This window comes from Theropithecus gelada, chromosome 10 (assembly GCF_003255815.1).
Source record: "Theropithecus gelada isolate Dixy chromosome 10, Tgel_1.0, whole genome shotgun sequence".
Classification (NCBI taxonomy): Eukaryota; Metazoa; Chordata; class Mammalia; order Primates; family Cercopithecidae; genus Theropithecus; species Theropithecus gelada.
In genome coordinates this window covers 91,775,040-92,231,053 of record NC_037678.1, presented here as the reverse complement: position 1 = coordinate 92,231,053, position 456,014 = coordinate 91,775,040, and the positions used below count along the sequence as shown (strand labels likewise).

The following is a 456,014-nucleotide window of genomic DNA, read 5'->3' as shown; positions in this document are numbered from 1 at the left end:
TTCCTTCCTTCCTTCCTTCCTTCCTTCCTTCCTTCCTTCCTTCCCTCCCTCCCTCCCTCCCTCCCTCGCTCCTCCACAGGGGTCAGACCTGCATGTTGGCTGAAGGGTCTGCCAGCCTCCTCTGGTGCCCTCCACAATTTCTCCAATAAATCTCTTAGAAATCTAATTCCACCTTGGCATCTGTGGCTTGGAGGGCCTGGACTTAGACTACCAAAAAGAGGAATTTATTAGAAGAATATGGGGCAGTTCACAGAACCTTGAGGAAAACTTTCACTAGCAAGTGACAAGAAGAAGCCGGGCAATCCCAGGAAACCAGACAGCGAGAACTGATGGGGGCACTATCCCAGAAGAAGGCAGTCCCAGCCCTTTCCTGCCCCAAAGGACAGGTTTTGGCTGGCTTAGCTTAGGTCAAGACCCAGACTTGGTGGCATTTGATAGACCCACTAAGGCTGTCTGCATCCGAGCAAAGGGTAGCTTTGCAAAAGGAAAAGTGGGAAGAGAATGAAAGGACGTGGGATGGGTGAACACAGCAAATATTCTCTCAGGAAGGGCAAGTACCTGGTCCAGAACGTTCTTTGCTGAGTACAGAAGCGTCATGTAAAACCCTGATCCACGGACTCTGTAGCAGATTCTGACTGCCCAGATTCCTCTCCCTCTCCCTCTTCCCTGAGTTCCCACTGCCTTCACTGCTGTTCTTCCTCCAAGAGCTTTCTCGAACACCAGAGCCCATGTACCTGTCCCTGCAGCTGGTTGGGAGTGACAGGGCATTCACACAGCCGGTCCTTGCCCAGCAGCCAGTGACTGCATGGAGCTTGGATGTGAATACGCGACCCCTGCATCCCTCCAAGGCATCTCCACGCCATCTCCCAGAGGTACCTGCGGGATTGAGCTTCAGGTGCCCACAGTGGTAATTTGCTGTATAACACAGCTATTATTGGCCACTTGCCTTTCCTTGTCTCTCTTCCTAATTCACCTCATTTGCCGGGGTTTTCTTCATCGCCCAATAAACTTCTTACACTAGGATCCGTGCTCAGGGTCTCTTCTGGGAGAACACAAACTAATTCGTTATGATAAGAGATTATACTGCCATAATTATCATCTATGCACACAAAAATGTGGGTAAATCTTACACTCCTGATAGGGAGCGAAAAAGCCAGATACTGATGAGAACACACCGTGTAGTTCTATCTGTGCAAAGGACAAAAGCTGGTCACAGGAATCCTTGCTGTTAGAATCAGAAGAGTGGTCATCTTCATGGCGAAAGGCACGAGAGGCTGCCTGGGGATATTCTCTTCCTGGACCCAGGTGCTGTTTACAGAGGTGAGTTTAATTTGAGAAGCTTCATCAAGCTATACAATTATTATTTGTCCATATTTCTGTATGTACAGTAGACTTAAAATGTTTTTATAAAAATACGAGCAAAAAGAAGAAAAGGAATGTGCCATTTGTTTGTCATCCATCAATCCCTGCATCCACAGAATAATGAAATCCTAAGTTCCAAGCTTCCACCTGAAGCTTGCAGTCTCCAGAGGAGGCATGCAAGCACATTCCACAGGAGTCATATTTGAACATGGGGATCTTTTGTTCTGAGCAAAAAGTTCCGTGTGCATAATTTCAAGTGAGCGTTCTATAGAACAGCACTTGTCACTTGGGAAGACCGATATAAAAATAAATTCTAGGCCGGGTGAGGTGGTTCTTTTCTGTAATCTCAGCACTTTGGGAAGCCAAGATGGAAAGGTCACTTGAGGCCAGGAGTTCAAGACCTGGCCAACGTGGCAAAACCTCGTCTCTACTAAAAATACAAAAGTATGGCCAGGTGCCTTGGCTCATGCCTGTAATCCCAGCATTTTGGGAGGCTGAGGCGGCCAGATCACCTGAGATCAGGAGTTCGAGACCAGCCTGGCCAACATGGTGAAACCCCAGCTCTACTAAAAATACAAAAATTATCTGGCTGTGGTGGTGCCTGCCTGTAATCCCAGCTACTCATGAGGTTGAGGCAGGAGAATCACTGGAACCCAGGAGGCAGAGGTTGCAGTGATCCGAGATTGCAGTGCTGCACTCCAGCCTGGGTGACAGAGTGAGACTCTGTCTCAAAAAATAAAATAAAAATACAAAAATTAGTGGGGCATAGTGGCGGGTGCCTGTAGTCCCGGCTACTCGGGAGGCTGAGGTGGAAGAATCACCAGAGCCTGGGAGGTCGAGGCCACAATTGAGCATGCAGTGAGCACTGCACTCCAGCTTGGGCAACAGAGTGAGGCCCTGTCTCAAAAAATAATAAAATGTAACAAAATAAATCATAGGTTTGGTATAACATACTTAGCCCCTTCAATTGCAAGAATAAATCTTGTTTCCACCCCCAAAGCAAGAAGGGAAGAGAGGCGGAATCCCCTCATGGTGCACTTGTTGATGAATTTGTCCCCTGAGACAGCTAATCACGCTGGAGGCAGGCCTGCACCCCGGCCTCCCTCACCGCCCACAGTGTCGTGGGGGACAATGCTGGAGTTGGGTTCTTACCCACCAGAGAGCCTCCTAGCCCCTTCTCAGACCAGACTGAGGCAGAATTCTCCTCTCTGCCTTCTAGAATGTCTCCTGACAGCTGCTCCTCTTGGGGAGGTTCTGGGCTTTGGAGAGAGCACCTGGAATCCCCCACTAGAAAAGCCCAAAAACTGAAAAATACTTATTACGTATCTTCAATAGAGAGTTCCTGAGATCCTCCAGCAGAGGGCGCTAGAGAAGAGCAGGCCAAAGCTGCAGAGCGTTGACCAAAGTCACATCCAGTAAACCAAAGGCCTCGCCCCACCAGGCATCTCCCCACCAGCGCGATCCCGCGGATTTCTCCCACAGAACACAGCCCCAGCCCTGCGCCTCCACGTGTGGCAGAGCAGGGAGAAGGCCCTGGGACATTTTCCTACTCAACAAATGTAAGCTGTCAATACATGATGGTCACTGTCTTGTGATAAGACTTGGAAGCTGCTTGGTATTGAGAGCACATCGGGGCGATCCACAAGGAGCCCCACAGTCTTGCACGGGCCCCGCGTTCCTCTGCTCACTTCAGAGCGATCCTTCCTCTGTACCGCAGCTGCTCTTTTTCTCGTTCTTATTTTTTCTCCTTTGAGGGGAAGTAGAGGACTCCAGGGAGCAGTTAGTTGTACAGGACAACCCCAAATCCTACTCCTACAAGGCTTACTTTAGTAAAGCGAGTTGTTTTGATATAGTAGAATTAGTACTACCCCAACCAGTAGTCTTTGAATTGATCCCTTAACTGATGAACGGATGATTTTAACACACATTTACAAAAGGAAGGAATTTTTTAAAAATAAAATGCTGTTTTCTAGTTTTATTTTTTTCTAACTCCTCTTTTTTCCGTCTGGAGGGCCTGTAGGATCTTCTCTGTATTCTTGGCGGCTGAACAGAGTGCTGGATGCTCTCTAGCATTAGATCTCCCTTCTGGAGTGAGGCACTCGCATCCCCGGCTGCTGGGAGAGCCATTGCTCGCAGTTCACAGCTGAGAACTTCTCTGGGCATTGACTATGCTGGCCGAGGTTGTGGCGACTCTCTCTGGAGGCAGCTTGCAGCCGATGTCTGGACAATATGGAGGTAAAGGGGCCAGTCTACCTCAATTCAGAATGATGCCAAAGGGACATCCTAGCTCCAGAGCTCCCTGTGGGATCAGTGGAACCTCTATCTTGCCAGACAACACACACATCCCTGCCCTAGGCTATGTCCCCACCTCCCTCTTGAATTCCAGAGCAAGAACCAGGGTCAAGTCACAACATAAACGAGGGGCAGCAACATGAGGAAAGGAATGATTTGATGATGGAGCTGCGGCCCACAGTCCCATGTCGCCATCACCCCCTTCCCTTAGAGTGCACTCAGAGGCACATGGGAGAGTGCCTTGTGGTCACCTGACAGAGGAGGGGAAAGGTTAAGCTTGGTGCAGGGGTAAGTGAGCTTGAAACGTGGGTGCAAAATAAAAACTGGCTGCAGATGTACTGCTGCCTCATTCAGGGTGGTGGTGAGAGATGGAGGTAAGGGGGAAGCTCTCCCAGTGGACAGGGCTTCAGGCAGTGTGGAAAGAGAAGTATCCTGAAATCAGACTCCACATCGGCTCCTGGGCAGTCTTGTGTGACTTGATGGGTTGGTCAGGGCCTGGAAGGAGGAAGGTTGAGAATACAGAGACCTGGGGAAGAGACATGGGACTGTGTCTATAAGATTTGGCACCCAGTGAAGATCCTGGCACAGATGTTAATATCTGCCAGAGAGAAACAACCCAGAAAAGGCATGACACAGGCAAGGAGAGAGAACGACTCGGTCAGCTGCTGTCTGTTCGAGCCTCTGCCATCGGTTGTCCCAGTGCCGGCACAGCGGGCTCACAAAGGGAAAGGCCATTGGTGGCAGGGGTAGAGGCTCTGTGTGTGCCAGATAGAAGGGCTCCAACTCGCCAAGGCTGAGCCACTGCCACAGCCGAAGGGCCAATTTGCGAGCCACAGAAACCAAAACCGAACCTCTAATCTTTCAAAGTGACTGATGAAAGAGTTGGTGGCGAGCTGATGACACTGGATCCCTTCACTCTGGAAGCGGGAGCAATTCATCTTGCCTGGAGGCAACACACATTCTGCTTCCCTGCCTGTAGCGTGTTGGCCAGCGCCACAATCCATCTTACAATATTTGATCCACCAACATGGAGCTCTGCTTACTTACCACCACCTCAGATCAGGCAGCCCACTTTGCAGCAGAGGAGGGATACCAGGTCATGGGTCTAGTAGTCCTCTCTGCAGCACTCAGAAGCTGATGCCTGAGAAAGTGGTGCCAGAGCCTTCTGAAGGCATCTCTGAGGCTCCAGCTTGGAGATGATGCCCTTCCGGTACAGGGTGGCATTTTCTGGGATGTAGTATATGCCCTGAATCAAAGGCCATGGCATGGTGCCATGTCCCCTATTGGTAGAGCCAAGGCATGGACGTAGGCATGGCCCTACACAGCATCACCTCCAGTGACCCAGGTGGCGATTCTGGGCGCTGTACGCTGCAGCTTTAGGTTCTGATGACGCAACGCTGCACTAGCCAACACAGTAGCCACTATCCCAATGTAGCTAGTTATATTTAAATTAATTAAAACAAAGTTCAAAATTCACTTCATGTATTTGTTGATTTATTTATTTATTGAGACAGGCCCTCACTCTGTCACTCAGGCTGGAGTGCAGTAGTGTGATCACAGCTCACTGCAGCCTCAACCTCCTAGGCTCAGACAGTCCTCCCACCTCAGCCATGTCTGGCTTATTTTCTTTTTATTTTTTGTAGAGACAGAATTTCACTATGTTGCCCAGGCTGGTCTCAAACTCCTGGGCTCAAGCAATCCTCCCGCCTTGGCCACCCAAAGTGCTGAGATTACAGGCATGAGCCACCACACCTGATCTTAAAATTCACTCTCTGTGTCACACTAGCCAGATTTCAAGGGGCTCAGTGGCCACATATGGTTATTAGCCACCATGTTGGGCAAGTCAGATATAGAACATTTCCATCATCATAGAAAGTTCTATTAGACCGCACTAGTCTATAAAGTCTCAGTTCCTGGAGAGCGAACACTTCTTCCAGGAGAAACCGTACGAGTCTCACTACATTTAAGCTATTGCTGCTGCCTTGTCACTTTGGGTTCCTCTTGCCAAGAGACCAGCAGACAAGAAAAAGAGTCACTTTGCTGGCAGGCAAATTATCCTCATTCTCCAGGAGGAGGAAGGGCTGTTGTTGCAGAACAATAGGACAGGCCCCCACGTGATCGGTCAGAGCATCTCTTGGTTACCAACACCCTGCCCAATTTTGATGGAAACGAACAAATGCTGTAGCCATGCCTGAGAAAGACTATGGCCAGAGCTCGGGCTCCTCAGGGAGGAAGGTCTGGATTACTCTCCCAGATAAGCCAGCTAGGCCAGCAGAGGCACTAGAGGCAAGAGGTGAGGGTATAAAGACGGAGTAACATAGAAGAGGAGACACTGAGAATCAGCTACAGCCTCAGGACTGAATGAAGTCATGGGGATTACAATGTATGTCAATATCCTTTCTGTTCTCTGTTTCTCCAAGAAAAATGCCCAACCACCATCCTAGATGACCTGTTCCCACAGAGGATAAACGTCTATTCAAAGCAACTGGATTCTAGTGGTGCCCAAGGGGTAGATGTGGTGGATGCTGTGAGGCACCCCTTTCAGGGCCCAAGCCTCTTTCCCTGTTACCCAAATTACTTGTTGCTGATGGTGAACCCCTAAGTCTGTCTCCAGGAATTGCCCTGGGCTGAAGAGAGATGCTTCGCCCAGGTTACACCCAGTCCCTGAAGGCAGCGTCCAAGCACTAGTCGATAAAGGGAGACAAAGTCTAGCCCTCTGCAAGATTTAGATACACAGCCCTGGGGCATTTTCTTCTATAAATACTTTTTCTTTCCCAAGAATTATTCCTTCAGTGTTTTTTGGTCTCTCTTTCTGGGCTAGTATCTTGAATTAAATTTCTATGGCTCATCTCTATGGTCTGCGGTTTCTGCGGTTTTGCCCGAGGAACTGGAAGATTTTTTCTGCTTTAGCTTCTAGTCCCTCTATTGAATTTCATATTTCTCTAATCATTTTTTTAATTTCTAAGAACTCTTTCTTATTTGAGCATTCCTTTTATTCACCAGACGCCGTCCTTGTTGAATTGATGTAATAGGTTTGTTTTCGAGTTCTTTTCTGTTCTCCGAATTACCTTTGTTTCTTCCAGAATTCATTTTTTCTTAGTTTGTTTTGGCCCCTCTCATTCTTCGCACTGCTGATGTCTCCCTGGGTGCTATTGCGTAATCTCCTGACCAGCCTCTCTCCTGAGTGAAAGGCGTGACTGGCAACTGGGAATGCTAATTAGTAGATTTTGCTCGAGGACAATGTGATGAACAATTTCCATTTGTCCTTCCAGCCACCCTTCTCCCATTCCTGCCCCACCCCAGCCCATCTCTGTCCCCTGGTTCCAAATTATGTCCCGTGAATGAGGCACCCTGGTGAGAGGGGTAAGGGAGGGAACAGATTGTGGACTGGATATTTCCTTTCCTACCTTCCCAGCTTCCTTCCTGCTGTGCCCCACAAGGGAAGGTCTCAGATCTTTTTGAGATGACTTTCTCCCCATCTGGTTTTTGCTAAATGCTCTCTGACCTTGTCTCTTCAAGCCAGGGGTTGTGACAGCCCCCGTGTTGCTGGCTTCAGGTTCCCACACAATCCTTTGCTCTTCCCAACCACACTCACTTTCCACATTAGGTCCTGTCTTACCCTGACTTCTCTAGAACGCAAAGCCCGAATGTGCTATTGTTAAACGGAGTTCGATCTCAGAGCAGAGGAATAAGAGAATGGGAAGAGGAGGGAGAGCTGTTCTAGGAGGTGTGAGGGGCGGGCTGCTGCTTAGTGCAGGCGATAGCTCAATGCAACAGGACTGTGCTCTGAGCTGCGCTGTAAGTAGGACAGTCTGCGGCGGCGGGGGCGGGGAAGAGGCGAGAATTAATCCACCTGCTCTCATTTCTTATTTGTCAAAAATTAGCTCGACAAGGTATTAACTCCCCCATGTGGTGAGCCCTGGGCATGACTGCATGGTGTCCCGTAACTCAGCATGGATCCTTAGGACAGGACGGAAAAGTTCTGCTTCCAGGTAGTAGGGAGGTGCTGACGGATTGCACCAGTGTAGTGCTGGTAAACATTTGACAACTGGTTCTCCTATTCCTATCTACCTTAAATAATGAAGTTCAGAAAATATGATTAAGTATAGAGTTTATTTGATTGCAATGCTTGAGGATAGACACCCGAGGACACTGACTGCCAGCCAACAAATGGGGTCAGCATTCCAAAGTGAAGAAGTTACAGTTTTACTTATAGAAACAGATACATTTTAGCAAGATCACAACATTTTACACATGAGACCACTGCATATGTTACAGCGATTTTTTTTTTTCTTTTTTAAACAGGGTCTCACTCAGTTGCCCAGGATGGAGTGCAGTGGTGAAATCTTGGCTCACTGCAACCTCTGCCTTCCAGGCTCATGCCATCCTCCCACCTCACCCTCCCAAGTAGCTGGATTACAAGCCTGCAGCAGCACATCCAGCTAATTTTTTTTTTTTCTTTTTGTAGAGACGGGGTTTCACCGTGTTCCCAGGCTGGTCTCAAACCCCTGGGCTCAAGTGATCCACCCAACTCAGCCTCCCAAAGTTCTGGCATTGCAGGTGCGAGCCACCATGCCTTGCCTTTACTGCATTTTGATTGGTTACAGTTGCTACGTTCAGAGAAAGATTACTTTATTAACACAGGAGTAGAGGCAATGATCTAAAGGGGCCTATCTCTGGTGCCATTTGGTCTTAATTATTTACAGAAAAAAAGGCAAAAGTTGCAGCTGTATACCCGTGACTCAAGTCACATGGCCACGTTCTTCTCAAGGCTCAGAATAATTTAAAGCTCCAACAGCTTTAAGTTGAATTACTTAATTTCACATTTCTATGGTATAAATATTCACCATAGCTGATGTCAAGCTACCAACATACTGACTCTGAAGATAACTTGAAAAGATGATTCAATAGATGTAAATAGCTCAAGAGTATGGCCAGGCATGGTGGCTCACACCTGTAATCCCAGCACTTTGAGAGACTGAGACTGAGGTCAGGAGTTCGAGACCAGCCTGGCCAACATGGTGAAACCCTGTCTCTACTAAAAATACAAAAATTAGATGAGCATGGTGGCACACACCTGTAATCACAGCTACTTGAAAGGCTGAGGCAGAAGGATTGCTTGAACCCAGGAGGCGGAGATTCTAGTGAGCTGAGATTGTGCCACTGAAGTCCAGCCTGGGTGACAGAGCGAGACTCTGTGTCAAAACAAAACCAAAGGAAAACATAAATAAATACATTAAATAGCTCAAGAGCAAAAATAATAGTCAAATGTCATAAAATAGAGAGTGATCAGTTTCGAGTGTTTGTTATCTTCCTTTTTAATGTAATTTGCTTAATTATAAGTTTATATCACTTATTTTTTAATAATGGTTGTGTTTAGCTCTTGCAAGCTCATGAGGCCTGGCTACACACATTGCTGGATTGCAAAAAAAAGCAGTTGATCACTGCAGCAGTGGCTGACCCACAAGACAGGTGAGGCCCAATGGATCGGAATTGGTGCATCAGAGGAGTCTGGTAGATTACCTTGCAAATACACCCTCCTTACACTATCCTAACTTGAGTGTCAGGACCCTCGTGATACAATTGAGTAGGTGTGGGACTCTTGCTACACCCTCTTGTAGGGGAGGGAAAAATGGCTTCCCTTCACCCTTCTGGGTGCTTTGGCCAGGGTATTAATTAAATTGACATAAGACAGATTAACAGGAGAAAAACAATATTAATTACATACATACACCAGAGTCCAACAAAAATATGAGGGTCGAGGAAGGGCCAGGTGATTGCAGATTATCTGGCATCCTAAGCTACTGAAGGAAATGGTGGCTTAGGTCTTCTGGGGTGTGGTAAAAGCAAATTATGGGAAGGCAAGGGGAGGAAATGTATAGTGAATAAAGCTTGTTATGCAGATGAAAAGTCTCTCGGGTAATAAACATTGACTCAGAGCAGTTCTCTTACTGACACAGGTACTTTTACTAATATATATTTCCCTTATAGATGTGGATTTTCTTTACAAAAGGGCAACTTTTCAAACTGGCTCCTGTGTCTGCAGTTTCCCAAAATAACCAGCTGAAAATATGCTGTGTGGCATGTTTTGGTCTCCCATAGTCATATTTTGGGGTGGTGTGTCCTGAACCCGAACACTCTGAAGACACCACAGTCAGGAAGGTTTTCTTTGAGAGATACCAACCTCCACTCAAGAGAACATACCCTTCCCTGTACATTCAACTTCTTTTTTTTTTTTTTTTTTTTTTTTTGAGACGGAGTCTCGCTCTGTCGCCCAGGCTGGAGTGCAGTGGCCGGATCTCAGCTCACTGCAAGCTCCGCCTCCCGGGTTCCCGCCATTCTCCTGCCTCAGCCTCCCGAGTAGCTGGGACTACAGGCGCCCACAACCGCGCCCGGCTAATTTTTTGTATTTTTAGTAGAGACGAGGTTTCACCGTGGTCTCGATCTCCTGACCTTGTGATCCGCCCGCCTCGGCCTCCCAAAGTGCTGGGATTACAGGCGTGAGCCACCGCGCCCGGCCACATTCAACTTCTTTAGAGGCTTCTCAGCTTCTGATGGGAATTCTCCACATGCAAATAAGATCCCTGGGAGGAGTTGTGCAAACATTCTGTCATTCCCACCATTTTCAGCCCATTCCTCACTCCCTCCAATGCCTGCCAACTCCAAAACTGGAGCCAGTCTTGGAATTCACACAGTATCTTAGCATCATCCGAGCTGCTCCATCCACTCTGTTTTGTCGGCCAACACGTTTCTCATACTATCTTTTTCCCAGAAATTTGTTAGGATCTCTCTTCTACTCATCCACAACCCTCAGGTCTCTTTATCTTTATGGGTTTACTTCTTTTGGCACTATTAAACTTTTATTTCCATTGGATTTTCAAAAAGCAGAAATGATGACAAATTTCTTTACAGATTTAATTGGCTTTTATTTGCAATTCATGAATTGGGGTGGCCTCCATCCTACAAAATAGAATGAGAGTTCCCACGGAGCAATGGCAGAACAGTGGGTTTTGTAAGGTGGAATAGGGAGACAGAACAATAGGAAAAAAACGCTGACTGGTTATTGTCAGGTTACTTCAGGTTTTTTTGGATTACTTTTTTCTGTAAAGCTTAAAGCAAAGGGACCATTTTTATTACACTCACTCAGGTAGACTAGAATCTCCTGTTTTCAGTAAAAAGCTGGTCTGGTCTGTTTGGGGGATCTATCTGCTTCCTTAAAGTTCTAGTTTGATTCTGTGGCATTTTGTGTGAGTGACTTTGTTTTGATTTTGTCTATTCTGCTGGGGCCTAGTACAGGGAGCTCAGTCTAAAGTGATGGACTCCCATAATATTTGTTTAACAGGATGTTAGGAGCCACAGGTCACTTGTTTTGTTTTGTTTTGTTTTTTAAAGTCAGCAAAGGCTTATGTGCGATTAAGTAAAGCACAGGAATTAATTTCCATGAATGTGACTACTTAATTCTGTAATTATTTATAAGGGAGTTAAAAGTAAGTGAAAAACTTAGTGACAACCTTGAACTCCCAAATTACCACCTGTTTCTCAGCAAATTGCATTGTGAAAAACTTAAGTAAATGAAATCATCTCAGTACACTTAAAATCTTGAACACTGACTTGATTTCTGACCTAAGGAAACCCTCTACAGTCATATTTTGGTGTGATATATCCTCAGCCCCAACATGATGTTCATATTATCTACCTGTTAAACAGACTGAGAGTGCTTATGAAAGTGACATGAGATTCATTTGCATTGTTAGTACTTTAAAGTCTGTTGTATGAAAGGTATTAATTCAGGAGTGAGATTTAACAACTCATTTGTTCCCAGGGATTTATTGAGCATTTATTGTATACACAGCCCTGTGTAAACCAAAAATAAAATTAAGCCCCTCAACCAATTGAATTGACTTCCCCACCATTGGCCAAGGGCATTGCGGGTAAACCTGAAAAACAAGTTCAGGCTATAGTGGGAATGGGGGTCAGACATGCCTCATTATACCCTCCTCCTCCTGGAATTCAGGCAGAACTGACCAGCTTTAACATTAAAACAGACATCTTAAGACTGACCAAACAGACTCTTCATAGTAATGCAATACATCACAAAATGACAGATCACAGGCCCTGAAAGAAATCAAAGTATTTTACCCTGAAATACATTTCTTTGACATCTGGCAAAGCTGTCTCCTTTGGGGGATATCTACATCCTGTAGAGAATCCCCCTTCCCTTTCCAGGTCTTTTCCTGATCCAGGAGAGACTAACTAGGAGTCTGGCGCCCAGAAGTCTGATAAGAAATATTCACCACATCTTCTCTCAGAAGCCTACTACTTAAAGACTTCATCTTCATAATAAAAGCCTTGGTCTCCACAATCCCTTATCTTAACCCAGACTTTCCTTTCTATTGATTCCAGGTCTTTACATAATAACTCAACTCTTTCAACCAATTACCAATCAGAAAACCTTTGAATCCACCTATAACCTGAAAGCTCCCCACCCCTCAAGTTTTCTCACCTTTCTGAACTGAACCAATCTACACCTTACACATTGGTGTATAAGGTAATTGATGTCTGCTTGTAATTTCTGTACCCCTAAAATGTATAAAATCAAGCAGTAACCCAGTAACCCAACCATCTTGGGCGTGTGTTCTCAGGACTCCCTGGGGCTGTGTCAGGGACACATCTGCCATCGTGGCAAAATAAACATTTAAATTGATTAAAACTTGTCTCAGATATTTTTTGTTTTATACCTGTATTAGGACGTGACAAATTAAAAAGAAAAAAAAAACACTGAATTTCTGTCTATAAAATATATTTATTTTGAGTAAAGTGAGGTTATGTTAATTGATTGGTACATATTACAAAGGATAATAATAAAATGGAAAATTGGTAAAATTTTAAAGAAAACATTATGAAGATATTACTAAAAGTTAATTGCCTCATGTTTTCATCCTGTTTTTGAGATCTAACCTTATCTTTGTGTTAGACGTGTTACCGAGCACAGGTTCCTGGGCTCTCATTATGTTAGAAATTGAGGTGAGGCCAGAAGAGTTTTTCCAGACAAGGCCTCTTTGGAGCTTATGCCTGGACATAAGGGAGGCAATGAGAGAGAGAGAGAGAGAGAGAGAGATTGAGAGAGACAGAGGGAGAATTCCCTGGCTGACTTTCTGACAAGAGCCCGTAGGGCTTTTATATTAGGCAAAGCACAGGAGTTGACAGCCGGAGTAGAGTATGTAGGTAGGCATTATCTGGTTGCTATGGTTATCCTGAGTAATGGGCCCCCTGCTGGTCTAGCAGAAGGCAGCAAGCCTGTAAATCAATTGTTTAGCATTCTCTCCCAAGCTGAGACACTCCGCAACCTTGGTGATCTCTCAAGGCCAATTTCTGGAATTCTTTAAGTAAAAGGCATGGTTCACACATGATGACATCAGTGAGGTAGTGGTGTAGGTTTTGCAATCAGTGGAGATGCGTGGAAGAATGCTCTGGTGGGAGTGAGTTGAAGCCAAGCCCCATTCCTACTCTGTCTCCGAGGGACTTTTAATCATCAAATTGAACTTTTTAAAATTTCTGTTTTCTTAGAAATAGAGAATTGAGGCTATATTAGTCAACGTTCTCCAGAGAAACAGAACCAATAGGAAAACTGATAAGAATCAAACAGAAGAAAAAGAAATTACTGTGAGGAATTGGTTCACCAGGTGCTTATGGAGGCTGAGAAGTCCCACAGAAGCTGGAGGACCAGGAAAGCCCATGGGATAATTTAGTTCACACCTGAGGACCAGGGGAGCCAATGGTATAAGTTCCGGTCTGAGAGCAGGAGAAGGGAGATGAGGTGTCCCAGATCAAGCAGTTAGGCAGGAAAAAAGGGAGCAAATTCCTCCTTCCTCTGCCTTTTGTTCTGACCAGGTCCTCAATGGATTGAATGATGCACACCTACATTGGGAAGGCCCATCTGCTTGACTCAGTCCACCCATTCAAATGCGATTCTCTTCTGGAAACAGCCTCAGACATACCCAGAAATAATGTTTATTTGGGCATCCTGTGGTCCAGTCAAGTTGACACCCAGAATTACCCATCACAGTAACCATTCCCTGGAGCAATGATTCACCCAATGACTCTAAAGAAAGTGGCTTCTTGGCCGGGCGCGGTGGCTCAAGCCTGTAATCCCAGCACTTTGGGAGGCCGAGAGGGGCGGATCACGAGGTCAGAAGATCGAGACCATCCTGGCTAACCCGGTGAAACCCCGTCTCTACTAAAAAATACAAAAAACTAGCCGGGCGTGGTGGCGGGCGCCTGTAGTCCCAGCTACTCCGGAGGCTGAGGCAGGAGAATGGAGTAAATCTGGAAGGCGGAGCTTGCAGTGAGCCGAGATCCGGCCACTGCACTCCAGCCTGGGCGACAGTGCTAGACTCCGTCTCAAAAAAAAAAAAAAAAAAAAAAAAAAAGAAAGTGGCTTCTTTTCTATAGATAAAGGATTCTCTTAGTGGAGTGAAAGATCAGACAGATAAAGGTCAGCGGGTAGAGCTAAGTCCTCATGATCTCTGGAGGAGTTACTCCAGGGACACTTACATTGTTTATGAAAGCTCTTTCTCTTCCTTGGGACTTAGGTAATATCTTCAAATTATCTTGTCTTTAAAATTTGTGTATCTGGAAGGAACCTGACAAATCCATCTCGTCCAAGTCCTCTATCACTGTGACTCAGAGTGATGGAGTGGCTTACGTGGCATCCCACGGGAGCTGCTTCCAGACCCTGCCTCCTGCCTGTCCCCTTCCACTGACTCCTGGTGCATAGACTTTGAAGATCATTCAAGAGTTTTGCAGAAGCTGCTGAATGAAAATATATTATTGCCTCCTTGTTTATCTGCTCTTGTGTTAAGGAAAATTGAGAAAATGAGTTTGGAAATTTGAAAATGCAATAAAGTAGCTAGATGCTGGCAACACACAAAAAGGTAGGAGCTATGATCCTAGCATTGGTCACAGTGAATGCACTATTCATTTTAACAGAAAAATTATATGCTAGCGTCTATGAAAACACATGAGTTTAGGTTCTCTTACCAGTTCATGGATGGTTTTCAGTGCATTCATAACCATGTATTCTCTTGAGATAAATGTTTTAAAAAATTTAAGCCATTAAAAATATTAAACCTTTCCTTTTTCCTCTCATTATTCCCAAATCTCAATAAACCATTGCTTTGTGTGAAGGAAACTCAAAACAGAGAAATGGGTGTGTCTTCCTAAAACTTTTTCAGATGGAGTGCCAGTGTTTTGTGGAAATGGGGTTATAAGTGCCTTGTCTGGGTTTCTTAGTTCCAAGCATCATCTACATATTACTCCAAACACAATCTGTATCCTTGCAATGAGTTTATGATGTTCATTGTCCTCATTAAACCACTATTACAAAATTATAACTGAGAGAGTAAAAGAGACCTGACCTAACCAACCATATCTTGCTTCTAACCTCCAAGCTGCCCTTGTTTATTCCTGGGCATAGGCCAAAATAACTTTGGGAGAAACTTTGTTTATAGTTCATTGTTTAAAACAAAGATGATAACAGCCCTTTCCCCAAACAAACCTCTTTCTTGCCTGGAGACTAGACTGCCTTTGTAAGACTAAAAAATTCGCCAAAATACTAGAAATTATGGGTTAGGAGTCATGCAGCTCAAGGCTACAAGATTCTCACACTCTCCAAATTGCTCCTGGAGATAACCTTGAAGCAGCTACGTTGTCTGGGATAAATACCAGTGGTTCGTCATCTGGTGCCAAGAAAATGTAGGACACGGACACACACGAGGAGTTTAGGAGCAAAGGTTTAACAGGCAAAAGAAAGAGAAAGAAACAGAAAGGAACATAGCTCTCTCTCTCTAGTGAGAAAGAGGGGACTTCCTAGAGGAAAAGGCAGGCTGGCGGTGGATGTGCTGGATTTTATAGTCATGCGTCTAATTTACATAGGGCTCACAGACTGATTCCATCAGCTATGACATTTACACAGTATGCGAAGAAGGCTGGCCACCCCACACTAATCTTATTATGCAAATAAACTTTCCCCTTGGCTGGCACCATCTTGTCTGCTCCTTACTGTACACGTGGCTGACAAAGAGAAGGAAGAGGGAGCCACCATCTTGAACATGATTGGCACAACTGCTGGCATCTATGTCTGCCCTTTTTGTTGATTTTACAGGCTGCTCTTTGTTAGAAAGGAAAATAATTTGGGGCGGCTTTTCATTAAAAGGAAAACCTTACCAAGGCCTTCTGTACCCTCACTTATTTTGCAGGCGCTGCACTTGATGGATCAGCAGCCAGATCAATAAACTGGCCCATCTGATCTTGTGGTCTACACCCAGGAACTGACTCAGCACAGGAGGACAGCTTCGACTCCCTATGATTTCATCTCTGACCCAACCAATCAGCACTCCTGACTCACCGGCTCCACCACCCACCAACTTATCCTTAAAAACTCTTATCCCTGAATGCTCAGGGAGACTGATTTGAGTAATAATAAAATTCTGGTCTCCCAAACAGCTGGCTCTGCGTGAATTACTTGTTCTCTATTGCAGTTCCCCTATCTTGATAAGTTGGCTCTCTAGGCAGCGGGCAAGGAGAACCTTTTGGGCACTTACAGTCAACACTGACTCTAGATCTCACAGGCAGTCAGAAGTAGAACCAAAGAGTCTGACATCAGAACTTACATCCTTAAACCTATGCAAAAATGCTGGGTGAAAGAACCAATAGTTCTGGATGGTACGCTTTCTTTGGGAGGAAGTAGAAGATGGATCATCGGAATTTGCATGGTGGTAAACCTGGATGGGAATTTGGGAGGAGTCCCGATTTGAGAGTAGCTCAAGCTAGGACTGAGAAATAATACATGATGCAAATGCCAGAAGGGAAGATTGGAGTCAAGTCTGGAGATCCTTCAATGCCAATCATATTCATTAGCAAGTGGGTTAGCACTTTTCACAGAGATCCAAATACTGCAATCTAAATATATTAGGAGGTTATTCTGTTTCAGAAAAGAAGCCAGGAAGTCAGCTCTCCAGGGCTTTAGGGACCCAGACTCTTGCTGCTTCTCCATCCTCAGGGTCACAGATTAGCACAGGAGCTCCAGTCATCTTTGAAGATGCCTTTGAAAAATTATAACAGTGAAAAAATTATGACAGTGAAAGATCTGACCTAACCAACCCTCAGCTTGCCTTTAACCTCCAAACTGTCCTTAATCCCTGGGCCTGGGCCAAACCAACTTTGGGAGACATTTAGTTTATAGTTTAATGATAATACCCCTTTCCAAAACTAAACTGCCTTTGGGAAGCTAATGAAAGAATCAGATTAGGAGAAAGAGGAGCCTGGATTCTGCTAATGTGTAGACATAAATGATTATCAGCCATTTTTCTGGAGGTGACAAGATTTGCAACTTCCCCAATTATTCCTGCAGATAACATCATTATTGTAGAACCTAAGACTGGCCTTTTGAGATATCTTTTTAGTGGTTTGCATTTCTGATGATGATGGCTCCACCTGAACCTGCCAAACATCCTGTGGCGTCACTCAGAAGAGGACCACTTTCCACACCCCTATTCTCTTGCCTGCTAGACTTTCAGGGAGATTGGGTTGAGTAATAACTCCATCTCCCACGTGGCATGGCTGGCCTTTTGTCTTTCTTTATTGCAATGCCGTGGTCTCAGTGAGTTTGTCTGTGTCGTGGGCAGAATGAACCCATGGGGCAGTTACATCTTGTCTGTGTTCTAGGTCCAATTCAGAGAAGGGAAGAATGAAAGGGTGCTAGGTCATATCCCTCCAGCTGAGTCAGCTCTGCTAAAACAGCTTATTATGGGAGTCTCGGTGACTTTGTCTTGTTAAAAGAAAAACTTCAGCCGAATTAAATTTAAAGGAGTTTAATTGAGCAATGAATGATTCATGAATCGGGCAGCCCCCAGAATCACAGCAGATTCAGAGACAGTCCAAGGATGCCTTGTGGTCAGAACAAATTTATAGACCAAAAAAGTAAATTGAGGTACAGAAATCGGAAGTGAGGTACAGAAATACTTGGATTGGTTACAACACGGCATTTGCCTTATTTGAACACAGTTTGAACACTCAGCAGTGTGTGACTGGTTGAAGTACTGCCGCTGGGATTGGCCAAGACTCATTGATTGTTACAGGTGCATACTCCTAAGTTAGGGTGCCAACCTCGTCTACCTAGTAAGTTAGGTTGGAGTTCATCCACAAGGTCTCAAATGTACAAGTACGGAGTCCTTCTCAGGCCATATTTAGTTTGCTTTAACAGTCTACATCTCATAGGTCACCCCTGGCTGCAAGGGAGGCTGGAAAATGTCATCTTTTAACTGAACATTGCTTCCTAGAACAAACTTAGTGTTTTAAGGCAGAAATGAAGAAAGGTTGTTGGATAGGTGATGTCAATTTCTCTAGCCTGAAGAGTGTAGACTATTTTCTTAGGCCATGGGAAGTCGTTGGACAATTTTGAGGAGAAGGGTGATGGAGTCAAGAAGATGAAATTGACAGAAGTGTGTGAAAGCAAATAGATCAAGCAGAGGACGATGTGCATGGATATGCACAGAAAGTGGAAGAATAGTCCAGCGTACTCACAACCATCTGGAAACCTGAGGCATTTGGATGGCCCAGCTTCAAGAAATACCTTTCCCAAGACAGGTGCGGTGGCTCATGCCCATAATCCCAGCAACTAAGGAGGCAAGAAAATCACTTGAAACCAGGAGTTCAAAAACAGCCTGGGCAACATAATGAGATGCCCATCTCTAGTAAAAATAAAAATTTAAAAACTAGCCAGGTGTGATGGCATGCACTTGTTGTCCCAGCTACTCAGGAGGCTGAGGCAGGAGGATCACTTGAGCCCGGGAGTTCAAGGCTGCAGTGAGTTATGCTTGTGCCACTGTAGTCCAGCCTGGGCAACAGAGCAAGACCCCTTCTCTAAAATAAATAAAATTAAAATTTTTAAAAAGAAATACCTTCTCTGCAGCACTAGAAGTTGCAGGCCTGAAAGCTAACTGAATCTTTTTAGATTCAGTATGAAAATTGATGTCAGCTTTCGTGCAATTAGTAACTTTATCAAATGCTATTCCTTCTAGAAAGCTACTCTAAAGCATTTTCTCTTCTGCCCTTTGCATTCATTTTAACACTAATGTAACATTTTGTAATTGAATAATATTTCAAATCATCTTAAATTTGAATTGGGCTTGGAAATTTTGTCATCCTTAGGATGTCAGCACCAAGTTTTATTGAATTTATAGTCACAATCGAATGGGCATTTATTTTTTTATTTTTCAAGATGGAGTCTTGCTCTGTCTCCCAGGCTGGAGTGCAGTGACACGATCTCAGCTCCCTGCAACCTCCACCTGCCAAGTTCAAGCAATTCTCCTGCCTCAGCCTCCCAAGTAGCTGAGACTGCAGGTGTGCACCACCTGTAGTAATTGCTTGTATTTTTAGTAGAGATGGGGTTTCACCATGTTGGCCAGGCTGGTCTCGAACTCCTGACCTCAAATGATCCGCCCGCCTCACCCTCCCAAAGTGCTGGGATTATAAGCATGAGCCACTGCGCCTGGCCTCAAATAGGCATTTATATCAGTGAGATGTTCATGAGCTTTATAACTCAAAAAACAAAGCCCAAATACACAAAATAAACTCAGCAATAATAAAGAATATGAGCTAGTGTGCACATAGCATATAATAATTATGGTAGAATCATTGTTGATCTGATGTGACTTTTGAATATAGTCATTGTAATGCTTATGAACTTCTTTTAATGGATACCTGGATTGGGAATACTGGGATTTCTGAGATATTTCAGAGACAAGGGGATGGAATATTTGAAATTAGAATTGTTCTCTAAATGGCATTGACTTCCTGCCTTGGTTATTCACACTATGAATATTAAAAATCATAAGGTTTATGTTTGAACTACAAGCATTTTCTTTTAAAAAGGGACACATAAATGGTGTGATCTATCTTGTTGTCATCTTCCTAAAAGTTGAAAGACTGCTACTATTGCAAGGAATGGCTTGAGATGGCCAGTTTCCAGGCCACAAAACCCTCTGAAGACTTTCAGGGACTGAGCTACAGAAAAACAGGCACTTCTATGTCAGCTGCTTAGAGAATGCTAAAGAATACATACATCCATGAGATACCTTCTGTTTACCACTGACTTGTTCTCTTACCTTAGTAGGACATACTTGCTTTAAAGCCCATAAATATATATTATCTTTTGTGGTTTAAACTAGTTTTCAGGTGGGCATGGTGGCTCACACCTATAATCCTGAGGCAGGAGGATCTCTTGAGTCCACGAGTTCGAGACCAACCTGGGCAATATAGCAAAGCCCCATCTCTACAAAAAATACAAAAATTACCTGGGTATGATGGTGTGCACTTGTCGTCTCAGCTACTTTGGAGGCTATGGCAGGAAAATTACTTGAGCCCAGGAGGTGGAGGCTGCAGAGCCATGATCATACCACTGCACTCCAGCCTAGGTGACAAAACAAGACCTTGTCTCAAAACAGGACAAAACAAAACAAAAAAAAGCCTCGTTCTCTTATGAAAAAAAAATGGGATTCTACTTCTGAAATGCAGATGCTAAAAACTAATGCTGTCAGGGCAGGAAGTATCTCTTTTTGTAGAAGAGTTTCATTTTAAAACATAATTTCCCATCCCAAAATCTGCACTACTTGCAGAGGAAGGAAAGCATCACATGGCCATATAATTCCATGTGACCATAGAGTATTAGCAATTCCATAAGCACCTGTTTTTTAGGAACCACATGGGAAGTTTCTCTCTCTCTTAATGTGCTACACAAAGCTGTATCCCCTTAATTTTGTCCTTCAGTCAAGAATTTACTCTCCAAAGGATATCAAATTTTTGGCTGTCATAGCAACTCTTTCTGGCATCTGAACCCACACCAGCTTATGCAGCCCAACTCTTTGATGGAGTCTAGTGGCTACTGCATGCAGCATCCAATAATGCCAGCAATTGTTCCACCAGTAGATGCCCCAGCCATTTGGGTCATCTCTTCAGTGATATGTTTTAAAAATATTCTTTTTTTTTTTTTTTTTTTTTTGAGACGGAGTCTCGCTCTGTTGCCCAGGCTGGAGTGCAGTGGCGCGATCTCGGCTCACCACAAGCTCCGCCTCCTGGGTTCACGCCATTCTCCTGCCTCAGCCTCCCGAGTAGCTGGGACTACAGGCGCCCGCCGCCTCGCCCGGCTAGTTTTCTGTATTTTTTTTAGTAGAGACGGGGTTTCACCGTGTTAACCAGGATGGTCTCGATCTCTTGACCTCGTGATCCGCCCGTCTCGGCCTCCCAAAGTGCTGGGATTACAGGCTTGAGCCACCGCGCCCGGCCTAAAAATATTCTTGACAGATCTCATCTCCTTTGTACAAAATTGTAAGCAGGAGTTTTTCTTGGTCCACACAGAAAGGTAGGAAGTTACAAAATAGAGATGATTTCAGTTCATTACTTCAAATCATACCACATTTGCTCGTGGGGAAGAATTTTGGTTTGAGTTGGGCACTTTGGCCTCTTTAATTCGCTAATTACCAGTATTAAATGTTTCTCTTTGATAGTGAATTTCTGGCAAAGCATCTGTTTTCATTCTGTGAACTATTGAGGATTATAAATTCTGAAATCTCCGCAGATGGGTTAATGATGTGCTAAACACGGTTTCACAGGGAGACAGATGGAGGCAGTTCCACAGCACAAGCAGCTGGGGAGGCGAGGGTCTGGACTGCAGGGCCTGGTCCAGGGGACTTACCAGAAATCACAACAATAAAAACAATACATCTTCATTGGAGTTTGACAGTGATTGTTATTCTTTCTAACAGAGCGATAACCTGACTTGCCTACAAAAAAGTGCGTTGTCAAGAACAAATCTAGCACAGGTTGGGTGAATATTTGGTGGCCGACTGTCAAGGTCTCCTCTGGCTTTGCTCTGCCCATCCCCCGTCACATTTCTGCAAATTTTCCCTGCAGGATGTCTTGTTCTTAAGGAATTCAGGTGTCACAGGCAGCATCCTTTAGCTTCCTTGTAATATCAATGGATCCCTCCATAATGCCACCCCAAAGGGAAACTGGGGTGCTCACCATACACTAGAGAGAGGTAGTTCTAACACAAGTTTCCTAATCTTCCTTCCAGCCAGATGGCTGCCCCCTAGGCCCCACCTATATGGAAATTTTGGATCAGTTGCTGTTTAGAGGATTAAGTTTATCCCAAACAGACAGAGAGGCTTCTCCCTACATCACAACAAAGTTGGAGAGTGAACCAGCACAAGGACCAGCCCCCCGTCAGACATCTGGACAGCAGGAAGTCTGCTCCTCTTTGGAAACCCAGAGAGAGCCAACCAGCCTTTGAGAGCTTTATGAAGGCGAGAGCTGTTGTGTGGAGTGTGAGGAGCAACACTGTCTGACTCTGCCAAAACACCTAAAGGAAAGGTTTGCCTCTGGCCAGGGGTAGGTACCAGGCAGAGTCATAGTCAGCCAAGCCACACAGCCTCCGGCTTCAGCCTCCAGAGGCAGGCACCCAGTGGAATTCCTTGCCAATCCTCACCACAGTAAGTGGTGATGGGAGATCTGGTTGTCCTACCTGCAGTGCACACTTTGGAGAACAATAGGAGTAAAGTACGCAGGAAGAACCCCAGACTTAGCACACGCTACCCGGGCGCTGATCCTGAGACAGGGTAGAGACAGAATTTGGGCCCCACTCACTTGTCTCTCACTGAGGATCTCTACCACAAGCTGGTGACCGGGAGGCCCCAGGGCTGGAGGGAATCCCAACGAGGCCATCCAGACCTTGCCCCGTAAATCTTGCACAAGGTGCCATACCTATTGATTGAGGAAACTTGAGGAAGCTAAAATAAGCAGCTCCCACCTTAAAGCTTACTCAAAGGAGTTAACCCTATTGCCTGCATGCCCACAAGGCCAGAAGAAAAAGTGATTCTTAACCTTAGTTTCATTATAGCACCAAAAATCACACCCGCGTGGAGACTGAACGTCCTAATGAGACGTGACACAGGAAGAAGCGTGTTATCATCTGCACAGGTGCTAAGCGTTCCCGCCTATACATGCCTAACGTCACTCCTTTCCTGCTGTGGCCCCTGTAAAAATGCCTTTCCAATGCCCTCCAGGGAGCCAACTAGGGAATCTTTTCCCTGCGCTGCCTGTCTTATGCCTGGGCACAGTCCCATAAAGCCTTGTCTGGGAAAACTCTTTTGGCCTCATGACAATTCCTATTTGCATTGAGAGCCCAAGAATCCGTGGTGGGTAACAATCTGACCCAGCCACCATGCCAGGCATGGGAATACAGCTATGAATGGAAACAGTCCCTGAGCTCAAGGAGCTCATAGGTGGAAAAGGAAGGGAAGCACTGAACAGTGTGGTCAACCAAGACAGGCAAAGCCTCGGTGGGAGTGCTTAGCAGGGGCTCTGCAAGAAGACACTGTGGGCCACATTCTCTTGGCCCACCTGGTGCTCACCTCCAGTTGATGGGCAATTTCTATGCACACTGGGGGCTTGCTACTTCAAGAATCTGCCAGCCTCTCCCTTCTTCTCTATAGGAGGACTGCAGGCAGGCCAGGAAGTGTGGAGCACTTAAGGCCCCTGAGACAACATTCAACCAGTTGGTGAGTACACGCCGTGGCTTCCTCCCCACTCTCTGGGGCAATCCTCAGGTGTGCTCCACCATCTCCCAGAGGTCCCTAGTAGGAGTGAGCCCAGCGGCCCTCTACAGTAACTCACTCATGGGTGTACCCTTTTTTGACTTCCCTGCCTCACTTCCCCACTCTTCACAGGGCTTTCTGGGTTACCTCCCAAGTAAACCACTTGGCTCAAATCCCTGTCTCAGGCTCTGCCTTGAAGGAGAGCCTAGTCAAAGAGAAATCTGAGATATTATATGGCACTTTCGTGCAAATTAGAAGACGGTCCCTTTCCCCATGCCCCCTGGAGGAGGCAGCCCGGGGCAGAGTGCATCCAGCAGAGAGTGACCCAGCCTGGGTGTAAGCATCTTTCTCCAGCTGCCTGTAGGACAACCACCTTTCAAATAGTGCCTGTGGGGGTTCTCTGACACTTCCTGATAGCCAGGACTCAGCAAACACATCCCTCGTTTCCCTGAGATATGAAGCACAGATACGTGGTCTCCTATGCAAACTACTTAGGCCAGATAAGTATCAGAAATTGAACAGTTCATATCCCATATTTGACGTATCACCCCCAGAAGAATCTGGGACCACACTCCCAGTTTAATCAATCAGTTTAAAATTTCTAGGACAGGCATGGTAGCTCATGCCTGTGATCTCAGCACTTTGGGAGGCTGAGGCAGGAGGATCACTTGAGCCCAAGAGTTCAAGACCAACCTGGGCAACATAAGGAGACCCAGTCTACAAAAATTAAAATTAAAAAAATGTAAAAATAAAATGAAATACAATTTCTGCTTCTGCATGTTTAACATAAGGAGTTTACCCCAACTCTCCAAAAACTGTTGGTTCTCAGAAGATTTCAAACTGTAGACAAGGAATTGTGTGCTGTTTGATGTCCTGTCCATTCAAATAGTATGACTCCAAGGCCTACTTCATGCCCCTCCTCTTTCATGACCTCTTCTCTGAATTGTGAAGGACTCATGGGGCTCACCATCTATACCATAAAATACAGCACCACCAATGCAGTGCTCCTCTCTATTTTCTCATAGATTTTCATGCATTCGTTCTGTGTTCTGTTTCAGTTCTGTAAGTCCTTGAAGGTAGAAATCACGTTTTACGTAGGATGTTGGATTGGACAGGATTTGGGGTTACATGAAAAACAAATTCAAACCAGAGTTTTAAAAGCTGAATTTTTTGGCAGGGTGCAGTGGTTCATGCATATAATCCCAGCACTTTGGGAGGCCAAAGCCGGTGGGTCACTTGAGTCCAGGAGTTCAAGACCAGCCTGGGCAACATGGTGAAACCCCATCTCTAGAAAAAATACAAAAATTAGCCAGGTGTGGTGGCATGCACCTGTAGTGCCACCTACTTGGAGGGGGGCTGAGGCTGGAGGTTTGCTTGAGTCTGGGAGGTGGAGGTTACAGTGAGCAGTGATTACCACTGTACTCCAGCCTGAGTGACGGAGCAAGACTCTGTCTCAAAAAAAAAAAAAACCCGAATTTTTGCTTTTGTAATTGAAAAGTGCAGAATTAGCCTTTGATTCAGGTCCAGATGAACTCAGGGGCTCCACCCATCCATCAGGGCTCTGTCTTGTGGTTCTCTCTGTGTCTCTTTGTTCCGTCTTTGCTCCTCCTTTCTTGGTGTTATTCTTGGCTGGCTTTCTCCATGTGGTAGCCCCAAAAGACACAAAGCTTACAGCACTTAGCTGAGCAATCCCCAGGGAGAGACAGCTTCTGTGTCCTGATACTTTCACAAAACTCCCACCAAGCCCTCTCATTGGCCAGCTTGGCCCTGACCCAATCTCCTTGGCCAAGGGTGGTGGCAACCGGTGCTTTCGGATGCTGTTGGTGGAATGCAAAATGATACAGCTCCTAGCAAGGGGCAATTATATATACGTGCATGCTCTGATCCAGCAATCTCACCTCCAGAAGGCTGTCCTACCAGTACAGTGCAACAAACAGCGTATGTATGCATAAGGCAATTCATCACAGAACTTCATAATAACAAAAGATTGGAAATAATCAGTTGCCCATCAACAAGAGACTGGTTTAATCAACTGTGGCACATTCATACAACGGATCTGCTAAAAGGAATGAAGAATATTGTGATGGTTAACTTTATATGTCAACTTGATGGGACCCTGGGGGGCCTACATATTTGGTCAGTCATTATTCTGGGTGTTTTGGATGAGATTAGCATGTAACTCAGTAGGTGGAGTAAAGCAGATTGCTAGTGCTAATGTGGGTGAGCCTCAGCCAATCAGTCGAAGGTCTAAACAGAACAAAAAAGCTGGCCCTCTCCAGCATAAGATAATTCTGTCTGGCGTCCTTTGAGCTGGGATGTTAGTTTTTTCCTGTCGTCAAACTGAAACAACGGCTCTTCCTGAGTCTTGAGCCTGCCAGCCTTGGACTGAAACTACACCATGATCTCTCCTGGGTCTCCAGCTTGCTGACTCACCCTGCAGACCTTGGAACTTGTCAGCCTCCATAACTGTGTGAGCCAATTCCTTGTAATAAATATCTTTCTATATATACATATGTACACATTGACACAAATATATACAACTATATTCCTTGCCAAACATACATCCTATTGAGTTTGTTTCTTTGGAGAAAGAACCCTGACTAATACAAAAATTTGACATTTATGGAGTAGTCTCCAGTATACTTCATTAAATGACACAAACAAGACAGAGAGAAGTGTATGTGATTTGTTAGCATATATACATTTTGCTTATATTTTTTAAAATGGAAAGGTAAATAAGAAAAAATCTGAATGTTATCTGTAGGACACAAGGAAGAAGAAAGTGAAAGAATCAGAGATTTGGCTTTGGAAACATACACATATACCCACACACACACGCACACGAGACAGCATCTCGCTCTGCTCACTCAGGCTGGAGTGCAGTGGCGCAAACACAGCTCTCAGGCTCAAGTAATCCTCCGCCCAGCTAATTTTTTTTTTTTTTCTTTTAGAGTTAGGGTCTCCCTGTATTGCCCAGGCTGGTCTTGAACTCCTGGACTCAAGCAGTCCTCCTGCCTTGGCCTCCCAAAGGTATGAGCCACTGTGCCTAGCCTAAATAAATATTCTTAAGTGATTATAAAACAAAATCAAATGAAGTATTTCTCATATTATACTTTCCTAGATTCAAATTAGGAAACCTGGCCTGATGAAGTATGTCTGGGACCCCCCATCCACCAACTGAAAAAAGTCATATTGAAGTAAGACAAAACTTTGCATTTTCTAGGATAACATGAAGCTGTGCAGAACCAATGGGACAGAAGATTTGACATTGGGACAGTGTGAGCAAATGTGGGGCCTTGTGGTTGCTGCACCCTTTGAAGCACTCAATAATGCTTCCTGATTCAATAAATGTGTCAATCAATTAACCTACATAGGGAGGCTGATATTGCTAAAGTTACTCAGCCTGGAACAATGAGAAACTTCTCAGATTGCTATAAAACTATACTATAGATGGAAAGCATCCTGTTATAGGCAGGAAATGGAACAAGGCATGAAAAACAGTAATCCCAGGCAGCCTTGTGAGATGGTGAAAATCTACAAGCCAGAAAAATGTGCAGATCCAGGGACATTCAGTCAAGGTCTGAGAAAGAATATAAGGATCCGAGCAAGGACTTGTCAAAACCCATGCTTCATTTTTGGAGCAGAACAAGCTCGGAAGTTCACCTCATGGAACCTTTGACACAATCTCATCTGAGAAATTGGGACATTTTAAAGTACTTTGCATCCAACTGCTAAAATTGTGGGCTTTCAAATCATGAGGCTGCAAGGGACTAATCTAAGTTATGTGGTAATCCATCACTCCATGTAACAAAATATTTCATGAAAAATCACTAAAAATATCTGCTGCTTCATTAAAAGAAGACCTCTATTTGATAATGTGTGCTCAAGATGAAAGAGAAGTGGCTTATGATGGACATCCCATCCTGCTTACCCACAGCCAAGCTGGAACAGGGCCAGGCACTGTGGCTCACGCCTATAATCCCAACACTCTGGGAGGCCGAGGTAGGTGGTTTGCTTGAGCCCAGGAGTTTGAGATGGCAAGACCCCCATCTCTACAAAAAATGCAAACATTAGCCAGGCAAGGTAGCATGCGCCTGTAGTCCCAGCTACCCGGGAGGCTGAGGTGGGAGGATGGCTTGAGCCCAGGAGGCAGAGGTTGCAGTGAGCTGAGATTGTACCGCTACACTCCAGCCTGGGTGACAGAGTGAGGACCTGTCTAAAAAAAAAAAAAAAAAAGAAAAGAAAAGGCGTAATAGGTGCAGTCAATGTACCATAAATGCAAAAATCCAGCCCCCTCTCTCCCTCACAAGTGGCTTTAGATGATTATACCCCAAGAAAAAAACTAGTCAGGCTTGCTTCTGGCACTGTTTAAGTTCATTTGTATTCTGTGATTACCCACTGGGTCCCTAGACATTGCAAGCATTATCAACTGTGCTGAACTTAAATAGGTCAGTAGGAGCCTGGCCAACTCTACAACCCCAGCCACAGGGATGGGCAATTCCTTTGCAGGGAAGCCTGGAGGGCGGAGATAGCTCTACAAATCCACAAGTGTTGGCAAAGACGTGAAGCAATTAGAACTCCCCCAGTCTGCTGGTAGAAATGTAAAATCGTACAAACACTTTGGAAAATAATTTGGCAATTTCTTAAAAAGGTAGACATACTTCTCATATGATCCAGCCCTTTCACGCCTAGGTATTTACCTAAGATAAATGAAAGTGTTATTTCGATACAAAGATGTGAACGTGAGTGCTCATGGAAACTTTATTTGGAAAAGCTGCAAACTAGAAAGAATCCACATGTTCTTCGACAGATCATACTACTCAACGGTGAAAAAGCAGCAGCTGCTGATGTCCACAACAGCAATGAATCTTAAAATCACGATGGTGGGTGAAGGCAGCCATGCTGTGCTGACACACGTTGTTTCCCTGTATATAAAATTCTAGGAAATGAAAACTAATCCAATGGGACAGAAAGCAGATCTCGGCATGGGACGCTTGGGGGTGGAGGATTATAAGGGGCATAAGGGAACTTTTGAATGTTGTCTATGTTTATTAACATAATTTTTCCAGGGTGAAGTTTTCAAGGGTGTACACTCATATCAGAAATCATTGAACTGTGTCCTGAAAAGGCGTTTCTCCTCAGGCAGGAAAGAAGGTGTGGCACCTGGCACACTTGGTGCTCCTGTTCGGGAAAACTCCAGTCCCCACCCGCATTTGTAGAGAGGTATTCTGCCAGGCCTCCACATCGTCTTTCATAGGCAAAATGGAAAGCAGCAAGTCTGATCTTTGTGCTGCATTCTGCTGGGGGCCCGGTAACGTCAGAGCCCAGGGTCAACCTCTGTCCCCAGCAGAGGAAGAAGACAAAAGGTTACGTGACTGGCCCACGGTCACTCAGCAAGTCACGGCCCAGCCAGTGATTTGTCCTCCTATATCCCGACTGTGGACCTGAGCTCGGGTCACCGGGTCACACGGCTTCCCAAGCCCTTCACAGCTGCCTGTTGTTTCCTGGTGGTGTGCTTTCCCCTCTGAGTGCTGGATTGAGACCATTTTCTCTGAAGTTCGGAGTTTTTAAGGACGCTCTTGGAAACCAGTCCTGGTTTTCAGTAAAATCGTATTCCTCATTCCATTGTATCCCTAGGTCACAGATAAACAGCTCTTTAGTCCCCCTGAGTCGCTTTGATCATTGGTCCTTTCATCCCAGATCTATACCGGTGGCCTCAGCCCTCTGGAGCCCGCATGAGCCCAGACTCTGTAAGGGTAATCTGTGGATCAGTCCGACATACATATGCTTAGCCAGAGTCATAAATGCCTTCATTATTCCGGACCACCCAGCTAATATTTTATTTTCAATATGAATGCCCAAGCCGTACAATGGCCTTGTTGTACTACACACTTAGGCTGTGGCAAAGCCCGACCGTAATCTCCTCGTTCATAAAGGACCCACAGGGCTCAGGTTATCCTTACTACTTTTGTGAGCACTTGCAAAATCCTTTGGGAAACCAGTGTAGTTTACAGCAATGTCTTGGGCCACTCGTCTCCCCAGCCCCTCCTAGTCATTCATGGGGGATTTCCAAACGGCCCCACACACCACACACAGGGTGGCCGCCCCCAGTGCCGGCGCACGCCCACGTGCCAGGACCGACTCGGGGGCTCAACCCGGTGCTGGTGGAGGCTCTCCCCTCTCCCATTCCCCGCAGGCTCCCTCCCTACCCACTTTCTGCCTCTGCTATTTCTCTTGAAAGGAGTTTGTACTCTGCTGCACACTTAACCGAAATATAGGAGGTTATAAAAAAGTAAAGCCTCTGGTGGAATGAAACACTTGCAGTGTTGACCACGGTACATCCTGCCTTGACATACCCTGCAGGAGAGTAAGAGGAGATGCCAGTCTGGTGTGGATTAAAAAGAAAACAACACACCTTGGCTGTTTATTTTTCCAGTGGTTGAAAATGCCCCTTCACTGCTTGTAAACTATTGTGGAAGATCCTCAGTGTTAGGCACTGAAAATGAAGACGCTTATAGAATTGTGCACCAGAACCATGATGTGCAGAGCGGTCCATGGGCCAGCAGCATTGGTATCACTTGGGAGCTTGTGAAAAATGCAGAGTCTTAGGTCCCAATCCCTGTTTTTCCAAATCAGATTCTGTAGTTTAATAAGGTCCCCAGGTGATCACAGTCTGAGAAGTTCTGCTCGAAAAAATCACTGTCGAATGTTCCAGGACAAGAAAGTTAATCAGCCACCTTGAACAGACCACCTTGAAAATGGGGAAGGGGCTATTGTTTCCCAGGCCTTTCAGGCAGTTTTCAGCATTCCAGAATTCCCTAAAAGAGTTGATTCCCTGCCGGATGCGGTGGCTCGTGCCTGTATTCCCAGCACTTGGGAGGCCGAGGTGGTTGGATCACCTGAGGTCAGGAGTTCGAGACTGGCCTGGCCAACATGGTGAAAACCTATCTCTACTAAAAATACAAAAATTAGCTGGCCATGGTGGCATGCCCCTGTAATTCCAGCTACTTGGCAGGAGAATCACTTGAACTTGGGAGGCAGAAGTTGCAGTGAGCCGAGATTGCACCACTGTATTCCAGCCTGGGCAACAGAGAGAGGCTCCGTCTCAAAAAAAAAAGTTGATTCCCCAGTGGCCTGGGTGGGAAGAACATAGTCCAGGTTGAGACATGAGGCCTGTGTTTGGCATATTCTTGGGGCAGGGGGTAGGGGATATAGAGAAAGCTACAAGAGACATCAGCCCTCCACGACCTCAATAAAAGCCACCCCAGGATCACAAACTCACACAACCCTAGAGGTGACAGCTACGATTACCAATCTTAATAACCATCAATCACATGCCATAAAAACATTGCTATTTAAGATAGCTCTCTGTTGTAGAGGTATTTTTGTTCCTTCTCTTTTTAGACTTGTTTTTCTGTGACACACACATACACTTCAACTTGACCTACCAGAAAAATAGAAGGGAAACATTTTCATTCATATGGCATTGTCTCTGCCTAGTTAATTACTCTCCAGGAAAAATCAAGTTCATGTCACTCCCCTGGAATTTTCTCATTTGATCTGCTACATTGGCTTCATCAGTTTCCTCTAGATCAGTGATTCTCAACTGGGGGAGATTTTGCCTCCCAGGGGACATTTGGCAATGTTTGGGGACATTTGAGGTTTCAAAGCAGAGGATAAAGAGGTGGTCCTAGCATCAGGTAGAGATTGGCTGGCGACGCTGCTGAATGTGCTGCAATGCACAGAACAGCCCCGCAACAAGGAACCGCCCGGCCCAAAAGGCCAAAAGTGCTGAGGGCGAGAAATCCTGCTCTGGACAGCTGCTACTTGAAACACATTTCATGGCCATTCTAACGTTTATCCCACAACGAGTTCCCTCAACCTGCTGCCCACACACAGCCATGCGCCCCCTCCTCTGAGAGCACATATGGATTTACTAGCAATCATATACCACACTTACTGAATGCTTCATCTATTCCAGGCATTGCTTTGTGAGCTCGCTATGCACTTTCCAGCAACGTATTTATACTTTATAACAACCTTGGAGGCTTGGAGTCTTAGAAACTATTCTTATTTATCATCCCACTCAACAGATAAGGACAACTGAGACCCAGAGGGGAACACTTTGCCTGAGATAAAGGGTGAAGCCACGGTTTGCACCCAAGCCCATTGTCTCCAGAACCCATCTTCTTTTTTTTTTTTTGAGACGGAGTCTCGCTCTGTCACCCAGGCTGGAGTGCAGTGGCGCAATCTCTGCTCACTGCAAGCTCCGCCTCCCGGGTTCATGCCATTCTCCTGCCTAGCCCCCTGAGTAGCTGGGACTACAGGCGCCCGCCACCACGCCCGGCTAATTTTTTGTATTTTTAGTAGAGACGGGGTTTCACCGTGGTAGCCAGGATGGTCTTGATCTCCTGACCTCGTGATCCACCCGCCGTGGCCTCCCAAAGTGCTGGGATTACAGGCGTGAGACACCGTGCCCGGCCCAGAACCCATCTTCTTAACCACAACACAATTCTGATGACTAAATACCTGCCAAGAAACTGGGGGTGACAGGGACTCTGTGCACCACAGTCAGGCTCCCAGGAGCCATAGGCCATGGGCAAGGCCTGCTCTTCTCAGGAGAACATGCTCCTTTACAAACATCGCTTTGCCCCAGGCACTGACCCCAGGCACCAGGTTGAGCATGAGAAATAAGAGGGAGGGCGAGTCCCAGTGGCTCACGCCTGTAATCCCAGCACTTTGGGAGGCCGAGGCGGGTGGATCATGTGAGGTCAAGAAGTTGAGACCAGCCTGGCCAACATGGTGAAACCAGGTCTCTACTAAAATTACAGAAATTAGCCAGGCGTGGTGGCATATACCTGTAGTCCCAGCTACTCAGGAGGCTGAGGCAGGAGAATTGCTTGAACCCCGAAGGCAGAGGTTGCAGTGAGCCAAGACTGCACCACTGTACTCCAGTCTGGACAGAGCAAGACTCCATCTCAAAATAAAAAATAAAAATGTTTAAAAAAGAAAGTAAGAGGGAAAACATCCTGGGTTCATTCTGGGAAAGCACAGTGGTTAGGAAGTTGAAGATGTCTCTGCGGGACCGTGTGCCATTTCCTGAAAGCCTGTTCTGCAGCCTGTTCTGAGTCCTCCCGGTGTATAGTTGCTGGTAGAAAAGAGAAAAATAGCCCTGAGTCTGGCCATCTGGCTTGTAAAAGGGGAGGAGGATGAGTGAGTGGTCGTAATTCTGTTCTTAGTGTTTGAGGAACAAAATACAATGTCAGCTGATTGTGGCAGATCTGAGAAGTCCCATTCTCCTTTTTTTTTTTTTTTTTTTTTTTTTTTTTTTAAGAGCCAGGGTCTTGCTCTGTCACTCAGACTGGAGTGCACAGATGTGATCATAGCTCACTGTAACCCTGAACTCCTGGGCTTAAGGCACCCTTCTGTCTCAGCCCTCCAAGTAGCTAAGACTACAGGTGTGCACCACCGTGGCCAGCTAATTTCTTTTCTTTTCTTTTCTTTTCTTTTTTGAGACGGAGTTTCGCTCTTGTTGACCAGGCTGGAGTGCAATGGCATGATCTTGGCTCACTGCAACCTCCACCTCCTGGGTTGAAGCGATTCTGCTGTCTCAGCCCCCCAAGTAGCTGGGATTACAGGCGTGTGCCACCACGCCCGGCTAATTTTGTCTTTTTAGTAGAGAGAGAGTTTCACCACGTTGGTCAGGCTGGTCTCAAACTCCTGGCCTCAAGCGATCCACCTGCCTTGGCCTCCCAAAGTCCTGGGATTTCAGGCGTGAGCCACCATGCCTGGTTGCCAGCTAATTTCTTTAAAGTTTTTTTTTTTAGAGATGACGTCTTGCTACGTTGCCCAGGCTGGAGTGCAGTGGCATGATTGTAGCTCACTGTAACCTTGAACTCCTGGCCTCAAGTGATCTGCCTCTGCTTCCCAAATCACTAGGATTATAAATATGAGCCACCACATCTGGCCAGAAGTCCCATTCTTCTAGAAGAAAAGTTGAATCACACTTGAGGAAAAGATGCAAAACCTTTCTCTGGCATAGTGATTCCCCCAAATCCTACTCCCTTTGAGTGTCTCGCCAGCCACGTGGCTAATGGTCCCTTCCTCACCACCCTGCCTTGCATCTCTAACCCACACTGCAACCAGAATAATCTGTGTATTTTACAAAGACAATCAAACACAGTGCACAGTAAGTACAGCCATCCATCAACTTTTGTGGAGAGACATTGAAGTTCAAACACTTAAATAATTTAACGGAAGTATTTTACTGACACAGATATAATTTATTCAGGTGAGGCATACCTGATAAGAATGTAAGCCGACACCCATCACCATATATATCAGCCATTTGTGGACAGATTCCTGAGTGCCAGGCACTGAGTGCCAGGACAGTTTATATGCGTTGCGTATCTTATTCAATCCTCATAACAACCTCGTCATTTTGTGAATGAAGAAATAGAGGTTCAGAGAGACAAAGTAACTTGCCCAGAGTCACACAGTTGGCCAGTAGCAGAACCAGAACCCAGGCCTGTTTCCTACTCACTGGACTGACCTGTTGCCCCCTGGATCAATTAAGCTGTCATTAAGATGTTCCCTAATAAATTGGGCACCCTGATCCTACAGCACGGAAGTTGTGGCTTCCTTCTCACAGCCTCTTGGAGTCACTCAGCAACATCCCCACATGACCGTGCTGTAAGTCTGTGGAGAATGAGGTCGCCCTCCCTCTCAGCTTCTCCTGGAGAACCAAGTGACCTAAGGGTCCGTCAGCATGCTGAGTAGAGCTGCTAGGGGCAGAGGCTTTCAGGGGAGAAGAGAGACTTCTGTTCCCTTGGCAAAAAGAAGATGGAAAAAGTGCTGCCTTGCCTAAAGGCAGAGAGAGTTTACAACAAAGTTACCAGGACGGAATGGGTGAAGGAAAGGGAAGCCTTCGGCACTGTTCCTCTGCCTCCTCTTTCTTGGGATGCTTTAGCTCCATGTAGCACTTCTCAATGAGAGGACAATTTTGCCAACCAGGGGATATTTGACTGTGTCTAGAAACTTTCAGATCATAACTAGGGGAGGGGGAGAGCTGCTGGTCACTACTGGGTAGAGGTCAGGGATGCTGTTGAACCCTCTACAGTACAGAGGACATTTGCAACAAAAAAGTATCTGCCCCAAAATGTCAGTGGGGCTGAGGGTGAGAAACTGCTCTATGGGATAAAACATGGAGCTTCACAAGCCCAGGTAAGCACAGCGTATTTGGGTAAAAACATCATCATCTCTCTCATCTCTTATTTTTATCCGGTCCCGCTTTTCTCTCTGCCAACAAATGAACAGGGATTCAGAAATGCGGACTCTTTGTTCCCCACCCCCGAATCTGGAAGCAAAAGAAAAGCTAGTCCTGGCCGGGGGCAGTGGCTCACGCCTGTAGTCTTAGCACTTTGGGAGGCCGAGGTGGGTGAATCCTCTGAGGTCAGGAGTTCGAGACCAGCCTGGCCAACATGGTGAAACCCTGTCTCTATTAAAATACAAAAATTAGCCAGGCATGGTGGTGCGCACCAGCAGTCCTAGCTACTCAGGAGGCTGAGGCAGGAGAATCACTTGAACCTGGGGGCAGAGGTTACAGTGAGCTAAGATCGCACCACTTCACTACAGCCTGGGCAAAAGAGTGAAACTCGAAAGAGAGAGAGAGAGAGAGAGAGAAGGAAGGAAGGAAGGAAGGAAGGAAGGAAGGAAGGAAGGAAGGAAGGAAGGAAGGGAGGGAGGAAGGGAGGAAGGAAAGAGAGAGAGAGAAAGAAAGGGAGGGAGGAAGGAAGGGAGGAAGGAAGGGAGGAAGGGAGGAAGGGAGGAAGGAAGGGAGGAAGGAAAGAGAGAGAGAGAAAGAAAGGGAGGAAGGAAGGAAGGAAGGAAAGCAGGGAGGCAGGCAGGCGAGTCCCAACACAAAACAGGTGTGCTTGCTGCCCTGCTGCACCTTGACAGTCATCAGTGAGGCTGGGACTCCTTTACTCCTCCTTAGAGAAATGAGAGGTTCTGAGAAAAAATGTTAGCCCAGCAAAATGTGGGGAAAAAATGGGAAACAAGAACATTCCAGAAAGAATTTTCTGGAACCTCTCTCTGAAGTAGATAAAGTAAAATGTGCAATTTAAAAAAGAAAGGTAAAACAAGCAAATACAAAATGGGAAACAAAAGTATAATACAGGTATTGTCTCTGCAGCCCAGGACAGGTCAGTGTGCTTGCAAGAAGGAACGTGACATTCACAAGACCGTCCTAGGCTGGTTCCTCCAAGAAGCAGACACTGAGATGGAGTTAGGAGTGCTGAGGATTAATTGGTAGTAGCACCTTTGAATGAAAAAGGGTGGATGCAATATTGGGATAAAGGGTACCACCCAAACTGTGGTACAAACATGGCAAAGTGCCAGGAATTGACCAGATTCTACCTCCCCACCTTGTTCAGTCTTTGGCAGGGGCCCCCCAGAACGGCATGTCATCAGCCAGCCACACTCCTGGGCAGAACCTCCCTGAAGGGGAAACTGCGTCATGTCTCAGGGTGGGCTCCTCAAAAGGAGACCCTGAGGCAGGGATTTATGTGAACGTGATTTATGAGAAATTAATCCCAGGAAAAACCTGGGAGTGGGGTAGCAGGCCAGAGAAGGGAGGGAGCCCGAGCCAGGTGAGAGAGTAGGCAAAGTCCCACGGAGAGAAACCTCAGCTTAGCCCCGGTGAAGACCACACCCTTGACCCGTCAGGGCTGGCCAGCCACAGTCTATAACCCACCTGCCCTGTGAGGCACAGGTCAGGGCTGCCCCCGAAGAGTAGTGAATTCCCAGGCACTACTTGTTCCTGTGCCTGCAGGCAAAGTGAGTTCCGGTAGCTTCCGGACAGTGCTCAAAGAGACACAGGTGCTGGCTGTTGGCAGTGAAGACCCCCCAGTCACAGCTGTGCCTGAACATGGCCAAGGGCCTGAGGGCACGTGTGTGGAGTACTGGCAGCACCCCATGCAGGTAGAAACTCACATATTAGCAATGCAGAGAGGGAAAACTGGAAATGGAATCTATTATTATTATTTTATTATTATTATTATTATTATTATTATTAAGACAGGGTCTCACTCTTGCCCAGGCTGGAGTGCAATGGCGTGATCACAGCTCACTACAGTGTTGACCTCCTGAATTCATGTGATCTCCTCACTGCCTCAGCCTCACAGGTTGCTGAGCCTAAAGGAGCACACCCCCCACCCCTACGCCTGGTTGTTGTTCTTTTTTATTAAAATTTAGAGACGATATATCGCTGTCTTGCCCAGGCTGGTCTTAAACTCATGTCTTCAAACCATCTGCCCACCTTGACCTCCCAAAGTGCTAGGATTATAGGTATGAGCCATCACACCCAACCTAAGATCAATTACTTTTTTTTTTTTTTGAGATGGAATCTCGCTGTATCGCCCAGGCTGGAGTGCAGTGGCGCGATCTCGGCTCCCTGCAAGCTCCGCCTCCCGGGTTCACGCCGCCATTCTCCTGCCTCAGCCGCCTGAGTAGCTGGGACTACAGGCGCCCGCCACCACACCTGGCTAGTTTTTTGTATTTTTAGTAGAGACGGGGTTTCACCGTGTTAGCCAGGATGGTCTCGATCTCCTGACCTCGAGATCCACTCGCCTCGGCCTCCCAAAGTGCTGAGATTACAGGCATGAGCCACCACGCCCAGCCTAGATCAATTACTTTTAAAAGTTCGTTAAACTATTAATTTAAAAGTCAACTTGACTTTTTGTTTCAAAAAAAAAAAAAAAAAAAAAGAAGCCGAGTATGAAGCTTTGCACTTGCTGAGAGCATGGGAAGCGAGCTACTCATTCTTCTTCCCTCTCTAGAGCCAAGGAGGCTCCAGCTCCTTGTCCCAGATGTTTGAGGGGCCCACGGAGACCCAATGACAATAGCAGAGTAGAGTAATAGATTACCGAGAGCAACGCAAAGGAGATGTGAAGCCATTTGCTTCACTGAACAACTGTGATGTGTTTCCCACAGTTACAATAACGAATTGCCTCAATAAGGCCTTTGGGACATAAAAAAGAGAGTATGTCTACAGCTTCACCAAGCGCTGAAGGGCGCAGTTCAGGTAAATCAGAAGTTCTTCTCAAAGTGCTTTACCCCATTGTATTGCAGAAGTTTGCCGACAGGCTTATTTTCCTTTCTTTCAGTATTTTTCTCTGTGGGTCTCTACAGAGAAGTTTTCCAAAAGAAACCTCAGGATTCTTATTTCTCAGGTTCTGGTAGGGGTGGTAGATGGGTCAAAGTTGTGTCCCCACCACAAACTGAAGCTCATTTGGAATTCCTGCAGTTAATTTTACCACTGTCAGTGGTGGAACCAGGTCACTCTGATCCCAATACTGCTTCCCTTCAAATCTGAGTTATCCACATGGTCGGTTTAGGGTAGGTGAGCCAGAAGTCATCAAACTTCTATGTGGTGGTATGTAAGCCTGTGTTGTATAACTCACTTACTTTGTCTTTTCTTTTGCTTATTATTTTATTTGCTTATTTGCTGTTTTTTGTTTGTTTTTTGAGATGGAGTCTCGCTCTGTCACCCAGACTGGAGTGCAGTGGTGCCATCTTGGCTCATTGCAACCTCTGCCTCCCAGGTTCAAGTGATTCTCCTGCCTCAGTCTCCCGAGTAGCTGGGATTACAGGCATGTGTCACCATACCCAGCTAATTTTTGTATTTTTAGTAGAGATAGGGTTTCACCATGTTGGCCAGGCTGGTCCTGACCTCAGGTAATCCACCCGCCTCGGCCTCCCAAAGTGCTGGGATTACAGGCGTGAGCCACCACATCCAGTCTGCCTTTAGTTATTTTAAGAACAGTTTCTAATTTGCAGAAAAATTGAGAAGATGATGTAGAGTTCTCATATAGCCTCCCACACACAGATTCTCCTATTACTAGCATCTTACATTAGTGTGGTACAGAGACTATAATTAATGAACCAATACTGACACATTAGTATTAAGTAAAGCCCATAGTTTATTCAGGTTTTCTTAGTTTTCTACCTAATGTATTTTTCTCTGTATTAGGATGTTGCCAGGATCCTGCATTATGTTTGACTACCATATCTTTTTACACTCCTTTGGACTACGAGTTTTTCTGACCTTCTTCGTTTTTGGTGACTTTGACAGTCCTGAGAAGTACGGGCCAGGTGTATTGTAGGAAGTCCCTCTGTTAGGATGTCTCTGATGTTTTTTTCATGATGAATTGGGATCACAGATTTTGGGGAGGAAGACCACAAGAGATAAAGTGCTTCATCACTTCATGTCAAGGGTATATATGATCAATGTGATTACGGCTGTTGGTGTTGACCTTGATCACCTGGCTAAGGTTGTAGTTCTCAGGATTCTCCACTGTACGTTACCCTTTTATTTCCCTGTCTCATGCTGTGCTCTTTGGAAGGAAACCACCATGTGTGATCCACACTTAAGGAGCGAGAAGTTGTGCTCTACCTCCTTTTGGCTGGACTCTACATAATTTACTTGAAATTCTGCATGGAGATTTGTCTCTTCTCCCCATTAATTAATGTATGCATCATTTATTTGTGTCAGTATGGATTTGTAGATGTTTATTTTCAACTTCACCTTTGAAACTTTGACTTTATTTGATACGATTGTATTTATTTTGTTGCCCAAATTGTTCCAGATCTCACCATTGGAAGCTCTTTAAGTTGGCTTCTGTGCTCCTTTGACATGCCCCCATCAATGTGTGTTAATTTTTTTTTATCACCGCCTTATTTTCTGGTACTGTAAGTTGTTTCAGGCTCATCTCATATATCTCCTACCCCAGTTCTAGAAAGAGACATTTTTCCAAGGAACAATGGTTTATTTCATTTTTTTGGAGAATGTTAAAGCCAAGATCTGAGTTTGTTGCTTGTGGTTACTGAGATGTCATTGATTTTAGGACCTCTCAGCTGACAGAACAAAGAAATATATAGTCACATGTTACACAATGTTTTAGTCAACAACAGACCACATATACAACAGTGGTACCATAAGATTAAAATACCATGTTTTTACTGTAACTTATTTATATTTCGATGCATTTAAATACATCTAAATATAGGTGTATTTAGATGTATCCCATTGTGTTACAATTGCCTACAGCATTCGGGTGCTGTACAGGTGGGTAGCCTAGGAGCGACAGACTATACCATGTAGCCTAGGTGTGTAGCAGGCCACACCATCTACGTCTGTGTAAGCACACCCTATGATGTTCACACTACACAGTTGCCTAACAATGATTCATCAGGACACATCCCAGTTGTTAAGTGATGCCTGACTGTGTGTGTATATGTGCATATTCATAAATATGCTCATATGGAATCGTCTGTATTTATATTGAGTTAAACATGAGTTGTTACTGATAGCTGCAACTCGAATCCACTACCACATGGGTCATTCGAGTCTTCTGTCCTTGCTCAGTGTAAATTCCTGCTCCAAGAGTAAAAACCCTGACTTCCATCATCACTATTCTTAACTGCTTAGTTCCAGGCACATGTATCATATCTGGTTTGTTAGCCCATCCTCTGTGAGAAACAATTTCCTCCGAATACAGTGCTTATGTGCAGTCCTTTTGCCTTCAGTCCTACACATTCCATTTATTTCCAAAGTTCTTTAGATGAACACCTATTCCCCTACCTCCTTCAGTGAAGTTATTTCATACATTTAATAATACAGGTAGATTATCTTGTCTCAGTCTTAATTTTTTCCCTGGATTGCACTAATTTGGTTTTGATTTAAAAATTTGAAGCAATTTTTCTATGCCCAATGAGTCTCCCTGTCAGATTCTATCAAGTGGGGACCTTGAATAGCAAAATCATTTTCACTAGCAGTCTGGCTACAGAAAAAAGTGGCCATCAAGTATCTGAGGACTCAGACGGTGTAAGTTACCATGACAGTTGTAGTCTCTACCTCCCAGGGTGTGTGTGTGTGTGTGTGTGTGCACCTGTGTGTGAGTGTGTGTGGTTTAAGTGGGTTTGACACATTCTACATCCTCAGAACAGATCATGGCACATAGAAAATGCTTCATAAATGCTTCTGTTATTATTACCACCACCAAGTTTTCAGCAGAAGAGCACAGTGGCATAAACATTTAAAAAATCACTCCGGAAGCTGACTAGTAGTGGGGTCACTGGAGAAGCCTGGATGAGGGATGGGGACAGGATGGGGGCGGGCATAGAGAAAGGGAAAAGTTGAGTTGCCAATGGAGATGATGGGGTATGAGACGGAAGAGTCAAGGATAATACCTTGTTTTTGTCTTGAACAATCAGACACCAGGAATGGTGGGGAGGAAGGTTTTGGTTTGGTTCATCCTGAAAGCAGAGCCTGCAACAAGGACTTGGATGCAGGACGTTCATTTGGAAGGGGATCCCAGGAAGCTGGAGTGAAGGATAGAAAGATGGAAGGCAAAAAGCCAATAAAAGATGTGTCATCACTGTGGACAACTAGGCTCAGTCTCACCTGGGGCCCTCAGGGGAACTGTGTGGAACATGCCTCAGAGTTGCCCCTCTGAAAGATGGGAGACTGGGATGCTTACCCACCAGCTCCCACTCCCTTGGTGGAAGATGGCCCTGGAGCATTAACTCTCCTTCCTCCCTGCCTTTCCTGCCCTTGCTGCAGGCAGTGTGGGCTTCCCTGGCTTGGGAGAAAGTCCCATGGCAGAAAAGTGAAGAGCTGCTGTGGTGGCAGAAGTGGGATGCCCTTGGTGTAGAACCGCCTGCCACAGCTGTGGAAAAACCAGAGCCTGGTGGAGGAGGAGTCCAAAAGATGTTTGCTACGTGGAGAAAGATCAGGTTTCCAAGGGTGGGGTGGAGGACAAATTAGGCCTTTCCATTTTCAATTCAGTGACTATTGAGCACAAGCAGGGTATTCTGTCTGAGTACATGGGAAATAGACTTGGAGCAGACCCAAAGGACCCAAAGATGTGGTTCCTTCTCTCAATAATTTTACAACTAATAATATAATATAATTAATGGAATATAATATAAAGAGCACTGGCTTTGAAGTCACACACATCAGGTTTAAGTCCACCATTTTCTTCCTAGGCAAACTTAGGACATATTTTTAACCTTTTTGAGAACATTTCCTCTTTTATAAAATGAGATAACACTAGTTCCTCTTGTAGAAGTTTGTTCTGAGTAGCACATGAAGTAATGTACCGAAGGGGCTGGCACAGGGCCTGGTCTAGGAAAACACCAAGAACCATCAGTTGCTATTGTTGTTGCTGTTGTTAAAATCAGAGATAAGCTATTTGCCACAATCATTATTCAGAAAAAAAAGATTTTCTTTCATAAGAAGGCAAAAATCTTCTCTCTCACCCGCATCTTAGTTACTTCTAGATGCAGAATTTTGAGGAAGAAATACAAAAGTAGGTCTAATATCTGATTATCTAATACATTCTTTATGTCTAGAGAATGACTATTTTTACACAAAAATCACTAAGGAATAATTCATACACATTCAGTCTTGTCCCTTTCTAACTTCAGAATTTAGTTATTATAGCTTTAGAATCTCCCGTTCATATCAAGAGGTGACTATAGAACAATCTTTTCACAAGAACTCTAAGCCATACTGCCATTGTTTAATTGCCTACTATCCTCATAGCTTATCTCTATCATTTTTAGTCTTTCTTCTGTAGACTGAAATCGGTGACTCTCAATTTGAAGAGCATGTGTTTGCATGTGTGTATGTTTGTGTGTGGAAGAGAGAGAGAAGAAGGAGGGGTTTGTATCAGTTATCTACTATCATGATAATGCTGCGTAACAAACTACCATAAAACTTAGTGCCTGAAAACAAGAAGCATTTATTTAGCTCGCTTGTCTGTGGGTCAGTGATTCAGGCTCTGGTAGGCTGGGCAGCTCTGATGTCAGCGGGGCCCACAAACTTGTGGGACGCTGTTGGCTGTTGGCTGATCGAGAGGGGCATGGACTTGGCTGGGATGCCTGGGGCAGCTGGACTTGGCTTCCCAGGCCTCCTCCTACATCAGGCCAGCTCCAGCCTCCTCTTATGGTGAAGGTAGAGGAGCAGGAGAGAGAGCCAATGGATAAGTGTTGCCGCATGCCTCTGTGCACATCACATCTCTAACATCACTTGGCCAAAGCGAAATCAAAGGCTGAGGAAAGAGAGTTGCCTCTTCAGTGAAATAACTGAAAAGTCACACCACAGATGGCCTGAATACAGGGAGGGGTGGAGAATGGAAGCTACTCATGCCACCTCTCATGGGGTAGGTATCAGAGTTACCTTGGGAACATTTGCTAACTCCTCACACACATCCTCCATCTGTGATAGGGACTCTGACACACTCTGCTTCCCCCACACTGCACCTTGCTGTGGGAAAACCACTTCCTCACAGGCCCTACATGAACAAACCCTCCTTCCAAGCCCACTCAGATTCCACGCTGGGTTATGGACTTCCATTAGTGCAAAATGTTTAACTGTATTTAAGAAGGAAAACATTTATTGGACACTGTGCTAGTTCAGGGGATCCAGAAATGAGGAAGAGATAGTCACTGGCCCCAAGGGCTCCTGACTGGTTAGAGGAATAGCATAGCATGCAGTTTCAATGCAGCACAGCAAGGGAGACAACAGAGAAAAGCAAAGCACTGCCGTGGGCAGGGAGATTCAGAGGTAAAACCTTTTATTCATTCTTCTATCTGTTCTCCTACTTCAAAATGCAATTGAAAAATGAACTCCAGTTTCTTCAACAGATGTAGCAGAAGAAAATAAAAAATGGGGAGAAAACTACAGATTAAAAGAGACTTAAGCGATACATATCACAGCAACCTCATCACAGTGTAGATCTTACTGTGATTCAAACACACTGAAAAGAATTATGTTGTTTATAAAACAATTGGAAACATAAATGGCAATATTAAGAAATTACTGTTAATGTTTTCAGTCTAATAATATGATAGTGTGGCTATATTTAAAACAGTGCTGGCCAGGCACTGTAGCTGACGATCATAATCCCAGCACTTTGGGAGGCTGAGGCGGGTGGATCACTTGAGGCCAGGAGTTCGAGACCAGCCTGGCCAATATGGAGAAACCCCATCTCTACTAAAAATGCAAAAATTATCTGGGTATAGTGGCGGGCACCTGTAATCCCAGCTACTCAGGAGGCTGACACACAAGAATTGCTTGAACCCAGGAGTTGGAGGCTGCAGTGAGCTGAGGTCATGCCATGGCACCCCAGTCTGGGCAACAGAGCAAGACTATGTCTCAAAAAATAAAATAAAATAAAATAAAATAAAATAAAATAAAATAGTGCTATTTAGAGCAATATACCTAAACATTTGTGAGTGACATGATATAATGTCTAAGATTTGCATCAAAATAATACGGGAGTGGGTGTGGATGGGGCAGAACTGGCCATGGGTTGATGGTTATTGGGGCTGATGATGAGCACATGGGGACATGGGGTCCTGTACACTTTTCTGTCGGCGTTCGTGTATGTTTCAAATTTTCCACAATAGAAAGTTAAATAAATAAGCTCTTCCTTAGAAAGATTGACAGGATTAGCACACCTGATTCTGATGATTTCCAGGAACCCCCCTCACCCCATCACACACACACACACACACACACACACACACACTCTCTCTCTCTTACAGTTCAGTCTATACGTAACCAACATCGTCCACTGGTTTGGTGCTTTGCTATTATTGTATTTTATCTCTTAATGGGCTAATAGCCAATGATTCCATCTGTACAAAAGCAATCTGTGCCCTTGAATCCCTTCTGGCCCCATAAGAACTATGAAGCTGGTTCATGCCCCTTCTCTCCAGGTCCCCTTGGGTAATCCCTGCCCTGATGCACCAACTCCTGCCATTCATGATCTTGTCAGGAATCCTGATGACTGTTCTGTATTCTCTCTTAGTGATGGAGAGCCACTGGCTCTTGCAAAAATGAAAAAACATGAAGTTAAAAAAAAAAGCCCACCCATAACTCCCCAGACAGCTCCCCAGGGATAAAAGCATTCCTTTGCAAATTATTAGCTCACGCTTAAATGCCTGGACCATTTCATGTTCAAAAAATGCTAATGGTTTTCTAACTTTTATCAAGAAAGTCTTGGATACTGATACAACCTAGTCTTTGGCTGCCAAGGTGGTCATCATATTCTTAGCTGGAAGTGGATGTAATAAGAATAAGCAGGAAGTTGCAGCCCAACTCCAGAATGAACGAAGTTCATTAGTTACCATGATGCTGCATGGTAACTCATGTTGACAATCTTAATGCTTCAGTTCCCTTCAGGGACTTTGATATGAATATTCCAGAACATCAGTTCTGTCCAATCTGCAGATCCCACAGATGCAGGAAATGACACACCACCTTGTCCTGCAGGATGACCTCGTTGCCCACACGAGGTTTCTGACAAAAGCTTTTTCCTGACAAACATGTGAGCTCAGCTTTGCAGGGGATGAGAAATCAGAGGCTAAAAACTGAGGATGGTCTCATGTGGAGCCCAGTCTGTAAGTGGAGGATCATATCGTGTGGAGGCTGAAGGGTATGAGGAGGCACCATAGGTAGCTTTTAAGCCTATAATCTTCTTACTCTTGTCCAGATGGCTTAGCTGTGTATGTCTTCAACAATGGCTTGACATAGTTAGTAAAGTACTAGACTTAAGACTCTGGGAATACAAATACAGCTGTCTTCAGAATGCAGCCAGGTAATGCCTGGGTGCAAACTGGACAGAGCAATATATGTCAGATTAAGCTGGCATAGCCTTTGCTTCTAAAAGAAACATGCATTCGCCTATTTTTCTTGAAACACATGGGTTTCTGTATCTATCCTTTTCCCTCTTGGTGGGGCATGTGGGTGTAAACTTTATTTCCCTCTTCCCTGTAAGTGAAATAACATAGCAAGGGGGTTGAAAATTGGCAACTTATACTCAGCCCAGACACAGGAAGGGGTAGGGTGGGGTGGGGACCAGATACGCTGGGAGGGTGCAGCCACTGCTCAGCTCACTGGGGTTAGTGCCTCATGGAACCCAGCATTGCCAGGTCTTCCTGTTGCTGAAGGAAAATCAGAAATGTAGATACTTGCAAAAAATCTAAGTTTTAAAGTTTGGTAACTTATTCAAATCTATACATATTTTAAAATATATTGCAGGACAAACTAACAAAACCTGTCTGTGGGTGACTCTGATTCTTAGACCACGCGTTTGCAGCCTCTGCATAAACTAATGGGAAAAAAGTTAACCCTTGAACTTTCTTTCCTCATAAAAATGCCACTCTTTGGCAATAACACTTCCCCAAATCTTTTTTGTGTTCTGTTTGACTTATGAGGCATAAATAAAAAGTACTTCCTGCCATGTGAACTTCTACCTCCTCCACATGGTAGAAAGAAACACTTGCCTATTTCACTGTTGGATGCTATGGTTTTTGAATCCTTTTTCTTTAAGAACTTGCCTTTATCTCATTCCTTTGGGCCAGAAGCCTACTTTGCTGAGAAAACTTGGCAGAAGGTTATATTTAGAAAAGTGCGGAGCTTAGCAAATTCCCCTATCAGCTGCTCTGAAACCCATGACCCCACAGAGCGGAGCCTGCGTTCTGCTATTTCTGCCTGCCCTCGGGAGGACGTTTTATCAAAAAACACATGAGGCACTTCTGGCCTGTATGCCCAAGACAAGTGTATGAGCACTGATTTAAATGGGCATAGGGAATACCTCTTGGTAATAATTGTCTTATTTTATTGTTACCTTTATTGCCAGAACAACAACAAAAAAGGTTTTTATGACTAGTAAAAGGAAAGGGGTTAGCCACTTCTTTCCTCTCCCACTAGGCCAAGAATTCACTTCTCACCCCTTCTCCCTGCTTCCTATTTGCATTTAGGCCTTAAATGCTACAATCCAGTGGGCTTCATAATTTTACCTCCCGGGAGCAGCTACTCAGTTGGGTCATCCTCAGGTAACAGGGGTTTATGCCAAGACAAGATGAGGAACGAGGGCAACAAGAAAATTAGGAACTCACAGACGGTTGTGCTGAGGAAGGCCTCACAGGGACTGAAATTCAGGACTCCTGTCTGGGACCAAGAGCTGTTCCTGATCCCAGGGTCTCAGTTCCCTTGAGGAGACATTCAACCCCCAGCTCGCAACAGGAGGAGTCCACCCATCTGCCACCTTTGTGGATGCTGGACTGAACTGTGTGCCCCACAAATTCATATTCTGATGTCCTAGCCCCCAGAAACTCAGAATGTGACCTTCTTAGGAATTACAGCCTTTAGACAGGTAATGAAGGTAAAACGCGGTCACACGGGCAGGTCCTACTCCAATGTGACCGGCGTCCTTAGGAGAAGAGGAGATGAGGACACAGGCACTTGCAGGAGGAAATGCCTGTGCAGACACAGGGAGCAGGTGGCCATCTGCAAGCCAATGAGAGAGGGCTGAGAGGAAGCCACCCTGCCCAACAAGAAGCCAACCCCGCCGACAACACCTTGATCTCCAGCTCCGGCCTCCAGCACGGCGAGAGCTCTGTTTCGAGGCTTAGCCACTTTTGCCCCTGTTACTCCGCAGTTACCGCTGCCACCCACCATCCTAGCTCCTGAATATCTCTGTATCCCCACTTGTGCTGACTCAGAGCTTCTGCCCTGGCAGAGCACTCTGGTCAACCCTCCTTGCAAGGTGCTGGGTCAGGTGCCCCATCCTGTTGCAACCCTGTGTCCAGGAGGTCACTGGATATGCTCTGAAGCTGCCTGGGGCTGTCTGCCTTGGCATGAGCTGCAGGAAGGGACTCTCTCCCAAGAAAGGAGTACATGTATACACATGTGTGTGCATTTGTGAAACATGCTTGGTTGGCACATCACCACCCTCATTTATTCAAAAGCCAGTTTATTCTTGAAAACGCGAACTAGGCTGCAGTGATGATGAGGTGGGGATTTGCAGTGGGGTTTGAGAAAACTTTAGGGAGGAAAGACATGCTTTGTGATTCGATTGTGTCCATGATTTTGATTGTGGCCATGGATTTATGTTTATCTTTCCAAAACTCACGAAATCATACCCATTACAACATGGATACTGTTTATTGCATTAAATGAAACTTCAATAAAGTTGACTTTTGTAAAAGCCACTCTAGGAAGCTAGTTTCTGGATATTTGGCACTCTTGGGGTATGACAGAGAAGTCTGGAGGCTTGGGCCGAGTGCTAGAGAAGGCTCAGAAACCTCGCCTGGCTCATCCTGTAACATGAACCTGCAGTTTCTCCACCTTCTTGGCTTGGCAGACAGTGGGGTTGGTAGGCAAGGACCAGTTGTGTTGCGAAAACCTGGCAGCTAGAGTGAGCAGCAGAGTCAAATGAAGGTGTTGAGCAACCACTAAAGAGGAAGTCTCAGCTAATTATGGTGATGATTGCTGTAGTGGTGATCTGACACCTCCCTTTCGGGGAGTGTAAGAAAATACCCTCTGGTCTGAGCCCCTCTTGTTCATCCCCACTGTGTTCAAAAACTACGTTTTCTCAAAATTCGATTGCAATTGTAGCTCAGTTTCCATTTTGGAGTGCAAGCTTTGATATCCCCGTCAGTACAAGTATTTCATGAGGCAATGTTGCTTGCGACATAACCTGAAAGGAATCCTGCTAACATCTAGAAGGGATGTGCCCAGACCACGCCAAGCCCTGGCTTCACTCTTGCTGGTTTTGGTACATGCTGAGTTGAGCAAGAATAGATGGACCCATTACATTGCTATTAATTCAAAAAAATAGAGTTTAAAGACACAGCCAACTTTTTAAAATTTTTTGAAAACAGAAACAAAGATATTGATCAGATATTCCTTTTCAATAAACCTTTTATTGAGGTACAGCATAATACAGAAATGTGTGCCAATTGTAGAGGAACAGCTTTATTGCTGTATAACACAGTATTCTACTCTATGACAGCACCATGATTTATTTATGCATTCTACTCTTGCTGAGTATTTGGATCCTTCCCAGTTTGGGGTGCAGAGGTGACAACATAATGCCTTTTCCTCACTCATCACAAGGGTTGTGGTTGACACTCTTCTACTGAAAGACAGGCCAGCAAGAGAAAAAGTGTAACACATATGTTTAACCAAGTTTTACATGATATGGGAGCCGTCAGAAGTGAAGACCCAAAACCCAGGGATAACTGTTTCGTTTTGCCCTGTTTTGTATGCTAAGTCTGATTAAAGAAGTGGATAGTTGTGGAGAAGCATGATTGGACAAAAAGTCCAGTGGTAATAAATGGGGTGGAGTGGGAGAACCCAGCAAAAACCCTTTGCTTGTTCAGATTCTTTCCGTTTTTATCCTTTCCTTTCCTTTTCTTCCTTTCTTTCTTTCTTTTTTTTTTGAGATAGTCTTGCTCTGTAACCCAGGCCAGAGTACAGAGGCACGATCTAGGCTCACTGCAACCTCCACCTCCTGGGTTCTTGTGCCTCAGCCTCCCAAGAAACTGGAATCACAGGAGTGCATCACCACACCCGGTTAATTTTTGTATTTTTAGTAGAGACAGGGTTTTGCCATGTGGGTCAGGCTTGTCTCCAACTCTTGTTCTCAAGCAATTTTCTCACCTTGGCCTCCCAAAGTGCTGGGATTACAATGCAACTGGCCTTTAAATTTTTTTCTTAGATTTATCATTTATTTTTTATCTTTTAATTTGTTACAGTTATTTGAGATTTTAAAAATGTTTGTTCATATTATTGGCCTCTGTGTATACAGCATTTCTTCCTCCTGGATGCAAGCAGGATCCCTCTCGGAAGAGGGTCTTACGGCCTGCCTTCAGAGGAGGCAGATCAGAGAGTGACTTTCTAGCTTTTATGGCTTGCTTTGGGGGAAAGGAGTTCTAGTTTCTATGACCCACTTCAGGAAAAGAGGAATCCTGGTTTCTATGACATGGCTTGCGGGAGAAAAGGGAACAGGAGAACAAGGGCAAGAGGAGGTCAGAGCCTTTGCTTCTGAGGCCCCTCCAGTCTCCTTCAGTTCAGAGTACTCAGCGCACCAAGGGGCTGTACTTCCGGGTATTGCGTGCTGAGCCCCAGGCAGGGGTTAATATGAACTGTGCTGCTATGAACATTTTAGTACATTTCCATAGATGAATACGTGTTCAGAATTCTGCCAAAAATGCTTGGCTCAGATGTTTAGTTTTCTAACAAATAATTTTCTAAAATGACTGTAGTAACATTTACTTATACCATTTGTGTATAAGTATTTCTGCTGTTTCTCCTCCTTGCTAACATTGGTTTTTATATCTTTTTTTATTATAGCCATTCTGGGTCAAAAATTTATTTGAGAAAAAATTGATAAGCTGGGAAGGAATTGTCATCATAAATATTTTCTATTAGGGAAATTTTGTTTCTTTTTAATTTACTTTTTATTTTTATTATTTTTTTAAGAGATAGGGTCTTGCTCTGTTGCCCAGGCTGGAATGTAGTGGTGTGATCACAGCTCACTGCAGCCTCAACCTTCTGGGTTCCAGCAATCCCACCTTATCCCGCTGAGTAGCTGGGACTACAGGCACACACCACCATGCCTGGCTAATTTTTTTTTTTTTTTTTTTTTTCTGGCCGGGCATGGTGGTATGTGCCTGTAGTCCCAGCTACTCAGGAGGTCTTGCTATGTTGCCCAGGCTAGTCTTGAACTCCGGGCCTTAAGTGATCCTCCTGTCTTGGCCTCTCAAAGCACTGGGATTGCAGGCGTGAGCCACCACACCTGGCAAATTTTATTTCTTACAGTATTAAATACACAAAAAAGTTTTCCAGCCTCAGACAATCAATTGTGTACTTCATATCAGAAGACCTCCAAATGTAATTAAGCCTAAGACTCCACTGAACAATATTGAACATGGCTCGACATGATAAATATTGTGATGTGGTAGTAGGAATGGAAATTGGTGCAGCCATTTGGGCAGGTAGAGTCTATGTCTCTGGAACTAACCATATTTGACTCTCAGATGTGGAGACAAATCAATGTCCTTGGTATTTTTAGCAATGTACAGTAAATTACTAAGTTCACCATCTCAGACTGTGTGCAGAGCAATGCGTTGCAATGGAAGCTATTAATTAATTGTCAGTGTGCACTGTTTGCTCCATGTTTCCTTACACAAATAAGTTAAGTCATATACATTGTATTTAAACTCAAGATTTTGTTCTGTTCTTGGAAACTGTATTGAGGCACCCTGAAAAGAATTGAAATAGTAACAAAAACTCCGCCAATTCAAAGGCAAAACTGCTTGTGACCTACCAATGGCCAAGTGTTAGTAAATGGTGACTAGCAAGAGGCCCACCATCCCAAAGAAGTTTTTGAACAGTTGCTCAGCTGAACAACCCAGCATTGAGCCCCTGGTTTTGTTCAGTTTACTTTTGAAGTTTGACACCTAGAATTATCTCGCCCACTACCAATACCAATTAACACGGATTTCATAAATACAGTCCATGAATAGTGTCCTCTTGACATCTTGAATTCTTTTATATGGTTACTCAAGGGTGGCATGTTACAGCTGGCCTTCTCTGTGATGGCAAGACGAGTGAACAAACTCTCAGCACATGCATGTGCTTAGTTGGGATATCCTGAGGTCTTAAGATATGAAGATCATGCTTCTTATTTAATTCCAAAGTCTTCATTAGAATGCATCCAAATATTAGACAAAATTCCTATTCTTTTTTGGCTGCTAAAGAAATATTTTTCGACACTTAGAACCAAATGCTTTCATGATAAACTCATAAATGAAGCCCATTCATAACCTTGAGTTCCACTGGACAAAAGCAACCATTGACATTCTCTTCAGAGCTTACTGCTGTGGTAAGAACCCTCAGGGGTCATAGCCTCCAGACGCTTTTTCCCAGGATCTGCCAGACAACCCTAAAGAATACTTCCTTTCCTCTAAGTTAAGAGTAGTTTATTGTAGTTCCGGAGTTCCTGAAAGAATTCAAAGATTACAGTCCTTGGGCTCTTCACTGCATGTCTGACTTTCCATATATAGGAAGCTAGCTTCCAGACACCAAATGATATGTCAGTTACCTATAAAGTATATTTTGCAAACAAACTAAAAAGCCTGGGGGCTGGGCGCAGTGGCTCCCAGCACTTTGGGAGGCCGAGGTGTGTGGATTACCTGAGGTCAGAACTTCGTGACCAGCCTGGCCAACACCGTGAAACCCTGTCTCTACTAAAAATACAAACATTAGCTGGGTGTGATGGTGGGCACCTGTAATCCCTGCTACTCAGGAGGCTGAGGCAGGAGAATTGCTTGAACCTGGGAGGTGGAGATTGCAATGAGCCGAGATTGTGCCACTGCACTCCAGCCTGGGAGACAAGAGTGAAACTCCATCTTGGAAACAAAACAAAATAAAACAAAACATCCTGGGAATTTCCTCAACTTGACAAAAAGTGTCTATAAAAAAATCAACAGCTAACATCATACTTAATGGTAAAACACTAAAAGCTTTCCTCCTAACTTCAGAAAAAATCAAGGATACCTGCACTTGTCACCTCTATTCAACAGTATAGTGGAGATTTTAGCCATAGTAATTAGTCAAGAAAAAGAAATAAAAGGCATTCATATTGGAAAGGAAGACTAAAACTATTTCTATGTGTAGATGACAGGATTTTGACAATTGAAACTTCTAAGGAACCCACAAATAAACCCAAAAACTATTAGAACTAATAAGCAAGTTCAGCAAAATTGTAGGATAGAAGCTCATTATAGAAAAACCAACTGTATTTCTACATGCTAATAATGAACAGTCCAAAAGTGTAATTAAGAAAACAATTCCATTTACAATAGTACCAATAAGGATAAAATATTTCAATAAGGATAAAAAGGTGTAGAACTTATACACTAAAAACTATAAAACATTGTTTAAAAAATTGTTTGGATTGAAAACTTCCATATTGTTAAGATGGTAATACTCTTCAAACTGATTTACAAATTTTATGCTTTCCCTATCAAAATTCCAGCTGGCTTTTTTATAGAAATGAGTAAGCTGATCCTAAATTTCATATGAAAATGCAAAGATTCCAAAATAGCCAAAACAATGAAAAAAGAAGAAAGCTGGAGGACACACACTTCCTGGTTTCAAAATTTACTACAAAATGACAGTAATCAGGCCAGGCATGGTGGCTCACACCTGTAATCCCAGCACTTTGGGAGTCCGAGCCAGGTAGATCACTTACCTGGGGTCAAGAGGTTGAGACCAGCCTGGTCAACATGGTGAAACTCCATCTCTACCAAAAATACAAAAAAAAAAAAAATAGCCAGGTGTGGTGGCAGGCACCTGTAATCCCAGCTACTCAGGAGGTTGAGGCAGGAGAATGGCTTGAACCTGGGAGGCAGAGGTTGCAGTGAGCCAAGGCTGTGCCATTGCACTCCAGCCTGGACAGCAAGAGTGAAACAGTCTCAAAAAAAAAAAAAAAAAAATCAGTAATACAGATTGTGTGGTTCTAGCATGTGTGTTTATTGACCATTCCAATTGAGGTGAAATTTGTTGAAAGATAATGCAATTGTGTTTTTTTAGCTTAATTGGAGTTTGTTTTGCTTTTTTTGAGATGCAGGCTGGAGTGTAGTGGTGCAATCATGGTTCACTGCAGCCTCGATCTCCCCAGGCTCAGGTGATCCTCCACCTCATCCTCTCAGGTAGCTGAGACCACAGGCACACACAATTATGCCCAGCTAATTTTTTGTGTTTTTTGTAGAGACAGAGTTTCAACATGCTGCCCAGGCTGGGAGTTATTTAAAAAAGAAAATTAAAAACAATTATGCTAATATAGTTTTTATTAAAGATACATAAGATAGGTTCCTATTTCCAGATGTTTTTAAACTATGATGTGTTAAAATCCTAATCCCCAGTACCTCAGAATGTGCATTTACTTGGAAATAGGGTCCTCACAGAGGTTAAGATAAGATCATTAAGATGAGGGTGGGCTGTAATCCAATATAACTGATGTCGTTATAAAAAGGAGACATTTGGACTCATTGATGGGCATGGAGGGAAGATGATGTGAGGAGACACAGGGAGAGCACTGTATGAAGACAGATCAAAGGGATGCATGCATACACCACGGAAAACCAGATTGCCAGAAACACGCAAGACACTAGAAAAAGGCAAGGGAGGATTCTCCCCTGCGGGTTTCAGTAGATCATGTATCTCAGTGTTACTTCTGCCACATTCTATGGTCAAAGCAAATCACAAGGCCTGCTCAGAATCAAGGAGAGAGGAAATTGACTGTAGCTCTTGATGGGAGGAACTTCAGTGGATCTGCGTCTCTATTTAATCTGTTGCATATGTTTTGGGACTTCTGTCCAGTCCTGACAGGCAGAGCTAAGGCAGCCTGCACCTGGGTGCTAGTTCTGCTATAGTTCCTGTCCTGGAGGGTGCAATGGAGGCTCTGGTGAAGACTGACACACCCAGGGAGGACATAAACACCCGGCAGGGTCAGGAGGTGAGGGAAAGGCAGCTGTGGCCGGACTTACCATGTCTCCAAGGCAGCAGGTGGGGATGAATGTCTGAGGAGATGCACAAGTTGGGTTTTTTCACAAGATTCACAGGTGCAGTATGTAGATGTTCACAGAGTCAGAGGGTGTGTTGAGGAAGACCAAGAGTATGATTATGAAATGGAGACAGGGATCTGAGAAGCGAGGAGGATTCCTGGAGGGGCATTCAGGACAATCTGACAGTTGCCAGATAGTGTGATGAGGACACTGGATGTGTGGCCTAGTGAGGGAGGCCCGGGACCCTGTACAACAAAGTTTTCCTGCTGTCTCACATTTTTGCCTGGTACTACCCCCAACGGATATACGTATCTGAGCTCAAACAGAAGTATCAGTTAAAACATTCTTTATAGCTGGGCACAGTGGCTCACACCTATAATCTCCTCACCTTGGGAGGCCGAGACGGGTGGATCGAGCCCATCCTGGTTAACACGGTGAAACCCCATCTCTACTAAAAATACAAAAAAATTATCCGGGTGTGGTGGCAGACGCCTGTAGTTGCAGCTATTCGGGAGGCTGAGGGAGGAGAATCGCTTGAACCCAGGAGGTGGAGGTTGCAGTGAGCTGAGATGGCACCACTGCCCTCCAGCCTGGGTGACAGAGCGAGACTCCATCTCAAAAACAAACAAACAAACAAACAAACAAAAATTCTTTACAAGAAATTCATACCGTCATTAGCCTTTTCATTTTTAGATAAATTTAATGTTAAGTAGATTTCTGGATTTTGTGAGTTTCACTCTGTATTCTGCCAGAAGATCCCCTAAGTCAAGGATAAGAGTCCAAAGGTTTATGTTCGAGGTGACATTAGGAAACACTAGCAGGGGATGGGGATGAGACACAGGAGGAAAACAGCCACTAAAGGCCCTGTGACTGAGCAGGTAACTGCCAAAATCAACTGGGGTACAGTCCTACCGTGGAATGCTGGGAGACTGTGTAGAGCACATCTCAGAGTGGGGAGAGAGGGGAAGGTTGCCAGAATAATTATTAATCCATTCCCACCAGCCATGGGTGGAGGGCTGCTCCCAAGGACAGAGGGGTCCCAGAGACCCCAGGAAGATTTTGGATTGGGATGCTGGGAGATGCTGGGTGCTGACGGAATGTGGGGTGTCGGGGAGGGGAAATACCAGAAATGTGTGCTCTAGTGACCAGAAACACACACCTATTGTTTCTTTTGGCTAAGATCAAGTGTAGTATCTCTTCTTATCAGAAACATACATTTTATGAAATCAGCATATGAAAGATCACATTCTCACTTTTGACTTGTGATGGTGACTTCCAATAATTTCTTTCCATATGTTTCCACCTTTCCCAATTTTGAGTCTTAGAAAATACAAATCACGGCCGGGCGCGGTGGCTCACGCCTGTAATCCCAGCACTTTGGGAGGCCGAGGCGGGCGGATCACGAGGTCAGGAGATCGAGACCATCCTGGCTAACATGGTGAAACCCCGTCTCTACTAAAAATGCAAAAAATTAGCCGGGCGAAGCGGCGGGCGCCTGTAGTCCCAGCTACTCGGGGGGCTGAGGCAGGAGAATGGCGTGAACCCGGGAGGCGGAGCTTGCAGTGAGCCGAGATCGCGCCACTGCACTCCAGCCTGGGCGACTAAGCGAGACTCTGTCTCAAAAAAAAAAAAAAAAAAGAAAATACAAATCACTGAAGAGCAGCTTTAAAAGCGTAGCCAGTATAGCGCAGTGCAGTGACACATGATGGGGATCGGTAATGTTTTGCCCTAGGCTAAAATTACCTAATTCTTGTTCAATGCAGAGTTTAATGTAGCAGTTGGCTCATAACCCCTCCTTATACTGTCAAACGTCCACAGAACATTGTAGTTTGGCAATCCTAACTTCTTAGAGGCTTCAGTGACAATGCAAATTGAAGCCCCCTGGGCAAGGATCGCCTGGGCTCATTGTCAAGTTCACCTGACAGGATAGTAAGGTGCTACATCCCAGCAGTCTTGCCCTTGGTTTATCGACTTTCTCCCTGGCTGTGCCAAGTTTCCGGAGGCTGCCCTGGCATAGATGTCAGCAAGCTGAGGCTTCTGCAGGCAAAGAGATCTCATCTTACCTTGTCTGAATCCATTAATAATGTCCCAATCCCACTAAGCCCTCCCAGTGGCCTGGGGTGCAGTTCTATGAGAATAACCACTTGGTTTTAGTGGCGGTAAAGGGTTTGCAATCACCTGGGTACGCTGGCATTTTGAAGCATAAAAGAAAATGAAACCAGCTCAATCTCCCCATAGAGACGATATTTATAAGTTTTTTAATAAAAGAAAAAATCGACCCTCCTGGTCTTAAAATTTGAAATTTACATTTGTCTCATCTGAGTTCCTCAGGAACTCAGGAAACACTCAGGCAAGGGGCTGAAACTCACCAGATCACCACATCCAGAGGATGAGATCCCAGGCCCCTCACTCAGCAGCATTGCTTCCCTGCTGCTTCCTAACTTCTTCCTGCAGGCAGCTACATCTCTTCCCTGGCTATATAAACCTCAATTTTAGTCCATAGGCGAGACAGATCTGAGAGTTATCTCTCATCCTCCTTGACTGCAGCATCCAAAAAGCCTTCTTCCCTGCTAATACTTGTTGTCTCAGTGATTGGCTTTCTGTGCCTCTAGCAGTGGGACCTAGACAGAGACCCCTGGTATTTAGGTAACAGAAAGAGACAGAGAAGAGACAAAAGATAAGAATGTGCGGGAGAAGAAAACAGGAAAAAAGAAGGAAATAGGAGAGAATATCAGAAAGAAAGATACAAGCAACAAGAAAGAGTAATACCTGGACTGGGTGCGGTGGCTCACGCCTGTAATCCCAGCACTTTGGGAGGCCAAAGCAGGTGGATCACAAGGTCAGGAGATGGAGACCATCCTGGCTAACATGGTGAAACCCTGTCTCTACTAAAATTACCAAAAAAATTAGCTGGGTGTGGTGGTGGGTGCCTGTAGTCCCAGCCAGTCGGGAGGCTGAGGCAGGAGAATGGTGTGAACCCGGGAGGCGGAGCTTGAAGTGAGCCAAGATCACGCCACTGCACTCCAGCCTGTGTGACAGAGGGAGACTCCGTCTCAAAAAAAAAAAGTGTCATTTGATCAGGGGTTTGGCACATGTAGGTGCCCTTTTGAAATGGACATTGTCTCAGTCTGGAGTCTCTCAGAAAGCAATCCTAGGATACGGATTGGGTACAGAGTTGATGTGAGGAGTGAAGCTAAGGACACAATGAATGGAAGACAGAATGGAGGGTGTGGTCCACTCAATGCCTGGATGGGCTCAGCTCCGGAGTGAGTCAACAGCCAGAGTTATCCCACAGGAGGGCAAGGGAATTGCATATTCACACATCAACTTAGAGTAACCATTGTTTCAGGGCCACTTCAGAGAGATCTGAACTCCCCTGTGCCTCTGGCCTGTAGCAGGGAAGTGCTAATTGGGGATGCAGTGAGTGGCCATCAGCAATGAGGACAGTGGGCATGAAGTAGGGAGGAGAAGTGGCAGGTAGGCAGGGCACCCAGGGCAGGCCATGGGTGTCTGCACAATTTCATTTTCAACCTTCTCCTCTTGTAAATCTCTATTATGTCATTTCAAAGGAAAACCATGATACCATCTCTGTTTGACTTGAATTTGATTCCAAAGCTTTGTTGCAACATCTCAGACCAAAGTGACCTGGTAAATTTTCTCACTAGGGCGTTATACTTTTGTTGGGAGAGCAGAGCCCAGACAGACTTCTCTGGGGACAGAGTCAGGGAGTTGCTTTCTATCCTCTGGTAAACTGGCCTGAGTCATTTCTCCTAGAGAAAGAAAAAGTTGCTATATGTATTCATCTGAGGGCTTTTCAGAAAAAGGTTTTCACTGCTTGATATGACTTTTGCAGGAAGATACAGTGGTCCTAAGCAAAAAAAAAAGAGTAAAGAATGGGAGTTTAAAAAATTCTAACCCATAGAACAGGCTGTGAGTTACAGTGATTGTATTTTGGGTCACATTGTCAACAAAGTTCCATTACTGAAGTAAAAAGCATCTTATATGTTGGTCTTACTTAGAAGGTGGTTCAGGCCAGGCGTGGTGGCTCACACCTGTAACCCCAGCACTTTGGGAGACTGAGGTGGGCAAATTGCTTAAGCCCAGAAGTTAAAGACCAGTCCGGGCAACATGGTAAAACAAAAATTGCGAAAATTAGCTGGGCATGGTGGTGTATGCCTGTAGTCCTAGCTACTTGGGAGGTTGAGATGGGAGGATCACTTGAGCCCAGGAGGTGGAGGTAGCAGTGAGCCAAGATCATGCCACTGCACTCCAGCCTGGGTGACAGAGCAGGACAAAATAAAGAAAGGGAAGGGAAAGAAAGGGAAGGGGAAAAGAAAAGGGAAGGGGAAAAGAGAAGGGAAGGGAAGGGAAGGGAAGGGAAGGGAAGGGAAGGGAAGGGAAGGGAAGGGAAGGGAAGGGAAGATCGTTCAATGACATGGATTTCAAGGGCAAGTTTAATATGTCTCCAAAAGGATATGACCCAATGGCAGTCTCAAAGCAATTACTAAATCACTGGTTTTAAAACATTCATTTAATGAATCCTTGTTGAGTATCTATAATAGGTGGATTCTATTCTCAATGCTGGGAATACAGCAGCAAGTCACATCCACAACGACCCCTGCCTTAGCAAGCTGGTTATCTGGTTGTGTATGACAGACCAGAAGCAAATAAGCAAAATACAGAGGATGTCAGATGATGGTGAGTACCATGCAGAAGGACAAAGCAGGGCCAAGAACAGGGCAGAATAAGTTTGGGGGCTGCACTTTCAACAATGTGGACAGGGCAGGGACCACTTGAGCAGGATGTGGAAGGAGGTTGGAGAGGACACTATTAACACCTGTGGAAGAGCCTTCCAGGCAGAGGGAACAGACAGTGTGTAAGCCTGAGGTGGGAGTGTGCCTGTTTGTTAGAGCAAGAGGCTGGGTGGGGCTTTGAAGAAGGTAGGGTGCAATCTGAATTCAGGGCAGTTTCAACGTGAATGTAAACAAAAAATAAAATTCTAAGCCCCCCACCCCACCATCATCTGAATGGACCCCTCCTCTTGGCCAAGGGAATTCCAGAGTTAACCCGAAAAACTAGTTGAGGCCATGGTGGAAGTGGGACATGGGCATGTCTCATTATACTCTCCTCCCTTTTTAAATTCAGAAAAAGCCAACCATGTCAGGCACAGTGGCTCATGCCTGTAATCCTAGCACTTTGGGAGGCCGAGGTGGGCAGATCACTTGAGGCCAGGAGTTCAAGACCAGCCTGGTCAACATGGCAAAACCCCGTCTCTACTAAAAATACAAAAATTAGCCGGGCGTGGTGGCACATGCCTGTAATCCCAGCTACTCGGGAGGCTGAGGCAGGAGAATTGCTTGAACCCAGGAGTTGGAAGTTGCAGTGAGCCGAGATCACGCCACTGCTCTCCAGCCTGGGCAACAGAGAGGAACTCCGTCTCAAAAAAAAAAAAAAAAGAAAAAAGAGAAACACCAACCAGCATTAACATCAACACAGATCTTAAATCTGATAAGAAACATTTATAATCTATTCTCTCTGAAGCCTGCTACCTGGAGGCTTAATCAGTGTGATAAAACTTGGTCTCCACAACCCATCATCATAACCCAGACATTCCTTTCTATCGATAATAATTCTTTCAACCAATTGCCAATCAGAAAATTTAAAAATCTACCTGTGAGCTGGAAGCCTCCTCCACTCACTTCAAGATGTCCTACTCTTACATTGGTTACAGATAGAACCAATGTAAATCTTACATGTACTGACTGATGTCTCATGTCTCCCTAAAGTGTATGGAAGCAAGTTGTACCCTGACCACCTGGGGCACATGTCTTCCGGATCTCCTGAGGCTGTGTCACAGGTGCATTCTTCACCTTGGCAAAATAAACTTTCTAAGTTGGTTAAGAACTGTCTCAGATACATTTGGGTTCACATAATCAATTGGGCAGCTGAGTTGAGGCTAGGCTGTGGGGGTCTAGGGAAAGGGGAGGCAGAGGAAAGGCAGGAATTACTTAATCTCCATCCTTGGTATGAATATCTGAGTGTGTTCATTTTAAGAGTAGTAATAATGGAAGGAACTTCTGACATCTGGCCAGAGGAGCAATTTGCAGAGTCAAGGATGTTTTACACAGGAATGCCTTTTTGCATTTAGTGATTCTAGTCTAGGGGCATTCCCCAAGAAAGTGAGATGCTAACGTTAAAAGGTAGGCTGATTTGCATATAAAAAATTCTCATTAGTTAACCTGAGAGGGGAAATTGGCATTTGATTGACTGCTCAGGGCTGGGCTGTTATGTTGTTTCATTGTCACCAAAGCCCTTCAGGGTTGGAAATTAAGTTAGGGACACTGTGACTCCTTTTCCAGCCACCCACCCAGTGCTCACCAGTCCTTGGCTGGCAGGAAAGGGGGCAGATCTGGTTGGTTCCAATGGGAACTTTTTTTGGACTTTATTTCCCTGAGCTTGGCTCTTCCTGGCCAACAACTACAGTGATGTTTTCTGATGGAGGCCTGGGCAGATAGAAAAAAAAATGTCCTAAATGCCCCTAAATGGAGCACTTGTTCAATAAATTCTGGTAATCCACTTGATGGAATTTTCTGCAGCCAGTTAAAATATGGCTGTGATGATGAGACAGCAACACAAGAAATGCTTTTGTAAAAAATAAAACAAAATTTAGAAAAATTGAATACCTCCCATGGTTACAAATATACACTTTAAAAAAAAAATAGCCAAGAAAAAGAACAGCAGGAAGAGCATGAAAAGGGTCAAAGTGTAACAGTGATAATATTCAGCTGTCATCATTGAGTATACATTTTTTTTTCTAAATTGTTTTGAACTTCTAGCTTTCTGATGTCTACTTTGCTACAAAGGGAAGGCTAGTTTCTGAGAATCGACGGTCAGTGAACCTGACTAGCAGAGACTGGAAGGTTCTGAGTGGGTCCCGCCTTCTCCTCCAGTTTCTGGAAGCTGAGACTTAAGTCCTATTTCAAAGCTCCCCTGCCCCATGTGGGAGGCCAGTGTTTGAGACAGTCTATCCCTTTCAACTTTCCTGCAAACAACAATTTCCTGGCAGTAATCACTAGTCATCAGCGAATTAAACTAACAAAGATATATGATATTGTCTTTCCTCCTTCCTTTTCCTTTCTCCAGAAATTTAGTCAAACAGGAATTTCAAAGGTCACTTTCTTGCCATGTGATTTTAATACCCTTCTACCAACCTGACACTTTCCTGCAAATTTGATAGATGAACAATCCCTGTTAGACAAATGTTAGGGGAGAAAATTAAAGTTTCGTGTTTCAGCTAGAAAAGGTGGTACAAAATACGATTTGTAAAGAGGTCTGAATTAATATTCAGAGTAAAAGGTTTAAGATACTTAAGTCCACATGTTTATGCCTATGAAAAAGCTGCTGTTTACTTCCAAACAATTCAATATATATTCTTTGGTGAAGCAATTTATGTAATCACTCAGGATCTTAATTTTTCCTTCTAATATAATTTTTTAAAACTTGCTGTCCAAAAGGCTGCAATGATAGCTGGTGAGCATTTTATAAATCCAATTTATTTTTTATCTATTAGACAAGTTGCCACCGTGCCTCAAAAGAAAGATTGGATATATGAAATTTTGATTTTCTACATGTACATCTTGTATAACAATTGTAGATCATTGTGGTTATTTCTCTTTCCTCTTTCCTCCTTTTTTCCTGACTACCAATGAAAATGGTCATTAGTCACCTGTGCTCATACTACTATATTTCCCATAATACTTATTGAGAGTCTTTTACAGGAAAACTTTTTTCTTAATTTTCAGTAGGTAAAAATGCAGCTGGTTACGCTCACCAATGCATTTCCTCTTGTCCTCCCTGTCCTGCCTTGTCTTTCTTACTTTGCCTTTGTTCTCTTGCAATTGGAAATGTGGGAAAGCTACACTAAGATTTTGGGGAACTCTAATGAGGCTCCATCACTAATTAATGCTCTAATTAAAGTAGTTCTTGGAAGTGTTCTCCTAACAAACTGTTGCGTCCCAGTCCCACAGCTTCCACTACACTCTTTGATGTTGCTGTTGTATGACTCTGCTCCCAACCTTACTTACAAAAAGTAGACCCCAACATAAGTTGGCATATGTGTGTGGTCACAATAGCCTCTTGGCCTTACTACAGAGGCTGTGTGGTTTCTGCCCAGTACTGTGCCAAGCTGTCTTTTCTTTTCTTCCTTTCCTGGTTCTGAGGTTGGACATGGCTGGCATATAGATGACTGTGATCCAGGTTAAACGTTTCTAAGAGTTTTCTTTGACACGATTAGCTGTCTCAGTGGCTACCCGCACCCCTTGACTTCCCTGCCACTGGGGGGCCCTAACCATTGCACTATAGTACCTTCTGTCTGACTGCCCACCCTCATGCTAAGACCTAACACAACCTCTGCCAGACTTTCTTCTGCCCCAGCAATGACCCAAGTGTGTGGCAGAAATATTTTAGATATTTCTAAATATAAGACGGTAGATATTTTACACATAAGACAAAAATCTCTTAACACTTCTTCTAAAAATAGACATCTAGGCCCACATCTTTATCACTATGTGTATGATAAACACAGTGGAAATTGTACAGGCATATCCAATGTGAGAATGATTTCATTTATTCTGGGAATAGACATCTAGAATTTATAAGCGGGGCAAACATGCTGTAAATGGATTGGCTCCCAATAACGCACTGGTCCTAGTCTAGCCATTTGCTTGCAACACTTGCTACAAGATTTGAAAATATCTAGATGTTGGTGAGAGAAACAATTTGGTGTCTCTGTTTTTGAGTAATTTGCCAATTAGAATTAATGTGTTATATTGATTCAGGTGGTTGCTGGAGTATAAATTTGAATGTGGAAAGAAGGTTTTATTAGTGTATAATAAACATACAGAAGAGTACACATATCGAGACTATGTAGTTTTGGGACAGGATCACTTGAGGCCAGGAGTTTGAGAGCAACCTGGTCAACATGGAGGGACCCTATCTCCACAAATAATAAAAATACAAAATTGGCCAGGCATGGTGGTGTACGTCTGTAGTCCCAGCTACTTGGGTGGCTGAGGCAGAGCCCAGGTCTCCCAAGGAGCCCAGGAATTTGAGGCTGCAGTGAGCTGTGATCCCACCACTGCATTCCAGCCTGGGTGACAGAGTGAGGCCCTGCCTCAAAAAACAAAACAAAACAAAAACTATATACTTTAATGAATTTCTCAAAAAACTGAGTACACCCTTGTAACCAGCACTCAGACCCACAAAACCCCTGAAACTCCCACCTGGACACTTCCCTTCAGCCAAGGGAACTATATATGACTTCTAACAGTATAGAGTAATTTTTCTGTATTTATAGTTTTTGAGTATGGCTTCCTTCACTCAACATTATATTTGTGATATTTATTTACATGATTGCACATAGTTGTAAATCATTCATTTATGTTGCTGTAGAGACTTGCATTTCTATGATGTGAACAAACCACGATTCATTCTACTATTGCTGGGAATTTGGCTGTTTTCTGTTTTGGCTGTTGCAAATAGTTCTACTATGAACATTCTGGCCCATGTCTTTTGGTATACGTATGTGGGCACTTCTAATAGGTATACCTGGAATGGGATTTCTGGACTATAGAGTCATGTTTGATACTGTCAAGCTGTTTTCCAAAGTGATGTGTCAATTTACACTTTTGCCAGCAGCGCTTGAGAGTTTCAGTTGCTCTACCTCCTCTCCAGCAGTCAGTATTATCTGTCTGTTTCATTTTAGCCATTCTGATAACAGCTATAATTTGCATGTGCCTCATGACTAATTAAATTGAGCACACTTCATATGTTCATTGGCCATTTGGATGTACCTTGGGATATAGAGTTTTAATACTTACAAGGAATTTTTTTGTGTGATATAAAACGAAGTAGAAGAAACATTTTTCATTATAAAAATAAAAGTATAAAACTAACTTTTCACTCTCAGTTCACTTTTCATCCAGCGTACAAACAGGCATACATCAGTTTCCCGGTGGGAAGCAATTGAACTTAGATGTTTCCAGAGAGTTTAATGGAGGGACTTTGCCAGTGGGGCAGCTAGGGTTAACAGGAGATGGAGAAGCACCCAGTGGCCAAGAGAAATGGGCTGTTGTCACCCCAGACCTAAAGAGGCAGAGGGTAGGAGTAGTGTCCCAGGAGCCCAGTGATAACAGCTCCTGATAGAGAGACCTTCCTATAAGTTGAAGTGATGGATGGATAGAGCCACTGCTGGAAAACATTGCCCAGGGCACAGAGGAAATGAGGAAGAAGTACCCCAGCCTCTTTCTTCCCTGGTCCTCACTCTCCTGCTAGTGCCTGCCATTGGCCAAATCCATCCCGAGTCCAGGGAATAAGGGAGTCCCAATAAGGCAACCCAGGGCACAGAGCAAGAGAGCGGGGAGCAGAATTGACCCACGGGGGGATGGATGGAGGGAAATAGAGATTCACCAGCACAAGCAAGTACTGCAGTATGATGGGAAGGATGCAGCTCCAGAAGTCCGGGGCTCTGTCAGTCACTAGCTCTGTCTTAGAACATGAAAAATAACCGTTTTGAGGCTCATTATCCTTATCTATAAAGGGGAGGCTTTGCCTGAACAGTCTGGTAGGTTTCTGTTGGTTCTTAGGTAGTGTTTTGGTCATGCGTTGTTTCTGAGAATTATATAGTGACTCACTGAGTAGCTGCTGCCATCTTCATGAGGATGGGCTCGGCAGGTCCCCAGAGGTCCCCACCACTTTCTATTGTGCTGTACAGCCCCCCATAGGCATTTGGGTTTACAAACCATGGCATAAGGTTTCTAGGTAGGATAAGATCTCAATGTAAAACTTCCTGGGTAAATATTAGATTGCTACCTGTAAATATTTCCCACTTCATTGAAGATGCATCTCCATCTGAAATAAATGATGCAGCTACTCTGGATTTCAGAAGTTTCATCCTTTTGCAGCAGAAGGCAGACCAAATACAGGGCAGGCTCCTTGGGCAAGATCAATTTGCATAAAGCACAAGGTGGCACTGAAGACACAGAAGACAGGACAAAGCAGTGGCCCTATGTGCTAACCAAATACGGAGGCAGGGGAGCCGGAGTATCAGCAAAATATGACTGTAGCTGTTAAAGCCTAATGCACACACACCCTATAATCCAGCAATTTCACTTCCAGATGCTTCCCTAAGGAAGCCCTCATGCGGGTACGTATGTTTTATTTAAGAAAACTTGAGCTGGGATTCTACCACTTATTACCCATTCTGTCTGATCAGAGAATATTCTTTGATTGATTATTTATTTTGACACTATATTAGCAGAAGTTGTTCTCTAAGCTTCAGTGACAGCCTTGAGTTTTGCAGCTTGTTGGAGTGTTTTTGTTAAGCATCATGCCACCCAGAGAAATTCAATGCCAGGAAGTGTTGCCTAATAGATAGAGGGCCAAAAAGAAACCCAGAGGGCCAATCACACCAGCCAGCCCCTCTGCAGATTGCTGACTGCCCTGGGGTAACCTTGCTCACAGCCCTGTTTCTCTTATCTGTGCATGTAGCTCTTTGCCCCAGATCTTGAGGTCACTTTCACTTATAAAGAACCTCAGGAGGACCTTAAATCTTTCTCTATCTCACAACGGATGAATACCTTTGCAACCATCTAAGGTGAATGTCTCATCCCTTTACCAAATGCATTTTAGTTTTTAGTGTGAGAGAAATAGCTGTTCAGACATCAGCCCATGGAGGCTTTTAAATGAGGCTGAAGTTAAATTGCACTTACAGCCTCAGGCAAGTCAATGAATTTATGCGATGAAAATTTTATTTAGCCGTATAGCTTTTCATCTGTCTTCTAGTTTGGAAGTGGAAATGCAACCTGATTTAATAATCAATAAATATAGAACGCTACTGAAATTGCAAGTAGAATTGTTCAAAATTATTATGGTGTTACAGAACATTACGTTTCCTTTGACAATTTGAGATGGTGGGATTTTTTAGAGCAAGTTAATCAAGGCAAAGAATTTTAGCTTAGTTTCAATCCTCCAAACATGTCCAATACAAATGATAAGCCTTAACTATCAAGGTTTTTTAAGTTCTTTAGGGAAAATTATGTAGTTAAAGAAGTAAGAAACGCAGCAACAAGGATGAATTTCAGACATAATGTTGGGCAAAATAAGTGACACGCAAAAGGCTATATAAACTGTAGGATTCCACATGTATGAAATTCAAAAACAAACAAAACATCTATGCTGATGTGGCTACTTCTGGGGGGTCCTGGAGAGGGCATAAGACAGCCTTTCAGGAACTTGAAACACTCTATGTCTTGTTGGTTTCATGGCTGTAGACATGTCTAAAATTTATCAAGCTGTGTATTTGCAATTTTTACCCTTTGCTGTATATAAGTTATAACTTAAAAAAAAAAAGAATTCAGCAAAAAAACACCTAGTACAAGTGGTAGCTTAAGACTACTATTTTGTAAATAATTTATCTATAATTTGGAATTATTCTTTAATATTTTAAGGGTCTCTGAAAACACAAAAAAGATAATCCATAAATAGTTTGATCTATACTTAGAGGATAAATGATTTGGGTGGCTAATGAATCAATTTGCTTTATTATTTATTTATTTATTTATTGTTTTTGAGGCAGAGTCTCACTCTGTTGCCAAGGCTGGAGTGCAGTGGTGCAATCTCGGCTCATGTCAACCTCTGTTTCCCAGGTTCAAGCGATTCTCATGCCTCAACTACCCGAGTAGCTGGGATTACAGGTGTGCACCACCACACCTGGCTAATTTTTGTATTTTTAGTTGAGATGGGATTTCGGCATGTTACCTGGTCTGGTCTCAAACTCCTGGCCTCAAGAGATCTGCCCACCTCGGCCTCCCAAAGTGCTGGGATTACAGGCGTGAATCACCATGCTCGACCAAATCAATTTGTTTTAAATGAATCTCTCAGAATGAACAATGATGAAGAGGCATGATCTTTGCTGAACCTGATTTATTTCTCAGGTATGTGGATAGTAATCTCACTGTTGAAGTTATTTGATATCAATGATTTGGGTCATAAAGAATGTTCCATGGCACTATATGTTTAATTACCTTTATTGTTCATATGCCCATATCTAATTATAAATAATCATCCTGTAATATTTTCTTGTACATATTTGCTCAGATATTATCTTGTGAGGAACAGGTTGATTAACATTTTTCTTTCAATACGTTTTCATAGTTTTCTTCATGGTTTTCTGAAAACTTCAGCTGCATTTCTAAATATACATCTATTTGTTGTTGTGTTCTGGTTGTTGGATGGAAAAAAATGTTGACAAATTATTAAATTATTCTTGAAGCTATAATTATTGTAATTTCTTTTGCAGCAATCCATTTGAAAGAAAAGAAGTGTCACAGCCCCTGATTTACCAGTGAACCAAAAACACTTGTTAATAAATCCTCTGCACAAAGAGCACTGGAAAGTTTTGTTTATTTTCAATTGCCTGCACAATGACTGTTTCCAGTTTATTTTTTTTAACGTCTGCCCTAGAGTCCTGGCACTGACTAAAGCTCAGATACACAAGAAAACAAGGAAGTGACTGATAAAATCGTGTCACAAAGTCCAGAGCTAGGTAGTTTATTCTGTCCGTAAAGACTACAAAAACTTGGCCGGGTGCAGTGGCTTAGGCCTGTAATTCCAGTATTTTGAAAGGCTGAGGCAGGCGGATCACTTGAGGCCAGGAGTTCAAGAGCAGCCCAGGCAACATGGCAAAACCCCGTCTCTACTAAAAATACAAAAATTAGCCAAGCGGTGGTGGTTCATGCCTGTAATCCCAGCTACTCAGGTGGCTGAGGCACAAGAATTGCTTAAACCTGGGAGGAAGAGGTTCCAGTGAGCTGAGACTGGGCCACTGCAGTGCAGCCTGAGCAACAGAGTGAGACTCTGTCTCAAAAAAACAAACAAACAAAAAACAAAACAAAACAAATGAACAAACAAAAATCAAAAAGTCTTGTTTGTGGTCATGTTTGGTGGGATTCCACCACCTGGACTGGACAAATCCCCACCGTCCTAAACCACAGCTTAGGCTCACAGAGCTTGGGTGATCTATAGCAGGTACTGTCAGTGCTCTGTCTAGATTTTTTTTTTTTTCCTTTTTTTTTTTTTCCGAGACAGTCATGCTCTGTAGCCCAGGCTGGAGTGCAATAGTGCAATCTCGACTCACTGCAACCTCTGCCTCCCGGGTTCAAGCAATTCTCCTGCCTCAGCCTCCTGAGTAGCTGGGATTACAGGCACACGCTACCACGCCTGACTAATTTTTGTATTTTTAGTAGAGACATGGTTTCACCCTGTTGGCCAGGCTGGTCTCAAACTCCTGACCTCGTGATCCACCCACGTCAGCCTCCCAAAGTGCTGGGATTACAGGTGTGAGCCACCGCGCCCGGCCCACTCTGTCTAGATTTTCTTGAATGCCTTTTCACTGTGTTTATGTGCTACTCCCCTTACTCCCCACAAACAAACTTGGGTGTGCTTTCCTTCCAACAGCCTGAGCTACAGCTCTTTGGAGGTATGTTCTTCCACTACTGGAACAATTTTGTGCAAATGTGAACATTTTGTGCAGATGTGCAAATAACTTGGAGTGCTGGGAAGTTACTCCTCCAGTGATTATTGGGTGCTGGGAGCTCAGCTCCCTGTCTCAGGGCACAATTCCGAAGTGTAACTTACATCCCAGAATCCTCTGCAGGATCAGGCTGAAGTCACACTTTGCAGGACTTTGCTAGACCCTGCATCCTTGCTTAGCTTCCTCCCTGTCCCTTTCTGCTTTCCTATTTCTTTAGTGTGTCCCTGGGGGGCACTCCCTTATCAATCACTTTCACATAAATATTAATCTTAGGAACTGGGCATGGTGCCTCATGCCTGTAACCCCAGTACTTTGTGAGGCCAAGGCAGGAGAATCACTTGAGGTCAAGAGTTTGAGACCAGCTTGGGCAGCATAGTGACACCCTGTCTCTACAAAAAAACAAAACAACAACAACAGAAATACAAACAAAAATACAAAAATTAGCTGGGCATGGTGATGCACACCTGTAGTTCTAGCTACTCAGGGGGCTAGGGTAGGAGGATCACTTGAGTCCAGGAGGTCAAGGCTGCAATAAGCCAAGCTTGCATCACTGCACTTTGGCCTAGGTGATAGAGAGAGATCTTGTCTCCAAAAAAAAAAAAAAAAAAAATATAATAATAATAATAATAATAATGTTAGAATTTGCTTCTGGGGAACCTGAATTAAGATTTGACCCTGAATTCTAATCTGTAATCTCCATCCTGGGTTTCATGAATGCTATTTCATTATCAATATTTGAAGGGGACCGGGAGCTGGTCTGCTCACTGTTAACCTATTTTCTCCACCCTCTTGTGACTCTTGCAAGAATTCACTACTGCTCTAACTCCTTACACTCCCTTTTACACATTCAGCACCTTCAGGCTGTCAACAATTACATGGCAGATTGTGCATAACTTCAAAATCGCCTTTAGTGCAAAAAAATTGGAACCACAAGTTGCCTACCTAATTTAGCTCTGGTGGGTGGGGGACATAAACATAAATCCTTCCGATCAAGTTGGTACAAATCCAGTGTATTAATTATTCCAGTTATTGTTACTACAAAGCAGCATAGCTAGCTGAAATATAAGGCAATTTCTTACTGCTCACACATTTAAAATATATGCAATAAAGAAATAAACCAGATTTCTTGCCCACTTTTCACTCCATGTGCACAATTGCAAATGTAATAGTGAAAACTATTTTAGCCCTTTTGGAAAACCACAGTCAAACATTCTCTCATAAGGAGTGTTCCTGAATTTACGATATTCCTTAATATAGGTGATCCATTACCAATTCAAGTTTGATGAAGCCTAGTAGGCCCCGTTTTACAATCTTGTTTGCAATGTCTTAAACAAAGAGAATTCTTACTTTTGTAGTTACTTCTACAATCTCCTTGGAATAATAAAGAGGAATAATTAGATGTTAGTGTAAATCATTCAGCTTCTATTTTTGTAAATACATTTAAAAATAATTGACCAATCAAGTAACTAAGGGGGCTAGGGCAGGAGGATCACTTGAGCCCAGGAGGTCAAGGCTGCAGTAAGCCAAGCTTGCATCACTGCACTTCGGCCTAGGTGAGATTACAGCAGATGTTGCTTGCCTAAAAGTAGGACACAAAAACAGGGCCATTCCTCCAAACATAGTAGTTTTTTCTCACAACTCAAGGATTAAAACAGAACTAAGCAGTTGCGTTATTAATCACTGTTACAAACTATTTTTTTGTAGGTAGCGTTCTTGATAATTCAGGAGGCAGTTCTTATCCTTGACCCCTCACCCGTGGCCATGAGGATGGGATAAAAGTGATGTCAAAGCATGGAGACAATCAGCTATTAATAGCGTCTGCTCTTTGGTCTTTAAGGAACCAGCTCTTTACCCAAAGACATGGAACATAAGAATTCGGGAATGGATGGCAGTGTTCCACCATGGACCTCCTCAAGTTATTTTTCTATGTTATACTTGCCTTTTTTGGGAAAGGTGTCTATGACTTCTACTAAATTCTCGGATGGGTTCATGCTTAGAATTTTGTTTTTAAAAATCCCTGCAATAGGCCAGGCACGGTGGCTCATGCCTATAATCCCAGCACTTTGGGAGGCCAAGGCAGGCGGATCATGAGGTCAGGAGTTTGAGACCAGAATGGCCAACATGGTGAAACCCCATCTCTACTAAAAATACAAAATAATTAGCCAGGCACGGTGGTGCACGCCTATAGTCCCAGTTACTTGGGAAGCTGAGGCAGGAGCATCACTTGAACTATGGAGGCAGAGGTTGCACTGAGCTGAGATCATACCACAGCACTCCAGCTTGTGCGACAGAGTGAGACTTCGTCTCAAAAACAAAACAAAACAAAACAAAAACCCTGCAATAGAATGTCCCATTCTGCTCACCCAGAATATGACCTTTGCATCCTACCCTGATTTGACCTAATGCCATATCAGCCTCAAGACACCAGGTGAGGGATACTGTTGTTCACCCTGCTACAAGCCATCAGATGCAGCTTAGGGCTGGAAAGAAGACACACATCAAGGTGGTTGGGACACTTCTTAAATGTGTACACTTTGCAGCTGTGTTTTCCAAGTTGATCTCAACTTGACTGTGAAACTATGGCAGAATGCACAGCAGCAACAAAAAGACAATTCTAGCTTTGAGTCAAAGAAAGTGAGTAATTGCTGGAGATAATGTGGGTGGCTTGGATCAAGAAGGTAGAAGTTAAGACATAAAAAGTGATTAGATCTTGGATGTGTTTTGAAGACAAAGCCAACAGAGTTTGCTGATCCATGAGTAGAGGGTGTGACAGAAAGAGGAAAGCAAAGATGAGGTTTATACCTGACCAACTGGCAGGGTAGAGTTGCCATCACTGCAGGGGGAAGGTATGGATGGGGCACACTGGATGGGAAGATCTGGAGTTCTATCTCTGCTAAATTATGTTGGAGATCCCCATTAGACATCCAAGAAGAGATACTTAGGAGATATTCATGGGAGAGGTCTGATCTAAACATACGAATGTGAGAATCATTAGAATGTAGGTGATGCTGAAAGTCACGAGACTCTTTGAGATTACCAAGAAAAAGAAGGAAGTGAAAAAGAGAAGTACAAAGACACAGCCATGGGGACTCCAAATTTAAGGGATAGAAAAGATTGAGAGGAATTCCTAAAGTCAGATGAGAAGAAACTCCTACTGAGTCAGGAGACTGTAGTACCCCAGAGGCCATAGGTGATAGGTCGATTTCCTTCCCTTCCTTCCTTCCTTCCTCCCTCCCTCCCTCCCTCCCTCCCTCCCTCCCTCCCTCCCTCCCTCCCTCCCTCCTTTCTTTCTTTCTTTCTTTCTTTCTTTCTTTCTTTCTTTCTTTCTTTCTTTCTTTCTTTCTTTCTTTCTTTCTTTCTTTCTTTCTTTCTTTTCTTTCTTTCTTTTTTCTTTCTCAGACTTTCGCTCTTGTTGCCCAGGCTGGAGTGCAATGGCGCGATCTTGCCTCACTGCAACCTCCGCCTCCCAGGTTCCAATGATTCTCGTGCCTCAGCCTCCCTAGTAGCTGGGATTACAGGTGCCTGCCACCACGCCCAGCTAATTTTTGTGTATTTTTAGTAGACACGGGGTTTCACTATCTTGGCCAGGCTGGTCTCAAACTCCTGACCTCAGACGATCCACCCCTCTCAGCCTCCTAAAGTGCTGGGATTACAGGCGTGATGAGTCGATTTTCTAAAGATACCCTCACCACTATGTCCCTTGCCGGGTGAGGTTAACACTGCTCCTTCAAGAGGTAGGGGACGATGTTTCCTCCCTGGGAATCTGACAGGCCTGTGACTATGGTAAAAGTGAAACTGGATGATTTCCAAAGCTAGATGACAAAAGCACCGCAAAATAGCTTTTGTCTGGCCTCTTTCTGTTGGAACACATGCCCTGGGAGGCCCAAGCCTACATGTGAGAAGTCTGGCCACAATGCTATGGTTGCTGCCATGCTGGGGAGACCACGGAGAGAGACAGAGACAGACAGGCACAAGGATCCTAAGTGTCCCAGCCTCTAGGTGTTTGAGTCTTCCTAGCCCAGGCACCAGGCATATGAGTGAAAGAACTTCAGCTCATTCCAGACCCCGACCTTCGAGCCATCCCAGCTGGCATGGAGTGGGGCAGAAATGAGTAGTGCCCATGAAGCCCTGTCCCTATGGCAGATTCACAAGCAAAATGAATGAGTTGGTTATTTTAAACCATTAAGTTTTGGGGTAATTTATTATGCAGTCCTAGGAACTGGTACACCAAATAAAGATGACATTTCTCATAGAAGCACTTTCTCAATTCTGTCAAAGGCTGTTGTAGGTAAATGGAGATGATGACTGAGAACCAACCGACTGCTGAATCAACAATGTAGAAGGCACTGGAAATGGTAAGGCAGAACTGAAAGAACATGGGATTAAGAAAGAATGGGAATTGAATTGGAAACAGCCAGTAATGACTACTCTTTCCAGGAGTTTTGCTAAAAAACAGATTTGAGAAATGAAGCAGTAGCTGGAGAGGAGAGTGGGCCCAGGAGAAAGGCTTTGGTTGAGGTTGAAGACAAACAGTATGTATATAGATGCAGTAAAGGGTGGGAAATGGATGATGCAAAAGAGAGAGGAGTGAATTGCTGGGGCCAATTCTGTGAGAGATAAGAGGATACAGGGTCCATAACTTTATAACACAGGTGGAGGGAATGGCCTTAGCTGGAGCTCAGCAAGTTTATTCATGGTTACAGAAGTAAAGGCAGAGTATATGAGCACAGAAGCAGGTGAGTGGTGAACATTGTGGTGGAAGGAAATTTAAGTTCTAATTTGCTTGTTTCTGTTATTTCAGTGGAAAGTAAGTGATCTAGGACTTTACCAACCAGTATTAGGGTCCCACTTGAAGTCCATAATCATGAACTTAAAGGGAGAGCTGTTAGTGTGGCAATGCTGTTGTCCAGCCACATTCAGTGGCCCAGGTGCAAGCACAAAGTAGGCGGCGCTTTGGACTTCACCAGGGTCAGGGAATCGTCAAGAGAAAACTGATAAGAGAAAGGGGTAAGGGAGATGAGAGCTTAGGCAAAGGAGTGGCTGTGGAATTTAAGCTGGGCTAAGAGAAAACGGAAGATGTCGGGGGTTGAGGGACAGCAAAGATGCAGTGGGATGTATGGATTGTAGCTCCCCGCAGAGGTGAAGGATTGGTCGAGCTCGTGTACTTTAAATAGCTCCAATCTGAGGATGAAGAACTCCAGCTCAGAGATGGTAAGGTAGCTTTCAAGTAAAGTCACCAGGGATTCAAAGCTAGGCTGCCCAGCTCCTGTAACAGTGAGAACATCTCTTCACAGCTCAACATTTGATCAGAAAGAAAGAGAAAAAAGAACAATTGGTATTGATAGTCACCAAGAGCTCTGAAAACCAGATCTGGAGAAATATCCGCGGGAGGTCCCTCATGTTGTGAGATCTTGGTTTTACCTCCTGAGTGACATTATCACATGCACTTTTCAGAAGACTCTTGGTTATTTTTCTTATAATCCAATTTTTAATTCTTTGAGTTCTCCCTAGAAGAGGAACATAGCAAAAGAGTCGGCCTATGGGTAGGAAAATGAAAACTAAAGTTTCCATGGATCTTGTGCACCTGGTGCATGTATACTTCCTTACTGACCCATTTCCTGCAGCCCATGGAAGATTTCATCAAAGGAAGTACATGTCACAATTACATCATGAACCCAATTGTTTAAAGTTTCTATTACAGCCAATTAATTATAATGAGTACCAGGAGGCTCTCTATTTCTGCCCTGATACCTTGGCCAATGGCATCACACAGCAATTATGGGAAGATGTCTGTAAGAGGAAGTTTTGTAAGAGAAATTTTATAAGGCTGTTTGTGTATTGTGCCCTCAATTGTATTTGCAATATCATTTCCTACTGTTGATTGTCCCGTAATTCTGGTCATGCAGCAACTCCAGCATTGGTAATGTGTTTATTTCCAGAGGAGGTGGTTTGGGTGGGGAAGGAGGGGAGAGCTAAGAGGTTGTTATTTGTGTGTTTAAAAAGGCAGGTTAGCCTGAATATAATTACCTTCTTCTTTTCTTCTTGCTAAAGAGAGAAGGAAAAAAACATGTGTAAGCTTGATTATTTAGGAGATGAGCATACTAAAATAATTTGATGAAATTGGGTCATTTGAAACCAAAATAAAGTTGTGAAGAAGGAGAAATTTTCTCTACCCAGTGTTCTCTACTCATTTCCATATTATTCCCACCCCACCCCACCATTCCACCCTGGTTGAGCTTTCTGGGATCTCGCATTACTTTGTAAATCCTGACCTCTGACGTACAAGAAAGAACAGAAGCTTGGACTTCAGAAAGATCTGAGTTTTTATATAAGTTCCATCTACTAATGTATATCCTTAAGCCAGATAAGGCTCTCTGAGCCTGTTTCCTCCCCTGCATTCTGTAAAGTGGGGATTATAATACCTACCTCATGGGGTGGTTTGTAAGACTTAAATAAGTAGGAACAGCACCTGGTTGCTTACAATTGACTCAGTGTCCTGTTGCCTTCTGTTCCTCAGCCTATCCCTTGATTCTTCCAACCGTCTCTTCCTAATCTTTGTATATACTGCCTGCAATGTCTCCTGCACTCTAGCTAATTTGATGTGACTTCCCTCTCTCCTTTTCATCCATTCATCCTCCTTTCTTTCTTTCCAGTCTCCAAAATCCCAATTGCCCAATAAAGCTTATCCATGTATTCTGAAGACATAACTTACATATCAAGTTTGCCTTGAAATTGTTTGTAAATTTCCATGACTCACTTTAATATATATGCACCATGACATCAATCATATATTCATTTACTCGTTCAATTATTTGATTTGCACGTTGGTCCAACATCTCTCTTCCTGCTTATGTTTCTCCAGGTTGATATTGTAGCTGAAATCTTATATTTTTGTAGTGCTTCATACTTTGTTTCTGACATGTTTTATCATAGACTATCTCAGTGGAGCCTTACAACATCATGTGAGGTAAGCAGGTCAGATATTGTTATCATTTTCTAGCTTTATAAATGTAAAAACAGACTCAGTAGAGTAGGTAGTTTACCTACCCATGATCAAAACCCTGGTTTGTGGAAACCAGGCCATCTTGACCCAAAGCACACTCCTCACCTCCACGAGCCACCTCCCACCCTTATTCATTCCCTCTTATGCTGTATGTGATCCTAATTCTAACAATGAAATTCCCTGGCTGCAGAGTCTCAGAAATATAAGTCTCTTTGTACTCTAGTCACTTTTTCCAGACCACACCACAGGGCCTATTTTAAATAGCTCTAATACTACATAAACCCCATTTTTCTTTAATCTGAGATTTCCTTTAATGCTAAGGAACCAGAGATACTGATTTTGACTTTCCAGTAGTTTACAGCCATCAGGAGCAATACCGTGATCCTCAAGGCAAGGAGATCTCTTCAGCAAAGCATTAGATTTGGGCTTAAAGAATGGCATATTCTTTGACCAAACAGGTTCAGTCATCCCTAATTCTGATTCGTTAAGTTCAAGAGCATGCTGACTTTTATTGTAACAGAACCTGCTGGTCTCTTATCTCATGCATGGTTGCAGTGCATTTAGATTCAGTTGATCATCACTTCTTATGTATCAATCCTTATCCTGCCCAGCTTCCATATTAAGTCTCCATAAGCCAACAATTCTAACACATGGCAACATAATAAACTTCTGACTATATTTTGATTCCAGAAAGACAACATTTGAAGGCAGTTAAATGCCCTCAGGAAAATCTGTGGTATTTCGATGACCTCATTTGTGTTGCATGTGGCTCCATTTCAAAGTTGAACCCCTTCTTGGGCACACGAGCACAGGAAACAAATACAACACTGAAAAACACGTTTGATGTTTGAAGGTTTTATTAATATATATGTTGTCGTTAGAAATAAATCAAGGTTCCTTTCCTTCCTGGACCAGATTTTGACTCATAGTTACTTGCTGTTATTCATTTTCACTCCTCTGAATCTTCTAAATAAAAATAACCTAGCCTGGACAGGTGAGGTAGCTCATGCCTATAATCCCAGTGCTTTGGGAGATGGAGGCGGGAGGATCCCTTGAGGCCATGAGTTTGAGACCAGCCTGAGCAACATAGTGCCCATCTCTACAAAATTAAAAAAATTTTTTTTTTTTTTGAGACAGAGTCTCACTCTGTCACCTGGGCTGGAGTGCAGTGGTGCGATCTCAGCTCACTGCAACCTTCGCCTCCCAGGTTCAAGTGATTCTCGTGCCTCAGCCTCCCAAGTAGCTGGGACTAGAAGAGGGTGCCACCATGCCCGGCTGTTTTTTTGTATTCTTGGTAGAGACAGGGTTTTACCTTGTTGGCCAGGCTGGTCTCAAACTCCTGGCCTCAAGTGATCCGCCCCCCTCAGCCTCCCAAAGTGCTGGGATCACAGGTGTGAGCCACTGCACCTGGCCAAAATTAATTTTTTTAAGTAAATAAAAAAGAAAAAGAAAATCTTAAAAAGATCTTGTTTTCTTTCAAATTTATCTTAGCACATTTTTAACACTTTGAGTGTGTGTTTGTGGGTTTTTGTTTATTTTCCAAGGAAGTTTTAAATACTTAACATATTACACATAAGGCTGAATGACAATGGATGTTATCATTTGGTCACATGAGCTATATTTAAGACAGTCCCACATGCATGCGGGAATATTTGGAAATGAATGTTCGATTCAGCAATGTGTGTTGCACTTCTACTTTGCATTAAGTGATAGGACAGAAAAACATATAAATGTGGGCTTATTATGAGATTTGCCCATAAAATAGGGAATTTTGGTAATTTAAAATAAAGTGCTAAATGGAATATAACCAAAACCAACAGACAGGTGAGCTCATCTGTGTTGCACCTAGCAGAAAAGAGAATTATCAGTATCAACCCAAATCCTTGAGAAATGAGTGCCCCATGACAGCATATCAGTTATCTTGCCTTCTGGATTCCTAACATATTAGGTCATAAATGATGACAAAAGAAAGTCTTCACTAGAAGCCAAGACATTTATTGAAGGTCTGTTTCAATCATATATTGTACAAAAACAAACCACCCCAAAACTTAGCAGCTTAGAAACAACAATCATTTTATTTTCTTTCTAACTCTATAGGCTGACTTGGTTCACCTGAGTGGCTCTTTGCATGTGATGTCAGCTGGGACTCTAGTCGACTAGGTGGGGCCTTGGCTGAGCTGAATGTCCACAGTGGAGAACTTACATGGCTGGTGGCTGATGCTGGCTGTTAGCTGGGAGTTAACCTGGGACCATAGACTGAGTGTCTCCACTCTCTTCCACCTGGCCTCTCCATGTGGGTTGGACTCCTTACGACATGGGACTGTGTTCCAAGAAGGAAATGTTGCTGAAATACCATGGATTTGGCCTATGTCCTGCTGCTCACCACACAGAAAGGCAATCACTGAGACAATGAGTACTGCCAGGAAAGAAGGCTTTAATCAGGTGTTGCAGCCAAGGAGATGGGAGATCAGTCCCACATCCATCTCCCCAACTGACTACAATAAGAGGTTTATAGAGCAAGGAAGAAATGTAACGATGTGTGGGAAAACAAGAACTAAGGAGGGTAGGGAAGAGGAGCTGGTCAACAGGAAGCAGGTGGTAAGTTAGGCAATCATGACAGGTGAGGGATCTGACATCTCATGGTCCAGAGGCAGTGATCTGGTGAGTTTCAGTTTCTTGATACTATCTGGTAGTCCTGGTGGTTGGTTTTCTGGAAAAGGAACTCAGATAAGACAAATGTAACTTTCTTAGGTTTTAAGACTGGGAGGGCTAATTTCTGTTTATTCAAGAGAAACCATAAACATCAGTTCTATGGAGCAAGTGGGTCAGTTTCAGAAGCAGAAGCTTCCAGGCCTTTTCAGGTTTGGGCTCAGAAGTTCCATATTGTCATTTTCCATCATATTCCATTGGACAATACAGTCACATTGCTAGCCCAGATGCTAGGAGAGGATAAAAAAATGCCACCTTTCTATGGCAGAGTAACAGACATAAAGGTGAAAGCAGGAACTTAGGATGGCTGTGTTTGGAGACTATCTACCCATAGAGCTCGAGTAAACACACAAAACATGCATGGCAAAGGCAAGATCTTTGCATCGGTCAGCCCGCCCAGGTCACTGGTCAGCCTGCCAAGTCATTCTCCTGGTTCTGTTACAGTCTCCTGCCTTTGTCTTCTTTCTATCTGGCCTTCCTTTGTATAAACTGAACTTCTAACTTCTGAACATCTTTCAAACCCAAGACGCCTGCATCTCTCCTAGAACTGAAAGCCTTTTGCCATGGTCTTGCTTCCCAGGCTTGACTCTTATCTCCTGCACTCTGAGCCCCACAGGACATCCTTGGTATACTGGACTCTCTCTCAGGCCTGTGTTTTGGATCCTGATGTTCAATTTCCTCTGTGGAGCTTCATGGACTCCTAGTCCCAGCCTGCCCACATGGAATCTGACCTGTTTCTCCCAACACCCTAGTTTTAACCTTGATAGAGCATGGATGGGAGTGGACAGATAGTCATAAAAGATCCCATAGATCTTAAGAAGTTAAACGTCTTTGATTGAGCAGAGGGCTGAGCAATGCCATACAACTAGGACTCAGAACAGGATGCTTGCAGAACAGAGAGGGTTGAGGGAAACTCAGCTTGGACGAGGGAAAAGGTGAGGATGGCTGGGAAAATTAGGGTTCAGGGCCAGGTGATAACAATCAAGCAGTTTAGACTTGATGTGATATGAAACTGTAAACCACTGTGCACTCTTGAGCTGAGGTGTGGCTTGGTGAAATGATGTTTAAGCAAGATTTGTGCAGGAGTGGAATGTAAGGTAAAGTGGAGAAATTGAAACAAAGGAGGCCAATGGTAACTGGGTGCACAGGTGATGAGTGCTAGGATTAAAGGGGACTACAGTGGAAAAGATGAATATGAGACCATTTGAAGGGAAAAAATCTATAGGGCAGTGATTTCTCCAAGATGGGAAATTCAACTAAAGATGGCCAGTGGGAAGTTGCTGTAGGCTCTGGGGAAGGGAGGGGCTGAAGACAGTAGAGGGCAGAAAGCAATGGACAGGTTAAGACTGGAGGGGAGGAAAGGTCTGTTATACAGTACGGGCTTCCTCATCTAAGCTGGTGGATGCTGACATGAAGAAAGAATGACTCAGAGAAAAATTCAAAGGCAGAAGAGACAGGCTTTAATGAAAGTTTCAATTGAGAAGAAAAAGAGAAAGGCTAGAGTAGAAGTGACTCATCTGAATTTTGACAAATGGTGGGGCCAACAACAGAAAGATTGATATGGTGAGGAAAGGCTGGCTTGGGAAAGAAGCTGAATATCACATAGACTGAGTCTAAGGTGACACAGAGCACTCTGGTAGGAACATCAGAAAGGGCCTAGAGGTGGGATGACAAGTTCGGCAAGGCAACATCAAAGTGTAAGTCCCTCGTTAAGAGTTGAAGTCCTGTGCCAGTGCAGATGTGGTGCCTGTCTCTGTCCCCAGACCACCTTGTGTTCGCTCTTTGCCACCTGAAGAGTAAAATGGCAGGATAGGAAGAAACGTCATATAGGAATGGTACAGGGAGCCCTGAGATCCACCTGTTGCCCTTATTCTTCTGAGTTCTCTAGTGAGCTTCCTAATGCACACCTGATCTCCACCACTCAGCATGAACAGTGCTGGTTGCTAGGTCTGAGGAAGCATGGTTACATTACCCAGGTATCTCCCCAATATGATTCACATCACTCAGCTTCAAATGAATTTGAAGCTGTGGATCCCAGACATCTGACCTAGGTGGAGAGATAGCTGAAATCCTCAACAATCCCTTATGCACAACTCTTATGGAAACCTGCTAGACCCTGAGCCCTGAAGTGGCTGTTCAGACTGGGTCATGCTCCTGCTCCTTTCCCATTCCCACAAGGTTGTCTCAGGAGGAATGAGGCCCTCCTCTCCTCCTCTTTCCTCTTTTTCTGACTTGGACATAGATACTGCTCCCAGTTTATCTTTTTTCCTGTGTAGTGGAATTTGGGGTCACCTCTCTCAGTTCCGCTTCTCTCAATTAGCAGCTAGCATCTAAAAAACCTCCATCAACCTCAAGCTTTTAATCAAGTAGAAAGTTCCCTGCTTTTCTCCTTAGCTGGTATCAGCATTTTTCTATCTGTTTTCTCTCCTCTCTCTCTTGACAGTTCTTGCTATGTTGCTCAGGCTGACAGTGGCACGATCACGGCTCACCGCATCCTCAAACTCCTGGTCTTAAGCAGTCCTCTGACCTCAGCCTCCCGAGTAACTGGGACTACAGGCACATACCACCGAAATGGTATGAGACTACTCACCAACCCCAGTGCCTACAACCTTTCATGTTACCAAACTTATAAATGTTCACCCATCTGTTTCTACTACACTTTCTAAAACGTTTCATATGACAAAGTTTTATTTTAACATGGACAGTGTCTGTCCCCTGCCTGGGGGTGGGATGGAACATATATCCCAAGGGTAATTCTATGGATTTGCATTCGAAGAGTCTTGAGTATTTTTTTTTTTCCTATTAACTCTGTGTGTGGAAGAATTCACTTAGCAAGGAAAAAGTCAAAAGCTTAAGACTGGACCTTGAGGGATACCTGCCTTCAGTTCAGAGAGTAAAAATAAAAATGGGTGAAGGACAGAAAGAAGTGGTCAAAGCCTAAGAGAAAATCTAAGAAAAATTAAGAACCAAAGGAGCAATCAAAAAAACTGGCAAGAAGGAGTTTGGGGGGCAGGAAGCTCTGTGGGGGAGCAAGGAACAGCACATGATTCCTGAGCCCTTATGTGCTAGGTTCTGTGCTAATTGCTTTGCATGCAAATTCCATTTAACATTCATAGCTAACTTTATGAGTTATTAACATGCCCACAAATCTGAGGCATGTTCTGTGTGGTTTCCCAGAGTCCTCCCAGGAGGAGTGGGGATGGAATTAAGTTCCAGGTGCTCACAGTAGCAATTTGCTTGATAATGTAAGCTCTAATGGCGTCTCCTTTCCCTGTTCACTTCCTCATTCCCTACCACATTTTCCAGCATCACCTCCCAAATAAACTACTTGCACTCACATACTTGTGCCAGGGTCTCAGCTGCATCACTGTGGCTAGGGAGGGGAAACCCTGAGGTATAGTTTTCTCAGGCTCCTCATGGGTCCTCTGCCTCTCCAGCTCTGAGTCAAGAACTGCCTCAGGGCCTGCTAAGTGGGAAGGGGTGATACCTTAGCAGAGGCAGGAGTGGGTGCTCAGGCCAATGGGCTGCTGGAGGACTTGTCAGGGCTGGAGGGTCTGCAGTCAGGCAGAGCTAATGGGAGGCTGGTCAGTCACAGGAGGTTGGCTACCAATCCCTGTGGGCATGAAATGGACCATGAGTCCTCTAGCCACAGACTGTTGGCCAAAAGGCCAGCAAGGTAGCTTGCTAGGAATCAGAGGCATAAGGGCCATCGCCCCAGGAGGGAGCTGAAGGACACCATCCCTAAGGATCCTGTTTTAGTTCATTTGTGTTGTTATAAAGGAATATCTGAGCCTGGGTAATTTATAAAGAAAAAGAGGTTTATTTGGCTCACAGTTCTACAGGCTGGAAAAGAAGCATGGTGCTGGCATCAGCATCTGGTAAGGGCTTCAGAAGGCTTCCAATCGTGGAGGAAGGGGAAGAGGAGCCAGTGTGTGTGGAGATCACATGGGGAGAGAGGGAGCAAGACAGAGGGGTGGTGCCAGGTTCTTGTTAACAACCAGCTCTTATGGGAACTAAAAGAGCAAAACTTTACTCATTACCTCAAAGATGACACCAAGCTGCTCATGAGAGATCCACTCCTATGACCCAGACTTCTCCCATTAGGCCCCACATCCAACGCTGGGGATCAAATTTCAACATGAGATTTGGAGGGGTCAAATGTCCAAGCCATGGCAGACCCCATATCTTCTTCTCTGCCAATTAAGCCATTGATTTCCTCCCATCCAGCCAAAAGTCATCTTGCAAAACATTCTGGGAAAGATACAGAAGATGCAAAAATCTTAAAGACCAAGCATTGCCTCATAGGATTATTAAATGATTGGATGGCAGATTTAGAAGTTAATTGTTTCCTCTTGCTCACAGGTGGGAGGAGGCTCAGGATCAAGGTCAAACAATAAAAGGGGCCTTCTTTTCTCTGCACAGTTGAGCTATGTTGTGTATGATTCCACTTGAACAGCCTATGAGGCTGAGCTTTGGGAATCTACGCTGAGAATCAGTCATCCTAGGATTCAAAAATCCTGGAGAAATATTCTATGGCACCGCTGATGGGTAGAGACAGGAAACACAGTTAATGTCTTCTGAACACGCTGGGATTTGACTTGGCCTCTGTTCAATCCTAGCACACTTTCAGGAGTGGCTCTTTTGTTTGTTTTAAAGTACCTCTCCACCCATGAATTCTGGCCCTCCAGTAGCAGGATGTTATACAAATAGGCCAAGTTTTCCACAGGACTGTGGCTCTCCTTCCCTCCTTCCATGAGGGTATCAATATGCAGAAAAGGCCCTTGCTGTCTCCTCTGTTTTGTGTTCTGCTGGAGTGGCTCTTCCTGCAATCTGCTAAGACAGGAACTGGCTGCACTTAGCTCGAGTGGGCCCCCATCCAGCCCCTCTCAGCCGGGTCTGTGGTGGCCAGGGCCTCCCTGGCAAAGCTAACACACAACTACTATTGAGAAACAGCCGACAAGGGAAAGAGTGGCGTTTGAGCCTTGAAACTCAGGCTTCTGGCTACATAACAACACATCGGATGAGGAGGGTGAGCCAGGAGCCTGATAGAGAAAACAGGAGGCCGCTTTAAGGAATTTACACAGTACCTTTGCATTGGCAGGAGTTTAATTATTCATTCACAGCCAGCCGGATCTCAAAGGCTCAGCTGACAAAGCTTCAGCCCTTCTCTGCAACCATTAGAGGAAGCAGTCTGAGCCCTTTCGCTTGAGTAAACAGGCAGTGAGTACAGGCTACTATGTCCTGAACAATATCGGAGAACAGGGTTTCAGGCCATTTCCTTTACTGGCAGCGTGGTGACTTTTCATAAGGATAAGCTCAAAAATGTAAGGGCCAGAGGGTCTGCAGTTAACATGGGGGGAGGAGACTGTAACCATAGCAGCAACAAGAACACTGATAGTAGGGATTATGCATTGAGCCCTTTCTATATGCCAAGCCACATTAGGCATTCTTCCTGCACCCAGAGCAAGCCTTTATCATTGTCCCCACCGTGCATTTCAGGAAACTTGGGCGAAGAGAATTTGCCCCAAATCCTAATCCTGTAACTGCTAAGAGATTGAGCCAGGAAGCCAAAATTAAAATGCACATCTACTCAGGAAACTGTTTTCTATCTATATTTTCTCTCTTTCTCTCTCTGAAACTTTCTTCAAAACCTTTGATGTTACAATTTTTAAAACTCAGACATATGGTTGACTTTTTTCCCCCCCAAAGGCCTAAAATCAAGTCCCTTCATTCATGACTATTCATGATTTTAATTTAAAAATAAAAGAATACTACAGAATACTGACTCAGAAAACTGGGTGTTTGTCATCTGCCATGAACCTGGTTTCCTGCCTGACACAAGGTAAGCAGAGCGAGTGAGTGGCAATTTTTCACCTTTATTTAAATATTTTTTCTCAGTAGAAACTTTGTACAGTCCTACTTTCCCTCCTACCTTGGCAAACAAGCAGGTGACCTTCCTTTGAAATCTCTGAGATGCTGAATCTGTCTTTACGGAACTTCTCTCCTTACCTCTCAACACTGACTCTTGCTCCAGTTCCGGAAATACAGCCGAGAAACAAGGACAAGGCAGAAAAGACAGTATCGGTCATCACGCCCCCACTCCCAACCAAGTCAACCAAGTCTTCAGAGAGGGTCCTTTGAGTGCATTTTCCCCTGCAACATCCAAGACAAGGTTAATGAATGCTGAATTGTCTCCTTTTTTTTTTTTTTTGAGACGTAGTCTCGCCCTGTCACCCAAGCTGGAGTGCCATGGTGCAATCTCAGCTCACTGCAACCTCCACCTCCCGGATTCAGGCGATTCTCCTGCCTCAGTCTCCGGAGTAGCTGGGATTACTGGTGTCCACCACCATGCCCAGCTAATTTTGTATTTTCAGTAGAGAAGGGGTTTCGCCATGTTGCCCAGGCTGGTCTCAAACTCCTGGTGTCAAGTGATCCACCCACCTCGGCCTCCCAAAGTGCTAGGATTACAGACATGAGCCACTGTGCCCAACCTCCTTTTAAAACTAGTGAATTTGAATGATACTTCAGACCCTACAAGTTGTACCAGTGATTTGGTTTCAATCCTATCATATCTTACATGGCAATAATACTGCAAATATATGCACATTCCATACCAAGTGCTGAAAAAATATGGTAGCAGGTGAGTGATGTGGATTTGTTTTCTGTTGCCCAGTATCCACTAAGGCTTTCTAAGGGGTGACCATTTCACACATCTTATTTCTATGTGCCCATTATTACCACAGTCATAAGATCATCTCCCAAAAGGTGGTTCTGGAAAACTAAGTTGATCTAGCAAGGGATTACTAAAATCCCTTTGTATTTTAGAGAGCAGAAGCCTCTACTTGGTGGTTTCTGCTGGATTTTCCACTGTCCCAGGGTAAGAATAAAGACAAAATGACCCCAAGGTATGCATTAGAAGATGAATTTTTAATTTTTAACATCTTGGTTGGGTTTTCCTTCATAAATCAAGTTCTGCATTGTGCCCTGTCACCTTTAAGTCTCCCTGGTCCGTGCCAAACTGTATTTGCACTAACTGTTTTGACACCGTGTCCGGAGTGCCGGGCTTGAGCTCCTACAGCGTTGCCTCTACTCCCACAGGCTTTTGAGATCCTGTGCTTTGGTCCCATTTATATGAGGACGCTCCAAGATCATCACCCTCCCTCACTTCCTTCTATATCCACCCTGCATTTGTCACCCACCAGTGAGCCTTCCAAGGACAATGGGAGATGCTTTGATAACAGCACCCACAACTCACATTTCCAAAGCACCTCTGAAGTTCTGGGTCACATACCAAGTGCTTCAGAGGAACATTGTTTTAATTCTCCCAGCAGCTCTGTGCTGCATATGTCAGCCTCCACAGCAGGTAACAAGTGGCACTCGAAGAGGCCAGTGAAGGACATTCACAGACATGAGGGTAGGGCTAAGGGACTGATATGGGATGGTGAAGCTCCCAGGAAATAGCAACAGCCTGAAGGAGCAAGGGAAGAGATCGTCTAGTGAGAGCTGGAGTCAGAGAAGAGGAGTCATTTGCCAAGAACAGGGCTGTAAAGGAACGCAGCTACATGCAGAGCCTGGGCCAGAAGGCGGTGTGCACGTATAGGGTTGGCGGGGAGAAAGGCATCCATGTCCCTGACCTCGCTCTTATGCCACCTTCCAATCTCAATGGAGCAGCTCCTATTGGCCACACCCAGCTGGCAGGCAGGGGAGTCTGGGGGATTCTGACTGGAGAGGTCAGTCTCCTGGGCACAGAACAGGACAGAGAAAGGCAGAAAGTGGATTCAGGGAAAGCAAGTGGAGAAATAACAGCATAATATAGCTTCTCTTTTTTCCTCACCATGTAAAATGCCCATGTAAAAGATGGGGCGGATGAACTCAGAGGGTTTCAGTATCTGCCCAAGTTCGTAAGTGGCAAAGCTGGAGATTCAGATCCAGGCTTTGTGACTCCGGAGTCCGTTGTCTAAGGCACTCTCAATGTGATCTTCCGGGTCCTGCCCCGTCCTCTACATTAGACCCAGGTAATTTGGACTTTGCATGTTGTCCAAATTTATTATTTTCCTGTGACAAGCAGTTTGGAGACCAGAGTCTCTTTCTCAGGCCAGCTTTCTGTCCTAAGAAAGTAATTCCAGTCTTGGCGCGGGGGCTCACGCCTGTAATTCCAGCACTTTGGGAGGCCGAGGCGGGCGGATCAGGAGGTCAGGAGATTGAGACCATCCTGGGTAACACAGTGAAACCCCGTCTCCACTAAAAATACAAAATATTAGCCGGGCGTGGTGGCAGGCACCTGTAGTCCCAGCTACTCGGGAGGCTGAGGCAGGAGAATGACGTGAACCCGGGAGGCGGAGCTTGCAGTGAGCCGAGATCAGGCGACTGCACTCCAGCCTGGGCAACAGAGTGAGACTCCGTCTCAAAAAAAAAAAAAGAAAGTAATTTCAGCATATTGCCACACATTTTAGGTTACTGTGAAACTGTCAAACCACAGACTGGATTTGGGTTTCATCGGACACAGTGTAACATGGCTACAGTTAACTGTTGTCTTCCCAGGAGGACACTGCACATAAAATTCCCTCTCCCAATCCAGGCCACACTAGGTTCAGTACCCCAACCTAGTGTGTATAGGTTCAACGTACAGGTTCAGCCCTGTACATTGAGTATTAGCTTGGGAACTGTTTTGACTTCTGCTAAGCCAATGTTCTGACTGGGCTGAAACTTCACTGTTAAAGGCAGGAGAAACACAGAGGGAATTATGCAAACAAAAAAGAGTTCATATATAACTTTTAACTTATTCCTGCCAAATCTTGCTCTTGGATTTAAAAGCATATAGTTGTTCTGTCTGATAACTTACACTGCCAGGACAATCCTAGTGCCTCTTTATGTCAATGTTTCAAGAGACTTGCTTCTTTGTGTAAACCACAGGAAACCTGGAAATATGTCACACAGCTTTTTTGTGGCAAATATACTTTAAAAAAAAATCAATAGGTTTTTGGGGAACAGGTGGTGTTTGGTTACATGATTAAGTTCTTTAGAGGTGATTTCTAAGATTTTGGTGCACCGGTCACCCGAGCAGTATACACTGTACCCAATGTGTAGTCTTTTATCCCTCACCCCCCTCCCACCCTGTACCCTGCATCTCCAAAGTCCATTGTATCACTCTTACGCCTTTGCGTCCTCATAGCTTAGCTCCCACTTATAAGTGAGAACATACGATGTTTGGTTTCTCCATTCCTGAGTTACTTCACTTAGAATAATAGTCTCCAATTCCATCCAGGTTGCTGTAAATGCCATTATTTCCTTTGTTTTTATGGCTGAGTAGTATTTTCTTTATCCACTTGTTGATTGATGGGCATTTGGGCTGGCTCCATATTTTTGCAATTGCAAATTGTGCTGCTATAAACATGAGTGTGCAAGTATCTTTTTCATATAATGACTTCTTTTCCTCTTGGTAGATACCCAGGAGTGGAATTGCTGGATCAAATGGTAGTTGTAATTGTAGTTCTTCAAGGAATCTCCACAATGTTTTTCATAGTGGTCGTACTAGTTTATTACATTCCCACCAACAGTGTAAAAGTGTGCCTTTTTCACCACGTCTACACCAACATCTATTTTTTTTAAATTTTTTGATTACGGCCATTCTTGCAGGAGTAATGTGGTATCACATTGTGGTTTGGATTTGCATTTTCCTTATCATTAGTGATGTTGAGCTTTTTTCCATATGCTTGTTGGCCATTTGTATCTTCTTTTGAGGATTGTCTATTCATATCCTTAGCCCACATTTGGATGGGATTGTTTGTTTTTTTCTGGCTGATTTGTTTGAGTTCTTTGTAGATTCTAGGTATTAGTCCTTTGTTGGATGTATAGACTGTGAAGATTTCCTCCCACTCTGAGGGTTGTCTGTTAACTCTGCTGATTATTTCTTTTGCTGTGCAGAAGCTTTTTAGTTTAATTAAGTCCCTTCTATTTATCTTGTTTTTGTTGCATTTGCTTCTGGGTTCTTGTCATGAAGTCTTTGCCTAAGCCAATGTCTAGAAGGGTTTCTCTAATGTTATCTTCTAGAATTTTTATGGTTTTAGGTCTTAGATTTAAGTCTTTGCTCCATCTTGAGTTGATTTTTGTATAAGGTGAGAGATCAGGCAAATCTGATATTTGACTTTAATTCAGATCAAATGTCTACACTTTAAAGACATTTTAATTTTACCAATAATCTTTAAAATTGTCTTTATTTCCAGATTACTAAAGTCATGCAAATAAAAGGCATTAAAGTTTCTGTTTTTCTGACAAAATATGATTTTTAAGCGCTTATTTTTTTCTAAGCCAATTAGTCAGAGCTCTTTTATATATAAACATCACACACACAACACATAAATACATAGACAGACAGACAGAAGATCCAGTAGTTGTAAGGTTTTTCATTTGCCAGTGTCTTACTTGGATTACTGGCTTCAGGGTGGAGCCTTTGTAGGAACAGGGCCAGGAAAGCATGCAGCTTCTAGGGCCTAATAAGAAGGCTTTGTGGCAAATACACTTTTAAAACCTAACTCTGCCAAGTGCACTGGTGCATGCCTATAGTCCCAGCTACTCAAGAGGCTGAGACAGGAGGATTGCTTGAGCCCAGGAATTCTGGGCTATAGTGCAATATGCCGATCGGGTGTTCTCACTAAGTGCGGCATCGATACGGTGACCTCCTGGGGGTGTGGGAGCATCAGGTTGCCTAAGGAGGGGTGAATATATGGAACAGGTAAGAACTCACGTGCTGATCAGGAGTGAGATTGCATCTGTGAATAGCCATTGCACTCCAGCCTGGGCAACATAGACAGATCTTGCCTCTTAAAAAAAAAAAAAAAAAAGACAAAACCTGGCTCTTTGGTGTGAAACATTTTGAGTGACAACATAAATAATGATGACAATGGATCAAAACCCATAAAATACAATAAATTTCTATAAGCCCATACTGATACAAATAAATAATTGAATAAATAAATAAACAGGGGAGAGGGAAAGCAACAGAATCCCAATTAATAAATGTAGAAGGAATGATGCAATTGGAAAACTATCATTTGGCAAGACACGCAGTAATAATTGTTCTAGACCAGAAACATCCATGAGAAAGCCGGGTGCAGTGGCTCACACCTGGAATCCCAGCACTTTGGGAGGCTGAAGTAGGGGGTAATGCTTTAGCCCAGGAATTCAAGACCAGCCTGGGCAACACAGCAAGACTCCATCTCTACAAAAAATAAAAATTAAAAATTAACCAGGCATAGTGGCACACGCCTGTGGTCCTAGCTACTTGGGAGGCTGAGATAGGAGGATCACTTGAGCCTGGGAGGTTGAGGCTACAGCGAGCCATGATTACGCCACTACACTCCTGCCTGGGTGACAGAGTGAGACCCTGTCTCAAAAACAATAAAAATAGAAATAAATAAGCTGACTCTTTTACTAAATACCATCTCCCTATACATTTAAGACATGATTTGATATAAGTGGATTTGCATAACTTAAATTCTGTTGCATTTCTGATACATTTCTGTTGTATTTCTGATATATTTCTGTTGCATTTCTGATACATTTCTGCTTGTCCATTCTGTACATGATCAGTCTCTTCATTTCACTTTGCTATATGAAAGCCGATTTTCAAACTATTCACATGGTAACATCTTGAAGTCTCTCTCCCTTTCTGATTCTCTAACATTTTCAGATAGGACCCTGCATTATTTTTTCCTTCTCATACCTCTCTCATCCTTCTCAATCAAAATAGTTGAATGGGTTAGTCAATGGGTGGATTAATAAAGCTACAGAATCACTCTCCAAGATTACATAATACATGATGTGCCCAAGAAAGAAAACCAGGGGGGGCAGGTCGCAGGGGAAGCACTCTCAAGTAGCCTGAAGTAACAGATGCTACACGTCTCCCCCAGCATCCACTGCAGACAGTCCCCTACAGTAATACCCACAGCTTCCTGAAATAGCTTCCTGCATCTTTGTGCCCAAGGGCATTTTCTGGCATGGAAGGTGATTACCCAGCATGGGGCAGTTTGTAAATGCTAGGAAGTTGGATTTAATGCACAAGGCTCAAACTTCAGCCACTGAGGGAAAGAATTGGTGGATAAATATCCCAGCTTTCCTGCCCCTCAGGAGGGCAACAATGAGTTGTGTTCCACGCAGTTCCTTGAGGGTCTCCAGTGGGATAGAGCTCCTGTTGCCCACGGGACAACCTGCTCATTGACACATCTTACATAGGGCTTCCCTGGTCACTTTCCCATTCCTCACTGTACTTCCTGCAATCATCTTCCAAATCAATTACTTGCACCTGAATCTGTAAGGCATACTGGGAAAAGGGGGGTCGTCCAATTGCACATAAACAAACATCTTAGGCTCTCTCTGTCTCCGATGGAATGGACCACTTCTAATCCCACGTTTTCTCTCACACTTCATAGCCCTTTGGGGACAGGCCATGGCATTTGATCTTGCCTACCTCCCCACTCCCTAAATTTTAGAAATAATAATTTGATTCTCTCTATGACCCTGGTCCAGCCTAGCTAAGCTGTCATAGGGATACACAGCTTAGATCCTTGATAAGTGCTCATGCTAGTAAACCCACTTGAGGGGGAACTAAAGAGCCACCCTGGACAGCCTTAGTGCCGGTGAACTCCTTAACTCCCCTAGAAAAAGAGTGAATACGGCATAACCATACAGTGCTCCTGTAGTTTAGCATGATCTGGTTATGCTTGATCAGCGTAAACTACAGGGGCACTTATCAAGGAGGTGGAGACACTAACTACCCTGTTGGAAGTTAGTCATGACACCTCCTGTCAGCAGGTGTTAATATGAATCTTAGTGTCCACCTAACTTCTCTATTAAGCTGGTTGAAAGTTTCAATTTTTTTATGGACCTGTACAGGCTTGAAAAGGAAGATATTTTAACAAAGAAACTCAAAGATCTAGGACGGTAGTAAGTTATCAAGCTTTACCCTTATACTTACTTTGATTTTTAAAAGAGAATTCTATTTAAGTTCTCATATGTTTTATTTTAAATGATTTTTTTCCGAGTTGTCAAAAGTAATACATGCTCATGTAATGAATCCACAGCCTTGAAAATAAATAAAAATCATCGCCTGCATAAAATCCAGGTACACATTTTGGGGTTGTGTTTTCTTTCCTCTGCATTATGTAGAATTATAGATGCATTCATGTGCTGATAAAATTATAAAATCTGTATCATATTGTACATACAATTTTCTCTTCTTTCTTCTTAAATCTAACATTATAATATTAACATTTCCCTTGTCTTGATAGAGTTATAAATAATTTCAGTGGCTGCATGCATGATATTCCAAACAATGAATATTCTATAATCTTATTTTATTATTGCACACTTTAGTTATAATTTGTGATATCATTAAGTGGTGCTGTGATATCTGCATATAAATAATGTTGTGATGATATCTATGCATGTATTTCAATTTTTTCAACTTTCAAAAAATTTAAAAATACTTCCTTAGGATAGTTCCTACACAGAAAATTTTAGGGACAAAGGATACAGATTTATTTGAATTTCTTATTACAAAGGCTGTTCCAATTTATATTTGGATTAGTATTATATCAGCATCTCATTCAACTATTAATTTTAAAGCCCTTTGCTAATTTAATGGGAAAAAATAGTATCCCAACTTTGTTTAATTTGTAATTCATTGCTGGTGAGATTTATTCTGTATTTCTTCCATCAATTTTTTTGTTTATATCCTTTGCCTATTTTAAAATTATTTATCTATTTTTAATTAAACAAATAATTGTGTCTATTTTGGGGTACGTGTGATGTTTTGATCTGTGTGTACCTTGTTGGAAAGATTCACTCAAGCTAATTAATATGTCCATTATCTCAACAACTTAGCATTTTTTTTGTGCATGGAGAGATCATTAAAAATCTATTATTTTAGCAATTTTAAACTATATATTTTTATTAATTGTGGTCACCAGGTAGTAAAATAGATCACTAAAACCTTTGCCCATTTTTCCATTGGAAATTTGGTGATTTTCTTATCAAGATGTTTAAGGTCAATATACACTAGAAATAGACACATGTGGTCTATCACATCTATTGCAAATATTTTTCTGGTTTGTCTTCAGACTTTAACTTACTGTGCTTTCAAACAAAGTTGCCCACATGTATTTCTAGTTTTAAAAAATGATTTGTTTTTACATTTAATTCCTTACCATCTGCAGAATTTATTCTGCTATAAATGGTTTACTTCTATTTTTCTAATAAATTACTGTAGGTTTAACAACCATTTAGTTACATATTTCAGGCAAAAAGCACTAGAACTTTTCTTTTTGAAGCTAGTAGCTGAAGTTGCATTTTGTCCAAAGCCAAAAAGAACTTGCAGATGCCCTTTGCTTCCTTAGAAGTGTTGATTCAAATTTTGGAAAGTGAATGATCAAAAACTGTTTTGGAAGCTTCAGTGCTTCCAAAGCACTAGCATTAAGGAGAGTGGAAAGGCCTGTTTGTGTCTCTGGGTAAGTAGAGATGACTTAGGGCTTTGGTCTGGGGATTTTCTGTGAGTGCATGAAAACCCCTAAGCAGGGTGGCATTCAAACGCCACTTCCTCTGCATCCTTTCCATAGGTCTGTGGTCATAATTCTGCCGAGAGGTTAGTGAATGGAGGAAGCCCTTTTATCAGGCAATTTTCTAACACAGAAGTGTTTGCCCTTCCTGAAATGAAGTGATGATATATTTGTGTAAAAGAGGAAGCAGCAGGCAGGATAACTGAATGTCTGTCACTCCTCTCTGGCAGGTTTTAGATGCTTCAGCAAGAAGATACAATTAAAAACATTTCTCACACAAAAATCTCCCTAGCCCACCAACTTGGAGGTAGCCGGTATCAGAAAATGTGTTTTCTTGGCATTCAGTGTAGCCGATGGTGGCATTTAAGTAGTTTGTGAAGAGCCGGATTTGACCGGTCATTTGTTCTCCTATTGCAGAGGCCTTTCGTGGCTTTTTGCTCCCCATTACAGTCATTCACTGTATTTCGCGACAGTCCCCGATTCTCCTTTAGGGACTTCTTATCCCCTACTCACTCACATGTGTCTTGATCTTTCTCCATCACCTGCCACAGTGACTGGCAGGGGTCCGGTAAAGGTCAACCCAGTTTTCTTGTTTGAGCCCCTAAACTGCCTGGCCATCCTGCCATATGAAAAGCCCAGGGGTGAGTCAGCTACAGAAAGGCCCAGTAGGAGCTCAGCATTGAACCCTAAAGCCAAGTTCATTCCTGGACATCTCAGTTAAATGAATTAATACATTCCCTTTTCTTTCTTACAGCAGCTTAAGTTGGCCTTCCTCTGGGTTACATTTTTTTTTAAGTCCTTTTTTTTTTCTCTGAGATGTAGTCTCGCTCTGTCACCCAGGCTGGAGTACAGTGGCATGATCTCGGCTCACTGCAACCTCTGCCTCTTGGGTTCAAGTGGTTCTCCTGCCTCAGCCTCCCGAGCAGCTGGGATTACAGGTGCGCACCACCATGCCCAGATAATTTTTTGTATGTTTTTTAGTAGAGATGGGGTTTTGCCATGTTGGCCAGACTGGTCTTGAACTCCTGACCACAGGTGATCTGCCTGCCTCAGCCTCGCAAAGCACTGGGATTACAGGCATGAGCCACCGTGCCAGACCTATAAAATCTTAACTGATAGAGTTACTCTGTTTTACTCCACATACACACTAGCAATTTTACTTCCTCCTTGCAATGAAAGGTATTGCTTTATAAAGGTTTTGCTTTATCTCATTGTTTTACCCTTGGATTATTGAGAATAGGCTTTTTTTGTTTGTTTGTTTTGAGACAGGGTCTTGCTCTGTTGTCCAGGCTGGAGTGCAGTGGTGCAACACAGCTCACTGCAGCCTTGACCTCCCGGGTTCAAGCAATCCTATGACCTCAGCCTCCTGAGGAGCTGGGACTACAGGCGTGCATCACCACATCTGGCTACTTTTTTTACTTTTTGTAGAGATGAGGTCTCATTATGTTGCCCAGGCTGGTCTCAAACTCCTGGGCTCGAGCAATCCTCCTGCCTTGGCCTCCCAAAGTACTGGAATTACAGGTATCAGCCACCACACCTGGCCGAGAATGGATTTTGTAATAACTTTCCCTATGCAGGCCCATTTGAGATGAACGGGTGATGCCAGAAGTGCCCTTGTACTGATGCCCCCACCACCAAGCACTCTCCCGACCCAGGCTCAGCTTTGTCTCCACCCCTGTTCAGTCTACCCCTGGGATCTCCAGGTTTAATACTTCAGGGAAACTTCCCTTTGCCTGCACTCAGAGTCGGACTTGGGAAAATTCTGCAGGTCGACCCTTGCACAGACATAAGAGTGAGTCTCCTACTTCCCTTCAAATCTTGCGCCGTAGGTGCCTAGCTTGCCTTGCTCAAAGCCAGACCCTGGCCGTCTCGGAGGGGAACCAATTTTCTTTTTGTAGCCTCACACTGGGGTTTTGCCCTGGGATTTCACCTGTCACTGGGGTTTCATAGCAGAGGGTTTGATCCTCTGCTAAGAATCACACTCAGTCATGTCAGAACCTAGTGCTTTTGCTAGAGAAAAAGTATCATTTGAATTTAGGTTCTGAAAGCATCCACGCTGGCAGCTCCTCACCTATCTTTTCTTATTGTTTTGCTCTGAAGCAGAAGAACCAGGATCGTTTCTAATTCCAAGCCACCCAAAAACAACTGAAAATTTTTGTCTTTTCTCTTTTCTGGAAGAATATGGATGTATTTTGCCTCCTTCTTCTAACTTATTTGATCTTCTGATGGCCTTTATCTCTGCATGGGGGAACAAAGCCTTTCTGTATATAAATCCATGAAAGTAGTAACAGTAACTCACACATGATGGGCTTTATGAATTTTAGCTCTTAGTATTTTTTACATATTATTTCTATTGAGTAGTTAAGACAGACTGTTGATTACTATTGATAGAAGTACCTGAGGTTCTCATATGTATTTTAAAACACTGTGAGATTTTTAAAGTAGAGGGAACATCAAAAAGAGAAAATCTTTTATTATTCAGGGTATCACCTCTAAACAGCAGCAGTTGTTATGGCCTTGATTAGGTAATCAGAGCCTGCACAACCGCTGAATCATAGCCCTCATTCCTCTTAATGGAAACTCACATGGTCATTGTGTTCACTTTCTATTTTTGAAATATACCTTCATGGTTGGAATTTTTGGTGAGGAAGTGAGGGAAAACTAGGGCTATCTGATTCAGAAATCTTGCGTGCAATCATATCAATCTGGTGAAAATAATTTTTTTTGCTCTAAGTCAACTGATTGGAGGTGAGAAAGGAATAATAGTCATTTTATCTAATTTCCAGCAAGAATAATAAAGAGATAAAAAGGAATCAAATAAGCCAAATTAATCTGCCATTATTTTAATCAAGAAGACAGAGCAAGCCAGATCCTGAGTCACCTTCCTCCCAACTATTTTTATTGACTTGAAATAACAAAGGATGGAAGCCTGAAATGACCCAGATCACTTTTCTCGGTTTTAGTGCCCAGTGGATAAAGCATATCCTGGAATTCTCCGAGGTGGGGACTGTTTATGTAAGTCACTATTCTGAAAATGGATTTTTTTTTTTTTTAAAGTTGGGGAGAAAGAAAAAAAACCTAAAGTTAGAGAAACACTTTCTGTTGCCCACAGATTAAACAACACTTTTTAAAAATTGATGGTTTTGATAACTTTGCAGAAAACAAATTCTATGTTTCTTTAGTATGTGCTTCTTGGAGGCATCAGTCACTCCAGCATGCCTGACAGAAACTTTTAACAAGTGAAAACAATAAAGCAGAGCCAGAAAAGGGTTGTATCTGGGGCGATTCAAAGCCAGAGTGTATTCAGGCATTTTTAAATTATGAACAATGCATTTTGGACATACAAAGAAGTACAGACATGATGAAATCAACACCCACCAAACAATTACATTCCCCAGGTTCAAGCAATTCTCATGCCTCAGCCTCCTGAGTAGCTGGGATTACAGGTGTGTGCCACCACAACTGGCTAGTGTTTTTTGTATTTTTAGTAGAGACACAGTTGAGCTTTTATACAGATTGATTGCACTGAAAAATCAGAGGTTTAATCCAATATAGTAAAATCATATGCCCCCACTTTTTTTTAAAGCTTCATCTAGGAATTGAAGACCAACTGATACCTAGGACACTGCATTTAGAGCTAGAAGCTACATGAAAATTCATCCAGGCCAGAAGACTTACGGTTTAGATGACTTCAAGTCTCTAAAGCTAATTAATAACCAGGCTAGGTCAGAAGCTCAGGCGCCTCCTAGGACAATGTTCAACTAACCATATCATTTGCTGGCCTGAAAATTTCAGTGGAAGCTCAATATTTGCCAAAAGCGGGAAGGATAGTGAACTAATTTTTTATAATGATGGTTCTCAAGGAACCATACTTACCAATATTCATGTCCTTGGATTGTTTCCCGCTTCTTGAATCTGGGATGATTCTGTGACCTTCTTTAACCAATAGATCATGGAGGAAGTGACAGGGTGCCATTTCCAATTTGAAGCCTTAAAAAGACCTGGCAGCTTTTATTTTTGTATTTTAGAAGAAGCCAGTCACCATATAAGAAGTTTGAGTATCCAGAGACTGCCTCCCTCTGAGAAGTCTAATCTAGCCATGTGGAGAGGCCAACCAGAAAGGAAGTGAGGCCACTGGCTAACAGCCCCAGCTGAGCTTCAAGCCAACAGTCAACACCAGCTTGCCAGCCATGTTAGTGAGGCCATCTTTCAAACTGATTCTTCAGCCTCAGTCAAACATCAGCCATGTAAAGCTGAGATGAACTGTCCCAGCCAAGCCTTGCAAATTGCAGGATTGTGAGCAAATAAACAAAACTTTTTTTTCAGCCACTAAGATTGGAGATAGTTTGTTATATAGCAATAAGTAGGTGAAACACAGAGGGTATCAGCTTGTGGCCTCAGGCATCTGAAATGAAAAAAAAAAAAACCCCACCAAAACACTAATCTCCTTAGACTCATCTCCTGTATCCAGTAACTTATCTCTAACATCCTTCCAATTCTAAAATTCTTTAAGCCTGTGACTCCTTGGCTCATTCCTTTTAATATCAGACTAGCCTTGTGTCTACATGATCAAATGATTTTAGTTTACAGAAGTTGACTGGCCTGACAGGGATTGCTTTTCACACCAATAAGCAGGAAGGCAACTGGCAAGGGGGAGGAAGAATGGTCTTCCAAAGGTAGAGGCAGACAGTAGAAGAAGCCCCAATAGTTCAGGTGCTGGCAGCAAGGAAAGAAAACCCAAAGTTTGTCTCCAGGGAGGATAGTGAGGGTATGTATAGAGTAATAAACAGAATATCCATAGGAAAAGCACCAGGCATGCTTGAAACAGGCAGGCCAGAAATTAACTTGAGAAATAGACTTCTGATTCATCTAATCGAACAAAAAGCACTTAAAAATATACTGGGCCAACCTCGTTAACATAGTGGGACCCCATCTCTACAAAAAAGAAAAATGAAAAAGGTAGCCAGGTATAGTGGCGTACCTGTAGTCCCAGCTAGGAGGGAGATTGAGGTGGGAGGATCCCTTGAACTCAGAAATTCAAAGTTGCGGTGAGCTATGACCATACCACTAAACTCCATCCTGGGTGACAGAGCGAGACCCCATCTCTAAAAACAAACAAAAAACCCCTTTGTTAAAGTTCAACTGATTGAAGCATGAAAAAAGGGTAATGGGACATCAGATCATGTCAAGTCTTGTTGGTCATTGTAAGGACTTTGGCTTTTTTTTTTTTTTTAATCGACACAAAATAATTGTGCATGTTTATGGGGTACATAGAGATGTTTCGATACACATATTTATGGTTATCAGATCAGAGTAATTAGCATATCCATCATTTTAAACATTTATTATTTCTTTGTGTTGGGGACATTCAATATCCTCCTTCTAGCTATTTGGAACTATCTAATATATTATTGTTAACTATAGTCATCCTACAGCACTATAGAACACGAGAATTTATCCCTGCTATCTAGCTGTAATTTTGTATGCTTCAGCAAATCTCTCCCTATCCCCCTCTTCCCTCTGTCCTTCCAGCCTCCAATATCCTCTGTTCTACTTTTTACTTCCATGAGATCTTTTTTTTAGCTTCCACATATGAGTGAGAACATACGATGTTTAACTTTCTGTGCCCGACTTATTTCACTTAACATCAGGTTCCCCAGTTCCATCCCTGTGGCCATGAATGCCTGGAGTTCATTCTTTCTATGGCTAAAAATATTCTATTCTTTATCTAGTCACCTTCTTCAAGAGCCTTTCCTACTCTCTCTGAACTGGTCTGTCTTGACTTCCAGCTTCCAGAGGACAAACTGAGGCATATATTTACTTCCTTCCTGCTTTTCCAAGTGCCTGTTCTGGTTTGTCTTTTTACCTGCCTTGTGTGAGCTGGATGACCTTGTGCCAACCATACAGCTTTTCTGAGTGTAGGTGAAATAAGTGCATGGAACTGCTTTAAAAAAATGGTATTCAGATGTGATGGCATTTTCCAGCCATCCTAATGAGGCCAGAAGCATCATTGCAGAGCCAGGCAAGTGGTTTCCTCCCTAGTTCTGGGAACAGCCAGTCACTAACCAGCTTTGGTTACCTTTTCTCTTTACAATGAAGGACTACATCTGTCAGTTGCATTCCACTCTCGAAACCTTTTATGATTCCAGAATGTTCTTCCTAATACTCTTGACAATTATGTAAAATCATTTAACCTAAGCAATATCATGACCAGTGTTGGCATGGGGTAGGGTAGAATTACACAGGCAAAGCAAATGAGGGGCTTTCCTTTTTTCTTTTTTTAAGAGACAGGGTCTCACTTTGTTGTCCAGGCTGGAGTAAAGTGGCATGATGATAGCTCACTGAAGCTTTGAATTCCTGGGCTCAAGTGATCCTCCTGCCTCAGCCTCCCAAAGTGTTGGGATTACAGGTGAGAGCCACCAGGCCCGGCCTTGGCCAGCTTTCTTCTCATTTATGGTCCAGAAAGAGGGGATATTTCACTTCATATAATGGGGCATCAGTGAAAGTGCCCCTCCTTGCCAAAGAGTGCACATAACAAAAGTGGAGAATCAAGGGTTCTGGGTCGTTGTTTTGACTTGTTCTGGTGGTATCCAGTGTGAGCTATGCAGAACCATGGGAAACCACAGCTGTGTAAATCCTTCCCATTCAACACATTTAAAAATCAAGTGAGCACACAAATGAGTAATCTTAGCAAACAGAAATGGTCTTGTTCTAAGTTTCTGGAGAGTGGAGAAAAAAACCTATGTATTGAACATTTTTGTGCCACATATTGTGTTCAATTCTTTTTATGCTCATTTACTTCTTAGATAGAATACATAACCCAATGCAGGTTTATCTCCATTTTATAGATGAGGAAAACTGAGCCTTTGAGAGTCTTGGAGAATTCAGTCACCCATTGAAGACTGCAAAGGTAGTAATGGGGAAAGACTGGGAATTGGAGCCTTTGGGTCTGCTGTCATCCTATCCTGCCTTCCACACATTCCAGGGAAGTTCACTTGTCTCTTCCCATTTTGGCATTATCGCCTTTTATGATCGTTTGGCCCTGCTGTTCTTCCTGTTTTCACAGGGCTTCAAGAACACATACACATTTCCGTAACCCATAGTATGCGAAATACAGCCACAAGCACAAACCTGGGTGATAACCACACAAACCAATCTGCTTCTGGTGAGCCTCACACAGCCCATTGCATCTCACCTCCTTGCTTTGATCTTGGGTGCATTCAGCTCCTTTCCCCAATTCAGGTGTCACCTCCAGGAAGCTTTCTCTGAGCTCCCCGCTTATTCCCACTGCCCAGTTCTCTCTGATCTCTCCTATACTGCCCAGTACATGCTGCTATTTTTTTTTTTTTTTTTTTGAGACGGAGTCTCGCTCTGTCGCCCAGGCTGGAGTGCAGTGGCCTGATCTCAGCTTACTGCAAGCTCCGCCTCCCGGGTTCACGCCATTCTCCTGCCTCAGCCTCCAGAGTAGCTGGGACTACAGGCGCCCGCCACCTCGCCCGGCTAGTTTTTTGTATTTTTTAGTAGAGACGGAGTTTCACCGGGTTAGCCAGGATGGTCTCGATCTCCTGACCTTGTGATCCGCCCGTCTCGGCCTCCCAAAGTGCTGGGATTACAGGCTTGAGCCACCGCGCCCGGCCCAGGCTGCTATTTTTAATTACTATTATCTAGTTAGGTGTCTGTCTCCTACACCGGCCTGTGAGTTCTCTGAGGTAAGGGCTGTGACTGTCTCCTCTATTAGACTGTGGTGTCTCTGGGGCTTGGGGCCATATTCTTATGATCTTTATAACTTCATTGCCATGCATGAAACTAGCACAGGGTAGGGACTCAAGACTATTGACTGGATCAAAAAGATTGCCAAGAAGGACAATAAAAAGTGATAAATATTCGGGTGGTTTACAAAGGGAAAGCTCAATTCAGAGAAAAGAAGAAAAATAAGAACAGACAAAGAATAATATAAAGAGAAAGGTTCCTGAAGGCCAGTGTTTTGAAGACGTCAAGGGAATGTCTTAGTGATGCTCTGTGACATACGAATTCTTAAATTCTTAAAAATATGATCCAAGTCTTTCCAATTATTTACTATGATGAGTCTAATATTTGCATAATTCATATACACCCTATACACCCAAAATATAAGTAACATCAGGGATTTCGCAGTTAAAATTCAGGAAAAAACTATCAAATATAATTCTTGCTCAAGGATTTACTGAAAGGAGTAAACTATGTATTTCAATCATCTTACTAAAGTACAAGATCTTAATTATAAATCAGCCCGATTAAGTGGACAATTCCCATATTCCAGGACAGATATTAATTTATACCAAGTGAATGGTAAATAATGAGGATTCTATTCTCTTTATTCCTTTGTGGAAGATGTATTGATTTGCAATTGTTGTTATTTTAGCTATTCAGCATCCAAAAGCCCTTCCTCCAACAAAACTCCCCATTTTTGGGGGTGGGGGATTTCCTATCCTGTATAGTTCTGCTTGGAGGTGATGCCCACCTCCTACTACAAAGGGGTCAGATTTCTGTCCCATGGCAGCCAACAGGGTGAACGTATAAACTGGGCATCTGACCAAGGTTTAGCCAACTGGTCATTCTCTGTTGAAACTTTGAATTTGAGGATGTGAGGGATGGTTAGGGGTCCTTTGTTGTTATGAAAGCTATTGTATGCTGATACTACGTAGCATATTCTGTGACCTGTCTGGGCCACCTGGAGCTTGCTGAGTTTCTACTTTTCTAATTATTGGTTCTCCGATCTCCCATTGATTTTGTGAGCCTGATATTCTTCCAATGAATTGTCTTTCACTTAAAAAGTCAATTTATGTTGCTTACAACTAAGGATTCTGTCTGAAACACCAGGTAAAAAGAGTCTCAGTTTAAGACATATATGTGGATTCTATTTGGATTAGTAAAAAATTTGTATTATTGTATTATGTTTCCCAACAATTACTATGTTTCCCAAGAATTACTTCGAGATTTTTTTCTAGAAAGTTATAGGAATTACCAAATAAAACAAACTGTGCGATGAATGTCTCTGTTTTGAATGAATAGTTTTTGTTGACATTCCATTATCTGTTTTTGTTTTTAGAAAATCTAACACCCAGTTCTAAATCAAGGAGAACATCTTATCTAATATTAGACCTAATGGTGGCACCTTGTCTACCAGGGACGGTGTGAGGTAATGAACAAACTTTCGCAGGCTCCTCACCTTGTGTAACTTCATCTCTCTCTAGACTTTGTGAATCGTCTTCTATTCAGTCTTATTTACTGCTTAGACAGTTTCCACGATTCCTGATTTTCCCAACATTATCATTCAAAGATATGTTGTTGTTGTTTTTTTTTTTACTTATAAATGTTCTTATGGTATGTACCCTTGGGGTTATATTTTTCTAATGTTGATGTATATCCATGATTCAATGCTGATATATTGATACTGCTCTGATGATTAAAAAAGGAAAATATATCCAAAGCAGATGACATTGTGGTTGAAATGTACAGCTGTGAATACATCTGCTTGAATAAATTTAGAAAAATGATTGGTTTTCTTTTCCCTCAGGCATTACTCTGTTACCAGGCATCCATCAGACATGTCAAAATGGCTAGTACATTTTCAAAAACTTTTAAAAGTCTGCCTTAAGCGATATTCTCATATAAAATGATTTATAGTCAAGTTTAAAGTATTAAATTTTCTTGCTTGACAGATATTTGGAAAGAAAAAAAACTAGTAGTTTCCTGTTATAAAGTAAACTAATAGGAGATATTTTTGGAGATAAAATATATTTTAAGTGTATACAGATATAGTACCATCTGGAAAACAGAGACAGTAGGGTCTCATTCTTTTTTTTTTTTTTTTTTTTTTTTTTGAGATGGAGTTTCCCTGTTGTTGCCCAGGCTGGAGTGCAATGGTGCGATCTTGGCTCACTGCAACCTCCACCTCCTGGGTTCAAGTGATTCTCCTGCCTCAGCCTCTCGAGTAGCTGGGATTACAGGCATGCGCCACCACACCCGGCTAATTTTGTATTTTTATTCGAGATAGAGTTTCTCCGTGTTGATCAGGCTGGTCTCTAACTCCTGACCGCAGGTGATCTGCCCACCTCAGCCTCCAAAAGGGCTGGGATTACAGGCGTGAGTGACGGTGCCCAGTCAAGGGTATCAGTCTTATAAAGTGTTATTGTCCTTTCTTTCTTAGGAATTTTAGGTAGGTATATACTCTCAGACACAACGTAGATATTGAGGAGATGTTAGGTCAAAATTTCAGGGTGAAGCTGATACAAGAAAAAACCTTGAATTTATTGGACTATAGTTTCTGTTTTATAGAAAACAAGGACCAAATACTCACATCTCTAGTTCCAGTGCTTTGGGAGGCTGAGGTGGGAGGCTCACTGGAGCCCAGGATTTTGAGGCTGCAGTGAGCTACAATCATGCCACTACACTCTAGCGTGGGTGACAGAGGGAGGCCTTGTTTAAAATAGAAAAGAAAAAGCAAAAAGAAAATCAGATTGCAAAGTGGCATCCAGATGAGGACACAGCATGCATGACATCCTAAAAGATCTTGCTCCTAAGGACAGACACAATGAGCTTACCCAATAGGAAAATTTGTGGCTAAAAATGGAATTTTCCCACACACTCAAATTAACATAATATTCATGATAATTGGGATTAACATGCAAGCACAAGATATTTTTGTCAGTCTGAAAAAGTAAATCCTCCCAAGCTAAAAAAAACTCTCTGATGAAAGAAAAATCAAAAAATAAAACGCAGCAACTTTTAATGTATTTTTTAAATTTATTTTTTATTCTGAATTATACAGAATCAAAACTCCACACAAGCATTGTTTATAAGATCCACTAATGTTATGTTATTATTATTATTATTATTTTTGAGACAGAGTTTCGTCCCATCCCCCAGACTGGATTGCTGTGGCGCGATCTCAGCTCACTGCAACCTCCACCTCCTGGGTTCAAGCGATACTCCTGCCTCAGTCTCCTGAGTAGCTGGGATTATAGGCATGCACCACCATGCCCGGCTACTTTTTGTATTTTTAGTAGAGACAGGGTTTCATCATGTTGGGCAGGTTGGTCTTGAACTCCTAACCTCAAGTTATCCGTCTGCCTTGGCCTCCCAAAATGTTATATTTTTATAACTTTTATGCTTTTTAAAATTAACTGATATGCTTACATAACATCTTTCTTTAAATCTGAGTTAAGAAAATTTGTCAGTACATCATTGTTTTATTTTTCCTGACTATAATTACTTAGTTATAAGGACAATTACAACAATTAATACTTGACAGAATTTTGATGCTTGATACCTGAATATTGAGTAGCATCCAATTAAAATATCAGTGTGGTTTTCATGCACCAAAGAAAATATTTTGTTCAAGTTCCCAAAACAAACCTGAGGAGTTACGTTGGGTTTGAATTCAATAAAAAAGGCCAAGTTAAAATATGAAAAGAAATAGTTTTCATTTGGTAGGAGCTGAAATCAAAGTATGCATTTGTATACATTCTACTCAATCATCTGTCTCGTGGCATTTTCCAAATTTTTGTTTATTTGTTTTAGAATAGGATCTTGCTCTGTCACCCAGGCTGGAGTGTAGTGGCACGATCTCAACTCACTGCAACCTCCTGGGTTCAATCGATTCTTCTGCCTCAGCCTCCCAACTAGCTGGGACTACAGGTGCGCATCACCAAGACTGGCTAATTTCTTTTGTAATTTTTTGTAGAGATGGGATTTCACCATGTTGCCCAGGCTGGTGTCTAACTCCTGAGCTCAAAGCAATCTGCCTGTCTAGGCCTCCCAAAATGTTGTGATTACAGGCAAGAGCTATGGCGCCCGGCCCCAGCCCCCAATTTTTAAGGGTCTATCAGACCAAACCCTTCTCTGCCTTCGCTGCATTTGGTTTGCTTTTCCCCTTTCTTTTATCTTGCTTTGCCTTTGGTTAATCCATATTGGGTACTATCCATTCTGGTCTAGAAGTCTTTTTGTTTCTCTTAATCTCAGTTTCCATTTTCATGTCATCTTTTTCATCTTTTATCTGACATTGCATTTTCTTTCTTTCTTTTCTTTTCTCCTCTCTCTTTCTTTCTTTCTGAGACAGGATCACTCAGGCTGGAGTGCAGTGGCGCCATCATTGTTCACTGCAGCCTTGAACTCCTGGGCTCAGGTGATCCTCCTTCTTCAGACTTCTGGTAACTGGGACTACAGGAGCGCACCACCACACCCCGTTAATTTTCTTAACTTTTTGTAGAGACAGGGTCTTGCCATGTTGCCCAGGCTGGTCTCCAACTCCCGGTCTCAAGTAATCCTCCCACCTTGGCCTCCTAAACTGCTGGGATTACGGGCCTGAACCACTGCACCCAGCCCATGTCAATGTTTGGGCACCACCACAGTTGCTATCTTGAATGTCTTTCATTAAGACATCATTGTCTACTTGGAGAATGTTTTTAAGCCTGCTAAGCTCCTCTGGGACATTCTTTTTTCTCTTTTCAGCCTGCATCTTTCTTCTCCACTTACTCCGTATGCTTTTAGCCATGTTTTACCTGAGAAACTCACAAACACACATGCCACAAGACCTTTTATTTTTATATATATTTTTTATTTTTTTAGAGACAAGATTTTTGCTCTGTCACCCAGGCTGGAGTGCAGTGGCACGATCATACCTCAATGCACCATCAAAGTCCTGGACTCACGTGATCCTCCCACCTCAGCCTCTCAAGTAACTAGGGCTACAGGTGCATGCTACCTTGCCCAACTAATTTTTCATTTTTTTGTACAGATGGAGCCTTGCTAAGTTGTCCAGGCTGGTCTTGAATTCCTGTTTTCAAGTGATCTCCTGCCTCAGGCTCCCAAAGGGCTGGGATTACAGACATGAGCCACTGTGCCTCATCCAGTAACTTTTAGGTTATCTGGAAACTACAGCGCTTAAAGTTCTATGCATCTAGAGTGATTGCAATTATTGAAGTTAAAAAGGCAAACAAATTGTCTGCAATAGCAGTGATTGAGTGTTTGGGAAAGAGATGGTTGACATTAGATGGGGAGGGCCTACCAGGCATTTCTCCCTTGTTGCAAGTAGTAGCAACAATTTAGAAAAAGATAGAGGGGATTGGAGTGGGGAGGGGAAGGATAAATTATGGTTTCATAAATGATGAGTAATTTGCTTAAGCAGACAGGAAGCCCAAGGCATCTTTCAGAAAAAGTTCTAGGAAAAGAAGAGTAGAATTTTGAAATTTAGGTGCATAAAAATTTAATTAATTTGAAAACATGGTACTGAACACATTCCCTAATTACAATACTGAGATATTAATGAGCAAGTAAGTGAATGAATTTATTCATTCAACAATTATTGATTGAGTGTTGACTCTGGCGCTGTGATGGGCACAAGCCTGGCAACAAAGAATTGTAGAGTTGTTTGACAAATATCTAATCTCAAAGATTATCCAGGTTGCAGTTGTCACATAGGGCCTTGAAAGACCAATTTTCAGTACAATAGAAAAGAATGGGAAATTGCAAAACTATAGTCATCACAATTTAGCCATAGCAATAACTCTTCGTTGGTTTGAATTTATACGCAAAAACAAAAAATCTGAAATTTTACTCCAGACAACATCAGGTATTGATGAGTTTAGTGATGAATAAATTGAAGATTTGATGAATGAATTGAGGCCTTCTTGAGCTCTCATCCCATTTTGCTTACTTTGTCATGTTTACTGTTTTCCTGAACAATCAAATCCAATTTGGTGTTATCAGGAAAGCATGATGCTTCTCTGGTATGTGACGAAGACAGAGGATGACAAATCTTTGCACTGTCCTGTGGTTAGGAACTTTTTTCTTTTTCTTTGTTACTTGTTTTTTTTATTTTGAGACAGGGTCTTGCTCTGTGCCACAGGCTGGTGTGCAGTGGTGGGATCATGGCTCATTGCACCTCAGGCTCAAGCAAGCCACCTGCCTCAGCCTCCCGAGTAGCTAATTTTTTAAATTTTTAAATATTTTTTGTAGAGATAGGGGTCTCATTATATTACCCAGTCTGGTCTTGAACTCCTGAGCTCAAATGATCCTCCTACCTCAGTCTCTCAAAGGTGTGAGTCACTGTGCCTGGCTGATTAGGATCTTAAAGTACACAACCAGTTCAGGTCAAGTTTCCAACTTGTTACTGAGAAGAGATTTTAGCCAGATGAAAGTCTGTTGAAATCAGCAAAGGTATAAGAAATGTCCTCTGCTTGAAATATTTACCTAGTAAATTAAGAAAGTCTTTTGAGGCCAGGCGAGGTGGCTCACACCTGTAATCCCAGCACTCTGGGAGGCCGAGGTGGGTGGATCATGAGGTCAGGAGATTGAGACCATCCTGGCTAACACGGTGAAACCCTGTCTCTACTAAAAATAAAAAAATAAAAAATTAGCCGGGCGTGGTGGCAGCTGCCTGTAGTCCCAGCTACCCGGGAGGCTGAGGCAGGAGAATGGCGTGAACCCAGGAGGTGGAGCTTGCAGTGAGCCGAGATCATGCCACTGCACTCCAGCCTGGGCCACAGAACAAGACTACGTCTCAAAAAAAAAAAAAAAAAAAAAAAAGTCTTTTGAATATAATTATAAATTCCCAAATTTTTATTTATGTATGTATTACATTTAAAAATTTTATTTTATGGAGAGACAGGGTCTTCCTATGTTGTCCAGTTCAGTCTCAAACTCCTGGGCTCAAGTGATCTTCTTGCCTCAGCCTCCCAAAGTGTTGGGTTTACTGATGTGAGCCATCATGCCAGGACTGAATTTTTATTTATGATAAATCACAGTCATTATTCTTTTTGACGATCAAATTATCCCACATTTGGCCATAGACTCCTTTGTTTTGAATCTTTCCCGTTGACCTTTGAGTACAGTTTTATGTATTCCCTATATTTTCCTTGCCCCAGACCTGGAATCAGCCATTTTTCTAAAGAACTCTGATTATGGCTGTGTGTGGTGGCTCACGCCTGTAATCCTAGCATTTTGGGAGGCCGAGGTGTGCAGATTGCTTGAGTCAAGGAGTTCAAGACCAGTCTGGGCAACATGACAAAACCCTCTCTATTTTTTTAAAAAATTAGTTCATTTAAAAAAAAAAAAAAAAAGAACCGTGATTACTTAGGATGGAGAATGGTATTTGGAAACCAATATCTCATTACCACTGGGGATGATTGCTTCTAGGCACTTACAGAGATTAGAAGAACTAGAACACACAGCAGATTTTTTTTTTTTAAGGAAATAGGCAAACTGATTCTAAACTTTATATGAAACTGCAGAGAACCTAGATAACCAAAATAATCTTGAACAAAGATAATATACATTACCTGAAATCAAGACTTTCAATAAAGCTTGAGACAGAGGGGTAATGGTCTAGGGTTAAACAACTGTATCAGTGAAACAGAACCCCTGGGAATCCAGAAATAGATACTACACGGTTGATTGATAACTGATTAACGCTCCAAGTTAATTCAATATGGGAAAGAAAGTCTTTTTATAGGCCAGGCGCAGTGACTCACGCCTATAATCCCAGCACTTCGGGAGGCCAAGGTGGGCGGATCACGAAGTCAGGAGATAGAGACCATCCTGGCTAACACGGTGAAACTCCATCTCTACTAAAACTACAAAAATTAGCTGGGCGTGGTGATGGGCGCCTGTAGTCCCAGCTACTCGGGAGGCTAAGGCAGGAGAAAGGTGTGAACCCAGGAGGTGGAGCTTGTAGTGAGCCAAGATTGCACCACTGCACTCCAGCCTGGGCAATGGAGCAAGACACCATCTCAAAAAAAGAAAAAGAAAGTCTTTTTATAAATATTGTTGGACAACTGCATATCTGCTTTTTTTTCTTTCTTTCTTTCTTTCTTTTTTTTTGAGATGAAGTATCACTCTGTGGACCAAGCTGGAGTGCAGTGGCATGTTCTTGGCTCACTGCAACCTCTGCCTCCCAGTTCAAGCAATCCAGCCTCAGCCTCCCAAGTAGCTGGGATTACAGGTGCGTGCCACCATGCCCGGCTAATTTTTGTATTTTCAGTAGAGACGGGGTTTCACTATGTTGGCCAGGTTGATCTCGAACTCGTGACCTCAAGTGATCCATCTGCCTCGACCTGCCAAAGTGCTGGGGTTACAGGCATGGGCCACTGCATCCAGCCAATATCTGTATAGAAAAGAACGTATACCTTCTTTTTATTCATTCATTTCATTCATGTATGACCTTGACACATGTGTTTTTTGTTTTTTGTTTTTTGGGTTTTTTTTTAGACGATGTCTCGCTTCATTGCCAGACTAGAGTGCAGTGGTGCCATCTTGGTTCACTGCAACCTCTGACTTCCTGGTTCAAATGATTCTCCTGCCTCAGCCTCCCCAGTAGCTGGGATTACAGGCATGCACCACCACACCCAGCTAATTTTTGTATTTGTAGTAGAGACAGGGTTTCACCATGTTGCCCAGCATAGTCTCAATCTCCTGACATCGTGATCTACCTGCCTTGGCCTCCCAAAGTGCTGGGATTACAGGTGCGAGCTACCACGCCCGGCCAACACGTGTGTATTTTTAAATTGTGAGTTCAAATAGATATTTGAAGTAAAATCTAGTATTACAGCGTTTTTCACATTTTCTTTGATGTGATATTTTTGTATCTCCTTTCTCTTACTCTGAAAATCTTGGTTCTTAATGGTAATTATTAATTCTTTGCAGATCTTTTTGCCCTTAGAATATATCCCTCTAAGGAGGCACAATCAGAATACTGTTTTCAAAAATCTCTTGAAATAATTATTTTCTCTATATAGTTATGCTACCAATTACATATATGGTTGAGTTTATTTTTTCATTTATTTTTGATTTTCAGGTTTGTCTTTTTCTATTTTAATTTTTGAATATGTAAAACATGTATATGGTTCAAAAGTGAAAAAAATATATAAAAAGGTATACTCAGAGAGGACCCTGTTTCATTCCTTTCCACCTCATCCTCCATCCCATTTAGGTAGGAATTAATGTTAGCTTTTTATTTATCCTTCCAGTGTTTCTTTTTGAAAAAAATAGTTTTAATATTCTGCTCCTTTTATATTTAACAATGTATCTGGAAAATTGTGTCAAATCAGTACACAGGAAATGTTCTCATTATTTTTAAACAGCTGCATAGTACTCCATAGTGCTACACTGTGTGGATGAACTGGATTAAATTAGCCACTTATAGAAGTATGTGTATATAAGCACCTTGTTAGACAATCACAGGGTTCTCTCTGGTATCTGGTAGTTCTTGTTTTCTAGGGTGGCTGCAACAGATTACCAAAAATTGGGTGGCTTAAAAACAACAGAAATTTATTTTCTCACAGTTCTGGAATCCTGAAGTCTGAAATCAAGGTGTTGGGCTTCCTCTGGAAGACTCCGGGGGGAATCCTTTCTTGCCTCTTTCAGTTTCTCTTGGCTATAGGGGTCTTTTTGTTTGTGGCTCCATAACCTCAATCTCTACCTTGGTCTTCATGTGGCCTTCTCCTTTGTGTCTATGTTTTCACTTCTTTTGTTTCTTATAAGGACATTTGTCATTGGGTTTAGGGCCTACCCAGATAACCGAGGATCTTATATCTGCAAAGATCCTTTTACCAATTAAAGTCTCAGTCACAGTTTTCAGGGATTAGGACATAGACATATCTTTTTTGGGGGAAGGGTGGGCACTGTTCCGCCCACTACATTGGCTATTATAAATAGTACTGAAAGGAATACACTTCCACGCATGGTTTTATATTTATTTCTCCATAGAGTTATGCTACCAATTACATATATTGTTAAGTTTATTTTTTCTGTTTATTTTTTATTTTCAGGCCTGTCTTTTTCTGTTTCAATTTTTGAATATGTAAAACATTTATATGGCTCAAAAGTGAAAAAAATATAAAAAGGTATACTCCGAGAGGATACTGAGTCCTTTCCACCTCTTCCTCCATCCCACTTAGGTAGGCATTAATGTTAGGGTTTTTTTTTAAATCCTTCCAGTGTTATATATTATAATATCTGCAGGGTAGATTCTTAGAAGTCAAAATTCTGGCTGGGTATGGTGGTTCACACTTGTAATCCCAGCATTTTGGGAGGCTGAGGCCCGTGGATCACTTGAGGTCAGGCGTTCAAGAACAGCCTGGCCAACATGGTGAAACCCTGTCTCTACTAAAAGTACAAAAATTAGCCAGGCATGGTGGTGCGTGCCTGCAATCCCAGCTACTCAGGAGGCTGAGGCAGGAGAATCGCTTGAACCTGGGAGGCAGAAGTTGCAGAGAGCTAAAATCACACCACTGCACTCCAGCCTGGGGGACAGAGCAAGACTGTCAAAAGGAAAAGGAAAAAAAAAAACAAAAAACCTTGGGAGGCCAAAGCCTACGGATCACCTGAGGTCAGGTGTTCAAGACCAGCCTGGCCAATATGACAAAACCCCGTCTCCACTAAAAATACAAAAAAATTAGCCAGTTGTGTTTGTGCATGCCTGTAATCCCAGTTACTTGGGAGACCGAGGCAGGAGAATTGCTTGAACCTGGCAAGATAGCGCCACTGCACTCCAGCCTGGGCGACAGAACCAGACTTCATCTCAAAAAAAAAAAACAAACAAACAAAAAAAACAAAACCAAATTGAAATTCTGGGTCAAAAGGCAAATATTTATTTTTGCCAAATTTCCTTCCACAGGAGTTGTAGCATCTAACATTTCTACCAGCTATGTTTTCTATAGCTTTACCAGCAGACCAGAGTGTGTTATCACACCTTGTCTCTGTGGACGTTTTTTGTTTGTTTGTTTGTTCTAATTCAAATGGTATTTCAGAGCAGTTTTAATTTGCATTACAAGTTTTGAACTTTTGATCTCATTATTCTTATTTGCTGATTACTGTAGGACATTTATTCAACAACACTTAATGTCTGCATAACACTTGGCACTCTATAACTCCAGGGATAAAGAATTCAGTACAAAGCAAGTGAAGCCTTCAAAGGGTTCACAGCCCAGCAGGAATGAATTTAGAAAGAACAACAGAAAGTAAGAAGAGCCATATGGTATGTGCATGTGGATGAAAAAGTACCAAGATAATAATACTATATGTTTCTTCCTTTTTAAGAGAAGATTTGGAGTTCTACATTTTCATTACTGGGTAAAGGCTAGATATGATGGGTGAGATGAATCTATATGCACAGATGCCTGTTTCTGGCATTACCAAGCTGGACAGTATCACATGTTCACTGTACACTGTCATTTATTCCCACAGGTATCTAATCACTCAGCCTCCTCAACTGGATTGGAAGCATTGGAGGTCAGGAAGATGCACCTTATACATCTTTTATCTCCAAGGTTTAGAATTATGCCTTACACATTGGAGGTGCTGAATAAACGTTTGATGATGATGGCAGCTTGCTTTGCAATAAAAAAAAAATAGAATTTCCTAAGACAAGCATATTCTATTTTTTCAGTCAGTGTAAGGAAAGGTATCTTCTCCTAAAGGAATTGGGCAATGAACATTGTGATTTACTATGCATAATCAGATACAAGCTCAACTGCTGTAACAAAGATTCTCAAAATGCCTTGACTTAAGACAAGACATTATTTTGCTCTCTTGTAGCACTTTTGGAGGTTTGTGGTCCTGATGTGTGTTGTCATCTGGGGACTCAGGCTGGTAGGGCCACTCTGCCATCATCTTGAATGTAGGGCTTTCATCTCTGGGTCTGAGAGTGATCCATGCTATTGGGTTTATCAGTAGCCTGTTCTTTTTTATTGCTGAATGTGTTCATACAAAGGAATCTTACATAAGTCTAAAAATAGAGAGAGGCTCTAAAACTGAGTTTTTTTTTTTTTTTTTCTTTTTGCCTGCCTGGTTGAAATATGTAGGACTATTTTAGCTTTTTATTATATTTCATTTAATGAACTTTTATTGAGTGACCCTACAGGCCAAATACTGTGCTCAGCAATGGGGATACTAAGGTGTGTAAATCCTTGTCTCTTCCCTTAAGTTATAGTTCAGCTAGAGGAGGAAAATACAGTTGTGTTGTCCCAATTTGGATGGAAACTACGTGATTCTACCTTTAGTACTTGCTGAAAAAGCTGAAAGGATATCAAAACTTGCAGGATCCGGATGCCACTATACAATCCTACAGTGTAAGAAATCTCCTGACCATCTTCCAGCTCAAAGTCTTGCCCCAGGGAATAGGCGCCTGGCTTTAAAAAGTATACAGGCCTGAGTCAGATCCCTCAGGGTCTATTTCTGGTTCTGCTACTGGATCGCCATGTGGCTTGCACAACACAGAGAACACACCCTTCCTACAAACAGGCAAGATCCCAAGGAGCCCCCTGAGCGAGCGACCTCCATACCCCAAGTGAGGCTGGGTTCCAGGAACCAAGGGGCCGGCTGAACTCCTCACCGGGGCACGCTCTTCCTTAGAGCCAAAGCCACTCATCTTAGTGTGAAATTAGAGCTGCGATTTCGGCACGGTCAGAGGGGCTTCGACTCGTTCCCTGGTGTGAATCCAGAAGCTAAACCTAAAAATAGTTTGCATTTGAAAAGCCTTGACACTTTTCTCACTGAGATTTGTGTGTGTGTGTGTGTGTGTGTATAGTTCACGTTGCACTAGAGGAAAATGGGGTGCGCGCGCGCAGGAGATAGAGTGACGCTACGGACGATCTAGGCTGCCGGGGCAGAGGGCGGGCAGGGGCCGCCCTGCCCTTCTGCGACCCTGGAAAGGAGGTCGAAGCGCATCGCCTGCTGGAGAACTTCATTTCCCAGGAGCAATTGCGGCCCGCGGCAGGGCGGGGCGACGTGCCCAATGCCAGCCCATTGACTCCCATCGTGCCGACGGCGGCCAGCCTGATTGGAGGACTGTCTCGCGGTGCATCTCGGGATTTGTAGTACAACGTGTGCGTGAGAGACGCTCCTTTGTGATTCGAAGCGCCTCCTCCGCGCTCTGAGCGCGTCCCCTCTAAGTTTTGGCGCGGACGGGCTAGTGTCCCGTGAGGAGAGTTCGGGCTGTGTGCGCGTGCGTAGCGCCCAAGGGGCCGGGAGGCACCTCCCGCGGGGCGGGGCCTTTGGTCCCGCGTCGACACCGCCTTCCTGCCCCGCCCCTCGCCGTGACCGGCCCGCCCCTCCTTCCTGGAGCCACAGCTGAGGCAGCGGCGGCGGCAGCAGCGGCGGCAGCAGCCGTGCTGGGGGCGGCGAGTGGCCCGCGCGACACGCGCCGGCCTCGACCCTATGCTTTGATTCGCGTGGCGCAGGCGCCTACTGCCCCGCCGGCGGGGCCCGGGCTTCCTGCCGCGGGATGTTCTCCCGAAGGAGCCACGGGGATGTGAAGAAGTCCACCCAGAAGGTGCTGGACCCGAAGAAGGACGTTCTGACCCGCCTGAAGCACCTGCGGGCGCTGCTGGGTGAGGCGCGCGCCGGGCGCGGGGGTCGGGGCACCGGGGTAGGGGCACCTGCTGGGAGGGCGCCCCTCTGGGCAGGGGTCGGTGGCTGGGAGACTGGGGAGGGGGATAGGTGGGCGTCCGACCCCTTTCCCTGGATCTGGGCTTGGACCCCCGGGGCTTTGTTTCCGGAAAGCCGCAGCCTGGCCCTCGGGCGCTGCTCCAGTCGCCCTCGAGTTAAACTTAGCCCAGATTCTCGCCGGGCGCCTGCGCTCCCGGAGAACCTGGAGACCGGGCACAGAGGTACCTGTCCCCTCTCCTCCCAGCAAGTGAACTGGATCCCAAGTGGTCATCACGCGCACACATTGAACTGTCACCTCCCCCTTTCATTTTTAAAATTTTATTTTTGAGTCTGAGACTCTAAGTAGACCGAGACCCCAAGTGAACCCAGCACAGACCTAATTGGGCTCTCATCTCTGTCATCCTCCTTTTAAATTTTATTTTTACTTTTGAGTGTGAGACCCCAAATAGACTGAGATTCCAAGTGATCCCAGCGCAGATTTATCATCTGTTTTCCCATGCTGCTTTTTAAATTTAATTTTTATTTTGGGTTTGGCTGCTTCAGTTTCTTTGTGTCGTTGGAGTGAAGGGGCCTTCTCTTCCTGCTTGGAGAGAGGGGTGGTTTTCTTGGGTTCAGGGAGGCTGCTTCGCCTTTATTATCAGCGTGACAGTGATGGTGTCTGCCACCTGGTTTATGGCCTGCTGGGTGGAGGTTCTGAGGAGCTCAGGTGGGCTTGGAGTTGACCTGTAATGAAGCTCACCCCTGTGGGTGTGAGGTGTCCACAAGGCCTCCTGTCACCTGCTGCATGTGATCTGTAGCTGGTTCGCCTAGGCTATGTTTTGTTTTCTGTATTTTTTGCCTCCTAAGTCTTTTCTTTAGGATGAAAACACCTTTGCTGTCTCTAGACACACTTACTTGCCTGTGTATTTGGTGGCGAAGGAAAGAACACCTTATGTTTCTTCTAGGTGTCTTTTAGTCCTAAAATTCACAAAACTTGCCAAGTGCTAATGTGTCTGTCACTTGAAAGAACATTGCATAAAATGATTTAACATGTGAGGATTTTAAATAAAGATCTTATTCATGAGATCAGAAGTTGCTGATTATTTCTATTTATATTCTACCTCTGAGGGGGAAAAGAACCCAAGCCAAACCAAACCACACCTGATTTGGCCAAGTGAAGTTATTCACAGCCTCACATTCCTTGAGGTTACACTGACTTGTTTAGTTTGAAATGAAGTGTAAATTAGTTACTGTTACAGGGATTCGTTTTCAAGACTTTTGAGAGTGAAGTGTGGTGTTCTTGATAAACTGAATTTTCTACTTCCTGTAGATACCATGCACTCACAGGTTGCACAATACAGAGGTTGCATTGTGTGGAGTTCCTAGTAGTGACTGATTAACACCTACTGCAGGGACATTTTTGATAAAGGAGAGTTGAGCTGTGTTTTAAAGCACTTGATACTTCGAGCCTTTTTCTGTGCTTTAGCATTTACACTTTTGTTCTGTCCAGGTCTGCAAGATTAAGTTGGCTACATTTTATAAAGGCAGAATCAAGTAAACCTAGATCAGGTTATTTCTTAGCACACAGTACATTGTTCCTATTCTGAGAAAGTTGTTTCTTTTCAAGTTTGTGGAATTGTAGTTTCACTCTAAGGTGTAGTTTCTTATTTTAGGGAACTTTCTTTTATCATTTCACGAAACTCATCATGACCTCAGTTTTGTAACATGGAGAAGTTCTTTTATATTTCCTTAGGTGTATGATTTTTGTTGATATACTTACAGGAGGAGTGGCCCAGTTTGCTTTGTTTATTACTGTGATCTTTGTAGGGATTAGATTTTTGTAAAATGTGTCTGAAGAGTTCTAGTCATAATATTTAATGTAAACTTTCACATGCTCCTGTGATTTATTCAAGACTTCAGAAATAGTACATTAATGCACTAGTTCCCACCTAATCCCATATTCTATTTGGTTGCTACTCAAAAAAAAGTCTGCTTAGAAAACAAAGGCCTCTTGAACTAAAAGTTAGGAATTAAGCCAAGATCAAGGAAACTATTTGAAGGAAATGAATAGTAATTACTATTGTATTTTTATGTGTGTATTTATATAACACTTTTGCTTTTCATATATTTTATCTTGAAGTGATAATAGTGATTTTTTTTTTTAAGTATACAAAGATTATGCCACTGACTTGGGTATTTGCAGCCTGTCCCTGCTGCCTGCAGCTTCATGACTCGAGCTAGTTACGTAGCCTGTCTTTGAACCTTGGTTTCTTTGCTCTGTAAAATGGGCATGGTAATATTTGCCTTTTCAAGGATGATTGTGAATATGATGAATACATGACTTCAGCTTGAAGCAGGCCTTTAACAGTTTCCTTTCCCAATATATCTCCCACCATTAATAGGATTGGACAAGTATTTTGATAGGTAATTTTTCTCGGTCTTTCTTATTTTTGATACTAGTGATGGATTTGTTCTCTTTCCTAAAAAGTAGTCTGTATTTAAAACAACCGGGTGAGAAACATAAAATTAGTTGTGGAAGTAGAGTATTTCTTAGTGCCATGGTAATAACTCCAATTTGGATGTAGATACTTTGGCTTGGCTATGTATTATAGACTGGTCTGGTATGATTAACTTTATTTTACAGAGGGGTAAACTGAGGCACAGGCCAGTTTGACACATGGTGTCAAGACATGGAGCAGATTTTACTTATGTTAGAGGAAGAACAAAGAGCAGTTAGGTCCTGTGACTTCCAGTTCTCCCTACACTGTTGACAAAACAAAAACCACAAAACCCTCTGTATTACCATATTGCTCCAGCAAAGATTCCCTGTCTGTTTTTTTTTTTTTAACAGGGTCTTGCTCTGTTGTCCAGCCTGGGGTGCAGTAGTTTGACCTTGGCTCAACTACTACAGCCTCGGCCTCCCTGGCTCAAGTAATCTCCCACCTCAGCCCCCAGAGCGGAGTAGCTGGGACTACAGGCATGCACCGCTACACTAGGCTCGTTTTTTTTTTTTTTTGAAATGGAGTCTCACTCTGTCACCCAGGCTGGAGTGCAGTGGTGCCATCTTGGCTCACTGTAACCTCCGCCTCCTGGGTTCAAGTGATTCTCATGCCTCAGCCTCCTGAGTAGCTGGGATTACAGGTGTGTACCACTGAGCCTGGCTAATTTTTGTGTTTTTAGTAGAGAGAGGGTTTCACCATGTTGGCCAGGCTGGTCTTGAACTCCTGGCTTCAGGTGATCTGCCCAACTCGGCCTCCCAAAGTGCTGGGATTACAGGTGTGAGCCGCCACGCTTGGCCAGATTTTTATATTTTTTGTAGAGACGGGGTTTTGCCATGTTGCTCAGGTTGGTCTTGAACACACAGACTCAAACAATCCTCCCACCTCAGCCTCCCAAAGTGCTGGGCTTACAGGCATGAGCCACCATGCCTGGCCAGATAGTGTGTCTACTTAAAAGTTGAGTGTTTACTATGAGTCCCAAATTAGGAAATAGAAATGGCATTGATATAGTGAGAAGAACAGATACAAAATAATAGTAAATTTATGGTGTGTTATGTAATTAGATGGTCGGGTATATGGTAGAATCCATTATAGGATTTCAAAGAACAAAAGAGATAATTAAGAATGTCACAAAAATAAGGGCATCTTTAAGGAGGTTTGTAGTCATCTGTTCTCACGCTGCTAATAAAGACATACCCGAGACTGGGTAATTTATAAAGAAAAGAGGTTTAACTGACTCACAGTTCCATATGCCCCAGGAGGCCTCACAATCATGGCAGAAGGTGAATGAGAAGCAAAGTCATGTCTTCCTTGGTAGCAGGCAAGAGAGCTTGTGCATGGGAGCTCCCATTTATCAAACCATCACATCTTGTGAGATTTATTCACTACCCTGAGAACAGCATGGGGAAAGTCACCCACATGACTGAGTTATCTCCAGCCGGCCCAGCCCTCGACATATGGGGATTATTACAATTCCAGGTGAGATTTGGATGAGGACACAGCCAAATCATATCAACGTTTTACTCATGCTGGGATCCAAAGAATGGTTAGACTAGTTCTGTCCAATAGAAATATAATGTGAGCCATATGTGCAATTTTAATCTTTTTTAGTGACCACATGTTAAAAAGTAAAAAGAATCAGATGAAATTAATTTTAATAGTGCATTTTATTTAAGTCCATGTTTCTAACATATATTACATCTGCAGGTAATCAATATAAAATGCTATCAGTATTTTTTACATCTTTTTTTCGTACGAAGTTTTTGGAATTCATTGTATATTGTATATTTACAGCACATATCGGTTCACACTAGCTGTGTTTCAGGTGCTCATTAGTCATATGTCACTAGTGGCTGCACACTGGACAGAGCAAGGTTAGAATTTGGGAAAGCAAGGTTAGAATTTGGCAATTCCAACCAAGGGAAGATGGAAGAGCTGGTGGTGGAAGTAATGTGGCAGTGATATAGGAGGGTAAGGAAACCAGCCTGACTTTCACTGTGTCCAGTGGGGCAGTAGCGAGGTGTGGTGTTGGGCACTGAGGACCTTTGCCCGGAGGATATCCACAGTGTCCTGCATAGGCCAGGGGGAGGGTAGGGTCCTGGCGAATGAGTGGAACAGTAGCCTGACAAGCAGAAGCTGAGGCTGGCTTGGGGATCATAAGCCAGACTCAGGTCAAATTGTGACCTAGGTTTGGACCGGAGTAGAGAATCGTCTCTCACAAATGCTGTATATACAAACAGAGCAAAACACAGCATTGTCATATAGTTCGTTTTGTGCATATGTCGCTCTAGGTAGGAACAAATTGACATACAGTTTTAAATGTCTTTTATTTTATCATTAGCATTTTTCATGTTTTGTTCCTTTCATTTTTAAGTACAACTGTTTGTTAAGACCATGTCCCATAATTTAGCCTACCATTTCCTGGATTGTTAAATTGTGTTCTTTTCTCTCCTTCCTTCTTTCCTTTTTTTCTTCCTTCCCTTTTCCTGATATAAACAATACTTCAGTAAACATCTTGAGGAGCAGCTTTTTCTATATTTCATTAGAATAGATTTTATTGAAGTAAGATTGCTGGGTTTGAACATTTGATGACGATTCACAGTGCTTTACTAAGTGTTGCTCCATTGGCCCTGCTAGCAGCAAGGATTGAGGCTGCCATTTTCACCGTAGTCTGACCACCAATAAATACCTTTCTATAATTTGATAATTGGTGGTAGGTATTTGGGATAATAGGAGTGTCATCTACAGAGTGAGAACAATTGGGAAGGGATCCTGGGCAAGGATGGGAAAGATGAGTTTGGTGTTCTACATTTTGAGTTTAAGAAAAGGCAAGATCCAAGTGGCGTGTCTGAGGGGTGTGGGACATGGGATCTGGACCTTAATGAAATGATAGAATGCTATCATATGTTTATTTTTATTGGTTATTATCATCATGACCTCATTGAATCTTTTTGCAACTGTAACAAAGGAAGTGTTCCTCTCCCCAGCTGAGGAAACTGAAGCTCAGTGAGAATAGCTACTTGTCTGCTAGCAAGCGGGAAAGCTGAGACTCATCTGATTATGAAGGTCATGTTATGCTTCTGCTAGTTATCTGATTCAAAAGGAAATTTACATATCAGAAAATATATTTATCCAGTAGAATGAATGATAACATAGAAACAAAACCCCAGCAATTTTTGCATGCCTCCCAAAAATGTTGCTGTGATGTTGGCTTCTCTCTTTCTGGTCCATTTTTCTGCATTTTTCTAGGGAGACTTAGGATTATCATATTTGATTGGAGCATGGACAGACGATAAACAGTCTCCTCCAGTGTTTTAGTGTTCATTGCCTTCCCTGTAACCTTGGCAGGCCTAGCAGGTGATAAATATTTGCCTGGACATTAATGCCACGTGGACATTCTACAACTAGAACAAAGCTGGGAGGTGTAATTTCAGACTCTTCAGGCAGTCTTAATATGGTCTATCTCAGTTGACCTTGTTTGGTACAAAGTGATTTTGTCATAATGCTTCCTTTGCTATTTTTTCATCAATTACATTTATAACCTCTGGAATGTAAATGGAACTTTGGACACATATATGTAGCACAAATACGCCATCCCTCCCTCTAAGGCTTGAGGTTGTCTAGACTTCTGATGTGAGAAAAGTGAACATAGGGTAAATGTCCGAGCTCAGATGTTTTGTTTAAGATACTAAAAAAGTTTGGCTTCCATCTTTTACTCTGAGAAGGGAGATAATTGGTAGGTCTAGAATATTTTGCTGTAAACTTTTATAATTTGGATTTTTATTTTGGAAGTACTTTATTTGTTGATAGGCATAATACTTTTACTAGGTGTTTAGAGTACTGATCTTTGGTTACCAAACTGAGTATCAAGATAGAACTACAAAGAATTTTTTTATTTAGAAAAAAACTTGGCCGGGCGCGGTGGCTCACGCCTATAATCTCAACACTTTAGGAGGCTGAGGTGGGCAGATCACGAGGTCAGGAGTTCAAGACCAGCCTGGCCAGCATGGTGAAACACCGTCTCTACTAAAAATACAAAAATTAGCCAGGCGTGGCTGCTTGGGAGACTGAGGCAGGAGAATTGCTTGAACCTGGGAGGTGGAGGTTGCGGTGAGCAGAGATCACACCACTGCACTCCAGCCTGGGCAACAGAGTAAGACTCTCAAAAAGAAACGCAAAATCACAACAAAAAAAACCTTGACTTTCAAAATAGCAAATTGTTTCAATTTGAATTTTTAAAAATTTTAAAAAGAAGGCATATAAATTATTGTTCTGTAAAATTAAGAATAACTAATATAATGTGTTAAACAATTATCTTGTCCTTGAATTTAAAAAAAATCAAGCTGGGTGCTATTGCTCATGCCTGTAATACCAACACCTTGCGAGGGTTAAGTGAGAAGATCAGCCCAGAAGTTCAGTACCAGCCTGGGCAATATAGTGAGACCCCTTCTCTACAAACCAATGAAGAAATTATCTGGGTATGCTTGCATGTGCTGTGGCCCCAGCTCCTTGGGAGGCTGAGGCTGGAGGATCACTTGGGCCCAGGAGGTCAAGGCTACAGTGAACCTTGATTGTGCCACTGCACTCCAGCTTAGGTGACAGAGCAAGACCCTGTATCAACAACAACAAAAATCAAGTCACAAGCATTGTTTTAAAGAGGGTGTGAGTGTGTATGTGTTTGCCTGCATGTCTGACATCAGTCTGTGTTTAGATGTTAATAAGGCACAAGCCCAGGATTTATGGTTTGGTAGGAGAAATAGCCACGTAAACAATGAAATTTACCACAAGGGTTCTGAGTGGCACTGAGGAGTGTAGTGGAACCATAGAGGTGGGCACAGGTGCAGAAGAGGAACAGCAGCAAGACCTCCTGGAGACACCAGTTAGTGCTTCTTTAGGGAGGTTAGTTCTGAAGTAGGTTTTGAATAATGGATAAAGGATTTTACCAGGGGGACAAGTTGGGGATGAGGGTACTATAGAGAGAGGAACATGTGCAAAGGTAATGGTGTGTAGCACCATGGAGTTAAGTGCACAGTGTTTTAACTTATGGTGTAGGTAGATGTTGGGACTCCAGTGAAGAGTTTTAAGCAGAAGAGGAGCCAAATCCTGTCTCTTCCCATTTAGTGTCTGAGAATCCCATTCTCCTCTGAGATTTGAAACATAGATGCTGGGAGAGAGAGAGCTCCCTTCCTTTGGATTGCAAGCCCTGAAGATATAGTCTGGGCTGCTGGCATTTGTTTTTCCCGCCATGTGGGGAGCACGTGCCTTAAATTGAATTCCACACTCACAGGGAATGACAATAGAGAGGTGGAGAGTGAGAGGAAGCCCATGAGTCCTGAGTTTGGCCGTGTCTTTGCCAGGTCCATCCTGAGCTGCTCAGTTGCAGGAACTGGTAACATGTTAACTAGCTTGAGTCATGTTTCTGGGTCTTGCATTTGAAAGAACACCTAACATGGAGGTGTTTGTGTGTGTGGAGATTTGACTTTTATATTTTTTTAGAACTGGAGGAATTTGAGTTTATATAGAAGTAACTAATAAAGAGCGAAATTGAAGAAACGGGGGATAATAATGCAGAATGGTGTCATCTGCAGTGAGATTGAGAGCCTGGGGTGAGAGATCAGGCTTAACAAGAGGGACACCTCTTCTTCTAAGGCCACTTGAAGGAAGTAGGAATGGGGTGCTGGGTAATGGGGACAGGGCGGGAGTTCTCACATCATGGCTTCTGTCCCCTCTGTGAAGGTAACAGGTGAAGTCATTTGCTGAGCCAGTTTTCTCACTCATGTGGTGATAGGAACTTAAATATGTCTTGCTCCCTCTTCTGTGCCACATAGCCTCTTAAAAAAAGGACATCTGTTATCTGGAAGGCTTTGTTTTTTTTCCTTAGGGAGTGACTGAAAAATGCATTTAACGTTTATGTTAAATATTCACTAAGAAGGCGGAAAATCTATATAGAATGAGGCCAGTTTAAGTAGCACAGATGTGGTATGCCCTTCCACTCAATGACCATGTGCCCCAGAGTGGACCTAAGGTGGGACATGGGCACCCGCCGTGTCGCGGATAGTCTTCTTTCCTTTGTGCCTTTCACTGTGAGAGCATCCCCCTGCTGGGTATGACTCCGGAGTTAAAGGATCATTTTAATTTTTTCTACTTTTGCCTTTCTTATGACTTAACCGCATGTGAAATGTAACTCTGTTGATATCTTAAATTCATGTACCAGTTTACACTTTTGCAAAATGTCTTCTCATATTCTTATTTAATCAAATTACTACCTTAAGCAATCAGTTCATATTAATTATAAAAGAAATTTATTAAATATCTATTTGTGAATGTATTTTAGGTGGTCTTCAATACAGGTTATTTTACATAGTTAAAGCCTCCTGAATGTGTCAATACAAATAGCATTTTCCGGTGAGAGGATCCAGAATCCACTAACAAAATCTAGCAATTGAGAATTTGATAAAGTTAAAATAGGAATTTTAGAGAGATTATGTCATTTAAAGGATTTACCATATAGATTCTTAGTAGATTGTTTCTGAGTTCATTCTGAATCCTCAATTCAGGGTTTTAGCCTTAATTTTCAGAAAAGTGATGTTTCATAACCATTTTATGTCTTTTATATTGTTTTAGAACTGAAACCACAGCTATTTTAAAAGTAGTTATAATCTTTTTTTTTTTTTTTTTTTTGGGGGGACGGAGTCTCCCTTTGTCACACAGGCTGGAGTTCAGTGGTGCAATCTTGGCTCACTGCAACCTCTGCCTCCTGGGTTGAAGCGATTCTCATGCCTCAGCCACCTGAGTAGCTGGGATCACAGGCTTGCTCTACAATGCCCGGCTAATTTTTGTGTTTTTAGTAGCAACAAGGTTTTGCCATGTTGGCTTAGCTGGTCTTGAAATCCTCGCCTCCAGTGATTAGTCCACCTTGGCCTCCCAAAGTGCTGGGATTACAGGCGTGAGCCACTGCCCCTGGACAAAGTAGTAATCAAATTTTGGTATTATAATTATGGTTAAGTTAAAAAAATCCCTGAGTGAGACTCCGTCTCAAAAAAAAAAAAAAAAAAAAAAGTTCAGGAGCCCATGGATATTGTGTTTGATTTCAAGTGATGACACATATTCATTGAACCTTAGCCATGCCTGAAAGTACAAGCATGGTACTTGTGACATTGCTTGTGCCTGACTATGACAGCCATAAGAATGTGCTGCTTCTCCTGCTGTGGGGAGCATGATTGACTGATGGCCCCAGCTGCTGCTCCCTGACTCTACCAATTTTGAGCCAAAGCTTAGTTTCCCTTGGGAAGCTCTTAGCCCATTACTGAGCACTGCAGGAGTATTAATGCTACCTATTCCTGCACACTTCAGATGCCTCTGAAGGGCCCCTTTGGCTTGAGGACTTCCTGTTGGCCTAAGACCTTCTCAGAACTGTGTTGACGTCTGACACTCTTCCTACTCAACCTTCCTTCATTCCCCACTCCCCTTCCCAGGGGTCAGACCTGCATCATGGTCTAAATCCTCTCCCTGCCTTCACCAGCTCCTTCTCATTTATCCTCCATGGGCATTTTCCCCAATAAATCTCTCGCATGTCTAACCCCGTCTTGGCCTCTACTTCTCAGAGAACCCAAACTAATCTACCATCCATTTCCTGGAAGCTGTTGTCCATCCTGCCATCTACAGTTTTTCCAGGAGACAGTGCCAACACTTTATATTTTCCATGTGGGCTTTCTTCATCCTCTTGCCCTGAATGTATCTCTTCTCAGAATTCCCACAGCACTTTGTACCTTTTGTTTGGTATTAATGGCCTTTGACTTTGCACCATGCTTATTTTCTTATTTATTTATTAATTTTTTTGAGATGGAGTCTTGCAGCCCAGGCTAGAGTGCAGTGGTGTGATCTTGGCTCACTGCAACCTCCGCCTCCTGGGTTCAAGTGATTCTCCTGCCTCAGCCTCCTGAGTAGCTGGGATTACAGGCACCTGCCACCGTGCCTGGCTAATTTTTGTATTTTTAGTAGAGACGGGGTTTCACCATCTTGGCCAAGCTGGTCTTGAACTCCTAACCCTGTGATCCATCCACCTCAGCCTCCCAAAGTGCTGGGATTACAGGCGTGAGCCACTGTGCCTGGCCGCACCATGCTTATTTATTTATTTATTTATTTATTTATTTATTTATTGAGACAAAGTCTTGCTCTGTTGCCCAGGCTGGAGTGCAGTGGCACGGTCTCCAGTCACTGCAACCTTCACCTCCCCTGGTCAAGCAAGTCTTCTGCTGCACCCTCCCTAGTAGCTGGGATTACAGGCACGTGCCACCACGCCCAGCTAATTTTTTTGTATTACTAGTAGGGATGGGGTTTCACCATGTTGGCCAGGCTGTTCTTGAACTCTGGACCTCGCGATCTGCCTGCCTTGGCCTCCCAGAGGGCTGGGATTACAGGCGTGAGCCACTGTGCCTGGCCCATACCATGTTTATTTGCGTTCACGCCTTATACGTGTTCTTTCTCACTAAATTATAAGTACATAGAGAACCTGAGCAGCTTCTTTTTCATCTTGATTTCTCTTGATAACTTACTCCCCTATTTGGAATAACAATAATTAATATTTATTTAGTACTTTTTATGTGCTGAACAGTGCCATAAATATTTCTACATTTATTAATGCATTTAATCTGCCCAAATGAGATAGGGAATATCATTATCCCTGTGTTTCAGTTGAGATACAGACAGGTTAAGAACCTTGTTCAAGGTTACACATCCAGTTAGTGGCAGAATCAGGATTTGAACCCAGGGAGCTGGCTCAAGTTCCTTTATTCACTTAGCAGTTATATGTCCAACACAAACTATGTGCCAGACATTGTGCATAGCACTAGGCATACCAGAGCTTGCAATCTTAGTTTAGAATAAGTAACTTTAAAAAAAAAAAAACCACCAACCAAAAATGTGATTTCTGAATAGCTGGATCTAAGTCTACTGGGGAGCAGAGCTGGTCCATCATGGCTTAAATAATTCCTGAAAGCCTTCCTGCCCCAAAGATTGTTTTCATCAGTCAGAAGTTTCCAACATTAAATTAATGATTCAAGATCATGAATTAAGAGTGGTGGTTTCTCCCAAATGAATTCTCTAATCTCCTTTGTTTACACACATTCATTATCAGACCAATCTCTTGGATTCTAAGGGGAATAGATGTAAGAAAGGACTATTTCCGTGGACCAAAGGGAGAGAGATTGGTGTTCGTAAACCTTGATGAGGGTTAGGGGAAAGAGGGGCAGCAATGCTAGAGAGCTGTTGGCAAGGGCAGCCTTAGGCAAATTCCCCAGATATTCCTTCATGGGAACAAAATTGGAGAGATATTATTGTAAAGTTTTAAATTTATAAAAACCAAAACTGAGTCACATTCCCCCCAGTAAAAGACCTGTTACAGCTAGTGAGGAAATTGTTTTTTTACATTTCAACTTTTATTTTTGGTACAGGGGGTACATGTGCAAGTTTGTTACATGGGTATGTTGTATGATGCTGAGGTTTGGGGTGTGGCTTCCGTCATCCACATAGTGAGCATAGTGCCAAATAGGTTTTTTTTTAACTCATACCCCACTCCCTCTGTCCCCACTCTAGGTAGTGTTCAGTGTATCTTGTTGCCATGTTTATGTCCCCTTGTGCTCAGTGTTTAGCTCTCACTTACAAGTGAGAACATGTGATATTTGGTTTTCAGTTCCTGTATTAGTTCGCTTAGGTTTATGGCCTCCAGCTGCATTCATGTTGCTGTAGAAGACATGATTTCATTCTTTTTTATGGCTGTGTAGTATTCCATGGTGTATATGTACCACATTTTCTTTATCCAGTCCACCACTAATGGGCACTTGGGTTGATTCCATGTTTTTCTGTTGTGAATAGCATGGCGATGAACATATGAGTGCATGTGTTTTTTTGGTAGAATGATTTATTTTTTCCTTTGGGTATATACCCAGTAATGGAATTGCTGGGTCAAATGGTAACTCTCTTTTAAGTTCTTTGGGAAACTCAAAACTGCTTTCCACAGTGGCTGAGCTAATTTACATTCCCACCAACAGTGTGTAAGTGTTCCCTTTTCTCCACAGCCTCAGCAGCGTCGGTCATTTTTTTTTAACTATTTAATAACCATTCTGACTGGTATGAGATGGTATCTCATTGTGGTTTTGATTTGCATTTCTTTGATGATTCGTGATGATGAGCATTTTTTTATATGTTTGTTGGCTGCTTGTATGTCTTCTTTTGTGACATATCTGTTCATGTCTTTGCCCATTTTTTAAATGGGGTTATTTGGGAAAAATTTTTAAATGAAATCTTTGATAGTATTTTCAAAACTGCATGGAAGAGAGGGGAACTCAAGGCATACGCTGCTTCTTTACAACTTCTGTTAGGGATCACCGTGTTTTATTTCTGTCTGGCCATATTCCTGGTGTAAACAGTGCAGACTCTCTCTATTCCATGGACTCTATAGTATCTAATAAGATGAGGATGCATTTGGCCAGTTAGGCTTGATGTGGTATAGCTTATGCTGAACTCCTGGAGTGGAAGTAAAATATCCTCTAGTCTTCCTCAACATGTGTCTGTGTCTTTGTCTGTGTGTGTCATATTGCAGATATTTGTCTTGGAAAGAATTGTTCCTTTTCTCTTTTCCTGCTCCTAAAATAAATAAATATAGAAACAGACACATCACCTTTAACTGAAGTAAAAAGTAAATAATGAACTGGAAAAATATTTGAAATTTATAAGAGGAGAAATAGTTACGTACATAATACATTAAAAAACTACGTGTAATTAACAAGAAAAATTGTAGTAAATAAATGTTCAAAATATATGTATATGTAAATTGCAAATGGACAAATGCTAAGACCCATAAGAACGTTTTCAGTGTTTGTTCCTCACTAGTAATCTAAATATATAAACTTAGAGATTAAAATATATTTATCCATTATATTAGCAAATTTGCTGTTGTCTTTTTTCTCTGATGATAGTATACGGTGTGAGCTCTCTCCACTTTTGATAGGACTGTAACTTGGAACAATCTTTCGGAAAGGTTGTTTGTTAATACAGATCAATGATCTTTAAAATGTATATCCCATTTAACCCAATTTCCTCTTTTGCAAAAGCCTATTCTACCATCAAGAAGTACTTTGCAGCATTGTTTGAATGTTAATTTTTTTTATTGAGGTGAAATTCACATAACATAAAATTAATCATTTTAGACCAGGCATGGTGGCTCACACCTGTAATCCCAGCACTTTGGGAGGCCGAGGTGGGTAGATCACCTGAGGTCAGGAGTTCGAGGCCAGCCTGACCAACATGGTGAAACTAAAAATACAAAATACTCTACTAAGAATACAAAAATAAGCCGGGTGTGGTGGTGGGTCCCTGTAATCCCAGCTACTTTGGAGGCTGAGGCAGGAGAATCACTTGAACCCAGGATATAGAGGTTGCAGTGAGCTGAGGTCGTGCCACTGCACTCCAGTCTGGGCGACAGAGCGAGACTCCAGCTCAGAAAAAAAAAAAAAACAAAACCAAAAACCAAAAACCAAAAACCTTGAACCCAGGAGGTGGAGGATGTAGTGAGCCGAGATTGAGCCGCTGCACTCCGGCCTGGGCAACAGAGTGAGACTCTGTCTCAAAAAAAAAAACTCTTTTAAAAGTAAACAATTCAGTGGTGCTTAGTACATTAACAGCATTTTGTAAATGCTACCTCTATCTTCTTCCAAAACATTTTCATCACCCCTGGAAAACTAACCATCAAGCATTCGCTCCTTATTCCCTCCTCTCCCCAGCTCTTGACAGCCACCTGTATATATATGTGTAATCAGACTAGGCATTTTTTTTTCTTTTCTTAATTATTCTACTCCACTAGAAGGGTAGTATATGTTGAGTATATTTGTATTTGTAATACTTAGGACTTTAGGTTGCAAGTGGCAGAAACCCACTTTGAACTAACTTAAGCCAAAGAGGGATTTAATGACATACGTAACTAAACAGTCTAAGGGAACGTTTGGCATTCGAGATGACTGTCCACAGGGATGTGGTCGGGATACTTAGTCTCATATTCACTCTCTCTTTTCCCACCTCCCCACTTGGTGGAAAGTAGTCTCTACCTTTGGTTCTGTGTTTTTGTTTTCTGTGCTTCTGCTTCATTCTCAGGCCAACTCTGCTAGGTATAGGTGTGATGGTCCCTAGCATTGCCAGCCTGACATGTCCTGGCAGCTACTGACCCTTGAGAGGAGTGTGGCCACTCCCCTAGGGCCCGTACCCATTCCTGTACCAATCACTGGGTGAGGGAGATGGGGTACGGTGATTGGCCAGCCTGGATCCCGTGTCCTGTTCCTAGAGATGGAGTACTGTGATTGGCCAGCCTGGATCACTTGTCCTGTTCCTAGAGATGGAATCTCATTCTGGCTCCTGTATTTCCGAGAAAGTAGAGGAATAGAGGAAAGGCATTCTGGCACATTCCCTCCCAGAACAGAACTGCTTGTAGCTCTGCCCATGCCCATTTGTACCACAAGACGTTCATTGACTTTTGTGCTAATAATCATAAATCATTGAGCAAACCTTAGATGACATTCTGTAAATTCTATTTAAGATTATGGGAGTCATATTTGAGGATTATTTTTCTGTTTTTTAATTAAAAAATTTTTTTTGAGATAGGGGTCTCTCTCTGTCACAAAAAATTTTTTTTTGAGATAGGGGTCTCTCTCTGTCACCCAGGCTGGCGTGCAGTGGTATGATCACAGCTCACTGCAGCCTTGATCTCCCAGGCTTAAGTGAGAGGATTATTTTTCTAGTTTGATGGGAGTAAAGGGTTGCCCTTTTAAGAAATGGATTGACCACTCTTTAGGTCTACGTAGCTTAGACTATTTCCACTGTTTTTAAAGTCATTCCACTTATAGTGACTGAGTGCCTGCTATTTGCAGATGAAGCCCTAGCGCTTATGGGACTTTCATTCTATTAGGGTAGATGGACAATAAATAACAGGCCGGGCGCAGCGGCTCATGCCTATAATCCTAGTACTTTGTGAGGCCCAGGCAGGTGGATTGCTTGAGGCCAGGAGTTCAAGACCAACCTGGCCAACATAGTGAGACTCCATCTCTAAAAAACAAGAACAAAAAAAACAAATAACAAATATATGATACAATTTCAGGTAATGATGATAGAAAAATTAAGCTTGATAAGGGTATGTGTATGCTTATTTAGATATTGGAGTCAGGGAAGGCCTCTCTGAAGAGAGCTTTGTACTGAGACCTGGGTTAAGCAAAGGAGCAGCTTTGTGATTATTTTTGGGGAATAGTGTTCTAAGCAGAGGGAACAGTAAGTACCAGGCTCTGAGTCATAAATAGACTGGAAATCTCATGGAAGTCAATAGGGGTGGAGGGGTGGAGGATAGAAGGAGCCAGGAAAGGAGCAGGAGTGGGAGAGGGGAGATAGGGGTAAGATGGCATGGGACTTTGGCATCCCAGTAAGCACTTGGGATGTTACTCTAAGTAAGATAAGATGGGGCACTCCAGTGGGGCTAAGAGCAGAGGAGTGATCTGAGCTGACCTTTAGGTCTAGAGGAATCAATGTGGTTCCCTCATAGAGACTACACTTGCTTGGTTAGCTTACCAGAGATTGGTTTTCTGACCACAAGCTTTGTAACAAAGCTTTCTTTGGCTTACTTTATAAAAGGTCAGATCTTTTGCCCAGAAACTGACCAGTGACTGGAGGCAGACAAGGGAAGAGGGAAGAGAAAGAAAGAAGCAGTGCCAGAGAAGAGAAATGAGTGGCTGCGGAAGCTGTAGCAAGCATAGGTGTTAAGGAGGATGGGGACAGACAGCCTGTGTCACTCCTTACTGCAGCAGCGGGTAGTGATGAGAAGACAGGATGGAAACACTTTGTGGCCAGTGGGTTGGCAAAGCTGGAGTATAGTGGGCCATGTAATGGGCCCACACAGTGGCCTGAGCTTGTAGCAATATGGAGACGAGCTTGCTGTTATCCCTGACTCTACTGACAGGCAGAGAACAGGCACATTAAAAAGTGCTCCTGCTGCTGACAAAAACATGGAGATCTGTCAGTGGCTGGAAAAGAATGAGACCAGACAAATGTTGATGGGTCAGTACACCAACAATTTAATATGAATGGTTGCAAAAGGCAGCAAACACTGCAGATTGGCTCCACATCAGATATCCACCTAAATTAGGACCCCAGTTGTGCTTTATGTTGGTCTTTTCTCAATGGAAAGACCTGAGGGAATCTTGATCTTTGGCTCAGTGTTAATTGCAAACACATAATTCTGTGAACCAGTGTTGCTAACTGAACCTTATGTCTTATTCAGAAAGTTGGCTGTGGTGTTTCAAAATATGACAGTATTAGGTTAGCTACATACAGGAGGAGAATCATTTGTGTTCTTCCAGAGACATCATTTCTGAGCATAAAGCATCTCTTTAGCACTTTTATAGTGTGCTATGAAGAAGCTTCTGTTCTGTCAGTTGACAGTCAGTCAGCATCAGGTTTAAGCACAACAGGGAGAGTTTGACTCACATGGACTAAGGCTTCCAGGTCTTGGGAATGGGTCTCATTGTGACTGGAAATTTCATCACTTCTTTGCATTCAAAATTGTCAAACATTTGCTCTTGCCTACTCAGTGCTAGCTGCTGAATGGCTGGACAGAGAAATGTCTTTCTGCCCAGTTCTATTATTTTTTATCCTTTTCAGTGAATGATGTCTAGAGAAACACAAAGGCAGCAAAGCTCCTCTAAATAACTAGGTCATTCCAAAGCATTATGTACCAAGTATGTGCTGTTACAGAGGGAGTATAATTTAAAAATTGGACAGAGGAAATTTAAGTCATTTGCTATTTTTTACAACATTTTAGAATGGTAAAGATACTCTTTTAGAAAAGTAAGACAGGTTTGGAGAAAAGTATGGCCTGGTGTTGTGATTGATGAGTTTTTTGTGGTAAATATTCAGGCTTTGAAAAAAATCCCTTTTTCAAACACCCTGGAAGTACCCCCCAAAACAGCTTTATAGTTTTTTTCTGGTTCTACAATTTTACATACTCATTGTAAACATTTGGATAATATGAACATATGAAAATAATTTAGGTATCAAGGGGTCCTCAAATTCTGCAGTCCTCTGCCGAGCATTACTGAAATCCCAGTGAATGTGCTTTCTAGGCTGGCTTTTGCTTGGGTGCATTCCTTTCTCTCTCTCTTCCCTGCACCTGCCTCGCTTGCTGCCTCGGTTACACACACAAACACGGTTTTACATGAATAGTCATTCTGCATGGTCTAACACTATGTTTTTGACTTAAAGCCTTGGATATTTTTCCACATCAGTAAGTGAAGAATTACATAAGACTTAAATGGCTGTAGCATGTTCCACTGGACTCCTATAACAAAATTCCCTATCGCCCATCCTTCAGGTCGTGAGTTTCAGGCCTTCACATGCTATTAGCAGATTGTGTGCCTGTGAGTGACTGCCCAGCGACCAGAAGGGCCTTCGGTTTTTTGTGTTAGGGACACAGCAGAGGTGACAATATTGGAGGCTGCTCACAAGTTGGGGATAATATGATGATTTCCTGGAGGTTAAGATGGTCCCTTGGGGAAAGCCACTTCAGTCTTTACTGAGTTAATTTCACAGAAATGCCACCCTTTTGAATTGTCTAGGAGGAAGGTCATTCCACTTGCAAACTGACTGTGGTGTACTTTTTAAACAAACCAACTTCTGGGTGTACTTTTGTATTTAGTAACTATTTAGTTCTGTGACTTGTGCCATATCTCTCCTGTGTTCTTTTTGTTTTACAACAAAATAAAACAAAATATATTTCCAGGCATGCTTCCCTTAACTTCCTCTCTCATTTTTTTTTTAAAGTTACAATATCTTTTTTGAAATTTTATTTTTCATTTTTTGAGACAAGGTCTAGCTCTGTTGCCCAGGCTGGAGTGCAGTGGCTCAATCATGGCTCACTGCAACCTCCACATCCCAGGCTCAAGCCATCCTCCCATCTTAGCCTCCCAAGTAGTTGGGACTACAGGGACACACCACCAAGTCCCGCTAATCTTTGTATTTTTTGTAGAGATGGGGTTTCACCATGTTACCTAGGCTGGTCTCGAACTCCTGGGCTCAAGTCATCTGCAGGCCTCGGCCTCCCGAAGTACTAGGATTACAGGTGTGACCCACCGTGCCCGGCGAACTTTCTATTAGTATTACACTTAATTGGGTGAACAGTATGGGAGGCTGACTGCCTGGGTTCGAGTCCTGGCAGTGACCTACCCTTTCTAGTGGGGGTAAGAATGATACCCACCATCCTGTGGTTGTTGGAGGTTGAGTCAATGTATACAAAGCTGTTTTGTGAGCTGTTATTACTGCCAATCATATTTATTTGACATGATACATTATTGGACAGCTGTAAACACTCTCCTCATCACTTTCCTGCCTCCTTAGTTAGGGGGGGGTAGAGGTGACTACAGTTCCTAGGCTGTAGTCATTTTATTTCTGTCTCCAACTTTTCCCCTCAGAGCGATTTTGATTATAATGTAGGCTAGCTCCAATACAGATCAAGAAAAGGAGATCCAAGTATGCATTGACTTTAAAATATCTGATGAAACTTGATTCCTAAAAGAGAGATAAATATATTAAAATGTAATATAACTAACATTTGATTTTGATATCAGTTTGTATAGTATGTTTTATTATATTGGTACTTGATATGTATTAAAAACAAAGTTTTAGAATCCTGCATTTGAGAAATGTGTGTCAAAAATGTTGAGTAAAAATAGCTGTACTTTTAAAAAGGTTAACACTAAGTATTTGGACTGTATCTTTATACATAATTATTTTTACACAAGGACTGTCACTCCTGGTTAATCAAGTGTTACTATTTATCTGATTTCTAAGAATTTGATGTTGTACATCTGGTTTACTTTATAGGAGTAAAGAAATGAAAACAATATGCCTTCAGAAATGAAGTAGGATTAGTATTATAATTTCTGTGATCTTTTCAGTTGACACTAGTGTTTGTTTCCTGTTGGAATTGGCAAATTTTATGTCAGCTGTCTGCCTACAAGGATATTTTTGGTTGGAGGTAACAAAAAACTCAAATATAAGCAAGTAATAAGCATTTCTTTCTCCTATAAAAAGAGGCCCCAAGGCAGGGAGCCCCCAGAATTAGCTAATTCATGGGATTGGTGATGTTGACAGTCCAGATGCTTTCCACCTCTTGGCTTTGCCGTCCTTAGTGTGGCCAGTTTGTCCTCAGGGTGGCAAAATGCCCACAGCCATTGCACTCTGACAGAATGATAGCCAAAGGCAGGAAAAAGGGGAACACTTATTCCTTAAAATCAATAAAGCTTGTCTCAGCTATCTTCATCAGACTTCTATTGTTTTGTATTGATCAGCATTGGGTCACAGGCTTGAGTCACTGGCAAGGGGCCTGTTGCCACCATAACTGGCTCAGCAGTATCAGGTCCTCCCTCTGGGACTTGGAACAGGCCAGCTTCTGAGAGAGGCACTGCTTTGTGGAGGAGAAGATCCCTGAGCAAATGGAGGCTCTGTTAGGAAGAGGGAGGGTCTGTTGTGGGTGGTGGGTGAGGTGAAGGAGCTGGAGAGAAAGCAACAGTGTCTGCTCCAGGCTGCTCTCAGTTTTTAGTTTAAAATACTATGGAGAATGCTTGTGGAAATAAATGCTTAGTTATGATAAATTTTTGAATATATATTTATGGAATTTTTTTTTTTATAATTTAAACTAGTATAACTAGCATGTACAATATGGCTGTAATTGTGTGTAAGAAACAAACCTGTCAGTGGAGCTAAAAGATGACTTTGTTTCATTTCCTATGGTCTTAGTCCCTTTGTGTTCCTATAAAGGAATACTGGGTAATTTATAAAGAAAAGAGGTTTATTTGACTCATGGTTTTGCAGGCTGTACAAGAAGCATGGCACCAGCATCTTCCTGTTTTGAGGGCCTTAGGAAGCTTCCATTCATGATAGAAGGCAAAGGGGAGTGGGCATCACATGATAAGAGAGAGGAGGTGATGCCAGCCTCTTTGTAACAGTCAGTTTTCATGGGAACGAATGGAGAGGGAACTCACTCATTACTGTAAGGACAGCACGACGATGTTCATGTGGAATCCACCCCCATGATCCATATGTCTTCCACCAGGCCCCACCTCCAATACTGGGGATCAGATTTCAACATAAGATTTGGAGGGGACAAATATCCAAACTATATCACTTGCAATAGGAGAATATACACTTTAGTCCCCAACATATATCCAGAAGTTTTATGTCAGGCTTCTGGACTCCGCTTCCTTCTGATGGACCAGGCTAGTGGTGCTTGGGCACAGATTACATGTGTATCTGCTGTTGGCCCTGGAGAGAAGTGAAAATTGGCCATTGGATTAGCAGTGTGGAACTCCTTAGTGCAGTGTTGGGGAGTGGTGTCAAAGCCTGATTGGACTGGATGCTTTTGTTGAGTGGGTGATTTAAGGTGTTTGTTATACATCGTAAATTATGTATATACAAAACTTGTTTTTTTCACATGCATTAAATATTTAATACAAAATTTAAAAAAATCTTTTGTATCCAGTACATGGTCTGTGCTCTCATAAATACTTTCAATTGAATCAGGGTTGAAACTGAGACTGGGGTTTTATTACATGAATATGTTAGAGGGAGAAAGAGGCAGAGGGGTTGGAGGACAGTGAAAGGATTGATTAAAAAGAGGAACTGTGGAAGCTAAATTGAGAAAGAAAGGAAGTGAGGACTTGAGGGGCATCAGAGATAGTGACAAGATGGTGGGGTTATTGGATTCAAGGACCCAGTAAGGTTGAAGAGTTGTTGGAATTAGGGTTCCAGAAGGAGTGGGCGGGAAGGATAAGAAATAGCGGGTGACGAGAGAGTAGATTGCTTGAAATTGAGGCTTGCAGGTGGGGAGATTGTAAGTAACCACCGGGTCTAGGATCTGGCTGTGGGTGTGGGCGGCAGAGGTAGGGTAGAGGACAACCTCATTAGAAATGAGGGAGTCAGGCATCATATATATGAATGTTGGAACCAGAGTGAAGACAGTGCTAGTAGTGTACTGAAAGACAGTTAGCCAGTCCCTGGGATCTTCAGGAGAGGGTCTTGGGAAGGGGAAAGATTGTGCAACTCCAGTCAGTGAAAGTTGGTACAGATGTAGTTGGAGGTAGATGGTGTGAGCAGCAGAGGAGCACTGTGTGTGTGAGGGGAAGGACCAGAATGGTCTGGAGACTGCAGTGGGAAGCAAGGGGGCCACCTGTCTCATCTTAGGCTTGGAGGTATGTGAGTGTAGGAGGAAGACAAAAACCTTACCAGGCAGACCGTAAGGAACCAGTGTGCTGAGGGGACTTCCAGGTTTCAGGTACAGCTGAAAGGAAACAGCCTTTGCAGGTGGCATACAAGAGAGGATTTGGTGAGCTTTATTGGATATAGTGGGTGGTGAGATTGGTGATGCCCAGACCTGTGTGGGGGTGACAGTCAGAGATGAAGATCATGTGGGAATTGGATTTCCCAGGAGATGGATGGAAACCTGAGTGCAAGGCCTGGTGGGACATCTCCTGATGTGTACCTAGGGGGTGGTCCATGATCACTTCTAATTATAGTTTCCTTACTGAGTGTGCTTATTTAGGTAGCTCATGGTAGCTAGGTAAGGAGGAGGAAATGGGGGGTCTTGCAAGGAACAAGGGGAAGATCTCTGGTGGGGTGCTGTGTAGTAAAGGAGGGGCCAGGGTTATCTTGAGTACGTTATTACTTAACTTCTGGATGACTTCAGGAGTAATTCCATATCAAATATTTCCAATGATGTTTATGCTAAAGTGGGTGCAGATTGAATGTATAGTACTTCAGAGAATTTTTCTGAAATATGAAATCTTGATGATATTAGACAAGTGTACTTGTAGAATGGACTTATGTCTTTTGGTTCATAAAGCTTTGCAGAAATTCTATAAATAGCCTTAGACTGAAAAAGATATGACAGAGAGGAGAGGGGGTAGTGGACAGGGAAAGTATGGGGAAGGGTGAGTGAGGTTGGGGGTGGAGTGTCTTGAAGCAGAAAATTCAAGAAGGGATTTGCTGTTGGTATTTCGGTTTGTGGGACAGAACTCCGATGACAGGACAGGAACTGAGGGAACCTCTGCCCTGAGCTGCTGGCTGAATCTGCAGGAGGAGTGAACTCCTTAACTGAGAGTGATTATGTTAATTTTCTTTAATTTTTGAAACTCCCTGTAACAATTGTATTAAGGGTCTTTTTTGTGATCTCTACCAATTTTGCTCACTTTATTGAGAGACAGGAGGAAATTGTGGGCCTGAGGACATATTTTACTTTTTTATTTTTATTTTTTTGAGACGGAGTCACCAGGCTAGAGTGCAGTGGCTCAATCTTGGCTTGCTGCAACCTTTGCCTCCCGGGTTCAAGTGGTTCTTCTGCCTTAGCCTCCTGAGGAGATGGGATTACAGGTGCACACCACCACGCCCAGCTAATTTTTGTATTTTTAGTAGAGATGGGGTTTCACCATGTTGGCCAGGATGGTCTTGATCTTTTGACCTCGTGATCCGCCCGCCTCGGCCTCCCAAAGTGCTGGGATTACAGGCATGAGCCACTGCTCCTGTCTTATTTTATTTTTTAGAAAGTATACTTTTGGTAATATTTACTCATAGTTATGCCTTAAGTTTTACATTTGTAGCAGGCATTATATATGTGTATGTAAAACAAATATGGTGATAATTCCTTGTTGTTTTGTAGAAAATAACTTGTTAAAAAGCAAAAAGATGTAACTAAATTAATATAAATTCACTTAAAGTATATCAACAAGTTTAAAAATTTTAGTGCTGAGGAGGATGTTTCTGATTTCAGATTTTTCTTACATAACATAGAGATTTATATAATAGATGGTAGATAAATATTAGGTAATTTAACAATATGAATGCTGTTGGTAACTTAAGGAATGAACATGCATTTGCTCCATCATTCTTTTGAAAATGTTGCTATTTACTAGAAATTAATACTAGCTGCAGGGTGGACCTTCATTGCTTGTTACTTTGTTTTAGTAATTTATCATCTCTATCTAGGATAGTAGTCCTGACTCCTTCTGATTTGGAGGAATCTTTTTTGGTCCATTATTGTAAGAAGTTTTACCTTGATTTTTAAAAAATCATTTTTGTTATTTGGTGTGACCTTCAGGAATGCTTGAAAGGATTAATTATGAAGCCTCTCTATATATCTAAATTCTGCTGTTTGATACATTTATTTAGTACACATGTATTCAGTACCTATGCTTTGGCTGAAGGGAGACCCTGACGCTCTCTGCCCACAGTCTGGTGGGGGAGACTGAGGTATAGAAGTAGGAGGGGCATCTAAGAGCAGTGTGTGAGGAGCCGGGCAAGGTGTCCTTACCTGTGAACTGACTTGTGGGGATGACTGGGGCTTAGCTAAGGGGACAAAAGGGACTCTGTGCTTCCTTCACAGCCCGCTTCCTATTCTATCCTTCCCCACCTGGGCTTCTCACACCACATCTTTGACCAGATCTCGAGTTTCACGCCATTATAGCACTGGGGCTGGAGTCTTTTGTCTGATGCGTTAAGTTTTCTGCTGTGTAAATTAGTATTTTCATCCACATGCATACTTTGTAGTTGCAAATAATCAGTCCAGGAGCCTTTTTTTTTTTTTTTTTTTTGAGACGGAGTTTTGCTCTTGTTGCCCAGCCTGGAGTGCAGTGGTGCAGTCTCTGCTCACTGCAACTTCTGCTTCCCAGGTTCAAGTGATTCTCCAAGAGACATTGTAAAGTCTGTATTTATAGGCATTTTCCAGATGTGAATTTCTCTTTAATAATAATGATGATGATAAGAATGTTGATTGGCCATTAAAGCCAGTCATTCCTGATATACCTCCTGTTTAATGATCTGATTGCCTGCTGAGTCTGGAAAGTCTTATTTTGTAGGTTTTTGCCTCCTGATGTAGATAAGCTTCTGACATGCAGTTAGCACATTACTGCAGGCACAGGAGGTACTGAAACATACTGGCTGGTGTCAGGAAAAGGAGTTCCTGCCTTCACCCTGGCTAGCATGGATCACTGTTGACAGAAAGTTTGTGTCAGTGGGCAGCCCCGGTAACTTGGATTCATTTTTCCTGCTTTTCCTTCTTCAATGGAGGGGATGATGTGTTATACTTGGGGGTATCTCTTCATAGGTTTGCTGGCCTTCATGACCAGTGAGGCTGTTCTGTACTGAGTTTCTTATTCTGCACCAGCATTTCTATAACAGTGTTACATAACAAACCTTCCTAAACCTAGCAGCTTCCGTAAGCTTTACAGCAACAGGCATCTATTTTTCTCCCTCACTGTGTTGGGTCTGTATTGGCTGGGGTGGTTCTTCTCACTCATGGTTGCCTGGGGTTGGCTCCAGACTGGTGGGTTGGGTTCAGATCTTCATGAATTTTCTCATTTTGCTTGGATCGGCAACTACTTGGGGCTCTCCCAGCAACCACTGCCACATTTTTAAGGCCTTTTTAGTCAAAGCAAGTCAAGAGATCAGTCTTGGATCACTGTGGGTGGTACCATCCAAATGTGTGGATGGAAGGAAGGAATGATTTATGGCATTTCTACAAACTACCCAGGTACCTAGGCAGCTGTTTAAATGTGAAATCGCCAGAATCATATTAGCCTGTAAGTAAGTAATGGTGCATTACTAATGACATTCATCCTTGTCAGCATTTTCTGTCTTGTGTCTGACTAGTTCTTTTGCACTTCATTATTTTCCTTGTTCTCATTGAGTGCTTCTGAATGACTGTTTTATTAAGTTGTCAAGTTTGCCTTACATTCTTCATTTACCCTTTTTTCTATCACCAGCCTGTTAGCTTGATCATCAGGCCTTCAGTGCCATTATCCAGGGAATTTCGGTAAAATAGTAAAGGGCACCTATCTTCACCTACACAAAGGACTGTAGACAGGGCTTGGATGGCTCTTAGTTCTGGCTTGGGAATAGAGGGGTGTAGGCAGTATAGAAGGTGCAGGAGGGTCATTCCTCAGGGGAGAACTGAACATGAGCTCCTTCCTCTCTTGACAGCATCCCACTGGGTGAGATGAGGACTTTTTCCCTTCCTTTGGTGCTGTCTAGGGGTCTGCTGAAGCAGGTTTTTGTGAGACTGTGTTATGACCCTTCCAACTAAAAAACAATAGAATTGCTATTGAAGAGGATTATACGTGGAAGGAAATAGAGGGATAATCCCACTGGTTTTGTGGGTGTGTTTACTAGTAGTACTTACTGCTGTATTAGGATTAGTGACCTTTGCTAGGAGCAAAGTAATTCTAAAATTACTGACATTTCTATAATGCTGACTGAAGCTCTCATAAGCACTCTACATATGCTCATTTTATCATCACAGCAGCCCTGTGATGTAAGAACCATTGTTAGCCCTATTTTTTTTTTTTTTTTTTTCTGAGATGTAGTCTCACTCTGTCGTCCAGGCTGGAGTGCATTGGTGCGATCTTGGCTCCTCCCAGGTTGAGGCAATTCTCCTGCCTCAGCCTCCCAGGTAGCTGGGATTACAGGCATGTGCCACCGTACCCAGCTAATTTTTGTATTTTTAGTAGAGTCAGAGTTTCACCCCTTTGGCCAGGCTGGTCTTGAACTCCTGACCTCTTAAGTGATCCACCAGCCTCGGCCTCCCAAGGTCCTGGGATTACAGGTGTGAGCCACCGTGCCTGGCCTGTTAGCCCCTTTTTAAAGATGAAATTGAGGAATGGAGTGTTTAAATAACTTGTCCAAGGCCCTGTGGCTTCTGCATTTGAATCCAGGCAGTGTGCCCCAGAGGTTTTGCCCTCAACCTTTGCTGTTACCTTTCAGCTAGATGTGGAGAAATACTTGTCAACAAGAGGTTTAGCTGGACAAAGGGGTGGAGGAGGGTGGTTTTGGGTGGTATGTGGAAGATTATCTTTGAGATTTAAGGTGAAAATAATAGACACAGTTTACAATCTGTTGATTGGTGGTACAGGAAAATGAGAAGTTAAAGAAGATTTCTTTAAAAATTCAGAAATGACCTCTAGCTCTGCCAGGCTGTCTGCCATTTGCTTCCCTGTGGTTAATTTGGAGATACTTCCCTGAGTTCTGTAATAGTAGTAAGCCAGTGTGCTAGCATCCATTCCATGCCAAACCCTGGAAGCCATCTCTTCAAAGGCGGTTTCCCATCTGGACTCTGGAGCGCAGCCTTGCCCTCCCTCCCTCTTCCCTACAGCCCTGAGAGGCTGTGGGGAGAGTTCCATGAGCTGCTTCTTCAGTGTCACTCACTCCTGTTTCTTACCTTGGGCTTTCCTTCCTTCTCTTTCTCCTCTGGCTCTCCTGCTCATCCTCAAGGTAATGATTTATTTCTTTTATATTCCTGACTGATTTATTCCCATTTGTCCCTGAGGCCTTTGTACTACTACTCAGGTATGGAGTTGCAGGACCAGGGTAGGGGTTCTGTTGACGTCGCCAACAGGCTGTGTTACCTTGGGCAGGTCATGTGAGATCCTGACCCTGAGGTTTCTTTCTCTTAATCACACCTGCCCATCTATTTCATTGGGCCATGGTGAGGGTCAAATAAAATAAACTCATGAACATTTCCTTTAAAGCATAAAGCATGACATAAACGTATGACATTAGCATTCCTAGCCTCCCCATGTGGCCTTATCCACTCCCTGCTGTGGTGTCCAGCATGGGCTTCAGCCATGGTGCCTATTCTGTTACTTGCTTGTTTACCTGTGCACCCCTGAGGGCCTCGGATCTTATTCTCTTTGAATTTTTTAGAGCTTAACACAGCACTTGTTGGCATGGATAGGGGCTAGTAAATGTTTGAATGAGTGGGTCAGGAATGCCTGTCTGAAGGAAGTTTGTGGTCATAGTTGTCATCTTTTTTTTTTTTTTTAAATTGAGCAAAGCCTTCCTGTTACATCTCTATGTTTCTTGATATTAGCCTTGCTAAAAATAGGCTTTTGATCCTTTCTTGTGTTTCTTTTTGCAGGTTGCTAAATTCCATTGCCTGTGATCGCCTTCCCTGAGACCTATGCTTACTTTATAAATATTCTTCTGATGAGTCTTTAAAAAAAAAAAGACAAATCAAGAAATGATTCTAGATTTTGAATTAAAGATAAAATATCTGATATTTGTTATTTGGTTATTCATTTAACAAATGTGTTAAGTACCTTTCATGTACCAAGCTCCGTTCTTCAGGCTGGGGATGCAACAGTGGACAAAGCAGATGAGATTTCTGCCCTCATGCTGCTTACATTCTAGCAGCCAGACAGTGAGGCAGCAAATTAATAAAGGGATGATTTCAACTCATCTGAAGTGCTGTCAGGGGGAATCACGCGAAGAGGATGCCCAGACCAATGAGGAGTTCTCAACACATGTACATAAACTTGAGTGTGCTGTAGATGCTGTGCTTCCGGGTTCACTGTGCGTTGGGTTCCCTGGAACGTATCTAGTTGTCTTGTTAGTGAGCACTTAAGCTCAACACCACCAATGCCTTACCCACAAGAAAGGTATTGGATGGCTGAGGATGAAGGTGGTTGTTACCTGGACCTTTGGCCTCATGAGGACATCTCAGTGTATAAGAGGGATCCTTGAACATGATGAGGACCCTCTTTGTTTGGTTTGCTGATATTTGAGTGTCTGAGGGAATGAGGGAGTAAGGGAGGGAAAGATGGGGACTTGTTGATCTCGCAGTAGCTTTCTGTGCCAGCTTGCTGCATCAGCACACCCATATCCTCCACGCTAGAGAAATTGTTTGCCAGCTTATGGCATTCTGTATCTGAGGCACATTCACTGCAGAGCCTACCAAGGGAGAGGGCCGGGGAGAGGAGGAAATGTGGAGTGACACATAGGGGCACTTGCACATTTCTTTGAGGAAGTCATGTGTGATCCAGATTCTGAAGGATGAGACCTGTTGATGAAAAAAAATTGATGCTTTTAAACAATTAAAATTAGTTTTATTCAGAAGTCTTGCTGAGGTTTGCAACCAGGGCGAGTCAAGAGAGTGTCTGTTAGACTGCTCCAAAGTAGTGCTTTAGCCCACAGTTTATATACAGGTGGCGCACTCTGCATGTGCTCAGAAGTTACATTAAATGTGCTCAGAAGTTACATTAAGTGTGCTCGGAAATTACATTAGAGCAAAATCTTATCAAGGTTTGGGTGTGAGGGTCCATCTGGTTATAGATTATAGAGGCATAATCATTAATCCTGTCAGATATTATGTGCAGGAAGAGGCAAGGGCTGAGACAAATCTATCTTTTCTGAAAATGCTGTGATTCAGGCAGGAGATGTGGGAACCGGAGCTGTATCCTGCTTATCATCTTCAGGGCATTCTTCTGAAGGGCTGTGCGGAGTCTTTGAGTCAGGGGCTTTGTAAAATTCTGATGGCAAGGGATTTTGTGGAATTCTGCTGTTATGTAAGCAGGATGAACAGACATAGTGTCTGCATTTGCTACTTGGTCTCATACACTGAACCAGCTGCATGAAGATCTGGGAGTGGGGGTAGCATCCTGCAGGGGCCCCAAGTGGAAATGTGTTTGGGAAGTTTCGGAAATGGAAAGAATCCACAGTGGCTAGAGGATAGGGAGTGAAGGGGAGAGTGGTGTGTAGTGAAGTTGGTGTTGAGTGGGGGAAATCGGGCAGGGCCTTGCCGGCCATGGTAAAGATTTTGGATTTTAAGTCCTACTGGAGGCAGATGGAAGGTTTTGAGTAGAGGAGTGATCTGATTTGATTGACTCTATTAAATATTCGTGTTGGCTGCTACGGGGAATGGAAGAAGAGTGGAAGCAGGGAACCCAGGCAATGGGCAGAGGTCGCGGCCTGTGTGAGGGTTCATGGCCACATAGACCAGGCAAGGCCGTCCAGGGCTGGAACACGTACGTGATAAAGGCAGGCTAATAGAATGGCATACTGGGGATTGGTAGTGAGGAGTGATGCCCAGGCTGTGGCCAGAGCAGCGGGGTGGATGGAGGTTCCAACTTACTGAGATGGAAGAGCCTGAGGGAAGAACAGGATCTGATGGAGGACTTCCCTTTGGACACGTTTAATTTGAGAGGGCTTTAAGATCCTCACGTGGAGAATCAGCTGGCAGCAGGCTGTGAGACTAGAGCCTACAGTGGGAGATGTCAGGGCTGCAGATGGAAATCAGGAGTCCTCAGCAGAGATAAGATTTGTCTTTTGATTTCCCCAAGGATTTTGAGGGTTAGGCTGTTTCTTGTAGGTTTACAAGGTATAGTCATTATCATTGTATGTGTAGGCTAATTCATGAATTCTCAATTCATTCAAGAAAATATTGAACTAAATATTGTGCTAGATGCATGGGACATAATGATTCATGAGATAGACTGTGGGTTCTGTGAGGGCAGGGAATATGTCTAACGGAGGAGACAGAGCATTCCCTCAGAATTAAGTCAGGAATTCAATCAGAATTCCACCATAATTAAGTAAAATGTGATGTGTTCTGTGACAGGGAAGCATAGAGTGGGGGCTACACAGCAGAGGCGCAGACCTAGTCTTGGGGGTAAGGTGGGGATGTTTCAGCTGACTGCTGAGGGGGAGTGGGAGCCAGCTGAGTGAAGCCGGCTTCAGAAAGAGGGCTCAGTGAGTGGTAGATGGGCTAGCAGTTTGCATTAGAGTTGAAATGTACTGAACTCTTTCTTGGAACTGGCAGATTCTGCACAAGGCACTCAAGGATTCCTTGGCAAGATTGTGTAGCTCACAGGAATGTTAATATTCGTGTGGGTTGATGATACTAGTTTCCTTGCTACCTGCTTTCACACAGTAAATTTGTTCCTTGCTAGGAATTTTCACAGCTCTGTGCCCAGGTTTACTTTGGTGCAGTAAATATAGTGTGAAATTGGCAGCTCATAAGACTTTATAAACACCTTACATGCATTATTTCAAAGAGCCAGGGCACATTTTTGCATGAAAAGCTCTTATACAATTATCAGAGAAAAACAACTCTTCAGAATCATCTGCGTTATTGCTAACATGATGTAATTTGAACACCATAGTATGTATATTCACATAGATTCAGTGTTAGGACTGCAAAGGCAATTGGTACAACACTGTTACAGACTGAAGAGCAACACATGTTTTTCTTGAGTAATCCTTGCAGAATTTTAAGGAAGCTTTTTGTTGTTTGTTTGTTTTTTGCTTTGTTTTGTTTTTAAGAGACAGGGGTCTCACTCTGTTGCCCAGGCTGAAGTGCAGTAGCTCAACCATAGCTCACTGTAGCCTCAAGCTCCTGGGCTCGGGCGATCCCCCTGCCTCAGCTTCCCAAGTAGCTGGGATTATAGGTGTGAGCTACAATGCCTGGCTCCAGGAAGCTGTTTTTACTTTTCCTCAGGTGCTAGTGTATTCTCCCAAAGTGCCAACTCCTTGGTCAGGACTGTAAATGGCACAAACAACCTTGTTTGCTAAGGAAAATGTACAAAGGTATGTTGACAGTGGGTGACTACTTTGACCCCCAGCATTGTGAGGTTTTACCCTGGCTGACCGGGGCCCTTGGAAGAACTGCCTGTGTTGCTACTCAGCCCCAGTGGGAGTTGTCACTGTGCTAAGTTTCCCACACCCCCGCCTATCTGTCCGCAGTCTGTGGTTTAGCAAAACTGTCTAGTACAACAGGGGCAACTCTAGGAACACGTGGTAGGTCCTACAGTGTCCATACATGAGTGGGGCAGGTCATCTAGAAGCTTGTGGTTGGGGAGCCTGTGCTAGTTCACTTGAGCTGGTTTCTGTTTTCATGCCCAGAGAGGTATGTTGGTGGGGAGGAAGCAGAAATTGGTCCATTTAGGAGCTCCACCAACAAAGTTGTTTTTCAGAGGTACAAACCTATCCCCTCTTCACAGCCTGTGTCAAAAACTACCTCCTTCATGAACCTCTACTTCCTCATCCCCTAACAGGAAGTCATGTTGTCCCTCCCCAGACCTGCCCCTGCTTACCTCCGACCTTCTAGCTGGTCTGTCGTTGCTGGCGCCTGTCAGCTCCGACCTGCCTGAATTGGCCCCACAGTCTCCTGAGCAGGGCTGAGTGATGGGTGGTACCCAAGGTTCAGTTATTAGGTGGAGAATAAACAAACTCTCTTAGGTGGAGAATAAACAAACAGGAATACTGTTTTGTTCTGTGTTGTCTTATAACGGAATGAAACTAGTTGTACTTGCCTTCTTTTCAGAGAAGGTTGTTTCTAAATTCTGGTAATTGTATAAAGTGAATTGTCGTAAATGGAAACTTTTTCTTTTCAGATAATGTGGATGCAAGTGATCTTAAGCAGTTTTTTGAGACCAACTATTCTCAGATATATTTCATCTTCTATGAAAATTTTATAACACTGGAAAATAGTTTGAAATTAAAAGGTAAGCATTTCTGTGTATTTTTTTTTAAACATGCAGGCATTTTTATAAGTTGTGTATATCTTGAGCTACAAATTATACATTTTTAAGCCTTCTGTCTTGCCAAGACTTGAGCAAAGCTGTGAGAGCCTGGTGGACAGGGTGGCATCTTTGTTTCTCTTGAGCTTTCACTTATACAGATGTTAATTGAACAACACATGGCTAGCAAAAATAGCAGAAGAAACCCTTACAGAGCATGATTTTCAAAGGAATAAGTTACTTAGAAAGCAAAGTTATGCATGCGTACTGTTTAAAAAATTTGGATTCTGTAAAAGGACCTGAAAGGAAAACTCAACTGTCTGTTTTGCCCTGCTTGCAGAGGCAGCACTATGAAAGATTTCCTGCATCTCCTTCCAGATATATTATTAGTGTATTATGTTTATATATGTTTGTGACTATATTCTTTGAAAATCAAACCAACAAGGTCACATTATACATTCTGTTCTGTATACATTTATACATCCTGTCACCTAAGCGGCAGGATAGTGTAGCCTGGGGAGCCAGACTGGGTTGGGAACCCGGCCCCACCCTTCTGGCTGTTTCTCTTTGGCGTCCTCTTGTCAGCATTAAACAGGTTCACAGGTATCCTAGCATTTTAGGACAGAGTTTGACACATAGTCCATGGTCAGTGAGTAGTAGGTGCCGTCACCGTCTTCCTTCATTTTCGTGTAGTCTGTGGGCTGAATCTGAATCCCTATAGCTCTATGAAGTAGGTGTTACTCATTCATTTAAAAAAGAAGCCATATGCGTAAATAACTGTGAAAAAAGTTAAAAAGTTAGTTGTTCTGTAAGACATTTAGACAGAATTCTGTGGTTCTTGGGAAGTGAGAGAGATGACTTCCTGCTGAGTGTATAGATGAGGCTTTGGGGAAGAGGTGGCCTTGGGAATGGACCTTGAAGGACAGCAGGATTTCAGGTGGAAGAGAGCGGCACTGCTGGTGGAGGGGAGAACGTGAGTAGAGCTAGGGCTGTTCTTACGACATGTATGGGAAAAGCTTTTTTTTTTTTTTTCCTCTTGCAGCAAAGGTGTGTGAAAGAGATTTGCAGGAAATTAGATAATGCTTGCAAGGAGCCTTGAATTGCAGGCTAAGGAGTTTGGACTTTGTTCTGGAGGTAGTTAGAGCTCTTGAAAGCGTTTGCTACTATGACAAGTGTCTTGTAAAGTAGCAAGTGAACTAGAAGCAGGAACACCAATTGGAAGGCTGATGCTATCATTCATGTGAGGGATGGTGATGCCTGATCCAGGGAGGCAGTAGTTAAGGGAAAAGAAAAGTGTTGTGTCTCAGTGGATCTACCATCTATGAGACTTGGTTATAAGGGAAAGGGAGAAGTCAAAGATGCTTTCAGGACACTGAGTCTGCTTTGTGAGGTACCGTTAGCAGTAGGAACCCTGGAGGGGAGCCAGATTTGGAAGGCAGGAGGGTGAGAGTGACTTTGGGCAGTCTGTGTTTGAGGTGCCTGGGGGATACCTTGGTGTAGGTGTTGGCTGGACGGTACAATGTAGGTGACTGGATCTTGGGAGAAAAGAGGTGAAATCATGCCATTGCCAAGGGAAAAAGTATACAGAGAAAGAGAGTGATGGTCAGAACTTTTAGATAATTACTTATTTTATTGAGTATATGCAAAGGAAAGTGATGGAGTAGTGGGAGGGGTGCCAGGAAAGGGTTTTGTCACAGAGGCCCAGGGGAGAGAGAATTGAAGTCATGTAGGGTCAGGCCGTTGGTGCGTGAGATGCAGCTGGGCTGGGGAGTAAGAACCCCTCAGTGTGCTGGTCAGTGAGTGCTGAGAGAAAGGTTCTAGGTGAGGAGCAGGTCAGAAGCCAAACAGATGAACATAGAGTCACAGGGCGGTGAGCTGGTGAAGGTGACCCATGAGAATATCCTTTCAGAAAGTTTGATGTGAAGACACAGATTGTGTCTCACCCTGGTCATGGACAGGTTATTGAGGAGTGCATCGGCCTGTTTGCAGACTGAGGAGTGGGTCAGCTGGAGTGGGGGATAACTGATGGTGCAGGTGTTGGAGGAAGTGGGTTGAGACAGGTCAAGGAAGAAGAGACATGGAGAGGAGTGTACAGGTGGCCTTTCTATGTACAGAGGAGCAGATAAGGGGATAGTGTAGATATAGAGACATTTTGAGATGGAGAGGAAAAATTGAGGGACCCCTTCCTTGTCAGATGCCCTGATTGCTCCTATAGAACAGAGGCAGTTATCAAGCATGGAGCGGAAGGAATTCAGGGTGAGGCACTGCGGTGGTCTTTGATTGTGGCCACTCTTGCAATCTACTGCAAAGAATCATAATGAAGAGCCAATAAAAATAGTGAGATTTTTGAAGTTTTTTTGCTTTTAGTATAATCTGTGTTCGATTGGAGTGCAGGGAAGACAGTGTACCCCAAAAAAGAAAAGAAAATGCCTACCAGGAATAATGAAATAAATAATCTTGTGATAACTTCAGCCTTTGCATTTATTCAGGCAAAAACTCCAGAGTTATTGGCTCTATCTTCAAAATACATCCAGAATCACCGGCCTGTTCTCATTGCCTACACTGGTAACACTGGATTATAGCATTAGCCGCAGAAATGGTCTCCCACCGCCACACTTGTGCCCTCTCCCATCCCATAGTTTCTTGTCAAAAGAGCAGCTGGAGTCCTTTAAAAATATGAGTCAAATCATGATTCTTGGCTGTTCTAAACTTTCAAATGGGTTCTCATTCCCAGCCATTACAGTGGTCTCAGGGTTCACCTAATCTGCCTTCCTTTGCCTCACCTACTCTCCAACCTCAGCTGCTCCAACTCTGCCCCTTGTGTGCTCCAGCCTTAAGGGCCTCTGGCTGTTTTCTGACTATGCTAGCCATGCTCAGCTACAGGGACTTTGCATTGTTCAGTTCCTCTGCCTGGAACACACCTCCCCTAAATTTCTATATGGCTTGCTTCCAAACCCCCACATTTCCATATGGCTTGCTTCCTAACCTCAAAGGATCTTGTCTCAGATGTAACCTTACCAGAGAGATGTTCTCTGACTTCCCCAGTCAAAATTGCATACCATCTTTTTAGGCTTCTCTATCTGCCTTCCCTGTTGTTTTTCTCGCTCATTTATAGAATGCCCCCTCCTGCCAGAATATTAACTTTTTGAGGGCAGGAGTTGTTGTCTGTTTTGCTCACTCCTGTATGCTCAGGGCCTAGAATAATCCCTGGCATATAGACATTCTGTAGTAGTTTTTCAACGAATGAGTAAATGATATCTACTTCATTGAGCTGTGGGGATTCAGTTAGATCAGGGGTCTACAGCTTGTAGCTGCCTCTTTTATAAATAAAGTTTTATTGTACAAGCCGTATCCATTTATGTATTGTCTGTGGCTGATTTTGTACTGTAACAGCAGATTTGAGTGTTTGTAAGAGAGGCCTGCAAAGCCTAAGATATTTGCTGTCTGACCCTTTACAGAAGAGGTTTGTTGATTCCTGTATTAAATGACGTATGTCAAGCACTTAGCACGATGCTTGGTACACAGAGAGGACAAAAAATGGTAACCTCTGCTGCAGGTGTTGTAGGTTTTACTACTGTTGTTATTATCAATAGAACAATGTGCAGTTGCCCAAAAAGATATACTACTTTTATAGTTATCTGCTCTATGACTTTTTATGTTACCAACTTAGAAATTTTTCTTTGTGCTGTGCATTCTGCCACAATTTGAGCCAATAAGTAACTAGTTGAGAAATGAATAAATTACCCATCATAGTTCGGTAACAAGTTGGAAAACATGGAAGCTGTGTTCAAACAGCTAGCAAGGGGCAGCTCTGCTGGATGTGGATCCAAGCAGTCTGGCTCGGTTGTCTGTTTGCAATCCTAATGTGTTCTCCATACTGCCTCATGCTATTTTTTGAATAAATGAATGTATGTTGAGGCTTACTAGTTTTAAGCTGCCTTTTAGCATAATTTGTAATGTCCTAAAGTTTAAATGATATCATGATAACTAATTATTTTTTAATATTCCAGGGAATAATAAGTCACAAAGGGAGGAGCTGGACTCCATCCTCTTCCTTTTTGAAGTAAGTTTTGATGAATTGATTTAACTTTTATAATTCTTGTTGGAAATAAAGTATTTTTGATCTTTAATTTTATTTGAAGACAAAAATGGCTATTGGTGGACATATTTTTTTTCTTTCCTTCCTTCCTCCCACCCTCCCACTTTTACAAACAGTTCTACAAAGAATTTTCTTGTGATTTTCTTGTTTTGCAAACGTGTGAGAGTTTTTCCTGTATGGGTACCTAGATGTGAAATTATTAGATGGAAGAGTACACACATCTTAAATGGTAGCAGATATTGCTGAATTGCTCTCCAAAAGATCATATAGTCACATTGAGAAACTGCGCTGCAAAAAATAAAAAAATAAAAAATACCTAAAAATGTTATATAAACTGATATGTAAGTCTTATACTCTAACATTGGAGATGATTCATCGATACATACAAATACACATATATATACATATATATAAATCCGACATGCAAAAACTTATATTTTTCTACTAGTGAGGTTATGATCTTTATGCATCTGTATATCTGTGTGCATTGATCATATCTTCAATGTTGAAACAGTGTTTGGGTGTGGTTTTTGACTTATTAAGCTTAAAGTCTTTCTTGTCCAAATATATTAGTTAAGTGGCCAGATTATGGGTACCTGGAGAACACACTCAGAACTGAATTATAGGTTCTGAAAGTTAATTGTTGGTTTTTGAGAAATTATTTCTGGTTTGAGAGGTGTATGCTTAGGTTGGTGTGAGAAGATGAACTTTTATGGCTATAAAGGAAAGGCCTGATGTGAACAGGTGCAGAGCTGGCTCTAGAGGGAAGCCACTGTAGGAAAGATCTCCTACAGTAGAAGAGTTCTCCAGGGCCTTATGATGAGGGGCTTTCTGGGTTTATGGAAAATAACAAAATATGGGAAACTTCCAGCCCAGGACTTGTCTTCATGGCTGGTGCTCAATAACCCTGGTTCCCCTTTCTCTCCTTTGAGAGCTATATTCCTTTCCAGAGTACACACATTGATTCACTGCATATTCTGTAGTGGTTATTATGTTTCCTTTGGTTACCCTCCTTTGAATGAAACCTGTGTAAGTGAGTTGTTTTTAACAGGAGCTTTAATTAAGTGTGTTAGTTAAATATGTATCTACTGACCATCATTTGTACTATTTTATCAACTTAATTATATTATTTATGTAATGGTTAAAGAATCTATAACATATGTAAGTTAGGAAGCATGGTAATAAAGCACATACTCTTGACACCCTCCTCCTTCCCCATTTTAGGAACTAAAAACTACTTAGGTGCTATTCCACCATCCTTTCTCACCTCTGTGGCAGTCATTCCCCTGCATTTTATCATCCTCTTTCTTTTAAAAAATGGCTTTACCACATATATTTATACCCTTAAATAATTTCTTGTGTGGTTTTGTTTGGTTTTGAGTGTAATAGAAATGATCTTCTATGGTACATAATCACCTTTGACATGCTTTTTACCCTCAACATTAATTCTAAGATTTATCCATGTTTTTAAATTTAGTTCAAGTTTATTCATTCCCACTGCTGGATTAGGTAAATATATGTGACTTGTGTAATTCCTACATTTTGTCTACAGATTTTTTGTTTTCTTGGTAGACAGATTGTCTGTGAGTAAGGAATGAACAGACTTGCCAGTCGGTCTGCTTTCCGCCCTGACTCAGCCTTCCAGTACATTGGTAAATGGAAGTGATAAAGGGTCATCTTGTTTTTGATCTAAAGAGAGTTTTGTTAATGTGAAACATTAAGAGTAATATTTTCTGTAACTTTTTGGTAGATTCTCTACCAAATTAAATAAGTTTGTTTCTATTCCTAGTTTGAGATGTATTTAAAAAATCTTAGATGGGTTTTGAGGTTTTTAAATTTTTTTTCTTGAAAAAACTTGATTGAGATGATGATGATTCTTCTTGAGTATTAATATTGTGAATTATAGTTCTAGATTTTTGGATGGACTAATTACTATTATTATTATTCTTTGAGTCAGGGTATTGCCCAGGCTGGAGTACAGTGGCGTGAACATAGCTTACTGTAGCCTTGACTTCCTGAGCTCAAGTGATCCTCCTGCCTCAGCCTCCCGAGTAGCTGGGACTACATGTGTGCATCACTGTGCCCAGCTAATTTTTTTTCTTATTAATTTGTTGTAGAGATAGGTTCTCCCTATGTTGCCCAGGCTGGTCTCAAACTCCTGGGCTCAAGTGATCTTCCTGCCTTGGCCTCCTGCAGTTGTGGGATTATAGGCATGAGGCACTGCACCCAGCCTGGACTAATATTTTGTTTGCATTCTTGGATCTATGTTCACAGCTGAGGTTGGCCTCAGTTTTTCTTTCTCATGCTCATATTGTTTTTGACTGGTCCTGTCATAATGGTTATAAAACCTATTGTCAAGCATTTCTTCTTTCTCTGTTGTATAACATAGTTTTATAAGATTGAAATGAGCTGTCATTGAACGTTTGTTTACCTTTCCTATATAACCACTTGAAACTGGGGTGCTTTTTTTACTTATGTGAAGATTTTACCAACTTATTCAATTTCTTTGATAGTTTTAGACTTGTTTTAGTATTATTCAGATTTTTCTTTTTTTTTTTTCTCGATTCAGGTTTGGTAAGTTATATATTTTTCTAAGAATTTGGAGAATTCTAAGGATTTGTTCTTATCGCCAAAGTTTTAAAATGTATTGGCAAAGAAGCTTCTCTTTGAAAAATCATAAGCCCTTCAGTTTTATCTCCCTTAGCATGGTCTTTATTGTCTTCAAGAAGTTTTTATATTACATACCATAGTAGTGGTGGTGGTGGTGGTGGTAGTAGGAGGAGGAGGAGGAGGAGGAGGAGTATTTATGCCACATTTTTACTATCTTCTAGTTGCCATTGTAGCAGCTTTAAACTCTGTTTTTTTGATGTAATTGTTGTTCCTTTAAATGGCTTTTCTTTTTTTTTTTTTTTTTTTNTGGCGCGATCTCGGCTCACTGCAAGCTCCACCTCCCGGGTTCACGCCATTCTCCTGCCTCAGCCTAACGAGTAGCTGGGACTACAGGCGCCCGCCGCCATGCCCGGCTAATTTTTTTGTATTTTTTAGTAGAGACGGGGTTTCACTGTGTTAGCCAGGATGGTCTCGATCTCCTGACCTCGTGATCCGCCCTCCTCGGCCTCCCAAAGTGCTGGGATTACAGGCGTGAGCCACCGCGCCCGGCCTAAATGGCTTTTCTTTCTGGCCTCTTTTTTTTTTTTTTTTTGAGATGGAATGTCATTCTGTCCCCCAGGCTGGAGTGCAGTGGTGCGATCTTGGCTCACTGCAAGCTCCACCTCCCGGGTTCACGCCATTCTTCTGCCTCAGCCTCCCGAGTAGCTGGAACTACAGGCACCCGCCACCACGCCCGGCTAATTTTTTTGTATTTTTAGTAGAGACGGGTTTTCACCGTGTTAGCCAGGGTGGTCTCGATCTCCTGACCTCGTGATCTATCCGCCTCAGCCTCCCAAAGTGTTGGGATTACAAGGCATGAGCCACTGTGCCCGGCTGCTTCTTTTAAGATCTTTTGTGTCTGTTGTTCTGTAGTTTAATTACAAAATATCTAGTTGAAGATTTCTTATCTTACTTGGTATATATATGTTTCTCATGTCTTTAGCTTCATGTTTTACAGTTCTCTAACATTCTTAGCTATCGTCTTCTCAAATATTGATATGTTTCTGTTCATTCTGGCCATACTTTCTAGGATTCTTATTTAAACTTGTTGATCTATCTTCCCTGTCTCTTAAGCTTGCTTTTATTTTCTCCTCCCCCAATCTGTTTGTGTTGCATTCTGGGAAGTCTCTTCAGTTCTTTCTTCCAGTTCACTGACTCTCTTCTTTTGGAACAAATCTGCTACTTTACCAATCTATTGAGCTGTACATTTCAATGATTTTTTTTCATGTTTTAACAGCTTTTTTGGTTTGGCATTCTTACGTGGCTGGTTGCTTTCGATTGTCTCTTGATTGTTGTTCATTTTTAGACATCTTTTGTTTTCTTAAAACATTTACTGCATAATATTTCATATTTTGTATGTGATAATCCTAGTAGCTGAAGTGTTTGTCTAATTATGCTTGTTATTTCAGCTGCCTCTCATTCAGAGTGGCTTCTTTTTTGCATATTTTGTGATATTTGATTTTGAGAGTGGTACTGAATGACTACAGATTTCATGTTTGTTAATTCTGGTTTCTCCCAGAAGATTTGTCTTTGCTTTTGCCGGGAGTCTGGGAATGCTCTTGATTGAGGGCACTTTAGCTCCATTTGAGGGTTCTGGTTTATGAATGGAAATTCAGGTTGAGTTCCCTAAACTTACCATGGTTGGGGACTGGGTGCTGGAGGGAACAGCCACCTGTAGATCCTGGCGCTAGTATTGCCATCAGCTCCTTGGCATTCTGCAGTTTTTTCTTTTGCATGTTGCTCACAGATCAGGTTTTGGCTCACTTGTCTTCTGCTTCCTTTCTTCTTCCCTCTTTACTCCTCCTTCTTCCCCTACCATTTTTTAGTCCCTTTTTAGTTTCTCTGTGTTCTTCAAAGCCCAGCAATGTTTTAAGAATTAGATTTGTTGTCGTGGATCTAAGGGCTAGTTGGCCTGCCGCAGGAAAACCCTTCAGAGATTCTAGATCTATCCCTCTCTCAGAAGTTTCAAAACCTTCTCTTCGTGTTCCGAAATTCTAGACTGGGGAGGGTGTTAATACTGATTCATTACCATTTCCAGAGGATTAGTTGCCTATATAATAGAGCAAATATATATTATTCAAGGCTTCATAAAACTTTCATTTTGCATGGTAAATATGAATGAGTAATACACTTGCATTAGTTTTGTTTATGCTTATGTTCCCTCTGTCTTTGGCTTTACAAGGTAGGTTGTAATTTGTATGTTTCATTCTGGGTACTAAGTAATTTCATTGCTGCTTTGTAGGATAGTGCCTTGTAAAGCTTGTAAAGAGATAGTTTATAAGCATTTGGAAGTGAATACTCATCACTTTGTAAATAATTGGGAAAGGCTGCCTTGAGAAGAGGTGGAGTTAATAAGATGTGTTAAATCACAAAAGCGATACCATGTAGAGATATTCTATAAATAAGAAATGACTTGGAAGAAAGCATAGAGGTAAGAGATAAGAAGGCATGAAAGAAGAGTATGTAAAGAGAGCTGCTGTCTGCCTTGTAAGTCAGGGATGCCCTGAAAGAGAACCTTGGAAAAGGAAACAGTAGTTTTAGCTGTAGAGTATTGGAGACATTATAGTATTCTGATAAAGTAAGTAAAGTGCAGTGAAGGCCACCAGCCTGTCCAGGTCATGGTCTCAGGCAGTGAGCAGACCTTTTTACTTGCCTTCCTCTCTAGTGGGAACACCTGTACCTTTTGGAAGTTGACCTTTCAGCTGCGTTTGCCTGTAGCTTCAGATATGTGCACCACTTAGGAGAGTTTCTGTTGGTTCATGGAGATGTTTGTCTTTTTTTTTTTTTTTTTTTTTTTGAGATGGAGTCTTGCTCTGTCACCCAGGCTGGAGTGCAGTGGCTCGATCTTGGCTCACTGCAACCTCTGCCTTCCGGGTTCAAGCCATTCTCCCTGCCTCAGCCTCCCAAGTAGCTGGGACAACAGGCGCCTGCCACCACGCCTGGCTAATTTTTATATTTTTTAGTAGAGATGGAGTTTCACCATGTTGGCCAGGCTGGTCTTGAACTCCTGACCTCAGGTGATCCACGTGCCTCGGCCTCACAAAGTGCTGGGATTACAGGCATGAGCCACTGTGCCCGGCCTATCATATTTTTTTCCACTATGGTTATGACTCTACTTTTACTGTACTTTAAAAAAACATATTTCATCCATCATTGCTTTTATTTCAAATGGAGATGTGAGGATGATGGTGTGGGAGTCCAAAACATGAATTTACGTTTACCATCTTGACAGGAATCTACATGTTTTACATGGGCTAGCCTGTTTAATCCTTTCCTTCTGAAGTAGGTTTGGTCTTCCCAGTTTTTATGAATGAAATGTTGGAGGCTTTGTAGAGTTAGGTGACTTCCCCAAGGGTACACACTTAGTAAATGGGAGAGTGGGGATTTAACCTTTAGTCTAACTCTAGAACCTATTTTCCTAACTTACTGGCATGCTGCCTACCACTTAGGAGTGTTGGTTATTCTGCTTTCTAAGCTGTATTCCATAGGCTGTCTATATCAACATGTACTGTTCTTTACAATTCATTCATTCATAAGACACATTTATTAGGTATGCACTGTGTCAGACACACGTAGGTGCTGGGGATAAAACAATGAGCGAGGCAGACAGAGCCTCCCGTCCTCATGGAGCATAAATCAGCATTTCGTGGTGAGCTGAAGAGTCTACTGGTAAGAATGAATTAATGTCAGAACTCTAGTAATGACCTTCTGAGTCACAGAAAATCCTCAATGGTTCTTTTCAGTAGTGATATTTTGGTGATGGCTCTTGAATTAGTTACCTGCATGAGGGAAAGGAGGGTTGGTGTCGAAACACAAGATACCTGGTGAATGGGCCTCAAGATCAAATAATTCACATGACCTTGAGAACCTTCTGGATTCAAGCTTGAGAGGTTATTTTAATGGTACCTGGGATTTGTTTTAATCAGGTGTGGTAAGGCACAGAAACGTGGAAATGATTGTTATGAAGGAAGAATTTTTAATTATGCTCACAGTCCTGTAGAAACAGACATGCCACACAGAGCCAAACAGAGAAGCACCAAGGCAGAATCAGTAGGCAAATAGGAAAGAAGGAGAGACAGACAGAACTGAGGGCAGGAGCTTTTATTGTGGTTTTTGCAGGAAGAAATGGGCAAGGCCAGGTAAGCAAACTACATAGGCTTAGGACTGGATAGTTTGAATAATTTCAGCTGACGGGACTGTAGGGGTGGGTAGCTCCTGGTTGTCCAGTACCTGGCCCCCAGGTGATTAGGGGAGGGGGATAGAGTCCATAAAAGGATGTGGTTGGGGTTATGGATTTGAGATTGGTTGTTTCCATATCAGAAACATGCTCTGAGCCACTATCTTTGGGAATTTGCTAACCCTTGGAAGGGCATCCTTCCTAGGTCATTGAGGCCCTAGATGTCAGCACATCAAGAACACAGAGAATAAGACAATACAGTTAATTCAGAGATACTGTTTCAAGCTTTCTGCCACATTGTATGCCATCCCCTTTTACTAGAGAAATAGAATAGTTTGGAGTTATACATATATGTTTTAGAAAGTTTATAGAATTTGATATTTCCTTACCCTCCCACACTCCAATTAAAATACTTTGACACAAGAGGCTTAATTTCAAAACGTAAACGTGTTCTGGCATTGGAGTGCTACTCATTCAGATGTTCTTCAAATATCACAGAATTTGAAATCACAGATAAACAGATTCCTTATTCTAAATTTTATTTAAATTACGCCACTATATTAAACCCTGCTTCTATCTTGTCATTAGCCTTCCTGGAGACCTGAATGGGTTCTTTATGCTGGAAAGTGTGGCCCAGGCTGGTCTAACACCCACAGTCTTCTCCCTGGCTCTCGGTGTAGCTCTCCTTCGTATTTTGTGGTTACTCCGTGGAAGTGCTCTGTTAGGCTAACACTTTGCCCCTTTACCTCTCTTTGCATAGTTCCACTTCTGCCTCTTCATTTATTCAGTTCTCTTTTCAGGGACTGCCCTTAGCTCTTCTCCCCATCTGGCCCATTCTCTCAGACCCTGTTCAGACCCACCAATTTCTCCTGGCAACTCCTGCTGGAAGTGCTTATTCTTTCCTGGGGACTGATATAATAGCACTACCTTGTGCTATCATTTGACTGTGGCTGGATGTCCATAGTTATCCCTTAATGTGGCTACGCCTTAGCTTCCTAATGAGACTAAAAATCCTAACTCCATGTTTTTTGTTTGCATTTTTATACATGTTTTTGAGTGGAAGAGGGACAAGAACAAATAAAATGAACAAGAAAAGCAAATTCTTCTAAAGCCAACAACCGTGACTTACAAAACTTTGTGACGTTTTTCTTTCTTTCTTTTTTTTGAGACAGAGTCTCGCTCTGTTGCCCAGGCTGGAGTGCAGTGGCACTATTTTGGCTCACTGCAACCTCTGCCTCGTGGGTTAAAGCAGTTCTCCTGCCTCAGCCTCCCGAGTAGCTGGGACTACAGGCATCCACAACCATGCCCGGCTAATTTTGTATTTTTAGTGGAGACGAGATTTCACCATATTGGTCAGGCTGGTCTCAAACTCCTGGCCTCAGGTGATCCATGTGGCTAGTGGCTACTGTATTGTACAGGGAGGCTCTGGAGTCCTCCAGTAGAGCCTTATATCATCGTTTGAAAGACCACTTTTCGTTGTTAAACACGGTTAAATCCTTAGTATCTTGTACATCTGTATCCTTGTGATGCAGAGGACTTTGACTTAAGGTTTAGAATTTTACTGAAATGGTGTCTCTGGGCATCTTCTTATTATCGGAGTGCCCTTGGCTGAGGGGAATGAGCATTTACCTCCACAGGTTGGGGAAGCATGGCTCCAAAGTGACGCTCTGCAACCAGAATTGAAAAGCCATGCACAGTTTCATTCGACTGTATTCATGCGTGTTTTAAAATGAAAATAACGTTAAATAAAGGCTAGTCAAATTCCTTAGGACTTCGTCTCCCCACCACACCTTCATCCTTTCTCCATCTGTTTCCCCTTCAAGATAAAGAAAACAGTTTCAGTGCACTCCAGGATGATGCACCGTCTCTTTTTGTCACCGTTCCTTTGGTAGGAGATTCTTATTTGAGAAGCATTGATGGAAGAGGCAAACTGCAGCATGTGAACCACACAGCAAGTGCAGATGACATGTGGGCTTCTTATAGGATATACAGAGAAAGAAAAATAATACCGTGGATGCTAGCTTTTGTTTTTCCTTTAGTATTGAAATTTGATTGCTTGCAATTTATTACACGCCTATATGTACTGACTCCCTTCCTTCCCTGCATTGTAGTGTTATGCTGGATTGGACAGCTGGACTCACGTGTGCACCGTCTTGCTGGGTGTAGTTATGTTTGGGATTCATAATTTGACCAGTGGTGAATCCAGGGATGTAGTGGAATCTATGTCTTACTTTAATGGAATTCAACACTGGGTCTCTTGTTCTTCATTGCTCCAGGTGAGCTTATATAGATAGTGGATTTAGCCTCTAATTTTTTCCCTTAGAGTAGGGGAAAAGAATTTTTAATGATTTTCCTGATAATGGTAATATAGCGATATCCAGTACAGTACCATTAAGATGAAGCAAATGGCTGATTTTCACTCTCGGTAGCATTGCTTTGTATATGCAATCCAGTAATTTGAATGTTGATTTTATTTCCCATCCAAATGCATTCATTTATAACTTTTCACATTTAATAGTAACATTTTGCTTTAGATACTAATAGTGAATTGCCTAAAGAAAAACTAGAGTTATGAATATAATAGGATTACAAACAATTCTGAGATTTATTTCCTTTCTTCTTCCTTTCCTTCTCCTTCTCCTCCTCTCTTCCTCCCCCAACCCCATCTCCTCTTCTTCTTTTGTGGGAATTGCGTATCTTTTATAACTCTTTGAAAATGAAAACAAATTAAAAGCTCCTGTGGAGGTTCAGTGAAAATGTCTGAACTGAATTCTAGGCAAGTCAATACATTCAGGCTAGGTGTCCTACAGGATTAAGTAATGATTCCTTTTCTTTCTTCATACAATGGCTAATGGCTTTTCTTACAAGTGAATAATACATAAGCAAGGCGGCAGAATCATATTTTTACAATTAACTAGTTGCCACAGTTTCTGCTTTTCTCTGCTTTGTTATTCCTTATTCTGGGCTGTCCAGTGTGCAGCCATCCTTCCGTGCTGCTCCCTCCTCCCGCGCCAAGGTGAAGGACTTCCTCTGCAAACCTCTCAGGCTGTTACTGCTTTTTATTTTGTTTCCCGTGAGGACCACTTTATGGTTTTTGAGTGGAAGAGGGACAAGAACAAATAAAATGAACAGAAAAGCAGATTCTTCTAAAATTCTTGGAATTTAAGTTCTTATTGAGGATTTCAAATATTTAGATGCTTTAGTAGATTTTATTTTCCTTTAAAAGAATGATTCCAATTTTGAATGCAGCTCTTTGGTCACTGTCATAATTCTAAGTGACCGATTGCAGTTGAGAAAAAGCCACTATCAATTCAAATTTTGTGGAGAGCATTTTTTAAAAGAACTAAGCTGACACAGACTCCCATCTCCCATCCCCAAAGTCTCCCTGAGTTCCAGTTGGCAAAGAGAATGAATATCTCTAGTTATCATGATGAAGATATTGGGTCACATTTATGACATAGGGCTGTATTTAAATGATAATAGAGGTGTATGATCATCTGACCTTCTTTGTAATGCTAGTCATACTTGTAGCTTTTATTGATTTTGAACCCTTGGTTGGGAACAACTCCAAATGATAGCATTATTGTTATGGCATAGTGTGATCTTGCCTTGAGGCTGCTCTGCAGGGATCACAGTAGAGGGCCAGGTGGCCAAGGTACCCTTTTTCACTGGTCTCACATGTTGCCTGTGGTAGTGGATTAGCTCTGTAATTGCTCCTCAGTGCTATCACCTGTACTGGATACTGGAGAAATAAAACACACGACTGAGATCCTTTATCTCTATGGCATGTGGTTATTCTGGTGTCTGATTTTGATTGTGAAATATCTATGATCTCTACAAACTGGAGGGTGGGCACAAAATGTAAACATGTGGTCCATTTTGGAGATTCTTTGCATGCACTGTTCCTGGTTAAAATGTGATTATCCTATTACAGAATGTTAGTAATTTTAATTAGACAAGTGTTTGAGTTGAAAGGAGTCAGTTTCAATGGATAGTTTAATATACATATTTAGTATTAAAGACCGCAGTCTCCCTTTTGCATCAAGACTTATAGGTGAGAAACTTGGGATTGATCCAACGGGATATACCAAATTACTCAGGTCACCTTGGAGGAAGGGACACTGGAGATAAGATGTTCGTGGAAGTCTGAAATTACATTCTTGTGGTTATCTGTTGCGGTCCAGGTGCCCTGAGCTCCTGGCATGCTGGCCTCTTTCACATAGTGTGCCACTTGACGTGTTGGTAACTGACACTCTCAAGAGGAGATCCTGTGGAAGGCAATACTAGCAAAAATGCTTCCAAGAATCTTTTAAGGGCAGATGGTGGAAACTGCATTAGGGCTAAAGATACGGGAAATTCACAGTGAAACTTGAGCATGTGTATTTATTGTTAGGATAGCAGGAGACATGTAGAGAGCTCTTTTCTCTTTAATTAAAATTAATCTGTTAATGCAGTTTTTAAAAAAATTAATATGTACCTTTAGGAGAGAGTTGTACAAAAACTTGCTATCACAAATCTATTACTTGTTTTCTGTTTGGATGTGTAGTGTGGTGGCTGTTACAGAGTGACATCTAGTGTTTGATGTGGTTTGTGACACTGTACAAGTTGGAAGGGTCTGGCTTGAAGCCTTTATGCACTGGCTCAGCCTGCAGGCCTTGGGCACTTGCCGAATGAATTTGACAGGTTGGCCAGTCCCAAGCCAACCTGCAGGTGTACGATGCCTTCTAATTGTGCTGAGGCAGGAGTTTAAATCCTCTAAATTTATGGGGTGGTGGGAACCAAGTAGTGGTATCTCACTGGGGTTTTGTTACTCTGTACTCATCACATATGTAGAAACTGTCTGGGAGTGATTTTTTCCCCTAAAAAATGGTATAAAACAGATGGCCAACTAATGCTAGTACCAAAACTGAAGAGATCGGAAAAATGCAGTAGTTTTCAGGCAGAAAAGGGAAACTTGCATGAAACGAAGAATAGCATGGCAGATTTGGTTGTGACTGAGATCTCCTGTGTAAGATACTTTTGTGAAAAGAAGACTCCTTTTGAATCTGTTTTAGTGAATGCTTTATTTGAGGCAAACCCCACATATTATGAGTAGAATTATATGCTACTAATTTGTGGATTTGTAAAGGTCACTGAATGTTCGTTCTGTTATTTAAAAAATGAGGAGTTCAGTGCAGTGTGATTTTTTTCTTTAAAAAGAGATTAGACCTTTGCATGATCCTAAGCAAAGTGAAAAAATAACCTTGAAATCTATTAAGTGCCCGCCTTTGCAGTTTTTGAAGGTTGCTTTTTTTGTACCTAGTAAAAACATCTTGCATATCACATTTTAGTACTTAATATGGTAGTCCCCCTTATCTGCAGTGTCAACTTCTGAGGTTTTGGTTACTTGTGGTCAATCAGGGTCCAGAAACATTAAATGGAAAATTAAAGAAATAAACCATTCATAAGTTTTAAATTGCATGCCATTCTGAGTTGTGTGGTGAAATCTCTCACCGTCCTGCTCCATTCTGCCTGGGATATGAATCATTCTTTTGTCCAGTGGATCCATGCTGTAGAGGCTAGCTCTCCATCAGTCACTTAGTAGTGGTCCTGGTTATCAGATAAGCTGTTGTGGTATCACAGTGCTTGTGTTCAAGTAACTCTTATTTTACTCAGTAATGGCTCCAGGCCGGGCGTGGTGGTTCATGCCTGTAATCCCAGCGCTGTAGGAGGTTGAGGCAGGTGGATTGCTTGAGGCCAGGAGGTTGAGGACAGCCTGGCCAACGTGGTGAAACCTCGTTTGTACTAAAAATACAAAAATTATCTTGGTGTTGTGGTGCACTCCTGTAATCCCAGCTACTCAGGAGGCTGGGGCTCGAGAATCACTTGAACTCGGGAGGCAGAGATGGCAGTGAGCTGAGATCGCGCCACTGTGCTCCAGCCAGGGCGACTGAGTGAGACTCTGTCTCAAAATAATAATAATAATAATAATAATAATAATAATAAAAATAATGGCTCCAAAACACAAGAGTAGTGATGCTGGCAATCAGATATGCCAAGGAGAAGCTGTACAGTGCTTCCATTAAGTGAAAAGGTGAAAGTTCTTGAATTAATAAGAAAGAAAAAAACTATATGCTGAGGTTGCTAAGATATCTACAGTGAGAATGAATCTTCTATGAAATTGTGAAGAAGGAAAAAGAAATTTATGCATAGTGTATATAGAGTTTGGTACTATCTGTGGTTTCAGGCATCCCTTGGGAGTCTTGAAACATATCCCCCTAGGATAAGGGAGGACTACTGCAAAAAACATCAGTCCGTCTGTTTATTTTGTTCAGTACTGATAGTATTTTTCTGATATTACTGATGGCTATATATCTGATAGTACCGATAGCCATTCTGTGGCTCCGTATATTTTGTGCTGGTGCTCTTTGATACTATCTTCTGCCTACTACCTAAGACTTTGTTCAGAGCCTCAGTTTCCCCACCATTGGAGTGTCCTGCTAAGTAGTCTTTTGATCTGTGATCTTCTACCCCTTCTCTCTCCCTCACTCACCTCAGATGCTGTCTGTGTCATGTAATTTCGATTCTCATTGCCTTTAGGACAAAAGTCACACTCTCCAGTACAGCCTTCAGAACGTTCTTCATCTGGTCTGTGCCTCCTTCTCTATTACCTGTTTTGTGCCCTCACTGGCAGCCTCTTACAGGTCCCCAAACAAGCAGGAAGGATTTTTATTTTTTGCTGCTGTTTGGTCTGCCTGGAATGCTCTTCTTTGCCTGACTCACCCCTATTGTCCTTCAAGATTCAGTTCAAGGGTATTCTCCCTTTGGAAATATGCCTTGTCTGTCTTCATTTCCTTGTGCATGTACTCACATCCCTGATTTTCTCACCTTTTCCCTCTTAGGGCTCTAGATTTTAGAGCAGGAATGGTGTCTTTTATGTATCTCTGATCCCTCACATGGTACCTGGCACAGAATGGGCACTTAATAGGAATATTTTTTAATGAATTAAATAAATGTTTGATTAAGAGGATATTTAATTACCTGCAGTACTACCAGTTCAGCTGCCTGTATCTTAGTGATTAACAATACTTGGTGATAATTTCATTATATAAGTCATTTTTGCTTTTATTTTTATTGATTTCTTTCTTAACAAAACTTTTTTTTTCAATTTTTTGAGTTTAAAACTTAGTTCTTGTATTACAGGAAATTCAGGTCTATGGATTTGTCTCTCATTTCAGCTTTGACCAATTTTTGTTATATGTGAATCACAATGTTGATTATTTTTCGTTTATAATCAGTTTTTTTAACTTGAGTGTTAAAATTCACAAATAATTGAGAATTACTTTTTTTTTTAACTTGACTGTTTAAAATCTACAAGTAATTGAGAATTTCTTAGCTTAAACTCTTGATGGTGGACTTCTAGTGTATTGAGTTTGCTTGTGACCTATGTAAAACTTACTTTGAGGGATTTCTTTACGTGGCTTAGAAAAATAACTTCGTAAATGTTTCATAAATGTTGGATTCTGTGAAGTTCAGTATTTGATATATAGCTGTTAAACCAGTCTTGCTATAACTATATTCAAGTCTTCTGTATTATACTGTATTGCCTATTTTATTTCTCAAAGATAGTGTGTGTTAATATCTCCCATTTAAAAAGTGTTTTTCCCCTTTAGTTTCTGAAAGTTGTTTTAATGGAGTATGTCTCCATTGTTTTATTTCCATGCTATGTTATTTGTTGCATAAAGATTCATAAGTATTATAGGTATATTATAAATTGCATATTTAACCTATTTGAAATAATTCCCTTTGTCCTGTTAATACTTTTTCACTTGATACTAATACTGCTTTGTGTATGTGTGTGTGTGTGTGTGTGTACGTGAGCCTCTTTTTCTGTATTTTATTGTCAGTCTTTCTGTGTTTGAAAGCTGGGTCTGATGGACTTGGTCTTTGATAGGAGAATTTAACCTGCTTATACTAACTACTTTTTTGTGTGTGATAACCAGTACACATCTGTGTTTTCTGATGCCCATTGTACTTGGTTTTAGCTTTTCTTCTAACTTTGTTTTTGGGGGAGAGGTCACTGATTTTGGCTTTATGGAATATGCTTTGTAATTTGGAAGGTACACTTTCTGTTTTCATTCCAATAACTATCTTTAACAATAACGTTTGCATTGTTTTTCTTCTAATATCAAGAATAAAGCAGACTGGGCACGGTAGCTCACTCCTGTAATCCCAGCACTTTGGGAGGCTGAGGCGGGCGGATCATGAGGTCAGGAGATCAAGACCATCCTGGCTAACATGGTGAAACCCCTTCTCTACCAAAAATACAAAAAATTAGCCAGGTGTGGTGGCGGGTGCCTGTAGTCCCAGCTACTCAGGAGGCTGAGGCAGGAGAATGGCATGAACCCGGGAGGCAGAGTTTGCAGTGAGCCGAGATCGTGCCACTGCACTCCAGCCTGGGCGATAGAGTGAGACTCCATCTCAAAAAAAAAGAATAAAGCAGTATTTCTCCCAGGCACAGTGGTTCACACCTATAACCCTAGCACTTTGGGAGGCCAAGGTGGGCAGATTACTTCAGGCCAAGAGTTCAAGACCAGCCTAACGAACATGGAGAAATCCCGTCTCTACTAAAAAATATAAAAATTAGCTGGGTGTGGTGGCACACACCTGTAATCCCAGCTACTCAGGAGGCTGAGACACAAGAATCGCTTGAGCCTGGGTGGTGGAGGTTGCAGTGAGCTGAGATTGCGCCCTTGCTCTCCAGCCTGGGTGACAGGGAGGCTCTGTCTCAAAAAAATAAATAAATAAAGCAAGATTCGATGATAGCCCCATAATTTTACTTTAATTCCGTATGTCTTTTGTACTTCTTCTCAACTATTTTAAGCAGTTTGTACCCAGATTATTATTAATTTTGTATTATTTTTCCCTCTTTAGTAGTTTATTGTAATGTTACCTATTAGAGTATTCTTTTCTTTTTTACACGTTTAAACAGGACTAATACCTCAATAATTTCAAGAAAATGACAAACCCTGCGTTTGATTCTGCTTAGCGATCAACTGTACAGCACATAGGAGGTACATAGTAACCTTTGTTCAGCAAGAGTGGTGTTAGTTGTAGACAGATTCTTGGGGTACACAAACCAAGTCACCTGGGAGGGAGATGATACATAGTCTAGGCTCTCTGTACTGTCAGTACCCACAAAAGCAGTTAATAGAGATTTCATTTTCCTTCAGAACACAGGAAAAAAATATTTTATGCATGATCAGGAGCACAGCCAAAACCCTAGTGGGAGATTCTTAAATACAAACTTTCAAACTTTACTTTTCACTTTACTGTCAAACTTCATGAGGATAGACGCCATGTACTATAAGCTTTTGTATTCTCCATGACACTTTGAACTTAATAGGGACTGCATAAATTATCTACTTAAATTAAAAAAAAAAGTCCTGTACTTTTATATTACGCTTTTCCGATCAACTCTGCAATTCTCATATTTGTTGATACCTACACGTTAACTAGGGATGTCTAGGTAGAAACCTAAGAATGAACAAATCTGATCGCTGAGACTCAGGTCAGTCAACTAAGGAAACTAGAATTTTAAATAGGTTACCAGGAAGGTAAATAAACATCATGATATAAATACAGGCATGAATGAACTATCAGGGCTCCATTAAATCACTAAGAACTCACAGAGGCAAAGCTTTCAATCTGTTTGATAGTCTTTTTTTTTTTTCAAGACAGAGTCTCGCTCTGTTGCCCATGCTGGAGTGTGGTAGCACAATATCGGCTTACTGCAGCCTCCACCTCCCAGGCTCAAGTGAGAGTAGCTGGAATTACACACATGTGCGCCACCACCGTCCCTGGGTAATTTTTGTAGTTTTAATAGAGACTGGGTTTCACCGTATTGGCCAGGCTAGTCTCAAACTCCTGGCCTCAAAGTGATCTGCCCACCTCAGCCTCCCAAAGTGCTGGGATTACAGGCATGAGCCACCACACGCAGCCCATTTGTTTGATATTCTGTTTGTAGCTCTGTGCGCTGGTGGGATGGCTAGGGGTTCTCCTGAAATACCAGAAAGTGTAGTTGTACTGTAGGGGATACTCTGCTGGTCCAGGAACAACAGCTTTCCTCTTGCTGCTGCTCTGATTCTTGTCTTGTTCTGTTTTTTCCTTCTCTCCAACTTTCTGTGTGCTGTTTTCTTCATTCATGGGGACATGGTCCCCAGTGTCATCATCTTTCAAGGTATAGAACTTGTTCATCCTCTTGCTGCTGCTGTTGCCATTCAAATTATTTTATTATTTTTAGGATGTTGTCTTATGTTAGTTGTTTTAGGAATATACTTTTTTTTTATAGTCATATTAACTCCAATTATGTAAATATAGCTCACTGTCACAGTGTTTATAACCCCACACCCTTGTTTTTGGATTATTTTGATTAATCTGTATATTTTCTGGAATATGAATTGTGTAGGATATATTGAAGAAGGGAGGTATGTGGCTGATAGACTTTCAGTTCTAGAATAACTTTCTTTTAACTTTAAACATATAGCAGGTCCTTAAATAACATTTTGTTATGATGTTAATGAGAAAGTGTTCAAGGCAAATATTCTGTCTTCATGAAAGAGTTGAACATTGTGGTAAGAGACAAGTGGCCAGGCCTAAGACAGCAAATGATCAAGTTCCCCTCTCTATAGGTCTCCCTGGAAGCATCTATGCAGCTGGGCTCCTATGCACATGGGTCCTTCTGAAATCAGACTATACTTGTAACACAGGCATTCACAGAATGTTTTCTTTAAACTGAACTGTCCAGTTCTCATCGTAAGTTTTCTGCATATTTGTTATTCAAAATATCAAGTAACTAAGACCTCTTTTCTTTTAAACCAAATCTTTTGTTTTCTCCTTGGTCAGCATTTTCTTTACCCAGAGCTCTTCTGTCCTGTAGCTAGTTTGGAGAAGGATTGCTCCCCACACTCTGCTTTCAGATGTAACATGTGAGTTGGTCATTGTTGTAGTTGATTACCTTCCCATGAGTTAGTGTGTAGTATTTTCTTCATTCTTCACTGTCCTAGCTTTCTACGTGGAATTGAAATCAAGTGTGAATCCACTGGGGCATATTGCAGTCATCTGATAATAATTAAAAAATATTTCCCACACAAATCAAAAGAAGGCCAGCAGTTATAAAGCAGACTGTAGCATCTTATGTAGAGTCCAACTTACATTTCACATTATTCCTGGTCATGCAGTAGGTTCTGAAGAAAAAAGAACTATGGATAATCAGTTAAAAGAATGACAGATTCCCTGATGTGTTGATCAGTAGTAATACCTAATTTCGATTTCGAGTGTACTATAATGGATTACCATATAGATGCAGCTGAGCACTGAGCATTAAATAGAGCCATGTGTTTTTCAGAAAAGTAATATTTATTCACACTGTGTGGCTTTCTTGATTTTTTTTTTTATTTTACTCTCCAGTGAAACTACAAACAAGATGTCAATAGCTTATGTGGCATTCACAGCAGTATAGCTTAGAATATTGGCTGCAGTAGAAGAAATGCCAGATTGTATTTGCCCCAGTAAATGTAGGCTTCATCTAGGGCTTTCTGAGGGACAGGCTTAGCATTTGGACATAGATAGTTGTGCTGAGCTTTATTTTTGTTGACCTCATGGACTTTAAACAATGGCTCTTGCAATATTTGGGTACAAGAAGAAGCATCAGTGTGCGTAATGTTTCAGCCTTTGAATTGTTGTATAAGATTTTATCCATTTGGGAATATTCTTAGTAACTCAGATATTGGGCATGCATTTCATATCCAAACCTTTTTGAGTGTTTTTAAAGTCCATCCATTCTGTGAATCTGAAAACTTACCCCGAAGTGGTGATAATGATAGGCCAGACCTCAGAATAAGTTGGAAATTACTTTTGTGGCAGAGACAGTATCCAAGCATGTAGATACACATCGTCTTGCTGCATTCTGTGTTTTTCTTTGTTGTGTACTAACAAAAGAAAACGAAATCAAGAAGACCAATATGTATTTTGGAAAACTAAAAAGCATGATTTTCACTGCCAAATTAGTTTCCTGACTAAATTAAAGATCTGAAGAACAGTGGGTATGTCAAGCATTCATCTAATCTAAGATCTATTCTGAATCTTTACTTTTCTCAGCATTTCCTATATGAAATGTTTAAATTAAGTGGCAAGATGGGATCAGAATATGATCCTGGGATGTAGCTGGGCTGCCAGGTCCCTTAAAGGAGAATGCGTGAGATAATAGGACACCAAGTTACTGCTGTGCCATTTGCCCAGGCAGAGTGAATGCATGGAAGGAAGCACAGAAGGGATGGGGAGAGCTCAGTGGGACCAGGCTTCCATCAACGTGAGGTAGGAGCCAGCTGTTGAGAAACTGCCAGTAGAGAGGCCATGTCTCTCAAGTAGGGGGCCCATCTCTTAGAACTTCAGCTTTCTAATGTGATGAGAATATTCTTATTAATAATTTGAAGATTATTGTGGCACACATAGAGATGGGCTGTACACATTCCCCTTCAAGAAACAATGTGCTGCCCAGCTACAAGGGTGGCGTTAGCGGATGGCTTCCAGCTCTTCAGACCTTCGACTTTCCATTCTTGGTCATACTCTTTGCATCATGGCCCCAGGCGAGTAACTGCCAGAGGCAGTAGTACAAGGGCCTTGCCATTTCTGGTCACACTGGGCTCCTTTCATCTTTGCTCCGGAGCTTCCACTAGGTTGGCAGAGATTCGTCAACTCTGCCTCATGGTCTGAGGCTCCCATGTCCAATCTTGCTGCCATCTTTTCTCTTTCACAGGTGTTAGTCCTCAGTAGACCATTTGTACTCCTAACTCCTCCATTGCAGCATGTTTTCCGGAAAACTCACCTTGCCATTATCATTAATTTTTTTTTTTTTTTATCAAAGAGACCAAATTGGGGTCTATAGTAAATTTTTCTTTTAAGAGAAAGTTTGAGTTAAAGAACCAGAGGATCTAACTTAGATGCAGGTGCAGGCTTGTCTTCATCTCTTGAGTCTGGTGATCCCCAGGCCATCTCCAGATTATGTCTATTTGTGGCCCTAGAGTTGCTCATTTGGCCTGGCAGCCTAACTCCTGGGACCCTCGTTCTTATTCTCAGTTCCAGAGTCTTTGCATTTCTTGTTCTAACCTCTTTGCTTGTGATTTTTTCCTGTGGGTTGTAACCCAGCTCTGTGGGTTCTTGATCCTATGTGCTCATGGGGATATTTGAGTTTAGGTTCTGTTGGTAAGACAGTGCTCATGTGGGTTCTTATTAAGATATTCTGTAGAGAGCTGTTTTACTTATTCTGATTCCCTTTTAATGTCATGTAACTTGACATAACAACCCAGTTTTTATATTTAGCTACTTTTTTGTGTTATTCATCTAAAATTAATGTTAGAGCATATTGCAAGGGGAAGACTTATTTTGATTTTTTCCCCCTGAAACAGCCAGTTTACTTCTGTACAATTTATAAATGGATCTGTTATGCCTGGCATTTGGTGTCTGGCTTACAAAGGTTGTATGTTCTCAAGGCAAGAGATTAACACTGAACTCACTTGATTTAATATTGAAATCATTTTGTTATGTGACGTTAATTTTACCACATTTTCTAATATGTTTAACTTTTTAGAACTAGTTGTGCATATAAATACTCTTAAATATTTCTAATCTTTATAATAAATAAGCATACAGATAGCTGGCATATCAACGATTTCTCCTTGGATTCGAGCACATTAGCCTCTGGTTTCTGCTTTACCTTCATTTTACCTTCTTAGGAGAGCTCCCTCAGCTCACAGATACCTCCAGAGCTTCATCGTGTCTTATTTTAAACTCTCTCAAAAGAGAGCTCTCATATGCACACAGCTTCAGCCGCTGCTCGTACCTGTTACCATCCAAATCCTGCCTCTGTACTCCAGACCCATTTACACATTTGCCTAGAAGAACATCTCCAGTAAGGTCATCCATTGACACCTCAAAATGGCAGGATGTCCAGAATCAAACTTGACAGCTTATTTGCCTCGGGTCTAAGATTGGATCTGGATTTGATCTCTTGGATAAAAGTGTTGCCATCTACTAAGCCACTGGGAGCCATGGAGACCTCCATTTACTACAGCCCCTCTACCCACTTATCCTGACAATTTTATCTCCTGCATATCAGTATTATATGTTCTCTTTACCTGGTCGACCTTGGTCCAGGCCTTCTTATTTCTCCTCTGAAATGCTACCATTGCCTCTCTTCAGTGATTGTGTCTGCCTCCCCTCTCAGCTGCCTCCAGTTCGCCTCCAGCTGGAACCCATTTAGGGACCACACTGCTCCCATGAGGACATTAAGCCCCCAGGCTTGCCTGCCTCTCCAGGCCCATCTCCTCCCCTTCTCCCTGCCTACCAGCCAAACTGACCCTCCTGCTGCTGTGGTTCCTGTAAGGCACCAACCTGTCTTTGCCTTCTAGCATTCTCCCATGGTCTTTCTTCTGTCCCTATCCACTAGGCTAATTTAATTCATCTTCTAAGTCTCAGCTCAAGTGTCCTCATTTCCAGGAAGCATTCCATGAAGCCCCTGCTGAGGTGAAGCTCTTTCCCCCTTACTTCTGTAATGTTTCCTGCAAACGTCTGTCAGGGTTTTTTTGTTTTTTGTTTTTTTTTGCTAAATGATACTCTTTTCTTTATCATCTCTCTTGCCCACTATTCATGAAATCTTGGAAGGATTACATATTTTATTTATATTTATTTTATTTTTCAAGAATGAAGTCTTGTCTGGTGTGTAGGGATTTTTCACTCAGTGGGATTTGGAATGTGTGTGGGTGTGTTTGAGTGTTTGTCAGAATTATCATGTAGTAACATTATATATGAGATACCTTTCAGAATTATGGGCTTGAAAGATAAGGTGACTTGAATAGATTTTCTCAAAAGAATACGTACATATATTTGGCCAACAAGTTTATGAAAAAATGTTTGACATCACTAATCATCAGGAAAATGCAAATTAAGATCACAGTGATATATCATCTCACACCTGTTAGAATTACTGTTATCAAAAAGATGACGGGTAACAAGTGTTGGCGAGGGTGTAGAGACAAGAAAACGCTGGTATACTGTTGGTGGGAGTGTAAATTAGTGCGGCCATTGTGGAGAATAGTATGGAAGTTCCTCAAAAAAACTAGAAATGAAATTGCCATACGCCCCAGCAATCCCATTTCTGGCTTTATGTCCCAAGGAATTGAAATCAGTATGCAGAAGAGATATCTGCACTTCCATGTTTATTGCAGCATTATTCACAGTAGTTGAGATATAGAAACAACCTAAGTGTCCATCAGTGAATGAATCGATATAGAAAATGTGGTATGAATACACAGTGAAATACTATTCAGCCTCATAAAAGGAAATGCTGTGATTTGTGACAACATGGTTGAACCTGGAGGACATTGTTGCCAAGTCAAATAAGCCAGGCACAGAAAGTTACTGCATAGGGCTGGGCATGGTGGCTCATGCCTGTAATCCAAGCACTTTGGGAGGCTGAGGTGGGTGAATCACCCGAGGTCAGGAGTTTGAGACCAGCCTGGCCAACATGGTGAAACCCCTGTCTCTACTAAAAATGCAAACATTAGCTGGGCATAGTGGCAGGCACCTGTAATCCCAGCTACTTTGGAGACTCAGGCAGGAGAATCACTTGAACCATGGAGACGGAGGTTGCAGTGAGCTGAAATCACACCAGTGTGCTCCAGCCTGGGCGACAGAGTGAGACTTTGTCTCAAAGGAAAAAAAGAGTGCCTGATCTCATGTATATGGAATCTACAAAAGTCAAATTTGTAAAAGTTTGGGGATATTCTTAACTATAATTCTAAAACTTATTAGTTTTTTTGGCCATTAATTTCATGAAATTCTTGCCACTGATTTCATTTTCTTGTCTCACTGAGTTGTTTACAGTCTCATTCTCTTTGTTTTCACTTTTCTTCCCAATCCTGTTCTTTGTCCAGAGACTAATAGTGATCATAATGAAAATGGGAAGGCGATGGTGAAAAAGAAGAAACCTGGGGAATCTGTCATTTGGGAAATTATTATTTTAATATTTAAGAAATAGTTAATTAAGATAAAAATAGCATTTTAGGTTTTTTTCTTGTTTTCTTTTGGAGGGAATTAAATTTGGGACAGTAATCTCTTTAAAACATTCAGGTAAGCAAGCTTGCCTGGGGCAAGTGAAAGAAACGATCCCATAGGAATACAGCATAAAGTGCAATATGTATGTTATTATAAATAGTTTCCTTTCCCTCTTCTAGAACTTATCTATAGTGAGTAATATGGGCCTGTCATGAAAATGTGTAATTTCATTTGTTGTTTATTTTCTTTATATCTTTTTTTAATAGAAAATACTGCAGTTTCTACCTGAACGAATTTTCTTTCGATGGCATTACCAGAGTATAGGTAAGAACAATTAAAAATTTTTTAGTAATATGAATTTCTTCCAGTTGAATTTTCAGTAATTTTTATATAATTGATATCATCAAGGTAGCTTATAGAAAGGAATATTAATAAGGGCATGGTATTATGGTAATGAAAACCAAGACAAGTTCAACCCTGACTCTGGAGATAAATATGTCTATCTCTTCCTCTGTGTGCTCCTTAAGAGTGTAGTTCATAGGCCAGCAGCATAAGCCTCGCCCAGAAGCTTGTTAGAGATGCAGAATCTCAGGCCCCAGCCAGACCTCCTGAATCACGGTAGTGTGTATTTTTTTTTTTTTTTTTTTTTGAGATGGAGTCTTGTTCTGTTGCCCGGGCTGGAGTGCAGTGGCGCGATCTCAGCTTATGGCAACCTCTGCCTCCTGGGTTCAAGTGATTCTCCTGCCTCAGCCTCCCGAGTAGCTGGGATTACAGGCGTGCACCACCATGCCTGGCTTTTTTTTTTTTTTTGTATTTTTAGTAGAGATGGGTTTCACCATGTTGGCCAGGCTGGTCTTGAACTCCTGGCCTTAAGCGATCCACCCGCCTCCGCTTCCCAAAGTGCTGGGATTACAGGTGTAAGCCACCATGCCCAGCCAAGAGAATTCTTGTTCTTTAAGCCTGTATCATTGACTGAAAATTATTCTCTTTGAATGCTTTACGATGTGGCATTGAGAGGAAACTTGAAATAAAGCAAGTTACTACGGCTGCCTTTTCTGTCCAGTTTTTAACATCTAACATCTCATCTCACTTGAATATACACAGCACAGCTGGAGGAATTCTGTGAAATCAATTGTGAATTCTGCCTTCTGTTTTAAGCAGTGTCTCCTTCAATCTCCTGCCATACAAGAGTCTAGCATTTCCTACAAGTTTTCTTACTTACCAGATGTTTGTATTTGTGGAGAGTGTGACCTTATGATGGAATCTAACTCTGTTTGATCATTCATTCATTCAAATATTTATTGAGGGAGAGACATTTGTGTGCAAAGTTCTGGAACAGAAACTAAGAATATATCACCATTCTTGTATTGTATAGGCCTTTTGCTCAGTCAGGGAATATATGAGAAAAAATAATTACAGCAAAATTGCCTCTATGAAAGAAGTATGATGATAGCGAAAAAGAAAAGTTGAATAATTCTGTTCAGAGGAATTGAGGAAGGCTTCAAGAGAGGTAACTTTGATCTGAGCCTTGAAAGATGAACAGGTGCAGCGTGGAAAGGGTTTTCTGAGTGGGAGATCAATATGTACAAAGTTGTGGAACCTGAAAGAATGCAGCATGGTTAGTGGATATTCCAAAATTCCAAATCCTAAATTTCATTTAGGATTATTTATGTGAAAATGGAATTGACTCTTATAGAAACTAAATTATTTGAAGTTATATGTTCTTAATTTAAATAAAGTATATATGTCAATTGAACCAAATGTATAAATCATTAAGATAGTGCCTTTATCTTTAACTATTTCAAATACACAAATAAAGTTTTCCTTTAGATTTTAGAGAGTTGTCCATCGCATTTCTGCTTAATTGAGACTTTCAGCTTGTGTTTTTAAATTAAAGTGAAAATAAAAATTTAAATGTAAGATGTAATCTAAAGAGACATCATGGGGATTTGTGGTGCTCTGTGGTACCATAGGAATGGCTGACAATGAGAAATAACTGCATGCAGTATTTTTTATCTGTGCTACATATAATCCTTCTTCAATTTTGTTTATATCATTTGTATGAAAACTATGCTCATTTTCTTTAGATAGCACTTTAGAATGTCTGAAGATTAGTAGGCTCTTCTCAGCATGAATAAATTTATTGGGACTATGTGTGAAAGTTAATTTGCATTTGTGTTGTGAAACTTTATGTGTCTAGTAGGCAGTGTGTAGTATTATTTTAATTCTGCCTAATACCACATAAACTGGTTAAAATTGCTGGTACAAGTAGCTTTTTACCCAGTTTGGCAGCATCTTAGCAAGAACAATGACTGGAGACCTCAGACTCCTCAGTTGAGACTGCCAAATACTGAGTTTCCTGAGCCATCTAATAGCAGTATGTGTTGTTTATCTGGTGTGCAGAACAAGTTGTTGCTATAAAGTGGTCAGAATGAATAGTATTTCAGAATGCTGAAATATGAGCATTTGCATGTAAAATTATGCATGTTTATTACTGATGCTTATATACTTAGAGTCAAACAGGCTCTTTTCAGACAAATAATTTTTGCATGATAATCATATTGGGTGGAAATGGGTGTTGACACAGGTCCACATCTCCTATACAGTGATCTTTACTAGATGTGCTTTGGAATCAGGCATTTTCAGATTTTAGAATGGCAATGTGGTGCATTGATGTACAATGAAGCAAATAAGTTAGAACATCAAGACAATCTTAACATAACACTTCCAGTGGTCTGGGCAGCACCTTCTCCCCGCCACCCCAACTATGTAAGTTACTATTTCTATAGCTTAAGATAAGAATATGTACCATTAATGGAATATCTACACATAAGATAGCCTTATTTGAGGCGTTGCCAGCATATGAATTCAGATTAGGTTCTGTCCATTAATGACTTACACAGAAGAACTTCAGTTTTCCTATAATCTTTTGGATTTTGAAATGGTCCATAAGAGATTATGGATTTGTAATTATATACATATATACCTCACTGTACCTATTGAATTATTTCCAGTTTATTTGGATTTTTAAGACTGTTACCATTAGTCAGTCCAGGTCTTTACTGAGTTGTTGTAGAAACTTAGAAACTATAGGAAAATACCAGGTATCAAAGGAAAGGAATGTGCTTTAAATATGTCCTCAGCATTGGCATCCTGGACTTTTACAAAACCTCTGAGTCTTGGGCAAGGAGGGGCCTTCTCACCAGCCAGTGCCTGACATTGTAGGTAGCAATATTCCTTACCTACTAGGAAGAACACTCCTATACTAATGTCTTACTAGTTAAATGTTATTGCAGCTGGTGGGGGACAAGATATTCTGAAATGTTGGGTTAAAACCTTGAAGTCATGGTTATACACAACTGATGCAGTATGCTTCTTGTCCCACACTGCATATGACAGTGTCACTAAGCAGAGAAACTTAAAATAAGGGCAACTGCTATATTCTATGAGTCTCAAAAGCCGAGAAGGAAGAAAATAATTTGAAACATCAACCACCACAGTGCTTGAAGTCTGTTTCTTATCATGTCGTCTTATTTTTGTCTGTAGAAAACAGAGACATTCTATTTCTCTTAAAACTGCTTTTAGAGGGAAGGGATACTCTGTGGTTTCTCTTTGTTTTGGTTTTTAATGGCTGGCTCCTTGCTTTAAATCATTGAATGAGGAAACATTTGAACTCGTAAGTTTTGCAATGTGAAATGAACACGGGTTCATTATTCCAAGCATCTGGAGGTATTTCTTCAAGTGATGTTTGGAGAGCAAGATGACCAGGGAAGTGGATGGCACAATACTCACGAGCTCTGCATTGTATGCTAATATACAACTTAACTATTTGTAAAGTTCCATTACTGACTACAAAAGAAAAAAATTGTTTATCCAATTTTTTCTGAAGTCATTTTTAGGCCAGTAAATCATGGTGGGTAAAGGTGACTGCTTGACATCTCATCTCTGGGCAATAATTAGAACTGATGCAGAGTGAGGCAATGGCAAAGAATGGCACTGGCAGCAAACCGGGGATATTTGGTACAAGGGCAGGCTGTGCGTTGTCAACAGAGGACTTAAGTTATATGTGTGTTCACTTTAAGAAGGCTTACTGCTCTGGAGCCTCTAGAAAGCAAGTTTCCTATCTCATTCAGTGTGTAGTGCTATGCCTGAACTCAATAATTATTTGTCAGGTAGGTAAAAGGATGTATTTTGTATTAGAGATGTTTTATATAAAAATGTTAAGAATGAATTTTTATATAAAAAATGTTAAAAAGGTTTAAAGGGGTGGGGCTCGATTACTGGAAATTTCACATGTGTGCAATACCTCATATGTTTTTTTATGAGTCATTATTAAATCTAGTTTGTTCACCTAGGTTTTTTATATACATAGTGTAAAAACCAAAGGCCTAACTAAGCTGAAAATTTGTTTTTTACTTTTTAAGTGTATTCCAGGTTTTGTGCCTGGGACTAACCAGTGGCCCCACATTGCCTGGGATGTGAACATAGGCTCTGACCAGTCTCATTTCTCAAGGTCCCTACTGCCCACTGGGTCCTAACCTTTCCTTGGGAGCCTGAGTCTGGCAGCTTTCCCTGGTGCCCTCATTCAGACCATACCATAGCTCACTCTTCCTGAGAGAGCGGGGTTTCCCTATGCACTTCACACAGGACTCCCTCTGAAGTGCATCACAGCCAGGCTGGGTGAAATCAGGGACCCCACGTGCCTCCATGTTCACCAGGAGATGTCTGGAACTAATGCCCCTGGTAGCATGGGGGCCGACTCACTTGGTGTTTTTCCATGCCCTCTCAGGGTGCTTTTACCATTATTGCTCTGTGCTTCTTCCCCTCCCAGGCACTTCTTTGTGTTTTGCCCTCTGGGGGTCCTCTTCTTGCTTTAAACAATAGCCCTAAAGCCTCAGCCTCTTTCTTTCACCTCCCTGACCACCTGAAACCTGACTTTTGTCTGAAGCTCCTCTGTCTCCCTCAGGAGTCGGGGTGAGATCATGGTCTTTCTTTTCTCCCATGCCAATTCCAGACATTAGCCACCATCTCCTCTGTGGAAACCTCTGTCCTTTTTACATGCCACCTTCTACCTCCTGGTTGCTGCCATGTCTTTTGACCTCCTGCTCACTTGCCTTCCCCCCACATCCCCCGTGGCTTTGTTCTCTCCTAGCCCTTTTCCTTCATGCCAAGTTACCCATCAGCCCCCACCCCTAATCCTATGTGCCTCTGTGGCTTCAGACCCTGATCTCTGTCTGACCACGTCCTCCATTCTCCTGATATTTGACCCAATCACTTCCAGGTCGGCTGATCTTTTTTATGTATTTATGGGGGGTGGTTAACAATTTATACACAGTAAATTATTTATATTTAAAATGCACATTTTGATAAGTTTTGACATAGGTGTACACATACGAAATCATTACTACCATCAAGATAATGAACATAGGTACTACCCCCAAAAGTTTCCTCATCCCCCTTGGTAATCCCGCTCTCCCATCTTTTCTCACCTCATCCCTAGGCAACCTCTGATCTGCTTTTCTGGCCCTTGTAGACTAGCTTGCGTTTTCTAGAGCCTTACATAAGTAGAATCATGAAGCATGTACTCTTCTTTGTTTGGCTTTTTTCACTTGGCATAATTATTTTAGGGTTTATTTACATATTTCATGAATTAATAGTTCATTCCTTCTTATTTCTGAGTAGTACAGTATTCCATTGTGTGGATATACCGTAATTCCATAATTTATTCACTTATTGATGGTCATTTGGATTGGTTCTAGCATCTGGGGCTATTACAAATAAAGCTACTATAAATATTTATACTCAAGTCTTTGTGTGAACATATGGTTTCCTGTCTCTTGGGAGTGGAATGGCTGAACCATGTAACAGTGTATGTTTAACTACTAGACTGTTTTCCAAAGTGGTTGTACCATTTTATGTTCCTACTAGCAGCGTAAGAGTTCCACTTACTCCATGTTCTCTTCAACATTTGTTATGGTCAGTCTTTTTATTTTAATGATAGTGTTATCTCATTGACTAATAATCTTAAGCATCTTTTTATGTGCTTATTTGCTATTTCTTTGTCTTCTTTGGTGAAGTTCAAATCTATTGCCCGTTAAAAAAAATCTCCGATAGATGCCTTGGAAATATTTTCTCTCCATTTCTGGCTTGTCTTTTCATTCTCTTAATAGCGTCTTTGGAAAAGTTGAAGCTTTTAATTTTGAAGAAATCCAGTTAATCAATTTTTTCTTTTATGGATTATGCTTTTGGTGTCATGTGTAACAAATGTTTGCCTAACTCAAAGTCACAAAGATCTTCTGTGTTTTCATATAGCAGTTCTATAGTTTAGATCTTTGATCCATTTTGAGCTAATTTATGTTAATTTCAAATGTTTAGTGGAATGCTGTTTCCTCATGCTTAGTGTGGATCTTGTAGTGCCAAGAAGTTCTCTGTTCCTATTCCACTGGCCTCTTCTAGCAGGCTTGGCATACTAGCAACCAGAGGGAGTTTCCTTCTTTCTCGCTTCTTGTTTGATGCTGGTGGTGTATTGCATTGTGTGTAATTTGGTTTGAAGCGTGATATTGAGAAGGAGGTTTTAAAAAATTAAAACTACATAAGAAAAAAATTTATAATGTTAAAGTTTTAGGTTAGAAATATCTGTATGATCTCCTGGCCTTGAAAATATTATTAAAAGATTGTTAAAAGATTGTTACTTGGTCCAAGAGAAATTGTCAAATGTGACAATTCTTACCAATTTAAAGTGAGAAGCAAAGAAATAGATTTTGAAAATATCATTGATGAATTTGCTTTCTTCAGAGCCAGGAAAGTAATATAATACATTCTTTGTTATAAATAAAATATTTAAACTAATGCTATGAGTTTTAATACACCCAATTTTACATTTTTCAGCTACTTTAATGTTCTGTAAAAGAAAAAAAAATACATAGAAACATGCATACAGAAGTATACCCTTTTTCTTTTCCCTCAGGTTCCCTAAAAATTTAATATTGTTCATTATGGATTCTTTTCATTTTTAAAATGCAATTTTTAAAAACCATTGCATGAAAGTACTTATCTTGATTACTGAGTTTTTTGGTATCCCTTAAATTTTGTTCAGGGTCTACACTCTTCTCTCACTAGTCCCAACCCTGACATTTTTACTGCCTCTTCAAAAGTAGTAAGACTTACATTTAAAGGATATTTATGGTTAAAATGTAGTAAAAGCCAATAGAAATTAGAAATTCATAGAATCAGCCCAAGTAATTAGATCTTATTTACTTATTTATTCTTTCAGTTATTCCCATGGTCAATAAAGTGGCAACCAGTAGGGTTGATGAGGCATAGAAGAGGTGGGGTGGGTATAATTATAGCTTGGATAAGAAGTTTAAAAATCCACACAGGCGGCCGGGCGCGGTGGCTCAAGCCTGTATTCCCAGCACTTTGGGAGGCCGAGACGGGTGGATCACGAGGTCAGGAGATCGAGACCATCCTGACTAACACGGTGAAACCCCGTCTCTACTACAAAAACACAAAAAAACTAGCCGGGCGAGGTGGTGGGTGCCTGTAGTCCCAGCTACTCAGGAGGCTGAGGCAGGAGAATGGTGTAAACCTGGGAGGCGGAGCTTGCAGTGAGCTGAGATCCAGCCACTGCACTCCAGCCCCGGCGACAGAGCGAGACTCCATCTCCAAAAAAAAAAAAAAAAAAAAAAAAAATCCACACAGGCATGACATATATAGAGGAACTTAAAAATTAAAACAAAATGAGAAATGACTTGATAATGTTAAAGAAGAAGTATCTTTGTGAACTTAAGGCCTTAAAAAATACCTACAGAGGGCTGGGTGCAGTGGCTCACACCTGTAATCCCAGGACTTTTGGAGGCCGAGGTGGTCAGATCACCATATGGTGAAACCCCGTCTCTGCTAAAATGCAAAAAATTAGCCAGGCATGGTGGCGCATGCCTGTAGTCTCAGCTACTCAGGAGGCTGAGGAATGAGAATCACTTGAGCCCCAGAGGTGGAGGTTGCAGTGAGCTGAGATCGCACCACTGCACTCCAGCTTTGGCTACAGAGTGAGACTGCATCTCTAAACAAAACAAAACAAAACAAAACAAAACAAAACAAAACAAAACAGAAAAACCCTACAGAGGCCAAGCAAGGTTCTCAGGTACTTATCACCAGTCCTCAAGCTCTGTGCCCCCACTGCACAAGTTTTTCTTGCTGATACATATATTTTTTTAATTAGAAAAGAGTTCCTTAGAGAATAGCTGATAGCCTGTCTTGCATGAAAAATGTACTTACCACATACCAGGCACTGTTCTGTGCATTCGTATATATTAACTCGTTTAAATCTCACTGTCAGTTGTCTGATAGATACTGTTGTCACCCCATTTTACAGATGAGAAAACTCAGGCATAGTGAGATGAAGTTACTAACTTAGGTTACACAGTTAATAAATGCAGAACTTACATTTGAACCCGAGCAGTCTAGCTTCTGAATCTGGCTTATAACTCCTAAGCTGTACTGCTTCACGTGTACAAAAGAGTTTTTGAATACAACAGAATAGACTAGATCAAATACGTATGTATTAGTTTTCTGTTGCTGCTGTAACAAATTACCAGATTAATTTTAAAAAGTCTGGGACCATTGACCAATATGGGTCATATGTTCTAGGTGTCTGCATGTAATGTCCTTTCTATATGTATTTTTCTTCTCTTTGTGTAGGGAACAGTGGATATAGGCATCTGTAGGTAGTCCAAATACTTAAAAAATACCAACAGCTGGGCGCGGAGGCTCACACCTTTAATCCCAGCACTTTGGGAGGCCAAGGCAGGTGGATTGCCTGAGCTCAGGAGTTGGAGACCAGCCTGGCTAACATGGTGAAACCCTGTCTCTACTAAAATACAAAAAATTAGCCAGGCGTGGTGGTATGCACCTGTAATCCCAGCTACTTGGGAGGCTGAGGCAGGAGAATTGCTAGAACCTGGGAGGTAGAGGTTGCAGTGAGCAGAGATCATGCCACTGCACTCCAGCCTGAGCGACAGAGTGAGACTCTGTCTCAAAAAAAAAGAAAGAAAAAAGAAAAAGCACCACTACCAAAAACAAGCTGGACCCATCGTAAGAAGGGGAAGGACTAACAAGCACCAATAGTCACACACAATGGCCAGGAGAAAGTATTTCCAAGAATATGTTGTAAGATGATGGATTAGCCAGATGGCTGGAAAGAAAACTGTCTGTGCAGACTTTATCATTAGGTCTCCTGGGAGGTCTAGTATCTGTTGGCTCTGCCAGCCACCATGAGGTCCTCAAAAGCTGTAATGAAGCAGATGTTAAACTGAGGTAGAACAAACTGTCCAAGAAGGATGAACATGGGGATAAAGAACAAGGCCCAGGTTGAGGAAAGGTGTGGGCTAGATGGAAACTTGAACCTTAGCTGTGACAGAAGGAGCCAGCCTAGTAAATGCTGGCTCTAGACCAAAAACTACTGGATACGGTTTGGTGAAGGGAGAAGTTGGGGAAGGGGAGACACTTTAGCTTCCTTCACTCATGCACAAACTATTAGTTATTTAAGTGCTAGAACCTAGTCTGAATCATGATGATGAATTTCCTTTGAGCCCTAGTGTTAGGTGTTAGGAACAGTGGAACTGTTGTAAAAGGTTCCTTCAGATTGTCAGTGATTTTGTTCTGCCTAATGCATTTCTACAGAGAGTATTCATTTAATTATTATATATGTATTTATCAATGTAGCTGTGGCTTGTATCAGTTGTCAAAACACTGGCTCCCTTGTTAGAGGAGCTCTTTGAAATTCATTGATGGACTAAATATGACTTGATATCTAATTTGTTAAAGAGCTATCACAAATTTTTCATCAGAGGATCTAAGTAATTTTTTTCTTAAAAGATCTGTAATTTGACTGAGAAGAAAGTTATCTTGCCTCAGATTTTCAGTATATTTCTATTTTAAAAGGTCATCTCCTTTTTTGAGGTTAAGATCCCGTTTTAGAGGCTACATAAGATATTTAGATGGGGTTGTATTTCTCCATACTGAGGTCATGAATACACTTATAGAAGACTTAGTGATAGTGTTCCATCCTCCTAAGAGAAGCTTTTCTCATTCTAGTGGGCTGCAGCACCAAAGTTTTTGTAGTTGACTGGAGTTCCGAGTCACCCTTGATTCTGCCTCCTTGACAGTGACCAAAGTGCTCTGCTAGAGGATTTACTGATGGACCAAACCCCATAAATGTGGTTGTCCTTGCCAGGAGAGAAACATGCCATTCTGAGTATTTGTAAAATGTTCTTGTAAAACTGTTTTGTGAGCAGTCGTTTTACATTATTTTTACCTTTAGAGATTTAAAAAGAAAAAAAGCATCCATTTTATGCATGACAAGAGATATGTACATAATCCACTGTGGGCATTTGGCTTACCTTAATATCAATCATTTTGACTGTTTTAAAATAATTCTGAAGAGATACATACTTAAAGTACTTTTATCTTGAAAATGTCTTTCCCTCTGTGACATTGCTTTGCTTCTGAAGGTCAGCCTTCTTCCTTTTATTTTTAAAAATTATATTTTTGTCATAAGTACATATTTTCTTCTTAAAATAGATCTTTGATATGCATTTTTATACTCTGTTTATAATTCATTATTTTAAACTTTCAGGCTCAACTTTAAAGAAGCTTCTACACACTGGAAATTCTGCTAAGGTATTTATTTTATCGTGTAATGGCATTTTTTATTACTCTTAAATTTGTTAATGCCACAAAGTAACAATGTTAGGCCGTTTTGGAATAAAGATCTTTAACAACCACTTGATTTAGTTTTAATTTTTAATTGATAAATTATATTTTTAGGGTTTTGTTCTTATATCATACCTTATTGTGATAGACATTTTAAATGGTATTAGAAGAAAATGGGTTGGGCTTCAGAGTTTAGAGTTCTGAGTTCTGATTCTGATTCTGCTGGGTATGGATAGGGACCATGGGCAAGGCACTGACTGCTTCAGTTTATCCTCAGAAAAAGGAAGAGCAGTCCCCCTCTAAACTTCAGAGCTCACATGCTTGATTCTGTCCATCTTGGTAACCTGGTTGTTAAAATTATGGTTGTCTCTAATTAATTTTCCTAATTTTGAGAGCCATTGTGGGAGAAAAGAACAACAGGGTCTCACTCTTGAGTATTTATTTGTGGCAGATTTATAGGTTAAAATTGGTTTATTTTGAAATGGATATGTCTTTTATTATAACATATACTTCTTGATGCTGAGATAAGATTTTGCTAAAACATAAGTGGCAGAAAAAATTCAGCCTGGGATGAATATTTTATGAAAGATAATTCACTTGGAGTTAATTACGTTGTGTGAATGCTTTTAATAAGCTAATATATTGGTAGTTTTATACTGGCTTAAACAATCACAGCCTCTTAAAACTTGATATGTTAACTGTTTCTCACATGTTGAAAAAAAAAGGAGTTATTCCTAGCCTCACTGTAGATTCTATATTTTGTCCCTCTTATTTTAGAGAAATAGGGTTATGATTAAAACCTATCAGTTTGGGCCGGGTGCGGTGGCTCAAGCCTGTAATCCCAGCACTTTGGGAGGCCGAGACGGGCGGATCACGAGGTCAGGAGATCGAGACCATCCTGGCTAACACGGTGAAACTCCGTCTCTACTAAAAAATACAAAAAACTAGCCGGGCGAGGTGGCGGGCGCCTGTAGTCCCAGCTACTCTGGAGGCTGAGGCAGGAGAATGGCGTGAACCCGGGAGGCGGAGCTTGCAGTGAGCTGAGATCCGGCCACTGCACTCCAGCCTGGGCGACAGAGCGAGACTCCACCTCAAAAAAAAAAAAAAAAAAAACTATAAAAACAGAAACCTATCAGTTTGTTAATCTCGTGTTTATAATTACCCTTATTTATGTTTAGTTCTCTTAAATACAGTTAACATATAAAAATCAGAGACTTGTGATAGAATTTCATAGAAACTTCCCTCTTGTTCAGTTAAATATAATTTAATTAGATACACATAGAGCTGGCTGGGCGCAGTGGCTCACACCTGTAACCCCAGCACTTTGGGAGGCCAAGGCAGTCAGATTGCCTGAGGTCAGGAGTTTGAGACCAGCCTGGCCAACGTGGTGAAACCCTGTCTCTACTAAAAATACAAAAATTAGCCGGGCATGTTGGTGCATGCCTGTAGTCTCAGCTACTCAGGAGGCTGAGGCAGGAGAATTGCTTTCCCCCAGGAGGCGGAGGTTGCAGTGATCCGAGATCATGCCACTGCACTCCAGTTTGGGCAACAGAGTGAAACTCCATCCCCTGTCAAAAAAAAAAAAAAAAAAAAAAGATATACATAGAGCCTTCTCTCTTCTCTCCTCTCTCCTCTCTTCTCAGTCTGATGGCTGAATAGTAATGTTACCACTCATTTTACCTGCTTGGCGAGAGGAGGGCAGGTGTGAGCAGGCATGGAGGTTTGAGTGGAGCAGTGGTGGAGTCCAGGAGCATGTTTGGAAGTACGCTGTGAATTTACTCTGTTAATGGGGCAACACTGTCACCAGCTGGGGTGTCTGTCCTAGTGTATTTTGACTTCTATTGGGAGTCAGCAGAATATTTTTATTTATTTATTTTGGCTCTTCTCCACTTTTTGGTTTGGTTTTATGGCAAAGCCTTGTGTCTGACTTGCAATGTTCTTGCTCTGGCAGAGTCAGCACCACCTTGAATTAATGGAAAGGAGATGAGGCAGTCACCCCAGTTGCTGGCATTTGGAGCTCGCTACATCTTTCAGCTGCATGTGACATTTTTTTCAGTCTCTTTTGCTTATTTTTTTTTAAATTGACATAGTCTTTTCAGTCATTTAGGAATACAGAAATGGAGGGACATGTGCTTTTGAATTCTAGGAATGGGGTAAATTTGGAAGTGTAAAGAAAGAAAAAGGACACATCTCCCTATGTTGATGTTTCCTACAGCATGATGCTGGCAATTCAGAGCATGACAAAGGTGTTGGAGAAATAGAATAGGGACATAAGGTATGAGGAGAGCTGCTCTGTCTCATTAAGCCAGGCCTTCAAGGTCTTATTTAGCTCCTAGTCTTTTGATTCTCAAGAACATTATCAACATGTTATATTATAGTGATAGCACATATAAATTTGGAGGGAGATTATCTTTGTCATTGTTTTTATGGATAATTGAGGCCATGGGTACTGTTGCCTTACAGAATAAGATACTATTAACAGGAAGCACTTACATAGTGCTTACTGGGAGTCAGCCATTGTGTTATTCGGTTTACATATGTTAACTCAGTCTTTATCATAGTCTTTTGTGGTAAATGCTCTTATCCTTATTTCACAGATGGGGAGACTGAGGCATGGAGAAGTTAAGTGGTTCTCCGTGGGTCCCAGCTAGAAAGTGGCAGAGCTTGCATTTGAACCCAGGCACTTTGGCTCTAAAACCCTGGCTCTTAACTCGTGCTGTATTGCAGCGTCTTTGCTTATCTGTCGCTAAGTAAAGAACTTGGTGTACTACCTAACACACCTTTAACTTGTAGTTTCTCTTTCTCAGACTGATGCTCCATTGTAATGCATTTCTGTAAATACATGTAAGTGTTTCATTTTCATTGTTTTTAATTTTGTTTTTAGATAAGATGTGAAGGAATCAGGCTGTTTCTTCTGTGGCTTCAAGCACTTCAGACAAACTGTGCAGAAGAGCAGGTGCTGATTTTTGCTTGCCTGGTGCCTGGTTTCCCAGCAGTCATGTCATCCAGGGGCCCTTGCACACTGGAGACACTCATCAATCCCAGCCCTAGTGTAGCTGATGGTAAGTTATGTTAGCAGATCTCCCATGTTGAAATTATTCTTGAACTTAACATTGAGAAATTCTTTCTTTTTCATTTTCTTGAATAGAAATCCTGATGGAGTCTGAAGAGGAATTATTCCCCTTTCATATTCACTGTAGATTCTTACACACCTTAGAATCAAAAGACTTGGAGCTTATTTTATATGAAATGATGACAGGAGAAATTTACTGAAGTGATGGAAGCAGGAATAGGAGGGGACAGATGTTGGCAGTAGCAGGAAGTAAAAACACACGGGAAGTCTGGACTGGTTTTCTGGCTATTAATAAGATTAAACTCCACCATCCAAAGCTACTGTCTATTCTTATCACTGTTGTTCATAAGTGGACATTCATCTGCTCACCAGGATCTTATTTTGCCACTGTGTATTTTCCTGCAGCATCTATGGAAAGACAATAGTGGTCTCATGGGACTATTAATGGTGGCCATTTGTGTCCTGTGAGTTTTCAAGGAACTTGCCTGTTGGGACCATTGATTTATTACTGTATATTGCACTATTGCTCAATGACTGGCATTTGATCTTGGGCTGACCAAAGCAGAATTCGAAAGGGAAAGAATGGTGCAGCGGGAGAAGGTGCTTCGTGGGCATCTGGGCTGTGTTTCCAGGCCCTTTAGGCACACTGCCTTGGAGTGTGCTCCTCAGTGTGAGCAGTTTCAGTAGATGGAGAGATGTATTTTAATAGAGACCATTTTTAAAACCCTAAATTCTGTTTAAAATTTAACTTTGGTGAATGAGCTTTCATCATTTTCTGTCCTTTCAGTAAAGATATATCCAGAAGAAATCACTCCACTCCTGCCAGCCGTATCGGGGGAGAAGATTGCTGAGGACCAAACCTGCTTTTTTCTTCAAATACTGTTGAAGTATATGGTTATTCAGGTCAGAGAAAAATTATGACTTTTTCAGTGTGGTGGGTTTATTCTCAGCAGGAAGAGGAAATATTGCCTCTTTTCTCTCTGCGTATCCGTATTTTTTCCCTTTTCTTTTTCTTTGAGTTGATTTTATGTGATATTTCAGCAAGTGCAGAGTATGTACCATTTTTTAGGTCACTGCAGCAAGACCAGCTGTATGTACTATTTTGTGAGTGTGTTTAAACCATTTTTCTCTCTTTACTCCTTTCCTACCCCTAATCTCTATGCTTGCAAGACAGGTTGGAGGAGGAGGCGGGCCCAGAGGCTGAACAGGTGGACAGGAATAGGCAGAGAAGACCTGTTATCAGGGGATCTGAAGGAAAGCACATGGAGCAATCTCCTCATACCATTGGCACAGGCCTCCTTTATGTCATGTATTATTTTTCTCATATGCACCAATTGCATACATAACTGAAGTAACTGGTTTATGATTTTAATAGGAGATTTGTGACCCTGGTCTAGATTTCTGAATAATAGTTAGAATAAAATGTGCTGATTCTTTTTTCTCAGCAAATACTTCTGTTGTCCTTGAGTTCGTCCTGGGTATTGTCCAGTATCTGTCTTCCCCTTCACAGCCAAGTTGTTGAAGTAATAATCTCTACTGAGTTCACATCCTCACTTCATGTTCTTTTGACACCCACTGTTAGCTGCCTTCTGCCCTATCACTGCTAAAGTGGCAAGCCCCAAACCACAAGGGTTCTAGGGTCAGCCCAAAAGGAGGGCACACTTCAAGTTTTGCTCTCCTTGTTCTTTGAGGGGATTTGACTACCCCTCCTTCGTGAGTTTCTCTCCTCTTCTGATATTTTCTCTGGCATTTCTCCCTTCCTTTCAATCCTTTCTAGTTTTCTTTAGGGAACTGTGCTTTTCTCTGCTGTCTCTCAAGATTCAGTACTTGACTGCTTTTTCTGAATACTCAGCAATTTTGTCCCCTTTCCTTGCCCCTTTCCCTTTAGCCGGAAACAGAAACACAGGACTTCAAAATCCTGAAAACCTGACTGGGGCGTGCTTTCATATTCTGGAAACTCCACATTTGAACTCTAATGGCCCATTCTAGATGCATCTCAAATGCCAGCTGTTCAGAAATGTTTGGACATTCCATTTGTCCTGGAAAATCAACAGAGTATCCAAACTTGTGTTGGGGGCCTTGGGTTCTCATTCTAGGTGTGTCACTAATGAGTTGTGTGACCTCAGATAAGGTGGATGGAACTGATACAGGATAGAGGTTTGCATGCAGACTGTGAACCTTCTAATTGTGTGCAAAGTTTTAGGTGCATATCGGTGCCTCCCTTCTGCCTTCTCTTCTGTCGATTGAGATGAGTTCTGAGAGCACAGTTTTTGGCATATTATGGATGCTGAGCCCTGCTGCCCCTGGGGTAGCCAAAGCATCTCATCCTTTTACCTCAGGTGCTGCACAAATTTCATTTTCTAAGTGGGCATGTCAGGAAGGAAGTTGGGAAGCCCTGCTCTAGAGTGCTCTGTGGTCTAACAAACATTAAGAACCACTGACAGGTCTTCTCTAAGGGCCATGTTTCCCTAAATCATGTGGGGGTGACTGCACCTGTTTAACCAGGCTGTCCTCCTGGCTCCCGAGGGATGGTCCCAGATATTGAGCAGTTTTGGAGTGCTCCCACTATGCAAACACTGATGGGTTTTTGAGAGGGAGAATATTATCTCGACACTATGAAAGATTTAAACTTAATCCGTAGTGGACTGGCATGCCTGGTTTATCTTAGCCTTTGAATTTTTTTAATACAGAGAATGCATTTTCCAAGATTCCATGGATTTTGCCTTTTGATATTGATTTTACATGTAGGTAACATTGGATGAAATTCTTGAGAAGGATTGTTTCTTTAATTTCTATTTATTATAAATGGCCTCTTTCTGAGTTTAGAAAAAAGCACCTGATTATTCGTGACTAAATGTTTTAAAGGCACAAGAAATGTTAGATAATTACAAAAAACAGAGAGAAAAAATATGTACATGATATATTATAGCACGTTGTAAAAGATACGATGTCATTGAGTTGTTTGGTTCTCAGTAAAAATGCCGTTTTTAACATAGTTACTGTTTTGTTTTGAAGTATTCATTCCTGCCATCTTTTGAGCTTTGTTATTATTTCATTACATGATTGTCAGTATATTTGTCATTTTTTACATTTAGGATAGGAATTTTAGTAACATAACACTTCAGTTTAGTATATGTTAATTTGAAATGTAAATATACATATGTTCTTTTCCACATATTATCCAAAGGCTGCAAGCTTGGAGTGGAAGAATAAGGAGAATCAAGATACTGGTTTTAAATTTCTTTTTACATTGTTTCGAAAGTATTATCTTCCTCATTTATTTCCATCATTTACTAAGTTAACAAACATCTACAAACCTGTACTTGGTAAGTACTGTTGGAGCCGTGTATAGAGGATATCCAAAGGAAAGCTATGCAGTCTCTTTCAAAGTGACCTTTGATTATTTTAAAGTAAAATAGTAATTTTATTTTTGTATTGAATGGTAACTTTATTATTAGATGGTTAAAGTTTCTTAATAAGTGATTTTAATTATTTGTACCTACTAAGATATACCTCAGCTCACAGCAGTAAAAGGGAACCGTGGCTCCTGTACTCAGAAATAATTTGAAATGTATTTATGATATTTTTGGTATAATTATATTGTCATCCTTTAATGTAAAAATCTCTGCATTTCCTAAAGTCTTTCCTTGTGGGTGGTGGCGTATGGTGACCTCAGGCTTTGTTCAGTGACTGGAGGCCAGCCCAGGGCAGATAGCTGCCATTGTATGCCTTTTCTTTCATGCTGGGTCCTACATCCAGCAGCTACTACTGACAGGTGCTTATGGAGAACCAAATTTTAGGTGATTATACAAGCTATGGGCAGTAAGCCTCAGAGGACTAGGAAACAGAAAGGAATTTCTAATTTGGCACCTAATGTTCTTTTCTTCTGTAAGAAATGAGGACTCAGAGGACAGAAGCATCCCTTAGAGTGGTGAAGGTGGGCGTCAAATCTTCCTCTCCCTATTATCTAAAACAGGTAGTTCAAATGAATAATTAAAAACAGTTTTGGAGGGGAAATGGTGACATGAGATGTTACTCTTTTGGGGAACATGGTCACCTGATTCAGTTGTCTGCACTGTGTGTGTTCTGTGTTTGCGTACACACACACACACGCACGGGAAGAGAAGCCAAAACTTGGTGCGTTTTGAAAGATGTAGAATTACTGACTTTTAGGGGCACTGGGACATGTATTTCCTTAGCTATATATATGTGAATATTTTTTCAATATTTGTTTCTGATTTCATATGTACTCTAAATTCATTGTGAAAACATGGTATATTGTTAATATTGCTAGATTAAAAGTTATTTGTTGATAATTTTTCTGCCTTATACAGGTATTCCAGATATACAAAAATTATTAAGATAGAGAGTTGAACTTATGGCAAGTAGTATCTCAAATCCAATACCATATAATTTTCATATTGATTATGGAATTTAAAGAATGAGAAATTGACTTCTTACTAAGTCTTTGGAAAAGGTAGCATTTGATTGCCTCAAAGATGAAATGTGACTTTCTGAATTCTTTTAAATATAAAGTAGATGATATTGATTCTGTTTCATTGGATTCATCTAACGGGAAAAGGATATAAAACTCTAAAGTTCAGTGGATTTAATCGCTGCAATGTTAGATGTTAAAATACCTAAAATTATGTTTTAAAAGTTCATATATATGTTTACATTTGTTCCAGCTATAAAATTAAATTAGGTATAATGTATGTGAAAAGATTTTCACTATTATAGTCTCATGTAATTTATCAAAATTGTTAAAAATAGTTGTTAGCTTAGTTTTTCCATAGCTGTATATCATAGATACATAAATAATCACCATCACCACCCATTCTCAGTCAGATCACAAGGTGGAATCAGAAAGGAGCCTACCAAAAAATGCCATTTTTAATCATTGAAGTTGTTCATTCTTAATTGCTATTTAGACAACCAAAAATTGGATTTAATTGGAAACCAAAACATTTGTAGGGGTTACATAATGTTATGATTTATTAGCCTAATCAATCATGTCTTCTTTTTTCTACCAGACATCCCCCATTTGAGACCAAAGCCAGTGTACATTACTACAACTCGAGACAATGAGAACATTTACAGTACAAAAATTCCGTATATGGCAGCTCGTGTTGTTTTTATTAAGTGGATTGTAACCTTCTTTTTGGAAAAAAAGTATCTAACTGCAACACAGAACACTAAAAATGGAGTTGATGTATTGCCTAAAATCATCCAGGTATGCTGTTCATCATCTTTTTATCTGTTAATGCTTCTGTAATAAAACACACTGGAACATAGCCAGAGTTATTGATTATTAGAGTTATTGGTTCTTCCAGGTTGTTGGTTATAGGTAGGTGATTTTATTGGCCTACCCTGTCTGTAATGCCGAGGTTTCAGAGGGAGTTGTGAGTTTGAATCACTTGCTGTGCATTGTTGGGATTGCCATGATGATGCAATCTCGGGAGCCATTCTGAGAAGATGGCTGTTGTGTGCACACTCCTGGCTCCTCCTCATTCTCCTCACTTGAGTACCAGTGGCCTCTGAGCATGAGAACAGAGGCCTGTCTTGCCTTCACCGAGCCCCAATAGCTGGAAGGCTCTTAGGAAACTGTAAGTGGCCCATGGTGAGGACCTGTGAGGCTGCCAGGCGCCCTCCGGCATCTCAGGAGAGGGAAGTAGATCAGCAGCTCAGGATTTTGGGCTGGCTGTTGAGCAATGGTGGGGCCCCTAGAAGAGGAGGCTACCTCTTCCCTGAGGCCTTCAGAAGAGACCTTTCCTTGTATGGGACCTGCTGTGCTTTTTCTGTCTTGGCCTTGGTCAGCCATACACAAATGGGGGCTTTCCCAGCAGGCTGAGTTGCTTAGGGACTTGGTGGAGCACTACCATTTGTGGAGGTCAGAGAGCAGCCACTTCACTAAGGGATCATGGTGTCGTGTGCTCTTTTGTTTATGGTCCCCAAGAACAGGGATAGGAAGTGTGGTCCACTGACTGCAGATTTGCTGATGCCCTGGAAGTCCCAGAAGTCCGACCTAGGCCTGAGCTGAAAGAATGCACAAACCTGAGGAGGCAGATAAGTGGCTCTTGTGCTTCAAGGTTATTAGGAACCTTGATGGAGGAACACCAAACAGTCTAGAGCATGTGGCTCCTCGGGGGAGAAGTCACTGAAGAGTGAGAGGAGAAACCTATTTTCAAAATCTGAGGGAGGTGCGGTTGCAGTAAGAACAATGAAAGACTTGCTGAAAGAAAGTTTTAAGAAACCTTTGAATGTCTTAGTTAGAAAAATTAGTAAATAAAATGAAAATGGTAATGATTATTGCTGAGAAAAAAAATTAGTTTTCTGAAAAAAATCCCACCACAGTGACTAAAAATTTAGAGAGATAGAACTCAGAAATTAGTAGACAAGATCTAAGTACAGGTCCCTACCTTACAAATATTAGGTGGGTGGAAGAAGAAGAGAATGAGAGTAATTGAACAAATAATAATAAAAGTTTATCTGAACTGAAAAAAAAAAAAGAAAGGCATGCCTCAAACTTAAAGGGTCTTTGAGTCCCAGGAAAAATTATCAAGACACAAACCTAAACAGACATTTGATTTTCAGGAATTAAGAGACAGTGGTATAGGTTTCCAGACAGGTTACTTCAAAGGAATGAGACTGAGATTAGCGTTGAACATCTAATCAAATCTGCAATCCTGCAATCTCTTTCTCTCTCTCCTTCACACACACACACACATCTCCCAACAGGATGTCAGTCAAGATTAAAAGAAAGAATCATTAATTAATGGTGTTGGAATAATTGGCTAGTCTCTTACAACATACTGAAGCAAACGACAGATTGATTTAAGGTCTACAATAAAAACAAAATACTGAAGAAATGTAGGCTGAGTGCGGTGGCTCATGCCTGTAATCCCAGCACTTTGGGAAGCCGAGGCTGGCGGATCATGAGGTCAGGAGATCGAGACCATCCTGGCTAAGACGGTGAAACCCCATCTCTACTAAGAATACAAAAAATTAGCCGGGCGTGGTGGCGGGCGCCACCAGCTACTCAGGAGGCTGAGGCAGGAGAATGGCGTGAACCCAGGAGGCGGAGCTTGCAGTGAGCTGAGACTGCGTCACTGCACTCCAGCCTGGGCAACAGAGCGAGACTCCATCTCAAAAAAAAAAAGAAAAAAGAAAAAAAATGTAAGAGAAGGGAAAATCCAGGAAAGTGTCTAAATTTGGGAAGTGGTAGACTACTTTAGGTAGAAATAAGACCCAGTAGGCTGGGCGCCTGTAATCCCAGCACTTTGGGAGGCCAAGGCAGGCAGATCACTTGAAGTCAGGAGTTCGAGACCAGCCTGGCCAACATGGTGAAATGCTGTCTCTACAAAAAATACAAAAATTAGCCAGGCATAGTGGCAGGCGCCTGTAATCCCAGTTACTTGGGAAGCTGAGGCAGGAGAATCGCTTGAACCTGGGAGTTGGAGGTTGCAGTGAGCAGATGTGTTACTGCATTCCAGTCTGGACAACAGAGTGAGACTCCCATTTCAAAAAAGAGGAAAGAAAGAAAGAGAGAGAAAGAGAAGGAAGGAGGGAGGGAGGAAGCAAGGACAGAAGGAAAGAGAGAAAGAGGAAAGAAAGGAAGGAAACAAAAGGAAAGAAAGAAAGAAAAAGAAAGACCCAGTAGCCATGGAAGAAATGAGGTTTGACTTTATTTTAAAAAAAAATAGTGAAAGATTTTTGTGTCAAAAGACTACATAAGGCCAGATCCAATCAATAGACTATGAAGTAACATCGTGACTGTTAAAAGGGTTAAGATCTCTGCTATATAAAGAGTACCCACGAACTGGTAAGAAGACAACCCCACTGAAAACTGGACAAAGGAGATGAGGGTGGCTCATAGAAGGCAGACTACAGGGACCCCTGATTTTATCGGCAGTCAGAGAAATGCAGTTAGTTCTGAACCACGATGAGATACCTTTATTCACTTATCAGGTAGACAAAAATCTGTATGAAATTATGTCTAGGAAACGCAGTCATGCTCTTTGGTAAATTTACATAACATCTGAAGCGATTGTCACTCAGTTCAAAAAAGTCTTAATTAAGGGATGTAACCTTTCCTCTCTGGTTTAAAAAGATCAGAAAACCATCACCTGTATTTATTGAAAATAAGTAGCTCATTCTTGAAAAGTACATCTGGATGATGAGAAGTAGAAAGAACAAATTAACCACTGCTTTCAGGTTCTGATTTTTTCTTTTAGTTGACTCTTCACAGTTGTGAGTCACCTACTTTTACTGTCTAGCTTTTTTAACGTCTTAAAGGTTGGAACTTCGGAATCAATTAGGATGGTTCCATCATCCTCATGGAAAAAGGATCACAGCTCAAACTGTCTTAAACATAAAATAAATACTTTAATCTTACTAAAAAGAAGCACATGGTGAGGCTGGCTGAGAATACGGTTCACTCAGGCATTCTCCCTGGTTCTCTGTGGTCCTCTCCTCACTGTTCTGCCCTTTCCCTCTGAGAGCTTTGTCTACAGCAGCTTCCCCCTTGATTGTAAGATGGCTACCAACAGCTGGGGCACCGCTTTTCTTGTTCACATTTAGAGGCGATCCAGAAATATAAAGCCCTTTCCTTTTGTCTGAGTGGAACAACTTACATTACCTGCCTCCCCCTGGAACAGTAACAAGAAACTGATTCGCTTAAAGCTGGGTATGTGAGTGGGCCAGGAGATGTCATGATTGGCCTCCACAAAACAGATTGGTCCCTTAGTACTGTGGATGGGATCAGCTTCCTGCGAGTCAGTTGAGGTGCATAGGAGGAGGCACACAGAGGACTGAGGTTCTGTTAGGGAGGGAGAAAGAGTGCTGGGCTGACAGCCATTTGTACCCTCTGTGCCATCATACCCTGCAGATGACTATCCCTAGAAATGGCCACTACCATTCTAGAGACTGCCACTATACCTCACAGTAAGTTGTTATATTAGTTTCTTACTGCCACTGTTGCAGATTCTTACAAACTTAATGTCTTGAAACAGTACAAATTTATTATCTTACGGTTCTGAAAGTCAGAAATCCAAAATCAAGTTATTGGCAGATCTGTGTTCCTTCTCGAAGTTCTAAGGGAGAATCCTGTGTTCTTGCCATGTCCAACTTCTAGAATCCTGTGTTCTTGCCGTGTACAGCTTCTGTATTCCTTGGCTGTGGCCCTGCATCACACCACCTTTTCTCCTAGTTTCCATCATCACTTAGCCTTCTTTGTCTGTTATCCTCCTGCCACCCTCTTATAAGGACCCTTGGATTATACTGGGACCATTTGGATAATCCAGAATAATTTTTCTATCCCAACAGCCTTAACTTGATCACATCTGCTGTGTCTCTTTTGCCATGGAAGGTAACACATTCACAGGTTCTGGGGATTAGGACATCCTTGGGGAAGTCATTATTCAGCCCACCAGCGCTGGTTGGTCTGCAAGGTCCAAGATGATTTCATTCACATGCCTGCTACTTGATGGGGGCAGTTGGAAAGGAAAGCTGGGTTCCTCTGGGACTTCTTGTTCTGTTTTCTGGTTAGCAAGGTAGTTGGACTTCTTATATGCCTGCACAGGGCTCCAAGAGTGAAATGTTTCAAGAGATGGGAATTGTTAACCAACAGCCTCTTGGGCCTGAGTCTGATACTGGCATAGGTCTCTTCCATTCTAGTCTACTGGCTAAAGCAGTGATACAGTCCATGTAGATGAAAGAGAGGGGACATGGGCCTCATGTCTCTGTGGAAGGAGTGTTAAAGAATTTGTGGGCATCTTTAATTTGCTATATATGTGCATATTTTTTTTTCTTTTTTAGTTTGTGGGGAAAATGGGAGTTATAGGTCAAAAAGTCACAGGTTATTGAGCCATAAGAGACTTTAGACCTAATCTAGCCTCTGTGTCCTACAAATTAACATATATGTGTGTGTATATGTGAAATCCAAGTGAATTGCATGACTCGTGTTACAGTTAGGAATGTGGAGAAGCAAGTCTTTTGATTCTTAGTTTGGGCCTCTTCTTTCTGTGCTATACTCATCCTTGGGCCATTCCTACTGAAACTTCAGATAAAAAAAGAATAAAATGAATAAAGTGTTATTTTCGTGTGGAAGATAGTGGATCCGTCAAAAAGATAAAATAATTTCCATAGGTGAGCACATCTCACAGTGTGATAGTGCCTTTGATAAGCCACACAGGCTTAGTAACTAAGGCATGAAGAGAAAAATTATTACAAGTATAATATTCCTTTAATTTTCTCTAGAGATTACTATTGGGTATCTGTTTTGTTTTCAAACTGTCCTTGGTAGTTACTGAAATTAGTTTTGCACTATTCATATCTTATCTCTTCTTGTAAAAAATATTCACAGTAGGTAAATTTTAGTTGTATTTGGGCTATGTATTTTTGACACTTAAAAGTAATAATGGAGTTTGCAAAGATGAAGCAAAATTATATGTATATTTTGTTTGGAGGAAACCTTTAATTCTATGTGGATATGAGAGCAGAAATCAGTGTTAAGCTTTGTGAGTGATTGCATGAATTACTTCATTTCTTTGCATGCCTAAAGTCTTTTAAATGTTTAAAATTTTGTGAATATTTCTTTACGTTAGACCTAAGATTCTGAGGATAAAGCTCAGATCAGCATTCTTCTGATAAAATACCCTTTGAAGATCTTCACACTCCACTGTCAAGCTGCCACTTAGTCACATAAATCAAATGATGCATCCTATCATTTTTGTACAAGAAGTCCCCTGAATTTTCCTATCTCTGTGACCATAGGAGCAAATGCTAAGGTGTAGAGACCTGATGTGATGATAATACAAATGTGTTTACACATTAATTTATTCTGTGGTTTTACAATGCAAATTAAACCTTTTAGATTGGGAAAATTTCCCAGCCCTCCTTTCTGAAACAGCTTAGTAGTTTTCCTTTTAAAATAGCTGAGTTGGGAGGGATTTGTTGGTTAGTTAGAAAATTGGTAAGTACAGGCTCTGGAGCCTGTCGTGCTTCAAGCAGTTGCTGGTTTTGGTTTGCTGTACCCTGTGCACGTTGATGGTAACTAGAGTTACTTAAAACAAGGCAAGACTGAAGTTTGGCCAGGTGTTCTTGAGTTGGGGTGAGCATCATTGAGAAGTGTGCTGACTTTCTTCCAGACTGTTGGTGGTGGTGCTGTGCAGGAGAGAGCGCCTGAGCTGGATGGTGGTGGGCCCATGGAGCCAGACAAAAGCCATTCTAACAGCAGCACCCTGTCGGACCGAAGACTCAGTAACTCCAGCCTCTGTAGCATTGAAGAGGAGCACCGAATGGTGTATGAAATGGTACAGCGGATTCTCTTGTCAACACGAGGTTATGTCAACTTCGTGAATGAAGTATTTCACCAGGTTAGTGTGTGTGTGTGTGTGTGTGTGTGTGTGTGTGTTACAAGTTCTTGAAACGGAAACGATTTTGTTTCATGTTCTTTTACTTGTAACACTCCAACAAATAGAGTTGATGAGTTGGGTTATGTTACAGAACTGAATAATAACGAATGATCCCTCTAATCTTTTAATTTGTGTGGATTGCTGTGATTTTTAAATTTTGTTGTTGAAAAACATTTACACAAGGAGGAAAAATTCTGTATCTGAGCAAAATCATGAGACAGATACTTTCATGTTTTTGTGACAAAGTAAACTCAGAATTAGGTGGGAAGAAAGCCATTCCTGAATACCCAGCAACAAATGAACACAGCAAAGAAGAGTCCAGTCTTATTCCCAGAGCCTTAAGGAGCTCTCTGAGGAGCTGGAGGTTTCTGCAAAAACCTTGCAGAGGCATGTGGCACTCACAATATGATAGAATTATTTATGGCACAAGAGAAGAAGGTAGGTGGCAAGGGGAATAAAAGGAAAGAAAGGAGCAGAGGCCAAGACAAGAAAAGAGGTGTGAGCAAAGGAAGGAGACAGAAGAGGTCAGAAGCCCAGGCTACAGTTAGTGGCCATGAGTGACATCAGAGGTTTGCAACTGGGGTTGATGCTACTCCCTAGGGGACATTGGCAATGTCTGGAAACAGTTTTGGTCATCACACCTGGGGTGCTACTGGTGTCTTAGCGGGTCACAGCCAGGGATGTTGTTAAATATCTTGCAATGCCCAGAATGGCCCCCACCCCAACCATGACAAAGAACTATCTGGCTCAATGTGTCAGTAGTTCTACTGTGGAGAGACAAGAGACTCAGCACTAGCCTTCAACACAGCAAGCAGAGCTCCCACACAGCAAGCAGAGCTCCCACAGATCTGGAGTGTGACATGTGGCCAGTGCCACTTGACTCCAGGTACTGGTACTCTTGAACACAGGAATGTGGCGTATTTGTGGGTGTGTGTATATGAGGTGGAATAGTTGTTTTATCCATAGACCTGAAAAGTAGGTTAAGCCCTTGAATGGCAGAGTGCAGTTGTAGGTGAGGAGGAGAGAAAGAGTCTTGTACATATGAATGACGGGAATGCACCACAGAGAACTTCTTTTGGCGAGGCAAGTTTTTGAGATAGTGAATGATTGGCCCTATCACTTCTGGGACTTTAATTACAAAAAATCAACCAAAAATGAAAGTCCCAACCTAATCCATAGCAGTGTAGAGATTTTACCATATTTTCATTTTAATGAAGAACAAATTTTACTTAAGAAAATGTTTGTTTAGTCTGCAATTAACATTCCGCTTATAAAATTTTTTTTTCTGGTTCTGTGGCCCAGCACTGCCTTGATTCTTCTCACTCTCCATGTCTTCTCTGTTTCATGTCTTGGCCACTCTTCTTGTTTTATCCCAAATTACAGGTGTTAACCAAGATTCAGGGCTCAAGTCTTTGCTGTAATTCTGCACTTGGCCTCCTTGGGGCCTTTACTGCTGGTCCAGTGCCAGCAACCACTGTGGTATATGTCTCCCAGTCAAGCCTTTTGTCTGAACCTCACTTGTAAATAAAAATATTAATTTCATTAAACAGATTTTTTATACTCATGAAAGATTTGTTACTGGCAGAGGATATACCACACCAGGAGCCGGAAAGCGTAACGCAATGCTGCAGAGACCAGGTACACCTGAGCACAGCTTCAAGGGCCCTCGCTCTGCTGCACAGAAAATGTGCCCTCTCGGGATCATGATTCACCATCATGAGAGTGAGTTATCTGTCTCAGGGAAGACAGGGTGCAAGTTTACCGAGAGGTCCTTCAGACCTAACTAATCACACGGCTAAAATCAGGCAGAATGACTGAGTAAGCCAGCTGTAGACTCTCAGTGTCTACGTTGTCACTGAACAATGTAGACAAGGTGGCCCTGGGTGCCTCCTACACTTGCCTTTTAAAATGGCCATGTGCCATTGCATCTGATGTTCCTGTAGTATCTTAATGATAATAAGACCAAAGCCTGGCTCATTTTTTCCCCCTAATATCAGCTTATCCTCTTGACTTGACTGCTGCTTCAAAGGGACCTGTATTCATGTTTGCATCTTAATTTTAATGCTCCTAGGTTCCCCATCTCCCTCTCCTCCTATGACAGTCACTGGATAAGTCACACAGGAGTTTTGCTTGCTCCTTTGCTCTCCATTTTCTTTGACTGTGGTTAGCAGCCCTCTCCTTGGAACTCCCCTCTTTCTGTGTCATCCCTTTCTAGGTAGTACTGCACACATCATACTGCCAAAACAGTTTTTTTTTAAATAATAGTCCATGATTTGAAAACCTAGCCCATTCCCTACATTAATGTTGTCATATTCATGCTGCTGTTGTACATGTGAAAGGTCCATGGCAACTATTTGAGTTGAAATAGTCAGAGTCCTGGAGTGTATGATCTATAGCAGGGGTCAGCACACTTTTTAAAGCAAAAGGCCAAATAGTAAGTATTTTAGGCCTCATGGATTATCCTGAATGCACCCCAGAGAGACAGAGAGGTGAGAGCTGTGAGAGATTGAGACCTGGAGGATCTGGTGAGAAGGTCCAATAGGTGTTCACGTCTCCTCTGGCTGCATTATTATTTGCTTACTGTTCTGCCACTTTTGGAAGAATATCCTACTCTGATTGTGGATTTTTTTTTTTTTGAAAGCCTATCAGTTTTTGATATATTTTTGGCAAAATTATTAGTTGCAATACAAATTTAGAATTAGTTTATATTCCTTTGAATTGAATGTTGTCATTAAGAAGTTTCTGTCTTCATCTCTAGTAATGGTTTTCTGGAGGAGGGGCACAAAGTCTTATCTTGTCTATTTTTAATACAGCTCTACCAGTTTTCTTTTGGCTAGTGTTTGTGTGGTATATCTTTTGCTAACTCTTTACTCTCAGCCTCCCCTGTTCATAAGTTTTGGATGTCTTCTTATAAATTACAGCTAAGTCTTTTAAATAGATTTTTAAATTAAATCTTACAATCTTTGTCTTTTGATTGGATCATTATTCATTACATTTAACATAGCAACTGCTATTAGGTTTTAGTCGGCTGTCTTCTTACTTTCTAGTTGTATTGGACCTTCCAGCTCATTGTTTTTAATATCCTATTTTTCTTCTCAAATTAAATGAGTTTTACAGTCATTTGTACTTACTTTAATAGTTGACACATGCATTCCTAACATGAATGCTAGCATTAATTCCAACTTTTACCCTCAGTACACGTTAGCTCTATTTACTCCTCAGTTTATGTGCCATTGTTATTATTATGAGTATATAATATGTAGATGTTATCCCTTTCAGAACCACTGTAAAGTTTGTTTCATCCAGTTTTATTCTTTTTATTCATATATATTTTCATAAACATGTTTTATTCATTTAGATTTATCCACATTCTCTTTTTATTGCATTTTATTGCTTCCCAAATCTCTGACCAGGGAAAATTTCCTTTCTATCTAAAGAATAAGTTTTAATATTTCTCTTAGCTCAGGTCTCCTGGTAACAAATTTTCTCATCTGAAGATGTCTGTATTTTGCTTTCGTTTTAGAAGTATTTTATTTCTGGGTGTCAAATTCTACACTGGCAGCCCTCTGCACATGAATCTTTTGTTCCATTGTTTCTTGGCTTCCATTATTTCTTTGAGAAGTCATAGAAAGTCATGTGGCTGCTCCTTTGGAGGAAATATGTCTTTTTTCTTCTGGCTGCTTTTAAGATTTTTCTGATTATCTTTGGTTTTCAGCAGTTTTACCTGTAATATACTTCATATTTATCCTTGTTTTTCTATGTGCTTCTTAAATCTAGGAATTGATATATTTAACCCATTTTGGCTAAATTCTCAGCCACTCTTTCCTCAAATATTGTTTCTTCCTCCCATCTTTTTTTTTCCTCTTTTTTTCCTGCATCTCCAGTCATTCATTGGATAACCTATTCATTGTATTTTCTCTTTCTTATCTGTCTTCTGATTTATCCATTCTTTTATGTCTTCATAGTTTGTTCTAGATATTTTCTTCTGATTTTTCTTCCAGTTTTCTCTTTAGCTGTGTCCATTCTGTCCAACCCATATACTCTGAGTTTTTAATTTGAGTTATTTTATTTTTAAATCCCATTACTTTGGCTTTTGATACCATGATTATCTCGATATTGATATGTTACATGAACCTTTGTTAAAGTGAGTTCTGCCTGTAACTGGATCCTGTGGCTTGAACCTTAAGGGCAGTATTAAAACAATCCCAGCAACTTGAGACCAAGACCTGGATTTGTGGCTAACTTTGTAACCCTGGAAGAATATCTCTGGTGCTGTAAGCCTCAGTATCCTCATCTGTGACATGAAAGCATCTGAGTATGGGGTACCTCTCCCTCTTGTTCCCCTCAAATATGGAAAGAGTTCTTAAAACTGATAAGCAAAAAGCAAATGCATTTCTCCTTTAAATTCTTTAACATTATTGGAATCTTCTCACATTAAATCAAAATTGCTGTATGGAGATGTGTAAGGGAATTCCTTAATGTTAAAAAGTTCTTATAAATATGCACAATGCTACAACTTTGCCATAGGCTTTTGTTAACATTGATAGCTGAACTCATTAGTAACCTGATAAATGTGAAACAATTGTTTCTCAAAAAAATAATAATAACAAAAAAGGAAGGAAGGAAGGGAAAGGAAGAAGGACAAAAGCAAAGAAAAGGAGAAAAAAAAAAAGAAACAGAAGTCCTGATTTGTAACAGATGCTGACTTCTGTGGTAGAACCACTCCCACCGTGGCTGATTCAGGCCAACACCATGACATCAGTGAACATGGAGATGAGAAGAGGTGGGCACAACTGGTTGCCACTGGCTGTACTAGTGTGTCCCTTCTAACCTATTTCTGATTTGTTGGGAAAAGGTCCAGGTTGTGCATTATAATTATGTTTTGTAGCCAATTGAAAGATTTCTGTAGGTATGATTTGGTGATTTGGTTATTTTTGTAGACAAATTATTCAGAATATAAAAGTTATTTTTTTCTTTTTTCTGTTCTTTTCTTTTTTTTTTTTTTTTTTTTTTATTGAGACTGAGTCTCACTCTGTTGCCCACGCTGGAGTGCAGTGGTACAACCTCGACTCACTGCAACCTCCACCTCCTGGTTTCAAGTGATTCTCTTGCCTCAGCCTCCTGAGTAGCTGGGATTACAGGTGCATGCCACCACGCCCAGCTACTTTTTGTATTTTTAGTAGAGATGGGGTTTCGCCATGTTGGCCAGGTTGGTTTCGAACTCCTGACCTCATGATCCACCTGCCTTGGCCTCCCAAAGTGTTAGGATTACAGGTGTGAGCTACCACGCCCAGCCTATAAAAGTTATTTTTAACTGCCACTTTTTAGGGCTCTCTTATGAGAATGTCTTTGTTTCTGCTGGTAAGTTTGGTGTACACAAAGATTTGTGGCCCTTTGTAGTATATTTATAAGCTATGTGTTCCAAAGGAAAGTGAAATAAGTGATGGTCATTGGAAATGTCCGTGATGCTGCCCTATACTGATCAGAGTTTGTTTGTAGTTAAAGGGAGTTTTCTCTTTTCCTTTCAGGCATTTTTGTTGCCTTCCTGTGAGATAGCTGTAACAAGAAAAGTAGTTCAAGTGTACAGAAAGTGGATTCTCCAGGACAAACCTGTGTTCATGGAGGAGCCAGATAGAAAAGATGTTGCCCAAGAAGATGCTGAAAAATTAGGATTTTCTGAGACTGATAGCAAGGAGGTAATTTTTTTCACTTGTCTTTTGAGTTGAGGGTAAATATATTTCAGTAAAGTATACTTGCTCAGTCAAGAGTCTTGTCAATGGGACAAAGGCTTCCTTTTATCCCATCTGATACTTCTGAGTTGCCAGGTTCTGTGAGGGTCTGCCTTAGAGAGTAGCTTCTGTACTCCCATTCTAGATTGGCAGTCATCTACAACTCTAGCCAGGGCCATCTGCGTGTTGCATCTTTGTTAGTCTCTATCGCAGGAGAGTTGTTTAAGAAACCATCATATTTTACATGTCTCTTTGTGAGACTAAAAAAATCACTGCCTTCTCCTTGACTTGTTTAAATAAATATCATTTGGAGAAACTAAATTGAGAATGTTTGGGCAGACTTTTCTTGTGCAGTGGCCTGTACCAGGAGCAGCTGGGTGTTACCCCTGTGAAAGGAGTAACCAAACAGCAGCGTCCCTCTGCTTTAAGCCTCGCTGAGTGCTGGCCTCCTGGAGGGACCGCTGCCCATGTTAGATAAAGCTATAGGTTGGATAAATCCAAAATGACAGAGTGGAATATCTTCCTGAAACGAAAGAAACTTAAGTGATATTTATATTTCTGGCTTACTATTATGAAATTAATTTAAAATGTTTAAAGTTTCTCACTAGAGGCATATCACTTTAAAATATCTGTGTTAATTCCATAATTTTAATTTTTCAATATTGGTGAAATCATTTTAATAACTACCATGAGATCTAAATGAATATGCTACATATCATTTATCACTTATTTTAAAGCAAATTATCACTCATTTTAAAGGTCTATATTCCATGCTCACTCAGTCATTGGACAAACATAACTCATTCTTTCAGCACATACTAAGTGCTGAGCACTATTTTAGGTGTTGACCATTGAGTGGGGAGCACTCTACCTCCTAGAACCTATTTTCATGTGAATCCTGGTGAGTTTAAGGAATTAATTATGCCAACTAAATATAACTTAGTTTATATAATATAATTATATTTATAGTTAAATGTAAGTTAAACATGTGCATCTTCTACTCTGTCAATGGATCATTATCTTCTGAAGGCCTCGTCTGAAAGTTCTGGTCATAAACGATCTTCCAGTTGGGGACGCACGTACTCCTTCACAAGTGCAATGAGCAGAGGGTGTGTGACAGAGGAGGAAAATACAAATGTGAAAGCTGGCGTCCAGGCTTTGTTGCAGGTATGTGGCTGGCCAGAACATGAAGACCCTTCCACCGCCTACAGCTGGAGCCATTTTGTCTTTTTATTTATTGGGGATAATGTCATATAAATATGGTGGTATTTGTAGCCATCTGTTAGTAAACAATAAACAGCAGTTTAATTAGTTATTAAATTCTTATTCTGAGTTCTCTTTCTAATTCCTACCCACAATTTACAAAAATTTTTTTCTAGTCAAAGAAGACATAAGAACTGATTGCAGTCTTTTTGAGATTATTATATAGTGAATGTGAAATGACTGAGATTTAAATCTTTAAATTATCTTCCAAACACACATGAATAGTTATCTGGGCTCTTAATTTGCAAGACAAGCTTGGTGATTATAAAATCTTATAAGTAATATTCCTCTTAAAATTGGCTATGTTTACAAAGAAAAATGACTGATGTAGTTTTTAGATTTTTTTTTTTATTATACTTTATGTTCTAGGGTACATGTGCACAACGTGCAGGTTTGTTACATATGTATACATGTGCCATGTTGGTATGCTGCACCCATTAACTCGTCATTTACATTAGGTATATCTCCTAATGCTATCCCTCCCCTCTCTTCCCACCCCACAACAGGCCCCAGTGTGTGATGTTCCCCTTCCTGTGTCCAAGTGTTCTCACTGTTCAGTTCCCACCTATGAGTGAGAACATGCAGTGTTTGGTTTTCTGTTCTTGCGGTAGTTTGCTGAGAATGATGGTTTCCAGCTGCATCCACGTGCCTACAAAGGACATGAACTCATCCTTTTTTATGGCTGCATAGTATTCCATGGTGTATATGTGCCACATTTTCTTAATCCAGTCTATCATTGATGGACATTTGGGTTGGTTCCAAGTCTTTGCTGTTGTGAATAGTGCCGCAATAAACATACGTGTGCATGTGTCTTTAAGGCAGCATGATTTATAATCCTTTGGGTATATACCGAGTAATGGGATGGCTAGGTCAAATGGTATTTCTAGTTCTAGATCCTTGAGGAATTGCCACACTGTTTTGAATGAATATATGAAGTAGAACTGACACCATTTGAGAACATTTGAAAGAGCAACTTTGGATCATCACTTAACCTCCCTAGAGCTCAGGATTTTACCTCAAAAATGGGAATTGGGAGATTTCCTCTCAGGTCTCATGTAGCTTGAAGAGTAAGTGAAAATACAGGGTGCCTCTCATTCCCCGCTCACTGCGCCCTCACCCACCACCCTTCACTTCATCCACGTTTGGAGATGTATCACTTAGGCCTCCCATGTAGAGGCCAGGTGTGGAGTCTGGGGAAAGTCTGGGAATGACACGCATGTTTCTAGTTTTCTGTCATCTGTTTCTTGATAGGATTCGTTTTCGTGGTATCCTTTTTGTTTTCAAGTGAATTAGCAGTTTAATGTACCATACTGATGAATTTTCTCACTTTTCATTGAAAACCCACACATAATTTTGAAGTTAACTTAAAAAAGTTGAGATAATTTCACTTGTGCATCTTTTGGTGTAGCTCATAAATATGACCTGCATCCCCATCAGAGAAACACTTGCAGGAGTCCTTGCCCTTTGTCCCTCAGTAGCTCCGTCTTTTAGCTAAGGGGATCTCCAGCAACAGTCTGTGGTGGTTGCAGGTGCCAGTGATCTCCTGGGTTCAAAAGAGTGCTTTTTATTTTCTGAAAGGGTGAGTTACATCTACAGTAAGTCCTCACTAATGTCATCAATGGGTTCTCGGAAATGGCGACTTTAAACGAAGTGAGTACAGCAGGTCTTTGAGTAACATGGTTTGATTCAACATCATTTCATCATAATGCATCATTTCATCATAATGTTCGTGAGAAAATAATTTTCTTTTATATTTTGCTTAAAGTCATCATTTCCAACAACCTATCAATGACGTTAAATGAGGACTTACTGTCCTTGCCTGAACTGAGAAAAAACAATTTCTATTTTATTATATAAAGTGCTACAGTTAAAAAAAGTATTTACTTTGGATTTAAATAGTTAGTTTTGTTCTTGTATCTAATACCTTGGTCCTTTACTTTGTTTATTAAGAAAAAGGGCCAAATGGAGATTTGATAAGATAGTAATTTTCTTTTTTTTCTCCAACTATGTCTCAGATGTTCAAGAGATAGTAGTTTTCTATAGTTGCTTTTGACAAGTGCACTCTGGACATACTAATTTAGTTTATTTTTACCTTAACTGATACCAGCACATTAATAAGAAATACTCATGCAGTACCTTTGATGTTTTGTAAAAAGTAAAAGTATATAAAGACTCCTTACATGGGAATGTGCAAAAAGTTTTTAATTTGCATTCAAGAAGCCAAATATATTGAATTAAAAGGATCTGTGTTGCAGTATATCATCTGTGGCATACTTCTTTCAAAAACAGAACCACTAAAACTGCTGTAATCAAAAAGCTCTTTGTTTTTCTTTTTCTTACTCAAAGACTAGTAAATTCTTCATGACTGAAGTTATCATCATCAACTATATTATAGTGCTTATTTAGTGATTTTTCTTAGAAAATTGGGACGTAATACCTTTTAATCTTACTAAGATAACTTTAAAGGCTGTGAATATTTTAGTTCACCCACTTGACTTTTGATGTGAATTTTAATTTGGTCAGATTGTACATTTATTTTGATACAACACTTTAAAGAATTTTATTTATAAATGAGCTAGAGAAGCTCCTTCATCCTTTGAGTTTGTGTTGTTGAACACAAAGGAGATGTAAGAGGGAATGTACTAAGTATATGGAGCAGGTCCGTCCTCATACCAGATTGACAACTCAGAATATCTGCAGATGATGGGACACTGGTGTCAACTGTATAAATGGAAACGCACCATTATTTTGCTGTAGTGACTCAAAGCAGTAATAGTATGTGATATCCTGGATCAGCGCTTCTCACATTTTTCTGCTGAGATACCCCTGATGGTAGAGAACAGTGAACTTGTATGCTAAAGGTCTGAGGCAGAGGGTAGAGTAGTTGGCTGATTTTCTGAATTGTTTTTGAAATCTCAGCTTTTAACCTTAAGAATTCACTTAGATTTTGTATGCTACTGCATAATATATCTTTCATATTTAAAAAAATAGGCTCCTGGAAGACGTGTGATGTCAGTGGCTTCGTCTGTTTCTGGGCACATCACAGCTGCTTGAGGTTCTTATGCCTGTTGAGTGGTGCTGTCCATTGCTCCTGTCAGCAAGGAGTTCATGCTCTGGGAGACTCAATAAGAATCACATAGTTCTGTCTGACCACTGTCTGGCCATCTGTCCTCTTCTCCTCCCATTTCCCCACTAAAGTTTCTCATTCGTATGCAACAATCTTACTTTTTCCCCTTGTTTTCCTTTTTTTGTTGAGGGGTTGTCGAAAAGAAGTCTTCAAAAGCTTTTCTGACTCATAAAATTTCTGTAGTTGCAATGTTAATATGTAATAGTGATTTTTTTATTTTCCCTTAGGGAAAGGCTTTTCAGGTGTCTCAGTATTTAAGTGATTCTAAAGGGTGAACTAAAAAAAATTTTGCATATGTGTTGGTACCACTTGCCTTAATAAATTTTTGCCTTATTGTGAATTTATATGTTGGTACCACTTGCGTTATTGAAATAGAATCTTTTGGAAATAACTGAGAAGTGATTTCATTGGTAGAGTGAAATATCATCTTTAAGCAAAATTTATTCAAATGTTTATGTTCAGTTATATTTTCTAATGTAAAATTGTTGATTTTAAGGTATTTTTGACGAACTCTGCAAACGTCTTTTTGTTGGAACCATGTGCTGAAGTTCCTGTGCTCTTGAAAGAACAAGTTGATGCTTGTAAAGCTGTTTTGATTATTTTTAGGCGCATGATAATGGAGCTTACAATGAATAAAAAGACATGGTGAGTTTCTATCAAATTAATTAGTATTGTAAAACAGATGTTTCTGTTTTTCAACATCATTACAATGTTAAGGCTTGCATTTGTTTAATGTTTTTACAAAGTTAACGACAAAATGTCTTTTGTAACAGTTTCTGTGAATTATGAAGAAGGTAGTTATCCAGTACTTTGATAGATCAATTATTTTCATTATATTTTTTTAAAATGTCCTTGAACAATAAGTATTTTACTTAATAGTGGATTTTTCCTTTTAAACTTTCACCAAACGTAGTTTTGTGGAAAAGCAGCAACTGGTGTCTTATAATATTCATCATAAGCTCAGGAGAGTTTGTTAATTGCCCTGAAATGCTGTCAGCTGATTTTTATTGCTTCTAACTTGATGTTTTAAATTCATTTTGGAAAAACAATTATTTTAAATGATAAATTATCAGAGACTAAATACATAGTGCAGTCAAAAATCTGATCCTGTTATTAAAACTACAACAACGTTTTTTTCCTTTTCATCTTTGTTTTTGTTTGATGTTTTTATTTATAATGTCCCTATAGGTAAACAATGCATTAGATTTTTTTTTCCTGCTCTTCTCTTTTTTTTTCTGCTTTTCTCTTATTTGAAAGTCATCAGCCGGGTGCGGTAGCTCACGCCTGTAATCCCAGCACTTTGGGAGGCTGAGGTGAGTGGATCACCTGAGGTCAGGAGTTCGAGACCAGCCTGCCTAACATGGCGAAACCCCATCTCTTCTAAAAATACAAAAAATTAGCCAGGTGTGGTGGCAGGTGCCTGTGATCCTAGCTACTCGAGAGGCTGAGACAGGAGAATCACTTGAACCCGGAAGGCAGAGGTTGCAGTGAGATTGCCCCACTGCTCTCCAGCCTAGGTGACAGAGTGAGACTTTGTCTCAAAAAAAAAAAAAAAAAAGTCCTCACTTTACTCCATCTGATGAGGTATTTTCAGTGATGCTCAGCAACAGACCAGAAAGCCTCAGAGTCACTTTCCATTTCTTCCTCTTCTTCTCATGTGTCATCCTGCCTTTAAAATGCTCCTCAAGCCTGTCCTTTGCATGTTCCCTCTCATTCCACTGCCGCCCTTGTGCAATCAAGCTGCCCACCCCAGCATCTCCCTAGGTGATCTTCTGCCTTGGTTCTCAGTCCTTGGAGGCCCTGCAGACCAGTGGCACCTTTCCTACCTGAAACCAGAGGGGTCCTCTGCCCATGTCTGCGTTCTGGAGGCCCTTGAGTCAGCAGGAAAGGGGCTTTGGAAAGTGTCTGCAGTTGGTAGGAAAGCGTGGACACGAGGTCTGATCAGAAAGGAACTGCAGGCCACCAAGTCCAATTCTTTTGCTTCAAAGATGAGGGAAGGGTGGACTCAGGAATCCTGGTGTGCAGAAAGTTCACAAGTACAGAAACCACAGGCATCAAAATGATATTATGATGTAGACTCCAACGTCATCTTTCCCAGACTTCTAAACTTAGCACTATTTGCCAAGTTAAGAAATTGTTAAAACTGGAAATATTACAGTGATGCACAATATGATGTAAACAAAGTTAAATTCTACGTCAGTAATATTGACAATAATGAGAAATGCTGGTATATGCTTTCAACTGAAATATCTGTTCCTGAATACCATAGTTTTATCAACATCATTTAAAATGTTTTTCTCCTTTGAAAACTTCCTGAGTTTTGTATACTACTGTATCAGCAGTTTTTGGATCTTTTTTGATAATCTTTTTATTTTGATGAAAATTCTAGGAAATAAAATTAAGCAATTCTGTTCTGACTTTTACTAATTCATAGATTCCTAGGTGAAAGTATAGAAAAGAAAAATTGTAGAAATCGATGAAAATAGTTAACAGGAAAATGGTCAATAGAGCATAGAAAGGAATGTGAGCAGTTTCTCTAACAGATTTTCTTGTGTATTTAAGTACCAGATAATCCCTTGCCTCCCATCCCTCCTTTCCTTCCTCACTCCTTCTTCTCCCCTCTCTCCTTACCTCCTTTTCTCCCATCTAATAAATAACTATCGAGCATCTACTGTGAGAATATAGTGGTGAACTATGTAGACAAGGTCCCTGCCCTCATGAGGTTACATCCTCATAGGACTGAGAGACATTAAAAACCTAGAAGCAATTTCAGAGAGTCTGAAGTACTGAGAAGAACAGTGAAGGTTGGAAAGGGAAAAGAGTCCTGAATTGGGTGTGTGTTGCTTGGCATGGATAGAGGGAGAGTTATTTCCGTCAGCTGTCAGAGAAGGCCTTCCTGAGCAGAGCCCTGAGTGAAGGTAAGGAGGAGCCTTAGGGAGGTCTAAGGGAAGGGCATTCCTGGTAGAAAGAGCAGCAGATGCAAAAGCCCCGATGGGAGAAAAGGTAAAAAAAAAAAAAAAAGTGACTTGTTTAAGGAAGGACAAGATGATGGCCAGTGTGGTGGAGTGGATGGAGTGAGAGGGGAGGAGGCAGGGGGCAGGCCAGGGCCAGGTTTCTTGGGGCCCTGCAGACCAAAGGAAGGACACCAGCTACCTCCCTGTGTGTCTGCAAGATTGTGACATAATACAGTTTATGCTTCTGAAAGGCCCCTGTGGCTGCTGGAGAACATGCAGTACAGTGCCATACATGATGGTGGCTGAGACCGGGGCTGTAGCCAGGGAACTGTAAGAAGTGGTCCTGAAATAGGTAATAAACTGGTATGTAAATGAGTTGAAATGTCACCTGTGTGAGGAGATGGAGATCAGGTAAATAATGAAGAATGTAGGAAAACCCTCACTCCTGTGTTGGACCCAAGGATGACACACATGCCTGATTCCATGTACTCCAACAGAAGTTTATTACACTCTTTGAGCAGTTCTCCTTGGAGAAGTCAGTGCTTCACAAAATAGAAAGGAACAAGCAGTTGTCAAAACTGGCAGCTTTGGCAGGTCGTGCATCTTTCTACTGTTAGGAAAGATTTTTCCAAACCGTAGTTTTTCCACCCTTGCTTTCTTCCAGAAGACTCTGCATGCCTTTCCAAGCAATCAAATTGACTGTGTTTTTGTCAGTCATTGCTTTGATCACATTTGTAGCTTTTGATAGCAGTGGCCATGATCAAGGCTTTACTTGAAACTTATGATGTCTGTTGTTCTCATCACATTCTCATGATGGGTCTATAACTAGTTGTGTGCAAGGGATTGTTTTTCATCGTCTTATGCATCATGTAACATGAATGGGCAGTGGTGATACTAGGTGCTGCCCTTCTCTTCCCTGGCGACAGGGACCTGGGTAGCCTGAATGTGGTGAGCGACAAGCTGTCCCCCAGCACTGTGCCATTTCTTCTCCCAGTTCTCTTCAAAGTCACCATTGTACTTCATGCGTGTGTGCCCAGAAGATAGTCCTTCCTCTTCTGTGCTTCCAGAATCCATAGGCAGAGAATAGGAATACATGGGCAAGTAGCATGGAGTGCAGTGAGAATGTATACCAACAGATGACTCTGGGGACCAAAATCAAATGGGGCCAGCTACAAAGAGGGCAGGAAATCCCCACAGGTGATTTTACTGTGAGGAATTTTATGAGGTTCAGCGTATTGTTAGGAGAAAATGCTATCCTGATATGCAGAGATATGAGAAAAGTATACAGGAACTATGATTTAGAGATCTCATCTGATTACTTTGTCCTATTCTCAGTTTTATTACTAAAGAGCAGTAAAGCCAAGGAGAAGGTAGTAAAGATTAGATGAATGGTTAGCATGTGAAACCTGAAAGGAACCAGTGATTTCCCTCGAGGAACAAATGCACCTCTGTTACATAATGTGTTCTGTGTTCCCACGGAATCTAGGGGAAGAAAAAGTGAGCAGATACTCTGATATGAGCAATATAACTTAGGTGTAAGGAAGAAAAATGTCTTTTGGCTGTTCTGAATAACTTATTATTGTAATTAGCAGTATTAGGCTGTCTCTATGCTGTTTTATAGTCTTCAAAGTCCTTTTACGTAAAACCTTCTGTGAGAGACTATAACAAATGCTGGCACATTGGAACTGAGCTGCAGTGATGGCATTTGTCTCAGTTGTGCCCTGTAGCGCAGAGTCAGGATCTTCCAGGCATGAGCACTGTGCCTGTAAGTGTCCTGTAATGCAAACCCCTCCTGCCTGTGAGAGTACTGTGGCATTCCACCATACCAAGATACTGGCTGTGTGTGTCCCCAAAATAAAGGGCAGAAAGTCAACTTAACTTCCTGTTGCAAAGATAGGGAGACCTTACAGGTCGAGTAAAACAGCGGATAGCAAAATTAAAGAGTGCTGCATACGTTCCAGTAGGTTTTCACTGAGTGCCTTTAAGGTGTTGGCACAGTTGGAGAAGACAGTCTTGCCTCCCTTTTTGCAAGGGGAGAAAATCAGGCTGGAATGTTATGTTTTATCCTGCCTGTTTGTGTGGACATGGGAGGCATATTTTTAAAACCGTTGTAACATAAGGGAGCTTATTTTGGTAAAATATGATATTCGTTATGTAATTGGCATCTGGACTTTAATAGTTTCGAGTAATACGTAATTATCAATGTTGCTGAATTCTTAAGAGAATTTCTGGTACCTATAAGTTAAAGTACTTTGGAGACATGATTATTAATATGAGCTTTTATTTTGGGTGGCCCAGGGAACAGATGTTGCAAATACTACTCAGGATAACAGAAGCTGTCATGCAGAAGCCAAAGGATAAACAAATAAAGGACTTGTTTGCCCAGAGCTTGGCAGGGTTACTATTTAGGGTAAGTCTTTTTTATTAAAACACTGCAAATGCAAGAAGTCAATCAGATTTTATAGCAAACTAGTTTTAATCATTGAGAATTTTAACAATAATGTTAAATTTAAATTTCTAGAAATTTTTCTTCTTAGCTTTGTCCTGAAGGTTATGATCTATTCTTTACAATTAGTGCTGGGCTTTTAGGCTTTTCTCCCTTTCTGCCACCTCCTTCCTCTTTTGATTTGCTCAAGGGTGGTAGGAATTAGGAAGCTCTGATTGGCTTGGTGGAAGGCTAGGTAGATTTGGAGAGGTAAAGAATGAACGGAAGCATGGGAATGGGATAAAAATTTGAGAGCCATCAGTGTGTTGGGAAATTGTGTTTAAAACCACAGAATGGGCTTACCTAGAGAGGACAGTGTCCACAGGTGATGGAAGAGATGCTGAGAAAGGGTGACCAGTGAGCGAGGAGGAAAACCAGAGGATTGTGTGTCCTGGGTGCCTGGGGATGAGTAATTGGGTAGGAGGAGAGCAGCCAGTTGACCATGGGCTTTGACAGATGTAGTTGGTTGAGAATGTTCTATGGGATGAGGCCCACCTGGAGTAGATGGAGGAGAAGACGAGAGCTGGGCAGTGGAGTTTGCAAGCGTAGTTAAGGCTTTGCAGAGTTTGATGTGGAAAGGAAGAGGAAAAGGGGAGCTAGCTGAAGTCAGTGGCATACATGGTGGGCGAGGTTTAAGGTGGGTGGTACTAAAGTATGTTTGCTCACCAATGGGATGGTCCAGTGAGGGAGGACAAGATGGTCTTGGGGAGACAGAGGATAACTATAGAAGTGAAGTCCCGGATATGGTGGGGGGCTGGGCCGGTCTTTGGTATGAGCAGAGAGCAAGGAGATGCCTGTGCTTCTTGCATCTCATGTGGTGAGCAGGTGAAGACCAAGAGCAGGCTGATACCTGGTGAGCTGCCTGGGGAAGAGGATGTGCCAGAGGGTTCTGAGCATGGCAGCCTACTCTGACATTGCTAATATTTATGAGGACCTTAGAGTTTATGAAGCATTACTGAAAGAGAAGAGTGTGAAAGGGCTCTGGAAAAATGCGACATTCTACATAAATAAAGGTATTAGTACAGTGGGTGGACTTGACTTTGGATAATTACATAGGCGATTCTTTTGCATATGTCCAGCTTTGCTCTGCTGATGCCTGGAGGGTGGTACTGACCACTGCTTTGCTGCCTGCCTGGACATATGGACACTGTACACTTTGCCCTCTCAGCGAAGTGTCTCACTGTTGGCACCCTTTCGAGCTCCGTGTCCTGGACCTGGGCTGCCAAGTGGACATGAGCTGAAGCCAGTCTCACGCTGGCAGGTGCTTGGGCCTTATTCTCACCAATTGTCTGGCTCTGCATCTGTTTTGTGTGTTGGAATTAGAGATCTTGTCACAGAATTAAACAAGTATCTATTCTGGGGTTTGGGTTTTTTTTGTTTGTTTGTTTGGTTGGTTTTGGTCTTTGGGGGAAAAAAAAACTCCCCCCATGTAATGGAGAAAACCTTCTCAGATATTACTTCCCTCCTCAGTTGGCCTGACTTCCCCGAAGCTCAGTTGACCTGACTTCCCTGTAGCTTAGTTTTGAGTTCATGATTATTAATGATTTTGATGTTGTTATTATTTTGGCAGTTTTTAGGTAGATCGAGAAGGATGCTTAAGTTAAGAACTAACCATATGGCTGGGCATGGTGTCTTACACCTGTAATCCCAGCACTTTGGGAGGCTGAGGCAGGAGGATTGCTTGAGCCCAAGAATTCAAAACCAGCCTGGGCAATAGAGTGAGACCCTGTCTCTACAAAAAATTAAAAAAACATTAGCCGGCCATAGTGGCATGCACCTGAAGTTTCAGTTACTCGTGAGCTGAGGTGGGAAGATTGCTTGAACCTAGGAGGTTGAGGCTATAAGCGAGCTATGATTGCACCCCTGTACTGCAGCCTAGTCAAAAGAGCAAGACCCTGTCTCAAAAAAAAAAAAAAAAAAAACCTACCATAAAAAATAGTGAAGAGAGGATGAGCTTTTTGGTGTTAGGCAGTTTGTGGTTCTGATCTCAGCTCTGCTACTCCCTGGCTATGTGGCCATGAGCACATGACTTTAGCTTTCTGAGTGTCTTCCCTAATCTGTCACAATCAGGAAAGGACTTCTTCCTACCCTACAGGGTTGTCATGAGAATCAGAGTGGTCCCATTGGGATTTGTGATCTTCTATTGACCTCCCACATTCTTATGGGAGGTGCAAGAGGCAAGAATAGTAAGGGTCCGGACTTACCAGGCTATCTGGTGTCTGATGTCTATTGGGCATCATCGTGGTCCCATACTGTCATTAAGACATGCTATCTAATTAGTATTCATTTGATCATGTGGACTGTCTAAAATGGCCAATTGATTTTTTTTGAAAAATTTAGAACAAGGAGACTTAAAAAAGACAGGACATTTTTAAGTTTTTATTACCCTTTTTATCTTTTTCTAGTTCTTCTTCTTGTGTTTGTTTTTTTTATCTGTCAGTAGATAACCTGGGCCACCAAATTTTCTTTAAGTGATGATTGAATTTGACTTAGTTTTAAATATTTACCAAATAATGATGATCGCCTTATTGCCCTAAGTGATGTTTTAATTCATTATCAATGCTAAATATGACCTTATGCTTGACATTCTGATGGTATATCAGGAAACTATGGTCCTGCTCTTTGTAATATGAGCCATTAAAGTTATGCCGTCCCCTTTAATGTGCTGATAGAGTGAAGTAGGAAGTGGTTGGTTAGCAAATGTTCATTAAGAAAAGGAGTGATTTATTAGCTAAGGTGTTTTTAAAATACATCGTGCACCAAAATGTATCTGATAAAACATCAAATTTCAGTGCTGAAGGAACCTTGGAGAAGCTCCTATGCAACTCTTATTTTTAATGAGAAATGTGACTACAGAAAGGCCAAGTAACTTTCCTAGGTCACAAACCAGGGTAGTCCAGGCTGTTTGTTTCCATGTTCCTTTTAGAAAATGGTAATTGATCAGAAGGACACCCTGCCTTCATGTCCACAGGTGCCACCACTCACCACCCAACTGTATTTTACAAGTTTACCATTTTGCTCTGTGCAAGTGTTGTCAGTTGTGAATTATGATGATAATTCAACAGGTCTGCATACGTTTGTAATATTTGCTAAGTTGATTTTATAAACTGCAAGAAGTCATTCTGCACTTGTTTCATAATTAGTTAATAAAGTGAAGCCATTTTAAGATCCCCATTATAGAACATCTCATTACACCAAGACATCTGCTGTTATCCATGAAATTGACACTATATCCAAATGTGAGTCTGAGTCCTGATAACATTATCAGTCTCTACTTTCTTACTCGGCTCAGATTATACTTATTGATCTAATATTTAATTTTATTGTCTATAGGTATTTTATGGCAATGTCCTCAAATTCATCTTGAAAGCAGGGGTATAAAAATTAATAGAAGATGGCATTGTAGTCATAGTAAAAATATTTAATAAAGATAATAAAATTATTTTATTTTCTTTCATATTTTTAGTTTTACAAAATTCATACATGTTAGAATCAGATTTTAAATATAAGTGGTTAATATCTTGTTTTTTATATAATTAACTACTTTAGTCCTACTTTAACATTTTTATTTTTTTAAAAAGTGGTAGCAGCTGGGCACGGTGGCTCACACCTGTAATCCCAGCACTTTGGGAGACCGAGGCGTGCGGATCATGAGGTCAGGAGATTGAGACCATCCTGGCTAACATGGTGAATCCCCGTCTCTACTAAAAATACAAATAAATAGATAAATAAAATAAAATTAGCCAGGCATTGTGGTGGGCACCTGTAGTCTCAGCTACTTGGGAGGCTGAGGCAGGAGAATGACATGAACCCAGGAGGCGGAGCTTGCAGTGAGCCAAGATCGCGCCACTGCACTCCAGCCTGAGCGACAGAGTGGGACTCCGTCTCCAAAAAAAAAAAAAAAAAAAGTGGTAAACACAAATCGAAACAGAGAACACGTGTGTTACAGAAGGACCACTTTAAATAAGATTTTCCAAGTGGTCAGAACAGGCCTGCCTGATTTTACAGACTGATTTCTGTTTATCAAAGTTTTCCTGTGTCTATGTTAAAGAATAAATTCCATTAAAAAATCTATATATAATTTGGGGAAAAAAATTAAGAAGTGAACTCACCTACACAAAGAACAATTCCTGACAAGAGTGGGAGCCTATTTGCATCTGGGTTGGGCCCATGCAAATACAAGCTGGCATCTTAACAAGTGCATTTATCTTTGACAACTGACTACAGGACTTACACAGACTTTGGGTATAAGCATTCCTTTTCACAAGCTTAGGAAAGCATTTTGTGGCTCATTTGAGATGCAGTTGGCTATGTAGAGGCACTTCTTTCAGGGAAGATATATTTGGATTTGAATTTTAAAGGATGGTGAATATTTTGGCAGAGGTAAGGAATGGGGCAATTTTAAGGGAAGGAAATATCCAGGATATAGGCATAATTGTCTCATAGGGCTGTCCATGTGACCAGTTGTAGTGCTGTGGATTGTAAGACTTGGGGCAGACACTGATAAGTGAATAGACTGTGAAGGAAAGGTGTGATAGGTGTATTGATGGAGGGGAAATGCAGGGACCTGGAGGACACTTCCTGCTGACTGGGAGGTGGTGGTGGGGAGATAGTGATGTACAAATTTTGACCTGAGAAATGATGGGGAGTTATACAGAAACAAAAAGGAGGAAAGAGAGGGAAGGAAGAGTATGTGCAAAGGCCAGTTGCAAGAGCTAGCAGGTAGAGGAACTGGGAGAATGTCAGTGGAAGAAATTGAATACCTTTTACTATTATGCTGTAGGATAGGTGCCTGAGGGTTGTGTAAGTAGCACTGTCTAGTACCTAGGTAGATAGATCAGGAAACCAGTAAAGAGGTCTAAACTGGACATGGAGATTCAGAAGTCAGCAGCACACAGAGGATAACTGGAGCCATGGGAATGGAGCCAAAACCCAGGCAGAAGGTGGAAGTGACTTCAGAAAGGGAAGATCCAGAGCAGTCTGTTGCCTGGGGGATGAGGAAGTGGAGATGGAGGAGATGTGGAACATTCTTTCAAGAAGTTTGGCTGTGAAAGTGGAAGGAAAAAGACTGTAGCTAGACGGGGGAATCTGGGTTCAAGGGAATTTTTTCTTTTAAGATGAGGAAGAATTTGGAGCATATTTAAATGCTGAAGAGAAAGAGCTGGGGAAGTGGGGTTGGCTGGAGATTAAAGGAGAGGGGTGGTTGAGAGGCATGAAGGTCCAGAGCATAAGGGGGCACAAGGATAGTAGATCAGGGGCCCCTCTTGGAGTTCAGCCCACAGGTGGAGGAGGAGCTGGGTGAATGCGGGCAAGAGTGTGAGTCCATGGGCAGAGGTTGAGGGGAGTCTCATTGAATGGGTTCTGTTTCTTGTGAAGTCTGCAGTCAATCTATCTGCTCAAAGTCAGGGAGGAGTTGATGGGCTGGAGGTTTTCCTTTAGGAGGTTTGAAGTAGCCACTGTGGATGGAAGGAAAAGAGCAGTCTCAGGAAGCAGAGTGGTCACTGTGCAGAGGGCTTTGTCTTCTCCCTGATTATAGCCAGGGCCAGCCGTAGACCCTAGAATAGTATTGAATCAGTAACTTTGTTCATAATGATAACTAACTTCCCAGTAGCTTAAATCTTGATTATAGTTGGTCAAGTGGATTTTGAGAATTAAAAGAAAAACAACTTCCAAAAGTACTTTTTATTTTAAAATTTGTGTTATTAATAGTCATTTAAAACATTTTGTTAAAAAGTATACTTCTTCAAATGAAGATGTATGAATTCTCTTGCTGGTTGGTTGGTTTTAGACGCTCATGGTGGCTTGGATCCGAGCAAACCTCTGTGTGTACATTTCTCGAGAGCTCTGGGATGACTTTCTTGGTGTGCTGTCCTCCCTCACGGAATGGGAGGAACTTATAAACGAGTGGGCCAACATTATGGACTCCTTGACAGCAGTGCTTGCAAGAACCGTTTATGGAGTTGAGATGACAAACCTACCTCTGGATAAATTAAGTGAACAAAAGGAAAAGAAGCAACGAGGCAAAGGTATTTCTACTTTTCCAGGTTAACACCAGATGTCTAGGTCGGGGGACGAGTGTGTATTTGTATGACTAAGCAATTAATGCATGAGATTTTATAATGAACTGAACCAGCTACACAGTGTCTTCTTAATAGTGGCATTAATTCGTGTCTCATATCATTCTGTTCCCTTAATGAGATGGTGAATTTCTGAGGAGGCTATGCAAAAAGGAAGATGCAAGGAAGGTAGTAGTAATAGTAGTGATAACTAACAGTAATAATAATGGCTATTACATTGTACATATTATCTCTTTTTGCCTTCATAATAACCTAGTGAACTATAGATACTTGTATAATCCCCATATCACAGACAAATAAACTGAAGTATGAGACTTTGCAGAGATGTCCAATCCTTTGGCTTCCCCAGGCCACATTGGAAGAATTATCTTGGAGCACACATGAAATACACTAAAACTAACGATAGCTTATGAGCTAAAACAAACAAACAAAAAATAGCAAAAAAAAAAAAAAAAATTCTCATAATGTTTTAAGAAAGTTTACACATTTGTGTTGGACTGTACTCAAAGCCATTCTTGGCTGCGTGTGGCCCATGGGTTGGGCCACGGGTTAGTCAAGGTTGCCTTGCAGTGATTGACTCATCTGAGCCCACATAGTTAAGAAGTGGTTAGAAAATCAAAGCTGGATAAATACAACTCAAGATGTCATACAATTAAGATGCATTCTACAGCCTCTCTAGGAAACATGGAGAAATTCTGAATGCCTCAGATGGGAGCTATTTTGGCTTTGTTGTATTTCTGGGTAAAAATTGTTTTGGGACTGAGAACCTCAAATGAAAGTGATGTTTTCAAGGTAGAAAACATCAGTGGTAGTTTCTGTTAGGAATGACAATTTGGCATCCGCTTGTCTTAATTACCATTCTTAAGGATGTGGCATGGTCCTTAGATTAATTCACTTGTACTACACCATACTCTGTAAAGATTTGAGGCCGGGCACAGTGGCTCAAGCCTGTAATCCCAGCACTTTGGGAGGCCGAGACGGGCAGCTCACGAGGTCAGGAGATTGAGACCATCCTGGCTAACATGGTGCAACCCTGTCTCTACTAAAAACTACAAAAAACTAGCTGGGCGAGGTGGCGGGCGCCTGTAGTCCCAGCTACTCGGAAGGCTGAGGCAGGAGAATGGCGTAAACCCGGGAGGCAGAGCTTGCCGTGAGCTGAGATCCGGCCACTGTACTCCAGCCTGGGTGACAGAGCAAGACTCCGTCTCAAAAAAAAAAGAAGATTTGAGGCAGCTCATAAAAAGGCATATAGTACAGTAGATCAAATACAAAATAGGATCAAAATGAGTGGGGTTGCAGGGAACTGCCGTTGTGACTAAAATGCCAAAATACATGCCATAGAGTCTCATGGACTTGCTGGGGAGATGGAAAAGTCAAACATTGGATTTGATTTTGGTCTTTGCAGGGTTACATCAAATCAGGAATCACAGAGCACATAGGGTAAAAACAATTCAATCACTTAGGTGATGCTTAGCTTTATTAGGTCCTCCTGAGACTTGGGAGGAAGTTTTCCTTCAAAGCCCCATAAAGGGTACACATTGCTTATTGTGTAGGCTACCCCTTTAATAATACCAGCCTTATTATAGATTGTATCAGTGTGCTTTTGCCATGTGACAAATCACCCCAAAACTTACGGCTTAAAATAACAACCACTTATTTATCTTGATTTGATGAGTTGGCAATTTGGGTTGGACTCAGCCAGTCAGTTCTTCTGCTGGTCTTTGCTTCTGTGTTTGCAGTCAGCCAGGCTGTGAAGTAGTCAGCTAGGCAGCTCTACTTTTAGGGGTTGGCTGGCTGTAAGGGGGGGCAATGAGGTGTGACTGGGCCACGTGTTTCAGCAGCCAGAGGCTAGCTCAGGCTTGTTCACCAAGTGGCTTAGAGTTTCAGGAGCAGCAAGAGGGCAAGCTCAAAGTTTCAAGTGCATTTCAAGTCTCTGCTTATTCAGTTTTGCTACCAAAGTAAGTCACATGATGAAGCCTAATGTCAATATGGGAGAGAACAGCAGAGGATATGGATACAGGGAGGTGTGAACCAGTTACGGTGGCTAGTAAACCATATACATGTGTAATAAATGTGATGGATTCTTATAATATCTTCATTGAAATCTGAGAATGGCTTGCCAAAGCACTAATTAATAAAAGCAAGTTAGTAAGAAGCCAAAATAAAGTAGTTGAAGTACATGGCAATCCAGTGGAACAGTTTAATCCCAATGTAGATGTAGACTGTCTAATGCAATGATTTTCTAACATTTTTTAACAGATCCGTTTTTCTACCCAGTTGAAGGTATACATAACCCCTTTCTAAAGAAATAGACTGGAGATTTGGGATTGAAGTAGGAGCAGGGAGCCAAGAACCTGGGTCCTTGGCCTCCATCTAGTCCTCTCTAACAGCTCTGAGGACCTCTGTGTAAACCCAGGGCCTGAGAGGACCCAGATACTTCCAACTAGGAACTTGGCTCCCTAAGACAGTGGTTCTCAGCCCAGAAGAGAACTTACCTGGCTAAGAATACCTTTCAGGCTAGAGAAGGAGAGCTGAAATAGGAGATAAGGACCTGCCTTCAATTGTAATCCATGCACGAGTGCACGTTTGTGCATGCGCGCGCGCACACACAACGCACACCTGCCATTCTGCAAGATTCTCTTCCTACCCACAGATTCATCTGAAGAGATAGACTTGTCTTGGGAAGGCAAACAACTTCAAAAACACTGTTTTCAAAATGTACTGAACAAATTATTAAATTAATGACCATGACTAATATTTCTGATTTATGTTGGTTTATTCTAAAAACGATTTAAATATTTATTGTAGAAACACTTGCCTTCTAAGGGCTAGACTACTAGAAACAAAAAACACAGGCAGAGGAAACTGGGTGTGGAAACATGCCACAGGTGGCAGCCACTGGCCACATCATACCTGTGCAGAAATCTCTCAGTCTGCCATTCTCTTTCCTCCTCTATTTCTTTTGGTCCATAGTCTCTCATTGAAATAATTAACCAGAACAATATGAGAAAAAAGAAAAGTTGAATCTCAGACTACAATGTTTTATTGTTTTGGACCTTTGCTAAAATAGGATTTTGTATTATTTATAGATTTTCATTATCCTGCCCATTTAACTGAATCCACATTAGAGTTTATAGGCATGGATTGCCCTAGGGATTTGTGGAGGGGTTGGTGTCTACAGGATGCAGTACTATTCAAACATCAGGATCTCTGAGGTTTTGGCTTATAAGCAGTGGTTTTTGGAGTGTCCTGGGAACAGTAGTATAACTTCATTTGATATTGTTCTTGTATTGAGAAAGGTTTATTAATACATTCTTTTGTATGCTGGAGTGAGTACTATGAAGATATGATAATATTCCTAAGACTGTTTTATATTCTTGAAAATATTTTGGCAACAAGAATTCTTAAATTAGTGACATGTGAACAACTTCCTAAATTGCAGTGTAAGGAAGTGGTACTTAATTTGTGACAAGAAAACCTGCTGATTATATATAGTTGTGTGTACACCATTTGCTGAGCAACACAAGCTGCGAAATGAATAATAATGAGTTCAGCCTTTAGATTATTTTTCTTGTCCTTTATCAGGCTGTGTTCTAGATCCTCAGAAAGGAACCACTGTGGGGAGATCCTTTTCTCTCAGCTGGCGGAGCCACCCAGATGTGACCGAACCGATGCGATTTAGGAGTGCCACCACGTCTGGAGCACCGGGAGTGGAAAAGGCGAGAAATATTGTTCGCCAAAAAGCAACTGGTAAACATTTATTTAAATGCTTCTCAAAAATCTAGTTGTTATCTAAAATGAATTTATAGGCATAAGGTGTGTTAAAAATTCTACTCAAAATTTAAATATTAGACCTTATATTAAATGAAATGTCTCTACATCTTTTTAGCTTTCTGCTGTGGTTACTTTTCAAATCACAGTTTTCAGTTACTTATTTCTAAATCCTCCATTGTGAAAAAGAACTTGAGATGTTAATGTTGAGAGAGATATTTGTACGAAATAGAGAAAATAGAGGTTTTGTTTGAACCTTGAAGAAAATAGATTGTTAATAAATACACCAGTAGTTGCATTATTGTCAGTGTTAAACCATGTTAATCTTTAGAGTGTGGCAACCTGTTTCAGCAAAGAAAAGGAGAATTACACACTTTGGTTTTCAGGACTGGATAGACATTTTCATTTTTTGCTCCTTTGGAAAATTGAGCCTTTTCATGTCTGTGTATGTTATCTTTGCAGCCTATTTCCATTAGCAACTTGACCAACAACCCCCAGTTAATTGGACTACTTTGCTACATTTTACTCTTTTTTTCTTTTTTTGTTTTTTGAGACAGATTCTTGCTCCAGGCTGGAGTGTAGTGGTGCAATCTCAGCTCACTGCAACTTCTGCTTTCTGGGTTCCAGCAATTCTCCTGCCTCAGCCTCCTGAGTAGCTGAGATTACAGGCGCCCCACCATGCCCAGCAAATTTTTGTATTTTTAGTAGAAACAGGGTTTCACCATGTTGGTCAGGCTGGTCTCAAACTCCTGACCTCGTGATCCGCCCGCCTCGGCCTCCCAAAATGCTGGGATTACAGGCGTGAGCCACTGTGCCCAGCCTACATTTTACTCTTAAAACAAAAAGTGAACTCTTTAAAAAGAAGCTTGTATATGGCATTTAATAAGAATAAACAAAGCCACCTCCTCCCCAGTGGCTTTGAGCCTGTAACTTAGGTTTAAGACAATTGTAATTGATAATTTAGCATGTTGACTTCAGAAAGTCGCAAGATCCTCTGGCCATAAAACAAAGATTCATTAAGGCTCAACATATTCTATAGTGCTTAGTAAAGGCTTAATACAGATAGTTTAGAATCCTGTTGGAGTTTTTATGAAAATATATTCCACCTTAACTGTAACTCTCTCATACTTTTTTGCTGTAGCATTTGCTGGAAATTATCACCTTATTTACATGCACGGCCTCTTCTGCTTCTTCCTTCTTTCTGTCATTCTCTCCCCTGAGGAGAGACCCAATTCATTTTTAGCAGGCAACTTTTGAGGATGCTCATTCACTGATTTCCTTTCTCATTCCAATTCCTAAAAACTATTTGCTTTTATCATTGGATTCTTTGTGGTTTTTTTTTTTTTTTTTTTTTTTGAATCGGAGTCTCATGCTGTCGCTTAGGCTGAAGTGCAGTGGTGTGATCTCAGCTTACTGCAACCTCTGCCTCCCAGGTTCAAGCGAGTCTCCTGCCTCAGCCTCCTGAGTAGCTGGTACTACAGGTGCGCACCACCACGCTCAGCTAATTTTTGTATTTTTAGTAGAGAAGGGGTTTCACCATGTCGGTCAGGCTGGTCTCGAACTCCTGACCTCAGGTGATTCACCCGCCTCGGCCTTCCAAAGTGTTGGGATTAACGGGCGTGAGCCACTGCACCCAGCCTACTGGGAATTCGAGTAGGCAAAGGGTAGGAGAAAGGGCAGTAGGGTAAAAAGTTTGTTTCAGTTTTTACAAATGTGTCACTATCATTTGTAGTTCCATTTCGTTAATGTTAACTGATATCATACAAAAATAGTAAAGCAGCAAGTGAATCTTTGTTTTTGTTTTAGAATAAAACTGATTTTACAGATTGTGGTTTTACATATATGAAGCACGTTTTCCTCCTGTGTTCATTCAATTCCTCCAATGTTTATTTGACTAGCAGTATATAGAAAACATAAGAATACCGTGAAGTAGACACTAAAGATGTATGGATTTAATAAACATGAAATGTGACATAAAAGGATGGGTTTCTTGGAGATTTTACCTTTTCCTCAAATATCAAATCTTTTAATGTTCAACTTGACTTTTATGTGTTCTTGAGCTTTTTGGTTATTTAATTTACTAAATGATTTGCTTTTGAATACAGTCAGCTCTCAGCAAACCAACTTCTGAATGAAGGCCAGATATTCCCTCTCTCACCATGGTCTTTTTGTATTTGTCCTTTAGGAAAGGAAAACTGATTATAATGTCTGTCCAAGCAAATAACCTGAATGTGAATCTGATACACAGCAGAAAGAAGGAAAGGCTAAACATATAAAGCATTTCAAAATAAAATTATTTGTGGATTGCCCATTGTCCTATGTCATGAGAATGACTGACTGAAAGTTGGCTGTATTTAGAGACAACAATTAAATACTATACTTTGTACTGACTTCCTTTAAAGTTTAAAATGACCTCCTTTAAATGTTTAAAGAGAGCCCAGAAAAGTAATGATAATAAATTGAAAGGTCCTATTGTTCTTCTGACATAATTATTACTTTATCTCTCCTGGAAGCTAAGCGAAGCCAGTCTATCAGCAACTGTGTCCACCTTTCTGAGGCTTTGCCTGCCACTAAAAGCGTCCCGCTCCTCCTTCACACCGTGAGCGCTCTCTTACCTGGTCTCTCTTACTCTTCTTGCTCTCACAGGCTGTCAGGTACTGTAACACTGTCTCATGTGTCCATCACTGTTCCCGGGCTTCTCCGGCTTGCCTCTGGGACTTGCTTCCTTTGTTAATATCCCCACATGACACACGTGCCTCACCATTACAGTAGTGTTAAATTGCAATGAATACTAGTAATTACTTTTGTGTAGTTAGATGCTTGGTGGCAGTTAGATAGTCAAGAAAAATATCTGTAACTTTGGTCTTGGCAATAATAATTAAAGAGGATAGAAGGGTTTTTAAGTCCATCGCTATTTAATAGGGGGAAATGTGATGCCTGCCTTAGTGTGTCTTCTATACAGTACCCATAGAAAGTAAGGGGATTTTCATAAAAGTTTTGAACATGTCAGTATTAGAATGCTTGCTATGCTTTCCAAAAAATGAATAAACTAGAAAAATGTATGTAGGCGGGATCTACTTGGAGTTAATAAATCATATATGTGAAGTAATGACCAGTTATGTGGATTCATACGGACTATTGAAATTTGAGTGAAAAAGGACCAGTGCCAAAAAGCAGTAATTTCCAAAACAAAGAAACGTTGTTCTTGTACTTCAGCCAATTAAAATTGAATTTAGCCATGTGTGATTTACGCACAGTACCTTTTTTATTACGACATCATACCACCAAAAGTCATTTTTGGCCTAGTTACTTCAACAGAAGAATTTACCTTTCTCTATATTGAATAATTAGGTCTATGTCTATTTATTTTTCAGTGATTCTAGGATGAACTGAATCTTCTTCCTTAAAAGAGAAAGATCATTTTCATGATCTTTTTTTGTTTTCAGAAATCTGGCATTGTAGATTAGTATTTTTTGTTGTTGTTGTTTTTGATTTTTTTGAGACAGAATCTCTCTCTGTCACCCAGTGTAGAGTACAGTGGCGCAATCTCGGCTCACTGCAACCTCTGCCTCCCGGGTTCAAGCAGTTCTTCTGCCTCAGCCTCCCGAATAGCTGGGACTACAGGTGTGTGCCACCACACCTGGCTAATTTTTGTGTTTTTAGTAGAGATGAGGTTTCACCATGTTGGCCAGGCAGGTCTTGAACTCCTGACCTCGTGACCCACCCGCCTCAGCCTCCTAAAGATTCGTTTTTTTTTTTTTTAACACTGGAGATAACCTAATTGTGGCTTTCTGTAATACTAAATTATGTCATACCGTGTTTTAGCAAAGCAAAATGAAAGCTTAAGTTCTCTGATGGCTATGTAAATACCATATTACTTTATAGAATTTAGGGGAAGAAGTTTTACCAAGAGTGAGGACTATAATGTTTCTTAGAAAACTCTTTTTCTCCAGTAACTATTAAAGGAGAAAAACAGTAAGAATGGTACATGGGAAAATGGTCACTAGTCAATTAAATTACTGTTGAGTTTTAACTGCCCGATTATTTGGTTTTCAAAAAAAAGCTATTGTTTAGAGATGATTAATAAAGTATTTAAAATCATTGTACCCCCTGTTTGGCTAATATACACCCCAAATGAATTTTTTCATGTTGATAAGTTTTCTCATGTAACAGTCCATTTTTTTCTATATTTTGTTTCTCTTAAGTTTTTCCCTAGTTTGTCCAGAACATGTTCCCACAAGAAATCTCTTCCAATTAGTGATTTAATTTTGGAAGCTTTTGTTCTCATTCAATATTACATTTTATTTTACTAAGACTCTTGGTTCCTGTATATATGTATACAGTTCCAAATGAATGAAGTTAAATGTGATTTAGAGCAGTGGTTCTCAATTGGGGACAATTTCAACAATGCCAGGAGACATTTTTAATTGTTACACGTGGGACAGTGCTAGTGGCAGCTTGTGGGTGGAAGTCAGGAATGCTGCTGAATAGCTTGCAATGCACAGGACAGCTCCCAAATGAAGAATTGTCTGGTCCAAAATACCAGCAGTGCCGAGGCTGAGAAATCCTAACTTAGAGTGAAATCAAGTGGCCTGGACTTGGTCTGAGTTTTCCTGCCTTTGCCATCTTTGTTCTTGATTTTGTAGCACAAAGGGTAAAAGAACTTCAGAGTACAGTGACTTTGAGAACAACCTGCCATTCTCTTTTTCACCTGACAACTATGATAGTGAGCTTCTTAGCCTGAGGCCATTGGTTCTTTACTACTTAAAATGATGCCATTGTCCTTTATGACTGTCCTATCCAGAGACTGACCCAAGGACAGATTGTATATTCTCCGCTGGTTGGCACGTTAGAGTATTGAATTTGCCCTCCAATTTAAATCCTAGTGTGTAGGCATACCCCATCAACCTACTGCTAGATAATGTAACGCTTAATTTTACTTTCTGGCCACAAGTTCTTTACCCTATCAATGATTGCTAATTTTGTTTACATTTAACTTTTTTTGTTTTTGTTTCTAATCTATATGACTAGTCAACCCACCAAAATTGTTTTAATAATATAAGCAATAGACAATTACTTACTTTTAGCTATGATTGTATCATTTTCTGATCTTTTTGGGACTGTATTTGGCGGCAGCAGCAGAATTTTGGGTGGGTTGTTTGTATTCAGGGAGGAAGAAGTGATGTTTGTATTTTGGAGTCACAACCAACTGTTTCCATTAACATGAACAGCTACATAAAGAAATACAGTTGGGGAGGTAGGACTGGCACTTTTTGTGATTTCCTTTCCCCCCACCCCTTGGTGAGAACAGTTCTTTCCAGCTGTTCTATAATTTTTTTTTTTTGAGATGGAGTCTTGCTCTGTACCTCAGGCTGGAGTGCAGTGGTGTGATGTTGGCCCACTGCAACCTCCACCTCCTGGGTCCTGGTTCAAGCATTTCTCCTGCTTCAGCCTCCCAAGTAGCTGGGATTATGGGCACGCCATGCACAGCTAACTTTTTGTATTTTTAGTAGAGATAGGGTTTCACCATGTTGACCAGGCTGGTCTTGAACTCCTAACCTCGTGATCTGCCCGCCTCGGCCTCCCAAAGTGCTGGGATTACAGGCGTGAGCCACCACGTTCTGTCTGTTCTACAGTTTTAACTGCTTTTTAGGTTGAAACGTTTATCCATCTGTAGCACTTAATAGGCCATACAGATGGTAGATGTTATTTTTCTTTTAGGAATATTGTAATAGTAGTAATGAGAGTACTGTAATGAGAGTAATGTAATCAACAATCTCCCCTTATTCTAATAAAACATACTGGAATGGTATGGCAAACCTTGCCTCGCTCCTTCTGCATCTGGTTTGTGTGCTTCTAGGAAGTGCTTTGTTGTCAGGACCTGGTCTGATTTACCCATGGGAAGTTTGATCTTGTGGGAAGCTTCAAGATGCTGAGATGATATGCATTTCCTGTGCTTTTTATAGGATCAGATTGGTATCATTCATGGTGTTTTCAAAATTAGGAAATGATATTTATTTTGCTTATGCAACCTTGTACAAGGGATAAATGGAACTCAGAATTTTGGTTATTGAAGAATGAGCCTCACTGCACTTACTGAATGTAAGACTGATTAATGAAGCCTTAAAAAGTGAGTGAAATTGCTATGAAAAATAGTTAGAGATCTGGAAAAAAATAGAAGTTACTGAAGAGCTTACACACTTAATTTAATTTGATCGCACTGCCTTTCTCAGTGAAAAAAACCTGAAATTTAGTAATCCTTATTTGATCGTTTTCAGGTGATTTGAATGGAACTTTAGAAAGTGATAGTTTAGGCCGGGCGCAGTGGCTCATGCCTGTAATCCCAACACTTTGGGAGGCCCAGGCAGGCGGATCATGAGGTCAGGAGATCGAGACCATCTTGGCTAACATGGTGAAACCCCATCTCTACTAAAAATACAAAAAATTAGCCGGGCATGTGCCTGTAGTCCCAGCTGCTCGGGAGGCTGAGGCAGGAGAATGCTATGAACTCAGGAGACGGAGCTTGCAGTGAGCTGAGATCACGCCGCTGCACTCCAGCCTGGGCGACAGAGCGAGACTCCATCTCAAAAAAAAAAAAAAAGTTTAGTAATGGTATTGTGTAACTTACACTGTCAAGAGATGAGAAAGTTAGTGCTTTTAAAATCTGGGCAGTTGGGACTAGCTAGGCTTTAGAGAGAGTACCTTATTTGGTGAATCTGAGATAGAACTTAGCTCTTTGAAGTGATTTAAACAAATTACGTGACATTCAAAAATAGATCTAGGATTTATTATGTAATTTTAATGTAACTGATAACATTCTTTCTCTATTTTAAGTATCAGATAATCCTGTCTTTTGGTATTTGCATATCACTGTTAAAATGATTTTCATTCGTTATGAAAGAGCAACTGCTAACAGCTGACCCCATAGAATGAGAGCAGCTTTAACATAAATTGCTCTTTCTTAAATAAAATGCCAGCAGAGGGAGCCCAAGAACTATTTAAAAAGGAAAAATAGTATAAAGAAAATGTTTCTGTCATTCATGTGTTCATTTATACAAAACATGTATTTAATATAAAGTATGAGAAAATCCCAATAAATATACCATTACAAATCAGGAAATTGGGTTTAAATTGTGGGATAAGGAGAATTGAAGACTCTCTTTTTACAGCGTCTCAATTTATAGTCAACTACAGGAGTAGCTCAGGGCACCTACAACACAACAGCATACTGAAGCATCATGGCTCTCCCCTTCCTTCCCACTCAATCAGGAGTGCTCCCGCCCTGCCACTGACTGCTATTCCTAAAGGCTTGGACTTTCTCCATCTGATAAGTCCCTCCTGACAGTTTTATAAAAACAAAGCCTTAAAAGCTGCACTAGGCCAGCCTGTTGGGAAGGCAGACCAGCTGGTGGTGGCAGGCTCTTCATCCGTCTGCTGCGTTGAGGACCAGTGGGGACACTCTAATTTGGAAGCAATGGTGCTGTGGCTATATTTCATCCCACCAGATGGCGATGTTCTTTATCTTTAGGCAGATGCTGCCAGTGTTGGCTCAGCCCTTATTTGCTCCTGCTCATAGCCCAGAAACCAACATCTATCCGTTTTTGGCATCAGGCTTCAGAGACTAACTCTTCCCACTATCCATAAAAAATGGCATTTGCCAATTATATTTTAGAAAGTTAGGAAGCTCTTGGGCTCCCCCTACTGATACTGGATTAACCAGTAGATTCATTAACAAATATAAACTCTTCCCAGAAGGTTTCGACATCCTGCATAATTAGAATAAACAATTAGAGAAGACAGCCGGAAGGGCTGCCCCTATGGTGTTATTTGCCTTCTGTTGCTGAAGGCTGAAGAGGCTAGAAATAGATCTGTGAGAAGGACGTAGTCTATACTTTGGGATGTGTAGGTAGATTAAAAATTTGCACATACGCTTTGTGTTTCTCTATAGAAAAATGAACAGTACTTGGCTGTTCAAAAGAAGAGGAAGGCAAAGACAACCTGGGAAACATGAGGCTTTAACGTATCTGTCTTTTCTTGCTACGTTAGCCTATCTTTGCTTGTACTCCAAACACAGTTTCCCACCAGCATCTCAAGTTAGACTATGGGCTGGGCACCATGGCCTATGCCTGTAATCCCAGCACTTTGGAAGGCTGAGGTGGGTAGACTGCTTGAGACCAGCCTAGGCAACATGGCAAAACCCCGTCTCTGAAAAGACAAAAATTTTTTGGGTATAGTGGCATGCACCTGAACTCCCAGGTATTCAGGAGGGTGAGGTATGAGGATCAGTTGAGCCAGGGGAGGTCCAGTGTGCAGTGAGCTGTGATCACACCACTGCACTCTAGCCTGGCAACAGAGCAAGGCACTGTCTTTAAAAAAAAAAGTAAATTGATAAATTTTTGTAAGTGAAGGATCACACAAATTTCATAGTTTTGAGGTCTTGTAACCATATCAACATACTATAAAATGCATTTTCATTTGGATAGAAACAATAAAACAGAAACCCTTTGTTGAAATTGTCTGTATTAAATTTAGAATCTTCCTACATACTTCTTGTTTAAGATGAGCCATCAGTTTGCCTTATGACTTAGATTAAAGGATTATACAGAGGGTGGCCAATTGGCAGTGAGTTTCCATTTCAGGTGACAAACCAGGTGACCCAGCCAGTTAAGATAATACAGGATGAGTTTTGATCATTCTCTTCTTAGTAGTAGTAATGAGCAGATGAAATTTTGGAAAAGACTTTATTCTAGTTATGTGGGTGTAAACTTTTATGACCACGTCAGTGAGTGTGGAATCTAGTGAGAAACAGAGCTATGGGGCTTACATGCAGGGCCAGGGAGCAAGTCCTGTAGGGGATATTCCCAGGGCAGCACGGCAAGGAGGGATGAGGGAGCAGGTTTGCCTTTATCATAGGGGAGTGAACAGCAGGAAGAAGAGAGTAGTAGCAGGTGCCAACTGGGTTAGTACTACTGGAGACTAAAGTGAGCTAGAGTACTTTGCAAGCGGATCAGTATGTCCTGTGAGATCAAGGAAAGCCCATATTCACCCTGACTAGCATGTTTGACAACTCTCTAATAAGAGAGGGCTTTGTTGGGTTTTAAGAGGAGTGGCACAGCCAGATCTTTATTTTAGAGGGACCATGTAGAGGATAAATATGAAGGTGGTAAGAAGAGGGGGACAGTGATTAGTGATTAGTTAGCAGACTGTTACAACAACCTATGTAAAAGGTGGTGCAACCCTGAAGCTGTGACTCTAGGCAGAGAGGGTGGGGTGATAATTCCAGTGCCTTGGGTGGTCTTTAGAGATTAAAGTGTACTGTGCAGTTTAGAAATGAGCTGGGGGGAACTCATTCTCTAGGGGAAACTCATTCTCTAGGGGAATATAGCTTGTAATAATACTGAGATTATCCTGTGGTCCCTACCCAGCTATGGTTTTCTATTTTATGTCTCTTACATATTGTTTTTCTACAAATACCTGTGGATCATTCTGTACTTTAGAGAATAATTCAACATTGCATTTGATGAAATAAGCCATTATATCACTATAGCATTTTATTTTGGACAGTTGGGCACTTACCTGTTAAAAAGGAATAATGCAGTAGAAATTTCCACGTTTCCTTTCATCTTCCTTTAGGGTGTGTGTGTGTATGTGTGTATGTGTGTGTGGTTTTTTGATCTTCTCAAATGTACGTTATTCATTCTGTGCATCTCCTAGATCTCTCTTTCCTTGGCATGCCTGGCCCTGAAATTCCAAATGACTTTTACAGTTCTTAACTTATTATTGTGGCTTTTTTCCTTTACTTTGATTGAAAAATAAACGACCTTATAGAACTTAAGTGGAAAATGTATTCTTGGAGTAGAATATTAGGGGTTAGTAAGTGTAGGAAACTTGACGGTATAAATGCAGATTATCTGACTATAAATTATTTGTGAAAATCATTTGAAACTTTATTTTTTAAATCGGTTGTTTTAAGTGGTGAATGTGTTTTTAAAATCTTGAACTGTAACCTTGCATGTTTTGTGTTAATGCTAACAGAAGTAGAGGAGTGTCAACAGTCAGAAAATGCATCTGCAGCCGGATCTGTCTATCTCACGGTGGGACAGCAGCAGCAGGTCCTTCGGAGCAGTAGCACCTCCGACATCCCTGAGCCGCTGTGCTCAGATTCTTCTCAGGGTACGTGGTATATTCAGTAATTAATACAGAACTATAGATTCTGGCAGAGGAATAAAAGCTGCATATAGTATTGCTTTGTACATGTATTCTAAATATATTTGTTTCAAGGGAATTACCTTTTTAATTTGGAAGGATGTGATTTATGTCAATGAAATATTTGCACTATTTAAACATGTTTATCTAAATTATTTGTATGTATCTGTATGTAGATATATACCCACTTTTTTAAAGGTTGGCATGTTTGAGGACTAGACAGGAGTCCAAGTGGCCGGAGTAGAAGGAAGACAGAGACTGTTACAACATGAAGTCAAGTAGGGCATCAAATTAGGTATTATAGAAGGCAGAGAGGCAGGATGGGGGCAGGGACGTAGGGAAAGGGCTGTGAGAAGAGCCGTTAAAGTTGAAAATGAGAATGGAAAGCTGACCAGACTTGTGAAAAAGTTTATTAGCAGCTTACCGACTCTGCTGAGGTTGAAAATAATAACTTTTAATAGCATTAATCTACACGGTTTCACCAACAACTTGCAGCAACAACAGGGTGTGGAAAGCAAGGAGACAGATGGTTTGACCTGTAAACAGTGGATGATAGATTTGTCAGTGAAAGTGTGTGCTTAAAGTGTGTCTAGTGGACATAGTTACTTTGTTTTGGTGTCATGAATTAATTAAGAAATCAACCCTACATATCAACAAGTTATCTCATATCTTTTAATGTCAAGGTCATGCTAGTCTCATCAGATGAGTAGAGAATTATTCTCTCTTAGAAATCCTCTGGAAATAAGAAAATACAGAAAAAGCTTCAGAAAATGTATTATCTGAAAGGTTTTTGAAAGGTTTTATATAAGACTATTATTTTTTTTTCGTACATATTTGGTAGAAACTACCAGTTGCCTGGATTTTTCTTGTAGGAATGTTTTAAATTATCATTTAAATTTTAAGAAAATTTCAATTATGGAGTAGGAATAAGTTCAAGAGATCTGTTGTACAATATAGTGACTGTAATTTGTAACAGTGTATTGTATTCTTGAAAATTGCTGAGTAGTTTTAGTGTTCTCACCACAAAAAAGAATGTGATACATATTAATTAGCTTAATTTAGCCATTGCACAGTGTATACACACATTTCAAAACAACATGTTATACACATTACATTAATACAATTTTTATATGTTAAGTTAAATTTTAAAAGTTAAAATAGTTATAGGACGATTTAGATTTTCCTTTTCTTGTTTTGACTTTGATAAATTATGTTTTTCTAGAAACTTACTCATTTTTTTTTCAAATTTATTTGTCCCAGATTATTCATAAAATCCTCTTATGATCAGCTTTAGTGTTTTCAGGCTGTGTGGTGATATTCCGTTTTTTATTACTGAAACTGGTTATTTGTGCTCTCGTCAATCTTTATTCTCAAGCAATACTGAGACACCTTACTGCTCTCTTCTTCCTGTTGGTTCATCTGGCCAACACAGGCACCTTTTCTCTGAGATACCTTCCCCAAGACCCCAGAAAGGGTTTTGTTGCCCTTCCCTGTGCACACATAAATGCACTAAGTGAACCTGTTGGCCACAGTGAACAGTAATCAATCCACTCTCTTCATAGCTCTCTGTGGGCCAGAGACCAGGTCTAAAGTATGGGCTTGACCCATAGGCTGCTGTTTTGCCAGGCCCTTAATTCCTGTTTTTACATATCTTAGAATGTTTAAATTTAATAGTTACCTATATATAAAATCATTTTCCAGTTTTATTATCTGAAACATTCCTTCTACCTATTTCCGCTACCCCCCTGCCCCACCATTTCTAGGTCAAAAGGCAGAAAACACACAGAATTTGAGTTCTTCAGAGCCTCAGCCTATTCAAGAGAATAAAGGACATGTGAAGAGAGAACATGAAGGAATAACAGTAAGATATTTTCAAACCATTTCAATTTCTCATTAAAAATAAACATTAATTAGTGCTCAGTAAGTAAATTTATTGGTGGCAGTGATAATTAAAATACTTTTTCTGTTTAGACAGTTTATAGGCTCAAATGATGTTGAGATCTTTTAAGATTTTGCTTGCTTTCTATGTAAAATTACAGTCACATTACAAAAATAGGAAAAAAATTAACATGAAAATGGAGTTCAACAGCTGGTCTGTGTATGGCACTATATATTTTTAAGCAGTTACCTTTGCCTGCTAAACCTGTGTTTCAGATTCCCCATTCCTGATACCAGTTTAGGTAGCCTCCACCTGACATGAGTTACTAGAATCAGTGAGTATTCACAAAGATGTTAGGTTTCTTTAAAAATATAAAATAAAATGGCATTTATGTAAATATGTATAAAGTATAAAGAAGAAAATTAAAACATAAGCCCATAACTCATTCATGTAGATAACCCCTATTCATTTTTTTTTTAATGTAGCATATATTCTTTGAAAAGTCAAACATCACAGAAAGATACACAATAAAAAAGGGAGAGCCTCTCCTTGCTCCCCTCCCACTGGACAATAACCCATGTTAAGTTTCTTTTTTCTTTATTTTTAAAAAGGGCATGTACTGGTTTACATCTGTATATTCTGTTTTCAACAATGAAATAAATACCCAGAAACCCACCATCAGCTTCAGATCATTTTGGCTTCTACGCTCCTTTCTTGTTCCTTCTCTCTGCTGACTCCCCTCAGAGAGTGGCCTTATCTTGGCTTTGTGTTCATTATCCCCTTGCCTTGCTCTATAGTTTTGCTATATAAGTATGTATCTCTAAACAGGATATTCTTTAGTTTTCCTTACTTTTGAATTTTTTAATAAAGTATTGTTGCTTTGTTTACTCAGTTACATATTTTTAAGATTTATTCACGTTGTACCATGTAGCAATAGTTCAAGTTTTCTGTGATGTGGTATTCCACTATAAGTAGACCACAATTTATTTTTTCATTCTCTTGTTGGTTGATGTTTAGATTGTTTCCAGCTTTTTGTTTTTGTGAAAACTGTAGCCATGTACATTCTTGTATGTGTTTCAGTATCTGCATGTTTAATGTTTTCTCTATGATGGCTATCTAGGAACAGAATTAATGAATTATATAATAAAAGAATGTTCTTTATAAGATAACCCCTGTTCTCTAAAGTGGTTGCATCACTTATATTTTAGCCAGCATTGTGTAGAGCCACCATTGATCTGCATTCTTGCCAACACGTTCTATTATCAGATTTTTTCATTTTTATTGGTCAACTGGGTGAAAATAAGATGTCTTATTTTGCGTTTCTTAGACTACTAATAAGGTTAAAAATCTTCCTATGTGTTTATTGGCCATTTTTGTTTCATCTATGAAATGCCTACTGATGTCTTTGGTTGTTTTTCTATTGTTTGTCTTTTTCTCTTTATTTATATTTACTAGTTCTTTGTACGATCTGAGTACTGATCCTATTTTGTTTATGTTTGTAGCAAATATCTTCTTCCAATATATGGTTTATATTTTTACTTTATGGTATCTTTTGATGAACAGAAGTTCTTCATTTTGATACTCTCTATTATCATTTTTATTGTTGGAGTCTTACGGAATTTTTTAAAAGTCTCAACTAGACAGGAATAAAAATATTACCTTATATTTGTAAATGTTTCAGGTTTGCTTTACAAATTTAAGTCTTTTATCCATTTGGAATTGATTCCTGTTTATGGAGGGAGGTAGGGATCCAATTTCATTTTTTTCCTGCATAGATAACTACTTGTGTCAGGTCCTATTTATTGAATTCATTTTTCTTTATTGATCTGAAATGCCACCTCTCTTTCATATATGGTATTTCCAAGATATGTAAGGCCTCCTTTTGGTGTTTATCTTGATTCTTGGTTACTTTGTCTTTCAGACAGCACAACATCTCAGTTAATGTAGTTTTCCCACCTCTGTCTCCCTTTTCCTTCTAACGGAAGTTTTTTTTCTATAATCTTTTGTCTTTCATTGTTGCTGAGAAGTCTTCTGTCCATCCGGTCCTGTCTAGTTATTGTTCCTTGCTGTTTTGTTTATTTGTTTGTCCTTTTCCTTCCATTTCACTATAGTATATTCAGGTGCAGGAATCTTTTGGGTTCATCTATTTGTTCTTTTTGGTATATGGTGTGTGCCATGCGTCTGCAAGTGCTCGTCTTCTGTCATTTCTGGAAAATTCTTGGTAACATTTCTGCATATATTGTCTCATTTTTTCCTCATTGGTTCAGTGGTATCTCCACCTGTTACATGGGACGCTGGGGTTAAAAAAAAAAAAAGAAATGCAAATATTGCCTCTTTTATATTCTCTCTTTGCTTTCCTTCTGGAATTCTGGGTGGAAATATATTAGACTTTCCCATTCTGTCTTCCTCGTCTCTTAAATGATTTTTATATTTTCCATTCTCATTGGCTCAGTGTTTTCTGGATAATTTTATCAGCTCTGTCTTTCATCAGTTCAGTAACTGTATCTTTACTCTGTTGTTTAATACTTCCCTTGAGTTTTTTAGTTGAGCAGTTATGCCTTTTGTTTCTGACAGTTCATGTTTGTACTTTTCAAGCGTATCTTGTAATTTCTAATAATCTTTTGTTGCTTGCTCGTTTTTGTGATTCCCAACTTTTATCCCTTTAAAATGTTTACAAGTTGCAATTCTGAATTTTTTATCTGATTTTCTGAAATCCTTGGGGGATCTAAACCTGATATTTGTTGTTTCTGAGACTCTTATACATGGTGATTTATTTTCTGTAGTGTTTGATGATGATTTATTATGAGTTCCTAGCTGGCTGATCTTAATCTGCAGAAAATGTGGATTTCTAAATTGATGACATTTCAACAGCATGTTTGCATTTGTTTCTTACACCACATGGGGAGTGCTACTTTAATCCTGGAGTCTTGGTCCTCTTGCCACTGGCAGTGGTACTATTGGATTTACCCTTGCAGTAGCCACATTTCACTGCCCTGGTTTCTGCTCACTTTTAAGGGTTGAAGGTAGATTTCTTGGAAGTTTCTTTTACTTCCTTTGAGCCCCAAATTGCAACTAAAGTTTTATGTAGGATCTGTTTCTATGGCTAGAGGATATATATACCCTCTAGATATATATCACTAGATACATATACCCTCTAGATATACCTTCTAGATATACACACTAGATGTATATCATTCTTCTTTAAGGCTGTATAATAATTTTTTCATATAGTGTTAATCCTCTAAATCTTCTAAATATTTTATTCATGGCCTGCTTCTTTTTTTTAGCTTAATAGTTGTTTTTTCTTTTAATTTTTTTTCCAGTTTTGCCATGGTCAACATTTGTGGTGCATTCCTTTTTTTAACTCTACATCTTGTTCCCCCCTTAAACCTAAGGTTCAAGGCCCACAGGCAGCTGTGTCTTTTTAGAAGGTCTGCATTTCTTCTTATTTTTGTCCTTCTTCACCGGGCTTCTCTGCATGGCCTGGTATAACCAGCATCTCTTCCTGTACATAGAACTTGCTGATTACCACCCAGTACTTCCTGCCTTGAATCCTCTTCTGTCTTCCCTCTACCACTTCATGTCCATTGCCATCTTGAACAGCTCTCCTATAAAACTGAGCCAATTAAGGCAACAGTTTATTCTGTATACCTTTCAGAGACCGTTTATTTGCATATTTTGCTTGTATACATTATAATTATTTTGTGTAATTTGTATATGTTTTGTCTCTCCAAGCAAATTACAAGTTTTTAGAGGATGCAGATTGCCTCCTGATTTTTTTTAATCCTGTGAGTTTAATACAAGGTTAAGCAATGCTCAGGAGAGTTTGTGGCACACTTAACTAGGAAGACACTGAATGAACCTTTGGAACTCTGGATGGAGTTTGTGCCTTGCCTACCAGCACACTTACCATTTGTGTGCATAACTTAATGCCTTCCTAGAGCATTCTGTTCACTATATATGTGTGGTTGACCAGAAGAACAAATAGAACTTTAAAAGAAATCTCTTGCATATAATTTGGCATTCCTTCTTAGATCAGTTTAATTGGATGTAAGTTGACAAAGTAGAGGATATAAATAAAAGTTTCAGATCTTGAGTAACATAAAGTTAAATATAGTAATTTGTGCAAATATATCCTTCAAATGGAAAACATCAATTTATTTAGCTATTATTATTGTTCATTTCTTTTTCTTTAGAAATTTGGGCTAGAAACTTAAGTGTTATAAAAATGAAAACTTTCCTGTAGTAAGTGCAATATTTCTTTTTGTCTGAAGATTTTAGTTCGAAGAAGCAGCAGCCCTGCTGAATTGGATTTGAAAGATGATTTGCAGCAGACACAAGGAAAATGTAGGGAAAGACAGAAGAGTAAGTTCCAGGAAATGTCTGTTCCTCTGACTATAGAGTTGATATGTTCTATTTTCTTTTTACGTTTTATTATTATTATTATTATTAGAGACACAGTCTCACTCTAGCCCAGGCTGGAGTGCTCTGGCACAATCATGGCTCACTGGAGCCTTAACCTCCCCAGGCTCAGGTGATCCTCCCACCCAAGCTTCCTAAGTAGCTGGGACTACAGGCACATGCCAATGCACTCGGCTAATTTTTCTGTTTTTTTTTTTTTTTTATAGAGATGAGGTTTCGTCATGTTGCCCAGGCTGGTTTCAAACGACTGGGTTCAAGCCATCTTCCCACTTTTTACCTTCTAACTTGAGTAATAGCTTGTCAATTTGAGAGAGATGGTTGTGAAATGGAACCTTCTTATTCCTGGAATCCCAGGATTGACAAAAGGTTCATCCATACATACAATAAAACAGTTCTACTCACCTGTACCTTGAGAGGCCCGTCTTTCTACCCCTGGGCCTTTCTCCAGGAGAGTGGTACATCAGAGGCTGATGGCACGAGTGAGCAGATAGACCAGAGAGAAAAATTATCTTCCCCAGAAAGTTCCCAGAGGCTAGAAGCAAAAAGCATCAGAAGTACATTGAAGTTAATGGGATAAATACTTTGAAATGAAATGAGGTTGGAATCCTGAGACGTATTATCATATACTGTAAAACACAGCCTTAGTACTCCGCTTTCCTGAAGTCAAGTGCCAGAGTAGCATAGTAAACACCGTCTCAAGTTCAGAACAGTTCTTGATGGGTGCAGAGGAGTTCCACCTTCACCCTGCTGGCTTAGAGCCCTTTGGGAGATGAAGTTTGGTACCCACCATTGGTCACCTGGTTACTGAGACAACTTTCAGTTCTTTGTGGGTAAATAGAGGACAGCAGATTAGAAACAGCAAGGGTAAGGGACTATTAGGAGCAGATACAGAGAGCAGCCATAAGGGTGAGCAGACAGACATGTAGCTGCATAAAGTTGTTATGAAGTAGACAGGAGACTTTGAGAAGCAGAACTGTCTAGGTTCATTTTATGTCAGACAAAATAGTTCTATACGTCTTCATAGCCCAGCCTTATTATATTATGACAAATTAGAACTTATTAATGTTTAAAGGGGAGAATTTCTGTTCTAGAAAAATCTGTTGTATTGGGACACTCTATCCCCAAATGACCCTGAATGAATCACCCTAGGTCTACGTCTACCCATCAGGCTTGGAGCATACAGCATCTTTAGACTCTTCTACCCAGTAGAGTAAGCTTGCATTTGTGGTGGATTAGTTATTATCTTCTTCCTCCACCCACCTTCATTTTGTAAGTCCCAGAACACTGTAGGACTTGGTGTAGTTTGGGTATGGGGGCACTGAGTGAAGACACATTGAAGAGTGCCACTTGACCACTTGAATGATACATAGTCGTATTCATAATAGATATTTATCTCCTGTATTTGAAAGATTAATTTTCTTGACCACATGGGCACTTTATGAGCTCCACTCAAGTTCTACAGGTTCTGCCAAAGAACCTGAATGATTCCTGCTGTGTCTGCTGTTTGGTTACTTTCATATGAGTAATTGTGAACATTCTGATTTTCAGCTACTTTTTATCTTAAACTTTGGTTCTTCCGTTGTACCAGGTGAAAGTACCAACAGTGACACAGCTCTGGGCTGTATCAATGAGGCGGAGCTGTCCATGGGCCCATGGCAGACCTGTGAGGAAGACCCAGAGCTGAATACTCCCACAGATGTTGTGGCTGATGCGGATGCTCGTCATTGGTTACAACTGAGTCCCACTGATGCTTCGAATTTAACAGGTGAATTGCATTTTGGAAAAGAGGCAGTAGTGCAAACAGCTAGGAGATCAGTTGTGAATCCTTGGAGTCCTGTATACAGAGGGTTCTGAAACAGTTGTAGGAGGAAGTGTGCCATGCTCCTGACCACTGTCCACCGTAGGAGGAAGTGGTGGTATTCGTGTTAAGCCTTTATCCCTAAGTGAATTGTTCTACTCTAGAAAGAAGAGTGATTTTTCCAACTCATATATGTTGTAAATCCAGGATAAGTCAAGGAGTTTAGATAGCTTATTGATTAATTTTTTAAAATTTTTAAATAAAATATTTGGTACATAAAATGTAAGTTGTAACATATACAGTATGTAAGTTACAAGGGACAGTAATGAAGTGAACACGAGTGAATCTGCTACCCAGCTTAAAAACTAGCATGGCACCCAAGCCAGTGAGGTCTCCTAGAGGTGTTTCTCAAGTCCCTCCCCTTCTCCCATTATTTTGGGACCCTAGCCCAAATTTGTTTTTATAATAATTTCCTTGATTTCTTTATAGTGTTACCATGCGTGTCAAGCAATATATCATTAGGTTTTGTTTCTAAACTTTAAAAATAATGACTTCATACTCTGTATTTTTTGCAACTTTTTAAATCTCAGATTGTTTGACTTCAGAGCCAAACTTTCTGGGTCGGCTTCCAGGCACTTCTGAGGAATTGCTGGGTGACCTTGAGCTAGTTATTTAATCTCTGTCCTTCTATTTCTTTGTCTTTAAATTTGGGATAATAACCCCTACTTTATAAAGGTTGTTGGAAGAATAAATGAGTGAACATCTAAGTCAGGTGCACAAAATAGTATGTGTGGAGCAGTCTGCAGTTTTAGCTACACACACACACACACAGTGTGACACTGGGTAAGTGAACCTCAAAGGCTAAGTTCCCTTACCTGTATGACCAGTCTGATGAGAACAGGGAGACCATGGAGGAGCTGGGTTTGGTTTTGCTTTGTTTGATGGAGTGTTAGGAGAGACTCGTGCTCTGAGGAATCAGTGCGGGAAAGGCTGACCAGAGCCAAGACTTTTCTAGCTGCACGTTCATGTTCACACATAGATACCATGTATGAAAACAACCACCACAAAGTAACATGTTAAGTAAAGAGAGTTATTAAAATTCCAAAATATATTTTTAAATGATTAACATAAAGGCTAAAATTTTACCTTAAATGGATTTTTTTCAAACCAAGCAAACTAGTTTTCACTGTGTTGTAAAATTTAACCAACATCTCTGATATTTGGGAAATTCTTGATAGAATATCATTAAAACTTCATAAAAGTAACATACAAAGGTGGTATTCAATAAAATTCTTTATAGACTAATAATGACTAATAATACTATTCATTGATACGAGATTTAACATTTACAAAGAATTTTGAGGCATTCTCTTTGATTCTGTATGGGAAGCAGGCCAAGCTTATCATGTCTGTTTTAGAGATGGGGAAATTGAGACCCAGGGAAATTGTTATCAAGCTGGAGTGTGAGTTCCAGGGATGAAACTGACTTTCAAAGTGTTTTGACTCAACATGCAGTGCTGTGTCTACTCCTTTACACTGTGTTCCTGTTAAAATTAAAATTATTGTAAACCCCTTTTACCTACTTGAGAATCCTTACAGATTATCCAAGAGAAACTCATCATCGTGATACCATAGGAGGCAAAACTGAAGCTTCAGTAGGTTGAATTTACTTAAACATGGACTAGTTTTAATTATTTTTATTGAAAGGGAAGAAAATTAGGTGATTACTTCTTTTGTCTGTTCTTTGGAAAGATTAGTTTTGATCCCATTTCAGGTTATGTATTGGACAGCTCAATTTAATAAACCTCTGTGAGGTAATGTTATATGATGTACTCCATGTTGTGATTAACTCCTCCAAATACTTAGTTCTTCTTTGAAATACTAATATAGAGAATCAGTACATGCAGTTCAATAGTTCACCTTGTCATCTGTGAAAAGGACAAACTGTAATGTGAGAAGGTTTAAGGATTATCACAATTCTGAATTTAACTTTCTGTTCTTAAGAGAACAATTTCTTCATAAATGTTCAAACTAAAACTCATATGAGCCTGATTTTTAGGACATTTTGAGAAACAATTTGAGTATATCTTTGTTTCTTGTTGAATAATCCTATCAGTTATCAAATGCTTAGAATAATAAACTGCCTCCAAAATCTTAAATTGCTTCATCACTGGCAAACTAACAGTTTACTTTTATATTTGCTTTCTCACTTAAATTATGTTTCCTGAAAATAACAGCTAAATTTACTGTGCATTGTCTTAAAGTTTACCTGGGATTTGTTTTAATCATATGTGGTAAGACATACAGATATGGAGGTGATTGTCATGGAGGAAGAATTTTCTACTCACAGATCCTGGAAACAGGGGTCATGCAGGGAAGTCAGGAGGCAGAAGGAACAAAATGGGGCAACAGCCTTTAGTGTCATTTCTATGAAAATAGCAAGGCAAGGCAGGGTATGCAGATTTAGGATTGCTAGTATGAATGACTTCAGTGGGCTCTGGAGCATACGGACTATTTCTACTTGCCTGGTACCCACCCAGTCCTCGGATGACAGGGCAGAGGATATTGACCTAGTATGTGAGAACTAGAGAAAGGAGGTAGTTGGAGGGTCTGAATTTTGAATTGGTAGGTTTGAATATGAAAGACCTGCTGCCTGGTGAATAGACTTCTATCTCTAGGAATTAGCTAACCCTGGAAGTGGCAGTGCTTCCCTGATCAGTGAGGCCCTAATGCCAGAGCATTGAGAAAACAGAAAATAAGAAAATATAGTTAATACATACATACATTTAGTTCTGTTGAAATAGTCAGGGGAGGGGGACATTTATGAGTCTACAGCTAAGAATCAGTATTGTCATTTACCTCATCCCTTGTTTAACAAATAAGCTTATAGTCTAAAATACTGATTTAGATGCTATGAGAAATAAAAAGATGAATAGGTCATAAGCTACTATAGTTTTTAAGTGCTTACAAAAAGGACAGAAGACACAACATTTATCCTAATAGTCACAGATAATGTGATAAATTCTATGAAATTTACTTAAAGTTGTAATCATAGAGATAGACAAATAGATGGATGGAACAGAAGATAAAATACAGAACTGAGTGCACACAGACATGGAATCATGATATATGATATATGTGGCTTGTCAGAGCTGACAAGGAAACAATGTATTGTTCAACAAATTTCTGTGGGACAGGTACTTAGCCATATGGAAAAAAATGAAATAGAATTCCTACCTCATACTATGTCCAAAGTCAGTTTCAGAGGGATAAAATATATAAATGTGAAAAGGAAAATTGAAAAACTTGGAAGAAAACATCTTTTTGAAAAGGGTCTATGATTTTTTTTTTTTTTTAAAAAAAGCTAACCATAAGAAAAGTGTCAGTAATTCAACCTCAGCAAAATGAAAACTCTATTACCAGATAAACTTTTAAGAATTCTGTGGTTTAGCAGAACCACAAAGGAAAAAAACCAACTTTGTTGCTCTTTCCTTTCCATGTTCTTGTTAGCTCAGTGATAAGTTTTAAGGTAAGGTTTGGTGAGAAATGTTATCCAGCATCTTGGTTTAGTTGGGAGATTCCAAGGTCTTTCTCTACTGGAATGCAGACTCCAGGAAGGGGAGGCCTGTTATCTGCTGTCTGCACAGCTGATTCTTGCTTCCAGGAATAGTGCAGGACAGGAGAGAAGCATTCAATAAATACTTGAATCAGTGAACAAATACACTTTAAGCTGCAAGCTGCTGTTTTATATAGCTGAAAAGAGCAATTAAATTTTAATTTTTTAGAAATAATATATAAGACAATTTCAAAATCTCTTTTATTTAGTGTGTTTATCACAGTCTTGCATCCAAACATTACAGAAATCTTTTTACCACTCCTGCTTTTAGTTATAGCTGTGAAAATGAATTACATCTCCTGTTACCTGCCACTAAAATTGTTTTTCCAAGAATGCTTTGTCAGCATTCTCTGTCATCACCTATATTTTTGGCATTTTCACCAGACTTTGATGTGTTTAGAAGTCATGAAATATTAGAAAGAAAAATAATAATGATAGCTACTGGGGCATTGGTAGCTCACCTTCTAAAATCTTTGCAGTGAACAGTGGACATCCTTGCAAAGGAGAGGAAGAAGGAGAGGAGAGCCAGGCTGCACTGGTGGGAATGGGATGCCACCTTGCTGCTTCTCCACTTGATCATTGACATCCAGGCCAGGCCTGAATTTTCTGGTGCTAGAATTAAGTTGTTTCACTCAGGCCTTTGAGTTTGTTTTTTGTGTTTAGATTTCAAATCAAAAGGAAAATTTGTTTTCAGAGACTGAGGCTACGTTTCTTTAACACTGTGCCAAGCTTATATAAAATCGTAGCCATATAAAATCACCATTCGGCCATAAATGCTTATTTTGCCTATTACCGAGACTTATTTCGTGGCTGAAATCCTTTCTATATTTGCAGAGTTCTACACTTTTAGATCTCTTTGTAAAAATTATTTATGTGTTTGGAGAAAGATGATATGATTATGATTGTAAGAGTTTTCACTTTAATAAAAAAATTTTAAGTTGTAGCATTAAGTAGTAATAAAACAAAAAGATAGTAGGCTAGCATACTAGGTTGCTAATGAAAATAAAATAAACTAAATATTGGATATTTTTAGGGTGAACATGAAATTTTCTGAAGTCTCCCAAATCCCCATTTTTAATTAAGTGCTCCTTCACTGAGGAACCCTCTACATGTAAAATGTCAGCATCTGTTCTCTCACTTATGCTACCAGCAGAATAATTTTGGGCAAAACATTTCAACTCATTAACATTTTTGTTCATAGTAATACTGAGGAAAGTCATACAGGCATCTCAGAAACTCCTAAAGAAGTCAGCATACTTTGATAATTTTATGGAGGATGTTGCCTAGGATTTTATCATCGAAGCATGAGTTTTTCTGAGTGTAAAGCAGTATTTAAGCAGATTTGCTATGTGGGATTCTTTCATAAGTAAGGGCATATTCGTTGGCAGGTTGCAAAGAGGTGCAGGTGATGATGTACTTAGAGTGGTTACTCAAGCAAGTGGTTACTCAAGCAAAGCTCCAGTGTGATTGGGATGCTGGGGGCCAATCTCTGTTTTGGATAGCTACATTTTTGGAGTGAAGGTTAGTGATGAAACAAAGCTGCAAATTATCTAATCCCCTTACTTTTTTTTCTCCTCAAGGGATTGAAAATGCCATGACATACTTTATGAGAAAAATAAATGCCATATTATGCTGCTTGTTGACTTGGGGGCTCATGTTGCTTCATAAGCATTTATTGATGCTTCAGCATACCTTCTCAGACTAACAGATTCCTGATATTGTATTTACTTTACAGAATTAGGATGATGAGTCTCTCTTCCGAGGTTTTATAAAAGTCAGAGAACCCAGAAGGCCCATAATTAGGCTTTTTGCACCCTGCCTTTCAGGCACAGTGTGTAGGAATTCCAGTTTGGAATATATCTGCACATTTTAATGTGTCTCCTGAGTTGAGTATATGATACCCTTGTGGGAACTACAGATATGTTTTCCTCTAAGAAGGAACAGTGCCTCTGTGTTTGGGAAGGCCTTTCCATGACACCATGTGCCATCGTTATTACATCTTTTGTTTTCGTGTCTTGGGATCTTTCCATCGCTAATTTAATAAACATAGCTTATTATAGTGAGCAGCCGTTTTTGGACCTGCCCTGGCTCCTTTTCAGATTCATTTTTTTCTTGCCTGTTGTTGTCCTTGTCATTCCTCTACTTGAATTCCTCAGATTCAGAGATTGTGCTTCGGTTTCTTTGATTAGGCCTTAAAAATGCCAACAACATATACACTCAAGATGACACTCAGTGGGGGCTGATAATTGCCTAGAAATCAGCCTGGCTTTATTTGTATGGGGTGAAGAAGAGAACTTTGGGAATAATTATCTTAATAAATTAACAATGTGTTATGTTCAAAAATTAGGAGAATAACAGAATAACATAGATGTTAATAAAAAGGAACCAATAAAGCTGAGAGCATACATGCGTGTACTAGAAAGCAAATAAACAATAGAAGACAACTAAAAATTGTTCTTTAAAAACAATAATAAAATAGACAAACAGGCAAGATTGATCAAGAAAAAAATGTTGGAGGTGAAAAGGGAACAACTACAAAACCAATATAAATTTTAAAAATAATACAGTATGCTATTCAAATAGATCTATAAAAATAAAGGATAATTTCTAGCTTTACTAAACCTTCATGTAAAAGAGAAACTATCTTTTTCGTCCCATTCAATAGAAAGAGAAAGAAACTCACTTCTGTTATCTACCTTGTGTTACCTTGGTAACACACCGGACAAGGTCAGTATGAAAAAAACATAATTAGAGACCATCTCACTTATAAACATATAAGCAAAAAATTCAAAATAAGGCATTAACAAATGAGATTGAAGAATATTGGAAAAATATCATACATCAGGGCTAAGAGAAGTTCATTCCAGGAATGCAAAAGAAAAGCCTATGAGAAAGATATCCAATAGATCCCAACTGAGGAACAGTCTATAAAGCAGTACTCCTTAAAACCATGAAGGTTATCAAATACAAAGAAAGTTTTAAGAAAACTCACAGTTGAAAGGAGGCTGTGGAGACATGACAGCTATTTGTTATGTGATATCCTGGATGAGATCCTGGAACAGAAAAAAGAATTACATAAAAACTAAGGAAATCTCAATGAAGTGTAGACTTTATAATCATCTTTTAGTATTGGTTTGTTGTAATAAATATTCCATTTGAATATAAGATGTTAATAGTGGAGAAATTAGATATGGAGTATATGGGAACTCTGTAGTATTGTCACAATTTTTTATAAATCCAAAATTGTCTTAAAAAATAAATTTTATTTGGCCGGGCACGGTGGCTCAAGCCTGTATTCCCAGCACTTTGGGAGGCCGAGACGGGCGGATCACGAGGTCAGGAGATCGAGACCATCCTGGCTAACACGGTGAAACCCCATCTCTACTAAAAAAATACAAAAAACTGGCCGGGCGTAGTGGCGGGCGCCTGTAGTCCCAGCTACTCAGGAGGCTGAGGCGGGAGAATGGCGTAAACCCGGGATGCGGAGCTTGCAGTGAGCTGAGATCCGGCCACTGCACTCCAGCCTGGGTGACAGAGCGAGACTCCGTCTCAAAAAATAAAAAAATAAAAAATAAAAAAATAAAAAAATAAATTTTATTTTAAAAAAACTAATTCAGGGAAAAATTACCAAATATAAAGTAAATGCATTAAAGCCAACAAAAATTATAAAATAAGTGGCTTTTAAAAATAAGCAAGAGGAATGCGTAACAAAGACATTACAAATTGTAATAATGCATATTATTAAAGACAGTAGAGTGAACAAACACAAATAACCCCACTTATTCTCCAAACCCTACCTAAGCCACATTGAAAGGATTTATATTAAATAAGACATAAATCCACAAGGGCAAAGATGGCAGGAGAAAGACAGTAGCAACCAACTTCTTGAAGTTACAGAACAGGTGGCCTGTGGTAAATGAATTGGCAGACCTGAGAATATTAAATCCTGTGTCAGTAGTAGGGAAAGCCAAGAAACAACCTGACTTAAATTAATGCGGGTTCTCTGAAAGGGTTAGAAAATTTCCCATACCAGGTAGCTACAGAAGTAGGAAGTGATGATGGGGCTGAAAACAGAAAGACTGTAAGTCTGTTTAAGAATTAGTTAGAGCTCTGTTGCCATGGGCCACTGCTTTTTCACCCTAGAAGATGGTACAAGTAAATTTGCGGGGGTGGGGGTTGTGGCTTGGAGTCATCAACACGTCTGAGTGCAGAGATGCTGTCTTGAAAACAGAGGGTTTAAAGGAGAGTTTACATACTCTTTGAGCAGGAGAGAGTCTTTCGAATTCCAGGAAAAAAAAAAAAAAACTCAACATACATATATCTGAGGTTCTTCAGGAACGCAGTGAAACTGACCGAAGACCATGCCTGCTTATGGACTCTGCTTCTATTCGGTCCTGAGCATGTAGAGCTGTCAAATATGTTGGTGGAGAAATGAGTTTAAACTTGAGGAAAGAAATCCAGGCCAGAAGTGGGCATGTAGAGCTGTGAGTATATGGAGGGCATTGAAATATGTATGGCAGTAAGTCTGTATGAGATTAAGAAGGGCATTAGTATACATAGAGAAGACAACAGCTCCAGGGCCCTTCAGTGTCCGCAGTCCATGAGATGAAGAAGCACCAGCAAAAGAAGAAGACCAGGTGAGAGTCATACCTGGGGGTCAAATGGTTGAAGCGTTTCAGAAAGCAGACATGATTACCTGAATCAAATGCTACTGAGGACTGGACATTGAGCACTGCATTAAACAACATGGAAGTCTTTGGTGGCCTACTCAAGTACCATGCCAGTGGAGAAAAGGGAGAGAACACATGGGGGCTGAGGCTATGACATGTGAGAACAGAGACTGAACTTTGTGCAGAGGCTGCAGGTTGGAGATGTGGAAACCAGAATTTAAAAACTGAGCTGCGGGAGATTAGAGGAATGTGCTTGGCCATGGAAGCAAATAGATACAGAATTGTGGAAAAAGGGCCTGAGGAAGAAGCGTTAAATGCTGCAAGGAAGTCAAAAGGATGAAGAGTGAGAAAATACAATGTGCAGTTAAAATGCTTGCCTCTGTTGATTATTACATACATACTATGAAATACAATTTTTTTGTTATAATACATCATTCTTTAACTGGTGCCTATGTGTCTTTGGCTGCTTTTCCATTTACTCTAAAAATGTAAAGGCTTATGATTTTAGGAAGCTGGAGACTTATTCAAATCAGTCTCCCCTAGCCTTTACTCATCCTAAAGCAACAGGTATCCAAAGAACAAAATTCTGTAACTTAATCCATAAAATTAGATATACATGTAAATCATTAAATTCTTCTTTATTTGTTTCAATGCACAAAGTTTCATATTTCATAATTAAATATATATTACAAAGACATTCTATGCCTTGAACTTGTTAGCATACTCCCATCTCACAGCCTTTGCTCTAGCTTTTCTCCCTAACTGGCTCTTCCCCACATAGCTGCACAGCCCATTTGCACATCATCTTCAAGTTCGAGTCACATGTTACTGCATGCTTAAAATCTTTAGTCACTGGAGAACTGCAAACAAAAACCTCAATGAGATAACTGCTCCATGCCTATAAGAATGGTTAAAATTTTAAAAACTGACAGCATCAAGTTCTAGCAAGGATGTAGAGCAAGTGGAACTCTCATACTTTGCTCGCAGGAGTGCAAACCGTAACAGCACTTTGGACAACAGTTTGACAGTTTCTTTATTCAGTTTAATGTTTATTAAGCATACGCTTATGATTGGACCCAGGAATCTGACTCCTAGATATTTACTGAAGAGAAATGTAAACATATGTTAACACAGAAGCTTGTACATGAATGTTTATGGCAACTGTATTCATAATTGCCAAAAACAGGAACCAATCTAAATATCTACAGGTGAATGGATAAACTGTGACACATCTATGAAATAGAATATTAATAGCAATAAGAAGAAACAACTGATACCCATAGCTGTATAGATGAATCTCAAATGCATTTTGCTGAGTGAAAGAAACCAGACAGAAAGGCTACAAACTGTAGGATTTCATTCATGTGACATTCTGGAAAAGGCAAAACTATAGGAACAGAAAACAAAGCAGTGGTTGCAAGAGGCTGAGAATAGAGGAAGGGGACCAATTATGAAGAGGCATTTTTTGGAGTGATGAGATCTTCCATATCTCAATTATGGTGGCAGTTTATGGCAACAGTTACATGAATGTACACATTCCTTAAAACTCCTTAAACCTGAAAGGGAGATTTCCTGTATGCACATCTTACCCCCATGAACCTGACCTAAGAACAACAACTACCTCAAATGTTACTCTGGCATTGAGGCTTCCCTGGCCACCCATTTCCATGGCACTGTTTCTCACCTATCCTGCTCAAGGTTCTCCCTCTTCCTCTCCCCTGGTTTATAAAACCCATCACAGGGTCTCCAGGAACTGTTATGTCATGTCTTAGCTTTTTGCTCTTTTAGTTTGAAGAATGAAAATCATTTGACCGTTCTTCATTGATCCTGCTTTTCTCTTGTTTTAAATTCTCAGCTGTTTCACATTTTTTGCCTTAATTATTTTACTTTGAATACATTAATTTTTAAGAATAGGTAATTTGTGTTAAAGAAAAAAGATATGATGAAATCAAGATTGTTTACAAGGTTAACAGATACGTTTTTCTGCATAGATAGCAGTGAGTGCCTCGCAGATGACTGTAGTATAATCGCCGGGGGGAGCCTCACTGGTTGGCACCCAGACTCTGCTGCTGTGTTGTGGCGAAGGGTCTTGGGGATCCTTGGAGATGTGAATAACATCCAGTCACCCAAGATCCATGCCAGAGTTTTCTGCTATCTCTATGAACTCTGGTACAAACTAGCAAAGGTAAGTCCTGCTATATTACTTTTTATTCTAATCCAGGAAAATGGTCGTATCATTTAATGTAAAAACTGTGTTGCAGTTAATTACTGAACATATTCTGAAACACAAATGGTACATTTAGACAAAGTACATTTGATTATGGAAGAGTAATCATATATAACATGAATATTTTATAAATGCAAAAGTTGTTTCATTTAGTGCAAAAGTAGAATATCGCTATAGGATATTAAATACAGGATGTTAAGTAGTTCTAGTTACTCTCTTTATAAAAGTAATACTGGTTTTATTGTATAAAATTTGAAAAATGTAGAAAAATACAAAGAAGAAAATTAACATCACTATTCATAGAAATAGCCAATATTAATATATAGTCTTCTTTCTTTTTATGAAAGTAGAATCTTAGAGTACATACAATATATTTTTTTTTTTTCTGAGATGGAGTCTTGCTGTGTCGCCTAGGCTGGAGTGCAGTGGCGCCATCTTGACTAACTGCAACCCTCTGCCTCCCAGGTTCAAGCAATTCTCCTGCCTCAGCCTCCCGAGTAGTATATACAATTTTTATTCTGATTTTTGTTTGGGTTCTGACATTCACATGTTGTTAAATTTTTTTTTCAAAAACATGGTTCATGTTTGTTCACTATAACTCATTAAAACGTTACTTATCATTTGGAATTCAGTACCTCCCCAGCCATTAACGTTCAAGGAAAAGCAATGCCTTTGTTTTGTATTTAAATCTAAAACCACATACAGTGAGCCAAACATACAATTCAAAAGGATAATCTCACAACAAAAGAGAAACTTGTAAATATTACAGGTTTTCACTTAACTTATAGAAATTTAAGTGAAAGCAGCTATTTGGTCATGGAAAATAACGTTGAAATACTGTTAGGATAAACGTAATGTTACCTACCCTAAAATTCTCCTCTTTGTGAATTAGATACGGGATAATCTAGCAATAAGCCTGGATAACCAGTCTTCTCCATCTCCTCCAGTTTTGATCCCACCTCTCAGAATGTTTGCATCATGGCTATTTAAGGCAAGTGGATGTGTGTTTATTCCTTTATTGCAATTTCCTCTTCCTTTCTGAAATTGAGTTTGAAAAATGTAATTGCCCAAGACTGCATGTTTTGAAGACAGGCTGGGTCTTACTAAAGTCACTGCATCCCACATGTCCATAAACAACTCTTAAGGAAAACTGAGAAGTAAATGAAATGTTGAAATGCTCTGCACCTGGGCTTGATTTAATCTGGAAACATCATCTCCTTGACAGGCGGCGACACTGCCAAATGAATATAAGGAAGGCAAACTGCAAGCCTACAGGCTGATCTGTGCCATGATGACCAGACGCCAGGACGTTCTGCCAAACTCAGATTTCCTGGTGCATTTTTATCTTGTGATGCACCTGGGATTAACCAGCGAGGATCAGGTATTCTGCGACTCCTTTATTGTGATTGCCCATTAATTGGAAATAGCATAGCATTCTTTAAAGGCATTAGTAAGATTTATGAAAATACATCAGAAGTGTTGAATTTCTCAGTAGCTTCAACTCTTTTACACACAGCAAGCACAGTAGTCTTTCAAAAATGTAAATCAGGTTTCACATCCCTGCTTCTTCTCCCCACTGACTTTGCAATTGCATCGTGCCAACCGAATTTTAATTTTATTCTTTGGCCTCTATGATCTAACCTCTGCCTGTGTTGTCAACCTCAAAATACTATTATAACCACTTTTTGTTTGAGTTCTGCATTAAATATGGTTTGAAGAAAGTGGTACTGATCATTTAAAAATGTTTGAAAATTGTTGTTTTAGTAGTTAGGATGTTTTTGTGAAAGACTTTACCTGTAAGGTAGAAGACGAGTCCAGACATTTCTTGATAAGGAGTTATTTTAATTTCTCCCAGTGCAATTTAAGTTTGGTTCAAGTTCAAACAGAAAGGCCCAAGGAGCCACTAGCTACCTCTCCCTCCTTGTAGGCCTTGGGTTTGGGGGAGAGGATGTGGCCAGACCCTGACCTTCCTCCCCTGGGAAGACTTCTCCTAGTTGAAGGAGATTATGGATAGGGACACATGGACTCTTGACTTGATTTGGGATATCAAGCAGGCAAATGATGTGGTTGATTTATGCTTCACAGAGATTCTAGACTGCATTTGGAAGATGGATTTGAAAATGTGATAGTGATAGTGTGTGATAGTAGGATAGAATCAGAGATTGGCCTGTAAATGGAGAATTGTTAGGAAGTGTTTAATACAGATTTTAAAAAATGATAAGAACTAAGCTGGTAGCATTGGGGATGGAAAGAAAGGAATAGAAAAGATTCAAGAAATTTTAAGGCATTTCATTTTATTACTAGGTTTTCTTAACCAATTAGAGGTATAGGGAGTGTTTGAGAATTTACCCTTTAAATTGTAAATGCTTATTAATGAACTTGAATAATTTATTAACTATCAAGTAGCTGTCCTTTCTGCATTTTTTGTATTCTTTGAAGGTATGATGCAGACACACAGACCTTTTGATACCTCTAGGGTACACGTAAGAAGTTCTCCTGATAAGCAAACTTTTTTTTTTTTTTTGAGACGGAGTCTCACTCTGTTGCCCAGGCTGGAGTGCAGTGGCGTGATCTCCGCTCACTGCAAGCTCGCCGCCTCTCAGGTTAACACCATTCTGCCTCAGCCTCGCTAGAAGCTGGGACTACAGGTGCCTGCCACCACGCCCAGCTAATTTTTTTGTATTTTCAGTAGAGACGGGGTTTCACTGTGTTCGCCAGGATGGTCTCGATTTCCTGACCTCGTGATCCGCCCGCCCGATCCGCCCACCTCGGCCTCCCAAAGTGCTGGGATTACAGGCGTGAGCCACCACGCCCTGCCAATAAGCAAACTTTTTTTGTTGCTTTAAAATGTACTTGAATTTAAAGAGTTTGCAGTATGTATTTTACAATTTTGAACTTTAAAAATCATTGAACTCTTATATGAAATAATAACCATAACCGTTGTGATTTTAGCGGTGTATAGAGGACATCCATGTAGCAGGCTGGCTTAGACCCATAATCTCCTTTATTTCCTAGATAAATATAGAAATAGGGACATAGAGTGGAATTGTTTGTACTCTCTGCTCAAATATTTTACAGCCGTCTTTGCAAGTGGAAGCATCTTTTACAGAATGATGCAACTCAGGGTATGTGGAGAATTATGGGGTATAGAAAAGAGAATTAACTCTCAGATAATAGTGAACTCCTTCAGTGAAAGAAGCAAAAGAGGAAGGTTTACTTAACAATGCTCTACTTTTAAGAAGCCTTTTGCTAATATTTTGCAGAAAAAAAACATTTACTTGGAAATAATCATTAACTATAGATCCTTCTCATTTTATAAAAACAAGTAAGTTAGCAGTAAACAATGTTCCTTAGAATGAGTTTTTTAGAAAGTCACATAAATAGGTGAGTTTAGAATTATCTTTCTGTTTTAAGATGTGTTGATGTGGAAATGAAATAGTAAAATGAGATGAAATAAGAGTATGTTATATAGCATTTGAGAACCTGAAAAAAAATTATTTTACAAATCATTTTCAAGAAATATGATTTTGTAGTACAGACAAAATAATTTCCAAATTTTGTGCTTAAAATTGTTTTTACATCGTAATGCATATTATGTTTTTAATTAAGTTAAAGTTCAATATCTTTTATAGTTCATAGTAGAATACATAAATCTTAAAGGATGGTCCAATGCTAACAGTAATCCCAACATTCAGACTTCTGAGACAAAATGAGGATATCATAAATCTCTATTTAAAATCAGCCTATTGTTTAGGCTATTAGAAGCTTGAATTTTTATGTGAGTTTAATAGAGTTGACTGTTTTCTTTAACCTTAACAATTATTGTTATATATTTTAGAAGCCCTGACTGTCTGCAAAACAGAATTACTCTAAGTAAACTTTATTCCTTTGCCAAAAGAAAGTTACGCAGAAGACCTAATGAAAGAAACTTTTTTCATTTAAGTTAAGAAATGTCTCTGGTAATTAGTTTAACTTTTGATCCACATGTCTAAATAGATCATAGTGGTTGTTCCAGAACTTATGTAATTCTAGAAACACATGTTATATTCATTATAAAAAGAAAGCATTTGCTGTAGAGAATACAGTTAAATTCAGTTTTTTAATTAACTGTGTACCTGTGACTGGTACCATCTCAGGGCTTCTATTTTGTGAGAATTCTCAAAGGGCCACACTTTTATATATCCTAGCACTAAAAGGATTTATTTATGCAGAGAGAACCTTATGAAAGATGTCCTGTGTTTTTAAATAAATAATCATAAATAATAAAATTGAACATTATCAGTTTTGTCTCACAAATAAAATCCAAGGTGGGTTTCTTCCTTTTGCCTCTGGGTGGCACACTTGTCTGCACGATACAGCTTTGTGGTTCATGGGCCTTTGAACATTATGCTGTGTATGGCATGGTTGTTTTATGAAGTTCTTTCTTAAATCTGAAGGTATCAAAATTATGTCAGTAGTGACCAATAAAGTGTTGAATTAAATAAGTTATAAGATGCCAAAAATATGTTCAAACATAATGATGTTCGTAGTAATTGAAGACATTTTTTAGTTTAAAAAACAATTTGTAAAGTAGATATCTCACAAGTTGTGTTCTCTGGCAATCCTGGAAAGTTATAGTTTCATCTAATATGATAGAAAATTTATTATGTAAACAGACTTGGCCATTTGTATCTTAAAAAATAATAATACATATATCAAACAACCAGAAAAAATGTAGTGCATTCCAAAACAACTGTTTTTAGTATTTTTAACCAGTTTTAATTATCCTAATAACTTATGTAATACTAACACAATGCATTTATCAAGTAGTATTTCCCACGGTCCGTATGTAACATGGGTTTGTGGTTGATTGCTGCGATCGAAAACATGGTTTGAAATGGCTTTATTTTTTCCTTGACAGTGAATTTTTAAAAAATTGATTTTACCAGTTTACAAAATAATTAAGATTATAAACAGTTCCGGAATAACTATAAATTATCAAGAAAATTTGGCGTGACTTTCAAGGCTACCCAGCCTGCCTGTGAAGGAGTCTCCCGGTGCGCTTCCGTCTGCTCAGCTGCTTTGTGTCTGGTGGGCTGGTGGTAGTACTTAGGGGTATTTATTTCTTCAGCACTCACAATGCTGGACTGTGTGCTGGGGACTGCATGATATTGTACCATTGAATCTTCTCTGCAATTCAATTCAATAAATACCATGGTCTATTTTATTTTATTTTATTTTTTTAGAGATGGGATATCACTCCATTGCCCAGGCTGGAGCGCAGTGGCACAATCATAGCTCACTGGGCTCAAGCAGTCCTCCCATCTTGGCCTCCCGAAATGCTGGGATTACAGGTGTGAGCCATAGCGCCCAGCCCCTGAGGCTCATTTTATAAATAATGAAGCTTCAAAAAAGTATCAAAAACTTTTGCCCAGTGCCACAGGCTAAGAGGCTGTTAGAATTCACATACAGGCTTGGCTTATTCCACCAGGAATGGTTTTTTTTTATTGATTCACAGCTAGCGTGTTGGTGCAACAGTCCTTGATGTTGTTTCTCCCTTCTGTTTTATTTTGCCTAGGCTCTGCCCTTGGTCCCACTCCACTTCAGAATCCTCCTTGTTAAAGTACCCCGCCCCAACCTGGAAAGGCCTTTCCACAGTTGCCTTCTTAGTTCTTCATTGTCCTTCAGTGTCTCTTCTAAAGCTGTTTCTCGTTCTTTGTTTTTCCTAACACTTAAGCAGCTTTTTCACCTCAGAATTCCCCAAAATAGTTTGACATGAAAGGACTTATGATTTGGATTTATTAAAAACAGTTTCTGTTAATTTCATGATTATTTAAAACAGATGGAAAGATTAATATGTGTGAAATGGAAAAGGACAGTTGAGGAAAGGAATTTTATTTTCATGTTTGTAAGAACACGTATCAGAGACTGGAAAGTTTCCTTTGCTTATTTGTGAACTATTTTTTAACAATGACTTACAGATTTAATATCTTAATGTATTATCTGTTATACATCAAAGTTAAATTCTCTTTTAAATGTAAAGCCTACACTAATGTAAAATTATTGTTGCAAATTTGCATATAGACATTTTGGGAAATGTGAGTCTTTGTCATTTTCATCTATAATATTGTATTTTATAATGCACCAAAAAAGCATGAGGCCTCTCTCCAATGCAGAAGTGTTTGTTGTTCTGCCCTGAGGTAGCATATTTGGATCGTAACAGCATAAAGTTAAGATCTAGGGTGATAGTGTGATAAAATGTCTTCGTTAACAGCGTGGGCCTCAAGTCAGCTTGTCTAATTTCCAGTCTTGGCTTTGTTACTTATTAGCGAAATCATTTGGGTTTGCTCTGCCTTGGCTCCCTTATCTATAGAATGAGGATGATAATGGTGCCTACCTTAGAGGGTTGTTTGAAGACTTGAAAGAGGTAAAACATGTAATGCATTCAGTCTGGATCATGGATATGATCCCTCAGTAAGCATGAGCTCTTGTAATAATATTAAGGGTGAGGGGAAGAACAGCAACTTCATCATTTGTTTCTGATATCTTAAAGTGTTGATTTTTTTTTTCTTTCCCCATACATTTTCTCACTTTGAACATAATGATTTGACTGAAAACATAACTAGGCATTGTGGAATTTTACAATGTGTGGAGAAATAACCACTCCCTGTGCTGTAGACAGACATACCGATTGATACATTTGTTTTACCCATGTATGCTTATGATCCAGAAATGCTTCTTTTGTGTCCATGGCCATCAGCTCACTTTCCCCTCACTTTTCACACACCCAGTGAGCCTTCTGTACAAGGAAAGCTAGAAAGCTGAACACTGCATGTCCCAGACTCCTTGCAGCTGGGTTGGCATTGACCCAGGTTCTGTCCAGCAGAGATACCAGCCAACATGGCACTTGAAAGTGGATATGGGGAGTGGTGGGCAGCAGCACAGGGGGAGCTGGATCCTCCTGTCATGGAGGTTCTGCTCTGGCACCAGCATCACTGGTGAGATTAGCAGACAGTGGGCTCTGCTGGAACAGCCTTGTGGTGTGGCTGGGTGTTTCTGCTTACCAACTTTTTCCTGACTGTGGAGACTTGTGATTGGTTCCCTGGCACTTCTAGACGTTCTATAAGCCATCTGACACCCTCATAGAAATCTCTTTCTTCTTAATCTCAAAACAGTGGATTCTCTTGTCTGCAGGTAAGACCCTGGCTCAGCCAGTAACAGCTCTGAAAAGTGCTGTGCTGGGCACTGGCAATACATGATCAGCACTGGTTCATATTTCAGTTGCTGAATGCACTTGAGCATTAATTTAATTTTTGTATTTTTAAAATTTTAGCCACATTTTGTAGGCAATAATATTTAGCTTGTAGGAACATTTTGCTTTCATTTAACTCTACATTTTTATGAACCTTTTGTCACATCAGTGTTAAAAAAAACCATAATTTTAAACATCTTATATAGAGCAGTATTGTATCACAGAAGTCAAAGTAGTTCATGATTTTCTTAACGGATGTTACAACCCCCTCTCATGAGGTACATGATGGAATAATATAATAATAAACAGTCGTTTGTAAAAAGATCCCATGAGACCCCTCAGTGAGCATTAAGACTCAGCAGTGAGCTTTGAAAGCAAGGTACGGGGTGATACTTGTAAATTGGCCATACCTGACTCTTTTAATAACCTCAGACAGCCTGTATCATGCAGTCATATGTAATAATTGCATCACCTTTTCTCAGACAAAGAATTGTTCTTTGCTGAAAATTTAGTCTTATAACTATAGAACCATATATATGTTAGATAAACATAAATTTCAAAGTATATTTAAGGTGAAACATAAGTGAGTATTCACTTCCAGAAAGGGTAAAGAATTAAGATGGCAATGGGGGCCTTGTTTATCTCACATCCCTGGAAATAATTTTAATATATGTCTCTCAAGTGCTCATTCTGTAAAACAAGTGATTTTACCAAGGTTTTAATTTATAGGATTTTAACTCAACACTAGCAGATAAAGTACTTATTTGTGAATTTAAAGATCTAACTGATGTTCCGAGGATGAAATAATAACCTTGATGTGTATCAGTAGAGGAACTTTAGACCTTTTGAAGGCTAACTTTGTTAAAGCTTCATTTAAAAACAGCTTAAAAAAAAAAACACAAAAACTATAGGCTTATACAATGAGTAAAAATAGGACTAATGTGGCGCCTTATTCCTAAGGATTTTAAGAATTGGAAAATGTACTTCCAAGAATTCAGGAGATAAGATGGCTTCAGAATATATCGACTTTTTCAACAATAACATATGACTCTCATGGATGGCAGGCCTGATACTGGGAACTACAATACCTTAGAGCTAGACTTAGCTTTGTCACTCACTGGACATGGGGCCCTCACCTATCCACAAGTAGTCAAGTGAATGAGTTGGGCTGTAGAGCCTCTCAGACCCTTTCCTAATCATTAAGCATTCTTAGATCCTCTGATTTATTTTTAGGCATTTTATTATTAGGGTCACATCACTCCTTCCTAAATGTGGCACAAAGTTCAATGATCTTTTTGTGTTGAATATTTTTTCCTGCCGTGGTAAAAACCTAGTCAGGTTATGAGAGTGTGAGATGCATAAAGTATCTGTAATATCCATCAGCTTGTGCAAAAAACCAAATAAGTAGTGATATACATGTTATGAAAATTGGACTGTTGAATATCCTTTTAGCTAAGTTGATTTGAAAGCAGCTGACAGAGGAGAGGGGATTTAGCAGGACTTTCAAGGATGGATAGTGTTGAGATAGTAGGACAAGAAGCATGATGGAGTTTCACATCAAAGATACAGAACTTTTCAGGCTGTGTTCAGGAACAATGAGGAGCGTGGCTTTGATTTAATGCCAGATATATGCATAGAAATAATATGTGGTCATGAATCCAGGCAGCACTGTAGAGAGCCTTGATTCAAAGTAGTTTTCATCCCATGGAAAGTGGCGAGCTGTTGAAGGCTTTTGAGCATGATACTCCACATGACCAGAAGAGCATTTTAAGAAGCTTAAACCACAGTGATAAAGTGGAGGTGAATTGTAAACATGAAAGAATGATGACAACAAGCACAGAAAGGAAATTATTATAATAGCCCAGGAGCAAGGTAATGAGGGCTAACAAGGACTGAGACACAGATGGGGTTTGTGTATGTGTGTCTGTGTGTAAATTCCTTATATGTGTATATATTTTATATATATATGCACATGTGTTTTTTTTTGTGTGTGTGTGTGTGTGTGTGTGTGTGTGTATGTGAGTGAAATATGTTGGAGAGGTAGGATGTAGTACTGATTGGTAAACATCCTGAGAAAGTAGTATCCTGGCATGATTCCCATTATCTGTCAAGGCAAATGTTGATTCAGAAAGGCAAGAAGATGAATTGAGAAAAGGAAGACAGGTGGGCATGACAGGATAAAGTGACTGTAAGTTTCAACTCATGTCTTGATGACCCTTCCTCACCTTGGACATTATAGCACAGGATAGGCCAAATGGGTGCATCCAAGGATACACCAAGGGGTGTCCCCAAAGAAGTCTCGCCTCTCGCCTGTTAGGAATTAGAAATGTGCAGGAAAGATTTCCAGGGACATTTTCCCTCTACTTAAGAGAACATATTTTCTAATTCTGTTGGAATTCAAGCAGTTGGTATGCAAATTGTAAATGTATTTATAATTATTAAAATGGGATGTCTAAAGGGCTCTGTAATTGATGTTTTTGTTAGCCAAGACATATATTTGTTACTGATTGTTTTTGAAAGTAATGTGGCACTTAAAAACAAATCCTTTGTTTTTCTAAAAATACAACTTCTGACCTGAATTTACTTTATTCAAGTTAATGAAATGTTACTGAATGTAAGTTTACTGTAGCAATAAACAAAACTTCCAAGTTTGACTTAGGTTTGATTGAAGGATAATATTTATAAGGACAGGTGAGATATGACAACCCTCTCCTGACATGTATTGTTAAGTTAATAATAATTCCTATTTGTGCTTATTGTACAAATTCAGAGTGATAAAATATAGAAGCTGTCATATAATTAATGTTACACCATCAGGTAGCATCCAGTGCCTTCCGAGTGTTTTCCATAAGGTTTCGTGGGAATGGACAAGCCACAGATTCATCAAAATTTATCAATGAAAATTTTATTATAACTTTATTCAGCTATCAATCACCATAAAGACTTCAGGTAGATGACTGCACCAAAAATAAATGTGAGATATTTTTTCTTTTCTTTTACAGCTGTAGAATCAATAATTGTTTTCATTAATCTATAGACAGAGCCCACTTACACCTCAGTGAGGAAAGTAAAAATATGTAGGAGGTAACAGATGGCAGAGGTTTCGGTTATGAGGTTTAACACATGTGCAGCGAACTTGTTTCACAGCTTTAAAAAGTGTAAGATGATAGCATGGAGGCTGATCCAGAGAGAAAAAAATCTACCTGACAGGCCAGAAACTACAGTTTTGTTTCATTTCCTTTGTTGGATTTAAAGGTGTAAAGACTTACTTTCAAGTAAATGTTATCAGAGATGAATATGAATTATGGATATTTAGCCCAAAGTCTTCCAGTATTTAATAAGACATGCTACATGAAATAAAGCATAAAAATAGCATAGCAACTCTCAGTGTATGTGGGAAAAGGAAAGATTTTGTTCTTCCTAAACTGTTACCGTGTGATATCGTGTATCAGTTGGCACACATTTTTTAGTTGAGAATGTGTTCTTTTGCTCTGAGGTTTCTCTCTGGAAGGAGACTCTACTGTGGCCTGTCACAGAGCCCAGGTCACCGGAATCTTTTTTAATAGAGTCACTGGAGTGCATTCTGTCTTTTCCCAGAGAGGGTAGATGCTCAGTAAATATATTGATTGATAGAAAATTGAAGAAGAAAAAAAAAAAGACCTCCTTCTGAGACTGGCTATTCCAAATCCACATAGCATCATGGGGAAGAATGGGTAACCAAATCTGCCGAGCTGAGCCACTTTTGGTTGAAATTTTGGCTTCAACTATCAGTTTCAAGGCAGGCGTTAGCTTTCTACTGCGGTGAGCTAGTCAACTTTCATTATCCTAGAACAGTGATTCTTGGGGGGCAGGGGAATTTTGCCCCCTCCAGGGAATGTTTGGCAATGTCTGGACACTCTTTTGGTTGTCATAAGTAGGGGAGGTAAGTGTACTGTCATCTAGTGGGTGAAAGCCAGGGATGTTGTTAAATGTTCTATAGTGCACAGAAACACAACAAGGAATTTATGACCAATAATGTCAGTAGTGCTGAGGTTGAGAAACCTTGCCCTAGGGGAGTACTTCTGCAGATGACATTGTCCTAAGAAAAGAGCTGGGTAATATAAATTAAATGATACAACTCAGTAATCAAAGACAGTAGGAAAGTCTCACTTTCTTAGCTTAACCAAGGAAATAAATGCTTACGAAAATTTAACCAGGAAGATTAAGAGAGTCAGTGTTTCAGGTTGAGTTAAATGAGTTTTCAACAAGGGTTCAGCTTACTAAGTTCTCTGTCTAAAAAAAGTCAATTTAAGAAATAAAACAGGAAACGTTCTGATTAATTCTGAAGTTAACATGAAAATTATCTGAGGTGGATTTTGCCTGGAAGCCCAAAGTAGAGAGTTGTGTGGCCTGCATCTGCAAAGCCCAAGGCACTGTATATATGAAAGGAGGCAGGAAGGGGGCTCAGGTTCCACTTCTTGCATGAACACTGCCTGAGTACCTAAGAGGAAGTGGGATGGCTGAGAGAACAGCTTGTGTGGAAAAGGGTTGGTGCATGGAAACAGATAATTGCTTTCTTCAAATGTCTGAAGCAGTGCTGTGTGGAGAGAGACTGTTTTACCTCCAGAGCCGGGACTAATAAGTAGATTCCAGCTCATTATTAGGAGACACTAAATCCAGTTTTCTGTTCGAATACGGCAGGCGATGGATTCTGCATTTGTAAGCCTTTCAAGCTCTAAAGTATTCAGTCCAAGGCTGTCTGACCCTCTAGGACGGCCTCAGAAAAAGGGAACATTCACTTCAGAGCCTGAGCCCTACCTAGCCTTACACTCAAGTCACTGCATCCATGAATCAGTGACCACATACATAGCCTGTTTGGCTTGTGCTGCTTATTCCATGAAATGAGTTTCTGATGACTCTGGGACTTTGGGAAGGTGAAGATAGCTAGGTCTTCAGTAGGCACTGGTACATTTCACTGTAGAAGGGATTTTCCTGCTCTTTGGAATATAGCTGTTGACCTGTAAGAGCATCTTTTCTCATTTAGAATTCGATAAAGACTTCAAGAAATGTTACAGTTTTCTCCAGGCGCAGAGGCACTGAGAGACACAGGGACATTTCAAGTGCTGAAGTTATACTTGGGGAAGGAGGATACATTAACTCCCATTTAGAGAGGAATGATTTTTGAATATAAGAGATTTAAATCCTGACTGTGGTTTATAATTCATAAAGGGGAGACTTGGATAGATGGAAATAATGTCAAGAAAAGCATTTTAAATTGCAGTTTTTGTTTCTGTGACAAAAGCGCTCTCCTTGTGGGGAATAATCTCTTTTTGTCTGTTGATTTCTTTTTTAATACATAAAAATAAGTGGTATTGTGGCAATTGCAGATTGTTCAGCTATTAATGCTATTTACTGAAACGCATTTTAAAGATAACATTGTTTTCTAAAGAAGCAATAAACAACAGTTTTTCTTTTGTTCTCCCATGGAAAAAATATCCTTTAGTAGGTATTTGTGGGCTAAAGAAATGTTAGCAAAAGAGAACCTTTTAATAATAAGACATTAAAACAAAATACCTACCATTTTCCTGTGTGCTGGAGTCTAGTTGAACACATGCAGCATGGTCCCTTCATCAAGACCCAATGCCTTGTGCCACCTATTTGCTTCCCTTCCTTGGTTCCCATGGCATACCCGCTGTTCCCATCATGCAGGAGCCCTGTGCTCTCGGTGGCCTCATTCTTAGCTATGAGTAGCTCTCCCCTCCCCTAACAAGTCATTGCTGGAAGGCAGGGGCTGCCTCAGAGCCTCACAGCAACTAACGTGGTACCTTCAACTCAGTTAGCACTTGAGGATTTCAAATGATCCTGGAAAATTAATATTTTAATAAGATCATGAATAAAAGTTGCTGTTATTTAATAAAAATAATAATTACGAACTTTGGAATTTACAAAATGCTTTCTCCTTTGCTCTTTTGAAAAGTATAACAGGGCATGATGCATTTTCATTCCCATTTTACAGATGATGAAATTGTTGTTCAGAAGGTAAAGTATCTGCCCAAGTTCAGAGAGCAAATTGTATCTTTTACTGGAATTTTATCTTTAAAGCCCTCCTCCTTCTATTTCCGCATTAGCTAAAAAATCTACACTTAAAACACCTTCATTTAAAGAAAAAGTTGTGTTTAAGCCCCTAAAATGAATTTTGTTATGTGTACATTGAAAATCAAAATGTAAAATAAGTATTCCTAGAATTTGAAGCAGCAAGCCATTTGTCCACTATTTAGAGGTTGATTGACCTCTTTGCTTTCTGCCATGGTGAAATTTGTATATGGTGGGCTTTTCATCATAGGATGGCGGGACAGGTGTAGTGTCTGGTTTGTGGGTATTGCCGTTTTGCTAATGGATGTGGCCTGAGGTTTCTCCATAAGCAGGTTGATAAAGCTGGCTTCCTTTGGGATTGTTCTCTCAAATTTAAGCCATTCTTGAGAGCTCTTTGTCTAAACACAAATTGTCTAAATGGGAGGGGTGGGAGATTGTCATTCTAATTCATCCAGGCCTCCACCCACATTAGTGGAGACTCCCAGAATTGAATGACCACAGGGTTGCCCTCTGTTTTTTTGCAGAGCACAAAAATGTTGAGAGCTTCAGTTTTGCTGCTTTGTGCAGGGGGAGTAATTTTACTTGTAAGAAAATAAACTAGAGAGCATGCATTTTGTGTTTTCTTAGAATGAAAAGAATGGATAATAATCATATTCTAACACTAATCTCTTTACTGATATGGGAACAAACCAGAAGATGTGGGAAGTAACAAACAGAAGTCATTTTTCTATTGTTAATCTGTTCTTGGGCATAGGCTGGGAAACATCCTGGCAAAAGTCAGTACCATGAAGCAGACTCGTTTTCACCCAAACCTGAGAGCCAGGCTTCCTGATTTCACCTTATGAGAAGGAAGCATGTTTAAATGCATGGGACATGCTAGTCTGTGATGGCATTAGAAGCCCTGAGCTTTTTTTTTTTTTTTTAAGCAGAGTTGAGATCACAGATAAATGAGCATAGAAGCCACAAAGAACTGGTATATGTTCTCTAGTGTTCATTTTCAGGGAAGAATGGGAATCTTAATTTGTTGCTGGAATCTTGGTAAATTTCTTTTTTTTTTTTTACCCAAAAGATCTTTCTAATGCATTTCCCCTCAGCGCCCCGAGCCTCCTCACATAATTCCACACCCCCTTATCCCCCATGCCCAGTAATTTCCTAAGAAGATGGCTTTGGTGGAAGACCTGTCTTTATTTTGAAGTTAGCATTTTATGAGCCATTTCCTTCATCTGATAATACTTCTATGAGAGTAGGAGTTGTGTGTTTATTTTTGGAAGCATATTTTTAAGCTGAAGCAATCATTTGTTGACTTCACTTGAAAGTATAGTTTTAAAAGATGTTATTTGCGTTTTTAAATGATTATTAGGTAAAGTGAGTGAGATGAAAGAAGAATTCATGTTTCAAAACTAAGTAAGTCCTCAAAATAGTGCTGTGCAGTCTGGGCGCGGTGGCTCATCCCTGTAATCGCAGCACTTTGGGAGGCCCAGGCAAGTGGATCACCTGAGGTCAGGAGTTCAAGACCAGCCTGGCCAACATGGTGAAGCCCCATCTCTACGAAAAATACAGAAAATTAGTCGGGTGTAGTGGCGGATGCCTGTAATTCCAGCTGCTTGTGAGGCTGAGGCCGGAGAATTGCTTGAACCCGGGAGGTGGAGGTTGCAGCGAGCCGAGATTGCACCACTGCACTCCAGCCTGGTCAATGAGAGCGAAACTTCGTCTCAAAAAAACAAAAAAAAATAGTGCTGTGCACTATATATGAGGCCCATTTTTCAGGAATATTAAATGGTGCTTCATTGACCCTGACTTAACATTTTCCCTTCCTGTAAGGAGCAGACATGCTTGGGTTTGTGTTTGAACCTTGCTGGTAACTACAGTTCTGGCCTTGATTGATACCGTTCTCGGTGTCTGTTAAATTAAAAGATTGAATGATGATCTCTTGGATCTCTTTTCTAAGTTTTTGTGGTTCCAAAGGAATAAATTAAATACCTTTGTTACCCAAATTCAGTAGTGTTGTGTTTTCCCTACTGATGTTTTCTACTTCATTCTGGGGGTAACATAGTGTGCAGTTGGGTCCTAATCTAGATTCCAACATTAGAATGAGAAGATTATTTTACTTGGCATCATTGGCAGTGTTGATTAAATCTTTACTATGCCCTTGCAGCCATGACATTAAGGAACACCTACCTGACTGTGTTAAGTCTGTGGTTTCACCCAAGTGTTTCTTTTTAATATTCTAAGAAGAATGTATTTCTAGCAGATGCATTCTTGAGACGGTGTGAATAATAAACCTGAGAAAAGTATAGTTTTCTGACTTGGGAGTACCTATATTTGTGTGTGCACATTTGACTCATTTTGGCAATTCTTACCTTAGTATTTACTTACATGATTATACACTGTTAAGTGCATTCTACTTACCCATTTTTTTTTTTTTTTTGAGATGAAGTCTCCCTCTGTCACCCAGGCCGGAGTGCAGTGGCACAATCTTGGCTCACTGCAACCTCCGCCTCCCAGGTTCAAGCAATTCCCTGCCTCAGCCACCTGAGTAGCTGGGATTACAGGTGCCCACCACCACACCTGGCTAATTTTTGTATTTTTAGTAGAGATGGGGTTTCACCGTCTTGGCCAGGCTGGTCTTGAACTCCTGACCTCAGGTGATCCACCCACCTCGACCTCCCAAAGTGCTGTGATTACAGGCATGAGCCACCACGCTCGGCCACCCATCCTTTTATCTGTGATGGCACTGACCCTGTTTTTGCTTCTGCTAGAGAATATTGTAAAGCTGTAGAGGAGGGGGTGGAGGAGACAAACAGAGACACTTGCCTCAGTTTAGCCTCTTCTAAGACAAGCAGCTGGGCATCTCAGAAAAAGATTTTAGTATCCTCCTACCCCAGCCCTCCCTCATCCCCAGCGCCCAGTAACTTTCTTGGTGCTGTATGAATGCCTTTCTGGGTAGACTTATCCCTGAGCTTTGGCCATGAGGCCTGATCTTCTTTTGGAGTGCTGTACCAGCGTCTAGCACTTAGAACACCTTACACATGAGTCTGATGCAACTGAGTCGCTTCCACTGTTATCACTTACTGGCAACAACTTGTTGAAGCCCTCATTTGCTAAAGTCTCATTGTGAGGATTTAATAACTGCCCTTGAGCATCTGCATCAACCTCATTAAGCAAGCCTGTTGTACAAACTGTAATAGTGTAGATTTGAAGCTTATCAGGGTCATGACTAAGACAGTCATTACATAGTCAGGCCACAGCATCTTCAAGGCACTGTTGGTGCAGCTGGTAAGTCACTTCTTTCCATGACCTTACAACAGTTTTCCTCATCTTATGGAATTATAAATGTGCCAGAATTTCCTAATAGGTTTGCCCTCTCCCTGTCAGTCTCCTCAGTGAGCTGTGAAGTGCCCATTATAGGAAGCACACGTGAAAGACAGCAGCCCCTCTTGATCTGTGGGCTTCAGGCAGGGTGTTATGTTGGTCAGAGAAAAGGGGCTTTATGTTTTGTTCATATAGCAAAGGACTTGGAGCTGAGGGAGCGAGCTGATTCATGTGATGGAGAATCATTTCTTTCTTAGAGGCCCTGATCTCACAGCACCCTGAGCATCCTTGCAGAAAGCACTCATTTGCTGCTGCAAAATGCAGCAAAAAGGTTGCTCTGGGCTTGTTTGCCACATCATAGGCTCTGGCTTTCTTCTCACCAAAGAAATAACAGGCATTTCCATTTTAAACTCTGGTGTTCTCCCTAAGATCAGGGGCAAGACAAGGATGTCTTTTCTCACCACGTTTCAACAGTGTACCAGAGATTCTAGACAGGGAAATTAGGTAAGAAAATGAAATAAAACCCATTCAAACTAGAAAGGAAAATGAAAGATATGTATATTGAAAGACTGTATGATCTTGTATTTGGAAAAGCTCAAGAAATACACACACACTTAAAAAGGAAACCTACTAGAACTAATAAATTATGTAAGATTGCAGGATACAAGATCAATATATAAAAATCAACTGTATTTTTATACAGCAGAAATAGACAATTTGGAAATGAAATTAAGAAAGCAATCATATTTACAGTAGCACCAAAAAGAATAAAATACTTAGTAATAAATTTAACCCAGGACTTGCAAGATGTATACACTGAAAACTGCAAACCTTGCCATAGGACATTAAAAACTACCTAAATAAATGGAAAAATATCTGTGGATCAGAAGACTTAATATTATTAAGATAACAATACTCTCCAAAGTGATATGTAGCTTCCATACAATCCCTATCAAAATTTCAATGGTGTTTTTTGCAGAAATGGAAAAACTGATCCTAAATTTCATATGGAATTGCAGGGAATCCTGAATAACCAAAGCCATCTCAAAAAGGAACAAAATTAGAGAATTACTAGTTTCCTATTTCAAAAGATCCTAAAAAGCTAGAGTAATCCAAACAGTGTCGTCCTGGTAAAAGGTTAGACGTATAGATCAATGGAATAGAATTGAGAGTCTAGAAGTAAACTTATACGCCCATAGTCAGCTGATTTTTTGACAAGGGTGCAAAGACAATTCAGTTGGAAAAGAATAGTCAATTCAACAGGTGATGCTGAGACAACTGGATACTCACATGCAAATGGATGAAGTTGGACCCCTACCTCACACCATATACACAGATTAACTCAAAATGGTTCTATGTCCTAAGTATAAGAGCTAAAATGGCAAAACTCTTAGAAAGGAAAGGACTAAATCTCCGTGACCTTGGATTTGCCAATAGACTTTTATTTATTTATTTATTTATTTATTTTTTTTTTTTTTGAGGCGGAGTCTCGCTCTGCCGCCCAGGCTGGAGTGCAGTGGCCGGATCTCAGCTCACTGCAAGCTCCGCCTCCCGGGTTCACGCCATTCTCCTGCCTCAGCCTCCCGAGCAGCTGGGACTACAGGCGCCCGCCACCTCGCCCGGCTAGTTTTCTGTCTTTTTTAGTAGAGATGGGGTTTCACCGTGTCAGCCAGGATGGTCTCGATCTCCTGACCTCGTGATCCGCCCGTCTCGGCCTCCCAAAGTGCTGGGATTACAGGCTTGAGCCACCGCGCCCGGCCTGCCAATAGACTTTTAGATATGAAACCAAATATGCAAGCAACAGAAGAAAAAATGGATAAATTATCATTCATCAAAATTAAAATCTTTTGTGCTTCAAAAGATGCTGTCAAGCAAGTGAAACTACAACCCACAAAATATTTGAAATTATATAGCTGATTAGGGCCTAGTATCCAGAATATATAAAGAAGTCTTACCCAGTCAGGCGCAATGGCTCATGCCTGTTATCCCAACACTTTCGGAGGCTGAGACAGGTGGATTGCTTGAGGCCAGGGGTTTGAGACCTGCCTGGACAACGTGGTGAAACCCCACCTCTACCAAAAATACAAAAATTAGCCAGCCTTATGACCTAGTCTCAAAAATAAACAAATAAATGAAAATTTTAAAAATTAAGGAAGTCTTACAACTCAGCAACAAAAAGACAGCCCAAATAAAAAATGGGTGAAAGATATAGACTTAAACTTCTCCAGAGAAGATATAAAAATGGCCAAGAAGAAAATGAAAAGGTGCTTAGCATCATTATTCACCAGAGAAATTCAAATCAAAACCAGTCAAAAGGTAGAAACAGCTTAAATGTCCATCAACTGATGAAAAGATGAACAAAATCTCGTATATCGATACAATGGAATATTAATTTGAAGGAATTAAGTATTATTAACTAAGAAGGAATAAAGTATTATGTGCCACAACATGGATGAACCTTGAAAACATGTTAAGTAAAAGAAACCATACACAAAATGCGATATATATTGTAAGATTCCATATTCTGAAATATCCGGGGTAGGCAGATTCATGGAGACAGGAAGTAGACTAGTAGTCGCCAGTTACTGGGTATGTGAGAAATGGGAAATAGCTGCTGGTGGGTATAGGCTTCATTTTGGGGTAATGAAATGCTCCCAAATTAGTTAGTGGTGACGGTTGCACAATTCTGTGAATACACTAAAAACGACTGAATTGTACACTTTATAGGGTGAACTTCATTATATATGAATATATATCTTGAAGCTGTTACTAAGAGAAAGAGGCAGGTTAGACATATTAGTGACTTATCAACTTCTTTATAAAATAAAATTCATGTACAGTGTTCCTTAAGTAAATCTATATCCCACATGTTTTGAAGCAGAACAGTCCATCTTCATCTGTTTAAAGGCCAGCCAAGTTTTTCTTTATAGATAAGCAGTTATAAAAAATATTCAAGGTTCTCCTTTTGAGCTTGAGCATCACAGTGCCTTTTTCTGCCATCTGTCCACTTGTTCTGTCGCTCCTGAAATCCTGATACTGTGCAAATGCTCAGAACAGCTCCTGTGGCCTGAGGAATTTGTTGCGTGTTTCCCATTCCCTAAGGCATGCTGCTGTCAAGGAAATTCAGTGTCTTCTTCATAGCAGTTCTGCTGGTGAGAAGTTCTAGGTATTATGTTTTGTTTGGTTTTGGTTTTTTTAAAGACAGGTTCCCTATCTGTCGCCTGGGCTGGAATGCAGTCTTAAAATTACAGCTCATTGCAGCCTTGATGTCCCAGGCTCAAGTGATCCTCCCAGCTCATCTTCCCAAGTAGCTGGGACCACAGGAGTTTACCACACCACACCTGGGTAATTTTTTTTATTTTTTATAGAGGCAGGGTCTTGATATGTCGCCCAGGCTGGTTTTGAACTCCTGGGCTCAAATGATCCCCTGCCTTGGCTTCCTGAAGTGCTAGAATTATAGGTATAAGCTACCATGCCCAGCCACTAGGCCGTTTTGATTCTCTAGGTGCAGAACCCAATTACTCTGTCCTGTAATATTTCTCCTGACTTTTGTAACATAGTTGTACTCTAGCAAGTCACATTGTGTACAACACTTGTTAAAATCTCTGCTTTTTTCCCCAGGCAGATGTACCAAGTTAGCCATTTTAATACATAATGTAAAGCACGTACCACATATTTGGCCCCAATCATCAAAGTAATTGATGTAATCAGCTTTGTCCTGCTATCTTTTTATTCTCAGCGACTTTTCTGGAAATGAAGTATTGGTGCTGTGCTCTGCCGTGTTGTTTTGTTTTGTTTTTTAAAAGGTCATGTTGATTTGATTTATTTTTTAATCATCAGAAGCCAGGTAGCAACTTGTGGTATGTAAAGTACGTCCTTGTGCCCTAAGCTGAAGGAGCAGAGACCCACTAGCAGAAATGAGAGAATCAGGCTTTGGAGCTTTGAGGTATCTTCAAATCTGGTCTTCTGGTAACTAAAAATTTCTCGTCACTCAGCATTTCTGAATGTCAGGCGGGCAATAACTAATACTTAAAAATATGTCCAGAAGTACTACAGGATCGTGGCTGTCTTCATTGTTAAAGTTTAAATTATAATCATATTTAGTATGAATGTATTCCTCTGCGTTCACATTTTTTATAATTAATTATCCAAGTATAGAATGAATCATAACCTTTTTGTTAGCCAGATTACTGGGATAAACGGATCCCAACCTTACCCTCTTTACCAAATAAAAGAGCTTCCTATAGAATTTCCTAGGTAAAAGACAGGCATCTTCTCTAAAAAACAGTGATGAATTCATCTAACTGTGTAGTGTTTAGTTTTCTTTAAGTAAAAAGTTAAATGAGGAATTGAGTGATTTTTCATATGCAGATTTTATTTCTTGATGATTGTGTCTGGCCTCGTAGAGGGACGGAGTGACTTTAGGTGGAATAACCGGATCTGTTTGCTCTTGAGAAGCAGGCGTGAGTCCACGAAGGAAAGGCAGGGAGACAGATGGCTGGCTATTGTGTTACAACCATCATCTGCTGGGCCCTGAGCAAATATTAAGTGAATAATATATATGTAATTGGTGTGAAAGTACAGTTGCAACATTTCTAATACGGTTTGGAGGAGGGCTACTTCTTGAACATTTGTGTTTTATAGAATGCTAAGTTGAAATGTTTTTGTTTTTAGGGTTAATCCATTTTAAACTGCTTTAAAGTGAACATTTTTCCCCCATTTTGACACCACTGTGCAATATTTTGAATTGAAATGGCCTGTAATCGCCCTTTTTTATTTTCCATAACAACATGAGCACTAAATTATAGCTGTGCAATTATGTAAACAATGGAAATGCTTCCAGAATGAATCCTTCCTTTTAAATTTTCATTTTGTGTAATTGTTGGAAGGTTTGGAGCCATAATAAACAAAATTATTTTACACATTTATCGCTCTAAAGGTCAATTATAAGGGAACTAAAGAAACAACACTATGCAAAATGAATAAACCAATTTCTGTTGCCATCACCATATGTTTTTCTTATCACTTATGGTTTTTCCAGTTACTGTGTACATAGCATTCAATTAAAGCGATTCATTTACCAGGCTGAATATGGTTTGTGTTTATAGAACTGTGCTTTGGAGGAGAGGAAACAACACGCCTCTATTTGAATTACCTGATTTTTTGCAAGATCAGTGATAAGAGACAGATGTTCTCACCAGTTACTTTCTCATAACCACAATCTTTTGATAAGCTGCAAATTCACAGTTATCATCTTAGTGATCTTTTCACACTCAACGTATAGTATGCACTTGGACTTCTAACCAGAACAAGAGAAAAATACTGGTTTGGTGATCTGTTCACTATATTGCAACATTTTGCAGAATGAATTTTAATTTCTTTGAACAAAAGCATGTGAAAGATCTTTGTCTATGTGTCATATGTTCAACTCTCAAAAATAAACCTCATTTTATTTTAGATTCCATATATCATTGAGCCTATTGTTTAGTTTGTGGTTTAGTCTATTTAACGTGTGAAAAAGAAACTAATTCTTGCTATAAAACTAACTTGAACTTCTTTGTATTAAGTTCTAGAACTCCTAGAAAAATGAATCCTAGAAAATCTAAAATGATAATTTTCCTGTTTTTCTTTTAGTATTTGCCTTGTAAAACACTGTGGCTAATTGCCGTAATGCTTTGTTAAGAGTGTTGCTTGAAAGCACTAATTTCTAGAACTTTTGAATTTCTGGGATAATGTGTGATCTAAGAGGCTTGTTTGTGTGCCACCTTTGAAGTGTCTTAAACTATTCTTTCTGTAGATCAGCAAAGTAATAGTTCACTGAATTATATAAACTACACCTGTAAAGTAAATTTTACAAAGTAAAACTCTTCAGAGTCCTTCTCTTTTTGAAAAATAATTATTTAATTGCTACTGTATTTACTTCTTTATGGCTCTTTTCATTTTACAAAGGCGTATGTTCTTATCTGCTATCCCATTACATACAACTCCGTAAGGGAGTATCATTCCATTTTATGGAAGAGAAGCATGAAGCTCTGGGTATGACTTGATCTGCCCACAGTCACACAAGGTTTTGAACCTAGGCCTCATGGCTCAAGTTCTAGAGTTCTTTTCACCACGCTAGAGTGCAGGGCTGTTTCTCACTAGCCATCTCAGTGGAGGCAGCGCTGAATAGCATCGAATCACACAGTACAAAGGATGGCCCCTTTCCTCCTCTCTGCAGGTCCTTGTGATACTCTTAGGTAGGCCAGCTGGAGTTGAGAGAAGTAGTTTTCTCACACCACCCTGACATTGCATTCTGTGCTCATATTTAACAAGGAGAGCTGGTCTCAGACCCAGAGTCTTCATCAGAGGATGATATTTTTAGCAAAAATTTAGCAGCATTGGTTACTATCATTGTATTACTTGAGTTACTTTTTACTTATGAGAAAGGATACACATAAGTTTTTCAGAACAATTGGGCCATTATTCTAAGCAAAGTAACTCGGGAATGGAAAACCAAACATTGTATGTTCTCTCTCGTAAGTGGGAGCTAGCTCTGAGTATGCAGAGGCATAAGAATAATACAGTGGACTTTGGGGACTTGGGGGAAAGGGTGGGAGATGGTGAGGGACAAAAGACTACAAATTGGGTACAGTGTTTACTGCTCGGGTGATAGGTGCACCAAAATCTCACAAATCATCACTAAAGAACTTACTCATCTGACCAAATAGCACCTGTTCCCCAAAAACCTATGGAAATAAAAAAATTAAAACATGAGTCACTTTGAAAACCCTGTTAGGCAAGTAATGTTCACTTTGGACAGGGAGATGGCAAAAGGCATGAGGGTTGCATATGAATGACTGATGTCTGAGAGCATCATCCTGTCCCATGTATATATAAAGCCCTGGAGGCTGTAAGGGAGGTTTCAGATTTTTATTATATTTTTCAAAGACTCCTGTTATAGCTGTGTCTTAATGTATGGTGGGGAAGGTGAAAGAAGGATTCTACTGAGTTAGGAAATCAGTGGGGCATTTTGTGGATGTCCTGCTGCTGGGAATATGCAGTGGCTCTTCTTTGAGTACCACATGGTTATTCCTAATTTTAAAATGTTATCACAAAGATACAATCTTCGAGTTGTTCCATTTCAGTGTGGAGAAGCAACATAAGCAGGCATATGGCCATAATTTGGCTGACTGGTCATATAGTTCCCTCTTTAACCCCCCCCATTTACTCTCCCCCAGTGCTGTCTTTGGCGACTTCACACAGGCGCTGTGTCTCCTCAGGGCGCTGTCTTACGTGGGTGGCAGGGTAGGGTAGGCTAGCCATCTGTTATTTTGCCCTCTTTTTCCAACCTTCTTGCTCATAGTAGCAGGTTCCGTTGAAGTGATTGGCTGAAGTCCAGGGAGTGGGGGAGCCATGTGACTTTATCTCAGCTACATGCCTATCTACTGTCTTTAGCATCAGTATAGCAACTGAGTAATATTTTTTGAATGCCCTATTTTACAGATTATTGCCTTTATACGTACAAATCTTATGATGCAAAATGGATTCATTTACAAATTGTGGTGTTAGCTTGTTAAAGGATTTAGTTCATAATTCCCATAAATTTAGCCTAGAAAAGCATTTTTTAATTAAAACTCTAAATTCCAGTGGTGAAAATGGGCTTATTTGATTCAAATATGTGCTAAAGATTTTTAAAGCCCGCAAGCTTCAAGGTTTAGTTTCCCATCTCAACAGATGGAATTAACACAAACATAACAAAGTTAACATCATGGTTGTTTGCATTATTAATCTTCAAATGCATGGCATTCTGCTACCTTGCTAGCCAGGTTTGCACGAATCCTTTCATTGCAACATATGTCAACAGAAATGTGCTTCCATCTGCTGCCGGATAGCTTGATGCCTGATATTCCGAGACAAGGCCCAGCACAATGAGTACCTCTGTGAGTAATTACAGGTGTGTGGTGAGGAGCCTAGGGCATTAATCAGAGGCTTAATTATGAAAAAGGTGGATCTTTTGTTCCACTCTTGGATCCTGAGTTTACCACACACTTTCTAAACTGCAGCATCCATCTGCTCGGTCCCTTAGAATGTTTGCCTTGACTGATACGGACCTTAAAGTGTATCAAAGGACGTGATTAAAGTAGGCTTAAACATTAACCTGGAAGAAGCGTGGTTCATGGTTTTTTTCCCTTCCTTCCTTCCTTTTTTACTTATCTATCTATCTGTTTATTTCTGGTGTAGGAAAAAAGTCTGCTGAAATGCTAAAACTTTGAATTAGTACTTGCTAAACTATTTACTATATGTGAACTCTACTGAATTAAGCATTATACAGTAATTTTAAGAATGTAAAGGTCAAGATTTGTAGAAACTAAGACCCATGTAAGGAAAAAGAAGTCTTAGGAAAAATGGTTTGTGAACATATACAAATATTTTTAGGAAGATAAGTTGTTAAATAAAGTTATTTTTATTATGACAGACTTAACATGTTAGAATTTAGCATGTAACTACTGCTTTGCTCTAATGTGATACTGATAGAATTAAATCAGGATTATTTTTAAGGATTTTTAAGATAACCACACTGAAATCTAAGAAAAAAAACTAGGATTGTGTGTGTGTGTGTGTGTGTGTATGTGTGTGTTTTGCTTCTTACTCTTATATTGAGACTATAATAAGTTGTGAAACTATAAGTCACGTAACTATAATATAGTCATGTAACATTTTAGTCAGTGGCAAACCACATATATGATGGTGGTCCTATAAGATTATAGTGCTGTATTTTTACTGAACCTTTTCTGTGTCTAGATGTGGTTTGATATGCAGATAGTTTCCATTGTGTTACCATTGCCTGTACTATTCGGTATAGTAACATGTTGTGCACATTTTTAGCCTGGATGTGTAGTAGGCATCTATCATCTAGGTTTGTGTAAGTCACTCTATGATGTTCACAAGATGATGAAATTGCCTAACAGCACATTTCTTAGAATGTATCCTCGTCATAAAGTGACACAACTGTACTTCAGTGTGTGTTTTTATTAATGTACGTGGCCAACAGCTGCATAAGTTTGTGATTTGTGGTTTTCTTACTAATTCCTGTTACACACACACACACACACACACCCTTGCACAGATGGCTTCAGAGATGTGGCCTGGCCATGGATGGCGTGAATGCTGTCCAGTGGTGGACCCCTGATCTGCCACAGGCAAGAATTAGATATCTGCTTCAGACCAGAGCCAGGGGTGAGGGGCATCCAGCCATCAGTGAGAGGCCATCACAGACACAGGAACACAAGGTGTCTAGGGCAGATGATACTCTTCACACTGCACTCTGTGCAAAAGGCCACTAGTGCACTTTGTACTTGCACCGAGATCACACATATATTCAGAACCTTGCTGATTCCCTGACCTTAGCATTTCACTCATTACAACATTACCTTCGCACTCTGCATATTCCCATTTCTTAACACATAAAACTATCTGAAGAGTGAAATTGTCCATCTCGTTGCCTACTTTAAGATATTTTAATGTAACTGTGTGCTTTAACTGTGGCAAATTGAAAGCTAAAGACAGGACATATGTTTTGTTTTAGTGATAGATATTTGAGGGTTTTAATTGCATATTTACCTCATTACTCCTGTAGCTTGTCCAAGGAGCCTACCTTTACATGGAAGACAGAAGAAATGTCTAGTCTCAGAGTCATGGTTTAGATTTTGCATAATTCATCTTACAACTTGGTGTCTCCAATCTCTCACCTTTAAAATGGGTACAATAACCCTTGGAGTAGCTCAGTTTCCAATATCTCTTTCATTGAAAAATTTCTGTGATCTGTGCTGTCTTAGATTATTATACAGTGGTCATATGTACCACTACAAACACTACTTTGGAATTTTGTGTTTGAACATTACAATTGTGTTTTCTTATCTTCCCTTTTAGGATATCTTAAACACCATCATAAGGCACTGTCCACCCCGCTTTTTCTCCCTGGGTTTTCCTGGCTTCTCAATGCTGGTGGGGGACTTCATCACAGCCGCTGCCAGGGTCCTTAGCACAGACATGTTGACGGTGAGTATGACAATGCTCAGCATCCCGGCTCCCAAGAGGCTTCACAATCGCTAACAAGGTTCGGATTTCTCCACTCTTAACAGGTGTTGACTCATTAGTGCAATGTGAAACTGGGCTCTCAGGGTAGATACCCTGGCAGCTGATGTGTGAAATTGTAGGATAAGATGACACACTGGTATTGGAAAGGCGTTTCATCAAAAGGCCAAAGTGTGAGAAATCATATCCTCACTAATATTTCAGCACATTTACACAGTCAGAAGCAGGACTTGTCTCTTAGAATATTATTAGCATTTTCCAGTAAATGGTGGCACAGACATAAATGTCTAAAATAGAGAGTTTTAAAATGTACATTAGCAGTATGATTTTTTAAAATTAAGTCTTGGTTATTATAAGTCTCATAGAAAATATTTTCTTAAAATGTTAGAACACTAAAATCTTAACTAGAAGTGAATATGTATTCTCTTAATAACATGCCAGAATACTTTGGCAGAATTTTTGTAATAAAAAACTGGAAGTGGACTAAATGATCAGTAAGGGCTGCAGAAAAATTTATTTTTACTCTCTACATTTACCTCTACTACTAAGACAGTATCTTTTTCTTTTCTTTTCTTTTTTTGTTGTTGTTTTTCAAGAGACAGGGTCCCATTCATTCTCCACCCGGGCTGAAGCGCAGTGGTGCTATCATGCCTAGATCACTGTAACCTCAAACTCCTGAGGTCAAGTGATCCTCCCGCCTCAGCCTCCTGAGTAGTTAGGACTGCAGATACACACCACCATGCCTGGCTGATTTTTAAATTTTTTGTAGAGATTGGAGTCCCTCCATGTTTCCCGGATTGGTCTCAAACTCCTAGCCTTAAATGATCCTCCTGCCTCAGCCTCTAAAATGTTAAGATTACGGGTGTGAGCCACTGCACATGGCCAAAGCAATATCTTAATGCCTTTTTGAGAGAATACTGTTATACATTTAAAATGAAAGGACCTTTTCCATTTGTGCTCTTTAAGCTGTTACATATTCAGAGTTATTTTTGCCTCTTCAAATAGTATAAATAAAATTAGCTTTACTATTTGCTAAGCATTGATATCGAAATCAGTGTGGCCATCCAACAACCTAAAGCTTGTTTGATATGTGATTACTTTTTCACTTTACTTATTTCTTCTTTTCAGGGTAAATTCAAACTTCAAGCCCTTGGTTTTAAATTAAACTGTTTAAAAATACTTCCTGTAGCTGGTATTTCATGTTGGTGCTTTCACACACTCACTTTTTCTTATAAAGATAAATTAGAAAACAAAGAGAAGTGAAAAGAGACAGGAGCAAAAGGGAAGAAAGGTAAAAGAGAAGAAGAGGCCAGGCATGGTGGCGTAAGTATAGTTACAGCTATAGGAGACTCAGGAAGCCGAGGTGGGAGAATCACTTGAGATCAGGAGTTTGAGTTCAGCCTGGAATCGCCATACTGTCTTCCACTATGTTTGAACTAATTTACACTCCCACCAACAGTGTAAAAGTGTTCCTATTTCTCCACATCCTCTCCAGCATCTATTGTTTCCTGACTTTTTTTTTTTCTTTTGAGACAGAGTCTTGCTCTGTCACCCAGTAGCTGGGACAACAGGCACCTTCCACCACACCCAGCTAAGTTTTGGTATTTTTAGTAGAGACAGGGTTTCACCGTGTTAGCCAGGATGGTCTCGATCTCCTGACCTCGTGATCCACCCGCCTGGGCCTCCCAAAGTGCTGGGATAACAAGCATGAGCCACCATGCCCGGCCTATTGTCTCCTGACTTTTTAATGCTTCTAACTGGTGTGAGGTGGTATCTCATTGTGGTTTTTTTGATTTGCATTTCTCTAATGACCAGTGATGATGAGCTTTTTTTCATGTTTGTTGGCCACATAAATGTCTTCATTTGAGAAATATCTGTTCATAATCTTCACCAACTTTCTGACGGGGTTATTTTTTTTTTTTTCTCTTATAAATTTGTTTAAGTTCCTGCCAGGCTCGGTAGCTCATGCCTGTAATCTCAACACTTTAGGAAGCTGAGGCGGGCAGATCATGAGGTCAAGAGATTGAGAACATCCCGGTTAACACAGTGAAACCCCGTCTCTAATAAAATTTAAAAACATTAGCTGGGTGTAGTGGCACACGCCTGTAGTCCCAGCTATACTCAGGAGGCTGAGACAGGAGGATCGCTTGAACCTGGGAGGCAGAGATTGCAGCGAGCCGAGATCACGCCACTGCACTCCAGCCTGGGTAACAGAGCGTGACTCCCTCTAAAAAAAAAAATGCTTTAAGTTCCTTGTAGATTCTGGATATTAGCCCTTTGATGGTTAGATTGCAAAATTTTTCTCCCATTCTGTAGGTTTTCTCTTCACTCTGATGATAGTTTCTTTTGCTGTGCAGAAGCTCTTTAATTTAATTAGGTCCCATTTGTCAATTTTGGCTTTTGTTGCAGTTGCTTTTTGTGTTTAGGTCATGAAGTCTTTACCAATGCCTATGTCCTGAATGATATTGCCTAGGTTTTTTTCTAGGGTTTTTATGGTTTTAGGTTTTAGGTTTAAATCTTCAATACATCTTGAGTTAATTTTTGTATAAGGAAGGAGTCCAGTTTCAGTTTTCTGCATATGGCTAGCCAGTTTTCCCAACACCATTTATTAAATAGGGAATCCTTTCCCCATTGCTTGTTTTTGTCAGATTTGTCAAAGATCAGATGGTTTTAGATGTGTAGTGTTATTTCTGAGGCCTCTGTTTTGTTCCATTGGTCTATATGTCTGTTTTGGTACCAGTACCATGCTATTCTGGTTACTGTATCCTTGTATTAGAGTTTGAAGTCAGGTATCGTGATGCCTCCAGCTTTGTTCTTTTTGCTTAGGATTGTCTTGGCTATGTGGGCTCTTTTTTGGTTCCATATGAAATTTAAAGTAGTTTTTTCTAATTCTGTGAGGAAAGTCAATGGTACCTTGATGGGAATAGTATTGAATCTATAAATTACTTTGGGCAGTGTGGCCATTTTCATGATATTGATTCTTCCTATCCTTGAGCATGGAGTGTTTTTCCATTTGTTTGTGTCCTCTCTTATTTCCTTGAGCAGTTCACATCCCTTGTAAATTGTATTCCTAGGTGTTTTATTCTCTTTGTAGCAGTTGTAAATGGGAGTTCACTCATGATTTGGCTCTCTGCTTGTCTATTATTGGTGTATAGGAATGCTCGTGATTTTTGCACATTGATTTTGTATCCTGAGACTTTGCTGAAGTTTCTTATCAGCTTAAGGAGTTTTTGGGCTGAGAAGATGGCGTTTTCTAAATATACAATCATGTTATCTGCAAACAGATAATTTGACTTCCTCTCTTCCTATTTGAATATGCTTTGTTTCTTTCTCTTGCCTGATTGCCCTTAAAGTAGCCTTACAGACATACATTTGGCTAATAGTACAGTAGCCCCATTTTATCCTCAGTTTCACTTTCTGATATCAGTTACCACAGTCAGTGGTGGTCCAAAAATATTAAATGGAAGGTTCTAGAAATAATTCAGAGTTTTAAATTGCACACCATTCTGAGTAGCATGATGAAACCTTGAGCTGTCCTGGCCCATCTTGTCCGGGACATGGATCATTGCTTTGTCCAGTGGATCCACGTGGTATCTGCTACGCACCCATTAGTCACTTAGTGGCCATATCTGTTACCAGGTGGACTGCTGTGATATCACAGTCCTTGTGTTCAGGTAATCTTTATTTTACATAGTAGCCCCAAAGCGCAGGAGTAGTGATGCTGTCATATTGTTATTATTGTTCTATTTCGTTATTAGCTGTTATTGCTAATCTCTTACTGTGCTTAATTTATAAATTAAAATTTTTTCAAAGATATGTATGTATTGCAAAAACAATAGTATATATAGGGTTTGGTACTATCCACAGTTTCAGTCATCCACTGAGGGGTCTTAGAATGTATCCCCTTCAAAAAAGAGGGAACTGCTGTATATGAAAAATGCTCAAGATCACCAGGGAAATGCAAATTAAGATCACAATGAGATAATTACCTCCCTGTTAGGATGGCTTTCACCAAAAAGACAAAAGATAAGTGTTGGCAAGGATGTGGAGGAAAGAGAACTCTTGTACACGTTAAAAAAAAAATTCTCCTTTTATTTGAATTCATTATATATTGCCTAGATTGCAATATATAATGTCCATTTATTGCTCCATTCCCTCTGTGATCACCACTTACCAAAACAGTGATTCTTCCTTATTTGAGGCCTCTGACAGAAAAAACTAGGATGAGATTTGACATCACAACCAACACATCCCCAAAGACACAAGTTAAAAACCTATTGATAGGGATCAATATGTATATTAAAACAGTATGTATATCAAAATATTACGTTGTATATACTTTAAATATATAATTTTTTTTTTTTAAGGTGGAGTCTCACTCTTTTGCCCAGGCTGGAGTGCAGTGGCGCAATCTCGGCTCACTGCAACCTCCGCCTCCTGGGTTCAAGCAATTATCCTGCCTCAGCCTCCTGTGTAGCTGGGATTACAGGTGCCCGCCACCAGGCCAAGCTAATTTTTATATTTTTAGTAGAGATGGGGTTTTACCATGTTGGTCAGGCTGGTCTCGAACCCCTGACCTCCTGATCCACCCACCTCGGCCTCCCAAAGTGCTGGGATTACAGGTGTGAGCCACCACGCCCGGCCCATAAATTTTTATTAATTATACTTTAGTAAAGCTGGAAAGAAAGAATCAACACAATAGAGACTACTCAAATCAAAGATGGTATAAAGATAAATGTAAAGGTCAAATTCACATAAAAAAGTGTTGCCAAGGTAGGAAAATAAATAACCAAGAAATAACCAGAACCTGGAAAAACACAAACTAGAAAATGTGGAGGGAAGAAAGTACTGAAATATAAACCAGGAATGTGCTTCAAAAAATTCAGAAAGGATGAAATACAAAACCAGCTTGCAATAAAGAAAAAAGTGTTACGTTCTTTGAAACTACAATAAAAGAGACATGAGTGCCTTATCTTTTAAGCCTTTTAAAGGCATCCAATTTGCTTGGTCTTTAACACATATATCAATGTTACATAATATTATATACATTTTTCTTCACTATCTGCCTGAGTATGATAGTAGGAATAAATGTTACAGCCATGAATTGCTTTTTAATTCTGTTTTCAAATATTGCACATGAGTGTTTGGGTTAGTAAATGGTTGGGTACTGGGTATGCTAATCATACCATTTTTTCTACACATTTTCATCCCCTTGTACACTTTCGGTGGGAAGGTAAATTGGTACAGCCATTATGGAAAACAGTATGGAGGTTTCTCAGAAAGTTGAAAATAGAACTACCATATGACCCAGCAATCCCACTTCTGGGTATATATCCAAAGGAATTGAAATCAGTATGTTGAAGAAATATCTGCACTCTCATGTTCAGTGTAGCAGCATTCACAATAGCCGAGATATGAAAGCAACTTAAATGTCTATTGACAGATGAATGGATAAAGGAAATGTACATATCTCCAGTGGAATATTATTCAGCCTTCAAAAAACAAAGGAAATTCTGTTGTTTGCAACAGCATGAATGAACCATTTTTCCAAATGAAAGAAGCCAAACTCAGAAAGACAAATACTGTGTGGTGTCACTTATATGTGGAATCTAAAAAAGTCCAACTCCTAGAAGCAGAGAGTAGAATGGTGGTTCCCAGGGGCTGTGGTTGGGGTGGGGGGAGATGGGGTGATGTTTCTCAGTGGTCAAAAGTTTCAGTTATGCCGAATGAATGAGTTCTGGAGATCTCAGTGTGGTCACTATAGTTAATAATACTATATTATAAACTTGAAATTTTCTAAGAGAGTAGATCTTAAATGTTCACAACTCACGCATAAAGGAACTAACTATATGAGGTGATATATTAATTCGCTTGTTTGTGGTAATCATTTCACTATGTATATGTATATGTATATCAAAATATTATGTTGTATATACTTTAAATATATAAATTTTTATTCATTATACTTTAGTAAAGTTGAAAAAAAGAATCAACACAAAATTAATAAAGTAGCCTTCCAAAATGTTTTTTTAATAGAGAGAGAATATGAATGAGAATGGGAATCTAAGAGTTACATGAAGGAACCACACTCTGAGTGTTAGTACTTTCTTGTTTAAACTTGAGGTTAAAATTGTAGAGGAACTGGTGAAAGGTGTTTGGGCTGGAGCATACTTGCTCAGTCAGAATTTTCAGTTAGCACGAGGTAATTACCAGTTTGAAGTACCCCTGCTAGGTAGGTCTGCCCCACTGAGGCAGTAGGGGAGGGAGATGCACAGATGGCTCGCCCAAGTCACCAAGAGATGAGGAGAAGCTTGTGCGCAGCAACATTATTTGTAACGGCCAAAACCTAGAGCCAATCCAAATGCCCATCAGCAATAGAAACAGATAAATTATGGTGTGTACATAAGATGGATTATTATATACAATGAAAACACAGGATCGGTTACATAACATAATGAATGAAAGAAGTCAGACACAAAAGAACATATACTCTAATTTCATTTATTTAATTGAAAAACCAGACACAACCAATCTGTGGTGTTACAGCAGAATGCGGTTACTTTGGGGGAGAGGAGGCTATCATGGGAGGGGCACAAAGAGGACTTCTGTGGGTTGGTAATGATATTCTTCCTGTTGTCTGTCTCTACGTCCTCAGGGCTCCGACCTCTGTCATCACTTCTCTCTGTGCACTCCACAAAGACGCATGCATTCAGTTCCTCTGAACACATCTGAGTTGTCATCCCAGACTTTTCTCTCCTAACCTCAGGACAAGCATTTCAAAAAGTCTTCTTCAGAACAGTAATCTCCCCAGATACTCTGGGGGAAAGGGAAGGAAGAAAGCCAGGTTCATAGTCAAGTAATTTTGGGAAACACACTTCTTCACTTGGAAATTCACAGCGTACAGTAACACGTTAAACATTTCTATTTAATTGTGCTTAGACAAATGTCTCTGCAACGTCTTTTTCCTGGGAGTCTTTGTTTTTGCCCTTTCACAGTTGCTGTGGCCCTAGTGGAACATACTTTGGAGACAACTGCTTCTGACCCTTTCAGCCTCCCGTCTCATGGGCACCTGCCTCTTCCCTACTCAGCTGGCTGCCTCACCCACCGCCAGCCTGCCTGATTTCTACTCCCCTCTATGGCCCTTAGCAGCAGTTTGTTTTAGGTTTCTTAAACATCCTGAGCAGAACCAGTCCTTGCCTCATCCCATAGAATAGCTCTGCCGTGCTTTATATTGCCTTTTATTTACCTGTGTACTTACGGGAACCAAGCTAGGTAAAAAATGAAGGACGGGGCTCCCGTGCTATGTTGCTCTCCTAGCAGGTGCTTCACTGAATTGTGTATAGCTGTTATTTGCCTCTCCTCCCCTACCTCACATACCGTGCCTCATCTCTCTGAGAGAGTAAAACTCTCTAATTTTATAGCCTAAGTGCTTAACTATAGGCTCAGTCTGGACCTGGGGCTAGATGGCCTCAGTTCAAATCCAGGGTGATCACTTAGGAGCCATATGGCATTGAAAAGCTACTTAACTTCTTTGAGTGTCAGTTTTCTCACTGGAAAATGAAAACAATAGCCTCTCCTTCATTGGCTTGGTGAGGGGACTTTATGAGGAAATGCCTGTACAGCACTTAGAAGAGTGCCTACCACAGAGTGAGAACTCCTTAAATGTGAGCTTTCATTGTTTTAATTATTACATAATAGTAGACAGACAGATGGACAGATAGGTAAGTAGACTGATGACAGACCTGTGTAATCCCCTATTCTTGGCTAACCACAGCTGCTGTTGTTGACTGAATTGAAATCTAGTGAAATGCCTTTTTTCTTTTTTTTGAGACGGAGTCTCACTCTGTTGCCTATGCTGGAGTGCAGTGGCACCATTTGGTGCAACCTCCATCTCCTGCAACCTCCATCTCCTGGGTTCAAGCAAGTCTCCTGCCTCAGCCTCCTGAGTAGCTGGGATTACAGCTGCCCACCACCACGCCTGGCTAACTGGCTAGTTTTTGTATTTTTAGTAGAGATGAGATTTCACCATGTTGGCCAGGCTGGTCTTGAACTCCTGACCTCAGGTGATCCGCCCTCCTCGGCCTCCCAAAGTGCTGGGATTACAGGTGTGAGCCACCGCACCTGGACGTGCCTTTTTAAATATATACCTAATTCTAACACTGGGCAAATAAGAGAAAAGTATCTCACTAGATATAGTGATATAGTATCTCATCATATGTTGTTTCATAAAGTAGTTCTTGGTGATAGACAGGAAATGTGATAGTTTGTCTTCTCTTTCCACCCTCTGATAGTTATCTCCATCTCTACTTCTCTATGAATTCTCCTTAATTGTTCTTAGCAGCAAAATGATACTAAGTTGATATCCTTTACCCTGCTTTGTTGAGAACATTAGCAGTAAAACAATGTAAACAGTCATGACAGAGTCATTGGCCTTTCTAATTCTGAATGAATCTGCACATCAGTTTCTACAACACTTGTTTACCTCCAAGTATAGTGATATTTTCCATTCCTTAGAAATTTGTTTTTCCGTTTAGGCAAACCTCTTTTGCTTAAATATTCACCCGGAAGAGAATAACTCGACCAAGTTTGGTATTTTTTATCTAGGATGAAGAATAAAACGTCGCTTATTTAATGTTTCTAACTTACAAAAAGAGAAATGTGTGTGCTTCTCTTCCTTATGTGCAGGCGCCTCGTTCAGAGGCTGTCACTGTCCTTGGCTCTCTGGTCTGCTTTCCAAATACCTACCAGGAGATTCCTTTACTGCAGTCAGTGCCAGAAGTAAATGAGGCCATTACAGGAACTGAAGATGTCAAGGTACATAATGCATTTGACTGTATCTCAAGTTTAGCACTTTTTATAATTCTGGCTGTATGATTATCTCTTCCATTAGTATATATTAATCTGCGTATTCCTGAAATTTTGTTGTATCTTTTAAATGTTTCAGTAGGTGTTTTTAGAAGGCTATTCGTGGGCTATACATACGTTAAATTCAGAGCATATTGCTGTTAGACCTTATAGGTATAGCTAAAGCAGGTGTTTTTTGTTATACCTGTTTATTGGGCCTAGGGATCATAATCATGTAGTGAATTGCCTTTGGTAATAATTTTATTAACTTAATTAACTGCATTAGTGCATCAAGTTAATTTATAAGAAATAATGGAAGTAAGCTAAATACTCAGTCACATTGTTGGCCTGATTAAATACTACTAATAATTTGAGATTCTAAATTATTTATTGGCGAATAAAAGTAAGCATTTGTTCTCTCCTCAGCTGACTTTGAGGTAAACAAAAATGCTTTTAGAATCCCAGAATCAATCAAACTATAAAACATAATTACAGTATATAATTCAATGTGCAACATTTAATTCAATTAAAGTAAAAGAAAACCGAGATTTTCCTATCTGGAAGTCTCATTTGCTTTATACCAGAAGCGCTCTACTCCCACGGGCTGAATGGCTTAGGGAGGCCCTGTGGAGACCCCCATCCTCCACCACCCACTCCCCCGAGCCCAGTGTTCTTCTCGCCTCAGGCTCTCACTCATAGATGAGCTCTCTGAGCTCCCTGGTTGAACTTCAGTAGTTCCTGGCTGCCTGGAACATGGTCAGAACATGTGGGAAACCAACTATGACAAAAAGTTTTTATTTTACTTAATTTTGTGTTTTTAGCATTACCTCATAAATATTTTACTGAAGAATGCCACAGAAGAACCAAATGAATATGCAAGGTAAATGTTGAATAAGAGGTAAACTATTTTAGAATTTTAAGATACACATTTATGTGTAAGTAGTTAATGTTACAAAAGAAAACACTTATTCTTTCACATAGCTCTTATACAGACTGAAAAGTATAGGAAGAATGATGCCAGGAAGATGCTTTGCATGATTATTTAAAAAGGTATCATTATTAAGTAAAAATTGTAAAGTGCAGAAGAGTATACATAATACACTATTTTGTGTGAGAAAAAGCAAGATTACAAATATAATCATGTATCCTCTAATTAGTTTTCAAGAAGAAAGAAAGTGAAAATATAAGCCAAATATTTATATAAATATAAATATATAAATATAAATAGTTGGTGTATGTGTAGGGTAGTGACTCTCAACCAGTGACGATCTTTTACCCCAGGAGACATTTGGCAGTGTCTGGAAACATTTTGGCTGCTTCTGCCAGGCATCTGAGGTAGCCAGCAACCTATGACCAAGATACATGAGGTTTTCTGAGCCACTTATGTGATAAAAAGTTTCTACCTCTCCTCCCAAGGTGAAGACCAAAGCTGGGAATGCTGATGGAGGGGAACACCTGTCTCCGATCCTCAATTTCAAACCCCATAAGGTCACCAGAAGCCCAGCTCAGCCTCTTACTCCCTCCTAGGAACGGTTCATGTTCTGCTCCCTCTGTAGCCTCATTCCAAGACAACAGCCCATCATTCCTCACTGCCTTATCAGCTATTTGATGATTTTAAGGGTTTTTTTCTCTTGTATTTTGTATAATTTCTTTGGTTATCTTCAGTAGATGGGTTAGTCCAAATTTCCTAGTCTGCTGTTACCAGAAGCTAAACTGATAATAATTTGCAAATATTAAGCTAACATTGTATTTTTGGATAACCTCAACTTGGTTTATGTGATACCAGACCTGGTTTGGCTAATATTTTGTTCAGGAAAATTGCTTTTATGTTGATGGCCTGTAATATTCCTTCCCCATCCTTCACTTATCAGGTTTAATTATAAGGTTATAAAGTCTCACAAAATGAGTTAAGTACTATTTCATTTTCTTTCATTGGAAGGAGTTTTTACAGAATTAGAATTAATATTCTTGTGTATTTAGTAGACCTTGGTGGTAAAACTACCTAGGTCTAATATTTTCTTGATGAGAAGATTAACCACTGACTCATTCTCTTCAGTGATTTTAGGACTATTAAGGTTTCCTCCTTCTTTTTTTTTTTTTTTTCTTTTTTGACAGTATTGATGAACCAAACTTTTCTAGGAATTAGCCCATTTCACCTAAATTTTAAAATATACTGGTATATGAGTTATCTCTATTATATTTTATCTCTTTCACTTCTATGGTTACATCCACTTTTTAAATCTCTGACACGTTTTTTTGTATCCTCTGATTTTCTGAAGTAGTCTTGCTAAAGATTTGTCAATTTTATTAGTCTTTTCAAAGACTAGCCTTTGGTCTTTGTTCAACTTCTCTATTGTATATTTGCTTTTAATTCCCACTCTCTGCTGTTTTCTATCCTTCCTTTTGTATTCTTTACAATCTTACCTTTAAGGTTATATATTATTTTCTTACCTTTAAGGTTATATATTTAGTATATTAATTTCTCCTTTACAGATATAAACATTTAAGACTACATGTTTATTGCTAGTTACTACTTTGTCTGAATTCTATAGGTATCTTTTTGTTACTGATGTCTTAGTTAATTGCATTATGGATCAAAATGTCTTACAACAGTCTGAAATTGTTGAAATTTGCTTAATGACCTACTAGGTAGTCAGTTTTTGTCAATATCTCATATAAACTTGAAAAAAATGTATGCCCTGTTCTTTGTTGGGCATAGTGTTCTAGTTGTGTTTATTAAATTTTTTTAATCCTGGGCTTCAAATATTCTGTATCCTGTCTGATTTTTTTTCATCAGCTTGATCACCTTCTGGAAGAAAAATGTTACAATCTCCTGCTATTTTGGTGTGTTTATGTATTTCTCCTTATATACTGTCAAATTTTGCTTTATATATTTTGAGGCTATGTGATTAGTTGCATAAAAGTTTAGAATTGTCCTATACAGTGAATCAAATATTTTATATTTTTTTAGTGACTCTTTATTTCTAAGGAGGATTTTTTTTATCTTAAAGACCACTGGTTTAGTTACTTTTAAGTAATACTTTCTATTCTTTTTAATTAACCTTTTTATATTCTTCTTTTAGATATCTTTGCAAAAACTGTATATATCCAGATTTTATAATTTTATCCCATCTGATCTTTATTTTTTAACTGAAGCTTTAGGTTCATTTTCATTTGTTATAATTACTGATCTGTTTGGATATACTTCTTTTATCATATGTTATACTTTATTTTTAATAGGAAAGAAAGATCCAATTAAAAATAAGGTACCTCTTTTATTTCTCCTTTATCTTGCCTTCATTTCCCCATCCCCTGTTTTTCTTTCTTCTTCTTTTTTTTTTTTTTTTTTTTTTTTGGATTTTTCTCCATTCTATTTATTACCTCAATTGTTTTTAAATCGTAGGCTCCCTTTCCTTCTTTTAGAGGTTATACTAGATATTTGAACACTCATACTTACCAAGCCTGCAGTTAGTCTCTCGTTACTCTCTTCCTGAACAGTGCGTGTTCCTCAGAACATAATTCCCTGATTTTGCTCCTACCTCACTGAACTTTCTCTTTTCTGTCCCCTTTGCTGACCTTTCCTCCTCTACCTAACCTCTGATGAATGTTAGAGTGACTCAGGGTTTAGGGCTGGGCCTATTCTCTGTATGACTTCCTGGGTACTCTTATTCTGATCAGCCTTTAAATACCATCTTCCCTCTGATTTATTTATCTGCCTCTTCATTGAGCCCCTTTTATACTCAGACTTATATATTAAACTGCCTACTTGACATCTCAACTTGAATGTTTTAACACAACTATAACTGCACCCTTGAGTCTGCTTCTGACCCCCCTACCCCGCCTCCGAGCTGACTGTCCCTCAGATTTCATCTCACCACATGGCCCCACCATTCCCCCAGGTTTTCAGTTAAGAAATTTAGAGAAAACCCTTGATTTCTTCTTTTTCCTACACCTACTGCATCTAAATCATAAAGTCTTGGTAATTCTTCTTCCTCTCTTTTTAGTTCAGAAAGCCAAATTTCTGGCCGGGCGCGGTGGCTCACGCCTGTAATCCCAGCACTTTGGGAGGCCGAGACGGGGAGATCACAAGGTCAGGAGATCGAGACCATCCTGGCTAACACGGTGAAACCCCGTCTCTACTAAAAAAATACAAAAAACTAGCCGGGCGAGGTGGCGGGCGCCTGTAGTCCCAGCTACTCGGGAGGCTGAGGCAGGAGAATGGCGTGAACCCGGGGGGCGGAGCTTGCAGTGAGTGGAGATTGCGCCACTGCACTCCAGCCTGGGTGACAGAGCGAGACTCCGTTTCAAAAAAAAAAAAAAAAAGAAAGCCAAATTTCTGTGGAGTTAAAAACAGAATAGAAATGCATATGGCATGGTCAGCTTTCTGTAAAGAGTATCTGGTCCTAGCACATTGTTTAGAGGAATTAACAGTGAAATTTATTTTGAAAGTTGTATTTAAATATACTTTAAAATAAATACAGCATTTGTTTTATGTTTGTGGTAGGTATTGTGCATATTACTGTAAAGAAAACAATTACAAACTCCATTTTTGGCAGTTTCCTCAGATTTATGTTTTTTATTCTTCCTCAAAAATATCTTGAAACAGTAAAATGTAATAACCTATTAGTTTCAACAAAGCTAGATAAGCTGGGCACAGTGGCTCACGCTTGTAATCCCAGCACTTTGGGAGGCCAAGGTGGGTGGATCACGAGGTCAGGGGTTTGAGACCAGCCTGACCAACATGGTGAAACCCTGTCTCTACTGAAAATACAAAAATTATTTTGTGGTGGTGGGTGCCTGTGGTCCCAGCTACTCAGGAGGCTGAGGCAGGAGAATTGCTGGAACCCAGGAGGTGGAGGTTGCAGTGAACTGAGATCGCACCACTGCACTCCAGCCTAGGTGACAAAGCGAGACTGTCTCAAAACAAAAACAAAAACAAAAACAAATCAAAACTAAGTGGTACATGGGCTGTGACAATTAACAGAAAATATACCATTCAATTAAATATTTAAGTACTAAACCATTATCAATATTTCTATTTGTCCTGAAAATTGGCCTATTGAGGATTCTTTATCTTTCCTTTCAAGAAGACATTCTGCTAATAAATCTACAATTTTTGCTATTTTGTATAAATAGATTTAAAGTGTTTTGTTATTTGAAAATACTGAGAAAGTTTATTAAGTTTCATGAGAGTTTTCCTCTGTTTTCTTCTTTTTAAAAAGATGCATTGCTGTTTGCTCCCTTGGGGTCTGGATATGTGAAGAGCTTGCACAGTGTACAAGCCACCCTCAGGTGAAAGAGGCCATCAATGTGATAGGAGTAACTCTGAAGGTATTACCAGTTTGTGGTGCTGATTGGACATTAAGCCATATCTGAGGCATTTAACAGTTTGAGTTTGAATTAGCCCCATCTTTTTTATCCCCCAAATGATAGAAGGATTGTGATTCCCATTGCATGTGCTGCGAGGCTCCCGGGAGGGGCACCGACGGCTGCTCCCCTGCTGGCAGCTGCAGCCCAGCCACCAGTGTCTCGAGGTTCCTGGACCAGTGGCCAGATGGGTTCCTCTGGTGGCTGGGAAGCTCCTGCTGCAAAGAGGACACCTGTCACCTGTTGGTGGGAGTGACAAGAGAGTGGGGTCTCGTGCTGTGGCCTCTTCAGCAGGCCTGGGAGAGACCTCCACAGCTTCTATTTAGGCCCCTCAGTGTTTACCATCTGACTGAATCTTGGGCACTTTAAGGACATCTTTCTCTCTTTGTTCTGTTAATGAGAAGAAGAACTGCCATTCCCTGGGCACTCACACTAGGTCGGAGTAATGGCGAACTCTAAATACTTTTGTTAATCTTCAAGACAGCTCTGCAAGATAGATGTTGCAATTTCTGTTTTATACCAGAGGAAATCAAGGCCCAGAGAAATTAGGTCACAAGCCTGAGGCCACACAGGTGTAAGTGATGGAACCAGCAATAAAAGCAGATCTGTGCGGCATTAAAGACATGCTTGAGCTTTCACATGTGCTGTTAGGCTGCCTCTAAGCCAAAGCTCAAATCCTGCTGGGTCCTTTCCTAGGTCCTGCTTGGAAATGGTGGTAATAAATAGCATTGCCATTATCACCCTTAGGGAACCAGTGAGTGCCTGGTCTCTGCCACGCGCTGTGCTGAGGGTTTTATGTAAGTTTTTAGTTCAGGGGTAAGTGTCCTCAGTTTACTGGTGGAGAAACTGAGGTGCAGGAGCATTCAAGGCCCTAGAATGACCACCTCACTGAACCAAAGTTCAACCCCTGAACCATCCATCCACCTAACACCAGCATTCAGGCTGCTGCGTGCCCTTCTGTGCTGCTGCCACACGCAGCTATAATAGCAACGGCACTTACAGCTGACGCCTGGGACAGTCGCCATCAGGCCAGCAACAGTCGCTGTTCCACCCTTTGTGTATTATCTGCTTCTGCGCATAGAATGACCAGCCAGTGCTGTCTCCCACCCTTGGCTTGGCGTCTGGCCCCTGCCTGACCAAACTCAATGCCTCCTGTTCCCCAAGTACACCCTCTGACCACCCCCATTGCTTCATCCTCCCCCATTTCTCCTCCACAACACCTGGGAGTGGAGGTGGGGGTGGTGGTTGTATTATGGGAGCTGGAAAAACACTTGCTGCTGATCCCTGTGATGAGGAATGGAAAAATTATCCAACCACAGTATCACAGAAGAGTGCCCCTCCAGCCAGAGCAGGGTGCTGACCGCTGACCTTTGTCAGCAGATTTAATCCTCAGAGCTGCCCTGTGAGGGGAAGTGTCAGTGCCACCTCCACTTCACAAATGAGGTGAATGAGCTGACTAGGGACCAAAGGAGCTTGCCAAAGCCAAACCCAGAACACTCTGGCCACATGTGTGGAGTTTTGCACAACTGAGGTGTGTAGGACACCTCCTGACTCCCAAAGCCTTGGAGAAATATTTACATGTAATTTATTAAAGTGAAAACAAGTTGGCTATAAATTATATATCAATGTAGATCCCAATTCATTTTTAAATACCCTTTTTCAATTCTAAGATCTGTTTTTAAATTTTTAATTTTTCTTAAATCTAGAGGTATATATATAGTTAATGTAAGGTGGTTCCTCCATCTCTATTCCTTCCATGGAGAAACTATTAATAACTCAGTGGTGTGTTAGATTGAAGGAGATAGACACACACAGACACACAGAGTCATGCATCGCATAGTGATGGGGATACATTCTAAGAAAGTGTCACTAGGTGATTGCATTTTTGTGTGAATATCATTAAGAGTATTACAGAAACCTAGATGGTTTCTGGACTTTGTGGGATGGCTTGTTGCTCTGAGGTTATAAACCTATACAGCACACTACTGTACTGAATACTGTAGGAACTGAATATTGAATTGGAACACAATGGTGAGTACTTGGGTATCTAAACATGTCTGGACATAGAAAAGGTACAGTAAAAATATGGCACTATAAGCTTATGGGACTAGTGTTACATCTGCAGTGCTTACCAAATGTTTCCAAAAACATTGTTAGGAGGTACGTGACTGTATATGTGTATCTCTGTATAATACAGGAAAGAGATAGAAATTGCTAACAGAGTAGAAGGATAGATAATCTTTCTGCAACTTTTCATGATTTGGGGGGAAAATATAAGATACCAGAAAAACAATGTGGTTACCACATACTGAGCTCTCACTCTGTCCGCTATCCCAGCACAGCATAGAGACTGTCCTGCTGAATCCTCCCGCCTCTGGATAGCAGTAAAAGGGAAGAGGACTGAGGAAGGTCAAAGAACTGGCTCCAGCTTGAATTGCTAAGAAAGCAGAGGGATCAGGATGCAGCCAAGTTGTTGGGTCTTTAACCATTATTAATAACAGGAAACTCATTGACTTAAGTCCTGGTCTCTGAGGACACCTCCCTCCCTACTTCCCTCTTCCCCTGCCTCTAGTTCCCATGTTGCTGTGGCAACTGGGTTGTTTTACCTAAGGATATAGCCTTTAACTGAGGACTGGAAGGGAAAGAGTTGCTACAAAGAACAAGAAGAACAGCCACCACTATGAGAACAGGGGATTCTAGGAGGCTTTGGGGTTCTGCCAGGAGGGAGAGAAATGGAGAAAGAGGAGGCAGTGGGGTCGTCGGCCCCACCGCCAGCCGAGCCTCCGCCTGCTTTTTGGGTAGCGGAGAGTGCAAGCCCTGGCAGGGCTTCCTGCTTTACGGGCTCCACGTAAAGCCAGTGCCACCTCTCTTGTAAGAACCCTTCAGAAATGCCCTGCAAAGGTGACCTAGGTGTGCCCTTGAATGTGCAGAGCATTCCACTCAGCGAGGCGTTGCTTGGCTGGTTTGTTTATGGTGGGGTAGCAGATCGATGGTGGGCATGGGGTGGTTGGGGGAGGTGGTTCTAAGCCATAGCCATACTCACCAACTCTTGTGAGCTGTCCAGCCCTGCTCCTTTTCCCACCCCGTCTTCTGAGACATCACTGACTTTCCTCCTTCTCCTTACCCCATTGTTGTTTCTGGCTTTGAGTCCTGCCAGCTGTACTTCCTTAACGCCCATTGAATGCCCATGGTCTGTCCCACCCACTACCCAAGTCCATCTCTCACACAGCTTACCCTGCCAATACGGAGCCTCCTGATCAGAGTCACCAGTCCTAGACTGGCCCCCACAGATCACTGTTCATACCACTGTCAGTGGGATCTGTCCACGCACAGGCTGACCAGTACAGCCCACAGGCTGGAGCGCTCATCATGGCTCTCTGTCGGTATTCTGTGACTGTATGCTGGAGAAGTGAGAGAGCAAATGAATGGCTTATTTCATCTCCACCATTCCCCACTCCTTCATTACATGTCAGTAACACCACCCTGCTTGCAGCCCCCTGTATCTGACCGGCCTTTCCTACCTTGGTGCCTGGGCCCTGCCACCCATGCCTGGAAGGAGACCCCACATCCCCCCTGCGTTCTTCCAGGAACAGCTTCCACGTTGCCGTCTCCTTCCACGTTGCTGTCTCTCTGCCTGTTTTCCCCCAAGCCCCATGTCCCACTACTCTCTGCCCATAGCTTTTTTGTCTTGTCGGTCGGCTCTCAGAATTTTCCCTTGTCTGTTTCCAGCTTCTTGAGTTCAGAGCTTTGCCAGCCTTATCTTTCCACCTGGTGACTCTACCACTGTGGTGCAGCAGCAGCACACACAGTGCCCGCTCATGTTCTCCCACTCCCTCCGAGTTTCATCTTCACCTTAGGCACACCACGCACATCCTTAAGGGGGGCATGCTAGGCAATAAAGATATAGTGGTGAACAATATATGCAGGAAATAACAGACAAAAAGGTCAGCTCTGATAGCCTGTAATGCCATGAAGGAGATCTAATAGGGGAATAGGATGAAGCTGAAGGGCTGAGGGGGTGGGCCACCACCCAGCTCTCAGGGCAGTGTGGTGGCCTGAGGGAGGAGATGACATTTTGTGCCATAATTTGAAAGATATAACAATGCAAGCCACATGCAGACCTAGGGATTAAGTGTTCCAAGCAAAGTTTAGAAGGAGCAGGTGCAAAGGCCATGGGGCCAAAGCAAGCCAGAGTGTTTGAGAGATGGAACAAGGCTGGTGGAAATTGTATCGTCTGGGATGTGGGGTCTCTGTGGCCAGGGAAGGCTGTGAAGAGCCCCTGAGTGCAACTACTACAGCCCTGGGTTTAGCTAGTGCCTCTCAGGTAGGGGTAGTCAGTAACTGTTTATTCTGTAGAATTAAAAACCTTTCCCTTCTTCCTTATTCTATACATTTGTCACTGAGGCACTGAACATTGATGATGGTCTGCTTCATGTGGCTTAGAGTGAGGTGTCCCTACACCAGGGTCAGTGACGAATTTTTCCTGCCATACATAATGAGTTATGGATAATGGTATAGCCCCATGTTCTGGCCAGGGAGAAAAGCAGACGGTGCCCTTGTCCCTTCTATGCTCTCCCAGCATGAAAAAGTAAGACCTTTAAGGTGCTGCCCTTAGACATGGTACGTCACAATAAATGGAAGCATCCAGACCTTGGTGATGAGTTGAGATGCATGCCAGCCTCAGGAAACGTACTCAAAATAATTGAGTATACCATAATTCCTTAGTTATCTTCTCCTACACTCTAACTTTACACATTCTTAGTATGTTATACATGTATGTCAGGTTTTATTTCATAGGATAGAAAGCCATTTAATCAATCCCTGTTTCTCCATATGTAAAATGTTATTTAACATCTACCTTGCAGAGCTGTCAGTGAAGATTTATCAATGAGAGAATGAGTAAAATCCTTGTAAAAGGTTCAGCATACGGGGATACGTTTTAATTTCCTCTATTTGTCAAAAATATGATTTCTGTGAGCTGAATAAGAAATTTGAAATTATGGTTTTAATTTCCAAATGAGTAAATGAAAGCTTCTTGTTCCTGTAGAACGTTATGTAAATTAACACAATGAGGCTAGAGAAGAGGCAGTTTTAAAATGGTGATGTGACGATGTCTAAACTCTCTGGTAGTAAGACATATTTTTCATCAATTTGAGGCAAAACAGATAAATGTAATCTATAAGGAACTGAGAAGAAGTAACTATTTTGTCCTTAAGAATGATGTACCTGTTAAGTTATGTGTCTGCTTTGGGATGTGGTTTCCTTTTATAGTTTCCCAACAAAATCGTGGCCCAGGTAGCTTGCGATGTGCTTCAGTTGCTGGTTTCCTACTGGGAGAAACTTCAGATGTTTGAAACCTCTCTGCCTCGGAAAATGGCAGAAGTAAGTCTTTTTTCCTGTAATACTAAAACATAAGCATTTTCTTTTTATTGTATTTGATATTTAATTAATTATAAATGTTCAAATAATTGTTAGAGAACCGACTATTAAATTGCCACAAGTCACTCGTTTTAAGATGAAGTTAGACTGGTTCTTCTCAGCTGTGATTTCAGGCACTATGTAAAGAAGCCAGCAGTGTTCCAGACAGAGGCTTATACTTGGGGAGTTTGAAAGGCAGGCACGACCACAACAAAGAAACCTTTTGTAGATTGGGCTTCATTCATCAAGAGCAATTTGGATGGTGCCAACAAGGAGTAGGCAGCTGGTTATGATGCCCTCCGTGAGGGGTGGAGGGGGCGGCTGTTGTGTAAAACAGAAGTCTCTCCCAGACTAAAGCCCTGGACCCCACTTTCTGCCCTAGCAGGATTACTGGCCGTAATGAGATTGCTACCATGATAACCTCTGTGTGGGTAACTGGTGGGAGAGAGGGGTGGAAGGAATAGGAAGAATCTTCTCAACAGTCATATCCTGAAGGCCACTTGCATCCAAGTGTGCTTCGCCTGTACACAAGCAAGCACCTTCACTCTCATAGGTGTCCATGGGATAAGGCACTTCTACTGAGTTTTATAGCTGCACTTTTAACACATGCCCTGTTCTCATACATCCAGTGGTAACTCTTCAAGGAAATTTGATTTGTCCCCGTGAGGTATTACAAGGAGAGAGAAGTGATGTTGATTTATTTTCTCTCAGCCCTAGACAGATTTCCCTGGAAAGATCACTTTGTTCTCTCAGAGGTACATTAAAAGGCACAAGTGATTTTTGACCTTAAGTGACCTAGAGTGAAATGGAGTTTGGACATGGGAACATAAAATGCTCTGAAATGGAAAGTAGGGTTTTGGGGTGACCATGTAATTTATCGTCTAAATGGAACTGCTTTTGGGAATGAAAGGGGTGCTGTTTACACCAGGACAGCAGGTGGAGACTTAGGGTAATTTATAATAAAACTAAAATGGGAGCATTTTCATAATTATTTTTGGAAGTGTTTTTTCACTTCACTATGAAAACTGTGGAAACTGATGTTCAGAATTATGTGACTGCAGAGAGAAATACTCTTTTCTCTGTCTTCCCCCCTAATTTTTCAACCAGAAAAGTAGAGTAGAAACTGGATGTGACCCCATTGTCTTTTCCTAATTTTCAAGATCACCACACAGCTGGCCCTCTGCTTTGTATCACCTTTCTTTGGTGAGTTGGCACCAAGCTGGCGCTAGTTGCAAGGCCATCGTGGGACTCCTAACATGGGCTTACAAAGGCTTACAAATATTGTCTGTTTGATTGGGGATTTATCTTTTATGCAGATCCTTGTGGCCACAATTGCTTTTCTTTTACCAAGTGCAGAGTACTCCTCAGTGGAAACAGACAAGAAGGTAGGTGGCACATTAACTAAGTTTTTCCTAGAGTTTTTTAAATTTTAATGTAAGGTAAAATGATAAATAATGTTACAACTAGTGATATCCTTTGTAATATCCTTCTCTATTGGCCTTAACAGTCTTTTTTGTGAAAATGCTGTTTATTTATTTACTTGCTTACCTGCCTATCTAGCACCTGCATGTCCACTGAATACTATGTGTAGGGACAATTCTCTTATTATTGCATGTAGTGAGGTTTAAAAGACTGCAGCATAAGTTACCGGGCATGTTCTTCTTCCAGTTTATTGTGTCCTTGCTACTCTGCCTCTTGGACTGGTGCATGGCATTGCCCGTGAGTGTCCTTCTCCACCCTGTGTCCACGGCAGTCCTAGAGGAGCAGCATTCGGCCAGAGCCCCCTTGCTGGATTATATCTACAGGGTGAGTCTCCACCTGGGTCTGGGGGAATGGAGTGTGGGTTTATATGCCAGAGAAACACCAAAATACGTCTTATGCATGTACTTATTTGTCATTGCCCTTTTGAAAAGGATTTATGGTGGCTAAACTTTTTCTTAAAAAGTAAATAACTTGGCCAGGCACGGTGGCTCACGCCTGTAATCCCAGCACTTTGGGAGGCCGAGGTGGGCAGATCATGAGGTCAGGAGATTGAGACCATCCTGGCTAACAAGGTGAAACCCCGTCTCTACTAAAAGTACAAAAAATTAGCTGGGTGTGATGGCGGGCGCCTATAGTCCCAGCTACCCCGGAGGCTGAGGCAGGAGAATAGCGTGAACCTGGGAGGCAGAGCTTGTAGTGAGAGGCGATCTCGCCACTGCACTCCAGCCTGGGCAACAGAGCAAGACTCCATCTCAAAAAAAAAAAATTGTAAATAACTTAAGGACTGAAAGCAGAACAGATATAAAGAAGCAGTGGTTACTAAGTTAAAGATGTATGCATTTTACATGAGTATCATCTTTATTCTTTAAACAACTGCAGTTTTGTCAGAATTCTTCAATTTTCATGGAACATGTTCTATGTCTACTTAAGAAAGAACTGTTCATATTATAGGGATATCTACATTAATTTTTTCCCTAGGGCAAATAACTTCTTTTTAAAAAATTAATTTATTTTTGTTGCACATATTAGATGTACATATTTTCAGGGTACATTTGATAATTTGATACATTCACGTAATCAAATCAGGGTAATTGGGATGTCTGTCTTAAATGTTTATCTTTTCTTTATGCTAGGGACACTGGAATTATTGTCTTCTAGCTATTTTGAAATGTACAATTGATTAATGTTAACTACAGCCATCCTACTGATCTATAGAACACCAGGTCTTATTTCTTTTATCTAACTGTTTGTATACAGCATTACTTTGACAATATCTGTTTATCAAAGGAAGAAAAAGGTTTAATGGTCTCAGTAATCATTTTGCCTCAAAAAATTCTTAAGAAATAAATTAAGGAATTATGTCACATCAAAGTAATTAGCTTCATCATTTTTATAATATTCAAAATATTCTTAGTTAACCCCCCACCCCTTCCCCCCACACACATACACACTGATGACTAGGGGTGGCCTTTGCTCTGGATTGCTTATAATATCCTTCTGTAATTTGTCTTAACAGTCTCTCTCAAACCTTGGCTGTTCATTTAGCATTTGCATGTCCACTGAATAATTACTGTTATGGAGGGAAAAGTCTGTGGTTTACTCTTTTACTAAGAAACCTTTAATAATAAAAGAAGAGTCCAAGTCACAGACTGATTACTTTATTGCCTTATTTTTAAAAGTATTACTTTAAAAAAAATACCTAATTGTGGTTGAAATTCTACTAAAAAGTATTTGTGTATTCTTAAACGGTTTCTTCAGTAGTTAAAGATTTTAATAACTGTATTAGGATTCATTAGATACTTCTGTTATTTTTGTGGCTTATAAACCTGTACAGAGCTTGGTTTGGACCAACTGCATTAGCCACAATCACTTATGTAAATCTCTTTTCTGAGTTCTTTCTTTTCTTAAAGATTTCTCTTAAAATTGCTTTATCACTGTAAAAGTCACCTCGTAGTAAAAATTCATAAATTTACTAAATAACTGTTTGTTTTGTATTTTAAGAGTAAACTTTTTATTGAAGTATAATATGCTTCCAGAAAACTGCACCAGTCTGTAAGTGAAAGCTTGATGAATTTTTACCAAGTGAGCATGCTTGTAAAATCAGAGCCCAGATCAGGAAACAGAACATTCCTGGCATCCTGGAAGCCTTCTCTGTGCCTCCCCCTAGCCACTGGCCCCATACACACGTCCAGGGATAGCCTCTATCCTGTGTAACAGAGTAGAGTAGTTTTGCCTGTTTTGAACTTGATACAAATTGAGTCATACAGTATGTCTTCTTTTGTCTGACATCTTTTGCTCAACATTATTTTTTAGTGATTTATTCAAACTGTTGTGAATAGTTGCAGATTTTTCACTCTTGGTAATAGATAGTATTACACAGAAAAAACCACAATACATTTATCTATTTTACTGTTCATAGACATTTGGATAGTTTAGAGTTTTGGACCCATAAAATGTGAATATTTAGGGTTGTTGTTTTGGGGTTTTTTTTGTTTGTTTTTTGTTTTTTTTGTATACACACGTATGCATTTCTGTTGGGTGTCTACCTAGGAGTGAAGTTGCTAGAATACATATATTCTGCCTTATTGGTAAACACCAAATAATTTTCCAAAGTAGTTGTGCTAGTTTACACATAGCATGTGGTTTTAATGTACACTTCCTACGTTTATTACATTTTGGCTACTAGAAATTAATTATCTCAGTGATTGCAGCTTAATTTTTAAATGAATAACAGAGCTGCCGTAAGGATTTTCCTATACTGCATTTTTTGCTAGGAAGAGGACATAGTCAAGTGGTTGCCCTGACAACTGTAATTCTTGGTACTTTGTAGCCATTTACAAAGGGTACCTGACCACAAGGCCTCTTGCCATGTCAGCAAACCAAAGCTAGTCATCTAAAAGTGAATTTACTTTACAGAAATATATTTAACCCAATGGTGTTTTCTTAGTTTTTCAAGTATTACCTTGATTCTTATAGAAATCAGTGTTTGGAGTTTATGATCTTGAAGTTATGATTAAAAAGGGAAATCTGGTACAATCATTACCTCATTTATGCATTTTAGCATATTCAAGATGATTTGTGTTTGCATGACTTGTATGTGTACAAAAGCTCAAATGAGTAAGTAGATAGATCTTCAGTCAACTGCAGTTTGTAAACTACCAGTGAACTTTCAGGAAACTAATCTTGTCCAAATAAGAATAATTTTAAAATTGTATTAAGTTAGCCCTTACAATTCATGGTGTCATGAGTTATACTAATTTAAACTCATGTCGTGCACTAATGGTCTCTGCTTGTTGTGCTCATTCCACCCTCCACCATGGTTGGCCTGTCCCACCACTACCCTTCATGCCCTGATTAGTTCCTTCTACCTGTGCCACCTTTGATGGACAGGAGGGGGACTTAGGTATGTGCAGTCACACAGAATGTGAATAAGTACTTTTTAACTTTTACTTTCCTTTTGCCTTGAGAACATATTTCTTGGCATTGATATGAAAGGAGCAAAATAAATTTGCTAATAGTAAGAATGTATTTAAGAATGGTCATTCCATTTCCAGCTAGGACCAAGCAGGAGTCCTGGCTGTCACGTGCAACAGTAGTTTGACAGATTGTCAGGGGACACGAGGTGGGTAGCATCCATGGTGCACATGGCCTCTGTTTTCACAGGTTCTGCACTGCTGTGTGTGTGGCTCAAGCACATACACCCAACAGAGTCACTACACACTGACCCTGGCTGACTTGTCATCCACGGATTATGACCCCTTCCTGCCACTGGCAAATGTGAAGAGCTCTGAGCCAGTCCAGTATCATTCATCAGCGGAACTGGGTAACCTGCTGACTGTTGAAGAGGGTGAGTGAGTATTCTTTCAAGTATGAAACCTTGTGAGAAGGAAAAGGAAGGATTTAGCCTTTTGCCATGCTTGCTGTAGTTTTTTTTTTTTTTTTTAAACTAGTTGTTGAAGTTGAAATCCTAGTTCCTGGAGTCCTCTGTGATGGCAAATTCTGCCTTTCTTGTTTCTTCTTTTTTTCTATTTTTTTTTTCTCTGCTGTTTTCCCATTTTAGTAGTTCAAATGGTTTTTGTATTATTCAAGACAGGTATGTCTTAGATCCTTGGAACTCACAAAAAAGGCTCATTTTCTATCCTCAAGGAGCTTTACATCTAATGGAAAACACACAGTGAAGTCCAGAAGGACTCATTGTGGACTGGTAGCACCATGAGGGCTTTCCATGAAGAAGGACTTAAGCCAGACTTAGCAGGGTGGACAGGTGTTGAAAGGAGCTCGTAGATTGTTCCAAGTTAGAAGAGCATCATAAAAAGAGATGAAAATGTACTTGCTACAGTTTTAGATTTGCTCTGCTCATAGCAGAGAGTCCATTTTAGAGTATATAGGGACTGTCAGGACTTAGAGCCTGCTGTATTTCTTACTTAAGCACCCCTCTCCCCAGAATGATAAGAGCCCAGCTTTGGGCCTTGGAATGGGAGTCAGAATGTGGGTATATTGTCTATACATATGATAAAATTGCATAGAACCAAACACACACACACACACACACACACAAATGCATGCATGTAAAACTGGTGAACACTGAATAATATAGATGGATTATTATCAATGTCAATTTCCTGACTGTGATGTTGTCCTATAGATATGCAAGATGTTACTCTGAGATGAAGGGTATTTGAGGTCTCTCTGTATTATTGCTTACAACTGCATGTGAATCTGCAGGTGTCTCAACACTAAAAATTAGAAGAAGGCTGAGCCTGGTGGCTCCCACCTGTAATCCTGTCACTTTGGGAGGCCAAGGAGAGCAGATCACTTGAGCACAGGACCAGTTGAATCTGTGAGGTCAAGGCTGCTGTGATCAGTGCCACTGCACTCTAGCTTGAGCGACAGAGTGAGACCCTATCTAAAAAAAAAAAAAAAAAAAAAAAATTGAAAGAGATGTAGGTGTGAAGTGTTAGATCATCCATGAAAATTTTATGGACTTCACAAGTTAAAAACCTAGGCCCAAAAGTAGAATCATGTAGGCAAAAACATCCTTAAGGACAGCAGAGTGAAGAATGTCAGCAGGAAAGCAAAGTCAGGTAAGTAGAAAAAGGACCAAGAAAGAGTCATTTCTAGCAAATCAAGGAAGAAAGCAGGTAAGAAGTTGAGAAAGGTCAGTAGTGCTAGTTGCTTCCGAAAGCTTAGGGAAGGTGAGAATGAAACAGGAGCTGTTTTATTTCCCAACTAGGTGTTTGGTGGTAGGTTTTGCCAGAGCACTTTCACCAGAGTGGTGGGTCAAGCCACATAACATGAGCAGGTGACCTGTGCAGTGACAATCACATCCCTGAGTCAGACTCCTTTTGTGAGGCCCTTGGTGGAAGGAGGAAGGACACAGCAGGCAGTGGCCAGGTGAGGGAGGACCAAGGTCCAGAGGTATGCTTGCAGCACTACAGAGTCTGGAGCAAGGTTCAAGCTGACAGGAAGGGAAAGGTGAGATGAGGATGAAAAAGACAGGGGGGGTGGTGACAGTCATGAGCAAGGGCTTAAAATCTAGCAGTCCTGATTTTAGCTCCATTTTGTAGATGAGCAAACTGAGGTTAAGGGATATTCGCAGGGGTGTGTACAAGTCAGAAGTAAGGGAGGTGGAATTTGAACCTAAGATTTAATGACCAAGTTCCTAAAATACATTATTGACTCTGAGATTTTTGACGTGGAGTAGACTCAACACTCTTGTTTTGAGTTGTGTTAGAGGTGATTGATACATGGTTCATTTTCACATTGTTCTCTTGATTTGTTCTCCATTTATTTAATCATTTAATTGTTTATTTCTGGAGCTCTACTGTCTGTTAACTGCAATGTCTGCTTTACTTTTCCCCCCACAATGATAAATTATTTTTATTAAGTAATTGAAACAACTCAATCTATTTGTTTTGTTGTTCCCTACTGTAAGTTCATATGTCTTATAATAAAATTAATTTTTTTCCTAAAGTCATCAATTTATACTCATCCCACATGAATATATTCCTAAAACATGGCTATCCCTAAAATAGGTTCACCATTTATTATGAGTTGTCACTTAAAAATAGCAGAAGATAAATAGGTTATTGAAAAAGGAAAAACCTAAAAATACACATTTAAATTCTGGCACCATTTTTCTTTCAATGTACAATTATCTTTTACCTGAATATTTGTTCTCCAAAAAGCATCAGGAGCTAATGCAAACATTCCCAAGATAGTTCTAAAGTACTAAAAATAATTGCTTAAACTTCTCTGACAAAGGAGTTTTTACAATTCACTGACATATTAGCTAAGCAAATAGGCAAAATGCTTAAAAAACATATTGGTATGCACATCCTTGCTAAGTGGATACATCATATAGAAAGTGAAAAGGAAAAATGAAGGTGATAGTGTAGGTATTTTAGGTTAAGCAAGAAAGAGCTCAAATTTGAGGGTATTTTTTTTCACTCAATGTCGTACTTCATCATCCATAACAAAACTATCTCTGGTTAGGTGGCCAGGCATGGTGGCTTACGTCTGTAATCCTAGCACTTTCGGAGGCCAAGGCAGATGGATCATGAGGTCAGGAGATCCAGACCATCCTGGCTAACATGGTGAAACCTTATCTCTACTAAAAATACAAAAAATTAGCTGGGCGTTGTGGCAGGTACCTGTAGTCCCAGCTACTTGGGAGGCTGAGGCAGGATAATTGCTTGAACCTGGGAGGCGGAGGTTGCAATGAGCCGAGATCGTGCCACTGCACTCCAGCCTGGCGACAGAGCAAGACTCCATCTCGGGGAAAAAAAAAAAAAAAAATTTATGTTGTTTTTCACCTTTTTCTGGTATCTTGTTGAGTAGCTTAATAATCAACCTTCTAAATTCTTTATCTGGTATTTCAAAGATTTCATCTTGGTTTAGATCCGTTGCTGGGAAGCTAGTGTGATCTTTTGAACCTTGTTTTATCATATTACCTGTATTTTCTGGTCCATTCTCATTTGTGTAGACTGTTTCTTCAAATTGTTCTTGAATTTATTCTTGATTTAACTGTATTTATTTTTTAATTTCTTTTTCCCCTCCTCTTAAATACGTGACTTTAATGTTTATAGTTTATTATAGCCTAATTTGATTTTGCTGCTTTTAGAGGTGAATATTCTATATGAGTTTCTTGGTTATATGGAGTCTTTGTATGCTAAGTTTCTCAGATGCTGATTGTAGTAGTTACGTACTCGGGGTGTGGGCAATTTCATTGTCTCCTGTGGAATTGGAATGGCAAGGATCTCTTGAAGCTTATATCATTTCCCCATGGTATGCACTTTTTAATTTAATTTTTCCCCAGTATTTTATTGACTCTCTTGATGATCCAGGCTTCAGGCCAGTAGGGGAAGTATCTCTAGATAGAAACCAGTTGCAGCTAAAGCAGGTGGTTAGATACAATACACAATGGTGGGCTGAGGCCCCAGCCTTGATTAATGTGGCTAGGGGATCTCTCAGTTAGATGCACTGAGTTTTATCAGGGTGAAGAGTGGGAACTAACTCAGCTCTCCTGTCAGGCCAGCGGCGAGAAAGTTACCCACCTCCCAGCCTCACTCCTGTCCTAATATTTCGGCTGTTCACATCAGACAGGCACCTCTTTTCATCTGTAGGGATGAGGGATGTTGATGTTCCATGTGGAAAGGAATTATGATTCTGCCTCTTTTGCAAGCCTAAACTTGGAGAGTGCGTCTGTGAGGATGCAGTCACCATGAATTGTTCCAGGAGGGCTATCTATAGGTGCATTCATGCTGAGTTCCCATGGAAGAAGTTCCAGTTGTGTCTATGGTGGTTGACAAAGTGGAGAACAAGGACCCTTTCTCCACAAGCCTTCACGAGCATGCAGGCTGCCTTCCTGTTGGGGTAGAGGTTCAGACTTTCCCTGTTGCACCCAGCACTGCAGTTGTGTCTCTGCTGCAGAAAGATGTGGGACTCAAGCCCTGCTGTCCAAATTCTTTTGTCCCTTGGGGTGTTCCCTTGATGTGGTGCTCTCCCCCTTCCCCTAGAAATAGGAGGTCTTGATAGCCAGACTACAGTGATTGCTATTGCTCTTCTGGGTCTAGCCACCCAGTGGGGTTGCCACTCTCCAGGCTGGTGCTGGGAAATGTCTGCAAATGATCATCCAGTGATGTGACCTTTCTTCAAGTCTCCCAGCAGTGGGTACTCCAGCTGTGATAGAGGTGGCAGGGGAGTGACGTAGACTCTGTGAGATTCCTTGTTATAGATATGCTTAGTGTGCTGGCTTTCTTGAATGCTGGTTTTAATTGTGGTTAACTTTCACCTGGACAGGCTCAGGACCTCTGGTGGCTAGAGTATTATGGGCATTGGTGATAGCTAAGGTCATTTAGCCATTTTCTCCTTCCTGGGCACAGTGTTATTCCACCTGTAGATGCTGTAGTGGACTGCATCAGCTAGTTCCAGCCACGACGTGGTGCTTGCAAGAGAGCACCAGCTGCAGTACTAGCTGTGGGATTTGAGCTAGCCCTAAATTGCCTAGGGGAAGTAATCTGGTTTCTGAGGCAATGGGCAGGGCTGTAAAGCTCCTACAAGTTTGTGTCCTTTGTGTTAAGCTACCTAAGCTACCGGGGTGGGTGCAGGGATACATACCAACAGGTGGGGATAGGGTTGAGCAGATCTGTGCTCTGACTGTCCTTGAGTGGGGCCAGCCATGGTTCCTTTGAGGGTCAGGGGTGGTACTCAGGCAGTGGGGTAATGTTCCAGAGGTAGTATAACTGCCTCTGCTGCACAGAAGAGTTCACAATGGGAGTGGAGTGTAGCAGGCAGCAGTAAGCCTTGCCCAGCTCCCATGCAGTTGGCAAGGCCGATCTTACTCCCTCAGTGTTCTTACTAGCAGCACCAGGCTTAGATCCAGGCAGTCTGCACACAGAACCCAGATCTGTCCCAGGCCATAAGCTTTCCCACCTGGCTTTCTGGCCATGCCCCTCCTATCTGCCCATGATGCAGATGTGTCTGCAATGCACTTCCCTGTCCCCCCCCACCCCCCGCCCCTGCCGGTTCTGGTCAAAGGAGTTCATCCCTGCTCGAGATTATATCATGAAATTCAGTTAGGAGCACCTTTCACCCTGTAACCCCTTTCTGAGCTAGTTGACCGGCTTCCCCAAGGTCCCCTGTGAGATATATTCAGGTGTGGCTTCCCTCGGTTCATGCTGGAGACTGGGAATGCCTGCAAGGCATTTGCTGCTGCTACTTCTACTTTTATGTTTCTCATCACTCCCTTAAGCAGTTCCAGCTCTGGGTAGGGTTAAGGCCTTCTCCCATGACCTGGATTTTCAGATTCCTGTGTGGGGATGTGTATTCTGAAGGTAGTCTCTCCCACTCACACTCTGAGGATTTATAGTTTTTCACCTGTCTCTTGGAGTAGACTTCAGCCTTCTGCTTCTTTCAAAGGGTCTGTGGATTCTTGCAGTTTTCCTGTTGAGTTCCTGTATTGCTCCTTGGAAAAAAGTTCACAGTGCAAATCTCTACACACTATTCTGTCCTTCCCAGTGGGAGAGGCACACTAACACTGCCTCCAATCTGCCATCTTCTGGATTTGCTTCTATAGCCCTATGGACTTCTGTCGGCAGGTTTTATATTGGGCTGTGCAATTTGACCTATAAGCCAGTAGATGGTGTTTATGGGTAAAAGCTGGCTGTGGGTGATGTGGCCAGATATATACTTGATCCTTGTTTACCAGGAGAAGCTCTCTATTGCCTCAGGCAATGGGGTGATCCATGGAGTGCACAGTGGTCTGAGCTCCCTGCTTAGCTCTGGGTGGGCAGGGGGCAAGATGGATTGAGCCAGACTGGACAGGCTCATTTACAGCTCCCCTGGTGTTGGACACAAGTAGCAGTGCTGAGGGAGAATCCAGTGAGTGGCCATCAGGTGCCCAGTGATGTGCCTAGGCATGGAGCTGGGAAATCTCCTTGGCTCCCAGTTCTCTGCACAAGCAGAGGGGCACCTGAACTCCTGATCAGGAGAGTGGGTTTGGGTGCTCCAGGTATCTGTAAGTCTGCCTGGGCTTGCAATCTCTGCACAAGAAAGGTGGGGTGGCTCAGGCTGGTAACCCAGATGAGCAGGCACTGCAACTACCTGGAGATATGCCTGGGCATAGGTGGAGAGGACCCCACTTCACCATGGTCTCTGCACAGGAAGGGCAAGCTGGCTCAGTCTGCTGATTCAGGTGAGTGGGTGCTCTGAATGCTTGGAGATCTGCCTGGGCATGGAGTGGAATGGGCTCCACTGTACCATACAGGAAGGGTGGGGCAGCTCAGGCCGCCAATCTGGGCAAGGAAATGTGCCGAATACCTGGAGATCTGTCTTGGTGTGGAGTGGAGAGAGTTCCCCTGCACCAGGATCTCAGCAGAGGAGGGATGGAGAGACTCAGGCTGCTGAACCAGGCAAGCAGGAGCTCTCAGTGCCTAGAGACCTTCCTGAGCATGAAGCAGAGAGGGTCCCACTGCTCCAGGATCTCTACATAAAGGGTGAAGCAGCTCACACTACCAGTCCAGGTGAGCAGGTGCTTTGAATGCCTGGAGATCTGCTTGGGTGTGAAGCACAAAGGGCCCTGTTGCACCACAATCTATGTCCAGGAAGGGAAGCATGGCTCAGGCTCCTGGTCCAGGCAAGCAGGTGCTCTGAATGCCTAGAGATCTGCCTAGGCACGGAGTGGAGAGGGCCGTACTGTACCATGATGTGTGCACAGGAAGGTTGGGGCAGCTCAGGCCGCCAGTCTAGGAAAGCGTTTGCCCTTACTGCCTGGAGTCCTACCTGGGAGTGGAACAGAGAGGGCCCTGCTGCATCATGATCTCAGGGGAGCAGTCTGGTGCACTCAGCAATGACACAAGCAGACTGATTCTATGTTGCCAAGCTGGCCCTGGCTGCAAGTCTCATTGCCCAGGAGAAACTTCAGCTGTAGCAGCTCTCTCCTCCCACCCCAAGCCTGCAGTTGAGAGGAGCACAATTCCAGTGCCTGCTGGTGAGGCACTTTCCTCAGTTCTGGCTGTGGAAGTCCCTACCCCACTCCAGAGCAAGTGCTCCAATCTCTCAGTTCCAGATCTAGGAAATGCCTGCAGCTTTTTCTGGTGTCTTTTCCTCTCAGCACCTCCAAGCCTGTCCCCAAGATAGCTCTGGGGCTTGGGAGAAACATCATTCTCTGCCTTGGCCTGGGTTGCTTGGTTCCCCAGTGGAAAGGTAAATTACAGAGGGAGACTCTTTCTCAGGTACTGGGGCTTCACTCACATCAGCTGGATGCCATCACAGGGGCTGTTTGCCTGCATTGTCCTCCCTGAGATCTGGAACATCCTTCATGATTCCAGTGAATTCCCATTTTCCTTCTTGAATTAAAGCTCAGAGAGTTGATCTTTTTGCACTATGTTGCTATTTCTAAGTGGCTGAGGCACACTAAAAGCCTGTAATATACCATATTGGAACTGCCCCCGCCCCCCCTCCCCAAAAAAGGAGTTGAGTTTTAATCTTCATTCACCACTGACTCTATGTTTCTTTACTGCTGTTTACAGAGAAGAAGAGAAGAAGTTTGGAGTTGATCCCCTTGACTGCTCGAATGGTGATGGCCCACCTGGTGAACCACCTGGGGCACTACCCCCTCAGTGGGGGCCCTGCCATACTGCACAGCCTTGTCAGTGAGAACCATGACAATGCCCATGTGGAAGGCTCTGAGCTGTCCTCTGAGGTGTTCAGAAGCCCAAACCTGCAGCTGTTTGTATTTAACGATAGCACCCTCATCTCCTACCTTCAGACACCCACAGAAGGACTGGCAGGAGGATCACCAGTGGGCTGTCTCTCTGATGTGAGAGTAATTGTGAGGGATATCTCAGGGAAGTACTCTTGGGATGGTAAGGTTTTATATGGACCTTTGGAAGGCTGCTTAGCACCCAATGGAAGAAATCCTTCATTTCTGGTTTCAAGCTGGCATCATGACACATTTGGACCTCAGAAAGACTCTTCTCAAGTTGAGGAGGGGGATGATGTTCTTGACAAATTACTTGAAAACATTGGCCATACAAGTCCTGAATGCCTTTTACCATCACAGCTAAATCTAAATGAACCTTCCCTACCCCCATGTGGCATGAACTATGACCAAGAGAAGGAAATTATCGAGGTCATTTTGCGCCAAAATGCTCAGGAGGATGAGTATATCCAGAGTCATAACTTCGATTCTGCAATGAAAGTCACCAGCCAAGGGCAGCCCTCCCCAGTGGAGCCCCGAGGACCCTTTTATTTCTGCAGGTTATTGCTTGATGACTTGGGAATGAATTCTTGGGACAGAAGGTAACAATCCATGCTAGACCTCCAGTTATTTTATTATTTTCATGTACTTGTATTTTTTATCAGTTTGTGGTTGGGGAAGAAGAAAAGATTGGAGAAGAGAGAAGAGTGGAGATTTTTCTTTATTTTAACATTTGCAGCTTATTTTCTGCTACTAAATTAAAGCTAGAAATGAAATTATGCTGTACTGGTGTGCAGACTGAATTCCAAACATGTTGGATATTTTAAAGGATATCAAACATTGTGGGGGGTGAGGGCGGTGGTGGTTGTTGTTGTTTGTTTGTTTTTTGTTTTTTGAGACAGAGTCTTGCTCTGTTGCCCGGGCTGGAGTGCTGTGGCGTGGTCTTGCCTCACTGCAACCTCCGCCTCCCAGGTTCAAGCAATTCTTCTGCCTCAGCCTCCTGAGTAGCTGGGATTACAGGCGCCTGCCACCATGCCTGGCTAATTTTTTGTATTTTTAGTAGAAACAGAGTTTCACCATGTTGGCCAGGCTGGTCTCGAACTCCTGACCTCATGAGTCACCCGCCTTGGCCTCCCAAAGTGTTGGGATTATAGTTGTGAGCCACTGCACCTGGCTGAGGGTGTGTGTTTTACTTATTGCTTTGTCCATTATTGTTTCTGCCTTCATGCAGGAAGCAAATGAACTACAAAGGTGAATAAGCCACAGTCTAACCTTAGGTCTGATGTGGGAGATAGACCTAATACAACTCTGATAAAGAATAGAATGACCCAGGAGTTCATGAGTAATGATTAAATCCAATGGGAAGTACAGAGCAATGGAGAAGACTTTGTGGAAAGGGGCGGATTTGAGCTGGACCCTGATAGTGGAGTGGAGTTTTTAAGAACAGAGGTGGGGAAAAGGGATTCACAGCAGAGCTGACACCGGAAACAGACACAGTCACACAGTCACATGCATATAAGTCACAACACTCACCAAAGAGCCATCTGTGTCACTGGGTAGTAATGGGATGCCGGTGGAATTTTTATACCTTTGCATGTCTTAAGGAGAATGGAGTTCATTCTGTAGGTTTCTATCACAAATCTTTTGTGAGTGAGCTGGTAGAGGATGGGTGATAGGTATTTTTTATTAAATTACTGATTGAAAAGCGGCAAAATGGTTCTGTAATCACATGGTTTTTCTTCCATCCTTTTTTCTTTATAGGAAGAATTTTCATCTGTTGAAGAAAAATTCAAAATTATTGAGAGAGCTAAAAAATTTGGACTCCCGCCAGTGGTATGTGAAAGTATATCAAATCACTTTTTTCCTGTTTGTCTCTGGGTATTCTTGGATAACAGATACAACTGCAGGAATGAATACACTTACTGAGACATCCAAGGATAGTTCTGTAACCTAGCATCTGGTGACATTTGCACGTGCCATACCTTTGCTGTTTTTTACTATAAGGAATAAACTTTCATGTTTGGTACACTGAAAAGAGGTCACCACTCCCACCTAATCTGTACTTTTGATTGTCTTTCTTTGTGGCTGCCAGAATTCTCATTTGATCTCTGCAACCACCTCTTTATGATGAAGAAAAAGTTTACCTAGGTTAAACAGTCCATGGTTGCTCATACCATATTATCTAAAGCCAAGTGAGTCTGACTTCAAAATCCATGCTGTGTACCAAGGCGCTAACATTCTGTACTTGTGGCTTCATAGTGTTGGAAAGGTTAAAAGCAGTGTGTTGTAATTAATAACTCTCTGTTAATAAGCCTCATTCTCCAAAGCTGGCCAGACTCTCAGATCCACCCCTGTTCTATACTATCTCAGAAGCATTTCTATAGATGAGCTCACAACCATGAAAAGTGTTTGATTTGGGGAATGTGTGTTTCCAAAATCATCTAAGTCAAGAATAAGTATAGTACTTGGTACATAACAGATGTTTCAAAGTTTTGAAGAGAATAAGCTGCCTCCTTAATCTTTAGTTTTTAAAAAAACCTCTTTTAAAAAACAACAACAACAACAACTTCATTCCCCTTTTATTCCGCTTAGGAATATTCTGATATTCTCTGAGCTCTCAAATTAAAAATTCAGGTTGTTTTCCTCAAGTTTATTTTTCAGCTCTTCACACTATATTTTGTTCATTACATTTTTCTTACTACTCGTTAACTCATAAATTTTTAAATCCGTTTTGAGCTATATGTTTTTAAAGGGTGGTGCAGTTGCTGGCTGAGAAGTAAGAAGGAAGAAAGGAAATAACAGAGTCCTGCTTTATCTTGACCAAAGTCATATCCTAGAATTTCAGAAAATTACTAGAGCTCTTTATTCTATTCATTAAATCCTTCATTCATCCACTCTCACGCTTCTCTTCTAAGTCGTGAGCTTCTCCTGCTTGCACTTACAGTGATGAGTTATAGCCTGCTGAATGAATATTTTCACCATCGTGTGTGTTTCAGTGGCTTTGTGATGGTGTTATTGTTTATTTTAAAGTTTTGATCAAAACTCAAAGTGACACATGCTTAAATTTTATTGTCAAGCAAACTCTTGGTTCGTGTCAGTATTATTTGCATATCACCTTGACAACTGTGTTTCTTCTTTGGTGTTTTGAATTCTTGAATTGGATGTAAACCCAACTAGCAAAATCCAGTTGGAATTTTCTTTTAAACACTTGGAAGATTATATTTCAGAGAGGTCCTTTGGTGATGTCACTAAGGACTGAGTAGATAAAATAATATTAAACTTACAGCTGTGTATTGTTTCCATCCTTCAGAAGCATGTGGTATTAAGATGGATTTGTTTGTATTGACCATTTTATGGGAATCAGAAGGGCATAAGTTTTTTTTTTCTTTTTTTCTTTTCTCTTCTTCACCCTTCTACTTTCCCACCTGTCTCCCAGGTCATTCAGGACCTCTTATTGCATCTCGTATTTACACACATGTTGAGGTATGAACTGTTTCGTGTATGTTTCCAAGTCTTGGGAATGTGACAGGATGGCTGTTCCAAACCTGATTCCCTCTGCAGAAGGGGGTATGAGGGCCTTTTTTCCTAGGTGGCCTTACTCTTCTCTGGAGAGTGATAAATATTTCAGTATCAAGAAATATACAGACATTTTTTTAAAAACACAGAATTAAAATATTCATTTGTAATTTTACCTGGATAAAGGAGCCATTCTCAGTCCAGAAGCCTGCAGCACCATTGCCATTTTAAATGTCTTTGTTTCCTGACTTATCAGGTGAAACAGTAAAAGATTTGAATTTGAATAATTTTTTAAAGTCATTAGAAGTGAAAAACCTGAAGCTGCCATTTCTCACCTTGCCCTTCACTGTATTCCATTTCCTGATTATTCTTGTGATTCCTTTTCCCTAGAGGAACATAGATCAACTTTTCTATGGAAATTCTGTAAGGGATTTATTCTAAAGAACTCAGGGATTCACCATCCTCTCCCTCCTTCCTTCGGTATTAAATAAGCAGTCATTTGGGTTCCACACTCAGCTTTTTAAGCATATGCTGAATTATTCCAGGCTTCTTAGTATTAAGTGAATACTTGGTTTCATGTAATTGCGGTCAATTTGTTGAGTGTTAATGCACTTTAGTTGCATGAGGTACAATTGAATTAGCTCCCTGGGGTACTGTTGCAGTGAAATACGGCTTTGAATAGCTGAGTGGCAGTCCCCTCCCTGCGCCTTGATCAACCTTCACTTAAAACCCCAACTCCTGGATTTAGTGTCTTCGACATCAAATGGGTATCATTTTAAGGTGAAGGGTGTTTTGAAGATTCTTTTTGAAGAAACTAGAAATAAGTCTGGTACTCCTCAGCTTTGAGAAATCTAGACTGCCCTGTATTTTGGTCAGGTAGCAGGTAAGAAAATACCTTGTCTGTCAACTTTCATTTAGAACATTTCTGTTTAATTCTGTTATCAATTTATCTCACTGCTCTTGATGCATAGTTCCTTCTTAACATGTTCTTTGGAAAAGTTGAGGCTATCTTGCAGCTGTGGTCTAGATTGTCAATGCTCTGATGAATGTACATACAAATCACAGTGGGCTTCCCTTTTAGATATAAATGCCTTCTTGCCACTACATGGGGAGGTGGATGTTAAAATCATGCTTTCCTTTGGCTTTTTCATGTGACAGCACAAGGATACTGAGCTATTCTGGTCTATTCCTAATAAGAAAGAACAGTGCATTCTAATGAGGAAGGGGAGATTGTTAATTTCATGTATGTGTGTTTCTGAATTACCTGCTCCTTCATACATTGGTGTACTTCTTATGGATGTGAAGTGCTGTTGATGTTGCTAATTACCATTTCAAAAGCATGGTTCTAATAAGGCCAGACACAGCTTCTTCATCCTAGCAGGCTCTCTGTGTACTAACATTTTGGAGAACGTGAAATTTGATGAATGTTTACAACTAAAGGTCATCTTTCCTCACACTCACATTGGTCAGCCCCATCATTCAGGCTTAGCTCTCTTGTGCTCCCACATTGAGTTAATGAGGGCTCAAGGACTTAGGAACAGCTGCAATGGAAAAAGCTTAGATTTTTAAGGAGAATAAACTGAAACATTGTAGATAAACCTGAGGTTGTTTTTATGTATGTAAAGTCTATAAAACAAAGAAAAATTAAATGCTGAGGATTTTTTACATATGTAGAGAGACCTGCAGATAGAAATTGAATAACTATACTTCTCCACCTTTGTTGAAAGAGGCAGTCTTTTAGGTCTTAGGTTATGGTTTCTGTTATTATCCAAGTGCCCAAATTTTTATAGCACTTGGAATAGGCTAGTCAGATTCTACGCCATTGGTGTCCCCTGCCTGTTCCTGCTGCATGAGGACAAGCTTTCTAAATTTATTTTAAGGACATATTAAAGATATTGGGGCTGGGCATGTTGCTCAAGCCTATAAAGCCAGCACTTTGGGAGGCCAAGGTGGGTGGATCACCTGAGATCAGGAGTTCAAGACCAGCCTGGCCAACATGGTGAAACCCTGTCTCTACTAAAAATAATAATAAAAAATTAGCCAGGTGTGGTGGTTGTGTGATGGCACGCACCTGTAGTCCCAACTACTGGGACGGCTGAGGCACAAGAATCACGTGAACACAGGAGGCGGAGGTTGCAGCGAGCTGAGATCACGCCACTGCACTCCAGCCTAGGTGATGAAGTGAGACTGTCTAAAAAAAAAGATATTGTGAAAAGATTAAAAACATTAAAGATTATCTTTAAGATGTATTAAAGATTACGTGAAAGTGTCTTTTAAAATAGAAGCAACCTAAATGAGGATTTGGGCTATGACATATTAATATAATGGAATGTTGTTACAATCATTAAACCTCTGTTGTAGAAGCACATGATATAAAAGTCTTCACACTAAAAAATGGTTGAAATGGTGAATTTTATGATATGTATATTTTACCACAATAAAAAAAGTGTTCACAGGTATTGTAAGTGAAAAAATCTGTTGTAAAGCAGAATGTAGTAACTTCTCATATGTGCATGCAAAAGTGTATCCTAAAATGGTGTAACGGCTGTGTTCTTTGCTTATCTGTTGAAATTGCTAGTGATTTTTATTCTTCTCTTTTCTTTCTGTATTTTCTAATTCTTCTTCCAAATATGTTTATTACATATAACCTATGGGGGAAGTGAATAAGCTATCTTAGTAAAAGGAGAGAACTCTCTTCCTCCAGTTATTTGTGTAACTTTTTAATTGAGAGTTAATTAGTTCTGATTATTAAGTAGAGAAATAATGCACACAGAAGGAAATCTTAGAGAATTTGTTAAAATATGGAGCTCAGTTCCACCAATATGATATGTAATCAAATTACAATGTTGAAATATTAAACAATTTGACAGAAAAAAATATTTCTGTATTTAAGAACTTTATAGTTATTCCTATGAGATTTATCAGAATGTAGTATAAAAAAAGGAGAAAGGTGGAACCGCTCTGGAAGTGGACATCGAAACTTTAAAAAAACCAAAACTCTTGGATGATTGGGCTAGGGAATGAATGATTCGTAATTAAAACTCCGTTTGAATAAGAACAATGTTTTCATCTCTAAACTATCACCAAATGCTTGGTACAGCCCCAGGTATTTTGTCACTTTACTCCAGGGTATAATTTGTAGAAATTTATTATTAATGCATTCAAATGTATCACCTATATATCTGGTCAGTAACAGAGATTTAACTGAACACCTACTGTATACAAAGCAGTATGCTAGATGTGCAAAAGAGAAAATGGCAGGGCTTCTTTTTTCAAAGTGCACATCACTTTTGCTTGATTTAATACCAGAGTATCCCAGATCTATCTTGGAACAAGCAGATGGAGGGTTTTGGCTAAAAGGGGTGCCCCTGACTAGCTGTCCACCTTGTCAGGCACCCTCAGAATAGTCAGAGCCCAGGAGTTAGTAAACCCCTTCATGAAGAAAATACCTAAGTGCGTTCTGCTCGGAAGGGTATTCTTTTTCTCATAAAATCGTGGCATATTTTATAGTTCCAATCACAGAACCACCCAGTAGCCTAAAGTGTGAGTTAAATACGGACAGTCACATAGATCTATTCACAATTTATATCTATTTGAAATACTTTAAAAGATTATTTTTTACCAAAAACAGAGAACTTACCAAATGTTGTGCCCCAACCTGCTGGTCAGTGTATCTTGTATCTGAGGGTATGATCTCAGGAAACAGATGGCCTTGCTGCAGTTCCCATCCCCTGCTTGCTGGGTGTGCTTTTTGTTTCACTTTCTGTGCCTCCTTTCAACCACCTCTGCTAGGGAGGTGATAATAATACTCATCTCTTTAGCACGTTTGTGAAGAATAAATGAGACCATGTGTCAGACCATCTCAGAACACTGACTGACCCCTAGCAGGTTCTCAGTAAATGTAAGCTCAGCGGTAGAAGTCATGCTGGTTGTATTAATAGTAGTGAAGTAAAATTTTACATGTAAGAATTCTAACTCCTTTAAATTTAAAAATTTATAGCCGTGAGACACACAAAATCGCAGTGTTTTACATTGCTGAAGGTCAAGAAGACAAGTGTTCAATCCTCTCTAACGAAAGAGGAAGCCAAGCATATGAAGACTTTGTTGCTGGACTTGGATGGGAGGTAATGCATTTCATTCAGTAGGTGTTTATTGACCAGCACTATTTAAAGATGTGTCCAAAGTAGACATTGTATAAGTTTTCACATGTGCTTTTGCATTCAAATATAGCATAGGTAGAGTTCTGGAATTGAAGAATTTATTGGATTTGACGTCTATTAGTTGCTTGTCAGTATTTAATATATGAACTTTTGTTTTCCTTTAACTTTCCTCTTAATATTTTTTCATTTGCTTTTTATCAGAACTGAATAGTCAGATGGGCTCTCCCAGCCATAGACAGTTTGTAGTAAGAGAAGACAAATGTGGGCAGAGAAGCAATGGCTTTGGCCACAGTATGGAGATTGAAGAAGAAGTCAATGACTTGATGGGTGAAAAGATGAAGAAAGAGTTGGATGAAGTCAAAAGTTGCAATGAAAATATAATATAATAGCCATGATGGTTTAGCTATCAACCTATTTCCCTAAGGTAGATCTCAGGATGATTGATGTTGGAAAAGTTTATTTTTTTCTTTATTAAATGGTACTCTGACATACAGACATATATACATTTATACACACACACACACACACACACACACACACACCCCTTTCCCCCCAAAACATAAACCTAAACAAAAAATTCCTAGAATCTGAAAGAATTAGGAGTAGTTACAATGGAAATCAACATATCTAAAATAATTTACTTATTTTTTTTCTTTTTTTTTTTCTTTTTTTCTTTTATTTTTTTTATTTTTTATTTTTTTAATTTTTTTTGAGACAGAGTCTTGCTCTGTCACCCGGGCTGGAGTGCAGTCGCGTGATCTCGGCTCACTGCAACCTCCACCTCCCAGGTTCAAGCTCTTCTCCTGCCTCAGCCTCCCAAGTAGCTGAGACTACAGGCACGCACCACCACGCCCAGTTAATTTCTTTGTATTTTTAGTAGAGACGGGGTTTCACCGTGTTGGCCACGATGGTCTTGATCTCTTAACCTGGTGGTTCACCTGCCTTGGCCTCCTAAAGTGCTGGGATTACAGGCGTGAGCCACCGCATCCGGCCAATTTCCTTATTTTTTATTAGTTTCTTGAGTACCTGTGCTGTGAAAAACTTTCTGGGTGCCTTTGAGAGCTCAGTGCTAGCAAGGGGACTGAGGTAGAGATGGGGACAGGGTAAGAGTACATGAGAATCAAAACAACATCCTTACTAAGGCAAGTAGGTTTGAGTCTAACAGTTGCTGCACTTCCAGTAAATCATTGTTCTTACAAGTAAGGCTACTTCTAATTTGTCATAGAATATAGTTATTTAATATAGTTTTAAGTCATACATTATCAGTTAGAGTTTTAAGAGTATATGTTTACTGTATTTGGCACGGAGGAGATTCTTCTATTTCTTTTTTCATATGTGTTAGAATAGGTATTTTACTGAAAGAATACTAGTCTATGACAAGTTAAACATTTTGGATAAAGACACTAAGAAGTGAACACTCATGCCATAACTTTAAAATGAATTATGACTCATAAACTTTCAGCAGTGGTGTAAAGTGGTTGTTCAACCCTTTTGAAAGGCAGTTTAGCAAAGTTTGCTGAATATTTTTAATATTGGTACCTTTTGACCCAGCGTCTTAGAAGAACACTCCTTTGAGTGTGCTTTCTGATTTAAAAAAGCAGAAACCCCCAAATTCCATCAATAGGGAACCTATGTATACACACACACACACACACACACACACATATATACACACACATACATTTATACATACAGGTGGGAAAAAAGTTAGAGATTATATACCAAAAGTTTGATAGTGGTTTTATTCAGTTGATATGATTATAGAGCACTTTCATTTTTAATGTTTTTTATTTCTTTAACATCTTAATCTGGTCTAACTTTGTATTACATTTGTTTGTAATCAGAAAGAAAGATATAAAAATGAAAATAATTTATGTTTTTGTGAATTCACAGTCCTGCTTAGTGAAAGAACAGCTCATTGTTGATCCTCACTCTTTCTTCTTTGTGACCTTTGTCAGGTGGATCTCTCCACCCACTGTGGGTTCATGGGTGGCCTTCAGCGCAATGGCAGCACCGGGCAGACGGCCCCTTACTATGCTACCTCGACTGTGGAAGTGATTTTCCACGTTTCCACTCGAATGCCGTCAGACTCAGATGATTCTCTCACCAAAAAGGTAAGGCGTCTCCTCGGGCACCATTCTTAGCTGCCCTGGTTTGTTGGTGAGGTTCTCCTAGGACAGACAAATACAAAGGTAGAACGCATACTGAGATGGTTTCCTCTGAACTCTACGACCCTGAGATTAAGGTTTAGGAAAAGAAAGGGTCTTAAATGTTATTTTGGATCTTCCCTCCGGTGAATATTACCTGATGGAAAATGACATTTTTGATCTCACAGATTGTCAAAGGTTACAAAGTATGATAACCCTGTACTGGTGGGGCTCTGGGAAAGCAGGCCCCTCCGAGGCTTGCTACAGAGCGATTTGGCAGCATCTGTCAACTTAAGTGCAGGTGCGCAGCTGCCCAGCAGCCCCACTGTTGCCCCTTACCTTTTATTCTTCAACTTGCTCTGTGGCCAGTTTTCCTTAGAATTCAAAGCAAACCTTATCCACCCCTGAGGAACCTCCCCCAGGGAACTTGGCCTTTACCTTCCAACCTGCAGGATGTTTGCCTCGGGCGACCCTGTGTTAAAAGTGAGGAGCGCCTTAAAAAAAAAGGCATTTGACTCTAGGAAGGAAGCCTCTAATCGGATCTGCTTCTGTAAGCTTCCAGATGAGGAGAACGTCTCAGAGCAACTGTGATTTGCACTCACTTGGCCTGCTAGCAGGTGGGGAACCTAGAATTCCCACCTTTCTCTCTCCCTACCACATAAATGCAAGGGACTGAGGGCAGCACCTCATGTGCTGACTAAGGCTGGCCATTGGGGAGTCTACTGTGGTGGTTATAGCCAGACCCCGGTGACAGGCGCAACAAGGATCAGATGTATATTCAGTTATTTCATCAGCCTGTGCCTCAGTTTTTCATCTATTAAGTGAGATAAAAAACACAGCCTATGTTACAGGGTTATTGAGTGAAGTAAATGAGGTAATTCCTATGAAATTATGAAATTGCTTAGCACGGTGCCTGGGACGATGTCTCTGACCATCATCCCTCATTATTGCCCGTTGGTCTAATTGATTCTTTTTTTCCCCTGCCCCATTAGCCAGGTGCTTTATATTGGCAGATTGGCCTCACTGTACCTGCTTTATTTCTTTATTGCATGGTTTTGCTTTTTCACCACTGCAACCACAGATGTCTGGACTATGTACAGGCATACCTTGTTTTGTTGTGCAGCACTTTATTGCGCTTCACAGGTATTACATTTTTTACAAATTGGATATTTGTGGCAACCCTTAAACAAGTCTATCGGCACCATTTTTCCAACAGCAGGTGCTCATTTGTGTCTCTGTCTCATTTTGTAATATTCACAGTGTTTCTAACTTTATTATTATTATTATTATTATTATTATTATTATCATCATCATCATCTCATATGGTGGTCTGTAATCAGTCATCTTTGATGTTGCTATCGTAATTATTTTGGGACACCACAAACTGCCCATATAAGATGGCAAACTTAATTGATACATGTTGGGTGTGTTCTGACTGCTTCACCCACCGGCCGTTTAATAACCCCGTGTGGCCTCAAAGTATTCAAGTGAAAGGAAAAATTGGATGTCTCTCACTAGAAATCAAAAGCTAGGAACGATTAGAAGACATGTTGAAAGCTGAGATAGGCCAAAAGCTATACCTCTTTAAACATTTACCCAAGTTTTGAACATAAAGGAAAATTTTTTGAAGGAAATTAGAAGTGCTACTCCAGTGAACACATGAATAATAAGAAAATGAAATAGCTTGTTACTGATACGGAGAAAGTTTTAGTGGCCTGAACAGATCAAACCAGCCATAACGTTCCCTTAAGCCAGAACCTAATCCAGAGCAAGACCCTACACTGTTCAATTTTATGAAGGCTGAGAGAGAGGAGGAAGCTGCAGAAGAAAAGTTTGAAGCTTGTCAAGGTTGGTTCATGAGGTTTGAGGAAAGAAGCTGTCTCCATAAAATGAAAGTGCAAGGTGCAGGAGCAAGTGCTCATGGAGAAGCTGCAGCTTATCCAGAAGATCTAACTAAGATCTCTGATGGAGGTGGCTGCACTAAACAACAGATATTCAGCGTAGTAAAAACAGCCTTCTATTGGAAGAAGGTGCTATCTAGCACTTTCATAACTAGAGAGGAAAAGTTAATGCTTGGTTTCAAAGCTTCAAAGGAACAGACTGAGTCTCTTGTTAGGGCTAATGCAGCTGGTGACTTTAAGTTGAAGCCAGTGCTCATTTACCATTCCCCAAATTCTAGGACCCTTAAACATTATGCTGAATCTACTCTACCTGTGCTCTGTAAATGGAACAACAAAACGTCTGTTTAGAGCATGGCTTACTGAAGATTTGAAGCCCACTGTTGAGACCTACTACTCAGAATAAGAGATTTATTTCAGAGTATTACTGCTCATTGACAATGTACCTCATCACCCAAGAGCTCTGAAGGAGGCGTAATGTTGTTTTTCATGCCTGCTAACAAAATATCCATATTCTGCAACCCACAGATCAAGGAGTAATTTCAACTTTCAAGTCTTACTATTTAAGAACTTTCATAAGGCTATGGCTGCCATAGGTAGTGATTTCTCTGATGGATCTAGCAAAGAACATTGAAAACCTTCTGGAAAGGATTCACCGTTCTAGATGCCATTAGAAACATTCATGATTCATGGGAACAGATCAAGATATCAACATTCACAGGAGTTTGGATAAAGTAGAGTCCCACCCTCATGGATGACTTTAAAAGATTCAAGACTTCAATGAAGGAAGTCACTGCACATGTAGCAGAAAGAGCAAGAGAATTAGAAGTGGAGACTGAAGATGTCGCTGAATTACTGCAATATCATGATAAAATTTGACTGGATGACGAGTTGCTTCTTATGGATAAGCAAAGAAAGTGGGTTTCTTGAGAAGGAATCTGTTCTCAGTGACGATGCTATGAACATTGTTGAAATGACAACAAAGGATTTAGAATATTCCATAAATTTAATTAGTAAAGCAGTGACAGGGTTTGAAGAGTATTACTGCAATTTCAAAAGAAGTTCTGGTGTGGGCAAAATGCTGTCAGATACCATCACATGCTACAGGAAATCTTTCATGAAAGGAAGAGTCAATCAATGTAGCAATTTCATTATCTTATTTTAAGAAATTGCCACAGCCACCCCAGCCTTTAGCAACCACCACCCTGATCAATCAGCAGCCAACAACATCAAGGGAAAACCCTGTACCATCAAAAAAAGACTACAACTCACTGAAGGCTCAGATAATCATTAGCATCTTTTAGCAATAGAATTTTTTTATTAATATATGTATGTTAAGAAATAATGCTATTGCGTATTTAATAGACTATAGTAAACATAAGTTTTAGGCATACTACTTTCCCAGTGCACACAAAAATTTGTGTGATTTGCTTTATTGCAATATTTGCAATATCTAAAAAACCTATTGCAGATATGTCTGGAACCAAGCGTATAATGTCTCTGAGGTGTGCCGCTATATGATGGGCAACAGTGCATGTGAAACATCAGAACTCGAGTCATAGCCCAATTACAGACGACTTTCATAGCGATCAAGTGTCTCAGATGTACAAAGCACAGTGTGCATTCAAAAACTCAGCAGCCTTTCCCTCTCCTGCCCCAGCATGCTACAATGACCTCCTGGGGGTGGCAGTACTACAGTCAGAAGCGCTGACCACGTGCTGGTTCCCACAGGTCTTGGAGGAGCTGCCTCAGTATTGGGTTTTGATGGCTGCCCCTGGCTGTAGAGCTCTCAGCAATGGGAACTCTGCCCTCTAAGAGTTCACCAGAATCTCAGACTCTAGTGTGGCTTACCAGGATCCTAAGCTGGGCTGACACATCTTTTTTATTTGCAGTACATTGTAAATTATTTCTGCTTTGCAAATGTGTCACCATATTCTATACTTTTCTTATGACTGATAATTATTTTGTTAAAAGATATAATTTTTAAAATATAAAATATTTTTTAAAATTATTTCTTAAGTAAAGTAGGACTGTTTTTTCTTTTTTGAGAAAAGACATGTTTTCTTGTTAAAATGCCAGGCTGTAAATAATGTTCCAAGACTTGGCCTGGTTGAAAGATTCCCTACTGTAATAATCAAAATTCAGCTGATACCTTTTGCAGCTCTAAGATTTAGCATCATTAGTGATAAACTCTCTTTATCAGATGTCTCACAGCTAGACTAAAAATCAGTCACAGTAACAGCAGCCCACAGTTCCTTGTCTTATTCTAACTAAATTGTCCCTAACAGCTTAAAAATGAGCTACAAAATTCTAAAGTGATTCATGCTCTCTTCTGCCCCCATCACGGGGGGACTTTTTCAATTCTGCAATCCGGTTGCAACCCCATACTGAACTCTTGATCCTTCACTGCAGAAATTTGTTAGCTCTAGCTAGATTAGATTTTTCACAGCTAATCTAACTGCTGTAGGGGTTTGCAGAGTGGGGACAGAGCTGTGCTATTGGATTTGTCCAATTCATTTGACTCCAGGACTATAATTGCACTTATGTCTTACAAGGCTTTTATAGCCTCAGGCTGGCCAGCCACATAAAAAACAAATTGGCAGTGATACAGTACGAGTGAAAAGGGATGAAAGGCCCACATTATCAGTCTCCAGGCAGCGCTGTTCTGGCAGGAAGTTTCTTGGTTAATTTACAAATAAAACTTAGATTTTAGGATGGGCACACTGTCAGCTGAACAATGGGGATGTCAGGCCTGACTGTTACTTAGTAAAAGTAGCAGCCGGGCCCACTGAGGAGCAGGAATTCTTCAATCAAACAGACGACTCCTTCTGGAGCCAGCTGGCGATGTAATGCAATTAGTCGAGAAAGGAGGTCAGCCTATTAGGTGTGTACCATGACCAGTGTCACCAGTGGCGTGCAGCCTGGCAGCAGCAACAGACAGAATGGCTTAGGCAAAGGGACTTTAAAACTCTGTTAGGATGAAAAGTTGTGGAGCCGGGATTGATTTCTTAAGACTTAAAATCTGAGCATTTGTTCTGAGCCTGATGAGTCTCCAGGCATTCTGGAGCTTGTTGTGCAGTTGAAGGAGTAGCTAACATAAACACCGGCTCCATTCCAGGAGACTCATCATTCTTCTCCAGTTACATAGGAACCAGATCAACTTGACTTGTATGTACTCACTGAACTCACTGGTGGGTTTCTAATTTGAGGGCCTCTAATCACAGTTCTTTAATATTCACAAAATTAGGTCTGTATGATGGACTCTTCTTTAAATTGGGCAACACTTTGAGGTGTCCAGAGTGTTCTGTATGTTCTGATGTGGTTGACAGTTTGCCCAGATGAATTTTATTTATTTTACCTACCTGTTTTCTTATAGGCAACAGAAGCCATATTTTTGCCCTTTACTCCAGATTTATCAGCCAGTTGTTCCCATGGCCTTAGCTTTTAGTTTTGTGATTTAGCTAATTAAACTGTGATGTATCCAGAAGTCTGAGTCACATGTCACTGAAAGCAGCTTTGAGATGATGAATATATCATATCATTACCACACAAAAATAGCTTTTCCTTAGTGACAGAATTGCCACACTGGGAGGATGGGTCTATTAGTGTGAAACTACCCTCCCTTGCAGTAGTTCTGAGAATACAGATGCAAGTAAAATTAAGAGATACTTAGGTTATGTAATTGAGTAACCCAATTTAAAATGGAAAAGTAACTACAAAATTTCAATAATCATGGTATTACCTCACAGTTAATGTTTTGCAGCTAATACTTGTGGATCAAAAGGAGCTATCACAGATACTAGAGCACCTACATCGGGTGGTGGCAGCACGTTTGAGGGGTGTTTAGTAATTTTGCCATTAGAAAGTCATAGATACCGTTAAATTGTTCTGGACCATCATGACTTGTGCTCAGCACCTGCAGTTTCCATTCAGACATTTGTGCAAGCATTATACCAAGGGACCCAGCTCCACTCTGAAGCTGGCTGTCTTTGCAGGGTGAGGGCCGTAAGTGTGAACTCTGGGATAGCCCCAGTTCTCACAATTGCCTTCTGCAGGTCTTAATTCCCCTTACAGTTCCATTTAGATACTATTCATATTTCCCTGAGAACATACCTATATTAGGTTCTTGATGATGCTGGCTACCATGTTTTTACTTCAAAAGGACTGAATTTTAGGAGTGTATTGTAATGTCTTTGCATGTTTTATTAAAAAGAAAAGAAAAGCTGTAGCAAATATAGGAATGGAGAAATAGAAAGAGCTGTTCAGCACTACTAGGAGGCCCGGTGTTGTATTTTGTTTAAAACTATGTAAGGGGTTGGCTACACCTTTTGCCTGCTATTCTTTTACCTTTATATGGGAAGGGGGAAGGAAAAAAATGATGTACTGGGAAATTTTGCCATTAGAAAGTCATAGATACCATTAAATTGTTCTGGACCATCATGACTTGTGCTCAGCACCCGCAGTTGCATTTGTCTCAGAGCCCACATTCAAACACAGTTGAATCGTGCACCCCTCAGTATAGGTACAATGGTATAGGCACAGGTCACTTTTTAAATAATTGGCCGTACAGTCATTCCCAGAACTATGAGAGTGAAGAGTAAACAGGCATTGGAGCAAATGAGCTTCCTTTTGTAGCCTTATAAATAGAAAAGAGGCTATGTTGGGGTCACCTGAGATTTTCTTTTTGTGGTCCAATAGTCTAAAGAAAATTGTATTTATGCTAACATGTTTTAAATACATAGTATTCCAGAACATCTTTTTAAAAAATAATTTAAGATAAAACTAAAAATGTTAGATTTGACACATCTCTATTTTATTAAACTGCTTCTGAATTTAGTCATTTTTAATGTTCATCTGTTAGATAAGGAAGCAAGAAATACTTGTTCGTAGTGCTGGAGAGCATCCTTCTGCAGTTCCATATGAGAGAACGAGAATCTCAAATTCCCAGAAGATGTCAGAGGACCTTACCAGCCTTTGTGGTTTCAGAACTTCAATTTTGGCCAACATTTTAATCTTTATAATCTAGTTTATTTTAGTCACACTTTGATTCTTTGTCACTTAAATGATTTCGTGTGCAGCTTCCTCCAGCTTGAGATGGTACAGTCATCGTGCAGGAGATTGATTAAGGGTGTTCTTACACCTGACAAAGCCTGGGCCTGAAAAAACTCTCAAGAGGTCTTGTTTTGGAGATCTTTCTAGTAAGGCCTCCTCAAAGAGGCCAGGAGTCTGTGATTTGCTTTTGTTCTTTGCAGACTCTTTGTGTATAAGATGATAAAACAAGTGGGCTACACTGCTAAGCAATGACAGTAAAGTAACTTTGAGTGCAGGCTTAGGTAGCTTTGAAACAGTGAAAATGACCCTGAATTGGAAGCCCCAGTGCATGTCCCGGGCCCGCTCTGTCACTGCTGCTCATGCACCCTCGGGTAGGTGGTGCCTGCGCCTTCCTGAGCGCCCATTTCTTTTTTGTACAATAAGATGAAGATGATGTCATCTACCTCAGAGAGTTAATGGGAAGATTAAATGAGACAATATGTGTGAACATGCCTTCTATACAGTAAGCACTCTTTAAATGCTAGGTAGGGGTATTCTTATCAGACTTAAGCAACAGTTATTCATTTCCTAAGCAAAAGTAATTTTATACATCTTTTTCTTAAAGGTTTGTCACAAATCTAGTTTCTTATACATTTGATAACAATTGTGTTGTAATGGCTTATGTTCTCTTATGTTCATATTCTTATGTTCATAGTAACCATTGAATTGAGAGTCTCATAAAGCACAACTGCAATGTGGAATAAAAGACGCATGCTGTTAATTGTTTAGAAACATATTCAGCAATACAAAGCATAGGACTGATGCAGGAGTAAAATTCCATTGGAAAATAAATTCTTACAAAGACTTCAGCCCCATCCAGCTGTAATGTGCCTGCGAAGCTTGCATGCCTTATCTTAGTACCAATGCACTAAGAAGATAGGCTGTGTTTTTATGTACTTGTGCTTTGTAAAATCCTCACAGAAGAACATCAGTGGTGTAGTCTTTTTTGATAGTGAACTTTTTTTGGCCTTTGAGTTTTATAATTCAATTTGTAAGCCATGACCCCTCATAAACTGCTGTTATCACCCTGATTAATAAAGAGCCAATTTGCTTTTGCAGCTTCGTCACTTGGGGAATGACGAGGTCCATATTGTCTGGTCTGAACACTCCAGGGACTACCGCAGGGGTATTATCCCAACCGCCTTTGGAGATGTTTCAATCATTATTTACCCAATGAAGAATCACATGTTCTTCATCGCGATAACGAAGAAACCTGAGGTACGTTGTTTTTATTGCATTGTTGTACTGACTCATACAGCATTTGCCGTGTGATTCACTGTCATTGAAAATCAATGATACAAATATGTTAAAAGGGACTCTCATCCTGTTGTTGAATGTCTTACATGTATCTGAATTATGCATGCTTTATAGGAATTAAATATGAATTGGGATTTTCAAAGAATTTTTCATCATGAGCACAACATTTTGTTATTGTATTACTATACCTCTTTGGAAATTATAATGTCAAATTTATTATTTTGTAAATGTTTTAAGTTTTCTAAATTTTGTACTTTTGAAAAATTGTAACTTGAAATTTTGGGTATGTTGATTAATAATAAGAGTTGAAGGAACCCCATATCACATCTAGCATTTTGTGGAGAACCGTGGGTATGGAATCCAAGCTTGCCTGGTGTACAGGCACTTGCCAAACCTCTGACTGTGCTAATGGGGTCAGTCCTGCAGGATTACAGTCATGTCCACGAAGAGGCTGGGCCTCTGGAGCACGGCCCATGTGATGAGTTTCAACAATTGGAGCACCTTGCTGCAGAATCAGTTCAGCCATGTCAATTGGTATTGATCATGGGAAGAGCTGGAACAATCCAATGATCTGTGTGCTGTGTACTAAATTGGCTGCAGTTTCGATCCTTGTCATACCTTTAGTGGTATTTTAGCCATGCTTTATATAGCAACTTGTTTTTGTTTTAGAATTACTAATAGAAGGGTGTTTTTAAAGTTCTTAAACATTAGCATATTAAGCCATCTCTCAAGAGGAATGACTTTGTGTTTTTCAGCTTGATAGTAAGTATAATCTTCATTTTCATTTCAAGTTGTTCTCCTGAAGGAGCTGAAAGTTACGCTTCTGAAAACTCTCTTTTAAAGCTTTGAAATAATAGACAACAGATTTATTGTTCATATTAGGATTTATGACCTAATCTAAAGGGTTAAAGTTGTGAGGATTAAATGAACTAATAAATAGAAAATGCTTCAAACAGTGCATGGTCCAGAGTAAAAGCTACTTAAGTGTTAGCTATTCTTCTTCTTATTATTATTGTTGTTGTTGTGTTGTTTGTTATTAGTACTATGGAGAGAGAATACTTAATGAATTCCAGGTTTAACATGCTTATTATTCTCAGAGTAGATGCAGTGTGGGTCAACTCCTGAATTCATAAAAGTCCCATTCTGGCTGTTGCAAAGCCTGACATAAAGGGAACCCTCTTTTCTATTCAGGGAACGCAGATGCCAAAAGTCACTTCGTATTAAATATTTGCATCATTTTTTATTCTGATGTCCATGTGCGTAAAGTTTTCGGTTTTGTGTATGAAAATGTCTCTTAGTGCTAACATTTGTATTTGTCCATAAAGAACACTAGTTTAAAGAATTAAACTGAAAATTTTAATATAAGGGAACCAGTGAATTTAGTGTCTTGTAGCTTGCAAAAAGAGGAAACGTGTTTCTTTAATATTTAGTATGGATTAATTGGCTTTATTAGCTCATTTTCAACATGGGCCTCTAAAATGTCATTTAATGTCACCTTTATTTTTAAATAAAAAACATACAAGGCATTTTAATTCACTTTATAGAATCAAAAGTGATTTTTTTAAAAAGGTAGTACATTGATAATGCATGAATATAATTATTAACATACCTTGTAAACTTTCTTATAAAATGTTTGCACATTTTATGAATTTGGCTATAAATTCTAACAAGATGAATTGAGCAAATCGCTTTCTTAATATTTTAATTCAAAAAGCCTAAAGGGAAGAAGAGAATAATGGCCAACTGGAAATTTAGTATTATCCTTACATTTAAAGTACAAACCATTACAATGTAATAAAATTAATCCAGACATTTCCAGGGCAAGTGTGGCTGACCTTTTGTTCACCAACCACTGACCCCAGGGTGAATGCAAGAGGCTTGCGGAGGGAAAGTCTGTTTGTTTGGCTTTAGTCCCTGGTATTTAAATTGCATTCCCTAATCAAATGAAAAGGCTGTCCTCTCTATCAGGTTACAGAATCCATGGCAACATTTGGCCTTTTATATCCATAATGTTAGCCTTTTTGTTTGCATCTAAGTAGAGACACCTGGAGCAATGTTAACATTAACCGATTTAGCATTAATAGCTTCATTATATAAGAATTTCTGATCAGATAGCTGTTACTTTTGTTATATTGCTTCAGCTTGTATTGTTGTCATTTTTTATCTCCCTGCTTGGCAACCAGGCAATGATTTGCAAATTTTTTTTGTCTTGATTAATTAAGCAATATAATTATCAGTAACCGTGATGCAGTCTTTGCTCAACAAAGCTTCTGAGAGAAAACAATGGTAAGTCTGTTAGTATGAATGCATTCCACGCGTCCCAGATGCATGAGGATATTATGGACAATGAGGGGAAAGGCCGCCTGTGAGCGAGGACAAAGGGTGCCACGCAGACTCGACACACTGCACATACCGCCAGGGACATGCTGCGGGCTCCCTGGGACACAGACGCCTCGTTAGATTACAGCTAGTCAGCAGAGATTAATTCTCAGCCATTTGGTGCAATAATTTACCCATTCCCCAGCCTTTTAACTAGTGTTCCTTACTGTGGAAGGGAAGGCTTTGTACTCAAAAGGTTTATTTAACCTTGCCTACTTTTAGGGATCTCCACCAAAATCATTAATTTTTTCTTAGAAATTGTAATGACGCAGCTGCTTGAAGTTAAGGAATATTCCTTTTGAAGGACAGGATATGCATAAGTTTCCAAAATTGTAGGTAGAGTCAAAGGCATTCTTCTAGCACCTGTATATTTCATCTGAGTATAGTATGACTCTGTGGTCTAAGTACATTTATTTTACTGTTCTCTGGGCAGCCATGCTTCTCTAAGAATAATTTTAATCCTTTTTTGGGAGAGAAAAAAAAAAAAACCTCATCAGTACACAAAAGTCTTGCTCATTGGATAGAGTCATGCATATTCAAAGTGTACTTTCATTCACTCGGCCTCATTAATAGCGTATGTAATAATGTAGGGCTATTTGTAATACAAGCTTACAGGCAGCATTGCTTCCAAGTCCTTTGAAATTTAACATATTTCGCTTTTTCATTCCATACACCTCCCTTAAATATACAAATTATGTGCCTGGCAGAATCCGCCTCCTCTTAATAATACACAGCATTTGTGAAATGGTATGTTGAAGAAGTGTGGGTGTGCTTGTGTGAACGCATAAAACCCTCTCATCTGAGAGGGCCTGTTCACTTCTTGAGCTTTGGATTGAACTTCTTTTTTTCATTAAAAAAAAAAAAATCAGTGTGCTTAGCAGCATCATTCCATTGTTGAATTACTTTCAAAATAAGTCCATCTCCATAAACATTGACACAATCGTTCTTTGGTCATAGAAAAGAAATGTGTTATTGTTAGACTTATGTTTTTTCCAGCTTTTATTACTAAGTCAGCAGTCAAGGAAAGACTTGCATATAGAGTAGAAAGTGAGTGATTCAAGGGGTTTGTTAAAATGCCCGAGTTGTTCTTCAGAAAAGTGATTCATAGAGCCTCCACACTGCAGTGAGTACCCACACTGCTTTCCCTCCCTTTGAGTATCTGGAAAGTAACACTGGTGTTCAAAATGCCTTTAGAAATTTGCGAAGGTAAGTTTTAGTGGTTTGGGCATGTTTGTTTCCAGGCATAGTAGTGACTGACTGGTGACCGGTTGACCAGAGGGTAGATGTTGAGAAGCAGCCTTGAGCAGGAGCAGTTGAGACAAGAGGAAGTTTTGGTGAAGTGTCCTCCTCTTCACTTCAACCAGAGTGTCCCTTTTGTAAATGGAAAACATGCTAAAGTCCTCTGAATTCTGCTTACTCAGCCCTGGTACACATGGGCGTGGAGAAAAAAATGATAGTGATTCAATGATTTCTGAAAAGCATAGGACGGAAAGTAGTAAGACAGGAGATGGGACCCCAGAGTTATGGTTCTAAGCCTACCGCAAGATGGTAGGTGTCTTGGGCAGATCTTTCCATTTCTTTGAACCTTAGCTTCCTCAGCTGTGAAGTGCTGGTTGAGAATCAAGGCTTCTCTGTAGTCCTTAAAGGGATTCTAAATACCTTTTTTTTTTTTTTTTGGATCCTTTTGTTCCTAGCTGCCCGTACCTTTCCTTAAGTAATCCTGACTATCCCCAAAGCTTCATGGAAGTAGTCGCTGGCTCTCTTGAAGGTTCAGCAGCTGTTGTGAGTGAGTGAGAGGGTGTGGGTGTGGGGGTGTGTGTGTGTGTGTTCGTTCGTGTGTTCGTGTGTGTTCATGCATCCCTCTTCAGGGTGACATCTAGCCCAGTACCTGTACCTGGAGCAGGTGCCCAGAAATGCCGGGAAAAGGCTGATGTGCCAGAATTTACAAGAGCATTTGCACATGGGAGGCTGAGAGGAGCCTAGGATTGGCACTGAGTTTGAAAGGAAGTCTTTTAAGCTTACTAGTGTGACCTCATGGTATAGGGAGAGTGTTTGACTTTGCAACATGGTTATGTAAATTTCTTTCTTTTCATTTTATATGTGCAGATTTTCTTAAATATTTATCCCAATCACAGCCAACTAACCTGTTTAAGATTAAATCATGCCCTTTAAAATGCTCTGGGAACTTCTCAGGGAAAATAAATTGTTAACCTTTGAATACACAAAGAATTATTTATTTAGAAAAGATCATTGAAAATACCAAACAACCAGAATGTACTAAAATAGGTTATTAAATGGATTACTATGTTATGTTCTGTTTGGATAATTTATTATTATTGTTATTAGCATTATTTTTAGTAAAGGAATGACATTGAGAACTATGTGAAAAGGCATCTGTCATTTGCAGATGTTAAATTAAAATCAAATTTCTTCTCTAATTCATTGCCACTTCTAATTAGAGGAATTCCCTAGATACAAGGGATTTGTATTATTCCTTTTGTCCAGTTTTTGAAAGACTGAGTCACCCACGAACAGTTGCTGAAGAATACTAAAGAACGTTTATTTATACAATAAGCCTTGATACAGATGGAAGAAAATCTATAGCCGACTATTATTAGCTCTTAGCCGCTGTTTTATCTTTCGCAACAATTTGGCTTTTGAGAATTTCTTCTCAACTGATTTTCCTCAGAAGTTGACGTTATTTCCCCTTTTTTAAGTTGGTCTTTGCATATACATCTTCTTCTTATTTGCTTTATCTTCTCTCCTTTGGCCAGCCAGAGAGCCAGCCTGTGTAAATGCATACCAAATGGCAAATGGTAGTGTAAGAAAGCAAGGCAGCTCTCATTCTCTGCCTCTGAGCTACTCAGTAGGAAGGGCCTTTTGACTCAAGAGACAGCAGGCTCCCCAGACCCCTCAGCATTCAACTGCCTAAGTTCCTGCACACAGGTGCACACAGTGTCAGCCACTCAGCCCAGCAAGGAGGATGGGTGTCTGGAACACACAGAACTTTTCTGTGAAAAGGAAAGAGCACTCATTGCCCCAGAATCAGAGAATTTATCTTTACAGTAGTAGTTTCTGTGCAACACTTGAAACGTATTAGTTTGTTGTTGTTGGATTTTTTCCTTTTTTTTTTTTTTTTTTTTCATTATTGCTTTCATTACAACTCCACCTCGCCAGTTACTGGACTGCTTTTAGTATAAGCCATAAGAGGAAGTACACTTATTTTTTTATGCAGAATATTTTTTAAATAAACTCTTTGAAGTGAGGTGTTACTAAAGATAGATGGAAGAAAGGGTTATTCTTTCTTATTATTTCTTATTTGTACCTACTCTTAGACTATGAGTAGGTCCTTCATTTTCCTCTTTGGAACTGAAATGCCTGTGTTTTCTACCAGAGGGAAAGCTCATTATTAGTCATCACTAGTAGAACTAACAGTCTCATCCTTCTTTGCTCCCATTTGAATTCTCACAGGCCCGACTGCTTCCTCTGTGCTGTAGATACTAATATCAAAACAGTTTTGCCCAATCTTTGCAGTTTTTAGATCTTTGTGTTTTAATTGTGGAACATTTTTCTCAAACCCACCAAACAGAACTGTGGAAGTGGAAAAAGGTTACTCAGGACCCCAAGGCCACTCCCTTCACCCTTCCCCTGGCCTTTCATGCATCTCCATGAAGCAAAAGACAGATGGTCACAAGAGGCCTTATTCTAGAAATGTCGAAAAGGGCAACAGATTTGGTTAATGCCCAGCAATCAGTCCCTTGGGAACAGGAGTGCTTCATTCAGTCAAGCAAGTAACATCTATCCGTTGAGGCTGCTTCATGCCAGATACTGTGTCAAGGGTTGGGGGTCCCACTCTCCTGGAATCTAAATTTTAGTAAGGGAGATGGCCACTAAATAAGTAAATAAATGGTTGAGCCGAGACTCTTTTATAGGAATGGGTGTTTCAAAGAAAGTAAAGCAGAGTGATAGAATGGGCAGGAAGAAGGCTGCTTTAATTCAGATAGGGAGATGTCTGGTTTCCAGTCAGCATGGAGGAAGCTTGGTAGTCATCACTGCCATCCTCACAGTGAAGGTAAGTTTTAGTGGTTTGGGCATGTTTGTTTCCAGGCATAGTAGTGACTGGCTGGTGACTGGTTGACCAAAGGGTAGATGTTTAGAAGCAGCCTTGAGCAGGAGCAGTTGAGACAAGAGAGACTGTATCAGGCAGATATAGAGAATCACAGCTTATCAGAACAGAAGCCCAGTAGCAGAAACCTCTGGGAAACCAATACCACAATAGGAATACTTAAATTATAATTCACCCATTGCAGGAGGCTTAGTGTGGACAAATCTGAGAGTTAAATAGAGTCAAGTGGGGCTGGCTTGTAATCCCTCACACTTTTGTGAGTTTTACCTCTAGGATACCTACCAGGTTCTCACAGTAAAAACTGGAGGAAAATCCCCTCTTTGGCAGAAAAAGGGAGAAAGCAGCCATTTGGAAATACAGTTGACCTTTCAGCAACGTGGGTTTGAACTCTGTGGGTCCTCTTACACATGGATTTTTTTCTCAACCAAACACAGATGGAAAATATACAGTATTTGTGGGAAACGAAACCCATGTAAATGGAGGGCTGACTTTTGGTATTTGTGGGCCAATTGCAGGAATTAAGTATGCTTGGATTTTGGCATGCACAGGGGTGGGGCATTGGTTCTGGAACCGGTCCCCCTCATATACCTAGGGATGACTGTATACCCAAAGTATGTTGTTCTTCATAACAAAGTCTGCCCTCAAGAGAAACTTTTTTTTTTTTTTTTTTTTTTTGAGACCGAGTCTGGCTGCCACCCAGGCTAGAGTGCAGTGGCACAATCTCAGCTCACTGCAACCTCTGCCTCCAGGGCTCAAGCAATCCTCACACCTCAGCCTCCGGAGTAGCTGGGACTAAAGGCATATGCCACCATACCCGGCCAAGTTTTGTATTTTTTTGGAGAAACGGGATTTCACCGTGTTGCCCAGGCTGGTCTCAAACTCCTGAACTCAAGTGATCCACTCACCTTGGCCGCCCAAAAGTACTGAGATTACAGACTTGAGCCACTGTTCCCAGCCAAGAGAAACTATTTTAACACAGCCTGTCTGGCCTGGGGGAAGGGAAACACTTAACACGAACTCCCTTTAGTCTTCCTATCTCATCTAAGTTGGGATTGGAAGGAGACAAGAAAACAAAACTGAGAAGCACTTTTGAAGCTCACAGTCCAGGGGCACAGGCTCACTGAAAGACTGAGACGTAATCCTAGGACTATAGAATGCTTCCTCTTTTCCATACCCAACTACTATGTCAGGAGGGCTTTTGTATAGTAACAGGGAGTACAGCTGAAAGAACTGCACATCCTAGATCTTATTCAAGAAAAGTTGTGTAAAAAAGCCTAGAAATAACATGGGCGGTGAAAGCAAGGTCATCCAAAGAAATTTTAACCTCTGACATGTACAGCTATAGAAAACAAGAAGCACGGCCTGTTAGCCAATTAACCATAAAACCCCACATTTGAGGCCTGATTACTTCAGTTCATTTTACCCAATACATCATATCCAGCTTTCAACAAAAAATACAAGGCATACTAAAAGACAAAATAAACAATTCTAAGAGACAGAGCAGGCATCAAAACCAGACTCAAACATAGCAGAGATTTTAGACTAATCAGATTGACAATTTAAAATAACTATGATTAATATGCTAAGGATACTAATGGAAAAAGTGGACAGCATACAAGAAGAGATGGCTAATGTAAGTAGAGAGATAGGCACTCCAAGAAGTAATTAAAATGAAATGCTACAAACCAAAAACCCTGTGATAGAAACAAAGAATGCTTGATGGGCTCATGAGTAAACTGGGCATGGCCAAGGAGAGGAATTGTGAGCCTGAGGATGTGTCAGTAGAAACTGTGAAACTGGAATGCAGAGGGGAGCAAAGATTGAAAAACGTCTGAACAGAACTTCCGAGACCTGTGTGACAATCACAGAAGATGTAACGACAAGTAATGAGAATACAAGGAAGTGAAAGGAGAAGAAATTTTGGAAATTGTCATGGCTGAGAATTTTTCAAAATTAATGACAGATTCAGGAAGCACCAGGAACGCTAAGCAGAATAAATATCAAAGTGTCTACACCTAGGCACATACAAAGCACAGAAAACCAAAAACAAAGAGAAAATCTTGAAAGGAGCCAGAGGGCTCCTATGCTGGCACCAGTAGCTACAGAGGAGCAAGGGTAATAAATAGGGCTTCTCTTTAGAAAGCGAGCAATCAGGAAGAGAGTGGCATAATATGTTTAAAGTGTTGAAGAAAAAAAAAACAAAACACTAACCTAGAATTCTGTATCCAGAGAAATTATTCTTCAAAAGTGAAGGAGAAAGACCTTGTCAGACAAAAGTTGAGGGAATATGTGAGTAGTAGACCTGCCTTGCCTTTCCTTCATAGAAAGAAAGAAAGGAAGAAAGGAAGAAAGGAAGAAAGGGAGGAAGGAAGGAAGGAAGGAAGGAAGGAAGGAAGGAAGGAAGGAAGGAAGGAAGGAAGGAAGGAAGGAAGGAAGGAAGGAAAAAGAAAGAAAATTATGTAAGTCATAAGGAAGGAAGGAAGGAAGGAAGAGAAAGAAAAGAAAGAAAGAAAGAAAATTATGTAAGTCAGAAAGATGGACCCACCTAAAGAAGGGAGAAGCTTTAGAGAAGGAAGAACTACAAGTAAAATGAAATCTGTTTTTTTATTCTTTTTTTGGGACAGACTGTCAGTCTGTTAACCAGGCTGTTAACTCAGCCCTTTTCTTATTCTTAATTGATCTAACAGATAAAATTATGTCCCAGATAATAATAGCAGCAAGTATTTCATGCTTATAGCATATAGATAAGTAATAAATGATAGCAATATTATAAGGATAGGAGGGAGGAATTGGGAATACTCTCTTATAAGGAACTTCCACTACCTGTGAAGCAGTATAGTGTTATTTGAAAGTGGATTTGGGTTAGTTATAAATGTATTTTCAAACTCAGGGCAACCACCAATAAAACATTTTTTATATAATATGCTGAGACAGGGGAAAAATTGACTCATACACAATTCTCACTTAAAACTAGACAAGGCAGCAAATGAGTGGAAGACCAAAAAAAAAAAAAAAAAAAAAAAAAAACAAAGAATAAGGACAATGAATAAAATACATGTCAGTGGTCTTAAATATATCAATTAAAAGAGACTGTCAGAGTGGGTGCCAAAGAAGCCAAGACCCAACTATTTATGTTGTCTACAAGAGACCCACTTTAAATATGAAGATACAGTTTAAAAGTAAAGGAATGGAGAAAGATATACCATGCTACCACTAATCAAAGAAAGCTGGAATAACTATATTAATATCAGATGGAGCTAACATCAGAGCAGGGAAAATCATCAGGGGTACAGGGGACATTACATAGCAGAACCTGCAAGGCCACAGTGAGGAGTTGGCCCAAATCCTGAACTTGATGAACTAGAGCAGGGGTGTCCAATCTTTTGCCTTCCAAGGGCCACATTGGTAAAAGAATTATCTTGGGCCACACATAAAATACACTAACACTAATAATAGTTGATGACCTTAAAAAATTGCAAACAAAAATCTCATAATGTTTTAAGAAAGTTATGAATTTGTGTTGGGCCACATTCAAAAGTCATCCAGGGCCACATGTGGCCCATAGGCCATGGGTTGCACAAGCTTAAGCTATAGCAAATCAGTTAGCCCCTCTAGCCTTCATCTCTTGCTCTATGAAGTAGGCATAAAGTGCTGGCCTCATGGGGTTGTTGTGAGAATTACATACTGTACATTGAGCACTGAGATCAGAACCTGGTCCAGTAATTAGGGGTCATAGTCATTGAGCTCATCATCAAAAATGAAATGTTCCTGGACTTTTAAACCCCTTGTCTATGATTCTTTTGTTATTTTGTCTTAATCTTGCAATCCAAAAATATCTATTATGTATATTATTTTTGTCTCTAATCACTAAGAATCATTGACTCTAAAGGCATCAAAAGAGAGTCACTTATAGGCCCAAATAAGTGATGAACCATCTGTAAAATATATTCACGGAGATGCCATACTGTTCCCATATTGACTTTCTCACTATTTGGAAATCCCTTTCTGTGTCTGGCTCAGGCTCTGCAAAATAGAATATAAATCTGTCTTTTCCCACCTTCAAGAATCTAGCCCAAGCCCAGTGAACCATTTCCTGAGCAGCCTCTCCTTGGAGAGTGCTGCTTTGCTGGTGCTACATGGAGTTATGTGTTCTGGAGGATGGTGCGTGGCCTTCCCCTTCACACATCCCACCCTGAACCATAGAACACACAAGAAGACATTTAGGATTGAACACAGTTTACTTTTCATAAAATGTTTATAAAATGTTCAGTGCATGGACTCCTTGGTGTTTCTGGTAAATAATGTGACTACTATTGTATTTCCCAATGGGAAAATGATTGTCTTTTGGTACAATATCTTAGCAGATTTATCTGTTACCCACTTTGACATCTCAGGCATAAATGCACAAGTACAAACACATCCTCTCAATTCATAATCCCTGTGGAATTGTGAATTTCCCAGAGGGGGAATTGAACCCTAAATCTCAGATGTGAAGAGAGCATTTTAGGTTGTCTGTTCTGACCTTTATGCAGGACACCCCTGACGGTATCCTTACCCATGTGTTTGTGCACCAGCATCACTGGAGCACAAGACTAGCTCAAAGTCCACGTAGCTCTCTGAATATCCAGAAACTACTTTTTTTCCCCCCTTTTAGCCTCTCATTTTTGTCCTTCATTATTTCCAGTCTGGCACTTTATTCTCTCATTATTCATTAGAACTTCTTGATTGTCTGAGATTTACTTACAGGATCTGGTTAGAAATGTGGGAAAAACATATTGTTTGTAGTTCTAATGAAATACCCCCAAGAAATTCTGTTTTCCTAAGTCTGTATGCAGGATTTAGGGTATTGCACATGGTTTCCCTGACGCGTGAGGTCAGTGCTTTGTTATTGGCAGATCACCAAGAGAAGACCTGCCCTGTAGTATGAGGTTCCACAGGTCTCGTACAGGTTGAGCCTTGATGGACGATCCTGATGCCTTAGTGATGAGGAAATTTTACCTTTGGCGCAGCTGGGGCCAAGCTTCTCAGGATGACCGTCCTTGGCCAGGTGCTTACATGGAAAGCAGCTCTGGTCTGCTCAGCCCAGTGGCAACCCTCCACTTGCCCATTCTCGCATGTGTGTAGAAACTTTCACAGTTTCTTTTCTTGTTGGCTTCTTCACCTAAAATTATTTTCTAATTCACTGTTGCAATATTCCCTACCAGTTACATTGATCTGTTTTAGAGATTGTGATCATGATTGCAATTACTATTGACTTCACAGACCCTTTCTTTCCATCGTTCTGTGATGGGCACTGGTATTTCTCTCCAGGTATAAAAACATGTACTCTTTCCTACCTGACTTTACCATTTTGGTTTCTGGCCACCTAATTTGTGAGGAACACCCAACAGATCTGCAGCCTTTCCAATTCCCATCACCCACCAGATCTTATCTCCTACTGACACATAGTGAGGGTGCCTTCAGTTCAGCCTTTCCATTAAGTAAAAGATGGGAAACTTACCTGGTGCTCTGTATTGCTTTCATTTGGATGACCAGGACATGAAGTGGGTAGATGAGCAGGGGTGGGCAAGTACAGCAGTGCAGAATCTTTCGAGCAAGCTGATAATTTCTGCAGGGCATTTCATCAAGTCCCATATCATCTGGCTTCCCACACCCGTTCTTCAGCCTTTTCACTTATCTCCATGCATTTCCGTAAATACCTATTCCAGAGCTTTCCATTCTTCTCAGATCCAGTCTAGGCCTCTACACCTGCCTCACTTCCTTTTGTGGCCCTACCTCTGACTTCACTTTGCTCTCAGGAATCCCTCAGGAGCACTGTGCAGCCCTTTGCCATGTTCTATCCACAGTCTTTCTGTTTATTTATCTGTAATACTTTAATCATTAACTGTAGGCACAGCATTCATATAAACCAGCTAGCACTCAGCTAAATTAGAATCTCTTGAAATGCCCTTTGGGGAACCCTGCCCTAGAAAAGACAGCCAGACCCACTTCATGTTTTCATTCCTATTTTAACATTTGTCCGGAGTGCTCCACTCTTCTCACCATGAATCTCTGCCAACACCCATGGTCATGACCACCTCCTACATGAAGCCTTCTATGGCTTCTCTCAGCTAGAAAAGAACTCTCTGTAGCTTCAGAATATTTTATCTGTGTCCACCCTAAAGCTTTTTTTCTCTTTTGCCTTCTTGAATACATAGTTTTACCTCTGCTGCAAACTACTTACAGTTCAGAGTCTCAATTTTTTCATGTCTGTATTCCCCCACAGCCCTTAACAGAACTTTGATCAAATGATGCAAATGAATAACTGTTAAACAGATGACATGTGAAATCTCTGCCCCTTTTGACCCAGAAAGATTCACTGTAGTCTTTAGAATTTTCAGACAAAGTTTTAGAGTCTTCTGAGTATTCATTTTTCCCAAAAGCTATATCTTCTGGTATTTTAGAGAACTTATTTATATAATACAGAGATAGGAATGTAGGGAAATAAAAATTCTGTTTTTCAGAAATAAACCTTACATTTCTCTTAAGGTTTTTACATGTATCTCAAAATTGTATTTTTATTGTTGTTGTTGTTGTTGTTTTTTACCTTGCCTCTCAGTACTATTGCAACACACTTTTGGGCATTTGAACCTTTTAGTCACTCTGTGAGGCCCATAGGGCAGACAACACTGCCCTTGTGCTCCATACATGTGTGTAGTTGATATGAGTGTAAATAATTTATCCAAGAGTACTTGATTCTGGTACCAAGTCCAGCATCCTGAATCCCAGTAGACTGAATCTCTTTAAGAGTAGAGAGGTATCAGTTTTCACACCTGTATGCAAATGCTTTTTATATTCTGTATACATATCCTGTGTTCACATTATAGGTATATGTGTGAAGTCTAGGAGAAATTTGAATTCTAGACCTTCGTATTAAGTTACCCACCTCTTCCATGATAAAGGCAGTGCCAAAAATCTGGACACAGAAATCAGTCATATCATTGTTATGAACACAATACCTGCAGTTTTTTAGCAGAATGAGTAACTGACCAAACTGGGTAAGTTAAGCCACGCGCATTCTTCATTTGTCGTTTTCAATGTGGCCTCCCTCTCAGCAGTATTCCAATCCTGGAGGCTGGAGGTTATCTGTGAGGAATCGGGACAGAGTTCGGTTGTTCATTGCCCTGCTTTGAACAATCAAGATGTCTGCATTGCATCCTTGAAAGATTAATCTCCACAAATCAAATGGGTATTTTCAGATCATTTTCTGTGTCCCAAGGATTCTTTTTTGTCCTTGCTCCAACAACTGGGCATGTCCTTGTGCTGGCATGCTGGCTAGTGTTGCAACATGGACTTCAGTGTCATCACTTTGCTGCAAAAGGCTTTCTTTGCTTTCACAGTATCTTGCCAAGAAGAGTCTCTGGATATGAAGTGTCTTCATCTGGACCCAAACCTGAGAAAGAGAAATTAATTTGGGCTGCACCTTCTAGGTGTGTGCCTCCCCTGAGCACTGTACTTGTTTAGTCAAGGAACACATGATAGGGGCTCCACATGCAGCTCCTAATCTGCAGGTGGTAAGGAAATTCAGTTTGTCTGCAGTCGTGGAAAATCTTGTTAATCCCCAGGCTTTGGTCATCATGCTAGGAGAGGGCACTTAGGAGTCACTCAGAAACTTTAGGTGTTGTGAAATATACACGCTCAGCAGGATGAAATACCGAGATAAGGTTCTGTTTAGGACTAATACTTGATGTCGTCTTCCATTAAATTTACCATTGAGCATGGGATCAGGAGTGAGTGCTCCATGAGAACCCTTCCCCATCCACTTTGTACAGCAGCAGCACTGTTTTCCCTGGCAGGATCACTCACCCTGTCTATACTGGAGCCTCCTTTACTGCCTCAGTGTCCAGTGGTCTGCAGAGCCTAAAATACCTGACCATCAGTTTCCACTTCCCACTGAGAATACTGTCTTCTTCTAGGAAGTACTTAAGTGCTAAAGTACTCCTTAAGTACTAAAAACTAAAGTCAGAGACTATCATCATAGGGATAGGAAAAAAGGACATAACATATCTTATGGGTCAGTATCCCCAACTTATGGGAGAATATATCCTAGTTAGCTTGGTGAATGAGTTTTCAGCAGTCATCAAACAAGCAGGAGGCTGTGTGGGTAGGCCCTCCTGTAACTCCACTGGTCCCATGTACCTTACTCATACTGTCACAGGTTGGGATATATCTTGCTATGAGGTAAGGCAAGTCCCTACCCAGTTCTTCTTTGGCTTTTTTAGTCAATTTCATTTCTATAAATGTCTCAAAGTCAGCTTGTCAAGATACATACATGCAATGCATTAAATCAATAGGTCAATCTAGGAAGGAAAGTCACAGCAATATTGAGTCTTCTAGTCCAACAACAAATCTATCATTTCATTTATTTATACTAACATCTCTGAATAAAGTTTTGTAACTTTCTTTATACTTTCCTTGTTAGATCATTTTATATTTTTATGCTTTCGTAAATAATATTTCCTTTTCTAACCATTTGTTGCTGGTGGACAGAAATGCATTTGGATTTTTGGTGAATTTATTCTGTATCCATTGACTTTGATAAACCCTCTTACTAATTCTGACCCTATGCCATAGATTATTTTGGAGATTCTGTGAGTACAGTTATATCATCTAAAAAAACGACAGTTTTACTTCTTCCTTTCTAGTTTGTAATCCTAATATTTGTGTCTTGCATTACTGTATTGGCAAGGATCTCCAGTGCAAATGTTGGTAGATGTGATGTAGGGGGATATTTCATTTCTCCTTCACAGTCTCCCACATCAGGTTCTCAATGTTTCACTATTTAGTAGTTGCTCTGGAATACTGTAGATATTCTTTAACAGATTAAGGAAGTTCCCTTCTATTTCAGGATTGCTAAGAATTTTTTTCCTTAACTGGATTTTGAATTTTATGAAACACTTGTTTAAATGTCTTTTGAGATGATTACCCAACTTTTGTCATTCAGTCTATTAATGTGGTTGTATACAGACTGATTTTACTGAAAATTGTGTTCTTGGGATATACCCGACTTGGTCATGATATTGTTATTTTTGCCCATTATGGAATTGGCTTGCTAATATTTTGTTAGGGTTTTTGTATGCATGTTCATGAGTGAGATTGGCCCCTCATTTTGGTATTAAGATTGTACTAGCCTAATAAAATGAGTTTGTTTTCTCTTTTCCTATACTATGGAAGTTTCTCCAAAATAATAGTTATTTGTTCTTTGAAGATTTTATAGAATTTGCCAGTGAAGGCATCTGAGCTGGCTTTTCCTTGTTAAAATGTTTTTTTCTACTATGTTTCATCTACTTTAAAGCTCATAGAATTATAGCTTTTATATATCGTCTTGTGTCTGTGTTTGCTAAATTTTATTTTTCTTCGCATTTGGCCATTTCATCTAAATTTTCAAATTTATAGCATAAAGCTACGTATATTTTCTAAGTATCTATAGTTGGATTCCTTTTTCTTTCTAATATTATTTATTTGTGCTTTTTTTTTTCTTGATTCACCTTGCCAAAGAAATGTCAATTGTATTAGATGTTTTTCAAAGAACCAACTTTTTTTTTTTTCAACTTTTATTTTAGATTCCAGGAGTACATGTGCAGGTTTGTTACCTGGGTATATTGCATGATGCTGAGGTTTGGAGTATGAATGGTCCTATCACCCAGGTACTGAGCTTAGTACCCAATAGTTAATTTTTCAACCCTTGCTCCCCTCCCTCCCCCTTCTACTAGTTCCCAGTTTCTGTTGTTGCCATCTTTTTATACAATTTTTGTTGTTAACTTTATGTACACGAGTACTCAGTGTTTAGCTCCCACTTATAAGTGAGAACATGCGGTATTTGGTTTTCGGTTTCTATGTTAATTTGCTTGGGATAATGGCCTGCAGCTGCATCCATGTTGCTGCAAAGGACATGGATTTGTTTGATTCTTTTGGTTTTTCAGTACTTCTTGAGATGGGTGCCTATCTCATTGTGTTGCAGTCTTTATTTCTTTGTAATATGAGCATTTGATTCTACACGGTCCCTGTAAATACTGCTATAAGGTATAAGTTATAGTATCTGCTAGTCTTATTTTATCAGTTAGCTTGACATATTGCTAAATTTCCATTTCAATATTTTGTTGACCCATGAGTTATTCAGAAGTGTATTTCTTAATTTCTAAACATAGAGGTTTGTGCCAATTATCCTTTTGTTGTTTGTTGTCGATAGCTTTTTGGGCACAGAATATGGATTGTAAAATTCCCACCCCTTGAAATTTATTGAGATTTGCTTTATGACCTAGAACAGAGGCCAACAAACATTTTTTGTAAAGGGCCAGATAGTAAATATTTTAGGCCTTGAGTCTGTCACAACTAAATAACTCTGCCATTATTGTGCAAAAGTAGCCATAGAAAATGTGTAAGTGGGCCAGGCACGGAGGCTCATGCCTATTATCCCAGCACTTTGGGAGGCTGAGGTGCATGGATCACTTGAGGCCAGGAAATTGAGACCAGTCTGGCCAACATAGTGAAACTGCGTCTCTACTAAAAGTACAAAAAAAATTAGCTGGGCTTGGTGGCACAGGCCTATAGTCTCAGCTACTTGGGAGGCTGAGGCACCAGAATCGCTTGAACCCGAGAGGTGGAAGTTGCTGTGAGCCAAGATTGAGCCACTGCACTCTAGCCTGGGCAACAGAGTGACACTCTGTCTCCAAAAAAAAAAAAAAAAAATGAAAGTGTGTAAGTGGATAACTCTGGCCATGTTCCATTAAAACTTTATTTATGAACTGAAATTTAAATCTCATAATTTTCACATCGCAAAATACTCTTTTAATTATTTTCCACCTATTTACAAAGTAAAAAGCATTCTTAGCTTGCAGGCCATACACAAGGAGGTGCCAGGTTGGAATTAGACCCTGCTGACTGTATTCGTGGATCCTTGGCTGAGGATATGGTCAATTTTAAAAAGTATTCTGTACATGCTTGAAATGTGTTTTCTGCAATTGTTGGGTAGAGTATTTTATATGTTTCCGTTATGATGAGTTTGTTAGTTGTCTCGTTCAGATCCTCTGTATTCTTGCTGTTTTCTGGAAAACGTTTCCTTGGAAATATATTAATATTGAAAAGGACACAAATTGTAAGCGTACAGCATGATGGATGTTTTCAAAGTGAACACACTTGTGTAATACCACCCCAGATCAAAATAGAGGATATTGCCAGCCCCCAAAATTCTCACTTGTGCCCCATCTCAATCACTAATACAATGAAGAAGTGGCCGCTATTCTGACTTTTGGGCCTGTTGATTCATTTTACTTGATTTTGAACTTTCTGGGAATGGAATTATGTAGTATGAACTTTTTAGTGTCTGTTTCTTTCACTCATCATTGTATTTGAATTATTTTCATGATGTTACATGTAGTTGTGGTTTATTCATTTTCATTACTGTGGAATATTCTGTTGGGTGAATATAACACAAACTTTTAATTTGTTCTCCTCTGGATGGACCTTGTGGCTGTGTTCTGTTTGGTGAATATGTGTAACTTGCCTTTTCATTTTTGTGATGGGCAGAGTTTCAGAAATTTATATAAAGTCCAATGTAATTTCTTTCTTTTATGATTTATGCCTTTTGTACCCTGAAAAATCCTTGCCTATCCTAAGGTCGTGGTGATTTTCTCATGTTTTTTTCTAGAAGCTTTATGGTTTTAGCTTTAACATTTCAGTCTATAATCCTCTCAATTTTTGTGTGTGATATGAGATGAAGGTCGAGGTTCACTTTTCCATATGGCTTTCCAGTTGTTCCAATGTCTTTATTGAAACAGACTTTTTTCTTCCGCCAAACTGATATGCTGCCTTTAGTGCAAATCAATTACCATGTAGGTATGACTCTATTCTTGGACTCTGTATTTTGTTTTATTGAAATATTTGTTTATCCTGGTACCACTATAATGATTTCTTTATTATTATATTTTTATAGTGTGCCTTGAAATTAGGTAATATAAGTCTTATTATTATCATCTTGACTAATTTCTGTCTTTTCATTTCCATGTGAACTTAGAAGTATTTGGTACATGTATATTTTTTAAAAGCTTGCCAGAATTTTGATTGGGTTTTGTTGAATCTATAGCTTAATTTTAGCAGAATTGATATCTTAACAATATTGAAACTTCCAGTCCATGAACATTGTACATCTTTCCATTTATTTAACTTGTCTTTAATTTATCTCATCACTGTTTGGTAGTTTTCAATATAGATGTCTTCCATATTCTTTTATCAAATTTATTCTATTTTGATGCAATTATAAACAATGTTTTTACAGGTCTTTTCCCAATCGTTGGTTGCTAACATTCAGAAATATAATTGATTTGAGGAGTATATTGTTTTCTGAGACTTATCAAAATTCACTCACTAGTTCTAATTAAATTTCTTTGGACTTTTCATATACATAATTGTGTTATCTGTGAATAAAAACAATTCTACTTCTTTCTAACCTTTATGTTCCCTTCGTCTCCCCTACCCTTCTTTCTTTCTCTTAATTTTCTTTATTGTAGTGACTAGGATCTTCAAAAATGTTGAGTAGAAGAGGTGAACATAGACATCCTTGCCTTTTCAGATCCCTTTTAGAAAACACTTAATCTTTCATCATTAATTATGACACCTTTTTCCCCCTTTAAGCTCTCATTAAGTTGAGGTATTTCCCTTCTATTCCTGGTTTGCTGAGCGATTTTGTTCTGTTTCGTTTTTCTAATTATGAATGAGTTAAATTTTATTTAATGCTTGTTCTGTATCTGTTAAAGTCATATTGTTTTTATTCTGTATTTTGTCAATGTGGATTTTTGCACATTGCTAAAATAAATTGCATTGATGGATTTATGAATGTTAAATGAACCTTGAGTTCCAATGGAAAATTCTGCTTGATCAAGATATATTGTCCTTTTTTATCTTGCTGGATTTAATTTACTAAAAATGTATAAAGGATTTTTGCATCATTGCTGAGAGATGTTAGTCCATAGTTTTCTTACCATGTCAGCTCTTTATGGGCAGAGACAGTCTCTCATTCATTATTGTATCCCGAGCCCCTTCACCAGTGCCAACCACAGAAAAGGGGCTTTACAGATAAATAGTTTTTGAGAGAAGTTAAAAGACCTAGGATGGAGACCCACATTCATTAATTTAAATTATTTAAAATATTAATGAATGTAACTCATTTAGCAGGTATTTGCCTTCCAATTGTGTGTCAGGTACAGTGCTACTCAGAAGGGGTTTTCTTCCTCCATCTCTAGCCACTCCTTCTTTTCTAATTGTTTCTCATTTCTCTAAGCTCTAAACATTGGAAAGCCAGAGCATAGAGTCCTTGAGTCTCTTTTCTTGATCTTTTGTTGATGTTATCTGATCTCATGGCTAGAAGCATCATCTCTAAATGAACAGCTCCAACCTAGGCCTTTCCCCTGACTCTAGCATGGTATATCTACACTTGCTCAATATATCATCACTGGATACTTAGCATGTCTGAAGTTGAGCTAATGACCCTCCCTCTCAGTCTTCTCCATTTCAGGAAAAGGTAGCTACAGCCTTCTAATGGCCAGGCTAGAAACTGTGTCATCATCCTTGACACCTCTCTATCTCTCCCATCTCATTAACCATCCTCAACAAATCCTGACAACTCTACCTTCAAAATGTATCTATCACCTTTCTCCACTTCTGCTGCCATTCTGATCCAAGCCATTACCATCTCTTGCCTAGGTTATTCAGTGGTCACCAGCTAGTCTACATAATTCCCCTTTGCAGTTTTCTCAACACAGGTGCGAAAACAATACCTTGAAATGTAGGTTAGATCATATCCCCTGCTTCCCTAAACCCTCAGGAGGCTTTGATCTTTCTCAGAATAGAAATCCAGAACCCTTAAAACTTCCTATAAAGCCCCCTTGTGATCTGCTTGACTTTAGCTCTTAATTCTTCCTTTTACTCGCTTGGCCCTAGCCACGGTGACTTCCTTGCTGTTGCTTAAACATAATAATTCTACTCCCACCACAAAGCCTGTGCTGTTACTCTGCCTGGAATGTTCTTCCATTAGATCTTCCTATAGCTTGTGGTTCATTCATCACTTTCTTTAGGCCTTTACTGAAATGTCATCGTCTCCTTAAAGCCCTCCCTGGCCATTAGAGCCAACTGGAGACCCCTCCCAAATATAAAGTTCTGTTGCTCTTCTCTGCTTTATTTTTACCTTAGCACTTTTCCTGCCTATCATATATTTTATATGTTTATACTGTTTATTCTCTGAAATCTCCAATAAATTCCAAGCTCAATAAATTCAGGGATTTTTGTACTATTCACTGTTGTTTCCCCAGTGAGTAGAACAGTGTCCATCACATAATAAATACTTTCTGAATACATGAATAGGCAAGTAATAAGTGAATGAATATAAGAGTTACATGATCTCGTGGAGCTCATGTAAGAGTTGTAATCTCATGGAGCTTACAATCTCCATATTAGTGAATAAAATTAAAGAAATTCTAATGGGAGAAAAAGGAGAGAAAAGAAATAAATCCAAAAAAGGCAAGTACAGAAACTTGTGAGTTTTCCACATAACAGAAATGGGTTCCGCTAAGAAAAGCTAGTCTCTATTAAAAGCAGAAGCCGGGTGTGGTGGTGTGACTATAATTCCAGCTACTCAGGAGACTGAGGTGGGAGGATGCTTGAGCCCAGAAGTTCCAGGCTGCAATGGGCTGTGATTGTGCCCCTGCACTCCAGGTTGGGTGACAGAAGGAGACCCTGTCCCAAAAAAAAGTAGAAAGAAATGAAGGTAATACAGTATCTTGGAAGCAGAGGGGGGAAAGGTCAAGAAGAATGAGGACTGTGTGGGACTTTGTAGTTGTTGACAGGGATCGTCATCATCTCCTTTAAGAGTTAATATACATCAGCACCCGTGGCAGGAACATTACCAATTCCATAACTGGTTTCAGACGGATGCAAGACTAGTGTTGTGCAGTGAAGCATGTCTGTGTATCATGCATAATTCACATGATGTAGGCACTTAAGAGCAATGCCATTTCTATAAATGACAACAGAAGAGAAAAAACGAATAACCTGGTAAGATTTTGTCGTTGAAAGTTTGGCTGGAGAATGCCTAGTAGAGGAGCATTGTGGAGCAGTCCTGCTTCACTCGATTTGAAAGCCCTGGACCTGCGTCCTGTTAACGTCAGCGTCTGCTCTGTGGGTGACAGCTTACATGCTCATTGCAGGTCTGACATCAGTCAGCTACTCTCATATCTTTGATTTGACTTTTACCAGTTTTTAAAATTTGTTTTTCCATTTCAAATCAACAGGTTCCATTTTTTGGGCCTCTGTTCGATGGAGCCATAGTGAGTGGGAAGCTGCTGCCAAGCCTTGTATGTGCCACGTGCATCAACGCCAGCAGGGCTGTGAAGTGCCTCATCCCACTCTACCAGAGCTTGTATCTTTTTGCTTTAAATCTGTAACTTACTAACCATCCCAGAATCAAGATTCCTGGCAATTTTTCATAAGAGGTAAGTATTCAAAACTGAATTGAAGAGGGAAGAGAATTTTTTTCAGTCTTTGTTAAAAATAACATAGTGTGGTTTTTCATAGCATTTGTTAATTTATATTAAATATAACAATCTTGTGCTGCATTAAACTTAGAGTTTACTTTCATGATTTACTCACATACGTTTGTGTCTGAGAAGCTGTGACCACTATGAGATGCTCCTGTCTCCTTAGGTATTTTGCCCCACGTTCAGTCTCATCCTGTATCCCTCTTATTTGTGGCAACCCATTGTGTATAAGGTGGGATGCTGAGCAAAACGTATTGCTCATTCAGAGTGCCTACCAGAAACCACAGCAAATGAAATGACCCCAATAAATCAAAGAATGTGGCAGGTACCGCATGAGAACTGCAAGTAGGTTTCTGGAAGATCTGAGGAGATAGAAATTGCTTCTGGTTGAGAGGAGAGGGCCGCCTGAGAACTGCAAGTAAGTTTCTGGAAGATCGGAAGAGATAGAAATTGCATCTGGTTGAGAGGAATGCGAAAGGTGTCCTGAATTAAGTTGCATTTGGACTTATCAATAGGAATAGCTAGACATTCTTTTGTAATTCTCCCAAATCATTGATATTTTCTTCTCTAGTTCCTGATTTTGTTTCCAAAAACAGAATAAATTTCGCTCCTAAAATTTTTTCCTCAAACATTAATTGGCCTGCCGTAATCCTTAAATTCAAGCATGATCTCAAGTTATAAGAAAAAGAGATTAAGATGGGTGACCTCATAAAATTGATGCAAAAAAAATTTTTGACCTCCTAATAAAACTTAGAATCTCTTTGTTTCTAATTGGTATTGATAATAATTTGAAATGTATTGTGTTTGACCTCTATATATACTTCTCCAAACCTAATAGTAAGTGATGTGTTGCTATAGCGGGTGAGAGTTGGGGGTGGATGAAAACTATCCCATGTGAATAGATACAGTTCATAAAAAAATACCTCTCATTAAAATCCTGGTCACTTCATTGACTGATATTCTGCCTTTAGATAAAAAAAAAAAAATACATATGCCATGTGGCAACTTAAAATTATCATAGAAATGAGTAGTAGAAAAGAGCTATTAGGTCCCATCTGGTCCCTCCCCCGGGGGCCAGGGCAGCATTATTCCCTTCAGTGTACCCTTTCGTGCTTTGTCCAGGCTGGTGGTGAGTGTTTTGGAGATGGCATTCTTTGCAGTGATTTCCACAACACTCTAGTCGTAATCTTATGGCTGGTGTCAATTTGGCCTTCAGCATGGAGTTTTTATTTCACATACTGTTAAAAAGAGCCTCTTGGCAGAAATGAGAAGTGATTGGTTTGTCAGTTTGCATGTCAACTAGGACGAGCTGGGCACTCATCAGTCAAGTATGTTGGACCAAGGCACCAAAAAAAATTTTTTTTATTTTACAAATGAGAAAATTCCATTTTATATTAATTCCATTGTGACTTTTGTCATGTCACCTTCTCTACTTATTGAACTTCTCATTATAAAATACTTGCTTTGTTATTTTGTTTAACACTGCTTTCTCAAATAAGAATGTGATACAATTGGAATAATCAGGTTTAGGGAAAACAGTATTTTTAAAAGTTCAAAGGATACTATTCAGCATCACTTTGAAAACTTTTCAAGCAGTGACACATCAGGACTAATGTGGATACCAGCTTGGGCTACTGATGCTATCGTGTGTTAGTAAATGTACTCTAACTCACAAAATAGCTAACTTGACATCTCAAACAACAATATAGTACAGAAATTAGGAAAAAGGTTTAAACAACTATTATGTTGATCATTATCAATATTTTAAACTTTTTTTTGTCTTGTACCTGGAGAAAATTTAGTTGATTTTATTCAAATAAATTGTTTAAAACAAGAAATCAACTGTTATAGATAATTTTTTATAGAGATGGAGCTAGTGGGGAAAACTTTGCAATCATTTAACTACTTTATTCTTTTAATTTCTGTCTGGAGAAGGGCTAATATTCAGGACAGAAATAAGGAATATAATAAGAGAAAAAAATAGAAAACAATAAGGAAAAGGGTTTTTTGGATTTTTACTCTTTAAAAATTACCAATTTTAAGAACTCTGGGCCAGGCATGGTGGCTCATGCCTGTAATCTCAACATTTGGTAGGCCGAGGTGTGCAGATCACTTGAGGTCAGAAATTTGAGACCAGCCTAGCTAACATAGCAAAACCCTGTCTCTAGTAAAAATACAAAAACATTAGCCAGGCATGGTGGTGCACGCCTGTAGTCCCAGCTACTCGGGAGGTTGAGGCAGGAGAATTGTTTGAACTCAGGAGGCGGAGGCTGCAGTGAACCAAAATTGCACCACTACACTGCAGCTTGGGGGGCCACAGAGAGAGACTCTGTCTCCAAAAAAAAAAAAAAAAAAATCTACCTAAGCTATTAATAATTATTTCCTTTATGTTTTGTTAAATCCAAGTCCACATATGGTTTGGCAAAAGTCCATTGATTATGTCATACCTTATGTCTGAAATTTCCTGCTTCATTGAGATAAGTCTTAGATTTGAATTTTGAAAACCACTGAATAACTTAACAAATTCTAATTATAGATGTCTTGTTACATTTATTCATTTTCCAAACAACTACTGTGGACTCACTGTTGCCAAATCCAGTGCTGAGAGCTGAGGCTACAGCAGGGAGAAAGGTAGACCAGGTTTGTGCCTACATGCTTCACAGAGAAAACCCGCACATTGATAAAAATATACACGAATTGAGAGAAGTTCAGTAAAGAAACTTTTAATAAATAGAGAGTTTGGGTAAAAAAGGGTCAAGGCCCAGAAAGGCCTATCCAAGGAGAGAGCATTTGGGCTGAAATTGGAGGGATGAGAGAGACGCAGTCCTCAGAGAGTAGGGATGGCGTTCCAGGCAGAGGGTACAAGGACTCAGATTGTTCATGAGTGATAAACTTGCGTTTTTCCAGGATTGTATGCATTTTCAAGTTCATCAGGTGCTTATGATGGACCCAAGAGCCAGATTCCAGCAGAGATGGTGTTCTGGTTGATCCCTGAGGAACTCAAGCTTGCCTAACTCTTTCTGCTCATGCCCACCTTGGAAATTCTCATCTTAGCACAGCATCCAGAGTAAACTCCCACAGCTGCCTGATGTCAGGTGCAATAAGTGGGGAGGGAGTGTAGGGCCCACCCCGCCCCCAGCTTATGTAATCTCCCAAGGGCTGAGGAGATCAGCAGTACCTTGGGCACACCTAGAACCAGGGCTGGCTATATAACCTGAGGGTCCCAGTGCACAATGAAAATATAGGGCTTCTTTTTCAAAACATAGGAAAAAATGCCTTTAAAGCCCCTAAAATATAAAGGTTTTCCCATTTGTCTGTAATCTCTCAACTTGTCATCATATTTTTTATTTGCTATTTAATGTTATTCTAAGTAAAGAAATGTTAAAAATTTAAATTGTTAGCATTATCTTTATTTATTTATTTATTTATTTTTTGAGATGGAGTCTTGCTCTGTTGCCCAGGCTGGAGTGCAGTGGCGTGATCTCAGCTCACTGCAACCTCCACCTCCTGGCTTCAAGCGATTCTCCTGCCTCAGCCTCCTGAGTAGCTGGGATTGCAGGTGCACGCCACCACACCCAGATAATTTTTTGTATTTTTGGTTGAGATGGGGTTTCACCATGTTGGCCAGGCTGGTCTCGAACTCCTGGCCTCAAGTGACCCACCTCAGCCTCCCAAAGTGCTGGAATTACAGGTGTGAGCCACTGCACTCAGCCCCTAAATTGTTAGGACTATCTTATCACTCATCTCCCATCCAGTACTAGCCGGGCCCGACCCTGCTTAGCTTCTGAGGTCAGACAAGATCAAGCGCGTTTGGGATGGTATGTTTGCAGACATACCATTTTTCTTTATATCGTGCAATGCCAGTTTAATATGCAAATATGAGTATTTAGCTTATATATGGAATCACTGAAATTATGCAATTCATATTTCATAGCTTATGCATGCATATATATTTTGTTCTTACCAGAAGAATGGGAACACCACACAAAACCAACTGAGTATTTCACTCTTTATGTGCACGTATTCTACCAATAGTCTGTACTATCAGTTTATTGATTAGCAAGAGAGGATTGACAGGAAAAGAGGCTATGCTTTTTCCTTTCCTTTATTGTCACCATAAGTGATCAGCTAATACAGGGAAGTAACACAACTATGAAGAGATATGATAGGGTTCCTTCGTGTTCATGTTTCTTGGGGCACTACTGCTTTCTTTCTGCATTTTAAGCAAGTTCTGAATCAGGAGAGTGTGACTCTTCGAGGAGTCAGCTCCCATGAACACTCAACATAAAGGGAACACACTTCCCATGTGCAGATGTTCAGGTTTCGCGCCCATGAAGCCCTGCCTGCAGCCTGTCCCAAAACACCCCAGTACAAGGTGGGAATCTCTATTCCTGGGTGTTTATTAGAGTTGATTCCCTTCTTAAAGCCTGGCAGCATATCTGTTGGCAAAATTGTGTTGGCATATGAGCCAGGATCTGTTACTAAATAAAGCAGCTTGTATGAACAGCCCTGTAAAGAGAAGTTCATTTACAAGACAAAAACTTCTGAAAAGGAATTACTATTACCTTTTTCCCTGGGATCCTAGGTACAGTGGTGAGTGCCGACAAAGGGACATTTCTTTGTCAACTCAGACTGTTTTATATAGGCAGCCCTGTATCCCCATTTTGTTTCTGATATTTAGATTACACTTGTTAAGTAGAAAACATTGCCAAACTGCTCATTTCATCCAAATGTCATTCACTTTCAAGGGATCAGAATGACTGTTTTATAACAAAGGACATGTTTAGTTGAGACCTTGTATAAATCTTTTAGAGAGAGGACATGCATAGCCAAAATTGAACCTGATGACAACTGAAGAAACAAGCCAATGAAATTACTTTGGAGTAGTTATTCTTATCTCTCTGTCCTCTCCCCAGCTAATTTTAACTGCCTTAAAATCGTGTCAGTTGGGATTCAGTTTTTATAATATTTAACTAGAAGTGGAAATGTGGGCAGTTACGTATTAATTTTGTCCACTATGTTTAAGAAAACGCAATGTTTCTGATTAAGCTGAGGATAGGGGCATTGCTGGAGCAAATTTTCCCTTTGGGGGTCTTTATGAGAAGTAAATGCAGTTAGAATCAATATCAAAGGAGTTTTTATTTGGGGCCCCTTGGCTGAGTTAACAGTTGGAACTCTGCAGCAAAGGCACATAGAAGACTGAAAAATACCATTGTCTTACATGATTAAAAAAAAAATGTAAGCACAGTAGGGGTATCTTTGGAAAGCACCCTCAGGAACAGTTCATCCCAGCCCCTTTGTCCCTTCTGGGCTCTCCTGTGATGTCCTCAGCGGCCTAAATCAAATCTGTCAAGTGGAGCCTTCATCTTGTGGCCACTGCTTTTCTGAGTGATGAGAGCCAACTCACCTGCCATCTGCTTTTTCTATCTCTCATGGGCAATCAAAGAGCCTATTCCTGTGCCTAGAGGGTTGTAAATTGGAAGCTTGCCACATGTTGTGTTTACCATTCCCAAGCCAACTAAAGATTCCAAAATCAAATCGTGGTCAACTGATAGAAGTTTCCACAACCATTTGAGCCAAGGTTTTCATTGTCCTCATCAGATAACTTGTTTCAGGGAAAAGGTTGCCACACAATATGTAGTGTGCCCATTAGGAGGAGTTCACCCTGAATCAAACAGATGGTGGCTTTTTAAAATAAACGTCCACTTCAATAGAACAATAGTCTCAATGGCATTCACCATCTCTACTCACTGTAACTATCAGCATTTGATGGAGAGAACTGGACTGCCTAAGAAAAAATAATTTTCTATCTCATTCTTTCACAAGTGAAATGTACTTTCATTTTCAGTTAACACATGTGTTTGATAGTACCAGAGTGTCTCTCTCTTAGACCCATGACTTTGGAATCTCATTGCTAATTTCTGCTACGAATTTTCACATCTTCAAAAATGACTCCTCTCCAAAGCTGTAACAACCTTGTTTCTTTCTTGTTCAGTGGGATCTTTGGTTCTTTTTCCTGGACAGATCTTTAATTTCTTCCATTCATCTCCATACATTTCAGAAAAGAAGTAAAATGGTACCATGTGTTCTATTTTGCCAGGCATACAAAAAGAAGAGTTCAGAGGAAGAAATCACATATTCCCCTGGGTGGGTTGAGACTGTAAAAGGGAATGAGGAATTAGAGATTTTTTAATAAGGGGATTTTTATTAAAAACTTAAAATTATTCCTCTGAGAAAGAAAAAGGGGAGGCATGGAGGAGCAACCAATATAGCTGCACACGGTTGCAGTCTCTGATGCGTTCGTAGTTAAAATACTCACATCAGATTCAAAGAGGAGCTCCTGACTCTGTAAATTAGCAGGTGGGCACTGTTAGCCAGTATCTCAATGACTTCCGTCTTCTCTGTCACATCTCCTTCAAATGGGAAGGGACCGAGAAGTACCTGAGTGGATGAATTAAAACTCAAGTTGCTAAGAATACAGTCAATCAATCAATCAGTGGCTCTTGCAAGTAAGCTCCAGACTTCAGGATCACCTGTATCTGGCTGTAGAACAAATGATCTCAGAACCATAAGAAATATTTTTTTAGAAATCATGTAGAATAAAGGATATACCCAAAATTGGAAACAGGAAAATATTTTCTTTGTTTTCAAAAAGGATTAAAGGATGAATTTTGGAATGTTGCATGGATCCTTTGTAAAATGGTTAGACTAGGTTACTAAATAGCTTGTGAGCCTTCAGAAAAGAATATGTTGACAAAGAATAAGGTATCCCGAACACACTTCACTGTGTGTTTTATAGGGTTACTATTTTCAGAGATTAGAGGAAGCATATACATCTTGATTTTGGTAAAATCTAAAATAAAATATTATCATCTGGCAGGTATAAGAGAGAAATATGGGCCCCTAAGAGTTGGGTGATTTCATTGTGGCCAAATCTAAAATGTATTAATTCATGGGCACCAGTCAGTGGGAAGCTTTGTGTGTTGTATGGTTTCGATGCCACAGCTTTGCCGTTAACCCCTCTTCCAGTCAAAAGTTTTTTCAGTAACTTTCACAAAGGTCTAAAACATGTTTATCAAGCCACCATTTGTAAGAAAGCTGAGAGGGTTAACTAATTTGACACAACGCAAAGTCACACATTAGGATAATCTCAAGAGATGAGAGACTTCCAGGCCCAAGCCAGCAAGATGAGGTTTAAGAGGGCAGAATGTAACATTATGTACTGAACTTTGGATAATCAGCTGCCTGAGTACAGGGGGAGGGTGATGTGGTTTCATAGCAGTCATTGTGAACAATGTCTGAGGATTTTGGTTGGCCACAGATTGGAGATGAGAGACGAGAGGGATGCAACAGCCAGCCACACCAGCATTCTCTTGAGACTTCTGCATAGGAAACATGAGGTCCAATCACAGGACCTACGGCCTGTGCTGCAGCCTCAGGGAGCATCCAAAGGTGGCGTTCTGCCCTGGGGCCACATTTTAAAAGGGACCTCGACCAACCCATAGCCAATCCAGAGAAACTGTAACCAAATGGGGAGCCATTAAAACCAAGAAGTAATTGTTTCAGGAGTCTGAGAGGTTTTATAAGAGGATATCAGTCTGCAGAACTGTGACCAGTGAATAGAGGCAACCAAGAAACAGCTTTATCTCAATGTCAAATCAAACATTCAAAAACCAGAGTGGGCAGACCAGCTGCCAGCACACCAAATCTAGCCCACAGATGGGCTTTGTTTTAACTGCAGTTGTCCTCCTCACATTACCAAAAACCTAAACTAAAAATTGAGTTTGTCAGCCATGCTGAAAAATTGGGAGAGTTTGCATTTTTTAAAAATCTAAACTTTTGACTTCTCCTGAAGAATCAGAATATCTGACCCAACGGGGCCTTCCTTCTACGGACAACAATCAGTCTCTCCACAGAATATGTGCTGTCCTGGTCACCACAGACCCTCCTGGTGTCTCCCCAGTGCTCAGGCCTGGTACCAGGCACCACCACCATGGCACCCACCATTTGGTCTCTCTGAGTTGGTGACAGGGCTAATGGGCCAAGCAAGTAAAACAGTGCCTGTTCCTTAGTGAAAGCCCAGCAAGCATTACCTGCAATTGTTTTATATTATCAGCCTGGCCCTTGCAAATACTGGAGTTTCAAACCTCTGTTGTAAAAACTGGAACCACCCAACTGTGGAGTTAGGCCTCAGAAAATATTTCCTTTTTTACATTGTAGGTGTTAAAATAGAGGCTGGTAGAGTACCCTCCATTCAGTGCTCTGCAGAAGGCCCTCTTCTGTGTGAAAGGCTGGCTGCCTGGGTTGGGAGCTGCCCTCCACTCTTGGTACATGGAAATGAGGCCTGTGAGAAGTGCGAAGGTGCAGGAGAAATCTCGAGAGAAGGCGATACACTCTGCTATTTTTGCTGTAGAGTGACATCTTACTGTTAGAAAAACGACCATCCCTTCAGAAGTTATTCTCAACCTCACAGCCTGTGAAGAAACGAGGCTGATGCTCCATCTAGGGGAATATCAAGAACAGCCTCATTCTTCCTTCTTCCTCTCTTGCCCTCCTCTCTCAGCTCCTTCCTCAGTGGGTCACTGCATCTCACTGCCAGCCATCATGCTTCCCACTGGGATGACCCCTAACCTGGGAGTCCCCTCTCAGCCACTCTGCTATGCCCCACCCTTCACACGGCCCTTGAGGCCCTCTTGTTCCAAGGACCCCCCTCCCTCCTATAGCCATCTCCGCTCTGACTCACTGCTTGCCAGCCTGGGCCTTCTCTGTTCTCTGTCTCAGATGTGGCTCTCCAGCAGTGCTGGCTTTCCCAGTGGGGGCCTTGTTTCCATTCTGCTGCTGTCCCCTAGTATATTATGAGTGTGTGTGTGTGTGTGTGTGTGTGTGTGTGTGTGTGAGAGAAGGCCTGCTGGGGGAGGGATGAAGCTGAAGAGTAATTTGGTAAGAAATATTTTGGAAAACAGAAGACAAAAGTAAATCATATTTTATAAAATGACACTTTTTCAAAATTGAAAACCTTAATTGCCCAAGGCGAAATAGAACCTTAGGACTAGAATATGTATGCATATGTGTGTGTGTGTATATATATATATATATACACACACACATTAACTCCCTCTTTTCCATTTTTGAATGTTTACTTTACAGCTGGATCCTGAACACTTAAAATAGCACCTGACACATAGTAGGAACTCAAAAATAAATAGGATTCAAGAGGAAGCAAATAATTTTTACCGAAAAATTGGATTTTGTGGTTTTTTCTTCTTACTGGGTGTTTTGTGCATATTTTTATTGTGCGCTAAATACTCATTCTAACATCACCCCAAAGTTGTTGAAGGACATTTCTATGGGAATCGTGGCAATTAGAATGGTAACTTCATATTTGATTTGAAATTGACAGAATCTTATCGAGATCGCTATAAAGGAAGTGATCCCATTTTCTTAGAGCCATAAGTTTATTTAGTTCGTTTTTGAGAGAGAGATTGAATTCAAACATTGTTAGAGTCAGAAACCTTGCAGACAAGAAGGAAGTGGGAGGGAAATGTAATGTACCTTCAAAGCCTTGGCCTCCTGAGAAAGGAGTGACTCTCTAGACCTGGGTCAGAAAGAAGTGAATTTCAGTGTCAGAGTCCATTTATAAATCCTAGGTACCTAGTTGTGGGTTTTTGTTTTTTTTCTAACTGTTAATTGTATGCAAATTGTATACACATAAATAAAACGGGCTTGTAATGCCTAAAGGAAGCTCTCCACAGCTCTGAGACTTGGAGCGGGCGGGCCTTGGCTGCGCATGCAAATACAGACAGCTGAAGTCACTTGTTGGAAAGTCCGCAAACTCTGGTTACAGCTGCATTTGTCAGTAGCTTTAAGGGAAGTGTAATCAGCCAGAGGGATTAATTTGCATCTCAATTAGAAAAGAGTCTGGAGGAAGCACTAGGGTCTGTTGCGGGAAGGTTGTGGAAGAAATCTCACCAAGCACAAAAGCCTCCTGGCGCTTCGTCCTCCAGCTGAGTGGAGGACAATATCTCAGGTTTCGTTTCCATAGGGACCAGAAGCCTGCTGGGCCCCAGAAGAATCTCGGGTTTGCACCGTAATCATTTGGTCATGATGACACAAATTCCACTGTTGTTCCCAAATACATTTTTGCTATTAGAAAGCTGTTAGAAAAGTGGAAATGGTCGTCATATCAAAAGCATGCAAGAGGGTATTTGCTGACCCGACTTACCTTTTTCATAGTGCTGCTAGGGTTGCTAAGCATTTAACATTTATTAATGTCTGAGTATTCAAAGAGCAAAAGGTCATTCGATAAATGACAATATTTCTTTAGCATTCAGATGGTTACTTTGGGAATGACAGAGCTTCAAAGGGAGCCATTATTCCTGATTCTTCAATACTTTTCGACAATAGGCAAACAAGATTATAAATTTTAAAACACAGGCAAGGAAGAGACATGGAATCTTCTGGCCATGAAGCACAGAAAAAAGTCTGGCCGTTACAGGACTTTTTATAATCCTAAGAATCCTAATAAAATCTTAATCTCTTTTTAAAATTATTAGTTTTCCTTTTAAATATTATCTCGTCATTTTCACAGGCTTTGATACTTATATCAGATGGGTCCTTTGTTTTCAGAGGAGTTCTTAATATTATCAAAAGCGGGTACAAAGCCTGGTGAGATCTAAAGCTGTCTGAACCGTTTATCCATGCCAAATCACTAAGACTCAACCAGGAAGGCCCACCCTTGGCATTTTTGGAAGAAGACTTTTATTTCAGGTTTATTTTGTTCTCTCTTAAATAGTTAATTCATTGGCCCCAGTTTCAAAGTGAGAAAACAAACAAAAAACCGTGAGGGAAAAGACAAAACAAAAACTGAATCCTACATTATAAACTGTTGACTACAAACTGAATTCTTTAAAAAAAAAAAAAAAAATCAGGATTTTAAGCCCATCCTCCTATTCTGGAAAGGGAAGGGAACAAAGTTCCTAAAGACAATCTCTTCTAGTGCCCACAGACTGAAATAACACATTGCAGCGAGACATCAGAACCTCTTAATCCAACATTAATCAAATTTCAGTTTACTAATTATCAGTCCCATTTTGAAAGGAACAGAATGCCATAAACAGCATCCACAGAACATTTAGTAGACTCTAGGATTATAAGCAATATTTTGAAAGTGAGACTTTCTGTTATTCAAATCTCTGAAAAGGATAATACATGCCTTATTAGAATAAGAGACGTTGCAAAGCCAAAGAAGGACAAAGCAGGCAAGTCCAAATGGTGGTCCCTTCTGTGCAGAGTCTGCCCTGGTGTATGCAGTGAACTCCCAGCAGGTTTCTGTGCTGGAGTAATTTGCAACACACTGAAGTAAATTTTTAAATCAAAGCAGAATACTTTTTTGGTAATCTGGGGGTGAGTATGACCCAAATGCCATCATGTTAGCCTTGAAAGGGTGTCCTTTCTGTTTTACCAGGGAGGAATTTTACCAAACTCTAAAAGGGGTACTTCGAATTTTGTGCCTCAGATGCATTTCTGAGGCCCTGTGGTTTGAAAGCCTTTGATAGAGACCACTGGGGCCAGGGTGGGGGAAGGAAGGATGCTGCAGGGTTCCGTGCTAGTGCCCACTCCCTTTTCTCCTCTGTGATGATCAGGTGTCCCATGTGCCAGCCACTACGGAGTCCAGATGCACTTTAATGTTTACATTGTGTTTTGCACATGCCTTTAACACATTCAACTTGAGAAGTGCACAGCTGCTTTAGTTTCCAGTAAGATAGCATGTCCCCAAAATGCCACAATATTTTCAATAGCCAACTCTTGGGTGATTTCTCATTTTTCCTTAGAAAACCTACATCTGATATTCTGTATGTTTAAATGGTCTTTTTGTAACTCTTTTCATCAGAATCACAAAAATGAAATGCTACAATGTTTAGTGGCTTATAATTTTTATCTTTCTTTAGCTTATTTTTTCTAATGCTTTATTTCAGTCTTCAATCTTCCTCTTTGGTCCCAGGATATAAAAGAGCACAGAATATGTTGTCCCTCTGCCTTGTCCACTTGTTTAAACTCTCCAGCACAAAGCTTTGGTCCTTAATCCACCAACATCAATGAAGGGGCTGCCTCCTGAAAACTCAGGGTCTGCTTGTCATGGAACAAGCCAGCCCTTAAGATGCCAAGTCCCTTTGGTTCTCCCTTCATTTGCCTATGAAGTGGGATGTGAGTATATCAGTGCATCCCGGCTTTGAGGCAGATGTATGCCTGGAAGTGCAAAGTCTCATACCTCCACAAAGGGTAGGGCAGGCTTGCTGGCTGATGGGATTCTGAATTTATAAGCAGAGTTCCAGAATTCCCCCAGGGCCTACTTTTCAAAGGCAAATTAGTATGTTTGCAACTTGATCCCTGGGCAACTTTTGACAGTTGTTCTAAGAATAATAAAACAGATGGACAGAATAGATTTTGGGGTCTCCATCCAAACTGCCATCCTCAGTGGAATTTAAAGGAGGCATAGAGCTGATGGAGAGAGCTGCTGCTGCTTACTATCATGCTCTGCCTTTAACATCCAAGAGCCATAGCTTTCTCCCAGAAGATGGCAACTGTCATCACATTACATTTGCCTGCTGAGAGTTCAGCTTAGCTGTGATACGTGTTTTTTTCCCACCTTTGAAATTAAAAGAATTGAACTTAGTTAAATTGAATTTATACTCCAAAGAAACCAATGTTAATAAGAATATCAGTAAAAATGTAAGTTAGTTTTAAATTTAAGGAGTATTTTCATAGAATTTTTAACCCCTATAAAAAGAAGAGCCTCTTTAGAATGTCTCAGAAATACCATTTACTCATTGATTTAGAAAAATAGAAGGTATGCCTCTTTAACAGGATAAACATTCTTTGCTTATAATGACATACGCACATCAGAAGACTACATCAGAAAACAGCATCTAAATTATTTGAATAAAAAGAAACAGATTAGTTTTGTACTTGTGCTCTATAATTTTGTCAAATGCATATAATTTGTGCAGAAAGTTTGATGAAGGAAAGCACTTCACATAAACCACTCCATTTTTTATAGAATTTTAGCCTAAGTGTGGGTTTCAGCTCAGATTGGGATGAGATGCACTTTCCTTTTAACTTACATTGGCTTTCTCTGACATAAATTTCCAGACTCTGATTCCATGCTCTTTTTCTCTGGATAAATCTGTCCAGTGATCACTTTTTAGGTCATCAAGATTCAATAAGGTAGCAGGTCAGCCATGCTTTGGAGTTCGAGAGCTGCCGTGTGCTGTCAGAGCTAGTATGCCCATGTGTGTGCATGAGCTGAACAGCCAGTTTCCTCAGTGAGTTTGTTCTGTAGACCAATTATTTAGCTCAAATGTCCCTGACAATAACTCAGTAGGATAGTAAACATGTTTTGTTTGTTTTTTAATTTAGAGGAAACATAAAGCAATGTAAAACTTTTTTCCACGTCAGTTACGCCATGTAACACCATAACACTGGACCCTTATGGTCAAGTCTTGGTTCTCAGTGAGAAGAGTTCTTGCACAGAAGAGTTTGAGAATATTCTCTTTCCTTCGTGGCAGCAATTTTACTACAAGTCCCAGATAAATTTTAAAGTATGTCTTGTTTATTGTCATGCCCAGCTTAGCAGGTAACATGTCCTAGCTGACCTCTGAGAGACCTTGGGTTTTGATGTTAGTTTAAATTAAATAATAACTTAGTTTTTTGGCTTTGAATACTTTACCTCTGTCAGTTTCCTTACAGTAAAATGAGGAAAATAATCGCTCCCAGACAGATTATTGTAAGGATATATGGAACGAAGTATATGTAAATACAAGACTGAAGAATGAATGAACAGATGAGCTGATGGATGCAGCAGTGTAGAGGAGGGCCTGGCCCCTCGCTTGTTCTCCCAGCTCCCACTAGGAGAACATCTCAGGGCCCAGACCCTGCCACATGTGCCGTGGTAAATCAGGGTGGCCATGCTTCCGTGTTCTTCTTGCAGCCAACATCGGTATGGCTGTGACAAGCACTGTAGTGGGCAGGCAGAGGTGAGTGGCCTCAGGGGGCTTCATGGCCAGGATGGATTATAACTGTGACATAGGGTAGGATGTGGGCTATGCTCTGGGAGGGGCCTGTGGTCAGTGCCTAGTGAGTATTTGTTGAGTCACTGAAACACAAGATAAAAGAAAGAGAATCAGAGGGTCATGGGAGCTCGAAGGGGAAAGAATATTTCTAGCTGCTGCTGGAAATCATTCACATATTTTTGTGTACCTCTCATTAGTTCATGTGTGTGTCATCTACAACTTGATAGGTGGGAAATGTCATAACTTTGTTAATTTGTTTGTTTTACAAAAAGATACTCGTACGCCGATTATAATTTATTGCATCAGTGTCCATGCCCCATTCCAAGGAGCTAAGGCATTTTTTCAGGGAGCAATCACCCTCTCGGTTACTATGTAATTCACTGATTTTACTCACACCATGCCCCCTGCATGAGGGCAGAGATTTCTGTCTGTTTTGTTCACTGGTGCCTCCAAACATGAGAGTGGAAATATTTAACAGTGGGTACATAAGGGCACCAGTTGGGCACTGACCAGGACGCCAGCCATGTGGGTGTTTTCCAGGTGAATACCAACCCTGGATGTAGCCTCAGCACCTGCTGCAGAGTAAATATTTTTTCAGTGAGTACACGCTGAATGAACGAATTCAGCTCCTTGTCATCACAGAAAAGGTCACCAAATTTAGAACATTTGTCTTTCCGTAAAAAAGAAAAATGAGTACCTCATCTTTATGTTCAACTTTCAGCTTTTATAAAGTCTTTCCTGTGAGATAAATGGCAAACTTGTGTGTGCGACAAAAGATTTCCATGGTCATGCCCTGCCTCAGGACAGTAAATTGTAAAGATAATATGATTTGTAAGTTAATAAAGTTCAACACTTCAGTTTGGAGGCTCATGTAAACCATGGTACCTCACCCTGTGCTGAAAGTGAATGAGGGTTCTACTGGCAGCCCCTCCCTCCCTCTCCTTCTCTTTCTTAGTACAGCTCATACATTGAACCTGACCTGGAACAGTCTGATAGATGACCTAGCAAGAAGGGTGCAAGCGTCAGGCCACATGTTAAATTTCAGTAAAGCTTGAGTTCATCATTTGAGATAAGAAGATAAATATTAATAGAAGTCCTAACATTGTCTTCTCACATGAGAGTCTGCAAACTTACAAAATTAAGCATAATGATTTTTGGAAGAGCCGGACGTGATGTGGCAAGTTCCAGCTATTCAGGAGGTGGGAGGATCACTTGAGTCCAGGAGTTCAGGCTGTAGTGCAATATGATTGTGCCTATGAATAGCCTCTACACTGTAGCCTGAGCAACGTAACATACGCAGACACTGTCTCGAAAAATAAAAAGAAAAAGAAAAGAAACTTTTTTGCAGAGATTTTTAAAGGCAAAATGGTGGAGGGAGGCTCTTCCATGGTTCTATGGGTTGACTGGGCTCAGCTGGGTGGTTCTTACCCAGGCTGTCTCACATCTGGCACCTGCACTGGCATAGCTGGAACAGCTTGGGGCTGGCCGGATATCCGTGGCTCAGCAGCCCCTCCACTTGCCTAGCCTGGGTCTTCTCACAGCAGTCAGGCTTCTGACATGGCTGCTACAGGCTCCAGAGATCCAGGTGGGAGTGCCAGCTTCTTCACAGTATCACTTTGGAAGTCTCAGAACTGTTTGGCCACGGCAGGTCACAAGGCCAGCCTAGATTCAAGGGAGGAGAGTGAGCCTGTTGTGAGGGAAGCAGCAGCCTGCCTGTCCAAGGAGGGCCACAGGCCAACGGACATTTCTCTGTCTTCCACAGCTGGTGTAGCACTGACCACACTGGGTCAGGGGCTCACTACAAGGCATCTGCCCCACCACTGGTCAGCAAGCTCCTTAAAGGCAAAGCTATGTGTCATTCATCTTTCAGTCTCCAGCATCTAACATCATAAGAAGTCAGTAGATGTTAGTTGGATTAAAATCAGTTATGCAAACATTTTAAGGAATTTCTAATTAGGGGAAAGTAGACTCTAGTGCCATTTATGTAATTACACCACAGGATGTCTTTACAATGTGCATGGGAGGAAATGACTTAATATGGATACTGAAAAGATAACTGATTTAAATAATGACTACTTAATCCAGAGAGTTAAATCAGAAAAGCAATAGAGTTCTCTCTGCTCCCATGTCCGCAGAAGCAAGTGTTTAAAGCGTGCATTTTGTTCCTGCTACACTTGATTTCCTTGGGCTCCTTATTTTCACTTTAACGTGGTCTCATGAATCCTAATTTTATATTGCTTTCAAAAATCATGAGTTTTGATGTATCTCATAATTGTATTTGACTTTTTAGATGAGTTTATGTCTTTGTGCCTTGGAAGTTGTCTCCCTCAAAATCTTTTGAAAATCTTATAAATTGTGTCATTGAGATTTCTTTAAGGAGAATGTCAGTTTGGGCCAATTTTTTAATGTTTTGCTTTAAGTAGGGGGAGGCGTCAACTTTTAGTGGGGAAGGGATTGTGTATTTTATAGTAAGAGCCGGCCTGATGACTCTGGTGAACCTCTCAGATGCTGGAGGAACATTCTTACAGATGTATCCACATTGCTCTGACAGCTTCTTAACATGACCGTTGGCAGTCCTCTGTGGCAGTGGTTTGTCCGTCATGCCTTGGAGGACCGTAGGAATGCCTTTCCTAGGCTTCTGTTTCGTGTGTTTTTTAAACAGCCAGAGATTTCACATGGCATCCTTGGGTCTCGTGACCAGCTAACAGGAGAGGAGGTGCTGGTGACTTTCCAGCCTTTGGCCCAATCCCCCAGCTCTTTAGTATTTCCGTGCATGTTACAGTAACTCATGGGCGATGTGAAGGAGTGCCACCCCGCATTTGGAACCACGGCCTTCTGCCAGAGCAGATCAATACTTGAGCTGTCTGTCTCTAGCGCTCACCTTCCTTTCACACAGCGAGACCCTTCTGCAGGCAGCGATCGATAGCTCTAATCCGCTGCAGCCTGCAGCAAGTCATGCGAGGCAGAGCACTTAGGTGGCATTACACGGGACTGTGGAGGCAGCAGTTCTGGGGCTTAGATTCGTAACACCCTTCCTAGGGACACATTCTATTTGTAATGTGTACTTTTAATAATCTCTGCCGTGGATCACCATTCCTCTGAAATTTGATTCAGGGAAATGGACATGTGTTTGTGTTTGTGTTTGTATATGCATGTGTGAATTACAGACAGATATTCATTCCCTTCTCAGACTTTGTAGCAGCCCTCCCTGTGTAGTGCTGCTGCAGACCATCACTGCGTCACTACACATCTGGGCAGTTTTGTCTACTCTTTTGCTTTGTGCTGTAATTATTTCTAGTCTGGGTATTTTTAAAACATTAAAACTTTAAATATATATATATTTGAAATCCCAGTGACTGAAGAGCATTCTTACTCTAACATGTGCTTTCCCACAAAACATCATTAGAAGACAATGAACACTGGATGTCACTACCATCTTTGAATGGCTGTGACCAAGTGAGACGCTGGAGAGTGAAGATCTGTCTTTCCCCGGACCACTGAGACCAAAGGAGCCTCCACCTAGGGATTAGCTTTGGAACTAACCCTGTGGCATCCTTGGAAGGCAGAGTAGGGAGTTAGAAAAATCTCCTTCAGTTCTTTACCTGGTCTTCCAATCCTCATTCCATTTCCATATCTAGTTATCTTTGTTTTGTCTGTGGTCTTCAGGATACAACATAAAGTTAAAGGCTGATCTAAAGAAAGCGAGTATGTGGGAGACAAGTCTGAACCAGGGTTTCCGGCTGCTGTTGTGTGCTAGTCCTATAAGGAGCAGGCAGCAGTGGCCAGTAGAGCCAAGGGTGTAATGCCTGCTGTGTGCGAGAGCCTCAGCAGCTGCCTGCCCGTCAGAGAGGACTGGTTTCCAAATTCAGACATGCTTGAACTCATTAGTGAATGACACACTGTATTTTACACAAAGGTCTCTCCTGGGATGTAATCTTTGTTTCGAGCTCTGTGGCCTTTTAAACTCTGTGCTGATCATCTCACCTTTAAGGCCACTTTCACTGATCTGTGCCTCACAGGCCACTGCGTCCTTTCCATTTTTCACAGAGTACAGATATCACCTTCAGAGAACCCCTTAAGTTGAGCTTAGCTCACGGGAAAACTTCTGAGAAACAAGGTTTTTTCCAAGAACCAGGTAGTTCTCTCTCATATTTACACACATCCTGCCCTACAATACAGAGGTGCAAGGTGCATTTGTTGCTGGAGGTGATCATTCAGTAAAGTGTCTTTTACTTGGGGCTTAAAAAAATCTTGACAAAAAATAATCAACTGATTCTGATAATCTGATCATCTCATTCATATTCCTAGACACCAATTCTGGAAACTCCAAAAGCATTTTTTCCGTTAGTATACTGATTCATTCAACAAAATACCCATCGGCCATTTCCTGTATGCCAGGCACTGTAGTGTTGCTGTGGGTGCACAATTGGAAGGCACAGTGCCCACTCTGGAGGGGCTCTTTGTTAAATACAGAGCACATTAGGGAAGAGAGCAGTGCACAATTTCCTCATGGCTGTGATGCAGAGTGCAGCCTGGAGCCCCAAGGCATCCCATGGAGGACCTGTGACCTGGCAATTGGAGGGTGAATAGGTGCCACAGGGACTTGATGGAAGAAAGGAGCGTTCAGAAAAAGTAAACAACTTTCAACAGAAAAGAGCCTTTGGTAAACCTGGAACCATCAAGAAACTTAGTGATCTTGGAGCTTCAGATGCTGCTAGGAACCCAAACCCACCCCCTGCAGTAATCAGACTGGGATACACAGCACCCAGATGTGCACACATCACTCCCTCCACTTCTTATCGCTGTCTCATCTCACTATGTCTGCGAGACACCTTCCCACATCCCATGCCATAGACCCCTCACTCATTAGGAGATGTGCTGCTGTGTTGTGTTGTGTGAGAAGAAGACCAGGAGGTGAAGCTGCTTGGAGCTGTACTCTTGGGTCACCTGGAGAGTCATCTGTTTACTTAGCTGCACCATTCTTTGTTCTGTCCCAGGCACTAAGAGCCTCACATATTTTATTCAGTTATTAATCCTATCAGGAAGGCACAATTATGATCCTATTTTAATATATTGTGCAAATACAGTGCAATGTCTTAAAACAACACAATCTATTATGTCACAAACTTTTTTGTATTTAAAAAATATAGTTGAGAGAACAGAAGCCCAGAAAAGTTAAATAACTTGCCTAAGGCCACACAGTTTTGCGAGTGGTAACCAGGACCTGAACCAGCAGCAGCTGCTCCACTTGTGCCATCAACTCACCGCTTCCCACCACCCCAGTGCCTGGTCAACACCTCTCCATCAGGACCCAAAGATGCCTGTGGAATTTTACATGCATTTCAGTGCAACTTTTTAAAGCATGTTGAATCTGTTGGTTGGATTTATAACTTGTGATTTACAGCTGATTTTGATAAGCCGCAAATGCCAGTATCATGTTTTAATGAGACTGAAGGCATGAACGAGCAGATTCTACTCTTGAGGCTGTTGTGGGAACACGCCGGCCGACATTGCACTCACCCCTCTGAAGGCCGGCATTGTCGCCAGGCTCATTAACATCCACGCTCCTCCTCGCTGGGCCGTTGCCGCTTGCTAGCTTACCAGCTGTTCCTGCTGCTCCGTACAATGTCGGATGTGTTCAGCTCACTGGGTTCCTGTCCTCGCCGCCGGGAGGAGACAGCCCTTCCGCTGGGGATACCCACGTGGCTGCCTGTCAGCGGTGGCACCGAATAAAGTAATAGGCCTTCGCATGGCATATGGTGTCTGGATTCGTACAAGATGCAAAACTCTTCTGCAGCTAATGCACGATGACTCATAGCATTGCTAATTTTTCAAACAAAAGCTGACTTCCACACCCACACTTTTAACCCCTCCAGCTAAAAACTCTTGGGTTGCAAAGCTCTAGAATGGTGACTTTTGGGTCACCATATACAATTTGTTATACTTATTGAAAGTGTATGAAACGACTTGCTTTACTTTGGATTGAAGTTATTTTAAATTTCTATTTTAAATTTATTTCCTCTCTATATGGGGAATTTTTAAGCTTTTAACTTTCCATTTCTTTTTACGTTGGAAGAGTCTAAACAGTTTGATAGATTTACTTTAAAAGCTGTTATTAAAAAATCGGTCAGAAGGCACTATATTAGTTGAACCCTTGTAATTGTTTAGTAGAAGTTAACTTTCTCTTAAAAGCTTCATAGAAACTACTGCCTAATACTCTCATCAATTCAGGTGTGAAGCATTTCGTGCTCACATTATAGTATTTTAAAGCTATAAGAGAATGTTGATTCTTTTGTGGAATATGATTTTGCACAGTCTCTTCTGGTATACTAAATAAAGCCCATTTAAACAACCAAATTCTGGCAACAGAAATTTAGATTATAAATTTATATTAAAATGGCCATTTTTCAAACTAGAAAATAAACACATGGGATCTTCTAAAAGAATGTCCCTCCTAAACTTTGGATCAGTTGTGCTAATAGATAGCTACATTCAATCTGAGACTTTAAGTCCTAAAATAAGGCAGTTATTTGCATTTACACAATTTGGCCTCCTTTTGAAGTAGTGATCAAAATATTGGTTCTTTTATAAATAACCTTTTATTGAACATTTTATTTAAACATTTCAGAGTCAAGAATTGCCATCATAAAATGATTAGGCAGTTTCTAATTATGAATCAGTAAGTGTTTTGTAGTCAGTCTGGCACATGAGCACTTTTGCAATCAGAATTTGGCAAATGTATGCATTTATAAAGGAACTTCAACCTAGGAGGGTAATACAGATTTTTTAAAAAATAGATTACTTTTTGGAAGCCCAAAAGATGCCTTTCGGGGAACAGGCTAGAGACTCAGAATTGGTGGTTTCATTTTGGTTTCATGTTTAAGTCAAGTTTTTGCTTTCTGATCTACAGATACGAATTCAAATGCACATCTAACTTATAAAGGGCATTCTATTCTCTGAAAATGAAATTAAAAAATATAAAATTTCTAAATAGGCCTTACTTTCTATATTCCAGTTTTGATGCCATTTTTCAAGCACAGTCTCTAATTTTGCTCTTTGCCATTGGAAATAAGCTGGTGTGTATTTGGTGTGTCTAAAAATTTATTAGGCACTTAAATTCTCCACGTTTGGCATATATGAGGATTTCCAGTTTTGCTTTCACTGCCTTGAGTTTGAGAACTATGTTGTTACTCCTACTAGTACTTTCATTTTATCCTATTACCACTGATTTTTATGAAATGAGGGCAAAATTCATTGGAGTATTCAAATAATTACCTAAGGACAGAAGTGGAGACACTGCTGAGCCTGAACTCTTGGTCAGTAGTTAGTGTCTGCATATAACTGATAAAATGCTTTCTCATCAGCCAATGGACCAGAGGGCAAACTCAGCTCCAAAAGGCAGTTTGGAACATTAGTGCATGATGTGCAAAAGCGCAGGCTGATCACAGGCACCCAGAAGGACTATTGGACCATTATTCTCACTCTTGGCGACAACCCTGCAGAATGGGACTGTGTTAACCCACAGATGGGGAGAGTGAAGCTCGAGGAAGCCAGGTCTTGGCCTGGGGCCCACAGCCAGGGCAGGGCTGGGATGAGAGCCCAGACCAACCTGACTCTATGGCCGCCTGCTGTTTCTCATTTGTGCACACTTTTGACCTAAGAATAGGAGACCATCAAAATGATAAGCTTTGAGAAAGTGAAGCAATTCCAATTAATTTTAGCTTGTTCTCTCATTATTGTTACCAAGTAGATCCTAGCCTTTTAAACCTTGATTGTATGGAATAAAGATGAAAACAAAATTATCGTAAGTTAGGATGGAAAGCATTCCCATTTTGACACCATGTGTACATCTCTTATACCTAAATACATATAGCTTCCAAATTAAAAAGCAGTGAAAATATTAAGTTTAAATATTCTTACTGGCATATCCCACTTAGAGTCCATCCCAAAATAAGCATCTAATTGATGTTACTCAGTGCTTTTGCCTTGAGAAATAGTTGAGGACACAGTTCCATCACAGTGATTTTTCGATCTTTTTGCTAGCAAGATGTTTATTTGTATATGTGGAATCCATTTATATTCTACCTCTCTCTAAAATAGATTTGAAAGAGTTTATATAAAGGCCATGTATAATGAGAAAGAGAAAATCAAAGCCCAGGAAGCGAGGATGAAAATAAGAGCATCTAAAGGCATACAGAGCATCCACAGTCATGACTCTGGCAGCAGAGCAGGGCGCCCCCATTGACTACTGCTGACCTCTAATGCTTGTTGTAAGGTGTAGCTACCATGTGTCTTCGGGCCATTCTTGTTCTAAAGTTGTCAATGACTGTTAATGAAATTATATTTTGTATAAGTTGGAAGACATAATAGGTTACTCTAATGAAATATGTTCTAGACAACAGCATATGTTTATAGGAAATTTTTAATATCAAAATGATTTCTGTCTACCCCACGAGTTCAAAAGATATCTTTGGAGCAGACAAGCAAGTTCATGTGCATCACAAGCTAATTAGTTCCAAAAAAAAAAAAAGTTAAGGGCTTAACAATAGCTGAAAAAGTGAAGGATTAATTAGTGACAGGAGGAAAGTATGACTGAAAAATAATCTTAATGCCCACATTAGCTGGCTAGCTGCTTTTGCTGAGCCTTTTAGTTTAAAAAGCCCAAGTGCCTGACATTTTGCATCTGTTTTTTTTTTTTTTGTGAAGATAAAAGGAAACTTGAGTGTCTCATTCTCAATAATGGATTTTATGTGACAAAAAGATTCCTGCTCCCTTCATCTTCATGGCCAGGCATTTTTATATTATTGCCCCACTGACTGTCATTTCTTGTTTAACTCTTTGTAGACTCGTACACCTTTCCTCCACCCTGGGGATGGTCTGGGATTGAATGATGTCAAAGGTGCTCTGTGTACTAGGTACTTCCATGCATGTTGGTCTTGTTACCATGTTGCAGGACTTGTTGCCCTGTAATCCAGCTCTTCTTTCAGGTTTGTTTACTTGTGATCACTATGTAATCATTCATTTTATGGAGCTTCATTAAGGACTGCAAACCTCTGTCCCAATTTAGCGTCATTCAAGCGTAGGTAGCATCCATCTGCTCCACCCGCACTGTTTAATTAATGAACTTCATAATGTGTTTTTGCCTGTGAAAAGCTCTCTGTCTCCTCAGGTTGTTGAATGAGATGTGCATTCCAGGTTTTCTGTGTTAAGATTCTAGAAAGCCCGCCGTGGGAGGTGCTAATTATGTACTCACCAAACTCCTGTTAGTCATAACTTGAAGGCAGAATTACTTTTTTTTTTTTCAATATATATTCATAAACCCAAAGTCAGGTCGCTTTTTGAGTAAGTAAATCACTGGTCAGCTTTCATAGTCATTCTCTTCAGTAAGAGTAAAGATTAACATTTTTTAAAAGCTATATTTTATTTCAGTACAATAAAAATATACTTGTTACCTTGAGGTTTTTCCTTCTGAAATTAAAGTTATAGAAATGTTTGAATGTCAAAAATGCTATTTCTGTTTTCCAATATCTTTTCATAGAATTGCCTGGGAAACTTTGTAGGATAGATGCTATTAAAAGTAATGAAGTAACAACTGTTTTTCTTGGAAAATAGTAACACTCATGTAATGTATTTTTTAAATTTCATTATTTGTTTAATTATTAGTGTGTTGTAAAATTCTGTCTGGATTTAGAGGTGTTTTGTTGGCACCTGTTCAAAGAGCTGATAAATTTGATATTATATGGCAGATAGCATAAAACTAGCCACACTCATTTGCTTAACACATCTATTAACAACTAAGACCAGGAGCTTAATCCTGATTTTTAACAACCAGACAACCTATGGATTATGTGCCTTTTCTTAAAGACTATTTAATATTGAGATTAAACTCCACTCTACCCTGTCAAGTACTCTCAAGTCCTAGAAAAAATTCTTTCTGTCTTGAAATATGACAGAGTTCTACATTCATGTTGTATTCAGCTCTTTTCATCACAATATTAACTTTTTTTCCTATAATGGTGAAAAATACATCTGAATATTCATTCTTCAAAAACAATTTTTACTTACCCCCGTCCTAACTGGGAAGGGAGGATTATATTTATGTTCTCATCTAGCCATTATAAAGTTAATACACTGGAAAATCAATGTTAAAGTTGTTTTACATTAAGTACCCCATGTTCTGTGAGGATAAAAGCAAAAGGGATTAAGAGCTGGAAGAATAATTGGAGCACAAGGAAGGAAGAATGATGCCCCCTTTTTTCTCTCCCTTCTCTAACATTTGTAGAACTGCATGTAGTCAGGGACCTGGCATGTTCCTGGCTACACTGATGATGTGGGACAAGGATCCTCAGATACTGTCGATGTGGCCCAGTCCAGTAGGCAAGAGACTGTCCTATCTCATCCCCTCTACAGGTGCCCAGAAAAAGAGCTTCATGATGACCAAAAAATGAGAGACATATTGCAAGATGAGCTTCACTCCTTATTTTATATTGGGTTGAAGTGCATGAAGTTGTTGATATTTGACTGTTTGACCTAGTTTTAAAAAAAAAAAAAAAAAAAGGCAATTTGATATAATTCAACCTAATTTTTTGCATTACAAAGCATGGAGAATATGTGAATAGCAACTTTGTTTACTAACCAGAGGAATCTGTGCACATGTGCTATGATGAGGGTTTAGCTGTCTTGACAGGACATCTGCCAGAGCTCAGGATTGCATTTGTGAAGCTTCTCTGGAGCCCCTTGCTGTTGAGCTCCCTGCATCTTGAACCATTTTGGTCTGTCTTCGGGACCATCTTTTTCCTTTAGTGTTGTGTTTGTGTAGCTGGTTTCTCTGGGCATCGTGCCCAGTGAATGTTATTTTTGTTTATTGTATGCAGTGTCTCCAATCCTGTTTTCATGATAAAGCCTTTAAAAATCAATTAACAAATGAAATACATCTTTGCCTGGGAAACTTTTGAACTGCTTGCCATGTTAGCAAATTCACAATACTGCCACCAAGTCAGACAGCTGACCACCTTCTGGTGCTGGACAATGGATAGCCCCCTTCCTTTATCAGCCCATTAAAAAAGAGACTCAAACCACTTTTATCTTAATGAAATGAAAAGCACAAATTGAAAAAAGTTATCTTTGCTTTATATGCAATTGTATTAAAATGTTAAAATCTACAAGCAAGATAATTAAAATGCTATCCCTGCCAATCAGCTGAGAAATTAGTTTAACTGGGTTTTGACTTCATGACAAATGGGCTATCAAACTAAAACTTAGCAGAACTGTGGCAGCCTGAGGGTTCCAGAGTGGAATTTGGCCTTAGAACATTTCCTAAGTGTGAGTTTGGGCACAGCCAGCCAAAGAGGCTCAGTGACTTGTCACTCCAGAGAACGCATGCGGTGTCCTCACCCTGTCACAGCCTCAGACACATTTTGAATCTGCAGGAACTAGTTCAACCCAGTAAGTCACTCACTTTATCATTTGGTAGAACCACCAGGCCCAGTGGAATATTTGCCCTCTGCATTATACCTGTAGCCACCCAGGTCAGCTTTGTATCACCCAGGGCAGTGCTGAGCAGTGCAGTGCCATCTCTTTATGCATAGTAATGCATTTGCTTTCCACAGCAGTCCTGCAAAGCCAAGGTACTGTCATTTATTTTGCTGCTGGTGGCTGCTGCTCTCCTCCTCATCATCATTCTCCTCTCCTCCTTCTTGTTAATTTCAAAACCTATTTAGGTTGGTACAAAAGTAATTGTGGTTTTTGCCTTTAAGAGTAATGGCAGCATAATAGTTTGAAAATTTACCTCTTTCTCTGTAAGATGATGTGGTGGTTTTCAAAACAAAAGATTGGTAATCTGCCAGCATGTGTGTTTAACTAATTTATAATACATTCAGAATTTTTTTTCATTTCTCTAAATGTTTTTCACTTGTTTTTATGTGAAACCCTCAAAATGGGGAAGTTGAGAGGGGATATCTCAAATTTTTGTGTTTTATGTGAGTTTTAACAGTCAACACTTACTAACTGGAAACATATACATTCATTCAGCAATCCAAGGAGGTCACAGTTTGGGTTTCTGTGAAGAACATGTGCTCAAGTAAGAATATAAGATTTTATTAACCACAGCTCCTATTAAAGCGGATTTTGAAAGAAAAAGAAAAAAAAAAAAAAAAGGTGTCCCACCAAGAGAGATGATACTTTAGCTCTAAGAAGAAAGTGGACTATGTTTGTAAATTCTGCCATTTAAAAAAAAAATGTTTTTTCCAAAGCAAATGTGCATTGTTTAGTGCTAGCAGAATGCATTAGTTTTGGCTCTGAGTCCAGCTTTTCAGAAAATGCTTTTGAGTTCAAATCTTACAGCTTCTTTCAAAGCAGTTGCTGGATTTTGCCAGTTTTTCTTTTTAATATAATACTTCTTTACATACTAGTTCTAAAAATAGTAAAGACATTGGGCAATTAAATGTTTTTATAATGAAAATTACACAGAAATGTAATTCCTAAGAACCTGTTTGACCATTAATCAGAAATGTTTTGGTGTTGTGAGAGGAAAGTACTATTGAGAGGCTATGCTGTAGACTCCTTTACCCCCTGGCAGGCAGCCATGGAGAAAATAGCCTAGTTGGGTGGGTGGGTTGATTGGCCTTTTTTTGTTATGGTTTATTTTTAAAACAAGAGTTTGAAGAAGCACCCCTTTCTGAGTGATGTGGACTAGTCAGGGCCACAAGCTGAGCCAAAGACCAGATTAGATTTTGCAGGGGACCTCCCCAGCTTCCAGTTCCAAGAACAGAGTAAATGTCGTTCAGTAAGTAGCCCCCAAACTCAGAACCAACATCTGACCAATATATATGTATTCCATCATCTACCCTTCTGCCATGCAAAATTTAGCACTTTGGGTGTAATAGACTTCCATCTTCATGAATCTCCTTGCAAAACTCAGGCACTTAGGGAATAGTCAGACATTACATTCAAGCATCTCAAGTTACAGTAGTTTCCCCTTATCTACAGGGGATACATTCCAAGATGCCCAGTGGATGCCTGAAACCTCAGATAGTACCAAAACCTATATATTCTATGTTTTTCTTACACGTACATCCTATAATGAAGTTTCATTCTAAATTGGACAAAGGAAGAGATTAATAATAACTAATAATAAAATGTAACAAGTATGACAGTATGCCAGCATCACTACTTTTGCACTTTGGGGACATTATTGAGTAAAATAAGAGTTACTTGAACACAGGCACACGCAACACAGAACACAAGTGATGCTGCAGCTGTTGATCCGATAAATGACTAATAGGCAGTGCATGTGGCGTGGACCCGCTGGACAGAAGGACAGAACAGTTTACAGTTTAAAACATGAATTGTTTACTTCTGGAATTTTCCATTTAATATTTTCAGACCTTGCTTGACTGCAGGTAACAAACTTATGGAAAAGGAAATCACGGAGAAGTGGGACTGGCTACTGTATTAAAATTAATGTGAAAAATACCAAGCATTGGTGAGACTATTATAGAACAACTAGAATTCTTAAATGCTGCTGGTGGGAATATAAATTTGCTCAATCAACCACTTGGGAAAACTGACAGTATTTGCTAGGCTAATCTGCAATGTATCAGGAGAGGAGTTATCCTTCCAGTAAGGGGGTGAGTCTGGAAAGCAGCAGGAAGGTGCTGGTGATTTTTTATCGGGTTGCTGGTAACATGAGTGTGTTCAATTTGTGAAAATTCATTGAGCTGTATACTTCTGTGTACTCTGTGTGTGTGTGTGTGTGTGTGTGTGTGTGTGTATTTGTCAATAAAAAGTTGTAAAATCTCTTGAAGTAAGTTAGAGCTTCTCAGATTGGGAAACCAGGTGATGTGCTAGGGTGTAGGAGAGTCCCAGGAGACACATGGCATGCCTTTGCAGATCATCAGCAGTACTTGATAGTTAATCATATACAACATTTTTGTATTAAAATAAATGCAAGCCATGAATTTGCATTCCTTTTTAACACGTATCTGACACATTTCTTGCTTACAGGCCCCTGGAGGTCCTGCTGTTCCATTCTGTGGCCCTGAGGGGAGATTCCAGAAGAAGTGTGTGTGTTGTGTTGCCATAAACCATGGTTCCCAACCCTGGCTGCACATACAATCACATGGGGGGTTCCGATATTGACTGATGCCCAGCACCCACCCCACAGATTCTGGGTAACTTGGTTTGGAGTGGGGACCAGGCATCAGTGCCGATTAACCACCAGGTGATTCTAATGCGCAGCCAGGAATGAGAGCTGCTGCCCTAAGGCATTAAGCAGCTCCCTTAGCAGGGATTCACAGATGCCCAAGGACTAGGAAGAAAGGATTGCTGCTGCTGTGAGAAATGGACTCGATATTCCCCCACGGTTTCTTCCAGATCTGAGAGTGGAAGATAGTGGCTAACGGCTATCCAGGGCTTAGCTTTTGTTGTGCACTGTACTAAGCACTTCATGTGGGCACTACTGTGTTCATCATTCAGCCATGAGGAAACGGAGACCCAGAGGGGTCACATGACGTCCTCAAGAGCTTTATAATGGTTATGGTGGCCTGGAGCACAGGCGTTCTGACCACAAAGCTGGACTCCACCTTATGAGGATGTCATGTGGTAAGCCTTGCACAGCAGCCTGGCAGGCAGAAGGAAGTTAGGGATGCTGGAAGATTGAGGTGGCTGCAACTATAAAAGACAAAAAGCACCAGCTTCACAATTAGGGGCACCTGGTATGGGACACCCAAGGCTCAAGAGGGAACCAGAGATACAAGGGGAAAAAAGTGAAGATCAAGAGCACCTGGAGACATCGTTTCATAGTTCTCCCATGCCCCCAGAAAATAATGCAATGTCAAAAGAGTCAGTATCTGGATTATCTCAGTTCGAAGCCATTCATTCACTGGAGGACTGCTTCCCCCATCCCCACCCAAAAAGGTGCTTTTTCTGCACCCTTCCTCATCCAGGAAATGAATGCAGTCCCCTTCAAGTTACATCGCCATGCCATAGTAGTTTTACAAATCCTTCTGGTATTACAATCTTACCTTTTTAGACCTTTGTTAATTGATCAAAGGGTTAAAAGTATAAACACTATGCAGCTTTAAGGAAAATGCTTTAATCTATAATAATGACTGGTTTTAGTCAGAATGCTTTAAATGCAGCTATTGTAAAATCTCTGCCCTTGTATCAGTGGTTAAGTATCATGGTCCATTGATAGAGCTTTAAAAAGTTCAAAGGCTATGCTAGCATATCTTTTGGCACTTCATCTTTTAACTGTAAAGAAAAAGATGTCCTTGTATCAAGCCTTAGTGTTTATGTGAAAAATGAAATTGGGTTCAGTTCGTGTGTAGATTTTTAGAGAGATTAAAGTGGGCATCACACAGTTTTTCTCTGTAAAAGGCTGCCTTTGATGTGCCTTCTGTCTGTTCATACAGAAGTGTCAGCTATTGTTTTTCAGCAGTAGAAGAGTGTCCGCTTGTCATCAGCACATTCTAATACCTTTGTGCTGGAGCCTTGTTCAAGGTAGATCTTATAATTCAGAGATAATGTTACTGGAACCGTACATTGTAACACCAGTCTGCTTTAGGAAGATAAATGCCAAGGCAAAGCCAAAGTGTTTATCAAAAATGATCAGGGAGCAAAACTAAAACATTTATATTTGAATGTCTGATTACAATCCATGCTCTAGATATTTCATTAGCAGTATAACACAGTTATTCTTTGGTGCTAGCTTGGAGTTTTGTTTGTGCTATTTCACTGCAAAGGAAACGAATGAGACGGTTACATTAAGGAGCCCAGAGTAGCTGAGTGTATGGTCATACCTTGAATTAGGCTAAGATGACAGAGAGCAGAGTGCAGATGCCTCATGGCATCTGAAAGTGTAGAACATTCCCACCGAGTAGCTCTTGGCCAACTTATAAGTCATAATTTAGTGAGCTCTTACAATGTATACAGCGTGCTAAATATTTTATGTGTACTTTACCATCACTAGAAAGTAGGGTTGTTGTCCATTTTGCAAAAAAGAAGCGAAAGCACAGAGAGAAGCTGAATGACTTGCCCAAGATCTCTCAGCCAGCAAGTGAGAGGTGAATTCACACCCAGGCTTGGTGCTCACTCTCTTAGCCACTGCTGTCTGTCTTCCAACTGCATTGTCACTAATTGCTAAAAATATTTTCACACGCCGGGCGCGGTGGCTCACGCCTGTAATCCCAGCACTTTGGGAGGCCGAGGTGGGCGGATCACAAGGTCAGGAGATCGAGACCATCCTGGCTAACACGGTGAAACCCCGTCTCTACTAAAAATACAAAAAATTAGCCGGGCGCGGTGGCAGGCATCTGTAGTCCCAGCTACTCAGGAGGCTGAGGCAGGAGAATGGCGTGAACCTGGGAGGCGGAGCTGGCAGTGAGCCGAGATCGCGCCACTGCACTCCAGCCAGGGGGACAGATCAAGACTCCGTCTCAAAAAAAAAAAAAAATATTTTCACACACTACTTTGAATGTGCAAACCAACTAATATTTATGCCTTTTTCTCTAAATTTATTCAGATGATCTTTTTCATTTCCAGTAAATATTTTTTAATGAAAATGAAATCCAATAGAATTTCTTTCTTTGCTTGTCTTATGTTCTTTTTGATAAATAATATGTACTTCAGGATAATTTCACTTTCTGTTGATGCTGCCTCTAAATTAAAAAAAGAAAAATCATATTTTAAAATGATTTCTAGAACAGCTCAGACTACATCACTACATCCCTAGGACAGCAGTATTTAAATGACTCTATGATACTGTAACTTTGTTTTTCTTACATTACTTCCACTTAAAGCTTTCCCAGCACATGTCATCTCTGGAGCTCTGTATCTGAGGCTGATGACCAGTGCTCCAAGCATGGGCAACCTAGAGCATTAGCCAGAAGGAGAGAGGGAGTGCTCCTCCGGCAACCCCCTCTCTGGTCTTGAGGGAGAGAAGCAGAGGATGACTGACACTGAAGGGAGGGAGCTTACTTCTGCTGCCATCCTGCCTTGCCCTGCCTCGCCCTGCCTCTGCTGTCGTTGTGGTCACTGCTGCAGAGGCCCAGGGATGGCAAGGTGACATTCTAGCTGTTCGTTTGTTTCAACAAGGCTAGCCACAGGTCCACCCAGACTCACCTCATTCGGGTCACCTTCCACCTAAACATTGGCAGCAGTTCCCTGACTTAGAGATTAACGGCTGTCACACTTCCCACTTGTTTCCTTCTCTTTCATTTTCTGTTATGAAAAGCGTGCTCATGTGAAACAGCTCCCAAAAAGCATCTTACGTAAATTCATGCCAAAATATGTGAGAGTCCTCTTGCAAAAGAAAATTGGAATGTGAATTCTGAATTAAAATAAGATTTCCCTTTCTGACCACTCCATTAAATTCGGCTTTTGTTTGTTTTTTATTTGCAAGTGTTGATGCATGTTAAGATGAAGGCAGAGCTACACTGCTCCATTCTGAAGAAGCATTTGGCCACTAACTGATAAAAGAGCCAGGATCCATGTATAAATTATTCAGAAATTTGGTAAATAAACATGCAAACTTCTAGCTGGGGCTATTGCTATTGCATTATTCAGCCCAATAAAGAGAATTTAATTTAATGGATTTTCAGCAACATTGTTCAATGATCAACAAAAGGCATACTGTCTTCTACGAATAACTGATTTTCCCGGGGCATTCTGAAGAAAGTGGGTCCTCGTTAACCCTAGAATGGCTAGCTAATGTAATTGAAGCGCGACCACCTGGCAGCGAGGTTGCCCGTCAGCTGCCAAGGAAGGCCTGGGCCGGGGAGTACCAGGTGCTCTGCTCTCGCTGTCTGATTGTTACAGTGGAATAAACAGCGTGATTGCACAGTATGGCCAGGGGCGAGAATCCAAGACTGCTGCCAACCGGAGCGCGGGCTTTCTTCCCTAGTCTTTGACAAGGGGGGCCAAAAGTGTTTCTATTCAGAGCAGGTAAAGCTGACAAAGCTCCGATGTTGTCTGCACAATTAGGATGAAAAAAATAAGACTGGCCCAAGAACGAACCAGCAGTAAGCCTCAAGTACCTGTTTCTGTATCGTACAAAGCCTAGGCCTATTTAATACAGGCTGGGAAGTTTAAGCATAAAAATTTAAAATAAATTCAAGAAAAAGAACTTAAATACTCAGTGACCACTGCTTCTTAGAGCAGGTCAGCATTATTAAGCTTCCTGTTTTGAAGCATAATTCCAAGTCGTCACCATACAAAAAACTTTATTTTGGCCCGAATTCCATGGCAACCCAAATACCCTGTTTCTTTGATTATACTTCATAAATTCCGGGCCAGGTCATTTTGCTTTCTCTATCTTCCTTTATAAAGCCCTACACACATCTATATTTAACTCACTGAAATAGTCCTCACTCTGTGGTGTTGTTTATTCTCAGTAATTTTTTTTAAGTGCTGCTGCCCATCCAGAGATATAAAAGAAAATTAGCATTATTTGACTTGTAAAAACTTAATTAAGAAATAGACATTGTGACTTTTCTAAGGGGTTTTGAATGTGAAATGGTTCATTAAGTTTTTGTTAACAGAAAAGTAAAGAGCACTTTCCCCAAATGGCAAGAACAAAATCGCTTTCTCTTAACACATTGATTTATTTCATTTGCTAAGCACAGGAACCATGAAATATTTCATCCCAGTAGCACATTAAATATGTGCAGAAGTAAAATTACAGCTGAACAGCACCTTGTACTTTGTACTCGTGGTGTGTACATTTCAATAGGCTAGGAGGAAAAAACAAACTGTAGAAAGATCATTTTATGAAATTAAATTACCTGTTTTGTATTGCTCTGAATCTCTGCGTGTAGCTGTGGATTCAGAGGGACTTGAACTGTTGCCTGCAGCTTTTCACGGGATAATCCCATCACCCTCTCCAGCCCACCCCCCAGGATTAGTATCTATCACGGGAAAAGAGAAATGATAAAAATGTTTCCTGTTGCGTGTTTAGCCTCTCCAGTGGTACCTAACTATAAAAGGTGACCAGGGACTGGATGTGGTGGCTCAGGCCTATAATCCCAGCACTTGGTGAGGCTGAGGCCAGTGGATCGCTTAAGCTCAGGAGTTCACAACCAGCCTGGGCAACATGATGAAACCCCATCTCTACAAGAAATACAGAAGTTAGCTGGGCATGGTGGTGTGCACCCGTAGTCCCAGCTACTTGGGAGGCTGAGGTGGGAGGATCACTTGAGCCCAGGAGGTCACGGCTGCAGTGAGTTGAGATCGCACCACTGCACCCCAGCCTGGGTGAAAAAGTGAGACCCTGTCTCAAAAAAAAAAAAAAAAAAAAACTAAAACCAGGATTGCTTAGAAAGATGAATATTAGGTCTGTGGCATCTCTCAGTGTATTGTCAGATGGCAGTCAGGGCACTTAGTAATAAATTGGAAGAGTGACTTGAACCAAGCCAGGTCATGTCTCCTAGCCTGAATTTCCATGCCTGGGGAAAGAGTTGGTAAATAAATGCTACATGAAAAGTAATTAGTACAGGGGCTGCTAGAGATAGTGGCCTAATGAGTGTGCTTTTCTTCCCCTTTTGCACATTGGGTCTTTCCCAATGGAAGGTGACCCAAGTTTGCTTAGGAGAAACCAGAAGTCAGAAGAACAACACAATTTCATGCCTTGTTTTCTAAAGGATTTATTTCTCAGCCTCTATTTTACATAAATAAGTACTCTGTAAGGATGAAGTAAATATATATGAATTTAGTTGTTTGATGGGAAATACATGTATATAAATAAGTAGTCCACCTTTTAGTCTGATAGCTTGAAACTCCATTTTATTTTCAGTCAAATGTGAGAGTCTTACTGGCAACCCCACCTTGACCCTGTCTTTGGATCCGGAGCTAGAAACCCAGATTGGACAGTGGGCATGTGTGCGGTCCTGAGTGCAGTGCCTGGTAGCCCTGGGCCCATGCTGCCTGTGGTCCCTAATGGCTGAGTCACTCTGATCACTGCCTCTGAGGGCTGGACCTTGAATATACCCTGGAACTTAGTAGGGACACCAAAAGGGATAAAGGGAGTCAGTCCCAAAGGCAGTCTCAACCTTCTTTGTGCCATGGATGTCTTGCACTTCTCAGAATGTTTATAAATGCAGAACATAAAGCATATAGGATTCCAGAGTACATCAGTTATAGTGAAATGCTTTCTAAATCAAATGCATATATAGTAATATAGGAACACCTTTATTCATGTATTAAATACCAAGCTCTAGTAGTAGGTCCAATAATCATTATAATTTTGAAGTGGTAATGAGCAGAATCAATATTTTGAAACACTGGCAACAATATAATGGGACATGAAAATACCTGATTTCTACTGGTGACACAGTCACAGGTGGTATCACTTTGGTTTATTCCTATTTATAATGGAAAGAAATGCTTCATTTCAGCCAGAGGGTAGGATAGTGAGAATGAAGATGCGCTTTTTTACCATCCAAGTTCATGGACCCCTTGAATTTTGATCATCACCCAGAAGAGCCCCATGGGGTCCATTGACCCATATTAAGAACCATTCTTTGTGGGATTCACAAGAACCAGAGTCAGGCAGGATCCACTGGAACCACTGCAGCATTGTTCCTTCAGCCAGCTAGCCTGCAAGAGTGGTTTCTGAGACTCTGTAGGTATGGGGCCTGTTCTCCGGATGCTAGATACGCCACAGTTCCTGCCCGCATGGAGCTTCCATTCCAGGGGAAGAGGCTGACAGCAAGCAATGTACATCATGAAAATGCAGGGAAGTTAGAGCATGGTGAGTACTGAGGAGAAAACTGAAGCCAAGAAAGGGAGACTGAAGGGTCTGGATCGCAGTGCCTCCTGAGAAAAGCTGGCATTTGAGCAAAGACCTGAAGGAGGTGAGGGAGGCAGTCAGACAGGGGTCTTGGAAGAGCATCCCAGGCAGAGGGCACAGCACACACACATTGTGTGTGTGAAGTGTGGGAAGGGGTCCACACTCCACAGAGGTGACAGCAGGGGCAGGCACCCAGTGGGGCAGGGCCTTGCCAGCCACACTAAGGATTTCTGCTTTTGCTGTGAGATGGGAGCCATCAGAAGGCTGAACAGAGGAGGGCACTATCCCTAAAAGGCTCCTGCTGCTGGATACAGAGGCCAGAAGAGGTAGAAGGCCACAGCCATAATCCAGGAACAAAATGACAATGGCGTGACCTGGATGGCGGTGTGTGGTGGTGACAGGTGGTCAGGTTCTGTATTGATGGGGATTTGGGGCCAGAGGATGCAGAGTCATGTGTGCCTCAGTGACCAGGCGGTCTTCAGGATGTTCAGGGTAGTTTGTAGTTGCCTGTCTCCTTAATTTCTGCATTTACAGAAGGTGGACTTCTGTTTGAATTAATAATGCCAACATTTATTGAGCTAACATTTATGAAATTATACATATTATATATTCACATGTGAACAGATGGTTTGTGTTCAGATGCCATTGTGCAGAGGAGGCCACAGGACCCAGAGAGGATGGGGAACTTGCCAAGGTCCCACCAGCAGCATTCGGAGCTCAGAGCCTCCCATCAGTGAGTTAGCCCCGGAGCCTGGTCTCCGCGGTGCGAGTGCCATGATTGCCGATGCACAGGCTCAGATGAGGTGGCGCCCCGGCCACCCGCCTGTGGCAGGGATTAGATCAGGCATGGCACATGAGTGTGTCTGGCAGGATGTAGTGGGCAGTCAAAATGGCAATTTCCTGCCTCCCTCCCTTCCAGGGGTCTGGGGCTTGACACATCGCCTCTCCCAGAACCCCACTCCCCCGATGAGGCCAGGGTTTTATTCCTTTTTCTATTTAGATTATTCTTCTGCCTCCAACCTTATGGCAACAGAGACAACAGTGTCAACACAGTGAAGCCTTTGTGAGCCATCCAGTGTTTGTCTCCCTCCCCAAGGGAAGTGAGATGGCTGCCCTGGGCTGGTGTTCTATGCCTTTGTGTCTTGGCCAGGGCCCAGGGCCAGCTGATGGCAGGGACACTTTGCCATCTTACTCATGTATTGCCATGACACTTCAATACACTTTATCCACCACTACTAGTTTTCTCTTCATATTAGGGATGGCATTGGAAGAAGGAATAGATAAGTAACATGTTTGAGCAAAGAAAGGTCTACCCTATTAAATTGTTTTGTTTGGTAGGGATGGTATTTAAACAGACTGAAACCTTTTTAGAAAACTCAACACAAAGCACATGTGCAGAAGACTTGATCTAATTTACTTGGAACATGGATGCACTAAGGATTTCAGTAGCTCTGGATTCTTCGTGGGGTTTTATTTGAAGGGTTCTGGAAGCACTATATACTGGAGGCCGCTGTATTTTCTGGGGAGCAAAGTGGCCTGAGAGGGAGAAATGTCCATAGGCAGGGCTGTGATTTAGGCAGATGGGGAGAAACGTCTGCGGCCCAGTGGGCTTTTCCAAGTAATCTGTGACTCTCTGGTATTAGGGTTAGACCATAGGAAATGCTGCTTTTGCAGGTTAAAAATCAGCAATTTTGTATGATTCAACTCAATACATAACTTACCCCATTTTAAGACTTCAGGAGCTACAGTATTTCTGGGATTGTTCATTTAAACAGAACTTAGAGCAATAAATTTCTAAGAATTTATACTAATCCTACTCACAGACTAATCTTGATTCTTGTCCGTGTGAGCTCAATCCAGAGCAGTCCCTGAAAGGCCATAGATCTAGTGCAGTCCCTGCCTGTGGCAGTGTCCACAGACACATCCCAGTGTCGGGGTCCCTCGTTCCCTTCGTGAAGAGACTAGAGCCACCTCCTTTCACCACACTGGCGCTCCGGGCAGCCTCCCAAGAATCCAGCATTAGCCTTCCTCCTTCTTTGCTAAAAATCACACTGTGCCACATCTCCTTTCTCCTGCCCCCAAATGGAGAGACGCACACGCTCCTCCCACTTTGCTATGGCACAGCACTGTCAGCTCTGCAGCAGCCAGCTTTCTAGTAAGGGTGTGACCCCTGTTCCCTACTCTTCTCCTTCAGTTATAATATGATTCTGTATACTTATATTCAATAGTTCATTCTTTACTGTCCTTTCTTTTTGCTCTGTATTAGCTGCATTTATGTAGATTTCTCTCCTCCAAATGATAGTGCCCTTAACTACAGATGCTGTAATGTATCCTTTTCCTCAGCTACTCCCAGTCTGCCCAGGGTGGTGAACACCCTCCATCTCTGAAGTGTTGCTTCTGCCTCTGCGTCATGGACTTTAGTTCCATATTGTTGCAGCATTCGCCTGTCCCTCCCACTGCTTCCCATGACCATTTTCTTCATCCAGGGCTGAGTTTAGAGCCAGGGGACCTGGCATCAACACCCAGGTGGCTGTGTAGGGCCTCCTTTGAGGAAAAGGATCTGCAGTATCCATGACTTGTAGATACTTTGCACCTCCAGCATTGGCAAACATGGAATTCAAGAATTGTAGGTGAAGAACAGAGTCCACTTTGGAGCCATCTCTCTGTGGTGTCCGTCAGCTTCTGGGCATAGGGTAGAACACAGGAGAATAACTTGTGGAGTTTTTCATAAGTTCACTTTCAATGCCTTTCTCTAAAACAAAGTTTTTTTGAGGCATAGTCTCACTGTATTGCCCAGGCTGGAGTGCAGTGGTGCAATCACAGTTCACTGCGGCCTTGACCTCCCAGGCTTAAGCGATCCTCCGGCCTCATCCTCCCAAGTAACCGAGACTACAGACGTACACCATCACACCCATCTAGTTTTTGATGTGTTAGTGGAGACAGGGTCTCGTCATGTTGTCCAGACTGGCCTCAAACTCCTGGGTTCAAAATACACTCCTGCATCAGCTTCCCAAAGCGCTGGGATTACATGCATGAGCCACTGCTCCCGGCCTCTAAGAGGAATTTTAATATAGTTCTCGACTCAAACAGATGAAAGGCAATGGCAGACTGCTTTAAAATGAACACATCCCATCCAGAACGTGGTCCTCTCCTCCTGGTCTTCACTTCTGAGCATTTGGCCATGCTGGTGGCGTCCCTCTGTTTTTAGTGTTAGAATATCAGAGGCTCACCTGCATCCATTTCTGGTTGTGACTGAAACAGTCCCCTACAGAGCTCACAGAGGACCAAGAACATTTCTGCTTGCTTTTAAGATGCTTTTTGCAACCTTTTCCATCTCATATGGCTTTGAACTTATTAATTTTAAAATCCAAGGCCTCGGTGCTGACTGTGGGTTTTAGCTCTGCAACTTTCCCGGGACCCCCACAGAGGAGCTACTGGCATTTTCCATGAGTTCCCATGAGAGGCCAGTGTGTGGCTATGAGCAACTTGTTTGGGAGAGATTAGCCATGTGTATTAAAATTTGTTTTGTTTTTGTCTTCATTTTGCTTTTATACACTTTATTCCTCACTGCCGGACTTGCTAAATTACTAGAGCTTGGATTTTTTCAGGGGCTTTTTCAGGCCTCCAGATGAGTAAGTCATGGACACCCCCAGTACATCACCACCCCTTCTCCCTCTTCCTCCCCACTACAGATAGCTTACAACTGCTTGCCATGTCTAAGTACAAAGAACGTGGCCAAAACTTTCATCTACATGGCTGTTAAGTATACTTTACTATATAAAATACACATCATGCAGTGTTTTGTTATTTGATCTACCTTCTGATAAATTTTGGAATTTCACTGATGTATACTGGATTTTGAAGTATTTTAGCATTTGTCTGTTGTGTGGTGAAGCAGAGATGCTAATCCTGGTCCTTCATGAACATTGTCTTCATCTCACAAAAATATCCAGACTATCTCATTTATCAGGTGACTTTGTCTCTGTGGTCCTTTGAGTTTTAAGTAAGAGCTTATTTTAAATGAGCTGAGTAGATTTGTTTGGGAATACTTACACTTGTTGGACCTCATCTGAGAAACATTTCAGCCTCATGAGATAAGGCAAACTGTTGGTGCAGCTTGCACAGAAAAGTACTGCATTTTTAGGTTGCATTTGTATTTATAGCTTACATCAAAAGGCTTATTCCTGTTTTCTCACAGGCTAGCAGCCTCTGGAAATATCCTGTGCCTGGCTGCAGCTTCTCCAAATTCCCCCAGACCCTTGCAGGGTTTGAGTGCTCCTCCTAATTTCTTTCTCTCACCTCTTTTAAGATATTGTATGAGAAGCCCCTCCCTACCCAACCATCTTTTGGGGCTCTGGCCAAATTATTAGGCGGAACCATATGAAATTGCTAATGTTGGTTTGCCTATGACCTAATCTTGAACTCGGAGCCTTAATTTCTTCAGCTATAAAGTGAGAGTAACAATACTTTCTTCATAGGATTTTGTGAGAATTATTCGAGATAATTTGGGCACACTATTGACTAGCACATAGTAGGATTGATAATTATGTCCTAATGGAGAGACAAATGGATAGAAGTGTTACTAGATGTTTGTTGGCATCACATGAAATGACCCAGTGGATTGTCACTAAATTTGCATAGTCATTCTTAAAATGTAGGCTTTTTAGAATGGGGAGAATTCACTTAGGAGATGCACGGTGCTCACCAACAAGCCAGATGTGCACTTCTAGACAGCTGGAGCAGCGGCTCTGCCCATGCACCAAGTGCCGCTGGGCCTTCAGATCAAGCAGTCACTTTCACATGGACAGCTTGAGGATGGACAGTTGCAGAAATGGAGTATTTAATGATAATGATGATTCTCCCTGGTAAAAAGAGGAAGTGGACTAGCTTTAAAAAATATTCAGAAATGAGGCTATTTGGAGAGATTAGAATTTGTGGGGTTTTTTTGTTTGTTTGTTTGTTTTTCAAAATAAATCATTCTAAATAAATAAGTAATTTTTTGTTTTCCCATGTATGTATAGCATGGTGGAATGTATTTTCCATTGTTTCCCAATGTTGAAATAGTCTGCCATTTAGTCTCTCTCAAAGAATCATTAACTTTACATTCAGATTTGCTAAGGAAATGCTGTAACTCTTGTTTTTAATTTTCTCCCACTCAGGGGGATTAGGTGGCATTACCAAGTGATTTACAAATCCAGGTAGGCGCCTTTAATTTGTCCTGAAAAAATCCAAAAGCTCATTAAACGACTTGCTGAAATGAATATATACGGTGCTCACCTTTGAAAAGGTTAGCATTGTCACAAAGCTCAGGGAGCCACTGCTTGGTAATTCTCCACCCTGCCCTTAACTGTTTAACCCATGGCAATCACCTGGTTTGTGACACCAGGCAGCTCATTATAATCAGCAAAGCAGAGCCCTGGCAGCCCTCCACTACAGGCACAATGAAACAGTCACAGTCTTGGATCCATCTCTGTAGAAAATGTACCTAGGTGTTTTATTCCATAGTGGTCGGGTCATCAAGGAAAAATAAACATAGCTTCCTCTCATGAATTCTGACAGTGAAGACGATCACCAGCCCTGGAACAACAGCGGTTCCTATTTCACAGTCCTTAATGTTTCTCGTGCCAACTGCTGCTTTAAAAAAATACATGACTTTAATGACCAAAATAGAATTTATTATTAGTTACAAGTTAAGGGATGTATAACCCATTTCTCTCTCCCATTAAGTCTGTGCAAGTAATATTAGTGGATGTTTCTCACTGAAGAGATCCCCTACTTCAACTTTGCATAGAGGAAAAACCTGGGACACAGGCCTATTGTAGAAATTATTGCTGCATGGAGAGGTGCACACATTCTGTAGAAGTGGCATTTGGAATTGTCAGATAATAATTGCATATATTTGTGGGGTACAGTGTGATGTTGTGATACCTGTGTACATTGCAGGTTGATTAGATCAGGCTAATTAACATAACTATTACTTTGCATACTTAACATTTCTTTGTGGTGAGAACACTTAAAATCTACTCCCTTTGCAATTTTGAAATCTATAATACATTATTATCTACAGTCACCATGCTTAAATTTTTTTGCATATTTCCATCCTCCCATCTCAAGGATAATTTTAGAGTAATTTATTGCCAGTTTGCAAATTGTATCACAAATTTTAAAATTATGTAAAGCATGGTGCATGTTTAAATTTTAGTTTTCTCTTGCATTTTCCTTAAACCTGTCTGGTCTTTGAAATGTCCTCTACCTGCCTGAGATCCTCTCCCTCTGCCTAGAGCCACTTTCCAAGGCTGTATCCAGGGCTTTCTATGCAGTGGCACCGTTCCTTCTCCCCTCCAGCCTCATACCTGGCTGCCAGACTCACCACCATGCATTCTCAGCCTACTGTCTACCCTCAGGAGCCTCCTCGCTTTCCTAACACTGGTGTCAGTCTAGACTCTGGCCTCTCCCCAGTCCTATGTCTTAAGGAGCCCTGTGTTCCCTAGTTTTCTGGACATGGCTTCTTGGGAAATGCCCCATAGTGTTTTCCTCCTGCCTCCCCCATCACTCCCGTTCTGATGTCGATTCCACTCAGTCTCAGAGCTATGCTTCAGGGGGACTCACTTCACAAAGCCCCCCAACCACACCAAAAGAGTATAGCCGTTTCCTTCTCATGATACCTTGCACATTTGTTCACACCACCAAGAAGCCCTGGAAAGAATGTCCAAAAGTCATTCCTCTCACATCAGTAGTATGCTGGGAGAAGACAGGGACCATGAGTTACGTCTTTATGTCCTCCATGAACTCACAAAATAATTACTTCTGATTGAAAATACATAGAGGCATTTAAAAAGTTATCTCGCTCATGTACTGTCCTTAACCTTTGGGGTCTACGTAGAGTACATACCGAGACCAGATGATCCCAGTGATGTACATATGTGATGTTTGATGAAAACAGTGAGATCTCGTGTCTGCTATCAACATACAGACACAGGGAACTCTGAAAGATAAAGGCAGTAGAAAAATACAAAGGAAATTTCTCAAGTGACATTTTTAATATTCACTGGAGATAAGTGAAAACAATTGAAACATCAGTCTACAAAGTAAATCACCAGTATACTTGATCAGAGTCAGAACCTGCTGTAGGTAGAGGCAATTTTCCATCATGTAAAATGACTACTGTCCTTATCACTGGTCCCTGTGTTTCTGTTTTTAATTGAGCAAAACACTTCTTATGAAATATTCCCCCACCTGTTGGAGGAAGCACGCAGGCCATGGGACAAGGAAGTGATGTGGCCCTTTCCCGTAAAGGGAAAGATCTTGCTGTCCCAGGCCTCCACAGGGCCCAAAACTTTGAGCCAGATGCCTGGCCACGGTAGTCAGTAATTGAGGCCTGGCCTCGTGTCCCTACTCTGGAATGCCAGGGCTCTGCACTCCATGGTGGTCTTTTGCCAGCTGTTCCCTGTTAGGTTCCACTGACTGGGTGCCACTAGGTTCAGCAGCTGCTGCTTTGATCCTGAACAGGCACACCTGTGGCATCATTCCCCTCACTGCAGCATGGTCCCACAGATCAACCCCGAACCCCTTCTTTCACAGATGAGGGGATGCGGGTTCTGCAGGGCAAACTAGTTGCCTAAGGCCACGGGGCCAGGACTCAGAGGAGTCTGCATCTGAACTCAGGGCTTTAACTTAAACCCTGCTATCTGTAATGACACATAGAATATCAGGCCTGAATTTCTACTTTCTTTTTTGTTCAGAGTCATTGCACCGGTGCTTCTACCCTCTTCAGGATTTTTGAATGACACCAAGTGGCACATAATTAAAAATAAGGATTTATCAGAAATGTTTCACCCTTAGAAGATAGCAATGAAAGAATGACAGTTCATTCCTGTTCCCTCTCAGTGTTTTGATTGTGGTGCGAAAGGCCCTTACAGTGAGACGCTCTGTTGTTCTCCAGTGTTGAAGCATGTCACAACTTCAGAAGCCATATCTGGCACCAAATTCATTCTCTCTTTGAAAATGTCCGTTCAAAATAATTAAGAAAACTTTAGAATTTTGTACTGATTGTCTTCAAAATATCACTAGAAATAATCGCAGAAAGATAATTTTTGTGTAAATGAGCTCATTTAAATTGTTCAAATCTTGCTGCACGAAGGATCGAATTAATGTAGTTTATTCCTCTAAATTGTAGCTTCTTATGACAATTGTACAGATAATAAGTTAGCTAGAAAGTCACCATTTATTCCAGATTAGCTGTAAAAATGGCCAGTTTTGTGCTACTTTTGGTTCTGGGGAGTGAAAGAAGAATCTAATTTATCTATCCGTATTCTTCCTGTTAGCACCAAACAACAATGTGGATTAATTTAGCACTGAACATTGCAAACATCTTAAATAAGTTTGAAAGATTAAACTGAGACAGCGTGAGGGAGTAGAAAGAGGCCAGCGTGTGTTAACCGATCGGCCTGGGTTTGAGTTTCAGCCCTGCTCATTGCTAACTGGGTGGTCTCAGAGCATCACTTTTGTTGCCTGTTTCTGCTTTATCATATGTGGTTTGAGTTTTGCAGGAGGACCCAGTGGTCTCACAGCTACAAAGAACTTCATGAGTGGCCACCCATTGCACCAACATTGGGTAGCTTGTTTTTATTTCATAAAGATTGTCTCTTTTGTTCTAAGTGAGATATTGCCTCAACAGAACTCAGGCTAATTATAGTGTAATCTCACTATGATGGGTTTTAGAATCCTCCAATATACTGTAATACTCAGTACAACGTTTGAGTATTATAGGATCAAAGATTTAGAAGAGGATTGAGATGCAAGGAAGTACTTTCCTTACATCTGAGGAGAGAATAATGGACATGTAGGAGGCACTTAGTAAATGTCAGATGGAAGGGTTGGTGTGTAGGTGGGTGAATAGGTGGGTGAGTGGGTGGGTGGATGGATGGATGGATGGATGAGTGGGTGGGTGGGTGAATAGATGGGTGGCAGGCACAATAATGGGAAGAAATGAGGGATTGAGAGAAGATGAACCTGGGCTCTCTGATGTGGATGGGCCACCACATTTGGGATCATACCCAGCCTCCTGGCCTTGGGAGCAGCGATACAGTTTTGCCTCACATATGAATTGTGAGAATCATCTCCATTGCTCTTCAAATAAAATACAAAATGGCTCCAAAGGACATTTTCCTCATCTGGGTCATGTCTCGTGCCATTAATATAAAACTGCTGATTTAATGGAGCTGCTTTTGATCTATCAAGAAAAGATATACCGAATTCAATTTGGTTTTTTTCTAAGAGTAAGTGTCTTAATTTGGAAGAGAATGATTTGATTATAATTTTAAGTAATATTGCAGTTACATTTTTAGTCACGAAGATGATATCAAGTGACTCTATGAGGCTTAAGTGTGGAAAGTCCCAGAGAATTGTGTGGGTTGGGAATTTTGTCTTTAACAGCATAGGGGGCTGTTTCTGTTGTTTGTATATTGTATGTGTTTAGTCAGAATAGATGTTACAAGGAATTTTGCATATAAAATATAAAAGCAGACAGTTTTCATTGAAGAGTAAAGTAGAATTATCCCAGAATATAAAGACATAAAAAGTTAAGATAAACACCCATCATTTTTTTCTGAAATTTTCTTTTTAAAACGTGTTATTTTGAGAGAATTTCTAATTCTGATCTCCTGACTGCAGCAGACTTTTTACCTGAATTCCTTCTGCCTTACTCTTAAAAGTTGAAAAGATTTGGGTACTCAGAGGTACCTGCTGAAATGCAGTAGAAATGTTGAATCTGTTGTTCAAATGTCAGACTCAGGAAGGACCAAATATCTGCTCTGCACTTGATGATACATGTTCTCCAGCCACAAAAGAAAACACTCCTTACAAAAAAAAAAAAAAAAAAAGAATTCTTTTTTTCCCTTGCACAATCCATCCTGGGCCAGATATAGTCATAGCTCAATAGAAAATTGCTTTCCTGTTACTGGCAACCTGTGTGGTCACTGGTATGACACTGCCCCATGTCGACTTGCAAGCTGAGGGGCCACTGCAGCAGGCGCATGGTAACGGTGCCCAGGAGCACTGGAGGACTTGAAGGACACACACAGTGCCCAGTGCTGTCCACCCCCACCCGAAATGGGGTGCCAGGACCAGGGGCGGGAAGACAGCAGCCCCTGGGCTAGCCGGTTGGAGAGAGTTCTAATGAAGGGATGAGTGACAGGGGAAGAGACATCTGCATAAATAAGTGCAAGATACAGGGCTGATGTGCTGTGCTGCAGAAGCCTCCACCCCACAAACAGAATGGCACACAGATGGAATTTAGTGAAACTGTCACTCCCGTCCCTGCTCTAACCCCCAGGATTTCTCTCACTGGCTTGTTAGAGCCAAAAATACTTGAAATGCAAGTATTGAGGTTTAATTTGCAGGAGAAAACAGTAAGTTTTCTTTCTCCTGAAGTTGTTGGATAATAGAGTCCCAGCTGGAGAGAGTGGAAGAAGGGCTACAATTTACTCCTTCAGCTTTCTATAAAATCACCAGTGAGTAGATGGAACTCGGCCTTCTGCTAGCTGTGGCCTCACTAGTCTTTTCTCTTGCTGGGAGAATTCTGATCATAAGAGGCAGGGCCGTGACTGAGAGCCAGGCTCTCAAGTCAGGCTGCTGGTAGCATCTGAGAGAGGTGGAACAGAACACTTTTCCTCTCTGCTCTTCAATTTCCTCCTCTGCAAAAAGATTAGGATAGTATAAACCACAGGAGGAAGTTGTGAGGATTAAATGAGATAGAGCCTATAAAACTTCAACCCATTAAAAGCACTTGATCATTTTCATCAGTATCATTATTTAAATGTAACCTTTGGTTGATGAAGCAGCCACAGAGATGCCTGGCCGGAGGCTCACTTATGCTCAGGATATAGACTGATTCACATGCTGCAGACACCACACCTGAAGGGCTGTCAGAACAGGGACTTTTCCCTTTGGGGTGCATTCGTAAAAGGGCATCCCGTATGCTGTGTGTTGCTGACAGTCTCTGAGAATATGTCAGTGACTATGCCTGAACTTCACACTGAGCCCTATTGCTTCTTAAGCCTTCCTCTAATATCGTTACAGTGTTTCCCTTCCTCACCCCTAGGCAGAAGCATCACAGGACTGTATGACACCTCATGGGGTTCTCAGCCCAGTGCCCTTCAGCCGGAGACTCGTTAGCAAACAGGTGGCTTCACTACCCCACTCAAACACCTAGACCTTCATCAAGACTCATTATTTTCAGCAGAGCTATATGTGTATATCTTTTTATTTACACAGCCTAGAACCAGATTAGCAGAAGGTTTAGAACAGTACAATTGAGCCTGTTATGCAACCAGAGTAAGTCATTCCAGCAGCCCCTGGGAATTTTCATGACCAATCTTGGCAGCAAACATAAAAATTTCAAACCACACTATGTAAGTCACTTATATTTACTTCCTGATCATTTTTTTTTTTTTTAACCTAACACCGAACGAAATGCTAGAACAGATGTAAAAGGAGTAAAAGAGGTCCTTTTGCCCTCTGGCTGCTCAAAACTACTTTCCGTAATGTCAGTGAGACCCGTATTCTCCACGCTCATCTGGTCATTTTGGTTTGCACAGGACCAGTGTCTGTTGAGGGGCCCAGCCATGCCTACAGATAGAGCAGCTCTTCAGAGTGCTGCAGATGTAGACGTGCTCCAGGGCCATTTGTTGTGATGGCTCAACCCTTGTGTCCACTTAGTGTAAGCTTCTTCCTAAGTGAGCCGGTTGCATCACATACTATTACTAATAGCCAGAAATCAGTTGCTTTTAATATTAACTGGCCAACATACTTTTGCTGCTTCTGGTCATGGAGGAGCTTTGTGTTATTAGAATTCCCCCAAATTTCCAGTTAGGTTTCAATAATTGTAGCTTTTTTTTTTTTTTTTTTTTTTTTTGTTTTTGTTTTGCTCTGATAGGTCTGTGGGGTGTATTGAGTTTCAAGTGTGGGTTAACAGTAATATTTATCACTCAGGTGTGCTATGCAACCCAGCGTACCACTGAAGCACTCTGAATAGGCCAGAAAGGCCACTTGGCAACCTTCGCATCAGCTTCTTTCCTCATTTTGTAAGTCACTTTGATTTGGTAAACCCCTAACTTTTCTTGGAGTGTCTTCTGGACATCTGATAACTTGGTATCAGATGAATATCTTTCTGGAAAACTGAGATGCCTTTAAGCTATTAAAACTATTTCATAGAAGCATAGAAATACTGTTTTCTGCTTCCAGAGGTAGTGATATTTATTATTTTAAAATGCACAGAAGAACAAACAAACATAGCTAAAATTTTGTAAATACCATGAAAAGGAATGATTTCCCCAAAATTGCTTTCAGAAATGAAAAATGAAGAAAATCTGTACACAACTTGGTGCAAATACTTTGGACCACAAAATTTGGTTGTATCATGCCTGAGCCTAGTCTGATTTCATGTGGGCCTAAGAGATTGTTTATAGGTAACAATTAAGAATGTCCCGAAGGAATGCATAACTAGAGTATCTGCTACAGATGTTTTCTTAAACTTGTCCGTTTCATTTACTTGTTATCTATCATATATCATATATCATCATGATCCTATTTAATTTACAGAATCAACCTAGATATAAACTATTCTGTAGGCCAAATGAAAGTGACTTTTGCCTTCAAAATAGAATGGTTGAAGAGTAAGCATTGGATAATTCAGTTCAAATTGAGTTGCACTAAATAATACCTGTAATGTATTTTATTGAATAATTTTTTTTCTCTTAGAGTCAGTGATGACAGAGCCAGAGTTTACAATTCATGTGTATTGCTCTTTAATTGTCTACTCTTTTTATACTTTGCTACAAACAGGATGTAAGACATTTAGAGACAGTTCTGCATTTCTAATTATTTTCCATTTTGTTGTCACTTCATGGATATTACATGCCCCGAAAATGTCAGCAATGGTCCTTTCTATATTAAGGTTGGGAGTACATTTTTTAGCTTCTAACACATGATATCTTTAGGATGAGTGAAAATCTGTGAAAGAGAAACACAGTTCAAGTGACATTGACTCCCTTCCTCCCAGAAATCAAGGTATTGGCATCAGCATGGCAGAACTCAGGGCTTCTATTGTTCATATTGATTTGTCACTTTTTCAGCCATTTTCATCATTGAGGTAGCCTGTTGAATCTTTTCTCACTCAATTTGACAGCACTTTCTCTAAACTTGAAATAGGCTGAATGACTAATTTTCTTGTCACTTACATTTTTACTGATGTGAGACTTTGAGCGACAGTGTCACAGGGCATTTTCTCACTTGGTGATTTACAGAAGGTGAGGTGCACTGGGAGAACTGGAGAAGATGGAAATGGAAAATGCTATAATTAAGGATGTGCTCCTTCACAAATCAATCCCCTGGGAAGAACTGATTTGAACATTTCTAATAACAGTATAGTCCAAATCCATTGCATCTGTGGAGTGCCTCAGATTCTAGGAGGGAGACCTTCAGCTCCCTATGCCGGAAGGACATGGGAATATGAGAACAGACCATCTCCAAAAGTCTGTAATTTAATAGCCTGAAGAAAATCTTTTTCTCATTTCCATTTGCTCTTATCATTTCCTCAGAATTATTCTTAAACTTGGTTATATGGTATTTTCTTCTTTTTGAGCAGTAGTGAACTGTTTCTCTCCAGGAGTGTATCATTAGGGTTTGAAACTTAATCTAATATCTTATACCTCCATGTGTTTAATTTCCTTTTCCAAAACATCCATTTTATTTGGTTACATGGTTGAGTAAAGTCATCCTCTTTACCTGTTACCAGGCTGTGACATTTACTTTCAGTGATTCATTTATTTGCAGCCTTAAACAGTCCTAGAATTTAAATTTGCATTATATTGAAAGAGAAATAAAATCTTGTGAAAATGTTGTATGGCTTTAGGATGTAACTGGCATCTGTTCCTGTCTTGCTCATTATGGAATTTTATCCATTTGTTTAGTTATTAAATGCGACCTGAGCCCACCTGTAGAGCATGTGCCTTTGAGGCAGGTACCAGGGAAGTACATGGGAGCTGAGGCTCTGCAGGAACCCTGCTGCTTCTCCTTCCAGATGCTTCTCCCTGGGATCTGGGAAATGGCTGTCTCCCCCTCCCTCCATATCCCTTGACTGCTCTTTCACTTCTGCCCACCCTCTGGTGGGGTGGGGGTGGTTCCCTAGCATTGCATTCTCCCCTTTTCTCCTTCAAGATCATCTCCAAACCCATGACTCAACTCTTCAGCTCTGGCCCAGGCCTCTCTGCTGAGTCCCAGTCAGCACTTCCCTGAAGTTCTCCCCCAGAAATCCTTTGGGCTCCTCAGACTCCTCCACTCAACCCTGCCTTCCTCCTCAGGTCCCTTTCTGTCCCACCCTCCTGGTCACTTACACCTTGATCCCAGGGTTTTGTCCAGAATCCATCTCCATCTCTTACCGTTGGTGAACACCCCAAGTCCAACTGGGTCTGCCCCGCATTGTGACGCTTCCTCCCCTGCATTGTCTCCCTGCCCTGTTATCTCTCAGGCACAGATCAGGTCCTGCTGTTCATCTATTTTAAAACCTTTGGAGATTCCCAGTTGCCACAGGCTGGTGTTGCTTCTTGCTTTCTGTAACCGGCCATTGCAGTCTGACCAAGACCTACTCCTCATTCCCGTGAATCGCCCCACCCACCAGCTCCCTAGAACTCACTGTCCACTTGTCTTTCCATATAAGCTGTGAATGCTGTGAAGGACAAAACTATGTCTTTTTCATCCTCCAGCTGCTAGAACAGTCCTGGCACATGGTCTGCTGCTCTTCCTGTGTCTTCCATGATTAAATGATTCAGCCACTGTCTGCCTGGAGGGCTTTTGCTCTGCCAGGCCATCCTGCCATTTGTTCTCTCATGTGGTCAGTGAAGATCTTTTTATTAGCAGGCCTTCCTCATAATACATAGTGTGCACTGGGTACCACTAGGCATTTTGGGGGGCATTTTTTTTGAGACAGGGTCTCATTCTGTCACCCAGACTTCAGTGCAATGGCATAATCAGAACTCACTGCAGCCTCAACTTCCCAGGCTCAAGTGATCCTTTCACCTCAGCCTCCAGGCCAGCTGGAACCATAGGCATGTGCCATCACTCCCGGCTAATTTTTTGGTTTTTTGTAGAGACAGGGTCCCACTATGTTGCCCAGGCTAGTCTCAAACTCCTGGCCCCAAGTGATTTTCCCACCTTAGTCTCCCAAAGTGCTGGGGATTACAGGGGTGAGCCACTGCACCCTGCCTGGGGGCATTTATTTTATTGAGATATAATTCACAGACCATAGCGTTCACCCTTTTAAAATGTATAATACAGTGGTTTTTTGCATATTCACTGAGTTTTTCAACCATTGCCACTTCCAATTCCACAACATTTTGATCACCCCAAAAAGAAACTGAATACCCATTAACTGTCATGCCACGTACTCCCCTCCCTCCGGCCCCAAGCAGCCACTGATTTCCTTTCTGTCTGTATTAATTTGCTTATTCTGGACATTTATATAAATGAAGTCCCACCATATATGGACTTTGGCATCTGACTCCTTTCACTTAGCAGAGTGTTTGCAAAGTCCATCCATGTCACAGCAGATATCAATACTTCATTCGTTTTTATGGCTGAAGAATATTTTATTGTATGATATATTACATTTTGTTTATCCATTCATCAGTTGGCAGGCAAGGGGGTTGTTTCTGGTTTTTGCTGTAAATAATAGTGCTCCTATGAACATTTGCTGGCAAGTTTTTGTGTGAACATATATTTTCAGTTCTCTTGGGTACTGAATTTCTAGGAGTAGAATTGCTGGATCATCTGTTAACTTTTTGAGGAACTGCCAAACTGTTTTCCACAGTGGCTGCACTTTATTTATTTATTTATCTATCTATTTTTGAGACAGTTTTGCTCTCGTTGCCCGGGCTGGAGTGCAATGGCGCAATTTTGGCTCGCTGCAACCTCTGCCTCCCGGGCTCAAGCAATTCTCCTGCCTCAGCCTCCTGAGTAGCTGGGATTACAGGCATGCGCCATCACACCCGGCTAATTTTGTATTTTTAGTAGAGACGGGATTTCTCCATGTTAGTCAGGTTGGTCTCGAACTTCTGACCTCAGGTCATCCACCCGCCTCGGCCTCCCAAAGTGCTTGGATTACAGGCATGAGCCACTGCGCCCGGCCTGTGGCCGCACTTTATATTCCTACCAGCAAGGTATGAGGATTCCAGTTTCTCCACATCTTCTCCTCGTCCTCACTGGTTATTGTTGTTGCTTGTCCTTTTGATTATAGTCATCCTAGTAGACGTGAGGTCGTATCTTATTATGGTTTTCATTTCCATTTCCCTAATGACTAGTGGTGTTGAGCATCTTTTCATGTGTTTACTGGCCATTTGCATATCTTCTTTAGATAAATGTCTGTGCACATCCTTTTTCATTTTAAAACTCAGTTGTCTTTAGTGTTGATCTGTGAGAGTTCTTTATATATTTGAGATACAAGATCCTTATCACTTAAATGGTTTGCAGATGTTTTCTCCTATTCTGTATGTTGCCTCTTCACTTTCTTTGGTCACTGTTCAAAACATTGCTCAAAAACGAAAATGTGTCATTTTCTTGTGCATCCTGTATTCCAAAAGCGGCCAGTAGTGGGGAGCAGCAGAAGAAATCAGCTAATTAATTTCCTAGTTTTGTAAAATATTCTTAGCCATTCCTTCTCTGAGCTCAGACTCTGCCACAGTAGGCTCATTTTTTTTACTAGGTTTAAAATGCATCCATGTTTTACACCTTTGAAACAGGGTAAGCTGTCATTAAGTTATCTCATTTTTATAAGTTTCTGTGAGCCCAGTATCTGTCCTGTGGGAGGGTCGTGCCTGCCTCCCTGTGTGTAGCGCCTCATTCTCTGCCTCACCGGAGAACCTGCTTCTGCTCCATTTCCTCTTCCCTCCACGCCAGGGTATGTGTGTCACCCAATGTGGCCCTCTCTCTGCCACGCCATAGTCCTTCATAGTTATGCTCAAGGCCATTCTCAAAAGTTCTGGTCATTTCAAGCCTGTAAGTAACATTCTTACCTCTTCCACATGCCCAAAAGATGTATGTCATCCATTTCTGAAAAATGCAAAGAATAAGTAAGGTATTGAGATATTTGGACAGGCGCATTGATTGAACGTATAGATGCCAGTCAGCCTTGACCTCTTCCAAACTAGAGGACACTCAGGACCCTCCTTAATGGTGCAGTTCCTCTAAGGGCAATATAGCAACGTAAGTGACATCATGTTGCTTCCTTGCCTCAAGCCATTCGAGCCTCCTGTGCCCAGGCCCAGCCTGTCTTTCAACTGTACCTCCTGCCACCGTCTTACTACCCCATGGCCTCAGTCTCCTTTCTCCTCCTGAAGCATCCCAAATTCCTTCCCACTTATGGCATTCTTTGTGCCTGAACTGCTCTTATACTCCTTACCCCACTTCATCCCTGCTTGGTTAGCTGCTTCCCTCCCATCAGAGACTTCGTTGAGCTTATCTCCCTCTTTCCTTCCTGGTACTGATGTAATGACAGTTTGCCTTATTCCCTGGACTTGTCCTTTAACTAGTGTTCGATCTGCCTCCCTGCTAGAATTCAGGCTTGCTGGGGGCAGGAGTGACATCTGTCTTGTTCCCTAATTACATGCCCATTACCTAGCACAGGGGGGCACTCAATACATATCTCTTGAATGGATGAGCGCTTGAATGAAGGTGGATTTGCTTTTTGAAAATAGCACAGCCACTTGAGATCCAGTTCTCTGAGCAGACAAGGATAATGTATAGAAATCTATGCTTAAGCCCGTGAATATATGTAGTATTTTGACCATTCTCAGATTCAGCTGGTTTTGTCATTCTTAATGCATAGTAATTCTAACAACAGTAATTTTGTAGAAATGCATTTTTATTTCTCGAAGCATTATCTCCCTCCCCCACAGGTGGCATTCATATCCCTGTTTGATTTGAGCTTTTTGAATCCCTTCTGTCAGAGTTCCCTACAACTTTCTGAAAATTTTGAGCTCTGACATTCTGGTCTACTTCTGGAATGAAATCCCTAAAAATAGTACTGTCTCTTTTCGGCTTTCTCTGTGTCTGAGTCAAATGGACTTCTTTGTAGTCATCGTCAACTCTAACACCCAAACACATACCTTTTATATTAGCCTTCGACTTGAAGCTCATTCTGTCCTTCTGATGGGTGAGAAAAGATTCATTTGATTAGTGCTTTTTCATTCTGTCCAAATTGCCCATTTTTATTATGAAATATTTATACAGACTAGAAGACGTGTCATTTACATACATTCTAAGGAACACCAAAACGTGTCCCAGTACTGATACCCACCTGCACCAGCCAATATATTTGAGACCCTCCCAGGTACCACCCCGCCACACCCCAGAGATAATCCCAGGTTATTATTTCCTTGCTCTTCATCATTTTCCTACATATGTGTATAGCCCTAAGCAATATGTTTCACTTAACCTGTTTTTAAAATATATATAGGCTGGGTAAGGTGGCTTAGGCCTATAATCCCAGCACTTTGGGAGGCTCAGGTGGAAGGATCACTTGAGGCCAGGAATTCAAGACCAGCCTGGGCAACATAGTGAGACCCCATTGCTACAAAATATTTTAAAACTTATCCAGGCATGATGATGTATGTCTGTAGGCCCAGCTACTTGGGAGGCTGAGGTGGGAGGATTGCTTGAGTCCAGGACTTCAAGGTTGCAGTGAGCTATGATGGCTCCACTGCACTCCATACTACGTGACACAGTGAGACCCTGTCTATAAATTAATTAATTAATTAATTAATAATAAAATGTGTAGCAATAGAATTGCACTCATGTGTCCTTCAGTGACTGGCTTTTTTGGTTGAGCATTGTTTTCAATTTTATCCTTATTAATACACATGCCTATAGTTGATTTATTTTCACTGCTATATAATATCCCATTGTGTGACTGCATTTATCCATGAATGTTAAAAATAGTTTCCTTTTTCTTTTTTGCTGTTGTCTGTAACATGTTATAAACATTCTGAACCAAGCACATATGTACCAGAGCTCATATACTGAGGAGCGGAATTGCCAGTCCACAAGCACGCGCATCTTTTCTTTCCTGGATAAGGTCAGATTGCTCTCCCAAGAAGCCAGGCCAGTTACCTCCCAGCAGCAGGTTCTTGGGGCTCCTGTGCCCCATGTGCTGTCTGACATTTGGCATTATTACATGTTCTGTGTTTGGCCACTCTGGGATATATAAGATGGTATTTTGTTGTGATTCTCATAATCCCTGATCGTTAATGATATTGAGCAACTTAATTGCCAGTCATGGTTTATCTCTTGGTTGCCCATCTTTCTAGTAGGTTATTTGACTTTTTCTTATGGATTTGCTAGGCGTTCTTCTTATATTCTGGCACCTACCCCTTGCCAGCTCTCAGTTGCAGGTGCTTCCTCCCACGTTGTGCCTGGTAGTTCTGCCTTCTTTACAGTTTTGTGGTAAACAGGGGTTCTTACTTTGAATGTGATCAGATGTACCAGTCTTCTCCCTGTGGTTCATGTTTTGCTTTCTAAGAGATCTATCCGTACCCCAACATCATAAAGCGTTTGCCCCATACATTCTTCTAAAAGTTTTTATCATGCAGTTTTTAAAATCTATGTAGAATTTTACTTCAAAATGAACTCTCTAACCTCTCCTTACAAGTTGCTATTGCCTATAATATATCTAGCTGTTTCATAGCTTAAAACAATGGACATGAATTTCAGGCGTTCATTTATCCACACAGTAAATATTATGTGGGGTGCTTTTAAGCTAGGTTGTATGAGTGACATAAAAGAATAAATTTCTGTTGACATAAATTTGATGAACCTGACTCATATGGTGTCCTCAAGGAGTTTATTGAAGTAAACGATGATCCCAAAAAACATATGTCTGTGTCCCAGCTCCTGGAACCTGTGAATGTTAACTATTTGATACAAGGCTGTGTGCTGATATAAGTAAGTTAAGGATCTTGAAATGAGGAGATCATCCTGGGTTATCCAGGAGAACAGTAAATTCAGTGAGGAGTGTCCTTTTAAGGGAGACACATAGAATAGGAAAAGGCCATGTAGCCATGGAGGCAAAGAGTGGAGTCAATGCAGCCCCACGAACGGAGACAGCCACCTGGAACTGGAAGAAGCATGAACAAAATCTCTCCTGCAGCCTCTGCTGTCATCTTGATTTTGGATCTGTGGTCTCCCAAAACTAGTGACAGAATAAATTTCTGTTGTTTTAAACCACCCAGTTTGTGGTCATTTCCAGCAGCCACAGAAAACTAACATAAGGAGGCTTAAGACGGTCATACGTAGTAGCTATTTAGCCAGAGGTTTTCAACCTTTTCCACACCCTAGTGTACTCAAGGGATGGGACAGTGGCAGCAGAACTCGGGAGCACCAGAACTTTTGAGAGGGATGCATGGATGGCTGAAGCGTCCTAGATGGTTCTGAAACATGACATTCCCTTCTCTGCAGATCACTGCTATGGGAGTTAGAGTCTGCAGAGTCATGAGAATGGCTAGCTCCAGGCTTGCTTGTGCCAGTGATAAGAGGCTGCATGAGTTCAGAAAGAAAACTGGGATGGGTATGCAAATTGTTACAGCACACACACACCAATGTCAGGAAGCTGCCTGTGTCCAGGGCCAGTTTGCCAGTCTGAGCATCATGTCTGCTCTTGGAAAATTTAGAGAAGGTTCAGGCAAGAAGGGTTTCAAGGGTTGAAAAAATATAGTCTGCAGCATAGCCTCTTCCAAACATTTCTCTTTATTTCTTTGATAAAAGAAGCTTGAAAGTGCTAAACAACAGTCAACAAACACATAGCCTGAATAAGTAAAAAGAAATTAAAATGGAATAATTGTTGTTTTGTTGTATTTTATAAAGACAGCATGGTCTGGGTATAGATGCAGCTTACACATATGCACTCAGGTTTACATTGTGGGTTGATTATTGTAGCTCATGTATATTTAAGTCAGTTGATTTGTCTCATTTGGAGCTTAGTTCCCAACCTCACACAAGATCTTGAACTTAACACTATTTATTCTAGAATTCAAGATATTAGATGAAAGCAGTAAAGGTTAGAGGACCTGGGCCTTAATTCCATTACTGCGTCACTGTGATTCAAGAAAATTACTTGAACTCTCGGAGCTCTCATTACCTGATCAGTAAAATGGAGACCGTAGGACTTCCCTGCTCATGAGGGTGTAGCCTGAAGGGGGTTTGCTTGCCATGGAGCCTGACATGGAACTCTCCTCTAGCTTACCTACTACATTCTTTCTGCAACAAAACCCTAGGCCCACATGGTAGAGGCAGGGAGCAGTCAATCCAGATTTATCGTGCTTTTCTTTTTGTGCTGGAACCCAGGTAGATGCTTCATATATAAGATTCTATTTAATCTTCCCAGCCATCCTGAGAACAGGGGTTGGTGTCCCCATTTTACACGTAAGACAACTGAGGCTGGGAGTTGGAGCAGCTTGCCTTTGCTGTCTCACGTGTAAAATGGGGACATCAACACCTGGCAGGGAAAAGAGCAACTGGGATTCAAACCCTGCCTTCCTTCCACCAAAATACAAGCTCCTTCCTGACTGTCATGCTGCTGCTGTCATTTCTAAAAATTAAAACAAACAATGAGAGTAAAGTTGGGGGACAGGTTCAGATTCTCAGACTCTTACAGCTCTGCAGATTCAGCAGGGTGTGTCTTGAGAGTCTCAAGAAGTTCTCTTGGAAATTTTTGATAAAATGTAACTAGTAATGGCATATAACCTCTTTAGTAAAGTAGGGGAATAATATTAATTTTTTTTATTTTTTATTCTAGAGACAGAATCTTGCTCTGTTGCCCAGGCTGGACTCATTAAACTCTTGGGCTCAAGTGATCCTCCCACCTCAGCCCCTGAGTCGCTGGGGCTACACGCCTGTCTCTTAATCAAAATTCTTGATGAAAATTCGTATGTGAAAATATGAGCAGAATGAGTGGCTAAAGAAACTGAGAAATATCCAGAAGCCAAGATGGGTTTCTGGTCAGCAATTTGAATGTTCCCTGAATTGAGTAATCCAGGGGAAAACTGCTCTTTGAAAAAGTACTTTGTTGTATGTGACTTTTAATGAAATAATAATTCAGAACAGAATTAAAAGTTACACATTTGTTAGTAGACTTTTTAAGAGAACAAAAGGGCCATGGCTCGTATTGAAACAGGGATCGGATTTGTGACCCGGTGCCTCTTTCCGTGAAAGGTCTTTGACCATCCAGGGATGGACATTATTTCAGCATTCACTTCACATTTTAACATGTCTTACATGTGAAAAGCTTACAGGCATTTTGATGTCTAAATTATAAATGCCCTTTGTTATAGAAAGCAACCAGCATTGAAGCTCTAAGGATATTAGGTAAGAAAATGTCAGATGATACTGCTCCAAATTCCCCTTGCTAGTAGTTCTACTAATTAATACAGTTAAGATCCCAGTGCTGTGTTTTTTATGGCTACTAAAGGAAATGATTTTTGGCACCCACAAGCTCCTTGGCTGTTTCTAAATGCCGCCAGAGCTAAGGGGATATTTGTTTACTCTTTGTCAGGGTGTTTACATGCCCTGGCTTGGGCCATGAGCGAAAATGTATTTGATGATCTCCTGGTCTCACCCCAGTCCCTAATGGATGTTTGTCTAAATGACAGCACCCAGTTTAGCACTGTTAACACTCCAGTTAGTAGGCGGGAGAGTGTGGGCTGTGTGTGACAGTCGGGGACATGGATGGCAGGGTCAGGAACCTTCTCTGAAGGAAACACTTCCTCCTCCAGGATCCAGTTCTGGAAGCACCTTTGTGTTTTCTCTGTCTCCTACTGCCTTAATTTAGGAGTCAGACCATAAATATTCATTGAATCAGAGAATCTCACAACTTCATTATTACTCCTCTAAATACAGTGCTGGACTTTCTCTAAGGAGCCCAGATCTCTCAGCCTTGACAAGGACAAGCTTACAACAATTGGATAGTGCCATCCAGGATGGGGACGGTGGGCTGCCGTCTGGGGTCAGTTCATATTGTATTATGCAAAACGTCCCTTTGTAGGTTTGATCATGAGCTTGATTCACATAGCCAGCCACTTTCCAGATACGTGGCTTCCATAGAGTAGTTAGCAAAATGCACACGCATTTCCTTTTTGTTCACCATTGTCCCAAGCACTGTATGTGAATGTGTTGGACGCAGTGGGGCCTTTCAGGAAACAGCAGGACAATGCTAGGCAGAGCATGACAGGTCTTTAGAGGGACATGCCTGCTCTAACCCAGGCCCACAAGCAGACGACGGACTGAAAGGGGGAGCCATGAATTGAGCGTTGACAGCGGGCCACGGCGGTCCGAAGGCTCAGGTGGTTGTCAGCCATAAGTTTAGCTCAGCTCTTTGAGTAATTTGTCACGCCTCGCTCAGCCCCTGCTGGGCCAGCACGTGCCAGCTTAGTGTCAGAGTGCCTGTTCGCCAGACGGCCACTCAGGCCTAACGTCCTGCTGTTCCCCGGACCAGTGGCTTGCTGGGGCCATGCACGGAGGGCCGAGCCATGGCGACAGCCAAGTGCTGTGCAGAATAAGTGTGTTCATAATGAGACGTGAATGGCATTAGTGGGTCCCTCTAGAATTGGGCCTGAGCAGGCGCCTCTCGCTGAGGAAGTTTGGCAGCCTGTTCATTAAGGCGAGTCACCAGGAGTTCAGCCCACAGTCGAGAAGCCAGTTCAGGCTCATGCTGCCCAGGCCTTGGGCGGTTGTGCCCATCTATATAAAAGATCATAAATCATTAGAGGGGCCACTTTGGAAATCTTCAAACTTATTTTCCTTGCTTGAGGTTGCATAGAGCAAGCTAATGGAGAAATTCTGGCAGCACGCTGTCCAGTAGTGCTTTCCACGGTGACAGGCATGTCCTGTATCTGTGCAATCCAGTATAGAACCCCTAGCCACATGTGGCTATTGAGTGCTTAAAATATATCTAGGTGGGGCGGGGGGCGGTGGGGAGCAAAGCAACTGAATTGTAGCTTTTTATTTTAATTAATTCAGATTTCCAATGAGATAGCCTGTATGGCTACTGTATGGGATACTACTGGCTACTGTATGGGATAGCACAGCCCTAGAATGCCTCTGGTCTCCTCATGGTATGAAAATTATCCTCTGAAGGAGTAGGGAGAGGAAGAGCCTGCGTTTAGAGATCGGTGTGCACCCTTTGCCATAAGAAAGTAGAAAAGTATTTGGCCATTTAAAAACACATGCTGTCTTGAAAGCTGATTGAAAGGGCATAATTGTCACCAACTTGTATTTTTAAAGAGGCCGTTTTGAAAAGATAGTTTGAAAATGTAGTGAGAAATGCTAGAGTTACGTTTCTTCTTCTGGAGCTGCAAATAATAAACTGATGGTGATCCACATTCCCTGTGTTCCTGGAGAATTAGCATGATTTTCAAAACGACTGAAACATGTCTTTTAACTTTTGCATTGATAATGAGGAAGGGGAAAATGAGACGTCATGCGGACTTCCCCAAGTGTTAATTCATAACGTCGTATGTGCAGTGCCTCCATCCATTGTCGGATTGTTCTGACGTTATCCTGTTATTGGAAGTGCATGATTCACCTTCTGAGGAAACAGAAGCCACACACAAAAGGGGAAGATTTGCTTTTTGCCCTGTGAAAGCCTGCCACACGCAGGGGTCCTATTAAGACAGCTGGAAAGTTGCTTCAGTGTGTTACGCTTGTAAGTTTTATTGGTGACTGGTTTTTGATTACACATTTGAATGCTGTGTGTTCCAGAGTGCAGTTTTAATTAAAAGGCAGTAGTCTTTTTTTAAAAAATTGCACTGTACACTCTTGATAGATTCTCTCACATAGTAGTTCTTATTTTCCAATGTTCACAGCTTGTCTTGGTTAGAGGCTCTGATGCCCCCTCAAAGTATATCTTCCTAGCCTTCTCTCTTCCCAGTAACTTGCATCTTCTTATTTTTAAGAAGCGTCTGCACTGTTGTATTACCAAGTTGCTTGAAGTATCAACTCATGTCAATAGGCTAAGAATGTTTTATCCGCTGAAATAGGATGTAAAAGATCTACCATTGTCAGTGGAAAGAGATGCCGTTGCAATCAGTGTCTCCTGTTTTTGTTTAAATCAACCCAAATGATCTTATGATGTTATTCTGTAACTGTTGCCTTACATGTTTTTTAGTATTACTAATATTAAATGCAATTAAAGTCTAAGAGAAACTTAGGTCTGAAAACCAGAATTTTGTTATGAATTATGACTAATATTTAATTTTCTGCAAGATGGTAAAGAACCTGCAGGATACTTTTTTACACAGAAAAAAATGCACAACAGTATTAAAAGTGAATTCTGTCACTGCTCTGCATGCCACTTTGCACACGCACTTTTTCCTTAACCGGTTACCGCAGCTATGAAGAGCGAGCTCTGTATCTCGAAGCAATAATTCAGAACCACCGCGAAGTCATGACATTCGAGGATTTCGCAGCCCAAGTCTTTTCTCCCTCTCCCAGCTACTCCCTCAGCGGAACGGGTGAGTGTCTACATTATTCTTCTCTCACGCGCTTAAGACGCATTCAAGCAGCAGATGTACACCTGTTTTTCACAGATAAATGCTTGCAAATTTAAGAAGAGCATTCTCCCTCTGAATCAACTAATGAATATCAAAAGGAATGATGACATTCATTTTAATTTGTTTTGTATTCGAGCTGTTCACTCAGTTCCTTTCTTCAGCTATCCTGTTAACCTTCAAATCTAGCAAGGTTAATGAACTTTTTCTCAGTAATGTGCTCCGGTTCATTCAGGAGTGTGGGTTTCTTGCTGAGCTGGGAATATGTTGTTTAAAAGCGATGCCCGAATCAGTGCTTACTTATCAAAAAAGAGTTCCTCACAGTGGAAGCCGTTGCTACTAATGCTAAATGGGGATTATGCTGCCGAGATACGAGGGTCAGGGATTAATGCAGGAGACATGGAAGGACAGTGTCCCGGGGTCCATCATTACAGCAATGCAGTGTGCGTGTGTCTCTCTGGAGTGGTCTGTGTCATGTGGACAAGCCGCCGACCGGAGCAGCACCTGGTGTGGAACCCGTTTAGAAACTAGCTTAGAATAATTTTCATTTATTAGGGCCAGTGGAAAATTGTGAAAGTTTCCATAGATTTCCTTGTTTTTAGATTTTTATTCTTTTTCTATTTCCAGCTTGGGGGGAAAAATACACGTACCGCCACTTAAACAGATTATATGATTACTGTGTGTTTCTTTCAAATAATAGAATTATTACTTGTAAATTTCTGCATATAATTACAGATTAATTGCCTTTCAGAGAGTAAATGGGATATTTAGCCAATGCATGTTGAAATTCTCAGTGAGGAGCTTCCTTCTTCCACTGCTTTAGATGCAACTGTTAGAGTGCTTAATAGATTTCTAACCTGTGTCAATTGTCTCTGAACACTGCCTTACTTCTCCTATTCTGATTCGTTAACAAATATCTTATACACAAAGTGAAAAAAAATTAAATCCAGTGAAATAAATCACTTACAAATAAAATCAGCCATGCATCATTGTTTAACATCGCTGGCCTCAATCCTCGCCTCTCCGAGCTTTGTTGGGAGATAAGAGGGAGAGGCACGCACTTGCACAGGGAGCCAGGAGCAGCAGGCAGAAGGCTTGGGAGATAAGCAGGCTGGCAGAGGTGCAGGAGCAGCGCGATTTGCATAATCACGCCTCTGCTTCCTGGTGAGGCGTCAAGGAACACTGGGATGGCCTCTATTGATCTTTGTTGAACTGGAATACTAAGCAACATGAGAAAAGCTTATAACTTAAAGCTTTGATTAATGTTTCTTACATTAAAAAAGTGGAACAGCTGTGAATTGAATTCTTTTATACACTCTGCCAACATTCTATCTAAGACAAAAAAAAATTCGTTTCAAGGGAAATGAAGATTTCATACTCAGTCTGGCTAGAGATTTTAAATTGTTTCTAATTTTTCAGTGCAAGAACATGAGGGATCTGTAGCAAAGCTAATTTTAAAAAGATCTCATTCAGCTTTTTCCCACCCTCATGAGATTATTCCCCTCTTCGTGAGGACTTGATTTTTCAGTGCAGGTTGTTTTTTGTTTCTTGTTTTTTTGTTTGTTTGTTTCTTTTAACTCTTGAGAAAGCTTTTTATTTCTTAAAATTAAACATGTAAATAATAACTAGATGTTTTCATTCCTTAACTGTTACATTCTTAAGATTATTAAGATATTATCAAAATGAATAATGATGGACCTTGTTTTCTGTGTATATTTTAGCCTCTGTATAAACTAATTTGATCTTTTCCAAACATTCATAATTATTTAAACCAATTGAAATGAGGGAGATTCTAGGAGCAATTCGAGTTTTTAAGAACTCTACTTGGAGAGGATTGTCAATGGCTTCTTCAAGAATGTCATATTTTTGAAAATTGCTTACCAGAATAAAGATTCTGACAGCATGTGAGGGTGGGCATTGGAACTTTTCTAAAAGGAATGTGAAACCAAACATGGAATATCAAGACAAATGCTACTCCCTCCACTTTTCAAATTATTAACATCAGTATTACATTTCATAGTGTTCATGGTTTAAGGTATTCAGTGTTGAGTGGGAAAATTTTTTATATGTCTATCATACCTATCCTTAAGTGTGATTTTTAAGTCTAGGCATAATGTTCTGTTTTAATTCTTTGCATATCTCCTCATAACGCTGAGCAGGAAGGAAGTAGATATAATCTTGATTTGAACTGAAATGTGGGGCAGTACAATGAGGACGGAGCATTTCAGCACCATAGACAAGCACGTTTTCAGAAGCATCTTCTCATTTACATACTGGCTTCGCTTTTGAAGAATCCCTGTCCACTATCTGTTACTACTTCTACAGATGAAAACATTTGTCATTTGTTTACACTGTTATGTTCTTGGGACAAGTGCGATCAAACCCAGATGAGCCAGCCAGCTTAAACTAAGAAATTGAGGTGAAGTCTGTTCTTCCAAGCAACAAGCCAACTGGAAAAATTGACCCTGAGCGGCTTAAGCTCCCACAGTGCACTTAGGACCCAATCAGACCATCTCTGGCCCTCAGTGTCATCAAAGCAGGGCCTTGGGCTTGGGCTCACATGCATATGCACAATCTGAGGAATTAGGGGCTCCTAGGTTTTCTTTGTACCCTCACCACAAGGGGCTTTATTATTAATGAAGAGGGAGCGTCACCTGAACACTGCATTCATTCCACACTGTATTGGTAGCAGCAAGCCAGAAAGCAGCATGCAGCCCCCACTTCTAGAGGGAAAGCCCCAATATCAGCCTTTAAGTCTGAAGTGAAAGTGGGAGATGTGCTCAGTGGGAGTGGCCTGTGCCTGAAGGTTCCACTGTTGGAAAATGCCCTCTGCCTCTGACTTCCCCCATCCAGGTGCCGTTACCCATCCGCCCAACAAGCCCTGTGGGGACGGGGTTGGCCAGGTGAACAGACTTCCGTTCAGGATGTGCTGTCAACCACACATGGTGATGTAGCTGCTAATATATGAGTGCTCAGCTTTTTTCAAAGAGCTTTCAAAACAAAATCTATTTTCCTAATCAGAAAATATTTTTAAAGACCATCATGTCTACCTTGTATCTATTCCATCCATTACTTGTATTGATAACACCTGACATAAAGATATTTCAACTACTTTTTTACCCAGCGCTGTAGTTTACCTTCCTTTTTTGACCAGCAATAAATATAAATAATCTAAAAGGTAGCTAGTGTTAAAATATTGGTTGCAGTTAACATATATATGTTTTATGTATAAATACATTTATATACACATGTACATTTCTCTCTCTCTCACACACACACACATATTGAGGTGGGGGACTAAATTTGTGTTTTCAATCATATCACCAAGAAAGAGGGACCAGCAGAGAGGCCTTGAAAGGGTTAACGGGAATGGGCACCCTCGACTGCTGGGAGGGACTGATGTAATCACTGCAGCTCACAGCCAAGTGCATCTGTTCACCATGAGGTCATTCTTCTGCATGCTAATGATTTGGAAAATCAAGTCTAGTGTTTGACATTATCAGAAAAGATATAAATAGTGTAAATCTTTACTTTTTGGAAGTTGCTCTTATAAAAGAGCAAAAAGGAACTTTACATTGGACCTGAGATTTTTTTTCAGAACTGCCTTAAAGATTGTGTCTGGATCTAAAAATCTTGGAGGAATCCACTTGTGTCTGCTGATAAATCAATCCCCAGATCACTATTACAGTCACAGCTAGCAATCTGGTAGCCAAGGGCTACAGGTATGTCTCATTTCATATCTAATTTTAAGAATTTCCAAGTGCCTTTGTCCGAAGTCGATAAAGATAGATTTTTCCCAAAGAATGTTCAAAACCAAGTTAAATGAGTGGTTCTTCTCAGAATACCCAAACTGACTTGTGTTTACTGAAGATGCCAATACTACGTATGGTTCCTTTCTCCTTCAATATTGCTATAGAGAGCCAGCAGAGGGAGCACAGATCTTTGTTTATTTGTTAGCCCTGCATAAACACAGCATTTGATTTCTCCAAGATACGGTCAGAAATACTTCCTCCTTTATGATAGGCTGGATTGTAAAGGCTCCAGGATTTAGAACAAGTGGGAGAAAAATTCCTCACTATGCTTCATCAGAGTCTGCCACTTTTAATGTAGGTCGTATTTGGAGCTTAAACCAGATTAGTCTGAGTCGGTCTTAGGATGCCGCTGCCATTCCTGCTATTGCACAAAACTGCAAACTTTTATCTTTCACACAATTGCTTGGACGCCCTCGTGGAAAGGGTTATTTATGCCACTTACCTAATGAAAAAGACTTTTGTAGCTTTTCTTCTACAACACGGTCATTATGTTAAGTTTGCAGAACCTTTACCAGAAGACTCTGCCTGGTGTCACTGAGTCATTTTGGTGGCCAGTAAAATCTTCTCCTAAAACTGCAAATGGAGGCACTTATGTTACACATTTGCCTCAAAGCATATCTATGATGTAGACACTACACAAACTCCTCTTAGAACTTACCAGCCTTTGCCCAGAGAGATACGGCTACACCCAGCTTTTGCTTGGTAAGGCCTCCGCACCATATGCAGTCTTGTCATTCTGCATGCAGTCCTGACAGGTAATCTTCCTTGGCTCTTTCACCAAGCAGTTAATAATCAGGTTAACTCCTAGAAACAGCACCAGTAAATCCTAACCCAAACTCCAAAAAAGAGTTTCCCCACTCATTGAAAGGATAGTCATGTGACAGACTCATTCCATTTGTATTCATTCTCTCCCTGTTAAAGTGGTCTTAATACGGTTTTAATCAATAGTACTTCTTTTGAATCGTATGTGTTCAACTTCCCCATAACTTTGCTGAAGCCAGCAAAGAACATCACAGAGTGCTGAACTAGAAGGGACTTCAGGAAAGATCATGTCTAACCCTGTCACATTAATTTTGAGCGAGCTGAAGACCAACCCATGAAATGACCACCGAAGGTCATGGGCAAGTTGGAATCAGGGCCAACTCAACCTTCACCTCCCCATTCCCCATGGAAATGCCAGCCCTGTGCCCACACTATAGTGATAATCCCATAATCAGAGCCATAGCTACCAACTCTTTATTAACACTAAAGGCCAGAATCGTATTTTACTCTATTCAGATAATCCAGAAGTTTTCCCTTTTGGTCTCACTCTGTCGCCCAGGTCTGGATTGCAGTGGTGTTAGTACAGCTCACTGCATCCTCCCCGTCCCAGGCTCAAGCGCTCCTCTAGCCTCAGCCTCCTGAGTAGCTGGAACTACAGGCATAAGCCATCACATCCAGCTAATTTCTGTATTTCTTATAGAGACAGGGGTTCGCCGTGTTCCCCAGGCTGGTCTTAAACTCCTGGGCTCAAGCGATCTGCCCACCTTGGCCTCCCAAAGTACTAGGATTACAGGCGTGAGCTACTGCACCCGACCGAGAAGTTTTCCTTAAATATAAGTTATCTGATATCACCATCTATTCAGTAACTCAGCCATCCCACTCAGCACCCTCAGCACACTTGGCTGTAGCTGGCCAAAGTGTTGCCACACGTCTTACAGACAACTGCCTTATACAGATGTTTCTTCTACCCCCATAATCCCTTCTGGACACAGCCCAAGTCTTCCTTCCCTCATAACTGGCTTGATTTTGACCACTTTTGCTTGGATTTTTTCCAATTTAAGATGTATTCTTCTTGCAAAGATGGAACAACATTGATAGAAAGTTTTTTTACTAGCTATCATTCCATCACCAAGAGCCAGTGGTGCTCAACTCTGGCTGCACATTGGAATCCCCTGTGAAGCTGTAAAGATACTGATGCTTGAGTCCCTCCACTAGATTCGGATTTATTGGTCTGGGGTGTGGCCTGAGCATGGAATTTTTAAAAAGGAAAAAAAAAAACAAAAACTGAGGACATTTTAACATGCAGGCAGGACTGAGAACCACTGCCCTAAATTCTCTCTGTAATATTTAGGTCTTAATTTTAGTGCCATCTAACTTGTGATTATGTATATCTTGATTTTCCTTAGCATATATAAGCCTTTATCCTGTGTGTGTGTCTCCTCTCCATAATGGACTGTAAATTCTTTTTTTTTTTTGAGACGGAGTCTCGCTCTGTCACCCAGGGTGGAGTGCAGTGGCCGGATCTCGGCTCACTGCAAGCTCCGCCTCCCGGGTTTACGCCATTCTCCTGCCTCAGCCTCCCGAGTAGCTGGGACTACAGGCGCCCGCCACCTCGCCCGGCTAGTTTTTTGTATTTTTTTAGTAGAGACGGGGTTTCACCGTGTTAGCCAGGATGATCTCGATCTCCTGACCTTGTGATCCGCCCGTCTCGGCCTCCCAAAGTGCTGGGACTACAGGCTTGAGCCACCGCGCCCGGCCTGGACTGTAAATTCTTTAGAGAATGGTACATGGGATTTCTTTCCTACGTGCAACAGGAGTGAATAGAAAGGAGGACAGAAAGGTATCAGGCTGTTGCTTTAAGCAGAATAGGTGTGTCTCTAGACCGCAGATGTGTGGGCCTGATGCAAGATGCAGAGCAAACACTCATAATTATGTTTCATCTGTCCTCTCCTTCCCAGTCTCTTAGTGAAAGTGGGCCACTGACAAGAAATCTGATAAGAAGCCGGTGTGGAGAAAGGCAGGGGAAGTCAGGAGCAGGGGAAGTCAGGAGCCGGCGAATCCATAGACGGAGTAACTGAAACTTGATTCAAGGTGCTTTCGTAGATGGTCTCGAGGGTCTTAAAGGGAATTATCGATCACCCTGTTTAGCACCATTTTAGGCTTCGTGCTGCTTCATCCCTTTGTTCCTTTAAAACTTTTTTACTCTCCTCGGAGTCAGCTCTGGAAGAGATGAGACAAGCATTCTTTTCATTTGCTTGGCTAGAAAAGCGCCGCTGCTGCCTGTCAGATGTTACCATCTCTGACGTGGTCCCTGTTGTCCCTGGAGGCTGCCACTGAGCAGGACTGTGCAGGGCACTTCAGGCAACACAAAGTAAAGCTCTGGGAACCTCATGCAGGCCTGTGTCTCTCCTTCCCTTGTGAAGCTTGAAGTCTTATTGGAGAAAAGCAGATACTCATGAGCCCCAAGAAATGGCTATTAATAAGCCCAGATAAGTTTCCTCCAAACTATAACCTGTGTCAAAAAGATAACCAGCCAGTGGTTTAGGCCAGTTGGGTTGAGATTTCCCTGAGATGAACCATGCCATTTGCCTTGTGAACTTGAGGAGAATGAAAACTTGCCTCGTGTGTGTTAGCTATTCTACGAAGCATCCTGCCAGCCGGTTTGGAACTTCCCCACATTGCCTAATGTCTGAGAACTGGAAGGCCCATGGACAAAAATAAAAAGATAGAGGATAGTAAATGTGAGAAGAGCAGAGAGAAAGAAACCACATGTTTCAGAGCCACTGCGGGGACAGTGACAACTCCTGACAACCCTGGGGCTGATGCTGGGGCTATTCATAGGTTCCCAGAATAAGAAGTGGCCTGAGATCATTCATTTTGAAGTGTCAACCTTGCACTGAATCTGTTCCTTTGGCGGAACTCTGAAGGTGCAGCTTTTTCTGTGAAATGCTGCGTTAGGTTCTGGGTTCCCAATCCTTACAGGGTTTTAAGTGCAGGTGGCATCTTCCTCCTGCCTGACTGCTAATTACAGCTCAGGGGATGCTTTAGCAGTTGCCAAGAGATGGCTGGCAGGTACCAGGAATTTTTCTCAGAGACAATTTTTGGAAATAACTCTTAATTAAAGCTTGTTTGAAATAACCTTGAGAATTTGTTTCAGAAGAACCTGGAGCTCCCGACACCCCAGGTTCACATTCCTTGTGAACCGTGACTGTGGCCCTCAAGTCCTCCTGGCTCAGCAGGTGGTGCATGCACAACCTCAGCTGCTGAGGGGCCTCCTAGAAGACTCTGGTTTTGCTCAAATTCCTGTTCAGCAACAGCCAAACCAAAGCAGAGGCCAAATGGAACCTCTCTTATTTGCAGTTAAGTCTTCTGACAGAAAGAAGAAAGAATATTTTATACTGTCCTTTTCCAGGAAGATACAGGATAATAACAGGAACTAAACCTGTCAGTAGCACAGGTTTTCTCTATAGAGAAAAGCCAGTTCCTTTTTGCCCATTAGCCTTGAAAGTCCCTCGAAACAGCTGAAGGAATAAAATCCCTTAAAAATGGAAACATGCCCATCCATTTTGAAATAAATAACTTTATGTATTTACATTGATGTGGCCAAATTCTCAGTACACAAGCAACCTAGTAGCATCACCGTGGACAATGCCGAGAAAGAGTAGGGAAAACCCTGTTTTGTGACCACTTCAAGAATATGAGACAATAGAATCCAGATTCATAGAGGACATGTTCCACCTACCTGTGCCCCCACGCAGAGGCTCCTCTTGCCTTTCCCGCAGCACTCAGCTGTGACCTGTGGTGGGAACCAGTGGCCTTCACCATTCCAGCATCTGTCTTCTCCTGTGTGGGATTGTGTGATCTGTGAGATTGCCTGAGGATAAGGAAAAGCAATCACAGGTCTGGCTTGGAAAGGTTCCACTCCCCCATACCCCTAATCTCAGGCAAAACAGGAAGTGCGCACACCTTGCCTTGCCATTGCTGCTGAATGTGTTTGGGCAGACCCTGCAGTCAGCGTGCATCCCAGAGCCCATGCGCTGTCATTAGGGAAGCCCTGCTTCCTAGCTACATCCCTAGGGTGCAGAGAAGCAGCTGGAGAAAGCGCAACTCCAGTTAGCACCACAGCCTCCAGGTAACATCTGGGCGTGCAGCTTTGTGAGGCCAGGCGCTCCGGACCGGGATGACAGTCGCTGACCCAACAGCATCACACATGAGAGCCCCAGAGGAAATCAGTCACCACGGAGAAGGAAGGAGGAGACCAGATGTGGAAATCTGCAGCCCGCTAGGCTGACTCTGCTCTTTCTCCCACTTACCCAAAGCTAGCAACTTGCTCGAGGCCAAATTGAGATATTAAAACTCAGGTCCACTTAAGACCTGGGGACACAGAGGGACACACCTTTGCTACAATTTCAGTAGATGCGAACTACAGCTTCACTCCTCAGAGCGTCTCATAAAGCCCACAAAAGTGGGTTTTCAGACATTCATCCCATAAATGTTTACCAAACACTGAATATGCCAGTTGCAGAGATGGGCAAGACAGACAGCAGCCCTTCCTCCACTGGAGGCTCGCCTTCCAGACTGGCGAGTAGACAATGGTGTCTGCTCTCAGGAGCTGAAGAGTGCTGAGGAGAAAAGACAACAGGGAAAGAGCCTCGGGAATGCTACTGAGAAAAACCCAACACACCTGGGGTGGGGGTGCACTTTAAAATAGGGGGTCAGAGAAGGCCTCCCTGGAAAGGCGGCATGTGAGAAATGATGAGGAGGGAGGGGCAGGAAAGAGCAGGTGGAAGGGCCTGAGGCAGGGACTTTCCCGGCACAATCAAGGAACAAGGAGCCCAGCCTACTTAGAGCTGAGCAAGCCTGGGTGGGCAGGAGGAACAGGGAGGTCAGAGTGGCCTTGCGGGCAGAGGACAAGACCTTGGCTCTTGCTCTGGTGAGTTGGGCAGCACACAAAGCCTGTGAAGCAGCAGAGTGCTATGATATGACTCTTCTACAAAGGGCGGTCAGGCTTCAGTGGGGAGGGGGGACAACTTCCATGACAGTTTACTCGCCATGTATTCCCATCTCCAGACACGCAACAGGCATGTCATAGGTGTCTGGTGCATGAAAGGATGCTATGCTCATACAAGTGGTGTTCTGCCTGAACATTCCCTGGGGGGCACTAGAGGGGCCCTCAGCGGTGCCCCCTGACTCCGGCACCACAGAACACAGCCACTATCCTGGATTGCCCAGACAGGCAGAACGTGGAGCTCAGCCACATGTCCCACCCTGCCCTCAAGACCCTGCAGACCCCTGTGAGTTCCAGTGCTCATGAGTACGGGTGTGCATGAAGAATCGCGCAGATGGCCACCCCCGCTACACAGAAAGCGACTTCAAGAAACTTGATAAACACCTCAGTGACACAGAAGGGCAAGGATGGGAGGCCAAGGCTCCCTAGCTTTTTTTACTCTTACAAAAATGGTCTCCAGGACTCTGTGAACTGTAACCATTCTTTATGTATGTGTAGAGATTTGCAATTTACTGCACGCTTTCCCCAGAGTCCCCCTCCCATGAGGCAAGATTGCTCTGACAGTTGAGGAATGGAGGCAGGCTGGTTTTTCCATCACCAGGTGGCTGTTCATGTCCCGACCAGGGCTCGAGCACTTAGGCCTCTTAGTTCTCAGACAGGACTCATTGCTCCACCCTACATCCCCCTTGCGTCTCCGTGCCTGCTGTGGGGGACCCACCCACAGGAATGAACAACCCAGTGGCAGGGAGGAGCCCTTCTTCAGTGGCAGTGGCAAAATGTTCCTCCCTGAAGGCAGAAAGGACTGTTTTCTAGAATGTGTGACCTGTACAGTTTTTACAGTGGCAAAGGCACACCACTTTGGCACAGAAAACTGAGAAATTTAACTAAAGCGTTGCCTACTTTACAATTCAAAAGGAGCACCACAGAAATAATTCACATATAACAAGTATCTTAATTATGGGCCAAAATTCCTTTCTGAGGACAAGACAATTTTTATCAGTGAAACTACCAGACACGTCCATTGCTTCTGCAGTGTTTCCTCAGACACCTCAGACAAATACCTAGAACTCACTGTCCTCCCACAATCACCATGGATTTAACTGCTACATTTTCTTGAGCTGTTGATTATTAGGGAAATTTTTAAAATATAGTCCTGAGTGGCGCACACACTCCCAGTGTATCTTGGGACAAATCACACTGTAATCCCGCCTCACTGCCGCAGTCACTCCTGAGTTGTTTTAAAACAGATCAATTCAAGTTACAATAAGCTTGGGAGACAACCTGGAAGGGAAAACAAGTCACTGAAAGCAGTGTGCCATCGGTGGGGTGGCCCTCTTTGCTTTGAGGGTGGTGCGAGGCACAGCAGGAGAGGTGCTGGTGGCATCTGCAGAGCTTCATAGCTGCCCTCGTTCCCCTGCTTGCCTGGGTGCCCCTGGGGGATTTTTTTCCTGAAATCTCAGAGCCATTTCTGTTGTGTCACTTTTGGAATCATGGGAATAGTAGTGCCACCCAGACCACCTTCTATTCTATTTTGCCATTTTAAAAACCAGCTTGTTGAGATCTAATTCACATATCATGCAGTTCAGCCATATGAAGTATACAAGTCAGTGTCTTTGGTCTATTCATTAGGTTATGCAACCATTACCACAATCAAATTCTATAACATTTCATCCCCCTTTAAACAGCCTGCCGATAGTCAATCCCCCTTCTCCCCGCCCACCCCTCAACTCTAAACAACCACGAATCCACTTTTTGTGTCTATGGACCTGCCCATTCTGGACATTTCATATAAATAAAATCATCCCATCTGTGGTCTTTGGTGGCTGACTTCTTTCCCTTAGCATACTCTTAAGGTGCCTCCATGTGTAGCCCATATGAGTATTCCATTTATTTTTATTGCCAAATATTCCACTGTACGGATAGACCACATTTTGTTGGTCCATTCATCTGTTGATGGACATTTGAGCTGTTTCCACTTTTGGTCACTGTGAATATTGCTGCTGGGAACGTTCGGGTCCTGTGTGGCCATTCACTCATGTGACTTCAGTCTGGTAAAGTACACAGACTTCCCGTGGCTAAGATGCAGCGGAAATCTTGGTGCTTATGTTCTGTGAGAGTGAGAGAGGGTCTGGAAACGTTTCTTTATGATGGCCTAACAAGAAAGTTGACACCAAGATATTAATTTTAAATTTATAATTTAGTTTAATTTAGTAATAGAGCCACACAAGTACATTATAGTCAGGGAAGAGAAAGAAAAAAATGCCAGGAAAATTCTTTTACCAATGATCCACCTGCTCACCTAGCCCCGGCACACGCTTCACGCACTTTCCCTTCTTCCCTCCCTTCCTGCCGGTTCAGCTGTCCCAGCTTTCGGCTTCTGAACCATGGGTGATGGGTAAGACCAACAACCAGAAAGAGGAAGCCAAACCCAGAGTCAGAGCCAGGGCCAGGACACAGCCACTGCTGCTGGATTGGAAATACTGGAAGCCATCCTTGGGCCATTTGGAGATGTTAATTAGGCTGGCTAATTCCCACTGGCCTTGGGTTGCCAGTGTTGAGTGTGTGGGCTTTACCCCATCCACTGCCTGCACCTGTTCCCTTCCTCAGAGCCATTCCAAGGGATCTGAATAGCCCAGACAGCTCTCTGATCTCCCACTCTGTCCGCCTTCCTGCTGGTAGGATATTTAGCACTTGCCTAAAGCTGGAGCCCTAGTCCACTCTTTCTCTCCCTCATCCATGCCAGCTCTCAAAATAATTCTCTTTCCTAATTATCTTGAACCAGCTAATCATTTTCCACACTGACTGTTCAGTAACCAGGATCCAGAGACAGGCAGCCGCGTTTCTTGTCTGACCCTGCCCAGCATCATCCCAGGTGGCAGTTCTGGATGGCAGCCTTTCCTCAGAGGCAAGAAGCTTGGTTCAAAGCCTTGCTCTCTTGCTATCCCAGTGAGTACAGCTGGAGAAAGCATGCCATAGAAAGGCCCACCAATTCCTGGAGCGCCTCTGCTAGGCGGAGCCGCACACAACACAACACATGTCCAGCCAGCCTCTTGTTTCCTGTCCTGCTTTAAATCCCTGTTGATATCCAGAGTATCAGAGAAGTCACACAAGGCGGAAGAAGCAAGACATCTTTCTTCAGAAGTGACTTCTGGATTCCTCCAGCTCAACTCTGCATCTGAGCCGCCAGTTGGCCACAGTTTGGCCTTTTGGTGTCTGAGTTAAACCGTTAAGGGCTGTCCCTGAGGAGTCTTGCTCAACTGCTCTTAGATATGAGTGGGGCTGGCTTCGATTCCCAGCCCCACAAATAGGTAAAAATGGCTTCGAATGTAAAACACACATTAACCCTATAACCCAGTGTCACAACTTTTTTTTGGGGGGGTGGGGGCGGGGAACAGAGTTTCGCTCTGTTGCCCAGAATGTAGTGCAATGGCACCATCTTGGCTTACTGAAACCTCCACCTTCCCAGTTCAAGCAATTCTCCTGCCTCAGCCTCCTAAGTAGCTGGGATTACAGGCGCCCGCCCCCACGCCCAGCTGATTTTTTAGTGTTTTTAGTAGAGACAGGGTTTCACCATGTTGGCCAGGCTGGTCTTGAACTCCTGACCTCAGGTGAGCCACCGAGCCCGGCTGTCACAACCTTTTATCCATTATCACCCCACCGTGGAGTCTTCTGAGACATTTTGGTTTCCTAATTAGTCCCCTCCCCTGAAACAGCACAGAAACACCATGTATCTGTTTACTTACAGTACTTATACATACTGTGCTGTACACATATAAAGAGTAGGCTATTTTGCCACCCCAAATTAGACTGCATGCTGTAACTTTTCTCCCAGATCCCCCAAAGGCAGCGGTTTCATCTGCTTTGGTCACCACTGTAACCCAGAGCCGAAAACAGTGCCTGGCACATATCTGCTGCCCATTTGACAAAGGGATAGGACAGTTAGGCTTTGTGTCTCTCCCCTATCCCCGCCAGGCGTCAGGTCCCTCCTGGCCACTTCCCACCCCCCATCTCCAAGCACATTGCCCTCCAGGTGCCCTCCGCACTGCCCAGGTTGATCAGTGCCCTGTGCGTACCCCAGAGATATATCGAGAAGCTGACAGCTTACTCCTCTGCTCCACGACTGGAACCCCACCCTTTGGGAGCACTGCCGTGTGTCAAGGGCAAGTGACATTTGAGCCCCATGGAATAATCAAGGCAGCCCCCAACTGTCTCTGTCTTTGCATCTCCTTAACTCAACCATGGATTGGCAGTTACTGAGACATTCTTTGTGGTCCAGCACACCACACCAGGCTGCGTCTGGGGACACACAGGAGAGGGGCAACCCAGTCCTCATCAGCAATTACAAACAAGTCCTCCATTGTTAGCTGCGCCATCTGCTTTCTTGGTTTCTACCAATCGGGTGCCTGTACACACAGCATAACCAGAGCTGAGGGGCTGCAGAGGAGTGAGATCAAGGAGCCCCTTCATAAAGAGACCCTTTGCTCACACTGGAGGGTGTCAGTGGCATGGTGCTCTAAAAGCCGAACTTCCTCAACTCAAGGAAGACCCACGCAGATATGCTCTATGTTTGCCCTCTTCCATGAGAGGAAATGGGGGCCCTACAGCACAGTGCACTGGGGGGAATCAGAAATCTAAACGATTAAATCTTCCAGAGGATCCACGGAAAACATTCTAGTCCGTGACCAACAGTCAGCAGCAGCCCAGAACCTCTTGTGCCCAAAGAGCACAACCAAGTGTGGAGAAGGAGCGGCGTTCATGGTGGGTGGGAGTCAGACCAAGGATCATACATGAGCCACGATCAGTTATTGATCCAGAATCTCCTAACCCCAAATAATTTTCTTGGGAGAAAGGGACAATTTTCATCAATAGATTGGAAAAGATGTCTCCATAGCAGTGCACATTTCTTTCATGGAGCCTTGGCGAAGAGAATGTTAGTGGTCTCCTCCTGATGGCTGCTGGAGCCACCATCTTAGAAGTTTGCCCCTGTCACTGTGCCAACCTTGGCAGAGGGGGTCAGCAGAAAATCCATGTTTACAACTGTGGCTGTGCAGAGAATGGTCCACATCGCTGATGAATGTCCTTTGTCGGGATTTGATGGTTGTCTAGTGACACAGAATTCAGGAGAGTTGTGGGGGCTGAGAGTTCAGGAGAAGCTACTGCCTGATGCAGAAAGAGGATGCATTCACCAAGGAAACCCCGCTGTAGAAAATAGGATGGTGTGAAAGGGGTGGAAGAACCTGTCACAAAGCATAGAAAAGCTAAGATCCCCCTCAGTTCTGGGTGACGGCTGAGACCCTGCTGCTCTGTGGGTGAGAGTGACCTTATGGTCCAATTTTCCCGCTCCAGGGTCCCCTCCCAAGCTTTCCTCTGCACAGGATGCTGTGTGTCCCCTCCCTGAGGACTGTCACATTGCAAGTGACACCAGTATTAACACACTGTGCGTAACTCAGAAACCTGTAAAATGAAACTTGGAGACATGTAAACTTGCCCACCTAGGGGGTTTCAATTATTTTTTCAGGTCATCCATTGAATTTCAAATGCTTGTCTTGAAAACACTTTTATCTTTGTATTTTAAACAAAATCAGTCAGGAAAAGTTGGAGAGCAGGAAAAGGATATAGCTGTCAGTGCGGTTCAGCATCTGTAGGGCTCCTGACAGGGTCTGCATGCATAGACCCTGGGAGTGTTAATGTCTCTCTCATTTCACATTTGCAAACATGACATCAGCTTCTATTTTGTCCTATCAAGTAGCATTTTCAAGTGAGTTTTCAGTTTTTACTGATTGACAAGGCTGCAAAACTGCTTGGGCAGCTCAGGGATAAATGTATTATTAGCACTGTGTTAATGATCAAGTTGGAGCTGTGGGCTGCTGTGTGTGTATTCACTCGATTTTGTGTTCTTTCCCTTCAGATTAAAACACGTAAAGGTCTCATTACAATATTTGAGCAAGGTAAGACAGACACTTCAGTGGATTTGTCCAGCCACCCTGCTATGGGGAGGGGGTGGGACTTTTCTAACCGGCTGCCCTTGGTAGCGGACCCTGTATCGGTGCTCCTCGCCCTCCTGGGCCTTCCCCTCCCGAGCGGCCCTGCCCGCACTCCTGCCCTTGCATGTCTGCGCTGCCCGGGGAAGCCCAGCCTTGCCTTTCTTCTGCCCGTGCACTCAGGGAAGAATCCGACACCAACACCTGCTATCCCGGAAAATGTCTTTGTCACCTACCCTTTTGTGTGTGGGGCTGTAGGGGGCCGGTGGGCACGGGGGCCACCCGCTTTTTTGTTGCCCAGGCCTGGAGGAACAGGGTCTTGAGATGGGCCGATAAGACACAGCATGTGCTGGGCCGGCCTTTGGCCGCCAGCCTTAAAGGAGGCCTCTGAGGCCTCCATGCGGGGAGGGCAGGTTGTGGCGGGGGCTGCTGAATGGAACAGTTGGGGAAGGAAAAGCAGATAAAAGCTGCGGAGTGCAGAGGGTGGAGACCCAGGGATGCGCTGCAGTCTGGGACCCAGAGGATAGGCTAGCCATGGCAGATGTGACCTCCCCAGCCCGCCTTTCTGTCCTGGGTCTGGGGTCCAGGCCCTGCCTGCGGCGCTCTGATGGATGGTAGCTGCCTTGGCAGGGCTGTCTGAAAACCCTGTCCCGTGTGGCCCGGGCTGCACCACCTCCCAGGCTCACAGGTGGAAGGCAAGCAGTTGGTAATGACAAGGATCATGGCAGTGCCCTTCACAGGAGAAAGCAAGTGAGCGAGCTGTCGTTCATGAGCCTGTCACCCACAGTGGAATGCAAAGCACAGAACCAGTCACTTTGTCTCAGTAAATATGGAAGTGGGATGTTAGGGTCCAAATTTGTTGGTTTATCCAAACCTTCACCCTCCTCTGCCAGGCAGGGCTGTTGGACCTGCAGGCCAGAGGAGCAGCCGGCGCCACAGCCAGCCGACCCTCCAGCCAGCTGCCCTTTCTCTTCCCCTCACCCATGGCTTAAGCCCAGGCCTGGTATTGTCCCAAACTGGGCTCACTTGTGTCAGCCCCAGCAGGTGACACGAGCCTCAGAGCCCAGGTGCTCATGTCAAGATGGGGCAGAAGAGGGCTGTCCGGTCCCCTCTGAGCAGCGCACTTTGCTGCAAAACTTTGCATTTGCTGAGACCCCCGTGTCCATGCATGTTCTGCTCCTGCCGCCAAAGTCGGGAGGTGAGGTTCGAGTGTCCTGTGAATAAATCCATGGCTTCCATCACCGGGAAGAGGCAGTGCGAGTGGAACCACAGCTGCGAGTGGACGTGTCGTATCAGGAAGGCGGCCCTACCTTGTGTCCTGCCTACCCGTCCGGCAGCTGCCACCTCCCCACCACAGGGTGCTGTGGCACGAAGGCCCAATGCAGATGAGGATGTCCCAGCGGAAAGCTGGGGACCAGAAGCATGTGTAGGGCACTGTGGCACTGGCTCCAGCCCAGCTGCAGGAGTGGCTTTGCCCTTTGCCCCGGCCATGGGATCCCTGCTTTCAGGTGCACAGGCCCCCTTCTCTGCAGAGCTTCCTGCACTTCTCCAGGCTCACTCAGCGGGACAAAGCTGGCGTCCCTCTGTCCATCTGCAGGAACTCGTGGTGCACCCTCTTTCCCTCTTTATCTTCCCTGGGTGAGTGGGTGGGGCAGAGGAACTAAAATGTTTTCCTTCAAATCCAGAATTAGCAAAGGTTCGCGTTTTCTCTTTGGATCTCACTTTATATCTTTCATTTACTTGCTTTTTCTTTTTTTTTTTTTTTTTTTTTTTTTTTTTTGGTCCTTTATTCTAATCCATCTGATCACCATAGTGGGCTGGGTTGTTGGAATATTGTCTGGGATTAAATCAAGTCTGTTCTCCCACGCTGCCCCACACCCTGGATTAAATGCCAGTGCCCACCACCAGCTACAAGGGGATGGAGAGATGCCTCGTAACAATCCAGCTTCTCTTGTGGATGATGGTCTAGCTGTACTGCCTTTGTCAGAAGCAGCCTGTTTTTGTGTTCTGGGGTTTTTCTTGTGTGGTGTTTTTTTTTGAGACTGGGTCTCACTTTGTCACCTAAGCTGGAGTACAGTGGTGCTATCACTGCAGCCTTGACCTCCCAGGCTCAAAATCCTCTCACCTCAGCCTCCCAAGTAGCTGGGACTACAGGTGTGCACCACCACGCCTGGATACGTTTTGCAGTGTTTTTGTAGAGCTGGGGTTTCACTGTGTTTCCCAGGCTGGTCTGGAACTCCTGGGCTGAAGCGATCCCCGCGCTGCGCCCGGCTGCAACCTGTTTTAAAGATGAGAATAGTGGGCCTTCTCTGTTTGCCCGACCTTACCGAGCCGAGAAGAAGGGAGGCAACAGTGAAGCCCCTGGACTCTGAAAGTACTGAATTTCAGAACACCCTGAGCCAGGTTACTGCCATAGGTCCAAGCATGTTTGCAAGTATTGATTTTGGAAACTCTTCCTAGAAACAAGAAGGTAAGTTCAGAGAATGAAAAAAGATGCTGTCTGTGAATACAATAACCTACTTAAATGAATTTCAAATGCCACTAATAATAATACTTTCAAAGGCCAAAGCCCTGCAAGTGAATCATGCAGGGAGGAAGATGTGGAAACTCTGCTTTTGAGGTTTGTTCCCAGCAGAGGTCATGCAGGAAACTTGGGGCATAATACAACAGGGTTTAAAAATACACTACAAGGGGAAGGGTGATGAAACGATCCTCTCACTGGCAGAACGGCCCTAGGGGAGACCCAGCTCCACCCGCAACAGTGGCTCGGTGTTGCAGCAGGCATTCTTGTATTCCTCTGAGCACACCGACGGCAGCCCTGGGGAAGCGTGGGATGCAGATGCGCAGGTTTTAATTTTATTCCTTTTCCCTCTGGTGCCGAACAGCTGTATGCTCATCTGGACTCATTCAGACAAGCAATTTAGTCCTGACCTCTAGTCTTAGGCCCTTTGGGGAATAATTGAGTTGTAACTCATTGTGTAGAATATTGATATGTAAACAAGTGGAGATTCCAGGAACACCGCCAGGGATCTGCAGAGCGTCCTCTGAAGTTTCACGGGCTTTTCCATTGACTCCAGCCACTGCTTCTTCAGTGGCTCTTCCTCCCTTTCACTATGACCAGATGCCTTTTCTCTTCATTCTTTACTTATGAATTGGACAGTAAGTCTGAATTAATTTCACAAGATCCATAGCTTCTTTTATGCTGCAGCAAAGCCCAGAGCAAAGAATAAGAAGAAAGACATTCATGTATTTATTCATTCAACAAACATCTTTGCCGGCATAGCGTGGGAGGAGGTCACCAGACCCTTCTCCTGGGAATTTCCCTCCCTTCCGAGTGCCACAGATCCTCCCTGAATTGTGTGGCCGTAGAGCCTCCATTGCCTCCATGACTTAGCAGTTCTCTGCTTCCTTTGCAGGGGCCCTGGCCTCCAGTCTGAGTGCTGACCTCGAAGAGCCCCTGAGTGAGGAGGAGACAGAACACCCTCTCCTGCCTCTGCCCCAAGCCACTAAACCCAGAATCTCCAGGAAATTTCATTGCTGTACTAGTGCCCTCAGCAGGTCTTCCCATTAGTGGACTTCTGAAGCCCATGGTGAATCCCACTACAGCATCTCAGATGGGACTCAAATTAGGCTGTATCATCTTGTCCTGAAACCTCACAAACCTTGGACTTCCAAAGAAGAAACGAAAAAGTCACCAAAAGCCAGAGATGAACCCACTGTCACATGGGCATTGGTGTGGCTGCTCTGGGCAGATCACAGCAGGAAAAGATTCTGCGCTTTCAGGGAGGGGCGGAGGGCAGCTGGCTTCTGCACCCCAAGTTGTTTCTTCTCATTTATGAACCCAAGCGTGATTCACAGAGGGGCTGGCGAAACCATTGTCTGACTGAGGAATTCTATCTGCATTGATTTTGCTAGTTCCTTTTAAGTTAGGATTTATGGTTTACTCAAAACTTTCATCATCGTGGAAATTGGCTTTCCCCAGGGTCTTTTGCCCAGGAGATGTTTTACCTCAGTTGTCCAGTGTTGTTCCACCTGGTACCTGACGCCCTCTAACTGAGCGAGGTTCTGCTCACCACGCAGAGGCCCTTCAGGTCGTGACGGTGATGCCCCTATCTTAGAACACTCAGAAGATTCCAGAAATACAGGGTCCTGTCCTTGCATAAGTTCCTGCAGGACAAGAAGTGTCCCAAGGCTCAAAACAGCACAGACCACATCCACACAAAAGGCGCATGCCGGCTTCAGGCGCTAGGCTGAGCCGGGTACCCCCCCAATGGCCTTGTGCCTCCAGAAGCCTCACGCTGCAACTTGGCTCCTATCTGTTGCCCAGAGAGGCCTCAGACAGGCCTCGGAAATGTTTCTTGTCACACAAAGCTTTTGGTAGCAGATTCTAAGCAAGGGATTTAATCCTTATATTTTTTCCCATTTGGCTCCAACGAAGGCACATTAGACCTGTTTTTTTTTTCTTTCTTTCTTTCTTTCTTAAAAAAATGAATGAATTAATTAATGAATGAAAGAAAAGAGAAGCAATGGTAAGCCCTCTCCTGCTGCGGGGCACTGGGTGGGCCCTGCCCGTCCTGCAGCAGAGAAATCAGTCAGCAGTGAAGAGCTGCTGGCGCGGACCCTGGGCTCTGCCCTGGACCCTTGACCTGCCACAGAGCTAGAGGTTTGCTCCACCCCGCACTTCACTTGGGAAGTAAATCCAAGAAACTCATCAGAGTCAATCCCCACTGCGCAGGCTTTGTTCTCACAGTGGCTGGGGAGAGAGCAACGCCCTGCAGTGGGAAGGGAGAGCAGCACGAGAGACGCAGCCCCTAACTCGGCGTAAAATGGGTGGGCCAGTCCTGGGAAAGGTGGGCCCTGTGCATGAGGTCTCCCCGCCATCCTCTGCCCTCTGCCCTCAGCCCTTGCACACACTTGTTACCTTCAGGCTGCTTGGCCACCCAGGCCTGAAGAAGCCTTCTGAGGCTCTCACCCCATCAGAGCGGCCATTTTCACTGAGGAGCCAGTTTTTTCCATTAGCTATTGAGCTGGTTTGGCTGGAACCTGGCCTTTGTAGAGAGAACGGGAAGACCCAGGAGCCAGACTCATTCTTAGGACAAATGAGAAAGGGCTGAGCCGGTCATTCTGAGGGAAGGGCGGGCCTGCTCATCCTGGAGAGAATTTGCTTTTCTGCTTTATAGGGGATTGCAGGTAGCACTTGAGGCCAGGCCACTGATAGGAGCACCTTGAGAATCACCTGAACACAAGAGAATGAGGGTGCCCCAAAGTGGAAGGAAGCTTCCAGCTCCTGGGCTGTTTTGGGAAAGGCCCAGGGTACTTACGGGGCCAGAAGGCAATGTGAAGAGTGACTGCAAGCCCTGGCATTTTCTGTGGTGTCAGCAAACGCCCCTTTATTTTAAATGATTCCAGACTTCTGGGCCGTGTCGCTTGGCCACCGTCACTCAGGCTTGATCCTGCTGTTGAGCTGCTCCTGTCTCCTGTTTACCTCACTCCTGTTGGGAAGGCCATCGCATGCTCCTAGGCTCCAGAGTCCCCTGTAGGTCTCTACCAGCAGGTCGCCTCTGGGAGAAATTTCATCTTCAGGCTCTAGAAACTCCTGTTGCGGAATTCCTGGCTGTAGTAGAAAAGATATGTCAGGATTTAGAAATCGTATTTAACTATCCTGGACTTCTGTTCCATGATTTCATTTTGCTTCCACGAACCAGCCATCCCGACCTTGGGGTGGGAAATTCAGTGGTAGGCAGCAAATAACTCAACCTTCCTGTAACCCCTGAGGACCTCACGACCCCAGATGACAGCCAGCAGTTTGGTGAGTGGAGTTTTTTTTTGAGCCCGCCGTTCTCCGTAGCAGCTTTGGTCTGGAGATTTGGAATGTGGAGCTGGGAATCTGACAGCCACGTTTCTCGTGGTCACATGGACTGGAGTCGTTTTTGTTATTTGGGGTGGAAAATTGCAATGATCAAGCTTCTTTTTTTTTTTTTTTTTTACTTAGAAAAGCAAATATTGTGTTTTTGTAATAAATCCCTTTCAGCAAAATTGCGGTGGATCATTCATCCAGTAGGGCCCCACCTGAGGCATCATGGTGGTACCAGTGGGTCAGCCATCTGGAAACAGAAGTGGCCCTAATTGGGCCAAAATGGGGTAAGACTCGCTGGCCTCAGCCAGGGCCAGTCCAGCTCCCTCACTTCTCTGCGCACCTGTTCCCAGAGTCCATCCAGAGCAAAGCTGATGTTTATAGTCTCATTGTACTTAGGCTTTTGTACTTTAAAAAATTATGACTTTTTAAAAATAATCAAGCCTTCAGCAGACAGAAGTGAAGACATTTAGCCTGGGTTGCCTCAGCAACAAAGTCTGCAGTTCCTAAGAGCCACATGTTGGGGAAGTGGGGTGACCCAAACTTGGTGACATGGGTTGATTGATCAGACCCTTAGCCTTACAAACAAGAGCTCATGCAGATCCACAGAGCCCTGCACATCCTGTCTTCCTGGCCTTCCTCAGGTGGCACCACCTGCGCCCCACGGACCTGCTGTATTGGTGTCATGTGGAGGTCTGATGAATCCTTTAAAACCTAACTGTGATGTCGTAAATGTAACTGTGCTACCTTTATATCTACTGAAGGGGAATGTCTGCATCCGAGGGAGATTCAACAGGAAACAACCATCGTTTTAGTTGCACTCAGTCTGTCAGTATGACATACACATGAAATGAATGTTTCCCTATGTTTTCAGGTCTACAATGTTTAGTACATGTAAATAAGGAAAAAAATTGATAAATGCGGTAAATTAAGTTATAGCGTGTCATTTGATTCTTATTTTGCTGTCTCTTGTTATTTAATTTTCCTAATGCTCCACATCTAGGTTCCTTTCTAGGTGGTAGGAACACCTTGCAGACGTGTGTGCGCCAGGACACACCACGGCACAGGCAGCCACGGCGAGAAAGCACACATCTCCGCAGATGGCAGCCACCCGACTCTCCAGTTAACCTCTTTTACTCTTTAATTCTGATTTACTGTGATGATTTCATAAAGTGGAAACACAGCACTTCAGTGCTATATGTTTCTGTCATTCTCATTATAGTTTATAAGAAAATAAAGTTTACCCTGGCATCTAATAAAGAGGTGGTTTTCATTTTTATTGGACAGAATTGTTTGAAAGCATATTTTAACTAAAACCTAAACATGTATCCAAAATGGTAGCTGGTACCTGTGCGGGGAAGCTTACCAACGTGTTTATGTAAAATTGACCTCATTTCCTAACATGGAATGCTGAGATCCAGTCACAGGAGGCTCTGAATCCAAGCATCATGGTTCCAATCCACTTAAATCGCTTTCTCTCTCCATGAGTAAAGGGCTGGGTCAGTATCGCCTGCTACCGTAACATCCATCCGAGCCCGCAATGAAATGTGCCCCTTGCTCCATCTCTCCAGGGCAGCCCCCTTCTAGCGGTCAGGAGCCCCTGTCCCTGATGAACAGGAGGCAGCCTTAGAGGTGAGTAAGTGATAGGATGTGATACGGTCTCCTGTTGGTGTGGCTGAAGCCGGCTGATGCCCGTCTAAGGACTCCAGCCATCTCATGACAGCCTGGCCGGGTGGCCTCTGCCAGCATCGCAGGCTACTCATGCGCTAGGCAGCAGTGACCTTTCGGGTCATTGTATTAGAAGTCTGCAAAAATCATCCATTTGTCCAGTTAGCAAATATTTTTTGAGTACCTAATACTTACAAAACATGGCTGTGACCTCCCAAATGGTCTGGATGCCTTCTTGGGAGTCAAGCAGACCCTAAATTCAATGTCTAGCTTTTCACTGATAACAAGAGCTTGCTTAATGGTACGTCCTGCTTCTAATACTTGGTACCTCATCGAATGAAGCTTGATGTGGAGTTTTAGAGCTTTGTGGCCTGGTTGCAGTGGGTCCCACCCTGTGCATCCGCAGCGTTGAAGAATCTTCATAAGTCAAATGCAGGTTCCTGACTGCTGCCGACTCTGACCTACCAGGTCTGGGCTAGAACCTCAGCATCTCCACTTTTTAAAGCTACCCAGAGGACCTGCAGGTAGATCTGGGTTGAGGGGCTGGGCCAGCCCCCTCGGGAATGGTCTGGGCAGCTCATCCCCCACCTGCACTGAGGGAACATCGGAGAGCACTCCCTGCAGGACAGCTCTTCGCTCTATAGCTGCTCCTAGGAGCTGCGTTTCTGCCGCTCACTAATGACTCCGTGTCATAGGTGATAGGTCAGCTATGGAAATGGTTATTTGGAATTCAAAGGATGTTTTTCTCAAAGTCTTAAACGGTTTACTTTTTTATATCCTTGTTTTTGTTTTCACCAAATCGTTTTCTCTGCTACACTTTTTATTTGTGGCAGAATGATGACAGGGTGGGGAGACATTCCAGTCCATCATGCCTCCTATAAGTGATCAGGTCACCTTAAGAAAGTACTCATCAAATCTTGGGCCATATTAAGCAAAACCTTCAGCAGAATTCCAAAGAACAATACAACTTCCAGTGCTTCCAAAAGGACCATTGCTACAAGGCCCTGATAGGTCTTTTGGGGCTTCTGCTAGGTACCAGAATTGAAAGCAAGAATATTTTTTAAGGTACACCTAACCATAGTCTAATTCTCTAAGTGTTCCAGGAAAAAACACCAGTTATTTATGCCTCCTGCAGTGAAGCGTGTCTTCCAGCGAGAGGCTCACACACTGATATTTGTTCACTTCAGTACCTGTTCAAGCTAGCATTATGGTGCTGTGTATGTGCAGAAACTAAATTGAGGCCACTTTGGTTTATTAAACCGTTTATGTCAAGGGGCACTATTATCATTTGCTCTTTTGTCTATACCTGGAAATGGTTTTAGTTGCATTTCGTTTTTCAAACCAAAAAGTGAAGGCCACGGAAATGGAGCACAAAGTAAACTCTGTCCCTGCATATTTGGTTTACTCAAGGCACGGATCTACAGCTGGAAAGGTCACCCTCACCCCCTCAATCTGACCACCTACTTCTATGGGTATGAAAACCAAGTCCTGAAGACATTGGCTCACTGAGATTCACAAGGTCAGAAAGTGAGGCTCCAGGCAGGAGATCAGTTTCCTAGTTCCCACTTCTTGATGACACCCCCATTTAGCAGCAGTCACCGTTCTTCACCAGTGCATGGACTGTTTATTGAAAGCAACGTTTTGGTCACTGTAAAAAGGTCCCCTAATGCCAAGGCTTAGGCTACCCTGACCCTGCTGTCGTAGGGACCAGGCCCAACACAGACCAAGGGCTTCGAGTGTGGGAGAACTTGTTTTAACAAGAGACTTACCTACTCTCCCTGCATGCAGACACAGAAGCGGTGGAGTTCACGTCTCTCCATGGCTCTAGAAGCCGTGGACTGGAACCTGTGGAAAGAAAAGTTGCTCATCTTCAACTCTGAAAAACAGACTTTGAGGTCAGAGTAGGTAGCCAAAGCAGGGTTTTCATGCTTTGTGTGATGCCCAGGCAGGTGGGCCACGCTCCGGAAGGCCACGGTCTGCTCTCTGCACTCAGACATCTACGTGTTTACCAAGCATTTGCTACAATTTGGCCAAAATTGTCTCGTTTCTCTCCTGAAAATGTTTTGGGAGTTTGAGACAAAAGATAATGACATATCAATCAATGTCCTTCCACGCCACAAGAACCACCCTTGAGTGGAGGAGAATGAGACTCGCTTCCGAAACCGAGGTCTGTTCTTAGCCTGCTGCAGATTCAACCCCATTTTCACCCTCAGAGAACGTGACAAGACCAGCCAGCAGCCCAGCCAGCAGGACATTTCAAACAGTAGTGATACCCCCTCTGCCCTCAAGGTGCTCTCAGATCTGCCCCCAACACACACAAACAACAGTGACAAAAACGGGAGGAACTCTCCAAAATGACACTTTCTGAATAATAAGGAAAAAACAGCTGGAATTGGCGATTGCTTCATTTTTGTCATTGGTAGAATTTTAAGTTAAAAGTATTTTAATACCTAAGTGTCCTAACTTGGATAAGATGGGGGCAGCGAGACATTTATAATAAGCTGTCACATCAGGCAGTATTTGTCTGGAAGATCCTGTGTTTCACAGAAGAAGAGTGAGAAAGTAGGTCCCAGCCAGTATCCTCCCTCCGTACCATGTCAGACATGGACCACGCTGATCAGATTGTTGCTATTTATATCAAGATATTCCTGCCTCAGATATCAGAGAGCATTATGTATGTGGTCAAAATTCTATTCAAACATTATTTTGGGAAAGAAAGAATAAATGCATAAATTATCTCTGGGACAAGAGGGCACTTTTTATGTGTCCAGGTGTCATTGCTAATCTTCCATTTATGTTCCCCCCGCCCCCGTGAAAATGCTTGTTGAGTTTGACATGGAATATTTTCCACGAAGAGGTCAGAGCCGTCGGCTTCCTCCTTAGCGTGGGGTCCTTAGGGCCTGGAAATTGGAGTGTGCTGCTCACTGAGGGCGTGAAGTGGGAAGGGGCTTGCTATTATAGATCCTGAAAGGATCTTTTTGACTTCAGAAAATAGCCTGGCAAAGAAAAGCTCTTTTCCGTGAATACTCAGGGACTGCATTATGCCCCTCAGATGATAGAGGAGAGTACTTTTGATCAATATTCCCTAAGAAATGGCCGCTGGGCTAAGTGCAGAGGGCCTCAATAGCAGTCTCCCTCCCGCCCGACCTGCAGAGCATCTGCGGCAAATCTCTCGGAGCAGTGGGAACCAGCAAGGGCGGTACATTAATGGCATCATCTTCTCCTTTTAAAAAAATGTCAACCCATTTTGTCCTCCATGTTGATGGCTGATTATGGGCCCACTGGAAACAGTTATTTCTATAGCTTTCTTCGGGGAAATCTTGGATCTTCGTTTCAGGCACCAGGAAAAGTGACCCCTGGAACAGTTTCAACCTAAAGGTGAGAGCAAAATGCTAGTGGAAAACTCACATCAGGAGCTTCTCTTAATCACGGAAGGTTGTTTTTTTTTTTTTTCTTTTTTGCTAATGATCAAGATTTTAATGAAATAGCCAAAGTACAAATGTGTATATTACATCAGGTGTTCTATATTTTTTTCTCCTAAAAACAATGATCTGCCTCTATTCCAATGCCCCCCTCCCTATCCCTAAGACTGATAAGCAGGTTCTTCAAAAGAACATTCTCAGCTGGGAGCTGTGGCTGACGCCTGAATCCCGCACTTTGGGAGGCTGAGGCGGATGGATCACTTGAGGTCAGGAGTTCGAGACCAGCCTGGCCAATATGGTGAAACTGTCTCTACTAAAAATACAAAAATCAGCAGGGCGTGATGGTGCATGCCTGTAGTCCCAACTACTTGGGACGCTGAGGCAGGAGAATAGCTCAAACCCGGGAGGCAGAGGTTGTGGTGAGCTGAGACTGTGCCACTGCACTGCAGCCTAGGTGAGACAGTGAAACTCTGATCCAAAAAAAAAGGAACATTCTCTCCAGATTAATGCAAAGACATAGAAATAGCATCATATAATACACATCATTCTACAACATCCTTGTTAAACTTTACAGTGTCATAGGCACCCCTCTATCTAGTTTATCATTTTTCACAGCTGCATATTATTCCTTAATACAGATGTACCTTAATTTACTCAGCCCATCTGTGGACATTAAGGTGGCTTCCAGTGTTTGTCATAACAAAGACACCTGTAATAAACACCAGCACACCTATATCCTGACACACTGCTGCTTTTATTTCTGTATGATAAATTTCCAAAAAAAAATGAAATTACAGAGTCAGAGAGTATATGTCATTGTTATGGATTGAATGTTTGTGTCTTCCCAAAACCCAGCTGTTGAAGCCCTAACCCCAGTGTTTACTAGGTGGGATCTTTGGGAGGTGACTGGGTTGCGATGAGGTCCTGGGGATGGGGTCTCCATGATGGGATGAGTGCTCTTAGAAGAAGAGAGGCCAGAGCTTCTCTCTCTCTGCCATGTGAGGACACGGGGAGAAGGCTGCTGTCTGCAAGCCAGCAAGCAGGTCTTCACTGGAGACCCAAATCAGCCCACACCTTGATCTTAGACTTACCAGCCTCCAGAACTGTGAGAGAGAAATTCCTGTTGTTCACGCCATTCCTATTGTTTTAAGTTAAAGCCACTCAGTCTGTGGTATTTTGTTGCAACAGCACAAGCTAACTGAGATAGTCATTATAGCCCCAAGAGATTGATTATTTGACCACTTTTGAATTCTATAAAGTCAGTTTTGGAGTTATATTTAAAAATTAAGCTAGGACCCATGTCTTCCCATGTTTATATAAGATAACTCAGTAAATTACCCAACAGCTTAAGAAAAGAAAAGAAAAATTTTAAGGGGCACCCAGGCAAAAGGCATAATTTCAGCAATGACAAAATGAGGCATTTGTTGACCAAAGTGAGGACTCCCAATCAGTGTGTCCACACCGTATGTCTTTTCCTGATAATGTTCCAAAGGATTTCTCAATTTTGGAGAAATTTTTAAAAATACTAACATAAAATTCATCAAATACACCATAAATTCACCTTTTGGTCATAGATTGGAGAGGAACGTGGTCCTGGGAACCAATGTTGGCTTCCGATTCCACCTGCACACACTCTTGAGCGGCCATTCCCTATCTGGCTCATTTCCTCGCCTGGGACTTGGGGCAATAATACTGATTGTGGTAGCCAGCCTCAAGGATGGCCCCCAGCAATCATCACCTCCTGGAATTCATACCTTTGCATGGTCCTTTACGTGCTAATTCAGAGATGACCTGTGGGACCAACAGAACCCAGCACAAGTGATACATCTTTCAAGATTAGTCACAAAGATGTTACAGTTTCCACTTTGGTCTCTTGGGTGGCTTGCTTTGGAGAGAGCCACCGTGCTGTCAGGACACTCAGGCAGTGCTGTGGAGACCAGCATCCATGTGAGGGAGCCATCTTGGAAATAGATCTTCCAGCCCCAATCAACCCTTCGCTTGACTGCAGCCCCAGTGGAAAATCACTGTAATTTAATGAAGGACCCCAAGCCAGAACCACCAAGCCAGGCTGCTACTGAGTTCCTGACAACACGCAAATAATTAGATATAATAAATCTCTGTTGTTGTAAGCACTCAGTTTTGGGGAGATTTGTTGTTACACAGTCATAGTGCTTGGGACATTGACCTAATGGTTGTTTTTGAGATGAGCTGCATACAATGTACAGAAGGCATTTACATACAACAGTGCATTCTACTGGTGAACCCAGACCGCATCATTTTGTGGAGGGCTACATCAAGAAGCCAGACACCTGGGTTCTGCTTTCTATGTCTTAGATGAAGAGCCTTCTGATTGAGGGCAAGGCATTCAACATTCAGACATTTTCTTAATATACAAATCAATGAATCATAATCTATACAGGATTGATGTGAAGACCAAATGGAAAAATTCACATGCAGGCTGGGCGTAGTGGCTCACGCATGTAATCCTAACACTTTTAGGAGGCCAAAGTGGGAGAATCACCTGAGCCCAGGAGTTCGAGACCAGCCTGGGCAACAAAGTGAGACCCCCATCTCTACAAAAAATGAAACATTAGCTGGGCATGGTGGTACGTACCTGTGGTTCCAGCTATAGGGGAGGCTGAGGTGGGAGGCTTGCTTGAGGCCCAGAGGTCAAGGCTATAGTGAGCCATGTTCGTGCCACTGAACTCCAGTCTGGGTGACAGAGTGTAGCAAAAATAAAAATTCACCCTCAAGCAGTCTAAAAGTCAGAGAGCACTGAAAAATATCAGATGTATTCCTGATATCAGTTATCTATTGCTAATGAATCAGTAATAACTATCAGTTGTCTATTGCTACATAACAAATCACCCCAAAACTCAGTGGCTAAAAACAACCACAATCATTTTATTACAGTCTCACACAGTTCTGGGGGTGAGCAGGCCCAGCTGGGCTGTTCCCACCAGGGCTCTCTCATGCAAATGTTAGGGTAGAGAGGGCTGGCATCATCTTAGGGGCTCCCTTGATCCCCCAAATGTCTGGGGCTTGGTCGTTGACTGAGATCTTAGCTCAGCCCCAGTAGAGCACCTAAATGTGTCCTCTGTGTGTAGCTTGAGCTTGGCCTTTTCTAGCTTAGTCTCAAAAGTCACACAGTGTCACTTCTGCTTTTTATTTGAGGAAGCGTCACAAAGGCCCTCTTCGTTTTGTAGGTACAGACTTCACGTCACAATGGGAGGCATGTCAAAGAGCTTGCAGAAGTGATTTTAAACCTACACTAGGTGGCATTGAGATTATATACAATTTCAAATCAGTGTTCAGCTGGGTGCGGTGGTTCACACCTGTAATCCCAGCATTTTGGGAGGCCAAGGTGGGTGGATTGCCTAAGATCAGGAGTTCGAGACCAGCCTGGCCAACATAGTGAAACCCCATTTCTACTAAAAATACAAAAAATTAGCTGGGCGTGGTGGTGGGTGCGTGTAATCCCAGCTACTCGGGAGATTAAGGCAGGAGAATCACTAGAACTCGAGAGGCGGGGGGTTGCAGTGAGCCAAATTTGTGCCATTACACTCCAGCCTGGGCAATAAGAGTGAAACTCCACCTCCAAAAAAATAAATTAATAATAAAATAAAATCAGAATTCACTCCTGTCCTTGCAAGGATAATGAGTGAGTTCTCACCAGCACTTGACCTCAATAACTCATTTAATCTCAACAGTGGCCTTGGGAGACACTTAGTTGCAGACAGCCAAATCCACTTTAGCCTGTTGAAGGAGATAAATAATTTGTTAAAGGCTCTTGGCTACCTTGCTTTATGTCCAGGAGGGCCACACAATCAGGCTTTGGGACTGAAAGATCCAGAAACAACACTCAAATTGCCCTGCTAGGCAAGTCCAGTGGCAGCTCACCTTACAACTCTGGGCCTTCACCACAGCCACCTCTGAGAGACAAATGCCTCTACTCTCCCCTCCCCAGCACTGACTGCACCCAGTGCCACCTCTTTCGTGTCTCTCTTCTGGATTTACATCTCATGGACACATTTGATGAGTGGTTAGGCACCTCCAATCCGAGTCTGTTGGACATTGGTCTTAATGTGCAGTGCATTTTCCATTCCCTTACAGCAGAGCCTAGCTGCAAGGGAGGCTGGAAAAGCAAGTTTCTGGATTCTACCTTGAGGAGGCAGAACTCATCGGACCGAGAATTAGCTGAGCATAGGAAGGGTGTTCAAAAGACATGGGGCAAGCAGAAAACGTAATAAATGTCTGCTACAGGTGGGCACTACTCTTCCCTAATTTTATCAATGAGAAAACAGGGAGAGAGGGTTAATCACTTGCCCATGGCCACCCAAAGCTGGTGGAGCTGAAACAATGAAAGCAGGCATTTGTGCTCCAAACCCCTGGCCCCTAACAGCCCCAGCATGCTGGAGGAGGGGCTGGGTCCTTTTGCATGTGAGCACATGAAATCTCACCACAGCAGAAGAGAGAGTGACCTGCTAGGATTATCAAAATCTGTCACTGCCAGAAGCTACAACACTGGCACTCTCTTTGAGATATAAATTTAAATTTTTAATTAATCATTTTCTTTTTTTTTTTTTTTTTTTTGTTGAGACAGAGTCTCGCTTTGTCGCCCAGACTGGAGTGCAGTGGCCGGATCTCAGCTCACTGCAAGCTCCGCCTCCCGGGTTCACGCCATTCTCCTGCCTCAGCCTCCCGAGTAGCTGGGACTACAGACGCCCGCCACCTCGCCCGGCTAGGTTTTTGTATTTTTTAGTAGAGACGGTTTCACCGTGTTAGCCAGGATGGTCTCGATCTCCTGACCTTGTGATCCGCCCGTCTCGGCCTCCCAAAGTGCTGGGATTACAGGCTTGAGCCACCGCGCCCGGCCTATCATTTTCTTAAATGTTACTAGACTTTGCCTCTCAGAGTTGGGGTTTGGGTCCAGCCCATTTGAGTCCCTCTGCTGCCATGATGTTAAAAGCAGGCAAGGGAGAGCCTGAAGCCCTGTGCTCAGAGACTTTTCCTTCTGCCACTCATACTGGTTGCCATGGTTCTGGAATGGCCTATTCAGTTGCTTGCAGGTGTAGAAGAGTAAGTGATTTCTACAACCAAGTGCTTTTAGAACCAAAGTGGAAGGTAGAGACCTCAATAGAAAGTGGCCTGGACGCATGGTGGTGGGCGCATGGTGGTGCATGCCTGTAGTCCCAGCTACTCGGGAGGCTGAGGCAGGAGAATCACTTGAACCTGGGAGGCGGAAGTGGCAGTGAGCCAAGATCAAGCCACTGCACTCCAGCCTGGGTGACAGTGTCTCAAAAAAAAAAAAAAAAAAAAAAAAAAAAAAAAAAAGAGAGAAAGAAAAAAGAAAAAGAAAAAAAAAGAAAGTGGCCCGGGCAAGCTAACTTTCAGCAATATCCTCCCTGTGGTGCTGCTTACAACGCCACCATTCACAGTGAATTCGTGCCTCTCTTACAGTTTGCATCTGCAGCACGTTAAAGCAAAGCAAAAAGTGGTGTCGAGTCTAGAATCTGCTACGACGCAGATGCCAGTGTGAGCCGTAGTTAACATCATGCGGTACTAAATTTACCCAGTTGTCTCGCCAGTACCGTTATTTGTGTTTGCAAGTTGGGTCATGTAGAAATAACAAGTTTCTCCAATGCGTAAGATAAGAAATAACTGGAAACGATGTTACATTTGGCTCCTCACTCTCTCCCAGATGGGATTTTCAGTCCATTATTTTGGAGTCAAATTGCCAAAACACAAATCAGCTGTTTCATGATCGGGGCTGAGAACCATACATGTTCCTGGGCCACCGTATCACGCTCCCTGCTGTAGCAGCCTGTTGACAAGAAGGTGGAACCAAGGCCCCGGCATGTCACCTTCCATTTGAATTCTCCCACACTGGAGCAATTGTTGCCTTGGAGGTTTCTCTTTATGAACTTCGTTGATCTCAACTAAATTTCCGCACTTTCAGGCCACGTCATTTCACAGGGCCTTCCATTTCTTCAGATGTTACACAGGGTAATGACCACTCCAACCTCTTAGAGGCATTGTGAGAACTCACTGAGTAATTCGTATGAAGTCCTTGGACCAGGCAAAGTTGGTTAGTTAAAGTTGCTGAGTTAAAGTTATCTTTTGTCTGTAACTCAATTTTTAATGAATTGCTACCAAACATCCTTAAAATGTTAATATGAATTTAGTCTGTTAGTATTGTTACAAACCCATCGTTAGTTGGGGTTAGTGTCCCTGGGTTGGCACCCAAGCCATCAACCCTTCCGAGGCCAAATTTACTGGGGGTAACAACTGGGAGAACTTACTCTATGACCAAGACCTCAAATTTTAAACCAGTACCTATAAAACATCAGCGTGCATAGAGATTCCCTGCGGATCCTGTTAAAATACAGATTCTGATTTAGGAGGCCCGAAGCAGGGCTGGCACTTCTGCTCCCAGGGGATGTGGACCTACAGCTCCTTGAGCCACACTTTGAGTGGCAGGCCTCTAAATGATACATACTACAGAAGTACAACACATGGTCCACCAGCGTCACCGTAACAGAGACGCTTGTGGGACTGGGTCAGAAACCTGCTTTAGAAAAAAAGTTTCAAGAGGTTGTGAACCTCTAATCAGAGCAGAATTCTCATTGGTGGACATTGATCTATATCCTCCAAATGCTCAAACGCTTGCACAATTAAAAGAGGTCATCAGTTGCCAGGAAGGTGCTTGTTGCTATAAAATTAACATTATTTTGAAACAAATCAATGCTGAGTTAAAGTTATCTTCTGTCTTTAACTCAATTTTTAAGCTAATGGTTACAAAAATCCTTGAAATGTTGGGTTAAGCAATATAAAATTATGGATAGGAAAGTTTTTACTTTTACTTATAAAAACAGCAATGAGCCGGGTGCTCACACTTGTAATCCCAGCACTTTGGGAGGCTGAGGTGGGCAGATCACTTGAGGCCAGGAGTTGGAGACCAGCCTGGGCAACATAGTAAAACCCCATCTCTACTAAAAATACAAAAAAAAAAAAAAAAAAGCCAGATGTGGTGGCACACACGTAATCCCAGCTACTCGGGAGGCTGAGGCACAAGAATCACTTGAACCTGGGAAGCGGAGATGGTAGTGAACTGAGATTGTGCCACTGCACTTCAGCCTGAGCAACAGAGTGAGACCCTGTCTCAACAAAAAATAAATCCCAAAACAACCATGTCCTATGGTTCACCCTAAGAGTTGTGATTTCACCTGATAAATGAAACCATCACTGCAGTGAGAAAACAACCTTCAAACCAGGAGACAACCTTCCTGTTCTGTGTAGATTTCTGTGGCTGACTTAACAGACTGTGATTCGTGTGTATTGTCTGAGAGCTCCTGTAACTGATATGAACAGGAACAATATTAATAAAACTATCTTGGAGGCAGTTTCTTACTTTCAGAAAAACTAGTAAACTTTCTTATTTAAATTATCAGGGCCAGGTGTGGTGGCCCACACCTGTAATCTCAGCACTTTCAGAGGTCAAGGTAGGAAGATTGCTTGAGCCCAGGAGTTCAAGACCAGCTGCCTGGGCAACATAGTGAGACCCGCATCTCTACAAGAAATAAAAAAATTACCCAGGCATGGTGGTGTGGACCTGTCATCTCAGCTACTCAGAAGGCTGAGACAAGAGGATCACTTGAACCCAGGAGGTTAAGGCTACAGTGAGCCATGATCACGGCACTGCACTCCAGCCTGGTTGACAGAGTGAGACCCTGTCTCAAAACAAAAACAAAAACAAAAATCAGGTTAAAGAAACACGGTACCTTGGCCAGGCGTGGTGGTTCATGCCTGTAATCCCAGCACTTCAGGGGGTTGAAGCAGGTGGATCACTTGAGGCCAGGAATTCAAGACCAGCCTGGCCAACATAGTGAAACCCCATTTCTAATTAAAACACACACACACACAAAAAAATTAGCTGGATATAGTGGCACACACCTGTAGTCCCAGCTACTCAGGAGACTGAGGTGGGAGGGTCTCTTGAGCCAGGGAGGTAGCAGTGAGCCAAGATTGCGTCACTACGCTCCAACCTGGGCGACCCAGTGAGACTGTCTCAAAAAAAAAAAAAAAAAAATCCAAGAAACAAAAAACATGGTACCTTAGGCAGTGACATCTGTAAAAATAGTGATAGTAAATTTTGCAATTTTCAAGACTTATGAATGCTGAGTGAGTTTATGACACTCAACACACAACTGAGCAAAGCAGTTTTCATAAGGACCAAATTTCTATCTAATCAAGAGGAGGAATTACTGCACCATTTTATTGTCTATTGCATGATATTGTTGTCAGCAAATTTTTTCTATAAAGGGCGAATAGTAAATATTTTAGACTTTGAGGGCCATGTGGCCCCTCTCATAACTACTAAACTCTGCTGTTGTAGCATGAAAACAGCCATAGAGGCTGAGTATGTGAGTGAGCATGGCTATATGCCAATAAAACTTTATTTACAAAAGCAGGCTGGATTGAGCCAGTAGGCCTTAGTTTACCAACCCCTGGTCTAGCCTTTTCCGTATTAATAATAATAGAGATTGTGAAATGCTGCAATGATGGCAGTAATTCTGGAATCCCAATATAATCTTAGAATGTAAGGTCACATTTACTGCTACAAATAAGTTAAGGTAGATATAATACGCACTTAATTGTTTTTCGTCCTTTTTAGTCTGAATTACCAAATTTTGAAGATACTGAGGGGAAAACATGGTTTTCTCTGTGATTAACAGAACAAAACATATAATGTTTCAAAAGACACAATAAAGATCTGTTCCAAGACGTGAGGAAAACAGAATGTGTTCCTTTATGGTATAAAATATTTGATGAAATCTAACATGATTCTGTTCCAATTTGGGCTCCCAGATATGATTGGTTCAGCCCCATTTGTCCCGGACAGTCTCAACCTGATCATTTTCATGCACACTCCTCCTATTGGTTTCTGCCCATCTCCTAATAACAACCTCTTTGTAGCTGTACTTATAAAATAGTAAAAGCTCATTTTACATACTGTAGTAGATAAATAGCAATAGAAAAGAACTGCCATCAACTGATGTTACAAGCTTTTAAATGGCAACATCGGACACATGCATTTCTGCCTAACTTCCCCCTCCTTTTCTGTTCTTTGTGCTGGGAGGAAATTGTAGCCTGATGTTTTTTCCTCCTGCGGAAAGCGCCCTCCTCTAAAACCCACCCTACCATGCTCTAATGCCTCCTCTGTGTCCTATCAGATTTGACACATAATAGCCTCTTGGCTCCCTCTCTTCATCCTGTCACCGTCAGGTGTGACTGTCACCTGGCTGTGGTGTTTGAGAAAGGGGGTATTGCATCAGGGCCCTGGTCCTGCACAACAGAGACGAAGCAGATGTTGCATTCAAATAAAAAGCCCTTCTTTGATGAGTGAAAGAGAAGAATAATGAATTCAGGTTGACGTTGCCAGCATGATCGTCTCCCCACCGCACAACGCTTGGTCTGCTGGTTCAAACCACGGGGAAGGAGCAGGGAACGCCTGGGTTCTGATGAAGGGGAGGCGGCCCTGGGAAAGTAGATGCAAACTGTGTCAACAAGCTTCTCATAGACATTGGGGGAGCTGCAGGGCGTACACATGGCATGCTGGAAACAGGCTGTCAGTAATCATGCCTTTGAATGTGTCCTGCTGGCAGTAAACACTCTGTAAGTTTCATTTCAAGGTGGTGAATGTTGAATGTTCTAAGGATGGGTTTGTCTCCATGCTGTGGGCTTATGCGAGGAACTAGAGAAAAAACATTAGTGCTGATGCTTTGTGTGGAAATGCCACCAGGAAGACCACACAGGGTAGAAATCTTCAAACAAGACAAACATGAAGGTGATCACCCCAGAACCCATCTGCTCAGCATATACACTGCAGGTCCTGAACATTCCACTTTCCAGATGCAACACAGCAAGCCCACAGTCCAAGTATGCGGGGTACAAATGATGACGGTCGGGGCTTAGGATACGATGGGGTGTGTTTGGGTTAGTGAAAACGTGTTAACTGACTTCATATCGTCTGCTCAAAGGTGCTCTGTGATTCTGAGAAGCATATCAAGCCTTAATAATGACCAAAAAGTAGTTGTGATTGGTAAATGTGTAAGCCAGGTTGATTATCTCATCCAGCTGTGAGAAATCAATTCCCTTCACCCCAAAGGTCCACTGCACATCCCTTGCTGGGATGACAATTCTCATGAGGCTCGGTGGCTTTCAAAACCCTATGTGGCCTGTGTCAATTACCTACTGCAGGTCCTCATGAGGCATGTGTCCAAAGGAGCAGGACTCAGTCACCTTCAGAAAATCCTCTTGCCTGGGAAGTTGCTCTGATGACACCAAAACCTGTAGCTGGTTGTTTGCAAAAGGTGAGGGGATGTTGAAAAGTATTGATCTGTTTCCTTAGCAGTGTCACAAGGAGGCTGTAGTTCCCCAGTTCTCTCCAGGAAAAAAAAAAAAAAAGTCATCGAGATCATTGGGCAAGTAGGTGCCATCCATCTCTGGTCTCTTCTTCGTGAGGAGTCAACATACCTGGCCTCACTTGGAAACCTTAGCCGATAAAGGTGCGAGGGGACACGAGGAACTCTAGGCTGCAGCCCATCAGAGGATGGTCTTCCGGCTCTGCATGTTTGTGAAGAGTTCTTTATTCTAGGGTCACGGGGCTCTTGTGGGACTTGTGACCAGGTCTCCTTAAGTTATAGAGCCACCTCCCACTGCTGAACTTGTCTTTGTGTTGCTGATGTGCCTGCTAGTGACAATTGCCATATTAGAACCCAGGAGTCATGAATACACCAGACTTTCCCTATGACTATTGGCCATTTAATGTTGCAGGCGGGCAGTAGAGAAACGATGTTTCTCCAATAGATATGACGGGATGGAACTTGAAGATGACTTTAGCTGCTCTCTGTCTCACCTGGGTGGGATTTAGGGGCTATTACTTTGGGGTTGTGTTGCCAAAAGACCCATGAGATGTTCCCATCATTGAAGATGAGAAACCAAGTGTCTTTAGGTCAGCACTTTGCGTTCCCCGCTTTGGTACCTCCTTGACGATCAGATGGAATTGAGATCCCTGCATGTTGCTATTCAGTTAGTTCTCATACTGGTGTGTTTTGCCACCTGTGGGTTTCTCTCTACAACTCAGTTTCCTCTTCGATCTCTAAATTCTATCGCTTGTAACTTTAACTACCAGAGCATTACAGGTTCCTTTAGTCTGGCCATCAAAGAACTGTAACTAATTCTAGCTCTGTCAGAAGCTAACTGGGGGACTCATTTTTATCCCATACATGAGTCCATAGACTTAGCCTTGGGTCTATTTGCCAGAAAATTTCTCTACAAGACCTGAATGTCCGTTCTGCAAAAAGCAAGTTTCACTCAAAGTAACCCTGCCACAGGCCAGTGAGTTTGGAATGAATCCTCCATGCCATGGAAAATGCCTGGCCAAGAGGAGTGCCCCTGTCTAAGTGAAAAATGCGGGTCCCTCTGGGCTCCTCACTGCCCTTCATCTCCTGGGCTCAGGAGTCTTCCCCAAATGTCCCACAAAGGCTCCAGAGACCCTCAGGGCATCTGCCAGGAGTATTATCTCTGGTTTACAGAGGAGGAGACTGAGGCCTTCAGGAAGCCAAGTGACTCAACCTCAGAAAGCCCAACCTTATACGAGGCCCCTTTCTCTTTTGCAAGACAGTTGATACATGAAGAATTCCTGTAGTGTTATCAGGTCACTCAGGGTGGTTAGGAGACGCTTCTGCTTTGTTTTGAAGACTCTGTGGATGGCTGTGGAGTTCAGCCCAACTAGGGGAGGAGACAGCCACTCACAGAGCAAAGGGAAGCGGATGAGAAATGTCACACCCCCCTCGGCAGCATCCGGGCACGGACATGCCAGGCGCATCCACCCGTGGCTAGTGTTGCCCTGGCCGATGTTGCACACCCAGGTCTCTGCAGGACCCCAACATGCCCACAGGTGCCCTTGTGCAGCTGGAGTCCAGCCAGCCTCCTGGCTTCATTTCTGTTCTGCAAGATCTGGGTACTCCCAGATCAAACCCAGCGACAGGCCCAGGATCAGCTGAAAGGTGCGATGACTTAGTCCATGGTGCTACACAGAAGGAAGGCGTGCCTCCAAGCACAGGCCTCTGAGTGAGTCACCCAAGTTAGACTCTTGCCAGTACAGCGTTCCTGCTCCGAGGGTGGCAAGAACCCCAGCGTTTCCAGGCCTCCAGGGAAAAGGCAAAGCAGGCAACCAGGGAACTGCCTCCAGAGGACATTAGTAACTCTGAAGAAAGGGCTCAACTAGTGTGGCGTGCAGCTGTTCTAGCCACAGGCTCATTGTGGAACCAAAGGAATGCCGAACAGCCTTCTGCTTTTTATTATACCACATTTGTATGGAAGTAGAGAAGGGTGAAGGCACTGGCGAAAATCAAATCTCTTCCTTTATTTCTTCCCTCTTTTAGCTCCTCCCTCCTTAACCTTGCTACTTTTCCTGACCCCCTGGGCCTCTCACCAAATCCCTGCTGTGGGATGGTATGGGATTCTCGGGCAGTTTCCTTGGATGGCCTTCCCAGCTTGCAGCAGCCCCAGAGCACACGGAATGCCCACAGCCTCCTTCACAGATTTGTTAAAAAGTGTGTGAGTTTCAACGTGATGTTCTTGAATAGGAACTTTGTGAACATATTATTCAGGGAGGCAAGAAAAAGGGGAGAGAGCCTGATTCCCTCCCATATTTTGTTAACTTATATTGTGTTACTATGATAGAAATTGACCAAGTTTGTGTATTTCTACACTGTTTCATTGCCTTCAACTCCATTTACTATAGTTTCATTTACTATCTCACATAGATACTTTGGGTTCCATTTTAGAAAAGGTATATTTGGTCCATTGAAATAAATTTCCACGGGGGATGAAGGGACATGTTTGTGAACAACCAAATTATATTTACCCTCATAAGGGTGGATCTTAGATGAATTCATGTTTTGTGATTACGGACGAGAACCACAGTGAGCCCAACGTAGTTACAAGCTACCATGCCTGCAGACGAGTCTGGACTTGCCATATGCAGCTAATCTTCCAGTTTTTAAGGAAACTTTTTATTGCCAGAGAACGTGCATACTCTGACCCTCAGTTTGGGATATCTTTTAACGTTTGGTGTAACTCAGAGAGAATATTTTCAGTGCTCCCATGCTCCCGTATTACTGTTGCAGGAGGGGAGAAGCAGCAGCTATCAGCCCACACATTTGAGTTTTTCTTTGTTTCAGTCAAAGTTTTCAGGATGTTATAAATGCTGCTCTGTCCCTGTGCTTTCCTATTGTACCAGCCCTGAGCTTTTTGTTATTTTCCAAACTGGTAAAATATGTTGTCATCAGTGATAAAAAGCTACATGCAATTTGTCCTGGAGGCAACTTACCTGTAGAGGTTTCTCCTTCATTGTTATTCGAAGGCTGTTTCCAGAGCCTCACAAAGGGAGGAATATTCCACAGTCCTGCTGGCTGAGCCTTTGGCTAAACCCCGTCCCACAGAAAACTTGAGGCTCCCAATCTGAAAATCATCTCTTTCCTCAGTTTGTCCTTCCAAGTTCCTCATGGACTGCCCTTCCCAGCCTCACTCCAGCTCCTCTTTGGAGATGCAAATCCTTTTACTGTGCATTTTCTAAAATCTCTTTGGCAGGCAAATGTTAGATTTAGCGGGCCTCAGGAAAAAAAAAAAAAAAAAACAGCAAAAACACACAAAAGGAAGGGAACGCACACATGCACAATTGTGAGATTTAGCACAGCTCCTTCATCAACTGTTTCCAAGACAGAGGAAAACAACCCAAAATACTCGCTGTTGAGAGTCAGAATTGTTCTTCAAATTGCTGAGTGACACATAACGGAAAACATTGTAATTACCTGTTATTAAATTTAATACCCCAAACAGATGGTGTTCCATTTTCCCCCCAAACAGACCGCTCACCTGATTGGAAAATTATTTCTAAACCCTTTCCCCCAGTTGCTTAACTTCCCATGGCATCCAAATGTGAATCGGGTTGCTGCCCGTGCTTTACAAATCTAACGGTAAAGTCATTTCTCCTTTCTTGTAGTTGACTCAGGAACAAAAACTCCCGGCTTTATTTATCTGAGGAATTACTATCACCCTGACCCCCAAATTTTCAGGAAATGAAGGACTTGCTCAATGAAAGTGGAGTGAAAAGAACAGCTTCCTAGGGACACTGATCTAGATTTCTCTGAAAAGACGCCCAGGGCCTTCATTCTAAACCGCCTCCTGGCACATTATTAAGGACCCCAACTAGGCTTGCTTCAGCCACCCGCTACCAAGGCTACACCCTTAGGCTGCCAGAAGGGCAGAGTCCCGCAGCTGAGGTTCAGCTCTGAAAACCCACCACCCTGGTGATGGTGGTGGTTCCCTCTTTCCTGATAAAAAAAAATAAAGTTAGCTTTTAAGAGACCATCAGAAGCTCTATGTTAAATTCATCCTGAAAGCATGTGATGCAGAAATCAGGCACCACACTGTGACTTTGAAAATATTTTATTTGAATAGTAAATAGTTATACAGTTGAAACAATTCTATTGAAGCTTTCTATAAATAGCTAACAATTAAGAAAATAATGTATGTAGAAAAGAGATTGCATTTAAAAGTAAGAGCTGTCAGTTGTAAGGGCCCTGGGGACCCTCGAAGCAGAATAAATGGTAGGTTGTCTGTCATTCACTCAGATAGGTATAAAAGTTAAAACTTTAAGCAGATCCCTTTAGAAAAAGGCTCTCTTCTAAAACGCACAGTGGAATGTCAAGAGTGGCAGGGTGGGGAGGGGGCAGCGCACCAAAAAAATCTGCAATCAAATAATATCATAATCTTCATAATTAATATAAATAAATAAAGAATAAATAACAATTACTCATAAATCAACATATACATTTCGAGGGAACTGATAGTCCTACCTCAACAAAGATGATCAAACCAAAAAGTCTTACGTGAAACACTGAGGCAGTTACTACAGCATCTTCGGAACACTCCCTCCCTCCCCCCCCCCAAAACAATCCCAGACAACAGTTCAAGGCATTTGTGGCTATACTAAAGAAAACTCTTTTTTAAGCAATTTGATTTGTTCACATACAAAAAGGTAAAGCCAGACTCCAGCAGTTCACAAGCCATAATAAAGCTAATCGTGTGGGAAGTTCAATTTACAGCCTGTGAAATATAAAGGCATTTATTCCTCAAGATTCACCCAAAACAACCCGTACGCTACATACATAGAGAGCAGAGATTGGTAGGCGAGGCGAGTAGACCGCATTTCTAGACCATGAACACAGCGAATACTAGCAAGAAAAACAGCTTCTCCCCGCCAAGGGGAGGCTTCCAACCACTAGACAAACGCGTACAGCTTTTCTCCCTTGTACAGAGACTGACTCCTGTTGCGCCATGGGGGAGGTGGGGGGACACAACATAAAAGTGGGGGTTCCAAAAGGAGTCAAAACGAGGATGGGGTTACCGTCACGCCTGACCGAGAGAAGCGGAGACGACACTTTCACTCAGTGGGGGCGGGGGCGAGGCTCCCACAGCGCGGACTGGGGTTCGGGGCGTGCAGGGCGCACTCTCTTTGTGGGTCTCCAAGCGAAGGCACAGTTCGGGGGGCCGGGGTGGAGGGCGCGCTCTAGCAGGCCGGGCGCACGGGCACCTGCAGGAGGATCACCTGTCTGTTTTCGGATGGGTGGCACTTGTTGATGTGCCGCGTAAGGCCGGGCGAGCTGTAGAAGGTGGCCGGGCAGTACTTGCAGGGGAACACCTGGGCGGCGTGCAGCAGGCGCAGGTGGCGCTCCTGGGCGCCCTTGCTGGGGAACGACTCCCCGCACACTGGGCACAGGTGGCACTCGGCAGACGCACTCAGGCCCAGCACGCCGGCTGCCTCGCCGTCGCCGGCCGCCTCCTGGGGCGCCTTCTCGTCGGGCCCGGGGTACAAGGCCAGTAGGTCCTCGGCCGGGGGCGCTGGCGGCGCGCCCTTGGCCTGCAGCGCCTGGTGGTGCGCCAGCAGGTGCTTGCGTAGGTAGGCCTGGCGGCGGAACTTCTTGGCGCAGTGATGGCACTCGTAGAGCCCGTCCTCGGAGCCCGACTCGGATACGCCGCCGGGGCTCGGCGTATCCCGGTCGCTGCCGCCGCCGGGTGCCTCCCGCGCCTCAGCCCTGGCTGCGGCTTCCGGCTCCGGCGCGCGGGCGGCAGCGGAGGGCGCGGGCCGCGGTTTGTGCCAGCGGCGGTGCGAGGCCAGGTTGGCCGGGCAGCTGAAGACCTTGGCGCACTCGGGGCAGCGGTACTCCACACGCACGATGCGCGAGCACTTGTGCTGCGCCAGCGCGAACGGGTCGGCGTACTCCTCCTTGCACAGCTGGCAGATGAACTCGCCCAGCGGCCGCGCCGCGCCCCCCGCGCGGCCGCGCGGCGCCTCCACCGGGCCCTCCTTGATCTTGAGCCCCAGCACGGGCGACGTGGTCACCTCGTCCTCGAAGTGCAGCTTGCGGATGGCCTTGGGCTTCTTGGCGCCCGGGGCCTTGACTGCCTTGGCGGGCGGCTCGGCGGCGGCGGGGGGCGGGGGCCGCTTTCCCGGGGGCCGCAGGGCGGCGGCGGGGGGCAGTGGGGGACCGGGGCCCGGGCCGCGGGCCGCCTCGGCGCCAGCCGAGAACGCGGTGCCCATCTTGAGCTCGGCTGGCGCGAAGAGCAGCGCGTCGCCGCCGCAGGTGCCGCCGCCGCCCGCTCCGCTCGCGCCGCCGCCGCCGCCCCCTCCGAGCAGCGCGGCGGGCGTGGGGAAGGACTCGGCCGAGACCGGCGAGCCCAGGTTGAAGCTGCGTTCGAAGTACTTGTGCTTCTCGTGCTCGCGGCTCACGGGCCGCGTGGGGCTGTAGAGCGGCGCGGGGTGCGCGGCCTCGGGGTTGCCGAAGTGCGCGGCCCGCGGGCCCGGCGGGGGTGGCGGCGGCCCAGGCGCGCAGGCGAGCGCGGCGGCGAGCGCTGCATGGGCGCGCTCCGCGGGCGGCGGCGGCGGCAGCGGCCCGGGGCCCGGGCTCGGCGCCGGGGGCTCGGCGCGGGCGTCCCCGCAGCCAGGCGAGAGCAGCAGCACGCGGTCGCCGTCCTCGCCGCCGC

The 456,014-nt window shown here is 41.6% G+C and overlaps 2 protein-coding genes across 2 annotated transcripts in view; one reads left to right on the top strand and one right to left on the bottom strand.

The window, feature by feature from the left end:
* The first annotated feature begins 113,717 nt into the window (after nucleotides 1-113,717).
* RALGAPA2 (Ral GTPase activating protein catalytic alpha subunit 2) lies at nucleotides 113,718-435,065 on the top strand. The gene is made up of 40 exons (XM_025399680.1): nucleotides 113,718-113,960; nucleotides 145,739-145,849; nucleotides 149,875-149,927; nucleotides 173,148-173,205; nucleotides 183,518-183,561; nucleotides 186,479-186,656; nucleotides 187,455-187,570; nucleotides 189,855-189,993; nucleotides 191,701-191,900; nucleotides 197,815-198,042; nucleotides 203,610-203,777; nucleotides 204,840-204,977; nucleotides 208,697-208,845; nucleotides 213,453-213,564; nucleotides 219,428-219,665; nucleotides 223,302-223,466; nucleotides 233,523-233,660; nucleotides 235,457-235,554; nucleotides 239,847-239,937; nucleotides 241,583-241,759; nucleotides 252,070-252,263; nucleotides 253,198-253,296; nucleotides 253,531-253,686; nucleotides 278,833-278,961; nucleotides 287,683-287,811; nucleotides 288,663-288,721; nucleotides 293,064-293,172; nucleotides 298,480-298,590; nucleotides 299,943-300,011; nucleotides 300,295-300,432; nucleotides 303,772-303,955; nucleotides 311,640-312,411; nucleotides 313,571-313,642; nucleotides 319,326-319,449; nucleotides 321,444-321,599; nucleotides 329,681-329,839; nucleotides 351,704-351,831; nucleotides 412,235-412,356; nucleotides 427,883-427,922; nucleotides 431,372-435,065. Exons 1-39 carry the CDS (start codon nucleotides 113,855-113,857, stop codon nucleotides 427,885-427,887), a joined length of 5,622 nt encoding a protein of 1,873 aa, XP_025255465.1. The 5' UTR covers nucleotides 113,718-113,854; the 3' UTR covers nucleotides 427,888-427,922; nucleotides 431,372-435,065.
* An 18,335-nt stretch (nucleotides 435,066-453,400) lies between these two features.
* Nucleotides 453,401-456,014, bottom strand: part of INSM1 (INSM transcriptional repressor 1) — a 3,209-nt gene continuing 595 nt past the window's right edge. Inside the window, exon 2 of the mRNA XM_025399602.1 lies at nucleotides 453,401-455,799. Coding sequence (XP_025255387.1) covers nucleotides 454,540-455,799 — 1,260 coding nt within the window. The 3' untranslated portion in view covers nucleotides 453,401-454,539. The remainder of the gene's footprint in view (nucleotides 455,800-456,014) is intronic.

Coding starts and splice junctions, on each gene's coding strand:
- RALGAPA2 (XM_025399680.1), top strand. CDS start 113,855: ATGTTCTCCCGAAGGAGCCACGGGGATGTGAAGAAGTCCACCCAGAAG. Junction 191,901..197,814: donor TATTGCCTAAAATCATCCAG/GTATGCTGTTCA, acceptor ACTTTCTTCCAG/ACTGTTGGTGGTGGTGCTGT. Junction 252,264..253,197: donor TCTGGTACAAACTAGCAAAG/GTAAGTCCTGCT, acceptor TTTGTGAATTAG/ATACGGGATAATCTAGCAAT.